The sequence below is a fragment of the Gymnodraco acuticeps genome, unplaced genomic scaffold (genome assembly GCF_902827175.1).
Source record: "Gymnodraco acuticeps unplaced genomic scaffold, fGymAcu1.1, whole genome shotgun sequence".
Classification (NCBI taxonomy): Eukaryota; Metazoa; Chordata; class Actinopteri; order Perciformes; family Bathydraconidae; genus Gymnodraco; species Gymnodraco acuticeps.
The window spans coordinates 394,995-896,068 of NW_022990990.1; the positions used below are offsets into that span (position 1 = coordinate 394,995).

Here is a 501,074-nt window from a genome sequence, read left to right on the forward strand (position 1 = left end):
TGTTTGGTCAGCAGCCCTATGCTTTTTTACAGCATGCTCGTAAGCATGGCTATAGTCTCTATTGAAATAAAACTGTTCTTTCTGAATGTGTGCACAGAAAATCTTACCTCAGTTGTTTGCATTTTACTTACGATGTGACCACAGATTACAACAATGAACATACTTCCCGAGCATTGTCAGTATGAATAGCATTAGTAATACTGCAATGTCCACATTTCACACATAACTTGCAGCTTTTGTTTTAAACTGTGTCTATCTCTACACATGAATGCATGCGGGCACTTGTTGATAAACCCTTCCTCTCAAAAAGGTTTTGTTTGATTATTGTTCTCATGAAGATAAAATCACGGGCGAGCACACCTAAACACTTCAAGCTGCCATTGGTTTATATTCTGAGCTATGGGCTGCTATCTGCTCTGGCTTTATATCATCTCCATACATAGTGTGTGGTTGTGGGGCGTTGGAGATGAAGTATGTGGGGAAATGAGAGGAGATCTGTTGCAGCCCACAGGCCCCTTCGGATTCTCTGATGTGGCTTCTGGACTTCCTAGGAAATGCAAGGCCTTCTGGGACAGCACTTAAGTAGTCTCCTGAGTTTTGTGAGCGTGTGTTTTGAGCGAGAATGAGGCTGTATCTAAGCGTAACTACACGTTCTTGTTAAACTCTTTCCTTTGATATGTGAGAACACAGTTGGCTAACTGCGGCTTTCCAAAGAATAAGGAAGGGCCCCTTCAAACAGAAAAAGCAACCGACTATAACACGCAGGTGATTTTCCTACAGGTGGGGCGTGCTGATAACGCATGGAGGGTTATGCCTCTTTAAAGTCACATCTGCTTCACACTGTGAAATGCATAATGCTTTCAAATACAATAAGACAGTTTTCTCATCGGCTGCTATCAGTGTTATTCAAACAAGGTGCTCATTAGACAACCACAATGCTATTATCTTTGCTATCTTCAGTCTGGGATGCATTATGGACAATTTTAATGGATACATGAGTTAAGATGAAGAAAAATGTTAATTTTGAGGGAAATGTAATACCATTTTCTTCTTTTGGATACTTTCCTGCTTTTAGTTAAGCGAATAAGGCTGCTGAGAGGCCCAGCCCCTCTCATCTGCAGCCTGTTATGGCGGAGCGGGAGGATGACATCATGTTGGTCTCAGAGCGGCAGCTGGTAATTGGCCCGCTCTCCTCCTCCAGCGGCACAGGCCAAACAGAACACACAAGTGGAGCCAGGCAATGCAAGTCAGATGCATCAGGTTTTTCCAGAGTGGCTGGTGGGGCCTCAGTGCAGACTGGGAGCCAAGAGGCCTCAAAGAGGGGTGCAGCGATCCAACTGTAAATGTCAGAAATGAATGAAGGGCCTCAACTCCAAAATTAAATCTGATATAATGCGCCCCAGGCCAGCCTGTTTGATCTGCCGTACAATCCACTGCTGTAGTCGTCTGGATAACTGTGCCTATTCTCCAAGATATGACATTGCAAAAGCGTTATATGTGAACGTTTTGTGAGAGTCAATGAGCTCCCAGCCCACACAAAGTTCCATTAAAGTGAGACTGAACTGCACCTCTGGGCTGCAGAGGAGCCAGTCCTTGTTTGTGTTATTGAGATCAGTGTGTCATTTCTCAGTTTTGAAGAAATTCTCATGCTTCAGAATGCGGATGTATTCCTGATGATAGATGATGTCAATCTCCACAAGGCATTATTCTGAAATTCCTTGCACATGCGAATAATGGCCAGCGGATGAAACATCTGGGAAAAAGATGAACCTCTGCAGGATCAGATGTGTGTCATATAGACATAAATCAGCAGGACAATAACATGCAAACCCATTAGATTTTTAAGCAGCTTTTTGATGTGGCGTAGTGAGTAAAACCTAATTGGTTGCAGTGGATCTGCGAATGAGTCCAGCTTTTTACCCTGTGGCCAGTCTCACACACGGCATATGGGCCAAGCAGGGATGCTGGATACCTCTGTTCTAATAAAACACAGTCTTTACCTTTTATAGAGGCTGCTAAGTCATGCCACCATGTTTCCTGAGACGTGGTGGTTTTACACAAAAACATAGGTGTGCTGACCTTCTGATTACATTGATGGATGATCATATAAGCCTCACCTGTTATCATCTGACAGAACAGTTGTGTGGACATGTTGGGTGTATGGGCTTGTGTGGGAAAACATGCGTTCCTGTTGTGTCAAAAGAGGGTGCAGTGCTCAGCGTGTTTGCACGTGCCCGTCTGCCTGTCTGTTACCCATTGTTGTCTCCCTTCATCAGTGACAGATACAAGAATGTCAGTCGTGAACAGAAGGTCACGTTGGGCTTGTAGATGTAGAGAACATCCGAGTTCCTGTCAGGGCCAAGATGCAACTCAGCGTCTGTGGGCAAAAACGACTGACTGAGCAAAAAACGTCTCTGAAATAAGTCTTTGAATGCTTTTCCTCTTCGTGCTCTGTAAGGTTACGTGCTGAGCTGTGAAGATGTGCACTGAAATCTCTCACCCTGTGGTTACCATGACAAAAGAACTACAATATTTGTTTTTTTTAAGTATCTTGTAGCCAGAAAAGGTCAGACACAGATTGGGGATGCATGCAACAAAAGTTGAGACCCACTTTCAATTTGTTGCAAAGCTCTTTAAAGCCCCACAAGGTTTTAAGCCACAGTGAAACAGCAGTTAAAGCATGATATCTTGGTGCAGCATTTGTTTTTCTGATCACTTGGGGCAGGGTAGCAGGATGTAAACTCAAAGCTGTTGCAGTGTTAGCTATTTTTACAAATCCAGCAGCAACACTCTCATTGATTCTGAGTAACGTTTACGGCCAATATGCAGTGTTCACTGTCTCAAACAAGTACTGAGGAGATATGGTGCTGTTTAGTTGCTAAATGATCCACCATGTTCACCAGCTAGCTGCTAACTGTGTCTGTCAGCTGTTTGGTGCTGGTCATCATATTGATGTTGACTGATACAATTGAAGTTGCAAACAATGCTATTTGAGAGGGAGCCACAGAAAATGCTAACTCATATAAGTGTTTTGGGACTAATTCCTGTAGCAATCTATTACATATAATAAATGTATATATTGTTCAAAATATGAAAATATGAATGCAACTGTAACAACATAAAACATGAATACATGACGAACTATGACCAACAAGAGGAGATGAAATAACTTTTTTAAGTCCCTACATGTATAAATAAATACACTTCTCAGCTCTTGAAAGGAGTGTGTTAACTCTGGTTTTGTTGGTGAGAAACTATTTATTATGCTAATGAGAATTAGCCTTTTCACTTCCACAAGTCATTTAAGGACAGAAAGTTATTTCAAAGTGGACATCTTTATAGAATGTACTTAAAGAGCTGATCAAAGCTGGATGTCTCATATCTTTCATATTTGAATCCTTATGGTGCACATTTCCCTGTGCATCCTCTCTGCCTCTCAGCGGGTGAGCTAGCTGTCAAGGCAGGAACTTTGCCAGAGGAGGAAATTACTATAGCATAAGGCTATGGGCTCAGAACAGTCTCATAATACACACATGCACACAGAAGGATTCAAACTTGTATTTCCGGATACACACTTGTGTTTTTCAATGCACACACAAATGTGTTCCGTTTCATATACATGTAAATAAAATCCAAATACAGAAAAAAGTTTTACATGTGTATTTTTGATTCTCACTTATTAGTTTCCCGTTTAAATCTCCTGAACCTGCAAACACAAACAGCTTTCTGTGCACGGATCGCTTTGCATTCGTGTGTGGGTTTTTTGAGACTCCCCTGACGGTCAGCCGATTCGTACTTGTAATTTTTTCTATCTATAGCCAATCAGATGTCTCCTTCATTCTAAGCCAATCACATGAGCGCGCCCCCACGAGGGTAAGATTACTTCATATACGCATTTTGCGCAGTCTGGTCAGCTCGCTAAACAGAGGGCGGAGCATCAGGTGATCATGCAGAGCAGCGTGTCTCCATCAGACTCAGCAGCTGATCTGATCTCTCTCTCGCGTCCGGTTATACTTCACTCGCGTTTATGTCCATATTGATCAGATCCAGCTCTCCTGATCGGCCTTTATAGAGAGCACCGATCAAACTATTAAGAGTGAATATCGGCCGATAATGACCGGCGGGGCTCCCCCGTGTTAACTGATCGAGTAGGCTAAGCTAACCTGTAGCTGCTCCACACTCACAACAACTTCATACAGACATAAATAAAGCAGCTGTATTCGCCATACATACATACATTTAAAACGGTGTACACAAGCATTCATCAATGGTTTGGAAAGTGGCGCTGTACCTTCCTTAATAATATAAAGGCTTGTATTTGCGTGCATTTCCTGTTCGGAAAGTGGCGCTGTACTGAGAGTGGAGGGTAGCGCCTGCAGGCAAGCTCCATGGAGCTGTCAGCTCCGGACTGCGCAAAATGCGTACATGAAGCGCTACGTCATGAACGCAATAAATCTACCCTCGTGGGGGCGCGCTCATGTGATTGGCTTAGAATTGAGGAGACATCTGATTGGCTATAGATAGAAACAATTACAAGTACGAATCGGCTGACCGTCAGGGGAGTCTCAAAAAACCCACACACGAATGCACAGCGATCCGTGCACAGAAAGCTGTTTGTGTTTGCAGGTGCAGAGGTTTTAAACTGAAAACAAATATGTGAGGATCAAAAATACACATGTAAAACTTTTTTCTGTATTTGGATTTTATTTACATGTATATGAAACGGAATACATTTGTGTGTGCATTGAAAAACACAAGTGTGGATCCGGAAATACAAGTGTGAATCCTTTTGCGGATCATGAAATACAAGTGTGAATCCTTCTGTGCGCATGTGTGTATTATGAGACTGTTCTGAGCCCATATAAGGCAGGGGTCGGCAACCCGCGGCCCACGGGCCGCATGCGGCCCTTTAAACCCTCTGCTCTGGCTCCCTTGAGCTTAGACAAAAATAAGAAGGAAATAAAATAAAAGTATTTGTAGGACTATTTATATTTTATTGCATGGTTGAAAATGTTGTATCTTGAGGAGATACTGTGACACATAAATAAAAAACAAAACGGTTTTAATTAGGTCAACTAAAATATGCGTCACATCCTGCTACGGTCCCGCGCGTACGGAAGAGGATTAGGGCCACATAAAACAATTTTTTGTGAGGATTTGAAAAAAATATTATTTTTCTCCCAAAAAAAAAAATGTTTTTTTGTTCTGAGAAAAAAGTCAGAATTCTGAGATTAAAGTCAGAATTCTGAGAAAAAAGTCAGAATTCTGAGATTAAAGTCAGAATTCTGAGATTAAAGTCAGAATTCTGACTTTTTTCTCAGAACAAAAAAAAATAATATTTTTTTCAAATCCTCACAAAAACATTTTTTATGTGGCCCTAATCCTCTTCCGTACGCGCGAGCGCCTTTTCTTGGAGGTGAATAACCTGACCCCTGGCTCGATGAGCGAACTATGGATAAATCAAAGAAAAGTACCGGAGGAACACAGGATTTAATTCTGTGTGGACAGTTATATGCTTTCACAGCAAACGATGCTGGTTTACCGGTATGTTTGATATGTAGAGAGAAGTTGTCAACGGTGGTGCAGCCTTTACGTATCGAGGAACAACAAGGGAGAGGAAGACAGCTGACGATCTTCAGTCATAATTCAATGTAATTTATTTCAGAAAACACTTTTTGTTATATTCCATGGAATGCTCTTAACGTCCCGATAGCAATGAATATATTAAATGCTTTGACAATAAATACAAAAATTAATCTCTGGAACTCGTAGCGCTGTAAAAAGCACGACCTGAGCCGGCCCGGCTAAAATAACTGGACGGCCTAACTGCCTGTCAGCCTTCCATCTGTGCACAAATGTATCTGCCTCAAAGGTTGAGAAGGAGGGGCGTTGAGGCTCCGCCCATGTTGAGCTCCCGCCCATCTTGAGGTACTGCGCACTGCAGTGAGGGGTACTACGCCCTCATTGGTCATGTGCGCGTTCGTGTGTGTTGGAGGAGGGACTCTGTAAGAAAGTCTGAAGGAAGAGGCATATTTTTTCCGGTTGTGTACTTTCAAATTCTAGCGCACTCGAGCTGGTTTCTCCATTCTTACCTACCCTACCTTTAACTCTTTTTAGGGTGCAGCTATATGTTTTATTTATTTCAAAGTGGGCCCATTTTAATAATATTTTTTTCTCCCTTCAAATGTGCAGAGGACTCCCCAAGTGCTGTGTTTAATTTATTTTAAAGTAGGCCTGTGTATTATTTGTTATTCTCCTTATAAGAGTTCTTTGTTTCTTATTAGAGGTTAACAGTTTTATATCATGTAATAAATAGCCTAATAAATGCAAAAAAACTGTAGTTTTTGTCTGATATAACAATAAAAAACTATGAAATATGTTTTGCGGCTCCAGACAAAAAATTGTTTTGGAAAAAGGAGCAAAATGGCTCTTTTGGTCAAAAAGGTTGCAGACCCCTGGCATAAGGGAATGCGTTATCACTTTTGTCCCTCTTGTGCATATACTCTCCCTGACCAGTCGAATGTCATATTCTTGAGTTCCTTATCTGTGGTCTGAGAAAGAAGCACATTTCACAACTTGGACAAGATGACACGTGTCCTCTTGTTTTTTTATTTTTGAACGCTTCTGTGTGACATTTCAGGATGATTATTCCGGCAAAGACATGAGCGGTGAAATATCAAATGTCATGTAGGGTTAGGGTTAGGGTTAGGGTTAGGGTCATATTCCCCATCCATCAAACACTGCTCTCCAGGGGAAGCAGACCCAGCTGTTGCCTGCCTCATTCTTTCTTTCTCAGCAATTTTCTGCTTAAACTTGTCAAGTTTACTTCTGATCGTCAACTCACGGTCATCCCAGAAATACCTGCTTACTGACAAGTTACTTCACGACAGTAGCGTTACGAAGAAGCATTTGAAGGTTTGTAGATTCCCTCTGAAACATATACTATTGTTACGTTGTAAACCTGGATTATTTGACTTTTACGGCATTAACTTTTGTCAATGACTTTTCATAATGCCGCTAAAACATTTTGATACTACACCGTAACCTAAAGGGCAAAGGAAATACATATAAGAGACCAAATATGTCCTTGATTAATATTGTTTGTAAATAAATACATTTACATTTAGCTAATTCTGGGCAGTTTTACCAGATGACATGAATTGCTGCAGAGGCTGATAGTTGGCTGATGTTAAACTAGGTTATTTTAGTGTTTGACTTTCTTCCTCATTTATAGTTGGATTTAGTAACTTCCTTTTTTATGTGGTTTAATAAATTCAATTACTCAGATGATGGACTATCAAAAATGATTATTTATTAACGTAAAAGTGGACAAATTAGCTTCAGTCCAGTTTATCTCACTGGCTAACGTTAACTAAATATTGTGGGATTTATATCCACCGTCACAGTACTTGTATTAACAAGGAAACCCCACAGAATGCAAACATTTACAGCCCCCTTCACATCTGAGAACACATATCAATTTTGACAGCCGGGACTGTAAAGGCAGGAGAGAGGAGCCGCACCTTGAAAGCCCTGGCAAGTTTTCATGTCTTGCAACCAGCCACATGTGTCAAACTTCTCCTCCCACACTGCACATTTCACACATTCCTCAAGAATGTTTGCTTTTTTACCAGGTCACGAGGATGAATCCAATGCTGCAATGTAAGTCTCACTGGCTTTGTGCAGCTCTTGAAGATGATTCTGCAAGACTTTTACCTTGTGCAATACCTTCTTTGTCCAGTCATCAGTTTTTCTGCAGTCGGATTGTGCGACTTGCTTCTCCCAGTGAGTATTTATGTCTTCATGGGCTAACCATAAAGAGAGCCTCCTTCGACTTTCATTTCCTCAGTGACATTGGGAATCCTGACCAAGGGCTTGAGCTCTGTCCATGGCTGTAACCAAAACATATGCCTCACTACTTCCTGTTATCAATGATTACATAAGTTTCGGAAACAAAGACATCCAAGGTTGTCAGGAAAGCACCCGGCTCACCCCTCGATTTCCATGAGAATGAAACAACAGTATGCTAAGCTGTATGCATCCCTGTTTAAAACAAGGCCCAGTCTGCAGTCATGCTAGCATCTCTGAAAGGCTGACATGCTGATGCTTTGAGCTGAATGCTAATATCAGCATGCTAACAACAATGACAGTGCTAACATCTCGATGTTTATCTGGCATAATGTTGGGCGTGTTGGCATGCTGATTCAGCATTCACAACCTCCTAAGTGGCCTTTTTCAGAAAATGAGAAGTTAGAGAATCGCCAAAGTCATTATATTTTATTCTGTCAAATTAAAATGCATCGAACAATTGTTAAGCTGTAGAGGATTCAGTCTCTGGGTATGTAAGGAATGAATGGTAATACATCCATTTACATTCTTAGCATGGCTTTAAAAGTTTACAATTGGTGAATACCCTTGTTTGTTTGCACCCTACGTCTACGTCTATGGCGTACTGTGATGTCTTACATGCATATCCTTTTGTGCATGTAGGTCGTATCAATGGGATGGACAGTGCTGAGGATGCAGGGAGAAATAACCGGAACTTTATCTTCAGTTCCTCAGGGACGAGGCCTCGGTCCTGGGAAGCTATGGCCTAAGATCAGCGTAGCTTCTGGCCGCAGCAGCACTGTGAACCTCCTTTTTTTCCAGCGTGGGCAGGCTGACATTTGAACAACTACTAGAATAAGTCCTGTTCCTCCCGGACTTCTGGTGGGAAGAATCGATTTGTTAACTCTAAGCAAAGAGGCAAAGGTTTTCTGCTGGGCGTTAACTGTTATAAAGAGGCCCGATAGACTGCTAAACAAGGCAGTCCTTGTGGGAATGTTTAGTTGGATCATATTTCATGTTTCCAGGAGTGTGGAATTATTTTGTGTTTGTATCATGTCGTATCATGATCAGTATGATCCACTCCTCATAGCTCTGGGGGATCTTAGCTCATTAACAAAGCCATGTCATCCGGTTCTGCAAGCTTGTTATTTAATCAAGACTTATCTGAAGGTTTGGATTTCAAGTGGTATTGTCTGGGCTGGAAGTACTTTTTGCTTTATGTAGGTGTCTAAACTAAAGCTCAGCCTGTCCAACTGGATTTTGAGCTTTCTGAGCTAAAAGGGCTCCACCCTGAGTAAAGTGTAAAATACATGGGAAAATGCTGACTAAGCTATTTCAGAATGAGAAATTCCAGAAAATAAAAAAAACGATTACAGAAAAAGTTTGACATTTTGGGGAAAATGCTTACTCCCTCTCTTTCTGTGCATATTAGAAGATTGATACCACTCCAATGTCTGTATGGTAAATATACAGCTGAAACCAGCAACCAGCGTCTGGAAACAGTGTGGGAAGCTGACTCGGTCCGAAGGTGGCCTACCAGCAACTTCTTATTACTTTACATGTTTTATCACATTTGTTTAACCCGTGCAAAACCAAATTGTTAAACTGCAATTGGAGAATTAAATGAAAAATTGAGATTTAAATACTGTGACTTTTTCTTGGCAACTGCTGGTCATTTACCTAGCACAGCAGCTTGATTTGTATGGTATCAAACTAAAACCCATCTTGGCAGGCTTCAAGTAACATGTTGTGTCTGTCCTGTGAGGACTTATTTGCACAGTTCATGTGTGCATGTAGATATGGAAAACAACCTGTTGATTCACATAGATAATTATGTGTTGCTTTGATTGACAGATGGTTAACCCTAACCCTAACCCTGTCTAATAACAAGTCAAGTATTTTGGAAAAGGTCATCCGTTTCACAGACAATTTCCATTGCTGGCTTCTCTGATGGTTCTTTGTAAAAAAAACGTCTGGCATGTCAGGTTAGCTGGCAACTGTCAAAAGTAGTCAGATAACCCGCCATAAAACTATAATTTGATGTTTCCACACTTCCACTTCAATCAAATATTTCCCCAAATGTCTTAATTTGTATCAAGAGGCATGGAATGAATGTAATCTTAATATCAGAGGATGAAGCAATTACTGGGTTGTTTCTCATATTCCTGCACTTGAGTGAGAGATAAGATGAATTTGCGCAGTATGTGAAATCCCTTGGCATGGCCAGAGACAGGAACGCCCTGGTGGATGGAAGCTAATGGTCTGGGCACCACCAGGCGGGCTGGCCCCTCTGCTCCACTGGACCCCCCACCCACAACATCAAAGCCAGTCTGGATGTCAGGGGATAGAGGAGAACGATGTTGTCATCCACTGCCTGACCACACCATCACTATACTAACTTCTGTCATGGTATTTCCTGCTGATACGGCTGGTATGCGTTTTTGTCTTAATTTTTTTTAAACTTAGGCCTTCAGGAATGCTGAATTATGCAATATACAAGGGAAGCTCTACCATCATATGAGGAGTGGGTTTGTATGCATCCCTAAGCCCACCGCAAGCCAGAGATGGACCAAAAAATTGCTTTGTGGTTGAAGTAAAGTGGTCGTTTCAGGACTATTTCACTCTAAATATGCTTAATGAGATACATGTAGTCTGTTTTGCAATACCTATAGTCTGCCAAGAATATTCAAATGGTTTCAATTTCAAGACAATGTCATTAAAGCAAGAGTTACCTCACAGAAACAATATTTTCCCCCTCCCACTTAATCTATTAAACTGACAATGCTTATCAGTGTACATCGATGTGTTTGCATTGGCTACAATTCAGAGCCTGATTGTTTATCTGCACTACACGAGAACCATTGTTGTGGCAGTCTCCAGTTCTCATACTGGTAACGATAGATTTCCATCCTTCTGTTTCAATGCATGAGATATTCTGAGATAAGTAGGGGCCTTCTGAGTCCCCCTGCTGAATGTAATCAAGCAATGAGACCAATGAGGTGAATTAAGGCTGGAGCTGACTCAGCCTTACAGAGGCCTCTTTATGCGGCTGCAGGAGTCGAGGGGGCCCAGGGTTAGCATGCATCACACACAGGAAAACACCAGGCAGCTCCCAGACAGTCCAGGCCCCAGCAGTCCGCCCCTGAATTCCTCCCTGCTCAACATTTATAAGGAGCATATCGCCTCACTAGAGCCGCTTTCAAAGAGCTTTCGTTCACATTGCGAGGCCCCCCATTTCCTCCTCTCTCTCAGGAGGGAAATGTAAGTGTGCAGGAGTGGAAATGTTGCAGAGTCGAAAGGGAAGTGAATGGACGAAGAAAGCAATGTTATTTGTGGAACAGTGAGGCCCATTGGCTTAAAATAAACTCAAACAAAATGACTTACTGGAAACTTCTCAGACCTCTGCTACTGATTAATGCCTCATTCTTCTATGGGCACAGTGAGAGAGGGTTTGAGAAGGGAAGAGACAGAAAGACTAACTTTTATTTGATCCAAGGTCATTGAGTGACCAGCTGCAAGGCCCTCTATCTACCCCTGGGATTGGTCTTCCTATTGGACATCCTGTCCCTGATGAATTGTCACTCGTCTCATTTATGATCACACAGAGGAAGTAGGACGCTGGCAGGACACACCCACTTTGTCCTCGCCCAGCCAATCGGCTCGCTCCAGTTGTCCAGCATCCTTCGCACTCAGAAAACCACAGCCGCCACAGGAGCTTTTTTTGTTTGTGTCCTTCCTTCCCTAATCTCTGACCACACACACTTGTTCACTTGTGACAGGCCACCGATGCCTCTTGGCCTCAGCCCAGCCACCCCCCACATCTTCTGCACTGCCCTGAGACATCTGTGTGATGTGAGGCAAATGAGTACTAAAGCTGAGGGAACTTCAGAGTGTAATACTGGAACAGAACAAGGGGGCCCACACTGCAGAGTTATAAAGCAGGCAAACATCTAGACGTACAACATCACTCTCTTTTGCAGACAAGCTCTCATAGCTTTCAAAGCTCTCCTTTTGTAATTGTTACGTTTATTCTGGTTTGTTTTGTGTTTGTGTCTTTTATTTTAAATGTATTTATTGTATGTTTTGTGAGCTGAGCTGTGTGATTTTATATGTTATATATCTCTCTGTACAGCACTTTGGTCTGGAGGTTTTAAAGTGCTATATAAATAAAGTTGGATTGGATTGGATAGCATGACCATGGACATTACTTACATGCATGCTTGTTTTTTCTGTCTGCATGGAGGAAGGGAAGGACAGACCCGAAACTCATCTTATCCAAATATCTGTGATTCCTTCTAGACATGAGGTTTGTTCATTGGGAAATGGAGAGGATGTGATCTCACCCAATCAAAATCCAACCTATGTTATGGCTTAATGTAGGCTTCCCCTTTGTGCTTAGTGTCCCTACCCCCCACATGTAGAAAATGAGTCCTGTTGCTAAAATTGCAAATGTTCACTGTTGAATCAAAGAGTTTCGGGAACGTCTCTATCCAATTACAACACAATCTTCCTACCAACACCTCTACAACTCACTGAAGTTTGCTTACTAATTATGACTGGAGAATCAGGTCTACATAATGACTGCAGCAGCATTTAGCATCACAAGCCTTCATGTCTTGTTCTGGCACCTTATAGAACTCCTTTTCTTTTAAGTTTTCCTCTCCCCTCCTCAGTCAGCTATTACTCCTGAGTGCATGAAGGAGAATAGGGCAATATTCTCAGAGGCTCTGGTAGGAGTGAGGGATGCAAGCTGCCGGACATCAGACTTGTATACAGATTTAAAAAGGAGGGGGGACATTCAGCAATGACCGAGGCCCAAACTGTAGAAAAGAAACCCTGTTGTGTTCAAGACCCAGACGACTAAAGACCAGGCCCGGATGCTGCTATCTGTCCAGTCATTGTCTCCTCAAATGATGGCATTTCAGTTTGAATGATTGCTTTCACTTTAGCCAAAACATTCCTGAGACACAGTGTGGAAAACACCCCCTCTTTCCTACGCTGATTTGACGGCACTCTATTGGTCTGCTAATCGAATTGCGTAGTAGCAAATTAGCCACAGGGCCTACAATCACATCTACAGGGTTGGTGGTGGGGGTTACTCAAAAACTAAGCATTAACACATGCAAAAAATATAATGATGAGATGGTGGGTAGGGAAAACCACAGAAGCTGTTAAGAGCAGCGCAGATAAAAACAGTTATTTCTCAGATCCTGATCATGATTTGCTGAACAACTCCTGGAAGCACCATCTACAGTATTCCAATTTTCCCATCAGCCACTCTGCAGTGAGTGAGTGGCAGTGAAAGGACGGCTTTGATGTGTGACATTTGCGATAGAGGCCTGCTGATAGCTTGACCAGAATAGCATGTGAAAGAGCAAGAACATGAGACGGCACATGAACATCTATATCGCCTTCTTTTCTTGTTTGGTCCACTTGCAGTGGGGTGTAATCAGTTGATGTGAAAGCATATAGTATGCAAACATGTGACAGACAGAAGCCACTTTATCTAGCCCACTGGCCCAGCTATCACTCAGTACTGGGAGGAGTGTTCACCGCCATTCACACCACAGCATTCCTGCCATAGCATCCTCTTTTCCACTGTCAGTAAACCCAAACAGCTAGCTTAACTCAGAGCACATGGGCAACCTGTAATCAAGCTCGGCCCTGAAACAGGCATGTCAAAGTAAATCCTGTGTTTATATCTGAGTGAGGCTTCCCTCATGGAGCGACCTACGCAGGAAACACATAACATGATGTTAAGCTTCAATCCAATCTGTGGGATTAAAGATTTTGACGATCACCCTCGGATCCTTCTCTTCCTCTTTCTTTGTCTCTTTCCCTTCATATGTGGCAGTTTGCCCATCTCCGGGCCCCTGTGTGCTCTGGTGGGTTCAGTGGACTGGTATGCAGCAGGAATCTTTGGATCAAGGTGATTTCACGCTCCTCCACGTTTTCCCAGGGCTTTGAGCGCTCTCTGTTACCTCTGCGCAGCCCAGAGTGTGTGATAGCGGCTGACGTGTGTTATCATAGGACACATACACAAACAGCAGCAACAGGGTAAGGCTGCTCTATCTATCTAACACCTTTGTTTCCCTCAAGTGTCATGCTTTGACTTTCTCTGGTATGGGAGGCTTCTTTGGGCTATTGCTGAGAGACCCCCTTTGGACAAAAACACTAAACCATGGGATTTGTCAGCACCTTGATCAACAGACAAAGGGATAACCCTCCGACATGAAATCTCAATTTTAAGATGGATCCTCTCAAACATTCACCCCCTTTCTTTGAAGTAGAACTAATCTTGCTAACCTTGACATTCCCACAGAGACAGTTCCCACTCTCACTCCACAGTCTGCTCTCATAATAGCCCCACAGTGCTCTTTTTTACTCAATGAAACTCCATATCTCATTCAGCTCTTTGGTGGCAACTGTGAAAGGGGTCAAGTTTGAGAAGCTGTTCCAGTGAGAAGTGTTTCAGTTCAACTACTGAACTGACTGTAAATATACCTACACATGATCGGAAGCAGCACATTTAGATGCCTGAAATTGAACTGCATGTTTGATGCCTTTTGATAAAGAATGTAGCACTTACAGCTGCACAGAGAAAACCCATGGAACGGAAATGGCCTTTAGGGATCCACAATGATAGGAACATTACAACATCATGACATCCTCTTCTATTATTATCCTAGCTTTTTTCGATTAGATCCTGTCTTAGAAGAACAATAAAACATCCTGAGCACTCTCTGTAGATTTGCATGTCCATCCTCATACTTTGCCAAAGGACTTCCTTATGGAAAAAAAAATCCTGGAAAGGGATCAACATACTGTCCACACCCTTCTCCATGAGGATGTAAGCAAAATCACACTGCGTTCCAAGGATCTCAGCTCATGTGGCAGGACTATGACCTGATTAAAAAGTACCAATGGTTTCAGAGAGACTATGTACTGACTTTTTTGCAAAGGCTATCACATGTGATTAGATAATGAACCTTTACTAACAGTTATGCTATAATAAAGAAAGTCTAGTGTCTCTGTACATTGACACTATAGTTTAAGATACTGTATAAGCATGCACACATAACACAGTTGAGGCTCATAGGAATTCATTTAGCAAGTTAGCAAGCCTAAGTGAGTACATTTTGGACAAACTAAATTACAATCCAATCTGGTTATGGCGCTTTATAAACAATATGGATCACAAAGGTGGTTTCAAATCATTGAGAAGGAACCATGAATACTTTTTGACAATTAATTCAGTAGCTATTGAGAAATGCAACCCAAACCAGCAAATGTGAAACTCTCAGTGACGGTGGAGTTTGAGAAAAGTCAGAGGATCATCAAAGTCACGACGATTCAGAGGAACCATGAATGTTTTTACTACATTTCATGCCAATCCAGGAAGTATTTGTCCAGATATTTCAGGCTGGATCAACGTGTTTTGTGCTTTAATTTTCCTACATAAAAAGAATGAATATAGATGTGCATCTGTAAAGGACTGTTTCCAGTCTTTTGAGCTAAATATTAGTTGGCACAGAGATATGTTGATACTTTTTGAACTGAGAAGCAGATCATTTAATGCACATAGTAACCTGTAAGTTGGCAGCAGAGAGCAACATGATTGAGAACTATTTATGTACTAATGTCTGCATGGATGCTAGGAATCTTTTCTGTCATTCTAGATATACAGGACTGATGGCAGACAGTGCAAAGTGCTGATTTGTACCATAAACTGCATATAATAATGTCAACAGTCTATGATTTGTACACTAGTGATGTGGCATTTTTCCAGTTTTCAATACAGCAGTGTTCTTGTTGATATTCACTCTTGTGCTGCCTTCAAAAAGGATTTATGAAATATTTATTTTTACAATAACCTAAACATATTTGACCATATAGTGCAGGACATATATGGTGATTACACCCCAACCCACGTTATAAAAACGTACATCTGCTGCCCTAAACATCTTAGCTATTCGTCCTGTTTTTATCATTATACTCATTCTGCACTAGCAGTGTGCTTTGATTACAATAATAAGCAATTATGCTATCTTAAAATAAGCTCTCATATGTAATTAGTATAGGTTCATTGTAGTCATTATCCTATATTTCATGCAGAGGCACCATACAAGTAGGTCTAAAGTTAAACCATAGACTGTATATAAACCAGTTGTGAAACAGATGAGGCCCACGTCACAGTCGAGGTCTGCCTCTTTCAAAGTATTAGGAAAGTAGAGCGAGACCGGAAGCTCAGCCAACAGTCCATAGAACACCACCAGTTACAAGAGAACGGATAGTCCCACAGCGGCTTTTATTTTGAAAGCTGTTGCCGGATGTTGTATTCTTCGTTGTACCCGGTTTGACTCGGAGCAGGATCAGGCAGCGCACACTGAGCGCAGAAGAAGAAGCAACAGTGAGGCAGGAGGACGGACTGGAGCCAACCCCCAGCAGCAGTCTCAGCCTCATGCTTCATCCTGGGCACTTCTCCTCCTCCTGTCGACAATATTGTGACAATATTTATTTTTGTATCTGTCTTATCTAGTCACAACAACAAAAAAAACACAAAAAGAAAGTGGAAGGAGGAAGAAGGGGCCCGAGTCATGGAGCTTTATTGCATGGAGTCGGACATAGCCGTGAGAGCCCAGCCTGACCCAAACATCCTCTATGATGACAGAGTGTTGCAAAGTTTATTAACTATTGAGGAAAGGTTTTTACCTCAATGCACGTATTTCCAGCGGGTCCAGAAGGATATTCAGCCTTATATGAGACGAATGGTTGCAGTTTGGATGCACGAGGTTTGTTGGCATTTTCTGCATTCATGAGCTAACTGCTTTAGCTAATTTCTTCTTATTGCATGCTGACTTACATCTTTTTAAGTTACTGTATGTGTAGAACACACGTTTTTGTTTAGTTCAAGGGGAGTAAACAAGGATGTTATTTGACAATTGAATGAGAATGACTCACCAAAGGCGTGGGAGAACGGAAATTCCACCACGAAGAAAATTCAGCTTCAAAGAAATAGCCTAGCTAGATATTTACATTGGTTAACATCTGCAAAGTTGAAGCTTTTTGCTAACTAACTATAGCTCAGGCGACAGAGGGGAAGTTAATCTTAATTTACATGATCGAAAAAGTGACTGTTCCTCTTTTAATTAATTATTATTAATTATTTTAAACTGCTCAAGCTCGTTGGCTCTGCTATAGCACCGTGCATGCAACACTACTTTAATTTTTCAAGATGAAATCACGTCATGTTTGCAAAGTGTTCTGGTTTTTAACTGTCGAGAAGTATTTGAACACAACTTCTGAAGATTGTGCACACGATTTAAAGCTCCTACATGATTTATTTTCATTTTAAACATTTTTTTAAAGATGGCAAGCCCTAACAAGGAAGAGGAGTTGAATGGCGACGTTTTGCTGAACGACTTCCTATGAACTCATTTGTAACTCTGCTTTTCACTGACTTTGCTAAGTGTTTTAATTACTTATTTAACCTTTAATCTACAGACAACATTAGCATGGGAAAATCACATTCTTCAAGTAACCACCCCCATCTTCCACTGCTGATTTGCTTTGAAGCTTACAAAAGTGTAGCCTACTTTTTCTTTTTATATGTGTTTTAATATTGCATCAAATTAAAGTGTTCTGTTCCATTTTTCTGTCTCATTTTAGGTGTGCGAGGAGGAGAAGAGCAATGAGGACGTCTTTCCTTTAGCTATTAATTATTTGGACAGATTTTTAGCAGTGACACCCACAAGAAAGACTTATTTGCAGCTTCTGGGAGCTGTGTGCATATTCCTGGCCTCCAAGCTAAAGGACTGCAGGCCGATATCAGCAGAAAAGCTTTGCGTGTACACAGAAGGCTCCATCTCATCACGAGAACTGCTGGTAAGTATAGGATATCCCACCCCAACCCCATTCATGTTCACAAGAACATCAAAATGCAGAGTCATATTTTGGGAGATTTTCTTATGCTAATAGCTGTATTGGTTTCACAGGAAGTATCCCATGCTCCTTATAAATGGAGCTGTGCACAATATAGCCACATCCTTTTTTGGGATCCACGAGGACTGGAGAGGCGTGTGTTGCCATCTAGTGCCAGTTATGCAGTACAGGCCTGGGATATCTAGTGCATAGCCTTCCTCTCTGCTTCAGTTGGTTATATGAATTCTCCCCCCCCTGGAAAAGCATCAACAATGCTATTTATTTCTAACCTTAACACATTCATTTGAGTAATAGTTAAGAGAAGCATATCTCTAAATAAATGTACATTTACTCCCTAATTAGCATCTTATTAAACGTGAAGCTGTTGTTTTTGAGAGCTAAAATGTAATTGTTTTTATTGTTATATTATATTTTCCTTTTTCCAAAGACAGACATATTAGGTTCATCAAACAATCAACAAGCTCTTCTTACAAACTTGTCCTGAGGCTTTCCACTGAATCACACACTCATCATCAGCAGATTCATTATGCTCATTGGCAATGGACCTGCATATTAGATGTTTTCCATGATTCAGAGATTACTAATAGCATTTCAGGGAAGAGATGAAGAAAAGCAGAACAGACTATGGTTATCCATTGACGGGAACATAGTTCCAAGTACATTTTCAAAATATATGTATAACCTTTGGAGGTTTTGGTGGTTGAGAAAAACAAATAATTTAAGGCAAAGCATACAATTGTGATACATAAAGAAAACAATTCACTACGACTTGCAGTATAATAAACAAAATATGGTAAATTAAGAAAGTAATCGTCAGTTAAGAAAAAGCAGCAAATCCCCCCCCCCCCCCCCCCCCCCCCCCCCCGGGCCATTTGAGAATCTGTGACCTGGTGATGTTTGGTATTTACAATCTGTTTCTTATTTTAGCCAAACAGCTCCACATGCTCTATACATCATGTGTCGCCTGCAGCCGTTGAGGGAAATGACATTCTTCCCATTTGATCCTCCATATTGTCCTAAGACTCCAGATTCCTGGATATCCTGTCAGGATGCACAGAGAAGGGCGTAAGAGTCGCTCAAAGATGTTGCAGCTCTTTGTAATGAATACTGAGGCTTCAGCTGCAACAGAGGAGTTACAGGGGTTGAATGTGTTGGGGGGGGCAGCTGTGCAGGAAGTGAGCGCAGCGACAGCAAACCTCCGCCCCGCTCATCTCAATCTACCCAAGTGCTAAAATAGGTTAAATGCAGGCATGTGTTCTGTAGGTTATGTACAGGAAACCCACGTAAATGAGAATGATGTTTCAGATGACGGATAAGCGTTGAGTGAAGGGCTGGTGGGGGGGGGGGGGCGACTGTCCCTGTAGGCTTTGGGTTTTCAGTGTACATTTGCTTGAATTGCTACATTAGGATACCTAAAGTACACTACAATTAGTCTTTATTTAACTTGATCTTTCTTTAACTAGCTGCCACAGTTGTGTGTAGCAGTGTTGAAGTCTTGGGAGACCAAGAGGAAATATGTCTGGAATGATTCAGTTTGATGAGCGATGTCTAAATGAAATCGACTTTTAAAGATGTAAAAGTATGTGTCAAAATGTGTACAGCAGATATCTTACACTGTAGTTTACAATGTAAGATATCTCTCGTCTTTACTTGTGGGGATCTGAAGAAAATCTCATTTGTAAATTAGCACAGCTTGACAATGGAAACCTCGAGGGAAGCCATCTTCTTGGATGGTTATTTTGGTAAAAATAATGGAGTATTATTAATAATAATAACACATGGGATTTTGATAGCGCTTTTCCTAATGCTCAAAGAAACAGTAGTCCTAATCCACTGTTTCAGATAATAACATTAACGGCTCATTATTTGTCTGAGATTATCTAATCAATTTATCTCAGTTTCAATTTCTCTAGGTCTGTAGGTTTACTTTTTAAACATGTGTTTTCTATAGATTGCCTCATCACACAGGAAATTAAATCATGAACCCTGTACACCTCTCTTGCCGCTGCTGTATGAATAGTCGGCTTTTTGCTGCAGCCTGTGCAAACTCACTGTGGCTGTTTGAGGCTTGTGACAGGAAGGAAGGGGCTAGCTGTCTCATTGGCAGGGCAAAGCTTGTCACATGCCGGCGTTATGAACACAAAGGATGTGAGGAATGAGAAAGGCACGCAGATAATAAGATACAGCGAGGAGAGATAAAGTGAAAAAATGTTACTCTTCTTACAGACCCATTTCCTCTGTGATCTTCTTCACGGTCAATGGAGGCATGGCAGCACGCCATTTAAACCTCTGACTGAGGAGATTCTGACCCTACTTACCTTTCTCATCTTCTCCCCTCTCTTCTAGGACTGGGAGCTGGTCGTGCTGGGCAAGTTGAAGTGGAACATGGCCTCAGTCATCCCCAATGATTTTATAGAGCATATCGTACGCAGGCTGCCCCTTCCCAAAGAAAAGCTGGCGATAGTCCGCAAACACTCAGAGACATTCATTGCCCTCTGTGCCACAGGTAAAGTTACCTTTTTTACATTCATTCATATAACTGACGCTTTTATCTAAAGCAACTTACAATAAGTGTCACCGCTGCAAATCATCTCATGAACCTTTTCTGATTTGTTCGCTCACACGTTGACTTTTCTGCTATGCAATTCCCATATCCACCAGAATATTCTCACACACTCAAACATTCTCCCATCGTGAGTCATCTGTGACCTCTTTCTTCTTTCCGCATACTCTGCCGGCTGCTTTATCCACTTTCTAGTCCCAGCCTGTAGTAGGGCTTTTTCTTCACATCTGCTAAAAGCTGCCTAAAGTGGTTATTAAAACATTTATCTTTTAAGTGTCTGGGAAAAATCCTATCGGTGCTCTGTTTAGATAAACCACTGTTAATGACAGCGATTTTATCGTACTGTGTACTCTCCTGTAAGCCCCAGGTGCTGCCTGTATTGTTTGTTGACGGGGAAGCTTCCAGGTTTAAAAAGTCAGGGCAGTGATCCTCCTCCTTCCTCTTCCCATTCCAGCCTTATGTCCAAAATAAACTCTGGAGAAACACAAACTCAGATGTTCCCTTAGGCCTCTCTCTAGGTGAATTTTCCTAGCATGCCTTTGCCTAAACTAGGAATCCCTCTAATATGTTCATATCCTGGACATAAATACTACAGCAGGATCCCCCAATACGCATAATGAGCTCGGTCACAAGGATGCCTTTCACCTGTTACCTTTCGGCTAATTCAATGAAGGAAATAAAACAAAGGAGGTCACTTGAATGAAGAGTGCAATGAAGTTCCTCCTCACAAATGTCAGTGTGGTCAGATTTGACCAATAAGCTGTTCTGGTTAGAATTTGGTTATTGGAACCGTAGGCTCATTCAATTTCATGCCCTGTTTAGCACAGTTTTAGTGTCACACCTTTTTTTATTAATATATTTGGGTGTGTTTCAGTGGTGGCTTCTGCTTTTCATAAGCAGCTGGTTATATCAAAGCACAAAGCAGCCGCAGTGGAAAAAAAGAGGCCTCCTGTGGTTGTGCAGTAATGTAAATGTTTGGAGTTTTATATTGAGTTGAGATGTTATTCTTATGATGGAGGAGCTCCTCCTATGGACAGCTGGCCCCTGGAGGAGGAGATGGGCGTAGTGAAGCAGGCTGCTCTCCGGGGTTTAATCCAAGCTATCAGGAAACCACCATGGGTTAGGACTGGGCTACGACTATGTGCTGGATTGGACATGTACAGCACTTAACAATTGTGTGTGCCAAGTCTCAGCCTTCTTTAACTTTGGTCATCTCCACGTGATGAGACCGGAAGAAGCTCGTGTATTGTAATGGTGGAAAAACCCCTCCAGGGGCAAAAACATCCTGAACTCCACAAGTTGTGAGAAACTCCTCAATATAAGGGCTGTGTGTATTTCTGAAGAAACATGCTAGAAGATTAACACTGGGTTTCATTCAAAGCATTCAAAACACTTACTGTTTGAACTTGTCATTTCTCAGTTGACTTATCTATCAAACAACAACTGTGCTCCTCAGACTTCACTTTGTTTGCCAGCTCATAACATTTACCCTAGTTAGCAACTAGAGGGTATTTAGTAACCATCTTTGTTCCATAAATTCCTATTGGACCTGACAAACAATCACTGTACACATAGTAAATATGTTCATGCATGAAACATGACTTCGACTACCCCTTCTTTGAGATCAGATGTTCTCAGTTCCTCTGAAAAGGTTTTCCTTTGCAGCTTTGTAAAAACATGTTACGAGGAAACTCTTGGCAAGCAACTTTTAGACTCCTAGTGGTCTGATACGATGCTTTCAAGTGTCCCGATTAAATGAAAACAACAGTTGAGGCGAGATAGAAAACCTTGGAAAGCAGCTTAGCGCAGAGTTGTACTCTCTCCTCCTCGATCCAGGCCTGTTGTCGTTTAAGCCTTTAGACTCGAATACGTACCAGAGGGAGTCGTTCCAGGAACTCATTGCGCTTTGAGTAGGAGGATTCCTACTCTGCTTTTCCAATCAGTTAAATTCTTAAGAAGGAAACCACGTAGGTTGCATTGTGCAACTACGTCTGAGGAAATTCACACTGTGGGAAAGTCAGCTTCAGCTGTGCAGCATGCGTTTTGAGGATGATTCAGATGTTTGCACCTCTTTTACATCTGTCATACTTCCTCTGGGCTAATTAAGTGTTCTCATCATAGCAACAAACGTGATATTCGTACATCATTGCAGTCTGAAGCTTATGCCTGACTAATTAAATTAATACTCCTTCCTCTCCAGATGACCGCCTTGCCATGAACCCTCCTTCCATGATCGCCACTGGCAGCATGGGAGCTGCTGTCTGCGGCCTGCAGCTGGACCAAAGCGACCCAAGGCTGAGTCGAGACAATCTGACAGACCTGCTGGCCAAGATCACCAACACAGAGGTGGTGAGTACACCAGTGGATGAAATGTATACTTTCCAGAAGTAATCACTGAGGAGTTTTAGTGCTCCACAACAATGCATTGTTAATAATAATCATTGCACCATCTCACGACAGCAGTATAAAAGGCCCTTCGGTAAACTACAGTGATGCCTTTAGTAGTGACACATTGAAGCTATTTACTTTTCATGGAGAGAGAGCGTTTGGCTCTTGGCTGTGGAGCCAGACTGCTGCTATAAAGAGCAGCGGCAGTGGGAATGTCTTCTTAAAACTCAGAGCCCACATTCTTGTGGTAGGACACATGCAATTTCTCTGCAAGGCTCCCACTTCAGCTGCCTGTTTGCCCCTCCTGGTGGAAGAATATGTTCGTAATGAACTCAAGAGCGTCTTCCTGAGCAAAGGCCTGATGAAGCTATCGGCGTACATGCACAACAACACTTGTAAATGTTTGCATTGACTTGAATCAATTAATCAATAGTCAATGTGCAATACTGAGCATTATAGAAAGTTAATGGAGTTTCTGCTGAATGCAGGTGCTTTGTTACACATTCAATAGGAGTTAAACGGCCTCCAAATATGCTTTAATGTCATATATAAGTCAGTGTAAGTTATAGACTGTGCTTGCCTTTTTATAATGAGCTTGTACAGCTGATCAGTGTAAAACAATAATAAGGATATGCAGACTGTGCTGTTTGAATTCAACTCTGGGAGAAAATGGACCTTGAATGGATTATATTACTACGTAACAATTCGTTTTTGAGCTTGTTTTTAACCAGATGAAGATGTATGATGACCATGTCCGTTTGTTTGTGATTCATTGTGTGATTCATTATGTTAAATATAAAAGTCATAAAAACAACTTTAAATGTCACCCTAATGAATTTTGGTACTGGTAATCGATATCCAATAATAACTATTTGGAGATTTTATTGGAGTTTGTACAGTATACTGTAATATCCATAGCAACCGATTTTTAAATAATACATTATAATTGCTAAGAAAAGAAACTGCAGACAAAGTAATTTGACACATCAAACGATCTTAAACTATACCAACATCCAAGTGTGTGCTTTCATTGCCACAGTGAGTCCTTGTTACACCAGCGAACCAGTTCAGAAGCATAGAAATCCAAACAGACCGCAGCCAATGGGCCACAGGAACAACACGGTGCACCTCTTAGCTTGTGGTTACGTTGCCACGGTGACGAACACACCGCAAACCCGGCCGTCACAACAGGCGCTCCGACTGCAGCGCATGGGGTTCCAATTATTCGTACATTTCAAAGGAATGCGGGCCTCTTTGCGAGCCTCGCTTCAGTCTTTAAAGAGTCCTGCAGCCGGCTCAGTGAGCAGACCTCCCACATGTTCCTCCAGACCTGAGGAGGGGCACAGACACAGAGGATCCCCTTTCACTGGAGAAGTTGTCCAAAAACATCCGGCACCACTGTCCTATATTCTGTTTTACACCAAATCTCAGAGGTTCAGGGTGCAGAAGGTCAAAGCCATTTCCTCTAGACCTCCACATGGGGCTGACCGTGCTTTAAACCCAAAGGGGGGTGAGGGGGGGCTACCAGATCTGCTTATCTGTTCCCAGACAGACCACAGAGGTTGTGCCCCCTTCACATTCCCTCTGTATTGGTGCCTCAGACATGCACAGGTCCCGTGTCAGAGAGGACTTGCTGCAGTGTGTTGGTATTGCAGGGTGCTGGTACCATTGTTCTGGTCCTGGTGCAGACAGGACCACCTACCTCAACTCACATAATTCCCTGCTGGTATGCCATGCATGTGACCAAAGCTGTTGAACAATTCGCACATCAAAAACCAGGTTTTTGAACGCCAGGGTCCGCAGACGGGTGTACAGATTAAACACCCTTTTAATGGGTGAATACAGGGGGCATGTTTTATTTAAAGTTACATAACTTTATTAATCTTTCATGTAGACAGAAACTTGGAGTTGAAAGTGATGATTTGGGCTTTGACACAATCTAACTTTTTTCTGTAGACCATAACCTTTTTTTTCTTTGAAAGGCATTTTTAAAATGTAAGCTTATTATAAAGGCATACGTAGACTAGACACTCAACATTTATTTTTCAATGACAACTTTACTTTTACAACCTAAACTCTTCGTTTTGCAATCCAGTCTGAATTCAATTCACACGGTTACATGAGTTATAAGAGATAGTTAAAATTAAAACGGAATTTATAATAAGGTTACAAGCTTAATCGCTTATTTTTAGTGAGGTACAGTAGTAAAGATAAAACAATTCTTATAGGCACCTGGGTGTTTATTTTATTTTGGTTCTGGGCAGCTTTATACTCTTGTAGCTCAGCTAGTTTAAGAACAGGAATATCATGCCGTGGGGTAAGACAACAAAAATGAATGCACAAAGTCAACCAAAAGGTGCCTGGACCCTGAACAGTAGCAATGGGGTAATTCAAGTGTGTGTAACAACGTCCTACCGTTTTTGCTCCAGGACTGTCTGAGGGCGTGCCAGGAGCAGATGGAGCGTGTGCTGACCACCAGCCTGCAGCAGGAGAGCAGCATCCGAGCAGGCAGCAAGGCCAGGGAGCAGCAGGACCAGTCCAGCACCCCTACAGATGTGCGCGACGTCAACTTATGAACTCCACCCGACTCACGCACCGCTCATGCCTGTTTACCGAACTAACAGGAGCACATGAGCTACCAGTATCTACATCAAGGCGCCACATGAGCGATGGTGTGATGATCTGTGAACTTTTAGAAAATAAGCAATTCCTAGTTTTCCTCCTTTTTTTGCCCCATTGTACCCGGTGTGCTTTTCACCTTTTGTACGGACGATATGTAACCAAACAAGCTATGTAAGAAAAAAAAAATGGAAAACTTGATAGTGCCTTAGGTTTCCCTGAATGGAAACCTGAATATATTTTCATACTTGAAAAAAAAAACAGCATAATTATATGATATACTTATTTTTTTGATACAACCTAGTAGAAATAAATGATAAATATTGCATATCTAGCTAGCATTTAGTTATGATATTCTTTTATCATCTTATAGTGAGCAGTTATCAATTCAGTTTGTATGGGTTTTCTTCCCCTGTACAGGGAAATGCCCATAGTAAAGTTTGAAATGCTGATAATACAGTACATGGCATTTAAACTAAGCTGAGATCCAATCAGAGGAGCTCTATCTATCATACTGTGCACCTGTAGCACTGCTTTCTATTTATGCTGAATAGCTAGCCGGGAGTGGGCTGGGCCTGCTCACAGAGGAAGGACACGAGGGGCTTTGAGTCTGGAGCAGGGGCTACTGTTAAAGGTTAACACAGAGGTCAGTTATTAAGGTCTTGATTGAACTGGCTTATCCACAGACCAGTACAGTAGGTTCATATAATTCAGCGAGGCTACATTGTTATTGTTCATAGTCTAGCGTTAGACACACACGTTAGAAACACGTTAGAGTTTAGTAGATGGGATTTTAACCTCTGCTAGGTCGTACTGATGTTACTAGAGGAAAATAAGATTTAGCAAGTTTAATGGAGAAGGAAATGGATGCAGGTTGAAGGAAGTTTTTCAAGAAAAGTAACGCATGTGGAATGGAAAGAGGATGCTAGAGGTCTAGATTGATGAATGATAGCGACTTGGCGAGAAGAACTTAAGCTATGTCATGTTTGCAGTTGCATGAGTGACACACAGTAGGTGGAAAACCCCCTTGTGGGGGGGTTCAGATGAGTTGCTGCAGATTCTCCTTTTATCAATTTCTCCATTAACTTTTTTTGAGAGTGGGCGACTTGGAAAAATATTGATGCACTTTTTTATAGACACACTCCTTATGTATGGTAGTGGTGGTTGAGGAGAGTTCAGTGTTTTTTTTCTTTCCTTTAAGTTATTTTAATTTTTTTTTCTGGGCTGGATTCCCATGGGGTAACGCACATTGTCTTGAAAGCTACGCCCCGACAGGTGAGTAGACGTTGGATAATCTGTGTAATAGTTTAATAGAATATCAACTAAAGAAAGCCAAGTCACTTGTAGACTTCTTTTTTTTGATTATTTGCATTTATTTAACCTTACTTGAATTTATGTTAATTCATAGCCAAACCTTCCAATAGTTCTTACAAAGGGTCACACGCATATTGTGTCCAAAATATTCTCTCTTTTTCCTGTTTTTCACTCTTTGTATGTAAGCCTCTCTGAACTGAAGTGTTACAGTGACATGGGAGGTAGGGGTTTCAATGGTTTGAACTGTTTGTCGTTATATAACCAATTTCCCCTTGAGCACAAATGCTAAAAAGTCCTCTTTACATTTTACAAAAGATATGTAGTTTCTAAATTCTATTCATGTTCTGTTGTGCAACAAGCCAAATGTTTGTTTTCTCCAAAAAAAGTGCTTTAAACAGAAAACATGTTTATGCTTCTAAAGGTTTTGTGTATAATTTGAAAGAGATAATTCCAAAGTGAGAACAAACTATATTATACACATCATTCTCTTGCTGCTATGAAGCTTTTCTTTTCTAGTCTTACACAAAGATGCCTTATTGTGATTCACTTGTGTGCTGCTATATTACGAAATGTTGTATATGTAACAAGTCTTCTTTGCTTTTCCGTTGTATGTGTACTGGAGGAAACGTAACACAGTTTGGTGCGGGACTGGAAGTACTTGGTTTTGCCGATCTTTTTTGATTAGCATGTTTTCATTTGTATCTTTATACTCTACCATATTCTTGCTGCTTCTTTGTTATGTTTGTGTACCTCAGGTTAATTTGGACGGATAGAGCGAGAGTCCATCTCGCATTACCTCATCAAACTTTACAACACAAACGTTGTTTTCACTCTGAACTTGTTGACGGATTTCACTTTTTTTCAGCCTTGATGAGAAGGACAGTTAATCTTCTCTTTGAATAAAAAAAAAAAAGTCTGACCCCAGATTCCACTGAACCGTTATAAGGGCCTGTACTTTAAAATAGGTTGTTTCATGTAAGTAAAACATATATATACTGTAATGTATACATGTATTTGAAAGAAAACAAAATATTGGCATGTTCAGATCAGTTCATTGGAACAAAATTGAATATTGTTTATTTTTGAGGTACCCATTCAGTCTCAGTTAAAACCACAAGAATGTTTTATCATTGTTCAGTGTGGTTGTTTTCCAAACTCCTCTCCCACTATCCCCACGTGCAACCACACAGTGTACCTCAACAATTTCTCATCAATAAATTGGCTAAAATCATGTGACTGGCTAATTTGTTTTCCTCTGCACAGACTGAGATCAGCCCATCTGCAATAATAATAATTCTGTTCCATTCTGTCTTTAGTGAGATCTGCCTTTCTGTTGATGACAGCTAAACCACTGAAAACAAAGGTGATGCTCTCAAAATTATAAATAAGAGTTATTTTTACTAGTGAGTATTACATTCCAACATATAAATAAGTATTTTCCTGAAGAAAGGCAAGTACATACTTGTAACCTTACATTTATGAATATAGATATTAAGATATTTTCTATGGTTCTTGTGTCATCACACAGGTGGCTGTGTCTCAAATCATTAAAAAAGATTACATGGCACGCATTTAGTTTAAAGTGACTGTTTAGCACAGGACAGGAATTTCATGAATCAAAGAGGGTTGATAGGTTGTGCTTACAGACAGAATTCGGAAATAGTGTCATTTGAAAAAATATGTTGATATTTAAATATATCCTTTTTCGTTCTTTATTTTTTTACAATCATTATTCAGACAGTATAATGCCTTCATTGTACACACTCTGATACACTAGGTGGCGGTGTGCTCCTTAAAGTATGTGTAGCGAACTGTCAATAGACGCAAAGAAGAAGAACAAGAAGATTACGTCACATATTTGCCGGTGAACTAACCCGGATGTAACAGCAAGTGCGTTGAAAATGTTTACACTCAGTATAACCCTCGTGCGACAGTAAGTGATTATTTTCACACCACTTTTTTACACCATGACTGTGACATGAATTCATTGTAAATGTGACATTATTCTGCATAAAAAGTTAGTCCTGTCAGTTGTTGTTGGTGGCTATATGTCTGTCAAAAATGACAGAAACAAAACAAGAATATAGTGCTTTAATCGTTTTAACCAAGCTATAGCTTAAGCTTTGTTGTCAGCTTTGAAGCAGGCCTACGTGGATATGGCTGAGCTAATTCAAGGACATTTATTTCTCACAGTGGGGAAACACAGTACAACAAGGAGAAGCTGCTGCAAGGTAAGTTGAAACATTAGCACCTGTATAGAAATGAGCAGCATGGATTTACAACAAAAACATTTGAATAACATCTGCCCCATTAGACAACCATTTAACCTACTGAGGGCCTTGCACAGCTATGTTTATATTGCTACGTAGGCGGACATTGTCAGGATATGAAACCTGGTCTCAAAGTGTCAGTGTGTTGCAACCACCTGAATACCTCTGCCCTCACCCCACCCTTAAGACAAGTCTGTTGAAGAACTGCAATGACTCTCCTAAGGTAACAAAAAAAGAGGAAAAACCCTCCACAGAGCTGTGTTGGGTTTGTCCATTCTAGGCTACCGTAAAACATGGAAGGGGTCATTCTAAGCTGACAAAAACACAACAACTCTTAGTTTCAGGTGATTATTGATGAAAACATGAATATTTTATTGTATTTGTGCTAATAGATCCCCTTAAATACTACACACTGGACCTGTAATTAAGCTAAGTAAATTAAAAGAGATTTACCTAGGTCCTTTTTAAAATGTTAAGGCCATTGGCTATCCACTTCTGCTTTCAAATACAGCATCAAACCATCCCTGGATTTGACAAATGTTTTCAACTATCTTAAACATGACATTTTTCTACAGAATACAGTAGTTGTGGGTTTGTCCCCCGATTTCAAGGTAGAGACGATTGTCACTCCCAGAAATACAGCATGTAGCTGGCCATCAATGACACAGCTCTGGTCCAACATGTGTGTTTTATAACGTTAGATATATTCTTACGTGTTGCAGAAAACTCCCTCTTTAATAGTCTTAACACTTTTTTGCACTGTAAAGGAGTATTACTGCAGAAACTAAAAGCTCTGTTTCCTTTAGGTCAAGGCGTGGACACACCTCTGTCAGAAACAGGTGTGCAGCAGGCTGAGGCCGTAGGAAAATATCTCCGAGACATCGCATTCAACTATGTGTTTTCCAGTAACCTACAACGAGCCATACATGTAAGTCACACTCATTCAATTAGAAAGTTACCTGTCCTGTAAAAGTGAATACATATCACACACAGATGAAGTGACAGTGGAAGAAAAAGTACAGACTTTGAGGACCTGATCTTCATTCTTTCATAGGACATTAGTTAATCCATCCTTGAATGTTTGTGAGTTTAAACCTGTAGAAAATGTGTTTGGTACCCATTAAAATACCTCATAATAGACACTAATAATTAACTTACAAATAAAAGTACATTCTTTTAGGGTTTCTTTCGTATGTCTTTCAAATCTTTCCTGTCTTAGCTTAGTAATCTCTTTACCCATACATATCTGTAGCTTATTTTCCATTATTAGCAAATCATTTTTGTTCCACCAGTAAAATGAACAATAGTTTTCCAAGAAAAGTGAAGCAAAAGAAGGAAAACGGGTTGCATGGATATGACATAGCTGTGTGACCACTCATGTCTCTGTGGTATCTGACTCACTGATGTTGACAGTGTATTAATGATTTTTCAGTCTGTCCAAGACTGCTTCTGTGGGTGGTTACAAATGTATTGAGTCAGTCATTGACGATAACTGCTTCCCTCAGACGGCTGAAATAATTAGGAGGAACAACACTCATTGTTCTGGCACGGAGATGGTTTTGGATCCATTACTCAGAGAGAGGGTGAGATCCATTGACTTTATACTTTATCCAAATATATATAATAATGCAGTACTACAGCAGTTTATTTGGTGAGTTCTAAGAGTATGGTTGTCTGTTTAATTCAGGGTTTTGGTGTTGCTGAAGGACACCCCAAAGAGCATCTGAAGAACATGGCAAACGCTGCCGGCCAGTCTTGTCGTGACTACACCCCCCCAGGAGGAGAGACTTTGGACCAGGTGAGTCACACACAGTCAGTATTTGGGTACTAATTACATTACATTACATTGCATTTAGCTGACGCTTTTATCCAAAGCGACTTACAATAAGTGCGTTCGACCAACAAAATACAAACTTGAGGAAAACAGAATCATATAAGTACATCAGGTTTCATAGAGCCAAAACATTTCAAGTGCTACTCAACTGGCTTTAGATAAGCCAGCCTTTTATTAGTATATAAGTGCTTTGTTAATAGTTCTATCGCTCGAAGTGGAGTCGAAAGAGATGAGTTTTCAGTCTGCGCCGGAAGGTGTGTAAGCTATCTGCTGTCCTGATGTCAATGGGGAGCTCATTCCACCATTTAGGAGCCAGGATAGCAAACCCACGTGTTTTTGCTGATGGGAACTTGGGTCCCCTTCGCAGCGAGGGTGCAGCGAGCCGTTTGGTTGATGCAGAGCAGAGTGCACGTGCTGGGGTGTACGGTTTAATCATGTCCTGGATGTAGGAAGGGCCAGATCCATTCGCAGCATGGTAAGCAAGTACCATTGTCTTGAAGTGGATTCTAGCAGTTACCGGAAGCCAGTGAAGGGAGCGGAGGAGCGGAGTGGTGTGGGAGAATTTAGGAAGGTTGAAGACCAGACGAGCCGCTGCATTCTGGATGAGCTACAGAGGTCGGATGGCACATGCAGGTAGACCAGCCAGGAGGGAGTTGCAGTAGTCTAGGCGTGAGATGACGCGAGCCTGGACCAGAATCTGCGTCGCTTTCTGGGTCAGCTGGGGACGCATCCTCCTGATGTTGTAAAGCGTGTATCTGCAGCAACGAGTTGTAGCAGCTATGTTTGCAGTGAAGGACAGGTTGTTATCTAGGGTCACACCCAGATTCCTTGCAGTCTGAGTCGGGGAAACAACTGAGGTGCCAATGTTGATTGTTAGGTCAAGAGTGGGACAATCTTTTCCCGGAAGGAAAAGCAGCTCAGTCTTGTCAAGGTTGAGCTTGAGGTGATGATCAGACATCCACTGAGAGATGTCAGCTAGACAAGCAGAGATGCGTGCGACGACCTGGGTCTCTGAGCGGGGAAAGGACAGAATCAATTGGGTGTCGTCAGCGTAGCAGTGGTATGAAAAACCATGCGGGCTAATGACTGATCCGAGCGAGTTTGTGTACAGGGAGAAGAGGAAGGGGCCAAGAACAGAGCCCTGAGGGACCCCTGTAGTTAATTGACAAGGGTCGGACTCGGACCCTCTCCAAGTAACCCTGTAGGTGCGGTCTTTGAGGTATGAGGTGAGGAGGGAAAGTGCAGAGCCTGAAACTCCAAGTTCTTGGAGAGTGCGAAGGAGGATCTGATGATTCACCGTGTCGAATGCAGCAGACAGGTCCAAAAGGATGATGATAGAGGAGAGGGAGGCTGCTTTAGCAGTGTGCAGTTCCTCAGTGACAGCAAGGAGGGCAGTTTCTGTGGAGTGACCTGCCTTGAAACCAGACTGGTGCGGATCCAGAAGGTTGTTCTGATGGAGATAGCAGGAGAGTTGTTTAAAGACAGCGCGTTCAAGTGTTTTAGACAGGAACGGGAGGAGAGAGACAGGCCTGTAGTTTATAACATCAGACGGGTTGAGAGTGGGTTTCTTTAGGAGAGGGTTTACTCTTGCCTCCTTGAGACTGTTTGGAAAGTGACCAGAAGTTAGAGAAGTGTTGATGAAATGGGTGAGAAACGGTAGAATATCAGGAGCGATAGTCTGAAGGAGGGTTGAAGGGATAGGGTCCAGAGGACAGGTGGTAGGGCGGGCAGAGGTAATGAGGGTAAGAACCTCACTTGGAGAGAGAGGGGAAAAGGAGGTCAGTGTGTGGGTGAAAGGAGGGTCTGGTGACCCAGCGGTGAGTAAAGGTGAGTCAGAAAAAGAAGAGCGAATATCATCAACCTTTTTTTCAAAGTGGTTAACGAAGTCGCTTGACAGAAGGGAGGAGGGGGAAGGGGCTTTGGGGGGGTCCAGGAGGGAGGAGAAGATGGAAAATAGTTTTTTGGAATAGGAAGATTGGATCTTATCTTGAAAGAAAGTGCTTTTTGCCTGAGAGATCGAAGCAGAGAAAGAGGAGAGGAGAGCCTGATAGGTTAGGAGGTCGTCACGGTGTTTGGATTTCCACCGTTTCCGCTCTGCTGCCCGAAGGACGGTTCTATTGGCACGCAGTGCATCATTTAGCCAGGGAGCCGGAGGGGACTGACGAGCCTGCCGAGATGTGAGAAGACAGTGAGAGTCCAGAGAGGATGAGAAAGTAGAGAGGAGAGTTTCTGCAGCAGAGTTTGGAGGTAGTTGGAACGAGTCCGAGGAAGGGAGGGCTGAGAGCACCGACGAGGCAAAGGTAGAGGGGGAGAGGGAACGAAGGTTACGGCGGACAGGTGCAGGATGAGAAGAGATTAGTTTGTTATGTTTGGAAAGGGGTAGAGAGAATGAAATGAAGAAGTGATCGGATGTGTGGAGCGGGTTTACAGAGAGGTTAGAAGTAGTACAGTTCCTTGAGAATATGAGATCAAGGACATTGCCAGCTTTATGAGTTGGTGGGGATGGAGACAGTGAGAAAGCAAAGGCGGTTAACAGGGATGTTAGTTTGTCTATCTTCCCTGTCTGGAGGTTGAAGTCTCCGAGAAGTACAGCGGGAGGACCAGTTTCAGGGATGTGTGAGAGGAGATGATCTAATTCCTCCAAGAAGTCCCCCAAGGCGCCTGGTGGACGGTAGAGAACAACAATGGTTAATTGTATAGGATGGGTTACTGTGACGGCATGGAATTCAAAGGTGGAAGGAGTGAAGTTAGGTAGCTTGAAGAGGGAAAAGCTCCATTTGGGAGATAGCAGGAGACCAGTGCCACCTCCTCTGCCAGTGGGTCTGGGTGTATGGGAGAAGGAATATGCAGTGGAGAGAGCTGCTGGGGTGGATGTGTTGGATGGAGTAATCCAGGTCTCAGTGAGAGCAAGGAAATCCAGAGACTGCAGGGAGGCGTAGCCAGAGATGAAGTCAGCCTTAGGAACAGCTGACTGGCAATTCCACAGGCCGCCTGAAACTAGATGTTGGATCTCAGTGGAGCATGTGGGATAGACGAGAGCAAGCCGGTTATATCGATTACGAGATACACGGGGCCAGTGATAATTACTGATGATATAGTAGTGGTCAAAAGTTGAAAACAGTCACTGTGAAACTCAAGGCCAAGAGAGTATTACTTGTGCAACAGCGCCATGTAGAGTCCATTTATAGTATTGCAATTAAACTGAGTTGTGGCCAGATAATGTGCAAAATGTAAGGTAGTTTAACCTGTTATGCCCTGACCCTGTTTTTCAGGTCTCAGGCTCAAAAATGACATGCCCAGAACAAATGACTATATCTTCACTTCTAAAAGGAGTAAATTAATAATCTTTGTTCTCAAAGCAATGATAGAAGAGTCAGAATCAATATAGATGTTTTTTTTATTTTAAAGTAAATTCAGATTGACCATAGTAAAACAAATTCAATTATAGTTTCCGTCAAAAAAAAACAACAACATTACTTATAGTGAAAACCACCCTTGAATGATGGGATAGTAGACTAAAAGCTTTAGGAATCCAAACTATAACATATAATAAGTACCCTGTATCAAGATTGATGCAAAACAAGTGAGATTTGACCTTTTTAGAGAGGTTTAGAAAAAAACATGCAATATTGTTGTTTTATTTTATTTTTTAGAATGATGGTTAAATAAATTACCTGCAAATCCTTACATTTGACAAGCTGCAAACAGAAGACAACAATTCCTATCAAAGCAGTTGCTGATGACTTGTCAATCAAGTAACGGATAAAGCAACAAACCATTTCAGCTCTAAAGTGAATTTTCTTTAAGGAAAAAGTGTAGCTGACAGATTGCAAAAAGAACAGGCTGACTTTCACCTTGCTTCCAGGTGAAGCTACGATTCAAAAAGTTTCTCAAAGCCCTTTTCCAGCAATTATCGGATGAACACGGCAGGGCGGGAGCACCTGAGGCTGCAAACGGGACAGCAGCTGCTGCCTCGGAGCGGGCTCCTGGAGGCTCGGCTGAGGACGGGCTCCAGGAAGCGTCGGTCCACGCTCTGGTCGTGAGCCACGGAGCTTACATCCGTGTGGCCATCAAGCACCTCCTGGAGGACTTAAAGAGCTCTCTGCCTGCAGGGGCCAAGATGTCCCAGGTGTTTTCTCCATGTCCAAACACGGGCATCAGTCGCTTCGTTTTCACCCTGAGCCCCTCCGAGTCGGGCCCCGTCCTCTCTGCTGCTCGCTGCTGCTTCACCAACAGGAAGGAGCACCTGGGGAACCTCACAGCTGCTGAAAAGTGTGGAGGGAAAGAGATGGGATAAAAGTTTTTTGTACGGCGTTGGCGTATTGGTGTGCAGATGTACACAGTCTATGATGGGAACAATCATGAATGATGAACACTAAACCGAAAAAACAGGGAAATACTTCAAGCAATGCACACTGAGAAATAATGTGTTCTCATTCATGTGTATAAATATATATATATATAACGTTTACTTAGAATCAACAATAAGTGTCCAGTACTGTATTGTCAAACTGTTCCTTCATCCTCCCAAGTGAGGCCAGTGAGAATTGAAGTACTCAATATAACTGTATTGCCTCTTTTATCATGTTATACCAAAGTCAGAACTATTTAATGTAAGTTTGAACACTCTGTATGCGTGGCATTTTTAAGTGTGATACGTATCTTGTGATGCTGCTGCTCATTTCACTTGTGCAATACAACATGACAAACCTGAATCTTTGTCGAGTCTGATAAATAATACAGGATGCACATAATATATGAAATCCGTCCAACTCTTTGTCGTTCAATGGTTGTTTTTAGTCTTTCTATTATTAGAGTCCCTTTTTGATCCCCTCTGAATGCTTTGTGCTTCGCTGTCGGTCATGGCCTCAATATTTCAAAGGAAATCCAATCTATTTATACTAATGCCAAAAGCTAACATCTTAAAACTGAAGACTTGAAATAAACCAAAAGGAACAACTAATGCATTACAGAATATAAGATGACATAGAGGAAAGTGGACTCTTTCTAGATTGCTTTTTCATTGTTATTGTCAGTGGTGGAAGAAGAATTCAGATATGTTACTTAAGTTAAAATAGTACAATAAGTAAAGGTCCTGCATTCAAAGTCTGTAAAAGAATAAATGAATTTGAACCAGTACCAACTGCAAAAGTCCCCATGATACAGAATGGCCTTTTTCAAAATCATGTATTATTACTGGATTAGAATGTGTGATGTTATCATGTTTACATCACTTTAATGTTGCAGCTGATAAAGGTAGCTCTTATTCTTACTACATCATATAAGGAATGAACCATTTCACCTACCAGTGGTAAAAAAAAACGAGCTCCAACTAATTCAATAATAGGATATATAATGATATGAATTAGGTCATTCTGCAATATGACTACTTTTACGTTTGTTCTTTTGAATGCAGTATTTTCACTTTGTGGTAGCCTATTACTACTTGTACTCAGATAAAAATGGATCATCTTCCACCACTGAGAGGAGACAATGCCTAGTGGCTTCAATCGTATCTTCAAACAGCTGATTTAGTCCGTTTTCTCATCTTTAGAGACTGGAAAAAGCCACCGCATTACTGGAGTCACCATGATGAACTTTAACGTCCATTACAGATGTGTATTCTGAAAGAGCTTCAATATGCTGCAGCTATAGAGTTAGTGCCAGATGACAGGATTGAAACCACTTTGTTATCCTAGTTAATGGGTAACAAGTTAAAAAGAGAGTAAGATCGTCACAGTGTTTTTTAGAGTGAACTGACTCATGTATGCTAATTAGAGTGCAGGATTTCCAGCTATAATGGAACTGCTGAGTAACTGGCTCAATGTTAAACCTGCTTACTCATTCATGACTTCCTGTCTGACAGCACAAGTTTTTTGCCAAATTAGAACACTAAGACACATCCTTATACATTTGCCTAAATAACACACAACACCATACATGTTTCCTTTAGTTTATTTTGTCCAAAACACTATGTCCACAACTCTAACCCATACATTCAAAGACAAACCATGTTTTCTTGTATGTACATTTCAATTGTAAATCATCCTCATAAATACCATAAATAACAATAAAGGAATGGAATTAAATAAATAAATACTCTTTGGGACTGGTTTAAGTGTTTGCCGGTGGTGCCCAGCACCTGTAAAAATCACACCGCAGGAGTTTAGGTGTGCTTCAAGATGAATGCTCTGTAAAGGATGTTTACCCTGTCGTAATATCCGTTCAAGTCATGAATTAGATTTGACAAATACAGAAACATTTACAAAACAAGTACTGTAGTTGTCTGTAGTTTAAAAAGATGCTGGAATTGCTGTTTAAGTTCAAATCTGACAATATACAAACATCAAATCTCCTATGTCTTGTCCAACTCAGTAAACGTAAGACTTTAAAATAAAGGCAAAACGTAACATTAACTCTAGTAAATTAAACTCTTATGTATATTAATGTATATATTTTTGATTTAAAATCATGCCTCAGTAGACAGGGCCTTCAGTCCTCCAGAGGTGGGCTATGATAGGCTCCTGTCTTGATATAACATCATGTCACTGCCAAGTGTGGGCTCCTCAGACCAGCTGTCAAAACCTATTGAAAAGAGTCTTTAAAAAATGCATGCTGACTGTGATTATTAAATTATAAGTTTGCATTGGTAACCTAAAATCAATCGTCTTAAGGCCAGCCAAACTGTATTTATGAAATTCCAATAAATGTTTACGACCAAGTGTCAAATTAGCTCCATTACTGTAATGGCTCAGGATGGGAAAGGATTTTGGATCTTGGCACAAAAATAAGATTTCGTTTCTCAGTTGTAAAATGAAGCAATATTTGTTTTATAATGTTGCTTGTGTGGGTGTACAAAAAACTAATTATTTATGAAATGAATCAATGTAAAACACCTTATTATAGATTGAACTTGTTGTTCTTCTGTGATCTCAAATTGTTGAGTTGTAACACAAGTTGTGCAAAAGGGGCTGCAAGTCAAGTCTACTGTTTTCTACTTGGTAAACATATCCATGTCAGTCACCACAAAAGTCAGCCCATGATCCCGGTGCTGCGAGGGCTGGCCGGGTTGGACGAGTGCACGTTCCAGGGGTCGTGGGTGGATGGAGCCAGCGGGTTCTCCCGGGACACATTGCGCCCATCATCTCCGACTTCCACCTCCACCTCCACCTCCAACTCCACCTCTAGATCCGCGTCCTCCTCCGGAACTGCCCGAGAGTCCGAGCCCTCCTCGGTCTGACCGAGGTAGACGTTGTGCGGGTCGGAGGGGTCCACCACCTGGTTCCTCTTCTCCCGATGCAGCAGCAGGCGCTCCAGCGGCACCGTGTTCATCTTGGGCAGGAAGAGGGCGGTCTGCGGGAGGTTCTGCCCCGCCGCGAACACCTGTCGGGAGCCCTCCAGGTTGAAGAGGATGCCGGTCCGGCTGGAGAAGTACACATCCCGGTTGTTCTCCAGAAGCCTGTGGTTGAACAGACAGTCGTCCCTGAGGCAAGTGGGCTGTAAGACAGGAGCAGAGCATGAAACAGCGAAGGCATGTATTGTTTTTACGTCATATAGGAGAGTTTTTTCAGTCGGTGGCTTCTGATCTGGTTTCATTGTCTCGTATTACATTTATTTCATGTCCTGTCTATTTTTATGTATTTTTGCTATGTTTTTATACAGTTGTTGATTTACAGCACTTTGTTCAACTCTGTTGTTTTTAAATGTGCTATATAAATAAAATGGATTGGATTGGATATGTTATTTTGAATAAATGCAAGATAATACGGACAGTTTTGTCAGTTCATGGAATCTGTTTGATTCAGTAAAGTCTCCGAATTTGGCTACTCTATTTAACTTTACTGTACTATTACTTAACTAGATTGGCTATTTCGGCCAAAAAAATGTGGCACATAGAAGTTTTGAAAATCATTTGGGATGAAATTATTTTCAAATCCATTGAGTATCATCTCTGTTTGTTCGGTAGGCTGCTTTAAATCTTCATAGCAGAAGAAATCCAATGAATAAACCCATGCGTAAATAATTGGAGTAAACATTGTGCGTAACTGCAGAGCAAGAAGTGTTGAAAAAGATGCCTAAACCTAACGATGTTAATGTTACCAAGTATTAACCAAAACGTGTATATGATCGATTTGATGAAAAATAACAATACTTGGATCAAAAGAGACTTATCAACAATAATCAAATGATTTGATGGTCAAATATTCTATAGTTGCAGTATACGTTTGTGCGTAAAATGAAACTCCTAATAAGCGATGTTAAAAACGATGTGTGAAACCTCAAAAGTTAGAAATATTTAATAATACATATTTAGTATAGAAGGTTGATTTTTAACAGACATTAAAGTGAAAGTAATATTCGTCTTACCGAGCTGAATGGGTTGCCCTCCAGATCCATACACAGGTAACGGCTACTTTTGACGCCAAAGATGGCAATGCGCTCTCTGGTCTCAGATTTCAGTAAAATCACACCTGCAGGAAGTAAAAGTTAGTGAGTATTAGCTTTTACAGACAGAAATTCATATTGCCTCATTGCAAAGAAAATAGAAATACTGGGACTTACTATATGAGCTCCTCACTGTAGTCCTGCGCACAGTGCCATCCAATCTGATCTCCAAGTAGAAGTTGTTGAGCTCTGTGGATGTCTGCAGGTGGATATATCTCCTCGGGTTCCCCCAGTTGGATCCAACCAGCGGTGAAGGATTCGGGGCAGTTTCCCCGAGAGGAAATCCCTGGAGTACGGCGAGTAAAAGCGCGAGCACAGCATCCTTTATCCCAAGTCTCCCGTTGACGTCCATCCTGGAGCAAACCGGCGCTTTCCACTGCGACTGCTGGAAGTTTTCAGATGCTCTGTTGTCCCAAAGTTTGGAGACAGTTCCTATTTAAAGCCCACCGAGTGCCACTCCTGCTCACATCCTTTGCGTAAAAAAAAAGAAACTCGCCCCCAAAGCAGATGTGCGGGTGTGCTGCAGCGGAAGGGCCACTTCCACCTCTGTTTATCCCGATGCTCTTGGTCAGACTGGACTCTTATTTTTGGTGACACGTCTTGACTCATCCACCTTAATCCTTATTCTAAGAATATTTCATAATTGTCCATTGGCTGTAGTTTTTTTGTTAAGACTGGAAACATTGTGCATTGAGCAGTGTAAACAAGAAATAATAAAAACAAAGTGCAAGAAAGAATACATTTAAAAAGGAATGACATTAATGCAAAAAAAAAGGTTTTCTTTATTAAATCAGAAATAACATATAATGTTAGTTTGATGTGTATGTCAGATTCAGGTATCCAATTGGTGCAACCCCCAGTATTCTTGATGAATTACACATGTTTCGAGTATTATATTTTAAAAGAAAAACAGTTTCGTTTACTGGACTGGTCGTTTAGTTATATTGTGAAGTTCAGTTTGCTGCTTTTACGCACCTGCCTTAACATGTACACCATTCCACCAGCAGAGGGAGTCACTCCCTTAACCAGTACAGCTTTTACTTTGAGACTGGGAGTTACATTTGACTGACTTAACTATTTTTGGATGCTGTAGTTTCAGCATAGGACACATTCAACTTTATATCAGTATACTGAATACTCCTGATCTTGTTTTCAACAACTTCTCTCAAAAATAGAAAGTTATTTTTAATTGAGGACTTAAACTCCAAATGCACTTCAATCAAAAACAAAACTTAAAAAACCTTTATCTTTCCCACAGGTAAATGGGCTATACAGTTAAACTAATAGATATCTACCTTTTGTGTATTTACTCTTAAGTATTTCTATACTGTGCTACTTATACTCAAGCAATATATCTGAGTACTTCCTCTACCACTCATAAATACACGGTTAGACCACAGTTCAACTGATCCAAGGGAGAAAACGACACTTCACCAGCAACCAGTTAAAAAAAAACTTTTATTGTTATCTCAGGAATACAGTAGACTGCTGTGCACAGCACATACGTACAAAAATAAAAGGAAAAACTTTAATATCCTTACTTAGCATTGTCTGTTTTCAGAAACAAATAAATGAAGTTTGTTTCCTCTTAATTTACAGTCATCAGCAAACCAAAACTAAGGCAGAGGGTGAGGTATATGAGAACAGAGATGAGAGGAATAGAGTGGAGACTCCCTTTTAGAGCAGGAGTTTAAAGAAAACACATGAAGCACACACCCCTATTTAAGTTTGGGGCTCGGGCATGCTTATAGTACATTTAACATCAATTAAAAAAGATATACCTCCTCTTTAATTCAAATTTGATCTATGATTAGCTGTGGAAAAAGAAAAAAAGACGACAGAGAAATCTTGATAACATTTTTTGGTCAAAGCTGAAATGTGAGCTTTTTGTTTTAGACACAGACGTTCACTCTTCTAGGGATCCAGCTCTATTTCTTGACAGAAAAATGTGAGAAAACTCTTTACCGTATGTACTCAAGTAAGGTGCTGCAGACATCCTTGATTGTGATGCGGCCAGAGAAGTGCTCATTGCTGTGCATGCGCAAAGTTCACTTCCACAGCTTCCTCTGACAATGCTGACACACATATTGTTGTTTGTCTTACTACTCCAGTCAATAACGACAATTTACTTCCAGCAAGAAATATCTATCCGTGGTATTTCATGCAGCCTCATCTACAGCAGCAACACGTTTATTTTTTTAAGAAGGCTCCTGATAAATCTGCCTCTCGGTAGCCTTGCCATTAGCACAAAAAAAGTCCTCAGAACAAAAAGAGATTTATCTGTTAGAAAAATACTGTTATGAATTGATCTGTGCGTCATAGACAGTTGAGCAGCAGGTGATTCTGGGGATGAAGGGAGTCAGCAGCAGAGGGCACGCCCTGAGGATGGCTGGGGGGGGCCGTCCTGCAGCAGGAGAGGTGAGGTCCTGCAGCAGGAGAGGTGAGGTCCTGCATGACTCTGCTCTCTGCCTGCTGCTCACACACTGCATTAACTCTGCAGATGTCCCCATCCCAAAAATACTCTGACAAAAGTACCAAGAAAAGGGGAGAGGGAAGCATGTGGTGGAGCTGCATTTTAAAAAGGCGGGGCTCTATAAATCAAGAAGGGTTGTTTCAGAAGAACTGTAGGATATATCCATGGTTAGTGGAAGAGCAACTCTTCTGTATTACTTCAATCAATTAAAATGAAGAGTTTCCTGCGTGAAAAGGATACTTCAAATTCCTATTTCATGGAAACAGTACGACCCATATAGCCGAACACCCCCGGCCACTGGGGTTGGGGCCAAGGCTGGTCCATGACTCTGACCTTGAACTAAAAAAGGCTGAAAGGAGAGGAGGAAGCTCCTGGGTTACAGCTGGAATCCCAAGGTCCCTGTCCGCAGTGGGTGAGGGGGTAAGGGACGAGCAGAGGTGGGTGGTGCGGAGTGACAGAGCTCAGAGAGGGGAGGGGGCGCTCAGGTATGTGGGAGGATGCCTGTCATCCTGGCAGATCCACATTCCTGCAGGAAGTTTAACGAACAACAAAGACAGCGGGCCGGCACCCGCACATTCGTCTTTCCTGGATTTAAATAGTCCTGCTTCCTCTCTGAACACAAGAACAGATGGAAGCAGCAAATTCAGGTTTTCAAGTCAACAGCTGCAGAAAGTCAGGCGTGGATGCACACTTTAAGATTCTCTGAAAGTGAGAGAAGAAAGAAAAGACCCCTTGGAACATGTAAACTGTAATGGCAATACACATGATACATCTTGAGCTTTAAACAAAATACCAGCTTGCATACCAATACTTAAATAAATAATACCCTTTATATATGAAAAGGCGCTTCTATGAACATGTTTTATGCCTCGTATTTATAAAATCAAACAAAAAAATATAAATTATGACTTTTCTTTTAGCGTGCATCCACTGCACTGTCCTTTAGTCCTTCGGAGGAGACACGATTGACTCATCCATAATTGAATTTCAACTGTCTGCCTCCAGCTCCAAACACCTCGCTGCCACTGCAGTGCTGCTGCAGAGCACACAGTCAAATGAATTGGGAAATGGCCCAGGGCACGCACACACAGAGATCAATTCAAAGAAACAAACGAGGGAAGGATTCTCACCGAAACATTCAGGCACCATCATCGATGGCTAACTGTGCAACCTGAACTCTTTTTGCCTCGTTCAGGCAACTGCGACACAAGCAGCGCCAAAAAGCTCCTGAATTCTTCTTTTTCACTAGCAACTATTTACATTGTTTTTCATTGGTTTCATGGACATTAGACATCATTTTCAGCAGCAGCTTAAGCTTTGCGATTCAAAAAACAGCAACCCGCTTTACTGTAGGAGCTCAGTTCAGGACAATGTGCAGGTACAGTTCTACTGTGCGCTTGCAATTTACCATTTCAGTCTATTCTTGTGCAAGCCAGGTCCAAACAAAAATGTCCTCCATGCTTGGATAGATATGTATTCCACCCTGTTTATCAGCTGGCAATGCCACACAGTCAAACTTATGGCCTGGTGCCACTCTCCATGGCTGACCGCTCTCTGGTATCAACCACAGACTGTAGATTACTTAATCGATCTAATTACAGAAAAGAAAAGAAACCAGAGATAGTCAACCTCCCCCGCCCCTTCTGAGGCCCTCTCCGGAGTGTCAGCCCTATTTCTGACTCCGGCGGGTGTCTCTTACATGCAAGTTTAAGGGGGCCACAAGTGGGAACACCAAGGCACCTTTAAATCGTGCAGCAAAGGTAGTGCAGTTAAGTTTCTCCCTCTGCCGGACATCAATAATCGAGCAGGGAGCCATCAAGCGCTCAAAAGGTTTGAAAGAAATCATAAACTTAGCAGATATTTGAGCAGAACTCCATGCATCCCTTAATCTAGTAAAGTGGTTCTTTGAGGTAATAAAAAGTATTAATTTCACTCTTTAAAAGCACAGGATATAGCTCATCCTCCATCTCCAAAAAGGAAGTGACACGTACTTCAGTTACAGCAAGCACCAAGGTAAAGTGAGACAGGCAAAGGCTTCAACTCTCCCCGTCCATAAAAACAATAAGCAGCACAGTACATATACAAAGATAGCTATCCAAATATACAGATATATAAACAGAATAAATATATGTGTTATCTTTCGCAGTCCATCAGTGTGTGTATATCATGACTATGCATTTCTTATTACCTGGAAGAACATCCACATGTGCAAATTATTGAGTTATTGCCAGTGTCTCTCATAGTCGCGGGAGGAAATGTGTGACGGTCATGGCGGTGGTGGCCTTGTTGCCTCTCTTTGCACGGCCATGCTTGCTGAGGGCGATGTAGAAGCCCTTGTAAACAAAAGACTCATAGGCGTTGTAGTTGTTGGGCAGCAACGTCTCCTTGAACTTGCACTCGTCTACGAAGACTCTCTAAAAATGCCAAGAAGAGAGAGGGGGTCAATAAATCTCATGGCAGACACAGGGTGATCCTCACAACATATGCAAGGTTTTAACGTGACCTTTGCTTTGGCAAACAGCTGGCCTACAAAGCAGGAAACTGGAGGAGGTGGTATGTTGTTGCAAAAGATACCCACCTCCTGCTTTTGCTCTCATAACTCATGAAATAATCCCAGGTAGACTATCTATAGAACTACCCTTTTGCGCACATTTAAATAATCTCCCTGATTTAAAAGGATAAATGCCACTGAGTAAGTGATTACTAAAATAACAATATGTACAGGAATCAGGGACACATTATAGAATAGAAGTCAACACATTGAAGTCCATACATTAACAATGTTTGGACAAAATAAATAAAGTTGTGTATCCCTTATTACAACCATAATACTAGGGCTGAGTATAGTTTAATTTGTATTTTAGTGCCAACAAGATATATGAGTTGTTCTACAATACTTCGCATACCTTAAAGTAAGTTAACTTGCTCCTTTACATTCTTCTCTTTTAAATAAAAGATGAATACATTCCTTCTCATTACAAATCAAAAGGACAGTTGCATATCATAATACACTGTAAACTGTGTTTATACTTTTATACTGTACTGTATACAGTCAGAGATACATTAGTTTCGCTACAAGCCAGAGTAAAATATTACACATTTTACTCGACTACCTTTATCTGAATGACTTGGCAGATTAGGATTTTACTTAACAAACACATCATTGAATAATGCTTTAAAAATCCAAATACCAAAAGTGTGTAAATGAGTTAAACTATACTTAGAAATGGTTCTTGCATGCCACTGCATCAGTAACAACATTCAATATACATATATATACTGTATAAGCACTGGTGTCACTGCATCATGAGTACTTTTGACATAACAAATACATTTGGTTCTGTATTTTTATTTAAACAGTGTTAAGTGCATGACCTTTACTTGTATAAAAGTACTTTTTCCTTATTGCTATTTTTACTAAGGGGTGGGAAGTTCCTAAGTACATTTACTAAAGTACTATTGTACAATTTTGAGGTGCTTGTTTGTCACTTGAATATTTTCATTTTCAGCTACTTCATACTTGTACTCCAGTACAGTTGGGGGGCAGATATTGTATATTTTTCTCCACACCATTTATTTAAAAATATTGAGTTCCTTATGCCACATATATGACAACAAAAACTACAGGATGTTTTTATTGTAAACTGAAAAACTGAAACGTTGACTTTAATTAAATATATTATGTTAACAAATGTCATGCTGCTATTAGGTTTGTTGAAAGCAATCATATTAAGTTGAACCTAATATTTGTACTCGATATTATTGCTTTCAACTTACCTAATACAGTTATGTGAAATCTGTTGACATAAAACATTTAACTAAAGTCAACATTTCAGTTTTTTCAGTGTAGGTTAATATAAGAACATATATCTGAGAAACTACCAAGCAGTAAATAAAGTACTTAAACTTTAGCTACATTCAAGTAATAAACACATTAATGCACAGATTATCCATATCTATTATCTATATATCATATCTAGGGTACTTTTACTTTCGGCACTTTATAGTTGGGAGCTAATACTGAATGTGACTGCAGGGCTTATAACAGAGTATTTTCCCACTGTGGTATTGCTACTTTGGCCTAAGTCAAATATCAGAGTCCTTCTTCCCCCACTGACAGAAGCCCTCCCTATCATCAGAGCATATTAATAACACAACAGCGCTCATAAACCCGGGGATGCAGCAGCTACGTGAACTCATCTTACACTGAGCAGGATGTGTGGTGAGTTGCGCACAAACGTACCGTTCCGTATAACCTTCCCCTGCTGTTCATTGCGACAAACAGCTCACTCCGCACCCCGAACATGCTGATCACTCCTCGGTCCACCGTGGAGATCTCTATTAGACCTAAAGGAAACATAATGTTAGGGAAGCAAAGACAGAGTGTGACGCTGCGCCTGGGGACAAAGTGGAGTGGAAGTGGCCTCTGCAGCAGTGATGGGTGTAACCTTGCAGGTGCATTGCGACTGGATGATGCTCTCTGCTCAATTAGTATCCACCTATTCGCAGATTAAACACCATGATGCCCTGTGAGTGTAGTTTACAGCGTGTTGAGTGTGTGTGTGTGTGTGTGTGTGTGTGTGTGTGTGTGTGTGTGTGTGTGTGTGTATGTGTGTCCTGCTGCAGCGGGACACAGGGTAAAAATAAGTTAGCGTCTAAACCGGGTCCAGGCATTCCTGTCATGTTTTTGGCTTGGGAGGATATTTCGCACTGCACGGATGTGAGGCTCAGTACACTGTTTTTGCTTTCGGAAACTTTCAACCATGCCGACACGTCTTATTAAATATCATGCAAGACAAGCGACCCACTCTAACTTTCGCACAGCATGCGTATAAGGTTACACTCTTATTTCGGGTCCAGTGCATCGCCCGGATGCAACTCACTGTATTGGTTCTCATTGTGTGCACCGCTTATCCTGCCATCCGGGAGCACCTGCAGGTGAAACCCAATGCCCACGTTGCAGTACAGTCGCCGCACTCTTTTGATGCCCTGCAAATAGTCACTCTCCCAGTTCAGCTCTGATTTCCCCCCGGCTATACCCAGGTAGGAGCGGGAGAAGAGCGTCTCCCACTTCTTTTCCATTAAAGTGGCATTAGTCCTGCTCGGAATCGGATAGGATGAAACGATCCCCAAGAGAGAAGTCCACAGTACAAGAACTGCTGGCAGCGTCCAGTGCGTCCTGGCCCAGCTGGACATGCTGTAGAGGCACCTTTGCGCAATGGCCATCCAGTTTACCTTTGGGGCACGTGGTCAAAGTTACCTGCCCTAAAAATGCAACTCTTCTTATTTGTTGTCCTTTGGCATGGTGGTGGTAAAGGCTTATTTTGGGATCAAGGCAGATCAGGGCTCCATAGCCCGAGATCTGAGCAGGAGGAGAGGGGCAGAGCGCGTAGGAGCTTGAATTGGTGCCGGTGGCGATGATCATCTTTCGCCGCTCCGCGCCTCTGTACAGGCAACGCTGGTCGTGGAAGGGACACCACTCACCGCAAAACCAGATCACCTTGCCCACACTCTCACATCCTAAAATGACATCACTGTGACTTCACTGCTACACCCCCCATCAAAAGTATGAGATGGGAGGAGGAGGAGGGAGAGAGAGAGAGAGTTACAGGACCCCAGCAGCAGCAGCACTTCTGATAGGAATGATGAGGGGGTGCTGCACCTTCACATCAGCGTGAAGCAAGCCAGAGAGAACGGGAAGAAGCTTTTCCTTAGGTGCTTTTCAAAATAAAGCCCTTATCAGTGTGGCCGAGTTCCAACTCTTAGAAAAAGTATTACATGCTAAATTGAGTCACCTCACAACCCAGAACTATCAAACCTTATTAAATAAACGACACTTTTAAGGAGAACCTAAACAAAAGCATCAATTGAAAGCAGGAGCAATAATGGAACTGTTCGATGATAATTAAAATGACATCATTCATAGGCTATGGCCTTTGTCTAAGTTGGACATGTTTTAAACAACAATGTATTTGTCATCAACCAGGTCATTAAAAAAACGGATCAATAACTATACAATAAGCTAACATATAAGGATTTAGTTAAGGTGGAGGTAGCCCAGACTTGTTATTGCCATTGAGCAAATGAGGGGAAAACATAAAACTGCAACGGACATTTCATATTTCTGGGGGGACAATTTCTTAGATCAAATATAGTTTCAGACTGTCAGTCAAAATAATTGTGAGTTGCAACCCTTTATTAAAAATGGGGATGTAATTTTCATATCACAAAATGTAGGTACCTGAAATATTATGGTCTATGAATTAACAAATTCTCATCTCAAAGGAATTAGGGGCTTTAATATTTTTCCCAAGTGCTTTTATTTTGAAGGTACACTAACATATTCTGTAAGTTATCCTGTGGCTAATTGTGGCTGACCTGACGCAGCTCTTCCTCACATGGGAGACCTGCAGGAGGGGGGTGTGTGTGTGTGTGTGTGTGTGTGTGTGTGTGTGTGTGTGTGTGTGTGTGTGTGTGTGTGTGTGTGTGTGTGTGTGTGTGTGTGTGTGTGTGTGTGTGTGTGTGTGTGTGAGACTTTCATTGGCGTTGAGCAATCATGGGATGGATGGATGGATACTGTGTCCAGAACCCAAATCGGGACGGTGGTCATATGTCCTGGCAGCCTGCTGCCTTATTTAGAAGGAAGGTGTAAAAACAGTCACAGCCAGTCACAGGAGAGCAAATGGCAGTCTCTCTGACACTTCCTTAGCTGTTTGTTCAGGAAGTTTACACAACCAGATATTTTGCCTGGTCAGATTGCGCATTATTATTGCAAGTTACACACCTTTGTGACTAACAGAATAATATCCCTATGGTGAATCAAATGTCTAGCATTGTTTTGAGTTCAGGTCCAGGAATAAAGAGGTCAAGGAACAGTACTTGTACAAAATAGGGTCAAAATAAAACAGAATAATTTCACATTTTCCCTGAAATGTGGATAAGGTATTGCACAAATAAAATAAGTGAAAGCTTTACATCCCTGTTTGCATCCTGTACTGCAGGGTGGTGGTGGACCTGAAGGCTCGGGGGAATTCCCAGCACGTCACAGAGCGCAGGCTCTGGGGCCCTGGGGTGCTCTTGGCTGCCAGGGAGCCTTAAGCCCACCTTAGCAACCAGAGAGGCCTTGTTGCTCATAAACAGCAGCGGCAAGAGAAAAGAAAACATGCAAACAATAATCCATATATTCCACATGTGGTTGCATGTACACTTCTTCTTTTTAAAAAAAATAATTAACAATGTTGTCAACAATACAATATGAAACATTTTGTTTCTATAGTTTTTATTTAAGAATGTATGTACGAAGTAAAAGACAAAACCACAACCGTTTAGTCCCACTGGAGCAGATAGACTGGACCTCACCGAACCAGCAAATTAATGATTTGCTGTGTAAGCAGATGACTATGCAATCCAAGGCAACCAACAGCCTGAATAGACAAAACTCGGGGCTTATTGACAGAGAGGAACTTCAATCAATGGAGAGTGGGCACCGCTAATGAGACGCTGCTGAGCTCCAGAGATTAATTCAGCTAATTATGTTATACTGGTTGAGGCTGCCTTTCGGTAAAAACATCTTTTATAAAATAAAAAGCAACGTACAAAAAAATACCACTTCTCGTTAAATATGAACTTGAATAAATTATACTAAAATGACATACATGTGATACAGAGCTATTCGATGCCTATCAAAGGTAAGAAAAATATTAAACAAAGTCCAAGACAAAATCTCTGTCTTGTTTTCTCAGACCAGCAGTTCAAAACACAAATATATAAAATGCACTATAAATTAAGCTAAAGAAATTGGCAAATTCTTCCATTTGAGAAGATGAAATGCGTGGCATTTTTGCTTTAAATACAATTTAAAGTACAACTCCATTGATTTAGTACTGCACTTCCATGAAGTTAGGTAACTCAGAAGAGACAGATACATGTCCAAACTTAAAAATCAATGGATGCTACATTTTCCATAAAGCAATAGTGTATTTCAATACACCAAAAATGCTCAATTATTTTAAAGTCTACAGCTGCATAGTTGGTAAAGCACATATATTATACCTCAACAAAAGTCCTCCTTTAAAAAAATGTAATACAGCAGTCAAGCTTGACTGGACAACCCTGAGTCACAGTAGAGAGGGAGCTGGATGGAAACTTGCCCACATAACACAGCAAATTGATGTTGCCTATGGACTCACGTTGATGGAATATATCAGAGCTGTAGTGGAATTCTTGAAACTAGAGACTGGAGCAAGAGAAAAGTGTCTGCACTTTCCTATTGTCAGGTCAGCTGTCCTTTTTGCAATTAAAGGATCTATTTAGTGCATACGCATCAATCAGAAAACGGACCAGAGGGAATAGCCATACAAACAGCTTGTGTGCATATTACCGAGGTGTCAGTAACTGGATACAGGAGGATGCAAAGCTCTTTCAATTACTGTTTTATTAACGTGGGCTTTAAAAGATGAGATTGAAACAACAGCTGGGGAGACCCAGAGATCGAGGGGGGATTTCCCTGGAATGACATCAGAAATGCTGGCATACACAAGCAATAATACTCAGTCCAGCTGTGTATGTATATACAGATGACACAGAACAGCAGAACATTCATATCTTGAGTATTTATGTACGCTTGTATAATATAAAATAAGCCCACAAAACCTGGGACCAAACTTTACATTATTGAGCGGCTGGCAGTGATGTTGTGATCGATCATAAACAATTGGATTTCATTGGATCCAGTGGAGCAGGGGCTTGTAAAATTGTTAAACCCTAAAAGGAGCTTCAGGGTTCGGACTTTTGCTGAGCAAGCTAATGTTTAATTCAACAGCCAAAAACTGCACTGCATTTTTCCAATGCTGCTTTGTAAAATTGAGACACAGTGGAGAAGCCACAAATCCATAGGGAGCCTGAACTGGCACGCCGTGTTACCAGAACATACGCAGGAGCAGAAATATATATTAGGAGATCTGTTCTGCTTCCTCCATTATTATTGTGTCAAGCTGCAGAGAGAAGACAAAGAGCAGCCTGTCAGAAGGGAGTGTTCACAGTACAAATATATTTTCAAGGGTACAGCTTGTGCACCTTGCAGAGAAAGATGTGTCTGCTGCTAAATTTGGCGTGGAGTGACTAAGGGGAAAAGAACCAAAGCAGAGGTGACTTTAACACCGGTTACAAATCCAAACCAGTGACACAGCAATTATTATTTTCATGTCCCTAAGATATACTAAAAAAAGACCCATTGAGCAGCAGATAACAAAAACTAAAGAGTAGACAAATTATGGAAAATGTATCTGTACGCTAGACAAATGCTGCTACATTTTTACATTAAGGTTTGCTGATTTTCACTGTTATATATGATAATAAAACAATGTCTTGGACTGTTTGGGACATTGTATACATTTTTGCAATGTGCTCATTTTACAAACCAAAATATTGATTGATAATATGTTGATGATGAAAACCAACATGAGTTGCAGCCCTTGTTTCCTTGAATAAATAAGAATTGTAAATAAAAAAGAGTTTAAGGAATTATTTGTACTGCATTCCATTTTGGTACCAAACCAACATTTAGGAAACTTTTTGAAGAATCAAATCACAATTGTATTGCTGTTATAAAAAAAAATTTGGAGATCTTTTTGGCAACTGAAACAGATATTGTCAATTCTTTGATTACATCTTCGGGAGCATTAAGTTATTAGTACATTTTGGCAACACATGTTCCCCCTGACATCAATGAAAGTAACTTCCAATCTCACTACAACATTCAAACCACAAAATGACTACCTATATTTGGAGGGTATGAAAAAAATGCTACAACTAACAGCCGTGGATAACCATGCACTCTGAATGATGGTGAAAGCTTCCCATCATGACCATTGATCTCCATTTAAGCTCAGTAATCACATTGCATCCCAAGAGAGCTGAAAGATGTGGAAAAGAGTGTCTAACAAGACATGATCAAATGGTTTCTGGAGTGTTTCGCGATGAGCTGTGAGTGCGAGCTCAGCAGGGTTGTCCGTTTACAAAACCTTTCGCCCTAAAAAACTACAATTTTACAGAGCAGATTTTTGGCCAATTGATTCAGGCTCCAAGAAAACCATTAGTCTACAAACAAACAAAAACCCATTACATCACATTTCTGTGGATAATGTATTTGTTATCAATCTGATAGTGTATAAGACTCGTAGACTTAAGGGAGCTCTACTTTTCTTAAAAGTCTTCTACGTTTAGCTTGTTTTTCATCAAGCTAAACGTAGAATATGTGGACATGGAGGCTGAGGTGTGGTCAGTGCCACATCCTCGACCATACCAAACGTCTCCTTCAAGGCAAAAACTGGCAGCCGTCTTTCCTCGAGTCCACGAGGAAAACTCTGTTTACTTTTCTAGTTTAGGCCATTGCTCATGTTACAGATCTCATGACTAGTGATCAACATGGTATTATAACTTAAATGGTAGCTTGAACCACACTTCTCCAAATTATCAAAAATAATTACAAAAGCTGGTTCTGAAATTGTATGTAATTGTGTGTTTATCTTGTATTTCATCTCCATTGTACCAAATATGTGGACATGGAGGCTGAGGCTTGGTCAGTGCCACATCCTCGACCATACCCAACGACTCCTCCAAGGCAAAAACGGGCAGCCGTCTTTCCTCGAGTCCACGAGGAAAACTGTGTTTACGTGGCCGCCATGAGGCTGGACAGTTTGGTTTATGGCTGTAGGAAGAGATAGAGATCAGAGGAGGTGTCAGCTGCTGAGTCGGCAGCCGATTCCCCCTGGCTCCTCTTCCCTCTCTCCCAGGAACCCAACACCGAGCCAGGCCACCGGGACCGAGCAGGAGAATGTGAGGAATTCTCTCAACACATTTGCTCACTGCTTTGCACGTTCTCACCCCTATGGGATGTAAAGAGTGCCGCCAGGCCTGAGGATGCGACCACCTTGCTCCACAGTGAGGGTGGGCGAGAGGCGGCAATGAGCGGAGGATCAAGGCAATTTGGCTGATGGGTAGAGCAGAGCGTCAGGAATGGCACGCTGCTGAGAGAGTGAGTCATCCTGGACAGAGCTGCTGTCATTCGGCCAGCACAACAAAGAGCAGATCATTTATTTTTGTCACGGCCCCTGCTGGATGAAATCTAAACCCACAAGGAGTTGATCAAAGCTCCTGCCTCTCCTGGAGAGCAAAATGATATTCAAGAAGGATCTAGAAGAATCAGTTGTGGTTAACCCAGGACCGCTTTCTTGGTCTTTTTACAGCAACACAAGATTTCAAACAACATTTTCTTTACTTTTGCAATACACTCTCAGGTCTGAGACCCAAAAGCATGTCACTAGGAAAACAGACCTACTGTAGTAGCAATGTTCTTTACCAGGTCAAAAGGCACCTCAGACAATTGAGAGGTGTAAATAATAAAATGAATAACCAGTTAATTCCATTCAGCTGCTTCTGGTACAATGTAGCATGGAACTCAAATGACCTTGCACAAAGTGACCAATTGAGATTAGATAGAGATAATGACACCATGACAACCTGCCTTTTTTGGTACGCCCAGGATATTACTTTCTCTAGTTTAGATCATCGCTCAGGTTACAGATCTCATGACTAGTGATCCAAATTATATTATAACATAAATTGTAGCTTAAACCACACTTTACCTATCAAAATAATGTAAGAAAGTTGGTTGTTAAATAATTGTTCTCATACTTATGATTATTAAGTTTAGTTTAGTTCATTTCTGTTGTGCTTTAACTTATACATCTCAAATATAAATATAAAAAATAATACAAGTTTTTCTCTCATTTTTGAAAATGAGACAAACGTAAGGTTTATGTCTTACAGCAAGCCTTTTTACATTCATATTTTTACATTTGTACTTAAATGTATACACTGACAATAAAATAAACAAGATATGAGTATACTATATACCTAAAAATAATATAGATATTCTGAGCCAATATTTTATTTAGTATATTATTTGTAATTCTGACTGATGAATGGACTGTATGAAGGAAAACAGCATCAGACACCCCCCTGATGAAGGCAACACAGCATGGAGTTTTAGCGAAGGTTGTACAGCACGTTTTCATTTTGGATGATGGTCAGAACTACAGAAAAGGTCCAGATCGGACGGATTTCTCTGCTGCACCTGAACCCATCCCTCTCACATGTGGACATCGCCCTCTGGTGTCAAACAGATGTTAGGACACCAGGGCCTGTGTGAGGGGAGATAACTCACTGCATTGCAGCACTGGAACGCTGGCATGTGATCGGGATCAATGTTACTTCACTTTGAATACAACTTGTGAGTGGTACATCTATTTGCAAGAAGAGTTTAATGACTTAACATAAACCACATTAGCTCCATCTGATGCATTATGTGCTGTCCATATGCTTAACTAAACATGTAGTAAGTAAAACAACTGTGTCATCCCCTGCATTGCAGCTATAATGTGTCTCAGTGGAATATATAGGTAAAATAACCTCAGGGCATCATTTGGTTCATAATGGGCCACTGAGACAGAGCAACATATTCAAATAAGTGTCTATTTATTTGCTTACCAACTGATCTCTTCTAGAATTTACATTAAAACTTGTGACTATTTTTAACTATCTGACACTCCTTCATTAAGGAGTACCATTCCTTGTGGGGAAACTAGGCTACAGTAAGTGCACTGCTGCTGCCAGAAGTATGTGCACACTGATTGGTTATCAAAGATGGCCGTGTGTTTTGTGCACAGTACGGCGTGGGAAATGCACAACAGAGAATTTGATACAGCTGATCCATCAACGAATGAGGCAGCAGTGAGCGCCGTGCATCCCAAGCATGACGACACATAAGTCACAGAGGTTTCATGTGCTTGTGTCCTTTTGCCTGTGACCTCTCCGTTAAAAGGTCGTCCTAATGAGACTGCTCACCGTGTGCCCTTCAAGTGCCACGCTGGAGTGCAGGAAACAATGCTGGGTTACAAATGCTATTTCGAATGGTGTCACGGCGTAAAACTGGCAGCGTTGAATTATGGCCCGCCCTTTGATGCTTTTTATATCCCTGCTGTCTTGTCAACACATATGATCATACAGCAGATTCCTGATCCAGGGCCTGGAATTGCCATTAGAGAATCTAAAAAACATCTTGTCATGATGATTCAGCACATACAAGTCTTTTTCTTTTTCTTCCTATGGCTTTCCTCTACTCTAGAGCAGAACAAGTCTTACAGCTTGTCTGACAAACAGTAGAACGTTTTTTTTTAAAGAATCATCATCTCAAAGCTGATTATATATTGTTTTTATTATCCCATGCATTCTCTTCCTTGTCAGAAATGGACACCAACATCGCCCACAATTCAACTCAGCAGTTGAGTTTGGTTAGGGATGTGGTTGTTAAACATTTTTTGACAAATCCAATGAATAACATTTTCTAAAAGCTCCAACTTAATAATATAAAAATGTGGGAAAACCAAACAAACATGGACGTGAACTATCTGCCAAAAAGCCTTGTTTAAATCCATTAAACCTACATTTAACTGATAAGAGTTTTTATTGTCACAGTATTTTACCACTCACATGCTCGGTTCTGTAGTCTTACAGCTGTCTTGATGACGCGCTTGCTCTCAGGTCATTAACAATAAAATCGTACTCCCATCCATCCAAAAGGACATGAACACAGCAAAAGACCATAACCTGTGATGAGGGGTCACAAAAAGGTGGGCAACCTTTGCTCTAGCATACTCGAAATACTTTTAAATGTGACAGACTAACACTCACTAAGACTAGGACACCCTATGTCAGTCACCTGCACTAGGTTAAACAACCAGAATTACTTGTGCAAAGGTCTTAACTTATATCACTTTCTTTATTACTGTGGGTTTTGCTTTATCTTCCATAATAGATTTTTTAAAGTTTGTGCAGTCACAAGCCCACACTGAAATCTCTTTGTGATTGTTCCTCTCCGGTCCCTCATCTTCTTTGCAATTAGCTTTGTGGCTGCCGCGTGTGTACTCCAAAAAAAAAAGTCAGCGAAAGCATGCACTTAAGAAGACAGGGTCTTAAAAAACAAACTCCGGAAGCCACTGATTGACAGATCTGTCTGCCCACTCTGGTCCGCTGGCTGAAGCCGCGGCTGCTGTGGTTGTGCTGCGGTTGCCACTGGTCCAAGGCCATTTCTAGGGTACAATAACAACACCACATTGACACTGCAACGTCGCCGGATATCCGAAAAACGTAGGAACTCAGAGAGACATATTTAGTCTAAGACATGTAAATAACTGCAGAATGGCAATGAATACTCTCATTGACAGAGCATTCTGCCTTTATGAACGACTCAAAATACATCCAGCTTTCTGCATCACAACAGTTTATGAGTAGAAAAGTGGAACTATTTTTGGTACTTTTATCACTTTACAGAATCTTAGTCATGGCAAGCTATTGCATCTCACCTAAAATATCTCACTACTAAAGAACCAAGCTATTTTTTCTTTGCTCTGCGTGGAATGTAAATAACAACAGTGCAGTCTCCGCCTTCGGAACAACCATACAAGGACAACGGCGCTGGACTGAGAGAGCGCCACACAAAGTGCCACTCTGAGATGCTGCATAATGATGGCAGTCAGTCAGTGGTTGAGGGGGAAAACTGCCTCCTGACCACTTCCAACTAACAAACTCAAATGAAGACCACTGATGACCTCATGACTGCCAGGCCAGTAAAACCAGCTGGTTGTCTAATTCAAAAATAGTCTGGTAATGCTGCCGGGGACAGATACAAATGACTGTAATTGTTTTGTTAAATATCATGAAACAGGTGGATATAATTCAAAGCAATTAAGATGAGGTGGAAAATGTGTGTTTTATTACTTATTATGGGATGATTTGAGGGTCACTAACTTTTATAAATATGTCCTTAATATATAGATAGCTATTGGGATTAGAAACAAATATGCATACCCAAATATAGGTTAAAAAGAAATATATAAACAATTCTAGTAAAATAAGTTTAGAAAAAGACAAGTAAGCTCTCCAATAAAGTGTTGTCTTATACACAGCACAATTTAAAAGACGATATTACAAACATTTCAGTCCCAAAAGACCTCAATTACCTCATTATTTTTATACTTTGGTGATTTAAAGCATCCAAAGTGAATATTTGTGCACCACTGAGTACAAATGTAGGAACACACTTTACTTATGTTAAACATTTAACATCACATACCTAAATATTTTTAACTTGGCACAACTTTCAGTACGTTTTGTTACCAGTCATATACTAGGAGGGAATTTCTACTTTTAGTTAAGTGAAACATTTATATGCACTACACTCTGTTCTCCGTGTGCCTTTGTTTGGGAACATACAGTATGAGTGGAGGTGTTGCAACTTTCCCTCTAACAATATAACTATAAATCCTTTCCTGTACTAACAGAAAAAAGAGGTGCATGTACCAGATAAATGGGATTGTCATCAAATGATTACCATAAGTAAAGAGGTTACTTTTATCAGCATTATTATTGTCAAGAACACAATATAAACATCTTTATGTGTGAAAGCATGATGTTGTGACCACAGTGTTTGCATGACTGGATCTGATATTTTGGTCATGGCTGTAGGCAGCGCTGGAGGAGTTGAGGAATGTGTGACCACAGGGCCCTTTGGCCCCACGTCTTCCTCCCTTGTCACGGACCATCACACCCTTTAAAACGTCTCAGTCCAGGTCCACTAAGTGACAAACCGCAGCCGACAGCCACCCACTCACAAACTGGAAAATGACAACCCTTAGGAAGCTGCTGCTCTCTTAGACGTGCAGTAAAAACGGAGCGATTTCCCTTTTTGCTGCACTTCAGAGGGAGCCGGGATTGCTTCCGCCCTGAGAGTGGGCGACTGGGAGGTTGTAGACATGTCATGTTCATGTCAACCAGCAGGTCACAGTCTGTACCTCTGTGATCTGAAGTCCTGGAGCGTCAGACTCCTGCTGCCATCTGCTGGACTGCTGGCTCAATTCACTCATGGGCAGAGGTGACACAGACATGGCCTGCAAACAGAGACACAGAAAGGTTTCCATAAAGTCAACGGTTTTCATCATTACACCAGTATCTGCTTTATTGCCAAGTAGGTTTTAACAAGAAATTTGATTTTGTGTATTGGTGCATGGAGAAACACAATAAATATAAATATAGAATAAATGAAAATAGAAATTAATTTTTTTATTCAGAAATATGTAAAATGTGTGAGGTATACAATAAAGCAAAGCTAATGGGTCAAATCAAAATGGGACTTGCCATGGTAAGTATAGGGGGGGACATTTAACATTAATACCAGCATATAGTTGTGAAGTTGTTTAAATCTGCACACAAGAAAGGACAAGACAGAAGTATTTACATGAATATGACAATGACTTTAGATATTTGTGTCCTCTGTCTACTCTATAGTATTCCTCTAAACCCCTAATATTTGTTGAATAATGAACATGAATCATTTCTTTTTTTAAATCCCAAAAATATGTTTATTGTTTTGAGTCTAGTCCCACACACTCCTACATGTTCACTCATGCAAACTTAGGTTTGGCAGCCTGGTACTGAAGTGTTTGTAATGAGTAATTACCTTACACTCTGTCCTCAAATGTGTTTTTATGGCAAGAGGAAATATTTATTCAGAAGAACAGGAAGCAGACAGCAGGTGGTAGGTAGCGGATGTTGTCCTCACTAGTCATTTTTTGGTATAAATACTAGAGTCTAATGGGTTTGATATGTACATAATCAAAGCTAAACATGATCACATATCAGCAGATACTGATATGTGACAGTTGAAATCAGCTGACTTCTGTTTTAGTTTTTTTTACATGAACGGATACCATAAAACACAGTTTTTATAAAATTCCTTTAAATAGGGTAATTAAAGCAATGTGAACGAAAATGTCCAATACATACACTGTTGTGTGCTCTCTGCTGGACAGTTTGTGTATTGAAGGCATTGTTTACATTTGTCACATAATGTGTATCTGTTTACATGTTGAGTTGTTTAAAGCAAATTAAAATGGCTTTTTAGATAAGCTATCTGCATTGTGTTTATTTGTACTCAGCAGTACAATAAATTCCCAATACGTGTTGTGTCATTCTTCACTATGACTTATTTTATTAATATGAACATGACTGTAACTGTATGGGATCGACCGTAGGCCTATAATGAACCCAGGTGCTCTACTTTTATACATTTAAGCTAGCCATGATGTTCACAGCCACAACACAGTACATTTATGATATCATTACTAGCGCACAACTATAATTAAGACCCCATATTATACTATGAAAACGTCAAAATATCCCAAAACAGAATAATACTAACCAGATTGAGCACAGCTCCATCGCAATAAAACAATAATACAGTATGCACTACAGGGTATTTATCAGAAGCACATTCGACAGATTTTCAGAAAAATATGGAATAAGTGCCACTTGTATATTTATAAATGTTCGATATCAAACCTCCTACTGATAATCATTTCCTGCTTTAGTCCTATTTTTTAAGGGCTACAAGAGACACATATACATGTATTTTAATAAACGAATCTGCTACCGGTATTCGTCAAATTAGTCAACACAACGTCACTTCTGCTCGGTTCAGGCGGGAAGTTGAAAATAATAAGCGCTTCACTTGGCTGCTCTGTAACAAAACTAACATGCTGGTTAGCTATATCAGTACTAGAAGACACAATTCACTCGGTGAATGTACCGTTAGCATTTGAAACAATTAAAGCTAGGTAAGGCTAACTAACATTAGCTTGTGTTTCAGAAGCAGCTAACCCAGCGTTGACGTGGTTAATGTAAACTGGATAAACAAACAATGGACCGACCACCAAGGTTTGTGAAGACCTTTTTAGAAACCTAACTCTTTGCTCGTCTGATGTTGTTAATGTTCATTAACGCTAACTCGTTGTTTATCCTTGACACACAGGAAAACAAAAGTTGTGAATTACTCTGAAGCAAATGCCGTTGATGATGGTAAGAAATCATTGGCCTTTTACTCCTCAAATGCATTGTAATTTTCAAGATATTCACACCATCATGTAAAATGGAAAAGTTAGGTTGAACGGATAACTGTTGGACAGGTTTTCTTTATTATTCCATTTGCAATAGCAACATGTTTGAGCTTCAGATTTCCCATATTCAGTTAGGGGGCAGTAACAGGATCTTGGTAAGCAAACTCATACATTTAAACAAAACTAAGTAGAGAGACAATTGTTTTAGCAATATTGACCAGACATCCAACCGAACACTTAATAAGGTTTTATTTACCCTAATATCTTATGGGTTTACTGCCTGCAACACGTACAAGGAGAAGAGCAATGACAGCTCATACTGTATGAAGAGGTAAATATAACAGGGCTGAAACTAATACATATTTTCATTATTGATGAATCATCATCATTTTCTAGATTAAAACGTTGATCATTTGGAAGAAGAACATGTCCCCTGTTGAGAGGCTGTAAACAGCATTTTTGCATTAACAATTACAAATCATGACATCATTATGTAATGTTATCGGCTTCAGCTCTGCTTCTCCCACCTAACATATCTAATTGTTCTGTCTTAATGTTGTGACAGATGAGGATTTTGCTCAGGCTCCACCCAGGAAAAAGGCCAGGGAGGAGGTGAGACAGGAGCACATGAAATCATCGAGCAAGCCCTCCAGTCAGGAGTCCGACTCACCATCCACACAGAGCCCGAAGAGCAGGTACAGTAAAGACTAGATAATGGGACATAATGTGGAACACAAGATGACTTATTATTACTTGGAATGGGAGAAACATTGAAATTCCTTTTTAGATTTTTGTGAATAAATGAAGTCTGTTGTTTAGCATAAATAACATTGAATGCACTCTCAGTCTACAAGTTAAATGAATGATAACGTAATGATGTCTTTGTTCATTTGAATACCACAAATTCAGAAAGAGACGTGCAGAGAGAGCTAGCAATACTTCAAGTTTATCCAAATAAAGATTGTTTCATGTAATTTGATTCAAATTGTCGTCAACAATAGCCTACATACACATAATGTGGCGTAGTTCACCTGAGGTATGTGCTTTGGATTAAAGCTCTCACTCTAGTGGATAAACAGTAGTGTGTAGTTAAAACAACTCATTTCAGAGGGTAACATTTTATTGGGATGACTTTGTGTTATTTTCTTTTTTTTCCCTTTGGGATAAGTCTTCAAAATGTAAAGTAAAAAAATAATTAATCAGTTTGTTATTTAAGATATTTGAGAACAAATCTGAAAAACATCCTGACACTATAATCTTCCTGACGTTAATTCTGTTCTTCACAGAAGACCATTAGATGTGAAGCTGCTTGAACGGGATCTAGAAGCAGCCATTACATTGTCCTTGCTCAATAATGCAGATGGGATAAAAGAACAGTCGGACACCAGTAAAGGTATGATAAAGCTCTGACAAAATTAATCCAATTGTCTATTTTTGAAGAGTCGTCAACTTAAATGAATGTTATATCTCTTAAGGAGATGTCAAGGTTCAAGTTCCAGTCGATGAAAACATTGATCCGTCCTCTTTGCACCTTTCCAACTGCAGCGTCCTTTTGGGTACATTTCCCTTCTTTTCTTTCTGTTATTGCACATTTAATTTCCACATGCTGCCCAAATACATTGAATGTAATATTGTTTGATAAGTGGTATGAAGGCTTAATGCTTTTATTTATTTATTTTATCTTTAGACCTGGATGATATCACATCAGAGAGGGAGTCAGCGGTCCTATCGAGACAGAGAAAGTCTGCCTCTAAAGCCGCTCAGGCGCAGAAGAAAACGCTTGCAGATGACGATGAAGAATATAAACCCAAACTGACACCAGGTTGTTACCCTGCCGCCCCTCTCTTTTAGTACTTGATTTACATTTTTTAAACAACTATTAACAAAAAAACCTTTCCAGATTCAGAGAGTGATGAAGACTTCAGTGAACCAGCTGAGAGCGACGAGGAGGAATTCACAGTGAAGAAAATAAGCAAATCAAAAAAGGAGAAAGCTACCAAGTACGAGAAGACCAAACCACCTTCTGCCTCTAAAAAAGAAAAGCTACCATCAAATCCACCAAAGTCTAAATCACCGGCAGCAGGTACGTTCTTGAAGTTCATTAAAAAAAATCTGCTTTCTTGACTGTTGTTTTACTTATTCGTATTATTTATTAGAACTACTTTGTCTCACAGCAGTTTCCACACCAGTGAGGAGTCCTCCAACAGCTCAAGCTGCACCCAAAAGACCTCCTTCATCGTCCACAGTTTTCACAGCGAAACCTGCGTTGCCTCTGAGCCCAGCAGGGGGCAAAATACCCAAGTGGACCCCACCAGGTGAACACCCACAGTATACCAGATTTGTAAAATGTTTTGTAAATAACTTTTTTCAGACTTAGGCTTTTTATTTTTTTATTTACAGATACATACTTGAATATAACCTCAATTATAACCATTTAACATAAATGTTTATTCTGGGACCTACTCAAATGACCACCTATACCAGGGGTGCCCAACCAGTCGATCCCGATCGACCGGTCGATCGCGGGGAGATTCCCAGTCGATCGCGAGATGTGTCTAAAAATAGAACAACAATATTCTGTTTTATCGTTAACGTCCTATAACATAATCTTCCTGTGGCAGAATAATGCCCTTGAACGCATCAAAGCTTTGTGATTGGCCGGCGTGACCCCATGTGTCGGGGCGTGGCTGGTGGGCAGTGCACTAGTTCGCTAACGTTGTCCGTGTCAACAGGAGTGACAGTCCGCACACACACAAGACCGCAATTATGGCAGAAGCAAAACATATATAATGTTCACTCCGAGTGGGAGGATGATTATTTTTGTATCTATTCCAATTCAAAGTCCATCTGTCTCATCTGCAATGCGAGCGTGGCTTTATCGAAGAAGGGTAATTTAGGAGCGGCATTTCAAAACAGTGCACAAACGCTACGAGACGGAATTCCCTCAATTCTGCCCTACGCTCCAAAAGGGGAGGGGCCTGAGAGGAGAGCTAAATGCACAGCAGTCCATTTTCACCAGGTCAACAACAAGAGCAAGGCTGCTACCATAGCATCTTATCGTGTCAGTCACGTTCTTGAGAAACACATGAAGTCTTTCAAAGACGGCGAAGTTGTGAAAGAAGCATTCCTGGCTGCCGATGCGTAATAAAAATAACAGAAGCATTTCAACAGGTTTTTGATATAATAAAAACTCAAGTTAGATACCGTTATTAATCAGCTGTAAGTTTTAGTTTGTTTGAACTTTCATTATAATTATTGTACAAAATGGTATAAGAATGCAAACTTAAATTGATTATAGTCTATTATCAATTCAGGTTAAGAAGCTAGTGTTGCTTGCTTCCTATTTTAAAGGCATTTCTTTTTATACTCTAATAAAATACAACAAAAAAAGGGTTTGATTCTATTAATGTTGTCTTTGTTATTGCACGTTGGCAGCAGATTCCTGAGTAGCTTCAGATCTGAGTTGTCTTATTAGTAAGCCTCATTTATACTTTTGTAGCAACACTATTTTTATATAATGGCAAAGAAAGGGTTAAGAGTCTTTTCTTTTTTTCCTGTGTCATATTTGGCAGCACTGTTCAATGCTTCATGAAAACATTACCCACTGTAGTGACGTGTGGATAAACTCCAACTCTGTATCAACAACACTGTTGTGTAACTTCCATGGATAAGTACCTCGTATGACCTTTCTTTTAACAATCTGATCTGTAAAACTTATTGAAGCTTAGTAGGTTTCTAGAGTAGGTTTAGATGAATGAAACGCTATTGTTACCTTTCTTCTCTCCCAGCTCAAGTTGGTAGAGGTCCTTCGTCTTCGAGTCCAGCAGTGAGGTCTCCGGGTCAGGGTCTGCGGCTCGGACTGTCCCGCCATGTTCGAGTCAAACCTCTTCACCCCAGCCTCACCACTCACTGACCTGTCAGATGTGTTGTCGTTTTAGCTTCATTTTTAAAAGACGCTTGTGAATATTCATTTCTGTTTGAAGATTACATGTAAAGTAAATATTTTCCCATGAGGCTTTGGTCAAAGATAGAACAGTCATAGACTCAGGCTCTGGTTGTTGGATGTCAATCTCTATCAGAACAGTAATTGTGTTGAATTACTTTTCACATTTCTTTGATGTATGTACGTTCAAGATAAACTGTTGTTGGTATGACTGGCAAGTTGAAATGATCCACTTTTTTGTCTCAGCATTCTCCCCTTTCCTATTGTGTGCAAACACTGTAAATTGTGTACATATACAAATAAAATTTAAAACAACTTTAACTTTTTGTTGCGGTTTTTCCATGAGCTGCAGTTGAGTTGGCTGCTTTACTGTATTAAAAAAAAGAGTTTAGCATGAATAAGGTTTCAGACTGCTACAATTTAAACATTTGTCTCAGTTATTATGTACTGGTCAGGAGGGGGAACAAAGGGAAAGATAACAAATGTTTGGATGATCTGGAATGCAGATTATGTTCTGATGCTCTCCCCCCTAAATGCTGTCATTATGCTGAGCTAAGCTAATTGGTGACAGGGTAGCTTCATGTTTAAGAGACGAGAAGTGAATCTCAATATTTACTCTAACTCTCTCCAAGAAAGCTAAAGAGTGCATTCTCCAAAATGTTTTTACTACTCAAGGAAACATCTAGAGCTTTGAATGTCTATGTTCAGCTTTAATCTAATTAAAACAGTTTGACAAATAAGCTAAACGCCAAAGAGTTTAAATCATTTATTTAACATAAACTATACTATGACTATATGTTTTTGTTCACCCTTTAAAAGGACTTTTTCATTTTTCACATAATAAATGGTGACTTTTTAGATATACTATACTAAGATGTTTTGTGGTGTTTTAAACATATTATTACTTTTTCCATTATATTTCTTCACATACTATACTTTTATCAACATGCTAAATTGACTTTTCTTCTTGATTTGATATTCAGCAGCGTTTTCTAGAGCCGAACACATTGAACCCATCTTTTGTAAAGATACATTGTTGAAGAGGTGCAAGGCTTAAAACTTGAGAGTTTGCCTATGTGTCTGCCCCAATTTAACCTCGCTCCTAGAGTCATTATTGTACTTGTTAGGGAATAATTCTCCTGGACTCCTAGATATCTAACCTTTTTGCCCTTTGACGTGTATGACCAACCCTGACGTCTGTTATCTCCCTTAAGGAAATGGGCTGCTTCAGCCATAATGTTGTTGTTCCCATTCTGTGACCGGGCAACCCTGGCCACAGATGGTTTATTGTTGTGGGTACACTGGGACACTTCCTTCTTGGTGTTTGTGGACTCCAAGGTGTGAAATCTTCAAGACCACAAGTGTCTCAAGTAACTCAGTGTTCCCAGCTGTTTAGGCTATCTTCTCAAATATGTTGATTACTCTCTGTGAAACCAGTTAAATGGGCTAACGAGAGAGAGGCGCTCCAGAATTGATGTGGCAACTCTCCCGTGAAGTCAGAACCTCTGACTCTGACTTGTGATGTGAATCCTCCGGCCGAACCTCCTAAATAAACCATCAGTGTTTGACATTAAAGCTCTTGCTCATCCCGTGTCTCCTTCATGAGTGACTCCCACTGCATTGCTACACAGAAGTTTCCCCCACAATACTCTTAATAAAAGAATGTGTTCTCAGATTTCAAATGTCCCCCATCATCCTCTCTTGTGAGGGTTTTATAGGATCATTTGAGTAAACAACCTGAGGGACTGATTTTTACCCCATATCATGTCCTCAGTGGGTGTCTATCTCCACATACAATACTTTCATGCAAGCAAGAAACGACATAGTGTCTGAAAGCACAAAGCAGGATCACACCCAACACCTCCCTCCTTTGCCTTTATACTTTAACCAAACACAATAACATCTGGTAATGGAAAGATCAACTAAGGCTTGCTCTACGTGTCTCTCAATGTAGTTTCCTCGGACTGGCTGCTTTAATATCAGATTGCACAAGGATGTAGTGTCCTGTTTGCTTTTCAACTGCTGATGTATGAATAAGATCATTATGGGTGGGGAACAAAGGGCTTAGTAAAACATGTAACACAAACAGTGTGCCTAACATGATAAAAACACAGATAATATAACTTTTTTCCAAAAAAAACTATCAGTCAAAAACACTTTGCAGCCCTGACCTCCTGATTTACTCGCTTGAAAACAGAAGGAAGGAGTTTTGCATGAGCAGAAATAAAATGTAAAAGATGTTATTAGTAATATTTAGTTCATTTTGTATCTGCAGCATCATCAGATACAAGGTGAACATCATAAGTCTCAGTCCTGATCCAGTAACCTGCAGAGTTCTGCTGGTTTTCTCTCCCCCCAGGTGACTACAGCTAATGATTCACACCTGGTGTAATGCAAGAGAGGCAGCAGAGCAGAATCAATTGAAAACCACACTTCACACAAATCTGTCTGAGAACACAGCTGTGGTTTGTCAATGCGTGTTGGCGTTGTATTTGGATAAGGAGGGTGAAAGTGAGAGCACCTGAAATTAAAAGCAGGGGATTATTTTCAGAAGACATGCACAGAAGCCCCAGGATGAGATCTGGCTGGATTAAAGGATTCCTTCTGGCCTTTGCCATAGCTGGGTCTCTTCTTTACCTCGGCTCCATAAAGAAGGAGGTTCATACCCACTCAGAGAGACTTAGTAGTGCCCATCACAACGACTCCATCAGGGGTCAGGGGATGCTCAACAGGATGGACAAGATGGAAACAGACATCAACAGACTGCGTGAGTCTCAATGGGCTGCTTCTTACCTTATCAAATCATTCAACTTGATTTCAATACTTAAGCATTTGAGCATTTGATTTGTTGTTTTCCAAGTCAAAAGATTAATCAGAATCAAGTTTATTGTCAGGTACGTTTACACATCAAGACATTTGCTTTGGTATCCGGTGGTGCGTACATTAACAATCTAAAAACATTAGTTGCAAAGTAGGTGAAAAAAAGAAATATATAAGGATAACAAGTATTTTTAAGAAACAATTTAGCATGGAAAAGTATTTACACCAAATGTATTATTTAACTATACAAATAATATGTCTAGATTGAATCTGGACCAAAATTGGATGAAAAGGAAAGTGTTTTTTAGATATTTAAATTGTCCAATTTATATAATAAACAATGTTTATTGGATAGGGCTGCAGCTAACACTGGTTTCCATGATCGATGAATCTGCTGATAATAATAATAATTGTTATTGAAAGAAAAATACACATTTCCAAAAGCCCAGGTGACATTTATTTGGTAAAGTAAAGCAGCAAGTGTCACATTTAAAACTGGATAATATTTTATATTTGTCCCTTGAAAATAGACTCAAATAATTAAATAATTATCAAAATATTCTGGCTGTTCTAAAAGGTGGATGGGCTGTACATGTCAAAACTCCCCCAGTGCAACAGACTAGTGTTTCTTATTGACATTAGGCGTATTCTGTTATGTTATAGGGAAGAAAACCTGTATTTAAAGTCAGTTGTATAAAGCAGAAGAAGGGTTAAACCTTATATTTTTTGTCAACAGTCAATGTGATGAATAAACTTGAAAAGAAGGAACTGGTGAACCAGAACAACGCAGATGTGAAGAAGGAGAGGAGCGTGGTGAGGAAGCTCTACCCGAACTCTCATCTGTTCACCAAGTGGGGGGACGATCTGTCGGAGGAGGAGCAGAAGGAGGCAGAGAGGTTGTTCCAGAGCTACGGATACAACGCCTTCCTCAGTGACCGGCTGCCCCTCAACAGAGAGATCCCTGACACCAGGCCAGCCAGGTGAGGATAACTTACTGTAAGAGATAATAAACTACTGATAGACCTGCCACACACCACTGGAGCCACATTGAGCTGCTTTATGGGGCTCCCTTATCAGAGAAACAAATGATGTTCCAGGAACAGGACAGGAACTCAGTTTATCTGTCTTTAATGGTGACCGAACAAACACACTTTGGACAGATAATAACACCCACTGATGAGATTATATGACAAATAATTAAATGTTACTACTTTCAATGTAGTAGAAAACAAACATTTACATTTTTGATTTCAGTTTAATGTCCAGATATCACATGAGCAATAGTTGATGAGGCTTTTTTGTGACTAGGATGTGACATTTGCTGGTTGTTAGTCTTAGTCTTTTGCAATATTAAGATAAATGTATTCGTTTTTTGGAGGTGCAGGTTGCACCAAACAAGTAACACAGATGTTAACTTAGGTCGCTCTTTAAAATTCACTATTTATTGACCTTTTGTAGACTCACTATACCTCTATTAATAAAGAAAATGATTAATGGATCAATCAATTATAAAGCTAATAGTTAATTGTAGCTCTTACTGAGATACATCTTGGATACAAACTTGTCAATCAGCATTTTTGTATGTAAATATATATTTAAATATCTATTATTAGGGACAAAAAAAGCAACATTTGAATTTTTTCCCTCTCAGGTGTGCTGATAAAAAATACCCTAAGGATCTGCCTTCCATGAGTGTCATATTAATCTACCTGGATGAAGCACTTTCTATCATCAAAAGAGCCATTCGCAGCATCATAGACAAGACACCAGCTCACCTGCTGAAAGAAATCATACTTGTGGATGATTACAGCAGTAACGGTAGGTCCAAGGTAGTGGATGTTTAAAGTTTCAGTTCACCCGAATTACTCAAGATATTATCTCTCCTACCCCAAGCTGTATGCAAAGATGGATAAAAGCAATCATCATCAAGCTCGCACATCTTCAACAATGTATCTTCACACAAATTCTTTAAAAATGCATGTTGTATGTCGTAAAAAGTCATAGCATGTTATGTAAAAAAGAAGTCTAACTGTACTATGTCGAAAATATGCAAGTAACGACATATGACGTATGTTTAATATAAAATAAACGACAAAGTATAGTATGTTGAATATTCACAAAAAACGACAGTAAAGTCAGTCGAAAATATGCAAAAAAGCAATATTGTATAGTATGTCGAATATAAAAAAACAAACATAGAGTAAATCGAAAATATGCCAAAAAAACGACATAGTATGTGGAACATTTCAGAAAATAGCGACATAGTATAGAATGTCAAAAATATCAGAAGAAAACAACATGTGTGAAAATGTCATTAAAATAAAAAGTGTTTGAGGTTAAAAGTTGTGTCAGAGGTGTTTTGACTTGACTGGTGAGCCCCCCCCCCCCCGGCTTTGCGACCTGCTACTGTTGGTGGACTCGGTGAAGAGTCAAACCGACCCTTCTTTAAACACAGTCTCATCTACCATGCTTATTTGGGGTTGTTTTATGCTGCGTTATGCTCATTCATAAAAAACATGTGCATTTATGATCAATTTGTTCACAAGAACACAACATTGTTAAAAATAAGTGACTTGCAGAACAGCTGAAGCTCGCATCAATGTGTCCATCGTAAAGGGCGTATTATTTTTGTACACATACTGGAAGTTTACTTCTTTCAATGGCTTCTATATTGTGTGACCCTTTGACTGCACATCAATGCAGGATTGTAACATTTGATTGGACAAGTGATTAGGGATTTGTTGGATGATTGTTTGATTGATATGGCCCGTTGGAATGAATCTACCTCTCAGATTCCTCTCTTTTACATTTGCAGAAGATTTAATGGAGAAACTGGATGAATACATAAACTCTATCCACGAGGAGCGTCCAGCCCTGGTGAAGAGAGTCCGTCACTCCGAGCGGCTCGGCCTCACTCAGGCCAGACTCTCGGGGTGGAAGGTTGCTGTGGGGGAAGTGGTGGCCATCTTGGATGCTCACATAGAAGTCCATGTTGAATGGTAGGTCTAAGCCATAGGATTTGTCACACCTCAGTTTTCATCTCTCTGCGTAAAACTCTGTGTTTCTGAAAACTGTGTCTAGGGCAGAGCCCATGTTGGCTCGGATCAAAGAGGACCGCACCGTGATACTGACACCAGTGTTTGACAAAGTTAATTACGACGACCTGAAACTTATCCCCTACATACCAGCTGCGGATGCCTTTGACTGGGCTCTGTGGTGCATGTACGAGTCCTTCAGACCCGAGTGGTATGCTTTAAAGGACGACTCACTGCCTGGAAAGTAAGTTCAGGAGCAGCTGCCAGGGAAATCACACACACAAAAACATTCTTCCACACTTAAAGGTCACCTATTATGCAAAATGTATTTTTTCATGTCTTTCATACATAAATATGTGTCCCCTCTGCATTAAGAGATTCGGAAAGTTTCAGGTAAAAATATTCTCTCTCTTTTTGTCCTGATCAATCTATATAAAAACCTGTCTGAAAAGCTGATCAGATTTTGGCCACTGGTTTTTTGGCTTGTGTAACCATTAGCCAATAACCAACCAAGGTAACACCCGCCCACCTTATAACCTGAATCTCCTCCTAGAGCACCGTTGTTCCTTATCAAACCAAACCCTTTGCAGAGGGGGGTGGCAGTTCATTTTCATTTAAACATACAGACAGAGAATCAGCACTTTTAGAACAGGGCTGAAACAGAGGGGATTATGGGATGCAACAATGCATGCCATAAACATGTTTTGTATATATCTGAGACTTATAATATATTGTTGAAAAATAGTATAATATGTGACCTTTTTAAGTAAAGTCTGACAATTTGGGAAAATGTATTTGTCAAGTAGAGCTTGCTACCAGACAAGGTTTTTATGGCACATAACCCCAGAACAACTTTTTTACCCTTTTTTACTTGTTTCAAAATGTACTAAGAACACAGCCAAAACATGAGTGAGTTTTAGAGGTGAACATTTATACGTAAGGCTTTATTGGACTATAAGAATTAAAAGGTTAATTTGTTATCATTGAGAGTCACAGGTTGTCATAGGAGGATTAAGTGCAGTCTTACTACTACAACGCCAGGTCAATGTTTGTACTGTCAACAGACTGTTCACGCCCTGCAGATTTGTTTTTGTTCCAGCTAGTTGTTTTTCCATTCAGTAGAACGTCAAAATGGGAGAACCATTAGAACAACATACACATATTTATCTGTATGCTAACGATGTTGACACTGTCGATATTTCCTTTACCAGTGTCAATGTTATAAGTATCACTTCAAAAATATTGGCCTTGGCTGCAGAGGATATAATAATTCTCAAAATGTCAGTCAAGGAAAAGAAAACTGCACGTGGCTTAAAATAAATATCATATCATTTGTTTGAAGGAAGTGACTCATGAACCACTTTACTTACTCTGATATCTGAAATGCATTGACCATGGATGAAGTATAGCTGGTGTTTAATTTCAAAATCTTAACGAGACAAATTGTGACGTGTAGGAGCCCGGCCATCATGGGGATTCTTGTAGCTGATAGCAAGTTCTTTGGAGAGATCGGAAGCCTTGATGGTGGAATGAAAATATACGGCGGTGAAAATGTGGAACTCGGCATCCGGGTGAGATTTTCAGGGAAATTTAAATTGACACTATTTTTAAGATGCTACTCCATTGCAATGTTAATATCGGCAAGGAATCAGCTAATATAATACAGTACATGTGTTTTAATGTGTCTAGAATGACCCATTAATGCACTTTTTAAATATTTGACCTTTCGTGTCTTGGCAGGTGTGGCTGTGTGGAGGAAGCATAGAGGTTATTCCTTGCTCTAAAGTTGCCCACATTGAACGAGCCAGCAAGCCTTACCTCCCTGATTTGAGTGGAATGATGAGGCGTAATGCTCTGAGGGTGGCCGAGGTGTGGATGGATGACTATAAGAACAATGTCAACATTGCCTGGAACCTTCCCTTCGAAGTAAGGGGATGACACCTGAATAAAAACGATATATTTTTAAAACTACATCTTATATCCTTAAACTGTAGTTCCTATACTTTTTTGTGACCTTTTGTTTCCTCACAGAATCATGGGATAGACATTGGGGATGTGTCGGAGAGGAAAAAGCTGAGAGAGAGGCTGAACTGCAAGCCCTTCCAGTGGTATCTGGATAATGTTTACCCCATGCTAGACCCTTTGAAGGACCTGCTAGCTTATGGAGCGGTGAGTAGGAAACAATATCAGATGGCATGCTTTAGAAGGCTTTGTTAAGGATTAAATGAATATATTTTAGACATTTTTTCACAACTAAATTGTCTCCACGTCTATCAGAAAGTAGCAAGTCTGTATTTGATTTAACATTGTCATGCTAAGTGGTGGTTTCAAATATGTGTAGTTTTTACCCAATGTCAGCAGGGGCAAACATCTACATGTACTGTATGGGTTGAGACTAAGATTGATTTAGATTTTTTTTTTTTTACAATTTGGAATACATTTGAGAGGCCTAAAGAGGGAAACTATTCAATACCTCACAAAAGGACTGATTAGAGAAACCAAAATAATTGTTTATGTGTTGTGTTTGTGTGTTAAATTCCGTGAACCATCTTTGTAATCCACCTATTTAAATGTTAGAACTGTGCTAGACTCTGTCTGTATCTACAGATTTACTCTCTGGAAGATAATGATTTTTTTTGTAGGAATCATAGTAAAACAACCTGAAATTGTCTAAAATGAAAAGATAAGCCTGGTGGAATTCTATATTCTTCTTCAAATCCCATTAGAAAAAATAAAACCACATATCAGGACATACCCCTGCTTTGGTATTTGGTATTCATAAAGAAAAAAAATATGAGGCTGGAGCCTGATTTTTTTTTTTTTTTTTTTTTTCTTTTTTTTCTTTAACGTCATACTAACTATCTCTGCTTCTGTTTGCAGCTTGTTAATGATCTGATGCCTAAATTCTGCATTGACCAAGGCCCAATGCCTGGGAACACTCCCATTGTATATGGTTGTCACTACCAGTTCAGCCAGGTATGTTCAAAGTCCACTGTATGCACACAGACACTAATTCAGTTTTGGTTTTGGATTATAATAGCTTTTTGTTGTAGCACTGTTATTATCGCACCAATGGACAACTGTACATCGGTGGAATAAAATCTCACAAGTACAACAGCAACCGCTGTCTGTCGGACCCCGGCTCCGGAGTCCATCCAGGACTGTATGAGTGCAAAATGGCCGAGCAGAAGAAATTCCACATACTGTGGGATTTTAAACAGGTACTTTTTAATACAATTTGAATACACATATGCACAAAAGAGGTCAGTCTTTTTGGAGGAAAATAAATATGTTTTTTTTCCCAGGATGGAGCTATCCAGAACAGAGAAACAAAGAGGTGCCTAGAAATAATGATGGCTGGATACAGCAATTATAAACTGGTTGTTCAGCAGTGCACCAGTCAGAGATGGAAAATACAACATCTCATCAAAGGCCAGCTTGGTGGGCAGGGTTCAGAAGACAGGATGATAAAGGAGCCATGACAATCTGCAGCTCAGTGAAACACACGTTTGCTTTTGGGGCAAGTTTACATTTTTGCTTTGGACGACTTGGATCTACGAGAGGCAAACTCTGTGACAAAATGTATTTAAATGATTGTTTTCGAAAAATATAATATTGTGACAAAAAATGAACTACTAAATGAATGGTCATTTATTTCATTAGTTTTGAAAAAAATGTTTTCGCTGTGAACATTTGCTATTACCTTTTCTTTGTGCGGAAAACCCTATTTATGAGAGGAAAAGATTGGCAGTAAACGGCTTTTAATATTCCCCACAGTACGTCTGAATGGCTAGTTCACTCAAATTCCTTTTGTTTAAAAAAAAAAATGCATACCTTAATACATCGGACAGGAACATCCTGAGGGTATGTTTTCAGCCAATCAATAACACAAACAGTAGTTCCAATTGTTTGAATACAGGCCTAAAGATGTTTGCTGTAGCTAATCGCTTTGACAACAATAATTCAAGTTGATCAGGATCCGTTGTGTGTTTTTTGTCATGTGTGTTTAAAGATGAAGGCGTCCCATTTTCTCTGCCACATGACGACACCTGTGTCCTTTAGATGGGCTGGCAGGGAGCTGTACCTGCAGGCAGAAGACATTTCAACACTTTAACATCATTAGGTTGATTGTAGGCTAAACATATCAATGTTTCTCAACCATAAAGTAGAAATCACGTCCTATAGCAGGGCTTTTTTCACTGAGGGCCACATACAGAACAACATATTAAGGGCTGGGTAAGTGAGGTATATTGCCACATAAGTTATAAGATAGCAAAATCAATCAAATGCAGGTAAATTGTGCTTGATACTTGAATGTGCTTTAGGCTACATCACAACTTTCCATTGGGTTTCATTTATTTTTTACAAAAAGTGTACAACAGAAGCCTCAGATTGCTTATAGGAAGGGTACTGTATGTTTCACACTTGTTATGTAAATACGTTTTATCAATAAGATATGTTTGAATATTTTTTCAACTTTAATTGACTGAATTTATTTGAAAATTGTGTAATATTTATATATATTTCAGAAGTACAATATAAGACAATCACAAGTTTCATGTATAGGCCCATTTCAAAATGGATCATGGATCGCAGTTGGCCCCCAGGCCATAGTTTGGACCCCCCTGTCTTACAGCCTTTGTTTTTCCCACTGAAGGGATACCATTTATGCAATACAGTAAAAATGGGGCCTGAGAGAGATCAAATCAACGGATTCTCACCTGATGGAGTTCAGAGCCAGCTCTTTCAGAGTACCCAAGTTTGCTTTTAACCCTCCGATGCCAACAAAGGCTTCATAGAAGTCGTAGGAGAGGCCCGTGGTGCCGAACAGAGATGGGTCATCGGAGCTGATCACCATCGGGTGGCCCTCCGACATCAGCACAGCGGCAGGGTGGTTCCTCAGGTCCGATACCAGTTTCAGCACCTCAAGGGCAGAACACATTCAGGTTAATAACATATGGAAACAGGTGCTGGTGACTTCACTACACGTGCACACTTATTGGTGCGTTCCAGAGAAGTCTGCGAGAGTCCAAACGTTTTGTGGACTTCCAGAGAGTTCGCTTGGATTGGAGCCCAAAAATGTACCCAGAATCCAAAATAGAAATTGTTGTAATCATAAGTATTACTGTAACTTCATTCTCTGTTTTTTCCCCACGGTTTGAATTCACATCTAGCCTCTAATTTCCACTTCCTTAGAACAGACAAAAGGCTGTCTCTACAACCATTGGTTTGTGATGAACATGTATGCAAGTTTCAACCATCTGGTGAACACTTCCTGTAATGTAAATTCGCTTGCTGAGGACCTTCCCCTTCCCTCCTTCTGTAATGTATAAAGTGTTTGTATTTTCTGTTGTATGTGGTCAGATCTTGTACGAACTTTTTGGTGCAAGACTCTGGCCTTTCAGCTGAAATAGGTTAACTCTGTTAAATGCTTTTTGACTTTATTAAATAATAAAACTTCGCTTTAAACTTCTATTATTTGTTAATTTCTTGCCAAACAGGTTGTTTCTGTTTTTGTGTGGAATTTCCTCCACACAAATTATCTTTAGCATAGTGCTATTTATCAATTTTGATTATGATTGAGTGTTAGAGATAGTGGCCGCAGAGGTGTCTGCCGTCTCTCCAAAAAACAGACTCAAATTTTTCTCCATGGTTTCTCCATCATGCCAATGAAATGGGTTACCATCTCACCTGGTTTGAGATGGGGCACAGCTCCACAGCTACGTTTCTTTTCCTAGAAAGCTCTTTGGCCAGAGGATGGTGTGCCAAAGCAAAGCCATGCCCGATGCGTGTGGTGTTGAACAGAAGGGCGTCCATTAGGTTTTGATCTACGTCAGTGCCTTCCTCATCTAAAAACAAACAATCATATTTCGACAGATTCATAAAGCTGGGAAATATTTCAGTTTTTGTTAATAAAAATGATGTATTTAGTGCTTTTGAATCTAACCACCTGTTTCGCCCGCGTGAAAGAAGTACGGCAGTGTGACACCCATCTCAGCTGGCAGAGAAAGAGCGTCCCTGAAGTACCACAGAGTCCTCCCACTGTCCTCCCTGCCAACCTGAACACATACTGGAAACTCAGGGAAAGGCTAATTATGTCACCACAACAAACAAGATAAAGTGGTCCCTTAAAAAGCGCTGAATGTTCAGTTAAATATGAGGTTTAATAAGACGGATCTCTTCTTACTGTACCATGTCAAATCCTGCAACAACATCTGGGAAGTCCTTCTGCAGCTGAATGGCTTCTTTCACAGCTGCTTTCACCTCAGATACACTCAGAGCCCTGGAGGAAGCAACAACGAAAATACACAGAAATCATTCAGTATTTGACTAGAAAACAATGAGACTACTGTGCAATTTTACTTTAATATGATAAGAGAGCCATCTCATTAATCTTCTGAGGATTTTCTTTGTATCCAATGTTAGCTCTGGTGCTTCTTTTTTGTATTTAGAGCCGTTTATGTACTGCACACAAGTAGGGAGACAACATACTAACAGCTGGTGCATCTGTTATATAGCAATGTCGCCACAAAAATCCTTTCAACATCCAGAAATATGGTACCGACAGAATAACACTTAATGAGAAACATTATAAAACTGTTTTTGGATGATAAGTATTAAATTGGTGAAGTGACCTTTTAATAAAACGAAATGTCTGTTTCCAGAGAACAGCAAATGCAATCATTGAGAGATAATAAATGTAATAATAGCTTGAGAAGGATTTGTCCAACATGGTTATAGTTCCCAGTTTGTTAATTGAAAAAGTAACCATCTTATTAACTACTTAAAATCTGTGTCTAACGTCAACATTCTTATTCTAATTTCTACATCAACTACAGTACATTTAAAAGGAAAATATTGTACTACTATCATATAAAGTATTTTGGACATTGTTCGCATCTCTCAAATTAAGCAAATAAGGAGTAATTGTGTATTACAATTAAAAAGTTGAAGTATTTAGAGATGACTTAAATATCCGTACCTGTGCACAGAAATGATGATACGAGCCCCGAGAAAGTCCGGATGATCCTCTTTAAATGTCCTTGTAACCTCTTGAAATGTTTTCAGAGCCCACACCTTATCATGAATGCTTCCATCAAGCTCATACGTCTGAAACACACAAATGAAATGTCCAGATGTACACTGAACAAAAATATAAACGCAACACTTTTGTTTTTGCTCCCATTTTTCATGAGATGAACTCAAAGATCTAAAACATTTTCTATATACACAAAATAACCATTTCTCTCAAATATTGTTCACAAATCTGAAAAAATCTGTGATAGTGAGCACTTCTCCTTTGCCGAGATAATCCATCCCACCTCACAGGTGTGGCATATCAAGATGCTGATTAGACAGCATGATTATTGCACAGGTGTGCCTTAGGCTGGCCACAATAAAAGGCCACTAGTAGACAGTAGTGACGGCCATCTTGGTGACGTGTGTTGTTGTGGGAGACCAGAGATGTAGTTCATTGAGCGTTTCATACAAACAAATGTGTTACTTCACAGACACATTTCCTTTTTTTTGACTTGCAAAATTATCTTTTAAATTGACAAACATCATATGTGTAATTCGTGGCACAATTCAAACGGGATCGAAAGATAATCTTTCTCTCTCCATTGACTTCAATACATAATTATTTCGAAATAAGGTCCCATGGAGGTCCACCGGAAGGGGAGGGACTTTGCCACTCTATTGGCTAGCTCTTCAATGCATTGGACTTGATAGGCTAAGGGGCGGGACATCTCTAAGCAGTTGACCAATCACAACAGAGCCAGCCTGCTGACCAATCAGAGCAGACAGGGCTCTGGTTTCAGACAGAGGGTGAAAAGAGGTGCTGCAGCACAGGCAGTACGAGGAAAATAAAGAGCTTTTTGAACATTAAAGCATGGAGACATGTCACAAGAGGCACAAAATACTAATATGAATCTGAAAATGAGCATAAAAGGGCCACTTTAAAATCGAAATGGGTGAGGTAAAAAAGTAATTGATGTCAATGCTCTTACTGCTACCAATACCGCTAATATGGCTCTGGAGCTAGGGATCAGGTGTAAATAAAGCAACACACACCCGGGAGAGGCCGCTCCTCAGCTCCAGATACATGATGTTGTCTTGCAGCAGCTCTTCCAGGCCTCTATAGAAGTAATCCGTCAGCACGGGCGCGTGGCTGATGAGCCCCGCAGCAGCGATGAAGGCTTTCTCAAACTTCTCCCACACAACCTCTTGGCTCGGATACTCCCCGTCCGGGTCCTCAGTGAACAGTGTGAGGTGCTGCATTAAACTGAAACACACCCCAAACAGATCATCTGGGTTACTTTCTCCCAATATAGTTATTTCAAAGGCTTTTTTATCAATTCCATTTAAATGTGTTGCTTTTTCTGAACATTCCTGTGTCACAATAAATAACGCAAAAAACAACAACATACAAGTGACAATAAAAGATTAAAAACATTTTGAAATAGAAACTCAATGAGATGGACAGGAAAAAACACCAATAATAGAGAGAAGAAAATATAAACAAAAGAAAGAAAATAGATAAATTTAAATAAAACTAAATTAAATAAGATGAAATAAAACTAAAATAAAAATACATTAAATAAGATAAAATAAAAATATAAAGAAATACATTAAATAAGATGAAATAAACACATGTTAAATAAGATTAAATATAAATACAATAATAATACATTAAATAAGATAAAATAAAAATATAATAAAAAACATTAAATAAGATGAAATAAAAATACAATATAAATATATTAAATACAATTAAATAAAAATATGTTAAATAAGATTAAATACAAATACAATAATAATACATTGAATAAGGTTAAATAAAAATAGAATACAAATATATTAAATAAGATTAAATAAAAATACATTAAATAAGATCAAAATCAACTCGAATTGAATACATTGACCTGAAATGTGTAAGGTAAGCTCATGTATTACTCAACCTGTTATCAAAGCCTTCTGTGTTTCCTATCCTGGCTCTCAAGGTCTCCAGCAGCTGCCAGTAGAAGCAGTCCCACCGTGGGAAGGGCTGGCGGTCGGAGAACAAGAAGCGCACCGAGTTGTCCCAGGTGAAGCAGATGTAGCAGTGCGGCCTGTAGGTGATGTTTTTCACCAGCCATTCAACACCAACCAGAGAGGAGGTGTGGATGTGTAGTGCTGCACCTGGCACAGAAACACCAAGAAGGTACCTCAAACTCACACTGAGGGGCTGAGCTACGACAGTAACATACAATGAAGATCTTGGCTTCTACTTGGTGCTGTTTATTTGCATCTTTTAAGTCATTTTGCGTGTTTTGACTAATGTTGTAATTGGTTTTGGCATTTTATTTTTTGTCTTTTTGCAGTCATTTTATGAGCAGGCTTGATGTATTTAATTCCAAAAAGAAAGCAATACTCTGTGTGTGAGACATTATGCACTAATGATATTACAGTCCTTTTACCTCAGACTAACGGTCGTGTGGTTTAGACTAGTCATTTTTGGTATCATTTTGTAATTTTCTTTTGCATTATGTTGCAGTTGTATACATGTAGTTCTCTTGTGTAGTTTTTGTGTCTTTTTACATCTCATTGTTGAATTTTTCTTCTGTCTCCTCATCAACGTTTTGTATATTTGTAGTCATGTCTGTGTCTTTGAAGTACATTTGTGTAAATTGGTAGTAAACATGTATTCCGAGATGTTATTTTGTGCCTCACATTTTGCGTGTTAAGAATAACTATGAGGTGCGTGCTCCTATTGGTTGATAAATAATATGTAGTTCCTGTAAGATATGAAGAGAGACTCATGTCCAAAACTTCCTGCCACAACACATATAAGAAAATTGTGAAAATTAAACAAAATATTACAGGAAATCGTCAAAAAGAAGTAGGTTTTAACTACTTAAAACCGTGATTTTTTTCTCAAACTGATTTAAGCTGTATCTATTAAACTCTATTCGAGTTATGGTACGTTAATGACATGTTACTGTAGCCTCTGTATGCTGTGCAGCTTTAACATGAAACAGTAAAGAAAACACAAATTGTGAGATTACCTTTGGGCATGTCCTGCAGTAGTTTGAAGATCGGACTCTTCTGGATGAGAGGCTTTGCTTTGAAGAAGTGGACAGCGGGGGGGAACAGTGCTGCAGACATCTCCTGCTCCTTTAACTGATGGAGGTGGAGGTCCAGCATCTGCTCGGCCTCCGTCAGCGCCACCCGGCCCCCCGTCTGCCGGGACGCCTCCTGACGCATCAGCAGGTCCCTCTGAGCGGGGTCCGGAAACCCCTCACTCAGCCTCACAAACCACAGCAGCGAAACATAAGTGACCACAGCCTGGAAGATGGACATCACCATGTCCTCGGGGGCCACAGGAGGGAGCAAGAATATGAGCACACCCCCGCAACAAGAGCAGGCTGATGCTGTAAAGAAAGAAATACTGTGAGACTTATACTAATGACATTAAATACCTTTTACGTGGGACGAGAGGTTGTGTGTTTTCCTTTTTGCCACATAGTGGGTTAATCAAATCTAACAAAGTTGTTTGGTCATCAAAGTGATAACATGCTGCTCAGCCTGCATTACGGACCTGAAAGAGCCTATTCTACATTAAGCACATGGCAAAAATAAAAGGATGGAACTAAAACTTTAAAAGTAAATCTATCTAGTCTAAAATATTAAATACTTGCAAGTAGGAGGGAGCTTCTGGGGTCCTGCGTCTCAGAAAAAGACTCCTCTATGAGTGGAGCATGTCAGCAGAATACTCTGAGCCACAGGATAATTGGGGGCATTTCTGTCTGACAAATACCATGTGATAAACTAATGAATGAAGCATGATTGCAAAAACATGTCAAAAAACTGACATTGACTGAAGAAAAATAAACAAATAATGAGCACAGACGTGGGACTAATGATTTATAATTGTATTTCATTTAACATTTCCACAATATAACATCTTTAGTTTAAGACAAAAAAAGACAAAACAACAACCACACATAATTTAATCAGGATACATCATATACACACAGTGGACCCTCTGGAATGATATCAGCCACTCGTTTAATTCATGACAGAACACCAATAAATTAACTCTGTAACGCCGTGTACGGCCCTCAGCGTTGCTTCCAGGATGCCATTTACTTTCTCAGTAATTGGTTGGAGCAGACATCCATTAGCAACACAATGCCCCATGCAACTTATAACACGTGGGGTAGAGGTTACCGAAACGGGGGAACCGTGACTCGAAAGCTGTGTTTGTCATGATCCAATTAGAGGACAAAGGGGAGCAGCGGAGTATACAACTGTGCAGTACCCACAATGCACGTCTGTAATGTTGAGCTGCAGCGTCTATATTGTCCCTTAATGCACAGAAAAATACAGCAATACATCACACAACAATATCTTTTGCATCGGAGATTTGTTTCACAGACAGAGGAATGACGTCTTTCTTGTGACACAAGAAGAAATACAAAATAACAAGGAGAGATTTTCGCGAATACAGCGGAGCCACTTAGTCCAAAAACTTGCGGTTGGGGTTAACGCCGAAGAGAGACACTCGGACTTCAGGCATCATCTGAAACACAGATACACAGATTATTGTAAACAGGAGGCAAATAAAGATTTATTTGCTGATTTTTCCCCGAATCATTGATTGGTCAAAAAATACATTGAAAAATAGTGCCCCAAATATTTTCCTAATACCTGAGAGGACAAAATTGTCAAGTCTAAAACCAATAGATATGCATAGGGATGGTAACAGAGTATTCCTACATTCTGGTACTTTTTTACTAAAGTACAAGATCTGAGTACTTCTCCCACCTTCTCTAATGGAGTGAAGAGTGCGGAAATAATTATATTTCAAGTTAGAAACGGAGTTGGTTTGATAACATTTAAGTAGCAATAGTAAATATTAAATCTTCTAAATATTTTTTTTAAATTTCCCCAGTACTGATAACAAAACCAATAACGTTGAGCTTATCGATACCACGGTTTTTAAAAATGTAGCCCCGAGGCCCGTTTAATACCGGGTTTCAGTACCCATCCCTAGATATACAGTGGGGCAAAAAAGTATTTAGTCAGCCACCAATTGTGCAAGTTCTCCCACTTAAAAAGATGAGGCCTGTAATTTTCATCCTAGGTGTACCTCAACTATTGCCCCTTTCACACCAACGCGTTTTCAGCTCCGGCTCGGAGCTGGAGCCTGAAAAGTACCGTTTTTTCCTGTTCACACCGCAGAGGCTCCACATTTTTTTCGGTCTAGAGGCAAGAGCTTCGGAGCTAAGAGGCGGCGTCGCTTACGTCTCTCTTACGTTGAGGCGGGGGCAGGGGCAGAGAAGAAAGGCCCTGTCACACTGTCCCGAAATTGACACCCGATGGACACACGATAAAGGAAATGTTCAAATTCGGCTGTGATCGTAGCAACATCGGGCCATTCGTGAGGGCATCTTAAGCCATCGTATGACCGCCGGTGGAGTTTCTCAGGCTCCGGCAGCAATTTAGTGAGCGGCAACTTCGTAAGGCACTCGTGAGGACATCTTGTCAAATCGTGTCATCTTCGTGTTATCATCGGTGCATTCGCCCTCACTCTGATCGGGGCGAATGCCCGATGGCACCGATGATAACACGATGCCCTCACGATGGCCTTACGAAGGGCACAATTGACACACGAATTCAACACGAAAATGAACCTTCGCAAGGTCCTTCGGCAATTTTTTGGCATGCCAAAGATTTTGCCACCGCTCCCGAAGTTGCTGCCGGAGCCTGAGAAACTCCACCGGCGGTCATACGATGGCTTAAGATGCCCGCACGAATGGCCCGATGTTGCTACGATCACAGCCGAATTTGAACATTTCCTTTATCGTGTGTCCATCGGGTTGTTTTATTGCACAACAAAATCATGTAAATATATTATGTAAATAACCCAATTTATGTTCTGTGAAACTAAAAAGGATATAATATCTTATTTTGAAGGACAGTTGACAGGAAGTTGTTGTTGTTATGGAAACAACATTACGGAGAAAACGTAATATTTTCTACATATAACGACGGATAAAGTAAAGAACAAAGTCTGAAGATATCAGTACAGTATCATAGTACTGTAACACAATTGTTTTTGGTACTTTCATTGCAGTTGTATGTCTTAAATGTAATGTAAATGTTGCCTTCGTGTGTGGTTCGGGGCCATCATCGTGCGAAATTCACAATTCCATATTCGTGTGTCCATCGGGTGTCAATTTCGGGACAGTGTGACAGGGCCTGAAGTCTTGCATTTCGCATGTGATGTTTGTAAAGTTCCAAGTAAAGTCGTCCCTTGTAACGTCGTCCGATGCCTTCCATTTAGTTTCGTAAGAGGATAACCAAAGCGAACAGCGCTTCAATACAATCGGCCATTGTTTTTGTTGTCGATGTGAGGGATTTCCGCGCGGTTTGGATTTTATAAATCAGGCACATAAACGGTGACGTCATGACGCAGCAGCGGCAGCTCTGGGCGGTGTGAACAGAGCGGGAGCAGAAAAGGGAAACGTTTTCTGTAAGTCTTCACAAGGTTTTCACACACTGTTGCTGGTATTTTGGCCCATTCCTCCATGCAGATCTCCTCTAGAGCAGTGATGTTTTGGGGCTGTCGCTGGGCAACACGGACTTTCAACTCCCTCCAAAGATTTTCTATGGGGTTGAGATCTGGAGACTGGCTAGGCCACTCCAGGACCTTGAAATGCTTCTTATGAAGCCACTCTTTCGTTGCCCGGGCGGTGTGTTTGGGATCATTGTCATGCTGAAAGACCCAGCCACGTTTCATCTTCAATGCCCTTGCTGATGGAAGGAGGTTGTCACTCAAAATCTCACGATACATGGCCCCATTCATTCTTTCCTTTACACGGATCAGTCATCCTGGTCCCTTTGCAGAAAAACAGCCCCAAAGCATGATGTTTCCACCCCCATGTTTCACAGTAGGTATGGTGTTCTTTGGATGCAACTCAGCATTCTTTCTCCTCCAAACACGTCTAGTTGAGTTTTTACCAAAAAGTTCTATTTTGGTTTCATCTGACCATATGACATTCTCCCAATCCTCTTCTGGATCATCTAAATGCTCTCTAGCAAACTTCAGACGGGCCTGGACATGTACTGGCTTAAGCAGGGGGACACGTCTGGCACTGCAGGATTTGAGTCCCTGGCGGCGTAGTGTGTTACTGATGGTAGCCTTTGTTACTTTGGTCCCAGCTCTCTGCAGGTCATTGACTAGGTCCCCCCGTGTGGTTCTGGGATTTTTGCTCACTGTTCTTGTGATCATTTTGACCCCACGGGGTGAGATCTTGCGTGGAGCCCCAGATCGAGGGAGATTATCAGTGGTCTTGTATGTCTTCCATTTTCTAATAATTGCTCCCACAGTTGATTTCTTCACACCAAGCTGCTTACCTATTGCAGATTCAGTTTTCCCAGCCTGGTGCAGGTCTACAATGTTGTTTCTGGTGTCCTTTGACAGCTCTTTGGTCTTGGCCATAGTGGAGTTTGGAGTGTGACTGTTTGAGGTTGTGGACAGGTGTCTTTTATACTGATAACGAGTTCAAACAGGTGCCATTAATACAGTTAACAAGTGGAGGACAGAGGAGGCTCTTAAAGAAGAAGTTACAGGTCTGTGAGAGCCAGAAATCTTGTTTGTTTGTAGGTGACCAAATACTTATTTTACCAAGGAATTTACCAATTAATTCATTAAAAATCCTACAATGTGATTTCCTGGATTCTTTCCTCCCATTCTGTCTCTCATAGTTGAAGTGTACCTAGGATGAAAATTACAGGCCTCTCATATTTTTAAGTGGGAGAACTTGCACAATTGGTGGCTGACTAAATACTTTTCTGCCCCACTGTACTTAGGTTTAAGAATACGCAGCTAGGGAACATTTTAGGAGACCATAGAGGTAAAGACTACCCAACATGAAATATGACACAAAGCTCAGAATTAGTAAGTGTAAGCTAAATGTTCAATATATCCTAAAAACAACTTAAATTGCTACATAAATGTAAACTTGAATTTGTTGATAAGACCGATTTAAAAGTACTCATAAATAAATGAATGATAACAGACATATTTATCCATAAAACATGTGTCGCTCCAACTTGTGACACATGGGGTCACTTGTTGTTTCTCATGTAATGAATGTAAAGCTTGCCTAACGTGAGAGCTACGCTAATGTCATTTGGTCAAATGCCTCTTAACAACCACATCCCTCATTTCAAATGGAAATTCAATTCAAAGCAATAAAAAGGCAATTCATGTATTTATTTGACCTTTGTTTAGCCAGAGAAAGAAACCTCACTGAGCTAAATATATATATTGGTTAGGTGTATGCTCACTGTAAAAGCAAAGGAGAGTTCCTCTAAATGTTTTCTATTCTCAAAATAAATAAAGAATAATAGTCTATAAAAAAATAAAGTTTGGGGTTCTTTGAAACTACTGTAAACGTACCTATATCCAATTTGTTGAAATAAATGCATTGATGACACGTAGGAACAAGATATTTTCAACATGAAATTAATTAAAGAGGGGATTAATAATAAATAAATAAAGGTTAGAAATGAAACTTGAAAGAAGGTTTATTATGCAGGTTTAAGAAATGAAGGATTTGAGAGTGATAATATACCTGCTGAGCCATGAGGTCCAGTCTGCTCTCCATCGTGTTGGCCACCTTGATCTTCCCGTTAGCATTATAGATCTCCACGCCTCCAGCACTGAAGAAGAAGACGACAAACATGGCGATAAATCTAACTTTATTTTCAACTACGTTTTTGTCAGTGTCTCTTCTAAATCCAGAAAAACTCTCTCTCAGTCAGGCATGTTTAGTTCAGTCACAGAGAGAGAGCGTTTGGTCAACATCAAAAGTCAATCTGTTTGGCAAGGAATAAAATACTGAGAGACAGCTGTTAGACGGTGGTGTCTGCACCACAAGGCAGTACAAGTTGTAAAGTTGTAAACTAAATGAATGATCCCAAAGATATTGAGTTTAATATGATATGAATCAGAAAATAAACTGAAAATCTTGAAATGTAGAGGCTAAAAACAACATTTTCTGACTTTTGCCCATAAAATGTATTGAATTACTTTTTCATTATAAAAGAATGGGCTATTACTTTTTTATTGACTGATTCATTGTATGCAGTTCTACTGTTAAATAATTGAGATCTCAATATTGAATAATATGATGCAAAAAAGTTTAGTTTCAGGGGTCATTTCAACTTGATGATGAAATGTGATGCTTACACGTCGGGGGAGATGAAGTTGTCCTGGTCGATGCGGACCTCGATGTTGATCTTCACAGCGGCTTTATAAATAGGAATATTCCTCTGGATGGAAGCCTGGACGGCAAAAAGTCACAACACAATTTAGAATCAGAACTGATTTTAAGAGCAGGAACATCAAATATTTGTGATCAAATAAACAACTTGAACTCTCTAACGGACTCACCTGTACCATCTGCACGTCCTGTTTACGGCAGCGAATCGTCACTTTGGGCTCCAGGAGCTGATACAATCCCTGGTACGAAAAAGATTATGAAAAGATCATCAAACCTCTGTTTTTAAAATCTCAAAACAGCCTCATCATAAACATACACACTCAGTCAGACACACTCATGCAGTCTGATACAACCATTCTGCAATACATCCTCCCTGTACTCAGATGCTGTTGAAAGATGTTGAGAAAGCCTTAGATGAATATGCAGGAGGCAGTTTGTGCCCCTATAATGACTATTGAGTGCCTTTATTGATGTCAATGGGGTGGACAAAATAGCAGAAACACCTGTCTGTCAGCAAAAAACACAACAAGCTTTTTATTAGCAACCCCCCACTTTAAAATGTTCTTTTAGTCTTTATTATTTACCTACCTTTATATTGTTTTATTTATTTTATAGGTCAGAAGGATTTTATCTTATATTATTAATCTAACATCAAATCAAGTTTTATTTATATAGCACATTTAAAAGCGATTTTTGGTCGAGCCAAAGTGCTGTACATATAATAAAAACACATTACTACAATCACAATAAAAGACAATAATTTGCAACAGAAGTATAACAAACAAAAACACAGGGAATAGTCAGGTGTCGTGCTCCGACTAGAAGGCCAGAGAGAAGAAGTGAGTCTTTAGCGAGGATTTAAAAGCCCCTAGGGTCTGGGCCGACCTCACATGGAGGGGCAGACTATTCCAGAGCCTGGGGCCAGCCGCTGCAAAGGCTCGGTGCCCTCTGGTTTTGAGCCTGGTCTTGGGCACTATCAGCAACAGCTGGTCAGCAGACCTTAAAGCTCTGCCTGGGGTGTAGCGATGGAGGAGATCGGCTATATAGGCAGGAGCCAGCCCATTTAGGGCTTTGAAAACAAATAAAAGGAGTTTAAAATCAATTCGGAACCAAATTGGAAGCCAGTGTAGTGAGGCCAGAATTGGGGTGATATGGTCACGCTTTTTATGGCCAGTTAGAAGCCTTGCAGCTGCGTTCTGGACTAGCTGCAGGTGTTTAATTGAGGCCTGGTCCATACCCACATACAGAGCGTTGCAATAGTCCAGTCTTGAGGTTACAAAGGCGTTAATAACCCTTTCTAGATCTTTAAAAGATAAATACGACTTGGTTTTGGCCAAGTCTTATTTTAAATAAGAGCAGAAGCTGAGAGGATAAACCCACCTGTAGGATCAAGCCGTCCATCAGAGCTGGATACTTGGCTGGGTCTTTTGCGATGTTCCCGAGCCGTTGGCGGGCCTCATTCAGCATTTCCTGAGGACACAAATACACACGGGGTTCCTATTATTCACATATGGTGCACTTACACAATCAATCTCTTCTCTGTATGCACAGTATGACAGCATGATGACAGAGCCTGAGTTATAACTGCTTACCGAGATCATATCGTCCCGGGCCTTCAACACCTTCAGGCGAGCCTGGTTCATCAGGTTTGACATCTGACTGTTAAGTAGACAAATAGCAAACACATTGGGTCTGTTTAGACTTGTGAGGGATTTTTTTTGTGTGGAAAACCCTAAGACTGTTTTGGGCCAGGTCACAAAAGCGTCATTGTAGGATAAAGTGATTGAATCAAATCCCGGAAACTCTGTGTCACACGTACAGATATTTCTTTGTCCTTAAAAAGGGAAGAGGACTGGATGTGTCCTGTGATGTGTCTCGCTTTGACTTACATTTTCTTCTGCTGCTCGATCTGCTTCTCCTTCTTCTCATAGTACTCCATGATCTTCAGCCTCTGGGTTTGGACCAGACGGCCCTTCTCAATGTTGAACTCCTCTTCTGCCTGCAGGAGGAGACATAGTTATATCTTTCTGTTTCTGTGATCTTCAACCAATAATCAGTTCTGCTGGTGTATTTGTGATATGAAAGACACGCGTGTAAATAAAAAATAGTACACATCAGAATATGAAAGGCTATTACCTTTGGAGCTATAAATATGGCATAACATTGTGAAATAAATGTAGTTATATTTAAAAATAAAAAGACACTTTTTATGCATAACAAGACAAAACCTAAAAGTATAAAATGTTATTTTTTTTAAATAGAGAAAAAGAGCACATCCTTATATCAAAGAATTAAAAACAGTGATTTTTAAATGTTTTAAATCAAACTTTGTGTGCTCTTAGCGCCCCTAGTGGTAAGCATCACAAAGGAACAAATGGATAGGATTCATGCATTTTAAAACTTGTAAACTTATTTTTAATGTAGAATCAATGCCTTTAATTATGTATGTTAATTGTCTGATGTTATGCATCCGTGTATGTTTGTCTGTGCTTATAATATATATATATATATTTTAATATTGTGTTAACATCAACACCTGTAAATACATGAAAACTGAAACTAAACTCAGTCAGATGAGTGCACAGCACAACAGTGCATTTGGAATACATTTTTAAAAAAAAGGCCATAACTGCTACATTACAGGCCCAAATGTGATCAAATCTAGAATAAAGATACATGTTTATGCTGACAAGAATTAGTTCATTCTTTTTCCACTTTTCTCTCCTCTCACTTCCTGTCAGCTCTCTACTGCTGACTCATTAATAGAAGCACAACATGTCCAAAAGAATACGACTTAAAAAAAGGAAGGGATTATTAATCATCCCTCGGGGCTTCTCTTCACAGCACTGTGTGATATTACCTTTGCATCAATTTCTTCTGCCTTCTCGTTGGCCTCCTGTTCAATGAAGGCCATCATGTGCTTGATCTGTACACAGGAGGAAGACATTAATACCATCAGGCTTCCTCAACAAAAGAGATATAGATTCCCCCCACATGTGTTATGGATTTAAACGCACAGTTTCAAAATGAACATTCAGTCTTAGGAACTAACTGCAAATCGTCATCTCTCTCTTAATGAACTCAGAGGCGATCGTCACCCTGCTGTGAAGCGACTCTGTCGTCTTACTTTAGAACACTGGTGAGGAATGTCTCTGCCAGCCGTGTAAGAAGTATTAGAAGCATTTACTCAAGTAAAACAACCTAAACCACAGGGTGAAAACACTACTCTTAAATCATAAGTTCTGCATTTGAAACCTGAATTAAGCAGAAGTATATTTTGGGAAGATGTGCGAATAGTACTTGAAGTTTGAGCAGTTAAAGGCTCCATGTTGTTGGTAGTCTTTATAAGATGTTTATGGAGTACATGTTTTCTACATGAATGCGTGTGTTGCATGTTACACCTGTAGATGTTCAAAGGAACACATTATGCTTCAGTTTAGGGTAAAAAAAAAAGGGTACATGGAATTGTAATCGGACAGGGTTACTTGGAGAGGGTCCGAGTCCGACCCTTGTCAATTAACTACAGGGGTCCCTCAGGGCTCTGTTCTTGGTCCCCTCCTCTTCTCCTTCTACACAAATTTGCTCGGATCAGTCATTAGCCCGCATGGTTTTTCTTACCACTGCTACGCTGACGACACCCAATTAATTCTGTCCTTTCTCCGCTCAGAGACTCAGGTCGTGGCACGCATCTCTGCTTGTCTAGCTGACATCTCTCAGTGGATGTCTGATCATCACCTCAAGCTCAACCTTGACAAGACTGAACTGCTTTTCCTTCCGGGAAAAGATTGTCCCACTCTTGACCTAACAATCAACATTGGCACCTCTGTTGTTTCCCCGACTCAGACTGCAAGGAATCTGGGTGTGACCCTAGATAACAACCTGTCCTTCACTGCAAACATAGCTGCTACAACCTGCTGCTGCAGATACACGCTTTACAACATCAGGAGGATACGTCCCCAGCTGACCCAGAAAGCAACGCAGGTTCTGGTCCAGGCCCTCGTCATCTCACGCCTAGACTACTGCAACTCCCTCCTGGCTGGTCTACCTGCATGTGCCATCCGACCTCTGCAGCTCATCCAGAATGCAGCGGCTCGCCTGGTCTTCAACCTTCCTAAATTCTCCCACACCACGTCGCTCCTCCGCTCCCTTCACTGGCTTCCGATAACTGCTAGAATCCACTTCAAGACACTGGTACTTGCTTACCATGCTGCGAATGGATCTGGCCCTTCCTATATCCAGGACATGGTTAAACCGTACACCCCAGCACGTGCACTCCGCTCTGCATCAACCAAACGGCTCGCTGCACCCTCGCTGCGAAGGGGACCCAAGTTCCCATCAGCAAAAACACGTGGGTTTGCTATCCTGGCTCCTAAATGGTGGAATGAGCTCCCCATTGACATCAGGACAGCAGATAGCTTACACATCTTCCGGCGCAGACTGAAAACTCATCTCTTTCGACTCCACTTCGAGCGATAGAACTATTAACAAAGCACTTATATACTAATAAAGGGCTGGCTTATCTAAAGCCAGTTGAGTAGCACTTGCAATGTTGTTTCTCTATGAAGCCTGATGTACTTATATGATTCTGTTTTCTTCAAGTTTGTATTTTGTTGGTCGAACGCACTTATTGTAAGTCACTTTGGATAAAAGCGTCAGCTAAATGTAATGTAACATAAAAAAGTAAAGCTGGCAACTTTTGTTGAGAAAATACAAATATTTGTCTCTGGGATGTAGTGGATTATTAGTATAAGGTGCATTAAAAGAACATACTCAAGTTCTCAAATACAATTAATGTGTACCTCATTAAATTCATAGTTTATTGTAACCACCAATGAACACTTGACCTTAACTTGTGTACAGTTAGCTTCTGCAGCATTGCATTTGCTCATATGGAGGTTATTTCCAGTAAAGAGTCCAGACTGTGGCTCACTCACTCCTAGTTCCTCATCATGTGCTGATCATGTGATCATCCAGTAATATGAACCTCTAAATATCACCCATACGACCCAGCACAGGTTTCAAAATGGTTGCTTATTTAGCTATAACACGCATATTTACGTATAAACCCTCCATTCAAAACACACCCTCAATCATCGCATTGTGTATAGTTAGGGTTTATATCAATGCTAACCTCCTGCAGCTATCTCAATGTCATTATGTTGCACACACTGTGTATTGAAGCTACTAGAAACATTTCACAGTGTGTTAATGAGACGATTAGCAACGTGAAACTGATCTAGCATCGACCAAAGAGAAACAGGTGGATAGTGACAGTATTGAAGGTTAAAAGGGGTTATTACCTGCTTCTGAACGTCGGCATCGCTAAGCGCCATGGCTGCAGCTGTCAGAGGTCCGTGCAGGCCTGCGAGCAGAATTAACAAAAAAATACAATAATTAAAACCGCCGAAAAATAAAACAAAGCATGAATGATAACAAGGGTATGTTAACAATGCAATGAGAGCCTTAAATCCGTGTATATTTACCCAAATATCACAGACGAGGAGGTATGAATTAAATCGCCGCAGTCGTGACTCGTAAAGATGTCTACGGAGGATCAGCTGATTGGCGTCATCACATGATGTTTACTTCCGGTCGAGCAGCCAATCACGTGAGAGAATAAGAGACGCGTTTAACTTGCTGCAGAAAGCAGGAAAATTATGTGATGTTTTTGATAAAAGAACACAAAAATACGTCGCATACATTTGTAAGTTTGTATAGTACCATTACTAATAATATAGGAACAGCAATGATTATACAGACACGAACATTCAAAAATAAAACACGTACTTTTTTCCTCAACAAAGTTGAGTAATATGTGAAAGTATGTTCTTATTCGACTAATACAGAGGCTGTCAAGTCACTAAAAATGTAGGTTTTTTAATTTTTGTCTTGTGTTATATACACCTGTCTCTTTTTAAAATGGTTTTAGTTATACACTTTCCCCTGTAAGCTCTTACTCAATGTGTATCATGTTGTTTCCTTTAAGTTCTTTAATGTTTTTATCAGCTATATTCTGTACTATTTGTCATTTTTATAGCTAATTTACTGACAATGAATTGCATATATTTAAAATATTAAATATGTACTTCATTTAAATGTAATCAATTTAAATGTAGTGTTAGTCTCTTGTATTTGATTATTTCATTGTTTTACAATCTTGTACATGTTGCCATGCAGGTGTACCATTTAAAAGCCTCCCCTGGCATAGTTTCCATTCTTGTAACACCTCTCACCAGCAGAGGGAAGTAGAATATGGAAAGTTCAGCTTTAGAAATAGCTCTTCTCCTCGTCTGGCATGCGTTTTACACTTGGTGTCACAGCAGCACACTGTGGACTGACTAATAATATGCTGTTTGGACAGTGGACATAAAACTCCAGAGGCTTGTTTACCAGAATAAAACACTCACCCACTGATCTCTGCTGACCCTCCAGAGACTGTGAACACACAGGGTAAAGTCTGATTGAAACATTCAAATCATTTTTCACCTTTTACCTGCATTTTCCTAATCTTTTTCATTCTGAGCAGCCAGCAAAGTCACTACTGCCTGCTCTCCAGCCAACTGTTATGTCATAGATTTTGGTAGTGGGGTGGGTGAGAGAGAGAGAGACTGATAGGGGGAGAGGGAGGGGGAGAGACTTGTGCACAGCTTGTCCATCTTGTTAGTCCTGTGCCAGCTCCAGCATGCATGTCTGCCTATCTGTTGTTGTGTGGCTTCGTGTCTGAATGCACGTCTCACTTTGATCTCCAGCGTCTGCTTCTCATCTAGCATCTCGTTCACCACCGTCACCAAGAAGACACAGGTATACTCTGTTTTTATTTACATTGCAGAACGTTTTAGCAAAGTCTGAAATCAGAAGAAAGAAAGTTGAATGCATATACTGATCTGAACGTGATCTGATCTCTCCTTTGCTTGTCAGGCTTTGTTAAAAGTGTGTCATCTGTAAACATGTCAAGGGTCATTACAGGTCACTCTAATGTTTTGAAGGACAAAACTTCACCTTGCACAATGCAAATAAACTAACATGAGAGGCTAGTTTGTTTTATCTCAATAAGATCCTGCACTTTGACATTGACAGCTGACCTTTTGTAAATGATTTTATCTGATATCCCTCTGTCCTCATCTCACTTTAGCACAGATACAGTGCCTTAAATCTTCTTGATTATTTACTTCACCATGAGTCTGTTATTGCTAGGATAGGATCAATGGAAATCCAATTACTCAAGTAGGCCAGTAAGCAAAAGAAGGGTCACAGAGGAGAAAGGGTTGATTGGTTTCAGTGCAGGCAGGGACACAGGAGAGACTCTGTTTGTGAACGTTTCAAATGTTTGGGTGACCAACTTGAATGTTTCAGGTCTACAGAGCACACAGCTTGGGTCAGACAATATGGCCGCTATTGGTCATTAAATGGGTGACAACAGGGGGGCGTCTCTCACAGTCTGCTCACTCTGGAAGAGGTGGAGCCAACATCAAAGGATTTAAGTCATGAGAGTATGAGACCATACAAAATATCCTCATCATGGATACAACAAAAAAGCTTTAACACAAAACTGAGCATTCATAATCAAGTAATTTAGCTCTTTCTGTGTACTGGAAATGTTTATTCAAGGCAAAATGAGCTTGTTTTTATTGATTTTGTCCAGCTGCTAGACTCAGTTTCAGAAGGTTTTATTGCACACAAAGTAACCAAGCTGTTGTGCAACAGGAAGGAAGGAAGGGGTTTGCTTTCCACTGTGAGGCAACACATGAAATATTGTTTTAGTCTGGGAATGCATGGGAATAAGGCAATAACAGAAAGTAATGAAAATCATGAATGTAAGAACACACTTTATATATTGATCGGACTTTTTTACACATAATAATAGTTGTGGATTGGGGAAGACTTTAAAGATTGGATAAACTAACTCTTAACCTTAGATTTTGAAACAAAAATAATTAGGGTCTAACAAAGGAAAGGGGAGCGTTGGATTTCTTGAATGCATCTCTGTTTTTGTTTTGATACATTATTGCATTTTTTTTGGAAACACTACTCTTATCGATTATTCTTGTTTACAAAAAGTAAAATGATTCACATTATTTAGGCAATAATCAGAAAAACGAAGTCACGTGATAAAGCCTTCTATCACAATCTAACATCTGAATAAAACTAATAACATTTCTGGCTACAACAACACTGGGTGGAGCTTAAAAAATTGGGCTGATTGAGGTACTAAAAACGTATTCCAGAAATGACATTAAGATACAGGTTCTTACATATTTAGATCCAATCCAAAACCAATCTCATCTGGAACTAGGTCTCAGGAGATATATCTCTAATACCTCAGAGGGCTCACACCTGACCTCTGTAATGAGAGGTGGTCTGAAACCAGAGCAAACATACAGTGAAGAGCAAGAATATCTATTCCGGGGTGGAATGGGGGCAAATACTTCATGCAATCAAAGCTGAGACGTGACACAAGGGGTGAGGAGGGTCACCTTGAGACACAAAAAAACACAAGAGTGGTCAAATTTAATCAGAAATTCTATTAAATTGACATCAAATGTTGTTATCAAAGTATTGTTAAGAATAAGTGTTGGGCTGCTGGAATTTTGGTGTTTCAGACACTCAATAACATGTCACTCCCACGCTGTGCTCCTACTTGTAGGATTCTCACGTAATGTAAAATCACTGGAATAGCTTCCACTCTTGGGTGACAGATGGAGATGTATATAGTGCCTAAACATAGTAAGATATGCAGGTCGAGGCTATAGATAGTCACAGCCGCTGCAATACAGAGCAGTCGGTGAGCAACTTTTTCCAACCACAGCGTCACTGATGTCACTGAGAACACTGACCTGTTGAAGTAAGCATGTTGCAGATCATTATTTACTAAAGCCACTGTGAGGAGAAATATTAGCTATGCTGAAACATTTGTCAATCTTTAGTTCAGTATTTGTGTTGGGTTCTCTGTGTCATATCATGCCTTGCTGTCTGCCACAATTTATTTTGTTGCATCAATTTGAAGTCAGAGATTTTCATAATGTACTAATTACATTATCAAGGGTACTAATGATGTACGTGTGATTGAATTAAAACACAACATGTTTAAGAAATGTGGACTTGAGTCACTTGATATGACATCATGAAATATAAGTGCTATATTTACATTAGTGTTAAAACAACTTTAAACAAAAAAATTGGTTGGGTTACGTTGCACTGTCATGTTTCTACAGTAGCTTTTTTTTAAATATTGTTTGTATTCCTGTAACAAAATAATGTCCATGTGTTGTCCCTTCTGAATTGTGGTGCTCCTTAAGAAGTTTTATGTTAAGTGATATCGATATTGATAACTAGTATTTTATGAGTTGAGCGAGGCGGTAGTCCTGAAAGAGGCAATGGCGTTAGTGTACATGGGTGTCCATGCAGTGGCTCCTTACTGCAGTAAAGAAAGGGTTATTCAAATCCCACACACTGAAACTGAAGTAAACTGAAAGTTCCCCCTCTGAAGATCTATTTTGTCTCTGCAGCAGCCGGTCTTCATTCTGGAGGGAAAGGCCCCAGTCGAGTCCAGTAGGGGGGATGGAGGAGATGGGGAGTCTGGTTCTCTCAGCCCCACCTCTGCTGCTCTGCCTCTGACCCACGCAGAGACTTTGGCCCCCTGGCAGAGCGAGAGCCTGCTGGCAGAGTCCTGGTCCACGGTGGGCGATGCAGACCCTGAGGACACCAAGAGCCTGGACAGCAATGACGACCAGGGGCTGGGCGGAGAGGAGAACCACTCCTCCAACTCTGACATGGTCCACCTAGAGCGAGAGGAGGCGGAGATGCTCGAGGAGGCAGAGAAGGAGGAGGCGGTGAGGAGGACAGAGGAGGAGGAAGACGACGACGAGCTGCAGACGAGCGTGATGAGTGTTTTAGGCGGGGAGAGGGAGCTGGTGGAGCTCAGAGAGGAGGAGCAGGACCTCATCGCCCCGGAAACCGAGGGGCTCCTGGTATCAGCGGAGGAGCCGCACAAGAGAAAGGAGCCGGCAGAGTTCATGCAGGTGGTTCCCCCCATGGCGCTGCCTCCTCTGCCTATCGTCAAGTTCGACCCCCCCTCCACTACCTCCACCCCGGTCCCTTCAACCACCAGCTCTGAAGCCGAGGAGCTCTACCCCACTCAGGGGCTCCAACCTCCTTCTATCCTTGCACGTATGGCAGCAGAGTCTCTGTCAGAGAGTCATGAGCAGCTACGATTCTCACAGATTCCCCTGTCGGATGTGGAGGGACATTCAGCCAAAGCCTCTGAAGCAGCACCAGAAAAGCCGGAGCCCCCCCCGCCCGCTGCGCCAGAGACTCCCACCCCTCTGAGCTCCACGGAGCTGCTGTGTGGAGGCGCAGCTCTGGTCGCGGTAGTGGGGATAGTGGCTTATGGTACTGTGGCCTACTGTAGAAAGTAGAACTAGAATCACCCTTTAAACACAAATTTGTAAATCTATTCCAAATGAAAATATTCCACTTAACTCTCTGAGTTCTGGATTTTACTCTTTGTATTGTAGTTATTATTAGACACATTAATTAGATTTTTCAGATTCGTTTTGTGCTACCTCAGCTCATGGCCTTTGTTTTTCTGTATACGATTGATCTCTGATCTCTAACATGTAAGCCTGGATGTAAAATCATGTGAAGGTAGAATTTTAAAGAATCCTGAAACTTGAACTTGATGTTTCTTTGTGTGATTGTGTCTCTTATTGCTTCACCAGAAAACAACATGAGGGATTCAATTAGACTCTCCAAGCTACATCATATTACTCTAGACTGCTCCTGCAAAGGAAAATACTCGTGAAAAGTACAAGTAACTCCAAATGACTTGTACTGCAGTACTTGAGCAAAACCACTGTAAAATGAACCTGTTTCTTGGCATTTTAGGGATAGAGCAAAAGGAGAAAAATCACTTATATTGTGATATATTAAATGATGGAACAATTGGACTGCAGGAACATTATAAAAGGTGTCTCTAACACCCCGATAATGTGCTCCTCAGGGCAGGAATTTGGGTGAAATGTGATATGTGTTCGTTTAGAGCCCTGTCCTGCCGTCTGCTGGACAGTCTGCAATATTTCAGCTTTCAACTTTTCAGGAAATATATTAAACTAAGAATTAATCAATAAAGAAACCTCTATTCTTCTATATCACTAACTATCATGCAATTTCTATGATTTATATATCCTTTTAGAATACTTACAGAATGGATGAGTAAGGCACCTTTTCTAAAAATTTGATTTAAAAAAAGTGAAATATACAACTTTGTTTGCACTGCAAAACAATACAAAGTTTAACTGGAATTATATTATATGAATTAAAAAAATTAATATAATAATCCATTTTTTTCCCGATGCTTCCCCCGAGGACACGAATGACTCTGTGGTCACACCAGCATTTATCCCGATAGCCTAATTATATACCAGTGGGTTTGAAACTTCTTGATTTTCGTCGAGTGCCAGTAAATAAAGAAGAACAATGGGGTTGACTGTGCTGCGGTTAGCCTGCCAACATGCACGCAGCTATTGAATTGAGAAGAGGAAGGAAAGTGCTACTCTGTTTGAAAAGATAAATGTACAGCATGTCTGCTCTGTCACAAAGACATACTGTATCACCTTCACAGACAAACAGGAATCTCTCTCTCCAAACACCTAACACCTAACCACATAGCAACAAATGCACTTTATTGAGTAATGCAAGAATGGCTACAATAATGATAAAAACTCTGAAAACTCTTTGAATAGTTTAAATATACAACAATTTATAAAATTATAATGTTACATTTTTTTATTCAATTTATTTTTAGCCTTTTTAAAAGCTGTTTCAGCTTTTCAAACATCAACATGTCAAAGGTCTTAGTGCTTCATTCAAGCAAAACTGAGCATGTTAATGTAGGGGATGACAGGAAATGTTGACTTTAATTAATTGTATTATGTCAACAGATTTCCCATAATTGTATTAGGTTAGTTGAAAGCAATGATATTAAGTTGAACCTAATCGTTTTTATTTTTAACTTAATATTATTGCTTTCAACTAACCTAATACAGTTATGTGACAACTGCATCAAATTAAAGTCAACGTATCAGTTTTTTCAGTGTTAGCTTTGTCTCAGGGGACATGTTAAACCCCTGGTATAGAAAATAATAGAGGAGGGGCTCCCTGGTAGCCCACCTTGCAAAGCAGGCATGAAAGAACTTCAAAAAGTCAACCAAGGAAAAAAGCATCCAACACCTTTGAAAGTAAATGATCTATTCAATATTAAAAAGGACAAAACACCTACAACACCTAACCCTAACCCCAGAGACAGATCTAATGGAGCCAGCTCTCACAGTGCCTGCAGCAGCAGCAAACATCTGGCAGGCTTCAGCTGCAGCCGACAGGTTGTGGTCTTTAAATTTATGGATTTAATTTGACAGAAATGTCCCCCTGAATGGACAGAGGGCCAGAAGGAGTGTGTGTGTAAGTCTGTGGTTCTTTGTTTTTTATCAGGGTGCTGCACAGGCAGGAAACACACACAAACACACATGATCTACCCTCATGCTTAATTGCATGCTTACACACACGCACGCACGCACGCACGCACGCACGCACGCACGCACGCACGCACGCACGCACGCACGTACGCACGCACGCACACACACACACACACACACACACACACACACACACACACACACACACACACACACACACACACCTATATAATATTAACAGGTAGGCGTTCAGGCCTCACCGCCGTCTACACGTAACGGGGCTGAAAGGGGAACTTCAGGAGCAAGTCAGTTGATATTTAAAACTGCACGGCTGAGAGAAATGCACTTCTCAAAAAGCCCTGTGTTTATTTGAACAAGAGGTGTTGGCTATATAAGGGGAAAAAACAGGCCTATAGTTTAACAGCGATCACTAGATCATTAACCATTAACCTTTACAATCATTTTTATCTGAAGCTGCGTTTATGGCGTTCTCGTTAATTGAAAAGTTAACAAGTCAAACATATATATATTTTTTCTTTTTATTTGGCACACCTGTAGAGTGCAGAATAGTGAGCCTGTTTTTTTTTTATGAAAAGTGGATTTAATGACTCAAAACAATTTTTACAGCAACTTTAAGGGGCAGCCAATAAACAATCTCTGAAAAAAACTAATCAGGCAGTATAAAACATTTATCTGAAATGATGAGCTATAAAACAATAAAACAAGTAATAAAGTGAAGACAGGAACAAAATTCCTGTTAGCAATATCCGATATCATTTGTGTGGCTTTGTGAGGAATATAAGTGATTTTTAATGTTGCTTTTAAATTAATATTTTACTATTTTCCATCCATTTATTTCTTTGTGTGCAACTTAATGCTATAATTGCAGGATAAATACTGCATCTTAATACATTTACTGAGGAAATATGCAATATGCAAAACGCAAAAGATATATTGTGGCATTTTAACATTCAATTAAAATGGAAATTAAGTAACAATGTTTACCACCTTTGATTTATAAGTTAGTGGTTGTGCAATATTTGTATTTTAAAAGCCCCACTGCACCCTCAAATGTTATGCAAATTTACATTGATCCACTTTATGACAGAAAACAAAACATCACAGAGGAACATTTCCTTCAATTCCATGATCTTCAATTTCAATATACAGATATTATAGATGCGTATGTTAGATTAATATCACGGACGTATGCAAATTCTCAGGTCAGGACTCTAATTGTGGGTATTCCTGGTGCACGGTTGCAATAAAAGAGGTTTTTGTAGTTTGGTAGATTGTGATCTCCCCTATGACGGACCGTGTGATGCTCGAATGTCTGTTTTCCAAAAAAGAAGAAGTGTTCAAATTTAAATTGACTGGCCTCTACCTATTCATGAAGCTGAACGGTGAACAGGTATTGGAGGTCTGCTACATATATATACCTGTCCACACACTGCGCACCTGAACTAGTGCGGCAGTGTTCACTTCCAAGGAGAGAAATGGCCTTGACTGAGGGCAACACTCAGACATCCAAGATGGTGAGTTGATAGGATGCTATACATTTTACATTACACTCATTTTAAAGCCTTAGACTTGTATTATCTAACTTTTTTTATTTTCCGAGAAAAAATACGATTAAAGATTAGATATTTGTGGGTGCTAATAAGGCTTTCTATCTATTGCAGACGTCAATGGACAACGACATCAACCAACATTTCCAGGATGCAATTGATGTGATTCAACAGCATTCAAACAATTCATATTACAATTCAGGTACAGTAAAAATGGCTGAGAATGGTTGCATAATTTACTGCAATAAGACATGATTATCAAACCTCTGCTATTTTATTTTAATATATTTTTCAATGCACAATGTTATGCTTATAAATCCACATCTTCCTCTCTTTTCTTTAATCTGTATAATTAATTGTATCACTTTCACTGATTCAATTATATCTGATCTAGTGTATTTTTTTTCATTTCAGAGTACACATATTATGAGACTCTTGGTTCGCAGCAGCAATCTCTGCAGTGTCAAATCTCCTGCTGCCTGGTCACACACCCGTCTGATGTACCGACTCCAGTTTACGACTGGAATGACATGGCTGTAAGTTGTGAACAAAAATCTGTATTTGTGTTTAAGATATAAAAACGTATTTTTGACTTGAAATGATTCTCTTATAGCAGCAGTCCTGGCCTCAGGTCATCCCGGATGTTTCCTTGGGTCACTCTGCGCACTGCAATGAATCGCCTCATTTCTACTCTATCTTACCACCACAGAGGAACAACAAATCAGGTAATCAGGTTAAGGTGTTCAGCATACCTTATTCATTTAAAATTATTTGTGACTAAAACGACCAATTCCATCTCCTCAGGTCGTAAGAAGCTCAGACTTTATGAATACCTCCATGAAGCACTGAATGACCCCAACATGGGCGACTCAATCCAGTGGACGGATAACAGCAGCGGCACCTTCCACTTCATCTCCAAGAACAAGGAGAAGCTGGCCGAGTGCTGGGGCCAACGCAAGGGCAACCGCAAGACCATGACCTATCAGAAGATGGCCAGGGCGCTGAGAAACTACAGTCGCACCGGGGAGATCATCAAGGTGCGCCGCAAACTCACGTATCAGTTCAACCCAGACATCCTACACAGGCTGGGCTCAGCACACCTGTCTGGCCGCCCGGCAGCTCAGGAGGAGGCCCACCCCCGGCAGCCCAGCCCCGCCGAACAGAGCTACTGCGGCCCTGCAGCGGCCGACTGGCACACCTGGTACGGACACTACCAGCTGCAGGAGGAAAATGACCTGGCCTCCAGCTTCACTTCACAAAACACAACCAAACTCTGAGCTGCTTCTGATCACTGAGGGGGAAAATAACTTAATAAGGCTTTTCAAAGACTTCAGTTTTTCCACTCTCAAACCTTCTGGGTCCACATCCAGTCCCTGAACCTACTACAGGCTATGGAGCTATTAATGTAATAAAAGCTGTTTAAATAACCTTTATTATCAAATGGGTATGTTCCATAAAGAGAAGTGTTACTGTAAATGAAATTGTAAATGTGAGGGCTAAATTATATAACCCCTAGATTTCCATAAAAATAAAAATAAACACCTAAATCTAACAGAAAAGTGAACATTTGGATATAATTAGATTTAATTGAAATCATGCTTCTATTTGTGCTGCAACTTATGGTAGCACATTTGTAATGAAGCTCTTATTAAGGGTCTGATTAACAAGAACTTAACAGGTTTTCGAAAAGTGAGCCCATATTTAGTCAATTTACGTTTTGTGTCACACATTTCTTTTGTGGATTTATACCTTGCCAGTAAAATGTTTCACTGTAAATCAATTGTAAATACTTTAAAAACGACTAAATGAATAGTTTGAGAAACTTCTCTAAAGTTCATAAAGAATAGAGATGTATATTCTATTTCTATAGATTTGATTGACAATGTCCTAAATGTTACTTTAAAGAAAGATTTAGAAATATTCAAAGGACAAAATGCAGTTATATATTCAACGATGCTTACATATACTTATGAGGAAAAACACAAGGCGTAGGGTTAAGTTCTTCACTTTAGTCTGAGGAATTAAAAGTTATCTTTAAAAAAAATATATATATTACTTTATAAGATGGCAGCTAGAAGCATAAAAAGGTGAACAAACCGGTCACCTGCAACAGGTGTTCATTTTAAACAATTGACCCGTTGCAATACAAATAACTCTAAGGTCTTTACAAGACGGTGGGAGAGATAATGAGGATTATTTTATAAAAATTATAACAATTTCTACTTATAAATTTGTCTATGGCTCCTGTTTTTTAAACAACCAGTTATAAGCATTACCTTATGAAATGTAAAGAATTGTTCTTGTTTTGTATACTGATTAACTTATTGTGTATAAAGAAAAGTTTGCTATTAGAGTCATTTTTTGTATTAACCTTTTTATTTGAATAAAACCAATAAATCTATCTTACTCTCACTTGTGTTTTATTTGACTGACTTTATAACAAAAAGCCACGCTCACGTCTTTTGTCACGAAAATAGAAAACTGTGAAATGATCAGCGTCTTGAAAGATTTTGGCACCGTCTCCATTGAAATATTGCAACAAGCGCACTACAAAATCTGAAATTAAGACACATCCTGTGAGGAAAAATGTGGCAGCAAGTGTGTTTTTCCTGAAAAGAGAGCGTTGTGTAGACGCTGCCTTCAGGCCCGGTCTTATCTGCTTCAGCGGGGAGGATGTGGTCAGTGCTGGGAGGCTTTGTTGATGGGTTGACTGGTGCCGGTGATGGGGCTTTGTGGGATGGTGGTCATTGTTCCTGTGAGCATTGGGTAGCAAACGTCTGGTGTTGTGCAGAAAGCCCCGCTGCTGTGGGGGGTATAATAAGAGTCTGTACACTTGAGCGTCTCAAAGTCAGTTTTGTGAAATTTGCCAAACTGCAAGGACTGTACTGCATTCAACAGCAATGGTAAAGGATGATATTAAGTATTACCTTAAAATATCATTCCAAGGCAAAATGTTGAATGTTATTAGGTATTCAAAGCTGATTTATTTTGTATTCATCAGAATTCTTACCAGGAGTCTCAATCAGATTTGGAGGTGATCCTAGAGTTCCTAGAGGAGTACTACAGACAACATGCTGCAGAAAAAGGTAAGAGGAAAGCCTGGGAAAGGAAACTACAACACCTAAAGATGAACTTAATCTTCATTTTTGCTTTTTACAGTGGACGATGTGTATTGGTTTGCAGGTGCGCCTGTTGATGAAATATTTTCCACTCTGGAAGCAGAACCGTGCGAGCAACGCTGGATGTGTTATGAGCCACCTGTAAGCATTACAATGTTTTTTCCTCATAAGGCACCTGTATTTATAATTTAGTAAAATGTGCAAAATGTATCCTTGTTTTTCTTTATCAAAGATCATCAAACATGAACCTCTGCTGGCACACGTCGCCCCACACGCTCTCAGCCACAACACAACAGCAACATTGTTTGAGCGTGGGTCACTGCCAAACTTTGTATCAACAACACAAGCAACCAAACACACAGCGGGGAGTGGTGAGTTCTCCTTTTTTTGGTCACTAGATACTGTTATTGCTCTGGTTGCTAGTAGCCTGGGGGAACCAATACCAAGAGACCTTCCCTTTACTGTAAAAAAACAATTAAGCTGTGCATGGCTTAGCTCTGTGGTGTTTTTTACATATCTATCAGATAACCGCAGTGTTTACAGCCATACCCTCTCCACTGAAAGGCATCCATCGATGTGGAGATTTTCTGGGAATTGTTGTATTTGAGGAAATGATTAACTCTAACAGCACCAACTGTTTTAAAGTGGCACAGCTGCTGTTATATTCCAAAATGCCCTCTTCTAAATCCCTATCAGGTGTAGCCACTTACTGTTTGCTCCATGGTTGCAGGTGGAAAGGTGCGCCTCTTTCACTTTCTGTTTGAGATGTTGGAGGATCCGAACATGGCCCACTGCGTGTCCTGGGTGCCAGCATCGGCCGGCGTTTTCCACTTCTCCTCCACCAACAAGGACCAGGTGGCGGCACTGTGGGGACAGAGGAAGGGCAACAAGAGGCCCATGACCTACCAGAAGATGTCCCGCGCCCTGAGGAACTACGCCCGGTCCGGAGAGATCTTCAAGGTGAAGAAGAAGCTCACCTACCAATTCAGCCAAGAGACACTGATGTTACTGCGGAAGTGTTAACGTGGTGATCTGTAGGGTGGACTAGATTTTGTGTAGCTCATTTTCACGTCATATATATAAACCTCCTTTTTTATCCTTATATTTAATCTAACAGCTAACACTTTCCAGTGTGTCAATATTGTGAGCAAAAAACTGTTCTTTTTAGATAGTACATGCATTGAGTTTATGGTGTAAATAATAAATAAAAAACATATTTCACTTTTGCAAAGCTGTCATCATTTTATTGTGTTTTTATATTATTTTAGGTAAGAATTGTTCTTAGCTGATATAGATAAAGGCTAATTCTATGTTTAGTATGTCAAGGTAAAAGATAACATGTCAGCCACACTATATTTTGAAGTACAGTATAAGGATTAGATTGTCTATTATTAATATGTATAAGACTATAAAACAACAGTATAGATGGAAACAAAGTTGAATTCAGCAATACGTCTCTAAAGTAAGGCAAGGCAAGTTTATTTATATAGCACTTTTCAACACAAGGCAATTCAAAGTGCTTTACAAAAAATGAAAGAGATTAAGAAAATGGCATTTAAAATCAGTCATTAAAAAGAAAAGCTAATAACATAAACATTAAAAGAAAAAATACATGGATAAAAGTTACAGTGCTGTCAATTAAACATTAAAAGAAAAAAGTACATGGATAAAAGTTACAGTGCAGTCTAAGATATGAATAGTTCAATTAAAAGCAGCGACAAAAAGAAAAGTCTTCAGCCTGGATTTAAAAGTAGTCAGAGTTGTAGCGGACCTGCAGGTTTCTGGGAGTTTGTTCCAGATATTTGGAGCATAATAACTGAACGCTGCTTTACCATGTTTAGTTCTGACTCTGGGGACAGAAAGCTGAAGTAAGTAGTTTTTATATACTGTATAATATTGCAATTGACTAACCCTAACCCTTATCATAATTTATTCATATTTTCTATGATTTCCGGCATACATAAAACATGCCGTAAAACATTAGTATTACAATAATAAGAAAAGAAAAACAACATTATATAAATAACATGTCAGTACGTGTTTAGATCAGTAATATACAAATTATCTAAAATCAACAGTAGATTTATTTCTCAACCAACCACATAGTAATTATACTGGTCAACATAAATCTCAAAAGGCAGTTCAGGTCTCCCATTGAGTAGATTCCTACTGAGACTAATGTGCCTCTTCGCCTGTTTTCCTTTATGTACAATCTTTGGCTGGCTGCAAAGATCCAGAGGGTGTCAGTGTAGTCCATCTCAAAGCCCCTCTGCCTCTTTTCCCTTTCCCTGTGGTGTGACCTCATGGCTAAATCGCCTCTGTGATGTGAACCCTCGGCCATCCCGGGAAATACCAAATGGTTTTGTGCTGTAGCAGACCCACATGATACCTCCCTAAGCCTAGTATTTACTGCTGGTGCCCACTGCGGGTTATAAATGGGTGAACTGAGCTATGAGTGTCTGTTACCAAGAAAGGCCACATACAAAAAGTCATGTACGAAACTTCTTAATTAAAAACTTCCACATCACATGACATGTGTTCGCCTGCATGTGACTCATTTTGAGGACCTTTCTCTTTGCTATGATTGTTCAAGCAAATATCTGAGAGTGGATATAGGCGGCATTCCTGTGCACAGACATTATCTACGGCCCCTAAAATAGAGCTGTGCCTTGTCTTGACTGTCCTATTGGCTTGTCTGAGGATTTAAATGTGAATGTTTTAAGTGCACTTCCATGTTCAGATCATTAACATGCTAAAGTGGTAAAGATATTTTTAGATTCTCTGCAGACACCTGGTACTGTCCAGGCTTGCTGGAGCTCGTCCAAATCCAGCAGCCTTGTTGTTTAATCTTCGCAACCTTTGATCGGACACCACATCTGATTTATCACTTGTGGTTTGGCGTGCTAAAAAGATGAATTAGGACCAAAGCAGCAACATCAATGACATCATTCACAATGAAACTCTCTTTTCATGTCAGATACACATGTCAAATGTCAAGGTCTATGGCAGCTTTCTCAGTATAGGCCATATAAACACCACCCAGTCATCTCCTCAGTATTTATTTGCCAGTTTAAAAAGCCTGCTTTCCTTGGACAGCATTCCCCCTGGAAAAGGGATATCTGCGGCATGTCGCAGCATTCCCTCTCAAACTTTTTATATAACTTGTTCAGATTGTTTATCTACGTGCTCTGTACATGTTGTCAATCAGTTGTAGTAGAGTATTACATCAGCATCCGACCTGTGACTATGACAACACTGTATTTATAAAGCCCACCTGCTGATTTCCTCCCTCTTCCCCTGCTTCTGTAGTGCATTAAGGATACTCACCTCTCATGCCCTGCTGACGGCCCTCACCCTGATCCCGAGGGGGGAATCTGGAAACAATGACTACAAATGTACTCTTAAATGACACTGACATTTTGAGCAATGCTGAATTACTCACGTTGTTGCGTATACAGAGACATATGGATGAAACTAATACAATAAAAACAAATTTTTTAATTGACTTTGAAGGAGCTGGTATGAAGATTTTGTTACCTTTTGACAGAGCTGGGCTATCTGTTTATCGTGTTTCAAATGGTTGTGTAAAACAAGATGACCAGTTGCAGCTTTCTATTTAATGGACACCCATGAGAATGCTATCGGAATAAGCTATCTGCTTACCTAACTCTCAAGATAGAAAATTCATTTTTTTCCAAATGTCCAACTATTCTGTCTCATGACATTTTGTAGAAATATGGGCTCTGCAAAAATGATATTATTTAAGTTTAAATCCAACTGCTCTAACTACAAAACTAATATATTGTATATAATCCAGCATTATAAAATGTACTTAAACTTTTCTTCTTCTCTTCTTAAAAGCTGGCACAGCAGCCGGTGGGTAGGGGACAGTGATAGAGCAACCACTACAGAGAGGAGGAGCATGCCACCTCTCTATATAAGGCCTTAAAGCCTGTCCCTCCTGGATCTATCACTGGTCCTCCTTTGCTCCCCCAGTGAGATTTCAAACCGTATCTCTGTGCTCTCTCATCTCCCATCACTCTGGTCCGAAAGAGTCTTTGAGGTTTTTTCGTCTTCTGTCCTTTCATCATCTTTCTCCTTCCTGGAAGAGAGGAGTTCTACGCCTTACCTGGCCTCCGCTAGAGTCACATTACTCTAAAGACACCTACCTGCTTCTTTTGACTTCTTGACGCTTTTTTCTTGGGACGAGGCGCAAGATGCCAGAGCCCACAAAGAAAGGTAGGGGCCCCCATAGTTTGTGTGCATGTAAGATCAAAGCATGTACAAGAAAGATCCAACAAAGCCTACTTGAGGCTTGTAATAATTTGATAGCAAAAAAAACCTTTAGATTATTTTGTGATTGGCTTGGTATATTTATATTTAGTCTTAGTTTGAGGGGAGCACAGTCAGACGACTCCATCACTATGGCCAGCTTGTCCGTAGGAATCCTCAATGTGACTTTGACAGTGGTATTGTATTACTGATGCATGCATGTTTCTACCATCCTGGGCTGCAAGGGAGGATTTAAGGTCCATGAGCAAATACTATTGTTGTGGGGGGGGGTGGGGGGGGCTAGGGGCTGGCATACTGGATTATTCTTTGTGGTCCAGCTGGAGAAAGACAAGATGATGAAGATCAGCGTAGGAATGTTGATGAGCGAAGAGTTGAACACAAGCAAAGACCTATGAAGGATGATGCAATTTGAGCGAGGGCCGGGTTGTATAACAAATGTTTATTGTCTGTCTTTCTTATGATTGATGTGATTCCACCCGTCAAACTTTCCCCCTGCACCTAATTCAACTCCTAATTCAACTCCTAATTCAACTCCTAATTCAACTCCTAATTCAACTCCTAATTCAAGCCACACACAGCATTAACCCATCCCCTCTCTTCCACAACTCTCACTCATCTGTACCATCATGTCCATCAACATTCCCTTTTAATCCGCTCATGTCTGTCATTACGATATGGTATTACCCCCACCCGCCCCATTAGCCTAGCTCTTTTTTTGGGGGGGGGGGGGGGGGGGGGGTCAGCTGTAGACCCAGATATGCCCATGTAAAGGAATTGGAACATTTTGTATTCATCTTGGAAGCCTTCCTAGTGTGAGTTGATACAAGTTTTTTAATAAACGTGTTATCCTAGGGGGACCTGTGATCTGTCTGTAGTTTTTCCTGACACCTTGATTTGCACATAGAAGTGAACATAATACTCTCCACACAAGATATCTATTCCTTGTTTTTCCTGGAAGAAAGAACCTTGAGCTTTACTGTTTTTACCCAAGATTTTTTGGGGCAAGGATTTTCTCATTTGAACCAACTAAGGATGTGGAGTTCCCTTTGAGACACATTTGCACTTTTGGTCTATATAAATAATATTAGCTGAAAGAAAATTGCATTTTCAAGATTTGGTTAATGGGCGCTCTTGTATTGCCTTTATACATTTGGGAAAAGGAACGCTCCATAATCCTATTTCTCCCATCCAGGTTTACCCTTTATACCCAGATGGCTTGTTAATGGTCAAGAAAATGTAGGCAGCCAAAAACCAAGATCATGAAACAATATTAAGTTCAGCTTGGCCTTCATCTCTTATATTGTTCTGTCAACGTGTACATTGTGTCCATCCACTGCCATAAACATCACTAATCCCCTCAAAGACAAAGATGTGGGGAAATAGAGGCAGCAGATGCCAGTCTGCTACAAACACTACCCATAAATAGCTGCTGCATAGCCAAGAGCAGCAGATAAATGAGAGTAGAAAAGTATTGTTCTTTAAATGAGTCTGAACAGCTGAAGAGAAGGAGGCCAGGCTGTTGTTTTAGACACCCCACTCTCAAGCCTTTAAAAAGTCTGGACCAGATATGACGGACTGGCTGAGTCGCTCGCAGATCTCTTGGGACCTGGATTCTTGTCCCTGGAATAGTTCAGAATGAGTGCACTTTTAATCCCCATCCCTTGTTTCCTGCCATCTCCCTCCACAGCCGCCAAACCCCTCCTCCTTTTCCTGTGCCACACACCAAAACAGACATCTCCCTTGCACCCTCAGTTCAGGTTGGATTGTTCAGAGGTCAGACGCCTCGCCCATTAAACTTCTAACCTGGTGCCCAGAGGCCTTAGAGTACTGTCCTCACTGCCACTCAGCTTCAGGTTTCAGTTGTGAACAAGCCCTTGTCTTCACCTCATGATATTTACTGTCTCTAAGGTCTGTCACTCTCCCTGGGCTCTGTCCTCTGACTCAGTTGCTTTGTGTTACAGAATACGATCTCATAAATCAAACCCATGGTAAGATACACTGGGGAAAGCCTCTCAGCAACTAATTGCTGCCCCAGAACAGCTGCAATCTCTCCTCAGACACTTAAAGACACATAAGTTACTTGTTAAAGTTCCTTTCTAACCAGAATACAAAATAAAGTCCCACGACAAGGAATAACAGCATCATGAATGTAGGGTTATTCAAGCAATGAAGGTCTCTGTTAGAAAATTAAGCTGCCGTCAGTTCGGCTCACGACCGAGCCTCTGTGAGCTCTTCTGTCTGCACGCCAGCAGGGGGAACAGCTGAAATACCTGCAGCCTTGTCAGCTACACTGGGAGTCCTCAGAGGTGAAACAAAACCTTTCTCCACTCTCATTATCTCAATGGAGATGAGACATAAAGTCTTATTCTCGGGTGCATGATGTGACCCTGCAGGATTTTGGCCCAGTGGCCAGCAATACATTGTTTTGATGTGATGAGTGAAGGCAGCTAGCTTTGAAGAGGAATGCTAGGAAGCAATCGTTTGAGATGGAGGGATGGCTGTCAAAATGGTGCATAGTCAATGGACATACATGGATAAGTGTTGCAGTATTCATAGATGGCTGCAAATAGCTGGCAGGGAGAAACGGAGTCTCTCTTTGAAGGGAAGAATGGTTTCTTTGCATCTAAAGATACACAAAGAAGAGGTTTAAGTCTCAAATACAGGCTACAGGTTAATGTCAACATATTTAGCTATCTTAGAAAGTGGGACACTTGATGTAAAGGATACTTGGTTTAGATATTGAAATGTCATTAATTATTAGCATTCCTCAAGATGTTGGTTCTAGAGAATACCCCTTATACAGGCCTTCACACTAACACTGGGTCTTGCCTCAAAGTTTGTATCTTTTTAGCAATGGGCTCTCTGAATAATAATAATAATAATAGCAATAATAATTACTCCCTTCCACAACACATCAGAGACTGCACCGACCCCCGCACTTTCAAAACACTGACCAAAACACACCTCTTCAGACTGGCTTTTAATTTGTGAATTATGTTGTGTTGCTGTTTTAATATTTATTTATTTTCTTTTTTTTAATTCTATTTTATCATGTTTTATCAAACCACTCTAAAGCGTCTTTGAGCACCTGAAAAAGCGCTTTGAAATTAAATGTATTATTATTATTATGTTTTGGTTTTGGGACAACAGGCTGTGACAAATTGTCTTATTGTGGACTTGGTTTGAATATAATGGGCTATTGGGCCGTAGGAATCCCCAAAAAGGAAAAGAACAGAGGCCTTACCTGAACTACAGTGAGCTTGAGTAGTTTTCTAATGTTGCCACGCTTGTTCCCATTGTACACACAACTGCATGTCGGGCCAGTGTTCTTTCTCTTGATTTATGTTAAGAGTAGACAATAAACCAGCCTAAGTTTTGGGATTTTTAGTTAAGCGTTGGATTATACCCAAACACTAAACACTTGCATGAGCAGGCTGTATTGTGCCTTAATCAATAAAGGTCCATCTTCTTCTTCTTCTAATCATATTCCCTCACGTAACTTGTGTATACTCTTTCAATTACTTTGTAAATATAAGATGCTAGGGAAAGGTTTGCCTTGTCTCATTATCTAGTTGCATACTGCCATGTAACTGTTTTGTTTAAAGTTTTTCATTCACTGAGTGAGGACCAAGGTGAGCAGAGGGTTTGCAGTAGAAGATTACTTAGGCAACTTGTTTAATGTTGTGTGTATTATCAACATAAATATATATATATATTTATTTTTTAATTTTAGTTTTTTATAAACAAACAGCCAGACAGACAGCACAATAGCAGTTGGCAAACAAGTAAGGATGACAACAGTGTGACTCGAGTCCGACAAGATAAAAAACAAGACAAAATGAAAAATAAATAAAACAAAACAAAAAATAGACTGCGACAGGACAAAAATCAACACCAAAAACAAAATCTAAATCTAAAGGTGCTGAGTCTAAGTCCATTATTAATAACATAATGCAAAAGTAGAAAGAAAAAAATACCAAATATATCAAATAAAAACACAGCACTTGTTGGTCAGTCAGCCGCCCACTAATCACAGTTTAACACCGCAGGTCCACCACCCTATTGTACAGAGACATCCGGCATGTCCAGCTCCCGTATAAACCTGTAGAAGGGGTTCCACATCTTGTGGAATTTCCCCAGGGAGCCCCTCAGTATGCACCTTATTTTCTCGAGTTTGGCTGAATTTAGGACTTCTTTTAACCACAAGGTGTGTGAAGGGAATATTGGAGACTTCCACATGAGCAATATCAGGCGTCTGGCTAGTAAGTTAAACATAAATAATTTAAACGCATCTGAGCAAGAACAATGATATTAAGCTGCTCCACATATTAATACTCCCATGAGTATATGACAACATATCATGACTATATGCTCCACTGATAACAAAAGAGGTACCTTATTTAACCCCATCACTGCATACCAATGGCTGTATGGGTGCTTTGACCTGTTTAGGCCCTGCGTTGAGTCCCGGTGCAGGTTTTGAATGTCATATCCAAGCATGTTTCTGACACTGCCCCACCACCACCATTAGTTTCATAAGTCTAGACGAGACAGAGGGCATACAAATGGTGTGTCTGGGGCCATTTCACAATAAACCCTACCATAATCAGTTAAGACAGCATGGTGTCTAAACATGAGGAGCCAACCATCTGACACATAGATGATATGGCTTAGTGGTACAGTAAATGGATATCAATAAAGAAGTCAATAGGCACAAACATTTTTTAGGATTAGGACAAACTGCAAGACATCTCGTTATCATGTTTTTAAAGTGATGTGTTTGTTTTTTCTTCTTTTAGATGAGATGGCGAATGGCCAGCCAGAAGGTGAGTGGATTATGATAGACATCCAATCTGCCCATGTTGCCTTTCAGTCTAGCAGATAATAGCCGCACTATGTACTGTATGCACAATACAGATATATATTTTGTTATCAAAAACAAGCTTAAAAAGCAACTCTTTGGATTAACACTGCCAAGTGTACAGATACAAACCAACCCTTCACTAGTAAGATGATGATGGCAGCTCTGTACTTGGCGTGAACGTGCAAATACAGTCTTATAGGAGTGTAAATGTGGAGCCAATAGTCGGCAGTATGGTTTGCTGCTTTGCTCCAGAGCGATCTGTGGCAACAACCAAGCTGTCAGCATCTCTGACATTCCTTTCACCATCCAGCTAAACCCTGTCTGTTGATTCAGCTGACGCCCGGGACGCCCCATGTGAGCAAGGTGCTCGCATGCAATTGGCTTATTGCCGGCGCTAGGGTTTGACCTTGGAGCTGCAGCATCTTGAGGCTCCAACATAGTCAGAGAGGACACCTCAGGTTTTGAGGTTCTTATCACAAATATTCCTATGCAAAACATTTTAAGAGAAAGACATTTGCCATCCATTATCTTTAGCATTCAATAAAAAAAATGTACGCTGGATCTAAGTGTTATCTTTAAAGACTGGGGCACTGGTTCATAATTTCAAAATTTGAATATGGTGTATTTTTATTTCTGGGCATTACAATTGTGAACAACACATATCTAAGCGGGAAAAAAATGTGATGTGATGTAATGTATAAAATGTGAAAATGGTTTGAAATGATGTTATTCAGTGTGATAACGTTTGAAGGACTAGGTGCAGGCAGGTGGGTTAAGATGTGAGTTGGTACATATTTGTGTGTTTGTATGTCTGTTTGTGTGTGTATGTTTGAGTTCGAGTCTGAGAGAGGCATTGAAGATGCTTTGTGCTTATAAAAAGCAGCTGTTCCATCCACCACTATATTTGTCACATGCTTAGAAAGTGTTGCCCCAGAAAGTGCCATGCCCCTACCTGAGATTACCCTGGAGGTTTCTCCACCAACAGGTGGGTAACCTTGACGTCCCCTTCACTTGCCCCAGAGTGTTGGGTTATTTTCACATCACACTCACATCACGAGTTTGTTTGGTTTGTGAAAAGTTTTTTTTCTCACTTGAAGACACTCAAATCACTCTGAGGCATGAAACAGCATTTTTGTTGAGCAGGTTTGGTTGCTCAACACACCGTTATGGGCAAAACATTGTAATTAGGTTAGCTTGTCAGATCACCTCCCCACTAACTGTGTACATATCCACATGCCTGCACTGCTCTACCTGCATTTGCTTTGATGCTGATAGTGACTTATACTCCAGTTGTCTGGGCCTTTGTGAAACTGTGACTTATTCAACACACATGAGCTATAGAGAGATTGGGGATGTTTGGTTGTATTTACTGTCGGCTTTCGTCAAAAGCCAGTTGTCTAAATGTCATGGTACAAGCAGTCAAATCATTTAATTTATACTGTGAAAGTCAGTAAATTCCGCCATCTTTAATCTCTCTAAAGTATAGATATGCAATGACCAGATAAATGCTCCTCTGGTGCACCCAATGAAAACATGACACAATATAGCATACCACATTGGTGCTTTAAAATTAACTTATGTTTGACTTGATTAAAATAAATGTGGTTTTCATATCAACAAGCCTGACAAATCCAATAGCATAGTTGTATAGTCTATAGTTTAAAATCAACTTCCTTAAATGACACCAATTAGAATTGCGGCTATCTGGTCATTAGCCATGTATACCACCTTGTTGAGCAAGCATTGTATTGCAAGACTACCAGCGGTTGTGCACCAAGCTTGCTGCTCTAGCCTGGCGCTTTGTCTGCTGTACAGAGGCTGTAGCAGATGGGAAAGAGCCAGTAGAGACTGATGGGAAGAAACCAGAGCCCTCAGAGCCTGAGCCATTACAGGCTGTGGAGGCTCAGGAGCCAAGCCCCACCGAGACTAACACAAACCAACCACAGTCTGGTGGGGTTGGGGTCAAAGAGCAGGCAGAGTCTGAAAATTCTACTGTTAAAGAAGAGGGTCCTTGCTCCGCCCCACCAACTGGTAAGTATGCGTCCAAACATGAAGTCTAATTTCTCTCCCAGAATGCATATTTATACCTCTAGCTCTTTCACCTTAAATGCTACTGAAACAAGCCCTGAAAGTCTTACAAGTCATGTCAGTTGCACACTACATGGCTCAGCAGCATGGCCCAATGATCTATAACGCTGAAAGCTAATAGATATCTTTACTTTCCTGATAAGAATGATATGGACTTCACTCTTCCTAGTTGAAGTCATGCATTAACCTATATTCAGATTTTAAAACAGTGGTCCAAATCATACATGACACTAATTGCATGTGAGCCCATAAGAATTACAAAAAATATACTTACACCAGAGTGCTTCATGGTTCAGTGTCCGAGTTTTCAGATGTCTTAAGAAATAGGGACTATTATAGACCGATAAATAAGGACTAAAAGTTGAAGTATTGACTTGGTAAACTGAAGGTGATACAATTTGTACGCAAGGTGAGTCTTTAAATGATATCATCCAGATATATGAATGTATCAGCAGAACAAACACACTCACACGAAATACTGTATAGTGTTGATAGGCGATCTCCAGGTTGGAATACATTGATTGTAAGAAGAAATGTGCAACTCAAGTAAGAAAGACGAGATACTTGAAAGATACAGAAGATTGGAAGCTTTTGGAAGCTTGATCGTCAGCATTTTTTTTTGCATGTATGGTTTGCACTTGCTGATTAAAGGTAGATGATGTGTTTTCTGTATGCCAAGTTGGTACAAAGCCAGTGTCGTTAGTTTCGGTTGATTGAAGATCTTGGAGTATTGAGCAGCTATGATCCCATGTTGTTTTATTTTTTAGACATACAGTATAGGTTCCAATCAACGCTTGATGGTTTTGTCTTATCATCCTATCCAAGAGCTGGATACTCCATTTCAAAATGTGTATGTCATGCGATCAATGCCCTTTTAGGCCTTCCAATCTTTTGCCTTTTTGCCCGGCAGTGACTGATTTTGAGCTTTTTGATAGGTGGGTGTATTTGTCAATTAATTTTTTATTGCAGATGATGATGCTGCGGCAGCCACTACCCCATCCCCAACACCCCATGCAGGTGTGTGCTTATTAATGTGCATTACAATTGTGAAACCTCAACGTCAGTAGCATAATCGTAATCTTTACATATTAACAGTACATTTCGTAAATTAATAAGCAGGAAAATAGTCTTACAATACATTGTTTTTCAGTTTTGTATCAATGGTGAGAAAGGTGTGAAAAGTTCTGATTCATTGTGATAGAGAGTGGGGGTCAAACGGCAGGCAGGTGGGTGTAGATGTGCAAGTTGGTAGATATTGGTGAGTTCGTAGGACAGTTTGCGTGTGTTGGTTTTGGAGTGTATGTTTAAGTCCGAGACTAAGAGAGGCATTGCAGATGCTGAAGCTTTGTGCTTATAAAAAGCAGCTGCTCCATCCACCACTATATTTGTCACATGTTCAGAAAGTGTTGCACCAGAGAGTAACGGTGCCATGCCCCTACCTGAGATTACCCTGGAGGTTTCTCCACCGACAGGTGGGTAACCCTGACGACCTCTTCACTTGCCCCAGAGTGTTGCATTAGTTTGCACTTCACAGTGACATCACATGTTCTTTGGTGTGTGCAAACATTTTTTTCTTGTTATCCCTTAAATCCATCTGAAAGGTGTGAAGCTGCGTTCTTGTTGTGCAGGTTTGATTGCCCAACACACAGTTTGTTTACGAAAAAGTTAATTAGGTTAGCTTTAGGATCACCTCCCCACTAACTGTGTATATATCCACATGCTTGCACTGCTCTACCTGCATATGCTTTGATGCTTGGTGCTGATAGCGACTCATACTGTTGCTGTCTGTCTTTGTGAAACTGTGTGACAGTAATTCATCACACAAGAGCTATAGAAGGCTTAGGGATGTTGAGTTTTACTGACTGTTGACTGTATTCAACAAAGGCTAACTTTCTAAATGTAATGGGATAAACATGTCCTACATAATGTATGAGTCAGTAAATCCCTCCCTCCTTAATATCTTTACAGTATAGATATGCAATGACCAGATAAATGCTCCTCTGGTGCACCCAATGAAAACATGACACAAGATAGCATACCACATTGGTGCTTATATAATTAAATATATGTTGGACTTGATTAAAATAAATGTGGTTTTCATATCAACAAGCCTGACAAATCCAATAGCATAGTTGTATAGTCTATAGTTTAAAATCAACTTCCTTAAATGACACCAATTAGAATTGCGGCTATCTGGTCATTAGCCATGTATACCACCTTGTTGAGCAAGCATTGTATTGCAAGACTACCAGCGGTTGTGCACCAAGCTTGCTGCTCTAGCCTGGCGCTTTGTCTGCTGTACAGAGGCTGTAGCAGATGGGAAAGAGCCAGTAGAGACTGATGGGAAGAAACCAGAGCCCTCAGAGCCTGAGCCATTACAGGCTGTGGAGGCTCAGGAGCCAAGCCCCACCGAGACTAACACAAACCAACCACAGCCTGGTGGGGTTGGGGTCAAAGAGCAGGCAGTGTCTGAAAACTCTACTGTTAAGGAAGAGGGTCCTTGCTCCCCCCCACCAACTGGTAAGTATGCTTCTTAACATCAATAAGTCCCATTCTCTAGCTCTTTCACCTTAAATGCTACTGAAACAAGTCCTGCAAGTCTTACAAGTCATGTCAGTTGCACACTACATGGCTCAGCAGCATGGCCCAATGATCTGTAATGCTGAAAGCTAATAGATATCTTTACTTTCCTGATAAGAATGCTATGGACTTCACTCTTACTAGTTGGAGTCATTTGTTGACATACCATTTGCTTTGAAAAACAGTCCTCTTATTCTCTTAGGGCCGTATGTAATTGCATGTAGACCTTTATGAATAAATAAAAAACATACTTACACCTGAGGACGTCATGGTCCAGTGTCTGTGTTGTCAGATGTCTTAAGAAATAGGCATGAATATAAACCGATAAATAAGGATTCAAAATTGAAGTACTGACATGGCGAACGGGGGGTAAAGCCATTTGTATGCAAGTCTTTAAATTATAGCATCCAGATAAATAAATGCATCAGTAAACAAGCAAACACATACCTACATTAAATAAAGTGTTGATAAGGTGGCCAGCTGTTTTTATGATGTGTTTTCTGCACGCCAAAATGCTTAAGAGACAGTCTGTTAGGAACAGCGGCTTGAGAAGCTTGCACTAATGAGCATACATGCTCCTACATTGTTTTATTGTTCAGATATGTTAGGCTCCAATCATCGCTTAATATTTGGGTATTGTTCTCCCTATCCAAGAGCTGCATACTCCATTTAAAGACTTGTCTTGCATGAAATCAATGGCGTTTTAGTCCTTCCAGGCCTTTTGCCTTTTTCACCTGGCAGTGACAGATGTTGAGCTTTTTGATAGGTGGGTCTATTTGTCAATTACACCTTAATTGCAGATGAGGATTCTGCTGCAGCCACTACCCCATCCCCAACACCCCATGCAGGTGTGCGCTTATTAATGTGGACTACAATTGTAAATCTGAATGTCATTTGCATAATCTTAATCTTGACATATTAACAGCACATTTTGTATATTTATAAGCAGGACAATAGTATAACAATGCGTTGTTTTCATGTGTTGTATCAAATGTGAGTATGGTCTGAAAAGATGTGACTCAATGTGACCAAATGTGAAGGTCAACGTCCAGGCAAGTGGGTGTAGATGTGTGAGTTGGTACATATTTGTGTGTTTGTATGTCTGTTTGTGTGTGTTGGCTTTGGAGTGTATGTTTGAGTGCGAGACTGAGAGAGGCATTGCAGATACTAAAGCGTTGTGCTTATAAAAAGCAGCTGTTCCATCCACCACTATATTTGTCACATGTTTAGAAAGTGTTGCCCCAGTGAGTATTGGTGCCATGCCCCTACCTGAGATTACCCTGGAGGTTTCTCCACCGACAGGTGGGTAACCTTGACGACCCCTGTACTTGCCATGGAATGTTGGCTTATTTTTGCGCATCACACTTACATCACAAGTTTGTTTGGTGTGTGCCACACTTCCTTTCTCACTTAAATCACCCTGAAAGGTGTGAAACTGTATTTTTGTTGTCTAGGTATAATTGCTCAGCATTTTTTCATTTATTTGCACAAAAAGTTTAATTTGGTTAGCTGTAACACCATCCCACTAAGTGTGCATTAATCCACATGCTTGCACTGCTCTACCTGCATTTGCTTTGATGCTTGGTGCTGATAGTGACTCACACTGTTGCTGTCACCATGTTTTTGAAGCTGTGTGACAGCAATTCAACACACAGGATGTATAGAGGGATTGGTGAGGTTTGGTTTTACTGATTTATGGCTCTTGTCAAAGGCTAGCTGTCAAAATGTAATGGTACAAGCAATCAGTGAGTCAGTTAATTCCTACCTCCTTAATCTCTGTACTGTATGGATATGCAATGACCAGATAGATGCTTCTTTGGGGCACCTGATCAAAACATGACACAATGGCATACTACATTGGTGCTTCAAAATGAATATAATTATATACGATTAAACATATTTTGGTTAGAAACCAATGATATTCCCATACATGTAAGCGTCAGCAGACCATCTGTTGTAGAATGCAGCCAATTAGTAAACATCAGCATGCTCAGATCCTAAATTAAGATGGTGAACATCGGAAACATTGTAAGTACTGCCCATCAGCATGTTAGCATTTAGCTCAGGGAACACATGTAAGAAAGCTTTATAGAACCGCTAGCATGGTTGTAGATTATTAATGTTATATAAAAATCCTTTTAATTTAATCTCGCCAATTAGAATTGCGGCTATCTGGTCATTAGCCATGTATACCACCTTGTTGAGCAAGCATTGTATTGCAAGACTACCAGCGGTTGTGCACCAAGCTTGCTGCTCTAGCCTGGCGCTTTGTCTGCTGTACAGAGGCTGTAGCAGATGGGAAAGAGCCAGTAGAGACTGATGGGAAGAAACCAGAGCCCTCAGAGCCTGAGCCATTACAGGCTGTGGAGGCTCAGGAGCCAAGCCCCACCGAGACTAACACAAACCAACCACAGCCTGGTGGGGTTGGGGTCAAAGAGCAGGCAGAGTCTGAAAACTCTACTGTTAAGGAAGAGGGTCCTTGCTCCGCCCCACCAACTGGTAAGTATTGGTTTTAAACATGAAGTTCCATTTCTCTCTCAGAATGCATGTTAAAACCTCTAGCTCTTTCACCTCAAATGCTACTGAATCAAGCCCTGAAAGTCTTACGAGTCATGTCAGCTGCACACTACATGGCTCAGCAGCATGGCCCAATGATCTGTGATGTTGAAAGATAATAGATATCTTTACTTTCCTGATAAGAATATTATGGACTTCACTCTTACCAGTGGGATTCATGCGTTGACCTAGCATTTGTTACATGACATTAATTGTGTGTAGATCTTCAAGAATAAAGAATATATATCAACTTGCATCAGAGGACTTTATGGTTCAGTGTCTGAGTTTTCAGAAGTCCGAATAAATATTGGAACGAATGTATACCAATAAATAAGAAAATATTAAGTATTGACAAGGCATTGTTATGCAGGGTGAGTCTTGTATCACACTAAATAGTGTTGATAAGGCGGCCAGCTGTTTTGTCTGTAGTATCTTCAGGTTAGTATGAATGAATTGGTTTTAAGAGAAAACATTCTGAGAATCACTGAAGATACACAGGAATCGTCATGCTTTTGTTGGCTTGGTCATGAGCATTTTTTGTGAATGTTGGTTGCATCTGCTGCTTATGATGTGTTGTCTGCGTGCAATATCGCTAAAGAGCTTTGGTTTTTGCTTTGGCCGCTTGAGAAGTTTAATGAGCATTCATGCTCACGCTCCTACATTGTTTTATCGTTGAGACGGAGTAGTTAAGTTAACATAGGTTGATATTTTTGGTCCATTCTTCCTGTCTAGGAGCTGCATGTCATGCTCCATTTAAAGACTATTTCACATGGGTTCAACAGCCTTATAGGCCTTCTAGTCTTTATCTTTTTGACCTGGCAGTGATGGATTTGGAGCTTTTTGATAGGTGGGTCTATTTGTCAATGACACTTTTATTGCAGATGATGATGCTGCTGCAGCCACTACCCCATCCCCAAAACCCCATGCAGGTTGGTACTCATAAAAAACAAAAGCAAAACATTACTACTCCCTAAGGCTCAAATCAACTCCCATCACCACATTTTCAGAGGTGTGTTAAAGTATTTTAAAATTGAATCACAAGTTACAGGTATCTTAGTTGATAAGCTATATCTTGGCAATTTAAAGATAGCAAATTAAGTTTAATCCAACAATATTTCAGCTTTACAGGTATTGGTTAGTATTTGACTCTTCTAAAATAACAAAATCTAGTAACAAAAAGGCATATGCTCAAATCTACTCCACGGTTAAAACTGTATTTATTCTTATGTACGGTATTTGTATGTCAAATTTGTTACAATTCTGATGTATGTCATCAACACCCTGTGCACTAACAAACATGTCATAATTGAGTGTTTTTTACATGTACTCCTACAAGCACATCAACCTTTATTTACTCATGTCAAATAAAGGTGTGGATGTATATATTATGCATAGAAAATAAATACATGGTTGCTAAATGTGAACATGCATATTAATGCACATGGAAACAATTGTTCAAAATTGTTAAAAAAAATCTATCTACGAAAGATGAATACTGCTAAATGTCTTTGCATATGTTGTCAAAGGGCAGTTTGATATTGTTGACCAGAAATTTACCAAAACTTCTGATAAAGCATCAATTTGTGTTTTGTGCTACACAAAACAAAACCGTTTAGCTTTACTAGTAGTGATTTCAACACTTCATCTTGGTTTTACAAGAGAAAAGCCTTTCAAGGACAAGGTTGGATTGTTTGGAAAATGTACTTTGGGTTAGCGTAAAAATGCAGCCAATCAGATAGCTGCTTCTCTGAGCTTATATTCAATGGTAAATATCCACCACCTGGTCAAACCAACAATGGTGTAGACCAGTGGTTCTCGATTTGTTTCCACCAAGTACCACCTGAGAAAATAGTTGGCTCTCCGAGTAGTACCACCATATGACCAATGTTAAAATACAGTCTATGCATAGTTCATGCAGGACTCGGAGGAAAATGTAAAAAAAAAATATATATATATTTGTTATATGCCAGATTCCTCCGCGTACCACTGCACCACAGGTTGAGAACCACTGGTGTAGACACATTATTCATCCAACCACTATAGTTTAATTTATGCTCATTCATTTCAATCACAACTGTGTTTTTTCCACAGAGGATGCCAGTTCACTCAAGAAACTCTCAATTGAGCTGCCTAGTAAGATCCCTCTGTTAAATCCTTCAACCATTTTAGTACCTCTGAAACCTGTAGACTCTAAATCAGATTTACCCTTCTGAATTGAGAAACATGTTAAAACATGTTTAGATATGTGTGTGTGTGTTTGGAAGTTAGCCTTTCAATACAAATAATTATGTTAAAAATGTTCTTACTAACTTATTAACATACACCCATTAATACAAATATTTTTCTTAAGGTTAATTATACGTTAGGTATACGTTTTGGTTTTTCGATCAGTTATTAATTAATATCCAATACTTAGTTTTATGGTAAACAAATAGAATAACATCGTTGTTGTTTTTTTAAATCATAGCTTTGATTCAGAATCCCTTGGACCAATGCTTGAAAATCTTTAATTGCTTGTTGGTTTGACTCTTTGTGAGTGTGTGCTTGCTTCAGTGGACTTTACAGTACTATTACTTGTAATATGCTGTAAATTTCTCTCTGTCTTTGTTTAGATGATAGCGTCCCTGTGCCAGCCATGGGGAGAAAAGACTCAGGTAATAAAGTGGTAGCCAAAAAAGACTCTTACCGTAATTATGTTCACCTTTTCATTCACCCCAAGAGGAAGTTAGACCGGTACCAAGAAAATCCTATCGTCACTCAACCAGTTTTATGTTATAGGTGATCAAATGGAGCCTTTCTAGTTATTAAGCATAATCATCAACAGGTTCATTTGTCTCAACAATATGGTGAGCAAAATAAAAAAGACTATTTTCCTGGATTGTCATACGCCCAACTCTCTCAGACAACGTTAGAACGCTAGATGCAGACAGCAACTATTCAGCAACAGTGTGATTCAACCACATTCATCCCATTGCAATGGAGACTGGAGAATGTATCAAGAGAATCCGTAATTTACATAATACATTTATTTTGCTGAAAATGTCCAACAAATGCGATCTCTTTTGCCAATGAGGTGGCATTTCTGCATTCCATAATGTCTGTTTCATGCTTTCAATGTTGCAAAGCGCTTATATTCTGCTGGTGTATGAGGTCTGGTGGCTGAAAGTGAGAAAATGTGTCTGTCTGTCTGTATTACTTTCTACTGGTAAGACTTTCAGATCCAAGTAAAAGGTGGGTGTATGAACTCCTGAACTGTACTGCTATATTCTTTCCTAGCACAATGACTTTGGAGAGCACTTTGTCATGTATGTGTTTCTCCTGACTGAGCAGTGTGGTCTCTGGGAGACGGCCAGGGCCCAGATGACCTGGAAAAGCCTATTGACAGCCCACCACGGTCCACCCTACTGATAGAGAGTCCACAAAGCGCCACTATCCTTGTGGGTGAGTGACAGCACAAAGAGTCAAAGGTTCTCTTTAAAGACATTCAGATCATCAATACATCAGCAAACGAAGATTTGCTATGTAAAGATGAAGTGGACTAATGTTTACCTGAGCAGAGAATGTTATCCAAGTTTTTCTTTGCTTCGGTGATATAGCCTGTCCAGTCTTTATGCTAAGCTAAACTAAAATTGACTACTGGCTCTAGCTTAATCATCCTGAAAGGACAGATATGACTGTGGTATTGATCTCTGGAATAAAGCCAATAAGCGCATTGCATAACATTTTGAACTAAGTCTTTAAGAAGAGGGGCAAAAGGGTCAGTATAGTAGAATGTCACAATAAAGAGATACAATCAGAGCATAGTGCCTCAGTGTGACGTTGATAGGTTATTGATTCGAAATGTGGTATTGTTGGAAAGGTTTTATCTGTAATCACATTATATTTCCTGGGTCTTAAGGTGGAGACATCACCTTTGTTGCCAAGGTAGAGGCCAAAGATCTTCTCCGCAAACCCACTATCAAATGGATCAAAGGAAAATGGATGGATCTTGCTAGCAAGACAGGAAAGCACTTACAGCTGAAAGAGACCTTTGAACGACTGACCAAGGTATTGTACAACAAGTCCCCAAGCTATCCCAACTCGATCTCATAGTAGGTGCTTTTAAGCCAGTTGTTATATATCACTCCGACACTCCCTGACAGATTCACACATTTGAGATGCACATCGTCAAGGCCAAAGACAACTATGCAGGAAACTACAGGTGTGAAGTCACCTACAAGGACAAGTTTGACAGCTGTTGCTTTGACTTGGAAGTTAAAGGTTTGTTTAAGCATAAAAGTCTAAATATTTATTGTAATATGTCAACAAAGTACAGACTAGCAGGTGTGTTGTTACTGTCTTACAGAAGCTGAGGGCTCACAGAATATTGATATCCGATCAGCTTTCAAAAGAAGGTAACGAAAGAACTTTCAACAAAAACCGCTACGAATTTCATTTTTTCACTTCAAATAAATTAACTTAGTGTTTATTTCAGGAAGCAAGATTAATACTAATAAATGCTCCTGAGAAGTGAAGAAAAGAACAAGTGCGATAAACATTTCACTTTCTGGTGATATTTTTGTACGCCAACTAAGTGTGACGGTTGTAATAATGTCATTAACCTTTCTCGAAGGTAATTACAACTCAAGGTGTAATTAAAGGCCAACTCTTGCATTTTAAATCTCCCTCCAAACAATGTGTCTGGAAAGCAATACAAAGCATCCCAGTTTTACAATCTTGCTGCTAAGTAATGTTGCTTCAACATTGCAGAAAGACTGTAGCAATATTGCCTGGGACCGCTCTTGAAGTGTCTTACACAAAACACCTTATTTGAAGCTTTTATCCATAAAGACTAAAAAAGTGGTTTTGTGTAAGCATTAATCAGGTGTTAGCGTGGAGCTAATGCATCGATTGACGTCAGAGCTTTTGCTTTGTTCTGCTATTTTAGCATTGTTTTATAGTGCCTGCAACTGTTTCAACTCTGATTGAATCTTCATTAATCTCTCCTTGGTAACAACAGCAGTGAAGGACAAGACGATGCAGGGGAACTTGACTTTAGTGGTCTCCTTAAACATAGGTGAGAATCGCATCCCGACCCTGAGTGGATTATAGGCACTTTGTCAATGTGCTTTTTTTTGTCTTTCTTTCAATTTCTTTTTTTTATTATATCAAGCTACTTTATTTGTGGCACGCACATTTTTACATATGATACATTATGGCTTACCAGAGGTTTTCAAGGTCTGACACTATGGCAACAACTACACACCAACCCTTTCGAAGGGCAAAACATATTGATAGTGCAGCCTGACAAAATATTTGTTTTCATTTTGTCACTCATATTGTTAGAGACAATCATGCATTGGAAGTCAATGTTGAGAATGAGATTCCAATATTCTGTTATGTTAGATGTAAGTAAATTGCCAAATGTTTTATTAGCAGTTCCTGTTTGCAATTCAATGATAGAAGTACAGCCAGCTATTACTTGGATTACATTCTGGACTGTAAAGGAGTCTTTATTATATGATATCTAAGCTGATTGATGGACATTTTTGCGACATTTTTGTACATGTACAGTAGTGTAGTCTGATTTATCTGAGTTTTGACTTTGAGAAGGGGTTCCGATTTATGAAGGGGCACCTTACAGTTTGAAAACCTCTGGTTTACCAAAGCTACTGTGGTGACTCAAAATAAACACCATATGATGCATATTTCAGATAAGACAGTGCAACGTTTAAGGTACAAATACTCCTAAGCAGTGACATTGTTCACTAGCAACATTATCCATTTATTTTGGGCTTGTCTCTTCTTCTCCCCTACATATTCAGAAATCAAAGGTTAGTAGAGAGAAAATCATAGGTTTTAAAACAATTAGACCTTACTGCGGGTGAGTACTGTAATCCTGTAGAGTCCCCAGCATGACATGTAGCTCTAGGAATTGGACGAGCAAGAGTGTTGGCCTACTGTAGTACGGTAACACTTCATTTGAAGGCAGCATTCCTAACCTCAGCAATCAGAAATGATGGAAATGGGCCTTGCGTCATAAAGAACCCGAGGTAATAGATCTTCATCAAGCCATGAAGTCAAAAACCACCTTTATGAGGCATAGTGCACCATTTTGGATCCTTTATGATGTGCTAGTGGGCCATAGAGAAATGATGCTGTAGAATAGTGTTATCTCTACATTGTCCTCTTATTTCAACTTAGAAATATAAGGCAAACATCACCATGTTTATTTCAGATTTCTACATAATTGCCTGAAAATAAACAGATAAGAAATACAAACATAGAATGGAATAATATTGACGCTATTCACCTCCAATCTTTCGGACATTTGGGAAAATGTCTACGAAAGAAAGGGCTGTCTGAATGTTCTTTATGTAAACTAATTGATACACTCATGTTTAGGGCGGCATTTTAATTAACTTTGATCTCACAAAACTAACCTCTTTAATATCATAACTGTGTCAATGCAGTTCTGAAGTAATCACTCAAACCAACAAAAAACAAAGGGATGGGCCAGTTCATAAGAGAAAAATGAAAGATGTGAAAATTCGCATTAAGAATCTTTGTTTCAGGTTTCCCCTAAACCCCTGCATGCTGCATCATGTTATATCTCAAACGAGTTTAGCATTACAAGAAGTGGAACGACACAGCAAAATGGAACCAAAAATGTGATCTGATAACTGATCTTGTGTGCTAATTTAATCACACAGCACTGATACAATCTTTTTTTCATCTTCCACACTTCCAAACTAAAAGAACCCACCTCAAAGTTCCTCCTTAATATACATTAGTTCCCATTTCCCTTTCAACCCTCGATGCATGCTAGAAAACTTTCAAAACCATTTTACAATCATTATTGTGGAATTATTGGCAACCCTAGATGTTAGAATATTATAACAATAAGAACATGTACCGTAATATCTTTAAAAAATAAATGTTCCCCTCTTGGATTCTTTAAAATCTCCCCTATAAAAACACACATATACTTGATGTATTCAAGTCGGTTGGTGCATTTAACCAAGTCACTGACCTCAGAACAATAGCTAGTCCCGTGATTGTAATTCCTCCCAGTTTTTTCCTGCACACTTCCAAAGGAATCCTGGTCCATAGACACGTGAAAGGCCACAAGCAAACTCAATTAACCCCCCAATCATTCTCAGTCATTTAGAGGGCACCGCTGTGTTTCATGTTACAGTTAACATTTGACTGCAAAGACAACCTCAACACACAGGTTGATAGCTCACCATGCCCATCCCTTTGTGTGACATGTCCCGAGGAACGAAATAGGATATGCTAACCAAAAAATGGCAGGGTAGGAACCAGGAGAAATTAACCTAGTGAAATAAGCAGTGATTGTAAAGCTTAAAGATATGCTTTAATGACCCTTACTCGAGAGGTTATTAAGTAGTTCCTCAGGACATGTTGCGAAAAACACCTATGGCTCCGAAACCTCACATCGTTCCCTCGTATCCGGCACCACTAGGGAGCCCAAACCGGATGAAGGTCCAGATGTTGATGTGTGGGAGATCCTGAAGAACGCCCGGCCAGATCAGTATGAGAAGATTGCCTTCATGTATGGTATCACAGATCTGAGGGGTCTGCTGAAAAGGATGAAGAAGATCACAAGAGTGGAGAAGAAAACTGAAGGTAAATCAGTGTCTTCCACATTTTTGAAGTGCTCCTTTGTTGAGTATCAGTCTTTATGCCTGGTCAAGATGGGATTTGTATCTTGTTGTGTCTTTTTGTGACCTTTGTTTAATCTTTTCAAAGCTTTTGCCAAGAAACTGGATCCAGCATATCAGGCAGATAAAGGTGGAAAGATCCGCATGGTGGTTGATCTGGCTGACCCCACAGTTGAGCTGAAGTGGTACAAGAACGGACAGGAAATCAGATCCAGTCCAAAGTATGTCACATTGTTTTCTACAGCCTTGTTCTTTGTCTTGTCCTCTTTAACAGAGCACAAATGAAACGCATGTTTTTTAAATGCGTTTCAATTTGTGACACCGCCCTTCTGCACCAGTTTTCTGATTTTATGTGTTTTTGCGTAATGTTTTGTCACCACTCAAAAGAACAATGGTTCACGTTCTACACTTTTCATTAACTTTCTTGAGCATTTTGCAAATACACACACAGAAATACTTTTATTATAACCCAGAGGTGACTTAATAAGTATTTCTGATGTCTCCAACCATCACATTTTCAACACAATCTTACTTATGTCCAGCCATAAGTACAGTGAACCAGTGCTAGTCAACAAATAAACAAATGTGGCTCTAATCAGTTTCCCAACAGCCTGACACACTTAATTAGGAACATTATAAATTCAGAATCACAGGGTTATATAAAGTAAAAGACCCCTGAGCCACATTTGGGTGTAAATGCAGTGTATTTTTCAACTTGTGTATAATTGCCATTGACTACTATATATGTCCTCCTCTGTACATGAACAAGGTGGTACTTCCTTTACAGGTCTTTAACCAAGTCTGGCTTTGGAACATATTAAATAAATGCTGAATCTCATTTAGTGGTAGATGTCCATAAAAATCATGTATTTTCATAAGTTATTACCACTGTAACAACAACAACAATCTAAGATTAGGTAGGTCTCAGTCTTTTTTGTTTAAATTCTACAATTAAAGTATTTATATTTATATTGTGTAACTTTATTAATTAAATGTGGGTGTAAAAAAACAGTGACTTCTAGTTAAAATTTGTATTGACTTTGGGAATAGTGCTAGTGACTAATAGGGGTAGCGTATTACTCTGGGCTGATGAGGTTAATAGTAGGGTATAATACTGAATTGAGCGATAATGATTCTGTAACTAAAATCGTTTAATATAAAAACCCTGAAATATATTTCAGCTGAAACGTCTAGTCCATCTAAGCCAAGCCAAGTTAAAGCCATTTGGGAGGTTATTGCCATTTTCTGGTTTTGGTCTCGAGTTGCATTTTCTCCAGGGCTCCCTACACCGAAGACTTTATTATCTAAAGAAAACTCTATCTGTCTTTTGACACTATTTTCTGACGAAATAAACTCTCCAAGGCATGATGTCTCTATGTCTTTGTTTGTCTATCTATCTATGTGTCATATCATTATGCTCTTTCCTGTCTACTATACTCACTTCCTGTACACTGCTCCGGACCACTCTGGCTCACTGCTGACCTTAAGTCAAAGGAAGTAAGTCCATCCATACAGTTGATTCTCCCTTCTCCATATCCATGTTTTGGTGTGATCCCACCCCTCTCTCAAACCTGACCCTTGGGTTTGTGAAGTGAACTTGATGCATGCTGATTACCTTAATGATGTTTATTTTGCTGCTGTACATTTTAATTCTAGGAATATTTTTGCTGTAGCCCAGTCTTTGCTTCCCATAGATCTTCAGTTTTTATCTTAGGATGACTGTATTGTGTATTGACTTAAACAAACTGTATGTGAACAGTGGTGTGACTAATAGACTTCCTGTTAAGGTATATCTTTGAGCATAAGGGCACACAAAGGATTATGGTCATCAACAACTGCTCCTTGAATGATGACGCAGCTTATTCTGTAGCAGCTGGAGACGAGAATTGCGCCACAGAGCTGTTTGTCAAAGGTACCCTGATTATCTTTTCAGTTTGACCTAATTTGTTTTTTTTGTTATAAGAAACGTGTTTAGTTTCTTCTTCTATACTCCTCCTATAGAGTTGCCAGTTAAGATAGTTAAAAACATTGAGCCGGTGAAGACCACAGTGAACGAGAGGATTGAGCTGGAGTGCGAGGTGTCAGAGGAAGGCGCTCAGGTCAAATGGTAAGACTTATTTAAGATGTTTGTTAGTTTTTTTTAACTACTTTTTGCAGAATAAAACAAGGGATGGGTTTGCCAGAATAAAGACAAATGTTAAAGGAAATAATATGTTTACCTCAGAAAGCTCATGTAGAATGACGAGCAGGGATAATTCTTTTTGACTGGGTGCAAGTTTTACTTCTTATGCTCTATTTACTGGTCGGTTTACAGCCTTGCCTATAATGCCTACTCCTGATGAACTAGCTGATGGAAATGCATCTAATTAACATTTCTGGAAACCCAACTAATGATCTGGTGATCTGATGACACTCTATGTCTATGTTGAGATACATGACATCTGTAAGTGTTTCATCTTAAATGCTTCTCCTTCCTTCAGGATGAAGAATGGTGTTGAGGTTCCAACTGGAGTGCGCTCCAGATACCGAGTTAAGTGTGAGGGAACAAAACATTTCTTGGTGATTGATGACGCCTCCCGGGAGGACACTGGGACATACTCCCTCATGGCTACGGGTGGCACATCTGAGGCCCGCATACAGGTTGACTGTATGTAGCATCTGCGCCTTTTTCATAATGTCTGTTTGTGTAATTTTCGGAGGAATCGGTATTAATACTGTGCCATATTCGGTTTCGCAACCTTCTTATATTTATTCAGTGAAACCGCTGAAGATATTTCAGGACTTGCAAGATATGAAGGTGATGCTGGGGCAACCCATCAATCTGCACTGTGAGATTTTCCCAGGCAACGTCGCAGGTCGTTGGTACAGGAATGGACAGCTGATCCAGCCAAATGACCGCATCAACATCGTACACAAAAATAAGTATGTAACCTCTGTGAAGCTATGATCAATCGTAATCAAATTCACACAAATGCTAACTAACATCATTTTGTTTTTCCAGGGTCCATCGTCTTGAAATTGCGACCAGCACTCTTCATGACACAGGGGATTACACTTTTGTGCCTGAGGGATATTCACAGAGCCTCTCTGCCAAAGTTCACATCATTGGTACACAACCTATGCTCTGTTTATATATGGACATCATACCAAGTAAGAACACCTTAACATAGTTTTATTTTAATTGTGTGATTCAATTTTCTTTAGACCCACCGAGGGTACACTTGGAGAGTTTGAACTTTCCAGACAACACAATAACAATTGTGGCAGGAAACAAACTTCGCCTGGAGATCCCCTTTACTGGAGAACCAGCGCCCAGGGTGGTGTGGATGAAGGGAGAAAGGGTGAGCTTTTGTCGGTTTAAAGTATAAGATTTGCATTATTTATTTTCTTTAAAAAATGTGTTGGTTAAGGCTAACAAATCCCAGGATAGGACAAAAACCAAAAGTATATACATTTTCTGTTCAAGACAGATGCATTGACTTTTACTTCACTTTCAAGGCTTACATATCTGTCTCAATTGCCTTAGGTGATTCTTGAGTCTGGCCATCGTGTCCGAGCTGAAACGTATGGCGACCAGACCAGCCTTACAATTGATGTAACAGAGCGGGAGGACACAGGCAACTACAAGATAGTCCTGCAGAATGAGGCTGGTGAAGCAACAGCCAGCGTCAAGGTCAAGGTTGTAGGTAAGTGTTCACAAAGTACTCTCATCAAAAGACCATGTTAAGAATTAAGAAGATGTCTCTTGAACTGTTGACGTGGTCTTGTGTTGTCTGCAGACATCCCTGACCCTCCGGAGGCTCCCTTGGTCCCATGTGTTGGCGGTGATTGGTGCTCCATGACATGGGAACCACCAAAATATGATGGAAGTTCTCCAATATTAGGTAATCAGGCCTTTTTATTATTCCTGCAGCTTAACTGTTAAGTGTAAGTAGTTAAATGACAAGCGTTTCTGCGGTCCTTTAAAGGCTACTACATCGAGAGAAAGAAGAAACAGAGCTCCAGATGGATGAGACTGAACTTTGATCTGATTAAAGAAACATCCTTCGAACCCAAGAAGATGATTGAAGGAGTGCCATATGAAGTGCGGATCTTTGCAGTCAATGCTATAGGCTCGTCCAGGCCCAGTGAACCATCCATAGCCTTTACCCCTCTCGGTGAGTAGCCCAAATGTCTACATGAAAATCCAGTTAGCAATCTTAACACTGGCCTTTGAGCTGTTACTGCCAATAATCTGTCCAGGAAAGTATTACAAGCAGCTTCAGTTTATCTTATAACCGTTTCATGATAAGGGAGGACATTTCAATGAGTGGGCCGGTGGTAGTGCATGTGTGATCTGCCCTTGCTACCCCAGCAACGCAGCTGTTCCTCCGCATAGCCCACCATCCCAAGCATTCTGACTATGACCTCCACTGGACGCGCAGGAGCTTTAGAGGATATTAAGTATGTCTTTATAATGGCTGCCAAATCATCTGCAGATTAGAGGTTTAGGAGATCAGGTCTGTCAGAGGGTTCAATATAGGTTCATTCAGAATACAAGAATAGCTGGAAATAGCAGGGACTAAAGAGATCTGACAAGCAGATTTACAGCATACCAGCCAGAAAAAGAAAGGCGCCTTTATGACTTGCCAAAATGAAAGTTTTCCGATCTCGTTCATACCCATTGTTGGAAAACAAATTAGAAATGGTGGTCATGACTTGTGATCTCTAAAACCTTTATCTCCACTCAGCTGTGACCAGTGAGCCAACAATGCTGGTTGTGGACGATATCACCGACACCACAGTTACAGTAAAGTGGCGTCCTCCTGAAACCATCGGAGCTGCCGGTCTGGACGGATACTTAGTGGAGTACTGCGTAGAAGGAAGTGAGGCAATTTCAAATCTTCCAAAGCGCTTGACAAACATAGATTTTTGGCTGTTTTAGAGTAAAGTGGGAAATATCTTAGGAAGTTCATCCAAAATGTTGCTCCTAAATTCCACTGTGATGCACAACCACTTACAGACAGTTTTTTCTAAATGCACCCAAACAGTCTAAGTAGAGATTGTAATAGTTTTAAGAAGCTCAATGCAATACGTGGGATAACGACATACTTTTGGACAGGAAAACATTCATATTATTGCACCTGTTTTAACATACATAAAAAACAAGTTGTACAAAATGAAAAACAAGATAAATTGTTGAAAGACGAAATTACCAAATTACCAAATTACTTTGTTGTAAATGTGTGGGGAGAGGGGATTTGAGATGCTGTTTGACCATCCGACAAAGAATTCATGGCAAAAATCTGAAATGCCTTATTATACATTATGACACAGTGTGACATCCAATAAACCTGTAAGATCAAAACTGTTGCATAGTTTGTAGGGTTCTAACACTGTCCACAAAAATGTCAGTGAAGACTGTTAACATTTTCTTTTTCTACAGCTGATGATTGGGTAGTATCCAACAAGGAGTTGACCGAGAAGACCAAGTTTACCATCACTGGGCTGACTCCAGGGACTAGAATCTTAGTTCGAGTCAAAGCCATCAATGCTGCCGGAGCCAGCACTCCACGGACCATTCAGCATCATGTCATGGTCAAAGAGATTATTGGTGAGCTCCGAAAACGGTTGTGGAGACTTTTGAAAATGCATTTCCCCGATATAGCTTGGCTCAGAAGTTGATCGTTTTGTAGGAAAACATTTAAACAAACATTGATTTTGATACTCGTGGCCGTTTGCTTCTCAGAACCACCCAAGATCCGCGTTCCCCGACACTTGAAGCAGACATACATTCGTAGAGTTGGAGAGGCGGTGAACCTCGTGGTGCCATTTATGGTAAAGAAACTCCCATCGATTCCATATTCACTTTATCTCTAAGCAGCATTTAAACTGTGTGTGATGTCCACAGGGCAAACCCAGGCCAAAAGTCAACTGGCTGAAAGAGGGCCAGCCCATAGAGCCTACCCACGTCAACATCCGCAACACAGACTGTGACAGCATCATCTTTATCCGTAAAGCAGAGCGCAGCCACTCCGGAAAGTATGAGATGACTGTTCAAGTTGAAAACCATGTGGACACGGCCATTCTTGACATACAAGTTGTAGGTGAGTGTAGTCTTAAATGGCAGTGCATTGAGGTTTCCTCAAAAAGCCCTTCAAAGGTATTTAAGGTTTTAAATGCTATGTTTATGCTGTAGACATTAATGTCAGTTAAAAAGCTTGTTAAAATATGTATTTAAAATAAATTATTATTTCAATTCGTAATTTAGTCATCTATCATTCCATTTTGCATTGTATATTGAAATTTGGTTTGACCAAAGGTCTTTGAAATACTTGCATTTAACTTGGTGAACCCTGCATCAGCCCAACAATACTGTTGCCACAACAAAACATATAAATGAATGATGATCATGATGATGAATGACATTCTTTTCTGATTGGTAGACCTACCTGGGCCTCCTCAAAGTGTCACGATTGAAGATGTTTGGGGAGGAAATGTAGCTCTGGTCTGGACTCCTCCAAAGGACAACGGCAACGCCCCAATAACAGGCTACACCATTCAAAAAGCAGACAAGAAAACAATGGTAGAACATCAATTTTACCGTGTATACTAAACTGAAATCTCAAATAACATGGATTCAATATTTACATTAACTTGCTTCAATACGCTTTATAGGAATGGTTCACATGCATTGAGCACTACCATCGCTCATGCATCACCATCACAGAGCTGGTGGTAGGGAATGAGTACTTCTTCAGGATCTTTGCTGAGAACATGTGTGGCCTAAGCGAAACTGCCACGCAAAGCAAAAAAAGTGCCCTCATCGTCAAAGAAGGTAACATTGACTGTAATATTAGCCAATGGTTACTTATCATTTCTGATGTGGGAAAATGCTTCCAAAGTTAGAACTTTGGAACAAATCGAATGCATTTAACATGTTGAAAATATCAATAGAGTTGTTTCAATTGGTGACTATTTTTTCACAGCTGTTATCTAAAGGTACTGTCAGTGATGTTTCCACCCTAAAGTGAGCCTCATTACAGCCTCACTTTAAAATCGAACAGGGGTCGGGTAATAACTGACAGGCCTTTTGACAGTGATGTTTCAGACTCAGCCGATGATAAACAAACAAACATTGTCTTTCCCTCATCACTCAGGGAATTTCCCACATGATACCGCTCAGCGTCAGTATCATGCACAACCCCATTCCTTTACCCTTACCCCAACAGGCATGCAGGTGAAAACGCACGAGTTCACGGAACACGACTTTATGGAGGCACCAAAGTTCACACAGCCGCTGATCAACACGTTTGCTATTGCCGGCTACAACGCTACTCTAAACTGTAGTGTCCGTGCCAACCCAAGGGTAGGTGGGAGAACCACAGGTATAAAGTCGTGTATGAATATATTACGCTTTACACTCGGGTAAATAGAAAAGTTGATTATCTAGCACTGATACTTCCCAGTATTTAAAAATACAAAGCTAGTATTATAACTAACTTCTCAAGGATGGGTCCAGTTAGTTTTCAACTTGGGTCTTTCTATTTTTGTTTTATTTTGGCCATCCTTCCCCTTGGTCATACTTATATCGTATTGACGAATTTCTTGTCTGACCGCAGGCTAAAGTGGTCTGGATGAAGAATAAGATAACCATCCTGGACGACCCACGGTACCGCATGTTTAGCAACCAGGGAGTATGTACTCTGGAAATCAGGAAGCCCAGTCCCTACGATGGAGGCATGTACACTTGCAAGGCCGTCAACGATCTGGGAGAGGCCCAAGTGGACTGCAAGCTGGAGATCAAAGGTTAGTGTGGACCAGGAGGCGAGCTCAGTGTGCCTCCCTGGATACCCTTTTGTATCTGAGTCTGGTTTCCCAAAGCCTTTCAACTTTCTTGTTTTGTTCATTTATACTGCCTCTTACCAGTGTCTACTAATAATAAATGTAAACAATCTTAGTTTTATCCTCTAAAAGAGACAAACAAATTGATTATTTTAAATCCAAATTGTCGTTTATAAGGACACAAAGGTGGCTATGGGAAAGCAACTCCCCTGTTATACTGTATTATCTGAACTGTGCGTTATAGTCTTCCAAAGGGCTGACCAAATAAGCGATGGACATGTAAGTATCTGGAAAGGGTTGCACAAGCTATTCGTAAATTCATGGCCATGGTTGTATATAAAGTCTTTTTGGACTTCTTAGAAACCTTTAGCTAGTTTCTGGTGATTACCTAAATTCGGTTGCACCATTGAAAATTAAGGGATGTCTTAACTGCAGCTGTAGACGATAGTATTGTGTTCATCTGTTGCATCCAGCAGCATCATCTAATCTAAAGCATTTAACTTAAAGCTTTAGGAAACCAAATTAAGTGTATGTCAGATGTGTCAGCTGTATAATCTCTTTTATTCTACACTCTAAACGGGTTATATTAGCAAGCCCACGTTAACTGTCAGGTAACTTAATTAGCTAACACTGTGTAGTTATTTATGAACAAGTCATCCCTACATAGGAACTAGTCTATGTAGTGCAAACCATTTTAATTGACTGATGTTTCAATCTCCACTTGAATTTGAATTTATGAACAGTTGGTGCAACCGGCTCCTGGACCACATTTTCAAATTAAGTGCAAATAATAATCTGTTCATTTGTATGCAGTGCACATAATATCTAGTGACACTTCCCATCACCACCACATGTAGAGGTTTATCCCCTGTGTTCTCACAAAACTCTGTCCAGTCCAGTCCACCTGGTCATCTTGTTCATCATCACAACACAGTCTGTCCCCAGTCACAGCTCTGTAGGCATAACAAGAGGAAATGTGATGTTTTGTGTTGTCTTCGACTATTCTCCACAGATTCCAGTGTCCCCTTTATGCCACAGTTAACTCCTCATATAAAAGAGTTCAGTAATAAAAGCTAGAGTCCCTGGTGCACACATATAACTCCACGTAAACATTTTGTTAACCCCTCTTCTCTTCTCTCTCCCCCAGTCCAAACTCAAGAATTATGAATGTATGTTCTCATATAAGGTAAGCTTTCATATGGTTTTGGCATATGAAGCTTATGTCATTCATTATGCATCTTTCAGCCCGCTAATAACCTCGCTTTTCTCAGTCGGTGGGACTGCAGCAGCTTTTATCGCCATGAAAGCAGTCCCAGAGAAAGAACATGTGCAACCGGGCAGTAATAAAGCAATGTTTGCATGACAACTTTGCTAAATTATTCCCCAGTTCTGCTTTGCTGGCTTATTTTAACAGTCCTGTTTGTAGATGTATAATTGATTGCCATAGTCGTTGGTGTGAAATGGAGTGAGTTCAAAGACTACCTCTCATGTATTTTGTGCAACAGATAAGGTAAGTAAACCGTTTTGCAAACTTGCTAACATTTGCTGAAAAATCAAGAGCTGGGAATGAGTTTTAATTATGTTGACTTGAAAAATAAAATCAAACAAGATTGAAACAAAGCATACTAACTGGATACACTGGGTATTATCCACATTCTGTTTGGAAGTGATTGATGAGTTGTGTCTGATGTATCCGTTAGCTTATAGTGGTGGGATGTAACATGTAGACTGAGGTTTTGAAATAAATGGAATATTCTGACAGTTAAGGAAGTGGTTTGCTATAAAGATGAGAAAATAATACAAATATCGCATTTATCCATTAAATATGAAGCTACAGTCAGTATATAATACATTCCTTTTTATATCGACATATATATATTTTATATGTATTTCTATAGACGCATATTTGTATGTTTTTTTTTTACTCTACAACATGTATCTGATCTACACTGAACAAAGATATAAACGCAACACTTTTGTTTTTGCTCCCATTTTTCATGAGATGAACTCAAAGATCTAAAACATTTTCTATATACACAAAATAACCATTTCTCTCAAATATTGTTCACAAATCTGAAAAAATCTGTGATAGTGAGCACTTCTCCTTTGCCGAGATAATCCATCCCACCTCACAGGTGTGGCATATCAAGATGCTGGTTAGACAGCATGATTATTGCACAGGTGTGCCTTAGGCTGGCCACAATAAAAGGCCACTCTGAAACGTGCATTTTTGCTTTATTGGGGGGGTCTGGGGGGGTCCGAAAACCAGTCAGTATCTGGTGTGAGGGGTAGGGTTAGGTTGGGGAAGAGCGCAGGGCTCCGTAGTGCACTGGCTCTCGGTAGATAGGTGTTTAAAAAAACATTAAAAACCTCCGTAAACATAAACCTTATAAAAACCCTTTTAAAAGCATTATAAAAGCTCTGTAAGGACAAGACCGTTTCAAAAGAGTGGTTAAAAAGTGCAGAGTGGAGCTGGACCACGGAACGGCGGCAGAGTATGTTAAAAAGCAGATCTCCCCGTCCCAGGATCTCTGGAGGGAGGTGTGTGTGTGTGTGTGTGTGTGTGTGTGTGTGTGTGTGTGTGTGTGTGTGTGTGTGTGTGTGTGTGTGTGTGTGTGTGTGTGTGTGTGTGTGTGTGTGTGTGTGTGTGTGTGTGTGTGTGTGTGTGTGTGTGTGTGTGTGTGTGTGTGTGTGTGCGTGTGTGTGCGTGTGTGTGTGTGCCGATGTGTTTAAGTGTGCGTGTGCAGAGCTTGTCCCAATGGAATCTGTAAAATACCCTAAATGATAGGGGGATCTAAAATGGTCAATTTAAAAGTGATTCCAGTTCTATTAGTATAAGCCATGAATAAAAAACATTTAGAAGTGTAAGTGCAAGGGTAAGGGTTAGGGTTAGGGTTAGGGTTAGGGTTAGGGTAATGTTGTGAATTGAGTGGGCCATGGTGGTGGTGGGGTTATGGTATGGGCAGGCGTATGTTATGGACGACGAACACAGGCCACTCGATTCACAACATTACCCTAACCCTAATCCTACCCCTCACACCAGATACTGACTGGTTTTCGGACCCCCCCAGACCCCCCCAATAAAGCAAAAATGCACGTTTCAGAGTGGCCTTTTATTGTGGCCAGCCTAAGGCACACCTGTGCAATAATCATGCTGTCTAACCAGCATCTTGATATGCCACACCTGTGAGGTGGGATGGATTATCTCGGCAAAGGAGAAGTGCTCACTATCACAGATTTTTTCACATTTGTGAACAATATTTGAGAGAAATGGTTATTTTGTGTATATAGAAAATGTTTTAGATCTTTAAGTTAATCTCATGAAAAATGGGAGCAAAAACAAAAGTGTTGCGTTTATATTTTTGTTCAGTGTATCTAGCAATCACTCTGTATATTTAATACTAAAGAAAATTCATTATCCTCTAAAATGTATGATTTAAATATTTTTACCGAGTAAACATCTATTGATAATTTACTTAGGGATCCAAGTGCTTACACAACTGTTAGTATATTGTGGATGACTAAAGACAGCTTGATTAACCTGGAACTTTTCAGAGATGTGTGACCTGCACTGTATTTCAGTGATTTCCTCGCTTCTGGTGCTGCAAGCCTGTGCAGGGCAGAGATTTACAAACTGAGTGTGCATTGAGTAGATCTCTGACCATCTTTTTTTCTCTCCTCTCACTCTTTATCCAGTGAATTCTTGCATTCTGCTTGTTTTGCTTGGTTAGGTTATTGCTCTTTCCTCCTCTTCTTCCTCTCTCTGCTTTTCACTTTCCAAATCTACCTCGGTCCTTCCCCAAGAATATTGTAAGAACGTTTTTCCTCTCGTCCCTCAGGAGGCTTCACCTTCTTCGAGCTCATGCAACGCGGAGTGCCCCTACACCTGATTGACAAGTACATGAACGAGAAGGTTGTGGAGCCACAGAAGTAACATTGGATAGACTGCTATGAGACACTTTTGCTTTACAGACATTTGCTGCCAGTAGTGATCCTCTTCTCTCTACTGCTGAGATCTGGAGGTTGAAGAGGGATGATGGCGAGACAGGCGGAGGAGTGTGGAGGAGGGGTCACTGCTCTGTGGTGTGGCATGCTGTGTGCAAGTTTGGAGCTTGTTCCCGTAGAAGAAGAAAATCCCAGCTCACTTCTGTCACCCTTTTGGGTTCAAAAGACTCAGCTCTGATGCATGCCAGCAGTGTTTTGGTTCTAGATTTGATCATTTCATATAGTGTGTAAAAAAAAAAAAAATACATATTAGGGCTGTCAGTCGATTAAAATATTTAATCGCGATTAATCGCATGATTGTCCATAGTTAATCGCGATTAATCGCAAATTAATCGCACATTTTTGATCTGTTTTAAATGTACCTTAGAGGAATAAAGGAACGTTTTTAATACTCTTATCAACATATGAGTGGACAAATATGCTTTATGCTAATGTTTATTATCATTTGAACAATGACAAATATTACCATGAATATTAAACACAACAACTTCTGAACATTACAAATATTCGCCTCAATTCAACCTGGAACCTAATACAATAAAAAATGGTGTGTGTGTGTGTGTGTGTGTGTGTGTGTGTGTGTGTGTGTGTGTGTGTGTGTGTGTGTGTGTGTGTGTGTGTGTGTGTGTGTGTGTGTGTGTGTGTGTGTGTGTGTGGTGTGTGTGTGTGTGTGTGTGTGTGTGTGTGTGTGTGTGTGTGTGTGTGTGTGTGTGTGTGTGTGTGTGTGTGTGTGTGTGTGTGTGTGAGCTGGATCGTTGGAGCTATGTGCAACTCAAGGCATATGCTCGAACGGGAGCTGCCTGGACGCTGCAATCATGTTGCACTATCCGTGCTGAGTGTGCTGACTTCTCGTACAATGTCCCACTGTCTGGCTTCCTGCATAAAGTCAAGTGCTCGGCGCAGTTGTCGGCGAAATGTCGCTCCTCTGTTTTCATTTAAGCAGCTCCTTATATCTGTTAGCGCAGCTAGCTAGCACCAGATGCTAACAACAACAATGCACGTAAGGTCTCTCTCTCGCTCGCTCGAGCCACACAGACACACACCCTCCCGGTCCTCCCAATAGCCAGTCAGTGCCTGCCGGTGAGCGTGGAAGTGTGGTCTGCTGCAAGCGGGCAGCAGGAGCGGGGCTGTCAGCATCAGCTTGTAGATGGTATTTTAAACTCGATGCGCTCTGAAACTACGGGGCGGCCGAGGAAAAAAAATACACATGCGTTAATCGCGTTAAAATAATTAGTGGCGTTAATTTTTTTTGTTGCGTTAACGCGTTATTAACGCGTTAACTTGACAGCCCTAATACATATACAATGCACATATATAGAAAAGTGGCACACTTACAGTATTTACATGTTGGTTCTTCTTGGGAGTGTCTGTAGACGTTGATAACTTATTTCCTGGGTCTGAAAGAAGGGAAAAGAGAATGTATAAACAAAGGTTGCAGTTTTATGGTGTGTCAAAAATGATATAAGGGATACAATGATAATAGATCAGAGTAATGTTGGATACATTAACATGTAGAGCCTTCTAAGACAATTTACATGAATATTTGTTCATTTCCCCTTTTCTGTGTTGATCACTTATGTGTAAAATGTGAGAAAAATGTAGAGTTTACACTGGCATGAAACATTATTATTTTTGATTCATATATGATGTGCATGCCTTTACCTTTGTAATTATGACCCATGGATTACAATAAAAAGTCATTTAAAATGTGATTTTGTTTTAACTACTCTTTTTAATTTGGATCTCATACATGACTAACTATATTAATTATGGTATAAAAAGTGGACTAAAACATTTGTAGTTGTGATAAGAGAATAACCTAGATATGCAAATATGGCTTCAAGCACAACAATACAATACATTTGCATGTCATATACAAACTGGTTCACAAAAATCTATCTTTCTAATTAAAAAATGTGGGCTGTACACCACACTATGTCCTTAACCTCATGAATCTATAAGATATTGAATTTCACTTCACCAAAAATGTACGCAGGAAATAATACTGCTCCTTTAATACAATAATTCAAGTAATATAGATATATTATTTCATGATTTATAGTCCAAATAATAAAAAAATAGTAAAAAGTAAATCACTGAGTATTTATTATGGGAATTTGTAGTTCCACTAAGTTCAAGTACATTTAAATTTGACTCATTTTAGGCCAAATCATACATTAATTAGGGATATTTACACCAAGGCAACACGAATTCAGACTTTAATTTCAGGAAATTAAATGCACATACATTTATTATTAGTTAACTTAGTTAAATACCGTAAAAACAACTACATGTTGTGAGTGGAATTAAACATTAATTATATTGTTGTAACTTGTATTACATTTTGCACTACAAACAAGGAGTGCACATTTTAATTAAATACTTACTGTCAATTGAATATGCTGGAATTGATGGATATACTATTGCTATATCCATGTTTGCTGACTTGTAGTGTTACCTTTGTTTTTTACTTGATAAATGGAACATTTTGACATTTAATATAGCATTTAATGGTTCTAAACAACCTACATATTAGCCTAATGTTTTCATTTAAATGTAAACTTCCCGGTGCGCAGCCAAATGATTCCCTTCCGGGTCCCCACTTCCTGTGGAGACGCGATCAGAAAGTATCGACATCTCATGGTTCCACTGTGGAAATGGCCTCGTCTAGTCACCTAGCTATAAATGCCAAATGAGCTGCTATTTTTTGGAGTTGGCCGAGAGAAGATAGCCCCGTCTAAGCCACTATCGGGCTGGGAGTATTGGGACGTTTACTACGGTAATAGGAGGAGTGACTAGGCAGAACAACAATGCCACATTTCCTGTGGCCAGAGCCGCTGTCACCCGCTCAACTGAAGCGGCTGGAGGAGCATAAATACAGCGCCTCGGGTCGGTCTCTGTTCGAGCCGCCGTGCCAGGTCTACTGGAACTGGCTCGTCGAGCAAACTCCGATATGGATCGCTCCAAACACCCTGACTATTGTCGGACTGATGATCAACATCCTGACCACCGTGGTGCTCGTGTATTATTGTCCCACGGCAACAGAGGAGGTGAGTAAAGCGACCTTGGCCAAAGTTTCTACACGGAGGCTAGCCGCAGTTACCTTCTGTGGTACGGCCAATCCTCCATTCACAAATTGCGTAATTTAAATTTAACTGGCCACCTACGCAAACTCCACATGTCTGAAAAGCCATATTTTTGAAATATTGCTTGAGTCAGCAGTCACCTGGTGAATTCGGCATATATACGATCCTCACAGCTGCCCACCTTTTGATAATAATGTCACTTTATTATTAGGGTCACCCTGCTTGCTAGCGCCCACAGTGTTTTGATCAACCACTTGGGATAGTTGTTGTTCTGGAGTATGCACTGCTGTATGCGTGACATCTAGCCGAATTAAAGACGTTCTCTTGATCAATATGGACACGTCTTGAATCACAAGGTGTCACGTTTGCATGGCCACTTACAGGAAAGGACGCTTTAAATAGTTTTAATTCGGATTAGTTTTGACATTACTTCCCGGCCTCATGTAGTTTTTGCTACTGTCTTGGAAAGTTGTTAGGCTTGACGTAGTGTGTTATTGTCTGCCCTGGCCCTCTTGATGTTGTTGATGATACAAAAAAACAGACATTTAAAGGACCATATTTCTGCTCCTGTTCAGTTAGCCAGTAGAGAGAAGGTTAACTAAGCATGAATGCTTAAGGTTGATGTTAAATGGCTTCATGTACTTCTAATGTAGTTATATATTCCTAAAACTGTAACATTAATGCAACATGCAACAAACCTGTGACCTATGATCGAGTTAAACTGTCACCAGGTTCACTGTGGGGCAGTGGCCCACCCTGGAAATGCATAGGTGTGTGAGTGAGTGTGTCTTTATCAGATGTAAACCTTTGTCCAATCTAACGATGAGAACTTAAGTCCACAGTCCCTGCAGCGCTGTCAAATTCCTCATGTGCAAAGGCATTTCAGTCCCCCTCCCCCTTTTTCATGTTTTAGCATTACATAAGGCAATCCTGGCCACTCTTCTTAATAACCTTGTGAAGGTATGACTTTACAAACAAACATATATTATAGGACTTCACATAAACCACTGGACACAGTTAAGATCCGCCCTGAGGTGTGACCTGTGTGCTAACCCTAAACAAGCGGACTCTGTCCCCATCAGGCCATGAGTCATTCAGGACATGGACTTTGAGACAGCAGGATCTCTGAATATTTAGGAAAGCATGAGATTCTTTCTCTGTCTGGAAACACAGATGATCTTTGTCTCCCTCTCACACACACTCTCAAACATGCTCACACACACAATGTTGTGGTAAACACACTGTGTTGGCCGGCTCGAGCGTCCAGATGGTCTTTCACCTTCACCCCAGTTAGAGGAACTCTGGCCAGTCAGCTGGAATCCCTCATTCCCCTTATGCTGCACACTCTAGCCCAGTTTCAAAACCTCAGCTTGAGTTTACGACAGATATACAAACATTTGTAACTCTCGAAAACTCATAACACAAATACAAAGTGGTAAAATACTGATCAACAATTTAGTTAACAAACAAACTAAAGGGAAATAATAATATCTGCTCTTTTCCATAGAAGTTTAACATTTTATTTCTAAAATGTGTATTCATATTTCAACACTACAAAAACTAAATGAAATTAGCCTTTTTTTTTTTTTTTTAAATACATATTCAGGAAATGTCTTAATTTATAATTGCCCTATAAAATGTCAGAAAATAGTGAAACCCCAGTTTTTCAGTGTACAGGTCAGTGTTTCCCCTATATACAAATAGTGGCGGCGCAGCGCCGCTGCTGAAATATGCGCACCGCTGCTAGGGGGCGCTAGCCAGGTACCCAAAAAATAATAATTGGCGACCCTTTTTCATTTTTGATTGCTTGTTATGTGGATTTGTAGTATTTGTGTTACTGTATGTTCAATAAAGGTGTATTTTTGCTAAATCTTGAGACATTCCCACTGTATAGGCAGGGCCGATTTTTGGCATAGGGCGCCAGATCTTGGGGGCGCTGCGGTGGTAGCTCTGGGAGGGGAAAAAACATTTTTGACCGTTGGCGCTCATCCTAATTTTCAGCCTTGATGTAACAACATTCATAATTAAGTAAATGTAACACCCTTTTCACCCCGGTTACACTTCTCATTTGCCCTGTACGATGGGCACTGTAAGTGATGAAAGTGGGGGATGTTGGCTTATCTGGCGGCCGCAGCTCACAGCCAAAGTGTGAGCGAGCGAGGGAGAGAGAGGGCGCACCGGTACTGGCGCTGTTGTTATTAGAATCTGGTGCTAGCTGCGCTAACGGATATAAGAAGTAGATGTGTCTACAACCAGGGTGGAGGAGAGCTCTCCTGTCAGACTGAGAGGCTCAGTGAGGTAAAGGACTCTGAGTGTTTAGAGAGCTAATTTGAGTTTTTAAGTTATCTCAGTGGGTCAAAAACGTTTTGACCACAAATTATGTAAACACATATTTCCAAGGCACTCCTTTATAATTATTAGGATAAATAAAAACAGGTTTGAAATCATTCCAATGTATACTATCGGACAGTAAACCAAAAATATCGTTTAAAGTTGGAGAGATCCAAAAATATGCATAAATAAATAAATGTTAACTGGTAATATAAGATATGAATGAACACCAAAAATTAAATAAGTTACATTTATTTGTTATTGGCTATGGTAGGATATGGTTATGTTCCCATACTTATTTGATTATTAAAATGTAAACCGATCTTTTTCATATGGGTGTTTAGAGTTGTACCCCCTAGATCAGGTCTCTAGTAATGTGTGCCTACCAGATTGAAGCATTTTACTTTAAAATGTTCAAAATAATCTTCCCGGGGGGGTAGTGTTGTCACGATACCAACATTTTGGTTTCGATACCGATACCAAGTCAAGAATTGCGATTCCGATTATTTTTCGATACTTTTCTAAAAAAAAAAGGGAAACAGTCTTAAATGTAATTATTGTGCTTTATTTCACACCAGAACCATAACCATAACACACACTTTTAAACAATGAGAACAATAAACAAAATAAATGACAAGAATTCGTATTAAATAAAATTAAGCATCATCTCAAACAACTTTTTTGTTTTATAAAATATATTTTTTTTTTATATTTTATTAACATGTACAGTAATATAAATAATTATTGACAGAATGTATATTGCAGATGTTAGCCACATTGGTAAGTTAGCTAAAAAGATAGCCATATTAGACAGTTATCATTGCCATTAATTGCCTCGTCAAACTACGAAAACGTTCGTTTGTCACAAAATAAATTACACTGGTTTGACTTAGATTTGAGGGCATGGGCTGAGCATGATGTAATTATGTTATCTATCACATTCGCTAACCTGTCGGTCTTTAAATTCTTTAAACAGCTCTGGATGCCGGTCGGCGGGTGCTTAGCCAAGTCTGATGTGTTGGCTCCCTTGGTTTGCAGGGATCTAAAACATGTCTCACAGACAGGCCTCGTGGTGTCCGTAGGCTTGCCCTCACTGTCAGAGATATAGCTCAAATTAGGGCTGTGCAATTAATCGTATTTTAATCGCGATTACGATTATGGCTTGCGACGATTATGAAAACAGCATAATTGACAAAATACGATTATTTTGCTGGGTGCGCTTTCGCCCCTCCCTAAAAGCCCACTCGGCCACGTGGGAGTGACATGTGTTGTGAGTGTTCAGCGAGAGCGAAGATGTCAGAACAAGAGCAGCAACTCGTTAAAAAGAAGGGTAAAACTATTTCCACTATTTGCAAGTACTTTGCCATTACATTTCACATCGCTAAAGATATGTGCCCAGTTAGCACTGTTAGCAACCAGGGCTTTAAGCAACTTGTCAACACGTTGGACAAGCGTTACGCGATGCCGTCTCGGTATTATTTCAGCAGGTCTGCGCTGCCTGCACTATATGACAAATGCCGTGGGGAAGTTGAGAGAGATGTGGCTTCAGCTGACTACTTTGCCACCACAACAGACCTATGGTCTAGCCCAGGGGTGCCCAACCAGTCGATCGCGAGATGTGTCTAAAAATAGAACAACAATATTCTGTTTTATCGTTAATGTCCTGTAACATAATCTTCCTGTGCCAGAATAATGCACTTGAATGCATCAAAGCTTTGTGATTGGCCGGCGTCACCCCATGTAGGAAATGGGGGACCCTGATGTAAACAAGACGAAAGTCTTTCTCTGGTCTGCATCCCCTTAACAATTGTATGTTTTGAGCTGTACTGTACTGTACCCAATATACAAGCTGTTAATAAACTTTTCAATCAATCAATCAATCAATCAATGTGTCGGGGCGTGGCTGATAGAGATGGGCGAGTCATGATTCATCCGGATCATTAACCCGGATCCTAGTAATGAGCCGGTCGTGACGAGTCTCCCTCTCGATTAACCCGAGTCCTTTGAGTCCTACACCTGATGTGACGTAACAATTAAAACTATAAATTGCGTCACTCTTTACTCTCTTTATAACGTGTACAATCACATTACAACGTTGTTGTATCCAGAGATCCAGCAGACTCGTCGCCATGCACGAATCAACAGCAAATTCAGCCCCTCCTCCGGCTCCCGCGAGAGTCCCGTGAGCCGTGAGTGAGCCGTGAGTCGTTGGACTCGCGGGAGCCGTGAGTGAGCCGTGAGTCCGCAAATCTCTGAGTCTGCTGCGACTCGTCGAGGGAGCCGTGGGACTCGCGGGAGCCGTGGGACTCGCGGGAGCCGTGCGAGCCGGAGGAGGGGCTGAGTCTGCTGTAGATTCGTGCATGGGGACAAGTCTGCTGGATCTCTGGATCTGCTGCCTGCTATATGTTACGGCTCTGAGTCCTCGTAGGCTACTGGTCTCTCTCGATCATTGACCTGGATTCACGGATCCCGCGATTTTTCCGGCTCTAAATTAAGTTTCAGTGTAGACTTCTAACAAAATGGTCATGTTGTGCAACAGTCTCCTCAGGAAATGCAGCTATTATTACAGGAGACTCTCCTGTAATAATAGCTGCATTTCCAATAAGGAATCGGATCTTACTTGGAAACTCGTTTATTTTGAACATGGCACACAAAAAGAAACAAATTATAGAACATTTCAAAACAGTTAGAATATATAAAATGTAATTATACAATTATTATTATTAAATGAAAACACAATTGTGCAAAATTATCTTAAGTACAGGAACATATTAAAATAACTATATACATATAATGCAAAACACTTATTTTTTTAAATGCACACACACACACATGTTTTATTAAAGCAAAAGACACTGTGTAGCGGAGGTTAATGTAACGTTAGTTTAATATGCTGGTTAAATGCAACAACTTTTCGGTTTCACCGGTAGGATTTCTACGGTCTTGGTCATGCTGACTCAAATGACTCAAATGACTCGTATGATCCGGATCTCTTCAATGATTGACTCAGAAGACTCCGAGTCCATAAAATGATCCGGATTTGCCATCTCTAGTGGCTGAGGGTCTTCAGTACAGGTGGCAATATCGTCACCTGCCTGCGCTCATCTCTCAAACCAGACCATGTAAACAGGCTGGTGTTTCTTGCAAAAAATCTTTAAGAGATGACATGAGCAGCCCTACCAGCATTTGCCATGGTGGCCTAAACATTTTTATTTGGTCTTAAATTGTAGTTCAACATTTATTTCCTGTTACTTCTGGACCATGACGGTGGGCCAGCCTTCAACGTTTAACTGAGTGGAATATGTTGAATATGTTTTACCAAAATGTTGGCTATATGTTAAGGAGTTTTCAGTAGGTTGTGACAGTGCACTGCATCATATTTGATTTAATTTATTTTGGTCTAATTTATTTTTATTTATCATATTAATAATATATGTTTTAGTATGGTTTTGGAAGTGCGCTCTAACATATTGGTTGATCTTGTTTATTGGTAAAATATTATTTGTTTTAAAGTTCAATAAATGGTCAATGAATAATCGTCAAAATAATCGTGATATCAATTATTGACCAAATAATCGTGATTATGATTTTTGCCATAATCGCACAGCCCTAGCTCAAATACTTCCAAATTTCGCTTCTGGCGTCTTTTTTTTTCAACAACCCGAGGCACAGCGGCAGTTGCACTCCCACTTGCAGCCATGCTTCTCGTTTTCTCACATGCTCTGGCAGCTAGAGCGTGGCCGCGTGCACGAGAGAGGGGAGGGACTTAGAACGTGCTTAAGAGGGGCGGGACTACAGGCACGGCTGCAGTGCAGGGAGTGGGAGCAGAGCGCTGAACACACACGGCTCTTATTAAAACGGCGCTTTCTCACCGGAGTACTTTTCCCCGTCATTCTTAAAGTACCGATACTAATGAAACGGAGGAATCGTACCGTTTTTAACGGTACGATTCAAGTATCGGTACACCGTGCAACACTACGGGGGGCATACCCCCGGACCCCCCTAGAGGATGTGACGTCCACCCCCCAATTCAAACATGTTCATACAATACTGAATACATTTGAAGCCATGTTGACGTATATCACCTATGTCAATAAGTTTCTGTTTTTGTAGTGTGTGTACTTGTGAGCAGCTATTTAACAAAAGTCTCTTCCCCTCAGGCTCCAGCATGGGCCTTCATCATGAGTGCTCTGGGCCTCTTCATCTACCAGTCTCTGGACGCCATTGATGGGAAGCAGGCGAGGAGGACCAACAGCAGCTCGGCTCTGGGCGAGCTCTTCGATCACGGCTGCGATGCCGTCTCCACAGGTGCTCTACTCAACCCAAACTATTATTGCTTGGGTCTTATTAAGACTATTTAGAACCAGCTGCAGGGAGGTATATTCATTATTTGTCTTTTCTGTCTGTTGTCTTCAGTCTTTGTTGCTGTGGGATCATGCATTTCATGTGGAATAGGACGATACCCAGACTGGATCTTCTTCTGTGGTTTTATCGGGATGTTCATGTTCTTCTGCGCACACTGGCAGACCTACGTGTCCGGGACCCTCCGCTTCGGCCTGTAAGTCCCACGTTCAGTAGAATCCAGCAATACAGATGCTATGAAACCATTACATTGTTATTAAAAGCTATAACCTCACTCTTCGCTGTCACTTCCCCCACAGGATCGACGTCACAGAGGTGCAGATCGCCATCATGACCATGTATTTGATGTCGGCTTTCGGGGGCGTGAGCCTTTGGCAATGCACGGTAACGGAGGACCTAAAACCAACAGAAACTCTTTCATTTCACTTTATTTAGTAAACCTTTTTCTTCTCCCTTAGTTTTCACACCCAACAACTATCTAATCACTTCCTAGTTTTTAGTCGTCATTCTAGCTCTTAAATAGAATTTGTGTTTTACCTTTACTCTGTGCTGCCTTTGGAGGCTTGACTTAACGTCACTTGAGAGAAGGTAAATATCGGTAGCTAACGCCATGGCAACAGGTCATCTATTGAACATGGTCTGGCTCAAAAAGCTGATGATGTCATCGGCATTTATTATTTGTTGCTTTGCCCTCCCATCACGCTCGGCATGCCTGCGGCTTTCATAGGAGCACATTTCTTCTTGGAGAGTTTGTGTCTCTTCACTAATTTGACCTTCATGTGTTTCCGTAGTTGCCCCTCATCGGAGTGAAGATGTACGTCTTCCCCGTCATTGGCATCTGCGGCGGGGCCTTCTACTCCTGCTACAACTACTTCCATGTGATTTTGAACGGAGGTGTTGGCAAAAACGGCTCCACTGTGGCTGTAAGTCAACACACGTATTCACGCTTTTATAGCAGATGTGATATTGCGATGCATGCTGAACATCATTTCCTTCTGTTCAGGACACCAGTGTGCTGAGTCCCAGTTTGCACATCGGCCTCATCCTCGCGCTGGCCTTCATCATTTTCAAGAAGTCGTCCAGCGAGCTGTTCGAGCACCACCCCTGTCTGTACCTGCTCGCCTTTGGCATGGTCATCTCCAAGATCTCCAACAAGCTGGTGGTACGTTCATCTTGTCTTTAAGTTCTAATGATAATGATTTCGGTCATGGGTGTTATGGGCAGCACCCGTGGTTTACCATGGTCCAATCAAAAGGCTAGGAATATTGGACCTACACTGACTTAAATACCTAGTTCTGGTATCGGTAACAAAGGGCTCGATGAACCCATGTTTCATCTGTTGTCTTTACTGAGTGACTTTAATACAGAATGTATTTAGCCAGTGTTTTATTTCCCTCGTGTATCTCTGTAGGTCGCGCACATGACCAAGAGTGAGCTGTGCCTCCCGGACACGGCCTTCATCGGCCCCGGCCTCCTCTTCCTCAACCAGTACTTCAACAGCTTCATCGATGAGCACATAGTCCTCTGGATCGCCATGGTCAGTGTTTGACACTTGTATTGTAGTATTAACGCCTCGTTCTTTTTGAAAGGGACCAACTCTAAAAGACTTAACACCCTTAACAATCATCAAGTTTAGCTACAGTTAATTTGAGTTTGTCCTATTCAGTTTAAACTAAAAATGATGATTCCTGAAATGTGGAAAAGGACTTGTTTTTTTATTCCATAGGGCTGTGTAAAATACAGAATGTGAATCGCTAAACAACAAGTAGGGTCTGAGCAATGTTCACTACAGCTTGCAGGTTATGTTTGAGCACAGTCAGCACGGTGTGACTTTCACCTCTAGCGATCTAATCAGAGAGCCATAATGGATTAAGTTCAAAGTTCCTTTAAGGCCGATGAGATGACTTGACGTAAACCTTCTTCCATGATGCTTGTTAATTCATCTGGCTTTGGTTTAATACTATAAGCTTTGACATGAAAAGATAAGGTCAAAAACAAGTTAAATTCACCGTTCATAATACTGTGATTTGCAGGGTGAATGTGGTAAAGTAGTACTAAGATAAGCATAACAGTTGGCAAAACTTCACTACTTGAGGTTCCAAAGTACATGGAAAGAAGAGTCTGAAGAGGTACAACTTTAACAATTGTATTTTGGACCAACGTGTTACTGCTTGTACATTTTATCAAAAAGTTAGGTTAGCCAAGACATGCTGGCAGTTTTCTTTTTAAAGCGGTTTGGTTGCATCACTTAAAGGCGCACCCACACAGGAGTGACCAGTTCTTCTGGATGATTAGACCTCAAATCGGCACAGGTGTGTCCCAGTAACATTAATTACACCCAATACTGTGTATGCTGGCTCACTGGGATACTAACAAGGATTCAGGGACATTGTTAATGTTATCAGTTAGATTTTCCTACTAGGAAAAAGCAAAAGGAATGATAAAGGTGTTAGAAGTTGACCAAGGTTTAATCAGGTATATTAAAGGTGGGGTAGGTCATTTTGTAGAAACCAGCTCGAGTGCACTAGAATTTGAAAATACACAGCCGGTAGAAATCTGCCACTTCCTTACAGAGCCCCTCCCCCAACACACACGAACGCGCACATGACCAATGAGGGCACGAGATAAGTTTGTGGAGAGATGGAAGGCTGACAGGCAGGTAGGCCATCCAGTTATTTTACCGGGCCGGCTAAAATGATTGGTCGTGCTTTTTACAGTACTACGGCTTCCACAGATGACATTTTTTTTATGGATTTTTTGTCAAAGCACTTAAGATATTCATTGCTATCGGGATGTTAAGAGCATTCCATGGAATATAACAAAAAGTGTATCTCGAGCCGGTTTCTCAAACTTACCTAACCCACCTTTAAAGATTTTTTACATGGAAAAATCTAAATTAAACAATTCTTGCCTTTCATTAAAGGAAGTCAGGTGAATAAAAGTGCAAAGAATTACATAATATTAGGGATGTAACGATATACCGAATATCGCGGTAAATAAACGTCCCAATACCGTCGTGAGACTGACAAAATCTACCGCGATTTAAAAAATAATTTAAAACACTTTTTTTTAGTTTTAAACCTTTATTTAACCAGGTGGTCCCATTGAGATCATCGATCTGGAGAGACCTGTCCAACATGGCAGCAAGTAGGTTACAACATGAACATAAAACAACAGATAACACAAAAGGACATTGTATTTACAGTGCTACATTTACACACCTAGAGACATTGACAAGTACCAACAGTATATTTATATCTCGCCCTGTCAATAAGCCTCACCTTCTTGGCAAAAAACTGTATTGTTTTTGAAGTGGTGGAGAGAGACAATGCACAGTTTGACCCACTGCTGTCACCCATGGCCAAAGCATATCTCTCCGTCCCACTGAGGGTGGCGTTAGACTTTTTCGCTGTCCGTCATTTTGACAGACAGGATCGTAAAATGTCCGTCATAATCCCTTATTACCCGTCGGGTCTGAACAGTTCACGAGAGAGCACGCTCATGAACTGTCAACCGGGGGGGCGGGTGTTATGCCGTGGGCACCTCGCGGGAGCGCGCACAGCGGTAAAGCAAAACCTCCCAGACATGTATTGATCTATACGGCAAAGTACGGTTTGGAAAACTATATAATTTTCCTTTTGGAGGGCATGCATACCACGGCATAACACCAGAGCCTCGCTGCGGGGAAACGTTGGCGCTGTTCCGAGTTTGTTCTAATCTGTCCAAAATGACAGACTGCTTTCAGATTTTTCCGTCATTGTTTAAATAAAATATTCGGTTAAACGCGGACCACTGCTGTCCCAGCAACATCAGTACCAAGCGAGAGAGTTTTTTCCAGAGCAGGGGATATTGGTAAATGCCCAAACATCCCAGCTTATAAATACCTGGAAATGTGGGACATTCTCATATTCCTAAAACCTGTCTGATGATGCTGAGTGAGTGACTAGTGAGTTTGAGTTGAATTACTTGAAAAACTAAAGTGAAAACTTGATTTATTTATTGCAGTGTCTGATTATTAAATGTCCTTGTTTATTTGTGAGATGCAGTGGCACAAGGAAAATGCCTACTTTGTTGGTAGTACTATAGGTTACAAAAAAACACTGGTTTTCTTGTTCCAGTCTGTTCTGTCACTTTGTTTTGGACACTTTAAAATCACTGCTATCCTACTCAAATGCTGTACAAATCAGATTTATTATTTAATAAAGAAATATTTTTCGAGTAAAAAACATTTTTATTGAAAAAAATAAAATTGTTATCGCGATATTATCGTACCGTGAGTTTTTGGTATCGTTACATCCCTACATAATATACTCAACAATAAACTAAGATAAGAAGGGTGTTAGTAATAATTAATTATTTACATTCTGAACAAACCAAAGCAAGTTTCTACGGACCAAACTTAGTTACATTTAGACTTACCCTTTTGAATCATTCTATAGAATCTCATCAAATGTGTATTTATTTTATTATTTATTTGTTTATTTTTTCAAAATGATTAGGCATTCTGGAGGCAATTCTTTAGATAATTGTCCACCGAAATCTCTAAATCTGACGGTAGGTAAAGGTGAAATAATAAGATAACAATACAAAACTTGTCTTTAGTATTCTTTTTTTAATGCCAAATAGTTTCTTAAAAGTACTTATTTTTATTATCTTTATTTTATTTTTACCTACAATGCAACTTTCTTAGATTGTTTATGTTCGCACCAGCAGACACCAAAGCAAATTCCTTGTATGTGTAAACTTACCTGGCTATAAACTTGATTCTGATTCTCATATAGAGATATATATACATAATGAATTCAGATGCTGATCTCTCCCATTCCCCATGCCCGTGTAGTGAAGTTTATAGTATATTTGTATCCAGCCTTTGATGTCTGATCGCCTCCATCTTCCTCCAGGTCTTCTCTCTAGTTGATCTTGCACGCTACTGTACGGGGGTGTGCCTCCAGATCGCCTCCCACCTGCGCATCCGAGTGTTCAGCATCACGGCGCAGAGCCACGGCAAGCACGACTGACCGGTTGCCCGGCGGGAGGAGGCGGGGGGGGACGCAGACCTCTCCCCGCTCCTGAAAGCAGACGATGACGAGGATAGACCTTCCTCGGCCCTGAGCCACTGCAGCCTTGACAAAGTGACCACATCCGATTGAAACTGCCTCTCTCACAAGATGGAAACATAAAACCAACTCATCACTACAAACCAAAAAAAGGAAAAAAAGCATGGATCAAGATATTGAATGAAAAAAGAACACGGAACCAGAGCTTCCCTCAATTTCCTCATTGGCTGTTGTAGCCAAACATATTTTAATTTAGACATCATTGCATGTTGTCAGAAAAATAAAGTTTAGATTGTTACATCTACTTCCTGCTTACTCTAATCAAAACCAAAATATTTTTTTTTAACAGGTACTTTATAGTTTGGGCAAATATCAAAGCATTTATCTGCTTTAAATCTGTTATATGTCATTTAAATATATAGAACTGCAAATGAGGTAAAGCTCTTTGATATATGCCCATACTAAATGCAGTACCTGAAAGTGTTCTTAATTCGTTTTTATTTATAAAATGAATGTTACTCAATCTGGCATTAATCAGGGCTTAAAAATGCAAATTTAAATCATAAAAACCTCAAATATTATCCAATGAAGTTTGCAATGTGGAATGGCAAGTTGTCAACGCGCTATGTGACGGGGCTACGGTCGGTGTTAGTGTTGAAACATTACGACGGCTTTTCTATCAGGCCTCTCATACAAACTTTTTATTCATGTTTTTATTCTCTGTTACTCATCTCATACTGCAATCCTGGAAAAAGAACGTAAACACACTCACCTCGGCCTCTTAAAGAGCGCTGTCGCCTGATGAAGCACTAACACTCGACTCGTACTGCTTTCTCTGTTCTTCTCCCTGAAGGGCTAATAGTTAATTATTTGTGATTGTACAGAATTCAACTGAAAACGCCTTAAATATTTTTGTTGTAATTACTGTTTAACTTGTGAATATTTAAAACAGCTTTGTATGTGATTTTGTTTTCTCCACTGAAGTATCATACCAGACAATAGTAATAACACAATGCTACTGGAACTGTTCACTCATGGTTTCTTCACTTATTGTGTCATGTATCGGTGAGCGATTCATTTGGTCCTTGAAAGATCTGTTGGATTATCAGTCATTTTGCATTGATTTAGCATTACTGAGTTCCTGTAATCTGACCGACTCATTATTCAGGTTCATTTGGATCAAAAGGGATATTTCTGTAGTGCCGCTTAACTATATATAAGGGTAAAGACAATGGTACTCTTGAGTTTTATTTTGGAAAAATAAAATGATCTTCCTCTGAGATTCTGCTCCTGCAGGATATTGGACAGTGAAAAGCAGCATGTTCTAAAAAAAAAAAAAAAAAAAGATGATTTTGCATAATTGACGATGGACTTTGGAACTATGCATTGCAATGTACGACTTTGATTTCAACACCATGTTACACTGTTCAATAATAACAGTAAAACACCTTTCTACTAACAAACTGTATGGGTGGAAAAGATTGTAATAAAGAAAAATATTTTTCATGTGGTGCGTTGTAACTGTGTTAGCATACTGGCGTTAGCATTTAGCTGAAAGCATTGATGTTCCTAGTTAAAGCCTCAGAGCTGTATGTCTTGTTTGAGAAAGTTTGGATATTTTTACCTGTTTGAGTATCAAATACAATTTTTTTAAGTATCTAAGCCAATAAGTACACTTCAAAGATATAATACCATCAAGATAAGCTTTTTAATCTAATTACATGGTTTCAGAACAAAGGAATTAATATACATTATGGTTGTTGCCATGTGGTGTTCACATTACAATATCAAAACAAACGTAAGACATAATGTAGCACAAAATATAAAAAATCAAGTACCTCAAAGTGCACTTGAACAAATGACAAAAACACCAGGATGACTGGTGACACGTTTTATTTCCGTCAGATGAGTCCCTGAACTGATGCAATCTGAAGGAATCCTATTTTCCAGATATGTAGTTCACTGCTGCTGACATCAGAGATCAAACACGTGACAGTTACGGCACGAGCATTGTCTGAGGCTATGTTTACATTCAGCTTTATTTAGCATCAGATGCATCAGTCACCGGCTCACTGTCACAATAATACAATCAAAATAAGTTACACAACATGCCGAGGGGTCTGAATTTCAGACAGTAGCGAGCCTGTTGAGTCCCACAGAGACACACACACAGGTGGCTATGAACGCTGTAGCATCACTAACATGTTGCTCCAACAATCATTTACATTTGTACCACATTTTAAACCATATATCCCATTCATTCTCATTATAAATCCTTAGAATAGGGTGTGAAACATTTAAAAAAACAACAGGAAAGAAACAAAAACGTTCAACGAGCAGGAATGAACAAAGGCACTTCAAGTTTTCATATTTTTTACCAACACAATTATTTTATTCCCCTTATATATACCTTTTCCTTCATTTTTTTTAATGAAGCCATTGCGCTAAAAGCCAAACACATCCAGAGCTGCAAGTACCAAGCTTTTCATCAGCCGACAATATCTTTAATCTATTTATTGTTTTGTCTTTTAAAAAAAAGAAGTGAAAAATGCCCCTCATGATTTCTCGGCAGCCAAGATGACTTCAGATATCTATTTTTGTTATAACAATGATGCAAAACCTGATTATAAAGAAACATTCGATGATAAAAACTCACATTTAAGAAGAACATGTTTGGCATATTGCCTTGAAAAAGTGACTCAAATGAGCAATCAATTAGGAAAATAGTGACATTAATCAGTGATTTTGAAACACAGAAGTTTGTGGATATTGTGGTAGAACGCGCTTGCTGCATACACACCTGCATACGCATACGCATACACACCTGCACACACACACACACACACAGAGCCCTGACCAGCTGCTGTCAAATGCTTCACACTTTAACAGCACATCAATCACAGGGTGGTGAGGGCAGGACTCACAGGGTGGTGAGGGCAGGACATGCAGTGTGGAGGGAGTGTTTGTTTGTGTTTTACAAAAGTCTCAAATGCCCCCCAGTGGAGGAAAAGAAGAATTGTACGCTTCTTCTTTCTGGCTGTGACTCCTTTCACCGGACAGTCCCATCCATTATCTTATGAAAAAATGTTTCATCACAATCTCACACGAGTCTCTATCCTCTGTCCGTGCTGATGCAACACAAGCAGGCGGGACTTCAGACTCCTGTTTCCACCCGGTCCGAATCCTCTCCACTGAGCAGGAGAGAAAGGGTGGAAGTGGTTGAAGTGCAGAAAGAAGAGGAGAGGGAAGTCTTCCTCGCTCTCACACCCGCTCAGGGTTGCTGTCCTTGTTCACTCTGCGTCTCGGGAACAGCTTCCGCTTTAGAAGAATCAGCTGCAGGGAGAGGGGAGAGGAGGAAATTACATAATGAGAAACAACATGCAACTAGGGAGACATAAAAACTGTCTGTTAGCAAGAGGATGACTGGCAGGGAGTTGAACGAGAAGATGGATACCACTCATATACGTTCATTAAATATGGAGCAACTGTAGAGCTAGCAGCGCGTATTTATGTATATATGTTTACTGCATATGTGTATATTCCGTATATTTTTGCATGTATAAATATATGATACTTCTATGTTAGATCTATGTAAATCATTATTATTTTTGTTCATTTTGGTGTATTATTATTTTCTACTTAAAAGGTAGGGTAGGTAAGAATGTAGAAAGCAGCTCGAGTGCGCTAGAATTTGAAACTACGCAGTCGAAAAAAATCTGCCACTTCCTTACAGAGCCCCTCCTCCAACACACACATGACCAATGCGGGCACGAGATAAGTTTGTGCACTGGATGGCCTACCTGCCTGTCAGCCTTCCATCTCGGAAGGCTGACAGGTAGGCAGGTAGGCCATCCAGTTATTTTAGCCGGGCCGGCTAAAATGATTGGTCGTGCTTTTTACAGTACTACGGCTTCCACAGATGACATTTTTTTTAATGTATTTATTGTCAAAGCATTTAATGTATTCATTGCTATCGGGATGTTAAGAGCATTCCATGGAATATAACAAAAAGGGTTTCTGAAGTGAATTACCTACCCCACCTTTAATGTAGCTTTAAAATGTGTATTATATTTGTACCTGCTATGTATTTATGTTTGTTTGTGTGTGTGTGTGTGTGTGTGTGTGTGTGTGTGTGTGTGTGTGTGTGTGTGTGTGTGTGTGTGTGTGTGTGTCCATGTGTAAATGATTGCCCTCTTCTATTATGGAAACAATAAATATCATACTTTAAGAAAGCCAGATTGCCTGGCTCTGTAATTTAAGGTAATACAATCAGCAGAGTAGAATCACCCCCCTCTGGAGGAAAGACACTCTTAATCACTTTAACATAAACTGTACTTTAATACCTTAACTGACAGAAGGACAGCCAGGCCTATCTGGTTTTGTGTGTGTGTGTGTGTGTGTGTGTGTGTGTGTGTGTGTGTGTGTGTGTGTGTGTGTGTGTGTGTTCTCCTATCTGAGAACACAGGTCCCATGGGTTGCTGTAGGGAATATTCTCCAAAGGTCACTGCACTTAATAACCTTTCTTTATGTTCGCTGAGGAGAAACTGGAAACCTTTGGATTAAGGGAAGCGCCTCAGAACAACGCTATGTCCAACCTGGGTGGAATAGTATTAGCTACACATTTCCAGGTTATAAATTCATTGCTATAACGTCCTTTGAATGTTCTTCCAGCTTATCTGGCAACAAAGGTTAAAGTAAATACAATACTGTCTGATCCAAGTCAACACAGACTGCTTGCCGTCTTTCCTTTCTGTAAAGTCAGGCCCTGGCTCAGCCACTCATACTAACACGACACATGAGACGGATGCTTCTCCGAGTGGAACTTCGGTAGTGAAGGTCTGAATCATAGCTCAAGCGTGAATCATGGAAAGGGATCGGTGTGAGCGAATGTCTGCATATCAGAATGTGTATACAAACTGTGTGTGGTACGAGGTGGGGACACGGACCTGTTCGGCAAAGAAGGACATAATGGTGAAGACGACGAGCGTCACGAGGACACAGTGAGTCCAGAACTTCAGCTTGTCTCGATACACTCGCCTGGCAAAAAACACAATTCAGTTAGTTTTGGTTAGCTGCTGGTACAGATGCTGAAATAAAATGTCTGTTGCCTAGATTAAGGGCTAGCTGTGCTGTGATACAACAAGAAGGACTCTTGAAGTATGCAGGGGGCAGCAGGGCAATAGGGTGACAAGGTGACATCACCCAACACCATCTGCCAGTTACTTTACTAACTCAAAGAGAGAAGGGGAGTCAGCTGTGTGATGATCTTGCAAGTATCTTACAGCTAGCGGCTGATCTGAGGCGGCCCGGTCTAATTTTAAAGCTTCAATGTGAGACTGGCATTCTGCAGCTGAAGCCCCCTAAGTACAGGAGCAGGGTCCCTGACGAAAACCCCTCTGAAGGATTCTCCCCCTCCCCCCGCTCCAACCTGGTGACAGCACCAAATTCTTAACTGAGGCTGTTCGGGAAAAAAGAGCTTGATAAATTACAGACTGTGTGTATCGTCTTATAGTAATACTGTACAGTAAAATGAACCTCTACTCATGTACACTTTGAATTGCCTTGTGTTGAAAAGTGCTATATAAATAAACTTGCCTTGCCTTGCACCTATGAACTAAAATAGGACAATAACAATAATATTGAAGATAGCATTGAAATGTTTTTGTTTGAATAGAACAACAACTAGATCAAATGTAATGTAAAAACAAATAACCTTTTCCTTCTCAACCAGTATTATGTTGTTTGTAGTCGTCTATTATTTTATTTTAATTACATTTCTGTATTAGAAAACCTTTTTATGTAATATTCTAATTTTCTTAGATACTGAATGTTGGGTTTTCATTAGCTGTGAGCCGTAATCATCAAGATTAAAACAAATAATGCACTTTGTGTGTAATAAATGTATATATTATACGAGTTTCATTTTAAATTGAATTACTGAAATTAATTTACTTTTCCACGATATTCTAATTTATTGAGATGGACCTGTCAAACAAAAGCCACATTTAGTTATATACTTTATAATTGTCGGTTATCGTAATTTGATGTTTTTTATGCAAGGTTATGGACTATTAATTGATTCGTCAAAAAAGCCAAGTAGAAGACACATTTCAATTTGAACCGGATGATGTTAAATTAAAAGAAAATCCATGGTGTGGTAAACATGACATAGTTATTCATCTAATATTTGCAAAGGCTTTCCCCTCTAAACCACACATTCCATAGATGTACAATTGATCAATATTTTCTCTAAACTTTATCTCCTACCAGTCCTGGAGCTCGTCCATATGCAGGAATCTGTTGCGGTACTCTCTGGGCAGTTCAAACTGGGACGGCAGTGGGAACATGGACTCATAGAAGTCTCTCAGCACAGCTTTCACCGTGGAAGCGTCCTTATGGCTGTGGTCGATGTTATCGTTCAGACAGATGAACTTCCTGTTTGGGATGAATGAAAATACTGTTAAAACAGCTCATCGGCCAACCGAAAGGTGAATTGTGGTTGCTTAACAGAGAGAAAAATGAATTAATGTATTTATCTTTTGTACTACTTTTAAGGAAAAATAATCTAGAGTGTTTCCCACCTTGGATTCTTCCTAATGTCATCTAACTGGCCGACAACATGGGACACATTAGTCCGCACCATCTTGAAAGCGATCTCCTCCTCCCCCATGATCTCAAACCTGTCGACACAGAACACGTTAGCAGCAGCAGGAGTGAGGCTAAGCAAGGAGAATATCTGAATTGTATTCATTGTGAAAAAAAGGTGCTTAAAGATGACACCTGTACTTATTTTGGTCTCTGAAGGCTTTGTGGATACGTTCTGTGATGGGCTTGCAGTGCAGGACGAGGCCTTTGGTGACGGAAGGCTGGGGATTAAAAAAAGACCATCAGTCAGACAACAAAGTAAAATGTTATATATTTGTATCTATCAACATTATAACATAGCACATATTTTCCGTATATCGTGTAACGCTACAAGAAGTGCACACTTAATGGATTTAAGTGTTAGGAAACATGCTATAAAACTGTTTTTTCCAAGCAGTTGCCTTCCGTAGTGGCTCACCATGCTGGGATCATAGTAGGCCTCCTGAGTGGGGTTCACCAGGTGGAGCTGGGTCAGGTTAGTGGGGAGAGTCTTAGAGCAGTTTATCAGCATCTGCTCCAGGCCTGTCAGGTCCTAAATACAACAAGGAAACATTACACACTTCAAAAATACAAGAATTCCTGCAAACGGTTTAGTCTCAGAGCTTTATGTGAAAGAGAGAAGAGAAGTCAAAGGCAGGACGGACCTGCAGGCTGAGGGGCAGCTCGTGGATCCTCGTGGCCAGAGTTCGAATCTCTCGGTCGGACAGCACGCCCGAGTGGTCGGTGTCGATCTCGTCAAACACATCAGACACGTTGAGCTGCTGCTGAGCACTCATCAGGAAGTAGAAGTATGAAAAAGCGAACTGCATGTCCTCTGAGTGACGTACGCTATGGCCTGAGGTCTTGGCAAACTCCTCCGGGAATCTGAAGAAAAAGGTATGTTACCTTTTCAGACAGGGTTATCATCCAACTGAGACTAAAACAAAAAAAGTCAATGTTAAATATTCTGGTAAAAATGTAGAATAACTAACTGAAACAATATTGCCTCATTAAAAATAAATAAACAAACATAAATAATTACAGTTTATTTGTATGGATATGTAGCTGAATATATTTTAGATATTACACCTAGCCCTAATGAAACAATACTAAAACTAAACCTCTCTGGAAAAACTGAAACCAATCAAATACTAGCAAACACTGAAACTAAACAATAATGAAATGAGAGTTAAAAACTAAACTAAATATAATAACAAATTGAAAACTCGCTTAAGGAATACTTAAAGGTCCCCTATTATACTGTTTTTCATCAATATATTATACACTAGGTCTCAGATTCAAAACATGTCTCTGAAGTGCTTGGCTCGAAACACCAAACAGATCATTGCAGCATCCCATAATCGCCTCTGTTTCAGCCCTGTTTCCAAAGTGCTGATTCTCTGTCTGTTACTTTAGATGAAAATAAGGAGCCCCTCCCCACGCCCCTCTGAGAGAGATTTGGTTACAAAGAACACAAAGGTGCTCTAGGAGGAGATTCAGGTGATAAGGTGGGCGGGGGTTACCTTGGTTGGTGATTGGCTAATGGTTACACAAGCCAAAAAAATCGTTATGACATCATAAAGTGGCCAAAATCTGATCAGCTCATTTTCAGACAGGTTTTTATATAAATGGATCAGGACAAAAAGAGAGAGAATCTTTTTTCCTGAAACTTTCAGAATCTCTTTACACATAGGGTTAGTGTTTATTTATAAAAGACATGAAAAAGAGGATTTTGCATAATAGGTGACCTTTAAAAACAAAGGTCCGTCACACTCACGTGTCCTGCAGCTCCTGCATGATGAGACGGTCGATCATGTGAGGCATGTGGGCGGGGACTTTGCGGGAGGTGAATCCGAACTGGCCGTTGAGCAGCTTGTTGACGTAGCGCAGCGAGTTGGCAAAAGTGTCCTGCAGCCGGCGGCCAGCGGCACCTCCGTCGGCCTCATACGACAATTCTCTCTGCAGACGCTCCTCTTCCTGTGGAGTCAAAACAGAGAGATTAATGTTTGAAGAAATATAAAATGCTTAATTAGAAAAGTGGAAGTTGTCGGCCATGTTTACCTCCAGCAGTTTCTGGAAGTACTTCCTCCTCTCCCAGGGCAGGAAGCCTCTGTCTGCGTGGATGTAGTGCTGGAGTCTCCTCCCCACTGGAGCTCCACCTGCAGCATCCCCAGGCTCTCCCTGACTCTCCGTGCTCTTGGGTTTGGAAATTCTGCTCAGCAGTTTGGAAGTCTTGGGCCTCTCGATCGCAGCATTCAGATTGTAATGTTTGGGATTTTCAAAGTCTTTCTCCTGCTTATCATCAATATCGACTCTGATTAGAGGAGTGACAGGTTTTACCGGCACAGCCACATCTTTCCTTATCATTTCTTCGTTTGGGGTTGGATTTTCCTGCATGATATTTCCTGCTTTATCTTCCACGGGTGGTTTTCCTTCTAAATACTCTCCCTCTAAGTCTTTATAAGGCTTTCCCTGGAGCTTGGCTGCTCCCTCATTATGGGGTTGTGAATCAATGACTTGCTTCTTTTCAGTCATGTAGGATTTTAGAAGTTCAGCCTTCGTAAAGTTATAACCCTTCATAGTCATGTCCCCGATCAGGAGCTTCTCGTCCAGCTTCTGCAGCTCACTCTGTATATCTGCAGGTAGAAGTGACTCATTCAGTGAAGGCACTTGTATTGCAGCCTGAAGTTCACCAGGCTGCCTTTTCAGGATCTTAGGACCCCGTTTGTCCTCGGGAATATCTAAGAACGGGACGGGAGGCTCCGGTGTTGGGGTCGGCTTCGGCTCTTTGTCGGCATCTTTGCTCACAGCCGTGGACACGTTGACCTGAGGCGCCTCGCGGGTGTCCACGGCTACACTGAAGCTCATTACGAACTCTGTGTCATCGTCCTTCTGGAGAGTGAGATTGTACTGGATCTGGGTGGCGTTGTGACCCGGGTAGAGCAGCAGGTGAATGGTCTTCCACTTGTTGGCGACGGAGGTGTGGCGAAGCGCCGGGTTGTCGCTGACGTGGGCCTCGGAGACTCTGCGGGCCAGTCGGTCGAAGCTGAAGTACGGCCTGGTCTCACCAACAGGGAGGGTGTACAAGCTCTGATTCCTCAGCAGAGTCACATGACGCAGCTCGACAAAGTGCTCTACATCAGAAATGAATACATGTTAAAGGCTAGATTTTTGTAATAGGCCACAAATCTCAAGGCAAGACGAAACCAAAAATAGCCTGAATCAGAATACCTTTATTAGTCCCACAGAGGGGACATTTACATTGTTAAAGCAGAAAAGAGCCAAACAAAGCTTAATGTTACCTAAGAAGCATGCATAAAAAAGTATTAAAGATAACAAAATTATAATTAAAAAAAGTTACACAATTTACAAAATACACATCCTGTAACAGTTCTGAGGATTTAGCAGCCAGGTATATATTGCACAGTTATTAACGGCATATATACACTCAGCCCAAAGCCCATTGTTTCCACTGAAGACATTCATATTTTCAAAGGAGTTACTGTTATTAGTTTTGTAGTTATAATTCTTATTGTAACTACAGTTGACTTTGAATGTCCATGTTCATTGTCATTAAGGAAAATGTCTCCCACTTTAACTTTGTTTCTAATGAATGTGTTTTTAATGTATTTATGGACAACACAGTAGGTCTAAAGCACATAGGAATTAGCTTTAGTAGGCTTTGGATTAGCATCCAACACTTGTTGGAGGGATTTGTCAACAACAAGAACATTTAGAATATCACCAGACACATTAAGTTATTGTTGTAAATAAACTATGGCTGGAAGATATAAACATATGTTGGATTATGAAGGCACTTTGAGGGATCAAAACACTAGAAAAGCACTGTATAAATGCCCCGTGTAAACTCACCTTGGCCACAGTCCCCCACATCGAACCCACAGGAGAGAACGTTGCAGGCCTGGTCACAGAACTTGTCTGCGAGCCAGGAGTTGGCACAGCCTTGATTGCAGTATGACGTCCCCCCAAGACCTCCGAGACCTCCTGCAAACTGCCACACCTGTCCACCAGCTCCACCCGCCCCCCCACCGATCCCGGCCGCAAACCGACTGCTCCCTGCTGCACCTGTCAGATAAAAAGGCACAACATATTAGACATGAATAAAAGAGGTAAGCTTATTAAAACAGTGAGAGTTGATGTCTTCACCGAGGCAGTCTCCTCCATCCCAGTCACAGGCAGAGTTGTTGCAGGCTTTGTCGCAGTAGCCATCTTTGATCCAAGATCCTGGGCAGCCCTCAGCACAGTTGGGGACAGGCCAAGTGAGATACACCTGCAGGGAGGGGAGGAAAGAAATGATTAGAGGCCAGTTCAGAGAAAAGCAACATGACTTGCACAAAAAAATACGAACATATATCTCTAAATGAACAGACGAGCCCTTTGTTTTGTTAAATTCATACCTTTTGTCCTTTCGAGTGGCTGTAGAAGTCGTCCGGCCAAACGTCTTTGCCAAACATCACATCATCATTAAGGTAAATGAACTTCTGGGAGAGCCCTGGGATGCGGTGGATGTGTGTCTCTATGGCAGGAGAGCTGAAAGTGGGAAGGTGGCTGTGGTTCTGGAAGATGTCCTGGATGTCAAAGAATAAAATATTTATATTTTAGTTAGTTATTTTTCAAAATGACATATGTGTAATTGTTTTGGTAGACTTCTATTTGGTTTTTAATACGTTACAAAGGGTTAAGCTGACCACCCGTTCCTGTTTATGGGTCAGGGTGGGAGAATCTGGGGCTTAAATTGTACCTGATGTGTGACAACTGTAACTCTGGGGCTATCCAGGTTGAGCCAGGAGGGAATCTGCCCGTTAGTGACGATGAAGATGTGTCGCACCCAGGGGGCGTGTTTCTCCACAGAGCGCAGTGAATAGCGGAGCTCCTCGTTGTCCTCAAACCGGCTGGCAGAAACATCTTCATCCTGTTTGGACTGAGGAGAAAAAACAATGAATCCTTTGCCTGTATCTCAGGGGACAATGCTGCTCATGATGAACAGTTATCAGGGTGTTAGAGAGAAGCAGTCGTACCTGTGAGATGGCAGTGAGGTCCCAGAACAGGTAGCCAGGGCTGATGGTTAACTCTTTACCATCCAGGGTCAGGTTCTTTTTAGCCTGCTGGGTCAGATCAGTGAAATCCTGTGGGGTTTTCAGGTGGAGCAGGGCGATGCTGGCCTCAGAGTACAACTCGAACTAATGGACAAATAAACAAAAACAGTAAGGTGTTAAAAGCTTGATAAAGTACTCCAGTGTTTGATATTAGATTGAATACCGGTACTGGACATTTTTACTAACACTTATGGTACCCAGAGAAGGAATCATACTTTGGTGATCATTTCGTTTTTGGGAGAAGGGGTGGAATTAAATAAGTGTAAACTTCTTCCCACCCCTTTTATAATAATGCCCTTCCCATCAACTTTAATGTAGCTAAAGTAACTTTAGCAAAACATCAACATTTAAGCATTGCCATTGTGAGCATGTTAGCATTTAGCTCAAGCACCAAGGTACAGTTAAAGGGCTGCTAGCATGGCCGTAGATTCTTAGACCCATTATCAGTTTACAATACAGAAGAATAACACGCTCTTATGTTTCAGCAAAGACACTCCTCTGACAAATGAGAACTTCAAAATAATAATCTAGACTTTGACTTTGTAACAGATTTCCTTGATATTGGTTAAAAAATTCCAAAGCCAAGTTCTTAGAGATGAGGTTTCTATGTTAAATCACAGGAGCGCCATTTAAAAGGTAGGGTAGGTAAGAATGGAGAAACCAGCTCGAGTGCGCTAGAATTTGAAAGTCCACAACCGAAAAAAATCTGCCCCTTCCTTCAGACTTCCTTACAGAGCCCCTCCTCCAACACACACGAACGCGCACATGACCAACGAGGGCACGAGATAAGTTTGTGCACGAGATGGAAGGCTGACAGGCAGGTAGGTCATCCAATTATCTGCCGCGGGCCGAGGCAGATGATTGGTCGTGCTTTTTACAGCGCCACGGCTTCCACAGATGAAATATTTGTATATATTTATTGTCAAAGCATTCAATGTATTCATTGCTATCGGGATGTTAAGAGCATTCCATGGAATATAACAAAAATTGTTTCTGAAGTGAATTACCTATGACCTTTGACCCTGCAGTTACAGAGGTCAAATCAAAGCAACTATTAAGATTGTGTGGCGGCGTCTGCTGCACTCAGAACAACGAGCGTCTGTGTGTGTGTGTGTGTGTGTGTGTGTGTGTGTGTGTGTGTGTGTGTGTGTGTGTGTGTGTGTGTGTGTGTGTGTGTGCGTTAGCATTACTATACCCCCCAACACACATAGTCAGGCTCAGTGGCGGCGCCAGAGATTTATTTTGGGGGTGCTGTGGGGTAGCTTGACGTTTCATAGAGGGTGCTCAAACATTTAGGGTTTCCCATTAATGTACTGGTCGCTACAGTGGAATTTTCTACTGCAACATTCCCCACGCATATACACAGTGTGACAGTTACAATGAAGGCTCGATAATCAGCTCACGGCATATAGGTGTAAGCTGGGGTCAAGTGCTATTTTTATAGGTGGTGTGTGGACCTCACATAGGGGGGTCCGGGGCAAGCTCCGCCGGGAAGATTTATTTTTAAATATTGAAGTTAAAAGCATTAATCTGGTGCACTTTGAGAGCAAAATGAAGAGACCTATGGATACATCTCTCAACACCCATATGAAACAGAACTGTAAACAGATTTACTTTTTCTTTATGGATATTTTACAAATCACTCCCCTTTTAAACTTTATTCTTTTTTTAATGTCATATAGTATTTCATACCTGTTTTTCTTTTATTCTCTTATTTTTTTATAACTATAATGATCATATAAATGTGTGCCTCAGAAATAATTGTTTACATTAATGGTGACCAAAACGTTTGAGACCCACTGAGATAACACTGAGAGAGTCCTTTAGCTCACTGAGTCTCTCAGTCTGACAGGAGAGGACTCTCCTCCACTTTGTTGTTAAAAAAACTCCTTATATCCGTTAGCGTAGCTCGCTAGCACCAGAAGCTAACAGCAACGATCTCCGGTACCGGTGCGCTCTCTCTCTCGCTCACGCACACAAAATGGCTCGTTCCACACACACAGAGCCGAGCTTTAATGAAACACAGAGACCCAGATGTAATAGTACTGTACTGTATCATATTATTTTCGAATCAATAATTTTTCAAATTATGATTATTATTTTTTTTAAATCTTTTTTTTTTTTTTTTATATAACAATTTTTCCTCCTGGTCTCTCGCGCCCCCCCTGGCATGCCTCTGCGCCCCCCAGGGGGGGCTCGCCCCACACTTTGAGAACCACTGCCTTATGGGGACAAATTGGAGGTCCCCATGAGGGGAATCATTAATTTTAGGGTGAAGACTTGGTTAGGTTTAGGATTAGGGTAAGGGTAAGGTTAAGGGTAAGGGTTAGGGTTAGGCATGTGTTGGTTATGGTTAAGGTTAGGATAAGTCTCCAGGAAATGCATGTAAGTCAATGTAATGTCCCCTGAAGTGATGTATACATGCTTTTTGAGAAGTGCATTTCTCTCAGCCGTGCAGTTGTAAATATCAACTGTGTGTGTGTGTGTGTGTGTGTGTGTGTGTGTGTGTGTGTGTGTGTGTGTGTGTGTGTGTGTGTGTGTGTGTGTGTGTGTGTGTGTGTGTGTGTGTGTGTGTAAAGAGGTGAGAGATTGGAAAATTCTGTGATGTCATCTCATCCATGGGGGTCACATGGGGATGGTTTGAGGAGAGTTATGTGAGGCATCGAAGGACACATGTGAGGGAGAGACCCCCGGCACGGCCCATTTCAAACAATTTGTCTCGCCTGTTAAACTCTAATCTTCCCAGGAAAAAGACTCACCCCGTCTCACTCCATCATCGAACACCGAATCCAAAAGTCTCACATGAACTCGACTCCTTTGTTTTTCTCTGCTCCTGTTTTTAGGTGAGGAGGATTAGCTGTGTCTTATGAACCTGGCGGGAAGCAGCCAGCCGCGGATCACATTGCTATCTTTATTATAGCTCTCTTTATAGTCCTGATAATGCTCTAACACACGCACGCAAAGAGGAGGTGCGTGTTGGCCTAACACTGGCACATGCCTGCCTGCCTGCAAGTGTAGGCTGTTTTTTTATACACACAACACTTTATTACCAAATTGGTCAGAATGAATATTAAAACTGAAATCATTTTGGTGGATTTACTTTTTTCTAGACTGATGAATTAATCAAAAGAAAGGATTTTGGCTCTGTAGATACAGCTAAATGAAAATGGAAACTATTTGACTATTGACAAAAAGTGTGAATGTTTGTACAACCTAACTGAAACTGAAATAAAAAGAAAAGGAAGAAAAATTATTGTATTTGTACACATTGTGATTGGTATGTTCTCACATTAATTTTTCTAAATCAAGGCTCAAGATACGGCCTCAGAGCCATTTTTACATAACCCCAAACATGTTTAGAATACTTTTTTTGTTCATTAACATGTCCTGTGTGAGGCTTACTCTTGCAATATTATAAACTGATCACTGCTGAGAATGTAATTAGTTTAGGGTAAAACCAATTAACGTCGTAGTGAGTGATCTTTTTAGCAGGTGGGTTGAGATGCTACATCTGAGCTGAAGCACATCATCCTGCATCACGTATTGGGTGGAGAAGCCATGACCAGTCGGACCAGTCCCAACATCACAAAGGTGACAGATAGAGGGAACTGAAGCAAATATATATAGGTCTTTGCATAATGTACCAAATATTATCAATGTAATGACATGAAGTGTAAACTTTGGTTGTTCCAAGTTGATTATCCAATGCCTTGAATATAAATAAATATTATAGAAAGTCAGTGATTCCAGCTTTTGAAATGTCTATACAGAGTGTAAATAGCCTGCATTTTTGCACTTAAGCACGCATATAAATGTTTCAATAGAGTTTTCCTTACACTTAAAAGATGCATTGCCCACCTTCAAGAACACTTTAGCATTTTAAAACCTTTTCAAATATTTTTTAAAGTACATTTTTAAACTTTGCATTTTATTCTTAATACTTGGTCTGTAATTCTTAGTTTTACTCCTAATCAAAATATTATTCTAAATAGCACACTGGCCATTTTAGCCCATTTTTCTCACATGTTAAGTCAAGTCAATGTTTATATAGCGTTTAAAAAAACCAGCTTATTTCAAGACGCTATTCATCAACTCTTTACATTTGTATGAGGAAAAAAAGACCTTAGGATGTTGCTTCACGGTGGAGATGAGACCCCGTGTGGACAATAGCAAACACATAAAAAGACACGCTAATGCAAACACATCAGCACGGCAGGCGCGTACACAAACACTCGGGCGGATGATCGGGGTTGTGGGGCAGCTTTCATCACCATAGCACTCGATCTAACACCGGCTATAAATAACGGCCGTCCCTCACTGCTGAACCTCTCCATCCACACCATGCACATCAACCCTCTTTCAGAGAGTCAGCCTGGCGTCACCAGGAGACACTTTGAAACCCAAACTGTGTATTGTGGGGTGGCCAGTGTACCTAGAATTCTTCCAGCCTTAAAACACACACAAACTTTCCATCCCGGACTTTGTTTGGCTTCACATGAACTAGCATCGTCTCTACTCTGTACCACACTGCCTTCACGTAACCTATTGCCATTATAAAACATGACACCTGGACTCCAAACAGGCAATGCTGACCGCACAAGTTTGAGATGACAGGGTGTGTCCAAGAGTGCAGAAGAAGGTCAGTGAAGTCCTTGTGACCTTTCGGTGTGCTGGCTGGCGCTGCGTCACTCCAAACAGTTGTTCTAATGTTAACCCCCGCACCGCCAGCTAAGGTTACAGCCTGAATGCCGCCAGCTATTATCACACGACCCACCAGGCTGCATTGCAACCGACAAACCTGGAGACAAATGCTGCAGTAAAGGGACAACTGGGTGTGGTGATGATATGTAGGTTAAACACTGTTAACCTACATATCATCACATATGAAGACACAGTGAGTCTCCCTGAGCTGCTCCTTTGTTCTAACCAACAGCTGTATATGGTTGACAATCATACAGCATTACTAGAGTACTATTATGTACAGTGCATTATTGTATAATAATTGCAGATAAAGGTATCTGCAAGTTCTTGTTGGAATTTTTTTATTAAATGCCATTAGGTCCATTTAAAAAAAAAAAACACAAAAAAAAAAAAAATAACAATGTGTTAATTTATTTGATTTAAAATGGTATTTAATTGTATCCGTTTAAGATTACAAAAAAATTAATTAAGCAGTATATCAATAATCTGTGGCCCTTTAGAATTTGATAATTTTGTTAATAATAATTTAGTTAAATATTGCTGATGACTGTTATTCTTTTTTTAAATAGAAATATATTCCCATTTGAGAAGCGAGAACAAATTACTTTTTAAATTAATTATTTCACCTCTAAAAACACATTATTTCAGTTTTTTTAGATTAGTGCAATTTATTTTAAGGGCTTTTCATGAGTCCACTGAGTGAAAATAGGTTGTATAGCTTCTCTGTTTTACATTTAGAAACTACATTTTGTAAACAGTTACAAAAGATGTTATCTAATCTGTCAATTCATTCTTATCAGCCATGTGAGTGTATTAATGGAAGACGGGACGAACAGTTGACTCACGGCCGTCCTGACTGTCTGCTGCTGTGACAGGGTCACATACACTGTTTTGTTTTCTTTGATTATTTCAGAGTAATCCAAGAGCGTTAGTGGCATTCCTCCCTCTCAAAATATAAAGCAGACTTCTGATTAGAGAAAAGTATTAGATACACAAGCCGCCGAGCTAAACAGAGGCTCTTTATCCACATCCCAACGTAACCGTTTAAAATAGAAAAAGCCCATATTTAGCATGACAGTGCAACCTCCTCTCCAAGGAGAACTTGACATTTGTCTTTAACACTTTCCTAAATTATGCTGCCGCTGAGATGTACAAGAATATCTTATTATGTGCTTGCACAAAAACCTTCAGCTCTGTGATAAGACACTGTGTGAGTGACATCTGGTGGCAAAGTCCAGTTATGTTAAACTTGTTTTTTACCACAAACTTAAAAAACGCCTTTTACAAATAATGCACATTCTCTGCATCAAATGAGTAATATATTTCTTAAAAGAAAGATAAAAGTAATGCATGTGTACTGTACATCCATCAAGTGTGCAACAATGCCACCTGCTGTTGAAACTGAAATATCCATTTTAACAGACATCTCACAAAAGTGAATTTTTGAAATGTTCTTCCTCAGCTTGAATTTCGCAGGAAAACACAATAAATGTGATCTTTAATTTTGAAAAAATCTAAGAAATGTCTTAGAAGAAGAAAATTGTACAACTTTCCCAAATAGACAATGGTGATGTTAAGAAACAAAGAAGTAGTGTTCAGAATCCCTTCTGCTGTGTTTTACAACATGTATCATTAAATCATCATAAAAGGTGGCTTGAGCATACAAAGGATGGGCCACATTTAGAAGGCTGCGAGGTTATTTGAATGTGTCAGGTGTTCCAACTAAATCAGGTTAATATAATAATCAAATCAGCTGACAAGTTAGTAAGTATTAAATGTAAGCAATAAGTGTTTTACCTGATTGATTTTAGTGGTGATGACAGAGGGCAGTTTGACTCTCAGCTGCTCCGTTTCCTTAAAGGTTGCTGGGAAGCCGCTCAAGTACGCCAGAGACTGCATGCGGATCAGACCAGGAGCCTCTTTATCTGTCGTCTGCAAAACACACAACAAAGACATTTGTATTTATTTCTTTAGTTCCGGGATCTTACTCTTATCTATAAAGGTAGTTCTGGACATAAGGGAGGACCCTTATCTATAAAGGTAGTTCTGGACATAAGGGAGGACCCTTATCTATAAAGGTAGTTCTGGACATAAGGGAGGACCCTTATCTATAAAAGTTAGTTCTGGACATAAGGGAGGACCCTTATCTATAAAGGTAGTTCTGGACATAAGGGAGGACCCTTATCTATAAAGGTAGTTCTGGACATAAGGGAGGACCCTTATCTATAAAGGTAGTTCTGGACATAAGGGGGGACCTTACCGCCTTGATACAATTTAAATATGCATTTCACAGTAAATATAACGGTGATGAACTCACCAGGTAACATCTGGACACGGAGAATTTCTGGACTTCTTTAGATACATCTTTGTAGGCTTTATCAGCTGAAAAAGAAATGAACATATTAAAATCTTCATTTACATAAGACAAGAAATCTTATGCCCCTCTTAAGATTTAAAAAAAAAAGTTTTTTCTATGAGTTATGTTCTTAATATCAGACCTTTTAGATAATTAACCCGGTTAAACATTACTAACAGGGTTCAATACTAAGCAGCAGATTGTGTGTTATATATAAAAGGCCAGCCATGAGAATATTTACAGACGTTTATGTTTGAGCTCACACGTTCCCTTCTATTGATCTTTGAAGCTGCTGCTGTAACTTATAATATAGATTTCACTCCCCACTGCTGCAGTATTCTCATGTTACCCATTAACCACACTGCAAATAACATATTTTGCATACATTTTCATATCTCATTGATAATCCGCTTGCTCGTTTCAGTTATTACGCCACTCTGTGGTTTTATGGTTTTCCCTGGAGAAACATTTATGGAGAGTATTTAACTACCAGATTTTACCCTTATTTTGCTTGGTGTACTTATTCTAAACATTTGTGTGATGCCCCTGTGGGTTCATCAGTGGAGAGGGTGTGGCTGTCCTGTCTTGGCTGCATTGATTGCAGTGATTGCATTAACTCAGGGCACCTGGGTCTGGTGCTCTGCAGCTATTTTAAAGCCTCTCTGCTCCTGTCTGTTCTCGCGCTGTTTTCCTGCAGGCACCCGGCTCTGATGAGTATAACCAATGTGTTGAATTGACCAGTGTTGTGCAAATAAACACCTTTACCTACCCGTTGACATGTTGTGTCTCCTTTTTGTTGTGGCCTTTTGAGCCAGGTCGCAACAAATGGGGGCTCGTCCAACGGGTTATTTATTTAAAAAGTTTGTGTAGTGCTCATTGAGCAGCTGATTCATTGTTGTGGTCCAGCTGTGTGCTGGCTCTGCGCTGCTATTTGGGGGACACATCATGTCTTTTGGGTTTCAGGATGCTTTAGTGTTTGACATGGCATCAGGTTTTGTGTGCCCATCAGAAGGTAAGATATTGCCGTTTGTTACGCTTTTGTAAAAGAGATTTTCCCCGCTAGGCTTAAGTGGCGTTTCCCCTTGGGTTCCGTCTGTTTGTTTTTTTTCATAGTGTTGTGGCGACGTGGTTGGTGTCAGCTGTTTTCGGACAGCTGTCTCGGGGGCACATCCGCGTGATTTCTTGGTGTTACCTGCGTGCAGGTCGCTCCATAAATCCGCCGGGTTCCAGTGCGTAATTACCCGCCGCAAGCCACATGAAGACTAGGTGAGATTAGGAAGATTTTGGTAAGGCAGTTAGGGGGGAATTCTCTGTTGGGTTTTGTCTTTTCGCCCAGGCGTGTTGACAGTTGAGTACTTTGCTTTCTGATTGGGTATAGGCAATATATTATGGCTTCTTTGTCAGCGTTTGTGGATGCGCCCTCAGTATCTTTCTTGGATGGTTGCCAGAAGGCGCAGTTGATCGAAATAGCAGAGCATTATGAAATTGCTGTTGTAGGGAGCAAGCGGAAACATGACATTAAAGCTGTCATCGTGTCATCTTTGTTTGAGCGGGGAGTGTTACAGAAGAGTGAGTCTGGTGTGGCAGGGGTCGGGCCAGTAGTGGTTCAGACAGCTGGTTTGACATTCGAACAGCAAAAGGAGCTTTTGGCCATGCAGTTTAATCAGGAGAGATTGCAGTTGGAGTTGAAGTTGGAGCAGGAGAAGTTGCAGTAGGAAAGTACAGGGTTCAGCCCTAATGATTTGGTCTTTGGGCATAAGGTGCGTGGGGTGTTATCTGTTCTCCAGGATGGTTTGGTTGAGGGTGAGCCACCTAAAAATTTAGTGGACTATATACAGGGCTTTCGTCATCGCCTGTATGTAGCGGTGGAAATGGCAAGGAAAAATTTAGCTGGTGCTCAGGCTAATATGAAGAGACTCTATGACCGTAAAGCCGAGTATCGTGAATTCAGCCCAGGGGATCAGGTGTTGGCTTTGATGCCACTGCAGGTTTCACCATTCAAAGCCAAGTTTGCCGGCCCGTACACTGTTGAGAGTAAAGTGTCAGATCAAAATTACCTGATTGCTACTCCAAATCGGAGGAAGTTGTCTCAACTGTGTCACGTCAACCTCCTGAAACCGTACTATGTTCGTGATACCGTTGGGGATAGCTTCATGGTTAAAAAGTTGGGTGTGGGCCCCATAATGATGGTTGATTCTGTGCTTTCAGATCGAGGGTTGGCTGAGGAGTGTGATAAGGCACCAGATGAACCTGTTATGTCTGGTAGGCTGAGGAATTCGGAGTCGTTATGCCAATTGGATCGCTTGTTGAGTCACTTACCGGCAGCAGAGAGATGAATTGGCGGCTTTAATCGGGAAGTTTGTGGTACTGTTCGGCGATACGCCATCGCGCACAACTCTCGTGGAGCATGATATCGACGTGGGGGACAGTCCTCCAATTAAGCAGCGATTTTACCATTGTCCTGCAGATAAGCGTAGGGTGCTGGAGGCTGAGGTCCAGTACATGTTGGACATTCGGCACATTAAGGGGAAGGACAACGTTGTGGCGGATGCTCTCTCTCGTGCCCCGGTGGGGTAGGGAGTCTCTCTGGCTCTGGATATTTGGTGTTGTTTCGGGGATCCCTTTGGGGCCTCCGTCTTAAGGGGGGGGCTGTGATGCCCCTGTGGGTTCATCAGTGGAGAGGGTGTGGCTGTCCTGTCTTGGCTGCAGTGATTGCATTAACTCAGGGCACCTGGGTCTGGTGCTCTGCAGCTATTTTAAAGCCTCTCTGCTCCTGTCTGTTCTCGCGCTGTTTTCCTGCAGGCACCCGGCTCTGATGAGTATAACCAATGTGTTGAATTGACCAGTGTTGTGCAAATAAACACCTTTACCTACCCGTTGACATGTTGTGTCTCCTTTTGTTGTGGCCTTTTGAGCCAGGTCGCAACAATTTGCTTCTGAATTTGTTTGTGTGATTTTACCGTCGGCCTGCGAATGGAAGACAGCCACAGACACGGTGGTGGACGGGTTGAAGGGTGTGTTCATCAGCAGCAGCTCTTTGGCAGTGGAGAAGGAGGGAGAGAGCGACGGCAGCTCTTTGAGAGTGATGTTGGCAGGCAGAGCGGGGTCCAGGGCCAGCATTGGCGCTATGATGCAGTGGGACAGCAGGCATTCTGGCTTTACACTAAACACACAAAGACATCATACTTTATTTCATGCATCTTTACTCAGTGCTCTGACTCTGTGGTTTTGCACCAATAAATGTTCAAACTGCATACGTGTGAAATGAGTCACGTTCACACGTTCAGCAAACTGCTTTCTTTGTGGAAATGTTGCATCGAGCCCCTCTTTGTGTCTGCGGTTTTAACTCACTGGGGTTATCATTTTGACAAAAGAGAATACGGAGAAGATGAGAGATAGGGCCCCTTGTTAACACGCTGATGGTAAACACAGGAAATCCCTGTCTTCATTGTGGTTCTGCTTAAAGATTAATATTGTTACCAAAGTTGAGTCCTGGCCAAATGTAAGTAAGAATCTCCCACTTAGATATGTTAGAAGAATGCTGCATGACAATAAATCCTCATTATTAACGATGCTGGCCCTCTTTTGTCTCCATCAAATAACTGATATTCCACCAGTTTACACTTTCTGGTGGTTTAAAAGCCCACCCACAAACTTCCTGTTTCAATATCAAACTCTAAAAGATGCTGTTTCATTGTGCCCGTAACGGTCATTTGTCATTCGTGTTGCAAATGGAAAATGACATCTAAAATAATAAATGTTCATAAGTTGTAAAGAGAAGATTACATTATGCTGTATAGTTGTACCTAAAAAAGTGAAACAGATGTACAACAAGACAATATAGATTGTGTACCTTTTAGAAAGTGGTGGCCATCCCTTTTATATCCGACGCCTTGTATGGGGGGAATTGTGTGATTCAATGAGTATGAATTTCTTATGGAAATATTGGGTTGGGGATTTAGTCAGAATAAACCAACATCAGATATTTCATCAACATAGATTATGTAGGAACAGTCCTGGAATAAATCCTACCTTCTTTAAGTTAAATAATTTACGTGTTAATTTCCAAGTTTTTGGAGGATGTAGTTTGTGGTGCTGTTATAATGTATTGCATTATAAAAGAGAAGTTAGCCTACCTTCAACACAATAAACTCACAATTAAGTCTATATAAATCAAAATTACAATGCAATATGACAAACTAGGATAGAGCATTTTACTCCTCTAACTTTAGGACACACACTATCTTCAGTCTCACCTCTCTTTTGGCACTTCAGTTGTCTCACTGGCATTTTTCCCCAAGCGTTCCCTGTGTGCAAGGAAACAGAGACTTAATATCATTTTCATCCCACACAACATGAAGTAGCTATTTTCAGCATTGTATCATTCACAAAGGTCTGTAGATACCAATACAACAGAATAACTACACAATTTGACATGATGAGAGAAGAAGAAAAGTTAATAGACTAATGAAACCGCAACTTTCTCCTCTGAGTTTTTTGACCTTTGATCTCAGATCCTCTCTTCCTCTGGGGCAATGTCTGAACAAGCCAATCAGAGTGAAAATGATAATGCTACAGCTCAGCTTGCATGCTAATTCTGACTGTGTTCAGGTTTAAACTAAAAGCACTGGAGTCTCTTTACACAATATGCTGTAGGACAAGACTTTCTGCAGGAAAAAAATTGTTTAAATATAATTGAAGGCATGAGTTACACCCACATGTATTCTAACTAACCATCAAGCTTGACTGCAACGCTACATTAGCACAAACAATGGAGTCACAGCTTACCTCAGTGCCCTTTGTTCCTCCTCCAGTTGCTCTTTGACCGTCTTCAGTTCTTTCAGCAGAGCCACATCTGTACCGTTCACCCATGTGTAAACTACATCAATAGGCATGGGCAGACAGAGCCTGCAAAAAGAAACACTCATATCACTCAAGACAGTCCTCACACTGCAAAGCCTTGTCCCCGATCCCCTCCCCAGCGAGCCTGATCTAGATGTTCTCATGCATGGTTAATCCTCGCTCTTGTTCTTTCAAATTTCTCTCAAGGGAAGGATAAAAACAGTCTTGTGTAGGAAGGATTTTGCAGGAAGGGGACACACTTTTTCACATCAACATTTATTAATATGCTAAGAGTTTGACTTCCTCACCAAAGAAGACTTTGCACTATAGCCAGCTGTTTGCATTATGCATTCTTCTAAATGAAGGCATGACACAATTGTGAAATTCATGGATTCTTTTGTTTTGATGCGTTCAAGGCACCGCTCTTTAGGAGCATGAATAATTAGTATAATCACCTGCTTTGGAACGATTTGCCACCCACATTGTCTCTGTAGGAGTCGAAGAGCACATGATACTGGTCCCGACTCCACTCCACCACCACCTGTATGGAGAGGAGGGCACGCAAAATGATACATTAGATATATGTATTATCAAGTCTATTCATAAAATCCTCTAGGATAAGCAGTTGCTAATGTTGCTTCCGCCCAAATATCACACAGCAAAGGCACACCAAACCACACTCAAAAAACCGGTTTTCTTAGGACGGACTCATTATCTGCGAAGGTAGACACCATGTACTATAAGGCTTTCTTAAATGTATTATCAAGTCTATGGATGAAACCCTAGGATAAGCAGTTGCTAATGTTGCTTCCGCCCAAATATCACACAGCAAAGGCACACCAAACCACACAAAAAAAAACCGGTTTTCTTAGGACGGACTCATTATCTGCGAAGGTAGACACCATGTACTATAAGGCTTTCTTGATATTTACATTGAAATAATAGCTCAATTGAAGACTATATAACACACTACAGCAAGAACCTATACTCATATCAAAACTTCTTTAAAATATGTGTGTGATATTCTCAAATGATCCTTAACAAAAATGATTTAACATACAACGTCGTGAACTGTCAGTAAGCAAACCATAGGATGTTTCAATGTTTCAAGAAATGTGAGACTTCCTCTGAATGCCTACAAATTGGGTGATTTATAATCATGCCGAAGTAGCATGAACACCTCAAAGATTCACAAAACCCGTGAATTAAAGATAAAAAGCGAATTAGTTTTTCTAACGAGCTACACAACTTTAAACAGCAGAGTTTTTGAATGGAATCTGGTCCGTCGTTGTCTAAGTACAACCAAATCAGGACACCGCTGTCAAGAAAATAGCGTTAGCTTAACAAAACTGACTGCCAGTGAGTGACTGGAGTTAAGAAAATAGAAGAAGCTCACCTCTCCAAACTGAAAGGCGGACACTATCATGAGGACTATCCCCCCAAAGCAGAGGTAGAGCCCATACCGATGGGACAGACAGGTGTAGGTCTGCCGCTGCAACAGCTTGAGCACCGAATTGACGACTACCATGGTTCTCTTTGGCAAAGCATGCCGCTGCATTCATTCAAAAAGGCAGGTTTCACGCACTAAACAAAGAAAGTAAACATCATAGGCGACCCATTTGTCAGCTGACCACCAGCCAGACTGCATGACCAGTCTATGTGCATGACACATGACAACGATACATTTCAGTTTTCTTCGGCGGTGGGGAGGCTGCTGCGGCCCGGCTGCTTCTCCTCATCGCCCTCTGCTGGAGAGGAGCCGGGCTCATGGTGCCTTCAGGGTCAACCCGGTTAACCCGGTCAACCCGGTCAACCCGGTCAACCCCTTTCTGATTACACATCCAGCAGACATGAAGATAATGGATGTTTAAAGAGAACGATGAAGAACCATTATCATAAATGAAAAGTCGTGTTTTGGTTCTCCTGAAGAATGTTAGTCAAATATTATATTTAATTTCAACCCTTTTGTCCATTACCAACACTTGAGACAAGTGTAAAGCTCTTTAGCTGCTAGCTATCTGTTGTTTACATAAGTTAGCTAAGTAGCTTCATGTTTTTATAGGGTTTTTTGCATTTCTGATATCAAAAAGCATGATTCCTATATATTTTTTTATAATACTTAACAAATTGTGCAGGATTTCCGAGCACTGACACAATTCATACAAGTATTCATAAGAATGTTTTACGGGGTAAACAGAATTACAGTTGGCAGATGCTATTTGCACCCTGGGTGAAAATAGTCAATGCTTTGGAAAAATCATGTATTGAAGTCAATGGAGAGAGAAAGATTATCTTTTGATCCTGTTTGAATTGTGCAACGAATTACACATATGATGTTTGTCAATTGAAAAGATTATTTTGCAAGTCAAAAAAATTAAAATGTGTCATAAAACTGTGAAGTAAGTAACACATTTGTGTGTGTGAAGCGCTCAATTAACTACAACTCTGGTCTTGCATACGTCACCAACACCAAGATGGCTGTCACGTTAGCACATTTCACCTCTTTCTTTCAGAATGAAGTGTTTTAAGTATTAAAATAGGTGAAAATCACTACAAGTCTGGCCATGTAAAGAACTGTACATACACAAAAGGGGAGTTAGTCTGTTCCGTAAGAGCCAGCATGCGGGACCCGCGACTCTGGGATTTGTAGTCTTTCTAGTTGCGTATTTTTCATAGTCTTATATTTCAACAGTTTTAAGACAAACTGTGACTTTTTTGACATGGAAATGATTTTTTAAGATTGACAAACATCATATGTGTAATTCATGGCACAATTCAAACGGGATCGAAAGATACGTTTTCTCTCTCCATTGACTTCAATACATAATTTTTCAGAAATAAGGTCCCATGGGGCGGAAGTAGATGGGCGTGACTTCGCCACTAAAGGGCCATTGGCTCACTACATTGATTCTGAATTGTTCCTTTCCTATCAAATGTATTGGCCTATATTTTTGTTTTACTTAGGCTACTTTACACAAGCAAATCAATACAACATCAATGTAATTATACTTCTTTAAAAAATCATCCTTTTTAGTTACATACCAATCCTATTTTCTCAAAATAAGAAAGCTATTAAAACTAGAACCTGCTATATTGCAACATATACACACCTTTTCAAATATACAAATCTTTGCATAACTTTTAGAAATTAATTTGTAATTACCCGTTCCTTAGAATCTTGTAAAAGAAAAGTGAAAAGAAACTATATGTGTAATGATAATGACTATTTTCATCAATATTGAGATCACAATTCTTTATTATGATTCCTCATTGGTGAAAGGGACAACATTATTTTAATGAACTTTCACATTTAAATACGCGATTCATTCTATAGAAATGTACAGATATTTTTGACAAAATGTCTCCAAAATAGTTGACATAAATCTTCTGGAACCAGTTGACAAAATGATAAATCCATATCAATTTGAATTGTAACACCTTGCAGGGATGTTAATGAGGAATAATTAAAAACTTAGTTGACCTTTGCTTCTGGACAGATAGTGTGAAGTGGGTTTTTCAGCAAAACAAAACTATAAAACGTTATTGACCGTATCAAAACAATGAGCCAGAAGACTGATACGGTCTATTATGTGTTAACAAAAGCATTTATTTTCTGACCATAGAAAAGCAGAAATGTTTGCACCCCAAATTGACAAAGAGAAAAATAAACTTTAAAAACATAGTGGAAGTTGATCAGGTGCTATCACATGATTTTTTAAAACGGGACTTTGGTCATGTGATAGATGTTTGTTGTTTATGGGGAGGTGGGGATCATTACCACTGACTCTAAGACAAACCAAAAGTCTGTCTCCTTTTCTGAGACCAGGCAGACTGCAAAAGCCTTCTTTCTTGCTGTGTCACTAGTCCCACAAAACCAGACAGAAAAGGCCTTTTCAATCCATTTTATTAAGGTTGCTGCCAAGTCAGGCCCTGCCAAGCTTTTATAGCCGCATCAACAAAAAAAGCACTGAACTGGCTGCACTTGGATTGTGTTTTGCACAGGCTTTCATTAAGATATGAAAAGGCTATATTGAGGTTTAAGCTGAAGAACCTATGGGCGTGTGCCTCCACCAGATGAGCCCAAGTTCAAGCGGTAATTTAAGTCTAAGATTCTTTGGAAACTGCTTTTCATTTTGTGTGGAATTGTATTTTTGATACATTTATTGTTCCTGCCAATATTATGCCTACATTATATATATTTCTAATCACACAGTAAGTCTGAAGTTTAGATTCATTATTTCAATTTTTGTGTCTGAATCTGATGGAGTAGCACCTTGGGACAGCCATGTTGGCTAACTGCAGAGAGATTTACACCCGTAACAACTTGGACAGCTTTTTATTCCTCAGCTAACATTCCCACTGTGTCCCTAAGTGAACTTGTCTTTTGGAACCCAGCCAAAAGCTATACATATTCTTAGAGTGTGAAAAACCACCTTCACCACCGAAGAAATACAGTTTATCATTATCATATATTCAAGTAAAAATACTCTATTTAAAGTTAAATGTATGCATTTAAAATCCTAATTAAGTAACACCACAGAAAAGTATACTTCATGTATGAAAAGTGCTGTAGGAAATAGCAGTAATAAATCATCATATATAATGTTTGGATTATTAATACCGAGTATAAAAAAAATATAAGTAGCATTTCAAAAGTGGGTCAAAGGGGAATAGATAAATATATTACGCTAAGTTAGCTATTATAGCTTGTCAACTAAATACAGTGGGGTTATTCACAAGGCAAATTAGACTGTTTGATGCCATTCAAATTAAGTTTATTATTATTATTGTAGTAAAATCACTGATCATGTGAATATAATATTTATATATAATATAAACATTTGACATAGTTATCCTTTTAAACTTTTTATAGTTTAAGTGCATTTTTTTGCATTTCTTTTGATCAAAGTATTGTTGCTTTTAGGCTGTACATTTTGACAGCTGTGAATACTTCCTTATTGTTGGTGAACAATACTGACATACGTGTGGCATTTCACAGGATGATAGAGGAAGTGAAGTGCTGTGAGATCGGTGCTTTTATTTGCAGACCGGCCAACAGGAGGTCATTTTGGAGGAAGAAGTTATTGTACACTATATCGGTGTATTGGCCAGTCTCATTCCTATTAACACATCACGACCATGTGACTTTCGGTAACTTCATCAGACCTCACAGGAACAACAGCCGCAGCAGACAGACGGACCAGTATTTAAAGTGGACTTTTTTTTATTGTATGGCACTGTTTTATCCGTCTCATCTGGGAGCTCCGCGATGTTTTGGTTCACACAAGGACTCTGCTTTCTGCCAGCGTTTCTGGTCATCTGGTCCTCCAGCACTTTCATCGTTGCCTACATTATTGCGCTTTTCAGGCGTGATGTCGACATCATCTTCCCATACATAAGGTACGTTTAATCATATATATCTTTTTAGAAGTTGTTATTTTTGCCTTTTTAACAAGATAAAGGCATATTTTTAGTGATTTTTGAGAACCAGGCATGAGCAAAGTTAGGTTTCGTTTTCCAACTTGGCTGGTACCCAAACTCCAGATGCACGCAGACGGCACACGTGTCTTAATGAATGCTCTTCTTTTCACTTCTCCCTCTAAAGTGAGTCTGTTATTTTAAGAAGAAGGTTGAAATGTCTCAAAAATACAAATAATCTAGTCACAAATAACAGGAAGTTATGCTTTTCTATGTGCAGATGTCTGTAATGTGAGAGCAACAATGAAGAGCTCTCTTCTCCCTTTTCAGTGACACAGGTGCTTACCCTCCAGAGAGCTGCATTTTCGGCCTGATGACATTCATTTCTGCATGTGCAGGTATGTTCAATCCATCAGTATGAACATCTGCAATGTCACCTCTTTAACTTGTTTGTCATTTGTGCAAACTTGTGCTTTCCCAAGGGAGGAACCAAGATTTTCAACCATTTTATTCTCATTTCCTCTTTAGCAGAAAATGAAAGTAGAAATTTGTCTTTTTGTTGGGATGCAAGAGTCATAAGTTCGGAAAGAAATGTGTTGAATGCACTATTTTACCTTCACCCAGGAATAGCTACCATATATGCCAGGTACAAGTTTGTGGAGAAGCTGAGTGGGGACACCAGGGTGGTGAGCCCCCGCCTCAATTACACAGCACTGGTGTTTGGGCTGCTCTCCTGTTTGGGCATGTGTATTGTTGCAACATTCCAGGTATGTCTACTTATGGGCACATCTTAAATGCATGAAAATAAATAACATTTGTAATGTATCGATCTTATTTTATGTTGCAGGAAACAGTTGTGACGTGTGTTCATGATATCGGAGCTCTGATGTTCTTTGTGCCTGGTATATTATACATAATACTCCAGTCGGTTATATCTTATCGTGCCTTTCCATATGGGTGCTCCATGTTTGTGTGTCGAGCACGCTTGTTTATCGCCATCCTTGCCGCTTTGGCGTTCTTTCCCAGTATCCTTTCACAGAAGCTTGATGTGTTATAATAAACAAAGAGTCAGTTTGCTTTGGTTTTCGGATCTACTAAGCAACATGCATTTAACCAGGAACTTCCATTTATGGCTGAATTAGTCTCTTGTTTTTCTTGTAAAGACTTGAACAGTAAATGCACACAATAATAAGTGCCAACCATGTATTTGCAATTTTCCTTGATGGATAATTCAGCTGCCATCTGTGCGTACTTTGTGAAGCAAACCACACTGCACAGAGACAAAGACGACGAGGTAGGCTGTCTAATTTCACTTTATCCATCGGTGTAAGTTAATACTTAATAGATACATAATAAACAACTATTTTGATAATTGATTAATGTTTCACAAATGCCAAACTTTTCTTTGTTCCAGATATGTGTTACCATGATTAGCAAAAAATCTGTCTTAATGAGAACAATTCACATCTAACTTAAATTACAAATTGGTATGATGTTGATCTTAAGTGAATTCAGGGACACAGCTACTCACTATACAATCTGCTGACTACTGTGTACAAATCTCCCAATCGTATAAGTCAGTTGTAATACCTTAATGTAGTTTGTTAGCAAGCATAGAAGTAAAAAAAGTAGGCTTAAAGAAGAAAAACTCTATTTAAAGATTCCACTGTAGGACATCATTTTGGGAATTTTCTACAATGTCTCTACATTTCTAGCAAAAAAATATTTATCCATTAATTGATCAAATATTTGCCAGACTAATTCATAATGCATATCTGTCTTTCAGGACTATCCCTACCATGTAGCCAGCGCCTCGTGTGAGTGGGTTTGTGCTTTCAGTTTCATCTGCTTCTTCCTCACATACATTGACGATTTCAAAGTGAGTATCTCACCATCAAAAATAAACTCTTATTTGTAATTTACAGCTAAAAAGAGTTCTTATTTCTCTCCCTTTTTATTCCCCACAGCTGTTTACCTTACGAGTGAAAGCAAAAGATGTGGAGTAGTCTCGATGAGTCTTCAACTGCCAACAAACTTTGTATTTACTATACATCAGTGTTATCAACATGTGCTGCATTTATTTTTATACACTTTTACACACATACTTTTTGTAAAGAAAAGAAAGATATCAGTGACTGTACCCTTACACATTTTAATCGAGCACAAATCATATACGTTTACTTCACTTTGCACTTTGCTCTTGACTGTTGCATCACCAGCATGACACGTTTGTTCAGACCTGTGACCAGTAACAAGCGAAGTCCCCCCCCCCCCACACAGTGAGCGTATGATAGCTGCATATGTGGTTTAATAAGTATACAACTCAAACTAGTGACAGTCTGTGAGAGTGGTGGCTCATGATTTCTGGGAAAACAGTCAGAGCTACACTGAAACTGTAACTGAAACCTGTCTGAAATATTACTTCAAATGGGATTATTAATCAAATGGGATTATTAATCAAATGTTGCGAGTTTTTTTTTTAACCAAAATTGTATAATATATATTTAATGTAGACTTATTTGTGACAGATTAGGTTAAAAAAAACTGCTCCAATTCAGAATTTTGTTCATAGTACTTACTGTATGCTGCTCATGTATTAAATGGTTTCCATTGATACGGCTATTGGGTTCAGCAGTGCAGCTATGGAGGAGTTTTGGCATATACAGCCTGCAGAAGGTCATACACTGAAATTAGGCTACTAAATAAATTATTTTTCTCAGTACAACTGCCAAATTAAATTGCCGTAATACAATAAACAGGAATTGAAGCTAATTCAAATCAAGAACAAGTATTCAGTGGGCTCTCAGGAAGCTAATAAAGCCTGTTTCTCTGCCTCAAAGCTTGAGTTAGAAGCAGTTCTACACACAGGATTTCCACATGAAATGTAGCTAAGTCTGAAAAATACACTTCATTTGGATAACATAAATATCTATGTTTTATCTCTTTAAATTCTCCCCTCTTTTTGGTCAAACTCCAGGATGGGAACCATTTTCTCACAGCCTACTGCCAATACCATTGCTTTCATTTTTTGTATTGGTGCTAAAATGATAAGATAAGATATCACAATTGAGTCAGCTGATATATTTCCATGGCCATTATTCATGGGGCATCGTTTTATAGATCATGCCTATTGCCTATAGTTGGTGATTAATAGGAGAGAGAAAATCCTTTGCTGTAATAGTGGTCACATGATGACACTGATTGTTAACTCGTCCACTAAAGATACTGTTTTTTTATTCAATGACTTTGTATGTGTACTGGTTTGCTTATGACATTATGATATGAAAAATAAAGATATATTTTTCAAGCAGACTGTCAGTTTATTACAGATCCAAAGTGCTTTCCAGAGTTCTCCAATCTCAACTCTTCACAGTCAATATAGCAGAAACAGACAATATGTTAATATAAATAATGTATCGTCTTTCAGAGGTGATAGATAAAACACATAAGGCAGTTTCTGAAAGTATGCAGATTAACATTTTTATTTAATTAAGTTTGCAACTAATAACATCATTTTGCTTCGACATAGCTGAATGATAATTGATGGCTAGAAAAGATTAAATGATATCCATCTTATTTCTTTTATTGAATAAAGTGATCAGAGATTCTCTCCATTTAAGCAGGATTATTGTTCTGAAATCTTTTTTTATAGACGTGTCTACCTTGCCTGATCACACAGACTTACAATGTGAGTTTTGAAGTTTCCAACACGTTTTTTTAATAACTTTCACCAGATAGTTGTATCTCTTAAAAAGGCATTTGTCTGTAAAAGTAGTGACCACAAAAACATGTTAACATTTACAATACATAATTACTTTTTGTACAAAAATTACTTGCTACTGCAATATTCTGAGGTCTAGTGCTAACATATTCAACAGGGAAAAACTTTCCCTCTTTGTGAATACAACAAAATAGAGGATGTTAAGGAAACTATTTCAGTAATTTAAAACCAGAAGTACAATCTCTCTGGTTTCCTGGTTCAGGCACCTATTTTGCAGCTTCTCATTGCTACTCCTTCACAGGATCACTGTGATCTACATTTCTCTATCAGTGCAGGCAGGCCTACAGGAGCTCAGAGCAGCGATGGTGAGCCTGTACAGGACGCGTTATGGGTGACGGGCACAGAGGCCAGAGGTCAGTCGCTGAAAGATGATTCGCTGTCAGAGCTGGTGGCAGAAACATCTCGATCCTCTATGCTCCTCGCTCCTTCATCCGGCAGGGGGGCATCTGGTGTGCTGTCATCAGCAGGGAGGAAATGTTACCGGTCAGTTTCATAAAAGGAGATATGAATATGACATCATTACCAGTAACAGTGACACACTCACTCAAGCAAGTTAGAATTTAATCCCTCCAGGACCATTTTATTCTTTATAGCCATAACTGGAACTCCCTGCGACAAATAAAACATATATGAAGATGCAAAGCAAACAGACAGTTTTTTTTTTAATCACTATAGTTCATTAGCAGGTTTTAGTGATGACTTACCACTTGAACCATTTTCAGGTATCGGGCATAACGTGGGTCCTTAGCCACTGTCATGACATTCTCTGCGGCTGCTTCTACTTGAGGTGGCGTTGCAGGCTCTGGTGCTGTCTGAGCAGCCTGCGAAATCTAAAAAATATTTACAAATGACTACAGGATATCAAATTAACTACTTTATTATGCATTGTTAGTAGGCAGTGCTCAGTTTTAGACTTGCAGAGTTTGTACTTTGTTTGCATCCTTTATGGAATAGTAAGTACAGTGGGGCCAGAGGTCGCGTTAACCGAATATTTTCCGTCTATGACGGATTTTTTTTAACAATGACGGACAAATCTGAAAGCAGTCCGTCATTTTGACAGATTAGAACAAACTCGGAACAGCGCCAAAGTGTCCCCGCAGCGAGGCTCCGGTGTTATGCCGTGTTATGCATGCCCTCCAAAAAGGAAATCATACCGTTTCCAAACCTAACTGTGCCGTACAAATCATTGAAATGTCTGAGTTTTGGCTTTACGCTGTGCGTGCTCCCGCGAGGTGCAGCAGCCATGCATAACACGGCGCATGTGAACTGTCTCTCCCCCCCCGTTGACAGTTCACGAGCATGCTTTCTCCCCCCCCCCCGTCAGAGTTGTGTAAAGGCCGACGGGTAATTCTGGATTTTGACAGAAGTTTTACGATCCTGTCCGTCAAAATGACGGGCAGCGAAAAAGTCTAGCGCAACCTCTGAGTGGGGCAGACAAGTATTTAGTCAGCCACCAATTGTGCAAGTTCTCCCACTTAAAAAGATGAGAGAGGCCTGTAATTTTCATCCTAGGTACACTTCAACTATGAGAGACAGAATGGGGGGAAAGCATCCAGGAAATCACATTGTAGGATTTTTAATGAATTAATTGGTAAATTCCTCAGTAAAATAAGTATTTGGTCACCTACAAACAAACAAGATTTCTGGCTCTCACAGACCTGTAACTTCTTCTTTAAGAGCCCCCTCTGTCCTCCACTCGTTAACTGTATTAATGGCACTTGTTTGAACTCGTTATCAGTATAAAAGACACCTGTCCACAACCTCAAACAGTCACACTCCAAACTCCACTATGGCCAAGACCAAAGATCTGTCAAAGGACACCAGAAACTAAATTGTAGACCTGCACCAGGCTGGGAAGACTGAATCTGCAATGGGTAAGCAGCTTGGTGTGAAGAAATCTACTGTGGGAGCAATTATTAGAAAATGGAAGACATACAAGACCACTGATAATCTCCCTCGATCTGGGGCTCCACGCAAGATCTCACCCCGTGGGGTCAAAATGATCACAAGAACGGTGAGCAAAAATCCCAGAACCACACGGGGGGACCTAGTCAATGACCTGCAGAGAGCTGGGACCAAAGTAACAAAGGCTACCATCAGTAACACACTACGCCGCCAGGGACTCAAATCCTGCAGTGCCAGACGTGTCCCCCTGCTTAAGCCAGTACATGTCCAGGCCCGTCTGAAGTTTGCTAGAGAGCATTTAGATGATCCAGAGGAGGATTGGGAGAATGTCATATGGTCAGATGAAACCAAAATAGAACTTTTTGGTAAAAACTCAACTAGACGTGTTTGGAGGAGAAAGAATGCTGAGTTGCATCCAAAGAACACCATACCTACTGTGAAACATGGGGGTGGAAACATCATGCTTTGGGGCTGTTTTTCTGCAAAGGGACCAGGACGACTGATCCGTGTAAAGGAAAGAATGAATGGGGCCATGTATCGTGAGATTTTGAGTGACAACCTCCTTCCATCAGCAAGGGCATTGAAGATGAAACGTGGCTGGGTCTTTCAGCATGTCAATGATCCCAAACACACCGCCCGGGCAACGAAAGAGTGGCTTCGTAAGAAGCATTTCAAGGTCCTGGAGTGGCCTAGCCAGTCTCCAGATCTCAACCCCATAGAAAATCTTAGGAGGGAGTTGAAAGTCCGTGTTGCCCAGCGACAGCCCCAAAACATCACTGCTCTAGAGGAGATCTGCATGGAGGAATGGGCCAAAATACCAGCAACAGTGTGTGAAAACCTTGTGAAGACTTACAGAAAACGTTTGACCTCTGTCATTGCCAACAAAGGGTATATAACAAAGTATTGAGATGAACTTTTGTTATTGACCAAATACTTATTTTCCACCATCATTTGCAAATAAATTCTTTAAAAATCAGACAATGTGATTTTCTGGATTTTTTTTTCTTTCTCATTTTGTCTCATAGTTGAAGTGTACCTAGGATGAGAATTACAGGCCTCTCATCTTTTTAAGTGGGAGAACTTGCACAATTGTTAGCTGACTAAATACTTTTTTGCCCCACTGTATATAGTAAGTATATATTAGGTATAATAGTATAGTACAACATTTTGAAATGTGCTTACTTTGCAGAGAGTTGGGTGAGAAGAGAGTTGTGTCTGTACGCTCAGTATGAAAACACAGCTGCAGCTGATTAGCTTAGCTTATCATAAAGAATGAAAACATAGGAAAACAATTGGTCTGGCTCAGTCGGAAAAATTCAAAAACCCACAAACTGAATTCACAAACTCAGTTTGTGGGTTGGTCAGTCACATAACTGTATTTGGACAAGCCATGACAATTCAAGTTTCTCTCATATATCCCCTTGAAACAAACATTATGTGTTGTGCTCGTATGTGCGCAGTTGGACAGAGCTAGAGTAGCCATTTTCCCTCAGATACAATCTCAAATTATTCAATTTAAGTTAAAACACCCATTTGGCAGATTTTTTATACTCATTTGTATTCACCTCTGGGGGAGGAAGACTGCCTGCTGGTGGACCCCCTGTTTGACTCTGAGTGGCGGTAGAGGGTTCATTGGCCGGTCCATTGGCTTGTCCATTGGCCTGGGCAGGTTGCCGCTGACTGAGTCCTTCTATTGTGACGTCCTCCAGCCCGGGAATGGAGGACAGCTTCACAGAGCAATTCAAAATGTAAGATATGATAAATTGAAGGACATGACACGTATAAAAAGTGTCTCAATCAATAGAGGGGATAGAACTTACTTTGGCTTCTAAAATGGACAGGGTTGTTTCAATCTGCTGAATGCGAAGAGATATGTTTGCAAGTTTCTGTGGGAAAGAAGTTAGACAGTTTGGGTTATGGTGTGTCACAGAGGTTGCTTGTGTGAACTAATCAGGACAGCAGAAACTGGTTAAAGGATCAGTTTAGAGTACAGGAAGCATACAAACCTCTTCACAAACTGTGGAGAAACGGTTAAGAAACCGGACCGTGTGCACAACAAACTGATTGAGATAGGCAACAACTCTTCTCTGTTGAATAGCAGGGACCTAAAGGAAACACAGAGAAAGCTATTTTAAGAAAGAGTCCGGGTTGTGAGGAAATAGGCTATTATACTTACAGGTCATTCCTTACCAACTCACCAATATCTAAAAATGGAAAACTAGTTCAGATGAAATTGTTTTTCTTTAAGATTATTTATTAGGGTTGATTTTACATCAGCAACAACTATTTACATGGGCACATATTGAAAATTATCCTTATGGTTTCTTGAATGGTCAGTACAATTTCCAACCTAATCCAGGGAAATATAAGCAATTGGTGAGGCTTAGAATAAACAAACTTTCCAAAACTGTGGGGTACAGTTATAGGATTTTGCAAGGTCCTATAAACTTAATATAATTTCTAACAAACTTTATATCAAGACAATCCATTACTGGTTATTGGTGAGTTGGTATACAACGACCATACCATACATCGATTTATAACCCACTACTCTAATAAAAAGCATTGCATTTATGCAATATTAACATAGTCAATTCAAAACCTTTATTTATCCAGGTAAAATCCCATTGAGATCAATGATCTCTTTTTCAAGGGAGACCTGCAGCAGTAGGTTCCACAAGAAGACATAAAACATAAACAACAGAACAACAAAAGGACATCATACAGCAACATGTACAGGGATTACAATTGACATATCTATCCACATGTACAGGTACCAAAAGTAGGTATGACAACATCATAGTTGGCTAAATTACTTGGTAAATTAGCAGAGATATACAAATATTGAATACAACCTGTTATATAAACAGTTACTGCTACAAGCTATTATTGTATTTGTTTAACTATAGAATATTACAGTGACGTTTGCTAATGATAACAACTGTGGGGTTATTTACTTGGTAAATAACCCTACTATTACTAGCTCAGTTGCTGAATGACAGCCTTGTTGCATCACTGTTTTGGCCTGTTCCCTCACATTTCCTCAATATGTAGTTTAACGTTAGTTAGCCTATAGTAAATGTTAGCTAGTTAGATACCAACCTTAGTAAGATCGACACCAGACCCCACAATAGGCAGCCCGTCCTCGTCCATGTTGGGTTTTAAACTTCCTGCAGTTAATAGAGCAGTTTCGGTACTAAAAGCGACACTGTTCACTGCAATAAGAAAGAAAACGGTGCTTAAAGATTTGCTGTGAAACGTCTCATGTGACTCTGGACGGTGTGAACGTCAGGTGACGTCACGACGTTAGATTCCATGTGATTAGTGCTTTTATTTTGAAGTCTCCCTGACAGTCTGTTGAAAATAACAACATCCGGTCCCGTCTTTTAGCTACTTTATTTTATTTGGCCACTAATTAGCTTTTACCAGCACTTTCGCCTGCTTTATCCTTTCCGTCATCTGCCGAGGAACACTATGATTAAGTTGAAAAAATGTGGGTTTGTTCGAAAGAATACGGAGATTGTTTAGTTATCAAAACACTCCACCTAGGAGAACCATATGTATAAAATGGATAACGAGACATTAAAACTGACCAATAAAGTGCATGTATTGTGTCTAATTGTTGGGACAGCACAGATACATTGAATGACACAGCAGTAAAACACAGGTGAGTTCCAGGACTTTTATTTTGAAAAGAGGAAACGCAGTGAAAGAGTTGAGGAAACGGGTGCTTGCGTACCATCAGCGCATGTTAGCTAAAATAATCAAACAACAACATTTCACATATATTTCTTAACGCTACTGGAGACATATTGCACTAATGGAGGTTATTGGGTCAATAGAGAAAATAAATGGTACGTATATTTATAATTTTCTCCCACTGTACTTAAAAGTAGGCTGTGTTTATGTTAGTCAGACAGTTAGCGGGACCCGTCTATTTAAAGGAATCATGACAGTCAGAAACTATTAGCTTGGAGCTGTTGCCTTAGGAATTGAGTTCATTTCTAATATTTTAAATAATTACTATCAATAAGTACAGTTCTTTCTTTCGAGAGCTTAAGCACAACTACATATACTTGACCAGGTTGCAAGATTAAAACTAACCAAAAATAGGTTTAAAATCCAGCATTTATACGGGCCCATATGCTTTTGGATGAAGGGATATACATAGGTCCATCAGTATTTTTTCCATTGCTTTGAGTTAGCAAAATATTGTCTTTTATAATATGCCACGGGTGAAATAGCTTATTTAGGGAATATAACTTCAAAGTATTTAAAGTTAAACAAGTGTTTTTAAGTTTGCAAGTGCTCTCTTCAATAAAAAGCACTTTAAAGCCCTCAGCAGACCATCTCTCAGAATAAACTTTTATGTTTTTCAGACCCAAGCCCACCTCTTTCATCTCTTCGCCTGCTGGTGCCCCCACTGCAGCTTCTGTCTGCTGCAATGTGGCAGCTGGCGAAGCAGAAAGATGTGATGAATTATGAGAAGCTGCAGGAGTTTGTGTTTATGGTGACTGAGGCAGTCCCTGAACTGATCAACCTCAGGCAGAGAGCCCAGCTCATTCTGGGTCTAAGAGCGAGGGTGAGCTGAAGTTTTGTATTATATCATAATGTTATTATGTATTTTTTTTTTAAATGGTGCGATAACAATTGGTTGATATTTCAGCTCATTCTGGAACATTGCAAAGATTCGGCTCGGGGGTCGGTTGATTCTCAATTGATCCAGAGATATTTGGATAGACTCCCAATTACGTCTGCAAACACAGATGTAAGTACAGCAAAGGAATATATATGTTTTAATAAATTATGATAGGCCCTAAATGACATGAGTCCTATCTGTGGCAGTACAGGGATGCTGAGGTGCAAACAACAGAGTCCACTTTCATTGCACTTGTTCAGAGCCTGCTGAAAGATCCTGTTGAGAGAGCGTATTTCTTTCAGGTCAGACAGATTTATATAATATCTTATTTTAAGAATCCTCAAAGAAGTCCTAATGTGAACTAACCTTTGATACTCTTTAACAGGAGGTGTTCCCAGTGGAGTATGGGCCACAATTTGATTCTGCTTTGCACGTGTTATTGTGGGAGCTGCTCTCAAAATTGGAAAAGCTGCTTCCAGTACCAGACTTGAAACAGGTATTCTTTGTGTCCATCCAGATGTGTCAGAATGTTTTCAAATGCAAATCACGCGCTGACTACAATCTGTGTTTTCAGACTGTGGCCTGGCTCGGCTCGGCTCCTTCTCTGTTGGAGAAATGTGTTCAGTCGTCACCTGAAGAGCTGGGCTTAACCTTCAAGCACTACAAAAGTTCGGGACTACTGAAAATGCCATGTGAGTAAAGCTGAAATGATTTTGTTGCAGTAGAGTCATCTTTTTGCTCAATTATCAAGCCAAATCCTAAACTTGTTATGGTTTCAGCACGTTTTTAGTTGTACAATCCAATGTAAAGTCATCAAATCCCAATCCTTTTCTTTTCTTTGCACATCTGTATAATATGTGCACCACATTTTATGTATAATCTGGGTTACTTATATAGGTTAGACATTTTAGAATGTTATATACTTGGCTGCCAGTTTTGACTCTTATTTTACGGAAGTTCCCAGAATTAATCCTGAGAAGTGCTTTTATATTTATGCAATATTAATATGTATTTGATGCAACTGAATCCTTAAGAATTGGGAGCTTCTTAATTGCAAATGTTATCAAATCTGAATATCTATATTAATATCCAGCCCTATATAACATTGTAAATTAAATATATTTGGGTTTTAGACTGTTGGTCTAACAAACAAAAAACAATTTAAAGATGTCACTTGGGCTTTGGCAAAGAAATCACATTTTTTATATATTCTGGTGTTTTATTGACTAAATAATTTGATGATGGATCAATAAAAGTCATGAAAAAGTATCTTTAAAAAATCTTTTTTTTAACCACTGACTACTTTCTTGTTCTTTTTAGATGGCCCTTCATCCACCATCGGTAGCTGCATCATGTCTGCTTTATCGATTCCTCCGTCGCAAAAGACAAACATCTCTGCTGGACTGGAATCAATCCACAACTACGCTAACATGCTACAGCCCATCACTTTAATTGGACTAGATGGTTACAGTTTTGTTGCCGTCTATACCGAAGAGGAAGTTCAAGCCTCTAAAGTAGATGAAGAAATGATCGAGTCGGCTGAAGTGCAAGTACAAACTGACTTCTACGAGGAAGAGATAGTGGCTGTTAGCGCAGATAACGCCAGCGGTGAAGAGGCTACTAACTTGAGGGCGGAAGAAACAAGTGAGACTGTGGATGTCGCTAAAGCTCTGGACACCCTGACAAAAACCTTTGCCCTAAGGAAGGAGAGCCTCGGTCAAGATGTTGTTACAGGAAAAAGTAACGAGTCACCTTTTAATGATGGGCTTCAGTCAGGAAATGAAGCAGATGAAATAAAAACACATGAAACGAAAGACAAAACAGCAAAGAAAATAGAAAATGTTGAAGAGGTGAAGGAGGATCTTCCTCCTGGAGGCCTAGTGAGCAATATCAACTCTTTTACAGACTTGAATGATGACCATGAGTCATCTGTCCATGAACACATGGCAGATGTCCTCAGTGAGGACGCAGCCGCTGAAACACAAGAGTCTTCTCCCAGCTTAGCTAATGTACGCCAATCCAATCTTCGACAAAAGAAGACGTCACCCAATTGTCAGGAGATGGATCAAATCCAGAGGTCATCCACGGAAAGCAGTGAAGAACCACAAAAGTACAAAAAAACATTTAGAATCTTTACTTTATAAGCTATAGATTTAAAACCAGATATAACTCTGTAATAGTTATTCCAACTTTTCTTTCAGTTGCTCTTTCAAAGCTGAATCATCCGTTGCCCCCTCTGTTATAGCCATCAAAGGAATTGACAAAGGTAATATTTTAACCTGAGAAACATCTTTTAGATACATTTCCCATATTGTTTTCACATTTCCATCTTTTTTTAATTTACAGGTGATTCGGACGAGATGACATCCATCATCTTCACGTGCTCTCAGTGTCCCTTCCACACGTCGGACGATAACAGCCCTGCTCACTTCCACATGCAGAGCGTTAGCACTGAAGTATACAGGACTCTCGCAGGAGCCAAAATGACTCCTTCTCCCTCCAGCACAGATGAAATATTTACATCCATTAAACTTTTCCCCAAAGGAAACACAGAGGAGAGCAACGCAGAACAACCAGGAAATCAAAGCAAAGAAAATGTGACTCCGAGCAAGCAGAAGGCCCTTTCATGTGACACGTGTGGCAAGACGTTCACACGGCCGTCAGACGTGAGGAGACACCAGCTGACGCACACTGGAGAGAGACCGTTCCACTGCTCCCAGTGTGACCGAACCTTCCAGCACTCGTGGGATCTGGCCAAACACGAGAATAAAAATCACGGCGCTGCCATTTCCTTCACCTGCCAGCTGTGCGGGAGCTCCTTCGCCAACCTCCGTGCCCTGACCGTCCACCATAAGAAGTCTCACTCTAAGGAGATCCAGCTTCCTCAGATCTGCTCCATCTGCAGTCAAAGCTTCGCCACTTCCTCCGAGCTTCACGAGCACAGGAAGTCTCACGTCACCAACAAACGCTACATCTGCCAGCAGTGCGACGAAGGCTTCGATTCCCTGCTTGCTCGCTCTCAACACCGAGAGATGCATAAAGTAAAGAGTGTGTTTAAGTGTCCGCATTGTGAGAAAACATACACGCGGAGATCTGATGTAAAGAGGCATCTGTCCACACACACTGGGGAGCGACCCTATCAGTGTAATCAGTGCAAAAAACGGTTCTCGCTCCGCTTCATGTACATGAAACACCTCCGCGTTCACACAGGGGAGCGGCCTTTCCAGTGCTCCCACTGCCCCAAGAGGTTCACGCTTGTGTCTGTTCTGGCCAGACACGAGAGAATGCACACTGGGGAGAAACCTTTCCTATGCTCTCAGTGCGGGAAGGGCTTTCTATCGCAGGGAGAGCTTTCAAAACATCACAGGTCGCACGTGGACGACAGGCCTTACTCCTGCGATCAGTGCGACAAACGTTTTAAGAGCAAGAAAACGCAGCAGGAACATATCGTCACCCACACCGGCGCCCGCCCGTACCCCTGCACCGTCTGCGGGAAAGGCTTCACCAAACCGTACGCACTGACCAGACACAACCTCATCCACACAGGAGAGAGGCCGTTCCCCTGCACTCACTGCGAGAAATCGTTCCTCACCCTCAGCGAGGCTCAGCTGCACCAGCGTATTCACACGGGGGAGAGGCCGTACTCCTGCAACAGCTGTGAGCTGAAGTTCAAGAGCTCGTCGGAGCTGGCGCGACACAAGAGAAGCCACTCTGGGTTGAAGCCACTGAAGCCGTACTGTGAGCAGTGCATGAAAACGTTTCCCTCTAAGGCCAAGCTGAAGAAACACATGGAGAAACACGAGGGAGAGGCAGCAAAGTCTGTAGACCCTTTACAGCCTAAGGAATCTAATCAGTAAATTAATAATGGAGACTGTCAATGTTTAAAAGGAGTGGACTTATGAATAAGAATGTAAACAGGATGCTTGAGTTCAAATAATAAGCTTTATCACATTTTATCAGGAGGGGAATGTCTCCGCAGCTACATCTTCACTGTACGAACTTCTATCAAGTGTGGACAAAGATTTGGTACAACCTTCTAGCTTTCATTCCATTTTTAAACACAAATCATTTTAATAGATTAGTTTTTCATACTAGAATCTTTTCTCTATCATTTTCATTTTGCTTTGAAGATCGCAAATGGAAGAAGTTTGTTTGAAAATAAAATTACAGGTGTTTATTATACACTCCATTTATTTCTGTTTCTCTCTGAAACATGATATATTGCATTTGTGAGGTGCACAGGTTCAATTTCTGGTTTAAATGAATACAAAAAGAAAGCAAAAAAAGGGGACATCTACCATCAATTATATTTAAACCCAACCAACAATTCTTAATTGAATGATTGTGACATTAAAACCATGTGATTACAGTGAATAAAAAAATGTGCATGGTATACTAGACAGCCCAGCTACAACTAAAATGAAAACCTGTATCATGTTACGCAATAAAACATATCTTTTATAAAGTGTATATGTTGTGTTTCTGCTGAAGTCATAGTTTTCTGATTTCTAGTGCATTTTAATTTAGTGCTCCTAATGTTCCTCAACCTGGGGTCAAGGCAAGCCCCACAGGGGTCCCTAGAAGATTAACAAGAATTGAAAAGCCAAACGTAAATATGATTATTTATTTCCGTCCCTCTAGCCCCACCATGTGGTTGACAGTTTGTTTTTCAGTGAAAAGCCTCAACGACTATTGGATGGATTCCCTCCAGCACCATTATCAGGTAAAACTTAAAATGTGTTTAATTTGTAAAGTTTGGTTTGTGTTTAAAAATACATAGAAACATTGTCCCAGCTGTACTATGTGTGTTATTGATGAATCTTAACATTTAGCAATTAGCTTGGTACACTGATTGACAACTGGTCTTGATTTAATTATTTCAGATACAAAATATTAACAAATATGACAATGTACGAAGGAATAAGTACTCTTTGGTAGAACTGCTACAAACACTTGTCATATATGACCAAGACGGTCCCAGTAGTCAAGGCTTTCTTTTTGTACGGTCACACATGGATGGAGACTTGAGGTCTTTCCTAAATGTTGCTTTTGTTGTGCCTGTTTCAAAAGGGCAATTCTCCAGCCACCAAAACAAAGGAGTGGATTCCCCGCACCTCTTCTCCACTCTGTTGTGTTTTCAAGGAGCTGCAGGCCTATTGGAGGTGCCTTTGAAATGTCATCATGCATGTGTCAGGTGATGTGTTTCTTCATTTCTGCCATGAGTGCTCATAAAACCCAGTGAGCTGATGCTTATAGAGCACAGATTAATTATAAACACCATAAACATTGCCTCATTTCCTCTACAGAAGGTAGAAGGAATTACCCGGATAACACTGGATGCATCATTTAACAAAGAGTAGTTACAGTCTAAAAAGACCATCTATTTTTAGCATACTTGTGTTTTGTGAGAAAAAAACATTTGCTAGTTGAGACAATCAAACTGTAGAATTTTCCTGGTGTGCAACTAAATAGTGACTATGTTACATTTAAGGGTACCACTTTACAATAAGACTACCCTTATAAAGGGTTTACGAATAGTTTGCAATTAATTTATTAATTAGGTTGTGAACACTTTACAAGTAATTAATAAGCTTTTATAAGACATGAGATAAACAGGGCAACTGTGACCGGTTGCTTGCCAAATAGTGAGCCCACATTTATCTGTACTGCTAAGCCTTATATTGACTACTTAGTTTACTTCGTCTTCTTCATCAGCCAGCATCCTTGGTATCTGTTGCTCACTGAGTTGATTCTCGCTAAGTAGCCAATATAAGGCTTAGTCATCTTGCCAAATAGTGAGCCTGTGTTGATGTATGAAAACTATGTTAGAACTGGTTTATAAATGGTTCTTAATGATTAATAAAGTGTTTACAACCGAATTCATAACCTAATTATAAACCCTTTATGAATCCTTTATAAGGGTAGTCTTATTGTAAAGTGGTACCCATTTAAGTCTATTTCTTGGGTCAGGATTCCACTTTTTTATTGTAAAAATGTTAAACGGATTAATTTGTGTTTTGTGGTCTTTATATAAAAAAAAAAGTCAAATAAATCCACACATTTAAAATATGTTTTTATGTTATTGACTTCTACATAGACGTCACAAAAAATAATTGATTTTCACATACAATCCAAGAGCTCTAAACACTTGCTCCTACAGCTCATATTTTCATTTGTCGCTTTATCATTAAAGTCAATCATCAAGTTTTCACATTTCACAAAGACATTACAAAGGGATGTCTCCTCCACGCCGAGAGAGGGTGTGCATGGGCGGATATCAGGTCCTTTCCACTGCAATCACCTCTCACCTTGACCACAGCCTGGTGCAGCAGCGAGCAGCCAGATGTCTGGATGTTAATACCGTCGGAGGAATTCACAGAGCTGGTGACCATGCAGGTGGAACAAACGGCCGGAATAAACAAATAAATACGGTGGAGACAAGGGGGCTGTGGATGAAGATAACGGCGCGACGCGACACCCATCAACGTGATTTACAGTTTGGTCGGCATTGGTGGTGTTTATGGCACTTTAATTACCAGCCATAAAGAAGTGGGGTGGGGGGGTCTGGTGTTGCAGGAGATCGACAGTGAAGGCACTGATCGAGAAAGAAAGGGAGAGGAGTGTGTCGAAGAGAGAGAGGGGTAGATAAAGCCGAAGTCTGGATCATGAGCTCCGCACTGCCTTACGACTCGCTGTCAGCTCGACTGAGTCCCAGCAGACAAGCTTTGGACTGGGAACACCAGCAGCTGGCTGTGCGACGACTGTCTTCTCCACGGGGTTTCGACCTGCTCTCCCCACCTCCTCTACCTCGTCGACCTTCTGCAATCCCTGGCTACCTGCTGTCCACTTACCAAGAGCAGGAGGAGCAGCTCCACCAGCAGCAGCAGCGACTGTCCTTGTCTATGTGCTCGGACGGCTCGCTGGCGACCCCTGACCCTCAGCCTACGAGCACTGCTCCACCTTGCTGCCGCCCGGTGGGAGTCATGCACCTCCTGCGTCTGGGTCTCCTGGCCTTCAGCTGCCTCTTCTGGGCAGTTGGCTTGGCCATCTTCACCCTGGGTGTGTGGGCACAGATCTCACTGGCAGACTACATGCTACTGTCGGCCAATCACTACCCCAACGCCCCGCTCATCCTTCTGTTCACAGGGGCAGCCGTCACCACCTGGGGCTTCCTGGGCTGTCTAGGGGTGGCTGCAAACCTGCCCTGCGTGCTCAGGGCGTACGGGTTCTTTCAACTTACTGCACTGATAGCCGGTTTGGCAGCTGGACTCTCAGGTCTCTTCTATCGAGAAGACATTGCCGGAGGATTTCGCAGTGGCTTACATCGAGCGGTGGCCGGCTATACCAAGGATGAAGGCCGTGCCGATGCATTAGACAGCCTGCAGAGGGCCCTGAAGTGTTGTGGAGCTGAGGGTTGGCGTGACTGGCTCTCTTCAGATTGGGCCATCCAGCATATGACCTTTCTGCCCAACGAGAACGGCACCTTGGTGTCCCTGCCGGACAGCTGCTGCATGAGTCGCAAGGGCTGCAAGAATCGACCTCTATTGTTGGATGATGTTGAAGGAGTAGAAGCTGCAGGAATCCATCAACACGGCTGCTTCAGCAAAGTCTTCAGCCTGGTCAACGACAACGTCTTCCACATTGCCGCCACTGTGTTGGGATTGGCCTTCACCCAGATCGGAGGCATTGCCCTGGCTTGTCTACTGGCTAACAAAATGGCACCAAGGCAACACCGACGTGTTGTCGCACATTAATGGTCAATTACAAATAATTATGCAACTTAAACCAAGGATTGAACACATTGTAAATATGTATGATAGGGGATTTACAATGCCCTTAAAGAGTAAGAGTTGCAAAGTGTAGGAAGTTATTTCCGGCGCCCATGTTAACAGGATAACAAATCTTGTTCATTTTCTGCATAGATCATGTTGGGTGTCTTGAAAAATCAACTACAACTCCTTTTGGGCCTTTCAAAAAGGAACATCAAATTACAGAGCTTTGGGTTTTGTTTTAGTGGCATCGCTAACAGCAAGCTTAAGCCAAATGTGTAGAACTCTGATCATGATGTCTAGCTGCATTGGCTCTGGCATGCACTCAACGGAGTCTCCCACAAGCTGCTAGCCTTACCGCTGTGAGCAGTAAAAATAGCAATATTTGTAGTTTATGCTCACTATGAAATGTTTACATTCATACTTGTATTTTTTGGGGGAGTGGCTTTGGAGGGAGGCCTGAAGTGGCTTTTGCGATAGTTAAACAACTTTCAGAGCTTGTGCTGCTAGTTACTTTCATTGGAAAATGGCTATCAATACTGGGCTTGGTTTGTTCGGTTGAATGCTCCAAAATCTGCTCCAACACTCATAGTTGTAAGGATATTATTAAAAGAACATGGGAATGTAATGGTAAATAAAACATCAAGACACAGCATCTACTTACATTTTTCAACTCTTTTGCACTCAGTGTTTGCCTGATCAGCACAATTTAAAAAAGAGGTGAGAGTTGTGTCCATTTGATGCCTGCAAATGAGAAGTCTAACATCACAAATAGGGTTGGGAAATGAATAAGCTTAAGTTTTTTAATTTCAAAGCAGTACAACATGACTTTGCCCTCTGATTTGGTTCAGAAGTGTTCAAATATTGGCATGAATTATGCATTATTGTATAGAATGTAAAAATTAAGGGTTAAACTATTCTATTTTTAGGAGATCCTGGGATCTACTACATCTTGCCACCAAATGCACAGGAATGTTCACCAGCAGTTTTCCATCTCAGATCATTTAGGCTGTCTGTTTTAAACAGATATTTGTATCTGCGTCATTTACTGTTCCCATCACAAAAACTACAATGTGTAAAATGGTGCTTTATAAAATAGCTTAATAATATATTGCTGTCTGTAGTGTTTTGCACTGTCTATACATCTGACACGCTGTAATGGTGAGGTGCTTTTGTAAGATAACAACTGCTTCAAAATAATTCCCTGTAGATGTGCTTGTTTGCTTATTCAGAAATAACTCACGTTTTTTTATTCGGAAGCACAAAATAACTGTATTGTGAATAACATATAACATTAAATGCTCAACTACATTGGCATGACACAGATGTTGTGCAACCCACTAGCTTAGTAGCATGAAACTCATCTTTAATATTAAACTCAAGTTGAATGAAATACATTTATATATAAACCTTTATTAAGAAGCTCATGATAGCAGCCAGTTAGCCTTAGCATTACATAAAGCCTAGCTAGTTAATGCACTAGTTAAGTGACAGATACACTGAACACAAATATAAACGCAACACTTTTGTTTTTGCTCCCATTTTTCATGAGATGAACTCAAAGATCTAAAACATTTTCTATATACACAAAATAACCATTTCTCTCAAATATTGTTCACAAATCTGAAAAAATCTGTGATAGTGAGCACTTCTCCTTTGCCGAGATAATCCATCCCACCTCACAGGTGTGGCATATCAAGATGCTGATTAGACAGAATGATTATTGCGCAGGTGTGCCTTAGGCTGGCCACAATAAAAGGCCACTCTGAAACGTGCAGTTTTGCTTTATTGGGGGTTCTGCGGGGGTCCGAAAACCAGTCAGTATCTGGTGTGAGGGGTAGGGTTAGGGTTAGGGTAATGTTGTGAATCGAGTGGCCTGTGTTCGTCGTCCATAACATACGCCTGCCCATACCATAACCCCACCACCACCATGGGCCACTCAATTCACAACATTACCCTAACCCTAACCCTACCCCCTTTATTGTGGCCAGCCTAAGGCACACCTGTGCAATAATCATGCTGTCTAATCAGCATCTTGATATGCCACACCTGTGAGGTGGGATGGATTATCTCGGCAAAAGAGAAGTGCTCACTATCACAGATTTTTGCAGATTTGTGAACAATATTTGAGAGAAATGGTTATTTTGTGTATATAGAAAATGTTTTAGATCTTTGAGTTCATCTCATGAAAAATGGGAGCAAAAACGAAAGTGTTGCGTTTATATTTGTGTTCAGTGTATATAGGCCAAAAGGGGCTTTTAAGGGGTTGGGAGGTGGATTTTGTTATAATTAGACAGAGCCAGGCTAGCTGTTTCGACCAGTTTATAGTCTTTTAGCTACACTAAGCTAACTGTCTGTAGCTTCACATATAGCCATGGCTGCCATGTCTCACATTGGGGCCATTATTATCAGATCTCTCCTAGGACAGTTTTTGATTTCTCTTACATTGTAATGTATGACACACCTATTATTTGGTCAGTAGCTATAATGTATATTAATCACCAAGAGTGCAAACAAGCATGACTGAAACTATATGTCACCAATAAAAAAGAATCTTTACTATCACAGATATGATATCGATTTGACCAGGGGTGGGAATGTCAAGGTAAATGCCCTTGAACATAGTAAATATATAAATAGCAATGGTATTATGTAATGATACATTTATGTATGTCAATATGCAGACAACATATGGTATTAGTAAAGCCACATAAAAGTATGTAATGTCTAATAAACCTCTTGTGAATCACTGAAGAGCACTTTTTGGGTTTTAATGCACATTTGTTCCTCTTAAAAGTGCAAAATAAATGAAATCCCTCATTGTGACAGATGGCAGATTTGAACCGCCAATGGGCCTTTTAAAGACCTGAGTAAGGCTGTGCTGGGATTGTGCAAAGGTGGTAAATTCTCTGCGCTGGGAGTGGTCGATCCTCAATGAGACCTCTGGACGGGAAATTCTGAATTATGGCCAACTGAACGACATCTCATTTATACCACCTGAGACATGGGTGATTAGATCCGACCTTGAAGGGAGACAACAGATGCAGACGCACTGCTGAGCGTGACAAAACACAACAGCGTGACCTAACATTGATTTGTTTATGGGCCTAAAACCATCAACAATGCTACATAGCTACTGTAGATAATTATAATTCATCATAAAGATTACTTTAAAGCCAACATATATCCACTCTGGGTTGTGGCCTCCATATAATTACTTTTTCATGACCCTATTCTGGTATTGATTAGCCTACATTGTGTTCTAACAAGGCTTGTGGGTATATTCTGTCTGATTACACTGCCCTTGTTTAACCTAATTAGCCTGAGGTTCTCCACCAGCAGTGGCATCACATTATGTAGGAGATCTGAAATATGTTGGAACGACAACTTAAGTCAGGGAAACCACAAAGGGCGTTATGCTCCCAAGCCCTCTAAATAACATTTTGGGTTGGGTGCTTTAACATGCACTTGACTTGACTTAAATTCTACCAAAACAAATGATCACCAGAAGGGACAAAAAGTTGAACAGTGGTGCAAATGATTGTCACCATCAGATCTCCACAGCTCCAAGTATATCATAAAATTAGGAATATTAAGCGTCACATTGATGAATTCATAATGTTTTCTTGAATAGCCACCATTACAACCTTGAATTACATAAATACATACTATATATTATTTTAAAATATATTTAAACTCTCTACTACAACTGTACTAAAGCTAAGGGGTGTGTCATTAAAGCCTCATGAATCTGTATTCTTGGTTTTGCTGGTATCACTTTGAGGAAATCAAAAATCTAAACTGTAGCCTGGATAAATGTGCTATTGCTCGGGGATTTAGCTTGGATATATGTGATTTGCCCTTAAACTGTTGTAATTGTATTCCGTTACATGTTTTAAGGAGTGGCTTGGAAGAACGGTATCCAGACAGTATTGGGAAGAATGTAAACCAAACCTTTTTTTAATCTTTTTTTATATTATTGAACACAGAGTAAAGTATATACCTTTGTCTCTTCTCTCCGCCTCTTTAAGTGTGGCCTATCTGAATCCTCTCGGTGCTTTGCAGTTTGCACAGCAGCCTGTACTCTGCCCCACATTATATTTGGCAATTCTCTCCACCACTCGCTGGACCGTCGCTGAGTAAAAGCCACCGCGCTGCGCTTGGAAATGCATTTGTTTTTGCGCACAGAGACGTCTCCAAAATGGACTTAAAAACCGAACTCCTCAAGTCTATCTGGTACGCTTTCACATCGCTGGACGTCGAAAAATGCGGCAAAGTGTCCAAATCACAGTTAAAGGTAAGCAGGAATGTATGCAGGCAATTTAAGATCAGGAAACTGAGAGCGAGGTCCGTCCACTGGACACTAAAACTGACTTTAACTGTGATACTTTTTCCATTCAAATAACCTTTTGTGGCTGAAAACAAGCCAAAACTCAACCATATATCGTTGTATTTGCATCAAGTGAAATACTTACTTGTACTGGGTGAATAAACATTGTAATCTGAGAACAGTTTCAACATAAACGCCCTTCAAGCTCACATACGAGTTCAAATATTTGATAAAGCTTTTTTTCTAAATTGCACATAACCTGATCAAACTGAAGGAGAAGCATGTGCCCAGTTTCAAGTTCAAAGTCCAATCTTTCTCTGTGGCACAGAAACATAAACAGTGACATAATACCAGCACTGTCAGTGTATCAAATAATGTAAGAGATAAAACAGTATTGATCTTATTTAGCCATGTTTCCCCTCAGTGAGTTTGATTTTTTGTCTGTCATGTAGCTCCGTCCAGTCCCTACATGCCTGACAGATCCTCTGTAGAGAGAAGAATCCAGGGAAATAGCAGAAATCTGTCCTGACATGCTTTGAAACAGCTGTCTGGGGTTGTGTGTGTATGAAGAAATCTGCTGAGCACAGAAGAAAACATTGAGATGATGTGTTTATGTGACTAATCACCTGTATATGTGTGTGTTCTTCAGGTGCTGTCCCACAACCTGTACACAGTGCTGAACATCCCACACGACCCGGTGACTCTGGAGGAACACTTCCAGGATGATGACGATGGGCCGGTGTCTAATCACGGCTACATGCCCTACCTCAACAAATATATACTGGATAAGGTAGCAGTTATAAACAGAAATGTTTTATATGTTTTATTTTTTTCTGTGAATATATCTGTGCATTTATACATTTCCCGATATATATATATGTATATCAAATCAAATCAAGTTTTATTTATATAGCACATTTATAAACGATTTTTGGTCGAGCCAAAGTGCTGTACATATAATAAAAATAGCCTACAGTAGAGACACTTTACAGCAAATACAACAGCAAAGATTGTTCAGAATATCAGTATGAGAAAAACGACACCCTCTATCCTTAGACCCTCACATCGTACAAGGAAAAACTTCCAGAGAAACCCCACATTTTAAGGGGAAAAAATGTGAGAAACCTCAGGGAGAGCAACAGAGGAGGGATCCCTCTCCCAGGACGGACAGACGTGCAATAGATGCCGTGTGTAAATCAAAGAGATAATACATTTTACAGCATATAGACCGAATGTTAGGAAATGCATGTGTCTGTAATAAGAAGATGAATCCACGAGGATGTCAGCTACAATCCTGTGGAAGCCATCAGGGAAGCAGCATGACGAGACCCAAGGCAGGACCGCAGAGACAGGTTCAGCCATGACCCGAAGTCCACGACTTAATCCAGAACTCAGCATAGAGGATCCAAGACACAGGACTACAGCAAGAGGATCAGCCTCGACTCCGGATCCCGGCGTAGATATAGATACAAAACAAGAAAAAAGATTTGGCTGGGTTAATCGGAACAAGAGAATACACAGACAGAGACAGAGAGGGAAAAGGTCATTGGATAAAAGTTATTCTTGATAACCCTCTAGAAAGATCTCATGAACTTCCCCACTCAATCTATCAAGACCCGAGCAGTTCTATTAGAGATAGATAAGAAACAGAGATAGGGAGCACAACAACCTATCTCTTCGTCAGATGCACTCCCCCGCTTATCTAAGCGACTCTGTACCCCGTTACCCTCTACAAGGCCATAGACCAGCAGAGGGAAAATGGGGGGTGTGTAAGGGTAAGGGTTTTTAAGAATAAACCGCAAGGGTCTAAAGGGAAAAAATATGAAATATAAGGTACTATATTTTAAGTAATCCTATCTACTATTCCTATATTTGAATAATGTATAAACTATTTTAAAAATACTTTATGAAATCCTATGTTATGTTAGAAATATTAAAATAAAGAACTAAATGAATAAATAAATAAATAAATAAATAAATGAATAAATAAATGAATGAATAAATAAATAAATGAATAAATAGATAATTAAACAAAAGCCAAAGAGAAAAAGTGAGTTTTAAGTGTTGATTAAAAAAAAAACAGGGTCTGGGCCGACCTCACATGGAGGGGCAAAGTATTCCAGAGCCTAGGGCCAGCCGCTGCAAAAGCTCGATGCCCTCGGGTTTTAAGCCTGATCTTAGACTCTTAGGCACTATCAACAACAGCTGATCAGCCGACCTTAAGGCTCTGCCTGGGGTGTAGCGATGGAGGAGTTCGGCTATATAGGCAGGAGCCAGCCCATTTAGGGCTTTAAAAACAAATAAAAGGAGTTTAAAATATATTCTGAACCGAACTGGAAGCCAATGCAATGAAGCCAGAATTGGGGTGATATGGTATATATATATATATATATATATATATATATATATATATATATATTTTCCACCCTGTTCTCCCTCCCATCACCCCATCCCTATCCTCAGTTAAATAGTTAATAAATGGACAAAATTATCATAAATTACATTTAATTTAGCGAATGCAATTATATAAAGTGACTTACAATTAGGTCAATCAACCATGAAATCATCATAATAATCTAATCAAACAAATAAAGAACCTACATTGCCTCCATGTCTTGAGAAGTGCATGAATGAACCTGTTGTGCAAAATCCACTTGTATGTCTTTTAGTCATAACCATGTGTCCCCTCTGTGTTAAGATATTCGGAAAGTTTCAGGAACAAAGATTCTCTCTCTTTTTGTCCTGATCCATCTATATAGAAACCTGTCCGAAAATCAGCTTATTCGATTTTGGCCACTTTGTGATGTCACAATGTTTTTTTGGGTTGTTAGCCAATAACCAACCAAGGTAACACCTGCCCACCTTATCACCTGAATCTCCTGCTAGAGCACCATTATGTTTTTTTAAACGGAGGGGGCGTTCGAGTTGGGCATTTATTTTTCATTTAAAGCTACAGACACAGAATCAGCACTTTTAAAACAGAGCTGAAGCAGAGGGGTTTATGGCATGCTGCAATGCATATTTGGTATTTCAAGCCAAACACTTCAGAGACATGTTTTGTATATATCTGAGACCTAATAGATTGTTGAAGAAGAGTCAATTAGGGGACCTTTAAAGGTCCACATTTCCTCAAAAAATGTTATATGCCGTATCTTTTCCATTGACATTGTGATGCATTTTCTTCAATCCACATTAGCATTCTTGGTCCACAGTTTTCCAATTAAGAGCAGTTAAACAAGTCTCTTTTCTGTGTTTTCAGGTCAAAGAGGGGATGTTTGACAAGGAGAAGTTTGACGACCTGTGCTGGATGATGACCATGAAGAAGAACTTCAGAGGGTTACCACAGGGGGCGATGCTATCGGAAAGAGACTGTTTCAAGCTCTTCTGTTTATTCAGCCTGTTGTCTGAAGACCGCTACCCACTGGTGATGATACCTGAGGAGGTAAAGCTGTTGACGATGAAACAGGAATGTGTGGTAGGAGACAACAGCAAGTGTGACTCAAGTCTATCATAATTATATTTTAGAGTATAAAATGCATTTTGGCATTGTACAGCAAAAGAAAATAAATAAATAAAGTGCAGGAATTCCTTCCTTAACATTCATAAGGCAAATCAAGTTTCGCAAGGTAACATATCGCAACAAGGCAACATATCGCAACAAGGCAACATATCGCAACAAGGCAACATATCGCAAGGCAACATATCGCAAGGCAACATATCGCAAGAGAACATATCGCAAGGTAACATATCGCAAGGTAACATATCGCAAGGCAACATATCGCAAGGTAACATATCGTAAGACAACATATCGCAAGGCAACATATCGCAAGGTAACATATCGCAAGGTAACATATCGCAACAAGGCAACATATCGCAAGGTAACATATCGCAACAAGGTAACATATCGCAACAAGGTAACATATCGCAAGGTAACATATCGCAAGGCAACATATCGCAAGGTAACATATCACAAGGCAACATATCGCAAGGTAACATATCGCAAGGCAACATATCGCAAGACAACATATCGCAAGGTAACATATCGCAACAAGGCAACATATCGCAAGGTAACATATCGCAAGGCAACATATCGCAAGACAACATATTGAAAGGCAACATATCGCAAGGCAACATATCGAAAGGCAACATATCGCAAGGCAACATATCGAAAGGCAACATATCGCAACAAGGCAACATATCGCAAGGTAACATATCGCAAGGCAACATATCGAAAGGCAACATATCGCAAGGCAACATATCGCAAAGCAACATATCGCAAGGTAACATATCGCAAGGCAACATATCGAAAGGCAACATATCGCAAGGCAACATATCGCAAGGCAACATATCGCAAGGCAACAACAATGGCTTTAAGGGAGTCTCTAATGTGATCTCCTAACTACTAGAAGTATTATGTTCCATATAAACCCTGCTGGTGGTCTAACAAAGTCGGAATGATTCACATTTTTTCACAGTAGAAAAAAGCAAGTGCAAGTTAGAAAGTTAATGAGTCTCTTCCTTCCGCCGCTTCCTCCATTAAGCTTTTGGTTTCCTGTCGACAGAGACAAAAATAAACTGCTTTTGTCTTATCAGCTCAGTAGCTTTCCTCTGTAAAAGTACATTTAGTAACAGAAATACATCGGTACGATATGTACAGGGGCGTATTATGGATAGTGTAGGTAAAGAAGTATACACATGATAATTAAGAGCCCGGGTAAGGGGTGTAGGATTTTGAGGAGAAAAATGAATTTCCAAGAATTCAGTCAAAACTTGGATATTCTCTGAGATTAAAATGGTAAAGTTAGAATATACTCGGATTATAGGTCATACATGTGTGAGAAAAAACTCTGAGATTAAAATCACACATTTGAGAAAAATAAATGTTTTCAGTCGACATCGCTTCACTTTGCAAGTTTGGACCAGCCTCAACACACCAAACGATTTCATTCTAATATTTGAATGCTTTTAGGTGGAGTATCTCCTCAAGAAAATCTCCACAGCTATGAGCCAGGAGTGGGACGGGAAGCCACTGGAGGACTTAATATCCCAGGATGCCCCGGTGCAGGAGAGTGACATGTCTGTATGGACCTTCCTGGAGCACATGGCTGCTGGCCGGCTGCTGAGGGTCACCAGCGCCGAGGCCTTCAGTCTGGCTCTGAACGAGGTCTTTCTTGAGATGTATCACAATGTTCTCAAAAGGGTGAGTATTTTCCTCCTTTTTCTGTTTGTCATCGAGCTCGTCAGTTTTGTGTTTCTAAAACTCCTTTGTTTTCCAGGGTTATATGTGGAAAAAGGGCCATGTACGCAGGAACTGGACTGAGCGCTGGTTTGTGCTGAAGCCCTCCTCCATGGCTTACTACGTCAGCGAGGCATTAAAAGACAAGAGAGGGGAGATCCAGCTGGATAAGAGCTGTGTCATAGAGGTGGGTGAGGAAATGTAGCGTAAACACTGCACGTTTCATTATGCAGTATCTTTGGATGTGTTCAGGCAAAGTCCTGAAATCCTTTAACCCTCAATCTGTCTCAGACTATTGCAGACAGGGAGGGGAAGCGCTGTTTGTTCTGTGTGAAGACTCACACTAAAACCTTTGAGATGAGCGCGTCCGACCAGAGACAGAAGGTGGAGTGGACTCAAGGTGTGTTGGTGTGTATATAAGTGTTAGCAAACAGTCAGTCATTACATTTTGACTGCAGTGATTCATTGTGTGTGTGATCACTGGGGGCTCTAATTTATTCACTGGCTTTTTAAAGAACATTTTAGAGGAATAGTTTGGCATTTTGGGTGGTTAGATGAAAAGATTGATAACATTCCTATCCAGCTGCTGTCTGAACTGTGCAGACCGTTGTGTCCATGTTCTCATCTAACTGCAAGAAAGCGATTGTTTTCCCATATGTCACAGTTTTCTTTTATTATAATTATTTATTTTAAGTGCTCACTGTGTTATGTGTTGGATCTATTGTCAAAGTTTAATTTGTGCATAGAAACAATGCAATACAATACAATATAAATAAAAGACAGAATAAAATAAAAATACTTAATTAAAAGATGTACAGGAAAGTTAAATATAAAATAAATTAAAAAAATTAAATATATACAAATAATATTTAAAAGTGTACCATGCATCTTTATTAAAATAATGGGGGTCTTTTCTTTTTTCCCTTCCCTTTCTCCAGCTCTTCAGACAGCCCTCCGTCTCCAGGGCGAGGCGAAGGCCTCTCTTCACTTCGTGCTGAAGCTGAAGCGGCGGGTCCAGAGGGAACACAGCCACCGGGAGCGCAGCCGGAGCGCCCGGAGCAGCGGCAGCAGCCTGAGCAGCCTATCAGACGACTCCAACATCCAGGAGATGGAGAAGATGGAGAAAGACAAAGACAGACAGGATTTAGAAATAGAAAGTATCATACAGGTGAGAATGGAGGAAAAAGTAGAAGTACCAGAATGTACTCTGTTACAAGTAAAAGTCCTCTATTCAAAATGTTACCCATGTAAAAGTACAAAAGTATTAGCATCTGAATATAACTAAAGTACCAAACACATTTTTTTTATGCAGATTGGCGGATTTTAGAAAAATACATATTACATGTTTTGATTATAATTATTGATGCATTAATGTGTATATCAAGCTGGTAAAAGTGCAGCTAGTTTTAATTATTTAATTCATTTCAGGGTAGCATGCAAATGTAATCCAAATTAAAGTCTTATTTAAGTGTTGATTATGTTGTTTAACATTAATCCGAAATTGCAAAGCAACTAAAGGTGTAAAATAAATGTTGTGTAGTAAAAGTACACAATTCACCTCTGAATTGTAGTGGGGTAGAAGTTCAAAGTAGCAAATACTCAAGTAGCTCAGAATTGTACTTTCATATAGTACTTTAATATATATACTTAGTTACTTTACACAACTGGGGGACGATAACTCATAGCTTTGTTTGAACCTTTAACTTTATCTGTGTCTTGCAGCATGCGCGTGAATTAGAAACCAAACGAAGGGAGGCCGAGGAAAAAGAGAGGAGGAAACAGAAGGAGGTACAGATGGAGCTGGAGAGACAGCTGAAGGAGGCCGAGTCGGTGAGAGAAAGTTTTCCAGATGTCAACGTTTATTTATGATTCGCTGAATTCAGAGTTCTGAAAAGAGCACCAAAACATTGGCGGTGTAAATGTCAGGCTTTACCTTCAGCGAGTTTATGTGGTGAGATTCATGGAAAAGGTGAATCAGGAAAAGGTCAGCTATTTCCGCTCAGTGTGTGTGTGTGTGTGTGTGTGTGTGTGTGTGTGTGTGTGTGTGTGTGTGTGTGTGTGTGTGTGTGTGTGTGTGTGTGTGTGTGTGTGTGTGTGTGTGTGTGTGTGTGTGTGTGTGTGTGTGTGTGTGTGTGTGTGTGTGTGTGTGTGTGTGTGTGTGTGTGTGTGTGTGTGTGTGTGTGTGTGTGTGTGTGTGTGTGTGTGTGTGTGTGTGTGTGTGTGTGTGTGTGTGTGTGTGTGTGTCCTAGCTGAGAGAAAGCATGCAGGCAGAGATGCAGGAGAAGGAAAAGGAGGCTGAGCAACAGAAGAAGAGGATTCAGGAGTTGGAGCTGATTCAGCAGAAACTGGAGTCTGCTCTCAACATGGAGATCCACGCCCGGCTGGAGGAGGAGAGGGCCAGACAGGAACTGGAGAGGTGATAAACAAACACCAACTGTATTCCTATTATAGCCTTCTCTAAACCAGATGTTTTCAAAGTCCCACACTGCATTTTCACACAGGGCAAAGTAGGAACCAATAAAGGAGAGTGTCACATAAGCACCATGTTGATTAGACATTATCAACCTTTCTAATGCAACTAAATATGTAAGTTCAACATGAAGACATACTGTTAAAAGTTCTTATTATTTGTAATTCTTCTCTTAAGTTGAATGACTTCTTCCCATAAAGCTTTGGGGATTATAAACAGGAAGTATAATGCTGCCGAGGAATAAAGTAGCAGTGTTAAAACACATCCTATATTTGTTTTCATTCAGTATTCAAGGTACGCCGAATGAGCTATTAGTAGTCCTTGAATGCGAAGGGTCCATGGATTTAGTGGCAAATATTTCTGGATTACTTTAATCCTAAAGTTTACGGGAAAACGTAAGAATGTAAAAAGTCTCAGGCAGGTTCTGTAGGTATGAGGGGCCACTGTTTTCTATGCTTTCTGGCTGCATTTAAGGATATTTCTTTGCAACTGGATAATGATATCCCCATAAGATAGAAGTCTCACTGAAACTTAAAAACATGCGTATGACTCAGTCTTAAAACCTATATCCTTACCAGCCAAACTTATCAGACTTGAGAGGTTACTTGATTTCAGTTGGGTTCTTCTCTTTTCCAGGGTGCTGCGGGAAGAAGACGCAAAGAAGAAGCAGTTCCAGCTCCTGCAGGAGCAGCAGAAGGCCTTGAAGTGCCTCAGCCCCATACAGGAGGCCTCAGACGGCAGTCCGGACGAGGACACCCCCTCAGCTCTGCACTCCGCCTCTCAGGAGCTCCAGGATCTGCAGGCTTCTCGCCAGAGGAGCCACCAGCGCCTGGAGGTAAGAAAGAGTGGGAGCTCAATGTGCAGCATGTTTAAAACTATAAAAAAGCATGCACTATAAACTACTTTTTGTGATTTTCCTATTCCAGGAGGTACAAGAGAAGCTGAGATATGCCAGTCAATATGTAAAACACTGGAACGTCCAGCTGAACCGCCTCATGACACCCATCAGTCCCGGAGGTAAAACACCAACCTTGATTGAAACTGTTATCACATTTATGAGATTTTCAAACTCACCGAAAGGGCGCTTGAAATATATCCTACTTTTGACCTAAATAACCAATTTGTCTGTGAACAAGATCAAACTTTGTCATGAAAATGTTTTTTGTTTTTGTTTTGTAGGACGTACGGATAATCGCAATTTATCAAAAAGCATGTGTCCAAAAAAGGAAGGAGCATTGGCCAGTAATGAGTTCATCTCTAAATACAAGATGAGGGCCGATCAGAATAGAAAGATGCCAGAAGGCAGCGAGATGCTGGAGGAGCAGCTGGAGGCCGCCCACCTGTCAGATTAAACATCTGGATTAGACCGAGAGTGGAGACTGGAAGGAGAAAAGCTATTTATAATACAAGAAAATAATCTGCATAAGCATTGTATTATTACATTAATTTTATTATATTAAATGCACACTAAAATGGAGAACAATAATGACACAACATGTGATGATACAGGATTTAATACAACACAATTGACTCACTTGAGAAATACGGTTTTGTACAATAAAGTTTTGATGAAAAAAAACCATTTTGTTAACTCTTTCATTTTGATGGGAAACACATTTTAATTCATACAATCGCTCTAAGATATCTTTATTAAAATTAAACTGCCCGAAAATAATTTTAATTCAATAAAAGTCTCTGTTTCTGTATATTTTAGATTTTTGAACGCAGATTGAAAAGGTTTTACCTTGTTGGTTGTCTGAATGCTGTAGCCTATATTAACTTGGTCTTTATTTTTAAACACATCTTTATTTTCAGTCAAGTCCAGCAAAGGGCTAAACAGTGGAATTATAGCAGGATGCTCTTATCATCAGAGAGTAGATTATCACACATATGTTGGTATTGGTGTGTATGTGTATTATAAATGTATCATATAGTTCACCTTTTTTCTCACAAAGATATTTATTGAGGGGAAGATAATAGAAAGTCAGTGTAAATGTTTTTAGAATATAAAGTCGTGACATATTATGACCTGAAGGTGTCGCTGTATGATGAAAGAACATAGAGATGAACCGGAAGAAGAACAAATCAACCTTGTGACGTCAATTAACATGGCGGCCCTCAGGACTGTCTCATGTTGACTGTTAGGAATACACTTAATAGTTCTTGCTAAATAAATTATAGATTTCCAGACAGAGTATGGGTCTTTCTTAACCTGTGAGGACATAATCAGGTGACGCCATGCTGGCTTCAGTGGGTGTCCGGCTGTCAGCAGCCTCCAGATGGAAGGTCAGTCTAGTGTCTGTGAGCAGGAGACTCTGCACCAAACACCCCGAAACCCCGGGTTCTCTCCCGGACAGCGAGCCACCGCAGCAGCGGAGACCCAAGAAGGACCCCGCCGAGTGCTCCGTGCTCCTCTTCCCCGGCCAGGGCAGCCAGTTTGTGGGCATGGGTAGAGGACTCCTGCAGTACCCTAACGTTAAGGAAATGTTCACGGTGGCCCAGAAGATCCTCGGGTACGACCTGCTGTCTCTGTGCCTGCAGGGCCCCGAGGAGGAGCTGCAGAGGACGGTGCACTGTCAGCCCGCCGTGTTCGTCACCTCCCTGGCTGCGGTGGAGAGGCTCAACCACGAGAACCCCAAGGTGCCTGTCCGATTAGTCGAGTAACATAAAATCCATTGACCAGCAGTTTAAGCAGAAATACTACCGAGTAAAATATAAATATATACAATATAAGTAGGAATGTATGCAGAATGCCCCATTTTAAAACCATATGTAATATATAACAGGATTATAATAATAATAATAATTATTATTATTATTATTATTATTATTATTATAATATTATTATAATAGTGCTAATCACTTTAATGCTGCAGCTTGTAAAAGTGGGCATTTCTTATCATACCACTAAAATGTGTATTCTTTGAAATGTTCTGAAAAAGTAATCTTATAGGGTGCACAATAAATTATTAGAGTAAAGGTATACAGTATCATAAAATATAATTAACGCAGTGGAGATAATGGTCAACTCAATATGTTGTTGAGTAATTTAATTTATAATAATACATATTATTTAATTGTTTTATGTAACTTCTGACACTTTTGTCCACAGGCCATTGAGATGTGTGTCGCTGCTGCAGGTTTTAGTGTTGGAGAATTTGCTGCTCTGGTTTTTTCTGGAGCCATGAACTTTGCAGAAGGTAAGTTTGTTTCCTAACTTAGACACGACAAATACTATGTTGCTCAGTTAAAAAATGAATATGTTTTATATGAACCTCTCTGTGTCCTATAGCTCTGTATGTGGTGAAGGTTCGTGCAGAGGCCATGCAGAGAGCATCAGAGCTGGTTCCCAGTGGGATGCTGTCCGTTGTTGGTAAACCTCAGGCTCAGTATAAACACGCCTGTCTGCAGGCTAAAGAGCACTGCATGAGCCTGGGGATCGAGGAGCCCGTCTGCTCTGTGGCCAACTACCTGTTCCCTGATGGCAGGGTCATTGCAGGGCACCAGCAGGTATGGAGCATTATGGCAGCCATCCAAAATATAGCTATTAATTAACAGATGAGACAACTTTTACCACAAATCCTTGTTGTTTTATCTAAAGTACAGTTATATTGATTTGTCTAAAAGTGTGATTAGATGAGCTTACAATTTACAGGCTCTGAATCTATTTCATCATAACTGTATTCTCTCCTCAGGCTCTGGATTTCCTGCAGCAAAACTCTCGACGTCTCCAGTTCACGAGGACCAAACCCCTCCTGGTCAGCGGGGCCTTCCACACGAAGCTGATGGAGTCGGCTACTGAACCGCTCAGAGAGGTGCTCAGACAGGTGGAGGTCAGTCACAGGTTTTATTAAGCCACATCTTAATCATGTTATATAAACATGTACTTGAAGTTCATGTTGCCTAGTTTTTTCATAGTGAAACCGTATTCAAAGCGTTTGGTCAAAAAATATATTGTGGCACCCATGATCCACCCTCAAGTCACCCACTTATAGAAGAGCTGCTCCATAATTACAAATCTTGTATAGTTTTAAATGAAAACTTCATCAACATAAACCATTTACAAAATGTAAAAAATAAATGTATTAAAATTTCTTGTGTGGTGGTTCCCAATTTCCCATTAAAAGGAAAAAAACACGACTACTGCGACAATTAACCGATTAATGAATCAGTCTATCAACAAAATATAAATCTGGACTTGATTTTAATAATCCAATGTTAATATTAGTCATTATTCATGCTAAAGTGCAAAATATGTGTTTGTTTTCCGCAATCAAGTAACCTCTCATGTCTGATAAGTTTGGCTGGTAAGGATATAGGTTTTAAGACTGAGTCATACGCATGTTTTTAAGTTTCAGTGAGACTTCTATCTTATGGGGATATCATTATCCAGTTGCAAAGAAAGGAAACTAAATACATATTTTCTCCTTTTTATGACATTTTATGGACAAAAGGTTTATCTGTTAATTCAAACTTTAACAAACCTACATCATTCACCTACCATTTGTATTGTGGAAAATAAAAAATGACGTCCTCTGCCCCTCAATATGAATTATTTTCATCATTCCATGTCACGTGATCATTTGTAACCTCATCATTAGCCAATTTGTTCGCCGACACTCTTAATTTAGTAGCTCACCTTTTCATCCAACATCTATATTTCTCTCCCGTTCAGGTCCGTCGTCCCGACATCAACGTGTACTCTAACGTGGACGGAAAGCGCTACATGAACGAGAAACACGTGCGCCGGCAGCTGGTGACGCAGCTGGTGTCGCCGGTGAAGTGGGAGCAAACGCTGCACGAGATCTACGAGAGGACGCACGGAAAGAAGTTCCCTTACACCTACGAGGTCGGCCCGGGAAATCAGCTCGGTGCCACTCTACAGAGGTGTAACATGAAGGCCTTCAAAACGTATGAACATGTGGACGTGGCCATTCATGAAGAAGACTAAATATGAAGAGGTGTGGAGGTCAAAAAATGTGTGTGTGTGGACACCAACAGAAATACCTGTAAGCTCCTGTGGTTGCTTCGTATGGTCTTGTAAGTGTATTATCATTGTGTAATTAAATCTTTTTTATTATTGAAATTGCAAAATGTCATCATTTAGAAGTTTATTTGCATCACATGAAAAAGCATGTTCAAATCTGACACAGAAAGTCCAGCTCCCTTCATTTTATATTAAGCCGGGCTACTTATAATTTGTAAAAAATGTGGCCTCTTAAACCCGTAAGAACAAATCTGGATAAAGACTGCAGGCCAGCAACAGTACATTCATGGGTCAAATATTAGTTTTTACATTAATACATCTGTGAAACATGTCACTGCTACAATACGCTGGCCATCTCTTCGGGCAACACTGTAAAACCAATTCAAACTATTTTGACACAACTAATTTAACTCTTTTTTCTACTCCTGTTTCTGGTCATATCATTTTAAATGCAATCAAAATAGTATACAACAAAAAGAGAATTCAAAGTAAACAGCAGAAACAAATCAGTAAGTAATAATAGTGATTCATTTGCAAACTTTTTTTGTCAAAGATATAATGGCCCAAAAGACCTGCTTATGGCCCTTTTTTATGCTTTTTATTCCTTCCACATTGCAGTGAAAATGGCAACTGCAGCCACCAGCGCCACCGTCCCCAGTGCTCCTCTGGTCCAGCCAGCGCAGGCTACTGGTTTTAAATTGGACACCTGTGAAAAGAAAGAAAATTAAATGATACTATTGTTTGGATAATTTGGCCCCAAGTTTCAAATAGCATTGCGATAAGACATTTTGAATGTGAAGGGAAAAATGTGCATGCATATAAATTATGTTTTGTACAGGGTTAGTTCAGAGTTTGGTCAATATTGGACATTTTTTATATTTTATACCTTAATATTGCTTAAATTGTAGTCGTGAAACCCCATACAAACCCTGATTTTGTGCAATTAGAAAAGGTCACTTGAGACAGATAAAATACGACAGAATACGTTTTACCCAGGCGTCCGCTCTGAAGATCCCCTGCCCAGGCGCAGTGCTCTCTATCCAGGCCTTCACCCCTGCAGACAGGCCCTGGAAGCCCCACAACTGCCTGTGGATATCCCTGGAAGAGAAAAACACCAATGTTTTATCAGCCAGTCACTTAACTGTTGAGGTGGAGTAGATGTTCTTTGTAACAGATGTTATACCGGTATATGGTCCTGGTCAGGGCCTGCGCAGGTCTCAGCATGTGGAGAGGAGGGGGGAGCCAGGGGGTCCGTCTGCCGGCCCATTCCTGGTCCATCTGGTCTCCAATCGCAGCCAACTGGCTCCCAAAGGCCCGCGCAGCCCTGTCATTTATCCTGCAGGGTAACCACAATCACTCTGATTCAGTTATGTTCACAATGTTACCGTTCTCACACACACTTTGAGGAAAAAGTAGTAGCATGTACCACATTTTGGGGGATTTTTTCATATAAATTAGATGTTAAAACAAAACCCAATTACTTTAAAGTTGCTGCCAGTAAAGGAGAAGCTTTATTTTCTTTATATAATGCTGAGCTTGTGAATATCACCAAGGGATCAATATCTGATTTTGTAAACTTGGTTCATTATATATTATTCCTATTATTTATTGTATAATCTTAAAAGTAGCTAGATGTATCAAATAAAAGTAGTCAGTACAATATTTGGCTCTTTATTAGAGTGTAGTATACATATACTACAAGTAAGTATATGAGTATAAAATAGAAGAAAATGTAAATACTCGAGTTAAATACAAGTACTCCCAAATCAAACTTAGGCACAGTACTTAAATAAATGTAATTGTTGACCATCAACCACTGTTTTTAATACAGTTTATTTTTGGTACAATTGATCCCACTTGACGTCTGTCTGAGCATTATTGTTGTTGTTGTTTTTCTCACTAATTTGGGGAATGGTCTAATACCTGAGGTTCACGTCTAGCAGGACGTCAGTGTCCCCTTCCCCAAGTCCAGCCTGCAGGGACACCACGCGCCTTGGCTGTCTAGTTTGCTCCACCATCTTGTTTTCTGCAAAGAGAAACCGGTTTTATTCAAATGATTCATATCAGCATATGTAAGAAAGGGTTCCTAGAGCTTCATCAGCCATGCAGATGAGGTAATGGCTCCATGGTGAAAAAAAGTGTTTTGCTGCTCGACTCCCAACGTTCATAAACAGGCTGTGTAAATACTGGCTCATGTGACCCGGATAGGTGGTGGATGTGTTATCGGAGACAAAACCAGGTAGACAAAACAGGCTCTTCCAGATCTGAAGAGATGACCTCATCTGCTGGCTGGTTGTAGCCTACATCAACACAAGTGTGAATATTTAGATCTAGTTTATGCAAGAATCTGTGTAACTAATCTAGCTTTATTACTGGTTTTATGACTTGTTATTTCCCCCAAAAGATCAGGTGTGTTCCCTGTCCTCAGAGCACTTCCTGTTCCCACCTGCACTCATGTGCCTTCAATGCAAATGAGGCATTTACATAACTCAAATCAACCAAACTGCCTTACCAAGAAGAAATACAAAATGTCTTGGTTTTAGATTTTACAGTAGTTTTCTTATTACCTAAGAAAAAAAAAATCCCTGTGCGGAAATATGCACTTATCTTTACAGATAATTTGACGACAATAATACCATAAAAAATATAGTCCTGAGCTATGATTTTATATAGGAACCTATAATTATATAATCATAGCTTTAGATCTAAAATAAAATACCCAGACGACAATTTGGAGTTTTAATTGTGTAAAAGCCTATACTCATTTGCCATATTGTCATAACAAAGAGATGAAGTCATCCTTCTTACCCAAAGCAAACAAAGGTCGTTTTGAAGATCACACACATTAAATACACATTAATCCCACAGATATAAAATCATTTGAAATGACTTACTACATTTACAAATTAACTAGGGTATTGTATGATGTTGGATTAGTGTCATTATATATTAAACGGATATAAACGCTCCAGACAGAAGGCCTACAACAGGTGAAGGCACAATAACAAATACAAAATAAACTAAAACCTACCTTGTGTGTAGATTAAAGTAGACGCCGCCCTGTAATACATATAAAGACATAATAGTTTAAATGTTAGGTAGGTAATGAAATGAATACATATTCGTAAAGTGTTTTTCCTGTACTTACAGCAGCGTCCTTTAATCTTGTTGCTCTCAGGTAACTGCCACAATGTGACTAACCACGCCTTTACCTGCTGCTGCAAACACTGACCGCCAGGGGGCGACAGATCAGCAACACGTCATTGTAAAACAGACAGATCATACAGTATAAACAAGTGGAAAACAGTTGTATGTGAATCCACATAAATACGTTCTAGGTTCATAGTTGACATACAATTTAAAAGAATATTCTTTCCACACACATGTTACGATTAAATCAGTCATGTAAGGTCTAAAATATGCAAATATTCAATATAATTCACTGTCAGCCAAATAAAACTGTACATGTACTCAACTCTATGTATTCTTTTAGCAAATAAAACCACATTTGTACTAAAAAAATATATCATGATGATGTCCATACAATATTTAAGTTGTTATATTTTATAATAGTTGCTTATGGTGCATGTTCCAATGAAATAAAAACAAGGGGGATACAGAATGACATCCAAAATATCTCTACCTTCTACTTTTCAAGCAACATTTAAAATGCAACACAGACCTCGAATATTTCTGCTATATAAAAATTTAAAACATGTGCAGTATTGCATATCACTTCGTAAAGCACATTGCATTGCACTGGTGTATAGAATGTGCTGTACAGATGCCTTGCCTTAAAATATTGATGGTATTTTGAACGCTGTGTACCAAAAACCCATAAACACAGTAAGTAACATACATGTCACCCTTGTACAACATCTTAGTGATTAATTTGGACGGTATGTAATATATTTACAGAATGTATTCACATTGATCTTCGGTAAACATCAGGCTGTTTAATGCATTTCATACACTGCCCCCTGCTGGTACACTGTGGTGATGATATCTTGCAATGGCACCACTGCGTCCTCGGTTGCTAGGTTATTTATTCTCCCGGAAAGACCAAGCCCATACCGAAGTCGTTTAACATTTTGGAGAAATTCTCCTTTAAAAAACTCTTTAAATATAATTAAATCTTATTGTAAGCTTAACGCATATATTATTACGTTACAATACTTTTATTGTGAAATGAGAGGTGGGCGTCGCTGTGTACATCTTCACGACACCACACCGCCCGGGACTAATACATGTACCGTTAGCCTGTTAGCTTTAAAACATCATGGAAGCTGTTATTATTGTTAGCTTGTGCTATTAGCAGTGTTGACAACGTGTCTCTGTTTTTCGCTATGAGTTTAGCTAACTAACGACAGTGTGGTGAGATTGCATCACCGTGCTGGTGATGCTCTGCAGCAGTGCTGGGTGTTTCCAGCCGCCTGCTAACAGAGGCTGCCCGGCTAGCTGCTGCTGATGACTCGCTGTTTCCTGACATTTTTCTGCAGGTAGGTGACTGCTGTGCTGCACGCTAGCTGCATGCTTTCTCCTAGGCTCTGTCTCTGTAATATCTGTGCATTGAAGTGTCGTAAAGTAACTAAAAATATGTACTCAAATACTGTACTTAATTACAATTGTGAGGTACTTGAGTTACTCTACTTGAGTATTTAATGTGGTTGTTACTTTGTAATTCTACTCTACTACAATTCAGAGATTAATTGTGTACTTTTACTCCACTACATTTATTTTGTGCCTTTATTTACTTGGCAATTTTGGATTAATGATACAAATATATCACTTAAATAATACTTTAGTTACACCTGGACTAAATTCACAAGCTACCCTGCAGTATACAAAGTCATTAAAACTAGCTGCACCTTTACCAGCTTTAATAACACTTGAATGCATCAATAATTATAATAAAAACATGTTATTTATATTAAGCTGAAATGGTCCAATCTGCATAATGAATACTTTTACTTTTGGTACTTTAAGTATATTTTGATGCTAATCCTTTTGTACTTTTACTTGAGTAACATGTTGATTGCAGGACTTTTACTTGTTACAGAGTATTCCTATACTCTGGTACTTCTACTTTTACTTAAAGGTCCCATGTCATGCTTTTCTGGTTATAACACGTCCCCTTGTGTGTTATGAAGGTTTTTATGCATGTAAACGGTGTGCAGAGTCACAAACCCTCAAAGTACACCCTGTAGGGAGTAAAACTCTAACACAGAAAATACCTGTCTGTGCTGCCCCAGAACGCCTCGTTGGAGATTTCTCTTTTTCTTCCTGGGTACAGTGACGTGATTATACCCAAATGAACCCATTGGTCCAAATGGACCAATCCGTGGAGCTCCTCACAGACACACACTCTCTCAGCGGCGAAACTGTGACGCGCTGGGGGGGGGGGGGGTGCTAGTGGAGCCTCGCAGCCCCCTTCCTGCGTCCATTCGCGATGTCTCGCTGTCTCGCAGGCCCCACGCAGCAAGCTGGACATGAACCCAGCTCGCACTGTCCGCTCCCCACAGCAGCGAGCCGCGCAACGTCCCGCCAACACGGCACCCAGACCCCACGCAGCATTCTCATCTGTTTGTCATTACTGGTGTCATTTTCTGGTTGCTAACAAACGCCATTGTAACACATAATCACTGAGGGCTCATAGGGAGGCGGGGGCAGGAGCTCCAACAAGCCGTTTAGGACAGAGAGTGAATACACATACTATACAGAGATGCTGTTTGAGAAACCAATGTGAGTTTGGAGAATTGCACAATATAAATCTATTCTAGTAGACCTCAACAATGGAATTATGATCAGTAGAAATGGCCATGACATGGGACCTTTAAGTAAAAGATCTGAGTCCTTTTTCCACCTCTGATGCATTGTATTATCCTATCTGTTTACCTGTGTTGTGCTCCACCCCAGAGGGAGGCACCATGGCCGGTAAGGTGAAGTGGGTGACGGATATTGAGAAATCAGTGCTCATCAACAACTTCGAGAAGAGGGATTGGATTCATGTCACCGAAAACGATGACTGGAATTTCTATTGGTAAGTTGACACCTTATACACATTACACCTGACTCTTTAGACATTGGATTATACACTCTCCGAGCAGCAACATGTATGCAGTTGTGAAAAAGTACTTAAGATTTCTCAGTAAAAGTACCAATATAACCAGGGGTGCACATAACTTTTTTGCCCTGGTTCTCAAAGGAGCACCTGGAGATGTTGCTTGGTGCTCATCCTTAAAATGAAATAAACCGTAACTTTTGAGGGGGTCTTGACTTTATTTGCCAGACACACGACACGGCACTGAACACACATGCAGAGGTGAACACAGAACACACATGCAGAGGTGAACACAGAACACACATGCAGAGGTGAACACAGAACACACATGCAGTGGTGAACACAAGACAACATTAGCACGACCAGTAATCCTACAAGCTGTCATCACTTCCCTCCTGACTGTTCTCCTCACGGTCTTCCTCTCTGTCAGACATGGTAGCTGATGATGTAGGCCTACTTCTTTCTCTCTGGTTGAGTCTGCGATTAGATGCTTGCATCCACAAGTCAACAGCTGGTTTTGGGTCGAAAGTCTCTGTTGTCATCTTAGACAAGTGGATGTACTCAAATAAGTATGTGAACATAACCAATAACCTACCATAGCCAATAACAAATTAATGTAACTTATTTTATTTGTGTTGTTCATTCATATCTTATTTTACCTTAACATTTATTTATTTTTTATCTCTCCAGTTTTAAAGGATATTTTTGGTTACTGTCCTATAGTATACATTGGAATGATTTGAAACTTGTTTATCCCAATAATTATAAAGGAGTGCCTTGGAAATATGTGTTTACATAAATTGTGACCAAACCGTTTGAACTTAGACTAAGAGTCCTTACCTCACTGAGCTGTAGTATCAGCCTCTCAGTCTGACTGGAGAGGACTCTCCCTCCACATTATTGTAGAAACATCTTCTTCTTATATCCGTTAGAGCAGCTAGCACGGCACCAGATTCTAATAACAACAGCGCTGGTACCGGTGCACCCTCCCTCTCTCCCTCGCATTTTGGCTGTGAGCTGCGGGCGCCAGATAAGCCAACATCACCCATTTTCATCACTTACAGCGCCCATCGTACAGGGCAAATGAAACGTGTAACCGGGGTGAAAAGGGTGTTACATTTACTTAATTGTGAATATTGTTACATCAAGGCCGAAAATTAGGATGAGCCCCAACGGTCAAAATGTTTTATTCCCTCCCAGAACTGCCAGCGCAGCGACTCCACAGATCTGGCGCCCTAGGCGAACATCTAATCACTCCTGGGAATAAGATGGGGGTGAATGGTGTTGTCACTTAAAAAAAAAAAGAAGTATTCCTGTACTTGTAAGATAGATCAAATAAACAAGTAATTAACAAGAAGTGGTGGGGTATCATTTTTATATCATTGTTTATTGTATTTATGTATAATGTCTGTTTAATTGTCTTCCTGTCCCTTTCATCCTGTTGTCTTTAAGTCTTAATGTATATTCAGTTTAGTATTCAAAGTTTTTCACTTGTTTTATATGCACAATATAAATCTGGAAAGTAACTAGTGACCAGTGGTGGAGAGCAACTTAGTACATTTACGTAATGCGTTGAGTACAATTTTGAGGTTCTTAAAAGGTAATTCAAATACTATACTCTTGCTTCACTTTGAATATTCCGATTCAGATAAATAATACAAAATATATGAAATCAACAAATACTTTGTCATGTGCTTTATACAATTGTATAAATCCCTTGGTAGACTTCACAGGCTACAAAGCAGTACATCCGTTGCCCCCTGCAACATCAAAGTGATGTAAAATCTTTGTAATATAACGTATATTATTCTCAAATTGGCCATCGTGTAACATGAGTACATGCATAATCTACTCTACTCGGTCACTCTCACTTGCTTCAAATAGACTGCATGTTGATCCTATTTATGTCAATAATGAGTTATAATTACATCACCAAGCTTATTACTAGGCCCCTGTCTCTTCAGATAACCATAACTCAGGTTTATTTGTTCCCACATGTAGGATGAGCATCCAGACCATCAGAAATGTGTTCAGCGTGGACACCGGCTACCGCCTGACCGATGAGCAGATGGTTAACCACTTCCCCAACCACTACGAGCTGACCAGGAAGGACCTGATGATCAAGAACATCAAACGCTACCGCAAGGATCTGGAGAAGGAAAGCAGTCCGCTGGCAGAGAAGGACGAGAACGGGAAATACACTTATTTAGGTATCCATTTAACGTTGATGGGAGGGATCAGGGTAGAAATACACACTTTTTTCCTCACAAAGATAATATTCTTAACTATTTCCTCTATTTCTTGTGCAGATTTTGTCCCTGTGACGTTCATGCTCCCAGCCGATTATAATCTCTTTGTGGAGGAGTACCGAAAGAACCCGTCCAGCACGTGGATCATGAAACCCTGCGGGAAGGCTCAGGGCAAAGGCATCTTCCTCATCAACAAACTGTCCCAGATCAAAAAATGGTCCAGAGACAGCCGCACCTCCACGTGAGTTACCCAAGATATCGTTGTCACACTTCCTGTGAGACTCTTTACATAGATGTGATTGGTGCCAAGTATTCTCATTTATTACACTTACTCTTTTAGTACAAATGATCCCAAAGAGCACCTGTTCTGTCCTGTTGTCAACTCAATCAGTTAAAAATGGTTGTTTTGGTAAACTGCTTAAGAGTACCACCAGATGTCACCCCTGCAGCACTCTATACGTTCTCTTTAGTGAAATATGTTGGCTGCTATTCCACGACATGTCCTGAATTAATTAATGAATTTAATGAGAATTTGCCATCAGGTTTGTAGCTGCAAACAGTGGCAAGGAGGCCTACGTCATCTCCCTGTACATCGACAACCCTCTGCTGATCGGAGGGAAGAAGTTTGACCTGCGCCTCTACGTTCTGGTGACCACATATCGACCTCTGAAATGCTACATGTAAGCCTTGAGGTTATGTTTCTTTTATGTTTAGATGTAATCAATTATTATATACCTGTAAACAGCTGGTATGTTCTATTGTTATTGCATTGCTAGGCCACAGCTTGGGTCCCTGACTACTTCCTGTCAGCTCATCATGTCACTTATTTACACTGCAACAGGAAATAAATTGGGCCATGTTGAGAATGCTTATGTTGACAACTGTATTTTTAGTATTTGTATAATTCGAGTGTCATCACACATACCTTTGGCTTTGGGAAATTGTAACAGGCATGTTTAACTGTTTCCTGATGTTGGAAATGATGAGAAATGATCCTCCCTGAGTGATCTCTCTCTGTGGTTTGGTCCTCAGGTACAAGCTGGGTTTCTGTAGGTTCTGCACAGTCAAGTACACACCCAGCACCAGTGAACTGGACAACATGTTTGTTCACCTCACTAACGTGGCCATCCAAAAACACGGGGTAAGTCTGGATTTTGGTAGGCATGGTTACAAAAACATAGTGTTTTAAAGGGTAATTCCTACAATTCAGTCTGTTACTTGGTAGTTGATAAACAGAGTGGCTGTTCGGATGCACGACTTTTAGATGATAGTCTGGGAATTGTGACCTTTGAATCGCACCCTTCGATAGCTCAGTTGGTAGAGCGGAGGACTGTAGTTGGAAAATCAGACATCCACCAAAATCAGACATCCTCCAAACTTTTTTTTGGTTCAAATCCTACAATTCAGTCTGTCACTTTCGTAAAATGAGATCACAAAGCAGCATGGGCAGCAATATTCTGACTTTAGCTCCCTAATACAAGCTCCCAAACCATGGACCCTGCATTTCCCATAATGCAACTCATAGTAAGTCATAAATTGAAGTGATGGTCATCATAATATGCTAAAAACCAAAATAACACTAAAACCAGAATCCCTTGAGGTTAACTGTTGTTTGGAAGCAAACATGTTATAACATCACACCTGTAACAAAAGTTCCCTTTTAAATGGAAGCACATTATTTTATTTAGTGTGCTATTTGGTTCATTTATATTCTTACAAAATTATTTATCTTCCCCAGACTAGATCCACTGACACTAGCTGACGAAATTCAGGCATTATTTATTCTTTTTTGTAACAGAACAAAAAAAACAATTCTATATCTAGTTAAAGTTTTTTTCTTTATTGCAGGATGACTACAACCACGTCCACGGAGGCAAGTGGACGATCAGTAACCTGCGTCTGTACCTGGAGAGCACCAGAGGGAAGGAGGTGACCAGCCGGCTGTTCGACCAGATCCACTGGATCGTCGTGCAGTCGCTGAAGGCCGTAGCTGTAAGTGGACATGAAGTCTTTTTCATCCTAAATTACACCGCAAATAGATATGACAATTACTTTTACTGACATCATATGACAATTACACAAAGTGTGCAAAGTTTGACCAAATTGGTAGTTGATTAACATAGTGGCTGTTCGGATGCACGACTTTTAGATGATAGTCTGGGAATTGTGACCTTTGAATCGCACCCTTCAATAGCTCAGTTGGTAGAGCGGAGGACTGTAGTTGGAAAATCAGACATCCACCAAAATCAGACATCCTCCAAAAAGTGTTTTGGTTCAAATCCGGCTCGAAGGAGTGCATTTTTAGGGGCTAAATAGCCCACAGTTGACCATGTGGTGTAAGAGTAGTTTGTTTAGAAACATGGAAAACATAAATTGAAGTGAAAGCAGCACCAACATAATATCCCTTGGACACAGTAAGCGGGCGTAGTTATCTGTTTCTGCTTTTAATGTATTAGTCTTTATGTCTTTTGGCCTCTGGCCTTCTGACATTCTGTATGACAGATCAACTTAGGCCCAATACCAAACCACGCCCTACACCCTACCCCTACACACTCCCCCTCCGTGATGGAGTGAACTCCATGGAGTGACACATGAGGCTCCCTCCTGTCAGATGGAGGGAGTATATACAGCGGCAAGCTTTGGGACAAACTCCCCTCTCTGTAAATTAATAACTCAAATAAAACTCCAAACATCTTTAATTGTGTTACTTTTTTGTAAAGCTCTTTTAGTTTTAAACCTGATGTTTATAAGCTTCTTAGTTTTTGCAACAGTCTGTAAATATATACAACAACAACAACAACAACAACAACAACAACAAAACAATAAAATGCACACATTTACCTTTTTCTAGACTAAACACAGGTATGATCCTAAGTAAAAAAAAAATGAGGTTATCATGAGGTTGTTAACATCGCAATTTATCAGTTGATGTTTGCTGGAACTACTTGTTAACAGCTTGTTTCCTGACGGACACACACAGCGTTGAGACCGGTCAGGTAGAGACCGGTCTCAAGTGAGCACTGCTGCAGACTCGCTGTTTGAGGGCTTGATAGCCCACTCCCCCGCCACACCGCTCCACACTCGTTGGTTTGGAACAGCCCTCAATATGGCGGACCCTCCGCGCGAACGGAGGGATAGGGGTGGGTATGGGGTGTAGGGTGTAGGGTGTAGGGTGTAGGGTGTAGGGGGCGGTTTGGGATTGGGCCTTATACTGCAAATGTGCCTGGTGCCAGTGTTTACTGCGTGCCCCTGGCCTGAACACACCATGGACACCAAGTTTCCGTAGTGTAGTGGTTATCACGTTCGCCTAAGGTCCTTACACACCAAGCCGATTTTCGCCGTCGATAGATGTCTGGCCGTCGATGAGCGTCCTGTCGCCCTTGTCACTACCCGATCTGCATCCCTGCCCTATCTGCAGTGCGCATGTGCAAGATGGTCCGCCATATTGGACAACTCCGTACGGCAACCCAACTAGGACACTTGACACAGTGGTGTTTGGCAAAGCACAAAAAGAAGCCAAAAAAAACTGAGAGAGATGAGTTATTGTTATTACAACGTAACTTCACTATTATTTAACAACTCTTTTTATTGGGTTCTTTTCTTTTATTTACATTGTCAGAATAAGTGAGAAATGGATTTAACTTCTGTTAGACAGCTATCATACTGAATACATATTCACTGTGAATGTATGAAAAATGTATGGCCTATAGCTGTCTAACAGAAGTTAAATCAATTTCTCACTTATACTGACAATGTACTTAACCCCAAATAAAAGAACCCAATAAAAAGAGTTGTTAAATAATAGTGAAGTCACGTTGTAATAACAATAACTCATCTCTCTCTGTTTTTTGAGTGTTCTTTTTCTGCTTTGCCAAACGCCACTTGTCACTACCCGATCTGCATCCCTGCCCGATCTGCAGTGCGCATGTGCGAGATGGTCCGCCATATTGGACAACTCCGGACGGCAACCCAAGTAGGACAACATTGACACAGTGGCTTTTGGCAAAGCTCAAAAGGAAAACTCGAGAGAGATGAGTTATTGTTATTACAACGTGACTTCACTATTATTTAACAACTCTTTTTATTGGGTTCTTTTATTTGGGGTTAAGTACATTGTCAGAATAAGTGAGAAATGGATTTAACTTCTGTTAGACAGCCATAGGCCATACATATTTGCACACATTCACAGTAAATATGTATTCAGTATGATAGCTGTCTAACAGAAGTTAAATTCATTTCTCACTTATTCTGACAATGTACTTAACCCCAAATAAAAGAACCCCATAAAAATAGTTGTTAAATAATAGTGAAGTCACGTTGTATTAACAATAACTCATCTCTCTCGAGTTTTATTTTTTAGCTTTGCTAAAAGCCACTGTGTCAAGTGTCCATCTTGGGTTGCCGTCCGGAGTTGTCCAATATGGCGGACCATCTCGCACATGCGCACTGCAGATCGGGCAGAGCTGCAGATCGGGTAGTGACAGTGACATCGGGTAGTGAGTGACAGCCCTACTCAGATTGGTGTGTCCCGCCCCGTCGTGTATTTTCGGCCGTGCCGATACCTTCCGCCGCCGATTCAACATGTTGAATCGGGAGGCTGTCGGTAAAAGGCTGTCGGCTAAAGAAATGACTCTGATTGGCTGTTCAGCTTAGCGATCGGTGCATGAGAAGCGAAACGGAAGTGAGGGACCCAAACAAACGATTAAGAAGGCAAATCTGAGATTGAGCTTCTCGCTGTAGAGTGAAAATGCACACGCTATTTGTTGTTTGTTTATATCACACAGTCTGTTCTTCTTCTCTCGGTGTATCACGCAGTCTGTCTTCCGGTTGTTGCCTCTTTTGGAATGACGAATACACAGTACTGTCGCCTGCTGGTAAGGAGAGTTATTGCCACTTACGCATGCGCAGTTCGTACGTGCTACTTGGCCGTCGGCTGAAGTCTTTGCGGTGTGTTTTATTGCGACTGTTGGCCAAGACGCAGAGACGTGAGGCGACACAAGAGTCGGGTCGTGTTCTTTGGTGTCAGATTGGTGTGTAACGACCTAACCATAGACTGTATATATAAAGGACCTAACACACGCGAAAGGTCCCCGGTTCGAGACCGGGCGGAAACATTATTTGCTTATTCCTCTGGTTTATGGCCATATTCATTTGTCAAATGTAGTACAGTAATAAGTACACCACTTCCGTACAATAAAAGTCAATTTTCACTCATATATTTATCATACTTCCTATTCAATTAATACTAGACCATTAACGTAAAATAAGCATTTCCCTTTGAACTATAGTAAAGTAGATCAATACAATGGCATTAAACGGAACTACTCAAGTGAAGTACCTCAAAAGTTCAATAGTGGTGTAATTTACCAAAGTTCTATTTTAGCAATGCTCACTAAACTTTCACATCTCTACTGCTGAAGCCACATACAGCACAAAACTCCTCCCCCGCACATGTTTGAGCCAAAAGTCATTGTGATTTTACTCTGTTCCTGTTGGGATGCTGCCTTTAGTATTCAGTGGTTTCAGCCAGCTAGTACTTTTAAACACACAGCTGTAAAAACACACCTGCATGTGGGCACTTCTTTTTGTTTTTAGCACTTATTGCACACTTCCCTTTTCTACTAGGTGATCTGACTCACTTCCCCTCTCAGGCCTCGGCACACAGGCTATTCTGTAGTAGTAGTTTTGTTCACTGGTTTTTTTTCTCTATTGGCTAACATCTTTCCCTCATGAATCATTCTATATTGCATTAAAATGTTCTTAATCACCCACAATGTAGGTCAGTTCCTCTTCCTAATCCAGTGTCTGTCTTTTCTCTCTGCCAGCCTGTGATGAACAATGACAAACACTGTTTTGAGTGCTACGGGTATGACATCATTATCGATGACAAGCTCAAGCCATGGCTTATCGAGGTGAGACATTTAACGGGAGGAACATGCATGCACACAACACAAAAATAAAATCGTGTTTTTCTTTGCTTTGTTCCTGTCCAAGGAGTCCAAGGATACTTAACAAGCTTACACAATGACTCCACATTCCTTTCCCATAAATGTTTAGCAACTTTAAATGCCCCTGAGGTTGATCTTTGTGTTTGTATGTTTGAACGTGTGCTACTCTCTATTCAAATATTCGCTGAAGGTGTGTCTTTCACCCATCCAATGCGTTCTTCCAGCTGAAACACACTGCTGTATTCAACACTGTATGCTTACTCGTCTTAAAAACAGAATGCCTCTATCATGATTGTATTGTCCTTTTTACTTTCTAAAATATTATGTTCCTCTTGTGGCTGCCATATCTTTTCTCCAGTCATTCTGACAGCTACACAATGACTTGCTGTGTTTCAAGGCTAGGCCTGAACTATTTCTGTTACTAGAAATTAATCTGGGGCGACATAAAAATGGGAAATGAGTTTCCTTTGTTCATTATTAGTACAAGTATTCCCGCTCGCAGCCAAATCTCATTAACAGGTACTGAATAACAAAAGCTGAGAATCAAAACTCTTTCACCCACTCAAGGATTCAAGTATGTGAATATCAAAGATGCAGCTGAATCTCTCTCTGGGATCTGTTCATATGTAAATGTTACTTCTTTGTGTGTGTCACTCTCAGGTCAATGCCTCCCCCTCGCTGACTTCCAGCACAGCCAATGACCGCATCCTGAAATACAACCTCATCAACGACACCCTGAACATCGTCACACCCAACGGGGACATCCCAGACTGCCGCTGGAATCGCAGCCCGCCCCGCGAGGCTCTGGGCAACTATCAAGTCCTGTGAGTGACATTCAAGTCTACCTTATACATTCACAACTCCAAGAAGGGTCACATAGCTGCTAAAAATATCCTTGAAGAGTTTGTCTTCTACAGTTACTTCAGCTTAAGTTGCTTTCTGGTTTGTAAGTAAATTGCACCCTTCGATAGCTCATTTGGTAGAGCGGAGGACTGTAGTTGGAAAATCAGACATCCTTAGGTCGCTGGTTCAAATCTGGCTCGAAGGAGGGAGTTTTGAGGGGCCCATAGTTGACCATGTTGTACAAGAGTAGTTTGTTTGAAAACATGGAAAACGTTAATTTACATGTCACTTGGAACTGGGCTGAAGTTATGTTTGTCTTTCCTTTATTGGTATTAATGTATTTTGTCTTCTGGCTCTGTATTTGATTGCTGTTGCCTGACTATCTGTACTACAAATTAATTTATACTGAAAATGTACTTTACTCGATGTCCCTGAATGCATCATTGGCACCAAGTTTCCGTAGTGTAGTGGTTATCACGTTCGCCTAACACGCGAAAGGTCCCCGGTTCGAGACCGGGCGGAAACATTATTTGCTCTGGTTTATGTTCATATTTTAACAATTTCATGAAACACAGTAATCCGTACTCTTCTTCAGTACACTAAACTGCCATTTTCACTACTATATTGACCATATTTCAAATTAAAATAATACTGGACCATTAAAGTCAAATAAGCATTGCAAAACATGTACTGTTTAACTAACAGTAGATATGATCAGGTAGGACCAACCAGAACAATAAAATGCTGTCTTATTAAAAAGGCTTGTTTACTGGTCATCATATATAAGTGGATCTCTGACTTGACTCGTTTTTAGGAGTTTTCATTCAATAAAGTGTTCAGGCTACAAGGCGAATTAGGCTTCTATTTGCTCATGTTTTTTTAACAGTTGGTAGAGCAACTATCAAGTCCTGTGATGGACATTTAAGTGTACCTTTGACATTCATACAAACCTCTAACAGCCAAGAACGGTAAGACAGCCAGTCTCTGACTTCAAGCCTTTTTTAAGAGTAGCTTTTTTCAATAAAGTGTTCAGGCTACAAGGCGAATGAGGCAATAGAAGCATCAATCGTATGGGAATATACTGGTTGTTGCGCCCTTCGATAGCTCAGTTGGTAGAGCGGAGGACTGTAGAGGTGAAACCCAGGTATCCTTAGGTCGCTGGTTCAAATCCGGCTCGAAGGAGTGGCTTTTAACTGGGGTTACTCAAAAAAAGCATCCAAAGCCATGGTATAGAATCAGTAACTTAATCGATCGGTCTCTAAGTGGGAAGTACGTTGACATAATTCACACAGTTTGTGCTATACTGAATGGTAGAAGTTGTATTTTGTGATGAAGGACTCTACTGGCAGAAGAGAAGTACTCCTTATATTCCCTGGTCCCTGGTTCAAATCTGACTGGAAGCCTTAACTTTTAAACAATTTAACTCGGCACTCGAAAACGATGCACATCAGCATACAGAAAAAAAAAGTTTTTCTCTGTAGTTGTACTGTTTATCATTAGATATGATCAGGGAAGACCAGCCATTACCGTAAAAATGATTTGAGATTTTTCAATTCCCTTCGATAACTCAGTTAGTAGAGCGGAAGGACTGTAGAGGTGAAACCCAGGAATCCGGCTCGAAGGAGGGAATTTTTAGGGGCCCATAGTCGACCATGTTGTAAAAGAGTAGTTTGTTTGGAAACATGAAAAACATTCATTTAAATGTGAAAAAGCACCAACATAATATCACTTGGAACTGGGGTGAAGCTTTGTGTTTCTGATTTTCCTTTCTGGTATTAATGTTTTTTGTCTTCTGGCTCTGTATTTGATTGCTGTTGCCTGACTATCTGTACTACAGATTAATTTATACTGAGATTGTACTTTACTGGATGTCCCTGAATGCACCATTGGCACCAAGTTTCCGTAGTGTAGTGGTTATCACGTTCGCCTAACACGCGAAAGGTCCCCGGTTCGAGACCGGGCGGAAACATTATTTGCTCTGGTTTATGTTCATATTTTAACAATTTCATGAAACACAGTAATCCGTACTCTTCTTCAGTACACTAAACTGCCATTTTCACTACTATATTGACCATATTTCAAATTAAAATAATACTGGACCATTAAAGTCAAATAAGCATTGCAAAACATGTACTGTTTAACTAACAGTAGATATGATCAGGTAGGACCAACCAGAACAATAAAATGCTGTCTTATTAAAAAGGCTTGTTTACTGGTCATCATATATAAGTGGATCTCTGACTTGACTCGTTTTTAGGAGTTTTCATTCAATAAAGTGTTCAGGCTACAAGGCGAATTAGGCTTCTATTTGCTCATGTTTTTTTAACAGTTGGTAGAGCAACTATCAAGTCCTGTGATGGACATTTAAGTGTACCTTTGACATTCATACAAACCTCTAACAGCCAAGAACGGTAAGACAGCCAGTCTCTGACTTCAAGCCTTTTTTAAGAGTAGCTTTTTTCAATAAAGTGTTCAGGCTACAAGGCGAATGAGGCAATAGAAGCATCAATCGTATGGGAATATACTGGTTGTTGCGCCCTTCGATAGCTCAGTTGGTAGAGCGGAGGACTGTAGAGGTGAAACCCAGGTATCCTTAGGTCGCTGGTTCAAATCCGGCTCGAAGGAGTGGCTTTTAACTGGGGTTACTCAAAAAAAGCATCCAAAGCCATGGTATAGAATCAGTAACTTAATCGATCGGTCTCTAAGTGGGAAGTACGTTGACATAATTCACACAGTTTGTGCTATACTGAATGGTAGAAGTTGTATTTTGTGATGAAGGACTCTACTGGCAGAAGAGAAGTACTCCTTATATTCCCTGGTCCCTGGTTCAAATCTGACTGGAAGCCTTAACTTTTAAACAATTTAACTCGGCACTCGAAAACGATGCACATCAGCATACAGAAAAAAAAAGTTTTTCTCTGTAGTTGTACTGTTTATCATTAGATATGATCAGGGAAGACCAGCCATTACCGTAAAAATGATTTGAGATTTTTCAATTCCCTTCGATAACTCAGTTAGTAGAGCGGAAGGACTGTAGAGGTGAAACCCAGGAATCCGGCTCGAAGGAGGGAATTTTTAGGGGCCCATAGTCGACCATGTTGTAAAAGAGTAGTTTGTTTGGAAACATGAAAAACATTCATTTAAATGTGAAAAAGCACCAACATAATATCACTTGGAACTGGGGTGAAGCTTTGTGTTTCTGATTTTCCTTTCTGGTATTAATGTTTTTTGTCTTCTGGCTCTGTATTTGATTGCTGTTGCCTGACTATCTGTACTACAGATTAATTTATACTGAGATTGTACTTTACTGGATGTCCCTGAATGCACCATTGGCACCAAGTTTCCGTAGTGTAGTGGTTATCACGTTCGCCTAACACGCGAAAGGTCCCCGGTTCGAGACCGGGCGGAAACATTATTTGCTCTGGTTTATGTTCATATTTTAACAATTTCATGAAATACAGTAATACGTACTCTTCTTCAGTACACTAAACTGCCATTTTCACTACTATATTGATCATATTTCAAATTAAAATAATACTGGACCATTAAAGTAAAATAAGCATTGCAAAACATGTATTGTTTAACTAACAGTAGATATGATCAGGTAGGACCAACCAGAACAGTAAAATGCTGTCTTATTAAAAAAAAAAGGGCTTGTTTACTGGTCATCATATATAAGTGGATCTCTGACTTGACTCGTTTTTAGGAGTTTTCATTCAATAAAGTGTTCAGGCTACAAGGCGAATGAGGCTTCTATTTGCTCATGTTTTTTTAACAGTTGGTAGAGCAACTATCAAGTCCTGTGATGGACATTTAAGTGTACCTTTGACATTCATACAAACCTCTAACAGCCAAGAACGGTAAGACAGCTAGTCTCTGACTTCAAGCCTTTTTTAAGAGTAGCTTTTTTCAATAAAGTGTTCAGCCTACAAGGCAAATGAGGCAATAGAATGGGAATATACTGGTTGTTGCGCCCTTCGATAGCTCAGTTGGTAGAGCGGAGGACTGTAGAGGTGAAACCCAGGTATCCTTAGGTCGCTGGTTCAAATCCGGCTCGAAGGAGTGGCTTTTAACTGGGGTTACTCAAAAAAAGCATCCAAAGCCATGGTTTAGAATCAGTAACTTAATCGATCGGTCTCTAAGTGGGAAGTACGTTGACATTTAAGTGTAGCTTTGACATTACGGTTCCGTTGCGTGCTTCAACTGAGGCGCTTCTCATTCACTTTGAATGGGGTGACGTCACGCTTTGCCGAACTGCATTGTGGTTCCGTTGCTCCACTTTGCCTCCGTTGCTCGCGCTGAAAGTTGAGAAAAGTTCAACTTTTCAAGCATCGACGGAAGCGCCAGCCAAACAAATCATATGCCAGTACAAGCGCTAGCCAATCAAACCGTGTGCTTGTGTGTCCGGAGCGCGAGATGAATGTGATTGGTTGTCGGACCCGCGCCAGACAGGCCCACTATATTATGTTGTAAAAGAGTAGTTTGTTTGGAAACATGAAAAACATTCATTTAAATGTGAAAAAGCACCAACATAATATCACTTGGAACTGGGGTGAAGCTTTGTGTTTCTGATTTTCCTTTCTGGTATTAATGTTTTTTGTCTTCTGGCTCTGTATTTGATTGCTGTTGCCTGACTATCTGTACTACAGATTAATTTATACTGAGATTGTAAAATAAGCATTGCAAAACATGTTTAACTAACAGTAGATATGATCAGGTAGGACCAACCAGAACAGTAAAATGCTGTCTTATTAAAAAAAGGGCTTGTTTACTGGTCATCATATATAAGTGGATCTCTGACTTGACTTTAGGAGTTTTCATTCAATAAAGTGTTCAGGCTACAAGGCGAATGAGGCTTCTATTTGCTCATGTTTTTTTAACAGTTGGTAGAGCAACTATCAAGTCCTGTGAGGGACATTTAAGTGTACCTTTGACATTCATACAAACCTCTAACAGCCAAGAACGGTAATGCACCCTACACACGGTTCCGTTGCGTGCTTCAACTGAGACGCTTCTCATTCACTTTGAATGGGGTGACGTCAAGCTTTGCCGAACTGCATTGTGGTTCCATTGCTCCGCTTTGCCTCCGTTGCTCGCGCTGAAAGTTGAGAAAAGTTCAACTTTTCAAGCGTCGACGGAAGCGCCAGCCAAACAAATCATATGCCAGTACAAGCGCTAGCCAATCAAACCATGTGCTTGTGTGTCCGGAGCGGGAGATGAAAGTGATTGGTTGTCGGTCGCGCGTCAGACACGCCCACCCAGGGCCGGCCCTAGACATTTTGGTGCCCTAGGCGAGATTATGATTTGGTGCCCCCCCCCCCCCCCCCTCTTCCAAGCAATACACAATAGAATATATAAAGAATAAATGAAAAATCTCTACAAAAGACCAATACACTACAAAAACAGAAACGTATTGACATAGGTAATATACATAAAGGTTTCAAATGTATTCATTATTGTATGAACATGTTTTAATTGGGGGGTGGATGTCACATCCTCTAGGGGGGTCCGGGGGTATGCCCCCCCCGGAAAGATTTTTTTTTTAACATTTTAAAGTAAAATGCTTCAATCTGGTGCACTTTGAGCACAGAATTACTAGAGACCTGATAGGAGGTACAACTCTAAAACACCCATATGAAAAAGATCAGTTTACATTTTAATAACCAAATAAGTATGTGAACATAACCAATAACCCACAGCCAATAACAAATAAATGTAACATATTTATTGATTTTATCCTTATTATTAATATTGTAGTTATTAAATGAAAATCACTCATCAAACAAAAGTAGCTTCTCTTAAAACTTTAAGAAAAGAAAGTGCAAACGTGGACACAAATATAGCCAACGGAGCTCTTACAACTGAGGTTATTGCAAATAAATTAAGATAATGAACAACATTACACACACTATAAATCAAATGAAACAGACAATCAGAACAACAAGTCTCTGCTATGTTATTGTGTCCTTTAATTAGTCCACATCCTTAAAGTCGGACACGTCTCGACTTCCTTGCTGCAAATTCATTTATTGTATCGTCAAAGGATATTTGCCCGAAACCTTGCGATTTATGCTTATTAAAGCTAATGTATTGAGGTGTTCTTGAGCCATTGAAGACCTCAGGTATGTTTTAATGATCTTCAATTTGGAGAAGCTCCTCTCCCCAGCAGCAACTGTCACTGGAATAATGACAGCGATCCTGAGGGCCACCCACATATTTGGATACACTTTGTTCATTTTCTTCTCCTGTAGGAAAGTCAGAAGTTCCAGGGTGGTCATGTTGGCTTTTGGCAAAGCTGGGAAATTCTGCATCTCCAGTGCAAGTTCCCTCTTATCCAGGTCTGACTGTCCACCCCAGCTCAGGGTGTTGCTGAGTGTTTCACACTGCTTTGTCAGATCTTCCTTTGGCAGGTCAGGGAAGTTGAGTAGCACCCCAAACTTTTCCTCTACTTCACCTAAGGCCTTGAATCTGTCCTGCAGTGATGCAATGGAAACATCCACCACCATATTGAAAAAAGAAACTTCGAGTTTCTTTAGTGCATCACTCACTTGCTCCTCCGGGGACTCATAGGAGAACTGTCTCTTGGTTGTTCTCAGCCTCTTCTGCTTGAGAACAGCTTCCACATTCATTTGGCCACAGATGTCTTTGGCAGATGCTTGGGCAGAAGCAAATCCATTGCTTCTGTAGCTGACCAAAGAAACTTCTGTTTTTCTCAGGAGGTCAACAGCAATATCCAGCTGCATTGACACTGATTGCAACATTTTTGCTGACATGTGTGATGTTGGTCAGGATGTCATACCATACCACAGTGCATATTGCAAAGCGGTATGATCCAACCTCTTCAGCCAAAGATTGTGCCTCAATTTTTACAACTCCATCTGTAGCTTTATCCCTCACCTCTAGAAGTGCATCTCTGACTTCTGCAGCCTGATACCTTACAGCCTCTATGCTGTTGATCCGACTCTCCCATCTGGTATCAGACCATGATTTCAATGTGATGTTCACATGGCTTTTCTCACTGTATCACTCAGTGCTGGCCAGTCAGCAGGATCTGAGGGGACTGCAATGTTGGACTCAGATGGGCCTGGGCAGTCAGCAGGATCTGAAGGGGCTGCAATGGTGGACTCACATACTGTGCTTGTTATTCCTTCACCTGCAGGCAGGCAATCCAAACATGCAAAGAAGTTATTCATGCTTCAGTTTTCATTATTTATCATAATAATAACAATAATAATAATGACAAAAAAGTAGTGTATTAACGATTACACAGAGACCATAAATGTTTGGCAAAACTTACATTCTTCAGAGTGTGATGTACATGGGAGATCAGATGTTCCTTCTCCAGCAACTGGGGGCTTTTTGAGGTATTTCTCAAGTGCAGCTGGAAAATTATAGGGTAGATATTAGCAAAAACATGTATATACAGTCAGGCAAAAATAACTGCAGCAATCTGCCTCAGCTGTATGCAAGTTCACAACTAGCCTATATAAAAGTTAGGTCTGGACTTTGAATCAGGGGATAGCAAGTTTGAGTCCCACTGCAGTCAGCATGTCGTTGTGTCCCTGGGCAAGACACTTCACCCCAAATTGCTCCTGTGGGGATTGTCCACAGTACTGAATGTATGTAAGTCGCTTTGGATAAATGCGTCTAACAAATGACATGTAATGTAAATAATAACACATGCCCATATTTGTTGGTCAGCCTCACTTTATACAAAGGAGCAGTTATCCAGATAGCTTTCTTCTGGCTAACATTCACATTATTTCGTTACAGAAGCATATAAAACAAAGCATTGCACAATAATTAGACATTAAAAAGAGCATGAAATAAACAAATTATAAAATATAATAGAAAATAAACAGAAAAATAAATATATATATTTTTTTTTATATAGGCCTACACACAATTTGACCATGAAAATAAACTATCTGACAAATTAAACACTATTGGAGGATCAATTTACAGCTATCACAATAGAAAAGTAGTATATTATTTACAAAAAGATTATATAAGAATAATAACACATAAATAAAAACTTTAAATCATTTGTATTTATCATTCTGTATCAGAGGCTCGCGGCTAGCATGGCATCAAATCATGGGCAGGCTACCTCCTTAGTTAGCTAGCTAGCTAGCTAGCTAGCTAGCTTAAAATCAAATGTCTAACGGTACAGTACATACTGACTTTTTTCTTTTTTACACAAGCCGACGTACCTCTGTCTTTGACTTTCGATTCCTCCTGTTCTTTTTTCCGTTTCCTTCCCGTTGCCCCTGAAGGCTTGGACCTTTTCATAATTCTAATTGTTTGCCTCTTGCTGTTGCATCGTTGCAATCTCCGACACTTTCAGCTGGAGCTGCCGCGTCACTTTGGCTGTGAGCCGCGGCCCGTGGGTGCCAGATAAACGACCATCCCCCCCTTTCATCACTTACAGTTACAGCGCCCATGGTACAGGGCAAATGCTAAATGTTGCCGCCGGCCCTGGGTGCAAAGGGTGTTTACTTTATTCAATTATTAATGTAAACATATTACATCAAAGGGCATACAATTAGGCAGAATAAAAAAACAAAAACATTTTTTAAATAAAATAAAAAATGTATTCATTTTTTTTTTCTCCCAGCGCAGCGCCCCTCCAGATCTGGCGCCCTAGGCGACCGCCTAGTTCGCCAATGGGAAGGGCCGGCCCTGCGCCCACCGGCAAGTTTCAACTCGACGGAACCGTGTGTACGATACATAAGACAGCCAGTCCCCTACTTAAATAATTTTTAAAGAGTAGCTTTTTACTATAAAGTGTGTAGGGGGTGTACAAGGTGTATGAGGCAATAGAAGCCTCAAGACTATCAGAATATAGTGGTTGTTGTGCCCTTCGATAGCTCAGTTGGTAGAGCGGGGGACTGTAGAGGTGAAACCCAGGTATCCTTAGGTCGCTGGTTCAAATCCGGCTCGAAGGAGTGGCTTTTAACTGGGGTTACTCAAAAAAAGCATCCAAAGCCATGGTATATAATCAGTAACTTAATCGATCGGTCTCTAAAGTGGGAAGTACGTGGACATAATTCACACAGTTTGTGCTATACTGAATAGTAGAAGTTGTATTTTGTGATGAAGGACTCTACTGAGAGAGATAAGTTATCAATATATTCTCTGGTCCCTGGTTCAAATCTGACTGGAAGCAGTAACTTTTAAAGAATTTAACTCAGCACTCGAACACGATGCACATCAGCATACAGAAAAAAAAAGTTTTTCTCTGTAGTTGTACTGTTTATCATACAGTAGATATGATCAGGGAAGACCAGCCATTACCGTCAAAATGATTTGAGATTTTTCAATTCCCTTCGATAACTCAGTTAGTAGAGCGGAAGGACTGTAGAGGTGAAACCCAGGAATCCGGCTCGAAGGAGGGAATTTTTAGGGTCGACCATGTTGTAAAAGAGTAGTTTGTTTGGAAACATGGAAAACATTCATTTAAATGTGAAAAAGCACCAACATAATATCACTTGGAACTGGGGTGAAGCTTTGTGTTTCTGATTTTCCTTTCTGGTATTAATGTTTTTTGTCTTCTGGCTCTGTATTTGATTGCTGTTGCCTGACTATCTGTAATTTATACTGAAATTGTACTTTACTCGATGTCCCTGAATGCATCATTGCACCAAGTTTCCGTAGTGTAGTGGTTATCACGTCCGCCTAACACGCGAAAGGTCCCCTATTCGAGACCGGGCGGAAACATTATTTGCTCTGGTTTTATGTTCATATTTTAACAATTTCATGAAATACAGTAATCCGTACTCTTCTTCAGTACACTAAACTGCCATTTTCACTACTATATTGACCATATTTCAAATTAAAATAATACTGGACCATTAACGTAAAATAAGCATTGCAAAACATGTACTGTTTAACTAACAGTAGATATGATCAGGTAGGACCAACCAGAACAGTAAAATGCTGTCTTATTAAAAAGGGCTTGTTTACTGGTCATCATATATAAGTGGATCTCTGACTTGACTCGTTTTTAGGAGTTTTCATTCAATAAAGTGTTCAGGCTACAAGGCGAATTAGGCTTCTATTTGCTCATGTTTTTTTAACAGTTGGTAGAGCAACTATCAAGTCCTGTGATGGACATTTAAGTGTACCTTTGACATTCATACAAACCTCTAACAGCCAAGAACGGTAAAACAGCCAGTCTCTGACTTCAAGCCTTTTTTAAGAGTAGCTTTTTTCAATAAAGTGTTCAGCCTACAAGGCGAATGAGGCAATAGAATGGGAATATACTGGTTGTTGCGCCCTTCGATAGCTCAGTTGGTAGAGCGGAGGACTGTAGAGGTGAAACCCAGGTATCCTTAGGTCGCTGGTTCAAATCCGGCTCGAAGGAGTGGCTTTTAACTGGGGTTACTCAAAAAAAGCATCCAAAGCCATGGTATAGAATCAGTAACTTAATCGATCGGTCTCTAAGTGGGAAGTACGTTGACATTTAAGTGTACCTTTGACATTACGGTTCCGTTGCATGCTTCAACTGAGGCGCTTCTCATTCACTTTGAATGGGGTGACGTCACGCTTTGCTGAACTGCATTGTGGTTCCGTTGCTCCGCTTTGCCTCCGTTGCTCGCGCTGAAAGTTGAGAAAAGTTCAACTTTTCAAGCATCGACGGAAGCGCCAGCCAAACAAATCATATGCCAGTACAAGCGCTAGCCAATCAAACCGTGTGCTTGTGTGTCCGGAGCGCGAGATGAATGTGATTGGTTGTCGGTCCCGCGCCAGACAGGCCCACTATATTATGTTCTATAGCTCAGTTGGTAGAGCGGAGGACTGTAGAGGTGAAACCCGGGTATCCTTACGTCGCTGGTTCAAATCCGTCTCGAAGGAGTGGCTTTTAACTGGGGTTATTAAAAAAAAGCATCCAAAACAAGGTAGAGATTTAGAAACTTCATTGAACTCAGTGGGAGGAACAAGGACATTGTTTCACACACATTTGTGTTCCACTGTAAATATGTACGTAGGAATGCTAGAAGTCCTAGTTTGTGATGAAGGACTCTACTGGCAGAAGAGAAGTACTCCTTATATTCTCTGGTCCCTGATTGAAATCTGACTGGAAGCAGTAACTTTTAAACATTTTAACTCAGCACTCGAACATGATGCACATCAGCATACAACAAATAGTTGTTTTTCTCTGTAGTTGTACTGTTTAACGTACAGTAGATATGATCAGGGAAGACCAAACATTACCGTAAAAATGATGTGAGGTACTTCAACTCCCTTCGATAGCTCAGTTGGTAGAGCGGAGGACTGTAGTGGAAATGCCAGGCATCCTTAGGTCGCTGGTTCAAATCCGGCTCGAAGGAGTTCTTTAAGTATATTAATCCATAGTCTGCACTGCAACTAAACAAAATACCCATTCTAACTGATATGCCTTGTACACAATAGCCATCAACTTGTGTTTAAATAAAGAGGGTAAACAAAGGAAATGGTTGACTCTTGTAAATAAAGCAGAAGGGTCTCTTCAGGATAAAGGCTACAGCAGAATCTCTGCCGTAGCCTTTATCCTGAGCTTGTTCGTACCTGCTACAGCATTAACTGCAGTTCAAACTGGCATCAAATACATGAACAAAAATTCTAGACTACTTCAGCCCTCAGCCCTACCAACTGAACTAGGGGTGATGCTGTGATGTAATGAGCTTGTTGTCTGTGGGTCATACTTACACAATACACTCAGTAATAGTAGGGGCCCTATTCTGAACACAATAGTGAGGGAAGTGTGTTTCAGCGACTTGTTTACATAGTTAGTCTACGAAAACAACTAAATGTCACTCAGGTTTCAGGTTGATACAAAAGGTTTTATTCTGTTTTCATGTTATTCCTCCCATGGTGAGAGTCAACAGAAAAGGATTCTGGTACTGTTTCATTGTCTCATAATGTCTCCCTTCGATAGCTCAGTTGGTAGAGCGGAGGACTGTAGTGGATGTACCTGTCAGAGTGGTTACCTCAGTAATCCTTAGGTCGCTGGTTCAAATCCGGCTCGAAGGAAAACCTTTTGATAACATGGTACTCTCTGTTCTCCTTCTGGTGTTCGGAGATGTATGTTTTGGGCACATATAGGCCCAATCCCAAACCACGCCCTACACACTACCCCTCCGTTTGCGCGTTCGCACAGAGGGTCCGCCACATTAAGTACTGTTCCAATTCCAAACCAACGAGTGTGGAGGGGGAGTGGGCTATCAAGCCCTCAAACAGCGAGTCTGCATCGGTGCTGACTTCACCTGCTGCCCCCTACCTGACCGGATTCAACGCTGTGTGTGTCCGTCAGCATTGCAAACAAGCTGTTTACAAACAGTTCCAGCAAACATCCACTGATAAATTGCGATGTTAAGAACCTCATGATAAACTCATATTTTTTTAACTTAGGATCATATCTGTGTTTAGTCTAGAAAAAGGTAAATGTGTGCATTTTATTATAAAGTTGTGTATATTTACAGACTGTTGCAAAAACTAAGAAGCTTATAAACATCAGGTTTAAAACTAAAAGAGCTTTACAAAAAAGTAACACAATTAAAGATGAAAGAGTTTTATTTGAGTTATTAATTTAAATTTTTTGTCCAAGAGATGCTGATTTGAAACCGTTGTTACATACAGTTACGGCATTTCCTGTTTCTGCCGGAGAGAGGGGAGTTTGTCCCCAAAGCTTGCCGCTGTATTTACTCCCTCCATCTGACAGGAGGGAGCCTCGTTGAGCTGCGAGTGTCACTCTGCGGAGTTCACTCCGTCACGGAGAGGTAGTGTGTAGGTGTAGGGCGTGGTTTGGGATTGGGCCATAGTTCTGATATAGTACAGTACCTAATTTAAAAAAGACCACCTGCCCTCTTTATCAAACATTTCTTAGTGCTTGTCTCTTTTCAAACGGTTGTTACCTTCGTGGACTCTCTGAAATAAAGCTTAGAACACTAGTTTTTCTTCACAATAATTCAGCGTTTGTACAAACCTACTTTGAACTTGTTGCTCCAGAGTCTGAGCCACTCATTTACGTCCCTCGTCATTGTCAATATCCTTTTGTGTTTAAAAGACACTCCTTCGAGCCGGATTTGAACCAGCGACCTAAGGATGCCTGGCATTTCCACTACAGTCCTCCGCTCTACCAACTGAGCTATCGAAGGGGCACTTGATAGCGCTGTCCCTGTCATTTTAAACACAATAGAGGGGGTAATGTGTGCTTAGCACCTACCAAAGGGGGGTTTGTTTGAGTAAAGTACCTTGTTTACATAAAAAGTCCATGGAAAGTAAAATATCAGGGGCAAACAGGAGTTTTCTCACATGTTTTTCCTCACTTCATTATTCTTTGCCTCCCACAAGGTACGATGAAGAGCAGGCTCAGAGTGAGAACGCTGAGCGGGACCTGCGGAGCCGCTCGGGTCAGTCCCTGGGGTCAAAGGGCAGCAAGGGGAGTGCAGGCGTTCGCCCTGCCGCCGCCACCTGGAAGTGAGGTGACATCGCAGGCTCTTAATGACTTCCTCCACATCATTACAGAGTCCAACAGTGGGAACAGGGGATAAAAAAGAAACCAGACTTTTTTTTTTTTTTATCCTTGCTTTTCGATGGAGGACTGCTGACCCTGTCTCCACATTTCACTGACTGAGGGGAGACAACTCCACTGCTGCAGAGGAGGAAAATCAATATCGTGGTCCTATTTGGAGAGTTAATAAGCCTGGGTTTGGGACTGTTTGTATAAATGACTAACTAAAAATACAGACATTATATTGGTGGGGTCAATGTCCCAACAGCTGCTCGCACCCAAGCCCATGCTCCCTGTGAAGATAAGGACAAAATAAATGAGAGAAAGAAAAAGTCCATGAAACCTTGAAAAGGAGGACATTTGAAAGTAGTAAGTTATGTATACCAATGGAATTACAATCCAACGTAACAAGGAGGATTAAAACCACCTGAACTATGCATGGTTACGAGTCCTTACACTTTAACTTGACCCCACACAGGTGCTAAAAAGAAGAAGCTCTGAGAGGAAGTGGAATAATAAAATATACAGAATCTAAAGGGACAAGAGATTTAACTGTTATAAAGAGTCTAGAGATATAATATACGGATATAATTAACTGTGCTTAATGTGTGTAATGAGTTTGAATAATGATTTGTATGTTTATTATCAGTATGCATTTGCAGGGGGCTTCATTACGATTGTATTCAGAGTTGAACCCTGTCGCACTTTATCAAATTATTTTCGCTTGACTTTAAAGATCAATATGTTGCATTTTCCGTTGCACTGAAGTCATATCTACTGCACATCTGAAATACTTATATGTGTTGGGAATGTATTAGCTCTCAGCTTTATTTGTCTGCGACTACTGACATGTTGAATTAGCAATGATGACAAGCCTTTTGATTCACTGAAGTAAGGCTACAGTATTTCGTTTTTTTAGCAGTATACTTGATACTGTGGTATTTGCACCTTTTTGTTTTTACATATAATGTATTAGTTAACAATGATTAGGGTAATTTAAAGTGAAGAAAGGGTCAATACACTCACCAATCAATCAAGGCTAAAGTCATTGATCAAGATAAACATAATAATCTCTTTATTTACTCTAAAACAAAAGGGGTCTTCTGTATATTGATTAAAGTCAAATGGAGAAAGCGTAAACACACCAGTGACCTGATTAAGATTAAATTCCAAGGGGTCCTATTTATAGCCTTTGATAAATCTAGTCTCTGGAGTTTAGATTTATCAGAGGTCGATCTTTCAAAAGCTAAATGACCTTTCTGTTCCTGCTGACAGGAGATTAAGCCTCTGCATGGCACTGTTCCTTGTCCTTGAAATGTTGACCCTCTACCTTGTTGTTTCCTCATGGACCGTTACTACATGCAGCATTTCCATTTGTCAAGGTGTGTTAGCCATAAGTGTGTAAGCGTGTTGGAATGAAATCTCTTACAAAATTCCCCCTAACCATCTGATCTGTATGAATAAGTGTTGGGCAGAAAGACACTCACATCATGACCACATTTACTGAGAGATGTATTTAACTCCCAGGTGTGAGCCGACATGATGGAAGATTCTCACTTCTTTATTGTGGTTATAAACTGTGCAGCTTTTTTGATTTGAGCTTTGCAGCACTGAGATCTCTTTGTATGAGAAATGTATTATTTCCCTTTAGTTTGTATTTACCTTTCAATAAAATATCCATATTGGTGCTGCCTTGACAATAAACATGTTTCATTTCTTGAGGGTGAAAATATGTTTGGGATGTGGGTGACTTGGCCCTTTAAATTTGTGCGGAAATGTTTTAATTTACAACATTTTTAAAGTGTTTGAATTCCAGTAAATGTAAAAGAAATAACATTAATTCAGGATGGATTACTTAAACAGGCCACTACTCTAGGTCCCGAAGGGGATCAGAAAAACAGGGCGCCTTCCTTTTATGGAGTTTAAGAGAAATCAAACTAATCCTCATTTTACTGCCAATCCCTCAAAGCCTCTCTAGTGTCCCTTGGAGGGCCCCATACTTCATAGTGGAAACCACTGCCATAGGGTGCTGGTTGCTACAGAGTAACCAGAAAAACCTTTTAAATGGATATGACGTCCGGCCGCCGCCCCTCTCCATAGTTTGAATAAAGTTTACCAGTTATATCGCAAGGTCGGAAACTGTATGATTTCAAAGTAAAAATGTTCCCACTTAATTTATTAATCTCATGGATTAAGTTTCATTTCATAGTCAGGCAACATATGTTGTATTTTTCATTTTGTCTTTAATACTTCCAGATATTGGTAAACCTAACTGAAATGACTTATATGGCCCCTTTCATACAAACATGTGAAACAAATACCTTTGTTTCACATGTTTGTATGAAAGGGGCCATATAAATCATTTGTTCAATTCACAATTCACTTGAAATGTAAAAGGGTAGATAATAACGTAGTAATACATTTTAAACTCAAACAGAGTTTTAAGATTTTACGCAAGTAAAGTGTATGCATGTATTTGACTTTCTACACCAGACGTGGTTTTATTTTGAAAATACTGACCGGATGTTATGTGTCGTACTTTGGCTAATTGACGATTGTGTCAGTCAGACGATCGATGGTGCCACTGCTGAGCAGAAAAACGGACGAAAAGATTTGTAAATTGGCATCACCAAGCGAAGTAACTCTTCAATTAAACTCTTACGTCAGGAGGAATAACCCTGTGCGAGGTAAGTCAAAACTAAGAATTACAAAACTTTGTACCATTTAACTTTTTACTGAAGGCTCTGTGGCTAATTCGCTAACATTGGAGCTAACGTTAAGAGGCTAACGTCAAAAGTTTTAACGTTACTTCCCGATGGGAGGCGGATGGTAAAGTGGTAATACAAAATGTAAATGATTTCCTTTAGTGAAAGCTACAATAGCAAAGAAGGATATCAGGTTTGTAACAAGTTATTGGTTCCCCTAGCTCGCCGTTAACTATGTATTACACGGTTTCGGCAACAAGGGTATATCAGGGTTTCGAAAGTCCATAGACTTAATATAAATTAAGCTAGCACCGTTAGACTGGAGTTCAACATGTCACTGTAATTCACTTTAGTTATTAACCTGGTTACTAAATGTAGTTTCTTCAGGGAGTTTTACCCCAGCTGTTTGGTTTTCTCAGGGCTAGACTAGTGTTTCATTGCCTGGAGTGATAAAGGGCGGGGCAGGTTTCGCAAAGATAATCATGTCCTATCATCCTGCATGTGTGCCTACAGCATTACATAATGTTCAATGGAGAGAGATGGTTCAATTCCTGCAGGCTGCCTGTTCCTCTGATCGGTGCTCACTGTTTGAAAATGCGCAGTGCCAGCCAGCTGCCAAGTCCTGTCCTGACTCATATACTGCACATGTAACCAGTGGTGGAAGAAGTACTCTGATTTCCACTTAGGTAAAAGTAGCAATAACAATATGTAAAAGTACTTAGTTCTGAGTAAAAGTCCTGCATTCGAAATCTTACTTGTGTGCAAAAGTGTCAGCATCTTAATATACTCAAAGTATTTCAGAATCGCATAAATAGTGAGTGGGTTGATATTATGATTATTGATGTGTTTTTATCACAGCTGCTAAAGGCGGAGATCATTTGAATAACTTTACTTAACCTACACAGTTATGTCAAAGTTTGATCCTTATTTATATCATAATATAATCAATTAAATAATTGATGTATATTCTGAATTTAGCTAATAATAAAAAAATAACTAGGAACAAACACAATTCAAATAAATAAAGTGGAGTCAAATGTACAATATTTGCTTCTTAAATGTAGTGGATTAGAAGTATAAAGTAGCATAAACTGAGATAACTCGGGTAAAGTGCAAGTACCTATACATTGTAAAATGTTTGTATGTACCAAAGTTGCACACACTGAAACACATTTGTTATATCAATCAGGACGTTTGTGAATGTACAGTCTTTTCTTAGAGCATGACAAACACACTCATGATATGTTGGTGAATCAGAGGACGTTCTCAGTCATCTCAGTCATGCAGAGTATTTAGACATGCCTGGTGACAGCAAGAGGGTTGATACCTATGTGGCTTTGTTTGTTGGTAGTGTTGTCAGGGTAAAGCAGTAGTGAAATCTTCTTGTTCCTTATATCTGAAGCGGGCCCTGTGAACTGGGTGTTCTGTCACAGATCTGAGCTAAACTTAGAATGGGTATTCCAATATAGGCTGAAGGCGCTGCTCTCCATTTAGAGGGGATCTTTTGGGTGTATTCTGCAAGAGCAAACATTTAGCAGTTAAAGGGATGCGACACATTGTAGCCGAATTAAATCATGTTATTCTTGTAGTATAAGTTAACATCAACTACTCCCATCAAAGTAGTAGAGTAAAAAGTACATTTGTAAGCAAAACTGGAAAATAATAAATGACTTAATGAGCTGGTTTTCTTATTCTTCAATGAATATACAATGTATTTAGTTAGACAACATAAGCAGTACATCAAAGTTAGAGATGAGCTTGTTGGAAGTTGTAATGCGATTTTTTCCCCCGTTTTCTTTTGCATTTCTAGGCAAAATATATAAATAGATCTATCATAAGAATTTGAGTCTTAACTAGAATTCAAAAGACAGACAAATAGTAAGAGTCACTTTTAATGCAAAAAGTACAGATATTTGCTGGTACCAGCTTCCTGAATGTGAGTATTTTATATCATACCCAATAACTTTTCACTCTGATTTTTCGAAGTGATGAAATCACCTTGAACTTTAGGAAATTATAGTGCTCATTTATTGATATTGATAATAACATATATATCTTAGTTACATTCCTTATTCACAGGTTTTTCAGCTCATTGTGAATGCAGTAAACAGCTCCAGAACCTTTTAAATCAGATGTTTGGTTCTTCTGTGATTTGTTATCTTTGTTAAAAAATGGTGTGAACACATACAGTATGGAATACAATATACCAGGTCACAGGGTTAGCTAGCAGATGGCTTTTGTTCGTGGCCCTTTCCTGAAAGGTCTGTCACTTTAAACGCATCACATGACACTCAGCGTGCCGGACAGTGGCTTCCACAGGAAAATGTGTCCCGTTCGGTGACGTCAGGATCTCCCCTTCCCTGTCATGTAATACTGGATTTCCCTCCATTATGTTGCGCTCTCTGTGCTGGCGTGTCCAGTGGAAAATGCTTGAAAGTGTGGAACAAACGCCATTGTTTTTCCCTTCCCATGGAGCAAGTGGGACTGGTCAGTTCTGTTGAGGCTACTGCTGACCTGCTGCTAATGGACCAACGGTTGAACTGTCTGCCTCTGTCAGTGATATCTATTAAGGCTGGATTGGTGAGAGTGACTTACCAGGAGGCTTCTCCACATTAGAAAGGCCATGTCTCTCAGAGATCAGCAGGCCCTTGCAGCTGTTGAGCTCGCATGAGGAAGGAGGGCAGAGTTGAAAGAAAATCAAGGTCATGACCTGCGTTTGCCATGGAAACGTTTGACCTTCAAGCTTATGTGCAACAAGAGAGAAATAAGCAAAGGAATGATTGTATTTTTTTCTCTCATAGCCCAGTCGGGACTTAGCCGCGTCTTGCTGTGAAACTGTAATATTGAAGGGATAGATCGGCTCAGCTGCACTCCCTGCCTGGGAGATATCGGGGCCGTTTTGTGCAACAAAGGAAGGAAATGGAAACAAGGGGAAAATAACTTGCTTAGATAAGCAGTTTTCATGTGATTAAGACATGAAGCCCTCTGCACATGGACTGTTTTTAAGCTTGTTGTTACGCAATCACACTCTCTAGCAGTTGTCATGATTATTTAAGTTAGTTGAGAGTTGCTGTGTCTTCTTGTTTTCGTTCATTCTGAAGTAATGTTAGGGAATAATTCTCCTGGACTCCTAGATATCTAACCTCTTTGCCCTTTGACGTGTATGACCAACCCTGACGTCTGTTATCTCCCTTAAGGAAATGGGCTGCTTCAGCCATAATGTTGTTGTTCCCATTCTGTGACCGGGCAACCCTGGTCACAGATGGTTTATTGTTGTGGGTACACTGGGATACTTCCTTCTCTGTGTTTGTGGACTCCAAGGTGTGAAATCTTCGAGACCACAAGTGTCTCAAGTAACTCAGTGTTCCCAACTGTTTAGGCTATCTTCTCAAATATGTTGATTACTCTCTGTGAAACCAGTTAAATGGGCTAACGAGAGAGAGGCGCTCCAGAATTGATGTGGCAACTCTCCCGTGCAGTCAGAACCTCTGACTCTGACTTGTGATGTGAATCCTCCGGCCGAACCTCCTAAATAAACCATCAGTGTTTGACAGCAAAGCTCCTGCTCTTCCCGTGTCTCCTTCCTGAGTCGGTGACTCCCACTGCATTGCTGCACAGAAGTTTCCCCCACAATGGTCAGTAGAGCTACCACCAACAATTGTTTTAATTATGGATAACTGTAAGTATTGCTTTCTAGATTCTTTGTTAGTTCTATACAATTGTGGAATATGCCCGTTTCTAAAGCAGATCAATGTTTGAAATAGTTCCAAGTTTCTGAAAACTAAGTGTCTTTCCTGAAAGATTGAACTAATGAAAGCAATGACTTGTCAGTTCCTCTTGTTTTTAAAACCGTGGAGATGTAAGTCAGACATTCTCATTCACACACTCTGTAGCAGTGTTGTTTCTCTTGCTTGCGTTGACAATCGTGCAGACAAGGCTTCCTGGAAGGTCTCAATATTTAGCAGGAAACTACATTTGACATAGGAACCCTCAGGATAACTCCACTTACTGGCACACATTTCCCCTCTGCAGCCGTCTCTGATTAGTAGACAGAACCAAATGTAGAGATTGTGTGACATTAAGCTGCTGATGTCCTTGCTATTTCTGTTGATACGAGTTTATTCTCAAGTGACCTGCCCTAACCATCACCACAGTTTAAAACACACAACCTTGCACATCTTTACTGCACACAGGGATTCATGAAGTGCAGTAAGAAAATGTTGTTGGTTCCACACATTCGCAGCTCCAGGGCAGGTATGCATGTGCCTGTCATCTCATGCATGAGCTCATCTCTCTCTCTGTATGACACTGTTTCAGTGTGACAAGCCCCAGAGCACTCTGAGGAACATAAACACGGGCGGATGAATAGACAGTCTGCTGGTGGTTTCTGGGAAAGAATATGCTCTTGTTCACAAGGTCCTATTTTGAACCACCATCTTTCAGATATTTTGAACATTTGTCTTTCGTATCTCTCATTTATCTCCAATAGAGTGCCCGGAGAATGAGTCCTAAACCCCAGAAATGAGGTAGAATTCGTGCACTTCAGGTTCCCTCGTCTCAAAGTCTATTGTTTTTTTGAATGGGTGATTCTTGAAATAATGTCTGCGGTTGTTCACGTTTTGTTCTATGACATCAAATATGCCAATACACCATACCCAACATAAAAGTCACCAGACTTGGAAACTCAACTACTCACTTATCACCTTACAGCCTCTTTGTGTTTATACTCTTCTAATTACATATTGTGAACACTTATATTTATCAATGTAACACCCTAAGGGAAAGGTTTTTGTGGAAGGGGTTGACACTTTAAATCAAATCACAAGTTTGAAGCTCAGAGGTGAGGTTGAAGTCAAGTGACCTTGGTGAAGTTTGCCTATAGCAAATAACAAATGACGTTTATTTGAAAATACATTTTCTCTTGCTGAACAAAATATAGAAAAGAAACATTAATGTGAACTTGTATTTGTCACAAAGTGTATCTTCTGGAATAATCTAAAGATCCCTTTGGCAGGGGATCCAGAGATGCTAACACTGTATTTCCCACCCCCCCATATTGGTTATAAAGGTCATTGGCATCCTGTGTCTGTTTGCAACAGCACTGCACAGTAAGATTTCATGTGCTTTTAATAACACACACGTTCATCTCTTGCTTTTGCTGTCTCACTGTCTCCCTCTCCTCCCCCATTAGCCTGCTGCTTGTCACATGCAGCTGTCGCTCTGAATCACCTTTCTCAAATGGAAAAGAAACGACCAATATTAGTTATCCTGACTTTAAAACACCAAAGCCAGCTTCAGCTTTGGAAATGTGGATACAACCGTTGTAGTGACAGTGTGGGAACTTGCTTAACATGCCAAAGTTCAGTTTAGGAATGAGGAATGCATCGTTCACTTCTATCTTAGGGCTTGTTGTCAGCAACCAAATTCCAGCTTTCTGAGTGCATTTACTTATCAGACTTCAGTGCGTATCATTGTTGTGTTTAATTATGTAATCGCTAAGCTTGTAATCTAAGCCCCTCTGTTTCTGCAACCTTGATGAAGCCATGCATCTGTTGCTTAAAATCTAAATCACAGACCCAATGATTAATGGTCATTTCTCCAAGTTTCCCTCATGCACACGTGTGTTCTGGTTACGTGCATAGCAGCTCATAGTGATGGGTTTTCCAGTGTTCCCCTGTAGAGTGACAGATTAAGTGGACTTTAGACATGGCCTTAGTCAACAGCGTTATTTGCAGTTGTAGGTCAAGCTGCATTCAATTGTTTAACTCCTTCCAAATGTCCTACAGAGCCAAGGGTGTGCAGACGCTTGTTCCTGTTTGCTGTTGACTAAATCAGGTCTCGGAAATTACTTTTGTCGCAAAGGAATTCCCAATTCATTGTTGTGGCTTAAGATATTTTGGAGGTTATTTGTCCTTGAATTGTAATCGTAAGTTTTGCTAGTAAACCCACAACGTTACAAAACTTTAGCTTGATCCAAGGACTACAAAATGTATACCTGTTGGGTGATACGTGACAGGATCATTTTATGGGACAAGAGAACATGTATTCTCATGATATAGTTTAGAGGCTTAATGTCTACATTTCCTTTATCCACTACATGATCAGTTCTCCAAATGTTTGTGTGTTAATATCCCCAAACTATTCTTACATTGTTAAGACAAAGGTAACGAGTCAAAAGTAACTTGATATTTCATTCTGTCGACCTTACATTCTGTGTGCACTGCAGAGGAAGATACTAAGTACTCAGGTTGTCTCTTGTTTAAATCTTGTATGCTTCTGTGATCATGCTCAGTGGAAATGTGTGCGCACTGCTCAGTTTGATGTCAGGAGACTTGTTGCCATGTTTAGACTGGATATTTGTGGCTCGGTCCATGTGTCCCCCGTGTGTCTAATGCTGCAGCGCAGATTGAGGAATGAAGAATATGGACAGCTGCTGGGGAAACGCAGCAGGGACATGAAGACAGGCCTGGGCTGGAAACGGTGTGATTTCCATGCTGATAATTAGGCTTGAATTTATCCACACACACCTCTTGCAAAATGACAATGCAATGGATCTCTAACAGTCACGTGTGTGTGTGTGTGTGTGTGTGTGTGTGTGTGTGTGTGTGTGTGTGTGTGTGTGTGTGTGTGTGTGTGTGTGTGTGTGTGTGTGTGTGTGTGTGTGTGTGTGTGTGTGTGTGTTGTGTGTGTGTGTGTGTGTGTGTGTGTGTGTGTGTGTGTGTGTGTGTGTGTGTGTGTGTGTGTGTGTGTGTGTGTGTGTGTGTGTGTGTGTGTGTGTGTGTGTGTGTGTGTGTGTGTGTGTGTGTGTGTGTGTGTGTGTGTGTGTGTGTGTGTGTGTGTGTGTGTGTGTGTGTGTGTTGTGTGTGTGTGTGTGTGTGTGTGTGTGTGTGTGTGTGTGTGTGTGTGTGTGTGTGTGTGTGTGTGTGTGTGTGTGTGTGTGTGTGTGTGTTGTGAACTACAAACGCAGTTAAAGAGCGGATTGTTCCTCAGCTAGCAGTGACCACAATACTCTCCTCTGTCCATGTCCTGTCCTTCAGGGCACGGGCCATTGGCCAATGACACGCACACACACACACACACACACACACACACTGAACGAGCCATCAAATTCTCGCTGAAAGAGGCCCTGTGTGTTCACACTGCACTAAAATGCATTCAGTTTGATCACAAGTGGACAACTCAAGAAAGATGGGTATTTTTGTAGAAAGTATCAATTATTATCGTGTGTCTGACTCTTACAGGGAGTGAGTCATGGAGAAATGGCTCTAGGGCTGTAACCAGTTATTATTTTTACCATTATTTAATTTATCAATCATTCTTTAAGCAATACATCAATTATTTAGTTGGGTCATCACCATTGAGTTCAAATGTGTCTCCCATGGTTGCAGTACTCTGATGGCAGGTGTCCCCTGCAGGTCACAGCTGTACAGAAACACTCTCTGAATATATATAGTTACCAGATAGCAGATCAGAAGGGAGCGAGTCAGCCTGCAGAGAGAGGAGACTCTTCAGGCTGATGGAGACAGCAGGAGAGGAAGAGGATGGAGGGGATGAATAAAGGGAGACTGTTGAGAGTGAAATGATGGCAGTGAGGAGAGAAACAGAGGACTGTCTGTGGTCCCCGTCTGAAGGAAGCGGAAGCTGCCCGCTGTGTGCTTCTTGACAGTTTCTTTTACTCTCTCAGAATTTCACACACACACACACACACACCTGCTGCCTTGATTATCAAACCAGATCACACACTTTCACTCCCCTCACACTTCCATTTCTAGTATCACTCCTCAGAACTACTCACTTTCTCTCTCATTATTATTCACCCTTATTCTCAGTGTCTTAGGTATGTTGTTGCGACAGAATGATGAATGTAGATGTTCTCCTTTGGCTGTTGGTTTCATAGAAATAAACAGTGAGTAACCGACTGATTAAAAGATATGGTTTCTTTCCCGTTGAGTGAATATATTTAGTAACTCAGCGGTCTCTAAGTTTGGCTCATTCTATACTGAATTTGAAAGCTTATCTGGAAGTGTGTATTATGAATCTACATGCATATCTTTTACAATGTATCTATATGTTGATCAATAGTTTTCCCTTTCATTTTGTCATTGTATGGAGTGGAATATTCAGCAAGTAAAATAAATGTGTATGGTGTAATCAAGCTCCAGCAAAGAGTTAATATTTCTTCTTCATAACATACTAGATATAATATATGAATAGTCAATTTAATATAGTTCAATATTTTTCTCTTTTTGAACAAAGACGTATTGATTGGTCATGATATTGATTGATTGTGATATTACATTTTTTTAAGCTTGCATACTTAATGACATTTATATTTGTAGTTTTAGGCATTTCTAACAACTGAGCTAAGAGGCCGTTTTAATCACATTCATTAAATGACACTTTATTTATTTGATGTTTTGTTTTGTCCAGGCCCTGCACTCTGAGTGTGACTTGGAGCAGCAGCCATGTCGGGCTCCTACGATGACTCCATGATGGATGTCTCCAGTGACAGCTTCTGGGAGGTGAGACGCTTCACTTTCTTGACACTACCTGCCCTTCAATCCTTGCGTATTGAGATGACAATAACATCTGGTTACATTTGAATATTAGTGAATATACCAAGTTAACCACAACGCAACGTAAAATCCTCCTGTTTAAATATTTCATAAATAATCATCTCAACTCAGAGAGCATAATCTAGGTTAAAGGCTAACACTTTCTAGCTCCTTTTAACCAAGTTGCTGTTTGTCAGGTTGGTAACTACAAGCGCTCAGTGAAACGGGTAGACGATGGCAGCCGGCTCTGTAATGATCTGATGACCTGTATTCATGAGCGAGCACGTATTGAGAAGTCCTACGCACAGCAGCTCTCAGAATGGGGAAAGCGCTGGCGCCAACTCATAGACAAAGGTAGGAATATTTATATTCAACTCAAGCTTTACATGAAATTGTGTGAAGCTGTTAGCGTCAAATAATATAGCAATTCAATAAATGAAAAAGGTCCCTGTGATTGTGTGCTTTCTTTGAGACAATAATATGAAATAATAATAATGCCTTGACACTGATGGTGAGTAACTCTTCCCTCAGGCCCTCAGTATGGCACGCTGGAGCGGGCGTGGTCTGCTCTGTGCACGGAGGCGGAGAAGGTGAGCGAGCTCCACATGGACGTGAAGTCAGCGCTGATGGGAGAAGACTACGAGAAGCTGAAGAACTGGCAGAGAGACTCGTACCACAAACAGATGATCGGCGGCTTCAAAGAGACTAAAGAGGCTGACGACGGCTTCCGCAAGGCTCAGAAGCCCTGGGGGAAGAAACTCAAAGAGGTGTGGGTCTCAAACGGGATAATGAACTAGTTTCATTTGTATTATAGGGGCATATTTAATTACGAGTAACTATCAGAATGCACTGATATCATTGAACACTTACTGTGACTTTATCAAAAAGACAATAATGTATTTAAAAAAGCCTTCAATTTATTTATTTTTCTTTGACCCCCCCCAACTATTTAAAAAGTTGTATTTGACTAAGTAAAGACAAAACATCCCAGTATTTTAGTCCACTAAAATAGGATGAGGTTGACTAAATCAGAAAATATCTAAAAAAGAACATTTAAAAGAAGATTAAATAAAGAAAAAATGCTGACAAAATTACACATAATGATGTGTCTGTCTCTATAAACAGCTTTACAGAAACCACAGGTTAGCCATTTTCCAAGTCACTGATTATAGCCATGACTATGAATGTAACCCTCCAGTCCACATGACTGCATATCCCTGACTCACTATTGTTTCCCTCCTTGACTACCTGCTAACTAAACAACAAGCGGAACATCATTTGCAACCCTCTTCATATTGAATAAGAAAGCTATTACCAAACATTGTGTGGCCGCCGGGAACTGTATCCTGTAGTCCTTTGACTGTCAGTAGAAGGGAAGGAAACACAGAGGGAGGCTGGCAACCCCGAGTTCAAAATCAGGTCACTGTATTTCCTACTAATGCTTTCATTTTAGCAGCCTGTGTACCCGGCAGCAAACACATTGCTTTCTGTCCCCACACAGGCATATAAGAGCGTCCACAGCCAAGTATTTGTATTTTCAAAAAGCCATTTTGCAACCTCCAGACTCCTTGCCCCCATTTCCTGTGTGTGTGATGTCACTTTGGGTGGTGACATCCTGGCCTTGTCATTGAGCAGCGACAGAACAATACAGTTTTGTAGCCCGAGTGATTTATTGATTGAAAAGACAGACAGTGACAGCGGGTAGGGGGCAGAGAGGAAATGAGGCTAATTAATTGGTCTAGAAAAATTATACGCTGACATGGGTGACGTGTGCATTATGTCAATAATAGACACGGCATGAATACAGTGCGAGTCCAAGGCCCTCGTGGGTTTCTGTAATATTAAATTAGAGAGGAAGACAGGCTGATGTCTCTACGAATGTCCTTGTGTTCTTCACATGGCCTTCAGCCAGTTATTCTAGTCACACCACAGGGCCCTCTTCAAATAACACCACAATATCTGAGTGCGTTTCCTCAATTGTTATCTGTTGGAATTTAAATATAAACAAAGTGATATAGGAGTGGTTCCTTTCATAAATGCATCACTCATCAAACTTATCTGGCATCAGTGTTTCACTTTTTCTGTTTATAAAGTTAATTCATTCAGACATCATTTTCATTTCAAACGGAGAGAAAATCAAATGACATGGCATGACAACATGGCAATGGCTGTAACATTCAGCACATTTTGAGAAAAGACAGCTATGTTTAGGCCCATTTCCAACACCTTAACCCAAAAGAGAGGTTGTCTATATCTCGTTATCCCTCAGTCACACCACAGACACCAATCTTTCTACACTTCTACAGTTGTTGGTTCCAAGTTACTTTAAAAGACTGGCACTATTAACTGCATTTCTTTGTTTATTGCTGACTCCAGATGGAAACGATGAAGAAGTCATACCACTCTGCCTGTAAAGAAGAGAAGCTGGCAGCCAGCAGGGAGACAAACAGCAAACTGGAGAGCAACAACAACCCCGAATCCCAAAAGAAGCTCCAGGAAAAGGTGGAGAAGTGTCAGCAGGAGGTGGAGAAGGTAGGGCTTCCTTTGGAAAGACATGGACGTTGTATTTTTCTAGAAAAGCTTCTTAAGATATTATTTTTCCCCTCGCTATCTCAATTTCTAGTCAGGTCTGTACCAAGAAACCTCTTATATTATTCTATAGAAGCAAGAAACTAAACCCCTTTGTTTTGGTAGCTGTAACGTTTATTTATTTTTCACAACCATTTTTAGGTGAATAATATTTGAAACCTGTGTCTTTTGGACTTACATCTATAACATATCATACGACAATAGCAACAGAGAAAGCCACATTATGATCAAGGTCGAGAATAATTCATGTGTTTTTAATATGTTTTTAATGTCACTTGATTCCTCTTCTCTCCCAGACTAAAGAACGTTATGAGAAATCCCTGGAAGAACTGGACAAGCTGACCCCTCAGTACATGGAGAACATGGAGCAGGTGTTTGAGCAGTGGCAGCAGTTTGAAGACAAACGGATTCGCTTCTTCGGGGAGCAGCTGCTGGAGGTTAAACAGCACCTCGATCTCTCAACCAATCACAGGTCAGAGGTCACATGACAGCCTCATGGGCAGACAGGGAAGTGAGAGATTTGCTATCACCTATTCATAATGTACAATAATGCCTCCTCAGATTCCAGACAATCTACCACACGCTGGAAGACACGGTTACTGCTACTGACGTTGAAGAGGACCTGAAATGGTTCCGGTCCAATCACGGCCCCGGCATGCCAATGAACTGGCCCCAGTTTGAGGTACTACAGCTCTTACGTATTGTAAAAATGCATAATGTTTGATATGGGATTAGTGGAGAAGAAATATCGATAACGCTTCTCCATTTGTTCCCAAAAAGTGTTCATGTCGCAGATATATATATATATATATATATATATTTGACCTAAGAACAGTGAGAAGCAATTTTTTTTCACATGGATTTTAGTATACCATTAGGCGCATTCACACCGCAGTACTTTTCCCACAAAGGTTCATGAGAATTTAGTTCATGAGAACTCTTTGAACCTGGGGGTGGATTAGGCAAATGAAGCCGCTGACGTTACTTCTTCTTCTTCTGCTTTGGGTTTACTGGCAGGCCGCAAACCACTTCACGGCGTATACTGCCGCCCAAAGTCGCCGGAGTTAGGGACTGGCTTCAGTAGAAGCTGCTGGGAGTCCCAGCAGCCTTCCGAGTAAATCGCCAGAACGCCGACACCTCCTCATCTCCACCGCTCCCATGTTTTATTTTGTGTTGCCATAAGTTAGCCTCTCTGCGTTTCTGCGCTGGGCTAATGCTAATAATGCTAATGCGAGGATAATAAAATGGCGGCTTCACAAAACTTTTTGGGAGTTTTACGGGGCGTGGTTTGCAATCCGCCCAGCCAATCAGAAATATAGCTCTTTTCTCACAAGAGAGCCGTACGAAAGTCCCTGCTCTCTAGCAGCTCTCTGCTCTCTAGCAGGGACTTTCGTGGGGGTAAAAAGGTTCTCATTAACACATTTTAGTACCGGCTCTTTTTGGTGTGAACGCGATAAAGAGGCTAACGTCCACGCTAGCTGCTATATGTTTTGCATTGAGGTGATACTTGAGGCTTGATGTGCTGCGGTGATATGCGAATTCCTTTTTGCATAATTTGCACACAACCGTGCTCTTATCGACGCTTCCATCCGTCCGTTTTTAAAAACAACATTTCCCACTGTTGTTCACTGTGGTTTGTTGTTGTCTGAAGTCATGAACGTTAGTTGGTGCTCCAGTATAATCGGTACGCCTGAAACTCATCCAGTGAGAAACGTTCCGCGGTGCAAAAATAAGTGCGATTAAAATGCGTGAATTTTTTTAACGCGTTAATTTTTGTGTAATTAATTAATCTTAATTAACGTGTTAAAGTCCCGGCCCTAATATATATATACACACATTAGGATCTTTTTTTATTTTTGACTTGAAGACAAAGTAATGATCCTTATATTTTGTTTAGGGAGGTTATAATGACTAATTACAGTCCTTGCATAGCTTGAAATGCTAGCATCTCTTATAAAAATAACGAGTGCTCTCCCAGGCCCAACTGCAAAATGGACAGAGAATATATGAAAAAACGTCAAGCGAAACATTACAATATCTGTGTAACATGTAGCCCAAGCTGGACTCAATGTGCTGTGTCATTTTTGTCATTGATGTATGCTGTTTGGCAGCAGGGGGTTAAAGTAAATTTCTCCTCAGCCGTCAGAGCAGCAATGAGGAATGAAGTTTCTGTCATCTTCCCAACAGGAGGTGAAATAAGAAAAAGAGGCCGCAGAGGGAAAGAAAAGCTCTGTGCGCTTGCATTGCTACAATTGACAGCTCTTTAAATGCTCTTGTAGGCATAGCTGTTACAATGGAGCGACTTATTGGAAGGCTTTTTAAGAAAGAAAGACACATTTTCTCTGACAAGACACACACACAATCAAAAAGAATAATCTGTAAGTTAAGTCTACCAGGGTATATATTAAATTAAACTTAACTAAGTGATGTAATCAATGTCAACAACAATACAACATGTTTGTATCTTGATTGCTTTACAAGATCCTGGCTCTTGGTCATGTTATTTGTTATAGAAATAATACCTAAAATACTTTCCTGGTGTAAGTGTACTAACTAACATTTCTGAGTGCTACATATGACACTCCACACATTAAGGACTAGGCTGTGTTGTCCTCATTAACCCTTTCCACACCTGCTTCCCTTTCCCCATGTCTGACAGAATCTTGATTGGTCCCATCCTCGCTCGTTTAAGAGAAGGTCCATTGTAGTGAGTTCTGCATGGGAGGGCTGCTCCCCTTCACAGCAGCCATGGGGGGGGGGGGGGGGGGGGGGGGAATCCTTTTTTTCCAATAACACTCTCATTCCTTAATGCCTCTTTTTCTGAGTGTTTGACGTGGTTGTGTGTGTCTATCTTTTACTCATTGAATATTTAGCTTTATTTCAAAGATCACAGCTCTGTCCTTTCCAAACATATGTTGATATTTCCACATTTGTTCCTTTTACTTGAAAACTGCAGGATCTTTACAAACCTTTTTCCTGGATATGAGAATTTCTAGAATTACTCAAAACCTGATTAAACACAGCTGAGACTGTCTCTTCTAACCTTTGAACTCTGACCCCTTTGTGACCAGTCCACTCATAATTCTGTCCACGTGAACCCTGCAGTATGTCACATGATGCCACCATGACTCAGCAATCACTCAGAGGTCATGAACCAGACAGGAAGACCTCTGATCTCTAAACTTTTGAAAGGACTGGTTAATCAGAGGGGTTAGACAAAGACTTTGGAAATCTCAAAGGTCACACTTTCTAATGCTAAGTCATTTAGTCAAAGGGACTGACTCAGAGACATTTACTACCAGCAAAAGTAAGTTTTCATAGATACGGTTAATTTCTCCTAGAAGTAAAAGTCCACTCGTGTGGGGAAACATTTTTCTTTTCTACCGTGTTGCTGTGATGGTCTCTCTTTAATCCACTCTTCCTGGTGGAGGGGAGACTCCTTGGTGCTGTGTTTCTTTTTGCAGGTGATGGATACTGCTCGTGTTCTCTTATCAGGCCAACACTGTACTGTAAAAACACTTGTGCATGTACAATTTCAATACCAGGGTCAGTGTCATGGCCTGAGAAGTGTGTGTCTGGTGCTGTGACTCCCACTACTAGCTGTGAAGGCATGTTTTGAAGATATTTTGTAGTAGTGGATACTCAATGCTAATATGTGTGTGTGTGTGTGTGTGTGTGTCTCCCAGGACTGGTCCATAGATCTAAACCGGACCCTCAGTAGACGGGAAAAGAAGAAGCCATCAGAGGGCGTCACACTGACCGGCATCAGTCAAACTGGATCTGACCAGCCGGTTCAGCCTGCTAAAACCAGCAGCAGGTATATACCTCATCACTCAGCTACTCACTCTTTCTTTCTCTTACACACAAAATCTTTCCATAATACTCACACACACACACACCCACTCACTCACTCACTCACTCACTCACTCACTCACTCACTCACTCACTCACTCACTCACTCACTCACTCACTCACTTACTCTGTCCTTCTCAATCAAACTCCCCACATCAGAGATAATGCCGTAAACCACACGTGGAGTCTTACTCTTTAGGAATGCTTGTAAAGCGCTGCATAAGGGGAGCTCCGCGAGTGACGTCTCGTTCCCATGGCAACAGTAAACATTTTGTCACAGTTTGTTGGGAAAGAAATCCTCCCTGTGGGATTGGAGCCGGCTGGTGAATAGTTGGAAGCCAGCCAAAAAGTAATGTGGAAAAATATCCTTCACACACACACACACACACAGACTTTCGTAGCATGGATCCTGGTACTGGGAAGTTCAAAGACGTTTTTATGAGCAAATAATGTACACACTTGATTCAGATTCAAGCAACAAAAGCTCTATTGATGTATCATGAAATTCAAGCCACTTCATGTTTGATTGGCAGTCTCTAATAGCCTGACGTAATGTTTTAAAGCCAGATAAGATAAAAGTTTAGGTGTCCTTGAAGAGAAATGTGTGTTTGGTGTTGTGGCAACAGCATCCAGGACATAACAGTGGTTCATGGAAACAACAAGAAACATCCGATTAAGATAAAAAAATACTTCTCATGCACCCAACCTTTACGTTTAGAATGTTTAGTGACATTTGATTACCCTGTCATGAGTTCTGGAAACACTCTCCTTTATATACAGACCTCAGTCAGTCCGAGTGGTGTATATGCAGGAATCAGGCGGGTAGTGTCTAGAAGAGTCAACAAAGGGAATGTCAGGCACGGGAAGCATTTGACCTCTGAACTTGGGAATGTTGACTGCCTCTCCCCCATGAAGCCTTTCCAGCTCATTGTTTTCCTGTAATTTCCTACATCTTTGGGCGGGACTTGTTTATGTACAGGATCTGCATCGCTTATAGAGCACTTGAGCTGAAAAAACTATTTCAACATGAAGGTTGGTGACTTATCTTAGTCGTTTTTTATCAGCATCAGAACGCCAGCTCTCAGCCGTACAACACATTTGCACTTTTTGATCTTTCCCCTATCTGTTTATAACACCCCTAGATTATGAAAGTAGTACAGCTCTTTGAATACATTGGTTGGTAGTTTTAAAGCCAGCTTTGTTTGTTGACTGAAACCATCCCATGTTACATTGTGCCAGCGTCCCAGCAGAGCGGTGTTTGTGTAATAACTCCTCAGGCTCAGAGAGCAAGGCATGACTATGCAAACAAAGGCGTTCACTTTTCTCCGCTTCACACTCTGAAGGGCCAACTGCTAATTACTGCTGCTCATGCTCCAATGGTTCAGTAAACAGGGAGGAGAACCCTGTGTTTCCTCTGAATCAGGTGGAGGGTGCACGGTTTTGTTCCTCAATGCGGAGAGTGACAATAAGTAAACAACTGACTTTCTCAGAAAGATTTTGTATTTACACTAAGCTAGAGATTACAATGAAGTGGTTTATGTATCACTCAGAAAGTGTCTTGTTTATGTTTTTATTGCTTTGTGTTAATTATGATGACCATTGTGTGTGGGTTTTTAGCTCAAAGACAAAAACAAGTCATATTGTCGCAATGGTGTCTTTTCTATCTGTTTAGTCTAAAACAGCTCCTTGTTGATGCTACTCAGGCTTATTATAAGATAGATATACAACAATTACTGGGTCATCCATCTCAAAGTTATATTTAAGATAAGAACTTTGTCTCACTTTTTTGTGTGGACCTCAGAAGCTCCGCTAAAGTCAAGCCAAAACGTTCTTAATGCTGCGGTATAGGTCATAAAGTACACCCTCTACATGAATAGCATATTCACACTACAATCTTAAAATTCACAGCAAATATATTTTTCCCAAGGGTTCTTCTTTTATAGTTGTTCTCATCACGCCAATTTATGTTAGTTTTTTATACTTCCTTATTTAATTGTGGATTGAATTGGTCACTGATCAGTGTTGCCAGTCGTAGCATGTTAGCCAACATCTCCACTGAAGGCAACGTTAGCGAGTGTTGTCCTGCGCGTGTGTTCATCGTCTGTGTCATCAGACACGGAAATAACATTTCTAAATCGAAAATTCGCTCGTCAATTTGCTCATATATGTATTTAAAGAGAAATTGTGATTAGTTGTTGTGTCTTTCTACCATAAAAAACATAGTGCTAACAAAGCAGTTGGAAGTGATGCTCATTACTGCAGGGAGTAACTTCATTAGCTGAGTATGCTAACATTTTAGCGTACATTTTAGCGTGTCCACAGGTCATGTATGTCTTCATGTGTGTGCATGTCAGCATTAGATCTCTAAATGTGTCCCATGTTGTCAGCCTGACTGTACCCAGTAGCACAGCACCAGTGGGTTCAAACCCCTTTGATGAAGATGACGGAGAGGAGGAGAAGGAGGAGGAGGAGGATGAGGAGGAGGAGGAGGAGGAGGAGGAGGAGATGGCCGTGGAGCAGCAGCAGACCATAGTCAACCACAACAGTGTGAAAAAAGAGGAAATAAAAACGTTGGTGAACAGAAGAAAAAAAACATCGCCCACCCACTACCTCCCCGCCTTTTTCTTGCTACTTTATGTCATGGATCGCCGTTAGTGCCGCGTGTCTTTCGAAACATTTCTTTGTCTCGGTTACTTTGATCCCTTCTTTCTTTACACCCCTCTCTCCTCCATCAGGTGGCCAGTTGTTGTGCTGCTCTGCATGGTCGCTGGCATTTGCACACAACGCCAATGTGTGTCTGTCCTTCTCTCCTAACAGTGCCATGTCTCACAGAACATTATATGTCATACGCAGGGGGGGGGGGCCGCATGTATCAGCTGTGGGAAATGTCTTACAGTCAGATCTGAATATAGACACTTGTACGCATGTCTTTTATAGCACTTCTCTCACAATTGAAAGAGAGAAAAGTAATTGTAAGTTTATGTAGCAAGAATTTGGTTACAAATATGTCAATTCAAACTTTGAGCTGACCATCATACTGCATTTTTGTTGCAGTAAATCAACAAAAATGCAGGTAAATAAGTTTATATATGTATTAAAAGACACAAGCAGGTCTGACTGTAAATCTTTATGCGTGTGCTGGTGTTTGTTTATTGTTTTCTGGACATATAACTCTTTCTGTCAGAGCAAAGTTCTCTCTTGTGTTCAGGTGGCTCCCTCTGTTGGCCGTTCAGGTTCAAATCCAATCACCCCTTCACAACAATGATTTGTCTCGCTTGGTCTTATGTTGCTGCATTTGTCATGTGTCTGTTGTTTTGTTGCCTTCCCTCAGCATTGTGTGCACTCTCACTCGAAGCTCTTGATCTTAAAGCGTCATCCAAAAAACGTTTGAATCATTTACGTTGCAACCAATCGCTTGCTTTGTAGCATCGATGTCACAAGTAAGCATGTTCACACTTATTTAGGAGGAAGATATTTTCAGGATGAATCACGAAGCTGTCGCCTGATTTTGAAATGAGCTTTTTGTGTGTTTAACTTGGTGTTATTTTTCTTGCTTTTCTTACTTTTGTTACTGCTTATGCCTGGCATGTTGGGTTTCCCCGTTGATGGCCCTGAGATCAACAAAAAATGGCATCTTCTCAGTGTCTCTTTTCCCTGTCCATCCAGCGCGAGCAGTATGGAGAAGACTCAGGACTGGTCAGATGAAGACACAGGTGGTAACCCTTTCTCTGCCAACGGTGACGGCAATCCGTTCGAAGACGAGCCGGTTTCTCCTGTCGTCTCTGTCCCCGTCAAAGCTCTCTACGACTATGAAGGACAGGAGCAGGACGAGCTGACCTTCAAAGCAGGTACATTCCGAATTTGCTCCGGTGGGTATTGTCCACAGTAGATGACCATTACATGTATGATTTGTATGTGTAATGTGTATTTGTAAAGCGCTTTGAGAGTCTTTGATAAAGCGCTATAATAAATGTAAGGATTATTATTATTATTATTATTATTATTCAGTGAATGGTGTGAGGAACTTTCAGACTTGCAAAACCTTTTGCAATTCTGTCTGTTACCTCCAAAAACAAGTCATTTACTCATCAATTTTCTAAGTCATATCTATTTATTTGTGTTATCCTGTGTTTCTAGCTTAAGAACATTTGAATAAGAACGTTTTGCCAGGAATATATTTCCTAAAAAAAGTTCTTAAATCAAATGAATCTGTGAAACAGGTGAGAAAAATGTCCCTGGAAAAAAAGGATTGTCATGTTCTTGGAAAAAAAGGTTGTGGCTGGTTAAATAGGTGAGGTATGTAATTTATTTCAGAAACACTTGTTATATTCCATGGAATGCTCTTAACATCCCGATAGCAATGAATATTTTAAATGCTTTGACAATAAATACATAAAAAAAATTCATCTGTGAAAGCCATAGTGCTGTAAAAAGCACGACCAATCATTTTAGCCGGGTGGCTAAAATAACTGGATGGCCTACCTGCCTGTCAGCCTTCCATCTCTCCACAAACTTATCTCGTGCCCTCATTGGTCATGTGCGCGTTCGTGTGTGTTGGAGGAGGGGCTCTGTAAGGAAGTGGCAGATTTTTTCCGGTTGTGTATTTTCAAATTCTAGCGCACTCGAGCTGGTTTCTCCAAAATTACCTACCCCACCTTTAATTTGTATACATTCATTTACATCAGGGGTGTCCAAACTACGGCCCGGGGGCCAAATGCGGCCCTCAGCAAATTCAAAAAGTATAATGGAATATGGCCCACAAATGAAGCTTGTCTTATATTGTACTTCTGTAAACATATATTACACAGTAGTATTCATGTGTTAATAAGACCACTTTTCAAATAAATTCAGTCAATTAAAGTTGGAAACATTTTCAAAGAAAAAATCCTACTGACTTATTTACATAACAATCTTGAAATACACCCTTCTTATTTCTCCTTATTATAATCAATCGGAGGCTTCTGTTTTAAGGGATGAGCTGCCAACACTCACAAGCATACTTTACCTACATTTGATTGATTTTGCTAACTTAGAACTGAACTGATGAGGCAATATACCTCTAGTGATACGTATATGTTTCTGTATATGTGGCCCTCGGTGAAAAAAGTTTGGACCCCCCCCTGATTTACATGATTTTGGCTACAAGAGGGCAGAAGTTTAACACTACCTCATATTCGGAATCGGACAATCTTGCTAAGCAAACGTTTTCACGGCTGGAAGAAAATAAGTCAAAACACATGGGTGAAACCAAGTTAGATCAGACTTCACATTTTGAATCCATAGTTTCTGTAATATAAATATGTATCCCCTCTTCCTGCTGCCTCCAGGGGACGAGTTCACCAAAATCGGCGAAGAAGATGATCAGGGTTGGTGCAGAGGTCGGCTCAAGGAAGGAAAAACAGGCCTTTATCCTGCTAACTATGTGGAAGACATCCAGTAATGATTTATGACAAATCAATAAATGTGAATACAAAGTAAGTGGTGTGTTGCGAGATGAGTGCGGCTGGAAACGAGGAGGTTCTGCATTATTTGGACCCTTTTCTAAGTGTTGGCGAAGACTGGACCGGTGTTGGAGAAGGAAGGTGGAGAAGTTGCAGATTATGAAAGGACCATTTGAAAAGTTATTGCTCGCCACAGATTGACAGTTAAAAGATGGAAATGTACCACAAGTTTCCAGATGATTCCAAGCTAAGAAGGCCGCAGAGAAAAAATGCTGTTTAAATTATGTTACATTACTTAGAATCCCATTTATGCTGTTACAAAAATAATAGCCTTTTCAAGTATATATTAGAAGAGATTAAATGTATGTGTGGATTTATATATTGTTTAACCGAAACACTGGGAGGACACATCGTCTTGCAATGTTACATGCAGCCTTAATATGGAAGCCATTGAGAAAGATTACCCTTTTTATAACCATGAAGATCTATTTAGGTTTAAAATCATGTTTGCCTTTTAGAACCCAGTCCATTAATGTTAAGTTTTTTCTCTTTTTGGACAAAGAAAGCCCTTATGTTGAGATTATTATGTGAGATTTAACCTGATTTTAAATGAGTGCTTACCTGTCCTGCCATTCCTTTCAGGGTTGTCTTTCCACTCAGTTCATCAACTGTTCTGGTTATTTTTATAAGGAATGATACAAATCAGTGGAGCGTTATCCTGATATTCTTTATTTAGTTCACAATGGATCGGTTCCTCTCGTCACTGCAATTGAATGTATATTCACTGATTGTATTTCCTCACTTATTTTCGCTGATTACTTGTTTTTCCCAGCACTGACCCCCCCTGAACAAACTGTCCTCAAACCTTTCACACAAGTCTCTCTACTTTCTGTTGATTGGAGATTGTAATACTATATGGGTTATTTTACGCAACACTGAAGGTCATGTCAAGACATGGGAGAATATTTGAGTGTTTTTTTGAAAATACATCACAATTGATATAGCAATACAACCACAACCAAGTGTGGCATTGCATACATGCATGTAAATAGCCTGGATGAAAGATATTAGAACAAATTAAGCAGCAATATCACATGATTTGTAGTTAGAAATAGATGATTGTTAATTTATGATGCCACAAGTGCTTTTGTTATACTCTTGTTAGAATGCTGTGACTGAGAATCAGTTTGTATAGTAATTGAATGTTTGATGGCAAACATCCCTTGGATCTGTTATTTTGATATATTTGTACATATTATTATCCCATAACAGATGGCCATACTCATTGAATTAATCAACGAATATGTGAATACTTGTTCATCTTTCCTTTGGATCTATGATATGAATGGACCTGATTTCTGTAGGCTTGCATTTCTGCAAAAATGAACTGCAGGTTTTTCTTTTGAGCAAGCTTCAAATAAATGAAATGCCCAGTGCATCCATGAAATCATTAAACAAAAAGCTATTTGATGTCTCTACCTGCTACATGAGAGGAAAATTAATTTGGTTGTCTTTAATAATAGTGAGAGAGGAGACTATGTTTTCAGGGCATGCTGTCGTCAAAACGCAACAGCTGTTCTTGCACAGTAAGGTTTGTAAATGTTGTCCCACAACATAATAAATGGATTTATTGGATAAGCATTTTGCCTTTGTCTTGAGTACTGATATTTCTTCTTTTTAAATGATACTTTTGATTCCAAAATGTGCACTGTATCTAAAAAAAGAGCCTTATCTTTGTGTGTGTCATGATTCCTAAAAAGTTTTCATTTTGATTTCCCAGCGTCAATAGTTTCGGTGCACAGCTCTCTTGGTTGCAAAGTGTCCTGTTAAATTAAATGTCAAGTCATGCAAATCTGCAGTTGTTTAACATTGCATGTATGTGTTCCACACTCAACATGCTAAAATGTAACTTAATGGAATTGAATACACCAAATTCAATGTACTATTTCCATTTAACAAATATTGTGATATGTTTGTAGTAGTTATCTTGTTGATAAATCAGCATTCAAACTCAGTAAGGATCTTCTGATCACACAGCATGGCAATAATGATTAAGATGTCCTTGAGCTCAATAATGAAAACAAATATTGTATATGAATAGATTTACTCAACTGGAGCTTCAGATGTCAAAGTAAACTGCATTACCCAGAAGCCCTTGGTACAATAACACAACCACGGGGCGTTTTTATCCAACCAGAGCGCGGCCGCGGTGTTCTCCTATAGACGTGTCGTATTCTGTTATTGAGGAAAAACCATAGGGAAAAACACAGCGCTGTTTTTTCTGCTACTTCTCTATCCAACCGACACATATTAATAGAGACAGACAGAACAATGGCAGAGCCCAGCAGGCAGGATATCGCAGCTATTTTCAAGCGACTTCGCTCCATTCCTACCAACAAGGTGAGAGTTTTAAACAGCGGACAGTTTCCTCTCTTTAACAAGGAAGTTGAACTGACACGTCGCACTTTGATAAACGCCAACGCTAGCTTTAATGGCACATCTTAATTTACCAACAAGCTGATACTTATCGTGTTGGAAATTGTCGTTTCTTGTTGAATTGTGTCCTGGTGGGAGAACAACCTGTCAGACAACGTGTTAGCAGACGTAGCATTAGCTAAGTGGTTGACAGCTAAGCTAGGCTACATTTTGACAGTTGACATGTAGCTAGCTGTGTTTGTTCTGGCTTCACTTTTTAAAGCTCCCTTAAGGCCACTTGGGAAATATGGGACATGTGTGCATACATCCTGAATCATACCCAAATGGAAGTGTGTTTATTTTTCCAGTGGAAGTTAATTACATAGCCTATGCCAACAGCTGTTTGATTCGGCAGCACCATGCACTTTAGACCTTGTCCTTACCAACACCCTTCACTTTGTTTGCTTCCACCTTTTCTCGTATTGACTTTGATTGAATATGGTGGGGGTTGAAACATGACCTTTAAATCGAAATCTGTTTAATGAGATACATTTTTCTCCTGTGCTCTCCTAGGTTTGCTTTGACTGCTCAGCTAAAAACCCCAGTTGGGCCAGCATCACCTACGGTGTGTTCCTGTGTATAGACTGCTCTGGGACGCACAGGTCTCTGGGGGTTCACCTGAGCTTCATCAGGTATGTCGGGACTCACTCATGATGTAGTTTCAAAACAAAATACTAAAACATGAATTTAACTTTTTTACTCATCACAATACAAAACAAGACAAGGGATTCATTTCTCTTTTAGCATCTCTTTATGAACACAGTTATATTCACATGTTTTTAGTTTTGTATATTTACATGTTATTGTCTATAAATATGTACATTGACATTTGAGTAATTTTTGCAGTGCATTGTCATTGCTTCTGCCTCTGCTTTTATCACTGCTTTTATTTATTTGTGTCTATTCTTATTACTGCAGTAAGAGATGCCAACGAAATCAATATATGACAAGGATATTCAGATTTGTATTCAGATTTACAAAGATGAACAATGGAATTCAATCAGCAATGGGGAAAATCATGCTGTACTACAAACAAATGCATACAATAAACAATAATGGTATTCTACATACAGCATTAGCTGTAAACGCAAAAGTAACAAAAGTCAAATTACAGACAAATCAATTTTTTGCATAAGTAAATACTTTAACCACATTCAAAGTTTTTCTTATTTTCTGCCTAACTATTCGTTGCACAGTTTGTTCAAATCCTGTCATTGCTGTGTTTCACAGGTCCACTGAGCTAGATTTCAATTGGTCGTGGTTTCAGCTAAGATGTATGCAAGTGGGAGGCAATGCCGCTGCGGTCAGTACCTGAACGCAGCATATCAACACATTTTAATCGCAGTATTGCATAAGCCACATGTAAGTAAGCATAATTCTTCCTGTCGTGTTTCCTGTATCGGTTCAAGATTTCCTTTTTCAGTCAACATGGTTGCACAACCAGCGCCGCCAACACCAAGTACAACAGCCGAGCCGCTCTGCAGTACAGGGAGAAGATGAAGACTTTAGCCACACAAGCCACCAGAAGACACGGCACAGAGGTAATGCAGAACTGGTTTAAAACATCCAACACATGCAGGTTGTTCCACAGAGTCAAAGGAAGCCAGAATTGGTGGTTGATAAAACACACCTTTGCTAGTAGTTACTCTTTGCATATACAGTGTATCTCTAAATGGCTGTATCAGATTAACCGCTCTCCTTCTTTTACAGTTGTGGCTGGACAGTCAGGCTCCTCTCTCCCCAACAGCACCAGAAGACCAGCAGGTGGATTTCTTCAGTCTGCACTCACAGGTAGGGGAGTTGACTCTTAATATATCCAAACGTACCTGCTTGATGTCAACCTACGCAGACAGAGGTCATTTAACCGCGTGCGTCTGTTTATTGCCCAGGGTCCTGCTGATATTATGAACACGCCCAAAATGAATCTCAGCCTCTCCACACCACCAGAGAAGCCTTTAAGCCGGGAAAAGGAGAAAGATGATGATGGTATAAAAAAAAAACCACATACTCATTGTATTAATATCAATCCCATTCATGTGGCTTATTACACTTTCATTCATTCAGGTCATCTAGATGAAGGTCCTAGTGTTGATATGCTGAGTGTTTCTCCAAAACAAAATCAAGGTTGGTTTGTATTCTTCAGGTCTATTCAACTTCAACACCTAGTTTTTGCATGAGATGTAACTTTACTCTGCTTTGATCTCCCCAGAGCCTTCCTCTCTTCTCAAGAAGAAGCCAACTGCTGCCAAGAAATCAGTAAGTACTCAGATAAAGCTCTGGTTAGACACTACACATTATCCTAAGTGTGTGTCATAGTGTGGTTTCTAATGTGTCTACTCCTAGCTGGCCTCTAAGAAGGGCGGTCTGGGCGCTCAGAAGGTGAGCAGTAAGAGTTTCTCAGACCTGGAGAAGAAAGCTCAAGCTGCAGACAAACTGAGGGAGAAAGACGAGGGCACCGGTGCTGCCAAGAAGAACTATCAACCCGAGGAATCCATGTGCGTCTCTTTACTTATTTTTCTCCCCTTCCGTGGTCATACATGTATATTTTGTGTAATTATTTTTTTGCTGCTGTACTCATTTTCTTTAACTTGCCTTCTTCCTTCTCAGCGTTCCATCCCTGCGACTGGCCTGTAAAGATCTGGAGCAGCAGAGGAAAATGGAGGAGAAGATGTTTAAGGGATTGGAGGGGAATAAGAAAGAGCAAGCAGAGAGGCTGGGCATGGGGATGGGCATGAGGAGGTATGATGATGATGATGATGATGATGATGATGATGATGATGATGATGATGATGATGATGATGATGATGATGATGATGATGATGAAGACATAACTTCTAGTGTGAGCTGATTTAATAATAATAATAATTCCTTACATTTATTATAGCGCTTTTTCAATGACTCAAAGCGCTTTACATATACACACATTACACATATATCATACATGCAATGGTCAGATACTGTGGACAATACCCACAGGAGCAAGTTCAGGTGAAGTGTCTTGCCCAAGGACACAACGGCCTGACGCAGTGGCGGCAGGAGCGGGTTTCGAACTGGAGTTCCCCAGCACTCCCCCTTGATCTGATGATCGGATGCACAGACCACTGCGCCACCCGCAGATTAGAAACATATCTTTACTTGTTTCTTGCCCTCATTGTGTCTCAGCAGTGCAGTGTCTCACTCTGTGACCTCGGACATGCACATCATCCAGCAGGAGAGTCCCCAGGGGGCCAAGACCTCCAAAGGACGGCGCTTCACTGAGGAAGAGGAGGACGGAGGGTCCTTCAGCTCTAGGTCAGCCTTATAGTCTTCATTTCTAACTGTTACATGCATGTATTAATTTGTTGCTTGTTAATATATTGTAAGTTAATGCGAGTTCCCATACACTACTTGATCTTAACTCCATCTAAATATATTCCTGGTAGCAAAGATTTTGAATGTGAACTTTAAATCTGCCTTTACTGCAGCTGTTCATCAATTACATTACACATCCTCCACAGTATTTTCTCACCTGACATCCTTCTCTTCATTCTTTAGGGTTATGTCTCGGTTTGAGGAGACGGAGACCTCAGATAATTACTCCTCGGGTTGGAATGATAAAGGTGACGGAGGAGGCTGGATGAAGGAGAGCAAGAAACCAGAGCCGGACTTCTTATTGACCTCCGCCATTACATCGCTGAACGACAGGTAGATTAGTGTTGTTGTTGCTTTACATAGTACGGATCTAACCTTTATGCTTCCAGAATGTAGAGCTGGTGGTTATTTTATTGTATCACGATTGTTTTCAATTGTAATCATTGCTTGTTATCAGGCCAACGTCCAGAAGAAAACCAGAAGCAATGCCGGTGTCAGACTCCGGAGAAGCTCAGAAAAAGTTTGGTGTTGAGGTGAAAGCCATCTCCTCCGACATGTACTTTGGAAAACAAGATAACAACGAGGTACAAACTGGAAAATGTGGAACTTGTGAATTCATTATGAATGATTAGACTTGTCTTGCATGCTTTTTTAAATATCTATCGCAGACTGACATATCTAATCATGAATTAGACCCGTGCTGAAAGCGATCGCACATTCAACTTTACTATAAACTGTTTGAATTTTCTTTCTGTTCTTTAGTACGAGGCCAAAACTCGACTGGAGAGATATGCTGGCAGTGCCTCTATAAGCTCAGCAGACCTTTTTGATGATCCAAAGAAACAAGCTGGTAAGAGACGACAGCTCCATCACTGCCCTTGCAAAAACTATTCAATATCTAATTATTATTTACACTTGGACACATGTAGCCTCATGCAAGAGCATTTTTGAACTATCTTCCTAATTCTTTGTAGTGTTATATGTCAGACTTGTATACGTTTTAACTGCTCAAATGTCGTAAATTGCAACCTTTAACTTGATGAATGCCACTTCTGAAACATGATCATTCATTTAATAAGGCTGCCTTTTTATTTGGTTGGTGTGTTTTATTCATCAAAACTGTATCACAGTAGTAAATTGAAGACAATAATAATGTGTCATTAGAGCTGTGCTGTGTGTACTAAGGCAGAAATAATGAGAGAATGATGTGATGTGACACTGAAGACACAATTGGTGAATTTCACAAATTCTCTTACTGTACATCACTTGGTGTTCCAATTTAAAACAAATATGAGTTGGTCTCTCTGCTTCCCTCACCGTTTGTTTTGTGCTTGCAGCGAGTTCCTACCGCCTGACCAACGTTCTGCCCAACACTCCCGACATGTCGCAGCTCAAACTGGGAGTGCGCACAGTCGCAGGGAAACTCTCCGTCATGGCCAGCGGCGTCGTTAGCTCCATTCAGGTCGGCCATTGGATCAAGTCTATATAACCTTCTCTTATGACGAACGTGAATTCAAGTTCTAATCATTGATGTTATTTGTTTTCCAGGATCACTACAGTTCTTGAGCCACGGCGCATCTCCTTGGAGTTGTTGATGAGATACGTTTCCTGTGGTCACTCATCCTGGGAAAACATGTGCCCCCTTGATGGTATCGAAATCACCCCCCCGAAAAAACCCTCTATACATCGATATCTAGTTTTTTACAAGATAATGTATATACAATTATGAGGATCGAGGGGATCAAGCACAATCTTTTTTGAGTGGAATTGTGTTCCCTTGAAGGAAGATCTCTGTGTAATGTTGAGTTCTGAAGAATATTTAGTTTGGCGTTAATGCACCGTTTGAGGTATTGGGTTTAAATATTTAGAAGTATTATATGTAGCAGAGGGTTTATGGTGTTTTGAAGTATGGATTTTTGATTCCTTTATTTGACTGGGTGACAAAAAAAGAAAGCAGTGAGGATAATTCAGTTTTCTTTTGTTTTTTTAATTGGTTAACCTCAACACATGTATTGTGCATTTTTGCACTTTCCCACCATTTTGAAAGTGTCCTTTTCCGTCCTCAAAGTGCTCTTATGTGTGCTCCTCCACAGACGGGCCCTTTGGTTTTAATTTGTTGCTGCTTTTTCTTGGTATTGTGTTTACAGCGCTGCTATGACTGTCTATGCTGCCCCCTTTTGGTTTCAATAAACATTTAATGGCACACATCTAAGAAGACACTGTTGAAGGCTGTATTTCCCCTTATGCTTTTTTGTAGCTCCAATGTACAGCAACGTTAGGCATCCCTTTTAAATCCTTCATCTTTTTGTTGCTGTAACATACTGCCAGGGTCGTTACCAAGTTGGTAATTTGGCAAACATAGCACTACATGTACGCTGTAGTCTGATTTTGAATTTTGAGGCACTAGAGAAGCATTTATTCATGGCTCTGATATGAAATACTACGGCTCTTGCTTTTATGATTTAGGGATAAGTGCTTTATCTGGAACTGGATGATCATATGATCTCTGTACTGTTAATGCTTCTCAGGAGTTTGAATTGAGTTAAGTATGAAACACTAAGAGAAAGTCGTAGATCCTTCAGTGACCAAATATGTGTTTACTCCATCACTGTAAGCCTTAGTCCAAAGATCTCTGATCAACACACGCTAATACTCCAATATTTTGGAGTCATCTGGTTACCTTGTTTGCACCTTGTTTGTTAGAAACTGTATGTGGCAGCTTGTGCTTGAATGTACTGTTCTACAATTGAATCCTTGCTTATAAGTTGAAATTGCATCCATGTGAGACTTTAGTTTGGTTGATCTTTGTAATATTCCTTTCTGTCTTCTGCTGTTGAATATTGTTAAATGTCAGGAATAGTAAAATTGCATGACTGTTAAGGACCCGCTGACACATCCTGATTACAAAACAACATACTGGTGTTGAGACCCACTTATTAATAATGAAAAAACATTGTTCTATAAAACTGTATAGTAGTGCTACAAACCACGCTGTATAGGGCTTTGACTTTCCATTTATAGGACGCTACAGATAATCATGTTTTGACATATTTTGACACTCAAAAGTAGGATTTATTGAAACATGCCAAATAAATGGCTTGTGCCGAAGCCTTAAAACCTGTTTCTCTGTGTTTGATTGATTAATCTTTGTTTGGTAGAAATTAGAATAAAAAAGTGTCCATCACAATGTCAGTCCACTTTGAGACTTAAATGTATTTTCTTGTCTCACAGTGTAAAAACTGATACATTTACAATCATACCATACAAAATACCATTTTGAAAAGCAGCAAATCCTGATTAAAATAGTTTGAATCAGGACATGTCTGATATTTGTTTTTGCTTGATCAATTTTCTGTCTGCAGACTTTAATTAATCGATTAGTAGTTAATTGTAGAGTTTCCAGTTTAAATACATCATTAATACAGCAGGCCACATCAGGACAAATGCTGGCAGTCGCTTACGTGGCTGGCTGAGGCGTTCACTGTGCTTCCTACACGGTCGGAACTATGAACGTTAAGATTGGCACTCAGTTTAATGATTAAACAAATTGGCAAAAGCAAATTGTAATTTGATTTCTATTTAAAATCATTGTGCTAAATATAAATGTTAAAGATAAATTAACAATACAATAACTAAGTCTTACATTTCACCTGGTTTTAGGCTAGCTGTTCTGATAATTTGGATAAATACGATCGTAATAGGAGAACCTGAAGGCATCTTTTTTTATCAAGGAGCAGGGTAAAGCAAAAGGATTGTTAGCGGTGACGTTTTTAATTTACCACCGTTAATTATACATGTAACAAACCTGTAGTATCCTACATTATGTTCCTACCTGTGAAAGAAGTGTTTTATTTTAGTTTGCAACTCAACGAATAGCTGGTAAGACTTTTATTTTGACTGTTGAATTCCTTCACTGTGAAAGTTACTCACTGAGTGCCAGTGTGCTAAGATGCCTGCGGAGTTAAAACAGAGGAAGAAGTCTCAGAAACAAAGCGACCCAGTTCCAGAGACTTCGGCTACTAATGGGAAAGATGAAACGCAGAAAGTGAAGACTGAAGCTGGAAACAACGCAGGAGCGAACAAAACCTCCTCCAGTTTGGATGTTAGGAGTTTAATGTGCTTGTTGTCGCTGGCAGCGTGCGGGGCTCTCAGCTGGTGAGTATACATACATTAGTAAAGTAACTAAGTACATTTACTCAAGTAATGTGTAGTACAATCTTTAGGTTTTTGTACTTTTCTTCAGTATATCCATTTCTTGCCACACTGTACTTCTACCCCACTACAATTCAGAAAGTAAAATAAATATTGTACTTTTACTCCACTACATTTATTTAATAGCTTTAGCTACTTTGCAAATGTTGTCTAGTTACACCTGGAGTTATATTCACAATATACCCTGCAGCAAATGAACCTTTACCAGCTTTGATAACACTGTAATACATCAATAATTACAATAAAAAAACATGTCATATACATTATACTGAAATCTGCATAATGGCTACTTTTCCTTTTGGTACTTAAAGTATATTGTTATGCTATTAACTTTGTACTTTTACTTAAGTAACATTTGGATTGCAGGAATTGTACTTGTAACAGAGTATTCTTACACTATGATACTCCTACTTTTACTAAAGTACAAGATCCGAGTACTTCTCCCACCTCTGTTTGTAAGGAGTGTATTTCTTTACTAATGTGTGTTTCTCTGTTATAGGATGGTACTGCAACAGAATGACAGGTTTTCTGCTATTGAAGAAAAGTACAAATCTTTGCAAGGAAAGACTTCGAGTCTGTTCGACATGGAGGAGGAAGTCCTAAAGGTTTCTGAAAAGGTACGTTTGATTTATAGTGGAACATTATGAGAGCTGCCTTGAGGGATGGAACTTTTAAAGGGTTACAAAAAAGAATTCCCATACACACAATTTTCATGTTACATGGCCAGGTTTTGAGATATTTGTGTCGGAGATTTTTACCTCCAGTCCTATAATAAGAGAATATAATTACATGTGTGGTGTTTAAAGCATTACATGTACATAATTGCATTAATTTCTTCTGTTGCAAGTGAGGAATTCGATTTTTTGGGATTTTGTGTATTTGGGATAGGAAATATGTTGCTTTTCAAGAAAAATAAATCCCACTAGTTTTGAGTCGGAGACATGCATATTCGTATCTGTATTTCAAAACCTGGATAAGTAATACAAAATAAAACTACGTGCATAGATAAATAAATGATAAAAACATATATTACTCGTGAAAGCAATATATTCATGCAAATAAAAAAGTTTTCTGTTCAGCCTCTCAAATGTGAAGATTCTCTGCTTTTCTCCGTATTAACATATTAAACAAAATATCTTTGAGTTTTTGATTGACAAAACAAGACATTAGCTTGTGAGAAACTGGGATGGATATTTTCTGACATTTTATATGATTAGCAAATGATGAATTCATAATAAAATTGCCAATTAGCCCGAGTACTCTTTCACCACTTTCTCTTTTACAGTCCACCTACACAGTGCCTTTGAGTATGCATGCGTTTTGTTTCCTGCTGTATCTGTCATGTATGAATACTGAGGTCCATAGAGCTCCCACAGAAACAGCCCTCCTGTTTTGTGTTGCGGCTGCAGCTTGCCGCCTCTGAGGACGACCTGCAGGAGGCGCTCTCCACCGTCTCCTTGGCAACACGTCTCCAGCAGGACATCTCCACCCTCCATGCTGCTGTCACGGTGATGCAGAACGACGAGAACTCTGCCTCCCGCGACCTGCAGACGGTCAGCGGCCACTTCCTGAACGTGACGGAGACGTGGCAGGTGCGTCTGGCCGCCATCGCCTCCGACCTGACCGCCCTCAAGTCCGAGTCCCGGGAAGCTCATGTCGGAGCCACGGAGCGGGTCAACGAGGCCGAGCGGCAGGCCCGGTCACTGGCGGAGAAACTGGAGGAGCTCGAGGACAGCACCAAGAGGAACGCCCGAGCTATGGAGCGCACAGAGGGGGACGACACCAAGCGATCGCAGGAACATCTGGACTGGAACACCAAGCAGATCCACCACCTGGAGGAGAAAATCAGCAGCCTGACCAAGAGGGAGGCCGAGCTCGACACCCAGCTGCAGGAGCACATCCCCCGGGCCAAGGAGTGTGAGCAGCACCTGCCCCAGGTGGAGGAGGCGGTGCGCTCCATCCTGAGGCTGGCGGGGGACCTGAGCGGGGCGGAGAAGCGCCTGGAGGAGGTGACGCTACAGGTGTTTGGGACTGAGGACAGCATGCTGAAAGCACTCGGCGAAATCTTGGAGATCAGACAGGAGCTGGACACCCTGCAGGCTCAAAACAGCATCCTGAAGATGAAGAACGAGTTGTCCGTGGTTAAAGAGGCAGTCCATGAACTCACCATGGTGCTGAGGGGAACTACAGTCGACAGCCTGCAGGAGGAAGACACTCTGGAGGAAGAAGGATGGAGAGAGGAGGAGGAGGAAGAGTGGGAAACATACGATGATGAGGAAACTCCACTTCTTCCTGATGAGCTCACTGAATGATGTCATTGTTTTGAACCAACTCGAAAAAGACAGACCCACCTACCATGTGTTACTATTTGCTGTAAAACTGCTCAGTATTAGTTCAGTATTATTGTTTTTCAAATGTACACCTCAGTTTCATGTTACAAAAATGCTTTTGCATAAAAGTTCCCTGATTTGAACATGAACCCTGGTATACATGCACTGTATTAAACAATAGCACAATCAATAATATTTATTTTAATATTTGTTCAATGTGGACTTCCACATTTTGGTTTCTATGGCATTCGTATACAACATGACCCATTACTATGCCAAGTTGTATGACAATATCTGCTCCAGTGTTTCTAGATAAAACAACATTATAGTTGAAATTATGTAGTTGATTGTTTTGTACTTCTAGCTTTTAAAAATGCAGGATTGCTCTTCTTTCCATCTTTAGTTTTCACATTTGAATGTATGACAATGATTTCCTTATAGAACATATTTAATAAAATCACCTTTTATATTGAAATTGTCTTATTTGTACAAATGTGTTTTTTCCCTCCTTTTTAATCTTGTTTACTGAGGCACTACTTTCTTAACTGTGTTTTTCATAAATCTGAAACGATGCACTTTTGCATTAGTGTTTTAAATAACTAACACACACACATCCAGCTGTCGTGTCCTTGAATCTATGTGCTGTCTGTCCTGTTTCAGTGTGAGAGCGTCCAGCTGATGCTGCAGGGTCTTGAGGGTCAGAGGGGGGCTCTGGGGCCCCAGCTGGAGGGTCTGCAGCAGGACGTGAGCCGGCTGCAGGAGTGGTCCTCGGGGCTGAACGAGAAACGGGCTCAGCTCCAGGGCAGCCTGTCGTCGCTGAAAGACGCTGTGGGACAGATCGAGGAGCGCACCTCCGCCATCGCCAAGGACTTTGTCAACAAGGTAAGTCAGCTCCTGTTGAAGGCAAACACATGTTACTGTTCCTTGTATATTCTGTCTGCCAGGTCTTAGGGTCATATTGTGAACCCAGAAGTGTTGAGCACCCGGAAATGTTATGATAGAAATGTGTAGGGTCTCCAGCACAGAGAAACTGCCCGATGCGTATGTTGGGCAATTTGCACAATTAGCACAAGTTGCATTAATTAGCATTTGCAGACAATAGTTAAAAAATGGCTTTGCCGATTTGGACACTTTTTGAATGGTTTTCGAGGTAATTGAGGATGTTGAATTGATTTCTTACATTTTTAAGATCAAAAATGTCAGTTTTAACCAGAAAGTGGCCTTATTTGTACTGCCGGTTAACTGATTTTGATGAATTTTGCAAATTGCCCAACATATGCAAGTTAGCATGCGGCACTTTCTATGTGCTGGGGACCCTTACTATACATTTCTAACATAAAACTTGGTGGTACTCAACCATTCCGGGTTCACATGGCAAGTAAACTCGTAAGAAAAGGTTGGAATACGTTTTAAGATGTATCTTTCTTTTATTGCTATGCTATTTATGTGTCTCTACTTTTGACTGTTTTTGTTGTTAATGTTAATTAATTTAAGCAGTCACTGGCACAGCAATCTCCTTAAGGTTGCTCTTCAGTGGTAGAAAGTAACTAAGTACAATTTTTTGATATGTTTACTTTACTTGAGTATTACATTTTTTTGCTACTTTCTACTACCCCACTATCTTTAGTTACTTAGCAGATTTGGATTAATGATGAGAAATATATATAATTAACTCTTAAATCAGACTTTAGTTCCACCTGGAGTAAATCCACAAGCTACCCTGCAGTATACAAAGTCATTCAAACTAGCTGCACCTTCACCAGCTTTGAGAACACTTTAATGATCAATCATTATAAAACATATCATATATTATTCTGAAATGGTCCAATCTGCACAATGACTACTTTTGATACTTTAAGTATATTTTGATGATAATACTTTTGTACGTTTACAGAGTATTCCTACACTCTGGTACTTTTACCTAGGTGCAAGATCTGAGTTCTTCTCCCACCTCTTTTGATCTTATCTTCGACCACCACTTTAAAATGTTCCTGTTGCTGTGTGAAAAAGATTTCTCCTCTGTTCTGTGTTTGGCCTGTAGGTGGCGTCGGTGAGGACGGACGTGCGCAGGATGGAGGGCCTGCGCTCGGAGCTGGAGTCTCTGCTGACTCAGGTGACGAAGCTGGAAGACAAAACCTCTCAGGTGGAGCACAGCATGGTCATACGCATCGGGGAGGTGCTGGCCAACAGCATCGACCGGGTCCAAAATCTCCGTGACGCGTCCGAACGCAACACTAAGGCCATCGAGCAGCTCCGCAAGCAAGTCCCTGAACTCACCGCAGCTGATACACGGATCTCTGAGCGCCTCAGGGAGCTGGAGAGCGGCAGAGCTCGGCTGATAAGAACAGTGACCTTTGCCAGTGACCTCAAACCAAAAGTAGCTTCTATCAAGAGAGACTTGGGGGCGTTTGAGCCTCAGATGTCAGACCTGACTCTGCGGATAGGAAGGCTGGCGGAGGATCTGATGAAGAGAGAGCAGGAGGTCGCTGAGCTGAGACAGACTCTGGCTAACCTCACTGCTGTAGAGGGAGATTTAAGTGTTACTGCTAAACAGGTCAGTGAAATAGCTGATATCTCTGATATAGGAGCGATGCACCGGCCAACATGAGCCATACTTCAACATCATCAAGATCAAAGATTTCTCCTTTTGGTTTGTCTTCTGCAATTACATCTGGTCAACTGTAGGCCTACTACTGTTTGAGCATTTACTCAAATTCACATTTTTATTCTAACTTAAATAAAAAGGAAACCTTGTCTACGAAATTGTGATCTAATTTAAAAAAGATGAGATTGTTGTATGTGCAGCACATTTCTAAAAAGTGCTTACATGAAATAAGCCCAAACCAGCAATAATATTCAAAACTATTTAAATAAAAGGTATTATAGGAAATGAATGCCTGAAAACATTAACAAATAAAGATACAATTGAGAGGATGAGAAAAAAGTGTCAAGCATGTGTCGGTAAATCATTTAAAATATAGCAGTAAAGGTTAACATAGGTCACTCAATAAAACAAAGACCATCAAAACAAACATTAACATTTAAAAGATGATACTGATTTACATAATTTACTCAGGAAGATTGTTTCAAAGTATTCTTTCCCTAATAGATAAAGTGCAGCCATGTTTTTTGTTTAGCCTGACCCAAAGAACAGAGCTAACAATAACCCATTAGACATTGAATGACAACAGCAGCATTGTGTCTCTCAGTATTTCTTGAGTTGTATAATGTGTTTGTTTTCTTTGTTGGTTCCCTCCAGCCATATGTGGTTTAACGGTTGAGGTTAACTGGTTTGTTTTGTTTTCTCACATTTTACACTGATTACATTTGATTTTCTTTGGTTCAATGGGTGTTCCTCTAGCGGTGTGTTTTTAGGAGACAAATGTTTTGTTGAAAATGTAAGTATTTTGCCATACAGTAAATAAGGTAATTTCTGTGTCTTGCAGGAATATTTTGGTAAATACACTACACTCCAATCTCATGTTTTACAGTAAATATGAAGCTACAGCTGGCAGAGTACGAAATCAACAGGAAAACGGCTCCTGCTAATACTGGGTTATAGGCAGGGGAGCACATAACTTTTTTGCCCTGGTTCTCAAAGGAGCACCTGGAGATGTTGCTTGGTGCTCATCCTTAAAATGAAATAAACCGTAACTTTTGAGGGGGTCTTGACTTTATTTGCCAGACACACGGCACTGAACACACATGCAGAGGTGAACACAGAACACACATGCAGAGGTGAACACAAGACAACATTAGCACGACCAGTAATCCTACAAGCTGTCATCACTCCCTCCTGACTGTTCTCCTCACGGTCTTCCTCTCTGTCAGACATGGTAGCTGATGATGTAGGCCTACTACTTTCTCTCTGGTTGAGTCTGCGATTAGCTGCTTGCATCCACAAGTCAACAGCTGGGTTTGGGTCGAAAGTCTCTGTTGTCATCTTAGACAAGTGGATGTAATCAAATAAGTATGTGAACATAACCAATAACCTACCATAGCCAATAACAAATGAATGTAACTTATTTTATTTGTGTTGTTCATTCATATCTTATTTTACCTTAACATTTATTTATTTATGCATTTTTTTTTATCTCTCCAGTTTTAAAGGATATTTTTGGTTACTGTCCTATAGTATACATTGGAATGATTTCAAACCTGTTTATCCCAATAATTATAAAGGAGTGCCTTGGAAATATGTGTTTACATAAATTGTGACCAACCCGTTTGACTAAATCTAAATGTAGTCAATCTAAATCTAAACACTCAGAGTCCTTTACCTCGCTGAGCTGTAGTCATCAGCCTCTCAGTCTGACTGAAGAGTACGGAGCCCCTAAAGGGACATGTAAAAAAAAACAAAAAACAGAGAGAGAAAAAAAAAAGTCAGGATAACGAGTTAGTATCTCGTGCGCACGAGATACTAACTCGTTATCCTGACTTTTTTTTTTACTAACTCGTGCACAGTTTTTTTTGTTGAGAAAGTTACCGGTGCGCCAAGGAGGAAGTGAAGCGCACAGGAGACTGTTATGTTTACGTGGGGAAATGACAGTGCATACATTATTTGAGATATATATCGTACTTAGACGGCTAGTGACGGGCGGCCCACTTTGGTACCGGCCCAATGGGATTCGTCCCGAACGTCCCGATGGCCAGTCCGCCACTGGCTGTGTGTGTGTGTGTGTGTGTGTGTGTGTGTGTGTGTGTGTGTGTGTGTGTGTGTGTGTGTGTGTGTGTGTGTGTGTGTGTGTGTGTGTGTGTGTGTGTGTGTGTGTTTGTTTGTTTCCCTATAAAACAGTACTCTGAGAGTCACGGACATTAATTCATAGATCAAAGCAGACTGGTTTACAGACTCGCCAGTGTTTTGCTAATCCGGTGCTTAAACCAATAGCTCTACAACCCTGGCCGAAATGTCCATAAAATTAAGTCTGACTTCAAAATATATCTCAAATAATGTATGCACTGTCATTTCCCCACGTAAACATAACAGTCTGCAATGAAATGGGTTGTCTCGTGTTCCACTTCCTCCTTGGTGCATCGGTAACTTTCTAAAAAAAAAAAAAAGTCAGGAAAACGGATTTGTTTCTCGTGCGCACGAGAAACAAATCCGTTTTCCTGACTTTATTTTTTTTTTTTCTCTCTTTTTTTTTTTTTTTTCCATGTCCCTTTAGGGGCTCCGTAGAAGAGGACTCTCCCTCCACATCATTGTAGAAACATCTTCTTCTTACATCCGTTAGAGCAGCTAGCACCAGATTCTAATAACAACAGCGCCGGTACCGCGGTGCGCCCTTCTCTCTCTCTCTCTCCCTCGCTCACTCGCACTTTGGCTGTGAGCTGCGGGCGCCAGATAAGCCAACATCCCCCATTTTCATCACTTACAGCGCCCATCGTACAGGGCAAATGAAACGTGTAACCGGGGTGAAAAAGGTGTTACATTTACTTAATTATGAATGTTGTTACATCAAGGCCGAAAATTAGGATGAGCGCCAACGGTTTAAAATCTTTTGTTCCCCTCCCAGAGCTGTCAGCGCAGCGCCTCCACAGATCTGGCGCCCTAGGCGAACATCTATAATGCCAGGGCTACGGGCCGACCCTGAGTTAATATGCAACTCGCAAATATCTTTCTCTCCTCTCTTCTCCCTTCTCTCTCTTCTCTCTCTCTCTCCCTCTCTCAATTTTGGTACGCAAATGCACCTTTTTTCAAATGACCCGGTGCTCTTTTTTTTAGCGGAGGTGCACATGCGCACCTGCGCACCGGTTATGTGCAGCCCTGGTGATAGGTATAGTTAATAGACCCATCTAAGAAGCAGTCAGACACATAAAAAGCCCATTTTCTTAAAATGTTAGAGTTCGGGTACATTTAAAGCAGCTTTCTATGGATCATTCCAATGAGGTTTTCCAAGGCATGAGATTTTTTTTTTTACAAAACGATGTGGTAGGAGTAGTTCCTTGAATCCGGTGGGCGCTCCACGTTAAAGGATTCATTAGGGGGCCAAACGCCTTCCAGCAAAACACAACTGCTGCCTCAGGTGAAGCAGCTCTCTGCAGAGCACCTGGAAGAGAGGCAGAGCGAAACATCAAAAAGAAAAATGGCTTGTCAGCTCTTCCTGCTGCCTACAGATGAAAGAGCTGAACGTGTGGTATTCAGTCTACACTTATCAAAGATTGTAGATAAGGTGGTAACGCTTAACAAATTGAGCTTCATGTGAGAGGTTCACTCAGAATTATTTGTCATATTTGAATATTGCTATCATGATAGGATTCATATTTAGATTTGAGCAGCCCTTTGGTACTTCACGCATATCATTCAACTTTATTTTCAGTCCCCACGCATACAATTAATCATGATGATACAGTTGAGGCAGCTTATGAAAAACAAAAAATCATATTTTATAAGGTCACACCAAGAAAAGTCAAGAGTTTTTATTCTTGTAAAAAAAATATGTAGTGAGTAAACAAAGGAGTGCTCAAAAAGAGCATATTATTGCATTTTGGTTGGTTTAAAAAACAAAAAAAACCAGCCTTGGCACAGAAAAACAACAAAATAAAACATTAGAAAAATGAACTACAGTGCAGAATGGGTGTGGATTTGAATTCACAAATCAGCAGTACAGCTTCCTCCTGACCGAACTCCTCACATTGGCTTCTTTTCTACTAAAATGTGCAACATCGTGACCTATTTTCAGAAACAATTCTTCACAAATACAGGAAAAAGGAGTCATTGTCCACTTTTTTTGGTGTGGTGATATCAGACTGCCTACTCCCTACTTTCCCTTCTTGCCTTTGGATAAGCCCGCCAGTGTCATTGTGGTCTCCTTCAGAGCCTTCTGAAGGGCTTGGATAGCCTGATCGTGGCCTTCTAGCTTGGCCGCTCTGCTCTCCATATCCTCCACCATGCTGGAGAGGCCCTGCAGCTGCTCCGGCTTCACGCTGCTGCTGCTGCTGTCCTCCAGAGCAGCCAGCCTGCTCATCATCTCCTCCACCTGCTGACCCAGGCTGGAGTCCTTCGAAGACAGCTTGGTCTGGGCACTGCCAACAGCAGCCATGTTGGACTGCAGCTCCCCCAGACTGATTTTCAGTGCCTCCATCTCCTGCTCGATGCCACTCTTGACCTTCTCCACAGCCTGGCCCTGTGCAGCTAGCACGCTGTCTTGAGTGTCACATTTGGCGAGCAGCGATTCCACTCTGGAGGCGATGTCTGACACCGATGCCGACAGGGAGTCTCCGCTCTCCTCTGATGTTTTGACTCTGGCTTCCAGGTCTTCTGATCTTCTCAGGATCTGGTCCGCCGCTGCGTTCACTTGCTTCTCCACGTGACTGGCGGCGGCGACGGCCTGCTCCACGCCACTCTCCAGCGCCGAGCTTTTGTCCTTCAGAGCCTGAACGTCGGACTCTGCAGCAGACAGCGAATTCCTCAGATTCCCCACCGCCTCTTGCACCACTGACCTCACAGTTTCCACTTCCTGAGAGAGTGAAGCCACTTCCTGGTTACGAGTCTGGAGCTCTGACCTCACGGCGCCCACCTGCTCCCTGAAGGAGTCTGCCGATATGCCTCCTGCCTCATTGGCTGCTTTGATTTCAGCCACAGCTTCCACGATGGCGGAGAGCTCCTGTTTGACCAGCGCGGGGTCCTCCATGTCCCCCAGGCGGGCCTTGAGGTCGGACAGCTGGCCCTGCGTCTCGTCCTGAGCTTCGGTGAACTCCGACACGCTGGCCTTGATGGACTGGCTCACCTCCGCCAGGCGCTCCTCCACCGTCTTCTCCAGGGAAGAGAAGTCAATCTCTCGGGCCTCCTTCACCTCCTTGATGCCCTCTGAAAGGTCCCTGAGCAAGTCGTTCTGGAGCCTCTGAAGGGCATCCTCCACCTTCCTGGTCTCCACCTCGCCCCTCTTCATCCGGGCGATTGACCCCTCTAGCTCCACCCGTGTGATGCCCAGTGATGACTCCAGCCCGTCCACAATACTGCTCAAAGACTCCACCTGTAGACAATAGGAAAAAATGCATCAGTGTGTGTTTTCAACTGACATACACTATCATCAAAACACTTGTGCATTATTAGCTAAGACACACTCATTCGATATCAATATCATTCTACAGAAAAGGTGGAAGTGCTGTCACTTACTTTTGCAGACACCAAAATACATGACGTTGACCTAATACTCACATTCATTATATATGTTGAATAAATAGAGATTGCCTTTGCAATGGTTCTAAATAAAAAATGGTTTTATACGTAAATTGCAATTTATTTAAAATGCCAAGTTCAAGGAACTGCCTTGTCACTTTGATCATACATGGAAGTGGAGCCTATAGTTTTAATTTAAAAGATTTGTTTTTCAATAAATAAATCTAATTTATATTTACATAACATTACAAGCATTAAATATAACACTGAAATGGTAAAAAAAAAACGCTAATTATTATTAATAATATCAAATAAATGTCAGTCACCCAAAATTACGTCATTGGTGTTACTGCTACACAAAACGCTTTTATTTTTGAAATAATGTACTGTCTCTGAAGTGCCTCCTGTAACAAGAGATGATTTGAGGCAGTGGACAAAGACATAAGGGAAGTCAGATACTTCTTACTTTGTTTGTTAAAGGTGTCATTTTATCTTCAAATGTTACGTGCGTCTTTCAAGTCTGTCATTAGTGTTACTCATTGCATAGCCCTAGGGGTGAACATTTGAATGGGAAAATGTATTGTATTGAAGAGTTAAACGATTTTGATATTGACTGAAGCCACATTTGGTCTGACACTGCAGCCATTTTGTTAAAATGGTAGTGTTTTCTCCAAATTGTCACTGGTGTTACTCTTCTTCCTGGTAACACGTAACAGTGACATTCCTATACAAATAAGCTTTGTATAAAGTATAAAAAAAATAAAAAAACTTTAAGCTCTACTTGTTGTGGATTCATCAGGTTAAGAGTTAGTTATAACAGGTTTTAGATGTTTTTAGAAGGAATATATTTCAGCAGATTTGAATCACCCAGATTCCACCTTTTCTGTAGAATGACCACATCAAGAAATATTTATTTTGAATTTCAATATATATGATGTGTAGGCCTATTAGTCTTCACTGAAAAACTCAACTTTTGATTGACTTTAATGAAATGTTTTATCTCAACACATTTCACATAAATGTATTAGGTTAGTTGAAAGCAATAATATTAAGTAATACTTTTAAATGTAACTTAATATTATTTTCGACTAACCTAATACAGCTATGTGAAATCTGTTGACTTAATACATTTAATTAAAGTCAACGATTCAGTGTATGTGCAAATTAAATGTAGATGAGCGCAGAAGTACATTTTGTACCTGAATGTGTGGTTAAAAACGTACAGTTTTAAGAAAAGATGCTACAAGATTTTTCTTTTCTTATGGCTGTGTATTTGAACACAATGTATATATTCACTATGCAAACATTGCTCCAATTACCATTGTGCTTTTGTGAAATGAGCTCTGTCCCAAAGGAAACACAACAAACATGTTAAACCTGTAAATGGGCATGCGGAGTTAAGTCATCAGTCACCACTGAAGTGGGTGGCACATGTGTGAGTAAAGGAAAAGCTGACTGAACATAGTTTACACTGGCTACAGATACACGGTGTACTTTTACATTCAGGAAGTGAGGAGAGAATGAATGAACGGCAAGAGTGGGCTTCAATTATATAGGTTCTGTTTTTTATTAAGTACATGGGGACCTTTTATGATCTTTGTCTTTAACAAAGTCTTTATTAATATTATATATATGTATAAGATATATATGTTTTCTATTACCTGAAGACATTGAACACATTTGTTTTACAAGTCTTTATGCATTTTTTATTCCATTAAAAGTGTATTGATGATCAGAGATGACTTGTTCTGCACATTAAGAAAGGAGGTTGTCCCTTTCCCTGCTAGACACAACTCATCCTTATCTTCCCTGCATCTTAAGAATCAGCAAAGGCATATTTTTCTAAAAGAACATCCTAAAATATATACAAACATTTCGAAATGATTTATTAATATCAGGTCTGTTTACTTATTGGTCGTGTGTTGAATAAAAAGTGAGTTCCCTAAACCCATCACTGGTCACCAAACCTACCCAACCCCCAACAGTGAGTACATCCAGTACAACAACTGTGTATCTTATGTAATGTCTAACAACAACAATGCATTGCCCATATAGTGTACACTTTGTACTTTACTGAGAATACTGTGAACATTGTGTGTAAAAGTATTCAGACACATTTCATTCTGCTTTTTATTGATTCACTTCATTTTCTTCCTACCTGTTGAACGACACTGTCCATTTTTACGCTCAGCTCTCCGTCGTGCCGTGCGCTCTGCTCATGTCTGACGCTGATCTGCCGCACTTCTTCCACAACTTGTTGTAAATAAACAGCAGCAAACCCTACAGCGCATATTAACCCGATATAAAACGCTATTGTTGCAAAAAGGCCGAGGCAGCTCCCTGACGGTGGCCCCTGAGGTGCGGGGCCACTCACCCCGTTGCTGCTGCTGCTCTTTGGGCTTTTCTTGGGCACATCCTCCGGGCTGGATGCGGCGCTCTTCTCGCTGTTCTTGTTTCGGTTTTTCGCCGTCATGTTGGATGGGAGCTGGCTCAGGAGAGTGTGAGTGTGATGTGAGTGCTGCTGCTAGTTTTTGCAGTCGTGGATGGAGAATGTTTCCAGTCCAGGCCCACTAACAGGACCGGCAGCGTATCAGGGAGCGCGTCGTGTCTTTCCACGGGGCTTTTAGTGTTGAGGTATGCGGATGGGGGCTGTCCCATGTAAAACTCAGGCTCTGTATGGGTCTACTTAAATGACATAATAAAACACAAGAGCACAATGAATGACTTCTACTGCTTGTTGTTGTTGCACTATGTTTACATCAGATCAGCCATAGTATATCTTTTATCACACACCCAAAACAAGAATGAAAGTTTTGCAGAAGCATCTCTCACTGGAACAACATTTCCTTAAAGAGGTTTTTTTTAGCAACTTTAAAGTTTTCAAAGTGTTCCGCAGGATCTTAATAAGCAAAAGCACTGGTAAGAGAAGTGAGAAAATGTCACTCGATTTAGTAAAAGACAAAAGATGCACCCCCAAAGCCAAAGAGTTGCACCAACAGTGCATCATTCTCCCAAGTGCATCAATATACTGAATCTGAAAGTGTCATAAACCGTGTTTATATGTTTCTTTTACTATGACACTTTTCCACGAATGCTGTAACACTTCTAAAACACTGAAGACTGATGCAAACTTCCTGCAAGCGGTGCAGGGAGGGGCAGCTCCCCTCGCTCCTCCTTGCATACGTGGCATCTGCAGGCTGCTGTGAACTCCCATGGTAACATCTCTGCACACAGAGATTATCACACACACACAGCCTTTATTTACACTGACAAATAAGTGAAAAGACCAGGGAGTTTCAATTACATTTTCTTCATTATAAATGTGGCTGTTGCATGTTGGAGGTCATAGATGGTGGAGGCAATTTAATGAACACAATGTTCTTTTCATAGGAATCTTTTTTTTTAGTATGATAAAAAGAACACCAATATTAGTTTTGTGCATGTCATTTAGTTGTTCATTTAAAATTGCTTTATTATAAATGTACCAATGGTATTGCTATACTGTGCCAAATTGTTTGGTATTAGTTTTATAAAATTGCATCATGTGCAAATTCCTCTAAGGTTTATTAGAAAAATCTAGTTATTTGTTTCCAGTCATTATAGTTGCAGTCAAAAAATAGTATTTACATCCTCTGTTTAAACACTAGGTGTCACTAAAAGAGCGTTTTATGGCGAAAGCAAACAGCACAGACAACCGTCTGCAGTCATATCCCCAAAGTGATTTAGGCAATGTAACAATGTCCAACTGTTGAAACAATAACACCGTAAAAAATACATTATGATATACTTTTATGGATTAAGAACATTACACATTACGATTAGCTCCAGCTTTACCAGCTGCAGAATTAAAAGTATGTACCCACTAATGCATCACTGTTTATAACCAAGATAAATAACATCAAGTGTTCCTTCTGCATAATGATTACTTTTGCTTTAGGCACTTTAAGTTTATATGGACGCTTATTTGCGTACTTTTTCTTTAGTGTAATTTGTAATGCAGGCCTGTGTTTCAAACTATTTCTATGCTGTGGTCTTATTCTTAAGTATAGGTTGTAAATACTTCCTCCACGACAATGTCAACAAATAGTTTTCAAATGATTCGAGTGTGTATATAATGAACTATAAATAGATGTTTATATACAGTAGTACAGCCTGTGATAAATATCTACGTTTACGCCTATCGACATATTCAGGGAGGGGTTTCCTAGCAGACCCTGAACGCATCATGACGCCCCGCCTAGACGCCGTGACAACAGACGCTCCTCGCGACGCGCTGCCCAGGTGTTCGGTGTGTTGCAGAGATATCCGGACCGTTTCGGAGCTTTATCAGTGGATCATCACGACATGGCCTAACTCGATATTCTTTGTCCATGAGCCCGGCTGTCACTCGGACGTCTGAGATGCCGTCTTTCCACACAAACTCCCTAATCTCTCTGAGAACAGCGGGAACACCGTTAAAATGAAGACTGACACGGGGGTGATAATTTGAACCGTTTGTGTTTATAACTCGAGAGGGAGAAGCTAGCAGGGAGCTAGCTCGGATATCGGTATTGTGAAGCCATGGCTGGACTCATCAAGAAGCAGATCCTGAAGCATCTCTCCAGGTCAGTGCGCAGCGGGGTTAACAGACACCCTAGTCAACTGTCAGACTGACGATAGCTAGCTAACACCAAAAAGTCACAAACAAAATGTAACCTTTTCTGAACATGAATTGATAAATTTCCTCTTGCATTTTAATAAGTTACCCTGCATTCCTGCTATCTGTCAGACTGTCAGTTTCATTTTCATCCCACGTAACCCTCACTGACCTGAGACGTGGCTAACTGAAGCTAACTAGCTAACACTGGGGTTAGCTAGTAAGGAGCTAATCCCTCACCGTTTGCTTTCGCGGGTTGAACCAGTCCAGTGTTCGAATCAGATTGTTTAAAATAAACAATCTCAGCCGAAGTCCTAAAGGTTTATCATACAACTTCGTGGTTTCTAATACCCAATCTGGTTGAAAAATAAATCACATACTAATGATGTAATTAGACTCGAATTTGACAGAAGTCATTGGGTAAATGAGAAGGCAGTGACATGTACTGTGTAGTGCAAGGTGAAGGTTTGTTCACACGGCTTTAAACCCTGCTTATCGGCTCTTTACACCTCTTTACATACTTTACATGGAGCCTCAGAACCCAACACAAGATCATTTAGAGGGACACTGCTGTACTGCCTCCTTAATCCAACATTTGACAGCTTTTTGAGGCGTCTTTCGTGTATGAAATAATAGTAATAATGTACAGATTGATGAACCTAACAGTGATTCTGGATCTGTTTCAATGGCGCTACCACTGGCTACGTAACGCCCCATATATTTATTTTGTAATGTCTAGCTGTTATAGGCAGCATTCAGCTTGTACCGGTCCCATGCATGATTTATTGTTTTCCACTGTCCCTCAAGGGACTTTCAATGGAGTACTTCCTGGTTTTCTTCCAGAGATAAAGCTACAGAGATGCTACTGACCTACAACAGAGCACCTTCAGACAGAACAGTGTATTGAATAGGATCATTTTGACAGTATACTAAACTTTAGGTGGACAACTTTGACATGGAATATAAGAAATGAGAGCTGTCACATCTATATTGCAGCTTACAGATGACTAAATCCATCATAGCCTCATTGGTATGCAGGTGGACTGGCTTCTATTCTTGGAAAGAAAAAGCACCAAGATGATGTGGTTGTTGAGAGAAGTCTTTGTGATGAATTAGTCCTTTTAATGGTCCATACCATAACGGTTTAAAGGGTTGCTTTGTCCTTCACACAATGCCATTTGTCTGCAACACACAGCCTGTAAGTGGCATGCCCTTCATTGTCCCTGTTCTCTAAAGTGTGTGTGTGTGTGTGTGTGTGTGTGTGTCCCAGCAATGCACAAGTGTCTCTGCACATGACTGTGCATGCCCTCAGCTGCATTAGCATCAACATTGACAGAAAGTGACTGAGAGTAGTGATATGTGACGTCACCTTTCTTTGGGCTCGCCATCTGATCTGCTTCATCCTGGCCTCACTGCTCTGGCACCGAGAGGACGCTCGCCTGTCTGACAGTCAGCCAATCCTGCGCCTCTCAGGTGGGATGATGTCATGGTAAAAGTGTTGATGTCAGAATGCCAAATCAGCATCACCTTATGTCCTCTTTTACTGTATGGGTGCAAATATAGTGCGAGTACAATGCACGCTTGAATTATTCAGCTTGAGGATGGGTTACAGGTTTAGTTCAGTTTTTTATCGAAGTAAGCTTGTATGAGGTTGTTATTTATATAGTGTATTATTACCTACAGTAAATGGCGGTGAGCATGCACCCAGTTTGGAAAAGAAGGAAGCCTTTTTTTGGTGGTGAAACCATATTTTTCTTCTGATCCCATCCTCAGCAGTACATTGCTCTGCTTCCGTGCCAGTTTCTGTCTGCTTCTCCAAACTGAGGGCGTGCAGGCCACCATCCACTGTAGATACTACACTATGGGTGGATAAGTGTACTATACAACACTAACACAAAGAATCCGAACCACACCTTTAAAGGTGTCCCCTGCTCAGTTGCTGCTTGGTCAGCACCAGCCAGGAATAGTGAACCCTGCTGCTCCATTATTCATACACAGTGTAGGTGTGTAGCTTACACAGCTACAGGTGATGTTGTGAGTGTCAACATGTCAGCTCAGCCTCCACGCTGAACTCCTACAGAAGACGCACGCCAGTTTTAATACTTTCTGTCACCAGGACACCATCTTTACAGTTTTTACAGAGTTTTTTTTACCAACTGTTAGAGGAAGCAATGAGTGGTACTTCCCATGTGCAAGGGTGAGTTTGTTAATATTAAGTGACGAGGCTGAATTGTTAGCATGCATTGGATTTTCTAACATGAGAGTGTATCGATGAAGACGTTCAAACTCAGGTAGCCTCTGGGGGTGGTTTGAATGACACGGTGTGTTAGTGGGCATTACAGACAGATTTAGATTATCGACAAGACCCTTCTGGCCCACAGCCAGACAGACAAGATCCTAGTGCACACATTACACGCACGCATATAGATTGACGTTGAAATGGCTAAACGATGGTAGACATGGTCACATTCTCTCTTCTTTGTTCCCTCTGAAGAGGGATTTGTTTCTTACTTTCACACGGTCTAAAGGTCAGGTTCAGCTGCAGAGCTGAAGCATGGAGCTGGGAGATATTCAGAGCCAGGAGCCTAATTCCAAGTGTTGAAGATTAAGACTCAAACGTTGGTCTTGCTACAGAGATAATGCATTCCCATATGGAGCTCTGCAGCGATTGTTTTAATCTCTTCCATTTTACCTACCTAGATCCATCTTTCTCTTTTCCGTGATTCCAGTTCCCTTTAATCTTGATATTGATGCATTCAAAGCGGCAATGTTTGAAAAACAATTGTTGCTTCATCTAATCGTAATATATTTGATATGATATATCTTTTTGACAAATTGAAAGTCTAAATCAAGATGATGTGCTCACATGTCATGTTTGACAAACAAACCGTTAATCCAACAATATTTATATAGAAATAAAGTTGTGAAAGCAGCAATACCTCACTTTTAACAAGATATATTTGGCATGTTTGGTATTTCTGCTTGAGGAATACATCGATCTGATCCGTCAATCAATGTATTAGTTAATGGCTATTTTATTTTAGCTCTATGCATTGATGAGATTTCTATTTTCTTTTTAGGCAGATTGAAAAAAGAAGGTTACGCAGGTCATCTTTAAGTGTATCCATAAATTGTTCAAACATCCTAATGTTGTTGTTATGGACCCAAACAAATGTCCCCCTCCCCCTATTTATTGCGTTTTGGGCCCTCAATATATATATTATAGCTTTGAAACCTCCCCTGGCTGTCCTCTCCACACCTTCCTGATTACAGAGTAAATGACTACTTATTAACGTCACAAGACCACGGCACAACAGTCCTGCACTGCAAACTCGGTATAATCTACATCTTCAGTCCCAGAGGAATGTGGTAGAGGGAGATTTGCTTGATGTGCATAAATCAAAGCTGTTGAAAGGCAAAATGTACACAGAAAGGGCCCCACAGAATGAAGATTATCACGACCAGCTTCTAATAGAAAGAGTGCATGACCCGGGAGATTAGCTGTACATTCAGGAGGGTATGAGATTTAACACGATGGCTTGAGCTTGGCCTCGCTCACCTCCTCTGCTTTTTAGGTTTTTATATTGAATGTGAAGCATTATAGTGCACTTTGAATCTGTCGGGGGTGCTTTCGGCATTTTGAAAGATGATTCATTTGGTTCCAGGAACTCTTATGACCGCCAAATGATCCCACAAGAATCGCATCCATTAACTTGTCATCAGTAGAGAGGAGACTGGTAAATGTAGGGAAGACTTTTAAACTCCGAGTCAGCTGAGGTTGAACAGAAGGGATTGTAATGCCAGTGTTAAACCGTGTTCTCCATTACGTGCATATATCACACGTCTTTTCTGAGATGTAGTGGCCATTGCGGTGCGAGAGACTCTTTCCATCCTGCAGCTTCTGTGAGATGAGGCACCGTAGAAATCAACTCCACTATTCCCAGCGTTAGCTCACAGCTGGTGGGAAGGCTATTATAGCATGCGTCACGACTGAGTGTCTGGCTGTGGGTGGCTCATCAGTGAGATATGAAGCACTTGTGTGTGTGACATTTGACCAGGGTCCCTTCAGGCCTTGGCGTCCTCCCCTGCAGCTACAGACTGTTTTTCCCTTCACACCAAGCTTTGCTCCGTCATGAATGTTCCAGCTCTCTGGTGCCAGCCGATGTAAACTGGCTTCACTCTGAGAGGTGGCCTGTTGACATGTGCGGAGGCGGAGTATTGTGTACAGCTCTCCATGTGTTTGTCTTTGCAACTCGCTGATTGTAAGCTTGAGAGTAATTCATGTAATCTCTCCTAATGATAACTTGGAGGTGACTTTTTAATAACTGTTCTGTAGGCACCGGAGCGGGATGTATTTTTGTCAAATAAACAAAACCCTTTGGCTTCAATATCAGAGCAGTGCAGACTGCTGGCACTGCAGAGCAATCAAAAGGCACCTTGTGTGCACCACCTATAACAATAAAAACACCTGGACTTTGCTTTATGCTCTTTTTAAAAACTAAATAAGCAATGCATTTAGATCCTACAGGAAGTAATAAATGGCTCTTGTTATCTACCTTCAATCAACCTTAGGGGTCAACAGTAGATTCCTCAGGATGAGATTATTTAATGTGAATTTAAGGTAAAGGTTGTGGACGACAACAACAACAACAACTGGTAATTAGGAGAAGTGTACACACTTGGGTGGTTGTTACACTGCTGGCCTATACCAGGAGTGCAACAAATGCATTAAACATATCCCTGACTGGCAATACAAATATATTTGCAAATATTGAATTACTTGTAATGAACTAGCATTTGAGAGTTCCTTTTTAAAAATGGAGGCGGTTGACCACCATTGTGTTAAACAAAAGAGCTAAGGATTTTAGGAAGTGTCATTTATTTGAATTAGCTGGATTGTCTGAGTGTGCCACATTGACCACAGGCATGTTGTTAACTTCAGTCGCTGTTGAATCAAATGTCTTGCTATCATTATTCTACTGTTGACACTCACTGTGCTAACGAAGGATTTAAAGGTCACATTCTCCCTTTCTGTTGTTGAGCCAAGCCTGTTGCTCGGTCAAATGAGCACTGGCAGGAAAGAATGGGCCAACATCCCTTTTCTTTTTTCTTCTTCTTGGAAAACCACACTCCTAAACCCCAGAGCAGTCCCAGAGGATGTCTCCTCTTTCTGTTACATTTAGTGTTTGTGTTTTTTTTCTTCTTCTCTTTATTCATGTCTCTATTTTTGTTGCCACGGTCTTGGTTGCTATAACAAGCTGGCTTTCTGTTTGAGTCACTCTGGCCATCTTTGCTCCGGCTCCTCTCTTGCTGGCACTGATGTCATCAGGCTGCGCCACAAATGCACCATCAGGGCACGGAGATGTGTTTCCTTTTCCACAGACATCAGCATTTAAAGAGTGGTTTGTTGCTATGGTAAAACGTTGCACGCTCATCCCACAGTTGCGCACTACTTTAAGTGGATGTTTTTGATTAGTATTCTTTTGTAATCTATTGCCCTTAAAAAGGACATCTTTAACAAATTGACAATTCAGAGCTTATACACAGTATGTTCCTCAGCTTTCAAATAAAAACCGAATGTCTCTAGGTCAAATGTCTAAATCACCCACCAACAGCTTATAGCCCACAACCTGGTTTTGCATATGACATGTATATTTCAACAGTAACTGAACAGATTCCTTCCTGTCAAACTGCATTTGTAACACCCTTCTCGTTTCATATGGTTGCAATTTGAACTGCAAAGATAACCCTTACCAATCTCTTTTGGAAAATTGCCATGACCCCGAAAACGGCACATGGTTGAAATGAACTTTTACAGAGAGGAATGTGGCCATGGAGTTTCACTGTTAAGTAGTTAATATACCCTCAGACAGGCAGACAGACCCCTCTCCAGCCAGTAGCTAGCTCTAATCTCTTTTATGGGCTGGATTTGGTCCGCTGAACCCGGCCCTGCTGACTGGAATAATGAAAGGAGAAAGATGACGGTGTGTGAACTTAATACTCTTGTTGTTCTCAGTAACGAGTAGGATCTGTCATTGTAACTCAGCTTTAGTAGCCCATTAAACAGCGGATCAACAACATATTATAAGAGAGGGTTTATGTATTACTTTGGGAGAGGAAGAGAGGTGACCCGGGGAAGAATCCAGATAAGGAGTGAGAGAGCTAATGTGAAGCTAGCTGCTTGATACTTGATCGGCAGCAGGAATGAATATTTCACTGCTCACAAGGCTGAGACACTCCAGCATCAACACACACCTCTCAGAGACAGACGGTGTGTTTCTGTCCCCGAGTGTGTGCATGCCAACGTGAGCCCATATTCAAATTGTGTTTTAGTTGGTGAGGGAGTGCTTTGTGTTTGTCTGCCTGCTGCTGAATAATAAATGACAGCCAACATGTTGAAGTAAAGAGGAATCTAACTGTGAAAGGGGAAGGTGTTGAATGGAAAGAAACAGGAATTTAAAACGTGGGCAGCGGAACCATAAAGTGTTGCTTTTATGGGGCAAAGTGTATTTCACACGGCAGATACTGAGTCTGTGTGCACTTTGCTGTGTCTTCCATCAGGGAACACAGACCCTTTGTCTCCCTAAAAGTATCCAGTTTCTGAGTGACCTCATACATCAGCACTTTTTGATGTTTGCCTTGCGAGGTCTTCTTGCTGCACCTGTGACAGTCATTATAATATCAATACATATATATCATGTCACAGATTGAAGGTTGTGGGGTTCTTGTCAGTTAGAGAAATCAATATTACCCCCAGTAGAAGAGGTTCTATTCGCCCAATCTGCAGAGTTTTATTATCTACCCATTCTGCTAATTATTAACCAATAATCAAACTGTTAGCCGAAAACACTAAGTCCATGGACACTGTCTTTGTATGTTCAATGGTATTTACTTAAGCTAAATAGCTAATATACTTTCCACACCATATCTTTTCATCTGACAGAGACTTTACAATATGTGTACACAGCATTTACTCATTAGAGAGGTTATACATATCAATAAAAAGCACCGTATCATCTAAGTGAGGCTTGAGTACGCTTTCTGTGAACACACAAAGATATTCTGTCCAGTTCCAGTATGGAGGTGACAGACGGCAATTATCCTGAGACTACCACTGTACGATCTCCTTCTTACTTTCTATCAATCCTATACATTGCATCTTTTATCTTTTATCATTATTAAAACTGAATAACTAAGAACCTTGATCCTTCCTTTCCCCTCTCATAGGCAGATGATGTGGTAACTATGGAAACCTAGCAAACAAGTTTAAATAAAGAGGAAACATGCTTTTTAAAATGGGGTTTCTGTTATTTCCATATACTTGTAGTTGGGGTCATTGTCTCGTATCATGTCTTTAACAGCAACGTATAACCTTACATGAAAGGCTCATTTTGAGTGTGCTATTAAAAAGATGTGGGTTTTGTTCTTAAGTATAATTTACCCTGTGGTTTATAGTTATTGCCTTGACATTTTTGTGTGAGTTGCTGTGGACAGGCCCCTCTCTGTTCCCCTCCAGAACACCAAGTCTAACAGTTTGGGTTTGTCTGGCCGGCCCGTCATGGTACTTTGCCAAGAGCCTGTATCTATAAATATTCCCAGGCTCAAAGCTGCACTTCTTCTTGTCTGCGTCTCCTAGGTTTGCTAAGAACCTGTCGCCGGACAAGATCAACCTGAGCACGCTGAAGGGGGAGGGCCAGATGACCAACCTGGAGCTGGACGAGGAGGTTCTGCAGAGCCTGCTGGACCTGCCCACCTGGCTCGCCATCAACCGCGTCGAGTGCAACAAGGCCGCCATCAGGGTGAGGACACTGCCATGTGTTGAGTTTTTTTTGGCTGTCTTTTTTCTTGTTTCTTTTTCTTTTCTTTAGTGATATAGCAATTACAGGAGAACTGCAGACAAATACAGTGTCACAAATACACACGAGAGTAAAGAGCATTTAGAAGACAAATGACCAATAGAGACCAGAACAAACGGGTAATAGGTACTGTAATACAACTTAAACTGAAAGCAAAAGCAAAACAATAAAAAACAATTCAATTTGCAGCTAGGGGAATGTAATATTGATGCCACTTTAACATAAATATGAGACTGGAAACTAGGCTAAACAGCTAACCTGTCCCTGTTCAAATGAACCAACCCGTACCTCCAAAGCTCACTACATATTTTTCATATATTTTTCTTGGAAAGACGCAATAACTTTCTTTGCTCGTTGCCTAGCAACTGCTGATAGATAAGAGATAGCCTGGCAAGTAACCCTTTGTGAAATGTTTATTTTATTTAAACCTGGAAAAAAAAAAGTTGTATGTGTTTCCCCCCTAATTCTAGTGTTTCCACTAAGCTTCCGGCGGTAGCTCTATGTGGTATCAGTCTTATCTTCATTGCTGCCAGAAAGCAAATAGGCATTTTTCAAACTTTACATCCCATTCAAGCTTTATCCCTCGAAGGGAAATATTACAACTGATGAACAACGATATGATTTGTTTTATCTTTAAAATAATGTACACATCCAATTAACATCGTTTTATTTCAGGCCTAAATTAAATAAACCCAGGAAATTGCAAAACATATTGTGTTTGATTTTTTTTTTATCAAGCCAACGTGTAGATTCAAGTTAACACCTGTCAGGTACACTTTTAATTACTCTTTACACACACACACACACACACACACACACACACACACACACACACACACGCTCAGACACACATGCTCAGACACACACACACACACGCTCAGACACACACGCTCAGACACACACACACACACACACACACGCTCAGACACACATGCTCAGACACACACACACGCTCAGACACACACACACACACACACACACACGCTCAGACACACACACACGCACACATGCTCAGACACACACACACACGCTCAGACACACACACACATGCTCAGACACACACACACACACACACACACACACACACACACACACGCTCAGACACACACACACACACACACGCTCAGACACACACACACACACACACACACACACATGCTCAGACACACACACACACGCTCAGACACACACACACACACACATGCTCAGACACACACACACACACACATGCTCAGACACACACACACACGCTCAGACACACACACACACTCTCTGTAGCACCCAATGTGGTCTAAGCCCATTTCCATGTAAGGGAGCATAACACTGACACACCCTGGAAACGGTGAATGACGCAGCGTACAGTCATTTGCTTCGTCACTGGACTTTTTTACTCAACTTTCCACATTTTATTTTCCTCCAATTCATATTTTTTTTTCTCTATACTTTCCTAAATCTTTTCTCAACCTTTACAAATCTGTCACTTTGTTTAATCTCCATTTTGTCATTTTTCTCTTTCTCTTAACGTCTACTGCCGTGAGATATCTCTACTCAACATACTTGCTGTGTCATTGCCAGTGTGTTGAGAACTATAATACCCTCCTCCTCACAGCATCAGATTTCTCAGTGAACCGTGAAGCTGTTAAATTGAAACCTGTGGCACTGCCTGGCTGCAGTGTAAAGCGCATTGCAGTGTTAACTGATAAACTGGTAGCAATATTTTACAAAGGAGAACCGATTTCAATCTCACTTCCTTGAGTTCTTTTGTCTTCCTGTTGCAAAAAGACAGTCACACATATAAATGAATAGCTGCTTTATTGATGATTCATAAATACATACATAGATATAAATGGTTCTGCAGTGATGTCTCAAAGTGACAGGCTTAAGTTAACAGCCCTACTAGCACCTCCTAGCATTTCTACAACAGAGGCAAGCTGAATATAATGTGACTCTAATTCAATTACAGCAGCAAATCTTTGGTTCTTGATTCATGACTTCTCAAAGAACGAGTCGCTTTGTAGAAAACTCTGCGAGTGAACATAAGCATTTAATCTCTCCTGCTATATAATTTGACATGGCCAGGAATCAGGAGGCTGAGGATTAATGGAACTGCCACTAAAGTCTGGTCTCATTGATTTCTCTTTTTCCTTTATCTCCGATTTACTGCACCTTGTCTGCTGTTTTGTCATGATTTAATTCTGTACAATGTGGTTGCATTTATTTAATTTTACATCCCGTTAAATAGTATTTTAGCTTATCATTTTCAGAGCACAAAGGTCCCATGCCTGCTGTACGGGTCAGAATACTGAGAGGCTGAAAAGCTGAGCCACTCTGTTTTCATTCACAGATACCATGGACAAAGTTGAAGACTCACCCAATCTCTTTGGTAAGTTTCAACCACAACACATTTAAAACGGGTCATGAGAACTTTTTTCTTTCTACATGTATGGTCATCAAATCATCCAAAATGAGATTTACAAACAAGATTTTACAATGTATTTGGACAATTAGTCACTTGTCCTGTTGCATAATTTACTTATCGTCCATCAAAAAATCACAAGGTGAAGAGCAGGAAGCCACTGAAGGTGTTGAAGTAGTAGCTGTCATCGTAGAGGACTCTGTTTGCATAGAGCTGCACGAACACGCTGTCTCCGGCCTCCAGCTGCACCACCGCCGCGTTGGTGGCGCTGTCGTGGCTGTCCTCGCCTTCCGTGTCCCAGGTGGACACGATCTTCTGAGTGTTCATCATCAGGGACAGCACAGAGTTGGGCTGCCCGGAGTTGTTGTTGTACATGGTGTAGCTGAAGTAGTACATCCCCCGGACCATGGCGGTGAAGATGCCCGTGGCGGGGTTGTACCCACTGCCGATGTTGGATAGGATTCTCTGATACTTCAGCGGCATGTCCTTCTCGACCGGACCAGCTGTGCTTCCCAGAGCGGCGGTGAAAGCCATCTTTGCCGTGACTGCAGAAGAAGCGTCCGCCAGCGCTTTCAGCTTCTCGTCCTGAGCCAGGTTTATCTTTATGAGATCCTCCGCCTGGGTTTTGTAGGCATGCAGGTTGGCTTGGACGGTGGCCATCTGCTGCATCATGTTCCCCAGGTTTTGCTGGAGGCTGCTCTGTGTCTCCGTGGCGGCTGTCAGCCTCTCCCTCATGGCTGCCACCTCGCTGAGCAAGGCGCAGGTGTCGGGCTGACAGATGGCCATGCTGCCCCCGGTCCCCAGGTGGCTGTAATTCCCAGCGCACAGACCTGTGGAAACCGACAACAACAAGAGGAATATGTGCTCCATTTTTACTCGTTGACACAAAACCTGATTACTGCGTCTGGTCCTCAGTCCTCATATATATATACTCCCGACACCTGGTGTTTCGCAACATGTCGGGCTTGGCAATCTGTATTGATGTATTTTACAAGATATTGCAACAAACATATCAGGGAAACACAAAACTAACGCCACTATTTGAAAGAGATTAAGCGTTTAATCACAACCACAACCACACAGTGGGAAGCATATTTAATGGATGACAATAGCACTTTGCTGTTAGTCACCTTCCTGAAGAACACAATGTTATCACTCCACCAACAAAGGCAAGGAAATATTATACAAATACTGCCTAAAGGTGGCACGCACGGCGAAGAGAGGCCTGCTGTGTCACGACTTTGATTAATGTGAGAATAAAGGCTAAATACTTCAAGGTTTTATCTTGCGTGCACTTGCGTATCAGTAAACAACATCCAGGAGGACTCAACATCTCCAGGGGAAACGGCTGCAACACCCATTTTTATCAATTTAACTTTACTACAAATCTTATCGTTATAACACAATACACCTCCCACAACAAAAAACAAAAAATTACTAATGAATAACTAAGCAATGGAAGAGAGTGGTATTCCCATAAATACTCTGAATATCCGAGGTAAAAGTGGATATTCTCTGTGATTAAAGTGTTCAATTTACTAGAGAAATCGGTTTATGGGTCTACTGCCAAATCAAAAGCTAAGAAAACTGTTTTATGAAGACATCTGTTGGTTGAGAAGCTAATCCTGTGACTTGCTTGCAGACGTTGGATAAAGTGGTGATGGAGATGAGCACCTGCGACGAGCCCCGTCCTCCTAATGGCCCGTCGCCCATAGCAACAGCATCAGGACAAAGGTAAGCACTGCTGATGTTTCTGTTAACTCTTTGTACCTCCACCATCTGCACTTTGGTTCAGAGCATCCTTTCCCTGCCTGGATTAAAACGATTTGGTTCACACAAGTTTGGAAACAGTTTTATTCGTATGATAATTAGAGGTAAGGTTTATGATCTAGATCAGGGGTTTTTAAAACTCATTTTAGTTCAGGGCCACATACAGCTTAATTTGATCTCAAGTGGGCCGGACCAGTAACATCTTAGCGTTATAACCTATAAATAACGACAACTCCTAATTGTTTCCTTTTTTGTTTTAGTGCAAAAAAGTACATCCTGAAAATGTTCACATTTAATGAACTATCTTTTGACAAAACATTAGGAAAAACCTGAAATGTCTTAAGTGCAATTTCAACAATTGTATGCCTCCAGTTTATCATTAACACATGTGCATTACAACGCACAGATCACAGTGTATCTGCAAAGGCTAAAAACATTTAGTCACTGGTATCTGGAACTGAACCATATAGTTTTTTACTTTATGATCAAAAGAACTTGTCAAGATTTAGAAATGATTTTACATCACATTAATCCTGACAACCAGAACTGACACACCTCCATAAAAACTATTAAGGAAGAAGGTGAAGTTATCCCCTGCCTTGTAAATGTATAACATTTATACATACATAATGCATAAAAGTCATTGTGTCACATTTACAGCTTAGTGATTGAGTACTGTAGTGCACCCTGTTGCTAGGCACCACTTATCACCTTGTTTACCACCCGTCTGTCTCCTCTGCAGTGAATATGGCTTTGCTGAAAAGGTGGTGGAGGGCATATCGCTGTCCATCAACTCCATCGTCATCAGGATCAGTGCCAAGGCCTTCAACGCCTCCTTCGAGCTGTCGCAGCTGCAGGTCTACAGCGTCAACACCAGCTGGAGCATCAGCGACCTGCGCTTCACCCGCATCCAGGACCCTCAGAGGGGGGAGGTCCGTGTTCATTTACTCCGTTATCTGAAAGTCTAAAAGGATGTTGTTTTGTATTTATTTTTTGTAACGCCATGCCTGTTTGGTTCAGATCCTGACGTTTAAAGAGATCAGCTGGCAGATGATCCGCATCGAGGCGGACGCCATCCAGAGCGCCGAGCACGAGATGCTGAGCGCCCCCATCCGCCTCATCACCAACCAGTCCAAGATCAGAGTGACTCTCAAGAGACGGGTCAGACACACACACACACACACACACACACACACACACACACACACACACACACACACCTTCACAACCTTTAAATAGATTCATTCATTTTATAAAGTTTGATGGATCATGTTAAAAACCCAAACTGCTCTAAGTAACCTGTGAACAATAATCCCTCTGTGTGGCCTCACAGGCTGCAGGGCAAAAAGCAGCAATTCATCAGTGTGAATTTAAACAAAAGACACTACTACGTTTTGGAAATTAAATATAATGCAGCAGAAAAGCACACAAGGGCCTTTTTGTTTGTGCTCTGCGAAAGCAATTAACCCCATTGGTTTTCCTCAGGCTTTTCAGAACTGCTGAATAAAGCATTTAACACAAACCTTTGCTGTCAGGTCAGTTTAGTACAGTCCCAATCCATTTGATTCAACACGTCACACAATAAGGGATTTTCTCTACATGTTCCATTAATAGGCGCTCTCGGGCTTCTGCCACCTGCATAAAGCATGTTTATACTAACTGCTCTTCCTGCTACAGATTAAGGACTGTAACGTGGTGGCCTCCAAGCTGATCCTCGTCCTGGACGACCTGCTCTGGGTGCTCACCGACTCCCAGCTCAAAGCCATGGTGCAGTATGCCAAGTCTCTGAGCGAGGCCATGGAGAAGTCAGCGCAGCAGAGGAAGAGCATGGCCACCGAAGAGCAGGTAAACACAAGACTGACTCACACAAGTACATATTTTAAACAAACACAGTGACTTCATCCAGGAACCGTCATACCTCAAATATATTGTAATCCCCTATTGCCCCTCTATAGTTTACTTGCCAGCAGTGTGAAACTGGAAATGTTGAGTATGTTAGAAAGGTATACAGTAGTAAGGGTCATTTTCACAATTGACATAATTTGCTTTAATTAGCATACAATTGCTGGAAAATGGCTTGGACAATTTTGGAGTGGTTTTGGAGGTTATTGAGGATGTTGAATCAATTTATGACATTTTCAGGAAAAGAGAAAGCAGTTTCAACCAGAAAGTTGCCATATTTGTACACCCAGCTTATTTTGATGAATTTTGGGGTCGATTTTTTTAAGTTTTAGGGGACTAAAAACTGCCATTGACACATCCTCAATTTACCAAAATTGTTCCAAATCAGCCAAGTTTGCTATTGTCTGCATATGCTATTTAATGCTAATTACCGCATATTATGCTAATTGTGCGTATTGCCCAACAAATGCAAGTTAGCATCCGGCAGTTTCTCTTTGCTGGAGACCTGTGTATACATTTGTAACATAAAACTGTGGGGTACTCAACATTTCAGGGTTCACTATATGACTCTATAACCTGGCTAATGGACTACTCTGGCATTACGCTCCCGACTGCAGGTCTTTTAGCAGTGCCCAGAGTCCACACAACTAGATCAGGAGTCTGAGCGTTCAGCTACCAAGCTCCTTTTCTCTGGAACCAACTTCCTGTTTATATTAGGGAGGCAAACAGTATCCAACATTTTAGTTTTTTGCAGACCTCCCTTTTTAATAAAGCCTATAGTTAAAGCTGGTTTCAGATTACTTTGTTTGTCCTCCTGAGTCCTACATGTTATGGTATTTCATCTATTTGTTTTGTTGTATTTTTGTATTTTATCTTGTATTATTTTGATCTATTTCATCCTGTGTTTTTATTATTTTCTTATAATGTTATTCATCTGTTAACTCTGTCATCTACATTTGTTAATCTGTAAAGCCCACTGAGGTGGTTTATGATATTGGGCAATAGAAATAAACTTTGATTTGAACTTTGATCCCCATATAGAGATAACATTTTACTTTGCTAAACATTTCTCTACCTCTTTCTGTCTCCCTTTCCCCTTTTTTATAACATCTCCCTCTCCCAGTCCAGTTCCTAATGTCCCCCCCCCCCTCTGAAAAAGCCAAGTCACGGTCTGATTGTTTGTCCTTGTGTCCATGGAAATGATGTCTGATCTGCCTGCACCATCTTCCTCCCTCTCTGTTGCCGGCAGTGTCTTTCAGTCTGTCCTATATTGTTGCCTCTTAAACACAAACAGTCAAAATGCACATATTGATTGCCCACACAAATTCACAGCTATGCAGATCACATAAAACATACAGTGGTCTATTTGTTATCTGTAGTTTGGTCTGATACGCCACCTGCTGGAAGAATTAAATACTGCATGATTCAGCTGTTGTAAGAACCAAATTCACCCATATACAAAATACGAATTTTAAGTATAGGACTCAATACAGGGACATCGTTTAAAACACAAATACCACTGCTACAAGCATCGTAAAAAAAACAATCCTTGGGGAACATTTCTTTACAATCAGATTTTATAGCACCTTTTCCCATGCAGCAGGAGACGTTCTTACAGAAAAGCCTCCTATGATGCAAATCCTCCATCTATCTGTCCCTGAACATGATCCTAAATATCCTGAAGTCAATTAAATCATTTCTTTCCTTCCAGGTTTGACTACAGATCTATATTCTTCTGCACCGCAAAACTTCAACACTAACCTAGTTTCTGTGTCTCTTTGTGTTCCCCAGGTGTCCTCAGCCCCCCCCTCAGCCCAGCAGGTGCGCACCCAGCAGGCGTCCTCAGCAGCGGACCAGGGTGCCACCATGGCCAAGCTGTTCAGCGCCTATGACGTGTGTGAGACGTCCCACCACCTGCAGATCACACACCTCGACCTGCACATCTGCGACGACATCCAGGCTAAGGACAAAGGTAGCACATGCACTGATATACATGTACTGTACATTGTAGTGTACATTTATGCACATGCAAATACACTGGGACAGTGACATATACAATTCCAGGGGCACAGAAAAGTCCAGAAATGTCCGAACTCATTCATTCACTTGGCTTTCTCTATGAAAAGCTTTGACTGACTTGTTTCTGTCTTTCTTTCTTCTGTGCAGTGGCCACTAAGAGAATAACAGGTGGAGCAATGCAGCTTTCCTTCAGCTCTATCACTTTGGACTACTACCCTTTCCACAGAGCAGGTATGAATTACCACCTTGATTTAAAGGTGGGGTAGGTACTTTTGGAGAAACCAGCTCGAGTGCGCTAGAATTTGAAAATACACAGCCGTAAAAAATCTGCCACTTCCTTACAGAGCCCCTCCTCCAACACACACGAACACGCACATGACCAATGAGGGCATGAGATAAGTATGTGCCCAGATGGAAGGCTGACAGGCAGGTAGGCCATCCAGTTACTTTAGCCGGGCCGGCTCAGATGATTGGTCGTGCTTTTTACAGTTCTACGGATTCCACAGATGACTTTTTTTTATGGATTTTTTGTCAAAGCACTTCAGATATTCATTGCTATCGGGATGTTAAGAGCATTCCATGGAATATAACAAAAAGTGTATCTCGAGCCGGTTTCTCAAACTTACCCACCCCACCTTTAAGGACAATGTAACATTTGTATTGCTTTCTATAAACTCACTGCAAAAGTGCCTGAAATGTGATGATTGTTATTGTAAAAAAAATAGATATTCTAGTAAGCCAATGTATAATAACTGTTGTAATTAAAACATAACATAAAATACTCAACCTTCTATATTTGTTGAATGTTTTGCATTAGAGGATTTAAAAAAAAAGGTAGAATAAATACTACCAAAACAAGTTGGCACGTGTAAATTAAAAGACAGATGGATGCAGCTTATTCAGTTTGTTACAAAATCATAGATATTCACATATGACAAATGACAAATGTACCTCTTCTATTTGTCCTTCTCTCCGCCCTCTCTTCAGGGGACCCTTGTGTTCACTGGATGCATTACAGCGAGGCCACAAAGACCAGAGAGGGCTGGGCTCGCAGTCTGCTCGATGAGTTCAATTCCAACGTGGAGATGTTAAAGACCACAGTTCGAGATCAGCAGGGCCCGCCCCCCGCGCACACTTCCCCACAGCACGGTAAACACACACACCTCCGGGTGGTTATATTTTCTGTATCTCCTGGCACACACTCACACAGCACATCATCCCTGTGGGTTTTCTGTCCTCCAGCGTCCCTTATGGACGATGTGTATTGGCCTCTAGGAAGTCAGGAGAGAGCAGGAGGAGTAGGGCTTAGGGAGGCAGATGAAGGACTCCTAGAATGGAGCCCACACACACAGCCTCCGGCCCAGTGCTGCTGGTGCCTAGAGCCAGGTACCCCGGTGTGTGTGTGTGCGCACAGCTGGGTGCGGTGATACACACCTTTAGGGTGGATGCTCTGTTTGTCACCCTGATTTCATGTTTGTTCTTCTCTCTTTATCCATCCTTGTCCTTGTTCCCCTCTCCAGGTAAAATAAACACCTCTTCCAGCGCTGCCTTCAGTCCTCCTCTCCCCCAAAGCCCCAAGACCCAGCTGATGTCCAGCTCCGTTGTTCTCAGGATGGCTGACTTCAACATCTACCAGGTCACTACAGGCATACGCTGACAGACCTTCATGTATCAAATCACTGAGGTTCCTCCTCACTAACTTTAGTAATAAAACAAAAAATAATCTCCATGCTATTTTTTAGCCCTGTTTCAGAACTAATCTCTGTTCATACTCACATGCCTATAAAACCCATATCACATAACCACAGCAGTGTTTCCCCTAGGATGGAGTCATAGCAGCGGCGCTAAGGCACTAGCAAAATGTGAGCGTGGAGCGCTTAGTGTGTGCGAAGTGCGCCCCGCCAATATGTTTCTATGTGTCTGCCAGCACAAGAAAGGCTCTTGAGGCCTAGTACATACAGTGGCAATGTCTCAAGAGCAAAATACACCTTTTATTAAACATACAGTAACACATTTTTTTTTTGCCGCCAGGAAAAACACTGCACAGGAAGTTGATTTGATAATTAAGATCTACCTCTATCTTTCCTACACAGACATCCTCACTCAAACAGAGACAAATAAAGTGGGTGGAAGAATTATATTTTATTGTTCTTCAATAGTCCCCGTTTTATGTTTTATGTTTTCGGATATGCACCAGAAGTGCGTATGCTCAGTGTTAACAAACATGCAGCAGCTATGCATTATTTAGCGAAAGGTTACCAGTGTGGATGTACAGTAGCTGTAGACCACACACATCTTCATTGTTAACTTTCAGTGATACTTCATATGCATTGCAGGTGTCGACAGCAGACCAGCGCCGCTCCAGCCCCAAGACCATGATCTCCTGCAATAAGAAGTCCCTGTACCTTCCCCCAGAGATGCCAGCCATTCATGTGGAGTTCACTGAGTACTACTTCCCTGATGGAAAAGACTACCCGAGTAAGACTTCTGTGTTTATCTTATTTTAGAAACATTCCTCTTTATTACTGGGCCATAAACTGTGTTGGTAGATGTTTTTACAATCCCACCGTTCTGGCTGAGACTTCCTAACCCTCCTTACTTTTGGATCCACTCATCTTCTTTACACTTTGGGGAAGTCATTGGCTGAGTGTCTGATTGATTTTTGCCCAGTTTTCTGAATGAAAAATCATCCAATCAATTCATTCTTGGATTCCTCACAAATTCTCTCCATTAGGGAACATTTTACCAACACTTGATGTTTTGCTTTTTTTGGCATGAAGTGGAGCTTTTGTTCCTGTCAGTGTGAAAATGCCTCATTCCTCCTTTCTCTAAGATTCAAAAAGATGTGTAACGATATATCTTTCTTACATTCCTCTAGTCCCGTGTCCTAACCTGTACGCCCAGCTGAACGCCCTGCAGCTGGTTCTGGATCCCCGCAGCCTGGTGTGGATCAACCTTTTCACCCTCGACCTCAGGCAGAGTCTGGAGGCGTTCATGGAGATCTACAAGCTCAGCGACTCGCAGAAACCTGAAGAGCATGTGGACATCAAGGTGGACGGCCTCATGCTGAAGGTAGGATGGACACGAGACCTTTTTTTGTTTATGTTTAAAAGTGTGAAATGTATAGAGTGTTGCAGGGATCATTTTTCATAGGCCAGCCCCAAGATGATTTCTCTAATAGTGCAGAAATGAAAGCTCTGTTGCAAACAAACGCAGGACAGTGTCTACATAGACATAGACACATCCAGCAGCGTTATTCAGTGTTACAAGTAAACAAAAGGCAAGCAATATTAAAGACTGAGCGAACATGTTAAATATAGAGAAAAAGCACAGTCACATGGTTTTACAACCACTAAGCTAAAGGCGGACTCATTCCTGCACCCTATTCTCGTGTTCTTATGCTAACAGCGTTTCTTCTCTATTTAGCTGGTGATCCCCACCGATCGGGACACTTCCTGTCCCCCCGATCTGCCTCGCTCCATCTCAGTGCAGACGTCAGAAATGGTGGCCACGAACACCCGGCACCCGGCGAACTGCACCCGCTCCCACCTGGAGGCCCTGCTGCAGGCGTTTGAACAGGAGCCCTTCTTCTCCCCCTCTTTCTCCTCATTCCCTCGCTCCTCCTCTTCCTCACCCCTCCTCCATCCGGTCTTTCAGCGCCACGCTCACGAACAAGACACCAGGCTGCACGACATCTACCGGGGCCTGGTGGTGCCCACGTTGGGCACGGACGCCCTCAAGATGCCGGCCGCCGCGGACTTTTGGGCGTTGCACTTTGCACAGTTCTGGGTGGACTACGAAGGCACCCGGGGGGGAAAGGGGCGGCCGCAACCCTTTGTGGACTCCTTCCCCCTGACCGTGTGGGCGGGTCAGCCCGCCAAGATCGTCCAGCACCAGGAGAGGCTCAGAGAGGGGTTGTCCCGGAGCACATCTGGAGAGGCCGTGGCTCGTCTGCAGAGGAAACGACTGTTAAAGGACTTTTACAGTACTGAGGGTGTTCAGGCACAGAATACAACTCCGCCTCCCAGTAACGGGCTCCATAAACCTCTCTCCTTGGACAGTCTGCCTTCCTCCTCCTCCTCTTTGTCATCACCAGGGAAAGATCCAGATGTGCAGATATTGGTGCACGTGCAGAAGCATTTAAGTGCTCAGGTATGTTTTTATCTCCTTTTTATTTATAAAATGTATTAATATTACACAATATACAAATGGGTACTTTATTCATCCCAAATTTGGAAAGTATTGTATAACAGCAGCAGTGTTGTCAAGCATTACACATGACTTAAAAGATATAATAAGATACTGTACAATCTAATAATAACTAAAGATTACCATTAACAGCAAATATTTCCAAAATGACAGTAGAAAAGACATACAACACTAGAGTATCTAAATAATACACAATATAAAGAAAATACTGAATACATTTGAACACTCTACAATATACTATTTCAAATGCACAATACATGGTGAGAAACTTGGACTGGATACATCTTTTAATGTATAAATTCACACATGGAACACATGGAAGTGGGTTAGAGTGACACTTGTACTGCTGCCTGTAGAGCACACATTGGACCATAAATGCTAAACGTGGGGGAGGCAGTATATTTTGGAAATCATTGGGCAAACATTCCATGATCTTTCAGTATATTGTAAAATACAGTTTCAGAGAGAATTGGAAGGAATAACGGTTCCTCCTCGGTCCGTTTTCAGTCTGAACAAATCTAGCCTGCAGCAGGAAACAGTCACCTACATGTTTGCCTCCATCTCTAAAACGCTTCGCTGTTATTGTAGCGATGCTCAATTCCAAATATGTCATCTCAACAGGCTTTATGGGCCCACACCTTTGCAAATAAGATTGAACAGTAACTAGAGTTATTCATAATGGTCAAATCCCAGTTGATATTTGATGTAGTTGTATGTGTTACTGTATTTGTAATAACTACTTTGCTGTGTGTTCAGGTGAGCCACCGGCAGTATGTGTTCCTGATGCATCTGCAGCGCAGCATCAAAGCCCTGCAGCAGACTCTGCAGCAGGATCTGGAGGCCATGGGCTCCAAGAAGGACCGCAAGGACCCCTCTGAGGATCCCGCAGACCACCAGCCCTTCACCGTCTGCCTGGGCCTCCTGCTCAAAGGCGCCGAGGTGTCCCTGCTCCTGAAGCCCATCCCCCACCCTGAGGGGTCTCGCTCTCCGCTGGGGTCCGAGCTCTCCCCTTCAGACAGCCGAGGAACTCTGGAGCCTGGAGGTGAGGCGGGAGAGGGGATGGAGAGGGGGAGTGAAGGAGGAGGAGCCTGCACTGTGGACCAGCTGTTATGCGGTGAGGGCTCCGAGGGTCCTGCCCCCCTTGTTCCCAACTCATCATCACGTCCAGACTCGGATCACAAAGCCTTACTGGAGGACAGGACTTCAGCTAAGAACTCTGGGAGGAGGAGTTCAGACGAGGCGGGGGAGGCGGGAGCAGACGGTCTGGCAGGAAATGAGGATTTGGGACTGGACTCCAAAACTCAGACGGGGGACCCCCTGTCCGACTGGAGCGACAAAGACAAAGCCGGCAAGATGCCTCAGTCTGTATCCAGGTATTCATCACACCAACATTTATATAGTAATACATCATGATCAGTAAAATCATGAGAATTAGAACATTTACGGTGTTTCAACAGCAAGAGTGCAGATTATATACCTATATAATATACAAAATGTAAAGCATGTTAGTTTAAATGTGTGCATGATAGCGTACTAAATGAAAAATTATACCATCTGCGAGCTTTTAAAATAATGTTCTCAGATAATTAACAATAACTGTTAGGAATTGAAAATAATATACTGTGATGTTAAACGCCAACGGATGCAAATCTAGTTGTGAATGAACTGGACTGTGTGTTCAGGACATTTCAAGATGTTATCCAGCATTATATCTTGAATCCATTACAAATGAAACTGTCATTGTTCAGTCCATGCAAAGATAAAACATTTAGCTATTGAACTATTTCTCACTCCTTTTAGACTTCCACTCATCCATGACCCACAGATGGATTGAGAAATTGCAGCCCTTTTTTAAAAGAAAACATATAATCCAAGTTATAATTAGTTCCAGCTTTAAACATTTCATCAGTGAATCCAAATGCCCCCCTCTGTGTTCACTGGATGAGTCTAATGAATGAGCCTGTCTCTAATTGAGCCCGTCTGCTCCTGAACACAAGAGCTGTTTGTTGTGCTTCCACATGAGTCCGTCAGTATGAATGCTCATCAGACTTCACGCCTCTCTGACTTAGTGAATGTTGGCTGACTTGCTCTGTCTTCCTGTGTGTGTTTTCTCATCCACTGTTTTCATATCCACTCTGGTAGCTTTGTAGGCTATTTGGCAAATGTCCTTGTTAGTCTATGCAAAAGAACAGGATGAGGTTGATTGAATATGTCAGTTTCAGTTCGCCCTTTGAGTCTTATCTTATATCAAAACCGCAACTATTTGTATATTATTTTGACTGTTGACATTTTTTCCTTTTTTAGTCAAAAGGTTATATTTACCATTTCAATTCATCTAGTTTAGCCACATAATACCACGTTGTTTCTTTTCAGAAGCCCTGAGGTTGTCATAAATGTTAATAAACAGACTTTTTAAAGACTTTAATCTTTTTAAACTACATTTTAAGACTGTCTTTTCCCGTCAACAATATTAAATATTGATATAATCACAGTTAACCTTATTTATCACCAATGTAGTCATTGTCTTGTTATCGTCATGGAAGTTGATAAACAACATACAGTATTTAATCATAGTTAAGGTTTACCGAATGAACACTATTCATCCCTTCATATTCTTTCTTTCTTAACCCATTCACTTATTTTTCTGCCTTGACCTTGGCTTTGACCCTTGCGAGGTGTGTGTGTGTGTGTGTTTTCTCTCTACCAAGGAAAGGAAGTTTGTCTGTGGTTTCTGATCTCCTCAGCTCCTCAAACTCCAGCAGATCCACCTCCCTTTATTCCATGTCCAACATGTAAGGCACTGGATCTGTGACTAGCTGCGATAATGAGTGTGTGTCTCTCTGATCCTTGTATGAATACAAATCAGTTTAAATGTGTTTGTGTGAATCCCCTGAGGGCATGCCTCTGCATGTGTGTGCATGACACGCTGGTCCTCGTCTGTGTTAAATGAGTCCTGTGTTTGGTGTCTACCTGTGTACTCGTGGTGATGGAAAAAGAAGCTCCCTTTTCTGACGTCTCTTTTCGTTTGAAGCCTTGTGTTCTCAGTCTGTAGGGAGCCACTTTGATTTATCTGTTGTGATTTTCCTGTAGATCATTTCCTGAGCTTTGGAGGAAAGCACACTTGATTCTTTTTACATGACCTTAAACAACACCACACAAAGAAATGAAGCCATATTTAATTCATGACTTGCAGAGTAAGCCCTGACAGCCTCTGCGCCCTATCAGATTAAACAATAGAAAAGCCCAGGACCTGCTTTCTTTAAAAGCAACAATAAATGCCAATCACTCTGAAATCAGTGACACTCTGGGACAGTGTTGCCCAAACAAATAAAGAAAGATATGATTGAAAATGAACTGTCTTTCACACACTTCATCTGTGTTGTAGTGGTCGTTTGATCCGAGACCGCTCCCAGTCCAGTTTCGCTGTGTCCTATAAGAACATGAAGAAGAGCCCGTCCCTGCAGTCGCTGGACAACATCTCCATAGACAGCTACCTGATGGAGGACGGAGACACGTACAGTCTGCTGGAGAGAGGTGGAGCGCACTTTGATGCATTTTTAACACACAGAAATACCGTTTTTAATCCAACTGATTGTGGATATATTACATTGTATGGTAATGGTATATTGAGACACACCTAATTGCGCATACAGAATTCTGTGTTCTCCCCTAAGCTCTAGGAAAAAACATCTAACAGAGGGTAGAGCTTAAATCCTCATACAATGAGCAATTAAAAATGTTTTCTTTTATTCGATCCAAGTCACATAATGAACAAAGCGTGTTTTCTTTATAGGAACCATTAAGATGCCTGTTTTATTAGCAAATAACTTACATTTTCAGTATTTAGGGGTTGATACAGAAATAATCTTTTAAACATATCCTTACTGGTAGGATACTATGTTGACCAGAAGGGGGCAGCATTGCACTGATATCTCAGTGTTGGAAGCTTCTTTAGTCCCATGATGTATTTCTAAAGCATGACAATGCAAAAAATGCTAAGAAAAAAAAAAGTGTGTATTTTCTGTGTAAATAATATTTGTTTGATGTGGTGACCAGATGACGTGTCCATGTCCGGCTTCAAGGACGCCATCAGCGAGCAGAGTGCCACTGAGAGCGCCACGGAGGCAGCCATTGGTCCAGAGCAGGAGGGGGGCGTGTCTCCCGACACCGTCAGCGCCACCTCCCAGAGCATCGACGACCCCACCAAAGATACGGTAAGATAACAAAGCTTTCAGAAGAGTACAAAGTTAAGAAATAAACTATTATACATCCTCCACATTGTGGATTCAAGATTCAAAGGCTTTATTGTCACATGCACAGTAGCTACAATGTAGTTATGGCAATGACAATCTTAAGTCAAAGACTCCTCCAACGTTACAACATAAATATATAAGACATAGAACAATAAACGAGTGAAAAAAACAATACAAATACTGCAAGGAATAACAGAATATAAATACAATGGTGCAAGAGAATGTTGCATACTACTGTGCAAGTAGTTCAGGAGATATACATGTAGAATAGACTAATGTGAAATAAAATACTGCTTATTGTAATAATAAAAGAATATGTGGCATGCAAACAGATGAAGGGGAAAAAATGAACTTTACCGGGAAATCAATATTGAGGTCATTATGCTGCCTCTGCATTAATATAACTAGAAATTCAGTGCAGTAGGAAAATGTGTGGAGGATTTTGAAAACCCTGGTGTTGGTTCCTCATTGTATTGCTCTCGGCTCCTCCAGGTGTCGGTGCTGGTGCTGAAGGTGCAGTCGGTGTGTGTGAGCATGGAGGCGTTTGGAGAGAGCACGGCCGTGGCTCTGGAGGTGGGCCGGGTCACCCCCACTCAGCTGGGCAACGTCAGCCTGAGACAGTACCTCAGCAACCGCAGCCTGGGTGAGAGGAAGTCTGCAGCCATGTGATATGCTGCTGTTCATTTGATGCATGACACAGACTTTTGAAGGCGCTACCAGTAGTTTATTTATATGTGTTACTTTGTTTATTGGGCTTTCCATCAGACAATATTACACCCTAAAACTATTGTGACCGTTTGGCAACATTTGGAAACGGTACATTGTGAGATAGCTGATTACATCAAACTAATCCACTCAAATACACATTGGAAACACAACAGGCTGCAACAACTGAAGCTGAAGATGAAAGGGAAGGGGCATTTGTCGAGATTTAGTGTAGTAGTGGAGCTACCAGACAAGGAAGAACAGCGTGTGTGTGTGTGTAGAATATTTGTACACACTGGTATCACGACTGTTACTTACTGCAATACAATAATTGAATTGAATTGTTTTCTTGCCTAAATACCAGTGACGATAGTTCCAGTTATAGATGATGGTTCCTCGTGTAAGAATGAATTGCTTGTCTTAGTCTCACAGTGTTGTTTGGTTGGATAACAGAAGACATTTGATCATGTCAAATTTGGCTTTTATATATTGCGATTCCTCACTGTTTTCAGATGTTCAATAGATCACACATTGGATTCGTTGAGAAAAATAATAATAAGATTATCTTTTATTAATCATAAACTTTGATTGCAGCCCTAGTCTGAATCCCTTTATATCCTAAAATTGGTTTGCCATTATTTAACACACTCATATACACACTAATAAAGCCAAGCCCTCCTTTTATTTACGTTGCCATGACTCCCCACAGGTATGGTGTGTTCAGTACCAATACCTGCTCAGAGCAGCCAAGGTAACTGCTGTGTGTTAACTCACCATCTGTAGCCTAACATGCATGCTCGCCGCAGCGTGTCCGCTTCCACCTGTGCGTGCGTGTGACGTGTGTAGATTGTGTGTGTGTTTATTTCCAGTTTGTCTTCTGTCGAGTCTCATTTCCAGACTTTTGCTCGGCGGCATTGAATGCAGATGCACATAGATACAGTTTGTAGCAATGCAAGAGATCGCATGAAGTGTGTGTGTGCTCATTTTTCAGAAGGAGGGGGCGTTAATGTGACAAGAGATCTCTCTCGTGTGTGTGTGTGTGTGTGTGTGTGTGTGTGTGTGTGTGTGTGTGTGTGTGTGTGTGTGTGTGTGTGTGTGTGTGTGTGTGTGTGTGTGTGTGTGTGTGTGTGTGTGTGTGTGTGTGTGTGTGTGGTGTGTGTGTGTGTGTGTGTGTGTGTGTGTGTGTGTGTGTGTGTGTGTGTGTGTGTGTGTGTGTGTGTGTGTGTGTGTGTGTGTGTGTGTGTGTGTGTGTGTGTGTGTGTGTGGACAGTAATGGAGTGAGTGGACCCATTATTTGCCACATTAGTCTCACAACCTTAAGTGTCTGTCAGATTGAAATGAACTGCAGCCGTTTGTGCAGACTGATGTTAACCCCTGGTCTCCCCATTCTCTGCTCGGCCTAATTCCTCTCCCTTTCTCCCCTCCTTCCTCATCTCTCCACTGCAGCAGACTTTGCAGTTTCCCTCCAGTGATTCAGGCAATGAGAGAAACGCCAGCTTTACCTCTCCTCCTCACCCCCCTATCTCACAAGAGCAATCCCTCCTCCCCTCTTTCCTCCAGCTCCTCCATCTTCCTGCTAATCCTCTCTCATTTAACCTCCCCTCTCTTCACCTTTTCCTTCCCCTTCATCTCCCTCCCTCTCCAGGCCATCTTCCCTCCCCTTGTCTTATCACAGTCACTCAGTCACTGGCTGCTGGCTCCCCCTTCTCTTTCTCTCTCCATTCGCCTCAACCCTATAGGATGGAGAGAGAATGTCATTTTATCTGAGAAAAGCTGACAGCATTGTGTGTGTGTGTGTGTGTCTTGAAATTGCTCTTTGGGATTAACCTTCTGCTAAATTTCCTTCAGAGAGCGTGTTAAAGGGACGCAATGCACTTCTCAGTCATAATAAACAGATTTATTTCTTTAAGTGGCCATTTTCATACCCCGGCGTGCGCTTTCCAGCTCAATTTGTGTTAAGTTTGTGTGAAAGGAGGGTTTTAATTACCCTTAACACTTAACAAACCTCGACTTTCATCAGTTTGTCTCCATCCTCACTTCCCCATTCACCCCTTTAATAAACAGGGATTGTATTATCTAATGAGTTGGTAATAAAAGTTGAATTCCGTTCTAAATAAAGTCTAACACCAACAAATCTTCAGTTCTCAGTAGGGCTGCTCAATTAATCATATTTTAATCGCGATTACGATTATGGCTTGCAGCGATTACGAAAACAACGTAATCGAAATAAAACGATTATTTTTTTATTATTATTATTACTTCTTTTTTTTAATATATATATTTTTTTTATTAGTTTCAGTTGAATTATACTTAAGGTTCAGGGTAAATCAACTGTTAAAAACATACTGTTCACATTTTTTTTTTCTCCAATAAATTGATGTTTTCAAAGTAAATGGATAATCGTTTTTAATAACCGTGATATCAATTATTGACCTAAATAATCGAGATTATGTTTTTGCCATAATCGAGCAGCCCTATGCTCAGCATTTATAGTGTCTCAACCGGAGTGGCTCAATGGTTAAAACTTCCCTTAGAATCCTCAGTTCTTGGTGGGAGTTTCCACAGAACCCTCTAATCCCTAGTCCCCGGAAATAATTAAACATCACTGCAGCATGAGGCCGTGGGATTGTACAGAATCTTAACTCTCCTCCAGCCCACCTTCTTCCTTAATTCCTTCCTGCTTCTTTCTTTCAGCTCACTTTGCTTTTTTCCATGATTCAAACTCTCTCTCCCACTTCTCTTTCAGATATTCTAATTCCTTCATCCCAGTTCTGTCTTTACACTCGTTTAAACCTGGCCTTAACATGCACCCTTGTAGCGAGCAAAATGACATCAAATCCAGCTGTAATGCACTAAGTATGTCCTGATTATGATATTATTATGATAGATATGTATTTTTTAAACAACAAAGTGAAATGAATAAATTGGACCTCCATCGAGCATGTTTTTGATCAGTCTGTGGTTGTATATGATCAGACAAATCCCATTTGTTAAGATCATTAAGTGCAGATAAGTCATTACAATATTTCAACAAAATAATAGATTTAAATAAAGATTTTTTTAAAAGACAGCAAACCACTTTGGTGCTTTTTTCTTCAATGCATTGTTAGTTATAAGCCAATATCAACATCATGCTAATATATCTGCTATAACATAATATTTCTTAGCTCTAATACCAGGCTATGTGCTTTTAATACACAATTTAAGTCAAAAAGCAAATACGTGTTCTAACAGGATTCATGTGAATTAGACAGAGGAAAGTCCTCAATCTCCTGTTTCATTGTGGGTGTATTTTAAAGTCAGGTGTGTGTGTGTCCTTCAGCTGAAGCAGACAGCAAGCTAAAGCTAACGCTAACCTCCTTCCTCTCCTTTGCCATCAGGTGGAGAGACCCGTTCTGCGGCCCCCGGGGCCCTCCACAGTCCGGAAGTGCGGGCTCGCCTGGAGAGCGGGCCCTGCGCCGCCGCTCACTCTCCGCTGGCCGAGCGCAATGGCTTCCTGCAGCTGCGTCTCCACGGATACCAGGCTAACTTCCTGATGTCCACGCTGCGTAACATGGCCAACTTCCTGGAGGACGACTCGGCCCCCCAGGTGTTGCCCATGGAGATCAGCGTCAGGGACACACACGTCAACCTGAAGGTGAGACTTAGCTTTGTTTATCATAGGATCTCCTTAATAGCCTTCCTTTGGTCCACACTTAAAAACACACATAAAAAATACAGTCAACACAAATGGAAAACTTGACTGGTACTCACAGATAAAACTAATATGAATATGTCAAAACTGATGACTGATTCAACATAGTTCCTATCTAAACTACAAATCCCCATGGTATCCTACAAATATGTTTTTTCAGCGCACTTTTAAACATTTATTTCTGGGGTTATTGAGTCATAACACTGCAATCAGTGTTTGTCTAAGGGGCTGAAACTGTTGCAGTCTGGTGACACGTTCAGATGACTCTAAATAGTTTTTCAATATGTACATTGTTGTACTTCCAGCTCCTTGGATTCACATTTTAGTTTTACCCTCAGGTCATTGTTACAGAAACACCTGCATGACTGCATATTTGTCCTATTTTTTTTTGTATCCATTTGTGTCGCAGAGCAATAGACCCCATAACTCACCGCCGTTCAAGTTAATATTTTGAACCGCGGCCTAATTGGAAGTTTGATTTCAACCGAATGCTTAATGACATAGAAAGGCCACTCTCTGGGGTTCCTTCACGACTGAGCAGATTAGCTGTGGAACTGATGTGGAAACCTGGATGTGGATCATTCTCTCTCTCTCAGCGCCTTCGCCCTCCTCTCACATATCCAAACTTTTCCCACCACCCTGAACATGTGCTGTCTCTGCTGCAGGACGACGGCCCCCGGGACAACACCTCTGACTCGGACCCCTCGCCCATCACGCTGCACGTGGACAGCCTCATCATACACAGGAGGGACGACGGCTCCTTCTCTATAGGAGGTGAGAAACACACACATCTGCCAGATATGTCGACCTCCTCTTCAGCGCTGATTCACCACCGTTATACAACATGTAAATGCTTTTAAATCTGCGCTCGGTGCATCCACACCTCCTAATTCCCTTCTGTTGTCTCTCCTCTCCTCACAGTGGAGACAGACCCCGGGAAAGAGGGGTTGTTGAGTGACGGCGCTTTGACTCCGGTTCCTGAGGTTGTACGTGTGTTCTGCGGAGTACCAAAGGCTACACAGACCCAAGCTCTGCCCAGCAGCCCTCTGCCGTCTAACAGAGATAAGGTGAGACGCTACGGTGACCAGGTGGCAACATGTGGCACAAAGAGTACGTTTGTACGGGACAATGCAGGACATGGTACTGCGAGGATAAGAGCTAGTTTAGATTTAAATATAAAGTCTATCTAATCAGAATCAGAATTATTTTACTTTATTATAGATTATAAATATTAACAAGACAACTCTTGGGTTAATTGTTTGCTCAGACTATGCAATTGAAGGAATCCATATAATTTGGTTTGAATGGATTTTTTTCCCAACAAACTATCGTCCGTAAACATTTGCGTATTTTTTTGAGTATGGAAAATTGAGCCGAGCTAATTTACTGCCACATTCTGCTGACCTGTGTGACTCTAGGTGCTGCACAGTGTGGTAGACGTTCTTTATTTCAGCCTCTCTTACCTCATGTTTGGTGATCCCAAGGAATGTATCCATGGATCGATATTTACTTTAAGAGACTGGCATTTCTTGTGAGTTTTGCAAGTAGCATAGCTTCAAATCATATTCCCCTCTGTGTGTGAATGGAAAAAAATCTTGCAAATCTCACAAAAACTCTCTAGGAATCACCCTCCACCGGATTCACGCTTAAATAAATAAACAAATGCATGTATTTGAGTTACATCGGACACAGCTAATGGTGATAGCCCTCTCTTGTTTTCTAACCAGCCATTGGATAAAAGCCAAGTTTTAGTCTTTAGTTTTCACACGCAGACAATCTTTAAGGGTAAGAATTCATCAAATCGCATACATGTACATATTTTCCCCTTCATCTTCATCCAAAAAAGGCTTTTGTTCCTTTTTGATGGGTTGATGGTGGAGGCTAATATTAAACGTTTTAGTGCCAAATGTCGTTTTTACCAAGCTATTCCAGTCCCCTGCTTGGCTTGCCTTTTGCTAACAGTGGGAGTGATATTTATCAATTCAAGCAGAGTTAATACAATTAATTTTCAAATGGGAGATTAATGCCCCGGCCACACGAGGACGAAAACGGCCGTTTGCGTTACTGTTTAGTGTCATATAGACCATTCGGCCATACAAGGACGACCGAATACGGCACTAAACGACTGAGGAAATGACAACGGGTCCCAAGGTGGATAGAACGGCATACGCAACGCTCTGGGGGGTCAAACAGCTCCGTGTGTGCGCCCTATACGAACATGTTCTGATAGTGATTGCGCAATAGCAATAGCCCCGCCTCTCCCCACCTCTGCTGCTCACCCCCGCGTCAAAGTAAACTGCACACTGAATTCAGATTATTTATCTTTCTCTCGATATGGACATAAACGCGAGTGAAGTCTAATCTGACAGGACGGAGACACCTCTCAAACTACCTAAACTAGTTATAAATATGTTTATTTTTACTGTCGGCCGGGTCACTCATTACTGGATCAGCTACTGCATGAGACAGACACTGACGCTATCCAAAGAGAGGGAGGAAAAAGAGAGGCTTCGTGTATTTTTATTATTATAATATATAGAGTCGTTATTCATTTGTTTTAAAGCTCAATAAATAACAAAGAAGACCTTTGACCGACACTTTTATAATTTTGTCCGGAAGGTTTAAACTTTAATTCACGTTGACTGGCGAAAAACTCTGCCCGGTTCCCTCGGCCCCCACCGCGGAGAATAAACAGAAGGGCAACCATGACAACCATGCTTCTTCGCTGCTTTTGTGGAGGAAGTTACAGCGCCACGTACAGGCTCCTGCATATGTACTGCAGCTTCTCCAGCGGTTGGAGCTAAACGGAGCGGTCTCGTGTGGGCAGACACTATCCGGATAACTATTGCGTGTGGACGGAAGCTTGTTTGCGTTAATCCTATGCGTTTGGCCGTTTTCGTCCTCGTGTGGCCGGGGTCTAAGAGTGATCCGTTACGTAATGCTGCTTTTAAGTCATCTGATCCACACAACAAAACAGGTAATTTCCTTTCAATAGGCGCATTTAGCGCATTCACACTGCGGTACTTTTCCCACAAAGGTTCATGTGAACTTAGTTCATGTGAACTCTTTAGTTCGCATGAACTAAGTACAGATCGCGTTCACACTGGAAAAAGTCCCTGGGGGTGGATTAGGCAAATGAAGCCGCTGACGTCACTTGTTCTTCTTCTGTTTTGGGTTTACTGGCAGGCCGCAAACCACACGGCGTATACTGCCGCCCAAAGTCCCCGGAGTTGGGGACTGGCTTCAGTAGAAGCTGCTGGGACTCCCAGCAGCTTCTGCTGAAGCCTTCCGAGTAAATCGCCAGAACGCCGACACCTCCTCATCTCCACCGCTCCCATGTTTTATTTTGTGTTGCCATAAGTTAGTCTCTCTGCGTTTATGCGCTGGGCTAATGCTAATAATGCTAATGCGAGGATAATAAAATGGCGGCTTCACAAAACTTTTTGGGAGTTTTACGGGGCGTGGTTTGCAATCCGCCCAGCCAATCAGAAATATAGCTCTTTTCTCACAAGAGAGCCGCACGTTTCGAGGGGGTAAAAAGGTTCACATTAACTAATTTTAGTACCGGCTCTTTTTGGTGTGAACGCGATAAAAGAGTTCACATGAACTAAGTTCACATGAACCTTTGTGGGAAAAGTACCGCAGTGTGTATTTGTGAGCTCTTTAAGCGTTTTCTGATGCGTCACTGGCAGAAAGGTTTGTTGTCACATCTAGGGGAATTATTCATCGCTAATACAACTCAACAAACAACACAGAGACTCGCAGATTGATGAGCAAACACCGGTCGCTCTAAGTGTTGAATGTTCTACCAATGCTGCTGTGTTTCAGGTTTTCTTAAGACAGCCAACATGTTTGGTATCATTTTATGAAGCGGACATGTGGCGGCAATTATTATTTATTTCCATTTGATTCAAGATCTTAGAGGACTTGAAGCTTTATGATTGGTTTTCAGAATTTCAGTTCAACCATCTTACTGAGCTTTCACCACGTCTCATTGCCTTCATCTGTGGATGGAGATTGCCATGACGGTAAAACAGACCAAACCCAATGATGAAGCTGGAATCTCATCCAAATGTCCAGAAGTGTGACTCCATTTTATGGTTTTCAGCGGAGTTTAGAGAGTTACTTTAAATATGTAAATCATTGTTGGTCCAAATGAAACAAAACGGATAGTAACACCTCCGCGTGTCTCCTCTTCCTTCTTTTTTCCAGATGCTGGTGGAGGAAAATGAATGTTTGAAAGTGGAGCTGTCCCGAGCCAAGATGGCGCTGGCGGAGGCTCAGATGGAGAAGGACTCGCTGCTGCACCGCATGAAGAACCTGAAAGTGAACAGCAGCTAGACCCGCCCCTCTCTCCTGTCACTCAGCCGCCCCTGACACCAATGGGCAGCATATAAAATGAACGGCAACGTCAACAAGCAGATAAAAAGACTAAAACGGCTCCCTTTACGTGCTTTTTTGTTGTTGAGCGAGCCACCATGTGAATTTAGACTTCAGAATAATTTCCTCATAAAGCAATGCAGAGTCTGTGTGAAGACTCAGAAATCTACGTTTTGATGTCCTCCACTTTGGACTGCGGAGGCTTGGAGAGAGAAAATTGAGGTGTGTGAGAAATAGGATAATCTATATCCGTGGCTGTGGCTACAGAAAACGTACACACACTATCTCTGTTGTGCATGTAAAACGGAAAAAATAATCACAGCTGACCTTAGACTTAATTCAATCCTGTACAAATGAAGGAACACTGAATGTGTATCTTCAGAGGAATGTCTAAAAAAGAAACTACTTATTTTGCAAGCACATCAATTATAATTGGGTGCTTTCATATTCAGAATGGACGAGACAAATCATGCTCTCTCTCACCCTCCGAGTGTGTACAGTGTACATTGTATTAGAATGTGAACACATAACTATTTTCTTCAGATCCTCCAATGGTTATGCAGTGTTTCTTTTTGAATGTGTGTGTGTGTGTGTCGGCCAGAAACAAGCATTTCATTACAAATAGAGGATACATTTATATCTGTCAGTTCCACAGCTTTTTCAGCAAAATGCCCCACAGTAATGTCTGTAACCCCCCCTCTCCTATTTTTCTATGTGTAAATAGCTACTTATCATGTGCAGCACTTTTAAAACGGAAGCACTGTAAATAAAACCACAACTGTGACAGAACAAAAGTGGAGGAATAGGAACTAATGTGTGCTCCCTGTAAAAAAAAAAAGACACATTGAAGCTGCCTGACTACATATGTGTGTCTTTATGTAGATTTCTTATGCCATGTGTCATTTTTCCATGGATGAAGCGTTGATCATATCTGCTGCTGCTTCATGCCTTTGTGACAACTTCAGGGGAAACTCCTGAACAGATGTTAAAAATTACAGCACAAAGGATTTAAAAAAAGGACAGTTTGAGTTTTACAAACGTTGCTTTAATGTGTAGTTTCAGTAATTCTTCCAAATCTCAATATGCAACGATCATAACCTGAACTTTAGCTTGGCCCGGTTCATTTCAATTTCTATCTTTCCAAAAAACTATTCTAGATCCTGTAAAGACAGACTCTGCACAAACATGATGTCAAGACTTGAAGTGTCAGAGGTAGAATTTTTAACACGATTGTATGTGAATAGATTTGTTTGATGGAGATGATTTTCATTTTTAAGCTTTCCCCCCGCTCCCCTTTCGTTGAGAAACCCTAACACCCTCTAAACCCCTGTGGAGGAAAGAAAAGACTCAAAGTAATACGTTGTATTTTGTCTGTCAAAGCTGCTGAAAGACTGCTGAAAATAAAAGGGTATCCAATTTCACTTTTGCATGTTTTATTTTTTCCCCCTTATCAAATATATCTGCTTCTGCAGAGTGCTTGGCTTCTCAACTCATTCCAATTGTTAGTGTTAACTATAACTACAAAAATGGGCCTAACTATTTTGATTATAATTTTCCAAACTTTTCAAGCTCGGCTCTCTGTGTGTGTGTGGCAATAGCGCATTTAGTGTGATAGAGAGAGAGAGAGAGAGGGACCGGTGCTAGCGGGGACCGTGATGTTAGCATCTGGTTAGCTGCACTAACGGACATAAGGAGCTGTTTCCACAACAAGCTGGAGGAGAGTCCTCGACTCCTCCCCTGCAGACTGAGGGGCTCAGGTGAGCTAAAGGACTCTCTGAGTGTTTAGAACGGTTTTGTCACAAATTATTCAAAAGATTATTTCCGCGGCACACCTTCATATGATCATTATAGTTATACAAACAATAAGAGAATAAATGAAACGGGTATGAAATACTATATGGCAGTAAAACAAGAATACAGTTTAAAAGGTGAGTGATTTGTAAAATATCCACAAAGAAAAAGAAAATCTGTTTACAGGTCTGTTTCATATGGGTGCTGACTGCTGAGAGAGGTATCCATAGATCTCTTCATGTCGCTATCAAAGTGCACCAGATTGATGCTTTCAACTTCAATATTTAAAAAAAATCTTCCCGGGAAAGCATCCCCCCGGACCCCCCTAGAGGAGGTGAGGACCCCCCTAGAGGAGGTGAGGTCCGCCCCCCACTCATAAAAAAATAGCACTTTACCCCTGTCTATATGCCGTGAGCTGACTATGGAGCCTTCATTGTAACAGTAATTCAGATGCAATTAGCCTATAAAAGGCCTCAAATTGGAAGCACTGTCTGGGCCGTCTTTTTCATTCAATTCTGCAATAGGTAGATCTCACCTTTCACCTAGGCCGAGGTCGGTGATCTTGTGCTTAAAAAGTTTGGTGACCACTGCTCTAATACATCTATGATTTTCTGACTTTCGGGTCTTGTTTGAAGCTTAAAGCAGGAGTTCATTTAATGCAGCATTTCTGAATTATTGGAAATAAAATCTGACGTTTTGTCTGATAACTGAAGAAAGAAACTCTTTGAATTTTAGTGCAGCCTCAAACGAGCCGCACAGAATCGCAGCAGGAGAGAGTTTGGACTTTGTGCACATAAATGGTCATGACATTTTACTGCTGAAGTAGTGCAGTGAGTCATAGAAGGGCAATAAGTGTGTGTGTGTGTGTGTGTGTGTGTAAAAGTTCTGCTCTGCTGCTATTCACACGAACGCCTGTTTACATACTGTAGCTTAATGTTTTTGTGATGACGGCTATGTCACAGTGCAGCACCGGTTATGTAAGCAAAGCATATACACATTCATTTCTATACTGTGTGTGTGTGGTTGGGGGCTTATGTGCAGCTGGATTGCAGTTCATATGATGAAAGAGAGAGTCATCAGGTTGTGTGTTGGCTCAGTGTTCTCTGTTTCAATCTTTGCTTTCTGTTTTATATCTCTGACGGAGTAATAAAAAGGTGGCTGAATTCCATCTAGGTGCTTCAGTTTGAAGCTAAGCTTGAGCAGGGCCTTGAACACATCCTAGCTTCTTAAATGTGAGAAATTCACCCATGTGTGGACATTTAATTCCATATTTTTTTGGATTTTGCAAAGTTGGTTTGGCTTATTGGAAACATTTATAAAACTGTATCACTTAAATAATGAATGCCACTGCAGGATCGAAAAGCTTTGCTCCATGACAGTGGGGGTAAAAGTATTTTTACCACAGTTTTAAAACTGCATTACAAGTAAAAGTCCTAAGTTGAAAATGTTACTAAAGTAAAAGTACAGAAGTATTATCAGCTAAATGTACTTAAGCATACAAAGTAAAAGTTGTGGTGACCACCTATTTACTACACTGGGACATAATTCATACATGGAACTACAGTTGGGGGTATTGTTCCCACACGGACATGTTATGTGTTTTCTATATATCTTGTGTGCCCTCCTGACTTCACTCTCTTCTTCCCGGACTGCAACCGGATAACATGACCTTAATTACTCTCTAATAAAGTACCCTTTTGCACCTTCCTTGCACCGCCTCTGACTCCCTATCTCTCAGCACTACAAAGTAGGGGAGACCAGGGACAGTTGCAACACTTTTTGGGTTTTTCCCCAATAAGTAAAAAACAATTTACAATAGGATAGCCATTTTGCTATATTATACATTATCAATATGTCAGCTACTTAAACAATGTATTTAAGATGTTTTTATGAAATAAGTACAGGTTGGAAAATGTATTTTTTTTAAAAACTCAACTGTTACAACTGTCCTTGTGTACAGGGACAGTTGTAACACATGCCAGGCACGGTTGTAACATGTTAATAACGGTTACCTTTTTCACACTACATGACAACAAATAGGGAAAGCTGTCAAATTCTAAGGCACACGATTTGAATGGGGTTTCACACATCCTCCAACAAACAATGAACAATGAACAGGATAACAGATAACACACACAGCATCATCCTCTGTGAAGGATACATTATTATATTATTCCGTTTTTTTAATCTTTACAAAATGCAAGCTTTTTAAAGGGGACATTTGTCAATATGGAGAAAATATTGGAAATTAATTTCCAACATTTCCGTGAAATACATTAGCCTACTTGAGTAAATGTACTCAGTTACAATCCACCACTGCTCCCTGATTTGCTCAACATAACAGTCATCATTCATCATTAATCATCAACAATGTTCTCGCTAAAATAACTTCCATTGAAACAATACATTTACAAAAGGAAGTGTAACAGCAACAATTTTTGCTAATCAGTTAGTTGTTGAATTTATTTCTCAAGCAAAAATACAATTGATTTACTGGTGACAGGTTTTACATCTGAATATGTTTTACACACTTCTAACATATCATACATACACTAAAGGAATAATTAATTAAAGGAAAAAAAACGAATCTTATCCAAAAATACACACGTTTTGAGTTCAGACTGAGGGCATAGCAGCTTAAGGTAGAACTCTTGAAGGCAGCACTTAGCTCTAAATTCCAATTAAGCAGCATGTTGAAGCCATCAGGCATGTCCCAGCATGCACTCGCGGCAGAGTGGGGCCGCAGTGGGGCTGTCAGTGGACAGATCCGAGCACGTTAAAAAAAATCCATCTTCTGCCTTTATTCATAGAAACCCTGCTCTGACCTGACAGGGAGGCTATTTTAGGAACACACCTGTTACTAAATCCTGCAGCAATGAACACACATCCAGCAGGAAGAGCAACTGCATGTCCGTGTTTGATACAATAAGTCTGAGAAATGTCCACAATAAGCACAGCTGGGAGACTAACAAAGGCATCGCCTCCTGTTGGTGTTGTGGCATCTCCATCATCCACGCCCAGACTGTACTGTAAATCAGCGGAAGTGGCTGGCGTGGATTTCAAAATAAAATATTAACTTTGCATAAGGAGCATCACTGATGCTTAGATAGAAAACATATATTTACTTTTGCACCATAATAGCCTTATTATTTTTCTCCAGAAATGTTTTTAATTAGAATTTGACTTCTAAACAGGCCAGGCAAGCAAAGTAATTCCAAGCACATCAAAATTCAGTTTTAAACTATGTTTGGATTTGATAGATGGGGGAATTTGTATCTCTAAAGTAGGCTACTGCTTTAACATTATAGGGGCTTTCAGTGAATGATCTAGGTATCCTCTCGTCAAATTGTTTTCTTGCCTTTGTTTGAATTGGCATACTCCCAAATGAATCTGTGTTTAATCAGGTCGTTTTTTGAACATTGGCCCCAAAGCAACACATTTTGCACATAATTTTTTACAAGAGAAAATCACCAAAAATGTGCAAAAGTAATGTGTAGTCGAACCAGTAGTAGACAATTATTGTCAAGTGATTGTCAAGTTAATTTGGTAGCAATAAACTGTTAACCCTGGCTGTTTTTAACCTAAAAACTAAATGAGGCGTAATAACCTATGGTAATAACCCACGTGTTAAACAACTAAGACTTATCTATAGCTAATGTTAACTTGCTAGCTTGGGATGCAACTTAAGAAGTCTTCAAGAGTATAATATTTTATGGTGTCAATATAATAATTGTATAGTAATACATTATAATTCATATCATCATATTAATATTATAATGTGTTATTATTAAGTTACGTATCCTTTTACTTTTTAGGAAAGCCGAATGAAGTTGTATTTATAGATTGTTAACATTAGCAATGGGCACTCATAAACAAACTGGTATATAATATACAATAAAGACAAAATATCAAAATATGAAATAAAAACAAGATATATACAGTAAAAGACGAATGAAATGTGTTGTTCATGCCAGAGGCCGGTTGGCCAAGTTTGTAACAAATTGCGAGTTTTATTTTGAAAGCTGCAACAGGAAGTGCACAATAAGTAATCAGGCTAACTTGACACCTGTGTCTCAGAGGCACCGCTGTTCCGGATTGACTGGTTCCCCGATCAACTGGTTGACAGATGTGGAGGCGTGGCCTCGACTGAAATACACATTTCGATCGCTTCTTCTGTCGTTTACATACATCTTTTGGTATATTTGGCTGGATAGGAACACTTTGATGCACATTCAGTACCAGTGTGTGAGGTTGTGCTTACGATGGCAATATCCGGACGCGAACAGCGAGGACTACAAAAAGAAAAACGAGTTGATCGGGGATGTCTGTTCAAAAACATTGCGAGCTCCAATAAATCATTTAAAATCAGCTATTGTTGCCAGACTTATTTCTGAATATCGTTCTTAATGTGATACAAGTCCATCTGAGACCCTGTGTACACCTTCAGACAGCCTCCAAGTGAAGCACATGTTCTTTACTCACCTTGGTGTAGAAACAGCCCTTTATATCCGTTAGCATAGCTAGCTAACCAGATGCTAACAACATTCCACGTTACCACTCGCGCACTCACAAAATTTGCTCGAGTGCCACACAGAGCCGAGCTTGAATGAAACACAGAGACCCATGTACTTGTACTGTACTGTATATCATATATTTTCGATGGCTTTACTGTATAATCAGTACAACAGATGAACAGATCGCCACTGGGCTTTCATCTAAACACACAGCCACGTAATGATAACAAAAAAAAGGTCGGGGGTCATTGGTCAAGCAACACACCAATCAGAGAGCAGCAGTGAGCACACCTCAGGCTGTGTTTTATATTTGTATTCTTTATTTCTGATGTATTTCACACAAAAAACCTTTAGTAGAAACGTTTTCACTTATAAGATTAAAAAAAGAAAAAAACGGCAAAGTGGCAAGTCTTGCCAACCCTGCGTTGGGGGGGCACAGTGACTCATTTGGGGGGGCATGGCCGCGATTGGCTCTCGGCAAACAATATAGGAATCCTCTATTCAAACCACATAATATTCAGTGTCCATCGACATGAAAATAACAAAAAAGTTCATGCTGGACTCAAACCCGAGTTCCAACAGCAAAAGTCCACTCCAGCCCTGGGCGTTATGAGTGCGCCACGGATCAACACGACGTATCGAACCACCACACTATAATATTTTTAGATTAACCTTAACACACTTATATGTAAAACTAACACTTATCACAACATAATGTGGGCTCGCAGGCTGATAAACTAGGATATCTGATCTCGGTGGGTCTTAATGAGGCTTGATACAGACCTCAGTCAGTAGGCTATACTATATTATAATATGTATATTATATGGCTTAAAGTGTACATTCGCTCACATTATAAATGATGGTCGGGTTGCATTTTTCTGTAACTTTTTAACAAGGTTAATCTAAAATATTATAGTGTGGTGGTTCGATACGTCGTGTTGATCTGTGGCGCACTCATGACGCGCAGGGCTGGAGTGACTTTTGCTGTTGGGACTCGGGTTTGAGTCCAGCATGAACTTTTTTGTTATTTTCATGTCGATGGACACTGAATATTATGTGGTTTGAATAGAGGATTCCTAATATTGTTTGCCGAGACCAACATTAATGACCCATCAGCATTTTAAAGTATAATATCCCTGCACATGCAGCAATGACATTTCTGCTGCTATCTTTGCAAAACGAGTTAACAGTCACATTTGATCTGGATGAGTGCTGCAGAATACTGTTTTTATAAGGGATGTAGATGTGTGTGTCTTTCATATTAAACATGATCGCTGGTAGATAGCCACAGAAGTCGTAACACAGTTTCATCTGGGTGGATCCCATTTTCCCATGGGCGAATCACAGTTTACCTGAGAGGAACAGTTTAACACAGCTGAAGACTTCTCCACGCTGCTTTCAAACTCTGAGTAAACAACGTACGCTTCACTGGGAGGCTGTCTGAAGGTGTACACATGTCTCAGATGGACTTGGTATCACATTAGGAACGATATTCAGTGATAAATCGGGCAACAATAGCTGGTTTTAAGGATTTATTCGAGCGGATCACAACTTAACACAGCTGAAGACTTCTCCACGCTGCTTTCAAACTGTGAGTAAAGAACATGTGCTTCACTTGGAGGCTGTCTGAAGGTGTACACATGTCTCAGATGGACTTGGTATCACATTAGGAACGATATTCAGTGATAAATCGGGCAACAATAGCTGGTTTTAAGGATTTATTCGAGCGGATCACAACTTAACACAGCTGAAGACTTCTCCACGCTGCTTTCAAGCTGTGAGTAAAGAACATGTGCTTCACTTGGAGGCTGTCTGAAGGTGTACACAGGTCTCAGATGGACTTGGTATCACATTAAGAACGATATTCAGAAATAAGTCTAGCAACAATAGCTGGTTTAATTGATTTATTGGAGCTCGCAATGTTTTGAACAGACATCCCCGATCAACTCGTTTTTCTTTTTGTAGTCCTCGCTGTTCGCGTTCGGATATTGCCATCGTAAGCACAACCTCACACACTGGTACTGAATGTGCATCAAAGTGTTCCTATCCAGCCAAATATACCAAAAGATGTATGTAAACGACAGAAGAAGCGATCGAAATGTGTATTTCAGTCGAGGCCACGCCTCCACATCTGTCAACCAGTTGATCGGGGAACCAGTCAATCCGGAACACCGGCCAGTGCGGTAGGTTCAGGGCAGAGAGGTGGAGAGTACAGCGGGACCAGAGAGCTTCTTGTGGAGGCGTACAGGGTTTCACCTCCCGCCGGGTGTCAGCTGGAGCTTCAGACCGGACAGGAGCCTCTGCTCGGAACGAGAAGGAGTTTTCTTTCTTTTGTAAACCAGGGTTACTCTTTACTTTTCACTTCGCGTTTGCTTTGGAGCTTGCGGTTCTCCCCGCTGCGCTTGTTACCCTGAGGTTACACACGGGAGCCGTGCACGAGAGGAGATTACGGAGCCGTGCTTGTGAATGGACTGAGGTTAAAAAGGCACCGGGGATAAGTGCATGTCAAACCTGCTCTGCGGCATCAATAACACCTATTTCACCGTGCAGCATGCAGCGAGAGGAGTCCTTTCAGATGCTTTCCCTCTCCAGACAGTGAGGGAATAAGGCTCGGAGAGGAGGAGGCATTTAGGATATATATGGGAGATTTGTTGGATTTCACCCCGTCGTTGTAAACTTGTGTCCGGGATGGGGAAGGAGCAGGAACTGCTGGAAGCCGCCCGGACCGGTAATGTCGCCGTGGTGGAGAAATTATTGAGTGGGAAGAGGGGGATTCTGGGGTCAGGCTCAGGCTCCATCCCTCTGCCCAACCTATTGAGGTAAGAAGCCGCTCTCATCTCCTTCTCATGACCGCTAAAGTGTTCAGGGAGCCCTGGGGTGCTGCAGGGGATTCCTGGGGGGTTCCCATGCTGCAAAATTAGGCATTAGCTTCATCATGGGTCAATGCATTTTAAATGAGCCTATCACTCATCCTCCCAGCTGCAGTATGGAGTGTACAATATACATTCAGTACAGTTTGTTCCATATTGGAACCCTAGATGTGGTGTTTAAGAGCTTTGTGGAACATGCTGCAGTAGGAAAAAAAGGAAATTAAGTCTGGTGATGCAAAGTCAAGAGAGTTGTGTGAGGCAAAGTGCACTTTAAGGCCCTTAGAATTGCTGCAGGCTAAATACACTTACTGTATCTGTGACAGAATGCATGACAGGTCTCAGGGTGCTGGTGTTGGTCTGCTTGTTGTGGGAGTCACTACCGGCTGAGCACAAAAGGAACAGACAGTACCTTCAGCCTCCTGAATCCGGCAGCTGTCAAAATGTGGATTTGTTGAACAGGACAAAAGCTTGGATGATGTTGCACTTGTAACCGCTGTAGAATGTCTTCATGCATTCTGTGGACCTTTTATATGCAAGGCTTTCTAACAGCAACCATAACCTTCCTCTTTTTGTATTTATCGGCACTGTCATGGTGGTAAAGGTCTTTTTTTTATAATAGCATTAGTAAATTGACACATTTCCTTGGTGTTTGTAAAACACTGTCTGTTCAAATGATGCTCAGAAGGCCTGGCATGCAGGGTGTGTAAGTAAGTTAGCTGCAAACAGCTCTTGCTTCTTTGTGCAAGAACAATAGACCAACATGGATTTCCCCAAAAGGTGATTTGTGGATTAAGAGCAGGGATGTGAGGAGAGTGAGGGAATGTTTGTTTGTAACAGGTGGCAACATGTTAGTTCACTTAGATTTCCCTCTATCACCTTGAACCCCTGACCCCTTGCTATGAAAATACCAAGTGAATGTTCCCAGTATTATTTTTAGTATCTTGTGATGTGACTGCCTGGTGCTGTTCACTATTCAAAATAAACATTAAGAATCTTCCCAGGAATATTTCCTTTTCTTTACCCAACCCACAAAGGCTTGGATCTGGCCGCGAGAACAACTGCTGAGGTTATTATTGTCCCCCCCGCCCCTGCAGCCTCTCCCTGTCTCTGCTGAGGCCCAGGCTGAACCAGGTGATTAGGAGATCAAAGGCGGGGGTGTCTGGGTGGAGCATCGCCTCGGGCCCCTGGGTAGAGCGTCTCATAACCGGGTGGAGGTCGCATGCCGCCATGGAGGATGCCAGCCGCTCTTTCTCTAAGCTAAGGGGTCATAAGCTGTGGTCTGGGGACTCCTGCGGGGCCCTTATGCACAAGAACTGTATTAGTTTAAAAATAAAGACACAATGTGAACCTCTGCCAAGGATATGTTTTTGGTTCATTTGTCAGCAGGGTTATGAGAACGACTAGCATGATTTTCATAACACTTGGTGAAAGTGTTAGGCATGGGTTAAGGAAGAACCCATCTCTGAGTGGAAAAGGCAGAAACACACATTCTTCTCCATTTAAGAAAACAGCCTTGGCTGCATCTGCACTCTGTGAAGTCTGTGTTGTTTAAACATTACTTGTATAAATCAAAGTCAGCTCAGTATGCAGGGACAGTGTTCTGCAAAGTTACAGCAAATCCAGAGCCAGACAAAAGTGCAGCAGCAGAGACAAATGACTGGAGAGCAGCTGATGATTCCTGCAGCTTCTGTTATCAAAGTATGGAGATGCAGCACCGCCTGCTGCAACAAGTGGTCAGGAGCATGTGGTTGATCGTCTCTGTGGGTCCCCAACCGCTCATGGAGAACGGCGGTTTACACTGTTTACTCTCGCATAGTTGTGTCCGTGTGGTTCTCTTCTTCTTTTCTGCACGCCAATTCCTCTCTGAGATAATAATTGCCACGGTGAAAAGGAATGATTGTAGCCAGTTGCACGCTGATGGCGTTTTTTGTACTATTACTAACTACTATTTTATGAAGGGGAAGTAGGCTTGCCATGTGAAAGCTGGCTCCCAAACCCATACTACATTTGTGAGTGAAATATCCCAGAGTACAGGATGTTTTGCCAACACATTATGCACAGACATTCATGTTTCCTCTTCATGAATTGTAATAACTTTGGTGATTCCCTGACTTTCACTGAACTGCCAACACAGCAAAACACACTCAAAACTTGATAAGAGTCTTCCACTGATAAATAGATGATGGTTGTTTGTCCTTCACGCCATGAATATTTGTTGCTAAAAGGGATTAAACACAAATATACGCTTTTATATTTGTTACTGTATCTGGTCTCCCACATCCCAACACTGTAAACATTGTCGCATTTTGTTTGCCTTGCATATTAGGATTTCATTGAATTTATTGAAGGACAGAGATTATTTACCGAACACTGAATTCATTTAAAGCTCTTTGAGGAGATTAAAGAATGACACAACCAAAATGCAGCTTTTAGTTCCAATACTGGAGTTTAACTTTAGAGCACAAAACAGACTCTGGAGGTCAGAGAGTTGCATTATGGGTAGCAATACCTCAGCAGGTTTGGCGTTGTGTTTTTGGCAGTGAGTTATGTCTTCTGTGTTACACACTTGGCTTTCATTGGGTCAAGAAGACACTGTAGAATAAGTGGGTGGGCCACACACACACACACACACACACACACACACACACACACACACACACACACACACACACACACACACCTGTTTGTGTGTGTCAGTGAGTGTCCAGTTGTGTGACGCCCCTGCTGATGGAGGGTCTTTTTGTTCTTTTGGAGATGAGTGAGTCAACAGAGAGGTCAAAGCGGAGGAGTGTGTGCAGGCTAATGTTATGGGAATGATCTCCGGGAATCAATGCATAGTTTCCCATCTTAAGGCCTCTGAGCCATTCGTAGCATTCCTAAGTCATGAGGTTTGCCTTTTCCCTGAAAAGTTGGACTAAACCACCAACTGGGACATGAACATGAACACACACACATACTACTACACACACACTCGCATAAGTACAGGGTGTAGAGAAGAGGATCCTCCGGCGGTGCAGTCCTGTGGTGTGGTGCACGCTACAGAATCAATACTGCATGATCTCATTGTGTTGAATGGGTCAGTCTCTGTGGATGACATGCACTAAACATGGTGACCGTGTGTTAGCAGGACTCTGTGCTTTGTCATTAGTACACACACTCTGCTCTGAGTGGGATGTATTCTACGGCTAACAAAAGGGAGAGTCTCCTTCCTAGTGTTTATATTCCAACAATCGTTCTCTGAGAAGAACTAGAGATTAATCTATAAGCAAACAAACTCTAACACATGTTAATTAGTGACATTTCATTGTGAAAAAGAGTAGAGAAAAAGTCTGCAAAATAGAATACAAATGTGTACATTTTCCCAACAGCTACTGGTATGTAATTATCTTCAATAACACCTGATGAGATTACAATTTATATTTGCAATTGCAACAGTAACTCTGGTACTCCATGGAGTTTCTGAGCTGTTTTTATTTGTGTTCTGTACATTTGCCAGAGATGCACGGATTCCTATTATTTATTTTTTTAAATAAGAGAAGATATTTCAGTTATTTTTCAAGTTTCATACTTAATTATGTTCATGGGATTTGTAGTATAGTTCATGTTGCATGCTAGCAGTTTTGGAGAGTTACAAGCTGCTCATACAAACCAATATTAACAGTGAGGATGAATGTATGATGACAGCATGTGTATTGTCTATCAGAGGAGATGAGGTTAGGTGTGTGTGCTGAGCATGACACACCCTGACTGTGATGGAGGGATTGAAAGCTGATACACTAAGAGAGGGTGACTCATTGTTGAAGCAGATGGAGGCGGATCACTGCTCACTTTCACACTCGCCAAATAATGTTCAGGGGAAAGCATCATGTTTGTGTGTGTGTGGGGGGGGTCTTTACCTCCCTCCTCCTTCACAAACTAACAACCTTTAAGTGGAGTACTGTAACTCCCAGAGGAGACACACACACTTCTGTTTTAATTGGCATCCTCACAGGTGGTCTCCCCGACATTATTCCTTGATGTGTTCCCCTGCTCGTGTTGGAGTCTATCTTTGAGCTGCGTGCGTGTGTGTCTAGAGGAGGGACTACAAAAAGAACAAACAGCAAAAAAGTGTGTGTGTGTGTTAGTTTGGAGAGCAGTCAGGGTGAGAGCTGAGGGGGAATCACTGAGCTACATGTGGTGCAGGACACCTACTGTGGGTCAAAGGTTAAGTGTGGAGAATGCACATATTAGGGATGGATTAGGAGGCGTACACACACAACCCAAGAGCATCTGTGTGTCACAAATTATAATACATATTGGATTCAGTTTGATGGATTGTGCCTTTTTCAAATGTGACACTTTAGGTCTAAGTCTCATTAGGGGTGCATCAAATGGATATAGGTATATTTTGATATAGAACTCAAACCATTTTTTTTTCGAGTATGGATTAGTCATTGGACAGAAGATTTATTAGCAATTGTCGCTTGTCAAGGCACATATGCCAAAAAACGATCTTGTTCTAGTCACTGAAAAGATGGCTTCTAGTTGTCACGTATGATAAACCATCTTTTATTTTCACCTGAACACTTGCATTCTCTTCTCTGAAAACACGAAAGCCAAACCACTGCTTTTATAGATGGACTTGTATGTGCAGCAGGAGTCATTCAGTACATATTTTTGCTTAACTTTGGGTTCAGCAGTGGCGTCGGTGCATTGAGTTTGTCTGGAGCCATATTGTGATTGAGAGGGGAGGAAGGTGTGAAAGTGTGTGTGTGTGTGTGTGTGTGTGTGATCAGACTCCGAGGCTTCTTACATCTCCATTAGGGTCCGGGCCAAACTCTGCTGCAGCATCCTGCCAAGAAACTAAGACCTCTGTACTCGCCAAGACACACACGGTCTCTCTCTCTCTCTCTCTCTCTATCTCTCTATCTCTCTATCTCTCTCTCTCTCTCTCTCTCTCTCTCTCTCTCTCTCTCCCTCTCCATCTGGTGTCCTGGATTTCAATATATCTCCCTGGCTCTCCCTCCATCGCTCACTTCACTCCACAATCGCTCTCCCCCCTCCACTCCTCTCCAGAGACGGACGATCCTGCCTCCCTACTGTCGCCCTTTATCGTTCTCTCATCCCGCTGCTCCCTACCTTCCTCCACCTTATCAGAAGAACTGCCCTCTCCTCTCTCTTTGTCTCTCACTCACATCTCACGCAGCACTACATCTGTTTTCACCGTGAGGGAGCATCTCTTACCCATCGGCGCCGGTTGTTTGAGGGTGGCAAATGGGGAATTTGGGGAATCCGCAGCTCTTCTGAGAACTGCTTCCTCTTACAACCTGAGATGTATTACTATTGGCCAGGTCACGGCCTCTGTCAGAAGAAGAAATACAATGGTGAAGTTCAAGGAAAGGGAGTGATGTAGTGGTGAATAAAATGTGACTAAGCTATGACCTCCAGGTAGTGATCATTTAATTTGAAAACTCACTTGTATAACAGGAGAGCCTCAACAACAGTGGTGTTTCAGATGATGTGCAACATGGATTATGATTTGTAAAGGATGTGGCAGTTTGGATTTGAGATATTTAGCTCTGGTTAGCAGAACTTTGAGCCAGAGTCCTCCTTGGAGTTTTGGTACATTTGAATGATGAGTCTGGCATGAATTTGGCAATAAGAGGCAGTTTGGAACAGTATTACTGTCTGAATAGCTGGTTTGGTGTATTTTCTCCTTTGCTTTTTTTTGCAATTTAAAGGCTGGACAAAGTGGAATTGAATAGTTGTTTTATTTATGACACAGATTCACTCATATATGAAGTTAAATATACTAATATATGTGCATTTACAGTACCTATGTAATCAAACAATTAAATTATGCTGGATATAAGTATTTCACAGGAATATACATGAATATGTTTGTCTAAAAGCTTTGAACTTTTCCAGTGAAAAAGGTATAAAAGTAAAAAGGATTATTATATCAGTAAATGAACTGCTATGAAGATACTTATTTTTCAGAAGAACACAGAAACTGTGTAGTGCCACATGGAAGATTTTTATTTTGTTCAAACAAAAGATTTCTTTAATTTTTCTTTTTAATAAATTCTGGATTAATTCTTGATTTCTTATTTTGACTGATATAACATCTCTTATTGATTCAAGCAGTGGTTTCAAAACACATTAGGATGTTGTAATCACCGCTGACCTGGCCCGTTACATAATGATATAACAAAACACGTCATTCATGCTGGTAATTTGTTAAACCCATTAGCCTCCTAGAAGTGTTTTCCAGGAATTTCTTGTTAATTTAATTCTATTATGACGTTCCTCTTTTGTTTGCTTCAACATAAGTAGATTTCGCACACTTCCTGTTCTGGCCATGTCGTGTTTGGTCCTGAACGAGAAAACATGTTGATACTGAGAGGAGGAGACGCAGGGAGAGGTGTGACGTCCAGAATGTCACACTAATCTACAAGTCTGTGACCCTACATAGCACTGTAATTGTTGTGGGGAGACACACACACTCACACACACATTCCTGCCCGGTCGGCTCTCTGATAGATGGCAGTAGTTAATGAAGCGCTGCTTTTGAAGTAGATAAGAAGTGGAGAGAAGAGGGCTATGCTAATGTCATTATGTGGTGAGGACAGGGCTGCGCTGGGAGCCACTGAGGGGAGTTATGCATGAGAGTGACTTTCATGGATGGACTCAAGCTTTTGAAGTCCAATCCTGATATCTTTTTAAATTAAGCTGACAATACTGTGTTTTGTGACCATGTTTAGTATCTTTAGGTTTGGACGCTTTTCATCCCACAAGCTCCAACTTTTGGGTGCCAAATTATTTTCCTGTCATTAAGGCCATAACATGCACTGCGTAATAGACTACTTCGGCCCAAACTACACTGACAAAACAACAAATGTGACTTTAAATAAATGTATTAGGTCAACATATTTCACATAACTGTATTAGGTTATTTGAAAGCTTTAATATTAAGTTTAAATATAAATATTAGGTTCAACTTAACTTAATATGTCTGCTTTCAACCAACGTAGTTGGGAAATCTGTGGACATAATACTTTTAATTAAAGTAAACGTTTCAGTCTATACCTGCTATAGCAGGTATAGACTGAAAAAACTGATAATAGGGTGGTACAAATCTTGTTGTATCTCAATCTTTCTAAATGTACCAACAGTAAATGTCACATTGAAATCAACTGTCAAGGTCTTACTGTTGTAGCTTTGGCCATATTTCCATTTTTATGGATTGTTGTTTTAAATGACTAATAGCTTAATGAATTAACTGTGCTTGCTTACAGTCTTAATGGGGCTGTTTGTCATTGTTTGGGCCTGGACCTTTAGCACCAATTAAGTCACAACGTTTACACACCCACTCCGCTATTAATTATTGGGACAATATTCAGAAATTCAAGTCATTCTAGGGTCATGTAAACAACATATTATTTTTTCGGTTTAATGAATGATGCCATGGTTTTGAATGTAGTATTAATCCTGCGGCCAGGTTCCAAATGATTGTTCACAGCCTTTAGGAAGAATCTGGGAAGTTTTAGCATCAAATGAATGCCTGTTGTTTTGAAATTAAATGTTTACTTTCACTGTAAACACTCAAGCCAGGTCATGGTCTTATCCTTCCCCTCAACCCGGGCAGTATCTCCTCTGAAGGAGCCAGTGGCGTGACAAATGTGTATAGAACACTTTAAAAGAGACATGACAGCGCATCATGAATACACATCAGCAGTATGCACAGACACACACATGAAATATACATGTGAGAATGACATGCAAAGTGAGACAGGGGGAGTGAGACTGTAAAAAGGGAGATTCCACTGCAGTTTAGCAGATTCATTGATGGAGAAGCTGCAGAAAGTCTTTGATCTTTAGTCCATGCAAATATGGAGTTTCCCAATTATGCAGCTGGTTTCTTTGTCACACCCACACATATTAAACATACATTAGTAGTGTGTGTGTTAGCCTGACATATTGCTTCTTACTGAGTGAGTGAGTACAGTAGCCCAGCCAGTGAGTACAGTAGCCCAGCCAGTGAATACAGTAGCCCAGCCAGTGAGTACAGTAGCCCAGCCAGTGAGTACAGTAGCCCAGCCAGTGAGTACAGTAGCCCAGCCAGTGAGTACAGTAGCCCATCCAGTGAGTGCAGTAGCCCAGCCAGTGAGCGCAGTAGCCCAGCCAGTGAGTGCATTAGCCCAGCCAGTGAATACAGTAGCCCAGCCAGTGAGTACAGTAGCCCAGCCAGTGAGTACAGTAGCCCAGCCAGCCAGTGAGTACAGTAGCCCAGCCAGTGAGTGCATTAGCCCAGCCAGCCAGTGAGTACAGTAGCCCAGCCAGCCAGTGAGTACAGTAGCCCAGCCAGTGAGTACAGTAGCCCAGCCAGCCAGTGAGTACAGTAGCCCAGCCAGTGAGTGCATTAGCCCAGCCAGCCAGTGAGTACAGTAGCCCAGCCAGCCAGTGAGTACAGTAGCCCAGCCAGTGAGTACAGTAGCCCAGCCAGCCAGTGAGTACAGTAGCCCAGCCAGTGAGTACAGTAGCCCAGCCAGCCAGTGAGTACAGTAGCCCAGCCAGTGAGTGCATTAGCCCAGCCAGTGAATACAGTAGCCCAGCCAGTGAATACAGTAGCCCAGCCAGTGAATACAGTAGCCCAGCCAGTGAATACAGTAGCCCAGCCAGCCAGTGAGTACAGTAGCCCAGCCAGTGTGAGTACAGTAGCCCAGCCAGTGATTGCCTTCTTTAAGTCCCTCTGTGATTGATCCCTTTCTCATCGTCTCCTTGGTAATGACATCCAGGGAGCGCGTGCAGAGCAAACCAGGAAGTAAATTACCTTTAGCTGACAGCCTCTTACGGGATACTCATTTCCCAGCAGGCTTTGCTGATGCCAACAGATCGCCTCTTGTTGTCTTTTTCTCTCACGGCCTCTGTCTCACACGAGCACAGAGTAGCATTGCATTCGGTCTGCGGTGATATGTGCTACAGACCTATAGATGCAGCATCATGAGGATACATACTATATTTGTGAAGTATTCAGACACCTATGCATATTCCATGTCCGCCCACACATAGCTTACACAACATGTATGATTTAGTGAGCCAGCTCCAGTTATCTCCTTTCTTTTTTACAGTTAAAGTCACAGTGTCTCTGTGTCTTCCTACATACATTCAATTTGATCTGATCAAACTCACTGAATGGTTTGAAATAAGAACAGCTCTACAGGCTCTGTGAGGCTGTGCTGGGACACAGTGGTGCTGTGAGCTAAATGCTAACAACAGTCATGGTTACAATCAAGATGCTAACATTGCATCATCATGTGCTGGATAAAGTATTCAATCTCTTTGCTTAACTAACAGTACTATTATCATCACACTGTATATGCACCACAGCTAGTCAAAGTCAAAGTATTTCCCATTCAGTACTTTACTATTAGCCTATGTTTGCATTTATGTTGCATTGTAGATCTTTACAGTTTTGCAAAGTGTTAAATCTATTGCAATGCATCCCATTCTGTAATATCATATGTTTGTATGATCCTCTGAGGCTGCATGCTAACATTTGTTAGCATAAATACGAAGTACAGCTGCTTTCTAGCAACTTTTACAGTTTAACATGTAAACTTAAACCACATGCAAACAATGCATAACTTTATTTACTCAATTAACAACTTGAATCCTATTAACATATTTTTATTTTGACAGTAGAGTTTTAACAGCCATCTGGTTTGTTGACAGATTTAGCTATTTCTACCATATGGGAGATGTCGGCTGTAGGTAAAAGCAGGCTGGAAAAGATTATAGTTAATATTGTAATATACATTTAGGCTGTTGCATAGTCTGAAGTTTAAGAGTAAAGATGAAAATGTATTCCTAAAACACAGCTTCATCCATCACGGGTGAGTGCAGGTAGGCTTTTGAAACGTTTATTGAAGAAGATGATCTGCAAATTCAAAAAGTTATATTAGTTTCTGATGGGAAAACTTTAAAGCTCAATATCTCTGGCTAAAACTATTTGGACTGCAGATGCGGCGCCGCAGTCCCCCCCCCCATCACCAGCGTACTCCATCTTCCTGATAATGAGGCTCAATAACCGGACACTTTACATACCTCTGTCTCGCCATAACCTCCTCCTTCCTTTCCACTGGCCAAAGTGAACTGTGTGATGGATGAGTCGTTTTAAAAAGATATCAAACATTCATCTGCCCCCAAACTCCTGAATGAAAAATGGTGATTATATCATTCGCCGAGCTCATTTTACTTTCCCCTACTCCCAAATTCAGAATTCACTTATCGCCGACAAGTGGCGAGGCTGAGGAAGCGGCCGGGTATGAATTATCCTGCAGATTGTTTTATGTATGATGTTTAAGAGCGGGATTCTTGGGGCTGGGAAGGCAAATCGCTATCCAAAAAAGCTTTCTAAGTCGTGATAAGACCTGCCTGTGGTGCATTATTATGGACTTTCACTAATAATAATAATATAAGACTGGAGAGAATGGGAGAAAACAGGGAGGGAAAATACTTTATTGTTCACTTGGATTTTTCTTTTTTCCCCTAAACTCTTTGGAGTCTTTGTTCAAAACTATAATTGAGATAAAGTGTCATCCAAAGAGGGAGTGGTAGTCTTCTTCCTCCTGAAAAAAGGACAACAAATGTAAGAGGAAGCATGTTTGGAAAAGGATTTTCTTGATAAATAAAGGGCGTATATTTGTGTGTGTGGTGAGTGTGTGAAGGTGTTGTGTGTCAGGCTTCAGGCTGTAGTTGATACATTCACACACCTGAAGCCCCAGGGGCAGTTCAGCAAATTAGAAATCTGACCTTCATAGCCTTCTCTCTCACCCTTTTGGACCTTTCTCCACCTCCTTCCCTTTATCCTTCACACTTGTGAACAGGGACGGGTGGTGCAGTGGTCTGTGCATTCGATCATCAGATCAAGGGGTCGTTGGGGAACTCCAGTTCGAAACCCGCTCCCGCCCCACTGCGTCAGGCCGTTGTGTCCTTGGGCAAGACACTTCACCCGAATTTGCTCCTGTGGGTATTGTCCACAGTAGATGACCATTACATGTATGTATGATCTGTATGTGTAATGTGTATTCGTAAAGCGCTTTGAGAGTCATTGATAAAGCGCTATAATAAATATAAGGATTATTATTATTACTTGTGAAAAGTTCCTCATTTTTTTATTATTCTAGTATAATTCTTCAAGGCTTATAAAAAGGTTAAAAGAAAATACGCACCTATGATATAAACAGACCGGAGGACATTTAAACAATAGTAAGAGGATATTATTATTTTATGAAATGAACAAATGGATCAAGATGCATTATTCTCCCTATTATTTGAACTAAACAAAAATAAAATGTCATATAGAGTAAATGGTGTATTTTACCTATCAATTCAACCTGTCTTCTAAAAACTATGTCCATAACCAATTTGCATAAAAACCGACTTTATACAGCCGAGCTCCCCTAGTTCCTGAACTGAACACATCTGTAAAATGTTCACTGTGATGTATATTGTTTTTTTCTTTAATATATTCAGGGTTTTTAGGCAAAATGAAGGTTATTATGGGTAGTTTAAGTCAATTGAAAGCAGTCAACGTCCTGAGCTGACCTTTTATGTTCACAAGTTCCCAACGCATGCTTCCCTGGTGCAATAATGTTGCCCATTAATGTAAACTTGCTCAGCAAAGCTCCAAAATGTATTTGTCAAAGCACAAATATTTATATATCTTTTTTAACATTCTCAGCAGATATCTGTCTCTTTTATCTACCATTCATTTTTGGAAAACCCTTATGGAATGAATGCAAATTCCTCATAAGGACTGTGTTTCCCCTCAGCCCCTTTCTGTTTCTCACTCACACTCAATATGAAGGGGAGACATAGGGAGACACTGCTGAGTAAGCACTCCTGAATCTCCAGCCAGTGAACACAGCAGATCTCCTGCAGACTTCAACCTACGCACGAACCCTTTGTGTGTGTCACCGTGTGTGTGTGGCTTTCTATCTCCCTCCACTCGTCTTTCCTCCTGTCCTCCGGTGTCTTTTCTTTCTTCTCTCTTTCTCTTTTGCCTGTATACTCGCTTGTGTTACTTTATTGTCGGTCCGTGCATTCTTCTTCCCCTCTTTGTCTGTATCTGGCAGCGTCTGTCTGCTCTCGTCTGTCTGTCTGGCAACACACAGCCACAATGATTTTTTTTATAGCTGCTCCCCTGCGTCTCCACCCCCACACCCTGTTCTTTTTTCTTCTTATTTTAGAGTGGATGAGTAAATGCATCTCTTTGTCTTGCACTGTAGTATTACCCGCTAATCAGGCCATTCACTGATTACACGCTTCATGCTAATCATGTGTGAGTGTGTGTGTGTCCGCACGTGTCTTTGTGATGGTGCTTGTGTGTGTGTTAACAGCGAGGGGCATTTGTTGATACTAAGCCTTTTCCACGGTGTCGTCGGATCAGTTTTCGGTGAGGCATTCAGGTGCAAAAAATGCAAAATGCGACACAGCGACTCTAGGAAAATGATGTATTTACAGCTGCTGGGCTTTGTGTGACCTATCTGGAAATGTGTGTGCAGAGAGAAGGAGGAGAGAGATAGGAGGGAGGAGGAGGAGGAGGAAGGATGTGATGGGGTGGGGGGGGCGTAGAGGGGGAAAACCAATTATGGGCCTGATAACAGCAGGCTATGGATTTTCTAGCAGGCCTCTTCTGCAGCTCTTTCATTCTGATTCTGTATCTCTGTCTATTTCTGTCCCTCCTACCCTGCATTACTGTACATTAAAACTCCAACTCTAGGGGTCTTTATTGTCCTGATAGAACAATCTAGATGTTACACATGGCTTCTATAATATTATAATGTGTTGGCCCAGTGTGTGTGGTCTGATTAACTGCAGAAGATGGCCTGTTGAAATGTGTCAGACAGTGTGTGTGTGTGTGTGTGTGTGTGTGTGTGTGTGTGTGTGTGTGTGTGTGTGTGTGTGTGTGTGTGTGTGTGTGTGTGTGTGTGTGTGTGTGTGTGTGTGTGTGTGTGTGTGTGTGTGTGTGTGTGTGTGTGTGTGTGTGTGTGTGTGTGTGTGTGTGTGTGTGTGTGTGTGTGTGTGTGTGTGTGTGTGTGTGTGTGTGTGTGTGTGTGTGTGTGTGTGTGTGTGTGTGTGTGTGTGTGTGTGTGTGTGTGTGTGTGTGTGTGTGTCATTCACATTATCTGATCTGCATTATCACTCCCTTCTGAATTAAAGGGTTTGTGTCCTTGACAGTTGTTTCAATGAGGGTATGCTATTTAGCATTAGGGTAGGAGTGGAGTAATGTGTGTGTAAAAAAATAAGTTATGTTTGGTTATAATAATCATATGATTACACTGTAAACACTGAAACGTTGACCTTCATTAAGTGTGTTATGTCAACACATTTTACACAACTGTATTAGGTTAGTTATAAGCAATAATATTAAGTTGAACCTAATTGATTTGACAATATTATTGCTTTAAACTAACCTATTACAGTTATGTGAAATCTGTTGACATTTAATTAAAGTCAACATTTTAGATTTTTCAGTTCTTATTTTTGTAGGAAATGCAGCTGATAATAAATAAATAATTCCAAATGTTTGCTTTGTTGTTGCAGTAGTGAAACGGTGAACAGCAGCTTGTTAAAGAGCATTTATAAAACAGTTAACTAAATGTTAAGTTGCTGTTTTTGAAATGTCAATTAGCTTATTTCTTACTTTTAGTGTAGCAATATAAATCGGATGGACAAACACCTCTACGTTAAACCCAATACAGTTCACCACAAACTGCTACCTCCAAAATGATCAATTAAAAGTTATAACCTTCATGAAGGTAGGGCTCGTGCAGCAAATGTTGGATTAGACTGCATTCTTCTGACTGGATGTTGTTTGTTACTTGAGTGAACCAACCTAAAGTTAAGTGATGGTGCTGCTGCATTCTGGTTTTATCATGAGTTTGAATCATTATTTTAGTCCTGGCATTGGAATAATGATAAGATTCTTCGCTGTTTACAAAAGCATCACAGCTGTGATTATTATAGTTTTGGCGAGGATAAGTGATTAAGGTTCCAGATTTATTATTGTGTATTCGCCTGCCCCCCCCTCACCCCTCCTTTTATCCCTCTATCATCTTAAACAGCTGAGTCATCATCCTCTCTCTCTTTTCCCTGCACGCTCCTCTGGGCTTTTAGACGTTCATGAAGTCTTTAAAAGGCTCTTCCTCAAACACACACTTGACCTCAGTGCTCTCTGATAGTCTGTCCTTGCATCTACCTCCACACACACACACACACACACACACACACACACACACACACACACACACACACACACACACACACACACACACACACACACGCATAATTCACTCTGCTGTGTTTACACACTTAACCTGAAGCAGCCACTAATGGGCCTGCAGTGGTTAAAGTGTATCAGGGTGAATGTCAGCGATATTTCAGTCTGTCGAGCATCTGAAGAACCTGAGAGGATCTGTCGGCCCTTTTATCTGTTTGAAAATGTTATCGAGCCTCTTCATACCTTCATCCAGCTGTCTGTCAGCCCGCTAGTAAACAAATCTTTTCCCAGTTCACTTTAAAGCCCACAGTTAAATCTTGCAGTATTTTAGGATTCAAATAATATAGTTTAGGATTCAAAAGTGTCAACAGATATGAAACCTATATTTCTTCTGTGTTGAAATGCACTTTGTGTCGTGTACTGGAGGAATGAACACCACTCTTATACTCTCATATTTATATTTTCTTTCATATTGAGCCCTTTCTTACACATTGGTCCAAAGTCTTTAATCAATGCTACATTAGGTTGAGATCCTGTGACTGAAGGCCGTGGTAAGGACTAAGGCGTTTAAAATAGTTCTATATTTGCCCTTTCTTAGATAGATAGATTCTTACAACTTAATTTCATGTATGCACCATGACCATATACTCCAAAGCAAATTCCTTGCATATTTAAACAAACTTGACAATAAACCTGATTCTGAAAAAAATGATTTTGATTAGCTTTTGCATCCAATAATGTCCAGGAACCTTTTATAAAACCTAGTCATTATAATACCATTGAATTTAAGGTCATAATCCAAAAAGAAATCCTATTGAATATAGTCACTGTCTGATCAAGTGTATTGTTCTTGTCTTGTCTTTCCACATATAAATGCTACAAAGAAACATGGTTACTGGGCTTTACTGATATCGGCTGCTGCAAAATACAAACTTGAATTAAAAAAACTGTGAAGGCTCACTTCCTTTAAATCAATTTCCCACACACCTCAGGGTCGCTGGGCGTCTCTACACGCTTCTAGGCTGAAATTCCACTTGTATTTCGATCTGATAACAATGTAAGAAATTGTTAAAATGGACATTAAATGAACCCAAACACCAGTTCCTCCACAGTCAGTGTAAATGCCCCCAGTTAAACGCAGCCTGGCGGTAATGACGGCGATTAAAGAAAGCTCATAAATCAGCCAGCAGATTAGTGTAAATGATGCACAGAATTCTCCCACTCATCAAACCAAAGTGACTCGTATGGAAGCATCTGCATTCTAGATGTTTCTGCACTCATTCATCACCTGACTTTGTTTTTGTGGGACTTACTGGAATGATGCTAAATCTCACTGTCACGTGAAGTAATCATGTAGGAAAATCTGCTTGTGTGTTGATTGGATTAGAAATGATTCTGCAGGATATTGGAACGTTTAATACATTTGATATCAATCCCAGAGTCTCTGTTTTTTCAATCTTCGCTTTGTCTTCATTGCTAAAGGTTTATGTCACATGTAGAAATGCGCTATATAGCACTACAGGAAATGAGAGTAGCTGGGTTTAAATATAACAAATATTAATAGCAAAATATATGAATAAATAAATATGACTTGTCTTTTTGCTTTTAGAGATGTTTATGCTTTCACTTTTGTTTCGCTTCCCGTTGTGAAACAAACCTGCTCTCAATGTTTACAGAAGCTGGTGATTAAATCAGATTTTATTTATATAGCCCAATCTCACAAATGACACATGTATGGCAGAGAGCTTTACAGTGTGTAAAGCCTTCCTTTTTTCTTAAGTTTGAACACACTACAAAACCCAGTTAGTATTTCATAATAATATGCAATTGGGACAGTGTTTACAGGTGGAAAATGCCAGCTTTACCTGTAATCTGAGAACAGCAGCTGCCAATTAAAATGCCTCATTTAAATCACAATATTGCTTCAAAGTGGAATTCCTGGAGTGGATGACAGACTGTGTTTCAGTCAACGGAAAAACAAAGGGCTTCTCTCCTGTTGGTCCACTGGTCTGGTGTGTGCCTTAACGAGATTAATGCTATTTTTATCATATGAATGTGGATTTTGGAATTTGGCTGCCTGAAGGGTAGATGTTTCTGAGAGTGTGTATCGCTTACGGTCATGTTTGTGTGTTTTTTTTTTTTTCCTTCTGTGTTTTGACTCCAGACAGTCCTTAGTGTCTGACTGGGCTGTAAATAGCCATGGGAAAGCTGGAGAGAAACACACACACACACACACACACACACACACACACACACACACACACACACACACACACACACACACACACACACACACACACACACACACACACACACACACACACACACACACACACACACACACACACACACACACACACACACAACACACACACACACACACACACACACACACACACACACACTCTTTGGATATTTTCTTTTCAGCATCCAGAGATTTGGCTTCGAAGTAAAGCTCTCTTTCTTCCCATCCTTTGATACTCACCTCCCCCCCCCACCAGTTGAGCCTCTTCTCCCCTCACACACACAATACATCACAATTTCATTACATCTTATGAGTTGTTTTAGTCCAAGAATGTGTGTATGTGGATCATGTGTGTGTGGATCAATTTCACACACGCTGCTCTCTTTGTGTGTCTCCAGAATTGCTTTTCGTCTCTTTAGTGAGCTTGTGTGCGTTTGTTGTTGGCTTTGGGTAGACACTATGACCATTCATATATTTATTATTGATTATGAGGTTGTGTCCATGTGTGTATTGCCTTATCAAGCATTCAGCTATATTTGTTCATTTCTTCACTTGGCTGTAGCAAGACTAGTATTGTTAATCCACACAACACATCTCTATAAAGGGATGACCTGGTTTAAAACACTTTGGGAACGTCTTGTGTATAGAGACACACAATTGTGCTATTAGCTGTATTAAATGATGCATAAAGACTGGAAGCAGAGGGAGATAGCTATAGTTTTTTTTACAACTGCTGGCTGTTGCGTCCTATTTAATTCTGTGTGTTTCCCAAAGAAATGTAGTATCATATGTAACTTCAAACTCAATGTTTTGATCAGAAAAAGGAAGATTACGGAACTCAGACTAACCCACTTGTGTTCAGATTGTAGTGTAGTGTTGTCTGGTCTGCTGTGTGAACTTGTTTCATAGCAGCTGAAGTAAAGGGTGGGTGGGTGAGTTAGTGTGTGATCAATACAGTTGGTGGGTAGAGACTATTAGTACAGTGATGTTTTTGTATTTAATAAAAAAAACGAGGCACTAGCTTAACATTCTTTAACGTGTAGGTTCCTGTTCACAGTTTAATTATCATGTACAAATGTCAATAACAGTCTATAGTATATTCATATTTATTCTGTCTATAGTGATTTATAATGTCTATTTTTACACCTGATCTAAAGTGTACTCAATTTATATTCTGCTGTTTATAATGTTTATATCTCATTATAAGTGTAAGTACTGTCTGATGTATATATTTTAGGGCAGTCAGTCGATTAAAATATTTAATCGCGATTAATCGCATGATGTCCATAGTTAATCGCGATTAGTCGTACATTTTGTATCTGTTCTAAATTTACCTTAGAGCAGTGGTTCTCAACCTGTGGTACGCGTACCACTGGTGGTACGCCAGCTCCCGCTAGTGGTACGCGGAGGAATCTGACATATAACAAATATTTAAAAAATATATATATATTTATTTTAATTTTATTTAACCTTTACACATAACACAGACATATCAAATACAGAAAACACAACTAAGTAAACAAAAGATGAAAAGCAGTCACTACATTGTGCACATTTGGGACAGTAAGGTACACTACTTATTACTGCCAGAGCAGCTGGTGGTAAGGACCTCAGACAACTTCAATTTAAAACAGGCAATAGGGCCAAGTGCCATCAGTTTAGGCTTGATTGAATAACATTAATTAAAAAATAAATCATACTATCAAAATACTACAACGAATGAAAATAAGCTTGAGATAATTGAAACTGTGGTTTGAATAAGTTCTAATAGGCTATTGTTGTTGTTAGATTTAGAAACGAAAACATTTTTTTTATTTATTTCTGGCGTTGCTAATGACTACCTTACTACCCGCGAACGTTGCAAGCAAGCTAAAGAAAGAAGAAAGGAAAGCTGAATGATGTTAAAAACGTGGCTCAAAACGGGAGGTATTCGGAAGAGAGGTACAGAGGAGAATATTACCAGCAAAAGTGAATGAGGAGGAGGACAGTCATCAACCGAGCACAAGCGCAGGCTCTGCCAGCAACACAAAAGTGATATGCACAGTCACAATGCTGTGATGGAGGAGAGAAGTGACTCAGGAAGAAGGCATTTGCTCAAAGAATGGAGAGAAGGCTGAGACCGAGGTCAAACGTTGAAAAAGCACACACTTGTCCTTAATTGTTATCTTTTTTCTTTTCTTTTTTACTTTGCCACCACAGAAATGGCAATAGCAAACATCAGCAGACTGAAGATGAGCTCATCTGCTCCTGGAGGCTTCATTATTATTGTGGAACTGAATTCCCAATAGGACATTATCTGTTACAATGTAGGTGGTTGCAGGAGGCCTACATTCAAACTTTGGTATAGGTCCAGGAAATGATATGTGTGTACAGTTGACATTTGTTGTGCCAACTATTTTCTCAGGTGGTACTTGGTGTAAAAAGGTTGAGAACCACTGCCTTAGAGGAATATTTTTCAAGTTTTTAATACTCTTATCAACATACTGTATGAGTGGACAAATAGTCTTTATGCAAATGTTTGTTTATCATTGTAACAATAACAAATATTCTCCTGGATGTTTTCAATACAACAACCTGGAACCTCTTTTTCTCTCTTACACTCTCTCCCAACCCTGTGTACTTCTTTGCACTGAGCCAGTCGCTCAAACAGACAAGCCTGTTTACAGTTGTCGGCGAAATGCCGCTCCTCTGTCTTCATCTTCAGTCAAAGCATGAGACTGAAGTTCCCACCTCGGGTCAAAATAATGCGCCGTGATGTGCAGTCGACACGTTGGATGCGATCCGAATTATCTCACACAGTCCCTCGTCCTCCACAATGTTAATTGTCCTGCAAGCTGTAGCCACCCATTTAGCTATCGATGTTGAAAGATTGCTGCTCGTAGACGCCGTGTACAGCCATCTCCCCGGCAAACTTTCAAGCGTGGTCTGCCGCAAGCGAGTGGCAGGAGCAGGGCTGTCAGCATCAGCTGTGTGCTGTTTTAAAATACACTCTCGCTAGAATCTCCCACCATCCAACTAACAACAACAACAACAACAACGTCAAGCCTTTGGGCTCTGAAACTACGGGGCGGGCCGAGGACAAATACACATGCGTTAATCGCACGTTAAAATAATTAGTGGCGTTAAGAAAAAATTGCGTTAATGCATTAACTTGACAGCCCTAATATATTTATATTATACTAGGAATAACTGTGCACTTTACTACTTGTTTTGCACTTCTGGTTAGATGCATTTCGTTGTCTTAGTGCTTGTACTGACAATAAGTGGGATCTAATGGCGCATTTCCACTACAGAGCGGAGCTCGCTTTAAGCGTGCCGTGCCGTGCCCGTTTTTGGTTGCGTTTCCACTTAGCGTAGTACCGGCTAGCGGGTACTATTTCCCATAAAATCGAGGTTCTTTCCGTCCAACAACCAGGCTGAGTCGGGCTGAGTATGCTAAACTAGAGAGAGAATCGCTGGCAAGGGGGCTACGACTACAACAAAATGAACATATTTGACCGTGATTTAATTGTAATACACATTTCAAAATGATGCCGAAGTAACAACATACTGATACCGGTTTAAAAAAACATGAATTAATGCGTTGACAAGTCTGCAGACAGACGGCAGGCGAGAAACCTTTTAAAATGCGTGTTTTCTAAGCTAACGCAGTATATGCTCCGACCGTCTACACTCACAACAACGGCCTATACAGACATAAATAAACCAGCGACTGTATTCGCCATGACACAGGCAGTCTGTGGTTTGTACTTGTCTAACTTTTGTCTAGTCTCTGAACAGATATGAGGAGCTGTGAGCTTGAGTGCTAACAGCTAACGGCTGATGTTGTTTTTTCTGGGGTTCTCATTGAAGATGACGTCACGGCTCCGCCTACACTGCGTTACTATAGATCAGGGGTGCCCAACCTTTTTTTAACCGAGAGCTACTTTTAAAGTTGCTAGTCTGCCGAGATCTACCAGTCCAAATAGAGAGGCGTAGCCATTACTACCAGGTACATACACACTTCTACTTGTATAAAACTGACCTTTGTACGATTAATACTTCATAAAATACTGCAGATCCTTTATCTTACCTCTTTCTAATCTACACACATACAAGTATTTAACTGAAGTTACACAACAGTGTTGTTGATACAGAGTTGGAGTTTATTCACACGTCACATACTACAGTGGGTAATGTTTTCAAGAAACATTGAACAGTGCTGCCACATATGACCCAGGAAAAAAAGAAAAGACACTGAACCCTTTCTTTGCCATTATATAAAAATAGTGTTGCTACAAAAGTATAAATTAGGCTTACTAATAAGACAACTCAGATCAGAAGCTACGCAGGAATCTGCTGCAACAGTGCAATACAAAAGACAAAATTAATAGAATCAAACCCTTTTTTTGTTGCATTTGAGTAGATTATAAAATGAAATGCCTTTTTAAAATAGGATGCAAGCAACACTAGTTTCTTAACCTGAATTGATAATAGACTATAATCAATTAAAACAGAACAGATCTTAATGTTTGCATTCTTATACCATTTTGTACAATAATTATAATGAATAAGTTCAAACAAACTAAAACTTACAGCTGATTAATAACGGTATCTAACTTGAGTTTTTATTATATCAAAAACCTGTTGAAATGCTACTGTTATTTTTACTGTCCCCAAAAAGCGCGTCGGCAGCCTCCAGGAATGCTTCTTACACAACTTCGCCGTCTTTGAAAGACTTCATGTGTTTCGCAAGAACGTGACTGACGATAAGATGCTCTGGTAGCAGCCTTGCTCTTGTTGTTGGGCCTGGTGAAAATGGACTGCTGTGCATTTAGCTGTCCTTTCAGGCCCCTCCCCTTTTGGAGCGTAGGGCAGAATTAGGAGGGAATTCCGTCTCGTAGCGTTTGTGCACTGTTTTAAAATGCCGCTCCTAAATTACCCTTCTTCGATAAAGCCACGCTCGCATTGCAGATGAGACAGATGGACTTTGAATTGGAATAGATACAAAAATAATCATCCTCCCACTCGGAGTGAAAATGATATATTTGGGGCTTTTTTGCTTCTGCCATTGCGGTCTTGTGTGTGTGCGGACTGTCACTCCTGTTGACACGGACAACGTCAGCGAACTAGTGCCCACTGCCCACAAGCCACGCCCCGACACATCACGCCGGCCAATCACAAAGCTTTGATGCGTTCAAGTGCATTATTCTGGCACAGGAAGATTATGTTATAGGACATTAACGATAAAACAGAATATTGTTGTTCTATTTTTAGACACATCTCGCGATCGACTGGGAATCTCCCCGCGATCGACCGGTCGATCGCGATCGACTGGTTGGGCACCCCTGCTATAGATACTACCCCAGCTACTAAACTGTAATGGAAACGCAGCATAAAATGAGCCAGTCCTAACAAGGCCTAACAAGGCCTTGCCATACCGAGCGAGGCCCTGTAGTGGAAATGCGCAATCAAAAAAGGTCCCAAAACACAGCCATCATCTTCAAACTCAGCAAACTAAGAAGCTCACTGCACCTCTTAGGAACATTCTTGAAATAATTTGAAAGGAATTGGAAACCGTTGAACTTATCTCAACCCCACGGAGAATCTAAGACTCAGCTTGAGATACAATGTCTTGTTAGGGGGAATTTATTGCATGCTGAAACGGCTGATATCATGGACGGTTGAAGGCCTGTAGATAGGGATATAGTGTAGCTGATAGCGGGATGGAGAGATGACAGCATCATTATGGTGATGCTCCCTCACCTCAGTCGACCTCTTCCGTTCTCTCATTTCTAATTCCCAGGCTGCTCAGCAAGCCATCGCAGACATGAGGAAGGTGACCGGCCATTTTCACAAATGAATGGAGCTTTCACAAATGATCTGTCACTCCTCTCTATCTCATCCCCCTGTGGTCTTCTCGCTGTGATGCCGTGTCTCTGCACCGGGCTCGGACACACACATTTAGGAACACACACTCGCCACTATACACACATCCCAACTGTCATCTGCCACCTCGTCTCAGCGGGAGCAGTCAGCCTGGATCTCCATGCTCTGCTTCCTGAATTGTGTTAGCTGGTGGAGGGGGTGGTGTCTGACCGTCTGTTACTGCCATGGAGGACACTGGCAGGGGCGCGCCCGGGCACCACCTGGTCCCTGAGGGCCTCGCCCTGCCTGCCCCCCAGCAGACTCACTGCAGGGCTGCACACATGCTGCAGAAGGCCTGTTCGCTACACATTTATGTCCTTTTTTACATACTTTAAACTGATGAAATGAAAACAATTGTGCATCAGTGGCTAAATTAAAAAGTTGCAATATATAATTCACAGTTGTAATGTCTTCTACATTCAATGCACTGAAAAAACTGAAACGTTGACCTTAATTAAATGTATTATGTGAACAGATTTAGCTATAATATTAAGTTTAAATAAAAAAGATTAGGTTCAACTTAATATTATTGCTTTTAAATAATACTGTTATTTGAAATCTGTTGACTTAATACATTTAATCAAAGTCAACTGTTCTGTTTTCTCAAGCGAATTCAAACATAAACATTATTCATTGCAACCTATGTATCTAATCTGAAATATATTGTAGAATGAACGTTGTTTCCCTAATTTAAGTTAACGGACTTTGAGCAATTGCATTTCATTTAATAAACAGTCTGACCTTTATACACAATTCCCCCCATCAGTGGTGCCAGATTAGCTTTTCTGTTCAACAAGACTCATTGGTTTGTTAATTTATCTTTAGCACCTGAAACAGCAAAAGCCAAGAGAGGGCAACAACAGACTATAACAGATCAAAAGTTACATATTTAGCGCTTTTGAATATACTGTATATCAAAGTTAGACCCCTAGTAGTATGGTATGTGCATGGATGTTTGCATTACATATGAAGTAGGTGTGTGTATGCAAGTTTGCAATATATATTTTTTACTCCCTTTTACTAAAATCTAATTATATTAGTAATTAATCTCTTCCAATGTGCACCTTTTGTATAGCTGTTGAAGACAGTATTTTCACTGCAGGCCAATCAAAAGGGGTTAAATCTATCTCCAGCCTGTAAAGGTGTATTTCTACTTCAAGTTTGACTTTACCCAGAAAGAAAATAATTTCTTCCATAGACATTTAAACCACGAGTCATTCTTTTCTGGTTAAAGCTTGCACTGTTCTTCTGTATCGGACTGTAATGCAATATTCATTACGAGCCTTTCCTCTGAGAGGTGTTTGAAAAGCTTTGGTGCTAATTAGTTATATCCTGTATTTTGTACGAGTATTTGAAAATGAGAAATATGGTGATATTTACTCTAACCTATCCATATAGCTCAAACTGATAAACTGCATCAATATTTGTTATGAATTTCATTTTAAAAACATTGCACTCGGGTACATGCCCTCAGAATGCACCATAGTCAAGATATTATATTACTGAGACATTACCAAACTTTCAATTACATTTCAGCATATGAGCTGCAGCAAAACAAGAACAGAGTGTCCTCTAAAAACTTTCTAAGGATATGCTTTCCCGAGGCAGTACCATTTGGCTGTAATGTCCTAAATCTTAATTGTCTTCCAACAGTTAAGTTTAAAAGAATTGTATCTAACGACCTGGATGAATCCCAACCTACCTCTTTTGAGAATATGCAGTTTAGCCCTGAGCCTGTTTTTCAGGTCTCAGGCTCGAAAATGACATTCCCAGAACAAATGACCATATCTTCCCTTCTAAAAGGGTTAAATTAATAATATTTTTTCTCAAAGTAATGATAAACCTGTGAGTTGGATGTAGAAAAGTCAGAATCAATATAGATGTTTTGTATTTTAAAGAAAATTCAGATTGAACATAGTAAAAAACTGTAAATTATAGTCTCCGTCCAAAAATTATTTTGTACTTATAGTGAAAACTAACCTTGGATGATGGGTTAGCAGACTAAAAGCTTTAGGAATCCAAAGTACAACATATAATAAGTACCCTGTATCAAGATTGATGCAAAACAAGTGACATTTGACCTTTTTAGAGAGATTTAGCCAAGTAGTTATACCGTTTCTCTGGAACCCATTGGTCGATTTTGGTGATTGACATCTCTTTCTGACCGTTAGAGCCAATAGAATCGAAGGGGAATCTCCCCACTCATACACATGGTAAAACAAAAAGGTGGGGGCTTCGCGGACGCAGTTTTGCATGAGAGTGAAGCTACAGTATAGAGCAGGTTGCTTTTATTCAACAATCTATATTTCTTATTTTCTTTAACTGTCTTGTTTTGTACCGTTCCTTAATGCACCGTGTAAACAAAGATGATAGTCAACACAACTCAACACACAAGCCCTAAGTGTTTATGGCATGCATAGCAGTGTGTCTCCTCATGTGTGGGCGCATGTTTTAGAGCCCTTAGGCCTGCCTTGATCGATGCACTTGAATGCACCACTCAGCTCAGCACGGTATAATGGCTGCTCAGAGGTTGCGACCTCTCTAATGAGCAGCTAATGTGATGATGCAGCTCCTCACAAAGTGATGTTTCTACAGCAGACAGACAACTGTTTCTGTCTGATCTGTTCCCCCACGCTGAGCTACATGTAGCATTGATCCTTGTATCAATATTCTAATATGTAGTATGTCATGTGTGATCTCTGAGGCTGGACATATATATACATACACTTGTCTGATTAAAGCTGGTAGCTGTTGTTTTTATTACATCAGAGCTTCAATTATTTAAAACCAGCTCTCTTACAGTAACTAATTGGATAACTGCCCACCAATCACGATACAGATACATCTGGCCTTACTTACTCACTTACTTACTCACGTTTAAACTCTTGTTGAAGAGCTGTAATGCATTTGATTAACTTTCATTTCAATTAAAAACATCAAGTGGCTCCTCATTCTAAGTTCACAGTTTTCTCTTAATTGCTGCAAGATGTTTAAACTATTAAATGTTTTTAAGGAGGAGCTCTTTAACTAGACTGTGTGGCACTTTCTTTGGGACTTGTGTTTATCAAACTGAAACCCCCCCACAATTTCCATAACTCATCTTAAGCCCTTTGAGCACATTACATCACATTAGTCAGACGTGTGTGTTTATTTTAGCACACTGGGGAGAGCAGGAGTCTGGCTTAGGCATTTGTCAGCTCTAAATTAGGCTTGAACACAAACTCCAGAGAGAGTTTGGATTTGTACCTCTGGTGGTAGTTCAGGTTGGTATTAAACATAAGCAGCCAGTGATTGACTGGGGACACACAGGGTGACTTTTAAAGGTCACCTATTATGCAAAATCCACTGTTTCATGTATTTTTACATAAACATGTGTCCCCTATGTGTAAAGAGATTCTGAAAGTTTCAGGAAAAAAGATTGCTCACTTTTTGTCCTGATCCATTTATATAAAAACCTGAAAATGAGCTGATCAGATTTTGGCCACTTTATGATGTCATAACGATGTTTTGGCTTGTGTAACCATTAGCCAATCACCAACCAAGGTAACCCCCCCCCCACCTTATCACCTGAATCTCCTCCTAGTGCACCATTGTGTTCTTTGTAACCAAATCTCTCTCAGAGGGGCGTGGGGAGGGGCTCCTTATTTTCATCTAAAGTAACAGACAGAGAATCAGCACTTTTGAAACAGGGCTGAAACAGAGGGGATTATGGGATGAAATGATATGTTTGGTATTTGGAGCCAAACACTTCAGAGACATGTTTTGTATATATCTGAGACCTATAATATATTGATGAAAAACAGTATATATAGGGGACCTTTACGGCCCGTCCACACGGCGGTGTGCGTTGAAGCTTCAACGCTTCTGCCCATTCACTTTGAATGGGGTGACGTCACACTTTGCCGAACTGCATTGTGGGAGCGTTGCTTCGCTTTGCTCGCTTCAACAGTTGAGCAATGTTCAACTTTTGAAGCTTCGATGGAAGCGTCAGCCAATCAAATCATATGCCAGTAAAAGCTCTAGCCAATCAAACCACGTGCTTGTGTGTCCGGGGCGGGAGATTCATGTGATTGGTTGTTGGTTTCAGCTTCAGACACGCCCGCCGGCAAGCTTCAGCGCACTCCGCCGTGTGGACGCTGCGTTAAGGTCAAAATGGAAGAATGAAGGCCAAGATTTACCCAAAGAAATGCTGTTTTATTCAACCTGTTTGGGCTACTTAACCCCAGGATAGGTGCAAATCTGTAGAAGAGACAACTGAATGCCTGCAATAACTACAGAGTTCTCCCACAATGCTTTTCTCCTCCTACTGTGCCGATGGTCATGTGGGAGTCATTGCTCATCGGGATTGTATTGATCAGTTATGGAGGAGTCCTCTCTGGCACATATACCTTTGTTGCCTATGAATCATCAGGGTAACTGTGTGGTGCATCTTCACGCCTGGCCCTGTCATGCATCAACAAATGTGATGTGCCGGAAGGTGTTTATGGTTTATGATGAAGTTTTCCTACACGTAACCTCCTGCCCCCCCAAAGATCTCTTCTTTTTCAAGCCATTACTGTAAAGCTGAGCATGAGTTATCACTGCTGGCGATAGCAACTTAACGCTCCCATTCATTCTAGTGACAAAGTAATTGATTACAAGTGTTATTCCACTGCTCACTCCTGCAATATTTTACTTTGCAGGAAGGCTTGAACAGGCAATTAAGGCTCTGAAGATAAAACGAATGGCGCCTTGAATGAATTGTATTTAACTAATTGCACAAAAGAGCCAGCAGTGACTTTGAAACAACGAGAGATTTTTAAAGGGATGCAAAATAGCAAAAAGGCAGAATTTGACTTTGTTATCATGGTTTTCCATTCTCCTTTTTGTACTGGTGGTAGCAGATATTCACTCCTAACATGAGATCATCTGCAGCAGCGCTCATCAGAGTCCAATTTTACGCTGTGAAGCAGAACATGAACTGCTGGGATAATCTGGAAACCAGAAATAGTGTGGTATGATGCATGCTGTCAGATAATGAAAAGTTTGACTGTCATTTAGGACAACACATTTGAAATATATATCCTTAAATGTCCTAAGTTTTAGTCAGATATGTCTCATACTGTATACTGAAGGCAGGATATTTCCACAGAGAACCTTAAAGATAGATTAGAAAGTTAGGATGTTAGTGCAGCTTCACAATGTTCAAACTCAACATACTCCTTGCTCACTGCCTCGTAAAGATCTTAAGGATTTTTTACATTTGGTAGAAGAGTCTAAGGGTGTGTTGCTCTGTGCTGCATCACACACATTTCTCCTCCCTGTCACTTTGTCATCCGTGTCCCTCACACATCTGCCTGGTTGTGATAATAGCTACCGCTGTCAACTACAAGCATGGGAGGGCAGCAGAACGCCCAGGGGCCTCCACGCACGCACACGCACGCACGCACGCTGCACCAGTCACACAACCTCAATTAAATTACAAAACGCGTTCCCTTGCCTGATGATCGGGGGATCGGTAAATGTTTTCCTGCTCAATGAACGCTTGGTTGCTGCCCAGTCGGCGAGGTAGTTAGCATGCAGGATGTTCATGGAAGGCTGAGCAGACAAGTGGGAGACACAAAGAAAGAGGAGGAACAAATTACTTTTTAAACCGCACTGCATCATAGCCCAGACCTTCCCTTTCTCTCTGATTGTACAACAAATACACATGTTGAAGGTGTGATGTCAGGTTTCACAGCTGCTGGGACAGGGAGACTTGTTTTTTCCTCACTGAAACTACAATCATAGTAGCCTAACACTCGGTACAATTTTACAAATCTCTTTTTGTCTGTTTTTATTCATGGCATGGTTTTACCTTTTTAAAACCGTTCTTCATCCATCTGTTTAAAGTGTCTTCACACTTTGACATTCATATTTAATTTAATATGCTATTCATTGCAGACTTAATGTAAATAATATCCTACTTTTACATTTTGGAGCTGCAATTTTGCCCTTCATAGTGTTTATTGAAAGATAGTCTACAGCAGTGGTGTCGCCTGGCCTGGGCATTCGGGGCTTGTTTTTTCTCCGGACAATTCTCCATCAATAATATAATACATTAACCGTGCTTTACCTGAACGTCATCATGACACTAGAGAGGACGGCAGGATTGTAATTTCCCGTGTTCAGTGAATGCAACAGAGGCAAGCACCGGTGCCAGCAGGGACCGTGTTGTTAGCATCTGGTTAGCTAGCTGCACTAACGGACATGAGGAGCTGATTGTTCCACAACAAGCTGGAGGAGAGTCCTCTCCTGTCAGACTGAGAGGCTCAGTGAGCTAAACAAGGACTCTCTGAGTGTTTAGATAGTTCACTTTAGTCTAAGTTATCTCAGTGGGTCTCAAACGGTTTGGTCACTCACGAATTATGTAAAATATTATTTCCGAGGCACACCTTCATACGATCATCCAGGTCCAGGAAACAGTCGGGGCTGGTCTACAGATTTGTATCTTTCATGGATACAATATATACATATTTTACTTTTTAGTTCGGTAGAATTTTCTATTTTGGGATGTTTACATTTTACGTTTAGGTTTATTTTTTACACTTTTTCATTTTCACAATATGCAATGCCTTGTTCTAACATGCGGCTGTGATGTAAGACAATCCCAAATTGGGATCAATAAAGTCAATCTTATCCTAACTCTAATGGAGGCAATGTTGGCCATTTAGTTTACACCTGCAAAACTAATGACATGTCTTTTAGCTTCAGCTGCACTTTGTCATCAGTGCTAAATAGCAAATATTGAGTATTCTATTTAAATGGACCCAAAAAAATACTCCTTAAGAAGAACATTTCATTTTGCATTGAGCCATTTAGGACTGACATTTATTTGCGGTGATAAAATTGTATGTGTCACCATTCTTCCTCGCTGCTTAGTGTCCCTGTGGATTATGCTGAGTCACATTCAAATTCATCTGTGTGTGTGTGAGAGAACACCTGTGAATTGGCACGTATCCACACCTTTGTGATTGTGTGTGTGTGTTTGTCTGTCCTGTTTTGTGTGTGTCCTCATTCTTTTCTATGGAAAGGTCTTTGGTGACAGCTGTGATTTCCTGCTCCGATCTGAAGCAGGCAAACTAGACAGGCTGCTCTGTCTGCTCTCTGTCTCCCAGACAACCGCTGGGGGGTGAAACTGAGGGGTCACAGCCTGGTGTGTGTGTGTGTGTGTGTGTGTGTGTGTGTGTGTGTGTGTGTGTGTGTGTGTGTGTGTGTGTGTGTGTGTGTGTGTGTGTGTGTGTGTGTGTGTGTGTGTGTGTGTGTGTGTGTGTGTGTGTGTGTGTGTGTGTGTGTGTGTGTGTGTGTGTGTGTGTGTGTGTGTGTGTGTGTGTGTGTGTGTGTGTGTGTGTGTGTGTGTGTGTGTGTGTGTGTGTGTGTGTGTGTGTGTGTGTGTGTGTGTGTGTGTGTGTGTGTGTGTGTGTGTGTGTGTGTGTGTGTGTGTGTGTGTGTGTGTGTGTGTGTGTGTGTGTGTGTGTGTGTGTGTGTGTGTGTGTGTGTGTGTGTGTGTGTGTGTGTGTGTGTGTGTGTGTTACTGTCCCAGGGATGTTTTGCTGATGATTCAGAGGCCCATTTTAGAACAGAACACCAGTGCTTTTTGTACGCTTTTTTCTGTTTGTGCTCAGTTTTTATGGGATGGCAAGGCCGGTCCATTGGTGGAAAACGATTAGTTGGATTGTTTTTTAGTCCTGTAGTTCATCACAGGGTACGTCTGAATAATGACCGGGTTACCATGCGAGCTGTAAGACTAAAGGATAAGCTGCTGGTATTTAATATTTGTATCGGTGTCAACAAATTCCATAAAAAAACCAACAAAGCTTTAATCGGGCTCTGCATTTTGAGTCCCCTACTTCATAAATAATGTCCTACAACAGCTGGGCACTGTCGTTTTTTAGCAAATGTTATTCAACAAGTGCATTCGTTTTTCAGCTGTGGAATATTACACAATTTGTGCTATAGTTAGTATTTACAGCAGCAGCATAATGTGTGTAATTATGCGCAATCCCATAAGTCCCTTCAGGTGCCTTGTTCATCGTCATAAAGAAACATTCAATCCACTGCAATACAATGTCTCATTGATAAAAATGGATGGCAGGGAGGAATGAGATACATCAGGCTTTTGCTAACAGTATGCTAACATTAGCGCCATTAGATGTCATGCCTTTACTTTTGTTGTTGTTGCTAATCTTCTCTGTATCGCACCAATTTTATTATATGTGCTATCGAAATAACACCAGTAGCGGGACTGTAATCATCTTATCATGCTAATGTTAGCATTCAGAACAAAGCTTGTACAGCTAAGGCAACAACATGGTTTTTGCTTTGAAACTATTCTTAGGCCGAACTTTACTTTTTTTTTATCAAGTAGTAAGCAGGCCAACTATTTAGTTTTCTGCACTGTATTGAATGTGTGTGTTCATTTGTGTAATGAGCTATTGAGCATAGCCGGTTAGCCAATAGACTTTCAATATTTTTTGTTTGAAAAGCAGAGGAGATAAACCTGCAAGAACCAATAAGTAAAACAAAAAACTGTCCCAAAGATAAAGGAGATATAAGGGTGATATTTAGTAAGGGAAACCATGAACCACCACAAACGTAATTAACACGAATAACAGCAGAAACCAGATAAAATGAAACAACTGAGATATCTATGAGTGTTTTCCTGTGTGAGTTCAAAGATGCACACTTTTTATTTTACTGCATCCAGGTGTTGAATTACATAAGCCTGCCTGGGATGGTGACACAGCAGTTTTCTGTGTGTGGTCACAGTATGAAGCTCGAACCTGCAAAGCTGAGCCATGCAAACCTTTTCTCTTCCTCTAATGCCCCTTTCACACCAGCGCTTTTTCAGCTCCGGCTCGGAGCTGGAGCCTGAAAAGCGCCGGTTTTTCCTGTTCACACCGCAGCGGCGCCGGCTCTTAGCTCCGGAATCCGGTTCACTTCCAGCTCCAAAAAATTGTCGGTCTAGAGGCAAGAGCTTCGGAGCTAAGAGGTGGCGTCGCTTACGTCTCTCTTACGTCGAGGCGTGCAGGAAACTAAACCCACCTCCCCTGAACATGGGTCGACTGTCATGCCTGCCTACAAGCAGTAGTGCTTATAAACACACTTTATAAAGTCAGGCAACACTAACCAGGCTTCGTGTGATTCTGTTTATTTGTACCTTACTTTGACCATCCGTTCACTGTTATTGATCATTGTGGAGAGAGGCAGACGTGTTGTTTTGTATTATAGCAGCTATCGGATGGAATCAATACATGGGCTGCACAGGTTGTCGTGTCCGACTATCATAAGTAGAATCATAATAAAAATACGCCGGTAAAATGTGCCTGTAGAAAACGGTTTATGCCACAATAGGATAGCAATAGCAAGTAGTCAGTTTAGCTTCGGTTGCTATGCTAACATCACCCATTGTATACCAGAGAAACTTTCATAACAGCGTTGTGATACCAAACAGCGTCAATTCAGACTGACACACATTCACTTAGGCTAAGGGGAACTGGGGATATGTATCAGCTGCTTGTGTGAGTCGGACAGTGAATACTCAACCCAGTCTCACGGCATTTCGTGTTCACCAACACGATTTTTAATCTATTGATTCGTGTTCCCCAACACGATTTGCCCCCTTTTTTCGTGTTGCACAGCACGATTTTTTTTCGTGTTGCACAGCACGATTTTAAAAGCAATGTATTTCTACTGCCTGTAGCACGTCTTTTTCTCCGATCGGGTCGAGGAAGACCTGAAGCTGTGTGGTTCATAAAAACATGTTCTTACTCAATATCAAGCCACAATTATTGCTTTTATTTTAAATCGTATAATTTCAGACTTTTGTTGCCGTCTGTGAGGAAAAGAAATGGGGCTCAGAGCCTCAGAATACTGAAATCTGTATTTTTAAAATATTTTTTTCCTTCTAATTTGTTATTCTTTTCACTGTTATTTACTCACCAATAACACACAATTATCCTTGCTTTTATTTATTGGTTTAATTCCATAATCTCGGGCTTTTTTGGCGTCCGTCAGGGACTACATTTCAAAATAAAATATCCGGAAACAGACGTAGGACTATAAGGGACATTTCGAGCGTCATTGCGATTGTCAACCTTTCTGAGTTTAGGATGGCCGAAGACACTACACTACCCATAATCCCCAGCTATCGTTTCGGACTACAGTCCCCCATAAGGTTACGCAGAGCGTCAAACAGCTGTGTGAAATGGAACGAAACCACGCCAGACTATCCAAAACTGGAATCGAACGCCCCCCCCCAGAACTACACATGCTGGATGCTGGCTATTGTGTTTCGCCAAATGTTCTATGGGACGTCTCTACTGAATGTTTTCGTTTTTCCCACAATTAGAAGTTGCCAGTATTAAACACATTGGCGTTATCAAATGTAAAACTATTATATATTATTTATTATAATGAATAAATGGGTGAAAATCGCTATATATACCCACATGACAGCTCATTGTTACTTTGTAATTCTACTCCACTGCAATTCAGAGGTTAACCTGGTATTTTTACTCCACTGCATTTATTTGAGTTACTTTGCAGATTCTGATTAATGATGTGAAATATAAACAACCCTTAAATCAGACTTTAGTTACACCTGAGTAAAATTCAGGTAAGGTGATTGTCAAGTGCCAACAATCAGGAGAGATATTTGATAGTTGGTGCTTGAGAAGACTAAACATGTATCTGCAATTGACATGAATGGAAACGAGTAATAAAGTATATTCATTACTCGTTATTCTCTACTAATAGTTAATTAAAGACTGTATATTATGGCTATTTTGCACATCCCTTTCAAGATTTTCAAAGGTTTATTGACATATCATATACACAACTACGGTGTAGTTATGCAATGAATGAAACACTTGGGTCACAGGTTCCTCAACAGTGCATTACAAGACATCTATCAATATGTGTGTACCTCCACCATTAAACTGTCATATTCTGCACATTTCTTATTCTATCTACATACATACGAGTATAATTCATATGTATAATATCAGTTAAAATAAGTGCTTCAACATAGTTAACATTGCAGGAAAGCAATATATTAGACGTTAAGTACTTTGTCAGGCTTAATATTTATCTGTAGATAGATACCCCCAACGTTTTTTTCTTATTTAAAAGAAGACTTTAATCTGTTATTTAATGTTTAAATAAAGGTTAATTCGTTTTTCTGTTTTGCACCTCCTCCTATTAATATCTTTGTACATGCTGCACTAAACTGTTTTATTGTAGAGATCACTTTATAGTATCTTCTTGATTTTTTATATTCTATATTTATACTTTCCCCCTATGAAAGTATGTACTCTTAATATTTTTTTAATCAAACACAATAATTCAATAACGTGCTTTAACCACTAGATGCACACAAGGTACACAAATGTTTTCCGGATTTCATATCATATAAACACCAAATCCCAGCATGCATTGCGGCTAAAACATCCAATAAACGAGCTTAAAACCATAGCTGAGGATCTTGGGTAATGCCTATGTCCGGTTATTTTTATTTTGAAATTCAGTCCCTGACGGAGGCCAAAAAAGCCCGAGATTATGGAATTAAACCAATAAATAAAATCAAGGATAATTGTGTATTATTGGTGAGTAAATAACAGTGTGTTATTTTGAAAAGAATAACAAATTAGAAGGAAAAAAATATTTAAAAAATACAGATTTCAGTATTCTGAGGCTCTGAGCCCCATTTATTTTCCTCACAGACGGCAACAAAAGTCTGAAATTATACGATTTAAAATAAAAGCAATAATTGTGGCTTGATATTGAGTAAGAACATGTTTTTATGAACCACACAGCTTCAGGTCTTCCTCGACCCGACCGGAGAAAAAGACGTACTGCAAGCAGTAGAAATACATTGCTTTTAAAATCGTGCTGTGCAACACGAAAAAAGGGGCAAATCGTGTTGGGGAACACGAATCAATAGATTAAAAATCGTGTTGGTGAACACGAAATGCCGTGAGACTGGGTTGGAATACTTTAGAGCGGCCGCTGCAGTGTGAGCTAACCGGGAGCTAACGGAGGAGAATACACTCCCGTGGAAGAGCAGCCAACACTGCTGCAGAAACACATTAATAAATAATGAACCACGGCACTCTGGAGCAAAGTATAAGGTTGGAGAAGTCGTTATTCAATTTATTCTGGCTTCGTGTGATTAAAAGCAACACGATCATCGACCCGACGCAGTTGTTGTTGTTGTGAGCGCCGTAATGCCGTTGGGGAGCAAATCAGCGATATAAACGGTGACGTCATGACGCAGCAGCGGCAGCACCAGTCGGGTGCTGGGCGGTGTGAACAGAGCGGGAGCAGAAAAGGGAAACCGGAGCTGAACCAGAAAAGCTCTAGCTCGGAGCTAGAAAGGGAAAAGCGCTGGTGTGAAAGCCGCATAACACACACACACACACACACACACACACACACACACACACACACACACACACACACACACACACACACACACACACACACACACACACACACACACACACACACACACACACACACATATCCTCATACATCCCTGCACCCGATCACATTCTCTCAATGCATCACATTCCTCATTTCCATCCCATTTTATTTGGGAGAGGAATCCAACATGTGCAGTGGATGTTTTATATGAAATGGAGAATGCTCTCAATATCACATGGACCTTCTTACTAAATGATATGGGTCTGTCCGGGTCAGGCCTAAATCACACTGAGCCGTTAATACACTCAGGTCAGAGCCGTTGTGAACAAGTAATGACTCAGCATGCGTCTCGGATCCTACACGGTCATGTTCATGTAATCAGAACTGGATCTGCTGTAGCTGCTGTAGCTGCTGTACTGCAAAGTCTCAAAACAATTATACGCTGACTGATGATCTAGTGGCCCGCCAGTGTAAATGCTTCATCGTTTTTGTCTCACTGCCTGTGCTGTTTACTGTAATTGAGATTTAAGATGCTGTTGAATTAGATTAAGTGCTGAGTCACCGTCTCTTAAACACACCCAGCAGTTGGAAATCTGATGAGAAAAATCAATAATGCAAAAATTGAGTAATTGAAAATAGCAATTACAGCATCAATACATTCTAGTTTTTGTATTCACTCTCAATAAACCTAATACAATTCCTAGTTTGTAGCGTGATCACCCTCTTTTGTTTCTCCTAATTTATCTTTCAGTTTTTATAGCTGAAAGCATATTCTTACTGTAGTTATTTTAGCTGCAAACTGCTGCAATATGTATCATCTTTTATTCTCTAAACCCAAGTTCAATGTCTACATTTGTATCGTTATTGTTGTCCGGCAGTGGCTCAGTCAGTAGGGGCTTGGACTGGGAGCCGTAGGGTCACCAGTTCAAGTCCCCGAACAGACCTAAATATGGAGTGTGGACTGCTACTTGGAGAGTTCCCAGTTCACCTCCTGCCGTGGTGCCCTTGAGCAAGGCACTAGACAACCCCCTTCCCCCCCACTCACATTGCTCCCCGGGCGCTGTACAATAGCTGCCCACTGCTCCTAGTACTAGACTCCTAGTACTATACCTCATTCACACCAACGGTGTTTCAGGGCCGGGTTCGGAGCTGGAGCTTGAAAAGCATCGGGTTTTCCTGTTCACACCGCAGCGGAGCAGCCTCTTAGCTCCGGAATCCGGTTCGTTTCAAGCACCAAAATATTGTCCGGCTAGAGCGTCGAGGCGGGGGCAGCGACAGGGGGAATTGGAATCGTCGTTGAAGTTGATGATTACGATTGTAAAGCAGTTTTGAATGTAGCATGTAACGACTGTAAAGTTGGTCGTAAAGTCGTCCCATTTCTTCCATTTCATTTCGACAGAGCAAAACCAAAACGAGTAGCGCTTCAACACAATTGGCCATTGTTGTTGTTGTCGGTGTGAGCTGTGAGGGGTTTCCGCGCGGGTTTGGCTTGAAAAGAAGCTCTAGCACGGAGCTTGAACCGGAGTTGCGTTGGTGTGAATGAGGTACTAGACTCCTGGTACTAGGATGGGTTAAAAGCAGAGGCCAAATGTCACTGTGTGTGCTGTGTGCTCTGCATGTGTGACCATTAAAGAGGGTTTTCATCCCTCCGATTCTATTATCTATTATATTGTTTTATATCTGCATATGTTACGGTTGATGTTAGGAAAAACATGATATCTTTAGTTAGCAAACACTGGTGAAGATTGCAGGGTTTTTTTTAAAGGGTCAATGTATTTATCAACAAATGTAAACATACTGTATTAGAATTACAAAAGCACATTTGTTCGGTATTGGAGAAAAATTAAACAAAATACAAAATGTTCAACAGATAAATTAATCAACCAATTCTAATATGACCTTTATTTCTTGAAAACTGGAAAATCTGTTAAAAAGTAGAGCAGCTTGTGACTGGAGAGTCCAAATCCTGGCTAAAGGGACAAAGGTGGATGTTTTTCCAGAAAATCCAGTTTGTATAATAAGCTTTGCCTTGAGCCTTCCAAACTTTGGTTGCCCAATTTTCCGCACCTTGTGATGCAGCAACACCGGAAACAGAGGTGTCAGTAGGTGGCCCTTTGATACGAACCGTTATATAATGTACACCTCTGTTGTGCCACATCTGACCCGAGCTGTCAGACGAGTGTCAGTGATCCGTGGCTGTACACCCGGATGGACCACTTTGCAGGCTCGGCAGACCTAATATTAACTGTCAGAGTGTGAGTGATTGATTATGTTTGTTGTTTTGCTGTGTTTGGCCTAGCTGTCCGCCATCAATCACTAATATGGATCTGTGGACTTCAGCTGCTCTGAAAGCCCTTTAAAAAGCAGGTGTTTCCCTTTAAAACCTCTATAAAAAGGAACCTCCTTGGTCTGCTGTGCTGCATATGAAGTAGGTCATACTGTATGTGTCCTGTAAAGAACAGTACAGTGCTATCCATGTGCCCATGCATATTTCACGAGCCTGGCTGTGTGTGAGGGAGGTGTGTGTGCTTCTCTGCGTGCACTGCATCTGTCTTAGAGCTAAGCAGGGATTCCCAGGAAATCTCCCTCAGTGTTTCTTCTTCTCTGCCGTTAATTAGAAAGGGCTGCACAGAAGAAGAAGAAGAGAGTGTCTAAGAGAGTCTATGGGTGGTACAGTAGACCCAGAGAGAGGATGATGGTGTGACTGAAATGAGAGGGGAAGTGATGAGCTGGAGAAAAAGAGAGATGTAGGATCATAGGAGACACACACACACACACACACACACACACACACACACACACACACACACACACACACACACACTGTACGAGGAGAATCACAATGACTAACTACAGTCAATGTATGTGCTTTGATTCTTTAATATACTGTGGAGGAGGGGAGAGCGGGGTCAGAGGGAGGGATAGGGGTGACTCAAATGGACCTTTTGTCTGTCTGCACATTTAGCCTAAAATTAGCCTGTTTATGTGATTTGCAGCATTCCTACAGGCATAAACACAAGCACATGACAGGACGAGGGTCTCAGTGCATTCTGTGAGGCGGAACTAATCAGAGCCAACCGCAAACAACTCTCTGCAAACTGATCATTTACTGTGGTCTATTCTGTACCAAGATATAAAGATCTTTGTCCACAGACTGATTATCATGCCTATATTCCTATACTTTGTAACACTTAAGACATTTAACAGTGAATTTATATTAACCTTTTAAAATGCATTCATATTCATCTCCTATGCATGCAGATGCAATCTTATTTGATTCTTAATAACATAGTTCACCTTGCTTTTACCTTGGATTATAGAATTAAAGTAAATATTAGATGCTAGAACATTGTAAAAGTGCTTACTTTTTTGTCTACCTTAAATTCATAAAGTAGACAAAAAAGACAGTTGCAAGAGGTTGTTTCTATGCATAGGTCACCATAGAAACAAGGTAAGAAACTTCATCATATCATATATTTATATTATTATATGTTTATTTATTATATAATACCAACGTTCCGGAAGCAGCAGTTCTCTAACATGAGTGAAGCGTCTCATAATGTAATCAATCATATGTTGCAACTTGTATGCTGCAATTTGCAACACAACATCATTACTTTGTGCCTGTTTTAACACTTAACACATGGACTGTGATCCACGCAACAGCCGTGCACTCGCCTATGTTTCTGCAAGTAGCAAACAACAGTGATTTATCTATGTGATGAAGTCTATTTAACCCCAGCTAACATTCATCCAGGTCATTACAGTATTCAGACTTCTTAAGGTAATTAGAAAAATGAGTCTGTAAACACATTCTCCATTTAAAACCAGAAACATTTGCACACAGATGAAACAGGTGGCAGTTTATAGTAATAAGCAAATGATCAGGAAGCTTGAGAATGAGGGAGAAAGTCAGGCAAGTCTGTTTTGAAAAATGCAAATAAGAGAAGAGGAAGTGTCATGCAGAGCAGGTGGAGAGAGCAGTCATCAGTTCCTGCTTTCAGAGAATGACTCACTTCAGGGACCAGCACCAAACTCTAGCTCATTATTTATCTCACATCATCGCAGTGTCTGTGACATATCAGATCAGTATCAGTGTGGGAGTTTTTCCACGCTGCCCTCTGTCTGTGCCGGGGCCAAGTGGGCATTTCCCACGGTGTGGTCGAATCTGAGATAGAGTGAGAGACGCAAATGGCTAAATTTGCCTTGAATTCCTGCAGCTGAGTGAAACATTTCTGGGGTTTTCTCTACGTACAATTTGGCTGTGTGTTTGTGGCTGCTTTGCAATCTCCTTGAGAGCGTTTAAAAAGTCTCTAAACCACAAGAGCACATCAAACACAGTTACAGCCATCGCTCTTTGATTCCGAGTGCTTCATAAATACCTTTTAGGCCTCGTTCACCTCTCCTCTTACCAAGGTTTACTGAAGCTCAGGGACTGATAATGGCTTAATTCATGGAGTAATACGACTCTCTTTGTCTCCGTTTCTTTCTTACATAACCGGCGTCTGCTGCCTGCACAGACAGTCCTAATGCCTTACGTGTAGATACTAAAAGTGTTTTATGCGCACTGCAGTAAGCACACAGTTTGGTCGTGTTCTTAATAACCGGTGAAACGACCAATTTAGAATCTGTTGTTTACAAGCTCTGGATGAGTGTTTTTTTTTTTACAGGATACATTTCCCTGCATCCACACTGGCGTTTACGGTCTTTCTCTGCCATGTATTTATAGTGTGTGTAAAACTGAAGGGGTAGTTTGCATATATAATGACACAGCGTGCTCACACTGAGGCACCACTCGATATGGCCGGCTGTAGATTTATACTTCGGTCTGTTATTGTCTCGTTTGTCTGCACTTTTTTCACAGTTGCTTCCTCCGTGTTACTGTTAAGATTTGTAATGACACATCTAATGTGTTGCCGCTTGCGTGTCCGTAAAGAGATGATTATGACTGGGCCGTGTCCTTGCTTTTGACTTTAAACAACCCTGTTCACTCTGAATTACACCGCACTCTGTTCCACCATTGTTGCCTGAGAGAGCGACTGAGTGATTTCAAGGGTCTCTGTGTGAATCACAGCAGAGACATTTGTTTCCTCTGGACTCTGAATGTCCGTCTTGTGCATCTGCAGGTGTGTCTCAAAGTATTTCATTCCCACAGCACATGTGGTTCCCGATTCATTGTTCCTCACCTAGTTTGGTGCTCAAAAGCACAAGGATAAAATGTTACTTCTATAAATGCCGGTTACAACATAAAAGCAGACTGTAGGATTTGGTGGTGGTAGATACTCTGTGATATGAGGGTGAATTCAAATGCTATGTTATCTATGTATTTATTATGGAAACTGTTAACTGTTCATCTTTAGAATTTCCTCCACCATGGTCCACTTCATGTTTGCTTCTCTTGGCTCTCTTGTAATAAATCAGTGTGAACTTAAGCTACTAATGTGACAGCATACACATTTTCATGATGGTGTCGAGGAGTGAGACGTACTGTACTTCCCCAAAACTAATATATATTACATCCTGAACAGTGCTCTTTATTTTGACTAAACTCAAAGAATGTCAGCACATTTGGACAATTTTAAGAAGACAAAGAATTATGATCATTTAGAAAATATGTGACTAACGCATGCACCTTTATCAGAAACATGCTGGAATCCGTTTAACTGCATTTCCTTTAAATATGTGTGTGTGTGTGTTCAAGGACAGACCTTAGGAGGAATAAACCACAATACTGTACATTCATCATGTGCGTACCTGTTTTTCAGATGATTTGTTTGAAAGATTTACTGCAAACCGCCTCCAAGCTACAGATGATCAAAGCTGAAGTCACTGTTTATTCACTGTACGTGTAAATGGATTGACTCTCACCTTAATGAGCTTCTCTGTCGGGAGCTCATATTTTGAATCAGTTTAACTCAACCTGAGGGATGATCCATTTAACTAGGACTTGAAATGTTTATTCTCGTCTCAGTTCAAGGACTTGCAATGAAAAGGTTAACTGGACAAGTGCATCTACTTGACAGTGTTAATGGGGCATCCTACACATTTGCACTTCAAACAAGGATACAACATCTTAGAAAATCCACGATAGACAGAGGCAAAGAGGAGAGAGACTGACGTTGACAAGAAAAGGAAGAAGTCGTTCTGTACTACACTGAGACAGCATTCACCCCCTCGTGCATCGTAAGCGGGATGCCGCTCGCTGTATACACTCGTACAGACACACACACACACACTTGGCAGGTTTATACACATTCATGGAAGAGCTATTTTGATAGATCTGATAAATAGCAGGGACCAGAGTCTCATGTTTTAAATACCTTCTTGTGGCGGGTAATTGCATGCAGCTGTGTGTGAACACAAGCTGGCAGTGCACATATAAGTGTCCCGGGTGTCTGTGATTGGCAAGAAGGGGAAGAATGGCAACTAAGATGGAAAACTTGTGAAAGGGAATGTATAATTTAGTTTAAAGTTAGAGAGCGACAGATGGTGACAGCAAGGAAATGAGTGAGTGAGATGGAAGACAAGCAGATAATGAAAAGATGTGCCCAGTAACGGCAGGACACAAAGGTATTTACATGGAAATAAGGTTAAAGTAATGAGCTGTCACCATCCTGAAGTCCTCAGAGTGACGACTGGACAGAAACGTGTTGCCAGTGGCCTTAGGGGAGCCTTGGTTTCAAGTAAAACCAGAATATGTTCCTCCTTTTCTTAAACAGAAAAAATGACTCATCATACTCGCAAAAACAGAATATGAATCTCTGTATTGTGTAAAGACAAAACCATGTGTAGCTGTTTGGTTCTCTGGTTTGAGGGATTGCTGTGGTCTGTCAAAGCATTGCTTGAGCATTAGCCACTTCTTCTCTTCCTTCCCAGTTCCCGAAGAAAGTACTGTTTGACATGTTGGTATATACACTAAATTGCTTTGTCTGCAAAGAGTTTGATGTGAAAATTGATACTACTGTACTCTCATATCTGTTGGTTCAACATGAAGCCAGGAAGGCTGGAAATGGTTAGGCTGGCTTTATGACAGCAGATACAAGATTGCTATCAAACTATCTAGAAAACAAATACTCCATACTTAGGCTTAATATATGATGTCATCACAGACAATATGGCAATGACCCACCGACCTATCTGCGTAGCTTTAATCCATTATTGATCCTCTGGTTTTCCCTCAGGGATCATCCAAGTTTCATTTCACCTCATTATTGGGCATCAGAGAATTGTGTGTGTGCGTTCACACTGGAAAAAAAAAAGTAGAACAAAAGCAGATTAGTGGCCTTGAACACAATCCACTGCAAGCACAGCCTGGTCGGAGCTGTTTCTTGTTAAGATGCAGAATATTTTGACTCTCCGATTGCACAAAGAAAACATGCCCTGATTCTTTAAAGGAAAGGGAAAGAAACAAAACATTTCGGGACATTGGATTTTTTTCTTCTGGTTTCATTAAACAAAGAATACATACCATGTTGTGAGCTCATGAGCTGCCTTTAGTCGCATGTTGTTACATTTGGACAGACTAGGCTAGCTGTTTCCAGTCTATGTGCTAAGCTAAGCTATCAATCTCCTCATGTTACTTTTGGCAACAATGCTAATGAATGTACCAAAATGTTGTACTATTTATATACGTGACTGCATTTCCTTGTCAAATGAACAGGCTAATATGACGCTGTGTTTTGACATTGATCTTTTTATTCCACACTCTGATCATGACAACATTTCTATTTTGATCTTTTATAGGGTGCTGCCAGTTTTATACAATTGTTTAATATTGTTGTAATGCCTCAACTGCCAACAGAGGTTGACTCAAAGCCAGTGGTTCTTGTTCCCACCCTTAAAAGCTCTTAGCTTTTGAGCATTCAGCAGAACAGGGATTCTTTAATGTGTCTTGGGAGAAAGTCAAAAAGCATATCAGTCTTGGCAAACAGGCCCAACACCTCAAATGTTTTTTCACCAAACTCACAACACAACAGTGGGATGAGTGCCCAGTGATATCTGAGCCAGTTACTGTCAATATGCCAGATAAAGCAGTTTGTACTATGAAAACTATGTCAACATAATCTAATAGGCTGATTTTATAATCATTATTCATATTGTAACCTGTTGATTAGATTATTTGAAACACTAGTTCATCCCCAAGTTTATAAACTAATCAAACAATCTGTTATCAATACACATTTCCTTGTAGCCTGTTTTATTAACATCTTGTTTTGATGTGTCTGTGGTCATTTTAGTAACTCTTTGTAGTCTAATGGGTTTTTAAATAGTAAAATAATATGTACAGACATTTTCTTAGCCTGAAGTTTATCTAAATAATCAAATATCATAGAATTTGGAGTATCCTTTTCAGAACAACAATACATTGACAGCCGGTATATGCAATTATCTCCCAAATAATTGTCCTCTCACACTATGGTGCTCCGTGTGTGTGAGAACAAATGCCCAGAACATCCTGACAGACCTGCTCTGACCCGGCACAGTGTGTGTTTCAGTGTGAGTGGTGTGTACCCCGTGCGCTCCAGCAGCAGCAGATGTGTGATTCTGCCGTCTGAGCCGTGTAAATGGGATGCGGCAGTCCTGCTGACAGGCGTAATACACTCTCAGAAGGAGAAACAGGGGGAGACGATGAGGCCGTGAGGAGATACAGCTGCTCAGAGCACAGGCTCACTGCATCCCTCCATTCTTTATCGTACCAATAAGAATGCAGAGAAACACAAACAGGACAGATGTTAAGGTGTCAAACATGCCTGGCTCACAGTAGCTGTTAATTCATCCCGGGGAAGATGCACAGCAGGTTGGTTGTCATAGCGACACACAGATGTGGTCATTTTTCTCATCTGTTTCTCTCCTGGCCCATTGCAGGTTTCGATCTTAGTAATTGTCTTTGATTATGGATGAAGTTTTTACATGAAGTTTTACCCTTTTTAGCATTTTTTTAAAAACATTTTTGAAAGAATTTTGAAAAATATATCCCTTTTTTAATTTTTCGCAATTTGTGAAGCCAAACCCATTTAATCGTATATAAACTTCACAGTCCTTACAGTTACTGATAAGATAAGGGATACACATAAAAAAACTGGAAAATACAATTTAAGTACGTTTTTGTTAAGGGCCTTTTATTTAAATACATCAATTATTTTACTTTTAGTTTTAAAAAGTCTTCAATGTTTGTGTTTTTTTATTGAACTTTCATAAATTGTTCATCAGAAACTGTAATTTTCCAACTATTTAAATGGAGGTGTATTTTCTTACCTATCTTTCTCTAATGCATGGTTCGATTCTAAGGATCCCACATAAATATTTTGTATCTTCAATATGTTTTGATGGGAGGTTTACCCGGGATGATAAGGTCGGTAAAGCAGCTGCTCAGTGTTTGGAGTACTGAGAGAGGGAGATAGCAACGTGGAGAGGTCTTCTATAAACCAAAACCTTCTTTCTTACCATATAAAGCCATGTATCCCTGCTACTGCCTAGTAGAATACACACACACACACACGCGCGCACACACGCACACGCACACACGCACACGCACACACGCACGCACACACACACACACACACACCCTAAACCCCAGTCACAGGATGAATGCTTGGTCACACAGCAGAGTTGTAATCTTCACAGTTGGAAGTTGTTTGAAAGTTCCACACGGACACTGAGCAGCGGTGTAAATGTTTACTTTGAAGTGTTTCTTAGTTTTTTAGCGCACCTCTGTGAGTCATGCTGAATTAAACACTTTACTTTCAGCGCCTCTCCAGCTTATCATCATAATGACTCTCCCACTGATATCGTTTTATCAGGATCTCCATTGCGGCTGCATGGCTAATTTCCTGGTGGCAGAGCGGCTAATGAAGATAGACTTAGCGTCGCTGTAACCAACCTGATGAGTTGCCAGGAGATATTTAGCCTCAGTTGATTCACACAATCCCTGCACTGAGGGAAATTAGCTTGGTGTAAAATGCATTCGCCAAGTCGAATCGACCTCAGACCTACAATTGAATTATCATGAAGAGAGAGAACATTTGATACAGATTAAAGATGCATGCGTCCGTCCTCAAACATTTCACAATAGATTATTTATCTTGAATGCTGAGAGTATCATGAAGCATCTGAGGGTTACAATCCTTAAAGGAAATGTGAAAATGGTTTGGTTATGAACTCCGGTTATAGAATCAGAATCATATATACTGTACACATATAGGAATTTGCTTTTGTGTGTGATGGTGCAAACATAAACAACATAAAACAAATAAGGTGTAAGAGAAGGTCAAAAACTATAAGGACTTTAAAAAAAAACGTCATTAAAAAATAATAAAGACAAGTATTGACACCAAATACAAAAGAAACTAAAAAAACAAAAGATGTATGACAATCAGAATCATAAAACCTTTATTCGTCCCATAGAGGCGAGCTTAACATAGTTACAATAAGTTAAGAGCCAAATATAGCCTAATAAAATGTAAAAGCATGATACAAACATTACAAATAAAAGGAGAAATTACACAAATTACAAAAAACACATCTAGTACCAGTTTTAAGATAGCAGCCAGGTGATGGTATTAAAGGTGGAAGTATATATTGTACAGATATTTACAGTATATATATATATATATATATATACACTGAACAAAAATATAAACGCAACACTTTTGTTTTTGCTCCCATTTTTCTTGAGATGAACTCAAAGATCTAAAACATTTTCTATATACAGAAAATAACCATTTCTCTCAAATATTGTTCACAAATCTGAAAAAATCTGTGATAGTGAGCACTTCTCCTTTGCCGAGATAATCCATCCCACCTCACAGGTGTGGCATATCAAGATGCTGATTAGACAGCATGATTATTGCACAGGTGTGCCTTAGGCTGGCCACAATAAAAGGCCACTCTGAAACGTGCAGTTTTGCTTTATTGGGGGGTCTGGGGGGGTCCGAAAACCAGTCAGTATCTGGTGTGAGGTTAGGGGTAGGGTTAGGGTTAGGGTAATGTTGTGAATCGAGTGGCCTGTGTTCGTCGTCCATAACATACGCCTACCCATACCATAACCCCACCACCACCATGGGCCACTCGATTCACAACATTACCCTAACCCTAACCCTACGCCTACCCTCACACCAGATACTGACTGGTTTTCGGACCCCCCCAGACCCCCCCAATAAAGCAAAAATGCACGTTTCAGAGTGGCCTTTTATTGTGGCCAGCCTAAGGCACACCTGTGCAATAATCATGCTGTCTAATCAGCATCTTGATATGCCACACCTGTGAGGTGGGATGGATTATCTCGGCAAAGGAGAAGTGCTCACTATCACATATTTTTTCAGATTTGTGAACAATATTTGAGAGAAATGGTTATTTTCTGTATATAGAAAATGTTTTAGATCTTTGAGTTCATCTCATGAAAAATGGGAGCAAAAACAAAAGTGTTGTGTTTATATTTTTGTTCAGTGTATATTGCATATTGCACATCCAGAGGACTCCCCAGGACAGAGCCAGCCTTCTTTACCAGTCTGTTCAGTCTCTTCCTGTCAACAGCTGAGATGCTGCTGCCCCAGCAGGCCGCACATAAAAGATGGATGATGCCACAACAGAGTCATAGAAGGTCTGCAAGAGGGCCCCCTGCCCAAAATAGCTCAGTCTCCTCAGCAGATACAGCAGATATGTGACAAGCGAGGGCTATGAGGGCTGTGCAGAAATGTGGTCAGATGTGCCAAATAGTGAATCAATTTTACTTCGATTCTTTAGACAACCCTGCAGGATATCACAAAGTCTTAAAACTTCTCCTCAGTAGATCTACAGTATAAATGCATCGATCGTTCCAGTCTACTCTATAGATTACTTTACCCATTTAGGTCCAGGTCCAAAGCTGACGTTTCCCATCCTTAATGCCTCAGATCTGAATCGATGCTGGGGCGGATGGATTTGTGGCTGGCTGTAGTTAAGTGGAGATCTAAGGCTTTCTGTCACTTACTTACTCCGAGGAGAATAGCACACACATACAGTTCATACACACACTCGGACAGATTGTTTGTAGCTCTGCAGATTGTGACTGATTGGAAAGGCTGCAGTCTAAATCAATAGTGGCATCGGTGAAGCAGACAGTGGCCAGTTCTTCACCTCCGCTCCCCTTAGTTTGATTAAAGAGAGCGGAGGAAACTTTGTCTCTCTTGTTGTGTCCTCCAGTCTTGTTTTGTCTTCTATCCCTCTGGACCCCAGGACAATTCAGGATATTTTATTATCTTGTCACATTTTACTCACTATAGCCTTGTTTTTACTGCAGTATACAAGTCCTGCACTAAAGAAGCAAGTCAGTCCTTTAATTGTCCTGCCACAGTGACATTTACATTATTACGACAGCAAAGGTATAGCGCAGATAAAGTAAAGGCAACTGACTTACATATTAAAAAATAACTAAGTATGGACATGTTATTAATAATAAAAAACATAAGAAGTAAAAGAAACTAATAGCATTAAGTACACCATGGTAAAAAAGTAGCAGTATATATACTTTATTTTCAAAAGTGACCATATCAAATTAAAGAGCTGGTACATCAATTGAAAGAAAATAAAAGGTTTTATATTTAGCTAGAAGTAGTTTTGACGCATCATAACAACTAATTGTAAGAAAAAGTTATCAACATATATGTAATATTTTTTCAAAGCGTTACCAAATCTGGTGTCATCAAGGGGGCTTATCATGCTATACATATTTAATTATTTACATTTTTACAACCTTTGTTTTCCTCTCCTCTCCTTTGTTTAAACAGCCAGCTCTTTAGTTGAGGTTTCACACATTTTTGTATGGCTCTTGAGTTGCTCTGCCAAGTGCAAAATGCAATGTTTGTTGTACCTTTGTTGTTATATCCTGTATGCTGAGGGGGATATTTGACTGTTTAAATAAAGAACAACATTTCCTGTTTAACCGAGTCTGCTAATAAATATGTGAAATAAGCGACTAATGGTCAATTTATCAGGCGAGTTACAGCTTTAATACACATATATATTTTAGTTTTCAATGCAAGCATCATCTTTTGCATGTGTCTTGGGAATGTATATGTTGCTACAGTGAGAAAGCAGCTCCTACTACTGTATGTGTTGACTTATTATGATGACGGTGGAAAAAAAGCATTTATTCACGTTATGGGGATAATATCAGGACTCGTGATATTCAGATGGGATGGTGCACAGTGAGCTCAGGACAGAGGAGCCATGTTTCCATCTCTGTTCAAGGAGGTGGGCTGAGCCTGAGAGACAGACCTCCAGATTGTTTCAGAGTTAAGACGGACTGCTCTGATGGAGCTGGATCTGCTTATGTAGACAGTTTATTCAGCTGTCTTCAGATGCTGCTGTTATATCTGGCCGTCTCACGCTCTAACTGATTCTTATTTTTCTTTTCTTTGACGCCCTTCAAGATAATAAATTAGATATATGTTTTCTTTCCATCTTCCTCCTTTGCTGCCATCTCTCTTCCTTCCTCTGAACCCCCATCGCCTTTTCATCCTGACAGAGTGAGCTATCAGTGTATGACAGAGGTCAAGGGTCAGGGGCAGTTGGGTTCTTTATGTACAGTGTTTCCCACAGAGCTAGTGGACATCTTTATTATGTTATTATGGTTGATTCTCAAATGTAATAATAAAGAGCACAGCATATTGTCTACCCGATATCTTTTACAGCATATAGTGAGCAAGTGAATGCCTCAGTAAAGTATCTGTATTTATTATTACAATAAACTGTATTTAATGACTTTACAGTATTTAATTTTACATTCTGTTTTAAGCTCATCTAATTATATTTTAAATGTAATACAGTTTGCTACACATTTACTTGCAAATGTGTCACTTGTCACACTCTCTTGCACAGTATTCTGTTTATTTTTGCACTATTTGTATAGATTTATGTCTCGTATATATTTATGTTGCATTGTTAAAGGAGCCTGGGACTTAAGTTTTTCATCGACATATCTACACTGTAGCTATTGTGCATGTGACAATAATCTAACTGTTGCCCAGCATGAGTCTAATGCAAATGCAGGCATTATTCTTCTCTATGTGACAGTGTGAGGAGGGAGCCCATTGGAAACAGATCCCACACCCATGAATCTAAAAACGATCACCACACCACTTATACATCCTACTTTGTATGTGGAAGAACATCTTGAATTCAAAATACACTTACAAAATAATGTAAAATTGCAGGAAAATGTGTATGAACAAGTACATTATCAGATTTCTTTTAAACAATGCCTCCTACAGTATCTATTGGTGATTTCCCAATGCACTCACCCTCAGGACAACCAAACGATCACAATTCAAACTTCATCAATAAGCTCCCAGCGGGGGTCGGGAGTAGTGCAGCTATCGATTACTGGTGTCTTGTTTTAATTATTGGCTAGTGTGTGTAAAGAGTGGGGTCAGTCATTAAACATGTGTGTGTGTGACCCACTACCCCTGACAGCAGCCGTTGGTGTTCACTTGTGCAGCAGAGGTCAGTTCGACCCGAAGATAAATGACTTCCTGTGATGTGGCCTCTTGACCTTCTGAACGTATCCACTGATGTTTGTCCTCTGAGGGCATTAGTCACTGACTGAGTCGATACTTCAGTTTTCCGCAGCTTATTTCACAAATAATGCTTTACTAAGAATGTAAGTTGTATTTTATTGGTTGTTCCCTGGAAGGACTGTCTGATTTGGGTTGTTTTTTGTATATTCAAATGAACAACATTGCTAACGATGAGGTTTGTAGAAGAAAGCTGTTATTTTGCTAAATATGCAAAAACACATGAGCCAATTTGCAAGTATGAGTTCAGCTAATTAGGGATTTGCTATAGGCTGATAAAGTGAGAGAGATCATAAACAACACTTTGTCCTACATTTTGAATGTCTCAAATGTCCATTGATATATTTAAATATTCATGTCTTTTGTACATTTTCAAATATACTGTGGAAATAGCAACTGATTTTATGGTCACAAACTTACTGGGACTTAGTTTGATATTTCCCCCCCTTTAACTACGTATATCAGCCATACTGCACTTGATTTACTTGCCACTATATTTGGTTCAGAAAGAAAAAAACAGAAGAGAGTGACACATCTGTGTGGAAAGTAAGATGGAGAGACTTGAGTTGTGGACAGTAGGTGTGATTGGGATTTCATGATTCATGGGAGTAAGTGAAAATGAGATTATGTGGTGTCGCAGGTCACAGCGTAACCTGGGGATTCCTCAGGCTGTATAATGTGTTTTGGTGTAAAGCTGATGCACTGCAGTGTTTCCCAGAATGCCTTAGTGGGGGTAGCTGATTCTGTTCAGGAACTCTAAGTAGACTCTCCTCACGATAGCAGAACAATATACAATTGATATATTGACATATATATTATTGACACAATATTATCAGCTCATTTTTGCTTCTTACAGATATAGTACGGTCGGAGATTTGGTCAGAACCCCTTCAGAATGCCTATAAGAAGTGATGTATTTTTGAATGTGTGTGTGTGTGTGCCTAAGGCATATCTATAGCTTGAGCATCCTTTTAAGTTGCTGGTTTATCATACAGTACTACATAATACATGGGCACACAAACTCAATTGTGTCTGCAGTCTCTGAAGAAGTTGCCTTCCCTCTACTATGTTTTTCCGTTCATTTCTCCTTCATATCTGTGCACATTTGTTTGCGGATTATACTTGTACCAAAGAAGCAAAATAAAAGCTGAGAAAAAAAGGGGGAGAAGTGAAAGAGAGGAATGAAAAGGGGTGGGTTCTCACGTCTGTCTGCAGAAATGTAATTGGTCTTTTGAGGGTTCCTTCACACACCTTCCACTATATTTGTCTCTCTGTGGTTGACCACACATTAGAATGCAAAGGAAAATATTCATGTTCGAAAGTATCAAGAACTGTCATTCTGTGAGTCACAGTTTAAGTATAAAAGGCCAGCTCTAATAAAATGTGTGCGTGTGTTTGCTGGTAGTCCTACAGTTATTGGTCTGTTGCAACACTCTTATCAACAGGTATCTCTTCTGCTTCTTGCTCAAAACAGGATATGAAGCTAGTCCACTTCCTGTCTGGCGTTATCTTCTCTGATAGCGTATGCACCTCTCCTCATATTGGTTCCCTTTTTTAATTCTCGAGAAATGATTGGTGTTGTTGAGCTGGCCTTGCCATTTACCATCACTAAGCAGGTTATGCTTACGTGTATTTGTATTAAACTTGGTGGAAGGGTGTAGCATTGGCCAAGGAAGAACACTTTTGGTGTGAAATCTGAATCAGGAAATGGCCTTTGAGGAGGTATGCACTCTCCGAATGCCCTTCTAGTTTTCTTTCATATGGAGTGAATTTCAACAGGTTTTTGGATTCCATTAACTTAACTTTCCTCCCCATTAAAAAAAGTTTTCCCTTTGAAAAATCCAGGACTACAAAGGTCTCCCCAATTTCCTCGGCTCCTTTTCCTTTGAAGACAATGCTCTTCTTTGATGTCGCCTGAACTTTCCTGCAACGTGATGCCAGCTTTAATATCCATGAGAACCAGCAATGGAGGCTTTCATTCTGACACGCTGAATTTGCATCCAAAATGAGTAATTTCCTACCTGAAAGACATTACAGGTCCTCTTTCAAAGCGGCTGACAAGAGATTTCACTTCTAAAGACTGAGGGAGCAATTTGAGCTTTTCTAAATTGCTTGAGGTAATGTTTTTGGAATGGGATATATAGAACTTAGGTAGAAAACCTATTTCCTCTGACGTTTATCAAGCATGAATCTCAACTTCTTCTAGTTTATCTTCAGTAAACGCCAAACCAATTTCCTGTTTGTATATCCCCGAATGACATACAGTGTAAACTACCTTTTATAGAAACATATTCCTATCAAACGTTTCATACATATCCAATATATTTTGAATAAGACTGAAAATGCTAACTCCAAAGTACTCTTTAGCAATACATCATGAAGTCTTTAGGTGTTAGAGTGGTTTTTCTTCCATGATATCACGTCAGTGCAGTCCTCAGTGTGCAGGGCTGTAGTACAATGATGTAAATGCGAGGAGAAAGTGCCATGCTGTAACTGAAGAAGGGTTCAAACAGAGGGCAGCATCGCTCTGCCCGCTGGGAGGCCATTCATAACATTTGACCCTTTTACCTTTTTAGTGCTTTAATAAAAAAAGATTCCTCAGCAAGAAATAGGGCGAGTAGGAGACAGAGGAGGAGAGAAACCTGCTCAGAAAGCTTGAGTCAGACATATTTGATGCAGAATAACACTTGAGGGGGAGGCTGAGAAAAGCACAGCACTGAATCTGAATGTAAATGTGAACATACATACACAAATACAGCTTTTCTACCCTGCTTAGCTGAAGCTCCTGAGGTTAATTAGGTAGGACATTGCCTGCATATTTTTGCTAATCCAGCAAGAGTCGGCATTCCTGCTGCATCACCTCTCCTCCATTATCTAATCTCAAATTGCCCACTAATTCTATTTAAACTCTGCTGGCTGGCTTAACGCTGTTACTGAAAGCAAAGCAAACAATGGAGAAGGGTGATGGCACTGAACCGAGTGAGGGGATTCAGAGGTGGGACATGGCAGAGCAGAAAGGAACAGTGATAAGAAAGCTCCGTAGGAAGTGATTCACCAAAGTGTGGTTTATATATTCCCAGTCTCTCTCTCGTTGTACCTGTTGGTATTTTAAAGCTGCAGTGGACTCAATAGATATACTTTTTGTGCAGTTTCCCTGTTCAGCAGTGCATATAAATGTAATATCCACCACAACAGAGAAGAATAAGTCTTTATAGGAATGTCAAAGGACTGTTGTGGGGATATGGCAGGACTATAGTTGAGAAGAAAATGACCAAGCAATAGGCTACAAACTTATATAACTATAAACTCAACACTTTATAGCAACTCATTTAAGTCTCTCTTTGAATGTTTTATAAGGGCAGTTTCTCCTCATCAAGATTGTTAAGAGGAAGATGATGATCCAATTTGTTATTATTGTCGAAGAGCTTGGTTTTATATTACACCTATGGTAAATAAACTTAAAACACCTTCAATTCATGTATACAAAGCATACAGATGCATGTTTACACTGCCAGCTAGATTAAGTAACATAAACTGTAAATCCAGTTTATTTTTTTCTCATTTTCAACAACTCCTGAGAAAATTAGCTTAGTCGCTAGCTGCTAGCTTGATGCTCTCTTTTAGCTAATTGCTAACTTTGTGCATCCTGGGCTGCAGGTACAACCACTGGGTTCAAATTAGTTTCCCATGCTGCTGTAGATGGAGTTTAGCAGTAAATCTCCCAAAGGAAATGGCTTAAACGTGCTGGAGGATGCATAATCTTAATTTCTGTCCTTAACTAGTAACCCCATCCAAAATGACTCGCAGTCATTTGATTCCGTGTTACAGTGAGATTATAAAATAATGGTTACTGGAGATAAATTCTTGATAAATCTGGCTCTGGTTGTTATTTGAAATAAGTAAAGCAAGTGTTTGTTGTCACTGGAAACACATAGGTGACAGTGGAAGACAAACACAACACCTTGTTCAGCTCACAGTGAGGCAAACACACTCTCACAAAGTGACCACAGATATTTGTATGTTCAGGTTTATTGACGAAGGTGTTGTGGCTCGTGTTGTGACTGCTGTGTTTGTGCATTAATACGGTGTGTTTGTTGGTGTGTGGGAGGGTGGATTGTGTAGAGCGCTACTAATGTGAAAGACTCTTTGTGCAGCACCTTTTGAATGAATTGCTGAACAGATTGGGTGTTTGGAGGTAACAGCACGTGTGTGTGTGTGTGTGTGTGTGTGTGTGTGTGTGTGTGTGTGTGTGTGTGTGTGTGTGTGTGTGTGTGTGTGTGTGTGTGTGTGTGTGTGTGTGTGTGTGTGTGTGTGTGTGTGTGTGTGTGTGTGTGTGTGTGTGTGGTGTGTGTGTGTGTGTGTGTGTGTGTGTGTGTGTGTGTGTGTGTGTGTGTGTGTGTGTGTGTGTGTGTGTGTGTGTGTGTGTGTGTGTGTGTGTGTGTGTGTGTGTGTGTGTGTTCAGGTGAACTGCTATCAGATATAGAAAGCATCTTACGGGGGGTTCCATCAAAGTAGTTGAGTTGTATGTGATTGATGAGGTATTGAACTAGAAACACTGAATGAAATTGGACATTTCGATGAAATCTAGATGTGGCAGTTTAGAGCCTGATTTAAGGTGGAAATGTGTAATAAAAAGACAACTGTTATGTAAGGCTATACACTGTAAGAATACATATGTTGACAACCTCTGTGTTGTGATGCATGGTTTATCTAATTCCTTTTATAAAAGTAACACATTTACAATTGAATTGTTAGCTAAATAACTGCGACTTGCGATTCAATTCCCTTATTCGGTTTGATTAATGTGATGCTTTGCTTGATGTCATAATGTCAATACATCTCCAAGAACTTGTTGAAAAAGTGTTTCTCCTCTCGCTCTGCTGCACACAGATATATTTTTAAAAGCTTGTTCCTAAACGGTCATTGGGCCCACTTATTTCTGAAAGGACCCATACTCCATTCAGACATTTTATTGTGAATTATCCAATTAGCAAACCTTGAAGCGACAACTCCAGCCAAACTTCCAGAGCTGTCACCGCTGCTCCCACAGGGAGACTCTCTTCTTTAAATCCAGGGACCCCTTATCACAACCTCATGTCCTTATCTTTCCTCCCCGAGCAAGAATAATGGTCTAGATAAAACTGAATAATATCTACACGGTCAGGCTCTTTTTGCCATCGTTTTTTTGTGTCCTGATGTTTGAACCTTGTGTTTATGTTTGACAGTGTTAGGTTGTCTTTACATTCCTTTGATTATGTAAACAACAATATTGCAAAAATGATGGCAGTCAACTCAAATAATCACAATCAGATGATTCTGAAATATTTTGACAGCAATGACAGTGAAAGACTGAAATGCATCGACCAACAATTTACTTTTTTTTTTTTGGTGGATGTTGAGCAAATTATATCTGTCCAAAACAGTTGCCCGTTGAGTTAAATCCCCTCCATGTTGTCTCTGTGTCTGCCTCCATCACTCTCTTGCCTCCTGCAGTGGGTTGTCTCTCTCTCCTCTCACCCTCTGGCAGTCTGCTCTTTTTAATAACACATCCTACTCGTGGTTCTGTAGGTCAGCGCTGAAACGGCTCAGCAGAGCACTGTGATCAATATGAACTCACACACACCAAAACAAACGATCAGCCAATAGAAACAAACCTGTGCTGTGTCTCTCTGTCTGTGGTCTCCTGCCCTCTGACCTCTGTGTGTGTTTAACACATGTGTAAAAGATGTATTTCCTTTATTGAGTTGTGTTTTTAGCTTTATCTGTGGTTAAACAGACAGTTTCAGTTCTACATATGCACTTGTGGTGTAAGGTATAATTGTACTTTAGTGTTAAAATGCAGCTTTTGGTTCATTGGTTCAGGTCTGTTTTATTTAAGCATTTTATTCAGCACAAATAAAATGGTTGACATCCTTATCTCCGGCAGACTTGCTCTATTGATGGAAGTACACTGTGTTCGCAATGTGTGCAGCCACCTCTTAATAACTCATTTAATTCAAGCTTAGTTTTGTGTGTTTGCACTGACCTTCACCAGTGTGTTGATGTCGGTCAAACCCGGTGAATGTTCTGCTGCCTTCACAATGTTAAGGTACTTTTTCATTTACAAAGCCATGTTGGATAAACTACCATCTTATATCTGCTCCCTGATCTCTCTGCGAATTGAAAGTACTTATTGCCTGAGATCGCATGCTGTGGTTTTATTAAATGTGCCAAGTGCTAGGACTGTCTTAGGGAAGAAAGCTTTTAGATGTGCAGCTCCACTAACTTGGAACAGTCTGCAAAAAGAATGGAAAATTACCAAGCTAGTACCACTACATGTTTTTAAAGCTCGGTTGGATGCTACAAAATCAGATGCTGTTGGTACCTGTACTTGTGGTTAAATATGTAAATTGTAATCCCTGTACATTTTGCTGTATGATGTCCTTTTGTTGTTCTGTTGTTTATGTCTTCTTGTGGAACCTACTGCTGCAGGTCTCCCTTGAAAAAGAGATCATTGATCTCAATGGGATTTTACCTGGATAAATAAAGGTTTTGAATTTGAATTTGAATTAAACTGTTTGCAGCAGCAGACCCTCAAAAGGAAAAAATGACCAGAAAACACAACATTTGTAATATTAAAAAGGAGAGTTAGAGGTGAGTGTTGTGAATATATACACACTGTGAGCACATGTATAGCAATTAAAATGTGTGAGTACAGTGCATTTCAATTTAGGAGAGCACTTAAAATGGAAAAATGCAATGCAAATAATTTTAAAAAATCTATATTCTCCAGCCACAGATAATTATTTCTTTAATTTAAGGTCAAAGCTAATACAGTTGCCTCTCCAGTTGATTCTGCGTTTCCCTGATCTGCTCTCACTGGAATTCACTAATTAGTACTTTTCTCTGACTCGTTTGGAGGAGTTCATGTGAAAAAGAGAGGTCATATAATTATAGCTCTGGGAAAACCCTGGGCTCTATATGTGTAATAGTGTGTGCTACTATATGTGAGTATTGTGGTTGTGAATATATGCATAGCTGTTTTTTTTAATGAGATTCTGTGTTGGGTTGTTTTATTTGCATGCTCAGACTTTTTTCAAATCCAACATTCAACCTCACTCATTTTGTTGCCAGTATGATTAAATTAGACTTCTGGCTGTATTATAAATTATACTTTTTGCCATCAGATCCAAACACGTCAAAATTGTACTTTTTTTACTTGAAACACAACCCAAAACTTGCAATGGAAAACAAGTAAATGGAAAACAAGGAAATAACTCGGTATGGAGAAAGCATTCCTGCCATTCTTAATCTTCTTGAAAAAGCTCAAAACCCATTCGTATCCATTGTAACTCACAGCAAAAATGCATATGTTTTTAATAGATGTACATTTACCACTACACAAATATCAACTAACTGTTATAAAAGTAGAAAATGGTAGATAGTGTTTAGGAACAGAATTTTGTTACACCACCCCTCTACCTATCCAACACTTGGCACATTCCACGATGAAGTGACTCCTAATTGGCTGGGTGTGGTTTGACACTTCCTGGGTCTGAAGCAGAGCAGTTGCAGCAGATAGAAGCTCAAACAAGTTGATGAAATAAACATTTTTAACTGTCCGTCTCATGTTTTCTGACCAAGAAGAAGTTCCAAATGTGTGTGTCAATGTCTCATAAGCAACACAGAGTATCAAGCAGTCTCACTTTTTAGGGTTTAATTCTGATGTGTGTTTGTTTTCTCTGCAGCATGTGGAAGGGCCTGAATGTCAACTGCACAGACAGCACAGGATACACACCCTTACATCACGCCTCACTAAATGGACACAGGTAAGACTGCATATAACATAATTATTCTTTATTCTAACAGAAATGAGATATAAATCAAAGTGCCGCACAGTTAAAAAAGAGTGATGATATATATGTGTTTCAATACATGTATGTGCCTGATGTGATATGTGTTAAGTCCTTAATCCTGAACCTCAAATAACTAGAAGTGTTTTCATTTGATAAATAAACAATCAGTCGTTACATTTTAAAAAAAAAATGCATTTTCGGTTTTCACAAAGGCCATGATATACCTCTACTCTCCAAATGAAATCAGACACATTATAATTCCTTTATCCGTCCCACAGATGGGCAATTTACATTGTTACAACATGTATAGATAGAATACAAAAAAATAATAACACACTATTAGATACAAAGGTATGCACATAGTATTTAAAAAAACATGTACAGATATACACATTCAGGGATAATAAGTACTGTAAGTTAGCAGAATGTATACAATAAAACAAGGGTAACATTGTGGAATTAAGTGTTGTAGCAGGTAGATACAGTAGTAAATCAAATAAAAGTGTATATTTACATAATAACAGATTCTTGTTGGAATGGAATACTTCAGAATCAGAACATTTGTATTTGTTACAGGAAGAAAACAGCCAAACTAAATGTAATATTAACCAAGAAGCATGCATAACATATTAAAGATAATACAAACAAACTGTAACAGTTCTGAGTGATATGGCAGCTATGAATGGCATATATATATATATATATATATATATATATATATATATATATTGCATATATTGAACATAATTAGTATTGCATAACAAGGGGTGTTATAGTAGTCTTTGTTGTTATATGTGTAGGGGTCTACCAGGGACCATACTTAAGAAGTAGAAGCCACTAGTAATAATAATATATGTATATTATATGCCAAAATAGCATACACAATGCATCTGCAAAGAGCTTTAGTGCAGCCTCCTCTCCTCACCTGGCTGCTGTGAAATCCGTTCCACAGTGTGGATTATCTGCAGCCCTGACCACTCTCCCAGCTCTGCGGAACTGAAGGATTAGTGCTGTGTTTTGGGGGCAATTATGTGGATTTCCTCCTTGGGATCAACCGGGGAGGAGAGTGGGGAGGGAGAGAAGACTGCAGCCTCACAGTGGAAATGAGGCCGCCAACACAAAGCTCCAAGAGGAATGATTTAACGTTTAGTTGGGAAAGCAGAGAGAACTAGCAATTAAGATATAGACCGAAGAAACCTGGTGCAGCAGTGCATTCAGAGATGTGTTATTCAGGCTGTTGTTTTTAGATCATGTTGAGTTTTTTAAAAGCCTTTTTGTGAAGTAAGCAAGCTTAATCCAATCGCCAAGAAGTTGAGTATTCTCTTATTCGACCCTGAGATCCCCCCAGTGGGATTTTGCTCTACAACTGCCACTTAAACCGGAGTGAATACTATAAATATACGATAAATTAATAATTAAGAAAGCAGTTCATTAAGTATCAGGGGCTGTTCTCACGCCGGCTCCTAGGAGAGCCTCTGCCCTTTACTCCCCCCCCCCTGACATTTCTACACTTCCTGATACCAAACAGTATTAATTCTAGCAAAACCCAGGCACTACCGCTCAATGTATTTGTGTAATAGCTCTGATTACTTTATTAGAGGGGAACATGTGTTTGTCTTCTCTAAATTATTGATAATCATTTCCAGTGGAACTGTGCCTCCACTGCTTCCTCTATAGGCTGCTATAGTCTGAATTCATTCCTAACATTGTGAATCCCTTCATGACCTGAGCCTGGTTCAGACTAGCTGCTTTAAATAAGTGCCAACTGTTATTGACAGCATCACATGTACTAAGAATGCAGATCTAGCTATTCAGTCAAAATAACAAGTAAAAAGGGGACACTGGTATTAACAAGGGCAGCTAAAATTGTCTAGCACAAACTAAAACACTCATACTCTGTGCTTCAGCCTTGAGTGCAAATGTTCACATACATCATTCCATCTTTTATTTGATCAAATACAGCCAACTCACTTGATTTTGTCTTTTGCATGTATTTGTAAAGTGCAAAATTATGTTTTCATAATAATGAAATGTGTTCTCTGCTTTTAATCCATCCAGACTTGTATCCAGTGTTGATGAAAAATAGATCACCCTCCTCATCATTGTACTTGTTAAAGGTGTTACACTTCAAATAAACAATGAAGCTCGGATTGAAATATGTGAAGTATAGAGGATATTGATGATAAATTATGGAGCATTTACCAAAATTCTTATTTTTAATGTTAGGCCTAGCTAAGCAAACATTTTATGTATAAAAAACACATTGTAAAACAGTGTGAACTGTTTTTACCAGGAGAAAATGAATATCTGTAGAGATTAGCACTGAATATAAGAGGAAACACAACCAATTTCAATATATATATTTATTATTTTACTCATGGCAATTATTATCAAAGAAAACATGTACACTTTAAGCATTTCTTTTTGTAGCCCATGGCAGAAAGGAGGAGATTACCAAACAATAGATGGTCTGTGAGTCTCAGCTGCTTACAGTAACATGAAACCAAAAACATCATCAAAAGTCAACACAACAATCTACCATCAGCAAAACCTGACACCTCCATACTGACTAATTATTATACAGAAATCTGCTCTAAAGTAGTCAGTGCGAACTAATGTTCCTTCTGTGTTGCTCGTCCTAGTTAATTTATGTCATGTTTAAAAAGGTGTTAAATATGTTTGATTAGCTGTTTTCAAAGGAAAAGGGGACACTATTCCATGTGTCTCCCACTGTGCTGATATGTTGTCCTGCCTCTCTCAGGGAGGTGGTGCTGAAGCTGCTGCAGTTTGAGGCAGCCGCAAACCTCTCTGACAGTAAAGGATGCTTCCCGCTGCACCTGGCTGCCTGGCGGGGGGATGTGGACATCGTCCGCATCCTCATCCACCACGGACCCTCGCAGTGCCGCGTCAACCAACAGGTAAACCCCCAACAGCATCCTCATCCTCTCAAAAACCCCCATCTTTAATGCTGACGTGAGAAAATGGTTATTCATCCTATATTTGATCAGTTAGTTGTCTTTCTTTAGTCCAACACATGCCCATAATACCACACATTACATCGTTAAATTGGTTAGAAAAGTGTTTTCTTTTGTCTACAGGCCTTTTTTAAAATTAATTAGTCTGAGAAGTGTATAAACAAATTAGTTCCTCTGACTTTGTGTTCGCAGGATATTATTATTAAGCTATATTGCGGCTTTTTTGATTACAGTTATTTAATAGGGTGTCATGCTGCTGCCAGTGTTGCTGTAATCCCTTTATTAGGGTGGTTTCGGGTCAGACGTTTCTGTATCAGCTCTAAATGCCTCTAGCCCTGACCTCTGATATCTCTGAGTTCACTGCACTGAGAGGAGCATCATTAACACTCTGGATTCCTTTAGCTCAGAGAAGCCATATGATTAGTTGGAAGTGTAGAAGCCCTGACTTGTTTGATAAATGCCAAAACACTTTCCCTGTGTGCTGTAACTGTTCATGAACAAGAGAGGTCTGATCAGCTGAATTAAAGTTGAGTTCATCACTGGTATTTCCCGGGGCATTTGAACCAGCCTGCCTCTCTTTATGGCTCCTGTCCAACAGAGGCCATCCTTCACAGTTCCTGCTGATCTCTCTCTGACAGCCGGGGGGGGGGCAGCCTGCCACTGCCACTGCTGTCATCCCTCATCAGCAAATGACCTTCTCCTCCTCCCTCACTCTTTTCCTGTCCATCTCTGCTCGCAGCATGTTGATGATGTCATGGCTCAGTCATTTTAACCCTCCTGTCATGTTCATCTATCCCGCCCTTAGTATGGGGTTCGGTTTGAACTGCTCTTACATTAACACAAAAACTATTAATTGTCACCACATTTTATTTAACGCCCTTTTAAGTTGTATACAAGGTCTCATGTATACTGGTCCTCCAAATTCAGTATGTACTCCAAAATGAACATTTGTCGATTTGGCTGTGTACTATCTGATGGAAGAACATAATCTAGGGTTACCAATTCATTTCCTATGGAGGTCATTTTATTCTGTTGGTGTTACATAGTTGATTTAACCACTCAAAATTCAATAAAACTGGTGATCAGCAATGTTATATGTTCAAATGCTTACTGTGGAGGATATCATAAGGCCTTAAGGCAGTCACATGTAAAACACTATGTTTTTGATTGATGAAAGTAGTAAATTGGTCAGATTTGAACCGAACACGACAGGGTCAGGTGAGCATGAGGCACACAGGAAGTGTAGATATATTTTTCCATATTCCTGCCCCTGCTGGTGGTGCACACAGTAATGGACCCCTCAGGTTACTGGAGCGTTATTTACTCTGCATAATAAGCACATTTTCCTCTGTCACCATTAGCCAAATCGTTTCCCTCGGAGAGTTGTTAGAGACTAATTGTTTGCTGTGATAAATGGTGTCCCTTGCCCCTCAAATGAGGAGGTTTGTCAGCAAGTGAACACGTCAGGTCATTTTCCACGTCGAGCTGAGTGGGCTGCTGTGCAGGTGGCGTGGACACGGACAGGGAGGAAGCTGCTGATAGAGAACAAAATGTGCATGGATGCTGACCTCAGTGTGTTAAAGTGTGCTCTTTGTTCATGAAACATAGAAACAGTCTCTCTGTGTTGTAGTGTTTTCTTGCGGTATTTAATTGTTTTTTAAACCCTAATGCTTTGTACAGTATGTCTAGGAGGCAAGACTAAGTTTAAGTCAGTTTTGCACTCAAAGAAAGTTCAAAGGGAGACAGATGTTACTCGCTGTGGTGTTCTCATCAACACCTCACTTTCAAATCATCGAATTACCCTGCTCTGCTTCCCCTGTATCTCACTCTGTATCACACGTGTGACTTGGAGCCTCGTTTGTCAACAAACGGGAAATGACTGGTTTTATCTAGTTATCAGTTTCTATGTAATTAACACGGTGAGTTTATCAGGCCTCTGCTGTCTTTCCCACTATTGCTCGCAGAAACAGCAACACACAAAGACTACAGCATGACTCGCTCTAAGGGGGCAGTGTTCATTTTTATTAGGGGTGCACCGAATGGGAAATTCTTGGCCGAAACCGATACCGAAAATAGGAAACAGTTGGCCGAAAACCGAATGCCGAAAGGCCGAAAATGATTAATAGAAATATATATATATATATATAATGTATACATTTTTTACCAATGTTGTTCAGCTACCTGATTATGGAAATAGACATGATTATGGCAAAACTTAACTTAAATAATAATCACTATTATGGGTCCATAAAACATTTATTCAGCACTTTTGAATGCATACAGTACATTTATATATGTCATGTATTATTGCTAAAAAACATGATATCGCAGTCTTAGTGTCGCCAACTCGTTTCTAATATGCAAAGACAACAAATGCGTCTATGATGTATTTTCGATCAGACGAGATCTCTCTCCCCCGTCTGTGTGCGAGGGGGCGGGGCAGTTTACACACACGCAGCTGCTACATGCAGCGGAGCACACTGCGGAGATGGCGGAGAGAACGCGCTCCGAGGTGTGGTTAAACTTTACCCGTCTCGATGTGGAGAATACTTGTTACCATAAGTGCAATAAGACTTTAGCATGTAAGCACGAGCAATTTGTCTAAACATTTAGCAAAAGTGCACCGCATGCAGACGGAGGAATGTACCGGGTTCGACCGTCTTTCTAGCAGCTCTGTAGCTCCACCACGAGTAACGTTTCCACGTCAGGTGTTATGTATGCTAGCAGCAACACACGGAGTTAACTACATTATACAAACATGGGTTAATGATTAGAGGTAACTGAGTTATTTAGTTTGTTAAAATTTCAGCTATTCTGTTTACAGTCTGTCATCAGATTATTTAATACGATTTGTTAAAGGCTCAGGGCAATCTCGATGACAAAGGTCAATGTTCCCCCCCCCCCTGTGAGCCAGCCGCGAGCATGGTCGCCGCGTCTTTATTACGTCATCACAACAACACGTTAGGTTACCAACGTAAGCATGTTCTGACATTCGGTGATATTTTTTCGGTGCTAAAACCCTTTCGGCCGAAAGCCGAAAGGGCCTTTTTAACCATTTTCGGCCGATAATTTTCGGTGGCGGAATATTCGGTGCATCCCTAATTTGTATGCCTTAAGCAGACATTTTTTGTAAATATCTTCATTGATTTTCCCACAAAAGCAAGTAATACAAAGCATGTACATTCAGTGATTTATTCACAAAGTAATAATACACAATATACAGCACCCATTAACCAATTGAGTTACAAATCTTGAATTTGAGTTCCTCTAATTTGTATACTGCGATGTGATGCATACTTGTACAGTAGTATTGCAGTTGCGCGTTGACGGTGGGTGGATACAGTTGTTCTCGTCTTGCAGGCATAAATCTGAGCGTACGATTCATAGCATGTTGGTGTGTTTACGATGCCTAACCCCATATTTCCCCGCTCTCTGTCTTGTCTGCTGTAGAGAGCAGCGCCTGCATACATTAGTCAGGGTGATATACTGAGTCCCCACACACGCTCTCACACATCATCCAGCAAGCCATTGGCTGCACATTACGCCATTCTCAACCATATTTCTCTGCCCACACACACCATTACTCGTGTCAGAGGTGGAGTGTGTGTTTGCTGCTAGGTTTTATCAGTTGACTCCAGAGGGGCACGCTGTTTGTCTTAATATCAGCTCTTTACTTCCACTAGCGAGAGAAACACAGCATTCCTGCTCACCTTTTGAACAGAAGGGGGCAAAGAGTGTCTAGAGAAGGACACAGGAAGGAGCAGAAATGAGTGGGAAAGGTCTTGAGAGCGTAAGGAGAAATTGACGGAAAGAGAAGTAGGGGAAGTGTGTAGGTGGGCCGCTTTTACGAAGCAGCCAATAGAGGATTATTGGAGGTTAGTGGATGTCATTAGCTGGCGGTAAACCAGTTCCAGCCCCACTGTTTACTGCCTAATTGGTCCCAGTAGTTCCCCATTCACAGCTGTTTTTGTTTATTGTGGGGAAGTGTGTGTGTGTGTGTGTGTGTGTGTGTGTGTGTGAGAGAGAGAGAAAGAGGAGGCAGTCTGACTGGGGAAGATCATAACACACTGTGTGTTTATGTTTGTGTTTGTATGTGTGAGAGACAGTGAGGCAGGGATGGATGTGAAAGATTGCTTGTTTACTTGAGGCTCGCGCTCGACTTGCTGGGCCAATTGCATGTTTGGCGTTGTGAGGCGTTGTTTGTTGTGATCTCTCTTTCTCTCGCTCAGATTCACTCATGAGCTGATGCCTCACTTTATGTCTGTATCGTAAGATAACTGGCAAAAAATATTTCTTGGATTGCAAAAGGCCTGTACAGGATAACATTGATTTTGCTGGAAGCTTTTATTATAGAATAGAATAACATTAGTGTGGTTTTCTCCTGCTTAAACAAAAATACTTCATGACTTCATAACCCTAACCCTCAGGCCCATGTTTAGAAACTTCCGGACCCCCGTATTCCAACCAGCAACACTTAGAAGGACGTGCATCGAGACAGAGTATGTTGACTGACTTATGGTGATGTATTTCCAGAGGTGAAAAAGTACCAAGATGTTGTACTTAAGTAAAAATAGAAGTACCAGAGTGTAGGAATACTCTGTTACAAGTAAAAGTCCTGCAATCAAAATGTTACTCAAGTAAAAGTACAAAGGTATTGGCATCAAATAAACGTAAAGTACCAAAAGTTAAAGTACTCATGAAGCAGGTCCATTCCAGAATAATATATATGATATGTTTTATAATGATTGATCATTAAAGTGTTCTCAAAGCTGGTAAAGGTGCAGCTAGTTTGAATGACTTTTTATACTGCAGGGTAGCTTGTGAATTTACTCCAGGTGGAACTAAAGTCTGATTTAAGACTTGATCATATTTCACATCATTAATCCAAATCTGCAAAGTAACAAAGGTTCTAAATGAATGTATTGGAGTAAAAGTACACTATTTAACTCTGTTTCGTAGTGGGGTAGAAGCACAAAGTAGCAACACATTTAAATACTCATGTCAAGTAGATGTCCCTCAAAGTTAAGTACAGTACTTGAGTAAATCTACTTAGTTACTTTACACCACTGTGTATTTCACCAGGACATATTAGCCCTGAGCAAAGCTGGATTATAAAGATTATTTTGCTTGTGCCTGACCGATTCTGTGTGTGTGTGTGTGTGTGTGTGTGTGTGTGTGTGTGTGTGTGTGTGTGTGTGTGTGTGTGTGTGTGTGTGTGTGTGTGTGTGTGTGTGTGTGTGTGTGTGTGTGTGTGTGTGTGTGTGTGTGTGTGTGTGTGTGTGTGTGTGTGTGTGTGTGTGTGTGTGTGTGTGTGTGTGTGTGTGTGTGTGTGTGTGTGTGTGTGTGTGTGTGTGTGTGTGAGAACCGGCACACAACCTCCTCTGTACTAGTCAATTTAAGGGTTATTATGTGTGTGTGTGGGTGACTGACTAGGTCAAGTATGTCCCTCTGTGTTGCACAGGGACTAAAGCTGGTTTCTTTATAATGTAATACTACTCATCTCTCCCTCCTGTGCTCCCAAAGGAGGAGAAAGTAGAACAGCAGCAAATAATCATGGGAGATAATAAGAGGGATTATAATAGTGCGCCAGCTGTGCTTCACATGTGTGGAAGCATGCATAGATGAAATACTTCCAGCAGGCCTTTCTTCAGGTGCAGCGCGGCCTTCTGGGAGCCCAGAGGCTGTGTGAACCAAGACAAAGGTGCTGTGCTTCACATGTGTGGAAGCATGCATAGATTAAATACTTCCAGCAGGCCTTTCTCCAGGTGCAGCGCGGCCTTCTGGGAGCCCAGAGGCTGTGTGAACCAAGACAAAGGTCATGAGGTGGCTCACCTGCTGTGTGTTTATGTGTGTTAGCGCCTGTGTGTGTATACATCCTACAGGCTGCACAGACATGCTGTTACCACACATGAAATGGAAACCATGTGTTCCCTGACGGTCAACATGTGAACTCTGTGTGAAGCTACTCAAGAAGCCAGCGTGGGAAAATACGTTTTTTATGAAATAAGCTATATGTCATATGTTTTCCCACACGCTCCGTCGGCTTCCTAATTAAAGTTGAGTAAAATAAATGTAGAATGTGTAACAGACGATTAAGTGTGAGCGTGTTGATTGAGGTGTCATATGAAAACACAGAAAAACGTTTGCAGCTTTTTCCCTTTTGGTGTTTGACAGAAAATGGAAAATATGTTTTTTCTTTAAGTTGCCTGCCCTAAAGGTAGATCAGAGTTCACATTTCATCTTCAGAGCAGCAGATTGTGTGTCTCGCTGAAGGGCACTGCAGCGGTATGAATTTGAGAAAATATGGTTTGAGCGCAATATGACAAATGACACTTTGGTGGGGGGGTTTATAGAGTATATTGATCAAATTAAAAGTGTGTGTATTCAGTTGAATTTATGAAAATGCTACACTTCAAACATCAGTGAATACAGATCTAGTAGTAAGTAGGGATGCCAGCGATTAATCGATTAATCGTTACAGTCTCCATAATCGATTATTATTTTTAAAAATCGATTATATTTAATTTTTTGTTTTTTTCTGGCTTAGTTTCAACCAAAATATAGACTAATGCTAATAATAGTAATAGTATTAATAATTGTAAATGGCCATTGGTCACACCACCAGTTTGTTTTACTGTAAACTTGGAGGAAGCCTGAGTGCAGAGCAGACTGCTGCTGCAGCACGCTACACACCGACCCCGCCCCCACCCCCCCTCTCCCTCACACGTGCGACTAAAGATGAACAAAGCGGCAGGTAAAAAGAGTTCCTCCTCGTGGAACTACTTCGAACTTACAAGTCCAAAGGAAGTTAAATGCAAGCTCTGCGAAAAGACGTTGGTCTATCACAGCTCAACCTCAACAATGCGTTCGCATTTGAGTGCGAAGCACGCCAAAGAGGTTACAGAGAAAGACGCAGCACAGCCGGCCATTACCAACTTCACTTCAAGGCCACGTCGTTGTGATGACATGCGTGCAATGCATGTTTGTTGTTTGTACTGTTAAACATGTTCCAGTAAAGAAAACGGAATTCCTTTTGTCTGAGTTTTTTTTTTTTTTTCTCCCGCGGGGGGGGGGGGGGGGGGTCGGTCGGTCGATCGGTCGATCGGTCGATCAATTAATCGATTATTAATCGCCAGGGCTGCCGATTAATCGATTTTAATCATGGTCAGTTTCTGGCAACCCTAGTAGTAAGGTACATTTTTAGATGTTATTATTACTATGCCTGAAGGTCATGAATTATTATTTTATAAGATTTATATATTAATTGTTTTGGAGATTCAGTTGCCTGAATCATTTTAGGCAAGGCAAGGCAAGTTTATTTATATAGCACCTTTCAACACAAGGCAATTCAAGGTGCTTTACAAAAATGAAAGACATTCAGACAAAGGCATTTAAAAACAGTAAAAGATAATAAAATAAACATTAAAAGAAAAAATACATGAATAAAAAGTACATGAATAAAAAGTTACAGTGCAGTTTAAGATATGAATAGTTCACACAGAAGTTCCACTTTACTGATGAACACAACAGTTCAGTTTCAATTAAAAGCAACGACAAAAAGAAAAGTCTTCAGCCTGGACTTAAAAGTAGTCAGAGTTGCAGCGGACCTGCAGGTTTCTGGGAGTTTGTTCCAGATATTTGGAGCATAATAACTGAACGCTGCTTCTCCATGTTTAGTTCTGACTCTGGGGACAGAAAGCTGACCAGTCCCTGAAGACCTGAGAGATCTGGATGGTTCATAATTTAGCAGAAGATCAGAAATGTATTTTGGGCCTAAACCATTCAGTGCTTTATAAACCAGCAGCAGTATTTTAAAATCTATTCTTTGACACACAGGAAGCCAGTGTAAAGACTTCAGAACAGGAGTGATGTGATCCACTTTCTTAGTGTTAGTGAGGACTCGAGCAGCGGCGTTCTGAATCAGCTGCAGCTTTCTAATAGATGTTTTAGTGAGACCTGTAAAGACACCATTACAGTAGTCCAGTCTACTGAAGATGAATGCATGGACAAGCTTGTCCAAATCCTGCTGTGACATTAGTCTTTTAATCCTAGATATGTTCTTTAGGTGATAGGCTGATTTAGTAATTGTTTTAATGTGACTGTTGAAACTCAGGTCAGAGTCCATGACTACACCTAGATTTCTGGCTTTATCTGTTGTTTTGAACATTGTACACTGAAGCTCAGTGCTAACTTTTATACGTTCTGCCTTGGCTCCAAAAACCATTACCTCAGTTTTTTCTTTGTTTAATTGGAGAAAGTTCTGACACATCCAATCATTGATTTGTTGAATGCACTTACTCAGTGTTTGAACTGGAGCATAGTCTCCTGGTGAAATGGTTATGTAAATTTGTGTGTCATCCGCATAGCTATGGTAACTTATTTTGTTGTTTTTCATTATCTGAGCCAGTGGTAGCATGTAGATGTTAAAGAGAAGAGGCCCCAAGATGGAGCCTTGAGGAACCCCACATGTCATATTTGTCAACTCAGATTTGTATTTACCTATCGAAACAAAGTTGTTTCTGTCCTTTAAGTAGGATTCAAACCAATTTAGAACTGTTGATGAAAGTCCCACCCAGTTTTCTAATCGGTCTAGTAATATGTTGTGGTCAACAGTGTCAAACGCAGCACTGAGATCTAATAATAACAACACTGAAGTTCTGCCACTGTCTGTGTTTAAGTGGATGTCATTGAAGACCTTTACAAGAGCAGTCTCAGTGCTGTGGTTTGGACGAAATCCTAACTGTAACACATCCAAACAGTTATTTAAATGCAAGAAGTTACTCAACTGTTGAAAAACTACTTTTTCAATGATTTTACCTAGAAATGGGAGGTTTGATATGGGCCTGTAATTGTTCATTACTGTAGCATCTAGATTATGCTTTTTTAAGAGCGGTTTAATGACTGCAGTTTTCAGGGCCTGTGGAAAAACACCTGAGTGAAGAGACTTGTTTACTATATGAAGTAGATCTGAGGCCATGCAAGGAAAAACATTTTTGAAAAACCCTGTTGGAATAATATCAAGGCAGCAGGAGGAGGATTTCAGAAGTTGTATAATGTCCTCTACGTCTTTATCATTAATCAGATGGAATTGTGTCATGGTGTTTGAATTGATTTTAAGTGGACACAGAGACAACACATTTGCTGTACCTGATGCAGAGGCGCTGACTGCTTGTCTGATTTTCTGAATTTTGTCAGTGAAGAAGGAGGCAAAATCATTGCACGCCCTGGTGGATAGATATTCAGAGGCTACTGACACTGGGGGGTTAGTTAGTCTGTCGACGGTAGCAAACAAGGCACGTGCGTTTTTTAAATTTTAGGCTGAAAGAAACAGCAAGTACTTCTAAAAATGTTATGAGGAAAAACAAATACAAATCAGTAAAACATTTAAAGCCAAACCGTTTTTTTAAATAAGAAAATATGAATTATTATGATAGGTATTTTGTAGCTTTTGTCAATACTTTTCCATTTCATCTAAAAATTACATAAAAATTGTAAATGTAATTAAAGATTTTTTTAAACCAATAAACCTTTGAATTAAAGCAAGAAAGCACCTGTAAAACATTAAGCTCAGATTCTTTTTTTATTTAGTATATCCCATGTACTATACATAGAAATAGAGGAATAGGCTCCATATTTCTAAGAGAGGACAGGAGTGAGAAGGGCGATACAGTTTCACCTTGTGTGTCTACAGCCTATTTATTTACCCAGCTGTCCCCAGGCGCTGAGCTGCTGGGATTACGAGACGCTATAACGTAGACGAGGCTCATCCTGCATATCAGTCCATCAGCATTATGTTCAAACAAATACCTTTGCGCTTCACCCACAGTGGTTTCATTTCAGACCCTGATAAGGCTCGCTCCTTCGCTTGGATGTTTGTTTGCTCCAATGCAAATGAACCTCGATAATGGAAATGTGTGTGTACAGGTAAATGTACTGTAATGCCATGAGTGTGCAAGTATGTTTTGTGTTGTCAAGGATTCGCCATGGATAGTAAAGATGTATCATCAAAACAAAAACTCCCCTTTTCTCTTACGCATGATATTTATGACCATTAACTGTGTTTCAGTGCTATATGTGCTGCTGAAAGAAAAGCTTTGACATGCATTTGTAATGGCATGTCAATAATGTGCTGCCATGCCTGTTGATGCGTCATTAGAGCGGCCAATCAGCAACAATGCACCGAGTGCTGGATGATATCGGAGAGCTGTCAGAGCGATTGTAATGGAAATATATAGCTGTCTCTGAGAGCATGGAGGTATTTTCTCTACATCTCCCGCTCTCTCTCACCTCCCCTCCGTCCCTGTCTCGCTCGGCCCATCACTCTGTGTCTCTGTTCATCTGTTCATCTCTTTGTCACTCTCCTTTTTGTCTGAGTATTGCGTTTGCCCTATCTAAAGCTGCGGATTGGACTGACAAAGCTTTATTGTCCGTTTAAGGATGCAGAGGTCTGTGGCAGCACCAACAATGGCCGAAATCTACCGCTGCTAGCTTGTTTTAGAGTTAAATCTGAAAAGGTAGTCATTATCATCCTGTTGAAGGGTTTAATCGAATCCGTGATCCAAATGTTAATTACCAAAACAATCGCGCCGTAAGGTCCATTCATTGGCTGTTCTGGAGCTTTTGATTTGACCACATGATTGTCATTGAATGGTAGAGGTCCATATTTCCATTGTTCTGAGATCTTTAGGTTCGGTGTTGACCTTGGAAACAAACTGTCTCTACTTTATCCCACATTGTCCCTCATAGTAAACCACCAATAATACCGTTTCTTGTTTTTTTCTCCAATATTTGCTTTTTTCCTCATTCACCTATAAATTATCTAAATCTGCAGATGTTTGAATCGGAGATTAGAGTTACAGAACTCCTGGAATTTAGACACTCAAAATTAACATTTCCCCCAGTCTTTGGAGAAACAATTGTGCCCACATAACTTCCAGACTCCCGACAGTGCCAGAAGCCTATTACATGCAGTTTGGAGGTCAGGGTGTTTGGGTTTAAAGTTTAATTTAGTTGAGCTTTGGCTCACACTGTTCAATGCACATAATGGCTCTGCTTTGTGTATGTTGTACTTACAGTAAGTGCTACTGGGTGTGAGAGGCCAGAAAGAGGCAGGACAATTCATCCATTTTATAACAGTAACTTCAGACTAAACTAAATCCAAGTTGTGAAGGTTTTGGATCCTGTAAGGGGTTCATTAAGTCAAGTTGTATTTTTATGAACAACCAACCAAACAAATGCGTATTCCTCATGTACTGTATTCAAAGTCATCATTAACCTTCACCATGTAAAATACTCACTTGTGAATATATTGTTAAAAGTCTATTAACTGTTTAGGTCAAAAGTGCTGTCCTGAAATCAGTGTGCCACCTATATTATCTGCTGGTAACCATAGCAACTACAATTCATTATGCTTTATATTGTGTTAACTTACAAGTGCAAGCACAAGTGTTTTTTTCTTCGATACATTTGAAGGTTATACTGTTTGTTTTTTTATACTGTAAAAATAAAATGCCTTCAAAAATACAAGTTGTGTATGTTGTGTATCCTTGCCTTCAAGTACAACTGTAATTGCTAAATGCTCAAAATAAATGACACATTGGGACTTAAAAATGTGTTAACAGGTGCATTTAACCTTTTAATAGATGAATGACCTTTTTTCCTGGCACTTCATTGATATTCCACACACTGAGACTGTCTGTCAGATGATAAATGATCATGCTGCTATGTGGTCCTCTGAGAAAACAGTACATATGCTATATTAGATTAAATGACATTTAAATGATCCTGATTTGAGTCGCTCCAGTGGAAAATGGTGATATCGTAGACTCAGGGAACAGAGCAAGTGGAGTTTGTTAAACATAATGCAACCAACAATTACAGCAGTAAACTGCGATGAATGTGAATTACAGTGTGCAGGAGTGTGTGATTACAGTAGTAGACCTGCAAACAGAGCCGCTCTGGAAGCTTCCACTGTGCCATCAATGGAGGGGGAGGAATACATCAATCTGATTGGCTGAGGAGGAGGGAAGGCTCCCGAGCACATTTGTAGTGTTTTTTGCAGCTAGATCACGTGTATGTGTGTCTTCATACAAGGGCTATTTCCCTCTATTACTCACAGATACATATCTCTCACTCTCTGCTCTGGAAGTAGAGAGATGGAGAGGCTCTGGGGACAAAGAGAGTACGGAAAGGCCTGAGATGAGATCCAGGGAGCAGAGTGTGGTCATGGTTTGTTTGAGTGTTGTCATGGAGAGGCAGGAAATGTGAGGAAGAAGGAGGGTAGTTGTCAAGATTTTGTTACAATAAGTCACATGATAAAATATGTCTGTATTCTGAAGCATGAAAACATCACATGAAAAGGAAAGCATGATAATCAGACTTAATTGCCATTTAATTTCACATAATTCGTTCAGCCTGATAATTGCTCATAATTAATTACTCGTTTGGAGCTGGCTTTTTTGTTCTGTAGTGAGAGAGATATCTTGGAAGCTCTTGACACGGAAGCTGGTAGCAGTTGCTAATAGTAACTCAATGTTTCTCAATATCAAATTAATCTGTAAACTCATTTTTTACAGCTTCGTCAGGGTTATTCTCTGTTGTTTTTTAGGATTATGTCCCGATTCGTTATCCTTCCAACTGCTCCTTAATTAATTGAAGGTGTAAAGAGCTACTAATTGGAACAGCAGAACCACGTTTTCCCTTCATAGTGTTAAATTTCAGCCACTTACTCAAAATATAGGTGTTGCTCTTTGAGAAACCCCCCCCCCCCCCCCAAGAACTAACACAGATTTACACGCTTATAACTTTCATTTCCCCCTCTTTGGTGATTTCCACAGAAGCCTAAATTGCTATGGGTGCTTCCATCACGTGTATGTATGTGCAGTTCATAGCTGACAGATTATCTATTTCCAAGTATACAGGAACACACACAGATGTAATCTCTGCAGGGCCGTCTCACTATCCTCCTCTCTTTCTCCTCCCCTGGTATGACTATCAATCATGTCTCTCTTTCCTTCATGGGTGTCCCTCTGCTCAGTTTTCCACATATTAGGCTGTTCCCAGAGCTGCAGGACCCCAGGGACGACCAACAGTGTTCTTGTCCTGACAAGGGCCCCTCGAGAATCAGAAAATAGCCACAGCTCCTCTAAACATTAGAGCCTCTCAGGTTTGAAATAACCTTTAAAACACAGTCTCTCTGAGACATTTAAGGCCACATGTCTGGCTTCCTATCTCTTTATCATGCTCTGGGGGAATTTGGTTATTTGAGATTGTTAGTTTTCAGAGCACTGTTTTGTTTTTGTTTTTTTACATGACTTGGAATGCAGAGATAATGTTTTACTTCGGCCCCCATTTAAGCATTTTAATAAAGTATGTAAATAATTGTTAAAATGGGTATTTTCACTGCTATGTAGGCTACTGCAAATATGTACGTTTTACCATCGACTGTAACTTACTAAAGATAAGGACAACATAGAAATAAATAACTTTCGATAAATAGCCTGTACTGTACATTAATGGCGCATTTCCACTACAGCGCGGAGCGCTGTTTAAGCGTGCCGTGCCCGGCCCGTTTTTGGTTTGGCTCTCCAAAATCGAGGTTCTTTCCGGGCCAAAGAAGAAGAAGAAGAAGAAGAAGAAGAAGATCGTACACACGCGTTGTTATAGCCTACAGGTCATGCAGTACACACTTTTTAGAACATGCACATATACAAATACACACGCGTTGTTATAGCCTACAGGTCATGCAGTACACACTTTTTAGAACATGCACATATACAAATACACACACAGTTATATGCACACATGCACATGCAGTTGAGAGGTCAGAGCGGAGGCAGCCAGTCTAACCGCGGTGAATTTAGTTTTAGGTTGGATATTCGACGGACATTCGCGGACCCGCCAGCAGCGTCAGTGTCCCCTGCTGCTGGCTGTATTACGACTGGGAGATCTTCTCCGCGAAACGAGGCGTTCACTTAGGGATCATCAACAAATGACTTTTCAATTACACAAGAAAACATTTATTTTTAATAAATCGACAGCTTCCCGATCGAGTGAATGTGAAGCAAATCCACGCTCGAGCATACATTTGTTTTAATAGCCTACTTTAAATACGTTTTATTAATATTTTTATGGAAACATTTGCATATTTCTTCAATAACTTCTAGATCATGTGACCTAATGACTCAAAATCAGTGCTGGATAAAATAACTAAACTTGCTGCATAGGACACACCTCTTTTTATTGCATTTTAACACTCTAAATATTTTTATATTAATATTTTAATGCGAAAATGAGCATATTGCTTCAATACCTTCCAGGTCATGTTGTGACCAATTCACTCAAAACCAGTGCTGGGTCAAATAACTACACTTGCTGTATAGGACACACCTCATTTTATTGTATTTTTATACTTAAAATATTTTTATATTGATATTTTGATGCGAAAATGAGCTTATTGCTTCAATACCTTCCAGGTCATGTGACCTAATCACTCAAAATCAATGTTGGGTCAAAGAACTACACTGGCTGCATAGGACACACCTCTTTTTATTGCATTTTAACACTCTAAATATTTTATATTAATATTGTTGATAGAAAAATTAGCTTATTGCTTCAATACCTTCCAGGTCATGTGACCTAATCTATATACAGTATATGCTCAAGATCAATGCTGGGTCAAAGAACTACACTTGCTGCATAGGACACACCTCTTTTTATTCCATTTTAATCCTCTAAATATTTGTATATTAACATTTGTATGGGAAAATTTGCATATTGCTTCAATACCTTCCAGGTCATGTGACCTAATCACTCAAGATCAATGATGGGTCAAAGAACTACACTGGCTGCATAGGACACACCTCTTTTTATTGCATTTTAACACTCTAAATATTTTATATCAATATTTTGATGGAAACATTAGCTTATTTCTTCAATAACTTCCAGGTCATGTGACCGATTCACTCAAAATCAATGCTGGGTCAAAGAACTACACTGGCTGCATAGGACACACCTCTTTTTATTCCATTTTAATTAACCCTTCGGTCCAAAGTCCAATCCCCTACAGACTGAACCACTCCCGCCCCTACAACCAAATGAACATATTCGACCGTGATTTAATTGTAATACACATTTCAAAATGATGCAGAAGTAACAACATACTGATACCGGTTAGTAAAAACCATGAATTAATGCTTTGACAAGTCTGCAGACAGACGGCAGGCGAAAAACCTTTTAAAATATGTGTTTTCTGAATGGAGATCGGCTAACGTTGTATATGCTCCGACCGTCCAGACTTCACAACAATGGCCTATACAGACATAAATAAACCAGCGACTGTATTCGCCATGACACAGACAGTCTGTGGTTTGTACTTGTTTAACTTTTGTCTAGTTTCTGAACAGATATGAGGAGCTGTGAGCTCTGAGGGCTAACAGCTGACGGCTGATGTTGGTTTTGTGTTTCGCATTAAAGATGACGTCACGGCTCCGCCTACACTGTGTTACTATAGTTACTGCCCCAGTTCCTAAACTGTAATGGAAACACAGCATAAAGTGAGCCTGGCCTACCAAGGCCTAACTATACCGTACTAAGCCGTGCGAAATGCGCCATAAGAGACCCTTATATCTGGGTAATGTGTAAGCTTAATGTACTTCTGAGAAATAAGTTTAAAGAAATTAATTCAAAATTACTTTAAAAATGAACGTATGATTGATATGTGGTACAAACTCCTTTTTTATGGTAGTCTTTTATTATCATTATGGTGATTGAGCAGTTGAATGGAAGCTGACTTCAGTCGGGTAAGTGGTGAGTAAAGTTGGAGCTAAAAAGCACAAAGGGTTTGAGGAAATAAATGTTACTTTTGGCCATCTCTTCAATTCCTCTGACAGGAAGCCATAGATTTTCCCCTGACAGCGCTCACAAACCTGACATGCTTTTGGTATTTTACATGCAGAATGACCGAGACATGTGCTTCATATGTGTAGCAGAAACTCTTAGCTTTCCATCTTGAATTTCACCTTGTGTTTGTGTTCAGATACGTAAGACTCACTGCTCTTCCCCCTTTTTCTTCTCTCTATCTCAAAACTTTCACCCACATACGCCCTACTCTCACTCTCTTATTTTCCATTCCATTAATCACCACAAACTCATATCCCTACTTCCATCACCTTTTTCCATCCTTTACCACTTACCTCTTCAACTCTCTCTTGCTTCCATCACTTACCTTTTTCATTTCCCCTTCTCTGCCTCCTCGCTCCATCCTTCTGATGTTTTTTCCTTCTCTTCATTATTCCTATAATTCCTACATCCACTCCCACCTGTTTCCTCTCATCCCTCTTCCTCCTCACCTCTCCCTCTGTCACAGAACCATGAGCGGGAGACGGCGCTGCACTGTGCGGCGCAGTACGGTCACTCTGAGGTGGTGTCAGTGCTGCTTCAGGAGCTCACCGACCCCACCATGAGGAACAGCCAACAGGAGACCCCCCTGGACCTGGCCGCCATGTACGGCCGGCTACAGGTCAGTAAAAGTGACATATATGTTCTTTTCATGGTGAAATGAATAGCAGAATGTGTATATTATTTACAATACAAAGGCCAAAGTCTTTTAAGATGTTCTTCAGTTTCTATTAATATCCTTATTGTTGCCAAAATATCAAGGACCTTATCTGTATTTATTAAAATGTACATCCTTGTACCAAAAGTTTTTTTCAGGCAGATGGCTTGCAAGTCACCAGATGCATTTTTTTTTGCATTAAAGTTGCAAAAATAGCTTTATCTTTAAAAGTTCCCATTTGTCCCTTTTCACCCTTAATATAAGGTACGGCAGCATTTTTTCAGCATGTTTTAGGTGTGATAATAGTCACATTTTGGTAATCTGACGCAAAAGGCTGGTGGGGTTTTTCTAAATTCCAATTACTAAGAGTATTGTAATGTCGTAACTAACCTTACATTGTTGTCCAGAAAACATTCAACATTACCTTTTTTGGAGCTAGGGAAAACAAAGACCATAAAGACTTTATCTTCTAATATAAAATATTTGAATCCAACAACACATAGAAATGCCCAGTAAATATAGTTGTTACAAATATTTAAACTAAAGTTCAATCATTAATCACCATCCAATCCAGACATTCCTTAAATTAAATCTCAAACTTGTACCTGGAAGTTTTTTGTTCAATTTAATGTCAAGAGAGATCAAGTAATATCTCACCTTGTTAGACTTGACCTTTTAATACCTCTAAAGGGGAGAAGCTCAAATCTCCATATACTGGATGAAAAGTCACTTAAAAATGATTCAAACCTTTGAAATTAATGAGAATGTCACACAAGCGTCCGCTACCAGCTGCTGCAAGGGCACAACGCCCCTAATAACATTTAATTTGCAATGAAAATGTAATCATAAAAAAGACAGTTCTCATTCATAACACTCCGTTCGATGTCTCACTATGGGATGCGCCTCAACGCGTATGCAAACAGAAGCATCAATCTCATTACGCCAATCCTGATTGGCTGGTGATCTTGACGTCTACGTCAGGGAATCCACCCACCCTTTAAGTAGCTTGCGCTACATCGCAGCGTCATTCAAACACCTCTTCTCGCTTCAGAGCACATCTCGAATATCAGTAGCCGGGCTAGCTTAACGGTCCACAGACTGAACCCAAGCTAACATTTGGTCGACGGGCGCTTGCCGGTTACTTTTTTGCTTTGCAGAAGAATTAAACAAATATTAACACACCAGTTAATATTGTAATTTGCCCCGCCGTTTTTTCTTTCGAAATAACGGTAAGGTTTGATTTTTTTCTTCAAACAGTAACATAACTGTTGCTAGTTTATCCCTCCGCGCCGACACCACGGCGAGCGGGGACGGACTCTTCTCTCCCTCACACCAGAGGAGACGGAGATAAGAAAGATATTAACACACCAGTTAATATTTTTTAAAGAAAAATCTACCCCGTCGTTTTTTCCTTTCGGAATAACGATAAGGTTGGAATTTTTTTTTTCGGTAACATACCTGTTACTAGCTTGTCCCTCCGCGCCAACACCCCGGCAAACGAGGATGGACCCTTCTCTCCCTCACACCAGAGGAGTCGGAGGCTCGGCTCGGAGGCTCAGCTCGGAGGCTGCGGGTTTAGGATCTCGGGCACGGACTCACACCAGGTCTGCTCGTCCTGCCTTGGGCTGGAACACGCCCAGGAAGCTATCGATACCCCCGGTTCGTGCAGGCATTGTGCCCGCTTCACCATCAAGATCCTCCGCCGACGGCTAGCGTGCCAAGCTAGCCTGTCAGGACGGGACCCCTTCATGTCCGTTGATTCGCCGGCCGGCAATCGGGACATGGCGGCGACCGCCGCGGAGATTGAGCCCCGCGCTGTGTCAGGCTGGGGTTCAACAACGGCGGTAGCCGCGGAATCGGAGCCCCGCGCAGTGTCAGGCTGGGGCCCGGTGGCGGCAAGAGCCGCGAGAGCGGAGCCCCGCGCTGTGTCAAGCTGGGGCTCCCAACTGGACCTCACCGTGGTTCCACCCGCGGAGGATGTCCTCCAGCTGAATTATATGGAGGAGGATGAAGAGGATGCCTCTGAGTTCCTCTTATCCGACTCGGATGAGCACGAAGATGACATCTTCGTTTCATCTGCCCAGGCTGCCAAGCCGGAGGCGATGTCCGCTCCCCCCTGGCGAAAGCAGCTTCGCCCTGCCTCAGTATGGACTTGCAGGCCGTGTGCCAACGCGCTGCGTCCAGGCTGGACATCCCCTGGCCTGAAGTGGCCAAGGAGACCTCCAGATCTCGCTATGAGGGGAAGAACTTGCCCCAAGCAGCGAAGGATGAGGAAGCAGCTTCTCCCAGTCTTTCCAGAGATGCTGGACGAGGTGTCGGTCTCGTGGAGAGACCGCCCTTTCAACAACAAGGCCCCAATCCAGGGTGCCTCCTCTTTGGACTGTGTCGGCATGGAGAAGCTCGGCCTGCTCCGCATGCCGCCCATGGAACCGCTGGTGGCAGCCCACCTCCAACCGCGGCTGGCTTCGGCACCGAGCAGGAACCCAACGCTACCGGTCAGCAATGACCGAACGAGTCTATAAAGCCGCAGCTTTGTCCGCCAGGGCGCTCAACGTCTCCTCGCTGCTGACCGCCTACCAGGTGGAGCTCTGCGAGGACATGACGTTCAAACCTGAGCCAGCCGTGTGAGACGAAATCGCAGCGATCACGGACATTTGCCTCCGTGTGCAGCGCTGTGCAGTCCAAGCCACGGGCAAAGCACTGGGGATAATGGTGGTACAGGAGAGAGCCAGGTGGCTTACCCTGACGAACCTTCCAGACCGGGAAAAAGAGGACGTCTTGGACATGCCTATTGTTCCCGAGGGCATATTTGGCTCCGCTCTAGCTTCGATGCAGCAGCGGTGTGAATCCAAAAAGAAGGAGGATGAGGCTCTCCAGCTTTGTCTTCCCCGAAGGGTCCAGCCACCGCCTTCAACGGCCCCGCGGCAGTCCTTCGCTCAGGCTGCCTCACGTCCTGCCGTTTCAAGATACAGAAACAGCAGAGGCCACAGCCCGCCCCGGGTCTCCAGCCCAGACACGAGGCGAAGACGAGCTGGCCAAGAAAGTCTCCGGTTCCAGCAGCAGCCGCTCAGGCACAGCCGGCCCAGACTTTCAGCCACCAGACGAGGAAGAAGAAGAGGGCGGCCTGACAGCCTCCTCTCCTCGATAAAAGAGCTGGAAGTTCCCTGTTCTCCAGCTCCAGAACACGTTCCAGTATTAGATGCTCATGTGTTTCCGGGGTCCAACCATGCCCCCATCTTCCCGCCACCTCGAGTGATGTCAGAACGTCATCCTCAAGTTCGCGCCATGAGGGAAATGGACTTAACATCAACGACAGCAAGCTCCGCTGCTCGTTTAAGTCACACAAACACATGTCATCACTATTGTCTTTTAATAAATCATTTTCCACTGTCGTTTCCAGGCTTAAAGCCAAGGGCGCAGTCAATAAAAATGAAAAGAAAGACAATAAAAACAATAAACAATCTGACGTCTACCCCCCTTCTAAGAGTGGCTGCTACCTCTCTCAGAAGGCGGACGATGGATGGGGCTGTGAAGGCATCACCGCCACGCGCATGCGCAGTGTCGACCGGGGTTGTCAACCTGGGGTACCACCGTGTTCAGACACTAGAGGGCCCCATAACACAACAAATAAAGACACAGGGGGCAGACGACAGGGATGTGACATCTCCATTCGCTTTGAGAAGCAAAAAGTAGAGGATGCTCACAGATTCTGCTTGGGTTTTCAAGACAATAACACGGAGTTACAGACTCCAATTCGCTGTCACCCCCCCTCACTTTTCGGGCATTCTGCATTCGCAAGCCCGGGGAGAGTCGGCCCATATTCTAGAGCAAGAGATCCTCTCGCTACTAGACAAGAAGGCTATATCTATAATACCCTCCGAACAGAGTCAGAGCGGCTTTTATTCCAAGTATTTCCTCGTTCCCAAACGGGGAGGGAACGGGATTCGGCCTATACTATATTTGAGGGCTCTGAACAAATATCTCAAAAGATACAAATTCAGAATGCTCACTCACACATCTCTGTTGCGTCTCGTGCGCCAAAACGATTGGTTCACATCAGTCGACCTGAAAGACGCGTATTTCCACATCCCAGTATATTATCCACACAGGAAATATCTGAGGTTTGCCTTTCAGGGTGTCTGTTACGAGTACAGAGTACTTCCCTTCGGTCTGTCTCTCAGCCCACGAGTGTTTGTACGGTGTACGGAAGCCGCGATACCCCCGTTAAGACAACAGGGTATTCGCCTGGCAACTTATCTGGACGATTGGCTCCTTCTCGCACAGTCGGAGCAAGAGGCTATTACGCAGACGAATGTCCTCGTAAAACACCTGCTCGACCTGGGTTTCGTAATAAACACAGAAAAGAGCATGTTGTCCCCAGCCCAGACTGTACTCTTCCTGGGCCTACGCCTGAATTCGGTGCCCTTTACAGTCCGCCTGTCAGCAGAGAGAGTGAAAGCCTTCAGGGCTTGCCTCGCTCATTTCCAGCCACGCAAATATGTTCTCTTCAGATCATGTCTGCGGTTACTGGGGCTCATGGCGTCAGCCATCCTGGTGGTATGACTGGGACGCTTACACATGAGGGAGTTTCAGCGCTGGGTAGCTGCCCTCAGACTGGACCCCGTGCGTCATGGCGCGCGGAGAGTGATGGTCACTATGAAATGCATAATGGCACTGCGTCACTGGCTGCACCCGACTTTTCTAGTACGGGGCGTGCCTATGGGTGCTGTCCTATCGCGGAAGGTGGTCACCACAGACGCATGTCTGACGGGCTGGGGGGGTATATACGAAGGTCGACCTGTGAGGGGTCTCTGGAGCAGAGACCTCCAACGGTCACACATCAATTATCTGGAGCTTTTAGCGGTGTTCCTCACCCTGAAACGCTTTCTGCCTTTTCTCAGAGGACATCATGTCCTCGTGAGGACAGACAACACGACCACAATATCGTATATAAACCGCCAAGGGGGTTTGCGTTCTCTCCAGTTACACATGCTGGCACGCAAACTGATCTTATGGAGCTGCGGACGTCTCCTCTCTCTGAGAGCGAAGCACGTACCAGGAGTGATGAACCTCGGGGCAGATCTGCTGTCCAGAGGTGCACCGCTATATGCAGACTGGACTCTACATCCAATAATTGTGAGTCAGTAGTGGGTGCGTTACGGCCGGGCCGCGGTGGATCTGTTCGCATCAAAAGAAAACGCTCAATGTCAGCTGTTCTTTTCAATGCGCGATTTAAACGCACCGTTAGGCGTGGACGCGCTCGCACACGTTTGGCCTCCGGTCCTTCTGTACGCGTTCCCACCCCTGGCTCTGATACCCCCAACTGTGGCCAGAGTGAGAGAACAACGCCACACACTGATCCTAATAGCTCCACACTGGCCTGCAATGTACTGGCTGGCGGAGATATATCAGCTGCTGTGCGGGCAGCCGTGGCAGCTCCTGCTACGCAGGGACATACTGTCTCAGGCGGGGGACGACGATTTTTCACCCACACCAAGAGCGCTTGGCACTATGGGCCTGGTCCGTGAGTGGTACAATCTGAATACGTGGGACTCCCTCAGAAGGTGATAAACACTATTCAGAGTGCAAGAGCTTCCTCCACCAGGTCCCTCTATGACTGTAAGTGGAGGGTGTTTGAGGAGTGGTGCCTTCAAAAAGGACACATCTCTTTTCAATGTCCTGTCGGGGTGATTCTATCATTTCTACAGGACCTGATTGATAAACACAGAGCTTTTTCGACGATCAAAGTGTACCTGGCTGCTATTGCTGCATGCCATGTGGGCTTTGAGGGAAAGACGGCTAGCCAACATCCCTTGGTCTGCCGTTTTATGAGGTCACTGGTGCCCTTATGAGACTTGGCAGTGGTTTTAGATGGGCTCACTCGACCTCCATTTTAACCCCTGGAAGAAGCTGACATGAAACACCTGTCACTGAAGACAGTGCTGTTACTGGCTCTGGCATCTGCCAAGCGAGTCAGTGACATTCATGCGCTCTCTGTACATCCTTCATGCACTCAGTTTGCCCCGGGGCAAACGAGAGTGTTGCTGAAGCCCAGCCCTGCCTTTATACCTAAGGTGGTTGGCTCATGTACCCCCATTGACATTGTGGCATTTCCTCCGCCGCTGTGTTCCTCTGAGGAACAGCGGCCAAATTTGCTGTGTCCAGTTCGTGCTTTACGCATCTATATGGACAGGTCAAAAGAGTTTCGTTGTAATGACCAACTCTTTATATCCTGGGCTAACCCTCAGAAGGGCAAGCCCGTTACCAGGCAATGGCTCTCCCACTGGATTGTGGAAGCGATTGCTCTGGCTTATACGATTCTACTCGTGGACTGGCTACATCCTGGGCTTTGTTCAAGGGTGTTTCCATCCAAGACATTTGTGCAGCGGCGAGCTGGTCCTCGCCGCTCACTTTTGTCCGCTTTTACAGGCTAGATGTCTCTGCTCCAAGTGTGGCCCGCGCAGTGCTGGGTCCCGTGTTGAGACAGAGTTCTACCTGTTAAGTTCTGGTTGTTTTGGTGATTTTCGAGATAAGCATGTCTAGCAATACGGGAGTTTCAATATCCCATAGTGAGACATCGAACGGAGTGTTATGAATGAGAACTATAGGTTACTTACGTAACCCCAGTTCTCAGAGTAACATGAAGAGAGATGTCTCTCCAGACGGCCCTTCTTGCTAAGGCGAAGCGAGAAGAGGTGCTTATTTTGAATGACGCTGCGACGTAGCGCAAGCTACTTAAAGGGTGGGTGGATTCCCTGACGTAGACGTCAAGATCACCAGCCAATCAGGATTGGCGTAATGAGATTGATGCTTCTGTTTGCATACGCGTTGAGGCGCATCCCATAGTGAGACATCTCACTTCATGTTACTCTGAGAACTGGGGTTACGTAAGTAACCTATAGTTAAGGTGGCACAATGTGAATACAACGTATTAGTACAGGTGTCACTTGGCTCCGATAACACAAACTCAGTGGGGAGCTGGTGAGGGATCATTTTTTTTTTTTCAGCAGCTACACTGGCTAGAGGGTGGGATCCTAGAGAAGCATATGTGAGCCTCTGCATACATTATGTGTCTTCGCTGGCAGGGAAAAGGTAGCAGTTGGTAACTCAATCTGTACCTTCCCCAGGACCACGGGGAGGGCGGGTAGCAGCATGATATTGATATGAATTTCATTTATTGATTATAATTATTGATCATCAAAGTGTTATCATCAAAGCTGGTAAAGGTGCAGCTAGTTACACCTTTAACTAGCTGCACTTTGTATACTGCAGGGTAGCAGGGTAGCTTGTGAAGTAACTAAAGGAATTTAATAAATGTAGTGGAGTAAAAGTACACTATAAACCTCTGAATCGTAGTGGAGTAGTAGTACAAAGTAGCTTAAAATTGATAAAGTAGAAATACCTCAAAATTATACTTAAGTACAGAACTTGAGTAAATCTACTTAGTTACTTTACACCACTACTAAAATACACACACCTTTCACTATGCCACGAGCATCTGCTGATGTTCAAATGCAATCACACATCCTCTCTGCTGAGGTATGAGTAATTGCAGTCAAGCCACACAGGTTTGTCTGAGCGTGAATGAATAATTTATAAAGGCAGCGGTGTTTCTCTCTCGCTCTCTGCATCATAATGAAGGGAAATCCCTGTGGTGGAAGCTACTGCTGCTCGGAGATGTAACTAACACGGGGCAAAAGTTGACTGTACACACATATGGAGAAATACATTAAAGGAAGTAGCTTTGGAGAGAACTTTGTGATGACCATCAAACAAAGGGCTACTCCACTACTGACTGACAGCCTCCTATCATGCCCAAGATGATTGACAGGTGTACTCATTCAAGGACGTGCTGTATACTACAGAATAACAAATGAAACAGACCTACTGTATATTTCCATTAATTATCGATTGGAAAAAACCCAACACTGAATACACATTTTTTATATTCAGATGACCACATTTTTTGCTCTGCTTTTAGCTCTCATTATAACCTGACAACTTGAGGTTTAAAAAGATAATGGTGGCATATTTCTCATTCGAATGTATCGTCATTTATTATCCAATTGGTACTGATTTCACACAGAAGTAAATAAAAGCTAACTAGGTTTACAATGCTAATGTGATTTGGTTAAAAACTGTGTATCCAGCTGACTTTAACGCTGGTTTATTTACACTATTAGCTGCTACTGTTTTGGGCTTAACTTAAAACAGATAAAACATTTGTTACATAAATTCCTTACAGTCTTCTTCTTTAGTTTTTATAAGGATTAACAGACCCTACCCTCCAAATTCTTCACACGGAACATAAATGGCTTAAGTAAATCCTTCTCACTTGAGCTCCTTTCTGGCGCTTTATTATTATTCTGTATGCTGGGTGAAAATGTAAATGTATAATGGACTTGCTTGGTGCAGTATTTCTTTGTCTGCTGTATTCTCTGGCTCAGATAACTTTACAGCGCTTCTCTTTGATTCTCAGGGGCTGAAACACTTACTGTTTCTCAGAAAAACTTCAAACATTGTTTACTGTTGTTTTATTCTTTCAAAAAGGTGTCCCAGTTCCCCCAAACGTTGCTGTTATTCTCCTGACTTGCTGTGTTTGTGTGTGCAGGTGGTTTGCATGCTGGTGAGCGCTCACCCCAACCTCATGACGAGTCACACGCGCCGACACACTCCGCTCCACCTGGCCGCTCGCAATGGACACCACAGCACCGTGCACACGCTGCTGGAGGCCGGCATGGACGTCAACTGTGTGGTAAGAGAGAACGAATGGCTTTCAGCTGCTGGTGTCCTACATCAGCATCCGAGGATATCACAGATTCCTGACTCAGATTATCACAGCCTTGCAGACACAAAAGAGATAATGAAATAGCAAGAACTGTGTTTTTGTCTTGGGGAAAACCATGTTCCTTTTGACAAAATTGGATTTGAAAAAGGAAACTGTTACTTGAACCCTAACCGTAACCCAGGATCTATTGTTGGCTGTTTCTTATTTAAATGTGCCAGCTGGGAGGTGAAGAAAGTAGTCCTCATAGAAATGTTCACGTTCAGATTCCTTTCAAATATTTACACATTTACTGTACTGATGTAAAAAGTTTAACACTTTTGGTCAGGAGGTGAAATGTCTTGAACATAATCGATAAGAAGTGGCGCTTTATTCGTTTTAGTGATGCTGCTGTGAGTGCAGAAGGTGACTCTTTGTCCTTTTGTCTGAGTAAATCTTTAAAAAATCTCTGCGACTCTGACTCTGCTGTATTTATATATAGAAATGTATTGATTGGGATATTTCAAATGCAGTCTTCTGTTTTTAATGAAAGGGAGTATGGCTTTGTTGTTTTTGTATATAATCCACCACAGGCGTAAACGCTTGGCACATTCTCCTTCTGAAAGGAGCCAGAGAGCATGTATACACGGTGCATGCTTCCTATGGTGAGGTGGTGGGGAGGGATGAATAATTGATTGGGGGGAAGAATTGAGAGAGGAGGAGGAAGAGGAAGAGGACAGTATGTTCCTGAGAGAATTCCCTGTCACCTCACTCCTCTTTACCCACAGTCTGAATACAGTCACCTCAGTCTATGGAGCTTCATTACTGCACACACTCCGTCATGCTGTCTGAACCCCTCTTCCCCTTCTTCTATCACATTGTGTGTTTGGAGTTCTCTGGACAATTCAAACACTGCTTTGTCCCCACTCTTTCTGGACCATTTGTTTTTCTGAGGCCTTGTCAAAACAACACCACGCTTTGCTGCTCTCCTCACTGTTGTCTTTCTCTGGAGACGATTTTCCTCTGACAAACTAAACGATTTGGCTTCGCTCACTTGTCTTAAATGTTAAGTGCAGAAAAACAGCCCATGTCTGTATTTATCAGGCTCCTGAGCCTATTTGAGCCCTTTCCGATTGTTTTGTTTTAGAAGACGTTTATTTTCTCTCTCTCTCTTACTGAGGTACTTTTTGTACTCTACTAATTCAATTCAACGATATTGGACAGGGATCCAAGAGTTCAGCATTTTACCAACAAACTTAGCAACAAAAAATATATATATATATACATATACACACATTTCCAGGTTGAAAAGAACGTACAATACCAAATCAATGAAAAATAAATGTAAGGAAAAGAGAGGGAAAGAAAGTAGAAACAAAATAACTGCACGTTCATTATGCTTTTCACTATGTTAAAATCAAACATGTATAACAATTGTCCTTTCAATCTGTGACATTTATTTTATGAAGTCATGAAGTGTCTCAAAATCTGTGCGTGCGTGCGTGCGTGCGTGCGTGCGTGCGTGTATATTGTTTTGTCATGGCTGTGTGTGGTTCGAGTTTACATTTTTAGTGTCCCTTGTGGGTACTGCACATGGCAATATGTTTCTGGAAAATATAGAAACACAGTTTCCAACACAGCATGAAAATTAAAAGTGTGGAATATAATAATAATAATAATACATTTAATTTATATAGCGCTTCTCATCTGCCAAGACAAATCTCGAAGTGCTTAACAACAAAGGATACTAATACACTTTGATAGATTAAACAAATAATTGTAATAATAATAAGAAATCAAAATATAAAATATAAAATAAAGTACAAAAATAAAAGTCGGTGATAGCGATACAAAAATGGCAGTACTCCAGGTGTACCATGCTCAAAGTTTATTGGAAGGCCTGCCGAAAGAAGAGGGTCTTAATACTGATGCCAGAGAGTCAACATAACATTTTCTATCATTGAATTCCCTTTAAACTGTATTTTAATTGCGTCTTTTGCACTTAAGCACATACAGGCTTATGTTGTATCATTATATAATAATTAGACTGTGTGAATACTAATAATCAATACAGCGGTACTAACTGATCATTCATTCTGGTGCTCCCACAGCGAGGAGAAGCATGACTCAGCGCCTTCTTCTCTGCCTCCTGTCCTGTGTGTGTGTGTGTGTGTGTGTGTGTGTGTGTGTGTGTGTGTGTGTGTGTGTGTGTGTGTGTGTGTGTGTGTGTGTGTGTGTGTGTGTGTGTGTGTGTGTGTGTGTGTGTGTGTGTGTGGTGTGTGTGTGTGTGTGTGTGTGTGTGTGTGTGTGTGTGTGTGTGTGTGTGTGTGTGTGTGTGTGTGTGTGTGTGTGTGTGTGTGTGTGTGTGTGTGTGAAGAGAGGCGGGCTGTGTTTCTCTGCAGGGATTTGGTCTCGGGCTCCATGTGTCTAGTGAAGATGAACACAACACGCCTTTGATTTCCCTCGTCCTCTCCAACATACACAGTGCTGCAGACCTCTCTCTCTCTGTCTTGTTGTGTCTTCATACAGATGATGAGCGTCACAAGCGTTTGGTTGCTCTGATCTATTGTGCTTTTTGACCTTGAGTCTGCTTCATCTCTTTATTGCTGAACATATTGTGTAGAAGCATCCATTTATCAAAGCTCCATCTTTTTGACCTCTCTTTTTAGACGCAGTAATCCCTAACACACATTACATAAGTATCTGACAAGCATCATTGCCACCCTGGAGGGTTAAATGCGATGTGTAATTTGAGTGAGATGACACATGCCATCTGACCTGCTTTATGAACCATAATCTGTTGAACAGGCTTTTCTGTTTAGAATAGGACTGTCGTATACATTTATCGGCACAAAACATTAAATCCACTTCCCTGGCTCCTTAATGTTTAGTTTTTTTACCTGTATTCAGATCCAGTTATGTACTGTAGATGTTAGTCAGTATATTTATTAAAAAAAATACTATGATGAGCATTAATGGTTTATAAAGTATGCTGAAATCAAAGTCTAAACCAAACTGTATTGTTGCCCTCCTTTTTAGTTACTGATGAATATATGGAGAAGCTAAATCCAACAGGCTGCTAACTAACCCACACACATAACTTTTTCGTTTTTTAAAAAGGGCTTTTTACTCTGCACGTGTGCTTTATGTGTGCTGCAATCGTGAGGCAGTGTGCTCATGTGTTTTAATCCTGCTTATGTATTGTATCTTTTCTTTTAATACCCTCAACCTGCCAGGGATTGCAGATGAAAATTAGCCTCTATGACAGACCTGGCACATTTACATTGCTCATGTTAATTCATGTTTATTGTCCCTTCTTAAATAAATGAATACAAATACAACACCATTTGAATAAGGCTCAAACTGCCAATTTTATTTGAATATATTCTTTACCCTCTCTTCCACATGCAGTGCTACAGCCTTACTGTCGATAGTATATCGTAGAAGCTGTGGGCGACCCACAGATGGCCACCTTGCACATTGTTGGAAAGCACTTTGTGTGTGTGTGTGTGTGTGTGTGTGTGTGTGTGTGTGTGTGTGTGTGTGTGTGTGTGTGTGTGTTGTGTGTGTGTGTGTGTTGTGTGTGTGCGTGCACAGGTCAGTAATTGGTGTCAAGCCATATAGGTCTGTTTGAGTGTGAATGAATAATTTATAGCAGCAGCAAAGTCACTCTCTTTCTCTGAATGTTTCCATAATGAGAGGAAGTCCCTATGAAGCAACCTGCTGCTGGGCAGGCAGCCAACAACACAGGGCAAGAGTTTAGAATAAACACACACACTCACACATACACACACACACACATAAACCCTGTCGACAGCCTCTCCTAAGTGAGCATTTACATTCAAGTCTTCTGCCTTTCAATTCCCGGAAACTCTTAAGAGAGGGGGAATGGCCTACCTCGTTTCCTCGTGACATCATCGCGTAATCGTCATGGGAAAGGGGACGGGAAGTGGTATAGAGATGACCATAGAGGAGGGGTTAGAAGGGCAAGTGGTGTGTGTGTGGAAACAGGGGTGGATCATTTCCTGTGCTCCCACCTCCGCTACTGTGGGAAAAATATTGGTACCACAGTCAATCCCGCTATGTCACTAATGTGGATACAATTGGGATTTACACCTAGACCATTCTCCCTGGATGACTGACCTTTGACCTTTTGAGTGGCCATATGTTGTCCGATGACAATTTTTTGATGCAGAGGAAACAGGGCGACTTCAGTACGTTTTTGGGATTCTCTGCCGATCTGGTGCAGTGTTGCGTTGAGTTGAATTTCCCGGCTGTGTTTCAGCAGACCTGGCTGTGGTCCAGATCATTCGTCTTCATTAAGGCTGCGAGTCTGCTCTGCTGCAGGTTTTCATGAGGGATAAGGAAGCCAACCGTAAAGGATAAAACAAATTCTGTGTGTGTGTGTGTGTGTGTGTGTGTGTGTGTGTGTGTGTGTGTGTGTGTGTGTGTGTGTGTGTGTGTGTGTGTGTGTGTGTGTGTGTGTGTGTGTGTGTGTGTGTGTGTGTGTGTGTGTGTGTGTGTGTGTGTGTGTGTGTGTGTGTGTGTGTGTGTGTGTGTGTGTGTGTGTGTGTGTGTGTGTGTGTGTTGTGTGTGTGTGTGTGTGTTGTGGTGTGTGTGTGTGTTGTGTGGTTCGAGTTTACATTTTTAGTGTCCCTTGTGGGTACTTTAGCTTCAAGCAGTCTGCACATGGCAATATGTTTCTGGAAAATATAGAAACACAATTTCCAACACAGCATGAAAATTAAAAGTGTGGAATATACTGATGCCAGAGAGTCAACATAACATTTTCTATCATTGAATTCCCTTTAAACTATATTTTAATTGCGTCTTTTGCACTTAAGCACATACAGGCTTATGTTGTATCATTATAGAATAATTAGACTGTGTCAATACTAATAATCAATACAGCGGTACTAACTGATCATTCTCTGTCTCTCTTTTGCTGTTTTTCTTACCAAAGAAAGTGGATGTGATAAGTTAACTTTAGAGTTTTACAAACGTTACTCTTTAAAACTAATTTAATACCTGGAAATACATTGCAACGTTTCTTTTCTTACCTGTTCTTTATGGCAAGAATATGATTTGCACAAATGTATGTTTTAATTTTTGGTAATGTTTTCTACAGTCATTCTGTTTTGTATGCCATCAATGTTTTGTAAATGTTTCAATCTGTCATTGAAAATTATATTATTAATTTTGAACAAAAGATTAGTATTGTTTGAATGTGACCTGACCAACTTACCACCACCCATCTGTTTCACTTTTTTAAACACCAAACCAAAGTATTTGAAAATGTCATAGTCACATGCATCTTAGTTCTTATTCCTCCCACGCAGCGTGATTGTAAACATCTGTTCTTTGTACGTGGCTCCTGAGTGTTGCTGATAAAAGTAGGCATGTCAGATTACATTTCTCCCCTCACTGCTGATATGAGATGAGGTTCGTACTGTACCAACGCCCCCCCCTCACTAGTTTCCATGTGTTGCATCATATCTGTAATATCCTCATATTTGAAGCAGTGGAAGCCGATACAGGCCGGCATATGGCGAGGGAAGTTGGGAAGTTTCCACACACTCTCCTGCTGCTTGTGTCACAGTTGAAATCAGTGTGGCCTCATGCTGTTTGCAGGCATGAGAATGATTTATATTTGTAAATCTTGTGTTTTACTGCCAGAGAAAAACAGGCATTGTATCAAATTTAACTATTGTTTTCTTGCAACCTTTAAATCTTTTTTTTATTATGCCAATGCCTCCCTATGCAATTTTGGTTGTGTATTTTTGTCTGTGTTCGTAAAGTAAAACAGGGGAAAGTGTGTTGTCTGGGGATGCAAAATGGATGAAAGAGAAGGTTGAAAGGAATATAAAAAGGTTAGAAAAGTGTCAAAATAACTATAATTTCACGGGAAGACTAGGGGTAGAGGAATGTGAGAATTGGGTTAGGGATATTGCCAAATATCAGGAACAAACTACCAGAGACCTGCAGGTCCACTGCAACTCTTACTACTTTTAAATCCAGGCTGAAGACTTTTCTTTTTGCCGCTGCTTTTAATTTAACTATTCACATTTTACTCTGCACTGTAACTTTTATTCATGTACCTGTGTTATTCATGTTTTATTATCTTTGCTTTTTAATGTTTCTAATGTGTTTTATGCTCTTAATGTCTTTCATGTTTGGAAAGCACTTTGAATTGCCTTGTGTTGAAAAGTGCTATATAAATAAACTTGCCTTGCCTTGTGTCAAATTGTGAAAGTGATGGAATAATAACACATACTCTCTGTTCCCCTCAGACGGAGAATGGCAGTGCCCTCCATGAGGCGGCTCTCTTTGGGAAGATGGATGTAGTCCGCCTGCTGCTTGACTCAGGTGGGTCTATAAATATATCCTGGAAGAACACAAACTGAGTGTGTTCCCCTTGTTTTCCCTTTTTATTTTAACCTGGGGCTAGATGCTCCACATGTCTTTATTTCTCAAGATAGTGGATTGAATTTGCCCTCAGGTTGACTCCAGACATCTGTCTGCTGCATTCTCTCTGTTATACAATCCTGGACTTACAGTTTTATTGTTGTTGGAAGGATTTGTCGTATCAGTAGAAGGTGCTGAAACTTCAACGGGAAATTATGTGGTTTCTTTTTTTGATGATGTTGCTTGACTTGATAACAGGGTGAAAGGGATTAGTAGTGACAAAAACCCACTTCCTGGGGGTGTTTGGCTCCCAGCTCCTTCAAAAATAATCACGTACACCTGTAAATAATGTGCATTGCTGTTTTTCTTCAAAGTGTGTATAACTATGATTGCATGTAAAACTTACTGGTTAGTACTTTTTTTTTAAATAGTGGGAAAATTCCATAACACTTCTTATATGCAGAGCAGATTGAATGTCACTGAAGGACAATGTAAGCTTTTTGAAACCACCACCCCCCACCCACTTTCCTTGAGCACTTCCTGTTTCCCGCAGGACTACCTGTGGATAGCCATGTTCTTTTGGCCTCATGTTATTAACATCCTGGATCAACAGAGGGCTGAGCTGACTCATTCACTGAACTTCAACTCTTCAAACACTGTGTGAATGTGTGAGTGGGGGGTTACGGATGAGGGGCCGGGCAGCCAGCCTTTCATTGTCAATCATGGCTAAGGATCTTGAATATTAAATCAGTGGTAATTTCTAAGCTTGGAAACAACTGTTTGTCAGGCATTCAACAAACATCTTAGAACTTAAAATCTGACTTATTTATTCATTCAATTATTTGGTTTTTGATTTTAAAATAAAAGCAAAAAAAGGTGCATGAAATTCTATAAAAAGCATACCAAGAGAAAAGCAGCAAAATGTATTAAAAGTGAGTATGAAATAGAGAAAAACTGGAGCATAGCATGGGCCCCTGAATGTGCTATGTCTCAGTTTGGATTCATTTTTCTTTAATGGTGCATAGCAGAGGGACCCGATGTCATATATCTTTCATGTTGAATTGGAACCATGAGCACAGGGAGGGGTCGTACTAGTCGGGTAAATTAGGATTTATAGTGGACCCTGCATCCTTGAGTTATTTCCTGTGTTTCTTTTTGCAGGCAAGTATGTGTCATTTCTGTGATTTAGCACGGTGTGTCCCATTGTCCGGGAGAAACCTTGGTCTAAAACCTAATGAAAAGGGCTTTGGCTTTTTGTAAAAATCATCATTTTTATTTCACACATGCATTTTCCTGTAAGGTTTATCTTATTTGACAAAATCATTGGTGTTCTGGTTTGACCTTTGCCCTATTGTTTGTGTATTGATGCTCATGCCCTTTTTCTCTGTGTGTGTGTGTGTGTGTGTGTGTGTGTGTGTGTGTGTGTGTGTGTGTGTGTGTGTGTGTGTGTGTGTGTGTGTGTGTGTGTGTGTGTGTGTGTGTGTGTGTGTGTGGTGTGTGTGTGTGTGTGTGTGTGTGTGTGTGTGTGTGTGTGTGTGTGTGTGTGTGTGTGTGTGTGTGTGTGTGTGTGTGTGTGTGTGTGTGTGTGTGTGTGTGTGTGTGTGTGTGTGTGTGTCAGACATCGACACCAGTCTAACAGACTGCAAAGGGAGAACGGCTCTCGAGATCCTGAGTGATCATCCTGCATCCAAATCTCAGCAAATCACTGCTCTTATCCAAGGTAAGACACACACACAAACATGTTCACACGCACAAATCATACATGCAGTAGTCTAGATGAATACTGCATGAAAAGATTGGGTAATTTCAGGAGCAAAACATGTAATACTCACTTACAATAAATGTACTATATCGCTGAAAAAATAGACTATACTATCCATCGAATACAATACAGCTTATTTGTTAAGCAATCTCAATGTTATCATTATTGTATTACATATTATGCTATTATGCACATTTTATGATAGCTGACAGCACTATTTAGACCAAAATCATCCAAAATCTAAATGTGGATGGAGTACTTCAGATGACATGGGCTGCAATATTTTATAGATATTTTGAGGCTGCAACCAGCAGATCTATTCCTCACTTTGTCAGCTGGTCAGTCTACACAATTCACCAACCAACCACACTCTTCACTCTATAAAGCTAAAAAGGGGCATGGATGTCAAGTGTTTGAGAAGATGCATATGTGTGAATAGAAAAATAAACGTTTGTCTCGTAATTCAACAAGTCACATATTCAAAACAGCACTTTTGAGATGCAGCAGACTCTTTCAGCCAAAGAGAAATAAGTTGTTTGATTTCTTTCTTCAGTCTTCCGCATCTTGGTCTTCAACCTGCCATTTATGGGCCATTCTTTCCCTCATGTTTACTGCAGTATGTGTTTTGTGTGTGACCAGTGATTGTTAGTGTGAGTTCACTCCGCAGTCCCCAGAGACCCATAGATCCTCCAGATTGCAACTTCTAAAGACAGTGTTGTCCTGAGGAGATTACGAGGCGCAGTGTGAACGCTGTAATCTGCGGCCTGGAGGCCTGCTCGATCTGTGCGTGTGTAATCTGTGGCTGCACTCAGCTACTGATGATTTATAGAGAGGGAGATACTGGCAGACGGTGATGGAGGGATAGAGGGATGAGGAGAATGTGTCAGAGCCTAAATTAACCGTGTCTTAACTTGGACTCATCATGAAAAGGAAAACATGGAACTCCCAGGAATGTTACAAACTGGCTGCAGCTAGAAAATAACTTTAGAAAATAGACTTAAAGCTACTGTAATGTTTAATGTTTGATTCTGATACAAAATAAATAGATTTAAGATCATTGTTTTGGAATAAACGTATCTGTCTTGGTTCAGTCGTAAAGATCTCATCAACCTACTTTAGAAGCAGGACGTCGTTTTCCTCATAGCAGAGAACGATTCAAATTCATCAGGTGGCAAGAAACGGGACTTCAGATGCATGCTAATGTTGCTCCATGTCTGCTGGATATGTAAATTGAGAACTGTTTTCTTAACTCTACACACAACATAACAGCTTGTTATTTTGCCCCCAAGTAGCCCCATACAATCAATAAGAGCTACTTTAAGCTAAGACAAATAGTCCACACTAACAGTATTATAGTATATTTATGAAGTTATGCTTGTTCCAGCTCGTCACTGATGAATACAAAACATATTCTTATCGAGGTATCATCTTTTCTTAAGTCTCAATAAAGCTTGGCTTCACAGGATGTGTTTGTGCTGACTGACAGCTGTTGCGTCAGTACAGTTGTTCAGGTTACGGCAGCTGTATAACTTTTGACTTGAAGTCATCCATTATACCTTGACTGCTGCTAAAATCCTGAGCAGTGCAAGAAAAATACTTTTTTGAAGTGTAAATACTGTTGTATATCCAGAATCACACTTTTTGTAGACATAAATTCAATACTTACACCTTTTTTAGGAGTCAGTTATTCATGTGATGGTAGATATTGCTCAATAATAGCAGCCATGATCAAAATCTAATAAATGGAGAGATTTGGACTTCAGCATAAATAGGAGCCTGAATGTGTTTGTGAGAGGGGGGGAGAGAGGGAGAAGGACACAGCTGTGACTTGGTGAAAAGATCAGCTGCATGCCATTTCCTGTTGGAGAGGAGATGGAGAAGGACACACACACAACACGCACACGCGCACACACGCACATGCGCACACACACACGCGCACACACACACAATCTCAATTGTACCAGCTGCAAGGCTTACTGGTTGCCACAGCACCTTGCTATAAGAAAATATCAATCGATTTTCAGCGCCTGCCTTACCCCCCTGTTCAAATTCAATCCCAGTTCACTTCTTACTGTGTAGCAGCAACCGGTAATATACAATATACCTACATATACTTACAGTGCAGTTGTCACTACAAAAGCACGAGTGCAGTAATAAAAATGTCAAAGCATTGTAATCCTTCCTTTATGACTCTCCATTTTATTTGATATTTCGGAAACAGTTCTAAATTGGTTTGAATCCTACTTAAAGGACAGAAACAACTTTGTTTCTATAGGTAAATACACATCTGAGTTGACAAATATGACATGTGGGGTACCTCAAGGCTCCATCTTGGGGCCTCTTCTCTTTAACGTCTACATGCTACCACTGGCTCAGATAATGAAGAACAACAAAATAAGTTACCATAGCTATGCAGATGACACACACATTTACGTAACAATTTCACCAGGAGACTATGCTCCAATTCAAACACTGAGTAAGTGCATTGAACAAATCAATGACTGGATGTGTCAGAACTTTCTCCAATTAAACAAAGATAAAACTGAGGTAATGGTTTTTGGAGCCAAGGTAGAACATATAAAAGTTAGCACTGAGCTTCAGCCTGCAATGTTCAAAACAACAGATAAAGCCAGAAATCTAGGTGTAGTCATGGACTCTGACCTGAGTTTCAACAGTCACATTAAAACAGTTACTAAATCAGCCTACTATCACCTAAAGAACATATCTAGGATTAAAAGACTAATGTCACAGCAAGATTTGAAAAAACTTGTCCATGCTTTTATCTTCAGTAGACTCAACTACTGCAATGGTGTCTTCACAGGTCTCACTAAAAAATCTATTAGAAAGCTGCAGCTGATTCAGAACGCCGCTGCTCGAGTCCTCACTAACACCAAGAAAGTGGATCACATCACTCCTGTTCTGAAGTCTTTACACTGGCTTCCTGTGTGTCAAAGAATAGATTTCAAAATACTGCTGCTGGTTTATAAAGCACTGAATGGTTTAGGCCCAAAATATATTTCTGACCTCCTGCTAAATTATGAACCATCCAGATCTCTCAGGTCTTCAGGGACTGGTCAGCTTTTTGTCCCCAGAGTCAGAACTAAACATGGAGAAGCAGCGTTCAGTTATTATGCTCCAAATATCTGGAACAAACTCCCAGAAACCTGCAAGTCCGCTACAACTCTTACTACTTTTAAGTCCAGGCTGAAGACTTTTCTTTTTGTCGCTGCTTTTATTGAACTATTCATATCTTAAACTGCACTGTAACTTTTATCCATGTATTTGTTCTTTTAATGTTTATTTTATTAGCTTTTCTTTTTAATGACTGATTTTAAATGCCATTTTCTTAATGTCTTTCGTTTTTTGTAAAGCACTTTGAATTGCCTTGTGTTGAAAAGTGCTATATAAATAAACTTGCCTTGCCTTGCCTTGCCTTGATACCTGTATGTAAATGTGGCTGTCCATCATAAGTATTGAGGCAAGATTCATATTCGTATAAATAAACACTATTCTGACTGTAATAGGATTCTCATTAGCATTTCACCGTGTATTCGTGTTTGTGAGTTTTCTTGTCACTAATGCCTCACTTAGGGAAGTTTATTATCCAACTTATTACCCCCCCACAGGTACCTGAGAGTGATTTTCCATTCCTCACGTACAGTATTCCTTCCCTTTTTGCTTTTATGAATAGCAGAGTGCTCTATTAGCTGGAGCTGTGAAGTGATTTTGCGGTGTGGGGAAAAGTGAGAATTGAATGCGACACAAGCTGTTTACCATGCTGATGCTCGTGCTATTATATTGATCCAAGAAAATGTCTCTGAGATGCTTCTCCTCCCCCATGCTTCTGCACCGTCCTAGAACATCACATCTTCCTCAAAACTCCTCTTCAAACCAGTTTTACTTTCTCCTCTTTCTCCCTGTTTTTCAGCTTCTTCTCTTATTGTCTGACCATCCATCCTCCTACTCTCTTGTCTCCTTTTCTCTGTAGAATACATGATGGACGAGATGGAGAGGAGGAGAATCGTGGAGGAGCCAGTCAGAAAATGTCCCATCCCTGCCCCTCGAACCTCCGTCCCCTCACCCTGTGCCTCCCCCTCCCTCAGACACAAGAGTGAGTAACACACACAGACATGAGAACAACCACAAACAATGATTAGGTTCATACTGGGATTGAAGGTGCTTTAAGGGACATTTTTCTAATGTTTCTATTGTTTTTTGTGGTATTATAATACGTCATACTGGAAACCAATACATTATGCATAAGGTCCATGATATGTTTTGAGATATGCTTCAACATCTTATTATTTCATTATTAATGCTGATTATTTATGTTAGTAAAGGAAATATACTGAAGTCCAACTGTGTAGCCCAGAGGAAGAATTTAACTTTCATCCTGAAATATATTTTAACTTGGATTATTGTGCCTTTATTTGTTGTTGTAAAAACATACAACATAAGCAATTTATTTTTGCAACAATAGAGTATAAACCCAGTCATGGAGAGCAGCTCCTGTAGTGGAGACAGACAGTTACTACCGCTCTGCACTGACATGCTAATCCCTGTCAAGCGCTGCCCCCTATGTTCTAAATGTAGCATTGCAACAACCTCCTGTTTGTTTAGGAAACCATTTGTACAGTATGTCTAAATATAATAAAAGGATGATTTAAATGAATATATTCTACCCAATGTGTGCTTAGCAGTCTGATTTGGTGTTTAAATCAGTCATAAAACAGATTTATTTTCACCCTTGCTGGAGACTTTGGTTGTTTCTCTTACTTCCCTTGGACCTCTCCCCAGATGATGCCGTGACAAGTGAGCTGTCCAAGCTGCTCCACGAGATCAAAAAGTGCCGGGACAGAGACTACTCCTTCGAGGAGCTCTGCCACACCATCTCCTCTCACTCCATGGACAGCTTTGGCAGCGGGCGGCTCTCTGACGAAGAGCGGCCCGACAGACCCAACGGGACCCTGACACGAGTCAAGGTAGGGTTACTCAGTCATGACAGGGGATTGGTGCATTTCAAATCAAAACTTTTGGAGGAAAAAAATCATGGAGGATTACTTCGCGTCTGATCCTGTCTTCAAGAGCTTCTTGTGAACTTTGCAGTTTAAGGCAAACATTGTTCTTATAAAATCAGTGCCGATTCTAGAGTCTGTGGGGGCCCTAGGCAAACATTCACTGGGGGCCCCTCGAACCAGCTTTTCATCACCACGCACAGCCAACAGCAATATATGAATCATTCCACACGCCTTCATCATTGGATATAACAACAGTGCCATGTCTAGCTGCTATATTTATTTTTGCATCTGACACTTTATAGAAAGAAAACTAAAACAGAACCCCTGCTGTGTGAAGCACATCAAAGCTACAGTAGACTACGAATCTCTATCCCCTCTTGACAACAGAGGGCAGTATCAGACTGACTGAAGCCACGAGCGCTCTCCTCTTATTGAGTATTCACTTGCTGTTGCAGGAACATGACAGCTTCTGGTTGTTGAATTACTTTAGATGTGTAATTACTATTTGTGCTCAGACAGCCGTTCACAGCCTGCAGACATTGTTTTATTGACCTTATTTATTCTCATCTGGAGCCTTTTTATACTGACATATTGAGAGTAGAATCTACTTCACCTGCTTACTCCCTTTCCACATGCTCTGTTAAACACTCAGTGGCAAACTGTTTGGACTTTATCGGTCGGAGTTCCAGTTTGGCGATGAAATATCTGAGTTTCTTCAGTGTGAGCCTATCAGAGAATCGCAGCTGCACTTTATTTCCAACAGAACAGCACAGCGAGACGGAGAGCTTTTTAAATTCCACAGCCCATGAAGTCAGAGGCAGCACAACACTCAGGGGTCATCTATCACACTGACCCCCCACATGAGCTCTTAGACCACGCACGCACGCACGCACGCACGCACACACACGCACGCACGCACGCACGCACACACACACACACACGTAAGGTTAACATACACGCCTCGGCTCACTTAGTCTATAATTATCTCGGTCCATCATGTGTCCCCCTCTCGCTCGCTATAAGTGCCAATTTGTATTCTATCACTGACATTCACAGTGTGTGTGTGTGTGTGTGTGTGTGTGTGTGTGTGTGTGAGTTTACGTGCCCCCAGTCTGTGTGTGTGTGGCAGGAACCATTAGTATGTGATTGCTGTGCCTGTAACCATGAATAAAACATGCAAAAACCCATGACACACACACACACACACACACACACACACACACACACACGATAATATAATTTTGATCACTCGTGCAGTCCTCAGTAATGAATAATTAATTAGTGTCCTTTTATTGACGCTGGCTGATATCAGATTTTACTGGAGGGAAATCTGTCTGTCGTTCATGCTTTTCTAGTTTGTGTGTGTGTGAGCACTGCTTTTCATTTTACATCCATCAATATTCCAGTGTTGAAGAGGGCCTTTTGCGATCTGGAGCGATTGGTGACCTTTTGGTTTCAGCCTCATTTTCTGCCTCCATCTCCAGTCTGTCGTCCCCTCCCTCTGTATCATCTCTCACTTCCTAATTTAACCGTTTGACTCTTCCCGTTCTTTAACATGTCCTCCAAGTTCCTCTCTTTATCTTTGATTTCTTTGCCCTCCTGTTTTGATTTAGATCTCATAGATAAAAAGAGATTTGTCTTCCCTTGTCATCAGACTTCCCTCCGTCCCTCTCTTTCCTCAAGAGGTGGAAGAAGTACTCAGATCTTGTACTTAAGTAAAAGAAGTACCAGAGTGTAGGAATACTCTGTTACAAGTAAAAGTCCTGCAATCAAAAGGTTACTCAATTAAAAGTACAAAAGTATTTGCATCAAAATATACTTAAAGAACCAAAATCAAAAGTACTCATTATGCTGATTTGCCACTGAATTGTAGTGGAGAAGAAATATAAAGTGACAAAACATGTAAATACTACTCCAAAATGTACTTCTACTTAGTTACTTCACACCACTGCTCTCCTCTCCTGTCACCTCCTTGTAAAGCTTGATATCAGGCACTGTGGGGGTGTTTGTCTCTGTGCTCTAGTGTTAACTGTCCTCTGGCTGCATCATATGGTTCACTGAGGATCAGCTGTTCTGGGCCGGCCCTCTGACAGGTCCCGCCACAGAGCTCCTCCACCCAGCTGCCTCCTGGGAGCCCAGGGCCCGGGGGGACACACCACAGGGAGATAAAGTAGTTCTGCTGTCCCTTCACCTTTCTCCTCAAACTAACTTCTAATTCAAATGTGTCACTTGTTTCAAGAATTGTATTTTAAATGATCCTCGGCATCTTAGGAAAAAGGAGATTGAGGAAAAGAAGGATACTAAATGTCAATATCTAGCAGGCAATATCTATTCACTGTTTGTGCTGAACCTACTCTTTTTACTACTTTTCTGGCTTCTTCTGAATTTTGACTTCCTTATTATTGGTCATGTTTTCAATCTGGTGGTTTTAAAAAACCTTTTTGTTTGTGCTCACAGAGACCGACCCCGCCACTCGCAATGGCCGTAGAAGAGGAAGAGCCTGAAAAGAGTTGCGGCCCCGGTGGATTCTGGGAGGCCCTGACGCCCTGCAACGGCTGCCGCAACCTGGGCTTCTCCAGCCTGTCACAGGTACACACGCACACACACACACACACATCTGCGCACACACCTGCGCACACACATCTGCACACACTCATGCACACAGAGTACCTGTTTTAGCCTACTCGAACTGGATGACTCCCCTAAATTACATTGAAATGTGTGGACATACAGTAACGGCACTCATTGTATACAACATAATCGTATCACTTGAACATGACTCACATGTTGCAGAATAATGCAGTTTACACACGTGCACACACACACACACGTGCACACACACACACACACACACACACACACACACACACACACACACACACGCACTGCTTCACTCCTGTGAAATTACAGGCTAGTGATCTAGCCATTGTTCTGGGTGAATACTTTTAGTGGTTACCTTGGGAACGCAGCGAGTGAGACGAGAGAGACTGCCACTGTTCTCTGTTCAGCATCTCAAGATTGTTCTGTCTATCTTTCATCTTAATTTTCTCTACTGAGAACCCTCCTGAAAACCTCTTCATCTCTTTAGTTCTGAAGCTTTTACCTTTTTAAGAGTGGTACTTGGTTCATGAACCATCATAGGACCATCTGATGCATGAGATCAAGTAAAAGGATAATCATCCCCTCTGAGGGGAATGTGAATATTGCAGCAGCAGATAAATACACTGTAAAGTGTAAATGGGACTTTTCATATTTGTTAGAGGATCAAAACCGGCATTGAGTTTTCTGACAGGTGAAAGGGTTTTATGTATTATATATTTATGTGTTTATTAGCTATTAAGAGTCGATATCTGGCATCTGATCTCTAATATGAAACATTTATACTTAGAGTGGCCCTGAGAAAAGAGAGATAACTGAATATAAACCTTTCAAACATATTTACGAGGCCAGAGCCCACAGCAGAAAGTTGTTCATGAAAAGGTTTTACTTCTAATCAATGCGTTTTATGAGCCTGAAAAACAAAGTCAGACTAAAATGACTCCCAATCATGTTTTTAAACTCCTTACCCAGATTAAATATGTGTGTTATGTTTAGTCAATTAAACGTGGGGCTGTTTCTGCACAGCAAGTGTGCAGAACCTCTTAGCTTATAAGGCAAATCTATATACAGATTGTATACATATCTTTACTCTAGATTTCATCATATACTGTAATTGTAACTTGGATATATTTGCAGACACAGAAAAATGTGAAGGAATGACATGTTATGTGTGTTATAAAATAGCATAATAGATGCACTTAAGGCGCATTTACATATTGTATGGAAAAGCAGACACAACAGCTTTAAGATGAGTCTGCCGTCATGAAGAAAAGGAGCAGTTTATGTGTTGCTGAAAGATTATTATTGCCATACAGAAAAAGCTTAGTTTACCTTCTTTAGATCGTGTGCATCCCTCATACCTTTTGTACCTGAGTATTCCCTCTGATATATCCAATATGTTGCATAAGTTAACATTTATTAGGAATACGTGGAAATCGTCTTCCACCTGTTGCACCCCACAGTATCCTTTTGTGTTTTTTTAAAACAGAACTCAGTAGAAATATGCAAATGATCCTCCACTTCCTAGTGTTCCTTCTCCATCCTTTCTTCTTCCTCCCTCCCTTGCTTCCTTCCTCCTCCCTAAGCCTCCATGCAGGGCATATAAGTGTGGTTAAGTGTGTGAGGAGGAGGAGGAGGAGGAGATGGTTTAATGGCGAGCTGCGCGCTAGCTCACACAGTAGGACATCTGACATTAAAACACAAGCGACCCTCTGTCTGGTTTACTGGCAGCTTGCCTGCTGCCTGGTACACTGCCTGGAGGGGCTCGCACCTGGTGTGTGTGTGTGTGTGTGTGTGTGTGTGTGTGTGTGTGTGTGTGTGTGTGTGTGTGTGTGTGTGTGTGTGTTGTGTGTGTGTGTGTGTGTGTGTGTGTGTGTGTGTGTGTGTGTGTGTGTGTGTGTGTGTGTGTGTGTGTGTGTGTGTGTGTGTGTGTGTGTGTGTGTGTGTGTGTGTGTGTGTGTGTGTGTGTGTGTGTGTGTGTGTGTGTGTGTGTGTGTGTGTGTGTGTGTGTGTGTGTGTGTGTGTGTGTGTGTGTGCAATGCATAGAAAGCAAGTCTGTTTAATAACAGTGTATACCACTGAAATAGTTTGGCATACACACAGATATGCTGCCCTTGAGATCTGTGTGTGTGTTTGTGAAATTGGCATGGCTTCATTATGTATTTATGTGGGTTGGTTTTAGTGTGTGTGTGTATTTTATGGGAGAAAAAGAAGGAAGGGACAGGGTGAGTGAGGAAGAAAACATTGTCACATAATTAAGTTAGCACCGTGCTAATTTGGCCTGTGTAATTATGAATACACTGAGTTAACATAAAGAAAGCAGCCTGTGTGAAACATTTTCACACTGCAACCTTTCTTCCTATCATCCCCCATCAGATCTGTCAAACAAATTATTTTTTGCTTGTCGTCCCTCTCTGTCCCATGTTTATCTCTCTCTCTCTCTCATCCGTCTTTCACTTTACATTTCAGCAGAAGGGTGTTAACCTCTGTCTCGATTGTCGGACCACCAGAGTGTTCTGGTGGTCCAGCTGTCACTCAAAGCTGTCAGTCAAAGAGCTAAACTTGTCTAACAGGTCACACAGAGCATCAGCAGAACATCCTTGCACTATAAAACTTGAGTAAAGTAAACTTTATGAAGTGCCAGAGTGTTGCTGTTTGGAGCGGGTCGATGGCTCTCTGTGGTATTGCTGCTTTCAGCTTTCTCAAGAACCGCTCATCCGAACAACTTCACACTCAACAGAACACTTCCTCGGTCCTCAGCAACACACACGCTCAGTGTGAAGTCGATTGGATGAGCTTTTTCTGAGAGAATCAAAGGACAGACACTCGGAAACAAACCATTTTTTTCAATCAGCTGCAAGTGATGGCACCTGAATACATTTCTGCCTAACTTAGTTGTTATTTTTCCTCTTTTTTATGTGAGACATTCAGTTATTATCTGTGTCCTTCACACTGGTTTAACATGGCTGGGACTATATTGGAACATTTGCTAAAATTGCATCTTTTGTGCACCAATTTGAGTTCCAAATCAGAAGATAGTTGTTGTTGACAGGCTTGTGTTATTAAAAAAAATGAGAAAAAACGTTATTAGTAGTATCTCATAAACTGGCAATAGTGTGTTTCTATAACTGTATTGCACACAGTATGCACAAGCAGGAATTCTATCAATATTTGTATGTTCGAACCAGAATATGGCAGTCTGTTATCGGTATGTGTGTGTGGTTTGCGTGGTGTGTGTGAGGGCATATGTACCTGCATAAGGACACTCTTCTTGTTGTGAATTCTCGTTGCCAGTCACATGTTTCCTCCCACCATCGCCATGCCAACGCTGACTGACGGCAGTGTGTGGAGGAGGTTCCCCTGTGATGTTAAAGAAGTTCAGACCTCACTTAAGGAAATGTTTAAAAGCAAAAGAGAGAACAGGGTGAAGGATGAAGAACAAGCGCATGAAACATATTCAGATAGAGAGGAGGCTGGCAGGGTTGCCAGGCAACGCAGACATTCATAAGGAATAAGGCGTGGGATGTCCACCATTGACAAATCTCAGTCAGCAGGAGCGTTGAATGCACACATACACGTCAGCATTTTCAGACTGCTTCTCTCTCTCTCTCTCTCTCTCTCTCTCTCTCTCTCTCTCTCTCTCTCTCTCTCTCTCTCTCTCTCTCTCTCTCTCTCTCTTCTGTCTCTCTCTCTGTCTCTCTCTCTGTCTCTCTCTCTCTCTCTCTCTGACTTCCCCATTAGGTTTCTCTTCCTGCAGTTTTCCTGTATTGAGTTAATGGCTGCTCGCCTTTAATGTTCTCAGCCCATGGTTTTCTTTTGAGGAGGTGAAGAGGGGAGGGCAGGTCTGGTTGAGATCAGAAACCGACGAGGACTCTTGAGGATGTTCAGGGACATGAAAGGCCGCGGTCTCTCAGAGAGCAGAGGTTACATGGAGAGCTTCAGAAGCCAGAATGCACTCTGCAGGAGACAGGGCTTTCCATGCGAAGGATTTGGAATCGTACGTTTTCTGATTAAAAAATGTCAAGAGTAATCCTGTCTAAATGAATGCCAGGACATGTTTACACAGCTGTTCAATTACCCCTGGTGCTGTAGCTGTCTTTATGTCTTTGCATCTGGTGAGAAGTGTGTTTATTGGGGTAATAATGTGATCGTGTGGTTTGATTTAAATGATATTATTCTCAGTGAGTTCATACTTTTACTAGCATAAAACCAAACTTAAATGTTATAAATACAAAATCTGTTTATTTCTTTAACCTTCTCTTTTTGTTCTCTAGTGTTCTACCCCCTACTATTATCTCCCACTTCTCTCTCTCTCTGTGTGCTGCTCTCAGCGGGACGCGATGCTGCTTACACTTAGTTCTTGTTAATGGCTTTATGCCCTCTAGACTCTGCAGCTATAGACTGTCTTCCTGTCAAACCTAACCTTCAACACACACACACACACACACACACACACACACACACACACACACACACACACACACACACACACACACACATACACACACATACACACACATACACACACACACACACACACACACACACACACACACACACACTTATTCTGCCCTTGATACTTGGAGATGTTCCTTATGAGTTTTAAATGTGTGTGTGTGTGTGGGGGGGGGATTGTGTAGCCTGACATCCTGCTGGAGTTCAGATATCTCGTTGTCCTTGAGGTAAACAGGAAGAGGGCGAAAAGATTGGAGAAAGGGACGTAAGAGCTCAAATAAAGAAGGACCACTCACAGGAAAGAGTGAACTCCTATAGCACCAACGTACACTGAGCAAGGCTTTTAAATGCCTCAAAAGAACCCTTTTAAGCTCACTTCTCTAAGTATTTGTCATTTTGGATTATTTATTTGGGGGGGGGGAGGGGATTCAGATTTTATGTCATGTGGTAGTGAGGTGGTGCTACAGTAAGTGTTGTGTAACAATTTGAGAAGTAATTTGATATCTAATGTTCCACTTCCTTCTCCTCTTTCTGACCTTTCTTTCTTTAACATATCTGTCATTTTCTGTCATTAACTCAATTTGTCTCTTTTTAGTATTCGTTTATTTGACCCCGAGGGGAAAATTGGGTTCCAGCACATCACAAGGCATTTGTTTGTCACTGACAACAACATAGACACAGATTCAAAAGAACAGACATAAAAAAACAGATATCAATCGCTCAATCTAAAATCAAATGGACATGTACGGTTTCTGTACAGATGATTCAAAGACACAAAGGCTTTATTATCATATGCACAGTAACTAAAGTCTAATTATGGCAACGCAAATCTTAAGTCCCAGGCTCCTCTAAAAATGCAACATAAATATATATGAAATAAACAATAAAACAGATACAAAAACAATCAAATTAGTGCTAAACAGAACAGAATAGAAATTAAAAAGTGCAAGAGAATGTTGCAAGACCAAGTAATGCAGGTAAATGAAATATATGAACCACCTCATCCGATTATTTGCATTAATGTTGCATATATTTTGTGGATTTCCTCAAATTCTAGTAACCCCTGTAAAATACAAAGACATGCTTAGGGAGACTTGACACACTCAGAAAGCGGGACATCTGTCCTGCTGTGCTGCTGGCACTGAAGCAAGGCTTTATTTTCTCAAGGATGCTGAGAATCTGAGGGGAGCAGTGAGCATCCTCTAAACCAATTGCCTGTGTCATGATTGGCATATAAAAAGCATAATACCCATAAAAGTAAAAAATAGGGATTCATTGTAAGCACTCTGAGCCGCCACTAAATATACTTCCTGGTACACAAAGAACAAGGAAAACCTATTCAGAGATTGCCCCTTTATTGCAGAACTTTTATTTAGTTTTATGGAAATAAATAAAACACATAAATCAAATCTGTGTTGTAAACATCCTGTAGTTTCAGTGTTTTTAATCACTTTGGGTATTCTGGGTGATTTTCAGCGTACACAAAGGAACAGATTACATTACATGTTAGACACTTTTATCCAAAGCGACTTACATACTCAATACTGTGGACAATCACAGGAGCAATTTGGGGTGAAGTGTCTCAGGGATACAACAACATGCTGACTGCAGTGGGGTTTGAACCTGTGCCCCCCCTGATCCGAACACCAACGCTCTATCCACTACACCACACGCCTCCACAGATGAGTGCATGAAATGAATCCAAGGGACAGTCATGCAAACCATTTGGTCTTTTTAGTTGACTTCATAAAGTATATTGATGGAAAGATATGAAAATAATCCCTAAAATGTGCTCAAAAATCACTATCCAGAGATGACTGATGAATGCATTTTGACATTGGTCTCATACTGTTGACGGCTTAGCCACAGTGTGAGCTTCACATGGTTTTGTGATTCCTACACCTTTTGCAAAAGAGTCACTTTGTCAGGTTCGAACTGCAATCTTCCGGACGAGGAGAAACGCACTGCAGCTTCAGAAACCGTGCAAATATAAAAAAACACAAATGTGCCTGAAAAACCTTCAAATGAAGAAACATGCGCACCAGCTTCACGAAACATGCATTTACAAAAAGCGCTGTATAAACTAAATGCTGCAAATAAGAACAATGCTGCAAGGAGCTCAAAACACAATGGTAAGCGGGACACTACAAAGTCATGTTATTTGCAACATTCTTTGTGAATACTTCATCGAGGTGGTGAAGATGTGATTTGCTACATGTATATTAGCATCGGTTCTGATGCTGCAGCACATTTCTGCTAATGGAAGTGTTTTGGGCCGTTGTAGCGCATTAGCAACTCTCAGCGACTGTTCTATTGGTCTCTATTTATTCATAAGGCCTTTTTTATGTACAATATCAAACTGTTCACGCACCTGAAAGTTCCTCCAGAGTTGTCAGGCTTGCAGTCACACTCAGTGAAAGCAGGTTCACCCAGCGGTGGCTCTGTCAGCGGCCTGTAGGATTGGCTGGCAGCCGTGTCTGTGGGATTGAGCGTGGAGCCAGGGGAAGCCACAGTTTGAGCCTACCTCAGTGCGGCTGCCATCCGGGGGAATGTGAGGGCTGTTATTTTCTGAGGAGACTGTCGGCGTCCCGTGGGTGGCTCAGTTTGCTGATTTCTCTGGGGTTAGTCAGCCATGGAGGGAAATCCAATTCTGGGAGGCAATCCCTGCTCACTGCTGTGACCAACCTGCACCTCGCTCTGTGCCTCCACCCCCCCCCCCCCCCTTCTCAAGAAGATCAACAACTGCTCTCTATATTTCTCTCCCATCTCATCCTTTTCAACACTGTATTCCTCCTCCTTTCTATAGCGCTTTAAACTCCATTTCTGAATTGTGCTCAACATCACATACATGTTATGGTAGAGGTCTGTTTCTTTGGTTATTGTCTTAAATACTTGTCATTGCTGATGGACAATTTATTTGCATTGAAGAATTATAAAGAATTACTGTATTATTATATCATATTTATAGAAATTAAAAATCTCAAAAATTACCAAGGGATGTGTACTACCAACCAATCTCTTTCAAACAGAATATTATTTTTTTTAAAAAAGCTAAGGAGGAGTTCAATCTTAATTCTTCATTGTCAAGACAATGCTGCAAAACTAACGATATTTCCTTTAGACTTGACTTTTTGTTTAGCATGCTAATGTGCTAAACTTAGATATTAGCATGGTAGACATGATACCTGTGTCAGCATTTAGCTCAGAGCAATGCTGCTGCTAGTTTTCACGCTAAGGTAGGCTGCTCTTCTCGTCAGAAAGTAAGCCTGTGTATCAGAGTCCTGCATCGGGTCGGGTACCCAACGGGTGACCCGCAAAAAAAGTGATTCGCGGGTGGTATTTTTTCAAATGTTTTTTTTCCGGGTTCGGTTCTGGGTAAAACAAAGATGATGCGGGTCGGGTCGCGGGTGTTGCATAATACATATATTAAAATAATAATAATTTAGTTTAATGTTTAGATCCTCAGACCTCTCCCCCGCGGGACCGCGCATAATCATAACCTCTGCAGCGCATCAATCTGCTGCTGAGCGCGCCACATTTAAAATGGCTGAGATGCTTCCACTTCCTCAAAAGCGAAATCCAACGTCTGAGAGGCTTTTGGTGTCATCCTAGATGGAGAAAATAATTGCACGTTTTCACTTCTTATGTATATGCGGGTTCGGGTCGGGTTGCGGACCTTGTGCCGACGGGTCGGGTCGGGTTGCGGAACTAATTGGCAATATGTGCGGGTAGCGGGGCGGGTTCGGTATTGCACGTCGCGGGTGCGGGGCGGGAGCGGGTCTTGAAAATCAGACCCGTGCAGGACTCTGCTGTGTATAGGCTTGTGTTAAGTTAAAAAACCTCTTAAGCCCCATGGACCCGGTTCCGGGGCCGAAATCGCGTCATTTGCAGGAAACAACGTCTAAGGAACCTTAATATTTAATAAACTATGAATATTTGATATCCATATAACGGAAAAAAACTAATTTAACTGATCTTTTTCATTTTTTTTTCTCATAAAAAACACACAATGCTAACAGTGAGCCTCTGAATTAGCCCCGAGCGAAAAATGCTAACCTATTACTCCACCGAAAATCACTCCTAGCTCCCTTATTACTTATCTGCACATCCAACACATCGTTTATGATCGTAAAGACACAGAATCTAACGGTGCCCACCTCAACACTGAAAGATACAAACTCTCGACGTTATCAACAAAAACGTACATCAAACATGGCTTACCTTCATCTTTGTCTGGTCTTCAATGGCATTACAACGATAACGATGATGTAGTTAATCCATAGGTTAATATCCAATGTGGCTGTGTCCCCTTTGAAATGTTGTGATAATCTAGCCTATAAGCAATAAAACTGCAATTCCGTTTTAAAATAGTAGAGCAGGCCATTCCTAGCTTCATTGAATGCGCGAAGACGTCACCTTTTTTTTTTATTAACATGAGTGTGTGCGGGACGATTTCCCTTGGATTCTATTGGCTCTAACGGTCAGAAAGAGATGTCACATGTCAAAATCGAAGAAGGGGGGCCATAGATATGGATAATCCACCCAAATGGCCCCAGAAGAGGGTTTTTTTGCTAAATCTGTCTAAAAAGGTCAAATATCACTTGTTTTGCATCAATCTTGATACAGGGTACTTATTATATGTTGTACTTTGGATTCCTAAACCCTTTAGTCTACTAACCCATCATCCAAGGTTAGTTTTCACCAGTGGTGTAGTGGGGATTTTTTTACTGGGGGGAAGCTATTTTAATTAGGTCCAAACAATGCCACACAAGTGCGCACACGCGCAGTGCACTCACAAAACGGGCAGACAGGTCCACAGAAACCAGTATGTATGCTTAATCCTACTGTAGTTACTGTACTGCAAAAAGCAGACGGCGCTGCGCTCAACACACACACAGACTTAAAACCATGGACACACAGGCACATAAATTACATAAACAATTTATAGGCCTAAATTGCATAAACTACAGTATTGCAACTAAGCAGACAGCGCTGCTTCTCTCTCTCTCTCTATCACCACTTTCAAAATCTATTTAAAACTCATAACAAACAAACAAAATTCCCAAAGTTGTCCTGAAATTAACTTATTAAATAAACGAAACGAAAAATATAGCCTACTTATGCAAAGAACATTGAATCTGGATTTGAAATTATTCTGATTAAGCCTACATTGCAAATAAGCAGACAGCGCTGCTTCACACACACACACACACACACACACACACACACACACACACACACACACACACACACACACACACACACACACACACACACACACACACACACACACACATCACGAAGCATAATTCTTTAAGGAAATCATTTTTATTTTGTATTATAATAAATGTGAAATGTATTATGTTTTTGTCATTATTACAACAAATACACACTTGCAACTAATAACACTGGCAATGATTTGATATGTATTAGACTATTGAAAAAAAGATCATGCTCCAAATAAGTGGGGGTACGGCGTACCCCCGCGTCCAACGCCCACTACACCACTGGTTTTCACTATAGGCTAAGTACAAAATGTTTTTTGGACGGACACTATAATTTACAGTTTTTTACTATGTTCAATCTGAATTTTCTTTAAAATAAAAACATCTATATTGATTCTGACTTTTCTACATCCAACTCACAGGTTTATCATTACTTTGAGAAAAAAGATTATTAATTTAACCCTTTTAGAAGGGAAGATATGGTCATTTGTTCTGGGAATGTCATTTTCGAGCCTGAGACCTGAAAAACAGGCTCGGGGCTTAAGAGGCTAAGTCAAGAAATGAGCTATCGTTTGCCTCCCTTCATTTTCTCAGATGCTGCAATATTTCTTCACGTTCGGTCTCTGTGTTCTGGTCAGTGTCTCCGGTCAGAGCTGTCCTCTCATGACTCACCTCTCTCTCCCCTCACTCAGGGCCTCAGAGGCTCCATTGTCCTCTCTGGCGCCCACCCCTCCCTTTCTCTCTCTCTAATCAAATAGCCTCCATGAGGAAATGCCAGCCAATTATAGCCTCTATTCATATCTGATGCCCTATGACCCTAGTACAGTGTAAAGTGTGAGGCTGTGGCTGGTGGTTGCAGCAGTAAGGGTTAAAGAGACGGACACTGAAAGATAGAAGCAAACACACATTTACTATTCACTTATCAAACCTGTTCACTGTATATAATAAAAGAAAACGCAATTATGCACAGAGAGACACACACACAAACTATCACATGATCACACACGGTGTCTGCTGCAGGCACACCACACTGCCTTATCACACAGATACACACACACACACACACACACACACACACACACACACACACACACACACACACACACACCTGCTAATTAGTGGCCGGAGGAGGCCTCTGTTTGTGTGCTCTCTTCCTGTTCGGCTCACACACAAGTTGCTCTGTGTCCTATCTCTGCCCTGAAAGATAGAGAGGGAGGGTGGAGGGAGGGAAATGAACGAGGACCGAGTGTTTGTTTGTTGGAGGGACTGCTCGAAATCGGACCGCGTGAATCCTTTTTTCTCCAACTTTATAAATCCGTCTGACCCCCGCCAGGGCTGAGAGGGAAGCAGAGGTGAGAACACATCCAGATATCAGGTGGCTTAAGCTGTTGTCACACTGAAGGATTCGTTTCAAATCCAGATTTTCACTTGCCCCAGGCTTCACTTTGGACTTTCCTTTCCTTTCAGTGAGCGTCCTCTTCAGGATCGAGTGCAAAGTAGTTTTCAGCCGGCGAGAAAGGTTCACATTTGACCCTTGTTGCTTTTTGTTTGGCTAAATGTCCTGTTCTTGACTTGCATTTCTGTTTCTTTTCTATGCTTGTGAGGATATCCCTGCTCCAAACTCACTGCACTCCCACTTCCTCTGCTTCCCTTCCCCTCATGTCCTTCTTCCCGCTCTGTCTCTCGTACTCCTCTCCTTGGGATTCACTGACAACAACTCCAAAGTAAGGTTTGAGATGGATCTTGGCGTCTTTTGATCCACCTGTGTTTGCCTCTCGCTCTGCCTCTTCCCTGGCTGATGGGTTTTGTTACGCCTGTCAGCTTTATCCTCACTCTTTCACTCTCTGTTTGAGATTTAGGGAATAATGAGAGGTGATGTGAAGAAAAAAGAGCGAGGGGGGAAAAATAGACTGGTGGGAGAAAAGCAAATTAATTAACAGCACGTTATGGATGATTCCTCATTTCATTGTCCTCTCAAAGATCATTTCAGGCACATTTCTTAATCAATTCCTGCTTTCTTCTTCCTTCCCCCTCTGTCATTTTCATTTATTTCTCCCTGTAGACACTTCAGAGGAATCTCTTTCTTCAGCTCTATCTGTCTTGGAGCTTGTCTCATGTGCTTTCTCTTCTGCGTCTCCACCTGTGGCATTTTAAAGCGTCCGTATATCATTGTTAATTCACGGTGACATCTTGGTGATTACTGTAAACAAATGAGACCACGGTTGAGATGTTTTATAGCCTCAATCTCTCCGCTCTCTTTCATCCTAAATAATAGAGCTGGTGTTATGTTTTCATATCAGGGCTGCTCATTTCCCATGAATCCCGTCACTTCCTGTCTCTTCTAGTATCACCCTCTCCCAGCTTGGTTCCATAGAGCAATATGTTGCATTTCCTAGTTGTCACACACACACTGTGGTTTGTTTAATCGCTGCATGGAACAAGGTTACTCAGGAAATTAGGTTATGTAGGAAATCAAATTGACTGAGGATCTGTGTTCACATGCAGCAGTCTGTAATCAGAGTTTTGAATAACTGACCTCTGATTTTGGAGGATTTGCTCTCTTTCTTTAACTGTCAGTGATGCAGAGTGTGTGTGTTAAAGAGCTGATTGTTCAGTGAGAAGATTGGTTAGAAATTAGAACTGACATCTATTTCCAGAGCCAACTATGTGATGCTTTCAGTCTCAGTCAGACTTTAGGACTCTGTGTGTGCGTGCTGCTGTCATAGCAATCCTGTCTCGTAGAAATGATGATAACAAACAAATGATTTGCGAAGATGAATGTTTTGTATTAGTCTTAATGCCGCCGGGATCACAGTTGTTTGCCATTATTGTCTCAAAACTATGATTGTATCTGCCAAGTTAAAGCATGATGGTTATTAATGCTTACTTCTACTGTTATTTCTACAATATCTGCTCACAACCTCGAGAGAGATTTATTTCATATGGTTGCATTTAAACCCTTTTTTATTGTTAGTGAAAGTTAGCGGTCTCGTCCTAATATTTCAAAAAAGTAAACGTAAGGAGACACAACAATTTTCATTTATCAGCATTCAAAACAAATATGCATTTCATTAAATGTATGCTTGAAGTTGAGGCCTAAAAACAGACAGAAGTAGAGAAGATGTTATTTGCTGGCAAACAGTGATCAAAGTGATGCTTCCATCTTGCATCATGCTCAAGTGGGTAAAGCTGATTATAAATGCAGTCACGTGTACAGTATAAATGGCTTTATCCAGGATAAATCTAACTGGGGAAGTCAGGTTTCTCTAATCAATTACACAAACCCAATTTCTGGTTTAAATGAACAAATTAGGATACTGCCGAAAGCCACGTGTACATAGACTTCCTGAGTGCATGTGAACACAGTCAGAAGCAGTTTACATGTTAGTGTTGAGGCTGCCTCCTGCTTTTTAAATCAACATGTGGCTAGAATGAATTTGAATACGATGAATCGCACCTTTAATCTGAGCTTCATAATGAATCCAGAGTTTGTATTTAGCAGCAGCTCCATCGGAAGTCTGCAGCTAATCATCGTGTCACATCCAATCAGCCGAGACAGGACCCCCTGCTGAGTGGAGGCATAAAGACAGACCAGGTCTCCATTAGCTGGTAATGGCAGTCTAATTGAGTGCTGATGGAGAAAGGGGGGGGGGGGGGGGAAGGGGGGTCGTAGTTTGTAGGCTTTTTACTAAAGTGCGGTGTGAAAGAAGTCTCAGACTGAGTGCAGAGAGCGCGATGGAGAGAAATCATCAAGGGACTGATTGCTCTGTCAGCGGGAATGATGAATCCACTTTGAGGTTGCCCAGTATGTGATTGATGACCTGTTGCAGTCTGGGTAATGTAGTAGCTCACAGACCATGAAAGGAGGAATAATGGCCGTTAAATAAGGAAAGCAGAGGGTAGAAGCAACAAAAGTCAGAGGGGAGAGAGTGTGCAGTTGTAGCCACAAATTACAGCTTATCGCCATGGTGACAAGTTTACCACTGATCCCATTAGGAAGGGTATAACCGGGGGCAGGGGGCCACAGACAGAAATGATGATGGAGTGTTGATTTATGGGGAAGAGGCAGACATCGCTGGAACCAAATGTTTTGTCTCTGTGGCTGAAATGACGCTCGCCCTGTAACCTTTTCCCTGCTTCACATCGCTCACTCTTGTTTTTCATTCTTTCTGGGAACACATCTGCCTCACAGATAAGGGACCTTTTGCTCCTCATTTCTCTCTCTGAGCCCTTTGGGGCCTAACCTTTTCAGCAATGCTGCAACAAAATATGGTCTGAAGCTCTCCTTGAATACCCAAAGAGGACACTGTTATATAAAGGTGACAAAACACATTTCCTAACATGTTACTCTGAGTTAATCACCTCTAAAATATGAGCTGCTCTCAAAATGCTGCGAGTTGCTTTAGGCTAAAATCTTTGATGCTATCATTTTGTATGCAAATGGTAGTATACAGGAGGAGCTTGGACCTGCAGTTAGACCTCTTAGGAGATTTTAAGACACATAAATACTCACAGAACTACCAGTGTTTCTTTTAGACATTGTTTCAAAACAGCAGGATAGATACACTTCTCTGCTGAACTAATGAGGATGTTTTCATTTCAGCTGAGATCATATTTAACATGACGTTTACATGTTGCTATTGAACTCAGAATATGTAATTGCCATATAGATCATATTCCTTTATTCTTACAAACAAGTAGAATGCGTTGCAATTTAGGTCAAAATTGATTCAAGGCCTTGTAGCTTTGTTGTTATTGTGTTTGTAAGAATGTCGCGTACTGTTATCAGTTGTTTTGATGGTTTTTTCAATGTATTAATACCACCATGTGATGAGACCCTGAAGGCACACAAGGATATATTTAACAACAGCTACCTCATGAGTTAGGGAGTTAATAATTGAAACCTAACAATCTAATAATAGTCTTATATTTTATTTTACATTTCAAATTCAAGATTTTAAAGGTCCCATGTCATGGCCATTTCCACTGATCATAATTCCATTGTTGAGGTCTGCTAGAATAGATTTATATTGTGCAATTTTCCAAACTCACATTGGTTTCTCAAACAGCATCTCTGTAAACTACGTGTATTCACTGAATTTCACTCTCTACCTTTAACGGCTAGTTGTAGCTCCAATAGCTCCAGCCCCCACCCTCCCTGTGAGCACAGTGTGCTCTGATTGGTCGGGACGTTGTGAATCGCGCTAAGCTCCGTGGAGGTGTTGTTTCCTTGTTTAGCGATACACAGCGAAACTCATCCTGAGCACACAAAGTCACAGCCGAAGTAAAAACAATAAGTGTGGCTTGATATTGAGTAAGAAAAAGGTTGATAAACGCTGTGAGAATGGGTCTGCAGAGAGAATTTCGCCGCGATCCCAACTGTCTGTTATCAGCCAGGGAGGAGAGATCAGCAGAGCTGCTTGCACTGAGTGTGTGTGTGAGGAAGTCCGTGTGTTGGTCAATTTGGACCAATCAGCGGGGGCTTAACGTAACGGCTACGGTTGACATCATGCGTACCCGGAAGAATCAAATGGACAATGACGTATCTCCAACGAGGCGTTTTGGGGAGGTATTTTCTGTGTTAGAGTTGTACTCGCTACAGGGTGTACTTTGAGGGTTTTGACTCTGCACACCGTTTACATGCATAAAAACCTTCATAACACACAAGGGGACGGGTACTAACCGGAAAAGCATGACATGGGACCTTTAAGACATATTTGCAGTGTGTAGACAATTTCTAATTAAGTTGTCACATAAAAAAAACATTTGCTGTTTTACCCCTAACAGAAAACTAATTAACAAACGTCCTGACTTTGACTTTTATAAAAGGTCCAGCAAAGCATCATTGATCAGAGTGACGGAGACAAACATCCTGAAGGGATCATAAACTCTCCAGGACTGAAAAGAAGAATTATTCAAACTTTGTAAACCTTTTCTCTCAGTGTTTGCTTTGAACGGTGGCCTGAATCTTTCATGATAATCCAGCAGTGTGAACGTGGTTGAACTTGAATGATAGCCTCGAGCTGACCTGAGAGATTACTGCGCTGATGTGTTTGGTTTGTTTCTAATGATGCACTTCAGGCCAACATGAACAACAAAATGGACACTGTTCACCACACATTTTAAAATCCACTTTGAACATCTTTCTTTTTCTTTTGATAACAGATCATAAAATCAAAATGACTTTCTCATGACTCATCTGCACTCAGTGAGAGGGCCCTTTAGTGTGCTTTCCAAACACTATTTATCAACATTATTCATCATGTATGGCTTTGTTTGACAGGATAATAGGCCAGTACATAGTTAATAAGTGTTATTAGTGTTTTGTTAGCTTAATAAATGTTGGAGTCGTGGTTGGAATCCCCTTTTCCCATCACATTATGCACACTCTGTAACTGGATAATGTGGTATGTATAACAAATTGCCCTCATATCTCTCTGTTGTTCTCTCTGCCCTTCTCCCAGGATTCGAAGCGTTCAGCGGAGCTTGTCGCCTCTCCATCTCTGGACGTTTTCCTACCAGAGGACGAGGACAACCCGTACGAGTCTGTGACCACAGCCGTCACACGCAAACCCTGCTCCCTCGATATCAGCCCCCGGCTCAACGCCTGTCCACGCGATGGTAAGTGAACTTAGGAAACTTCACTTTCTTACAGGAAAATGTGCATTGTATGCTGTATGCAAATGATAAAGGGAGGTTCAAGTTGTATTACCTTTTTAAAATGTTTGTTCAAAAGGCTAAACCATAATGTTTTACCCGGTCACTCTGTAATGTTTTATTTTAAAGAACATGAAAGGAAAGATATGTTCTTAATCTTTCAAACTGCTCTTGTACTTTTTTCTTGACATATACTGTATACACAACCTTGACTTGACACTGCGTTTTATCATAGTGGAAATATACTGAATCAGGCCCGACACACCAAAGTATCGCTTTTTAATTTTTTTAAACGGATTCACATCTTAAGATGTTGTGAGGACATATCCTGACTTGTTATCTCCCCTCTGCTCCCCCACCCCTCCATGTTTTCTCTAAACTGGTAAATGTTTCCCATGGTAGTGATTTTACTGCATAGGGGGGTTTCCTTCCTTTCAGAATCTTGTGATTAATTACAACATTTATTTATTTATGTAATTTCTCATTCTTTTGTTTGTCAAAGGAGCCTGAATGCATGAAATACTATTAATTGAAAATACATTAATACAAATAATACATTTATTCCTCACAAAATCTGTATTAGATTTTCCGTTTCATAATAAGGATCTGGAGTAAAAAATGTAATACATTCTCTATTACTCCTCCCAAATGTCCCTCAGGCTCTCGATAATTGCTCCCTTCTTTCCTTTACAGTATTTACATGTTGTGAATCTTTGTACACACTTTGTTCCTGGTCCTTAATTAGCTTAAAATCTGACAGTGGAGCATATGGTGGCTCCCATATTGGATCATCTTTACTTTGTTCACAAGAAGGAATCCATATGAACATCCCGCTGTTGTGATGATCACAACTTGAGTGGAAGACGTGAACCACCTAAATGCCAAGTATTGTTTATTCAACATTAACACACGTTTCTTAGAAATAAACAGGTGTGGGAAATGTGGGTGAGTGTCAGAGCGACGCTGTGTGGGATACATTGTTGAATCTATGCCTATAGCAGAGAGTGTGATTTAAAAAGAATGCATGCACAGATCCAATGTTAATCCTGCTCCAGCTGCATGAAGACTGAGAAATCACCTCGAATAACATCACTTGAGTCAGCAACTTAATCCTAAGCACGTTGCATTCAGGGAAATGTAGGATCCAGGTTCTGACCATGAGAGAGAATGCATGGAGTGAAAAAGACGATATCTTTGGTTCTGCCGCATCGATTTTATCCCTTTTTTTAATTGTCCACTGTTAGCCTAACACTTTTTTTTTACAAATGCAGAACTAAATCAGTTGTGTTCTCCGGTTAGACAGACAAATGAATCGACTTCCCCCTTTTTTAAATCAGCACAACAAGCTATAATCATAACATTGACGCATTATCAACGACCTCCTGAGGACACTTATGAAAACCAACGTGTCTGTGAAGCTGCTGCTGCCCTTATACCTCTGATCTACAGTTTAATGACACACTGTATTACAGTATGGTAACCAACTGTACAGCAGAAGAGCTCTCAAGAGGATTATAAACATAGCACATAAAATAATTGGACCTCCCCTGCCCTCATCTTCAGATCACGCTGCCTCAGCAGAGCAGCGTCTGAAGGATACAGCTAACCGTTTCTTTAAGACCCGCACTGCCTGGTTTGAAAACAGATTCTACCCAGGGGGCATTGTTGAACTGAACTCCACAAAAAAAGTGCAATAGCATTTGACAGAAACATTTGTTTGATTTAATAAAACTTCTCGTATTATTTATTTATATGGCAAGTTTGTGTTTTGTTATGCAATGCATTCTGGTCTCAATGCTCCATCATCTTCAATAGCCAATCATGGAACACTGTAGCTTGTCAAACAGTCTTTAGTGTGGTGCAGAGCAGGAAGCATACTGCATGTTCATCAGTATTTGTGTGTGCGCTCAAAATAGCTGCCTGACAATAATTGTTCAAATGAAGCACTGAGCTGAAAGACACTTAAACACTGTGTAAAGCTGAGGGGAGGCTAATTTGAGCTCATCCCCACGAGGAACACCTCATATTTCACGTAAACATTTCATCCACAAAAATATGTAATCATGATGCTTTCATTATTTTCTACTTTAACACAAAGCACTCCTTAGTTTGCAGTGGTGTACATTTGAGATACTTGTACTTTACTTACTTTTATTTTTGCTACTTCATTCTTCTACTCCACTACAATTCAGAGCTAAATGGTGTACTTTTACTCCACTACATTTATTTAATACCTTTAGTTACTTTACAGATTTGAATTAATGATGTGAAATATAATCAACCCTTAAATCAGACTTTAGTTCCACCTGGAGTAAATTCACAAGCTACCCTGCAGTATACAGAGTCATTCAAACTAGCTGCACCTTTACCAGCTTTGAGAACACTTTCATGATCAATAACATAATCATAACATATATTATATATAATGCCGAAATGGGCGAATCTGCATTATTTAACTTTTTGTACTTTAAGTATATTTTGATGCTTTTTTAAAATTACTTTTACTTGAGTAACATTTTGATTGCAGGACTTTTCATTCGAACAAAGTATTTCTACACTCCGGTACTTCTACTTGTACTCAAGTAAAATATCTGAGTATACTTCTCCCACCTCTGGTATTTTGTAAATTCATTCACAAAGATGATTTTAGCTGCAAAGAACAAGATGAAATGTTTTATTACCCAGAATTCTGGACTTTAAATCCAGTCCAAATAAGAGTTTGCAGCAGAGTAAATATCAAGCCCTCCATTTTCATTCAGTTCTCTCCCTCTGGAGTCCACTCGGACCAAAGGCTCGGACCTTTGGATCGATTCTGTTTCTGCGTCCTGAAAGCGCTTCGGTCTGCTTCCACTCCCACGACAACAAACACCCACAATGCACTCTTCCCTCTCACAGCGATGCTACACACTGCAGGTTGTCACGGCAACTGCATCACCGGCTGGTGAGTCACCTGTATGTTGCCATGGGAACTGCCTTGCTAGTGACACCCCACTCCTTCCCCATAAACCCCCCTTTTCGACAGCAGTACAGGGAGGCTTATACAGTGTGGAGTTTGTGTGGAAGGTTAGCTGGTTTATTGCAAAGTGTCTTTTGGTAGAAAATTGCTCCACTGACGTAATTGAGCAGTGTGGGTGTTGTGTTTGTTCGCAGCTCTCTGAGCGCTGTTACCTGGCCAAATGAGAAAAAAACACATTAAATGCTGGAGAGCCAAAGAGACTCAAATCAAAAAGTCAGAGATTACATTAAGGGTGAAAGAGAACTCAAAACATTTCTATATCATTGCTGAAAATGACAGAAATGCAGAATGTCTGACAGGCTGCAGCACTGTGGTGTTGCAGAGAGACAGACCAGAAGGAAAGGTGAGAAAGAGCCTGAGAGGGGGGGAGGCAGAGTCTTCATCCTATAGAAAGTTTGAGGGGTCGACTCAGGCTAAGTCAGCTACATGAGAGCAGATCTGTGACGCAGCAGGGGCCAACAATCCTGGATTTGTGCTTTGTGTCCAGATACATGTCGGGCTAATTGGACATGGCTGTGAGTCAGTCTGTCTCTGCCTCACTGAGGAGCATTTGATGATGAACGAACACGGGGAAGAGGGATGAGAGGGAAAGGAAGAGTTGGTGCATTACACTGCAAAAAATCTCAACAAGTCGACTGATCCGTGATTTAGTCTTTAAATAACCCTCATGGCCGAGGTTTCATTGTGTAAGAAAAATGCAAATCAACGTATCTTAAATGTCAACATTATGACCAGATGGCTCTTTTTTGCTGCAAGGTCAAGATGATTCATTTTAATGAGAGGAAAACAAAGAAGACACAGTGGTCTCTTGTCAGGATGATGAGTTTTTTCCAATGAAATTCCTGGCAAAGAAGTATATATAAATAGGATTTTATATTTTATAAGAATAAAACACGGAGGACGGAGATCTTTTTTTCTCCCCCTCTTCAGAGAGCCCAGCAGCTGATCAAAGCACGCTCCCCTCTCCTGCAGGGGGGCGTGGTCAGCTGCAGCTCATTTGCATTAAAGCTACTCACAGAATCAGCCCCTGAAAAAACAGGGCTGGAAATAGCAAATAGAGCTAAATGAGGCATGGCTAAAATGCAGGTTTTGGTATTTTGAAAAAAAAACTATATTTATATACTTTCTATAGGTATGGCCCTACAATATATTGTTCAAATATAGCATGATAGGTCCACTTTAAGAAAAATGAAGACTGTTGCCAATGTGGTCATAAGGGTTTGGCCCCCTCCTGGCTTTTATACCCTGGAGTTTTCAGCAATGGATCCACATCTGCAAAGTAACTTATAGTTCTACATAAATGTAGTGGAGTAAAAGTAAAAATGTTTACCTCTGAATTGTAGTGGATAAGAAGTACAAAGTAGCTTACAATGGAAATACTCAAGTAAAGTACCTCATAATTGTACTTAAAGGTCCCATATTATACTATATTAGATATATATTATAGGGCCATATCTATAAATAACATGTCACAAGTGTTTTGCTCAAAATACCAAACAGATCCCCCATTCTAGCCATGCCTCATACCCCTCTATTTCAGCCCTGTTAGAGAAGTGCTGATTCTGGGTCTGGCCCTTTTAAATGTAACCGAGCTGCTGCTGGCCACGCCCCCTTTCCCCCCCGCATAAAATCTGGATCAGCTCCGTTGTACCCCCGTTTTTAGAGATGTGGGTAAGGAGTAATTGAGAGGGTTGTATTTTCTGACACTTTGTGAGACTCTACTCTACACACCGGGGGACACGTATTTAGGCATAAAAGACATCAAAAAGTGCATTTTGCACAATAGGTGATGTACTTAGTTATTTTACACCAATGCACACACAGTATTGAAACAAGAGGCCATCGAGGTATATTGAAAAGTTTCCCAAAAGTGCTGCATGTTGAACTTACCTCAGCAGAACTAGTCTTTTCTTCTTGCAGTGTGCCTGATCTCACCTGTCCTGTGCTGTGGCTGTCTGCTGCAGTCTCTCAGCGGAGGAGACGGACACACAGCGCTTTCTGAAGCTTCAGATAATCAGAGCAGCTTTATCAAAATCCATCTGCTCACTGTCACTCATCCCCACCCATTCAGAAGCACCGGGGACCTGTTGTCAGTGAAACCAGCACCCCAAACAACTTCCTGCGCATTCATGTCTCTGTTTCTTGGAAACTTCTCTTCCTCTCACCATCCTTTTTATTTTACTTTCATCATTCTTCTCTTTTGTCATCCTGCAGCTGTGTGAGATCTTCCACAACCTGTTAAAGCAGTGTTCCACTTTTGACGCAGTTGTTTTCGTGACAGATCACATAGGAATGTTATGCTCGATATCCCATCGCACCATATGTCCTCTGACAGTGAATGAATGGAATTCTCTTCTTTGTAATGCGACACGCGCTGAGTACGGACTTGTGTGCATAATCCCTCTACTCATTTTCTGCGTTAACTCAGGATTATTGTATTAGATGGATTCCTCTCTGATGGAATTTCCTTTGTTACAAATGAGGGAATCCATTTCTGCTGTAGCACTTGAATGCAGATACTTTTTGTGAGCTTGTGTCACAAGCATATCATTTATTCTATAAGATTGCAGAGTGTGACAGAAACATCAGTGTGAAGCTGACAATTGAGCGGCCGACCAAGCAAGGAGGCAGAGGCAGAACGTCCAAAAATACAACCCGGTGTGGGCATTTATTAACTCATACACATGATATGACACAGCCTCAATCTGCTGCTCCTGTGCGCACAGTCACCAGCCACCACACTACCAGCTTCCCAACAGACAGGGCAACAGAGCCTAAATACACACCCACACTAATCAAACCAACGGGACACAGGTGAGGGGGGAGGAGACAACACAGGGCACCAGGTGCACACAATCAGCAACAGACATGGGGATAGGGGAACACTTTTCAACATAAAACTAGGAAACCGAGACAGACAAACTAAAACACAGACAGATGCACAAACTACATACACTTTGCCACCAATGAAGCTACAGAATCCGTAACGGAGGCCGAGATCTATGGCCCCAGAGATCACCTCCGTTACATTTCCTCACCCCTCTCCCCAGGAAGCACAGTGTCTTAAAAACCTTGGCTTCCCTGAAAGGTTTCTGCTTCCCCTTGTGCAGCATGGTTTCCTCAGGGGGGGGCGTGAAGTCAGAAGGAAGCTTCCCTTTCTTCCTCTTCGGGATCTGATTCTTCCTCTCCCGCCGCTCCTGCTGGTTCTGCTGCATGACGCGATCTCTCTGACGGATCTTTCCGGTCATTTTCACCCGCTCCTCCTGGGCTAGAAAAGCCTCTTCCTCGTCTTTAGTTTCCTTCTCCTCTGCCAGTTTCTTCTTAGAGAGCCGGGACTGCGGCCTCTCTAGCTGAGCGGGATCCGCCCGGGACCGCTGCATCAGCGTGGCTATCTGCTGCTTCATCTGGATGAGCTCCCTCTCACACTCCTCCTTCTCCTCCATGCTGCGCTGCAGGTGACGCTGCAGGCTGCTGTTCACCTTCTCCAGCTTCTTAGCGGCCGCTCGCTCCAGTTCGCTCTTCAGCTGGCGGTTATTCTCCTCCAGGATTTTTACCAGCTCCTCCCGCTTAAATGTTTCTTCCTCCTTTCTGGCCTTCTGGGCCGTGAGCTCTGACTGTCTCTGTCCCTCCAGCAGCTGACGCTCCATGATGCGCTCCGCCTCCTTCTGTTGCTTTTGCCGGTCCTGCTCCTGATGTCGCATGAATGACTTAATCATCTCCTTCAGTTGGTCAATCCTGTCCCCTGGTTGACCAGCCGTGGCCCCCTGGTCAGCTCCAGGCATAGCCACACCGTCATCTGGCTCCTCTCTTTGGTCGCTCTTCTTTCCTCTCTGCATTTTCACCTCCTCACTTGGTCAATCCCACTTCTGACACCAATTGTGAAGCTGACAATTGAGCGGCCCGATCAAGCAAGGAGGCAGAGGCAGAACGTCCAAAAATACAACCCGGTGTGGGCTTTTATTAACTCATACACATATGATATGACACAGCCTCAATCTGCTGCTCCTGTGCGCACAGTCACCAGCCACCACACTACCAGCTTCCCAACAGACAGGGCAACAGAGCCTAAATACACACCCACACTAATCAAACCAACGGGACACAGGTGAGGGGGGAGGAGACAACACAGGGCACCAGGTGCACACAATCAGCAACAGACATGGGGATAGGGGAACACTTTTCAACATAAAACCAGGAAACAGAGACAGACAAACTAAAACACAGACAGATGCACAAACTACATACACTTTGCCACCAATGAAGCTACAGAATCCGTAACGGAGGCCGAGATCTATGGCCCCAGAGATCACCTCCGTTAGAATCAGAATCAGAATATCTTTATTCGTCCCACAGAGGGGAAATTTGCATTTGTTACAGCAAGAAAAGAGCCAAAGACAGCTTAATATTACACCATTTACAACACACACATCCTGTAACAGTTCTGAGATATACAGTAGCAGCCAGGTATATATTGCAGTTATTAACGGCATATATATATATATATATATATATATATATATATATATATATATATTGCACATATTGCACATAATTGGTATTTAACAATGCATGTAAATCTCTAGGAAAACAAGTATATAGCTTTTGGTTTAGCTTTTTCATTTTCAATTGTTCTCATCAAAAGACCTTTTTCACTGTGATTTAAAAAAATTCATCATAGCAGTAAAAGCACAGGTTTAACTGATGACATTTAACATGAGTATATACTTCATGTAGCTTAAAGGTCCCATGACATGGCCATTTGTACTGATCATAATTCCATCGTTGAGGTCTACTAAAATAGATTTACATTTTTCAATGTTCCAAAATCACATTGGTTTCTCATACAGCATCTCTGTATGTGTATTCACTCTCTGTCCTACACGCCTTGTTGGAGCTCCTGCCCCCCCCAATGAGCCCACTGTGCTCTGATTGGTCAGCTCGCCCACCCTGTTCTGACGAGTCCACCACCGTTACAGCAGAACATCAGTGTTTATGTGTTACAATGGCGTTTGTTAGCAACCAGAAAATGACACCAGTAAGGACAAACAGATGAGAATGCTGCGTGGGGTCTGGGTGCCGTGTTGGCGGGTCGCTGCCCGGCTCGCTGCTGTGGGGAGCGGACAGTGTGAGCTGAATTACTGGGGTCGTTTCCTGGTTGCTGCGTGGGGTCTGCGAGACAGCGAGACATCGCGAAACTCAGCCTGAGCACCATGGACACGGGAAGCACCCCCATCTGCGAGGCTCCACTAGCACCCTCCCCCCAGCGCGTCACAGTTTTGCCGCTGAGAGAGTGTGTGTGTGTGAGGAGCTCCACGGATTGGACCAATCCGTGGAGCTCCTTTGGGTATGGTCACGTCACTGTACCCAGGAAGAAAAAGAGAAATCTCCAACGAGGCGTTCTGGGGCAGCATAGACAGGTATTTTCTGTGTTAGAGTTTTACTCGCTACAGGGTGTACTTTGAGGGTTTGTGACTCTGCAGACCGTTTACATGCAGAAAAACCTTCATAACACACAAGGGGACAGGTAATAACCGGAAAAGCATGACATGTACTGTCATGGCTTACTTGACTCTTAATGGAACTAAGCCTCTTTTAACAAAATGTGTTTTACCTGTGCTTTTCCTGCTTCGAAAAGGTTGGTTCAACATAAAAATAATGAACATAGATGAGATTATGTTGACAAAATTGAAGAAATTGGATAATAATATGCTCGAAATAAACAAAAAAAAGGCAGAGGTGGCTTTAATATTGGATATTTTGCATAGTACTGGCATAGTATGTGCAAGTAAAGATTGTTTCTTCCATGTATATCCAGGCATTGCAGATCTTCTCTCCATTGTTCAATATCTTGATTTTATAGCTTCAACCTGGATATTTCTGACACAAGTAAAGTCCTTCTCTACAAATAACTCAGCATCTGAGATCCTGCAGTGTGCTGGAGAACAGCAGATCAGATGTTATAATCAGTTCTACCACAGAGGGTTTTCCAGCACAGCCTCCAGCTCTGACAGCCAGATTGCAGCGCACACAAAAGCTGTGCAGTCGAAATGTGATCCTTGAGATAGGAAGACGGCGGAGTGGCCTCTAGTCACGTATGGAGCAGACAGAAAGTGTAGAGCTTCGCCAAGCGGTTAGAGAAAAGTGCCCCTTTCTGCTATCGACTCACTCCTCTTGAGATAAACACACACTTATCTGGAAGAGGTAAACAAGCCTACGTGTACAACATAAGACCACCAACCTGTGTACTCTCTACAATCCTTTAAAAAGTCTTACATACTGTCATGCATATATCTGAACCTTCTTATCACAAAAAGGTTTGATAGAACACTTGAATTTCCAATTTCTAGCAGCCATTACTGGACTTCTTCTGACTTTTTCATCGCTATTTACTTGATTTTTCTAGTTGCTTGTTGACAGTGTAAAGGAATTTGTAAAACTAGAGTTGATACCTGTGCACCGCTAATGTATTAAACCTTTCTGCGTGTCCAGAGCTTTGATGCTTTCATATTTAGTCTACCAACTTACACACAGTCTATTCAGGGTGGTTATTATTAAATATTAAGTCCCTAATCATCATGTTCATTTTAATTAGCTGCAATATTATGGCTTTGTCACATCAATCAGAGCCATACTTACTCTGTGAATGAGTTCAGATTACTCAGTCTCAGGTCTGCACACCGCCCTGCCTCTACATGAAAGGTTTATGAGCAAATGTCTCACCTCCCCTCTCATATGAACCTCTTCTCTCTGGTGGATGGAGCTGTGATGTTGCTGTTTCTCACTCCATTTATCCCCCCAGGCTCAGATGGGCTAATGGCAGTAAGTAGTGACCCCAGGACTTCCCCGTTAAGGAGGGTCAAAGCCCATTGACTTGTTGGAAGAGAAGCCGTGGAGCAGCTTCCTCTTTGACAGCCAGGAGAAATCAATGCATGTGACTTGTGTGCACATAGTTTTACATTAGTTAGGATTTCAGTTTTGGAGTTTAGTTTACAATTTTAACATTATATTTGAATTTGTTTAAGGGAATAGTCGTGTTTGCACTGTGGGGCATTTCTGACATAGGAGAAGTTTTATATAGGTTTTCATAAAGATTGGTCCTTTATTTTCCTCCTTTGTTTTTGCCTCTCAGCCCCAGCCAATTGGTTTCTTTGAACGTCTCTTATATAATGTTACATTTTAGAAATAGACTCAGTCATTTCCTCAAACATCTGGCCACTGTAGTTGCTGGTAAACACTTCTTTCATTTCAAACCTTTATTTATGTAGGTGAATCCCATTGAGATTGATCTCTTTTTCAAGGGTGACCTGCTGCAAGTAGGTTCCACATGAATACATATAAACATAACAGAAAAACTGTTACGGTTGAGTGAAGGAAGCAGGACCCAAATGCAGATAACTCTGATTAACATTTATTTCAAGGATAATGAAAATAACTTGGACAAAACAGAACACTCACCGGTGAACTCAGTCACCAACAAAAGCCGAACCAACACTGAACACAGGAAGAGACAAGACTAAATACAGGGAGGGGTAATCACAGGACGAGAAACAGCCGGGCAGGGGAGGAGAAACACAAGGGCCACAGGTGAACACAATCAGACACACCAGGGAAACTAATGACAGGGAGGAAAAACACAGGGAGAGGGACCAGACAATACACAAGGAGGAAAACAAGACGGGGAGAACCGAACAGCAAAATAAACCCAAACATACAAAACTACAAAGGTGACATAACATGAGAATCGTGACAAAAACAAAAAGGACATCATACAGCATATTTACAGCGACTACAGTTTACATAGCTAGTAACATTTACAGGTTCCAACAGTTTCCGATTGGATATCATCTATCCTTGCTTTAAAAACATTTAGTGGCACCAGATTGCTCAGCTTCCATTCCTTTTGCAGACTGTTCCAAGACAGAGGAGCTGCGCATCTAAATGCTATCTTCCCTAAGACAGTCCTAGCAGTTGGCACATTTAATAAAACCACAGCATTCGATCTCAGGCAGTAGCCACTTACAATTCGCCGTGAGATCAGGGAGCAGATGTAGGATGGAAGTTTCCCTAACATGGCTTTGTGTATACAAATGTACCAGTGACTGAGACTCCGTACAGTTAGTGAAAGCAAACCAGCCCTTGCATACAGGGTACAGTGATGGGTTAATACTTTATAGTTTTGTCACACATCTCAGTGCGCATCTAACTTGAACCTTAAACCGTAGTGAATAGTGCATTAGTGGGGGACAACTTTCTGCTCCGGATTTGGTGTTCTATTGATTATTTACGACATCAGGACAATTTGTGAGGGATCGACGCGGAGCAAAATCCCAATGTTCATTGTTATGAGGAATATGTAACCCTGTGCAGCGATGTAGCTCCTTTAAGTGTTTTTGATGGCGCGAAGTGGAAGTCTACGGCACAGAAGAATAACATACAGTATATCAGGCTTTGTCTTTCAATTCAGTGTTATCCTCGGTCTTTCATAACAGAAATAAAGAACACTGTTAACATTAGCCTTTCAAAAAAAGATGTTATTCTTGGAAATTGAATGCTGGCAAAAACTTTAAAATCTCCCCACTGCAGATTTCTTTCAACTTTCTATGCCTTGTGAATATTGTATACAGTTCAGGATGAAACTAAGAATTTGAAACATTATGTGGCAACTAATATGCCTCCCTGACATAGAAGATAATGAGTTTAGAATCTACACACACACACACACACACACACACACACACACACACACACACACACACACACACACACACACACACACACACACACACACACACACACACACAATCCATATGAAATGTTACTTGTCAGAGTGGCATAGAGCAGAACTAACAGGCTAAAGAAACGTCAGGAATTGACAGTTCCCGTCTTGTTAGGCTGGGGGGGGGAGTGTGTGTAAGTGAACACTTGCTCTCACCAAGTGTTCACTCACACACACTCCTCCTGCACACACTGCTGCATGCCTGCATTAACAAGCTGTGCACCTGCTCTCGAAAGTAAACAAAGATATGTGTGTGCTAATCTGTGCATCTCACTGTACTGGACAATCACTCTACTGTTCTGATGTGTGCTGGCATGCAATGAATATCTGAATCCTGTGAAAGCTGTTAAAGCGTTTCAAAGATTCACTTTTTCCCAGAAGGCATGTCTGATTCTACACACTGAACCCGGGTTGTAATCCATTACAGTAAGTACATTAGTAATTACCTGTAAAAAAGGTAATAAGTAACCAAATCTGCGTAACAAAATATAAAGTAATGTGATGTCTGTTACTTTTGGATTACCTCGACATCAAATGCAATTCAAATAAATTAAAGACAAAAAACACAACATTAAGATGTTTTTTTACTTAAGTGTAATATGTAAGATACCAGAACAATGTGAACAAGAAAAGAAGAAACCAAGATAATTAGGATCAAAAATGATTTTATTTGTTGGAAATAATGCGTTTTCCTTGTAGCCTATATACCAACAATGAAACAGATGAGCACATACTACAGTCTAAAATCTGAGCTGACAGACAGTTGAATACACACAGTTAAGCTCACACACACACATTGTATGAACATATAGGTTCACTTACTGACTTAAAAACAGAACAAATGAACCAAAGAAAGTGAAAACTATACTAACCCTTACCCTAACCCACACTTAAAGTATTAGCCTATAGTACAGTTTACAAAGAAGAAACACAATGCTCTTTTTCGTTTTTTACTACCATTGTAATCCTGCAATTTTTGAAATGTATCAGTAAAATGATTAAGACTTTTTTGAATGTAACTGTAAGGGAATACCGTTTTTTTTTACAATTGTTTTAGTCCTGATTAAGTAATGCCGTTACATGTAATACATTTCTGCCCCAGACTGAACCTGAACATATGGATGTAAACAGCTCAGGTATTTTACCCCACAGTTATCACTTCTATACACTCATGCATTTTTATACACTTTTATATGCACACTCATACACAAACACAGATACCCTTTGGAAAAGAGGCTGAGGCTTACCCAGGAGTGAGATCAGAGCAGATCTAAAGGTAACACACACACACACACACACACACACACACACACACACACACACACACACACACACACACACACACACACACACACACACACACACACCTGACTTCCATCATCACAGCCTCAGTGTTGACAGGCTTATTTACTCAATACGACAAAGCCTCAGTCTATATATATCCCTCTGTTGCATCCTTCCTCTCTTCCCTTTTTCTCTCATTCTTCCTGCTTTTGTTTTATCTATTTACGCCCATGCTCAATCACTATTTCAGCTCCAGGCAGCTCTTTATGATTTGGGTCTATTTGTGCGTGTCTTTACCTGGAGCTGTGTGTTTTTGCACAACCCAAGGTCAATTCTACCTGCGTCTGTGTTTATACACACACACACACACACACACACACACACACACACACACACACACACACACACACACACAGTTAATCAGGGTCACATTTAACTCTCACTACCCCTCTCTGTCTCACACATACACACACAGAATTTCACTGACGCTGGTGAGAGCCTGCCGTCACTCCAGAATTCAGGAGACTTGAAAATAGGGCAGAGCTGTGCTGTAATGCGGTGTCATTTTCTCTGAAGGACTGAGTGATTGTCTGTGTGTGTCCCTGCATTTGAAAATAAATGTATGATGACAAATGTTGGCAAATTCTGACACATGAGCATACACCATTAGTTTTACAGAACCTTGATGGTTGTTATTTTATTCTCTGTATTGAAAAGTGAGTCAGCATAGCCTCCAATGTCCTTGTACAAGTCGAACACGTTTCCCAGGAAATTGTTACTGTAGTAAAATGATACTTTACAGACCCATAAGAGATTAATGATCTAGCGTAGACAAGTGTCAAAGTTGCAAACAAACAAAATATACAAATGTAATGACACGAGATGAAGTATTTCATAGCCAGGTTTCCAAAAATGCTGCCAACTAGGGAAAAGCATTTCGAAAGAGTTTTTGACACAAGCAAAGATTTGATTGGCACTAAAGGAGCAGGTATTTTTCAGTCATCTCATTAGTTATTGAGTCGTAATGATCAACCAGCAAATAAGGAGCTGATCATTAATAGAGAAAGGAACAGCGGCACGTCTTTGATCATTTTCTGGGAATTTTTACACTTGACTTAGATTTTCAATGTTACAGTTAAAGGGTCCCTATTAGGCTTGTTTGGGTTTTCCCTTTCCTATGGTGTTTTATATAGGTTTTGGTGCAAGTAAATGGTCTGCAAAGGCTAAAATGCCACATTTGCCCCCAGAGGAAGTTTTTAGGCCCCGAAACAACTTGATTAGACTCCTTTGATTACTTCTGCGACATGATGACATCACTATGTAACACAGACCCTTTTATTGGCTAGCACTCTTACACATTGTATGTGATCAGATAGACTAACGGCCCGTCCACACAGCGGCGTGCGTTGACGCTTGGCGGTGGGCGTGTCTGAAGCTTGGGGAGTTTATGCGAGCAACGAGACCAACAACCAATCACATGAATCTCCCGTGCAAATCAAATCAAGTTTTATTTATATAGCACATTTATAAACGATTTTTGGTCGAGCCAAAGTGCTGTACATATGTAGCCTTTATTTAACCAGGTGAAAGCCCCTTGAGATCAAAAGATCTCATATAATAAAAGTAGCCTACATTAGAGACACTTTACAGCTAATAAACAGCACAGTTTGTTCAGAATATCATATATAATATAATATAAACTCCCCAAACAGGTGAAAACCTACCAGTTTCACCCACTGTCTCTGCCACCTCCCTCCATGCCTGGCTCCTCCGGTTTGTATCCCGGTAGATGAACAGAGACTGATCATATAACACCGGGTGATTCACTACCGCTATAATGAATTTCTCCTCCATCTTTTTGAATATGAGGAAATGACCTGCGTAGTCTCTCCCAGCATACACACGGTTTGATTGGCTAGCGCTTGTACTGGCAGATTTGCATAAATGGGATTTGATTGGCTGACGCTTCTGCCGAGGCGCCAAAAGTTGAACATTGCTCAACTTTTGCAGCGAGCAACGCCAGCAACGCTCCGCGTCGCTTCCCACAATTCAGTTCGGCGAAAAGTGACGTCACCCCATTCAAAGTGAATGGCGAAGCGTCAACGCACACCGCTGTGTGGACGGGCCGTATGTGGTGGGGCATCTCTAAGTAATTTGCCAGCCAACCAATCAGAGCAGACTGGGCTCTGGTTTCAGACAGAGGGTGAAAAGAGGTGCTGCAGCACAGGCAGTATGAGGGAAATAAAGAGCTTTTTGAACATTAAAGCATGGAGACATGTCACAGTAGAGACATTTAATACTAATATGTACCAGAAAATGAGCATAATAGAACCCTTTTAAATAACGTAAAGATGTTGGCTTGTTCAAGTATTTTTAGACCAAGTAATCTTCCTCATGCATGAAGTATTTAAATATGACTACTCAGCATCCATGTTTTTTTTCATCCAATTTAAGAATGCAAATCCGCCTGAGCAATCGGAAACATCTTTGGAAGTTAAATGTTAAAGGGGCTGCCATGTAATTAAATAAAAGGAAACTATCATTAGCACTTTCTATCATAATCCAAAACATCATCAATGGCCAAACTGTGTGGCTTTGTTCTCTTTGACTAGTCGGAAGAAGATTTGTGGGAGTTGTGAAAAATCACACCTTGTACTACATTCAAAGTGAAAAGTGTTGGTTTGAAATGAGATAACGGTTCATTCATACACACTGCATCTTTATAAGGCATCCTTTAGTTCTGCATCTATGTGTGTCAGCATGTTAGTTAAGGTCCTCTGATTAAGACGGATGCTCCTGTCTTCAGAAATGTAATTCAGGCTACTTCAGCACTTCCCTCTCTTGTCTTCCCTTCGTCTTCTTCTTGTGTTTTCCCTCTGCCCTTTGTTAAATGATCATGCGCTGGGGGAATGAGTTCTGACACTTGGTTCTGCACCCTGCCACACACACACTCATGTGTATCTCCCTCTGAGAAACTGAGAATCATGAAGCTGCACGGGCTGCCATCAGATCTGTGGATACTTCTGACACTTGTTACATTTATAGAATACTCTCCTCACCTCTCTCTCATATTCACACATCTTTGTGATTTCATTATTAGGCAAGTGACAAATTGGGTGTTGAGTTTAACTTTTTTATTTCTCACTTTTCCAAAAAGAAATGTGTCATTTAATGCCAAAATTACATAAAAGTTACTTTACTGGTGCAACTCTATAGTAGGCCAAAATCATCTTCTATCATAACTGAAGGGCACGGGAAACATTCAAAACAATTATAATGATGCAACACGAAGCTAACTAGCTTTAAAACTGGGATAATGTGGCTTAGGTTGTGCTTTTTTTGGAACTCGTAAATAGTTTTCCAGCTGCATTACTTTTTTAATTTTGTTAAAATGCCTGAAAATAAACTAGAGGCGATCCAACGTCTATCTGATTTGTCCCTCTGCTGTTGTGGAATCCACTTCAAGACACTGGTACTTGCGTACCATGCTGCGAATGGATCTGGCCCTTCCTACATCCAGGACATGGTTAAACTGTACACCCCAGCACGTGCACTCCGCCCTGCATTAGCCAAACAGCTCGCTGCACCCTCGCTGCGAGGGGGACCCAAGTTCCCATCAGCAAAAACACGTGGGTTTGCTGTCCTGGCTCCAAATTGGTGGAATGAGCTCCCCATTGACATCAGGACAGCAGAAAGCTTACACATCTTCCGGCACAGTCTGAAAACTCATCTCTTTCGACTCCACTTCGAGCGATAGAATTACTAACAGAGCACTTATATACTAACTAAGGACTGGCTTATCTAAAGTTGAGTAGCACTTGAAATGTTTTGTACTTATATGATTCTGTTTTCTTCTAGTTTGTATCTTCTTGGTCGAATGCACTTATTGTAAGTCGCTTTGGATAAAAGCGTAAGCTAAATGCAATGTAATGTCATAAATGTACTCGAGCACTGTACTATACTTTTCCTTTGTTATTCATGACAGTTCTTCTCCACTTCATTTTTGAAGCCAGTACTGTCGTAAGCAAACTAAGTTGACCTCATAGCTGTAGTTACTTTACAGATGTATGTTGTTAATAGAAAATATAAATAACAAGTTAATGATTTTTTTATTTAAGCATATAAAGTTATTTAAATTTACTCAGCCTTTCCCAGCTTCAACAATTTAGCAGTGAGATGTTTATTTTGAAATGACTCATTACTATACTTCAACCACTGCTGTCTGCCGAGTCATGGCAGGACTATGATCACCAAATTAAGTGCAATTTTGATGTACTTTTACTTTGCTACTTCGTACTTCTATGCCCATTACAATTCAGAGGTAAATAGAATCAGAAACGGGTTTGTTGCCAGGTAGGTTCACACATACGAGGAATTTGACTTGATGTCATGGTGCATACATAAAATATATTAAAAAAATCTCCATATAAAATATAAAAATCTTTAAGGACACTGTAATAAAATATAGTTAAATAGCAATAAAAATACACACATGCATTTCACACATGCATTTCCAAACATTTGGACTACCTATGTTGCAAATGTATTATCTTTTCAATTTACACACGGCATCTATTGCACGTCTGTCCGTCCTGGGAGAGGGATCCCTCCTCTGTTGCTCTCCCTGGGGTTTCTCCCATTTTTTCCCTTTAAACTGTGGGTTTTTCCTTGTACGATGTGAGGGTCTAAGGACAGAGGGTGTCGTATTGTCATACTGATATTCTGTACACACTGAAGACCACTGAGACAAATGTAACATTTGTGATATTGGGCTATATAAATAAACATTGATTGATTGATTGATTGAATAAAATAAAGCAGTAATTTACAGCGAAATGGAATGCAATGAGTTTAAGGAATATAGAATATGAAATAAGAATATGTGCAGTAAGCAGTTATTTTACTCCACTACATTTTACAGATTTGGATTAATGATGTGAAATATAATCAACACTTAAAGGTAGGGTAGGTAATTCACTTCAGAAACACTTTTTGTTATATTCCATGGAATGCTCTTAACATCCCGATAGCAATTAATTAATTAAATGCTTTGACAATAAATATATAGAAATATTTCATCTGTGGAAGCCGTTGCGCTGTAAAAAGCAAGACCAATCATCTGCCTCGGCCCGCGGCAGATGATTGGATGGCCTACCTGCCTGTCAGCCTTCCATTTCGTGAACAAACTTATCTCGTGCCCTCATTGGTCATGTGCGCGTTCGTGTGTGTTGGAGGGGGGGCTCTGTAAGGAAGTCTGAAGGAAGGGGCAGATTTTTTTCGGTTGTTTACTTTCAAATTCTAGCGCACTGGAGCTGGTTTCTCGAAAATATTTGTCTGTTTGCGCGCAATGCAGTGTGTCTGGCTGCGTGTTTGTGTGTTTGTGTGCTGTATGCGAAGGGCGCTAGGACCGCTCAGTTGACAGGGCAGGCACAATGCTCGTGTGTGTGTGTGTGTGTGTGTGTGTGTGTGTGTGTGTGTGTGTGTGTGTGTGTGTGTGTGTGTGTGTGTGTGTGTGTGTGTGTGTGTGTGTGTGTGTGTGTGTGTGTGTGTGTGTGTGTGTGTGTGTGTGTGTGTGTGATAGTCAGTCAGCTGATTGATGGGAAAATGGTTGGTTGAAGGATAACATTAAGTCTAGTAATGATGTACCATGCATGTTCACATCATGTATACTTTGCATTACTTAATACCATTTTTCAAATATTTTATTTTTTAACATTTTGGACAAAATAGCCAATTGTACATTGAGGTGCCCAGATGTCCCTAGTGCTCACCTATCCGATTTGAACATGCTGATGTACAATGTGATGTAGTATGCATAGTTTGCTATGCATTTTGAGGGTTTTGGGGGGTTTGACTCCCAAAAACATTTTCGAACCCTAGGGGCTGGCTCCCCCAACATAATTAAATAACATAACCCTAACCTAACCTAACCTAACCCTAAAACAGAAATAAAGTAACAAAAAAAAGTAACTAAATCCGCCAGAAACCCGAAAATCTTCGTGCGCGGGGGACACATGCATGTGTCCCGTTTCTCCATTTCTGGAAGTTGGCAACCCTATACCTCAGTGGTGGGACCAAGTCATTGTTTTGCAAGTCCAAGTCAAGTCTCAAGTCAGGATGGGCAAGTTCAAGTCAAGTCAAGTCCTAAACTTTGACAAAACGAGTCATAAACAAGTCATTATGTGTTTTTCACCAAATGTAATGACATCGATCAACAGAATAATACTTAATAATCAAATTGCTCTTTATTAGTCACATTAATAATTTAATAATCCATTTTCTCTCTGCTGGTAAAGTAACATGTGTTTTTCTAATTTAAGAGGGATCAGTAAGGTTAGGCTAACGTGACGGTTTGATTCAGAAGGAGTTTAATGGATAAGATCCCTGATGTTGAGGTGACCAGAATGTTTATTTCCACTGTGTACTACATGTTATAAGGGACCCACAATCTATCTTTATGCAAGGGATAATGTGGAGCAAGGCGGTCTCTATGGGGAAAAGAACACCTGAATCTAGATCCCTCTGCAGGTGGTACTTTAAGTATATTTTGATGCTAATACTTTTGTACTTTTACTTGTAACATTTTGAACGCAGGACTTTTTATTGTACAGGGTTCCTGCAGGTTTCGCCAACTCAAATGTAAGACTTTTTAACACCTTTTTAAGACCACTTTGAATAGAATTTAAGACCTATTTCACGGCAATAAAGTATGAAGGAAAATGTATATAAAGAAGAAATACGTCCCATAATCACTTACAAAGTAAATGTATTCATGTTCAACATAAGAACAATGACTGAACACAACAGCGTAACAGTACAGAACTGTGTTAGCGTGTTAGACAAAAAGTGTGTATGTGTGTGCGTCTGTGTGTTAGGGCTGTGCAATTAATCATATTTTAATCGCAATTACGATTTTGGCCTGCCACAATTACGAAAACAACATAATCGGAAAAAACGATTATTTTGCTTTGCTAGGTTGTGACAGTGCACTACAACATATTTGATCTAATTAATTTTTTAGTAATGTATCATTTATTTAATTAATTTTTTTATTGGTTTTTCAGTTGAATTATACGTTCAGGGTAATCAACAGTTAAAAAGATATTGTTCAAATTATTATTTGTTTTAAAGTTCAATAAATGGATGTTTTCAAAGTCAATGAATAATCATATTTAATAATCGTGATATTAATTATTGACCAACATAATCTTGATTATTGCCTAAATCGAGCAGCCCGTGTGTGTGTGTGTGTGTGTGTGTGTGTGTGTGTGTGTGTGTGTGTGTGTGTGTGTGTGTGTGTGTGTGTGTGTGTGTGTGTGTGTGTGTGTGTGTGTGTGTGTGTGTGTGTGTGTGTGTGTGTGTGTGTGTGTGTGTGTGTGCGTGTGCGTGTGTGTCTGAGAGAGAGTGACAAGAGCTATATTCAGAGCTCTGCTGCCTTGGCTACACTATTTCATCGTTGCTGTTGTATGATTGGTGTTTAGCTACGGTATTTAGCGTCTACAGCACCTCCGCTTTTCGGGTTGACGTAGACCCAAACGTCGCCCGGGGGCCCCCCGGTGTTGTTGCGGGAGCTGCTGCACTAGCTGCTGCTGCACTAGCTAACGCTGCATTAGCTGCTGCTGCACTAGCTAACGCTACATCAGCAAAACAAACACTAATTTATTTTGCAAAAGATGCAGCGGTCTTCAAACACGTTCCCTCCACTGGTTTCAACCAAGCACTAAATTAGATGTTTTCCAACCAAATACGGTTGAACTTACACTTCCCCATATTTATTTGTAAGTAGATTTGAAGATAGGCTACACGAGCTGAAGCTTGGTTGCTAGGTTACTAGCTGGGTGTTCTCCAATAAGGGGCCGGGGGAAACAAAGTTAGTGATTACTGGTTCCATGTTGATTTAATTCAATACAAATTGTTGGGGGGAACTGAAAGGCTATTACCGTACTGGTTACTTTGCAGCCCGGACATTTCCCCCAAAACACATTTAGACGCTATCGCAACATAGAAGTACCTTTCAAATCCGATAATTTTTAAGACCTTCTGAATCATATTTAAGACTTTTTTAAGGCCTTAAATTCTGATTATCAAATGTAAGACTTTTTAAGACTTGTTAAGACCCCGCGGGAACCCTGATTGTAACTTTTTTTAATTGTCTGAACTTCTCCCACCTCTGACAATAAATCCTGAGTGGTTACCAAAAAAAAAACCTGCTCTGAAGGTTATTTTCATTTTACAAATCCTGCACTCAGCTTTGCTTTCTCCAATATCATTGAAAAGCAGCCAGATGCTGCTTCTTTTTTCGGTTTTCGCTCATTTCTTGACTTTTTCCGACGCGCTTGCATTTAAATCCGGCTCCCCGTCTCCCCGTCGCTCTGTGCAGCTGGCCTGTACCACTACACATGCTGTGCCCCCCACCCTTCTTTCACATAATGGTATGATCCTAGTGTGTCCTCGCATATGATTGGCCGCATGGTGGCCCAGCTAAATAAAGTCCCGCCCCTGCCTGCAAGGATTCACAGCAAGAGTAGGAGCGGCTGAAGATTCTGCTTTCCCCGACGGGAGTCTGCTCTTCTAGCGGCAGCTCGCGATCGGAGACCTCTGAATTAAAGTAGCAAGTCACCTCAAGTCAGAAGGCTCAAGTCCAAGTCAAGTCCCGAGTCATTGGTGTTCAAGTCCAAGTCGAGTCGCAAGTCTTTTGTGATGTTGTCAAGTCGAGTCTCAAGTCATAACATGTGTGACTCGAGTCTGACTCGAGTCCAAGTCATGTGACTCGAGTCCACACCTCTGCTATACCTACCCCACCTTTAAGTCAGACTTTAGTTACACCTGGAGTAAATTCACAAGCTACCCTACAGTATACAAAGTCAATACTTTTGTACTTTTACTTGAATAACATTTTGAATGCAGGACTTTTACTTTTAACAGAGTTAATTCCTACACTCTGGTACTTCTGATTCTGACTTAAGTACTAGATCTGAGTACTTCTCCCACCTCTGCAAATAATACACAATAAAGTGATGACAAAAATAAAACACATCTCCTCTTCCTCTGCCAACCTGTCCCTCACTCTCTGTTTCTCTCTCTCTCTCCAAGGTCACTTGTCCCATGTAACTGTGAGTGAGGGGGAGCACAGTAACCATGGCAACTGCTCGACAGGCCCCACTCCAGACTGCTCCCCCCCCTCCCCCGACACAGCCCTGAAGAACATAGAGAGAGTCATCCGCCCACAGGTGAGTGGAGACACACACACACACACACACACACACACACACACATTATAATAAAAGTGTTGCAGAGGCACCTGATGCATTATTGAACATCACAGTATCTTCCTACAAGTACCTTAAACACCTGCACACTAACACACACACACACACACACACACACACACACACACACACACACACACACACACACACATAAACAATGGTAAACATCTCAGTCTGGTTCCTTTCATCTGCACTCCTCTCTATCCATCTGTCACTCACTCTCATGGTAGATTGTAAGTAGAGGTATCTTAAACATATCCTGTTTGATGACACACAGGTGAGCCCCTATTTAGAGCCTTAGGCCCCGGCCACACGAGGACGAAAACGGTCGTTTGCGTTACTGTTTAGTGTCATATAGACCGTTCGGCCACACGAGGACGACCGAATACGGCACTAAACGACTGCGGAAACGGTAACGGGTCCCAAGGTGGATAGAACGGCATACGCAACGCTCTGGGGGGTCAAACGGCTCCGTGTGTACGCCCTATACGATCATTTTCTGATAATGATGAGGCAATAGCCCCGCCTCCCCACCTCTGCTGCTCACCCCCGCGTCAAAGTAAACTGCACACTGAATTCAGATTATTTATCTTTCTCTCGATATGGACATAAACGCGAGTGAAGTCTAATCTGACAGGACGGAGACACCTCTCAAACTACCTAAACTAGTTATAAATATGTTTATTTTTACTGTCGGCCGGGTCACTCATTACTGGATCAGCTGCTGCATGAGACAGACACTGGCGCTGTCCGAAGAGAGGGAGGAAAAAGAGAGGCTCCATGTATTTTATTATTATATTATATAGATTCGTTATTCATTTGTTTTAAAGCTCAATAAATAACAAAGAAGACCTTTGACCGGCACTTTTATAATTTTGTACGGAAGATTTAAACTTTAATACACGTTGACTGGCGAAAAACTCTGCCCGGTTCCCTCGGCCCCCACCGCTGAGAATAAACAGAAGGGCAACCATGACAACCATGCTTCTTCGCTGCTTTTGTGGAGGAAGTTACAGCGCCACGTACAGGCTCCTGCATATGTACTGCAGCTTCTCCAGCGGTTCAATCAATCAATCAATGTTTATTTATATAGCCCAATATCACAAATGTTACATTTGTCTCAGTGGACTTTACAGTTTGTACAAAATATCAGTATGACAATACGACACCCTCTGTCCTTAGACCCTCACATCGTACAAGGAAAAACTTCCGGAGAAAACCCACGGTTGGAGCTAAACGGAGCTGTCTCGTGTGGACAGACACTATCCGGTGAATATTGCGTGTGGACGGAACCTTTTTTGCGATTGCGTTTGCGTTAATCCTATGCGTTTAGCCGTTTTCGTCCTCGTGTGGCCGGGGCCTTACTGTGGAGTGTGTTGCTCCAGATGTAAACAGAAACACTTCCTCATCAATGTCAGGAACACAATTGTTTATCAACTGCACCTACAGTGTAAGCGCGTCACAGTTTTGCCGCTGAGAGAGTGTGTGTGTGTGAGGAGCTCCACGGATTGGTCCATTTAGACCAATGGGTCCATTTGGGTATGGGCACGTCACTGTACCCAGGAAGAAAACAATGGAAAAAGATAAATCTCCAACGAGGCGTTCTGGGGCAGCATAGACAGGTATTTTCTGTGTTAGAATTGTACTCGCTACAGGGTGTACTTTGAGGGGTTGTGACTCTGCAGACCGTTTATATGCATAAAAAGCCACATAACACACAAGGGGACGGGTAATAACCAGAAAAGCATGACATGGGACCTTTTAAGATATTAATGCTCTGTTACTTTGAAAACTGACTAGATAAATGATGTGATCCTGAATTAAATCAACATTCAGCAATACAAATGCAGAAACAAATCACCGTCCTTAGTGACTGGAAAATAATAAGTGCTCTCCCTTCTGTCCCAGTGATGACAGTATCAGACAGAACGTCTTGCACCTTAATGATTAGTTTGTTTCTCATTCTGATGCCTGACACAACACTGAGAAAATACATCTCTATGAACTGCATGTTTATCCTAGTGATGAATCATAAAATATAGGTTTCACCAAAGAAAAAGCAAATGGTCTGACAGAGCGGTTAGATGATGATGGTGTTAAACGATACTTTTTCAAGGATGTGTGTAATAGCCTCCATTGGACTCCTTTATTTACTTCTGCTACATAGTGACCTCTCTATGTAACACTTGCGCTTCTATTGGCTAGCGTACCAACACATTGTACGTGATAGGCTAAGGGGCGGGACATCTCTAAGCGGTTGACCAATCACAACAGAGCTGGCAGCTAACCAATCAGAGCAGACTGGGCTCTGGTTTCAGACAGAGGGTGAACAGAGGTGCTGCAGCACAGGCAGTATGAGAACAATAAAGAGCTTTTTCAACATTAAAGCAAGAAGACGTGTCACAGTAGAGGAACGGAATACAAATATTCACTTTAAAATAACCTTTAGCTATCTGAATGTCCCTCTGTGTCTTTCCTTCCTTGTTTCCTTACCTCTCCTCCTCTCCCGTCACCCCCCCTCATCATGTGTCTATCTTTGGCATGTTAACTAATCTGCGTAGCGGGATGACGTGCGCCGCAGAGGGCCTCCGCTCAGCTGGAAGCCACATAATCAAGGAGCACCCGAGTTCAATTTTAAAAGCGACCTAATTAATTCTCTATAATTCATTTCAATTTATTTTAGTGCTCCCTCTGGCTATTTCATTCACTGTGTGCGAGCACTCAGGCTAACATGCACACACATGACTGCTGCAGCATGTATAGAGGAGTCTGGTCTCCACTTTATCACTATGGGAACATTAGTGTGAGGCTCTCTGGTTTTCAGACGGGCTATTGAATTTCTCTGTTGTTCAACACGGAGAAACAGTGTAAAGCTGATTCGATCCGATGGTTTACTGACATCTCACAAACAACTATATAAAATGATATCTGGAAATAGAATTATTCCTCAGATAAGTAGATTTGGACCTTATTGTATAATACATCTGATGTAGAACTTTTAAGGCGCTGTGGTATTAAAATGTGTGCTATTTCTATAAAAACAATTAAAAAAAACTACAGTCAAGGTTCACCAAATACAAATGTAATAACTTAATTTTACTCTTTTATTTGTATTTTATATTATCCCCTTATCCACAATACACAGAGGTAACAGTGAATTATGTAACATAATCAATGTCACAGCACCTTTAGTTTGTTCTGATCTTATCATCTATATCAGGGGTTCCCAAAGTGTAAGAATAGGCCAGTAGGTAAGGGCATTCCACTGGATAAAAATACCCCTGCATTATAGCAACAACAACAACAATAATAATAATAATAATAATAATAATAATAATTGGGAGGGGGGGGGGCACGGCTGTTCTTATGTTCTCTGAGGGGAGGCTCACCTTCCCACACTTTGAAAACCCCTGTTCTAGGGAATACACGTTTTAGTTTAGGGGTGTGTGAGTCTGATAGTGAACATGTGATTGTCTGAGATACCAGCTTCAGCCTTTGTGGGTGCAAACACGGGTTGTATCATGTGTTGACTCCTTTCTAAGAATCTATCGTAAGCAATACATTGTTATCACACACACACACACGCACGCACGCACGCACGCACACACACACACACACACACACACACACACACACACACACACACACATACACACACACACACACACACACACACACACACACACACACACACACACACACACACACACACACACACACACACACACACACACACACACACACACAGCAAAGTAGGAGACTGAGCCAGTGGGTATGAAACTGATAACCCATGATGCCCTGCACCTCTCTGTCCTTCATGCTGTCCCTCTTTCTACTCCTTTTATATTTTATATTATTCTCCTCATTCTTCCTGTGTTTCACATCTCATCTGTGATCAGGAGCTTGTGGAGATCTAATATGTCTGGTTTGAACAAGAAGCAAGCGATGAATAAATAAAAGGCAACCCAATCGTTAAGTGTGATCTTGTCACGCTTTCTCAAAGAGATGGCATTCAGGAGTTTTTCAGCGACTGACTTATGGTCGATGCTGCATTAGCAAGCGGAATCACTTCCTTTAAAAGCTGATCTAAAGCACAAAATTACTCAAAACATATTTTTATTTCCAGCAACAGCTTCTGTGATCCCTTTAAAGGGGAGAGGGAGGTTTACAAAATTACAAAGTAGGAAGTCACTGCGCCTAGACACCAGTCTTCAAATGATACTTTTCAGTTGTGTTGGGTATTAAAATCAAGGGTTTAAAAAAAAACACATCCATAAGTTCCCTTCTTCTCATGTCCAGATCTATTGTTTGCTTATTAGTACATCAGGTCATTTTCCAAAAGTAAGTTAGAAAAAAGCAACAAAAAAAGTGTGAAATGTAAAGTGTAAATTTGACGTCATATAGATCAGGGGTTCCCAAACTTTTCAGCCCGCGACCCCCAAAATAAGAATGCCAGAGACTGGCGACCCCCCACTATCACCTGGTGACTGAAACATTTAAAAACACTTCTTATTTGACTTTCTCAGGACTTAAAACTGTTTTTTGGGGGCAGACCCAAAAAATATTTACACACGTAAGGTCATCATCTTAACAGTTTTTTATGCTCATCGAGTCATCCTTGAGCAGAGCATGAAGTTGGCATGCCAATAACAGCTGAATGCGACGATTACCATTTTGTTCAGCAAAACGCCTCACAAACGCATTAAGATCTACAGCTTTAGTGCGTTTTGATTCAATGCTGAGTACAGCCAAACTTCACAGTCTCTTCTCTGTCATTGTAAACCGCAAATACCTCATTCCTTCCGTGTACTTGGGTCCGAATGCGCCATCCCGTTCAAATGAAATCGCCGCTAATCACATTTTCTCGCTCACACCAGGGCGGGGGGAGGGGTTACAAGGTAAATGGTAAATGGACTGTACTTATATAGCGCTTTATCCAGTCTTTACGACCCCTCAAAGCGCTTTACATACTACATGTCATTCACCCATTCACACCCATTCATACAGAGCTGTACCACTTGCTCTAGGACCTAACATGTACAACAACAGGTATTTTTCCACAGGCCCTGAAAACTGCAGTCATTAAACCGCTCTTAAAAAAGAATAATCTAGATTCTTCAGTAATAAACAATTACAGGCCCATATCAAACCTGCCATTTCTAGGTAAAATCATTGAAAAAATTGTTTTTCAACAGTTGAGTAATTTCTTGAATTTAAATAGTTGTTTCGATGTGTTCCAGTCAGGCTTTTGTCCAAACCACAGCACTGACACTGCTCTTGTAAGGTCTTCAATGACATCCACTTAAACACAGACAGTGGCAGAACTTCAGTGTTAGTATTATTAGATCTCAGTGCTGCGTTTGACACTGTTGACCACAACATATTACTCGACCGACTAGAAAACTGGGTGGGACTTTCGGAAACAGTTCTAAATTGGTTTGAATCCTACTTAAAGGACAGAAACAACTTTGTTTCTATAGGTAAATACACATCTGAGTTGACAAATATGACATGTGGGGTACCTCAAGGCTCCATCTTGGGGCCTCTTCTCTTTAACATCTACATGCTACCACTGGCTCAGATAATGAAAAACAACAAAATAAGTTACCATAGCTATGCGGATGACACACACATTTACATTACCATTTCACCAGGAGAATATGCTCCAATTCAAACACTGAGTAAGTGCATTGAACAAATCAATGACTGGATGTGTCAGAACTTTCTCCAATTAAACAAAGACAAAACTGAGGTAATGGTCTTTGGAGCCAAGGCAGAACGTATAAAAGTTAGCGCTGAGCTTCAGCCTGCAATGTTCAAAACAACAGATAAAGCCAGAAATCTAGGTGTAGTCATGGACTCTGACCTGAGTTTCAACAGTCACATTAAAACAGTTACTAAATCAGCCTACTATCACCTAAAGAATATAATAGATTAAAAGACTAATGTCACAGCAGGATTTGGAAAAACTTGTCCATGCTTTTAGCTTCAAGAGTAGACTGGACTACTGTAATGGTGTCTTTGCAGGTCTCACTAAAAAATCTATTAGAAAGCTGCAGCTGATTCAGAACGCTGCTGCTCGAGTCCTCACTAACACTAAGAAAGTGGATCACATCACTCCTGTTCTGAAGTCTTTACACTGGCTTCCTGTGGGTCAAAGAATAGATTTCAAAATACTGCTGCTGGTTTATAAAGCACTGAATGGTTTAGGCCCAAAATACATTTCTGACCTCCTGCTAAATTATGAACCATCCAGATCTCTCAGGTCTTCAGGGACTGGTCAGCTTTCTATCCCCAGAGTCAGAACTAAACATGGAAAAGCAGCGTTCAGTTATTATGCTCCAAATATCTGGAACAAACTCCCAGAAAAGTGCAGGTCCGCTGCAACTCTGACTACTTTTAAATCCAGACTAAAGACTTTTCTTTTTGCCACTGCTTTTAATTGAACTATTCACATCTTAAACTGCACTGTAACTTTTACCCATGTATTTTTTCTTTTAATGTTTATTTTCTTTTCTTTTTAATGGCTGATTTGAAATGCCATTTTCTTAATGTCTTTCGTTTTTTGTAAAGCACTTTGAATTGCCTTGTGTTGAAAGGTGCTATATACATAAACTTGCCTTGCCTTGCCTTACATTCACACACCGTTGGCCATGCCATCGGGAGCAACTCAGGGTTAAGTATCTTGCCCAAGGATACATCGACATGTTGGCTGCACGGGCTGGGATCGAACCCACAACCTTCTGGTTGAAAGACGACCGCACTCCCTCGCAGCCACAGTCGCCCTCGCGCCCTCACAAGGCTCGCGTCTTGTGCTGCATTCACTTGCACTCGGACATTAGAGATTTTCTCTCATAAATGTCAGATGAGCCACAACTTTTACTTCAAAACAAAGCTGCCAACTGGGGTGGCAGCTGGGGTGGCAAGGCTATTTTTAGGGTGGCAGTTGCCACCCCATGCCACCCCGGTAGATCCGCCCCTGCTTGACCGGCACTTGCTTTTGATCAAAGTCAACTCACACAGGTAGGCGGAGGTGAAGGGAATGAGCACTTTTACAGCCTTTTTGGCGAGGTGGGGGAACTCGGTCTCCACAGACAGCCAAAAGTGTGCAAGTGACGTTTTCTGCCAGACTCTGTCCCCTTTTTCACTTTAGGTAACTTCACAAAAAATCGATCCATGTCACATAAAGTCATCTGAAGTTAACTTGCTAGATTTCACTGTTTCTTGTTATTTTTTCCTCCCCTGAAGTTCTCTGGCGCCCCCCAGGGGAGGCGCGCCTCACACTTTGAAAACTGCTGCCCTAGAACAGGGGTGGGGAACCTCCGGCCCCTGGGCCGTATATGGCCCGCGAGATCATTTGGTGTGGCCCTCGAGGTAATTTATAAACACACGCAAAAAAGAAAAAAATTAAAGAAATCTAGACCGCAAAATAATTAAACAAGTGAGTGCCTGTTTTTCCTGGCCAAGGTCAGGGTCCTTGAACACAACACGAGCCTAACGTGTCATCACGTGGTCTATGTCTCGTCTGACAGGGTGGAGTTCTGACGGAGAGCACCAGAACGTGGCTCGGCACTTCAGATAAGGAGCCGTACACATGCCGCAGTTTCTGCGTGTCTGTCTTTAGTTGTAAGCCCAGTGGCGATCTGTCACACTGATCATACAGTCAATAACTTTGTTGTTATTAGCATCTGGTTAGCTACACTGTAAAAAATAAATAGGGTGTTTTAACTTATAAACATAAGTTCAAGGGCTGCCTCATATATATGAGTTGACTTAAAGTACAAATGTACTTTAAGTCAACTCACAATGTTAAGTAGTACAAGTTATTTTACTAATGATCATTCATTGTTATAACTTAATACTGTGAGTTAAAGAAACTCACACTTTTACATTATAGGTTCAAGAAATGTTCATTATCTAGTCAAATCAACTTTAGCTTCTACCTTATCTTAACTCACAGCTCTAAGTTAGGATAACTTTAACTATATTTATACCGACTGACAAATTCAAGTTATGTTGACTCATGTTTTCAAGCAATTGAACTTACATTTTCATGTTAAGTAAACTAGTGTTTTCTATTTCTAACTCTTATTATAATGACAAGTTCCCCAGCTTCCTTAAACTTCTTACCGACTGAACTTAGAACATTAAACATCACCCACATGCATATAAAAGGAGATCAAGGCTTGAAGTTACTTCAGATACTGAAATATTTTTATTTTTCAAGTATATATATATATACACACACACACACAACAAACATACACATTATAAAATCTAATATATGTATAATATATTCATTTGACTAATAGGACAGAGGGTGCAGTGCAAACGGTACGAAACAAAGAGCTTTTTGAACATTAAGTTCTTTCTATACATCAGCAGGAGAGGACTCTTTCAACAATGTCCTCTTAAAATCCAAGTTTCTTCGTGACATTTCAAACATTAATGGAATTCTCACTAACCTAAAACATTTTTATTTTTTAAAAACATGTCACTGTAGAGGCAAAAATAACATACAAATGAAGAACACCAAATTGAACTGTACACTGTTTGACGATCTACCTCCTAGCTAGTTTGTTTTTTAGGCCTTGTATTTTGGCAGAGGCTTGGTCTGGCTGTATCTTCAGGACAACCCTCTGGAGGAACTCAAAGGAAAACTTCATTTCCAGAGGATACTGAAGATTCAAGCAATAAATCAGTCCAAGAAGCATCGCAAAGCCGCAAGCCACATCCTTCAGGTTGTGGAACACGATGGTCTCCTCGACCACAACTGCCACGTTGAAGATCTGCTGAGGAAAGGCATCCCGTTCACCTTCGTAGCCTATCAGTAGACCAACTTGCATCCCCTTCATGGCTTCCTCAAGAGTGTCTCCATGAGCCTTAAAAAAGGAGAAATAAAAGTGAGCTCAGTGTATTACAAGTACTTTTTTATCTACAAAGCTAATTAAGAGGCCTCTGCTATAAACATAGAAGATAAAATCTACAGTTCACAGTGTTAAAGTGCAATGTGATGGAACATCATTTCAATTGCCTCCCTTTTCACAGTTTGAGTTATATATTTATTTATATTATTTAATAGTTAAACATTTATTTTCTTGCTGTTTTTGTTTATATTAAAGGAGACCTATCATGCTATATTTAAATGATATAGTGTATGACCATACCTATATAAGGTATATTTATACATTTTATTTTTCAAAATACCAAACGGATCATTTTTTAGCCATGCCTCGTTTCGCTCATTTTCGCTCTATTCCAAGCCTGTCTTTGAAAATTCTGAGCAGCAGCTGACCACGCCCCCCTGCAGAAGAGCGGGGCATGCGCCGGCGAGAGTCACGTTACCATGCTTGCTGTGATTACGTGTGGAATAAACATGTCATCTCAGAGCAATGCATGTGTTCAAGCATATTATGAATTTGATCCAGAGACTGACCCTGAAGCAGCGGAGGTTTTGGTGGAGGTGGAAACATCTCGGTTGCAGCAGGACGTTTCTGAATGGTTAGTTGACAAGCTGTTGTCCCTATTTATTTTACTGTTACGATGCTTGCTACTTATTCCGTTCATGTTGGCTAATTAGCAAGAATGCAATGTGTACAGTTTGTAACTTATAGTTTGTAACGCAAAAACAGCAATACATATTTATAAAGGGAGACATTCATATTTTCAGCATATATACAATGGCCTCATTGCGTTTATTAATAGTTTACAGTCCTTTTCTTCCAACATCGTGCAACAACCGTTGGAAAGTTCAATAACTTAGGGTGATAAAAAGTATAACTCCAACAACACCTCAGTTGTCAGCAATGTGTGTAGTTTCATGTGTTTTTAAAAGCTCAGTTATTGACTTCTTTCTACAGGTGTACATGTGCAAATTGCGCCACGATGCCTTCTGAACCGGAGAATGTGTGCTGCATGGAGATACCACAGGTAACATTTTTGATAGCTTCACTAAGTTGTCTGTTTAGAGAATACATTTTTAACATGTCATTCAATATATCTTTATCACACTAGGTGTCAAGACGGATGCAGGAACTTGAAGACTCTGTTAACTGTATGGTGGACCATCCTGGATTGGAGCCTGTGTGCCTGAATGTGTTCTCCCTGCAGAATGCATTTGATATTTACAGAGCTGAACATGGTGGACTACAGTTGAGGCAAATAGAGCAGTGAGTGGTTTGTTTGTTTTGACTGAAATTGTAAAACGAATGCTAATATTGTTCATGGAAATAAATACTGGTGTATATGGCTTTATGCAATCTTTCATTGTACATGTACTATTATATATATATTATTACACAGCAATGGCATAACACACCCAAGTGTACGACAAAAAAAGTCCACACACAACCTTATGCTTTTGAAATCAGAATATTCTTTACCCATCCAAACATAAATAATCACGACACATTTGATATCAACTCTGAACTTTATTGTCAAAATGAACGGTTCTTTGAACCCATAAAAAAAAACTAAATGTACTTGTATTATATATAAATGACACTAAATATATTTTTTAATGATTTCAGGCGTCACAGGTATCTAGCCTACAGAAGCTTTGTGAGCTGGTGCTGGGGCTTCCTTGGACGCAGGATCAGAGTGGTGATTCCGGCCTGCGTTGTCCTCAGGATTCGCAGAGAGTTTCCTGATCCGCGAAATATCTATGTTGGGTTCAGACGGCAGCCAAATTGAACCGAGTAGCATACCCGGAGATGACCTCCTCCCTGTCAGGTCGCTCATATTGGGAACACAGGTCCTCTGGGATGGGTATCTTCAGAAGCTCCTGTGTGAATGGTGCAGGGTCCACAAAGACTTGGTCGAAGATGAGGTCCATCAAGTTGGCCACGTAGCCTGTGCAATGTTAAAAAAAGCACAACAAAAAATGTGGTTTAGATTAGTATATGCATGTACAAAACTGAAAGTTCTTTTTAATTTATTTATTTAATATTTGTAAATAGTTGTATAATAAATATTTTAAACACTTACAGAATGTGGGGTCAGTCTTTACTGGTTTTGCTCTGCATTCTCCCTTCCTGGCCTTTGGGAACTGCAGTTTATACAGAGGCTTTTCAGTGGATGTAGTGGCTTGTGCACGCTCAGCGTTTTCATTGTAGTGCAGGGCTGCCAGGTAGTCTTTCATTTCCGCCATGAGTAAAAAAAAAATGTAAATAATAGCAAAGGATGTACAAATTGTCACTAATTAGTAAGTAACTATGGTTTATTTTACCTGCACAACATTCCAAGAAATGGAAACACAACATTCTTTGGAGCAAAGCGCAGGATGACGGCATGGAATGACTCCAAAGATGAAGTCTGGTGGTGTGGGCTGAGTTTGGCCACAGCTTTCAAAATCCTCTTGGTTGAGAGAATTGTCTCCAGCTTGTGAAAGGCCGGCGTTCCTAAGAATTTGAAAATCAAAGTCATATTTGAATTGTCATGCTTTATAGATTGTGTCTGACAACATCCTGTATTCAATAGTTGTCCCTTACAAATATTTATAGAGGAGTAATGTAATATGGTTTATGAACAACATACCTGCAGCCATCCATTGGTATTGCGCAATGCGCAGTGGATGAAGGCACTTGGGGAACAGGGGGTCATCATGAGAGTGGATATCCTGCACGTGGTTCAGGATGGAAGTCCATTTGGCCACTCTCTCAGGCCCGGTGGTGGAAGTTGCTGCAGTCCAGTATATGTGGTTTCTTATACTCTTCACCCACCCTCGAAGTTTTTCGCAGTCCTTCTTTTTTGCAGCCTTCTCCAGTTGCTTAGAAATCCCTAATAAATACATTTAACATGTAGTTAATATACATACAAGTTTACTCAAAATATTATTATACTAATGTGATTGTAGAAAGCCGGGTTTGTGTCTAAATAAAATAATGATTGTATTTACAATCGATTTATTTACATGGAAATTAATATAAAGAAAAATACCTTTTTCTATGTGCCACACATCAAAGAATTGGGTGATGCTGCTTTCCCTTAGGAATTTCTGAATTTGCAGATGTCTGTCCGTGACAATACAGTCCAGAGTCACACCACGTTCCTTTAACAACTCCAGACTCCTTTTCAGGCCCTCTAACTCCATGTGGTAGCTTCCACCAACCTCATTGCTCTGTTATGACACATACAAATAACCATTGATACACACATTTTAAATATAACGTGCAAACAGTGTTAAAGAAAAAAACATTGATATTTCATTTCACCCCACTTACCTGAACCAACTGGAGGTCAACGACGTTGTTGTTCTTCAGGTCCATCATAGTGTAGCTTCCGAACTTTGCAGAGTGGCCTGTGAAAATATGTTTTACAGTAATTACTTTTCTCTGCGGATGATGAATTTGTATTTTTGCTTGTAGTGTTTAGCATATGTTTTTCAGGAACCATTAATTGAACAAATCACACATAGTGAAACCCCTTTCTGAAATGTAAAATGTGAATTATATAAAAAATACATACCAGGGGAGTCAGCCCTCATATCACCACCAACTATCACTTTCTCCTCTGCATGGAGCTTCTGTAGCATGCCTTCCTGTGATTTTTGCCAGTAAGAAACAATCGCTGGCTCAATGAACATCCTGGCATGCCTTCGGAAGGTGTTGTATTTGCATAGCTGCATATTCATTGCTTTGAAGACCTAATGGTTGAAAGAAAACCGCAAGAATACATTTTAATCTCAAAGATCACCTGTAGATGTGTCAATGAGGAGAACCTGGAAAGTGCAAATGAGCTGCCCTTTTTTTAAACAGGGAAAGAGCTGAACATGTCATTAGGGGTGCTTACTCTACAGTGCCCCTTTCACATCTCTTCTCTTTCTCCACACCACCCTCCCAAAAGATCTTTACATATTAGCCTGGGTCGTTACCTAACAGTGCCCTATTCCCACCTTTTCTCACTCTTGTTATTGTTACCTTGTCCTATCTTATTCAACAACAACATTTGCATTTTCAAACATTGGCAAAACAATCTTCTGCAGTTAATTTACCTTTGAAAGTTTGTAGAAAGATGCTCCGTTGACATATGTTGCAACTGATAGCTACAGGTTTCCAACTGGAGTACTCCCAAGAACAGGCTGGCTATTCCAGTTTCTTGTAAACTGACAATGGGGGCACAGCTGCTGCACTGATATGAATGTACCGATCCTTCTGGTTTGTACATCACACACACGCTTGCACACAGGACATGATTCAAAAAGCTCCATGAGGCAGGTCTCATACACGATGTATGTGTTGATCGTCTGGGGGGGGTTTTGTTCTTGACCACTAAAACAAAAAAATAGAAGTTAAGATCCATCACACAGATTGTTGCTTTAGAGATCTTTGGTGTTTCCCTATTATCAATGTTTGAATTATATACAGCAAAAAATACAATACATAGACAAACTCACACATAGTGATATTTCAGTAACTTACGACATGGCTGTTGTTTCTGTAGCATTTGTTATGGATTCTGCTGGATCATAAGTTGCATCCTGGCCTTCGGAAAACACCAAAGAAGAGCTTCCCTCAAATGGATCTTCGTATTCCTCTTCAAGATCCACACGGGCCTCTTTGGTGGTCTCTTTAAGGGGGTGGATGTTAAAAAGGGCACTGGCACTTCCAACGGAAGTGTTTCGACACCAACGCTTCTGCAGGGAATTTTAGCCTGGACAGCTGTAACATAATTGTATTTGACATTAAAAACAAAACAAAAGATAAAACAAAAATATTTTACAACAATTAGAAGCACACAAATTAAAGGCTACAACATCAGAATGTCAAGATGTATCCAAAGAACATTTGAAAAATGTGCTTCTAACCTGTACTTCGATGTGAACCAAGAGTCCTCGAGGATAGCTGTGTACGAACAGTACGGTACTTGGGTGGGTCAGTCTGACATGCAGAATCTGTCATCATAGGTAATCTGCTGGTAGCATGTGAGGTGCTGGCCTGTAAAGAAGAAAACAAAATCATCTCAATTTAGTATTCAGGATGAGAAAATACTATTTGGATAAATATCGTCTGAAATCCCAAAAGATGGGGGCTAAAACTCTCTATTTAGCAAAGCTCTTTGCTTAGCCTTTTCCAATCTGAGTTAGTTTTGAACCGTAACGTGCATGCTGTGTTTCTGACTCAATACAGATGATGTGTTGGAGAGGGGCTGAGCTCAGTAGACTGACTGTAATGAGTGCTAGCCACTAATTAGCCTGTTGCTAGGTAAGGCCTCGTCAACAACAACAGACCAACGGGGCTTTAGTTCTGTTTTACTCATGGTGTGTGTCCCCCCTCACATACATACACACAGTGTTGTATCCTAACACATCCCCATTTATATTCATGTGCGTAAACAAGTAAACATACAAAAGCTTTTACATATAACGCTGGAAAAAACGGCATGTCTCATTAGCGTAGCTTAGCTTACAGATCTGATCGTTCTTAGAGACTACAATCACAAAAGCTTTTACATATAACGCTGGAAAAAACGGCACTTACCTACAGAAGATTACGTTTGTTATTATAACTTACTCAATATGATTTTAGAGGATACAAAATACTAATAAATAGGAGAATAAATACTTGTGTTATCGGCTAGGGCGTGGCTTTACAGCCTTCACACAGATCGCCATTACGGCAGTATGTCTGAACATGTTAGCAAATGCCTGATAATTAAAATAAAAGACAAAGCAAAGACTGCGGAGCGTACAATATAAAATAAAAACATATAAACACCTAACCGATTACTATTTGGGTTTGAGGCGACATTGATACGGCGAAGCTACATGCTACATACTACAAGCTAGAGATAGCTTTATCAGGAAAAACACCGCTAAATAAAAACTTACAGCTTCAAAATTGGATGTGTCCTCACTGGCCTGCTCCCGGATGGTTGGTATTGATCCCGGGTTTAGCATTAGCTTGGAGGCATATCCGTGTTGGACTTGAGAGAAGTTCATAAACATGTCCGTGGTAAAATGTTTGGAACACACAAACAGAAATCTGCCGTGGTCTTCTGGCACATGTCCCTTGAAAATGAAGTCTAGCCACAGATTATTTTCTTTTTCCACTGATGGCATTGCATGCAGTCCCCCTTCTCGAGTCTTGCAGCCAACAACAGCACAAAGTTTAACTCGCTTAGACATCCTGGCAAGAGCAGACAAAAACACAGATGTGACTGGAGTTGATTTAGCCTGCCGATAGCCTATATGCGAATGAGAGGTTTGGCAATGCACGTGGCCGTGGCTCATTCCCCTGATAGGTGGAGAGTTGACCAATAAGCGGAGCACGTCTCTTTGTGACGTAGGAAAGTGTTGAAATCTGGATCCGTTTTTTTCAGATCCGTTTCAGCCCCTTTTTTAGAGATTTGGCGAAGGAGTTTTCTGACACTTGGTAAGTTCCCTGGAACACCGGGGACACATATTCATGTATAAAAGACGTCCAAAGGTGCATTTTGCATGATAGGTCCCCTTTAAATGTATCATTCTTTATTGCAATTATTTTAGTTAAATTAAGGTAATTGTAAACATTACTTTTGAAGGAAACTTTGGGCACAGGGTGATTTATGTTAAAATGTACAATTACATAAAGTAATTTATGTTAGGTTTGCTATCCTGGCTCCAAGATGGTGGAATGAGCTCCCCATTGACATCAGGACGGCAGATAGCTTGCACATCTTCCGGCGCAAACTGAAAACTCATCTCTTTCGACTCCACTTCGAGCGTTAGAACGATTAACGAAGCACTTTTATACCAATAAAGGACTGGATTACCTAAAGCCAGTTGAGTAGCACTTGAAATGTTTGGCTCTATGAAACCTGATATACTTATATGATTCTGTTTTCTTCAAGGTTGTGTCTTCCTGGTCGAATGTACTTATTGTAAGTCGCTTTGGACAAAAGCGTCAGCTAAATGCAATGTAATGTAATGTAATTAAAGACAATTATGATCTTACATCACACATCCTGATGACATTTGCCTGATTTTCGCCAGACAAGTAGTGTGATAGTCCCAAGAGAGCAGCAGTCCTCCTCCTCTCATTTGTGTTCTGCAGGACAACAAATGCAGTGGGATATAAACATTTGTAGCAAACAAATAGTGGCTAAATTATGGTCATCAGCATCTCCACTTACATCTTTCTCAAGGCAGTCCAAAATGCCTTTTAGTGCCGGTTTCTTTCCCGTCCTGGATGCACCTTTGTAGACCTCCAGCAATGTTGGGGCCAGGCCATCAAGTCCATCCAGAAACGATGACAGCAGGTCCATAGTGACAATTCTCTTGAACTCTGCCTGAATCTGAGGAGACACAGACATATAGAACATATTCTACCAACAGTCTCCAAGATGCATGCATGTGCAACTGTGCATTTTCTTGCAATAAAAACATGGCATATGCTGGTGACAAGAGAACCCAATCTTAAGTATAGTCGTGTTTTAAATGTTAAGTGCAACGTAGAACTTGATTCAAAATGATATACCCGTCTTTAACATGCAAAAGGATGTGTTTTTGAATAGCTTTTTAACAATTGACTCGAATCTGCAATAATATTGATAAACGTGATAATTTTGTCTCTCTACATGCTTGATTTAAAGTTTTCAAATTTCACATGATTGAATAAGACCGATAACATATATGAAATAAGATGCTTTATAGTTTGAATTTACAATTGTATGACTGATTACCTGTCTCTCACTGAACAGAGCTGGCCATCTGGACTTTAGTTCTGTGATCAGTGGCTGATCTCCAACGATCTCTCTCCGAAGCTGAGAAAAGGTATCAGTCATCAATGCCTCAATGAATTGGTGATCAGGGTCTTTTTTGGGCATTTCCATCTCCATTGGTTGACGCTTCTCTTCCATGTCGTCACTACTCAATCCTTCAGGGAGATCTGGACAATAGTTGACCTCACCCTTCTTCGACTTTTTAAGACGACTGTATGTATCCAAGTTTTAACAATTGCCTTCTCATTGTAACTGGAAAACCTGCACAACTTACAAGTCCACTTCATCCAATTGCAGCAAAACGGAAATCTTCGAAAATCTGTACCTGTAATAGAGAACACACATTTAGGTACATTTTCTATAAAATATTTTCTAAAAAGCAGAAATACAAATGTGTCTCCATTTCAAGAGTGGAACATAGCATTCGTACACAATATAAATGCTATTTCTGAACACAATTAGCATTTTTACTCGTTCAACGGCGCGAGGCACCCCCTCCATATCTGGGCAGGTTTAGCGTGAGCTGAACCAGAAAAACGTTGTAAGGATAGAATCACTTTAACACTTGCTCGGCTTTAACAAAAAACAATCTTCAAGTCTCCTATACTTATCCACAAATGACTTCCATTTCAAAGCCGTAGCCCAGCTACTAGAACATAGCAGGGGCTAACAAGCTACAATTGTTAGCTTAACAGAGAGCCGGGACACGGCTAATTACTGGCAGGAACACACACAACCTCTCCGAAACGCGCTAATTTAGCTTCAATATTTAGCCGTAGCCTACAGCGAGCCGGGACACGGCTAATTACTGGCAGGAACACACACAACCTCTCCGAAACGCGCTAATTTAGCTTCAATATTTAGCCGTAGCCTACAGCGAGCCGGGACACGGCTAATTACTGGCAGGAACACACACAACCTCTCCGAAACGCGCTAATTTAGCTTCAATATTTAGCCGTAGCCTACAGCGAGCCGGGACACGGCTAATTACTGGCAGGAACACACACATATAAACTCCCAGAAACGCGCAAATGTAGCTTTAATATTTGACCGAACAGAGAGCCAAGACATGACTAACACACACCACCTCACCGAAACATGTTAATTTAGCTTCAATATTTAGCCGAACAGAGCCGGGACATGGCTAATTACTGGAACGAACAAACAAAACCTCGCTAAATTAAACTACAAACATAGGCAGTTACCATTCAAACCTTTAAAAAAAAACACAAGCGTCATAAATAAGAGTAAGAATGCTTGAAACGTATTTATTTAATAAAAGTTTAGATAATCATAATCCTGTAATGTTAGCTTGGTAAACTGACATTTTCACAACACTCTGCCCTGAAATAAAATCTCTTTATAAACATTCAAACACCAGTTAGGTGTTGATTTAACTCCATTTAGCTACTTTTCGTTTTGCCTGAAACCATTAAACATGCAACACTCACCTCACTTTGCCTGTCCATCAGTGGTTCATCAGCCGATAAGATCTGCGTATACCCGGTACGCTGTTCATGTTCATGTTCAATCATGTTCACTCACTGTCACCACATCGCTTTACAAAAACATATTCATCCGCCGCTTAGCTTTTCGTAGTCATCAATCTGTCCGGTTGAAGTTCTTCTTTTGATAATGGCTAATCGAACTCGGTATATACTTGCTGTATATCGTAAAAAAAATAAAAAAACTCATGTCCCTGTTAAATGCCTTCAATGAATGAAAACAACTATGAGACCGCGACTATTTTCACCGGGCAGGAATATGTCATCACTACTGCCATGTTAAGAGGCCATAGAAAGTTCCAGAACATTACACATCACAACTCACACTGTTAAGTCAAATTGACTTCATAGAATGTAGAGGTCATTGAACTGGCTTACAGAGCTGAGTTGAAATAATTACAATTTATGAAATTAAGTAGAAATTGAATAAATTGATATATTAAGTGGAAGTAACTTACAGACAAAAGTTAAAATAACTTAATGATCAAATCCTTTTTTACAGTGTAGCTATGCTAACGAATATAAGAAGCTTTTTCTACAACCAGTGAGGTAAAGGCACATCTTTATATGATCATTATAGTTATAAAACAAATAAGAGAATAAAGTAAACAGGCATAAAATACTATATGACAGTAAACTAAAGTTGTTATTAATAAACAAGAATACAGTTTGAAAGGGGAGTGATTTGTCAAATAACCATAAAGAAAAAGAACATCTGCTTACAGTTCTGTTTCATATGGGTGTTGAGAGATGTTTCCATAGATCTCCTAATGTTGCTCTCAAAGTGCACCAGATTGATGCTTTTAACTTCAACATTTAAAAAAATAAATCTTCCCGGGGGAGCATCCCCCCTGGACCCCCCTAGAGGAGGTTAGGCCCCCCTCCACTTAAATCATGTTCACAGGAGTCTAAATACATTTGCACACATCTTGTGTCCATATCTTTCTGTTTGGGTGGTCATGCCACACCGTGCACGTGCATGCAGATATCTGGATTAAGAGGTTGCTTTTTCTTTGCACAGCATGAAAGAAAGGCCAAATGAATGGGTTGTGATTTTAGTATTTTTAAGCAGAGGTCAATAATTTGTACGGCCCTCGGAGGATGTTGAAAACATTGAAATGGCCCTTGAGAGGAAAAAGGTTCCCCACCGCTGCCCTAGAACATAGAGCTTATCACTAGACTAGTGGTGGAATATAAAATAGCACATTTACTCATAATGAATGAATTAATAATGAAAAACTTAACCAACGGTATTGATGTTAGATCGACATAATTACATTAGTATTTTGATGTGTCCCATGAATATATAAAAAACCTGCTTTCCTGACACCAGAATTCCAGGTTTCTTAATAAAGCACACGTACGCAGACACATCACTAATTATGTTGGCAGTTCAAGCTCATTATTCAGGTCACTGTTGGGGTTGTGTTTGTGCTGAATACACACACACCGTCTCCTGATGATCCCTTGCTGACAGTGTTGCTTCAGACACATAATCTCCCAGCAAATACCCATGTAATTACACATGAGTGCACTGTACGGTCCTTAAAATACGACTGCAGAGGTGTGATTTTGAAATATGACCTGATGTACTAAGCCAACACTAGATCTGGACTTGAGAAGAAGGGAACTTGTATATGTGTTTGGGGTACAAAATAGTTGCATTCGGACTCATTTGAAAGATTCCCTTACTCTTTAATCTATTGCAAATAAGAAAAACCTCTTGATTTCAATACCCAACGAAACTGAAAAGTAGATGTACTGTATATGCCCTCATGGTATCATTCTCTTTAAAGATATATGCAAAATATAATTTGAAGACAGCTAAATATGAAGCAAACATAGGCTGCCGAAATGTGTACAAATACAGACAAGCACATATAATAAACATTTTAGTAGTCATTGCAGCTGTTTAAAGAGGGATGGCTAGAATGGAGAAAAATATGCTTTGCCAGTTTAGGGTAATCCACATCAAGGTTGCTGTGACAACTAGAAGACCTTTTTGTGTGTGAGTGTGCTTGCTTCCCAATCTGGCAGGTTGCCCTGGAGGAGAGAGGCAGGTAATTCACAGCTAATTGAACGGACTCGTGCTAATGCTAAAAGCTCTCCAGCGGGAGTTGCACATCTGAGCTGTTTCCTGGTATTTGCCACCTGTATTAAAATGGATTAGTATGTAGCATTTTGATGATCTCCATAGCTCATGCAGTTCATTCACCTCATTAGTTGTGAGCTGAGGAGACGACCAGCTCTTATTGCCCTCTGCGCTCCGTTGTAAATTGTGTCTCACTATAGATTTGCTGCGTTCCTACTTTACATCACATAACAGACAGATCAGCAAATCACCTGGAGTTCATTTTGTGCTACAGTAGAGCTTCACACAGCACGCAGAAGCCAGACCTTAATGTGTGTAAAGTCTAAATCTACCAAACCTCATAATTCCCACGTTTAGTTTTCTAAATAGTGCTGGATTTCTGCTACGTCAGTCTATTTCTCATCAAAATTCGATGCAGAAATGGATTTGTATGGGTTCATTTTCCGTGTACACTCACTGTCACTGAAAACTCTATTATATTATTGTGAACGTCTACAAAGACAAGTGACATCCCAATAAATGGCAAACTTGTTCATCAAATACATATTAGGGCCATGCAGAGCAGATACAGTGTTTGACTAAAGCGACCATTTGACTTCTACTGTATAACACCATTCCTAAAGAAAAGGCCACTTGAGCATTTATGATAAGCTTTGCAAAGTGAAGAAAAGTCAGTGTTATTGATTTAGAAAGCTACCTGACCCCTTAATAGATATTAATACAGTATTCCAACAGTAAACCCACTGTTACATGAAACATTCATTAGCCCCAGACTGAGGTAAAGAGACTTAAACCACTCTAAAAAGACGGTCTTTAAACCGGAATTTCTCTGTTAACAGCAGCTTTCCAGATGAAAGTAGAGAGATAAGAGAGTAGAAAGTTACTTTGCAGTACTTCAGTGTGTTGCGTGGCACACACTACTGCATGAACCCTGCGTGAGCCTTGAGGGGGGGCACTATATATGTAAATGCCACAAAGTTGTCTCAAAATGTGTCAGTACTTGAGAGTGAAAACTTCAAAAAATGTTCCTGAGGAGAATATAAAAAAGAAGATTGATAGTCAAAATAAAGGAGAAAATGTATCAAGAAGAATACAGAATCAAAGGCTAATAGTAGAATTAGATCTTTTAGATATGCACTTAAAAGTAGTTTTGAGTTAGGGGGTAAAAAGGGGCTTCAATGTGTATTACTTTTATTTGATATTCTTTTGTTCTGCTCTCTACTGCTATTGTGTCATGTCGTTTCACTGAGTGTGTTTCAGTGAATGTGTGAAGCTACCAAAATGAAGACAGAGAGAGGAAAAGGGAAGAATAGAAAAGAGATAAAAGCAGTGGCTATAAAAAGACATATGCATTGTTCCGAACTCAGCATTATGAACTCTGCTAACAGAAGTTTCTCCAACAACAGAAAGTAAACATTTAGACCAATTCAATGATTACCTTTTAGTCCCCTGTTCATGGTAAATTCTCAATGAGTCATTCACTGAAGAGATTGAATGGAAATAGGGACATTTTGGAAATAATAACCCCTCACTTCTTTGTACGATCAACATACATTGTGGTTTTTTTGCATTGCTTTTACACAGAAGATTGTATTAAATAGTGGACACCCCCATATCTCAAACTTGCTTCATCTTATCTATTAATGGTGATAATTTTATGATAATCATGATCATCCTGTTATTCATAGTTTAGCACACATTTCCTCAGTAATAAGTAGAAATGAGCACTTTAAGAATGCATGCAAGCGTAGAAACTGCAAAGCAAGCCTCGCCTCGTTTTAGGTGAGAAATTACACTTTTTAGCTAATGGGTCTCTCATTTATTAACACCCAAACACACAACTACACATACACAAGCACACACAACTACACATTCACATTAGTGAAGTGTGGAATGGCATGTTTGTTCCCCAGGGATACAGTTACAGCGGGAAAAATATCTCCTGCTGTCGTTTAGTCAGGCATGGAAGACGTGTGTGTGTGTGTGTGTTTGCTCATTAATCCTCTTCCAATCAGCCCTGACATGTTCATTAGCTTGCTGCCCGTTTGCATTGTTAACGCTAAGCCTCAGCTCCATATGTGTGTATGTTTTGTCACATGTGTTTGTCTCTGTGTGTGTGCATGTGTGAGCTCTTAATAAGCACTACTCCAGAGAGCAGAGGCCTTTAGTCGTTAGAAAGAAGCCAAATACACTGTCGATTAGTGCTGAAATAAAGAGATGCTTAAAGAGTGAAGAGAAGTTGAAGATGCCATTAAAGTCATTAGACATTAGCTGGCTCACTAAAGCAGATACACAAACAAACACAGCCTGAACCTCCTGCTCTGAAGCTCCACAGAGCCACATTAGAGCAGCTCCATCATTCTGGGCTGATTGCTGTTTAATCTCATTGATTTTTGGTCCTTTTTTTAACATTAAGCCTGAAGCAAAGTAAACCCTACAGGTTCTGTTTCCAAGTGTATTACGCAGAGTGGGTTAATATAATGTTAGAATTCATTTGTTTCTTAACTTTTCTATAAAAGTGAGAAAATACATGTTTTTGACAGCAAGCTTATGTAACATTCCCTCTCTTTGTCAAGTCAGGGTGACTCCCTGTTGGGCTCGTTCATCATGTTCTTTTTCCCTGATGCCCGCCTGGGCTGTTGTGATCTTGTTTGCTTGATGCATTGGTCCTTTAAACATCCCTGGTCTCCGCGGAACCATGCTGCTATGGTGTTATTCCCCAAAGGCAAACTCTTCATATTAGAAGGAAAAAGTGGATCTTTGTGCTGAATTCTGGTCTGTTGAAGCTGCTCTGCTCAGTGCCTCTATACTAGATTCCTCCATATTGGATTTAATACTGCAGAGTCTAGAAACCCTCCCTCTCTCTATTTCTCTTTGATTCACTGATACTTAGCTGTTTTAGTGCATCAATGCATTTACACTTTTTTTGGCTGGTGAGCTACTTTTGAAATGACCAGCTCACCGAGGTCTACCAACCAAAAATAAAATCCCAAATTACAAGGGTTGCTGAATAACACGTTTTATTTATACATGGGATAACTACAATAGGGCTGCAACAAACGACTAATTTGATAATCGATTAATGAAACGATTAATCGACTATTCGGACTATTACTGTATGCCTTGCACAATTTCTCGCGCTCTTATTTAGCCATCAACTTTTAGATTTAGCTTGAGGTTGTTTTAGGCATGTGGAAACTAACAATGAAGACAATAAAGATGAATACTTGATTCAAAAATACATATATTATTAAATTAACAAATTGTGAACAAAATTAACATTGCTTTTTATTTAAATAAAATAAATAATATTTCACATCAAAAGAAACAACGTTTTAACAAATCGTATTAAATAATCTGATGACAGAACTGTAACCAGAATAGCTGAAACTGTAACAAAATAAAGAGTAACTCAGTTACCTCTAATCATTAACCCATGTTTGTATAATTGTGTTAACTCCGTGTGGTGCTGCTAGCATACATAACACCTGACGTGGAAAAGTTACTCGTGGATGGGGCTACAGAGCTGCTAGAAAGACAGTCGAACCCGGTGCATTCCTCCGTCTGAATGTGGAGCACTTTTGCTAAATGTTTAGATAAATTGCTCGTGTTACCGCCCTCACATGCTAAACACTCTTGGGAAGGAGCATTGTCCACCTCAAGACGGGTAACATTTAACCACACCTTGGAGCGCTTCTCTCCGCCATCTCCTCCGTGTGTTGCT

General features: G+C 40.8%; 28 protein-coding genes, 2 long non-coding RNA genes and 11 other non-coding genes across 65 annotated transcripts; 30 read left to right on the forward strand and 11 right to left on the reverse strand.

Moving 5' to 3' along the window:
* Positions 1 to 16,201: 16,201 nt before the first annotated feature.
* LOC117559178 (G1/S-specific cyclin-D2-like) lies at positions 16,202 to 27,884 on the forward strand. The gene is made up of 5 exons (XM_034235869.1): positions 16,202 to 16,619; positions 17,497 to 17,712; positions 20,116 to 20,275; positions 22,533 to 22,681; positions 25,150 to 27,884. Exons 1-5 carry the CDS (start codon positions 16,425 to 16,427, stop codon positions 25,294 to 25,296), a joined length of 867 nt encoding a protein of 288 aa, XP_034091760.1. The 5' UTR covers positions 16,202 to 16,424; the 3' UTR covers positions 25,297 to 27,884.
* A 582-nt stretch (positions 27,885 to 28,466) lies between these two features.
* Positions 28,467 to 36,870, forward strand: tigarb (TP53 induced glycolysis regulatory phosphatase b). Of its 2 annotated transcripts, none has more exons than XM_034235883.1 (6): positions 28,467 to 28,586; positions 28,847 to 28,884; positions 29,730 to 29,851; positions 30,429 to 30,506; positions 30,611 to 30,721; positions 34,623 to 36,870. In XM_034235883.1, exons 1-6 carry the CDS (start codon positions 28,555 to 28,557, stop codon positions 35,052 to 35,054), a joined length of 813 nt encoding a protein of 270 aa, XP_034091774.1. In that variant the 5' UTR covers positions 28,467 to 28,554; the 3' UTR covers positions 35,055 to 36,870. The 2 variants fall into 2 exon arrangements, with proteins under 2 accessions (XP_034091774.1, XP_034091776.1); XM_034235885.1 differs by having other exon boundaries at positions 34,644 to 36,870.
* An 860-nt stretch (positions 36,871 to 37,730) lies between these two features.
* On the reverse strand, positions 37,731 to 39,554 carry fgf23 (fibroblast growth factor 23). Its single transcript, XM_034235886.1, has 3 exons — positions 39,320 to 39,554; positions 39,125 to 39,228; positions 37,731 to 38,254 (listed from the first exon to the last, which is right to left on the reverse strand). Exons 1-3 carry the CDS (start codon positions 39,552 to 39,554, stop codon positions 37,790 to 37,792), a joined length of 804 nt encoding a protein of 267 aa, XP_034091777.1. The 3' UTR covers positions 37,731 to 37,789.
* A 1,087-nt stretch (positions 39,555 to 40,641) lies between these two features.
* LOC117559184 (fibroblast growth factor 6-like) lies at positions 40,642 to 48,125 on the reverse strand. Of its 3 annotated transcripts, none has more exons than XM_034235877.1 (4): positions 46,559 to 48,125; positions 45,919 to 46,022; positions 43,864 to 44,089; positions 40,642 to 42,287 (listed from the first exon to the last, which is right to left on the reverse strand). In XM_034235877.1, the coding sequence occupies exons 1-3, from the start codon at positions 46,899 to 46,901 to the stop codon at positions 43,913 to 43,915; spliced, it is 624 nt and encodes a 207-aa protein (XP_034091768.1). In that variant the 5' UTR covers positions 46,902 to 48,125; the 3' UTR covers positions 40,642 to 42,287; positions 43,864 to 43,912. The 3 variants fall into 3 exon arrangements, with proteins under 3 accessions (XP_034091768.1, XP_034091767.1, XP_034091766.1); XM_034235876.1 differs by having other exon boundaries at positions 40,642 to 42,377; XM_034235875.1 differs by having other exon boundaries at positions 40,642 to 44,089.
* Positions 48,126 to 57,132: 9,007 nt separating this feature from the next.
* LOC117559185 lies at positions 57,133 to 59,048 on the reverse strand. The gene is made up of 2 exons (XR_004570934.1): positions 58,993 to 59,048; positions 57,133 to 57,682 (listed from the first exon to the last, which is right to left on the reverse strand). It is a non-coding gene; the product is annotated as an uncharacterized LOC117559185 (long non-coding RNA).
* A 201-nt stretch (positions 59,049 to 59,249) lies between these two features.
* On the forward strand, positions 59,250 to 63,950 carry rad51ap1 (RAD51 associated protein 1). Of its 3 annotated transcripts, XM_034235870.1 has the most exons (10): positions 59,296 to 59,332; positions 59,440 to 59,507; positions 59,602 to 59,648; positions 60,252 to 60,381; positions 60,973 to 61,079; positions 61,162 to 61,242; positions 61,374 to 61,508; positions 61,587 to 61,769; positions 61,861 to 62,001; positions 63,475 to 63,950. In XM_034235870.1, exons 2-10 carry the CDS (start codon positions 59,491 to 59,493, stop codon positions 63,597 to 63,599), a joined length of 966 nt encoding a protein of 321 aa, XP_034091761.1. In that variant the 5' UTR covers positions 59,296 to 59,332; positions 59,440 to 59,490; the 3' UTR covers positions 63,600 to 63,950. The 3 variants fall into 3 exon arrangements, with proteins under 3 accessions (XP_034091762.1, XP_034091763.1, XP_034091761.1); XM_034235871.1 differs by having other exon boundaries at positions 59,250 to 59,507; positions 61,864 to 62,001; XM_034235872.1 differs by having other exon boundaries at positions 59,250 to 59,507; positions 60,976 to 61,079.
* Positions 63,951 to 66,185: 2,235 nt separating this feature from the next.
* On the forward strand, positions 66,186 to 73,116 carry LOC117559176 (probable polypeptide N-acetylgalactosaminyltransferase 8). Its single transcript, XM_034235867.1, has 11 exons — positions 66,186 to 66,396; positions 67,186 to 67,429; positions 68,101 to 68,267; positions 69,265 to 69,448; positions 69,531 to 69,728; positions 70,941 to 71,055; positions 71,225 to 71,410; positions 71,516 to 71,653; positions 72,365 to 72,460; positions 72,538 to 72,705; positions 72,790 to 73,116. Exons 1-11 carry the CDS (start codon positions 66,186 to 66,188, stop codon positions 72,964 to 72,966), a joined length of 1,884 nt encoding a protein of 627 aa, XP_034091758.1. The 3' UTR covers positions 72,967 to 73,116.
* ada2b (adenosine deaminase 2b) lies at positions 73,006 to 79,831 on the reverse strand. Its single transcript, XM_034235868.1, has 9 exons — positions 79,531 to 79,831; positions 78,445 to 78,664; positions 77,558 to 77,768; positions 76,467 to 76,594; positions 75,677 to 75,767; positions 75,435 to 75,543; positions 75,176 to 75,333; positions 74,206 to 74,408; positions 73,006 to 73,568 (listed from the first exon to the last, which is right to left on the reverse strand). The coding sequence occupies exons 1-9, from the start codon at positions 79,829 to 79,831 to the stop codon at positions 73,481 to 73,483; spliced, it is 1,509 nt and encodes a 502-aa protein (XP_034091759.1). The 3' UTR covers positions 73,006 to 73,480.
* Positions 79,832 to 80,376: 545 nt separating this feature from the next.
* atp6v1e1b (ATPase H+ transporting V1 subunit E1b) lies at positions 80,377 to 91,361 on the reverse strand. Its single transcript, XM_034235841.1, has 10 exons — positions 91,245 to 91,361; positions 91,062 to 91,123; positions 88,622 to 88,687; positions 87,651 to 87,760; positions 87,354 to 87,420; positions 87,142 to 87,231; positions 85,932 to 86,000; positions 85,728 to 85,822; positions 85,111 to 85,198; positions 80,377 to 81,047 (listed from the first exon to the last, which is right to left on the reverse strand). Exons 2-10 carry the CDS (start codon positions 91,092 to 91,094, stop codon positions 80,985 to 80,987), a joined length of 681 nt encoding a protein of 226 aa, XP_034091732.1. The 5' UTR covers positions 91,095 to 91,123; positions 91,245 to 91,361; the 3' UTR covers positions 80,377 to 80,984.
* On the forward strand, positions 91,093 to 96,435 carry LOC117559166 (bcl-2-like protein 13). The gene is made up of 3 exons (XM_034235849.1): positions 91,093 to 91,104; positions 92,377 to 92,562; positions 95,268 to 96,435. The coding sequence occupies exons 1-3, from the start codon at positions 91,093 to 91,095 to the stop codon at positions 96,174 to 96,176; spliced, it is 1,107 nt and encodes a 368-aa protein (XP_034091740.1). The 3' UTR covers positions 96,177 to 96,435.
* A 3,273-nt stretch (positions 96,436 to 99,708) lies between these two features.
* Positions 99,709 to 102,164, forward strand: spic (Spi-C transcription factor (Spi-1/PU.1 related)). 2 transcript variants are annotated; one of them, XM_034235839.1, is made up of 5 exons: positions 99,709 to 99,766; positions 99,914 to 100,001; positions 100,214 to 100,335; positions 100,413 to 100,524; positions 100,604 to 102,164. In XM_034235839.1, the coding sequence occupies exons 1-5, from the start codon at positions 99,728 to 99,730 to the stop codon at positions 101,074 to 101,076; spliced, it is 834 nt and encodes a 277-aa protein (XP_034091730.1). In that variant the 5' UTR covers positions 99,709 to 99,727; the 3' UTR covers positions 101,077 to 102,164. The 2 variants fall into 2 exon arrangements, with proteins under 2 accessions (XP_034091730.1, XP_034091731.1); XM_034235840.1 differs by having other exon boundaries at positions 100,416 to 100,524.
* A 328-nt stretch (positions 102,165 to 102,492) lies between these two features.
* On the forward strand, positions 102,493 to 103,941 carry spi2 (Spi-2 proto-oncogene). Its single transcript, XM_034235850.1, has 5 exons — positions 102,493 to 102,702; positions 102,801 to 102,885; positions 102,959 to 103,059; positions 103,151 to 103,289; positions 103,649 to 103,941. The coding sequence occupies exons 1-5, from the start codon at positions 102,700 to 102,702 to the stop codon at positions 103,939 to 103,941; spliced, it is 621 nt and encodes a 206-aa protein (XP_034091741.1). The 5' UTR covers positions 102,493 to 102,699.
* Positions 103,942 to 106,905: 2,964 nt separating this feature from the next.
* Positions 106,906 to 139,136, forward strand: mybpc1 (myosin binding protein C1). Of its 7 annotated transcripts, XM_034235858.1 has the most exons (31): positions 116,403 to 116,683; positions 117,974 to 118,045; positions 119,027 to 119,242; positions 120,181 to 120,228; positions 121,391 to 121,432; positions 121,912 to 121,953; positions 122,630 to 122,740; positions 123,198 to 123,346; positions 123,442 to 123,559; positions 123,645 to 123,693; positions 124,299 to 124,355; positions 126,765 to 126,928; positions 127,052 to 127,184; positions 128,751 to 128,875; positions 128,965 to 129,070; positions 129,444 to 129,610; positions 129,720 to 129,885; positions 129,965 to 130,071; positions 130,168 to 130,304; positions 130,490 to 130,649; positions 130,743 to 130,847; positions 130,932 to 131,120; positions 131,694 to 131,828; positions 132,389 to 132,556; positions 132,692 to 132,780; positions 132,854 to 133,049; positions 133,389 to 133,528; positions 133,621 to 133,780; positions 134,175 to 134,311; positions 134,565 to 134,751; positions 138,627 to 139,136. In XM_034235858.1, exons 2-31 carry the CDS (start codon positions 118,003 to 118,005, stop codon positions 138,719 to 138,721), a joined length of 3,741 nt encoding a protein of 1,246 aa, XP_034091749.1. In that variant the 5' UTR covers positions 116,403 to 116,683; positions 117,974 to 118,002; the 3' UTR covers positions 138,722 to 139,136. The 7 variants fall into 7 exon arrangements, with proteins under 7 accessions (XP_034091746.1, XP_034091750.1, XP_034091744.1 ...); XM_034235857.1 differs by lacking the exons at positions 116,403 to 116,683; positions 131,694 to 131,828 and having other exon boundaries at positions 117,988 to 118,045; XM_034235854.1 differs by lacking the exons at positions 116,403 to 116,683; positions 124,299 to 124,355 and having other exon boundaries at positions 117,988 to 118,045.
* A 2,258-nt stretch (positions 139,137 to 141,394) lies between these two features.
* Positions 141,395 to 155,134, forward strand: chpt1 (choline phosphotransferase 1). Its single transcript, XM_034235787.1, has 8 exons — positions 141,395 to 141,842; positions 148,370 to 148,517; positions 148,626 to 148,767; positions 148,871 to 148,955; positions 149,363 to 149,494; positions 149,575 to 149,733; positions 149,983 to 150,108; positions 153,473 to 155,134. Exons 1-8 carry the CDS (start codon positions 141,603 to 141,605, stop codon positions 153,587 to 153,589), a joined length of 1,149 nt encoding a protein of 382 aa, XP_034091678.1. The 5' UTR covers positions 141,395 to 141,602; the 3' UTR covers positions 153,590 to 155,134.
* Positions 155,135 to 155,317: 183 nt separating this feature from the next.
* Positions 155,318 to 178,974, reverse strand: gnptab (N-acetylglucosamine-1-phosphate transferase subunits alpha and beta). Of its 2 annotated transcripts, none has more exons than XM_034235786.1 (21): positions 178,665 to 178,974; positions 177,724 to 177,809; positions 177,215 to 177,334; positions 176,683 to 176,733; positions 175,387 to 175,589; positions 172,388 to 172,452; positions 171,868 to 172,002; positions 165,292 to 165,453; positions 165,015 to 165,194; positions 164,671 to 164,841; positions 164,420 to 164,543; positions 164,126 to 164,338; positions 162,314 to 163,386; positions 162,030 to 162,229; positions 160,918 to 161,137; positions 160,692 to 160,805; positions 160,415 to 160,494; positions 160,210 to 160,308; positions 159,896 to 160,063; positions 158,575 to 158,665; positions 155,318 to 156,961 (listed from the first exon to the last, which is right to left on the reverse strand). In XM_034235786.1, the coding sequence occupies exons 1-21, from the start codon at positions 178,824 to 178,826 to the stop codon at positions 156,890 to 156,892; spliced, it is 3,789 nt and encodes a 1,262-aa protein (XP_034091677.1). In that variant the 5' UTR covers positions 178,827 to 178,974; the 3' UTR covers positions 155,318 to 156,889. The 2 variants fall into 2 exon arrangements, with proteins under 2 accessions (XP_034091677.1, XP_034091675.1); XM_034235784.1 differs by having other exon boundaries at positions 160,409 to 160,494; positions 178,665 to 178,973.
* A 3,285-nt stretch (positions 178,975 to 182,259) lies between these two features.
* Positions 182,260 to 185,996, forward strand: dram1 (DNA-damage regulated autophagy modulator 1). The gene is made up of 7 exons (XM_034235887.1): positions 182,260 to 182,668; positions 183,017 to 183,084; positions 183,311 to 183,453; positions 183,534 to 183,711; positions 183,922 to 183,980; positions 184,473 to 184,565; positions 184,654 to 185,996. The coding sequence occupies exons 1-7, from the start codon at positions 182,538 to 182,540 to the stop codon at positions 184,690 to 184,692; spliced, it is 711 nt and encodes a 236-aa protein (XP_034091778.1). The 5' UTR covers positions 182,260 to 182,537; the 3' UTR covers positions 184,693 to 185,996.
* Positions 185,986 to 191,648, reverse strand: washc3 (WASH complex subunit 3). Its single transcript, XM_034235888.1, has 7 exons — positions 191,475 to 191,648; positions 190,379 to 190,477; positions 190,193 to 190,258; positions 189,938 to 190,099; positions 187,172 to 187,297; positions 187,012 to 187,076; positions 185,986 to 186,921 (listed from the first exon to the last, which is right to left on the reverse strand). Exons 1-7 carry the CDS (start codon positions 191,523 to 191,525, stop codon positions 186,822 to 186,824), a joined length of 669 nt encoding a protein of 222 aa, XP_034091779.1. The 5' UTR covers positions 191,526 to 191,648; the 3' UTR covers positions 185,986 to 186,821.
* A 426-nt stretch (positions 191,649 to 192,074) lies between these two features.
* On the forward strand, positions 192,075 to 197,481 carry LOC117559130 (zinc finger protein 502-like). 2 transcript variants are annotated; one of them, XM_034235796.1, is made up of 9 exons: positions 192,075 to 192,226; positions 192,752 to 192,954; positions 193,039 to 193,140; positions 193,218 to 193,313; positions 193,397 to 193,507; positions 193,586 to 193,703; positions 194,332 to 195,121; positions 195,213 to 195,277; positions 195,358 to 197,481. In XM_034235796.1, the coding sequence occupies exons 1-9, from the start codon at positions 192,193 to 192,195 to the stop codon at positions 196,866 to 196,868; spliced, it is 3,030 nt and encodes a 1,009-aa protein (XP_034091687.1). In that variant the 5' UTR covers positions 192,075 to 192,192; the 3' UTR covers positions 196,869 to 197,481. The 2 variants fall into 2 exon arrangements, with proteins under 2 accessions (XP_034091687.1, XP_034091688.1); XM_034235797.1 differs by lacking the exon at positions 192,075 to 192,226 and having other exon boundaries at positions 192,929 to 192,954; positions 193,223 to 193,313.
* A 2,195-nt stretch (positions 197,482 to 199,676) lies between these two features.
* On the forward strand, positions 199,677 to 200,765 carry LOC117559141 (tetraspanin-7-like). The gene has a single exon (XM_034235812.1). The coding sequence runs from the start codon at positions 199,677 to 199,679 to the stop codon at positions 200,763 to 200,765; it is 1,089 nt and encodes a 362-aa protein (XP_034091703.1).
* Positions 200,766 to 204,581: 3,816 nt separating this feature from the next.
* def6c (DEF6 guanine nucleotide exchange factor c) lies at positions 204,582 to 214,395 on the forward strand. Its single transcript, XM_034235793.1, has 12 exons — positions 204,582 to 205,077; positions 205,760 to 205,900; positions 208,370 to 208,552; positions 210,080 to 210,310; positions 210,387 to 210,533; positions 210,638 to 210,746; positions 211,285 to 211,514; positions 212,069 to 212,176; positions 212,596 to 212,762; positions 213,453 to 213,651; positions 213,743 to 213,833; positions 213,996 to 214,395. Exons 1-12 carry the CDS (start codon positions 204,982 to 204,984, stop codon positions 214,166 to 214,168), a joined length of 1,875 nt encoding a protein of 624 aa, XP_034091684.1. The 5' UTR covers positions 204,582 to 204,981; the 3' UTR covers positions 214,169 to 214,395.
* Positions 214,396 to 214,896: 501 nt separating this feature from the next.
* mcat (malonyl CoA:ACP acyltransferase (mitochondrial)) lies at positions 214,897 to 217,902 on the forward strand. The gene is made up of 5 exons (XM_034235789.1): positions 214,897 to 215,456; positions 215,929 to 216,016; positions 216,109 to 216,326; positions 216,512 to 216,649; positions 217,492 to 217,902. The coding sequence occupies exons 1-5, from the start codon at positions 215,055 to 215,057 to the stop codon at positions 217,765 to 217,767; spliced, it is 1,122 nt and encodes a 373-aa protein (XP_034091680.1). The 5' UTR covers positions 214,897 to 215,054; the 3' UTR covers positions 217,768 to 217,902.
* A 10-nt stretch (positions 217,903 to 217,912) lies between these two features.
* On the reverse strand, positions 217,913 to 221,057 carry bik (BCL2 interacting killer). Of its 2 annotated transcripts, none has more exons than XM_034235791.1 (6): positions 220,952 to 221,057; positions 220,835 to 220,863; positions 219,727 to 219,829; positions 218,987 to 219,139; positions 218,796 to 218,901; positions 217,913 to 218,509 (listed from the first exon to the last, which is right to left on the reverse strand). In XM_034235791.1, the coding sequence occupies exons 3-6, from the start codon at positions 219,819 to 219,821 to the stop codon at positions 218,402 to 218,404; spliced, it is 462 nt and encodes a 153-aa protein (XP_034091682.1). In that variant the 5' UTR covers positions 219,822 to 219,829; positions 220,835 to 220,863; positions 220,952 to 221,057; the 3' UTR covers positions 217,913 to 218,401. The 2 variants fall into 2 exon arrangements, with proteins under 2 accessions (XP_034091682.1, XP_034091681.1); XM_034235790.1 differs by having other exon boundaries at positions 218,789 to 218,901.
* An 810-nt stretch (positions 221,058 to 221,867) lies between these two features.
* Positions 221,868 to 248,105, forward strand: ttll1 (tubulin tyrosine ligase-like family, member 1). Of its 2 annotated transcripts, none has more exons than XM_034235891.1 (10): positions 221,868 to 222,302; positions 223,720 to 223,843; positions 225,866 to 226,074; positions 226,174 to 226,354; positions 226,656 to 226,793; positions 227,146 to 227,254; positions 227,962 to 228,105; positions 231,939 to 232,025; positions 232,722 to 232,885; positions 246,240 to 248,105. In XM_034235891.1, the coding sequence occupies exons 2-10, from the start codon at positions 223,731 to 223,733 to the stop codon at positions 246,367 to 246,369; spliced, it is 1,275 nt and encodes a 424-aa protein (XP_034091782.1). In that variant the 5' UTR covers positions 221,868 to 222,302; positions 223,720 to 223,730; the 3' UTR covers positions 246,370 to 248,105. The 2 variants fall into 2 exon arrangements, with proteins under 2 accessions (XP_034091782.1, XP_034091783.1); XM_034235892.1 differs by having other exon boundaries at positions 221,868 to 222,298.
* On the forward strand, positions 233,358 to 233,430 carry trnav-aac. Its single transcript has one exon. It is a non-coding gene; the product is annotated as a tRNA-Val (tRNA).
* trnay-gua lies at positions 233,999 to 234,086 on the forward strand. The gene is given in 2 exon segments: positions 233,999 to 234,035; positions 234,051 to 234,086. It is a non-coding gene; the product is annotated as a tRNA-Tyr (tRNA).
* trnav-aac lies at positions 234,801 to 234,873 on the forward strand. The gene has a single exon. It is a non-coding gene; the product is annotated as a tRNA-Val (tRNA).
* trnay-gua lies at positions 235,442 to 235,529 on the forward strand. Its single transcript is given in 2 exon segments — positions 235,442 to 235,478; positions 235,494 to 235,529. It is a non-coding gene; the product is annotated as a tRNA-Tyr (tRNA).
* On the forward strand, positions 236,244 to 236,316 carry trnav-aac. The gene has a single exon. It is a non-coding gene; the product is annotated as a tRNA-Val (tRNA).
* On the forward strand, positions 236,879 to 236,966 carry trnay-gua. The gene is given in 2 exon segments: positions 236,879 to 236,915; positions 236,931 to 236,966. It is a non-coding gene; the product is annotated as a tRNA-Tyr (tRNA).
* Positions 241,765 to 241,852, forward strand: trnay-gua. Its single transcript is given in 2 exon segments — positions 241,765 to 241,801; positions 241,817 to 241,852. It is a non-coding gene; the product is annotated as a tRNA-Tyr (tRNA).
* trnay-gua lies at positions 243,183 to 243,270 on the forward strand. The gene is given in 2 exon segments: positions 243,183 to 243,219; positions 243,235 to 243,270. It is a non-coding gene; the product is annotated as a tRNA-Tyr (tRNA).
* On the forward strand, positions 244,151 to 244,237 carry trnay-gua. The gene is given in 2 exon segments: positions 244,151 to 244,187; positions 244,202 to 244,237. It is a non-coding gene; the product is annotated as a tRNA-Tyr (tRNA).
* trnay-gua lies at positions 244,815 to 244,919 on the forward strand. Its single transcript has 2 exons — positions 244,815 to 244,851; positions 244,884 to 244,919. It is a non-coding gene; the product is annotated as a tRNA-Tyr (tRNA).
* Positions 245,957 to 246,043, reverse strand: trnay-gua. Its single transcript is given in 2 exon segments — positions 245,957 to 245,992; positions 246,007 to 246,043. It is a non-coding gene; the product is annotated as a tRNA-Tyr (tRNA).
* An 847-nt stretch (positions 248,106 to 248,952) lies between the features above and the next one.
* Positions 248,953 to 271,182, forward strand: pacsin2 (protein kinase C and casein kinase substrate in neurons 2). 4 transcript variants are annotated; one of them, XM_034235798.1, is made up of 12 exons: positions 248,953 to 249,086; positions 257,535 to 257,626; positions 257,857 to 258,013; positions 258,191 to 258,426; positions 260,036 to 260,191; positions 260,545 to 260,720; positions 260,810 to 260,930; positions 262,908 to 262,955; positions 263,935 to 264,065; positions 266,488 to 266,670; positions 267,767 to 267,948; positions 269,428 to 271,182. In XM_034235798.1, exons 2-12 carry the CDS (start codon positions 257,570 to 257,572, stop codon positions 269,538 to 269,540), a joined length of 1,560 nt encoding a protein of 519 aa, XP_034091689.1. In that variant the 5' UTR covers positions 248,953 to 249,086; positions 257,535 to 257,569; the 3' UTR covers positions 269,541 to 271,182. The 4 variants fall into 4 exon arrangements, with proteins under 4 accessions (XP_034091689.1, XP_034091691.1, XP_034091690.1 ...); XM_034235800.1 differs by lacking the exon at positions 266,488 to 266,670; XM_034235799.1 differs by lacking the exon at positions 262,908 to 262,955.
* A 523-nt stretch (positions 271,183 to 271,705) lies between these two features.
* arfgap3 (ADP-ribosylation factor GTPase activating protein 3) lies at positions 271,706 to 278,488 on the forward strand. 2 transcript variants are annotated; one of them, XM_034235802.1, is made up of 16 exons: positions 271,706 to 271,941; positions 272,530 to 272,648; positions 273,247 to 273,319; positions 273,426 to 273,557; positions 273,727 to 273,807; positions 273,906 to 274,002; positions 274,081 to 274,140; positions 274,226 to 274,272; positions 274,360 to 274,511; positions 274,624 to 274,755; positions 275,179 to 275,307; positions 275,551 to 275,700; positions 275,825 to 275,951; positions 276,130 to 276,217; positions 276,705 to 276,829; positions 276,916 to 278,488. In XM_034235802.1, the coding sequence occupies exons 1-16, from the start codon at positions 271,873 to 271,875 to the stop codon at positions 276,931 to 276,933; spliced, it is 1,599 nt and encodes a 532-aa protein (XP_034091693.1). In that variant the 5' UTR covers positions 271,706 to 271,872; the 3' UTR covers positions 276,934 to 278,488. The 2 variants fall into 2 exon arrangements, with proteins under 2 accessions (XP_034091693.1, XP_034091694.1); XM_034235803.1 differs by having other exon boundaries at positions 271,873 to 271,941; positions 275,182 to 275,307.
* A 596-nt stretch (positions 278,489 to 279,084) lies between these two features.
* ikbip (IKBKB interacting protein) lies at positions 279,085 to 285,570 on the forward strand. Of its 2 annotated transcripts, XM_034235894.1 has the most exons (4): positions 279,085 to 279,522; positions 280,079 to 280,196; positions 282,570 to 282,791; positions 283,951 to 285,570. In XM_034235894.1, the coding sequence occupies exons 1-4, from the start codon at positions 279,317 to 279,319 to the stop codon at positions 284,515 to 284,517; spliced, it is 1,113 nt and encodes a 370-aa protein (XP_034091785.1). In that variant the 5' UTR covers positions 279,085 to 279,316; the 3' UTR covers positions 284,518 to 285,570. The 2 variants fall into 2 exon arrangements, with proteins under 2 accessions (XP_034091785.1, XP_034091784.1); XM_034235893.1 differs by lacking the exons at positions 282,570 to 282,791; positions 283,951 to 285,570 and adding an exon at positions 280,989 to 282,384.
* A 2,625-nt stretch (positions 285,571 to 288,195) lies between these two features.
* ckap4 (cytoskeleton associated protein 4) lies at positions 288,196 to 292,631 on the reverse strand. Its single transcript, XM_034235783.1, has 2 exons — positions 292,190 to 292,631; positions 288,196 to 289,885 (listed from the first exon to the last, which is right to left on the reverse strand). The coding sequence occupies exons 1-2, from the start codon at positions 292,502 to 292,504 to the stop codon at positions 288,671 to 288,673; spliced, it is 1,530 nt and encodes a 509-aa protein (XP_034091674.1). The 5' UTR covers positions 292,505 to 292,631; the 3' UTR covers positions 288,196 to 288,670.
* A 1,653-nt stretch (positions 292,632 to 294,284) lies between these two features.
* On the forward strand, positions 294,285 to 329,292 carry uhrf1bp1l (UHRF1 binding protein 1-like). 4 transcript variants are annotated; one of them, XM_034235835.1, is made up of 24 exons: positions 294,285 to 294,635; positions 302,304 to 302,466; positions 304,868 to 304,906; positions 306,582 to 306,673; positions 307,452 to 307,641; positions 307,730 to 307,870; positions 308,387 to 308,554; positions 310,403 to 310,583; positions 310,778 to 310,861; positions 311,618 to 311,779; positions 312,151 to 312,266; positions 312,967 to 313,108; positions 313,509 to 313,702; positions 314,057 to 314,782; positions 315,596 to 316,212; positions 317,548 to 317,631; positions 318,225 to 318,373; positions 318,896 to 319,053; positions 319,585 to 319,735; positions 320,507 to 320,548; positions 323,178 to 323,434; positions 324,157 to 324,265; positions 324,413 to 324,558; positions 327,704 to 329,292. In XM_034235835.1, the coding sequence occupies exons 1-24, from the start codon at positions 294,592 to 294,594 to the stop codon at positions 327,830 to 327,832; spliced, it is 4,284 nt and encodes a 1,427-aa protein (XP_034091726.1). In that variant the 5' UTR covers positions 294,285 to 294,591; the 3' UTR covers positions 327,833 to 329,292. The 4 variants fall into 4 exon arrangements, with proteins under 4 accessions (XP_034091726.1, XP_034091727.1, XP_034091728.1 ...); XM_034235836.1 differs by lacking the exon at positions 320,507 to 320,548; XM_034235837.1 differs by lacking the exon at positions 317,548 to 317,631.
* Positions 329,293 to 336,352: 7,060 nt separating this feature from the next.
* LOC117559148 (ankyrin repeat and sterile alpha motif domain-containing protein 1B-like) lies at positions 336,353 to 486,951 on the forward strand. Its single transcript, XM_034235823.1, has 13 exons — positions 336,353 to 336,996; positions 394,189 to 394,269; positions 397,058 to 397,214; positions 413,638 to 413,790; positions 422,438 to 422,581; positions 428,881 to 428,956; positions 430,614 to 430,715; positions 434,746 to 434,868; positions 435,555 to 435,739; positions 438,233 to 438,364; positions 454,518 to 454,674; positions 476,880 to 477,016; positions 486,916 to 486,951. The coding sequence occupies exons 1-13, from the start codon at positions 336,866 to 336,868 to the stop codon at positions 486,949 to 486,951; spliced, it is 1,614 nt and encodes a 537-aa protein (XP_034091714.1). The 5' UTR covers positions 336,353 to 336,865.
* A 2,578-nt stretch (positions 486,952 to 489,529) lies between these two features.
* Positions 489,530 to 490,955, reverse strand: LOC117559150. The gene is made up of 4 exons (XR_004570928.1): positions 490,860 to 490,955; positions 490,474 to 490,713; positions 490,047 to 490,323; positions 489,530 to 489,698 (listed from the first exon to the last, which is right to left on the reverse strand). It is a non-coding gene; the product is annotated as an uncharacterized LOC117559150 (long non-coding RNA).
* Between the last annotated feature and the right edge of the window lie 10,119 nt (positions 490,956 to 501,074).

Excerpts from the sequence above, each read along its gene's own strand:
- LOC117559178 (XM_034235869.1), top strand. The coding sequence starts at position 16,425 with ATGGAGCTTTATTGCATGGAGTCGGACATAGCCGTGAGAGCCCAGCCT. Across the intron at positions 17,713-20,115 it reads TCTCATCACGAGAACTGCTG|GACTGGGAGCTGGTCGTGCT; the intron begins GTAAGTATAGGA and ends CCTCTCTTCTAG. Across the intron at positions 22,682-25,149 it reads AGATCACCAACACAGAGGTG|GACTGTCTGAGGGCGTGCCA; the intron begins GTGAGTACACCA and ends TTTTTGCTCCAG.
- tigarb (XM_034235883.1), top strand. The coding sequence starts at position 28,555 with ATGTTTACACTCAGTATAACCCTCGTGCGACA. Across the intron at positions 29,852-30,428 it reads ACCTACAACGAGCCATACAT|ACGGCTGAAATAATTAGGAG; the intron begins GTAAGTCACACT and ends TGCTTCCCTCAG. Across the intron at positions 30,507-30,610 it reads ATCCATTACTCAGAGAGAGG|GGTTTTGGTGTTGCTGAAGG; the intron begins GTGAGATCCATT and ends TGTTTAATTCAG.
- fgf23 (XM_034235886.1), bottom strand. The coding sequence starts at position 39,554 with ATGGACGTCAACGGGAGACTTGGGATAAAGGATGCTGTGCTCGCGCTT. Across the intron at positions 39,229-39,319 it reads TACAGTGAGGAGCTCATATA|GTGTGATTTTACTGAAATCT; the intron begins GTAAGTCCCAGT and ends TACTTCCTGCAG. Across the intron at positions 38,255-39,124 it reads AGGGCAACCCATTCAGCTCG|CCCACTTGCCTCAGGGACGA; the intron begins GTAAGACGAATA and ends CCTGTCTTACAG.
- LOC117559184 (XM_034235877.1), bottom strand. The coding sequence starts at position 46,901 with ATGGCCATTGCGCAAAGGTGCCTCTACAGCATGTCCAGCTGGGCCAGG. Across the intron at positions 46,023-46,558 it reads ACACAATGAGAACCAATACA|GTCTAATAGAGATCTCCACG; the intron begins GTGAGTTGCATC and ends TGTTTCCTTTAG. Across the intron at positions 44,090-45,918 it reads GGGGAAGGTTATACGGAACG|AGAGTCTTCGTAGACGAGTG; the intron begins GTACGTTTGTGC and ends TGGCATTTTTAG.
- rad51ap1 (XM_034235870.1), top strand. Across the intron at positions 60,382-60,972 it reads ACACAGAGCCCGAAGAGCAG|AAGACCATTAGATGTGAAGC; the intron begins GTACAGTAAAGA and ends TGTTCTTCACAG. Across the intron at positions 61,770-61,860 it reads GTCTAAATCACCGGCAGCAG|CAGTTTCCACACCAGTGAGG; the intron begins GTACGTTCTTGA and ends TTTGTCTCACAG.
- LOC117559176 (XM_034235867.1), top strand. The coding sequence starts at position 66,186 with ATGCACAGAAGCCCCAGGATGAGATCTGGCTGGATTAAAGGATTCCTT. Across the intron at positions 66,397-67,185 it reads AACAGACATCAACAGACTGC|TCAATGTGATGAATAAACTT; the intron begins GTGAGTCTCAAT and ends TTTTGTCAACAG. Across the intron at positions 72,706-72,789 it reads TACTGTGGGATTTTAAACAG|GATGGAGCTATCCAGAACAG; the intron begins GTACTTTTTAAT and ends TTTTTTTCCCAG.
- ada2b (XM_034235868.1), bottom strand. The coding sequence starts at position 79,831 with ATGGTGATGTCCATCTTCCAGGCTGTGGTCACTTATGTTTCGCTGCTG. Across the intron at positions 75,544-75,676 it reads TTGTTGCAGGATTTGACATG|GTTGGCAGGGAGGACAGTGG; the intron begins GTACAGTAAGAA and ends GTATGTGTTCAG. Across the intron at positions 75,334-75,434 it reads CTTTCACGCGGGCGAAACAG|ATGAGGAAGGCACTGACGTA; the intron begins GTGGTTAGATTC and ends GTTTGTTTTTAG.
- LOC117559166 (XM_034235849.1), top strand. Across the intron at positions 92,563-95,267 it reads CCGTCACCAAGAAGACACAG|CAGCCGGTCTTCATTCTGGA; the intron begins GTATACTCTGTT and ends TTGTCTCTGCAG.
- atp6v1e1b (XM_034235841.1), bottom strand. The coding sequence starts at position 91,094 with ATGGCGCTTAGCGATGCCGACGTTCAGAAGCAG. Across the intron at positions 85,199-85,727 it reads AACTTCATCTCCCCCGACGT|TGCTGGAGGCGTGGAGATCT; the intron begins GTAAGCATCACA and ends CTTCTTCTTCAG. Across the intron at positions 81,048-85,110 it reads TGGACCTCATGGCTCAGCAG|ATGATGCCTGAAGTCCGAGT; the intron begins GTATATTATCAC and ends TCTGTGTTTCAG.
- spic (XM_034235839.1), top strand. The coding sequence starts at position 99,728 with ATGGCCTTGACTGAGGGCAACACTCAGACATCCAAGATG. Across the intron at positions 100,002-100,213 it reads CAATTCATATTACAATTCAG|AGTACACATATTATGAGACT; the intron begins GTACAGTAAAAA and ends TTTTCATTTCAG. Across the intron at positions 100,336-100,412 it reads ACGACTGGAATGACATGGCT|CAGCAGTCCTGGCCTCAGGT; the intron begins GTAAGTTGTGAA and ends ATTCTCTTATAG.
- spi2 (XM_034235850.1), top strand. Across the intron at positions 103,060-103,150 it reads GGATGTGTTATGAGCCACCT|ATCATCAAACATGAACCTCT; the intron begins GTAAGCATTACA and ends TCTTTATCAAAG. Across the intron at positions 103,290-103,648 it reads CAAACACACAGCGGGGAGTG|GTGGAAAGGTGCGCCTCTTT; the intron begins GTGAGTTCTCCT and ends CCATGGTTGCAG.
- mybpc1 (XM_034235858.1), top strand. The coding sequence starts at position 118,003 with ATGCCCCTACCTGAGATTACCCTGGAGGTTTCTCCACCGACAG. Across the intron at positions 120,229-121,390 it reads ATCCCCAAAACCCCATGCAG|AGGATGCCAGTTCACTCAAG; the intron begins GTTGGTACTCAT and ends TTTTTTCCACAG. Across the intron at positions 128,876-128,964 it reads CACAGAGCTGTTTGTCAAAG|AGTTGCCAGTTAAGATAGTT; the intron begins GTACCCTGATTA and ends CTCCTCCTATAG.
- chpt1 (XM_034235787.1), top strand. The coding sequence starts at position 141,603 with ATGCCACATTTCCTGTGGCCAGAGCCGCTGTCACCCGCTCAACTGAAG. Across the intron at positions 148,768-148,870 it reads GGGACCCTCCGCTTCGGCCT|GATCGACGTCACAGAGGTGC; the intron begins GTAAGTCCCACG and ends CTTCCCCCACAG. Across the intron at positions 150,109-153,472 it reads TAGTCCTCTGGATCGCCATG|GTCTTCTCTCTAGTTGATCT; the intron begins GTCAGTGTTTGA and ends ATCTTCCTCCAG.
- gnptab (XM_034235784.1), bottom strand. The coding sequence starts at position 178,826 with ATGCAGCGGCATGCTTTGCCAAAGAGAACCATGGTAGTCGTCAATTCG. Across the intron at positions 172,003-172,387 it reads CCGTGTCCAGATGTTACCTG|ACGACAGATAAAGAGGCTCC; the intron begins GTGAGTTCATCA and ends TGTGTTTTGCAG. Across the intron at positions 160,806-160,917 it reads AGCTGCCCCTCAGCCTGCAG|GACCTGACAGGCCTGGAGCA; the intron begins GTCCGTCCTGCC and ends TGTTGTATTTAG.
- dram1 (XM_034235887.1), top strand. The coding sequence starts at position 182,538 with ATGTTTTGGTTCACACAAGGACTCTGCTTTCTGCCAGCGTTTCTGGTC. Across the intron at positions 183,712-183,921 it reads CGCTTTGGCGTTCTTTCCCA|CTGCCATCTGTGCGTACTTT; the intron begins GTATCCTTTCAC and ends TGGATAATTCAG. Across the intron at positions 183,981-184,472 it reads ACAGAGACAAAGACGACGAG|GACTATCCCTACCATGTAGC; the intron begins GTAGGCTGTCTA and ends TCTGTCTTTCAG.
- washc3 (XM_034235888.1), bottom strand. The coding sequence starts at position 191,525 with ATGGACGAGGACGGGCTGCCTATTGTGGGGTCTGGTGTCGATCTTACT. Across the intron at positions 190,259-190,378 it reads TCTCCACAGTTTGTGAAGAG|AAACTTGCAAACATATCTCT; the intron begins GTTTGTATGCTT and ends TCTTTCCCACAG. Across the intron at positions 187,298-189,937 it reads GCAGTCTTCCTCCCCCAGAG|ATTTCGCAGGCTGCTCAGAC; the intron begins GTGAATACAAAT and ends AATATTTTTTAG.
- LOC117559130 (XM_034235796.1), top strand. The coding sequence starts at position 192,193 with ATGGAGGTTATTGGGTCAATAGAGAAAATAAATG. Across the intron at positions 193,314-193,396 it reads AGAGAGCGTATTTCTTTCAG|GAGGTGTTCCCAGTGGAGTA; the intron begins GTCAGACAGATT and ends ACTCTTTAACAG. Across the intron at positions 195,278-195,357 it reads CATCAAAGGAATTGACAAAG|GTGATTCGGACGAGATGACA; the intron begins GTAATATTTTAA and ends TTTAATTTACAG.
- LOC117559141 (XM_034235812.1), top strand. The coding sequence starts at position 199,677 with ATGAGCTCCGCACTGCCTTACGACTCGCTGTCAGCTCGACTGAGTCCC.
- def6c (XM_034235793.1), top strand. The coding sequence starts at position 204,982 with ATGGACTTAAAAACCGAACTCCTCAAGTCTATCTGGTACGCTTTCACA. Across the intron at positions 212,177-212,595 it reads AGCTGAAGGAGGCCGAGTCG|CTGAGAGAAAGCATGCAGGC; the intron begins GTGAGAGAAAGT and ends TGTGTGTCCTAG. Across the intron at positions 213,652-213,742 it reads GGAGCCACCAGCGCCTGGAG|GAGGTACAAGAGAAGCTGAG; the intron begins GTAAGAAAGAGT and ends TTCCTATTCCAG.
- mcat (XM_034235789.1), top strand. The coding sequence starts at position 215,055 with ATGCTGGCTTCAGTGGGTGTCCGGCTGTCAGCAGCCTCCAGATGGAAG. Across the intron at positions 216,017-216,108 it reads AGCCATGAACTTTGCAGAAG|CTCTGTATGTGGTGAAGGTT; the intron begins GTAAGTTTGTTT and ends TGTGTCCTATAG. Across the intron at positions 216,327-216,511 it reads TCATTGCAGGGCACCAGCAG|GCTCTGGATTTCCTGCAGCA; the intron begins GTATGGAGCATT and ends TTCTCTCCTCAG.
- bik (XM_034235790.1), bottom strand. The coding sequence starts at position 219,821 with ATGGTGGAGCAAACTAGACAGCCAAGGCGCGTGGTGTCCCTGCAGGCT. Across the intron at positions 218,902-218,986 it reads CTGACCAGGACCATATACCG|GGATATCCACAGGCAGTTGT; the intron begins GTATAACATCTG and ends TTTCTCTTCCAG. Across the intron at positions 218,510-218,788 it reads AGCGGACGCCTGGGTAAAAC|GTGTCCAATTTAAAACCAGT; the intron begins GTATTCTGTCGT and ends TTCTTTTCACAG.
- ttll1 (XM_034235891.1), top strand. The coding sequence starts at position 223,731 with ATGGCCGGTAAGGTGAAGTGGGTGACGGATATTGAGAAATCAGTGCTC. Across the intron at positions 226,794-227,145 it reads CGACCTCTGAAATGCTACAT|GTACAAGCTGGGTTTCTGTA; the intron begins GTAAGCCTTGAG and ends TTTGGTCCTCAG. Across the intron at positions 232,026-232,721 it reads TCAAGCCATGGCTTATCGAG|GTCAATGCCTCCCCCTCGCT; the intron begins GTGAGACATTTA and ends TGTCACTCTCAG.
- pacsin2 (XM_034235798.1), top strand. The coding sequence starts at position 257,570 with ATGTCGGGCTCCTACGATGACTCCATGATGGATGTCTCCAGTGACAGC. Across the intron at positions 258,014-258,190 it reads GCGCCAACTCATAGACAAAG|GCCCTCAGTATGGCACGCTG; the intron begins GTAGGAATATTT and ends CTCTTCCCTCAG. Across the intron at positions 267,949-269,427 it reads CGAGCTGACCTTCAAAGCAG|GGGACGAGTTCACCAAAATC; the intron begins GTACATTCCGAA and ends TGCTGCCTCCAG.
- arfgap3 (XM_034235802.1), top strand. The coding sequence starts at position 271,873 with ATGGCAGAGCCCAGCAGGCAGGATATCGCAGCTATTTTCAAGCGACTT. Across the intron at positions 273,558-273,726 it reads CCAGAAGACACGGCACAGAG|TTGTGGCTGGACAGTCAGGC; the intron begins GTAATGCAGAAC and ends CTTCTTTTACAG. Across the intron at positions 275,701-275,824 it reads ATTACATCGCTGAACGACAG|GCCAACGTCCAGAAGAAAAC; the intron begins GTAGATTAGTGT and ends GCTTGTTATCAG.
- ikbip (XM_034235893.1), top strand. The coding sequence starts at position 279,317 with ATGCCTGCGGAGTTAAAACAGAGGAAGAAGTCTCAGAAACAAAGCGAC. Across the intron at positions 279,523-280,078 it reads GCGTGCGGGGCTCTCAGCTG|GATGGTACTGCAACAGAATG; the intron begins GTGAGTATACAT and ends TCTCTGTTATAG. Across the intron at positions 280,197-280,988 it reads TCCTAAAGGTTTCTGAAAAG|CTTGCCGCCTCTGAGGACGA; the intron begins GTACGTTTGATT and ends TTGCGGCTGCAG.
- ckap4 (XM_034235783.1), bottom strand. The coding sequence starts at position 292,504 with ATGACGGCGAAAAACCGAAACAAGAACAGCGAGAAGAGCGCCGCATCC. Across the intron at positions 289,886-292,189 it reads TGGACAGTGTCGTTCAACAG|GTGGAGTCTTTGAGCAGTAT; the intron begins GTAGGAAGAAAA and ends TATTGTCTACAG.
- uhrf1bp1l (XM_034235835.1), top strand. The coding sequence starts at position 294,592 with ATGGCTGGACTCATCAAGAAGCAGATCCTGAAGCATCTCTCCAG. Across the intron at positions 302,467-304,867 it reads GCAACAAGGCCGCCATCAGG|ATACCATGGACAAAGTTGAA; the intron begins GTGAGGACACTG and ends TTTCATTCACAG. Across the intron at positions 312,267-312,966 it reads CTGACTTCAACATCTACCAG|GTGTCGACAGCAGACCAGCG; the intron begins GTCACTACAGGC and ends TATGCATTGCAG.
- LOC117559148 (XM_034235823.1), top strand. The coding sequence starts at position 336,866 with ATGGGGAAGGAGCAGGAACTGCTGGAAGCCGCCCGGACCGGTAATGTC. Across the intron at positions 394,270-397,057 it reads GCCTCACTAAATGGACACAG|GGAGGTGGTGCTGAAGCTGC; the intron begins GTAAGACTGCAT and ends TGCCTCTCTCAG. Across the intron at positions 477,017-486,915 it reads AGAGAGTCATCCGCCCACAG|GTGTACATGTGCAAATTGCG; the intron begins GTGAGTGGAGAC and ends TTCTTTCTACAG.